Genomic DNA, 576,716 nt, shown 5'->3' with positions numbered 1-576,716 from the left:
CCTATTTTAATTGAAGATATATTTCATATAATATATTTTGATAATTTTCTCCTCCCCAACTCCTTGCACATGCTCTCGACCTTCCATCACATCCATATTTACACTCTTTTGAAACAAGAATAAAAATAATGACAAAATAAAATACATATATGTGCATACACATATATGCATATATATATTATATATATACACACTTCCACATGTAACCTGCTCAGTCGTATAATGTTATTTGTATGTATGTACTCAGAGCTGACCCTTTGGCAATATAAACATTTAAATTTAATTTTTTAAAAAAGGAATGGAAAAAGATACTTCTAAAAGACACATCCTAATACTCCTTTGTCTCCACATTTTCTTCTTATGATCATTTCCTGACTGTGAGATAAGATGAGAAATAAGCCTCTGTGTGATGTGTGATGTGATGAAAAGAAAGAGTAAGGAAACCAAGACTATTCTAGAAGAGAGACAGGGGAGGGAGGGATAGGCAGAAGAAGGGAGAGAGGGAGAGAGTCCTGGACAGGGAGAGAGGTAGGGACAAGCAAAAGGAGAGGCATAGGAAGAGGGATAGGGAGAAGGGGAGGAATAAGGGGAGGAGGAGAGAAAGGAAAGGGAAATCTGAAATCACAAAAGAAGGTGAGATGATAGCTCAAAACTAAAGAGAAAGAAAGAACGCATGACTCATGACAGAAGGCATGGATTGAGGAGAAGCAAAGCCTCATCTGTATCTCAGAGCTAAGTTAGGCAGTCCTGGTAGGAAAAGGCCGACAGGCACAGCATAAGGCAAGCCCTGTTCTTGAAAACTACTGTTCCAGGCAGGTTTGGGTGAGAGAGTGATGCCATCAGTGTGGACCAGTACCAGAGAGGAGATCCAGATTTTGGAGGCATGCACTCAAGCACCACATCAAAGGGGATCTATCATTGATGACTGAGACACTTTCATGTATGAGAATAAAGGAAAAATGACTTGACAATTACTTTCATTTAATTTTCAAAAGCATATAGGTTTTTGTCCTCCTTTTATCTATGTAGTTTTGCTCATTCACTATGTATTGTGATGAGTTTTAACCTCTTCATCTTTGATTGCTTCCTCCTGAAAATTTTCTCTCTTCTGCACATTTCTTGTTTTGTCAAAGCTGGATTTATATTTCCTCTCACCTTGTCCTTACCCCATTTTCTTATTTGATTCAATTATTGTTCATATTTTCATCCCACTTGTGTACTCACATGGGAAATGATAGTTGGCTTTAATTTATATTAAGTACATATTTGTATCTGGCTTGGTTTAGGTAAAGTCGCTGCTGTAAAGCTTAATTCTCTCTTTTCAGAGAGGTACAGAAATTGATTCCTCAATGGAGGGCTTCTCGCAAAAGAAGCCTCTGAAACATAATTGGAGGAAATGAGTATCTCAGTGTACATACAAACTGGAGCACAGAAACATAAGGACATAAGAGAACAGGGTAACATGATTGATTTAAGTTTCATAACTCCTCAATTTTAAAATCCACCAAATGCTGAAAACTGAGGAAAATGCCAAAAAATGGATTTTAAAAGTTAATTTTATTACTGTTTAAGAATTACATACATGAATATAATGTACTTTGATTAAGCCTTCCCCCATTTTGTCCCTTCAGTTCCTCCTTTATTCCCCTCCACTGTTTCATCTGATTTTCATCTTTTTGTTCTCTCTTTTTCTTTTAACTCACTGAAGTCATTTATGACTATCTATATGTGTATGGGTATAGGTACAATTCAAAGAACATAAGCAGCCTCTCGAGAGCTGCATCCTTGATAAAACTGACTCTCTCTCTCTCTCTCTCTCTCTCTCTCTCTCCCAGCAGCCATCAGCTTCCCACAGACCATCAGTGGTGAAGAGAGACTTCATCATCTCTAACATCACTACCACACAGCCGCTCTCTGGGAATGTGGTTTGATCTTGCAGAGGTCTTTCACATGCTGCCACAAAATCTAGTTTGTGTTTGTTCATGTGTGCAACTGCTTATTGTGTCTAAAAAGCAGTTCCCTTGTACTCATTCACTACCAATGGCTCTTGCAATCTTTTGGTCTCCTCTTTCGTCATGATGCTTGAGCCTTAATAGTGGGTGTGAAATTTCTTTGTTGCAGTATGTGAAAATTAGCACAAAGATCTGTAGCTGGTCAACACGAAGAAAGTAAGACACAATGGAGTTCTAAGTCCAAAGTGGTCATCAAAAGTTCATTTTTGTAAAAAATGATGAATGACATCAAGGGTTGTATTTGAAAAATAGATGCAAGAAGTAGATAGGCCAGTTCAGGATTAGGAGAAGAAAGACAATAATAAAAATAAGTATCAGAAACTTTGATAAGAAAGTCAGCAGAATGGGAAATAGAGGGCGAGCATCCTTGCAAGGGTTCATAAGAGCTCCAAAGAATAAAGCAAAACTTGATAGCAGAAAGTCAGAAGGTAGAAGCAATAGGAAAAAAGCCTCACAAAATACACACCATAGTTCCATACCAGATGATCCAGAGAAACCCTACTCTCAAGGCACTCAAAGGATCAATAATGTGAAAGGGATCTATGGCTGCCACATAATACCCGTCAAAATGTCAATGCCTTTCTTCATAGAAACATTAGAAAAGCAATTCTAAAATTTATAGTGGAGACCAAAACACTTGAAAAGCCAAAGCAACGTTAGGCAGAAAGAGTAATGCTGGAGGTATCACACACCTCATTTCAAATACCATTACAAAGTCATAGTAATGAAATCATAAGACCTACAACACAGACAGCTGACCAACAGTACAGAGGGGAGAACATGAACCTACACAGCCATAGCTGCCTAATTTTGATAAATGGGTGAACAGTTAGAGAAAAGTTATCTTCTTCACTAGATTGTCCTCAAACACTAGATATTCACACAGAGAAGGAACTGGCATTCTTGTCTTTCACTCTGGTCTCATGTGGGCCAGAAACTATCAAACTGTTAGAGAAAAGCATAAGAAAAATACTTAACATATGGTCACCTGATACACTAGGGGCAGAAGCTAGGGGAAGAGAACCTCCCCTATCAGTGGACTAAAGAAGTGGGATAAGGGAGGAAGAGGGAGGGTAGGACTGGGAGGAGATGAGGGAGGGGGATACATCTGGGATACAAAGTGAATAAATTAATAATAATAATAATAAAAAGAAATTTTAAAAGAGTCTTCTATACAGCAACATGATAACCACCAGACTGAAGGCAAACCAAACACCGATGTGGGTTAATATCTAACATCTGAACACACTGAACTCTCCCAAAGCAATCACCTTATTGGCTAATGAGCCGAATAGCTAGTTCTGAGATACTCATGTGAAACTGACCGATGTGTACGTGAAAGACATATTCCTCACCATCAATCATTACTTAAATACAAAACAAAGCTATGTGGAATTTCCATCTCACCCTATAAAATGACTATTAGCAGCAAACAAACAACAACAAATACTAGGAAAGATGAATTCTTTAATACTGCTCATGAAAATGAAACATTGGTGCAGCCACTGCAAAAATAAGTATGGATGTTGCTCTGAAAACTCAGAACAGCCATGTGATCCAACTCTATAACTTCTGAATATTTACTCAAAACTCTTAAGAATACCAAAAACATATTTCTACTTCCATGTTTATTACAGAATTATTTGTAACACTCAGGCTGTAAAACCAGTATAAATAACAAAGCAATAAAGGAAATTTTTTTTTGTAGTTTTTTTTTTTTTTTTCAATGCAGTTTATTCAGGAACCTTGAACAATCATCTGACCCTGGGGAAAGCCAGCCCACAGCTTAAATAGCCTCTGGGTAGCCAACCCAGGCGTGCCACGGGGGCAATGCAGATAGGTCCACATACATGGAAGCAAGCCAGATCCTCAGCCTTAGCCAAATGTGGAGTTGTTCGTGACAGAGAGCACTCACCATCTGGAAGGTGGAAGGCGGAAACCAGCTCCATCTTTAAGGCGCGGCATTACAAAGCTCTCTACAGTTCTCCCTTTTTGTTTTAGATGCATCAGGCAAGAGTAGAGGTCTGATCTCTGATATTAGAAATAAATTGGGACTTTGTACCGATGTTCATTTAGGTGTCATCCACCCAAAGAGCATCAGACCTGTCCGATACCTTTTTCTCAGAGGCGGGACCTGGGGCATCAACCCGCATGCAATCAGACATGCTCTTCTCTGGGTCCAAAGCAGCTGACCCTGAATGCAGTGCTTAGCCTCGCATCCTGAGCGTAACATTTTAGCTTTTTATTTTAGGTAATTGGACTGGAGAATTCGATACTACGATGGAGCAGCTGAGAGTGGCCATTGTCACAGTAAATTTTACCAGAGTGGACGCAGGACTAGCCACAGGATTATCATCATGGATTGCTGCAGCCATGAATCATCTGAAGGAATGGGCGGGCATGGGAGTGTTAGCAGGCCTTCTGGTGTTGGTCTCCTTGGTTTGCCTGTGGTGTATATGCAAGATTAGAGTCTCACAACAGCGTAATGCAGCCATGACCATTCAGGCCTTTACAGCCATTGAAGCAGGACAGTCTCCCCAAGCATGGTTGGAAAATTTTTATATATGCAAAATAAGTTTTAATAAGCATAGGAAGCTGAAAGCCATGTCATTTTGATGTCAATTGAGATTGATGTAAATTGAGATTCACAAGTTAAATAAAATAAGAAATGCTTAAAAAAGGTAAATTCTGCGTATTCACTACATGTCTGGGGTCTAAGCTTAACTGTCTCATAAAAGTTGATTGGGGCCTTGTGTTGGGAGGAAAGGGTATAAAGGGTTAGGAAAACAGAAAACAGGAGATTTTATTTATTTATTTATTTTTACAATTTATTCACTTTGCATTCTAGTTGTAGCCCTCTCCTTTGCCCCTCCCAGCCCCACCCTCACCTCTCCCAGTCTTACTTTCTCTCCCTCTTCTCCCCATACATCCCTTTCCCTAGACCACCAATAGGGGAGGACCTCTTCCCATTCTATCTGACCCTAGCCTATCAGGTCTCATCAAGACTGGCTGCATTGTCTTCCTCTGTGGCCTGGCAAGGCTGCATCACCTCCCTCCCAGGGAGAGGTCATCAAAGAGTTGTTGAAAAAAAAAATTTTTTTTTGACCAAAGAGCCTGCCACTGAGTTCATGTCAGAGACAGCCTCTGGTCCCCTAACTAGGGAACCTACTTGGAAACTGAGCAGCCTATGGGCTTCATCTTAACAGGGATTTTAGATCCTCTCCATGCATGGTCCTTGGTTGGAGTATTGGTCTCTGCAGGCCCTCCTGTGCCCAGGTTTTTGGCTCTGTTGGTCTCCTTGTGGAATTCCTGTCCCCTCCAGGTCTTTCTATCTCCCTCCTATTCCATAGGGTTTCCTGCACTCTGCCCAAAGTTTGGCTATGAATCTCAGAATCTCCTTTTATTCCCTGATGGGTAGTCTTTCTGAGGTCCTCTGTGTAAGGCTCCTGTCTTCTCCTACTTCTGATGTCTATCTGAACAGGAGATTTTAAAGAGATTATAAGAAAGACAAGATAGTACATGTTTTCTTTCATAACTGTATCTAGATGTTTTGGAATGTATGTGTCCATGTGAAATCAGAACGGTAGCTCTTATTTGACTGAAGGAAGAAACAGGGAAGAGGTGTGAACAGAGCAGTGGAATAACATGAATAACATATAGCAATAGGCACATAGAATTTAATCAAAGCTATTGTTTTTACACCGAATAAATCTATATAAAGATACATGATGATCATATTTATAGCATCAGTGGTACAGGAGTAAGCACTGTAACAGGATGATGCTATGAAAATGGAAAAATTAACAAAATTATAGGCAGTCACTGTTTAAGTCAGCGAAATGATTCCAGAACCAAGACATAGAGGTTCCTTAGCTATAATGACATGCACAACATTTTTATATAATGACTCATGTATACTAAAACATTCTTGAATTTTATAGCCTCTAATATAATGTAAATCTTTATACTTCAGGAAGTGGTGGCAGAAAAACTGCACAGAAAAATTTCAATATTTACAATAACTAGTTGATTGAGTTTTTGATAATAGAAACTACACACACACACATGTACATGCACATATAATTGGCTGCGGACACACACTCACACTTTTCAAATGTCAGCCATGATACAGAGCAGCTAGAACTCACTTATGGAATCCTGGTGAGGTTCTCAAATGTTCCTACCATATTATAAAGTATCATTTTCTTATAAACTTAATAGTCTTAAAACTTTCCCACCTATGTATTTACCTAAGAGAAATTTCATTTCTATAAAGATCCAAGTATAATTGTATCTGTAAGAACTTGAAAATTCTTACCACTTCCACACTTATTATTATTATTAATATCTTTCTCTTTCTTTGGCTTTCTGGAGTGTGCATGCGTGCATATGGGGGTGACTCAGAAGACAATGTAGGAACCTGTTCCTCCTTGATACTGCCACCAGGATCAAACTCAGCCCGCCATGCTTGGAGTCTAGAGCATTCACCCAAGGAGCTGTCTCACTAGCCCACAACCTCATTCTTAATAGTCACAATCTAATATTACTAATAATCAATGAATATTAAGAAAACAATATATAATAAATTTGATGAGCTTATCTTTCTCAGAAATTTTGTAAAAAAGAAATTAAAATAGAATAGACCTTCAGGACTGGCTATTGCTCAAACCCCAGAGAGGAAACACTTATTTTCGCTTTCATTTATCTTTTGTTTTGATACTATCTAGTCAGTTATGAGAAGCAAGGGTCCTGATACATTTCTGCCAGATTTGACCCCACAGAACAGTGTGTTCCTTTTATTAATTTTACAGTCCCTGAAGTTGAAGGTGTTGACACGAAGCAGGGATCATCAGTAAAGACATAGAAAAATCACCTTAGAATAGTTAGAAATTTGCTTCCCTGGAAAAATATTTTCTAATCTCATGAAAGAAACTGTTCTTATTGCACTGTAAATATTGAAACAATTTGAATTATATTGGAATGGTTTAGCAAGAATATCGCTTACCTGTGACACTTCTTTTTAATTATATTCTAAAGTTGAAAATTGGCATGCTTACCTCTGCATTTTGAAGTTATCAGATCATAATAAACATCCATTAACTAGCCTTTTATCCTTTTTGATCTTAGCCTGACATGCCACAATTTGCAGTTTTAACCTGGAAAAGGTAAAGATGTTGGTATTTTACATGTGGCTTTGTTAAAATTTCAAACCGTAAAAGTTACTGCTGAAATAATGAGCTGGAGAGTCTCAAATCAACAGGCTGATGACTGTGAGGAGCAAATTGTACTGAGTGAGAGGTTTATTAGTAGCTTAATTTTGTCCATTATAATATAAAATGTGATATCTAATTAGTCTCCAAATTGAAAGGACGTACAACTATAAACTTTATCATAAAATCACAAAAATGAAAATAACATTAAGGAAAAATTTAAATAGTATTCAGTATGAAAAGTAGCAGGTGTCCCGCTACTTTTTAAAATAACAATTTTAAAGAATGACTGTTCATTTGCTTATGAAATCGTTAGGCTGGCCTGAGGCAGAAACTGAACAAAAAGAAAATTCACTTTGCATTCCCCATTCTGCACCAGTTAAACATATGATCTCGATGCAAAGCATTTTAGATTGAGGGGAGGAGACTTTAACAGTGACTGTCCATTCTCCGTACTCACGGGAAACAAGACTTGGTGCTTAGGGAGAGGTTGCTACTTCTATTTCTGATAAATTGCTTGAAGTTCCTTCAGGGTGAAGTGATAAACATGTGGTGTGTTTGATTGTTCCCTGGTGACAAATCGTTAACTTGGAGGAAGCTGACTGACTCACACATCCTGGGAATGGTGCACTTTGACTTTGAACATGAGATCCATCAGAATCCCACCCTACAGAGTGATGGTTACAGCCAATTTAATTGCCTTAAATCTTCATTCTGGCTCAGTGCTGGGTAATAGGCTAACCTGGCCAAGAAAAATTATCAGTGTTTTCTGTGTGTGTGTTTGTGTGTGTGTGTGTTTCTGAGTTTCTGTGAATACATGTGGGTCTGTGTGTCTTTGTGTATATATCTATGTGCGTGTGTGTGTCAGTATGTCTTTGTACTTGTGTGTGCGTATGTGACGGTGTATTTGTATGTGTGTGTGTCTTTGTGTGTCTCTGTGTGTCTTTGTATGTCTCTGTGTGTCTTTGTGTATATGTCTCTGTGTGTGCCTGTATATGTGTGTGCCTCTATGTGTATGTGTACTGGTGTGTGTGTCTTTGTGTGTGTTTGTGTCTGTGTATTTCTGTGTCTGTATGTGTGTGGGGATCTGTGCATCTGAGTCTGTTTATGTGTGTGTGTGTGTATGAGTGTGTCTGTGTGCCTGTGTTAGTGTGTGTCTGTATGTGTGTGTATGTCTGTTTGTGGCTGTGTGTGTCTGTGTGTGTATGGCTGTATGTGTCTGTGTTATCTCAGGTTTCTGATAATGTGTATTTATCACTGTTACTTCTGTTTAGGGGGTATTCCATTTTTGGTTGGACCCTTCCGTACAATTACTGATGTTGAGGATTCAGACCTCAGACCTCCACGCTGAGTAGTAAGCTAACACAATTCTACCACTGGCATAATGTAGCATTTACCTCATGGAATTTTCTTACTTAAGTGCACTGTAGGGTGACCAAAAGAATAAAGAAATGTCAACACGTTTGCAGGTTGAACGTCTGACTTGTGGGAGCTTGGTAATAAAACTTCCTGGGGCAGTATTCGTCAGAAGTTTGCTGTATTTGACATTCTAAATGCTACCCAGTCTCTTGGGGTTATAGATGTCTTCCCACAGGAATCCAGTAATTTGGAATTCTGTTTAGGTACGTGTACAACAGCAACTCTCTTGGTTCTATTTTTATGTTATCTCCAAATACCATGTATTAATTTGCAAGGAGGATATCAAATTTTAAGTGGACCTGAGCATGCCTGCCTGCCTGCTGGGCAACACATGACCCTGGCTGGATCAAAGGCTCCCTCTGGAAATCTTTGTAGTGAGCTGACACCAAATTCTTAAAAGTTCCACGCGTTTCTCACAGTGTTTGCCACCGGATACACGTATAACCTGCCTAAAACCTAATCCCTCATGGCAGAGACTAAGTTTTTAATCTAAGCTGGAAGTGGGAGAGTTAGCACATGACCTCATCCCTCTATTTGGTTTCTACTTCACTTACAAGAACGCGGTAATTCAATCCCCTTCACTTCACCTGCCTCTCCCCAAGTTGTGAGAAAACCGCGAAATCTTACAAAAGTTGGACTGAACATTTCAGCTTTTTCTCTGATTCTCAGTTGTCTTCTTGGGTTTATACATTATTCAGTTCCGACTGAGCTCTTAAAGAATATAGCTTGTGCCAAATGAGGACCCTGAAGTCTGTACTTGGGTCCACAGACTGAGCATAAAGGCAACCATGTCCGGCTGTACCAGGATGCTACTCAAACAGCTTGACACTTCCTGAGCAGCATTTTAGAAATTCTATTATCAACAGGCTCTATATCAAGTTTTGATTTTTTTTCATTTCCAGGGAAATATTCCCCACTCAAAAAAATCTCTGCCTCTTTTCCAAAAAATCAAGGTAGAATGTCAGTTCATGTGGTACCTGACAGTCTTCCACAATGTTCACTACAATTTCCTAACCACAGATTAATTTGTCTGTTCCAATATTTGTGTCAGAGCTGAACAACATGCCTCCTTTGCTCATTTAAACTTCTTCCTCTCAATAATGTGCTATTGGGAATCAACTATGCTGTTTGCATCAGGACTTAATTCCTTTTTATGCATCTATAGTGGTATTTAATTACACACATAATAAACTTTTGACCATTCCTTAATGATGGGCAATTAGGTTATTACAGCCTCATTGAAAGTGATTTGCACACTAGTATAATGCCACTAGCATCTGACATTATCAACCTGTCCAGTTTTAATAATTCTATTGGGTATATATAGTAATACCCAGTAATATTTAATGTTCTTAATGACATGTAATCCTTTGTATTTAGATTATTATATTAATAATAACTTTAATTAAAGCCATATAAACCCAATAAAGTTGTAGGACAAAAAAATCATTAAAAACTAGACAGTAGGCTTCATATACATTCAAAAAAGAAATTAGAATAAGTATACCATTCAAAATGATTACAAAATATTAAGTGTCTAGAAAGAAACCTCTCCAAAGAGAAAAATACCTATGATGAAAACTTCATCATATTAAAAAAGGCAACCAAAGAAGGTACTAGACAATGGAAAGATCACCCATGTTCCTTCATTGACATATGGTTTCTTGAATTATTTTTCTTAGTCTATGAGATGTAGCATCAGAAATTTTATAGGCATTGTATTAAAGATGTAATTAACTCTGATAGTGTACCCATTTTAATAATGTCAATTGTTTATACAGGATCATGAAAGAGCTTTCCATTGTTTATCTTGACATACAACTTTACCTCAGTCAGAATGGCTAGCTACTTGAAGAAATCTACAAATATTAGAGAGGGTGATGAGAGAAAGGGACACATTATTTACTGTTGGGGGAATTGAATGAGAATGGTCCCATAGCCTCATAGGTTTGTGTGCTTGATCCTCAATTGGTAAAACTATCTTGGAAGGATTAGAAGATACGGCATTATTGGCAGAAGTTTATCTCTCAGAGTGGGCTTGGAGGTTTCAAAAGACCAGATCATTCCAGTTAGCTTTTCCTGCCTCTTGCTATGAATCAAGACATCAGCTCTCCCTTTGTGTTCCACTGCCATGATTGAAGTGGAAATTTCTGGTCTTTGAAGACTCAGTTTTGTTATGTGATATTTTGCTGCAAGCTGGGGATGTGATGCTTTGCTGTGAGCTCTCGTGTGTGAGGGCTGTGACATTGGACAACTGAGAACATCCAGGAGTGGACTCTGAGGAGAGGAGATATGTAGAGGCCCCCACACAGTGAGACATTGCTGCTTGGATCGACATTGCTGTGTTGATCTTCTTGCTTCAACACTTGACTTCACAGAGAGAATCTTTCCAGAGAACTTTTTAAGGCAACCCACCTGAGACTTGTGGCTTGTCCCTATCTTCTGAATCCTGTTGCTGCTTGGTGATGGCCTTCAGACTGGACTGCTGGTATCCTGACAACTGAGTTTGATAATCCCCTAAAAACCCTTAGACCTTAATCAGCAGGAAGTAGATAAAAGATGTCTATGGCCATTTTCCCTACAAATCTTCTATTTATGGTCAGGGGGTTGAAAGGGAGATAAAGGTATTTAAGAACCCTAAATAAAGTGAAAAATCTAAGCCTACACAAGACTACTTGCCTGCATTCCTGGCCCCATGCTCCCCACAGTGATGGCCAAGAATTCCAATTCTCAGAAACTGTAAGGCCCAAATAAAATGTCTTCTTTTTAAGTTTCTTAGGTCATGGTATTTTGTTACAGAAACTGAAAAGTAACTAAGATGAGATGCAAATTAACACAGTCATTATGAAAATCAGTTTAGAGTTTCCCCAAAATATTAAAAATAAAACTGCCTTTTGACTGATCCATTTCATTCTCAAGCACATATCCAGAAAATTCAATATGTAATCATAGAGATATTTGTACCTCTGTTTATTGCTGCTTTATTCACTACAGCAAATAGATGGAACCACCCCAATTGTCTATCAACAAACAACTGGGTAGTGAACATTTGTTACCTGCATAATATAGAAAACTCTTCAGCTCTAAAGAAAAATAAACTCACACAAATTTTTAGAAAATTGATGGATTTAGAACATATATCAAATGAGGTCACTCAACTTCAGAAAGGAAAAGATGCATACTCTCCGTCACATGTGTGTCCCAGCCTATAATGTACACATGTTCTCATGTAAACAATCATATGTAAAGGTATAGCGTAAAATACAGAAAGGAGAACAAGACAAGGTAAAATTAAATGATGAGTAAGGAGAGAATGCTGGTAAAGGAGACACAAATCATGAAAAAGGATGTAAAGCAGATTCTTTTTCTAGTTTTAATTACATGAAAGATTTGTGTGGTGAGAGTGGGCTGTGGTGAATGTGTACATAAAATTGTAAATGACAGTGAATGTATAAAGGCCAAGGTAAAACTATATGGACTCAGAATGAGCATTCTAAACATATAGAAGTTCACTGAGGGGAGTCCAAGATGGTGGCATGCACTGGATCTGAGGGGCACAGGATCCAAAAGTCCAAAATTGGTGAGTGGAGGGGCAGCTGAAGCCAGAACATCAACATTGAGGCTTCCTGGGTGAGAGGGGACAACCTGTGAGCTGTGACAGTTTGGATCCAGGCCACCTGTGGCCATCTCCAGGAACTGAGAGTGTCGAATATTCAACTGCCTTGCACTTCCTCTTGTTCCAAACATGAGCCTCCCTGCTTGGGAGAGGTGACATTGGTTGCCCCATGCAGGAGCCTCCTTATTCAGTGACTGAGAGAGCAGAAGCAGCAGCTGTATGGGCCTCCCAGGTGGGGGCTGTGCCTAGCCCAAGAAGGAGCTTGCTCAGTGACTGAGATAGCAGAGGCAGCTGTCTCAAGTATGGGCCTCCCTGCAAGGCAGGCAAACAGTGGCCACCACTGAGCTAAGGGATCTCCTACATTCTCATTTGCTCCTGCAAGCCCAAATCTGAGAGTAGAGAAGAAGGGGAACCCCTGTGCTTTCCAATTAGACCTACAAGAGAGTGAGTGTGCGTTCAAGTGAATGCATGCAGAGCCCAAGATCCAGGATCCCTCTACACTAGCGGCCAGACAATGGATCCCTCTCACCCACACCCACACTGTGGGCAACACAGGGATCCTTCCAACTGTGTTCTCAACATTGAAGGCCCTGTTCAGTGGGTCTACCAGTGGAGTCCCAGCAAACAATTCCTGGAGCCCAGAGAGATCTGAATACCAGGAGGATAGTAAGAGGTATTCAGGGCACCTGTGCATGTACATTGCGCTCACGAATAGTGCCAGCAACCCCTTCTGCACTTAAGCTCCATCCTTCCAGGCATCTACATGCTCTAGCACCCTGTGTCTCAAAGCACACTTCTATGCACACACCCATACGTGCACACATGTACCCTCAATTTTCCTCCCTTAGCTAAAAATGAAACACCAACATACACTCTTGAACTGGTGGCCTCTCTCATCTTCCTGAAGAATACTCCAGCCACCAGAGATGGATAGACCCAGACTGAAGAACAGACTCCAGGAACAAACAGCAAAGGTTAAGGATAAGCAGATGGCTAGAGGCTGGCATAAGAACACATCCAACAGAAATCAGGACATTATGGCCTCACCAGAAACCCCCAAAATCATTGGATATTTTAATTCATCAGAAACACAGGAAAATGATTTTAAAGCTATGTTTATCAAGGTATTAGAGGCACATAAAGAGGAAACGAACAAATCTCTCAAAGAAATAGCCACACAAATGGAGGCACTGAAAGAATAAATGAATAAAAACATAGATGCCATCATGGAAAGACAGGAATCCACATTCAAACAGATGAAGGAAATAGTGCAAGACATGAAAACCGAATAAGAATCAATAAAGAAAACACAAACAGAGAAAACCATGGAGTTGGAGAACTTAGAGAAGAGATCAGGAACCACAAAGGCAAGCATCACAAACAGAATACAAGAGATAGAAGAGAGAATCTCAGGCACTGAAGATACAATTGCAGAAATTGATACATCTCTCAAAGAAAAAATAAATTTGGAAAAGTTCCAAATACAAAACATCCAAGAAATCAAAGACATTATGAAAAGACAATCTAAGAATAAGAATTGACAACAAAAGAAAATTCCAGGCTCCAAGGTCCAGAAAATATTTTCAAGAAAATCATAGAAGAAAAATTTTCTAACTTAAAAAAAAGGTGTCAATTAACATACAAGAGACATCCCTTACAAGCAACTTAAAGGCACCCCCAAAAGCCCTAGAAAACAAAAGTAGCAGACACACCCAAGAGGAGTAGATGGCTGGAAATAATCAATCTCAGAGCTGAAATCAATGAATAGAAACAAAGAAAATAATTCAAAGAATCAATGGGACCAAGAACTGGTTCTTTGAGAAAAATCAACAAGACAGACAAACCCTTAGCCAAATTAACTAAAAGGCAGAGGGAAACTATCCAAATGAGCAGAATCAGAAACGAGAAGGGAGACATAACAACAGATACTGAGGAAATCCAAACAATCATTAGGTCTTACTACTAAAGCCTATATGCCACAAAATTTAAAAACCTAAATGAAATGGAAAGTTTTCTTGACAGATTCCATTTACCAAAATTAAATCAAGATCAGGTAAATAGATTAAATAGTCCTATGTCCCCAAAGAAATCAATGCAGTCATAAAAAAAAGCCAGGGGCCAGATGGTTTCAGTGCAGAATTTAACCAGACCTTCAAACAAGAGCTAACGCCAATTCTGTTCAAACTATGCTACAACATTACCAAACTCAATCTATGAAGCCACAGTCACTTTGATACCTAAATCATATAAAGACCCAACAAGAAAAGAAAATTTCAGACCTATCTTTCTTATGAACATTGATGCAAAAATACTCAATAAAATACTTGCAAACTGAATCCAGGAACACATGAAAGATATCATCCACCATGACCAAGGATGCTTCATCCCAGGTATGCAGGAGTGGTTCAATATATGGAAATCCATCAATGTAATGGACCATATAAACAAACTGAAGGAGGAAAAATACATGATCATCTTCTTAGATGCCGAAAAAGCATTTGATATAGCCCAACACCCGTTCATGTTTAAAGTCTTGGAGAAATCAGGGATACAAAGTACATACCTAAACATAATAAAAGCAATATACAGCAAGACTATAGTCAACATCAAAGATAAATGAAAGGAAACTCAAACCAATTCCACTGAAATAAAGGACAAGGCAAGGCTGCCCACTATCTCCATATCTCTTCAACATAGTACTTGAAGTCCTAGCTAGAGCAATAATACAACTAAAGGAGATCAAATTGGAAAGGAAGAAGTCAAAGTATCACTATTTTAAGATGATATGATAGTATACATGAGTGACCTAAAAAATTCAAACAGAGAGATCCTTCAACTGATAAACACCTTCAGAAATGTGGCTGGATACAAAACTAACTCAAAACAATTCATAGCCCTTCTGTATAAGAAAAACAAAAGGACTGAGAAACAAATTAGGGAAACTACACCCTTCACTATAGCCTCAAATAACATCAAGTTCCTTAGTATGACTCCTTTTTAATTAAATTTTTATTTTTTATATTAGTTATAGTTTATTTACTTTGTATCCCAGCTGTAGCCCCCTCCCAATCCCACCCTCCCTCTCTCATCTCTCTGTCCCTCTCTAAGTCCACTGATAGGGGAGGTCCTCCTTCACTTCTATCTGACTCTAGTTTATCAAGTCTTTTCAGAACTGGCTGCAATGTCCTCTTCTGTGGCATAGCAAGGCTGCCCCTCCCTCGGGGGGGGGCGTGTCAAAGAGCCAGCCATTGAGTTCATGTCACAGACAGTCCCTGTTCCCCTACTAGGGAACCCACTTGGATAATGAGCTGCAGTGGGCTCTATCCAAGCAGGGGTTCTAGGTTATATCCATGCATGGTCCTTGGTTGGAGAAACAGTCTTAGAAAAGACCGATATGCCCAGATATTTTTGGTCTTTGTAGAAAAGATCATCCTGAGTGAAGTATCTCAGAAGCAGAAAGACACACACACTGTATACTCACTTATAAGTGCATACTAGAGCTATAAGATAGGATAAACATACTAAAATCTGTACACTTAAACAGGAAAGAGGACCCGGGGTAAGATGATCAATCTTCACTTCAAAAGACAAATGGGATGGACATTGGAAGTAGGAGAAAACAAGTAACAGGACAGGAGCCTACCACAGAGGGCCTCTGAAAGACTCTACATAGCAGTGTATCAAAGCAGATGCTGAGACTCAACAAAACCTTGGGCAGAGTGCAGGGAATAAATGAAAGAAGGGGGAGTTAGTATGAACTTTGTATGACTCTAACCAAGCTAATGAAAGACCTGTTTGAAAAAAAAAATTTCAATTCTCTGCAGAAAGAAATTGAAGAAGATATCAGAAGATGGAAAGATCTCCCATGTTCATGGATCTGTAGGAGTAACATAGTGAAAAATGGCCCTCCTGCCAAAAGCAATCTACAGATTTAATGCAATTCCCATCAAAATACCAACACAATTCTTTACAGATCTTGAAACAACAATTCTCAATTTCATATGGAAGAACAACAACAACACCCCCCCCCCAGAATTGCTAAAACAGTCCTGTACAACAACATATTGTCTGGAGGTATCTTCATCCCTGATCTCAATCTGTACTATAGAGCAATAGTAACAAAAACTGCAAGGCACTGGCATAGAAACAGAATGGTGGATCAAAGGAATCAAATAGAAGGCCCAGAAATAAACCCACACAGCTACTGAAACTTGATTTTTGACAAAGAAGCCAAAACAATACAATGAAAAAAAGACAGTCTCTTCAACAAATGGAGCTGGTCTGATTGGATGTCTACATGTAGAAAAATGCTAATATATCCATATTTATCACCCCACACAAAACTAAAGTCCAAGATGATCAAAGACCTCAACATAAAACCAGACACATTAAACCTGTTAGAAGAAAAAGTAGGGAAGAGCCTTGAACTCATTGGCACAGGAGACAACTTCCTGAACAAATCAAAACAACCCTGAGATTTCATCTTACACTCGTTGGAATGGTTAAGATAAAAAAAACTCAAGTGACAATACATGCTAGAGAGAATGTGGAGAAAGGAGAATCCTCCTTCATTGCTGGTGGGACTGTAAACTTGTAAAACCACTTTGAAAATTAATCTGGCACTTTCTCAGACAATTAAGACCAGTGCTTCTTCCAGATCAAGCTATGGCACTCCTAAGTATATATCCAAAATATGCTCAAGTATACAACAAGGACAACTATTTTCATAGCAGCTTTATTTATAATACCCAGAATCTGGAAACAATGCAGATATCCTTCCACAGAAGAATGGATACAAAAATTGCAGTATATTTATACAATGGAATACTACTCAGCAATTAAAAATAAGGAAATCATGAAATCTGCAAGCAGATGGTGGGAACTAGATAAGATCATCCTGGTGAGGTATCCGAGAAGCAGAAAGTCCCTCATGGTATCTACTCACTTATAAGTGAATATTAGAAATAAATATAGGATATATGTACTAAAATCTGTACACCTAAAGAAGATAAGCAAGAAGGAGTATCCTGGGTAACATGATCAATCCTTATTCAGAAAGGCAAATGGGACAGACATCAGAAGGGGGAGAGAACAGGACGGAAGCCTACCACAGAGGGCCTCTCAAAGACTCTACCCAGAAAGGTATCAAAGCAGATGCAGAGATTCATAGCCAAACTTTGGGCAGAATACAGAAAATCTTACGGAAGAAGGGGAGATAGTAATACCTGGAGGGGTCAGGAGCTCCCCAAGGACAGCAACAGAACCAAAAAATCTGGGCACAGAGGTCTATTCTGAGACTGATTCTCTAAACAAGGACCTTGCATGGAGATAACCTAGAACCCCTGCACAGATGTAGCCCATGGCAGTTCAGTGTCCAAGTGGGTTTTATAGTGATGGAAACAGAGACTGTCTCTGACATAATCTGACAGGTCTGCTCTTTGATCACCTCCCCCTGAGGATGGAGCAGCCTGACCAGACCACAGAGGAAGACAATGCACCAACTCCTGATCAGACCTGATAGACTAGGGTCAGAGGGAAGGGCAGGAGGACTGCCCCATCAATGAACTGGGTGAGGGTTATGGGAGGAGTTTAGGTAGGGAGGGTGGGATTGGGAGGGAATGAAGGAGGCAGCTATAGCTGGAATACAAACTGAATAAACTGTAATTAATAAAATAAATAAATTAATTAAAAATAGTTCATTGAGGAGCATTGATTTTTGTCTGGCCAAGTGTTTGCTTGGGTGGCTTTGTCAATCTAGCTGTATGATTTTTTTTTTTAATTTCTGTGTTATTTACAAAATAATGAGTTTTAGTTTTAAAACGAAGTGAAATACATTATTACAGCATAGTACCATTGCTTATTTTTATATTAAACAAACCCTTTAATTCTAAGCAATAATATATGATACTGGGTAACTAAAGTTTACTTCCTAAATTTTCATAAGCATTCAAGCTGGAAATTGAAACGATTCATGAAAAGCACTCCAGGCATGGCGATGTACTTTTGTAAACCTAACGCTTGGGGTATGGAGACAGGGGGGTGAGAAAGTTGAGGTCATCCTTAGTTGATTAGTGAGCTTTTCAACCATAAGTTTTTAACCTAAGATACGTGAGACCTTTTTCAACCAAAGACATATGTAAATAGGCTAGGAGTGGAGAAAACAGAAAATGCATGACTTTAATATTTTAAAATTTTTAATTGAAAAATATCGTATAGGCGAAATTTATCCTCTTGCCTTTATGTAGCGCTCAATATTTAGAGTAGCCTGGGAGGTCAGACTCACTGATCACACCCGAGTAGTGAGGGACAGGTAGCCTGAAAGTTCTGATACCCAGCCCCCGAATTCCATTTTCTACTCATTAGCCAGACGGTTTCTTCACACACACCTGTGTAGGCAGCTAGACCGGACAGACACCCATTAGCCCTCATCCCCGTACACGACTTCCTATCCACACACAAATGTGGGGTATAATCAGACTTAAGCAGATGGTATGAGGAGCTCTAGGATTATAAGAGCCTATGTCGTGGCCCCCGAGGGGAAATTGTGGACTACAGATAGATGATCTTCCTGAGTTCCATCCAGTCTTTACTGGGAGATGTGTGGCTGTGCGCTCAGACAAGTCGTGCAGGAACCCCAACACACGACCGTGCAGAGCTCGCGTTACCGTCTGCTGCAACTTCATCTCGCGGCGAGTCTCAATGATCCCAATCTCTTCCTGGGGCAGCAGTGCTGCGGCGAGAGCAGATCCTTTTCCAGACGCCTTAGCCCTTCCCCAGCTAGCAACCGAGACGAGGGTATCGCTTTCACGAGAAAGTGAGGAAGGGATAACGAAATTACCAGTAACTCTAAAAACATGGAAATGAAGGTTGTTTTACCTCAGAGAACATTTTATGGTTAATCTCTAAGGATATATTTGTAAGATGATCAAAATTAAAAAACCAAGAAGAAAAAATTAATATGCTATACAGATACAGGCGTATGAATGCGCATGGACGTGCTTGCACACACACACACACGCACACGCACAACTCTGAAAGCATTTTTTTTTTTTTTTTTTGCTTAGAAAGTCTTTGCTAATTATACTTAATTCTCCTCAGCACCATTCCAGGGTTTTTGATGAGGTTCTCATTCATTCTTCACACTCCAGTGTCATCTCCATCACACAGATGCAGAAACTGAGGCACAAAAGGATATGTTGAAGAGATGCTTCGGGTCACTAGCTCGGGGTGCTCAGGCAGCATTCAGATCCAGAACGTCTAGCCAACGAGTCTCCAGCAGGGCCAGCCAGCTACACTGGGTAGGTCTACTATGTGTTAGGCAGTTTATGGGGTGTTTTATATAGATTAGCTAATTCAGACTGTGACATAGGTTTAATTATCTCTGCTTGACAGATGAGAAAACAGAGGCTAACTAATTTGCCAAAATTATAAAGCTAGTAAGTGGTTGAGTTGGATTTTAGTAACTTGCCAAAGTTAAGCAACTAGTAAGTGAGAAAGCTCAGTTTCAAACTTGATTAAGTTGTGTTCAGGACACACTGCCTAGGAAAGCAATATGTAATATGTTAAGTATGCTTAACTTTTTATAATTTCAATTTATTCATGAGGTATAAAGATTCAAGCATCTGGACATTTCTCTTCCATGGCTCGCCTCAACCTTTAACAGTGCCTGATAAATGAGGCATCACTGTACCCCAAAGCACACAGGGGACAGTGATTATATTTCCAGCACTGCAGCTGAAACCGAACCTGGGCTCTGAAAGGGGGCTTATAATTGGCTTTGGCTACATTTGAGTTTTTCCTGGGATGAAAAGGCTTTTTAGACAAAGGGGCAATCTTTCCATTAAGTAGCAAACACTTCATTTCTGTATAAATCTGTGTATAAGATAACTTACTGATTTCATATTTCCCTGTGAATGCAATAAAATCCAGAGAAAATGGAGAAAAAAAATACATCAGCACCAAATCATTCCACAGGCATTCCTCAGAACATTCCAGAGCCAGAGCACACACAGAGAAAGTATGGAAAAATTACTGCCTGGGCACTCCGACTTAAAAGATTGAATTTTCCTTTGAGCCTTTGGAGCGAGCATAGGTGCTGCATCATAGCACACATTTGTCATGTGTGTTCAGAATGAAGCATGCGCTTCTTAAACATTAGGGGGATGAATGCAGGAAAAGGTGTGGAAGGGAAGCAGCTACTCTCCGATGCTGGCTAGAGACATCTGCACATGAGTGTGAAGCAGAGAGAGTGTTTGCAGAGAAGCTCGCACTGTGTCAATCTCCTGGCATCCTAGACTACCTCAAGAAATATTGTTGCTTATTTATTCTGACTAAAGCACAGTACTTCACCTTCACACATTAATTCTTTTTCATTGACCCTAAAATTACTAGAAGGTTTGAGAAGACATTCCATCCAGAAATGGAGTCTCCAGTAATTTCTATGGGCTGGTGGCTGAAAAAAGGAAAGTAGATAGAATTGTGGGTTTGTTGCTGGTTTGTTTGGTTTGGTTTGGGCTCTTTTAAAATAGCACTTCATGGTTGAAGAGATAGCCCAGTCAGTGAAATGTTTGGCATACAGATTTGTGGACCTGAGTTCAATCCATATAAAGCGATAGTCAAGGTAACCCATGCTTATAATCCCAGTGTAGAGCAGGTAGAGACAGGCAGATCCCTGGGGGTTCATGGCTACCCAGCACAATCTTTGTGGCAAGCTCCACGCTGGCGAGAGACCATGCCTCTGAGGACAAGGTGGATGGCACCTATGTAGACTGAAGTTGTCCATGCACAGGCATGGAACTACATAGGCAAACTGGCATCTGTACACAAATGTATACCTGCACACAGATGAAGATGCAAATATATGCACAGAAAGTCATGGCAGTTTAGTCTGGACTCACTCAGAATGGCATTTGTTGTAGGTGTTGTGTACCATTAGCAAGAACATCCTGCTTTCCCTAACTCCACACAGAAGCTTGCAAAATCAGCAACGTGTATTATTAGGGAATGTATCTCTGCTGTTGCTTAGCTTTTGAACTTGAATTTCCAAGAATATTTTCATCAATAAAGTGGGATGCGTATGGTGATCCTGGACTCCCATGCTGCCAATTCTGGCACTTGTGCTACCTGGTCACAGCCCACACCTTATAGGAAGTTGCTTTTACATATTTGGCTGGTCTGCTGCGGCACAAAGTCATGGGCAACCCAGCTGCCCCACATTCTTCCTCCAAAGAGAGGGTCTCCCTGAAGAAACTGGAGCCAGCATTACTGGTGGCCAGACTGAAAAAGGGATACTTGGAGCAGAAAGAGAGGAAAGGAAAAACAAGGCGGTTGAGGTCTCCTTGCCAGCACCAACAGTGGGTGGGGAAATCTGTAACTCAGTGGTTTGGAAGGAGAAAACCAAGGTGAAGTATTGTTTCCTTTCCTTCAGTGTTTGAACTCTGTCCTGTTTTGGTTTGTAATTTATATTCACTGTGTTTTTTTTTATTGTTGTTATTTGTGGCTTTTTTCCTTAATACATAAAGTCAAATCTAATAGAGCAAAATAACAAATGGTTATTCTCCAGATCATAACAATGCTGTGCATAATGGTGCTATTGAAATCAACTTTGAAAAGTTTTATATGAGAAAATAAAGGCCTAGCACATCACACAATATTAAGTGCTTCACACACAGTAGTTCATTTCGGTGCTCATAATTATGTTTATAGAGTAATTATAGGTCTCTGTTAGATTGATGTAGAATTTAGGGTGCTATAAAATGAACTGACTAGTCTGGAGTTATACAATACAAGCAATCTGTGTGGCCCTGCCTGTGTTCAGTAGCAAAACCCATGGTTTGTCACTGCAAAGGGACTTAAATGCATTTGTCTTCGTTAGTATTTATTACACAATTTTGTCACTAACAATATCATATGCCATACACTAATTTACTTATTTTTGGCAAAAGCTGATGACAGAAAGCCACGAAGTTTATTAACTTTACAGCCTTTATGACACTCCTGAAGTGAAGTAGACAAGTCAGTAAAAACCGTCAGGTGGAAGAAAATACAGGAGCTTACAATATCTTGAGATCCTCCTTTACAACATACACTCTCCACGGCAAATGAAGCCTCCCACATTTCTTCACCTTTTACTCTTTAATACATTCATCCGACGTCTATTGATCTTTGTATATTCACTCAGTCTTGGTTCAATAATTAGATTTTAACAGGTCTATAGGGATAAGCTTATCACATCTATGGTTATGAAAAACAAATATTTTTATGCAGAAAAAATACTAAACATAAATTTATCGCAGATTTTATAATCCTTCATTGTTCACTGTAGGCATTAGCTACATGAAGCTTTTTAAATTTAGTTAAAATGACTTTAAGTTTCAGCTTCCACATGTAAGGTATAAGAAATTGTCATTTTTCTCATTAACAAATAAATGGATTACAGATTTAAAAATCAACAACTTATCCAAAAGAGGGAAGGGATGCAGAAGAAGCTGTAGTCCAAGACTCAAAAAAGAGAAACACAAGAAGTTGCAGCTTACCATAGCGAACTTCATAGAAAGAGACCACTGCTGAGCCAATGCTGGCTTAAGAAAATCAACTGTGATGAAATTGCTGGAGGGTCAGTGTGCATAATTATGAGAGTTAAACCAAAAGTGATAAGGGGCTACTTACTTACTTCATGAGATGTGCGACCAGAATCTCAACTAAGTTGCTAAAGTTAGCATCAGAGAAAAGTCCTTTTAGGTTTTTCTCCCATAGGGAGAACCAAAACCACCATTCAAGCATCCGGCAGAGGATTGTGAAAAGGATGCTGAGGACAAGGACTCTAGCTCAGTACTGAGGAAGTGCATAGTGGGAAAGTCACATAGGAAGACAGTGGACATCTTCTCATCTGGTGTTTGGCATATATGTGGCCCAGTACTCACGGCCCATTTTAATTTCCCTGTGGGCTGGTAACCATAGCTCTCATACTTATTACATTAACTACTTTTCACACGGTTTGGTACTTACCATATTACCCGGTACTCATACTCCTTAGTACTTGCCGTATAATCCTAATACTATGGCCCTTGACATTTATGTCCAAATAAAAACATACTATATTTATATACTGGAATTAGACAGCTTCCTACATCTCTTTTCATACCTTAATATAGTATATATAAATGTAAAGGTTTTTCATCATTGAATAAAATACTCAATTTCTGATATGCCATATACATATATAGATATATCCCTTGGTCTCTCTCTCTCTCCATCCAGCCTATGGTATATATAAGAAATATCTCTTGGTATATCCACTCCTCTCAACTGTTGCTACTTGCAATGTGATCCAGTTCTCACACTGCCCATTTTTTATTGTGTTATCCAGTATTCATCTGCTCTTTACCACATTTTAGTATTTAATAGATTATCTGATTCTTATATACTCCTTTATTTAGCATGTGTCCAGGTATCTCCACCCTTGCTGTTCATGGTGTGACGCAGCACTCACATTTCTTATTATATGATGAGGTACTCATAGACCTTGGTATGTAGCCAAAGGAGTCAAAACCTTCTGTCCACAGAAATGTCTGCACATAAATGCTGGATGGCAGCTTTATGAATAGCCTCCCAAATGCAAAAATAAACATGAAATTCCATGGCTAAAAATGGCTAACTGTGGCATTACAGTTAATGTTGTACTGTACAATTTCGATTTTTATAACATCCTGAGAGACTCAAAGCTATAGAAAAACAAAACAAAACAAGATCAGTGGTTGCCATGGATTGCATCAAGAAAGGATGAAGAACAGTAAACAGGATTTTCAGGGCAGTGAACTACTTCACATGATACTATAATGATGCATGCCCATCTTTACACAACTTCACAAGCACTCAGAATACCCAGCTTCAAGACTGAACACTAGTGAAAGTATGAACTTTTAATTGTCAGTCAGTGTTGGAGTGTCATATGTATCAAATGTGGCTCTCTGATACATGTTTTAAGTAGCAATACTTAAATACTTGCAAAATAGCAGGAAATTTATTTTCATTTTTTCACTTTTATTTAAATTTTACTGTTTTATTTAAAATTTTATTTTATTTAATAAATAATTTAAACACTTATTTAATAATAAATATTATTAGTAACAGATAATAAATTAAAAAATTATTAAATACATATTTAATAATTTAAATAATAAATACTTTAAATAATTAACTTAAAATAAAATATTTAAACTTTATGCCAGAGACAACGCACCCATGGGCCATGCAGGCCACAAAAACCTCAGAGAAAACATCAGAACCTCAGGCCACTCAGGCCAGAAGACACAGAGGAACAGAAACCAAAGGAAAAAAAAATGCCAAAACCACTCATCCAAAGTAGATAAACCCAGAACAGCATCTAACCCTATGATAACCGCAAGACCCAGATAGCTAAAGGCCAGCATAAGGTCACAATCAGTAAGAATCAGGCCAATATGGCAACACCAGAACCCAGTTCTCCTACTAGAGCCCTGGAAATCCTAACACAACTAAAGTACAAGGAAATAGCCTTACGCCCAATCTTATTAAAGTCATAGATTCCTTTAAAGAGAAAAAATGAATAAATAGCTTAAGGAAAATAAATCAAGCAATTAAGAAAATAAATAAAGCTGTTCCCAGACCTGAAAATGGAAATAGAAGCAGTAAAGAAAACACAAACTGAAGAAATTCTGGAGATGGAAAACCTAGGTAAGAGAACAGAAACTACAGATGCAAGAACTACCGACAGTATAAAGAAGAGAGAATCTCAGTCACAGAAGATATGAGAGAAGACACTGATACACCAGTCAAAGAAAACGTTAAATGTAATAAGTTTCTGACACAAAATATCCAGGAAATGTGGGACACTATGAAAAGATCAAACCAAAAAATAATAGAAAAAGAAGGAGAAGAATCCCAGCTCAAAGATCCAGAAAATATTTCCAACAAAATTATAAAAGAAAATTTCCCTACTTCAAAGAAAAAGATGCCTATAAATGTACAAGAAATTTAAAGATTTGACCAAAAGAGAAAAATCCTCTCTCCACGTAACAATCAAAATACTAAATGTACAGAACAAAGAAAGAATAATAAAAGCCATAAGGAGAAAAAAGGCAAGTACCATATGAAAGTAGATCTATTAGAATTACACCTGAACTCTATGGAGTCTCCAAAAGCTAGTAGGACCTGGGCAGATACCTTAGAGTCACTAAGCCAGCCCAGACCTCTATACTCAGCAAAACTTTCAATCACCATAGATGGATATTCCATAAACCAAGATATTCTATTAAAAAAAAACAAATTAAAGCAATATCTATCCACAAGACAGCCCTACAGAAGATACAAGAAGAAAAACTCCAACAAAAAGAAGTTAATTAAACCTCAGGAAACATAGGAAATAAATAATTTAACACCAGTAAAACAAAAAGAAGAACATACATGCTCGCACTTGTGTGCGCACACACACACATATACAGGGACGAACTGCCAACAACAAAACAACGGGAATTAATAATCATTGATATTTAATATCTCACATCAATAGAGTCAATCCCCCAATAAAAGATGCGGACTATGAGAATGGATGTGAAAATATGATCCAATATTCTGCTGCATACAACAAATACACCTCAACATCAAATATAGACATTTCCTCAGAGTAAAGGGTTGGAAGAAAATTTTGAAGGAAATGGACCCAGGAAACAAGCTGGACACCGAATATCACCCTAATATCTAACAGACTAGACTTCTAACCAAAACTAATCAAAAGAGATAGAGAAAGAAACTTCATACCACCAAAGAAAAAAATCCAACAAGATGACATCTCAATTCTGAATATTTATGCCCCAAATGCAAGGGCACCCATTACTAAAAATAACATCACTAAAGCTTAAATCAGACACTGAATCCCACACATTAATAGTGGGAGATTTCAACACCCCCTCTCACCAGTGCACAGGTTATCCAGACAGAAACTGAACAAAGAAATAATGAAATAACAGATGTTGTGAATCAAATAGACATAACAGATATTTACAGAACATTTCATCCAAACCCACACCCACACCCACCCACCCACACACACACACACAAACAATTACCTTCCTCTCAGCACCTTATGGAACCCTCTCCAAAACTGATTATAAACTCTATCACAAAGTAAATATCAACAGATATTAGAAAATTGAAATAACGCTTTGTATCTTATCAAACCATCATGGAAAAAAGTTTAAGTTCAACAACAACAGAAACAATAGATAGCCTACAAAATAAAAAACACAGAATAAGACTCTTCTCAATGACCACAGGGAAAAGGAAGAACTAAATAAATTAAAGACGTTCTAGAATTCAATGAAGATGAATGTGCACCATATCCAAACCACGGGACACAATGGAAGCTCTCTTTAGCTACTTCCTGATGATCTGGGTTGTTGGGTTCCTGGAGGAAAGTCCAATCTTCCTTTTGATTTCTTTCCTGCAAATTCTTCTCCTCAAACTTTTAGAGGAATTTTAATTCAGAACATTGATATAAAAACACTCAATAAAATACTTACAAAATGAATCTGGAAGACTTCAAAGACATCAACCACAATGATTAAGCAGGTTTCATATCAGGGATGCAGGGATGGTTCAGCACAGGAAAATTATCAATGTAATCGACCATATAAACAAACTGAAAGAAAAAACAATCATCATCTCATTAGATGATGAAAAACCTTTGAGAAAAAAACCAACATCCTCCATTTGATCACATCCCCCTCAGGGTGCAGCTTTGCCAGGCCACAAAAGAAGAAGATGCTGCCAGCCCTGATGAGACCTGATAGGCTAAGGTCAGATAGAAGGCGATGAGGTCCTCCCCTATCATTGAGCTAGGGAAAGGGCGTAACTGGAGAAGAGGGAAGGTGGATGGGACTGAGAGGAGATGAGAGAGGGGACTACAGTTAGAATACAAAAGTGAATAAATTGCAATAAACAAATAAATAAAGTCTCAGAAACAAAGCAAACAAAAAGAGTCTTAAGGAGGCCAGGGATACAAGACACATACCTAAAAACAATAATGGCAATATACAATACCCAATAACAAATTAAATGGAGAAAAACTTAAAGCAATTTCACTAAAATCAGTGTCTAGTCAAGGCTTCCCAAGCTTTCCTTATCTATTAAGCATAGTACTTGAAGTTTTAGCTAGAACAAGAAGACAACTAAAAGTAATCAAAGAGATACAAATTGGAAAGCAAGAAGTCAAAGTATTGCTGTCTGCAGATGATATGATAGCATACATAACTGAATCCAAAATTTTACTACAGAACTCCTACAGCTGATAAACACCTTCACTAAACTGGCTGGATACAAAATTAACTCAAAAATATCAGTAGCCAACCTATGTAAAAACGAGAAGCAGGATGAGAAAAAGAAATGACACCCTCTACAATAACCAAAAATAATATAAGCTCTCTTGGTGTAACTCTAACCAAGCAAGTAAATGACCTATATGTCAAGAACTTCAAATCTGTAAAGAAAAAATTTAAAAAGGATATCAAAAAATTGGAAAGATCTCTCATACTCATGATTAGGTTGAATTAAAATAGTAAAAATGTCCATCATACCAAAAGCAATCTACAGGTTCAGTGCAATTCCCATCAAAATTACAACACAGTTTTTACAGACCTTGAAAGAAGAATATCCAATGACATATGAAAAAGCAGTCGCTTTGTTCTAATGACAGTGTTCTTTTCTTTACAGAAGCTTTTCAGTTTCATGAGGTCCCATTTATCGATTGTTGCTCTTAGAGACTGTGCTGTTGGTGTTCTGTTCAGGAAGTTGTCTCCTGTGCCAATGAGTTCAAGGCTCTTCCCCACTTTTTCTTCTAACAGGTTTAGTGGGTCTGGTTTTATATTGAGGTCCTTGATCCACTTGGACTTTAGTTTTATGCAGGGTGATAAGTATGGATCTATTTGCATTTTTCTACATGTAGACATCTAGTTAGACCAACACCATTTGCTGAAGATTCTATCTTTTTTTTTCCCATTGAATGGTTTTGGTATCTTTGTCAAAAATCAGGTGTCCATAGTGTGTGGATTTATTTCAAGGTCTTCTATTCAATTCCATTGATCCAACAGTCTGTTTCTATGCCAGTACCATGCAGTTTTTAGTATGGTTGCTCTATAGTACAGCTTGATATCAGGGATGGAGATAACTCCAGAAGATCTTTTATTGTGGAGGATTGTTTTAGCAATTCTGGGTTTCTTGTTATTCCATATAAAGTTGACGTTTTTTTCTTTCCAGGTCTGTAAGGAATTGTGTTGGTAATTTGATGGCAATTGAATTAAATCTGTAGATTGCTTTTGATGTAAACTTGTACAACTATTTTGGAAATCAATCTGGCACTTTCTCAGACAATTAGGAATAACACTTCCTCAAGATCCAGCTATACCAATCCTAGACATATATCCAAAATATGCTCAAGTACACAACACAGACATTTGCTCAACCATGTTTGTAGCAGCTTTATTTGTGATTACCAGAACCTGGAAAATACCCAGCTGCCCCTCAGTTGAGGAATGGATACAGAAATTGTGGTACATCTACACAATGATTACTCAGCAATAAAAAATAGTAAATCATGAAATCTGCAGGCAAATGGTGGGAACTGGAAAAGATCATCCTGAGTGAGGTATCCCAGCAGAGAAAGACACACAGGGTATATACTCACTCATAAGAGAATATTAGATATAATATAGGATAAAATCTGTACACCTAAAGAAGCTAATCAAGAAGGAGGACTCTGACTAAGATGGTCAATCCCCATTCAGAAAGGCAAAGAGGATGAACATCAAAAGAGGGAGAAAACAGGGAACAGGAAAGGAGCCTACCACAGAGGGCCTCTGAAAGGCTCTACTCTGCAGGGTATCAAAGCAGATGCTAGGACTTATAGCCAAACTTGGGGCGGAGTGCAGGGAATCTTATGAAAGAAAGACACAATAGTAACATCTGGAGAGGACAGGAGCTCCACAAAGAGAGCAACAGAACCAAAAATTCTTGGCACAGGGGTTATTTCTTAGACTGATACTCCAACCAAGGACCATTCATGGAGATAACCTAGAATCCATGCACAGATGTAGCCTATGGAAGTTCAGTGTCCAAGTGGCTTCCATAGTAATGGGAAAGGGGCTGTCTCTGACATGAACTCAGTGGCTGGCTCTTTGATCACCTCCCCCTGAGGGGGAAGCAGCCTTACCAGGCCACAGAGGAAGACAATGCAGCCACTCCTGATGAGACTTGATAAACTAGGAACAGAAAGAAAGAGAGGAGACCTTCCTTATCAGTGGATTTGGGGAGGGGCATGGATGGGCAGACAGCTAGATAAATGATAGATATATATTGTACAAGTACAAAAACAAAAAAAATTAAATGAATTACAGGAACAGTCATTTCTTTCACTGATTACAATTAAAAGTCTTTAGTACATTTATTGTCCATTTCTTTTTTATTATTTTTAAATTTTATTTATTGTTTTATTAATTACAGTTTATTCACTTTGTATCCAAGCTGTAGCCCCTTCTCTAGTCTCTTCCAAATCCCAACCGCCTTCCCTCATCTCCTCCCATGCCTCTTCCTAAGTCCACTGATGGGGGAGGTCCTCCTACCCTTTCCTCTGATCCTAGTCTATCAGTTCTCGTCAGAACTGGGTGCATTGTCTTCTTCTGTGGTCAGGTAAGGTTGCACCCCCCTCAGGGGGAGGGGGTCAAAGAACCAAACACTGAGTTCATTTCACAGACAGTCCCATTACTAGGGAACCCACTTGGAGACTGAGCTGCCATGGGTTACATCTGTGCAGGGGTTCTGGGTTATCGCCATGCATGGTCCTTAGTTGGAGTATCAGTCTCAGAAAGGACACCTGTGCCCAGATAATTTTTTTGCTCTCCTTGTGGAGCTCCTGTCCTCTCCAGATCTACCTCCCCCTTCTTTCATAAGATTCCCTGTACTCTGCCCAAAGTTATGCTATGAGTCTCAGCATTTGTTTTGATACCCTGAAGGGTAGAGTCTTTCAAAGTCCCTCTGAGATAGGCTTCTGTCCTGTTCCCTGTTTTCTGTCCATTTCTTATTACATTTATTATATTTCTCTCTTTAATTCTTCAGATCATCTAAAGGCTTTTAAAAGGGACACTGTGTTTCTATACTCTGCTGGGTAGAGCCTTTCAGAGATACGCTGTGCTAGGCTCTGTCCTGTTCCCTGTTTTCTCCTTAGCATGGCGATAACCTAGAAACCCTTCACAGATGTAGCCCATGGCAGCTCAGTCTCCAAGTGGGTTCCCTAGTAATGGGAACAGGGACTGTCTCTGACATGAACTCAGTGGCTGGTTCTTTGATCACCTCCCCTTGAGGGGGGGAACAGCCTTACCAGGCCACAGAGGAAGACAATGCAGCCAGTCCTGATGAGACCTGATAAGCTAGTGTCAGATGGAAGGGTAGGATGACCTCCCCTATCAGTGGACTCGGGGGGAGGGCATAGGAGAATAAGTGGGAGGGAGGGTGGGACTGGGAGGAGATGAGCAAGGGGGATACAAAGTAAATAAATTGTAATTAATAAAATAAAAAAGGACACTGTGCTGGCTAGTTTTATGTCAACTTGATACAAGCTATAGTCATTAAGATCTGGTAATTTCAATTGAGAAATGACCTCCATAATACCAGGCTAATGGCAAGCTTGTAGGGAATGTCCTTGATTAGTGGCTGATGTGGGGGTGCCCATAGCTCAGTGTGGATGGGCCCACTCCAGAGCATTGAGTTCTATAAGAAAGCAAGCTGAGTAAGCCAGAAGACAAAACTTCTCCATAGTCTCTGCATCTGCTCCTGTCTCCAGCTTCCTGCCTTACTTGAGCTCCTGCCCTGACTTTCTTCAGTGATGGACTGTTACCTGTAAGTGTAAGTGAACTAAACCCTCTCTTCCCTAAGTTGCTTTTGGTGTGGGTGTTTCATCACAGAAATAGAAACCTTTAGACAGTTCCTATAAGTTAGAATGAATAATGTCTATTAATGCTCAACTAGCAACCAGGTAGCAACTTTAGTCCTACGTGTATTTGCACCATGATCAAACAAACTTACTACTCTTTAATGTGGTCACATATTATAGTGGTTAATGCTAATATTAGCTCTTTCAACTTCCCACAACTTTCTATCACCTGGGAAAAGAGTCTCATTCTACGATTCCCTAGGTGAGGTTTGCCTGTGAGCATATCTGTTGAGAATTTTTTTGTTTGCTTTAACTGATGTGGAGAGACTCAGCCTTAAGTGCGCATCACCATTCCCTGGATTGGGGCCTGGATTGTATAAGAATAGAGAAAGCTAGGTGTTCCGTGTGGATAAAAGTTTGTGCTCTGCTAATAAAAGTTCTCTCCTGGTCAGACACAACATCTTACTTCAGCTACTGTCTCCTCACATTCTCCATAAAAAGTTTATGTAGCACAGATTATAAAGAGTACAGCTGAAGACAGGGACTGGCAGATGAGTGATGATGTAATCGATGCTCTGAGAACACTCCTCTTATGCTCTGCTTGAAGCACATACGACTTCACAGACATCTCTTTCTGAGGTTATAAGAAACTCTATCATCTACAGACTTTCAATAACTTAAACAAAATCTATTATACTGGAAACTAACATCAGTCGACAAACATAATTAAGCAACCTCTCCTTCCATATTTTATTAATCATAACCTTCCTCTTATTTACTATTCCAAGAAGCCATTTATCTATTCCATTTTCTAATAACTTTTAAAGTTAAAATAGCATTATATATTGAAATATGTTGCATATTTTGACCTTTCCCAATGTTTGACTTTGGTAAAAATCAGGGTAAAGCTTTGTACAGTGGCAGTACCATGGCCAATGAGGTTTATCCAAGGCACAATTACTGCTAATTGAAAAAAAAAATTAAAAAAATCAAGACAAAGAATCAAGACAATATCTGGACTACAGATGAGTTAATGGACAAGGCAGGTAAGTGTCCAACTTCAAGACACACAATTAGCAGTGGCTGATTTTTTACCTTTCACCAAGAGCCCAATTGTTGCTTGCCCAATGATCTTTCATATATTTGCAGCTTCCCATTCTCTTGGAATAGTCAACTACAGCGCTGCATGGACCATTGAGAGCTGAGATTGGAATATGTCAAAAGACTAAACTGTCTGAGTATTTCTTGCTGTAAGTCCAGTGTCTATAAACCTTGACAGACACGCTGACCGAAGCAAGTGTTTTCTCAGGAATCAAGAGCTACAAGTTGGGGGCTATCCTTGATGTTCTTTTTCCCTCTAGAAAATCAGTTCCGGAAGACAAGCCAAACAGAAGCAGAGAGAAAAGAGACAAAGTTCTAATAAGAAAGTTAGTATCTCTAAATTCATCTTTGTCCAGTTACAAAGGCAAATGAGTTCTTTGTCTTTGGCTCAACTAATTAAAATAGAGTTTGAGTCACATGCAATAGAAAGTGGCATGGCCACTGGCATTTCAGTTTGAAAGAATTAATTCCATCTGATCTCAGGCAAGTCCATCCACATTATTTTACAGACACATTGCCTTCAAAGCTAAACAGGTTTTTATGTATCTTTGTATCCCATAACATTGTTCCAACAAATACCTCTGATCACTGCTTCCCTGAATAGTGCCAGACTTTCTCACAAGTATTGGTGAGCTGACCTGCAACTCTGTTCTTCCAGTATTACTATTTAATAACCTTAATAGCTTGGAGCTAAACTGTGGCAATAGCTCTGCTGTTTCCCCACTTCACTTTTGTTCTTTTAGAAAGCATACTTCATGCTCCCAAAGTGAGTGTTTTCAAATGTGACCTTCTTCACGTACACCCATATGAGTAGTTTCAGTTGGTCATCACAGAAAGATGAAGTTCAAGAGCATGACTGATTAGCCCATGTTTAATCTGGCCTCGGACTCGGATTTCTGTCCAGTTCTCTTGTTAGTTCCCTGAATATCATTGTGTTCCACCCATGGTAAATGTCTTCTGTCTCTTGGCTGATCTGTTTACATGGATGTTTCTTCTTTACCAGTGGCACTGTGTTCAACATATGTCGTCATGTGAACAGTTCAAGGTAGCTTTAAAACTCCACTCAAGCTTTACTTCCTTCACACTTGAATTTTCAAGGTTTTATATAATCTAGAAATCCCAAGTCATTTTACTTCTTAAACTCAGAACTTTTGTGTTCTTTATTTTTAATTTCTTGAAAGAATCAGAGAAATGTGATAGCAAAAGTGGAGGCGATGATCGAATTATACCTGAGAATCTTGCTGTAGAAAAAGCACATTTAGTATTTTTTTTTCTTTTTTTCAATGCAGTTTATTCAGGAACATTGAACGATCCTCGGACCCCGGGGAAAGCCAGCCCACAGCTTAAATAGCCTCTGGGTAGCCAACCCAGGCGTGCCACGGGGGCAATGCAGATAGGTCCACATACATGGAAGCAAGCCAGATGCTCGGCCTTAGCCAAATGTGGAGTTGTTCGTGACAGAGAGCACTCACCATCGGGAAGGTGGAAGGCGGAAACCAGCTCCATCTTTAAGGCATAGCATTCCGCAGCTCTCTACAGTTCCCCCTTTTTGTTTTAGATGCATCAGGCAAGAGTAGAGGTCTGATCTCTGATATTAGAAATAAATTGGGACTTTGTACAGATGTTCATTTAGGTGTCATCCACCCAAAGAGCACCCAAGCATGGTTGGATACCATAAAAAGCTAAAATGATACGCTCAGGATGCGAGGCTAAGCACTGCACTCAGGGTCAGCCGCTTTGGACCCAGAGAAGAGCATGTCTGATTGCATGCGGGTTGATGCCCCAGGTCCCGCCTCTGAGAAAAAGGTATCGGACGGGTCTGATGCTCTTTGGGTGGATGACACATTTAGTATTATTGTTGTTTAAGCCAAGGTAAATACAAAGGTTTATACTGCAGGATCCTATGGTATTCATCTGCATTGTCATATTCATTATGACATACTCTAAGTTGTATTATATAAACGATAACTTCTCCTTGTATTTAACAAAGTCGACAGCTGTGTGCTATACACCTCCTCTCCACATTCAATATACCTCATTCCCTGAAGCCAACAGTAGCTTAAATCATAGACTGATGATTTCTGACTTTCCAGTGTTCATAAGCTTCTTGATATGGGCATTTACTGATGAGACTGATTCTTTTTGTTGCTCTTCACCACTCATGCTTTACATTTCTTTTTACACACAAAAAAATTATAATGGCATTTATTAATATGATTATGACCTACTGTACTCATTTTTTTCCTTAGGCATATAATGTATATTTACATGCCTGTAGCTTTACACTGTAGTCAAGCTTTCCTAATGTTAATCAATTAGAACAAATTATACTACTCTTTTCAGCATTGATAATAGCATCATAGAATATACTGACTTTAGCTGTCTCACTGGAACAGACCACAGCTCCACTTCTTAGTACTGACATGAGCCTCCTTCTAAGTTTATTTAGCAGGAAATACAGTTGTTAGCTTAGCCAAGAACACAATTTAAAGGCCCAACAGTAACCACAAAACCCAATCACATTTTTTTTTTGCAGTTGCTTAGCATTCCTTCCTAAGTTTTATTTTTTAAAGCTGTAAATGGAAGGAAGCAAAAGTTCCTGTTTATTTCTCTAAAGTGCCTGCCTGCAACACTAATTCATTCATTTTTGAATCAGAGACTAGCTTAAGCCAGCAATACTGTGGTTCATTCACTTGGAATGAAAATTACAGTCTACATTCTCAGCTTGGTTCATTGAAGCTTCCCAAGGCGGTAGAGTGAACTCCTAGGTAAAGGGAGTTTAGTGTTAATTCTTATATCACATGATGTTATAAGCGCTGGGGTTATTAGAATGGTAGGTGTACTGAAACACTCTCAATGCCCAGACAAGACATGCTGGATACAATCTGTGCATTCTGGTAAATACATCAAGGTAATAATTACTTCCACATTTGCCCCTTTAAATACAGTTTTTACTCAGGGCCAGGTTGCCCTAACACACACCCAATGTATTTCAGATTTCTGTGCAATTTAAAGAAAAAGTGTTGCTGAGGTGAGCCAAATTCATATATGGGCTCTTTGTGTAAGCAATTTTAGAGCTACAAAGCCTGTGTCTCCATGCTTATATACAGTTTGTTTCCTATGATGGCTTTCTGCCATCAATTGGAGTAGCATTCTTAACAGTGCCCCAGACCCCAATATGAAAAGAGTTTACTTATTTTATTATTTTTTCTTAAAGAAACTGCTCTTGTGTGTATTTTTAAGACAAGAGGACTGGTTTGCATTTTCAATACCCTCAATCTGGACACAGTAAAAGAGGTGATACATTGGAGGAAAGTAGTGGATTGTAATGCCAGTGGAAAGAATGAGCTCCTTCTCTTGCTTTGGAAGCAAGAGGGAATATACATGATGCATTTACTACATGGAAAAAGAGGAACTGAAACTATTATGGCACACTTTTAGAAGACAAAGCAAATGGAACAAAATGCTTCTTTGTGAAGTAAAACTAATTTATATTATTTATGAATGGAGTAGGTTCTCTTGTTCTGTTTTTTTTTTTTTTTTCTTTCTCTTTATTTATTTTTTTTTTAAAAAAGACAGCCATGGGCATTGGGAACCAAACTCATATAGTGTTGGTTGTGAGCCTAGCCTTTAACAGCTGAGCCATCTCTCCAGCCTGGTTTTCATCCTTATATATAATAGCACCTCCCAATTGTCCTCATGGCTATGGATTTTATCAGTAATTATACTACTTTTGGGTTAGTCTTACCATGTCATTTCAGGCCAGTAAGGTGTATCTCTGAGAATTAACCTCTGAGGATGACCTTTTACAAGCTGCCCATTCTTTTGTATTGTTTTAAGAAGGATCTTGCAGTTCTGCCAGGCGGACCATACTCTACTATTTAATTCTCTTACTTGAGCCTTCAAACTGCTGGATTACAGGCATGCATTTCCGCACTCAGCAAGAATGGCTTTGATATTTCTTTACAAAGGCTCACTCTATACAGAACCCATTTCCCTGGCCTTGATAGTTTCTTTCAATAATACTTGATTTCAAAGTTTTTGTGAGTTGAGGATTTTCTTTAGGTGGGTTTTCTTATTTTTAGGATCTCCAAATCCAATCAACAGTGTATTAGGAAATCATTAGGTTTTCCTGTACTTTTTTCTTTTCTTTTCTTTTACTATTGTCTATGCTTTCTACTTAAATACTAACTTAAAGTGACACAAAATTTTATGTTTTTAAAAACAATAAAGGTAACGTGCATCCCTTGATTGAAATGTATGTCTGTTCAGAGATAATCAAAGAGAAAAGGCAATTGGAAACTCAAATGCAATGTCGTTATGTTTTATTGCAGAGTATTTATAATAAAAAGTTAGAGATCGTTGGTCCAGATACATTACTGTGCTGCTTAACTGCCTGGCAGGCTGTTGAGATGAAGGCTGTGTATCTGGAGTACAATGATGGATTTAAAAAAAAAAAAAGTCACAGTTTTGGTTTTACAACCTCGGAGTGTGCAGACTTGCCTGCCCCGGCTCTGCCTAGTCTTCTCTGGGAAGAGACCCATGCCCAGCAACACCCTTACACGTTGTCGAGGAATGTCTCCATGGGAACAGAGAGGAGTTTAAAATGCATCTTAAATTAAGTTTTAAACTGTAAGTGAAAAGGTTTACATGTGTGAACAGCAAATCTAGATTTAATTGCTCGGTTTTTCGAACGAGAAGTCACGAATTTAATAGAATCTCTGGATAATGTTTTTATTATCTTCTTAATTGCAGTTTTGGAGTGGGTGAATCAGTAGTCTTACTGCCTACATCTTTTTTTAAACAAACCATCACTTGATCACACATACTTATTTACCTCCATGTTCTCACTGAGCGGACAGCACTGGGAAAGTAGGCAACACTTTTGTATGGTTGGTAGTAGAGGTAACACTGTTAAAGTGAAGACATTGATCCCTCATCTGTAATTGAACCAATGGCACATAACAGTGAGGGAATTTTGTAACATAAGTGAAAACACCTGCAAGCTGAAGAGATGATATATCAGGTTAGAGCACTTGCTGCTCCTCCAGAGGACTCAGGTTCAATTCCCAGCACCCACACTATGGCTCACAACCACCAGTAACCCCAAATTCCAGGGAAGCCAACACCGTTTTCTGGCTCCATCAACACGAGGCATGCACATGCCACCATGCATACAGTTAATGCATATAAAATAAAAAATAAAATATTTAAATTTTATTTAAAAAATAAAATATTTAAATTTTATTTAAAAAATAAAATATTTAAATTTAAATAGAAGTATCTATTCTTCATTTTCAAAATATTTTAGTTTTGTTTTCCCTTTCTTAAATAACTAGTGGTTCCTTCAAAGTCACTCAGAGTTTTGTGTATTTGTGAATCTTGCTTTAGTTGAACATCTAAAAAGCAAAGAATCATAAGGAAAATATTTGAATGTCTGCCATTACAGTCGATAGTCTTTAATTCCCAGAAAACCTGAAAAGTCTTTATTTATATTGCAAAGCAGTTGGCATGATGAAAAGATCAATACCTGGAACAAGTGAAGACCTGGTAGCTCACACTCTGTCCTCCAGGAAAAGGTCAAGGAAGGGGTGAGAAGACGAGAGCATCGACTCCTGGATATCAGCACCATTTACTGACTCTAAGAGAATGCTTGCAAGGATGGGGTTATATTAGGCTCCCTGCTTAAGACTTCCCATTTCTCCTACAATCCGATTATGTCAGTTTCCAACTCTGTCATTCCCAGAACAGAATAGACATTGTGAGCTGCCTGAAGAGGCGTGATAACCAGGACTGGTGGCTACCTCTAAGGTCAGTGGCCTCCTGGGATGCTGAAACTCAACCTCTGAGGACGAGAAAGTGGCTTATGGGAAAAGCTTGGGGGGAGCTCATGTCTCATCAGATTCTCTTGATAACAATTACTGTGCAAAGAACGACATGTGAAAAAAATGGGCCTGGTCTACACAAATTCTCAAAATTCCCAGAAGAGTAAATTCTACCTCATCACTAAAGGAAAATAAAATAGTCGTAGTCTTGCTCATTTTGTAAGAGCCATAATGATGGGAAAATAATTACGTTTAGCAAGCTGTCTCCTTAAGAAAGAAATGTGTTATCTAGGAGAGTAATGTTTATATAAAAACAACTTTCATAAAAAAAATGCTCACAGTATTTTCTTAAGCAATTGACATAACAGTCTTACCACATTTGAATGTAGAATAAAGATTGTGAAGGATTGTGTTTCCTTTGTAAGCCTGCATCAAAATAGGCCTAGGGCTGTATCTTTTCTACCTATACTCCTAAGTTCTATGCCAATCTTTGTTTCTCTGCCTATATTTCATATTCCTGAGGCAAATTAGTCAAACTTACCCCATTGCTAAGAAAAATAAGTGTCAGATCGAGTATATAGAGATAAGTACATATCGTTTAGAAAACCATACCTATGTATCACAGAGAATCAAAGATTCAGGGAACTGGTTCAAATGAAAGTGAAGATCCCAGAAATTCAAATTGAAGTCAGGATTGGAGAATCTCACAGGTCTGCAGGGGACAGAGTCAGAACCCACAAGCTACAATGTGAAAACAAACATTTTGAGAAGATGGCTAGGAAAATGATCTTAGGACCTGGTTAACCTGAAAATATTGGATTATTAAAAACAAAATTAGATGCAAAGTTGAAAAGCAGTAGATAGGAAAATAATTTGAAGGAAGGCACTTAACTAATGAGAATTAGAAAGAGAATTAGGTGTGGTGACATTTCCACAGACTACGCAAGGCAGGAATGTGGCAGTTGCTGTAAGCCAGAGGTGTAGTATGGTTGGTAATGAAAAAGTTGAGCTATTATGGGTCACTTTGTTCCATTTATTGTGATGACACGTGATAATTTCACATTCTTCATCAAGCAGTCATATAAAATAAATAAGTATACTTCATAATACATCTTAACTAGTATGACTAACAAATATGAACAAATACGAAAGGTTTTGTTTTATCAGGTATCAATTTGTATTTATACATATATGTATAATATATGTATACATCCAGAAGAAAGATAAGTTGAATGTTTACACACTGAGTTATATTTATTGGTAAGTGGTGATTACATAATTACTGTGTGGAATATTCCTGTATATTTTTATTGTGCAGATTTCTTTTATAATAAGAAAATTATATATTTCTGGTCACTTAAAGTACATCTCTCTATTCGAAGAATGAGTCTGTAAAGTAAATAGTTCTTCTGTCGCTAAAAATCACATGAGCTTATATAACAGAAAACTCCCAAGGCAGTGTGCAGTGTCTACACTGATGTCCCCTCACTGGACAATGTGTGAAAGGTCATCTTGCTAAGTGCCTCCTGGACTCTTTGATGACTTTCCTTCCCATTCTCTTCCTTAGAGTTGGCAACATCTTTGTCCTTCTTTCAACCAGTGCCACCAAAACTGACCTGGAATGAGAAACTGACACTGGCTATAAAAAGAAATTCTTTTCCATCTGCACAGATGCTGGTACTGAGGCACTGTCAGCAACACACGCTCTTGGAGTGACGTCCTCGCCAGTCTGCATGCTGGGGCTGAGTCACTCCCACTGTCACCTGATCCCCCTTTGATCAGCAGCAAACATATGCGTGACAGCTGGTTGGAGTCATGGTTGGATACAGCATGGGCACCGCACTAGATTTTGTTTTCATGTATGAAACCAAAGAAACAAATACCATCACCTTGGCATCATCAGCATATAGTCTATACAGCCATCACACTGCGTGCTGATAAATGCATTCCACCTGGAACCAATTCACACAGCCACACAAGATTCGGGGTAGATTCATGTTTGATGAGAAACTGAAATGAGAATTTCCTAGTATACTATACACCTAAGAGCTGTGTGGGATAGAATTGATGACTTAGCAAAGACACGGCAGTTCTGCACTTAACTGAGCCGTCTTTCGTTGGATTCATGATCTTCTTTGCCCTCAATTTGTCTATCTTTAAAACCAAAGACAAAGGTAGTAGCTGTCTGTTTACTAGGCTCATCTTCAGCAAGAATACAAACTGTCATGTAGGGAAATAGTTCTCCTTTTAGATACATTGCTACCCAATAGGCATGGAGACTGAGAACCCTCCAAATGATGGATGTAATTAAAAAAAAAAAAAAACTTTGATAAGAATCAGTTGGGTATAAATTGACTGCTCTACTCACTACTTCAGAATCTTGCGCAGCCAGGATACTCCTATTAACATATTCACCTCTGTTAAAACTAGAGCTTTGCTAGTTGCAAAAATCAAAAAGTGTGAGCTAAGTTCCTTAAAGGTCATACCATTTTACTTTAATCATGCATTGCTGCCTCATAGTCTTGCCGGCAATAAGCACTGCCAGGTTTAGAAGAGTGCAGATACCACAGGCATTAAGGTTTTAGGTGATCTTGGCTATGAATATTGCTATCTAAAAATACCTGTTAAAGAAATAAATAGAATAAATATAAAAGAATAATATAATACACATGCACACATACCTTTACTCAACTCAAGAAGCCATATGTGCAAGCACACATTTCTACTAATAGGAACACGTGCACACCCTCCTCTGAACACATGCCCTGTCACACTCTCAACTCTGGATTGAGTTTTCAGTTGATTAAACGCATGAAACTGAAACTATCCAAATAAACTCTTTTGGCAGTTATTGAAAGTCTTTTGAAGTAAGCCAGAATGCCTCTCTAGTCAATGTTTCCATACTGAATCAGTCCGTGTCACAGTGAGATTGTGTTTATTTTTTATGTTGGAACATAGATTTCTTCTTTCACTGTAGCAGCTCTGCTAAGATAAAAATGAGGGAGATTGCAGCAGCATTCTTTGGGTTTGGGAACCTTGTCCTTGGTGAAAGCTTTTGCTTGAATGATCTTTGCAATCTACTTGTGATAATATTGGGCTGCTGTTTTGCAGTAGCAATGTCAGCTTTTTTTTTTAACTCCCCAAAAATACCAACCACTTTCTTGCCTCTGAACCAGCAATGCTCCATTGTAGCTTGCATCTCCCTTATTCCTTTTCTCTTTCCAGAATCAGGAGGGCTATTATAAGTTTGTCATTGTGACAAAAATGGACTAGTGACAACTCGTGTGGGAAATTTTAAAGTTAATTTTAAAACTTTCCAAAAAGTTTCTGTCTTTATTCCCAGTCTTTTACTGCTCAGTAGCAATAGAAAACAAATAGATGCAACATATGGCAAAAATTAAGCTTTTCCAAAAGAGAACCTAGAAAAGCATATTTACCACACATAATATCACCCCTTTTTAACCAAAGTCATTATTTTGGATCATGACATAAAGCTAAGTGTTCAAGTCAATCCTAGAGTGACCCTCACATCCTTCCCTACTCACTAAGCCTTGTTAGCTATGGCATGCTGTCGATTCTACTTAAAAACACTTCTAATTCTCCATCTCTATGACCATGCCCCATCCCTGAAGGCTCAGAGTAGTCTCTTTGGAGATAATAAGTCTTCCTGGCATTAATCAAATCTTCCTAGTTCTTCACAAATCTGGTCTCATCTTCAAGAAACTTAAACAGTTGTGTTATAAAGCTTCCTATAACCTGGCCAACACCTAACACTCCAGACACATGTGATGTTGTTTCCATCAGCTCTCATCAGCTCTTTCTTTCAGAGACGTTGATCCACAACCTCTCAGCTTGCCTAGCTCTGTGCTTTTGGGTGAACTGTTGTCCTATAGTAGGCATTCATACAATAATTCTTACTTCTCACACAATAGCACTCTACAGTCTAGAAATCTCTAATTCAGTCATCAATACCCATCCCTTTGTAGTTTGTTTTTCCTGAGACAGGGTCACACAGTGTAGTTCTACATGGTCTATAACCCACTGTGTAGACCAGGATGATCTCAAACTCACAGAGACATATCTCCCTATTCTCCCTTTGCCTCTGAGCAGCCATGCCTAGTCTTTGTGGTTTTGTTTTGTTTTTTTTTTTTTTTCTTTTGGTCTCTATCCTAACGTTCTACATTCACTGTCTCCTAATACCATGTGGGTTACATTAAAGACAGTGTAATGGCTTAAGTGCTAGTTCCCCCTACTCTACCACAAATATACGCCCATGGATGACTCCTCAAGCTCTGAGTGTGACCCTCTTTTGAAAATACTCCTTATAGATATAATTAATCTCACTAGGAGCTCATTCTGAGTTATGAACTTTATCCCCAACACAGATGTCTTTACCAAGGATGTGGAAAGTAGAGACACTGCAAAAATGAGTCCATGAAAAGATGGAAGCAGAGGTGAACCAACCGAAATACATGGAATTCTTCGAGCTACCAGAAGCTCCAAGAGATGGAGCTTAAATCAGCCACATCTGTGGTGACCTGTCACAGAAATTCTAAATAAATAATACAGGGCATTGTTTAAAAGTACCCCCCAACAACACAATAAATTCCAGGAATAGAAACAAACATGAAATGTGCTTTTAATTGATACATTTTATGGTTTTGAGTTAAAGAAAAATCAAAGAGCAATCACGGAGCTTTCACACATATCCCTTCCTCTCCATTCTTCTATTATTAACATCTTATTTTAGTGATGTTAAAACTACTACGTTTGTTAAAACAACTAAGCCAGCATTGACAAGTCTTCAGGTTGATAATGCCTATAATGTTAATTAGGGTTCACTTTCCACTGCACTAGCTGTTGGTTTTGAAATGCATAGTGAGCTGGATTTTATTGCATTACTTGCAAGCAGGTTTTCACGACCATAAAAATAATCGTGTTCCACCTAATCCTCTCTCTTTTCTCCTAAATGTTGGTACTTACTCATCATTCTGCCATTTTTGTCTTCCTTTTCTAATATGCCATATAATAAGAATCACAGAGAATGTCTACTTTGCAGATTTCTTTTTGTGATTAAGTGCCCATTTACAGGTCTTGTCATGTCTTTTGGTAACTTGAAAGCATATTTTCCTAACTGCTGAATAGTATTGCATTTGTGGATATAGGGTATTATAAATTTTAACATCATATAACCTTAGCATCTCACTTAGTACATGACAAACATGATTTCATGGGATCTGTGGATACATGATACATGAGTGAATGGTTGAATAACTAGCCATTGAGCTTAATTAACTTGCGAATAGAAAGGAAAAGTGTGAGATCCTATGACATAATCACTGTTGATTCTGTAATTTTCTTGTTGTCACTGAAAGCACCATCGAACTTTAACTTATCTCTAACTAGAATTTTTGGGTTATTTTCAATTTTATTTTTTTAATATTAATCACAGGTTATTTACTTTGTATGCCAGCCATAGCCCCCTCCCTTATTCCCTTCCATTCCCACCCTCCCTCCCTCATCTCCTCCCTATATCTTTCCAAGTCCACTTATAAGGGAGGACCTCCTCCCCTTTCATCTGACCCTAGCTTATCAGGTATCTTCAGGACTGGCTGAAATGTCCTCCTCTGTGGCCTAACAAGGCTGTTCCTCCCTCTGTGGGGAGGGGAAGGTAAAGGAGCCAGTCATTGAGTTCATGTCAGAAATAGTTCTTGTTCCCCTTACTAGGAAAACCCACTTGAATACTGAGCTAACATGGGATCAGAAGTCCTCCCCTATCAGTGGACTTGGGGAGGGGCTGGCATGCAGAGGGTGGAGGAAGGGAGGGATTGGGAAGGGAGGAGGGAGAGAACCACAGGGGTGATAAGAAGTGAATAAAATGTAATTAATAAAAAAAAAGAAAAAAATGGGGTAAGGAGCTGAACAAAGAATTCTCTGTTGAGGAATATAGAATGGCAGAGAAACACCTAAAGAGATGCTCAATGTCCTTAGCCATCAGAGAGATGCAAATCAAAACGACCCTGAGATTTCACCTTACACCTGTCACAATGGCAAAGGTTAAAAACTCAAGTGACAGCACATGCTGGAGAGGTTGTGGAGAAAGGGGAACCCTCCTCCATTGCTGGTGGGAATGTAAACTAGTACAACAACTTTAGAATTTTTTGGTATCTCTAAAATCTTAAAGGTCATAAACTGCTTGCATTAAGCACATTAATTTTCTGAATTAAAATAATACATATGTACAGATATGTATATAAAGCTATCTATACTTTAATGTGTTTTAGCAACACTACTAAACTTATGACTATTTTTAAGTAAATGTTCTGAATCATATTTTAATGGTAGAAAATAAAGAAAGTAAATTATTTTTCATAGAATGAGATGGATTTTTTCTAAGAGTAATAAGTAATACATAATCCAATCAAAGTAATTTAAGTACTATTCAGTTCCAAAAGGCCAAATACAGAAATTATTTTATAATTTAAAAAGAAAGTGTTGCTTGAGATGTCATTTAGGTAGCTTCATAAAGTTTTTGGCATTTTTTGAGTGTTGTTTATTTGTGGTAACTTCTGGAGAGACAGAGTAAATTCATCATACAATTTTATAGTAGATCACTTCAGTCATGTTCAATCATATTATCATGCCTCACAAATAGGGAAGATTAGCCTCTCCCCCATTTAAGACTATCCTCAAATAAACTCCAGATTCATATTCCATCTGGTAGTGTGCAGAAACAAATAAATCATTTCCTTCTGGAACAATGAAAAAATGCCCCTCAAAATCCCCCTCCCACACACAAGAGATATTGGGCAAGAGACAAAAACAAATATTTTATTCACAATTTCAAAAAGTTTGCAGTACATGAAATCCTGTGGCATAAACTTAAGGATACTCAAGCTGTTATTATTGCTGTTATTATTTTACCTTACTTTATTAATAAATGTATTTTTACTTCTACCAAAAACAAAATGAAACAAAACAAACCACCACCAACAACAAAGAAGCAAATAAAGAAAATCTCAACCTCTGTTTTTTGTTTTCTGTTTTTTGTTTTTTGTTTTTTTAATCAGAATACACACTTAGCTCAAAACACAGCACCTTGGATCCCAGAGGCTCCTCCTCCTCCTTCCAGTGCCTTCAACTTTTGTCTCCTGACTTTTCACTCTTCTCTCTTCCCTTTGTTGATAACGTTTCTATGTTATCCTTTTTGGCAAAGAAAAAATTTGAAATTATCCTTGATCTCACCTTACTAGAAAACATGGAAGTGTTGAAATCTCTTTGATAACCTTTATTATTTTTTTGATATTTCTTTTCTGCCTGTAGCAAGGTTATGCTGGATTTGTTGGTTTTATTCTTCTTTGATTTCTCTCTCTCTCTCTCTCTCTCTCTCTCTCTCTCTTTATTTTTACAAGATGCTTTGACATTTGTCAAATAAAAGTGTTTGCTTTTTTTTCTTATTCAAATTATGTCAAGTGATTCATTTCTCCTCTGTTTTTTGTTTTTGTTTTGTGTTTTTTTTTAACTCTGGCATTCCTGCTGGTGTTTCTAAATTTATCATACAGCTGTTAAAAAAGAACAGTAGAATCCTAACATGTACACATTCACAGTATTATAAAACGTATATTTTTAATATCTAACACTCTAATATTTATGACATGCATATAAGGATCTATCTTACTATCTTTTCTATGAGATAAAGAGACTCTATCAGACACTTCTGATACAAGAATATTCTAGTTGACTGAGGATAAGTTGTTATTTTCTTCTTTTCACATTTTCATAATATGCTCCACATGTTAACTTATATATTCAATAAACATCTGTTGAACACAATTTAATTTTAGGCAATGGGATAAACATTAGAAACAAAACATGAATGTGGCATAAACACTACATTCAACCATCTCACACATTCTGAGGCACAATTTCGTTCAAGAGAAAGAGATGTATTATTCCCACAAACAATGGGAGTCACAATATCTCTCAATGACATAAGCATAACTGAAAGAATAAAAACATGAAAGAGACAGATTTTCATAAGAAAAATGTATGAAATATCTTAGATTAGAACAAAGTATCTGGATTTAAACACAAGGCCCTTGACCAAAGTTAACAACTCTTAAAGATAAAACAACAACAACAAAACAAGCACAAACACACACAAACAAAAAATAATTCTCAACAAATGAGGTACAGAACAAATTTGCTGTAACATAATAAAGCCTACAGATGAAAAACCCATTGCTACTAAACAGAGTTCTAGAAATCCTAGGCAGATTGATGAGGTAAGGAAAAATAACACCCAAACTGAAAAGAAAGAAAGAAATCAACCATTTACAAGTGGTATGCTCATTTGTGCATAAAACTGCAAAAACTGAACACACGCACACACCTACACACCTACACACCCCATAGAAAATCAGTTGTATTTATGAACACTAACAACTATTCATTATACAAAAATATTCCACTTTACAATAACTTCTACAAGAATAAAAATTAAAAAAAATCTGTTTGACCAAACAAAAAAAATTTAATAAAAATAGAGCCAACAAAGTGAAATTTTTGTACATTAAAAGCTGCAAATTAATTAGTAAAAGATTTTAGACTACAAATAAAATAACATTTCATGATAATATATTAAAAATAATATTAAGAAAATGTTCATGCATAACATGCAATATATGTATTCAGAACGATATCTTAAGCATTACTGACATATTTTATACAAATAGAAAAAAATATCCTAAAACACATATGGAACTGCCAAAGATCCTGCATACACACAATGATATGGAAATACAACAGATGTTGGAGCACCATACTTCTTCTTAAAAATATATTGCAAAACTACAGTGATTAAAATGATGTAGAACTAACATAAACAGGCATACAGACCAGTGGAAGCTTATATGGAGTTCAGAAATAAAATCATACAATGTATTCAACTTGTCTTTGATAAGAAAGCCAAGACTCCTCAGTTAAAAAAATAATAATTCAATGAAGAATGAAATAAAATAATGATGGGAAAACTGAATTTCCAAATGTAGCTGGATGAAATTGAACCCTTAGGTTAAAACATGGACTATGATAAAATCAATGTCAATGAAAACTGCAAAAAAAAAAAAAAAAAAAAACAATCCTCTAAATTTTGTACTGCAATTGTAAATTTAAACAATTATATTCAGAATTATGACAAAGAGATTCATAGTGCTTTGAAGATGAATTTGCAACATTTACATTTTACAACATTCCAGTCTCAACATAGCATTCATCTAGAATTTTGTTAGAAGGAGCAAATGTTATTAGGGAAAAAGGAAATCAAATCAATTCATCAAAGATAGTTTGAGCATCAAGGTCCATTGCAGCATTGTTTGTTTGTAGACTTAGATTTTTCAACAAACTGCTTTATTTGGGGTTCTTAAATGCTTCTATCTCACATCCCAGTTACCAGAGGAAGGGGAGAAAGAAGGTTATTAGTAAAAGGGGGTTGTAGTCCTTTTTAGAATTGGTTCTTCGGGATGAGTCCACTCTTCATTGTTTGGATACCAGCAGTTCAGTCCAAAGGCCTACACCAAACAGCAACATGAATCAACAGGATTCAGTAGATGGGAACAAGTCAGTGAAAGCCACAAGACTCCTTTGGATTGCTCAGAGAAGTTTAGTGTCAAAGAAGAAAGACCAATGCAGCAATGTAGATCCGAAAGCATTGTCTCACTATCTGTGGGCTTCTATAGATCTTTTCTCCTCAAAGTCCACCCATGGATATTTTCAGCTGGCCAAAGTCACACCTCAAGTACGAGACACCTCACAGCAAAACATTATATGGTACAACTGAGTCTTCAGAGACACTAGAAATTTCTTCAGTTGCTCACCATATCCAGGACATATGGAAATAGCCTGAACTTTGCTTGAATATATATTCAGGATTGTGATAAAATTATAGATAAAAAATAGATGATAGATACATACATACATACATACAAACATTCATACATAGATTGATAGTTGATAGATAGATGATGCATAGACAGAAAGATAGATAAGTAGAGGCTAGATGATTGATAAAGATATATTTATCTAGGTATATGCCATGAATGCATAATAGAATATATATCCCACATAAATTTATATGTGTGATAATATTTATTACATGGTAATATGATATTATAAATGTTAACATCTATACCAAAAAGAATATATACATAGTGAAATATTTCTACCTTTGCAAAAGGGACCTTTGCCTTATCTGACAAGGTTAATAAACCTGGAAAACATGATGCAAAATGCAGCAATGCTATCACAGGAAGACAAATGCAGTGAGTCAACTTCTACAAGGCCTCTGCCATACTCAAATTCAGGGAAGCATGAAACAGAATGATGATTGCCAGGATCATGAAGAGGAGTAAATAAGTAGCTGCTGTCCATCTGGATGAAAGTTTCACTTAACAGGACTTGAATGGGCTGTACACCATGTTCTGGCCATTAAAAATCTACTGCTACCTTGAATACTTAACAAAATTAACAGCATAGATTTCATGTTAAATGTTCATTAACATAAACAAACAAAAACTAAACAAACAAATACTAAAATAAACAAACAAAAACTAAAAGGGTAAGAGGAAGATTGGAAGTGATGCATATTTTTGCTACCTTGATTTTGGTAATAATTTTGGAGCTGTAAACATGAATGAAAACTCATATAAAATGTGCAATTTAAACATGTGCTGCTTTTGCACATCCACTGCACATTAAAAAGTCTATCAAGCAATTAAAGAATCTAAAACCCATTCAGATTGGATAGCAAAGGTTTCTGATTAAATTCCTGTAGTTGTCTCTACCCAACCACCAAAGAATGAAAGCTTTTGGTACTTATGAGAAACAGGACGGGAGAGGAGGTAAAAAGGGCAAAAGAGAAAGTGTACAGCCTAGAAGATTAGTTAGGGATGACGTCCTTTGCAAATCTCATATTTACATGTCTCTACACTTGAACTCTTTTTCATTCTCACTCTACATCTTATTTGTATTTAAGCTCCTTCTTCCTCGGTTTTAAATATAGTTTTTTACCCACTAACTGTGACGTTTGCTCTTCTGGTACCATAATGTGATTTCTGCAATCATTCTCCAGAGTCCTGCCTGAGTCCACTGCTATGTGCAGGGGGGAGTGCTGCAGCTGTCTTGGCTGGATCTTCAGTGGACACTAACACCAGCAGCCTACAGCTGAATGCAGCCCTTCAGATTCCCAGAATGCTCTCTGGTATGTCCCCTCCCACCCTTCCCTCCTCCAACATGTATGGAAATCTGCCACAAGTCCTGTCCATTTTGACTTTGTTATAACTCTTCTATCTTTGTTTTGTCATTATTGTTGATGTTGAAGGTGATAATTTTACAGTTCTCAAAATACACCTGTGAGGCTCTTTGATTACACTGATGTTTTTTCTAAGATATTTTCAGAATTGCTTCCAGAGGGGTTTTAAAATCAGATTAAATGCTATCATTTCAACCATATAAACTTGAGTTTTCAGAACCTTCCGTGATGCATCAAGATTTGAAATCTTCAACCGAACAAAAAGTATCATACACACTGTACTTGCTTCCTGTCTCTCCAGACCCATCTCGAGCTACTCCCGACCTTGTTCCATCCATCTCCCAAGAGACATCTTTAAATTAAATTTCTTCTGTATCTTCTTTCAGGAACAAGTCTACTAGATTAATACCACCTTGTGGTTTGAAGAGAGTTCACTGGGAAACTCAGCTACCTGCTCAAAGAATGTTCCTCCCTGACAGCCTAGCAGATTTTTAGGTCCTGCCCCTGCACACAGAGGTGAATGGCCCTGGGTTTTATGTCCACCGCCATCGCTCCATGAAATAGTCAAGACAATAGCATCTTTTGACAGTCGTGAGCTCTGACTCACATTCATCTCACCTCAGAGGAGATTCATAAATATTTATTCATTGGCTTATTATGCCAAAACAAAATGGTGTAATGTAGAACCACCCTAACCATCTCAAAGATATCATTTCTCCAAATGCCCTTTCCCTAATACATCTAGGTCAGAGAGAGTGGGTACTAAAATTCCAATATATAAATTGTGAGAAAGTGCATGTCCCTATTTTTGAATATATATTAACTATAACTTAGTAAATATGATTCTGGCTTTTAATACATGTAACTAAGTACTTTGATTAGATATCCACACAACTTCTTTTCATATGCTCTGACCCCTTTCTATGGTCTTTTCTTACTAAATAATTCCCTTTCTGCTTTCATGTCATTTATTTTACTTTAGAATCTACATCTTAAAGAAAATAAATTATATTTGTTTATCTGATTCTGGCTATTTCTTCTTAACATAATGATCCTCATCTCCAAATATTTTTCATGTAAATGGTCTGATATTATTCTTTTTATAACTTAATTAAGCACAATTAGATAGATTGATTGACAGATGATCGATAGGTAGATAGATTATATATATATAATTATATATATAATTATATTATATATATATATAGAGAGAGAGATGTCACATTTTCTTTAACCATTCATCCCTTCATGAATATACTGATTGATATCATAACAGCTAGAGTGATTTTGACCTTTGACTACATAGAGGTTGTTCATTTTATAGAGCACACTATATAGTACATGAAACTGAATAAGAAAAAACATAGTTGTTGGTATGTCTCAGTTTTCTAAACATGAGACTGGAAAGTAGAAATGGTTCCATTAATTCTCAATCTCCATTAATCCATGAGAAGAACTTAGGCTCTATGCTCAACTATAGTGATAGAAAGGATATTAATGAACCACAGTCCTGAAATTTTTTCTAAGCCAGCCTCATGCCAAGAAAACACCAGGAAGTACAAAAAGCCACTAACTGACACTCATCCTAGTTAGAAACACATCATGACCAGAACAAATATCTGTGAAACAAACTATGGATAAATGTGTTTGTGTTGAAGGCTGATAGGGTGGCATTCATGTGACTTTATTAGCAGTCCTAATAATAACGAAAAGGTGCATTGTACTTTGAGAACAATATTATAACCAAGAACTTAAATCTTTTAGAGTAGAGATGTGAGTAACTGCTTCCATCAGGCAAACCACCTAGTAAGCAAAAATGCCCCTCTGGGAATGAGAGGTGAGTCGTCTTTAACAGATTCTGGCCTTAGACATCAGCAGGGCCCACTAGTGCTAGTACACTTAATTTTCCAAAGATCACTAAGGGTCCCAGAGATGCTGTTACTTCAGGTTTGACAGACCACTCTAGTGGAACTGTGTGGCTTAGTTATGGGCTATAATCAATTTTGTAATGCTCCACTCAGTTATCCTCTTTAGCACTGATGTGTCTGTCCTGAAACTACAGAGTACTGACTGCTGTATCCCTCATTATGGATTTCCCTTAGCTGCAAACAGCACTTTGTCCACAGTTACAGCCTTTTACCAGAGGTAGCATGTGTTCAGGAACTGAAAAATATGAAGGTACAAAGTTTGTCTCACATGCCTCCGTTTGGAACAATTCTGAAGGATGATCTCATAACTAGAACTCATAACCTGAATTTGGGACTTCAGGTGCAACCATATTGCCATTGTCCATTTGGGCAATGTAACAAAATGCCCGAAACAGGGTAGAATAAAATCAGAAATTTATTTATCATGATATTGAAGGCTGAGAGCCAAAGATCAAGGTACCAGTGAGTTTGTTGTCTCCTGAGAGCTGAGTCGCTCTTACTCCAGAGAAGAGAAGGGCTGTGCAGCAGAAAGAGCATCAGGCTACCTTAACACTGTGGGAAGCCTTCCAAGGTCTAAATCTGATGCTCAAGAGAGGAGTTTTCACAGCCTAATCAAGTCTTTATGCAAATCTCCTAATACCATTGCAGTGTAAATTTCAAAAGTTGAATTCTGGGACAGACAGATCTACACCATACCAAACCATATGGATCAATTTCTCTGTCTCTCTCTGTGTGTCTCTCTCTGTCTCTGTGTGTGTCTTAAGTCCCTATTTGTCCTTGTCTGTTTCTGCCTGTCTTTATCTGTCTCTGTCTCTCTGTCTGTCTTGTCTCTGTCTCTCTCTTTGGTACACTCTACAATAAGATATGATCATGGAACAATCTAACACCCATCCACCTCTTGGTCTTTGGCTGTATTTGTTAGTTTCCTTAGGAGCAGTTAATCATTTTGGGAGGTAGAGAGGGCGCTGAGGGCTGCTGCTCACAGCTGTCTCCTTTATAAAAATTATCTATCTATCTATCTATCTATCTATCTATCTATCTATCTATCTACTTATTTATTCAACTCACTTCCTAGCCCCCTCCCTCCTCTTTTCCAGTCCCACCCTCCCTCGCTCTTTCCCTGCCCACCTTCTCCAATACCTAGGAGGATGGGAGTCCCTCTTTTTTTTTCTTTTTCTTTTTTTCTTTTTTTTATTTTTCATCAATTACACTTTATTCATTCTGCATCCCCCATAAGCCCCTCACTCCTCCCCTCCCAACCCACCCTCCCTCCTCCCTCTGCATGCATGCCACTCCCCAAGTCCACTGATAGGGGAGGTTCTCCTCTCCTTTCTGATCTTAGTCTATCAGTTCACATCAAAAGTGGCTGCATTGTCCTCTACTATGGCCTGGTAAGGCTGCTCCCCCCCAGTGGGAGGTGATCAAAGAGCAGGCCAATCAGATTATGTCAGAGGCAGTCCCTCTTCACATTACTATGTAACCCAATTGGACTCTGAACTGCCCTGGGCTACATCTGTGCAGGGGTTCTGGGTTATCTCTATGAATAGTCCTTGGTTGGAGTATGAGTCTCTGGGAAGTTCCCTGTGTTCAAATTTTCTGGTTCTGTTGCTCTCCTTGTGGAGACCCTGTCCTCTCCAGCTCTTACCATTTCCCAGTTCTTACATAAAATTCCCTTCACTCTGCCCAACAGTTGCCCATCAGGCTCAGCATCTGTATTGATAGTCTGTAGGGCAGAGGCAGCATCCTCAACAAATGGTGCTGGTCCAACTGGATGTCTACATGTAGAAAAATGAAAATAGATCCATACTTATCACCCTGCACAAAACTGAAGTCCAAGTGGATCAAAGACCTCAACATAAAACCAGACACATTAAATCGGCTTGAAAAAAAAAGTGGGAAATACCCTAGAACTCATTGGTACAGGAGAAAACTTCCTGAACAGAACATCAACAGCACAGGCTCTAAGAGCAACAATCAATAAATGGGACCTCATGAAACTGAAGAGCTTCTGCAAAGCAAAGGACACCGTCATCAAAACAAAGCGACCGCCTACAGATTGGGAAAGAATCTTCACCAACCTTTTATCTGACAGAGGACTCATATCCAGTATATATAAAGAACTAAAGAAGCTAAACAGCAGCAAACCAAGTAATCCACTTAAAAAATGGGGGAGTCCCTCTTATTAAACCACTTGAGTGCATCAAGTCGCATCAGGACTGAGCACAACCTCTTCCCCTGTGGCTTGGTGGGGCTGCCTCACAGTTGCTTATTAAATTAACTAATTAAATTAGTATATTAAATACTAATTAGTATTTGTCTATTAAATACTAATATAACTGAGGACACCTGTAAGCCACTTTTGTTCACATCTGAGTCCTTTTATCTTATTGGTCTTTTTGTTGTTGTTTGCTTGTTTTGATTTTTGTTTTTATGGGGTTAGGTTTTTTGTTGATTTTGTTTTTGTGTATTGTATTTTTGTACTTTGAAAGAGATGGAGAAAGAAAAAAAGATTGTGGGGTAGTGAGGTGAGGAGTATCCAGAAAGAGTTTGGGAGAGTAAAAACATGATCAAAATATAGCATATGAAAAAACTTTAATTGAAACAAACAAACGTAAAATCCTTTACACATAATACATAATTAGTGTTTGTTATTCCTTTTATTCTTTCTGCAGGTAATAAACCTAGATAAGCTAATCTTTTTTCTCATTCCATTGGCCATAAACTCACCTTCCTCTCTCATGAGTTCTTCAGGCACCAGTACACACATACACACTCCCCAGCAGGGATGGAGAGAGCTCCCTGCCTAACAAAAGGACATATGGAACCACCCAGCAGGACTCTTAATCATTTCCAGATCATGCTATCAGTAGCCTTAACTTGTTCTTCAATGCTGCTTTCCCAGATCCTGTCCAACTGCCTTATGTGTATTTACACAAACAAACAAAACCCAAATTCAGCTTCATGTAAGTTCTTCTTGACTCTATGTTCATTGGCTAAATAGACAACTGTATACACCTGTAACTATGATGCCCTTCATACTGGCAACTGTTTTAACTCCTGCGTTCCAGAGCTGAGCTCGCAGAGTTTTCACAGTTGTTATTTCTGCTTCTTAACTTCAGAATCCTCTGTTTAGGCAGCTTCAGCTGGGCTAGGGGACTCAGACACTGCTGCATTCCCTCATGCCGCCAGCATCTCAGTGTTAATACAGCCAACAGAATCCTTCCTATTATCAGGTTACAAAGCCTTTTTTAAAAATGCAGAAGATTTATCCCAGGGTCTGAAATGCTCCTTCTCACCCTTTTTTGACAACAGCTAGTTTTGTATGTTTTCCATCCCTGCTCAAAATTGTTACTAAGCAACTTTGTTGAACCCTTCTGTCTCCAAACTCCCTAAATTGCTTGAGGTTTTCTAGCGTTCTTGGCTTCCTTCTCTGAATGTTTCATAATGCTAAAAGGGAAACACCATTCACTTCCTTGACTCCACCCATAACTCCAGTGGAAAATACCAGTGTCAAATCCTCCACACCTTTTGTCTCCGTCACCTCTTCCCCAAACCCTCTTCTATCTTTACATGGTTCCTGCATTCTCACGGCAACATAAACAAAGAACCTCAGAATCATATTTGCAGTTATTTTCTTTATCAGGCAAACCTTTTCTTAAAGCTTTCTCCATCAGGTTTTGATTGCAGTACACTAAGAAATTTGTCAACTAGATTTCTAAATCATCAGAATAGTTTAATTATCCTCTGTGTCTTTCCTAGAAGGGTCTGAGGCTTACAAGTAAAGTTGACCAAATTTCACTCTTTTGTCAGCTTTGATGTAATAGACACATTATGGAAATGGAATTAGACATAAAGTTGTTCATGAGTCATTTTTCAATAATAAAAGAATATAATAGTAGTCATTTGCATCATTGTGAATTGTGATATCAGACATTTAATAATCTACAATATTGTGTGACCAGTATGATCCACTTAACAGATTTTATCTATTTATCTATCTATCTCTATCTATTAATCCTAGAGTATTTGTTCATTCAAGACACTGAATTTCTCCAGAGAACTGCCTGTGTTCAGCAGATAGGAGATAGTCATTGAATTGTTATTGCTCTACATCATTAAACAACTCATGGTATTTAGCATTTATTTAACTTTTTGAAACTCACATACTATGAAACTAAACACATTTCAAAGGCTTCAGGCAAATATAAACTGTAAGACTTTGGTGGGAAGGGAATGTTCAGCTACAGATAAATTAGGAAGAGATGATATGATCCTAGCAAGAAACAATCATTTCACAAGTAGAAGGCTGAGAAATGAATGTTCTCTAAAATATTGAAAGGCAAAGCAAAGAGCATTGCTTTAAAAAAAATCTACTCTGCCCACAACATTGGAGGAAAGTAAAATTGTACAAAATAAGGCTCAACCAGATATTGATTTTGAAAGTTTCTCATTTCAAACCCCCCAGCTGAGACTGCAAACTCAACAACTTCAGTTATCAAAGACTGTCATCAGTGTGGTCAAGCTCAGGGAAGATGGCAATGAACAAGCTGCTCCCCAGACGCTGAAGGTTATAAGTGTTTGGTAGAGTTGGAGCCAGCTATACCATATGGCTGCTGAAAAATCCTCTCATCAGGAAATGCTGTAAAATGGGAAGCATAAAACCCGTACCTACTAAGGATCAAAAATAACGGTGACAGAGATTTTGCAAGGAAGGAATTTTTTTTTTTTTTTATTTCAATGCAGTTTATTCAGGAACATTGAACAATCCTCGGACCCCGGGGAAAGCCAGCCCACAGCTTAAATAGCCTCTGGGTAGCCAACCCAGGCGTGCCACGGGGGCAATGCAGATAGGTCCACATACATGGAAGCAAGCCAGATCCTCGGCCTTAGCCAAATGTGGAGTTGTTCGTGACAGAGAGCACTCACCATCGGGAAGGTGGAAGGCGGAAACCAGCTCCATCTTTAAGGCATAGCATTCCGCAGCTCTCTACAGTTCCCCCTTTTTGTTTTAGACGCATCAGGCAAGAGTAGAGGTCTGATCTCTGATATTATAAATAAATTGGGACTTTGTACAGATGTTCATTTAGGTGTCATCCACCCAAAGAGCATCAGACCCGTCCGATACCTTTTTCTCAGAGCAAATCGCTCAACCTGGCTGTCAATGAAAATATGCTGGACTTTGTGTCACTAGCATACAACATGAGAATTTTTCCTGTGCTGCAAATCTGTCTAAACAATTGTCGAGCTATATTTTAGGTAATTGGACTGGAGAATTCGATACTACGATGGAGCAGCTGAGAGTGGCCATTGTCACAGTAAATTCTACCAGAGTGGACGCAGGAATAGCCACAGGATTATCAACATGGATTGCTGCAGCCATGAATCATCTGAAGGAATGGGCGGGCATGGGAGTGTTAGCAGGCCTTCTGGTGTTGGTCTCCTTGGTTTGCCTGTGGTATATATGCAAGATTAGAGTCTCACAACAGTGTGATGCAGCCATGATCATTCAAGCCTTTACAGCCATTGAAGCAGGACATTCTCCCCAAGCATGGTTGTATACCATAAAAAGCTAAAATGATACGCTCAGGATGCGAGGCTAAGCACTGCACTCAGGGTCAGCCACTTTGGACCCAGAGAAGAGCATGTCTGATTGCATGCGGGTTGATGCCCCAGGTCCCGCCTCTGAGAAAAAGGTATCGGAATTTTTTTTTTAATTAGATCTCTCCAATACTACCCTTAGGCAGTCATACTCTACATAACTTCATAATAGGAGGAGAGGTACATCTCCAGTATCCAGAGCTAGGCACAAAATATCCCAGCCTGTTCACACCTTTGACAGTCCTGAGCGAATGTGCCCATGAATTTGCTTCCTTCCACAAAATGAAAGAAGTACTATTTTTCATACAACAGCACTGAGATACAAAACCATACATAGCACTAAGTCATGGAAAGACAGACTCTGAGTCTCCTGTGAGAAATTCTCCCCCTCAAAGCCTTACATCCCAAAGACTGAATATAATCCAGAATATTTGAATGGACCACATCAATTTTTTGGGGGGATGTCATTTCTTAATATACAATGGCCAGCTTGGAATGGTCTCTTGGGGGAGAGAGTACCTGCCACTAGTTTCTTGCCATGTGTGCGGGGGTATGCATCCTTCAAAATTCAGAGCCCCTGCACCCTGAATCTAGCATTTATAGAAATTCCCTGAAGTTATGCTTTGCTCAGGTCCTCACAAAGACACAGATTTTTCAAAATTAGAATGAATACAAACAATAGATTGTAACCAATTAAAATACATTTTTTTCTCCTCTAGCTCTTGTAGATGTTACTCTACCAGATAACATCTCTCCATTATTTAATGACAATTAGACCTCAAAATTTTTGCTTATTTTTTGTAATCTCATTAAATCACAACTTGTGTTGTATTTCCATAGTCGAAGTACAGAATAAGAGTTTTAATTGAAAGAATTAACTTGATCAATCATAAGCTTATTTTTTCAGTCTAGATCAGCTTTGTTCTAGAGCCTGTAACAAGGGACAGATGCATTAATGGCCATATTTGTTGTTTTGTTTTGTTTTTATTGAAAATAGACTTTTTTTCATACAATATGTTCTGATTACGGTTGCCCCTCCTCCAACTCTTTCAAGTTCTTTCTCCCTTCCCTTCCCATCTAAATATACACTCTTTCCGTCTCTAGTTAGAAAACAAACAGGCATCTAAGGAATAATATTAAAGTAAAATAAGATAAAAGAAGGTAAAACAGAACAAAAAGAGCTAAAGAAAAAGCACAAGAAACATAAATTCAGAGAAACACACATTTGTACACACAGGAATCCCATACAAACACAAACCAGAAGCCATAATATATACAGTCACACTTGAGTCAACATCATTTGTAGTCACTGCTTCTCTCTCCATCTCTTGAAATGTCAGATCTTAATTTCTATCTTGTATCTACCTTAAGCAGATAGCTCAGATTTTCCTGAATAATTCTGACAAACCTTGGTGTGACTCTGTTGAATAGGATTTTTCAGACTGCTGGGTCATCTCTCTTTGAAGAGAGCTTTAGCTCAGCTCTATGACTACAAGGATCAGCTGGACTTGTCTAACCTGAGCTCAGACAAACAGCAGGGAAGGTGATTTGGAGTACATCAGAATTCCTCTGGTTCTGTCACTAAGCAACAAGGGTGACTTCCTCTTGCCCACTATGGACTGAGATGTGACTCCCCAGCTGCAGTGACATGTGAACTTTCAAGTTATCACATGAAATTCTATTCACCAGGCTCGAAAAGGTTCTTCAGACCTGACAAAGTACCTTCATATAAGCCACCGACCATAAGTTGCACAAAGCCATCTTTTCAACACCATCTTCTCATTATTCTTCATCCCTTTTGCATTTTTTTACCTGCAGAGTTACAGGGCTTGTGAAACAGGAATTCCAAGTACTTTCCATGAATGTGTGGTATACATAATACTGTGCCTCAGCCCTCACTCTCTCTTTCGGTGGCGTAAATGACATTCAAGTATTTGCAGTTTTGAGGCAGGTCCAAGACATCCCTCTAAGGTCTTGAAGTTTCTTTCTTCCTGAATTAAAAAAAATTAAATTTCTTATCATTTTTAAATGGGAGTGAGTTGTTCATAAGATCCTAAGATAAATTATTCTTTTCCATGAACATACTCTAGCTGATGAATAAGTGGAAAACTTGAAGGAGAGTTTATTGGCTAAAACCATAGGCATAAAAACAGACACATGTGTGTATAACACTGTAATAGGTTTCATTTAAAATTTCAATAGTAAATAACACATGTATGTACTTGTACACATGTGCTTTTAAATTTCACTATTCAGCTACTCAGTACATCTGAGAAGTCTGACAGCATTTTTGATGGATGGAAATCTTCAGTTCTAATGAAACATTCCTTGGATACAAGTGTGCTCAAGAGGAAATTGTAGAACTTCCACTGAGGGTAAAGAAGGCCAAATCAATAATCTTGATCAATAGCCTGTGGCTGTTCCCAAAAATCCCTGACAAATAAGATTCAAAATTATTGATTTCTAGGTTTTTCTCTTTTTGCTTTGGCCCGCCCCAAGAGAAATAAAGTTTATCTGTGCTTGAAAGTATAAATAATGCAAGGGGGAATTGCAACCGATGAGTCTTAACACTATGGGTGAGCCCTCTGTCTTTTATCTCTGGAAGAGAAAGACAAAAAGCCTTTCTGAAACACTTGACAGAGGACTGAGAGCTGAGGTCCTGTATCTAGGCAGGAATTTGAAACTGAACCAGTATTTTTAAAACATGTGTGTATATAAAATATGACCATTCTGTCAATTATTTGACAATTTAAGTAAAAAATTAAATCCTGCAAGCTCCAGTGGGAAGGCAATTCTGTTACAGATGCTATGGCTTTTGTCTTCTATATGAATTACTGACTGACTACTTTACATGCAAAGCAACAATATCCAGCATCTATCCTGTCTAATTCTCAACTATTTGCTCTCTCTTGATTGTTTCAGATTATCATAGGATTTTGTGTGCGTGTGAACACGGAAAGACATGAACATGAACGCATTTGAGAGTCTCTGATATTTCTATTTGAAAATCAACAGCGGCGACAATGACGTGTAAGTTTACAGAGACATTTAGATTTCTTAATCTACCACATCATAAAGGAAATTACCAAGCAAATTAATAAAGGAAATTGATTAATTTATATTTTGGCCATAAAGTGGGAAGTCGGGGTAGGATTCTAATTTTCTCTTCATCTTTTCGGTAGCAGTGTGCCAACTAACTTAAACAGAAGCCAGGACATACACATATACTAATTTGTTAGAGTGTGTGAAATCTCTCACTAGGAGGCAAGGTCTTCCTCTGGCTGGAACTGGAGCTTCACCCATCTTTCTTCCCAAAGTATTGAGAGGTTTTAATTGTTTGGGGTCTACTGTTTCAATAGCCTGAGATCTGACAGGGGAGCCACAAGCGTCTTTCTCTAGAATATCTCTTATTCCATGAAGGTGCGTAGAAGAAGACAGCGATAGTGTTCTGGACCTACACAGTAACTCATTCAAAGGTTTGAAACAAGTACGACACCAATTCATAGTCTTCAGGCGGAAACATCAGAGCACGATATTTCTAGAGAAATCATACTTGGTTACAAATATACTAGGTAATGCAAGAACAATCTTCACATCTTTGGAACAACCACAAGGAACAGGAGAGATATTTTTTTCTAAATGTAAGAGGGAGATAAACAAAAATAGAAGGAGTCAGATCATAAGGTCATCAAACATAGATGCCACGTAGGTCGCAGTCAAATGGGTACCATGGAAAGAGGTAAGGTTCAATATCTGAGATGAGTGAGGAAAAACCTGGTAATCACAGGGAGGATGGAGCCTTATGTGGGTCACTTTTCTGGGCTCAGGAACTCTGCTCCATCTCTCAGTACCATATCTGACACTTTGGGCATTTATTCAAATGAGTTGAAGTAGTGAACGGATGGGCACATCTGTTGGTTCCCTGTGGTCAAGGGGCTGCATAGAGACCCCCAGCAGCCAGCACTTCACTGAACGTTACCAACAATTCAGCGTTACAAAATACTTTTGAAACGGTTAGCTTCCCCAACAGGCTTACTCTAAGAAACCCTTAAATTCTTTGTTCGCTTTCTCCATATACCCCTTCTTTTATTTTTTTTTTAATTTTTCAATCATGAAACTGTTCTATACAGATTTCATAACTTTAAACTTTTTGTGATACGTGGACAGGCCAAAATTCACTTTCTTCTTTCATCATCTGTACTATTGTGATTTATGACTTCTTTTTATTTGGTTCTGGTCATAGATTTCTGAAGTAGTAGGTAGGATAGGAATCCAGGCTTTGAACTGAATAATATATAAATATCAGATCTGGAGTACAATAACAGCTCTATTGTGCATCACACAGGAAAGCCAGTAAGATAAATAACGTAGCTGCATAAAAATACCTTATTATGCTTATTATAAACTCCTTTGATTTTATATAAACACAGACACATTTGCTGTGCCACACAGCTTCCCCAGCACAGATCAACTGATGTATGTATTTGTTTTCAGTGTTTTTAATCACTAAGCGGAGGTTACAGTAAGTTCATCGTACTGTACGTGGAATATTATTCTATACATGGGGAGCAATAACCACTTTTTCCATATGTGTCATATTTATTTCCACAATGGAAAAGTGATGACAGAAATTTTTTTAACAAAAAGTTTCAAAAAGTAAAACAACGGTAGATTTCCCATTAAGCGAAGAATTCAGTACCTCATTTTTCAGACAGTTTTGAAGGAGCTCTGAGAATGTCCTGGCTTTAAAATAGATACTTCTTTCCAGCCAAAACTCTTCAGAGACGTTCAATAGGAACAATTTCCATTCAGGAATTCCATCTTTCATAAGCCAGGTGTCAAAGCTGTCAGACCTTTGGACAGTTTAGTCTTATCAAACCTAATAAAACAATCGTATGTTACCACGCGGAAACATCAAGTTGTTCTTTTCCTCCCAGCATTGCTTCTTAATTCAACTCAGTTTGCTAAGAACCAGCTTTGCATTCTTGAACATCTTGTTCGGATTTTGAAAGGAGATTTCTCTTGAAACAAAGTCAATAAGAAGAGTTATCCAAACACACACATGAGGCAAAAGTGTTACTCAGACAGATATATTCTGAACTTAAAATATAAGACATGAAGTGTAAAAGTATTCCTTCTGAAGAAAAAAAAAAAAAAAACCTGTGGTACCAATTGACAGTTTAGATGGAATGAGCTGAAGCTGGCTGAGTGTTGCTCCAAGCCAGATGTTGGAGATTCAGTACAGAAACAGGTCTTGCTGCTGTGTCTCTGGAGCAAGGATTAGTGTGTGACAGCCTGGCTTCCCTTGCAAAGCTTCACATGAAGCTCATTTTACATTTCACAGTTTGAGGTTGCACTAAAGGAATACAGCAGAATTTTTCAAATTAAACAGTTTAAGTGTCACCTGCAATAGTTATTGTTTAGATCAGTTTATGGGCTTTAAAACAATTAAGTTCCTCTTAATATCCTACCACTATAAACAGTGACTAAGAATGAACTTCGTTTTTGTGGGTAGACTGAGCTGACCATGAAAGTGTTTCTACAGCAGAGGATAAAGTGTTATGTAGATTGATTCTGTAAGCTTGCCTAGGTTTCATTTCTCAATTTGAAAGAGAATGGTCATGAGATTAAGAAATTCTGACAATGTTGGTGTTGAAGATTGATCTGATGCTAGTTACTGGACCTCTGTGTAAGCCTGCCTAAGTCGTTGTACCTGATTGGCTAATTAAACAGCCTATACCTGGGCAGGGCAGAATGGGGTAGGTGTGGCTAAGGTTTTGGGGCTTTGGAGAATCCCATGGAATTACAGTAAGGACAGACAGACGGGGAGAGGAAGGACAACCCCTCCAGGATGGATTAGCCTGGAGAAAACACCACGTGGGTCGAGGATAGACTCCAATAATGGCGTGAAAAGGCCTAGATGGAGAATATAAGCAAGTACCATGGGATTATGGATGGTATGGATGAGAATGATTGAAGTGGATGACATTGGATGGGGGCTGGGAGATGGATGGTGAGGCTATTGAGACACTGTAAGTGAAATATCTGCTCTGCCCAAGGTAAATAAAGCAATTATAAATCTAAAAAAAAAAAAAAAAAAAGAAAGAGAATGGTAAAAATCACTCCTTACAGAGCCACCCTTCAATGGCCACAGATGATCAGCAATCCTCAGACCGAAGAACTCCTGGCCATTAAGGAGATATATAGCTCTGTCAACCAAGTGCAATTCCTGAGCTAAAGAATTGCAAATCAGAAGAAACAGTGGCTACATTAACCAAGTCCCAGATTATGTTTTAGGAGCTGCTGCTCATGTTTTTATCTTTGGGTGTCAATTATATCACGAGGTCCTGTATAATCCCTGCCTTTATTTATAAAGACATTCAAATTTCAAATCACTTTCAAATTCCTGTGCCAATTTTGTATTTTGTAAGTATAAATTACATTTTGTAGTTTATATTTTGAGATGATGAATTGATAATTTGGGATTATAAATTATAGCTGTTTGTGTAGGTGTTTTATGAGGTCTAGGAATAGGACTTTGAGTCGCACAGCAGAATCAGACAGGATCAGCCCACTCCTCAATAGCTAGTCCTTCAATGAATGGATTCTTTAGCTCTTTCCAGAATGTTTAGTGGCATTTGCTTTAACTGTATTCCTCTAGACCAGTGGTTCTCAACATTCCTAATGTTGCGACCCTTTAATATAGTACCTCATGTTGTTGTGAGCCCCAACTAGACTTACAGTAATCTCCAACCTTTCTGCTCTCATATCAGTGCAATATATTAAAATATCATTTATTGTGTTCCTTGTTCCCACCTTCTTCCCATGTCTATCCCATTTGCCTTTCTGAATCAAGATTGAGCATCTTACCCAGGGTTCTCCTTCTTCCTTAGCTTTGTTAGGTGTACAGATTTCAGTATGTTTACCTATCTTATAGGTCTAGTACCCATTTATAAGTGAGTATATACTGTGTGTGTCTTTCTCCTTCTGGGATACCTCACTCAGGATGATCTTTTCCAGTTCCCATCATTTGCCTGCAGATTTCATGATTTTCTTGTTTTTAATTGCTGAGCAGTTTTCATTGTGTACAAGTACCACAATTTCTGTATCCATTCCTCCGTTGATAGACATCTGGGTTGTTTCCAAGTTTTGGCTATTACGAATAAAGCTGCTACAAACATGGTTGAGCAAATGTCCTTGTTGTATACCTGAGCATCTTTTGGATATATGCCTAGGAGTGGTGTAGCTGGATCTTGAGGAAGCGCTATTCCTAATTGTCTGAGAAAACGCCAGATTGATTTCCAAATGGGATGGACATTGGCTGTAGGAAAAAACAAGTAACAGGACGGGACCCTACCACTGAGGGCCTCTGAAAGACTGTATCTAGCAGTGTATCAAAGCAGATACTGAGAGTCATAACCAAACCTTCGGCAGAGTACAGAGAATCAAATGAAAGAAGGGGGATTTAGTATGACTTGGAGAGGACAAGAGCTCCGCAAGGACCAAATATATCTGTGCACAGGGGTCTTTTGTGAGACTGTTTCTCCAACCAAGGACCATGTATGGATATAACCTAGAATCCCTGCTTGGATGTAGCCCATGGTAGCTCAGTGTCCAAGTGGGTACCCTAGTAAGGGGAACAGGGACTATTTCTGACATGAATTCAATAGCTGGCTCTTTGACCTCGCCCTGCCCACCCCCACCCAAGGGAGGAGCAGCCCTACTAGGACACAGAGGAGGAATTTGCAGCCAGGCCTGAAGATTCCTAATAAGCTAGGGTCAGATGAAAAAGGAGGAGGTTGTCCCTTATCAGTGGCCTTGGAAAGGGGTAGGGAGAAGAGGAGGGAGGAAGGGTAAGATTTCACAGGAATGAGGTATCGGGATACACCTGGGACACAAAGTTAATGAACTGTAACTAATATTAAAAAATAAAAATTTAATTAAGAAAAAGATAGAACCCACACCTAACACTGTTAATAAGGCCAAGAATCTAAGAGTATGTAGGTCATAGACTCTAGGAGAAAACCTACTCTTCTACTAAATGAACACAGCAATAAAATAAATCCTAATCTAAATTCCTCTATTATGTGTTGTCACCATATCCAAATTTAAGCATATAGACAGAAGTAGGAAAACATGGAAATGGCACATTTTATAAAACAGCTGATTTATTTGATTGTGTCTAACAATAAAAAAGTTCACAGACTGCATCAATTGCAATTCTACTAGATTGATGGGAAGAAATGTTTTTTTGTTTTGTTTTGTTTTTTACATGATATGATAGTATACATGAGTGACCCCAAAAATTCAACCAAAGAACTCCTTCAGCTGATAAATACCTTCAGCAAAGCATCTGGACACAAAATTAACTCAAAAAAAAAAAAAAAAAGAAAAAACAACAACACCAAAAAAAAATAAAACAAAATCAGAAGCCCTCCTGTATACCCAAGACAAAAGGGCTGAGAAAGAAATCAGGGAAACAACAACCTTCACAATAGCCACTAATAACATAAAGTACCTTGGGTTGACTCTAACCAAACAGGTGAAAGACCTGTTTGAAAAAAAAACTTCAAGTCTCTGAAGAAAGAAATTGAAGAAGATATCAGAAGATGGAAAGATCTCCCATGGATTGGTAGGATTAACAGTGAAAATGACCATCCTGCCATTGAACCCACAGATTCAATCCAATTCCCATCAAAATGCCAACACAATTCTTTACAGACCTTGAAAGAAAAATTATCAACTTCATATGGAGAAACCAAAAAACCCAGAATTTCCAAAACAATCCTGTACAATAACAGATCATCTGGAGGTATCTCCATCCCTGATCTCAAGCTGTACTACAGAGCAATAGTAATAAAAACTGCATGGTATTGGCATAGAAACAGAAAGTTGGATCAATGGAACCAAATAGAAGAGCCAGAAATAAACTCACACATGTATGAATACTTGATTTTTGACAAAGATGACAAAACCATTCAATGGAAAAAAGACAGCACCTTCAACAAATGGTGCTGGTCTAACTGCATGTCTACATGCAGAAAAATGAAAATAGATCCATATTTATCAACCTGCATGAAACTAAAGTCCAAGTGGATCAAATACCTCAACATAAACAGCCTACAGACTGGGAAAAAAACCTTTTAATCGTTGGCTAATTTAACTTTAATCAGTTGTAACTAATAGTTTAGGAGATTTCAAATTTATCATTGAATTATAATATTAGTACATAAAAATATCCTTAAAGAATAGCTAACATTTAAGAGGTATAGTATTTTTCACAAGTATTTACTGTGAAACACGCATCATTATGTGAGGATAGTATAATAATTCTAATTACACATGAATACATTAAAGCAGAGAGACTACATACCTAAATGTATAATTGTGTTGCATTTTTATTTTCTGATATAATACAGTCAAATTTCTTTATAGACTGTTTAAGGATACTCTAAGTGAATTGTCAAATATATTTTGAAAATTGAGAAATAAAATCTGCAACAAATATTGTTGGTATATATGTTCTTGTGAAATGTATACAATTTATCCTTGTTCATTCAAATGCTGATTTCTCTACCCCACTATCTTGTTTCAATCAGGACATTGCATTGTGATGCTTACTCTATGAATCATCTGTCTCAAGTTTGTGTAAACATGCCACCATTTGTTCTCTGTATTGTCAATAAAACAACCAGCCAGTGCTGAGTAATGAAGAGAATAGGGTGGGACATCCTGGCCTGAAGGGAAGGAGAAGGAAGCAAGTGGGAGGAGTCAGAGAGGGAGATCAGCAGGACAGGACTTGAAACCATGAGGAGAGTTGAATAGGACCTAAGATATGACTAAAAACAAGTATAATGTGGGAAATCTGAATGGAAGGAAACTATGCGGGCTTGGAGGTTTAGGATGGAGTAACTTTTGCCCGGCATTGTGCTCTAGGTTAATCAAATAAATCCTAATGTCTATGTGGTGATTTGGGTATTCAGCTGGTTTATGAGCAACCACTGCTTAACTAAAAGATGAATAAATAATACATATTAATAATCAACAACAAAATATCATTAAAATCATGCTACTAGAAAACTGTATTCTCTGTTCTCAGAGAACTGGAAGTCTAAGAATGGTTAGGTTCTCTCTTTGAACGTGACTTAGACATATTTGTTAAATATTGAAATAACCTTTATATTTAGACAAAAGATACACCAATTTTCAGTCTCTGGTCAAAAGCCAGACCTCGAAGTCTCCTATTACTCCAAGAGTAAATTTGAAAATGTTTTATTTTCTTAATTTGTCTCAACCTCTGGTTTTGTCCCAGGCAGCTCTCATTCAACTCCAAGTTGAACAAGAACCCTCCAGTCTCCCAGTCTCTCTTTGCTACCCCAACTTCTCTTGGCTGATCACCACCCACTGTGGCTGCACCATTTCCCTAACTCACACAGCTGACTCCATGTGTGAACACTATTTGCAAGAAAGTCCTGCCAAGAGCAGGCTCTTACAGGGAATCAGTTAAAAAACAGCCATCCAGGATGAGAAACTTTGACATCCTAAGGACCAGAATCTAAACCTTTTAGTGCAGTGTTTAATAAAACCCTATAAACTGCAATATCCAAAGTATCTTTATCCTTCTTTTTTGTCTGTTTTCTTTTTCATTAATTTATTTTTTATTTATTACAATTTATTCAGTTTGTATCCCAGCTGTATTGCCCTCTCTCATTCCCTCCCAGTCCCGGCCTCCCTCCCTTGTCTTCTCTTTACTGTCTATCCATACAAAACTATCTTAAGCATCCAAATATAGAACAAGAGGATCATAAAACAAACAAACAAACTGACTTATGTTTTAATTGGTTCACTGTGCTGGGGTGCATCAGGAAGCCTCAACCCAGTATCTGATTGAAAGATCACTAAAGCTGGCCTAAAAAAATAAAATAAAACAAAACAAAAAGTTGAAGTTGCATATCAAATTGACTTCTTTATTGATAAAAAATATTTTAATTTGAAAATCCTAATAATCTGAATATTATTGTAAAATATAAAAATTTGAAGGAATCCTATTTTTGTCTGGAGACACAATGTCCAATTACCACGTTGAAATGTCAGCTTGTTTCTCCTTTCCTTGCAGAGGAATACTGAGTTAACTGCTGCATTATCAGAGGAGACATACATGGCAGAAGAGGGAAAAATCACTGCCGAGGCTTTCTCTGAATGTCTAGGTGCTTTGGAGGATTGCCTAGAGCCTTGAGGATTTTACGATAAAGCCCCGAGTCTTTGTTTTCATGGGTGCGAACTTCTGGATTCAGACATAAAGTGTCTCTAGACTGGGAAAACATGCCTCAGATCTCTAAAAATCATTCAGTAAATAGACAGTCATAAACTAAGACACATCAGACCACAATTGTTCTCTATTATCACTTACAAACTAACACAATTGGGCTATAGACTATCAGAGGCAGAATGTTTAGAGCAGCCCGGCAGCCCCTGTCATTTCCACTCTGGACTCCAGTGTGTGGCATGCCCCTCAATCCTACCGGTAGTAATTCCTACACTGAGGATCTAACATTGACCTCAGGCTCTGGCTTCTTTGTATAAGCATTATCCAAATTGTCATCTTCGGAAAGCTTTTATCTAACAATACATTATCAGTCCCTTGGATTTGAAATAATTAGTTTTCATACTAACAATGTTTCATGTTTATGCATATGCAAGTGGGCAATGATAAGATTTTTTTAATTACTGTGAGCCAATTAAAATAAGAGGAAAGGCAAACTTTACCAAAATGTTTCAAACTAATGGCAACAACAACAACAAAAATCTCAAAAGTAGTTGAAAAAGTACTCGTGGATAGTTCATATAAAGAGTATATATCATGAACTAAGAAGAATAATTTCTTTACGCACTATACCACCTGTGATCAAAACATAGTAGCTTTTAGTATAATGTCTCTGTTCTGACACAAGTTAATATACATTTATTGGAATTATAAAACATATGGTATTTGGAAGAATTTAAATAGTTATGTTCTGGTAATTTTTAACTTATCAGATTAGCCCTGCCCATCCCCTGTGCACTCCATTCTAGGACAGCTCAGCCTGTATCCCCAGAGGCTTGCTGACATCCAGGACAGACCAATGTGTCCCGGCCACCCCAGTCCTCTGCCTGCTGGTTTCCCCTGAGCAAACCCAGCAGCCATGAGCTATGCCCTGTCCCCTGTGCTCTCCATGTCTTGGCCCACCGCTCTACCTGCTGCCACCAGGGACCACCAACACTTCCCACAGAGGTATACTGTACCTGCTCCCTGGAGCTCCATTTTATGGCCCACAACTCTGCCTACATTACTGGAGGCTTCCAATCAGTACCAGAGACAAACAGATGGCTAAAGGCCTGGGTAAGAACACCACAGTCGACAAGAGACAGGGCAATATGGCATCACCAAATCCCAGCTATCCTACTGCAACGCCTGGACATCTAACAGAGGTAAAGCACAAGCAAATGGCCTTAAATCCAATCTTAGCAGGATGATAGAGGTCTTTTAAGAGGAAATGAGTAAATCTCTTAAAGTAATACAGGAAAATGCAATCAAACAAGTGAAATGAAAACTGTTCAACACCTGAAAATGGAAATAGGAACAAAACAAACAAACAAACAAAAGGAAGGTATCCTGGAGATGAAAGCCTGGGTAAGAGAATAGACACTACAGATCCTGCAAGCATCACAAACAAAATAAAAGAGATGGAAGAGAGAATTTCAGGGGTAGAAGATAGGACAGAAAAAAATTAATACATTGGTTAAAGAAACTGCCAAATCTAAAAAGTTTCTAACGTAAAACAACCAGGAAATTTGGGCACACTATGGAAAGACCAAACCTAAATGATAGGAATAAAAGGAGAAGGGAAAAAAAAAAGATTCCCAGCTCAAAGGCCCAGAAAATATTTTCAACAAAATCATAGAAGAAAATTTCCCCAACCTAAAAGAAGAGATGCCTATAAATGTACAACAAACTTATATAATACCAAGTAGAGTGGACTAAAAAGAAAATCACCCTGCCACATAATAATCAAAAAAATAAATATACAGAACAGAAAAAGAATTTTAAAAGCAGCAAGGGAAACAGGCCAAGTAACTTACAAAGGCAGACCTATTAGTCTTACAGCAGACTTCTCAAGAGAGATTGCTGAAGGTCAGAAAAGCCTGGGCCCTTGCTTTGTAGTCTCTAAGAGACCACAGATGCCAGCCCAGACTACTATGCTCAGCAAGTTTTTCAATCACCATTGATGGAGAAAACAAGATATCCCACAATAAACCAAATTTAAACAGTATCTTTCCACAAATCCAGCCCTACAAAGGATACTAAAAGGAAAACTCTAATACAAGTAAGGTTAACTACACCCAAGAAAACACAGGAAATACATAACTTATGAAATTAAATATATGGGAAATATAATAAAGTCAAACTGTCAATGAATCAATTTTAGGCTACATTTAAATATCTGACTGAATTGCATATGAAAGGTGTAAGTTGGCAGAACTGAAATCCTAAAATACAGCAAAAAGTTTTAAATAAAATATTCAATAATTATTTCCCCAAAACAATAATCTGACAAGACATGATAATGACAGGTTTCTCTTATTTTCATGAAAGACAGTACTGTAGTATGTTGTATGGCTTATTTTTGAGGGCCGTAAAACCTATAGATCATAAGCAAAAAAATAAATAAAATGAAGCAAAGCATAGCAAGGTAGGAAGAGAGAAAGATCATTATCAGCCCATGAGACAAACATGCATATCCTTAAGAAATGGGGGCTACACAGAGAGCTTCTTTGAAACAGAGTGGAATTATGTTTAATAGGGGGAAGGAGAAAACATTGCACAGCCTACTCTGGTGTTTACATGGCCAGGAAAGCCATACAAAGTATTTAATAAGTTCTTCTTAAAGAAATTAAAATATAACCACAAAAACCAATTAAGATTGATGTTAATAATGGTTTAATACAGCAACAATTAATCCCGTTAAAAGTAAGAAACACTGTTGCTAAGACTTCTATGAAAAAGCTCAGGAGTAGTGAAGCAAGAGACGTAAAATTTTCATGCATTTTTCCCTTCATAATTGACCTAGAAAATTATTTTAAGTAAATAATTTTACACACACAAATTGGTGTGTACTCAACCTGCATGTTTTTCTAAGGAAAACGTGAAAAGCAGTCCAAGTATACACAGAATACACACATACAACACAGTCCATCCAGCAAAGGAACTGCTTTTAGTCATTAGAAATCAGTGTAAGAATAGCTAGTCAGTAATTAAAACTTTTGTAACCTGATGGCAAACTAAAAGGCTAAGAATGAAATTATGCATATGGTGCAATCCCAATTTAAAATAAGATTCCAGTAGGTGTGTGTGTGTGTGTGTGTGTGTGTGGAAATTAAGTGAAAGTAATACACGAATTTTGTGGCATCTTGCTGCTGGAGAATGAGATTGCACTAATTTTGTGATTTTCTAATAATACTTTCCATCAGAGGCAGTAAACATTCAACAGCAAGTTCAAACCCTCTTCAATAGAACTGGCAAGTGACAAAATATGAGGTGAATGGTCCCCTAAGGTATTTGATTGCTGTTATAGACTTAGTCTTTCTACATGCAGAAGCAGCCCAAAATAACCAATAAAACTTGTTCACACAACTGTGCTGACAATGATATTAATGCCTAGAACAACACTGACGTTAGCTAAGGGAAAACCATGCTGGGTTCACATGAATGAAAACCGGAGCAGGGCAAAAGCAACTGGAAAATTATGAAAGTGACCAGGAAACAGAATGCTAAGTTCATACTCCCAACCTGGGTGGGCAGCTCGGGTGGGAAGGGAACTTGTCCAGGCTTTGGGTTCACTGACCACAAGTGGAACAGAGCTTGGTACAGCGGGCCTGAATGAAACAAGGAACTACAAAAAAATATTCTTCTCTCGGAGTGCTGCCCTGAAACAATACCACACTGCTGAGTGAAGGAGAGCAGGGCCCAGGATTACTTCTCAACTCAGGAAACAAACCTAAGGACAAGGAGAAAGAGTCAAAGCCAATACTTCCTCTGCCCTGAGATTAAGAAAGTAAATCTGAAAATAAGTAAATCTGTCAGATTCTCATACAACTTTCGACTTCAGCTCTTTACACCGAGCAGTTTATTTTTAAGGAGCAATCATGAATGATTGGATTCTACTCCAAGCTAGGGGAATTTGAGGTTACTTTCACATGGTAGAAGACCTTGATAAATGACATAAACTACTTCTGACATACTAGAAGATGTTAACACAGTTGGGTTGAAAAACTGCTTCTCTGGGTAAAGAGGTAGTTCAGAGGTTAAGACTACTGGTTGCTCTTCTGGAGGACCTGGGTTCAATCCCCAAGACAAGATATGCAAGCAAAATATCCATAAACATAAAATAAAATGAAATATTTTTTAAAAAAAGAAAAACTGCTTCTCCTTAAGCATTTGTATTTGTTTAACCACACTTATAATTCTTTATTGTAATTAGGAGCAACAATTCTCTGTTTTTAATAACTCATTATCTGATTGTTCTACATAAGCTGACATTAGTGTCTCCTAATCATTAAGGGATGAGTAAGGCTTGTTCTAGTTTTCATTCTATTGCTGTGATCAAAACCTCATGACCAAAAGAAAAAATGGGATGAAAGGGGTTAGCATCATTTTACAGTCTATCATAGAGGAAGCCAGGGCAGAAACTGAAGGCAGGAAACAAAACAGAGACAATAGAGGAACACCACTTCCTGTCTTGCCTGGCTTGTTCTACAGGCTCATGTTCAGCTTCTTTTTTATACCGTATAAGGCCGCCTGCCAAAGGCTGGCACCACCCACAGAGGGTAGGTCTTCCAGCATCAATCATTAATCAAGACACCGTCCCACAGATTTCTATACAGGTCAGTCAGGTGAAGGCAATTTCTCACTTGCGTTTCCTTTCCTCAGCTGACCCTAACTTGTGTCAGGTTGAATAAAAAACTAAAACTAAATGGCTCACGACTGTATGAGTTACTTGTACTTTACTTCTAATGTACTGGAAGGAAAATGAGGCAGTACTTTGTGAGTGCTGTAGGAGGACTTGAATTAGTCAAGATATGCTCAGCTGTGTGACAGTTATGGTAGAAAGCCAGCATTTGCATAAACAAAGGCTATTTGCCATTTACACTGATGTGACGACTGTCAAGAGGTCCTGCAGAAGAATGCTCTACTACATGGTGATATGTAGAATGATTCCACAGCACAGCTTCCAAAACAGCACCAATGCTAAACACAGGTACTAAGTCAAAGCTGGGCAGAGAGGGGCTGGTGAAATCGATCAGCAGGATTGAGTAATGACATTTACTTGAGTTCACAGCAAGACTCAAGAGAAACCAGAAAATATTGTCCTCCTTTTTTGTTTGTTATTGTTGTGTTGTTTTGTTTTCTTAAATTCTAGAGAGGAGAATTTGTAGTAAGCACTGTGTGCTGAGTGTGCTATGTTTGGGCTTCGTTGTGTGAGGAGAAGGTGATTCTGCAGTCATTTGGCTATAAATCTGAAGACTGGCAGTTGCTTTTGTCTTCGTATGTGCTCCCTTTGATAGTCATTGAGCAAAAAGTCAATCAAGATGAGCATATGATTCCTATGCCAGATAAGTACTACATATTTATCCATAGTAAAACAACATACACTGAAGTCCAGCTATCTATACCAATTTCATAACATAGAGGAAACCTGCTTAAAATCTAAAAAGACTACTTCTTTCCTTTTTGTGTTTGCCATATATATCTGAGCAAATTATTGAGATACCTTGTTAAAATTATCCATTTATTAATATAAAGAAGTAACTTGCTTAATTCACACAGTATCTGGACATAATGCATCGTTTGTGAATATTTTGGTAAGTATGATAAAAAGCTCTTTTGATAAATATTAATTTTGTTGTTTTATTACCAAAGGAACAAAACTGAAAAAAAAATGGCCATTTAGTAAGAACAAAATGACTTCCATGTATAACATAGTTAATATGTTAAGTTCTCTTTTTAAAAAGCACAATGGGTTTTTTAAAACCTGAGGTAAGTGATCAGATTGGGATTCCAGAAATGTACAAAACCAAACAAACAAAGTACTAAACTATACCTTTATGCTCACATCAAACAAACTTCTAAGTCTAGGTAAGAATAAGACAATCTTTAAATTCAGAGTCATGAAAGAGATAATCCAAGAGCTTCTTCACAGGTCTCCGTACGAAAACCTAGGTAGAACCTTCATACTAAACTTTATTTAAATAATATTTTCCTGTCCCTTTCACTGTGATTTTATGAAGTGTAACTATTATATTGCTGTTGGGTGTTTTCAGTAAAGAGTGGTTACACAGTGGCACTATTGCAAAACTGGCCTGTGAGTTAATGTTTTGTCTATGCCCTATCATTCACTAACCAGGATCAAGACAAGGGCACCAACTAGAAATGGTTCTGTTCCAGGGGTTTTACAACCAGCACTTGTAAAATCATCAGTAATAGATCTGGGCATGGTCATCCGTGCCAACACTTAGAAGGGTAAAACAGGAGGATTGGAGGTTTGGGAATTGCTTTGGCTATATAGTAAAACTCTGTCTTACAAACAAAATAAAATACCATTACTAGAAAAAATAGTGTAACGTTAAAATGGTAAAATGTAAAAAAAAAAAAAAAAGAAAAAAGAAAAAAGGCCTAATAAATTCGGGCTGTTTCACCTGGAGCATACTTGAACTCTGGAAGACAGAAAAAGTGAAGACCAAGTTTTAAAGACAAATCTTTGTAGTAAGCCAAAATATAACACTCATTCAGATCTAGCTGCCCCCCAAAAAAATCTAATGAGGTTATAAAGAAAAGCAAATTGTGCTTATGACACCTACTATGTGCTCAGCCATATTCATTTGTGAAAATATGGGTATTTTGTTTTCACGCTTGATGTTGGTATAACCTTTTAATTAAAACCTGGTACCTGGTCTGGATAAAGCCGCACTATCTAACTGCATAGTCCCAAAGAGAGCCACTAATATCATGATTCACTCAACACTTGTGGTTAAGACATAAGTAACAATCAGTTATTAAACTTCCAAAAGAAATTAGAATCTGAAATCAGTCTAAGTCTAGACAAGTCTCCTTTACTCGCAAGGTAATTTTTGGAATGATGGTCCCATACGTAATTACTTCTTTATCTGCAAAAAACAGCACGCACAGTGAGATGCTTAGTTTCATTACATTAAATGGAACATTTACACACGGAGACTGCACCATTTGTCCTTAAGTCTGGGGATTTCCTTCAGTTGGCATGAGTTATAGGAGAGGTACCTAACACCCAGATTGAGTGAGTTATTCTAGCTTACAGTGGTGTTGGAGAGAAAAGCACATAAACCAGAGGATGTCATTAGACCAGTGACAACGGAGGAGAAAATATCCAGCGCTGACAGCCCTGCTCACTTGGAAGCTGATGGGTGTCAATGTGCGGAGAGAACAGACAGAGAGGCTTAGGAAGGGGTTTGCTCCATCTGGTGAGAAAGGAACTCCAGCAGCAAAGAGGGAGCAGAATATTGTATGTCTGTGTTAGCTCCGCCTAGGAGAAGCAGACACAATGAATCTACAGTATGTACAGAGAAGGCACTAACCGCATGTATTAATGCAGTCTTTGTGCCTCAGCGGTGAAGCGGGTTCTGGACTTCTAGTTAGCGCGGCTGCAGATGAGCTCCGTTCCCCCTTTTCTGCACTATTCCGTGCTCTAATTATGACTAGTGCAGCTCCTGGCATAAAAGCAAGGCCACTGATGTGACCTCAAGAGTAGGTAGGATGAAAAGCCAGGCCTGTGAACTCATGTGTCTGCTCTTTTTCACTTCCCTTCCTCTCCTTCTGCTAATTCAGTCTGATTTTTTTAAAGCAGTATTTGGAATTCTTTAAACTGTCTCTGGTTGCTATGCACTCACTGGAAGATGGAACATTTTGAAACAACTTAATGGGGAAGGAAGCATAGGCTGCTTAACAGTTTTAACTCAAAAACAGCCCAGGCAAGTACAGTGCTAGCAATTTATCAGAGTAAACGGAGGAACTGATGGTGCTGCCCAGCATTCTAGTGCAAAATCTGTATCACTGCAAACAGATCTCTAACTCATGCACATTTCATTTTGGCCATATCTGTTAGGCTGTCCAGTTCTAATTATGAAAAAACAATGTCATGAAACTAATTAAAATGCTAACTTAAATTTTCGAGATCATTTCTCCCTGTTTTTTATTGTTACTGATAGAACCTTGTGAATTTTCTCTTCTCTATAAATGACCCAATATTGAGGTACAGAAGATGCATCAGGTTTCAGATTTCAACATTCAATAAGCTCATTTCCAGTACAAATGTTCTTAACAATAAGTTATTCTCATGCAATCTCTACACTACGAATTCAGCAAAGAGTCTGGTATGGTTTGTATGTCTGTTTGGGCTAGCATTCTTTTCAGGTAGAATATTTTATTTCAATGTCATTCTATCAAAACACTTAGAGAAGATTTTCTATTCCTCTTCCCCTGGATGCCTGAAATTTTAATAACAACTTTGGCCACTTGAAAATTAGGAACTCAGTTGTACTCACTCAGTTATCTAGTAATTCACTGAAAAGATATTTGTTAAATTCCAGCAATGTGTCAATCCTATGAAAAGAGAACAGAGCATCTAACCACAAAAAAAAAAAAAAGAAAAAGACAGATACCTATAAAAAATAAGGCAAACAGGTAAAAATGTTTAGTAAGATGGAAACTGACAGGTATCATAGAAAAACTAAAGGAAAGATATCTAAATAAATAGATAAGATTTCAAGTATAATATGCAGAAAATATTTCATTCAGGAAAAACAAACATATCTATAAAGAAAAACAGAATGCAGTCATGGATTTATGGTAGAGCATTGTTCTATGATGCAAACATTGTGAAGGCAGATAATATATGGAGAGGAAAAGCAAAGTAATCAATAAGAACCAAAGAAAACAGCCATTAGGTGATGGCCACTGAGTCACAACCACACAAGATTACATATACCAAAGCAAAAACACTGATCACTACATTGAATGAGTGACGATTGGAGAGTTCATGCTTATGAATGACCTGTATAGCCTTATGCTTTATAAGCCTGTATTTGATAATAAACTGTTGGGATTGTGGAGGAGAACATCAGCTGGAAGATGAAAAGAACTAGGGCTGAACAACTAGCCAGATTAGTTGTATTGCACAAGCATTCTAAACTTTGGGTGACCAGACGTTATTGACGGATTGGAAACAGGTCATGAGACAGGGTCCAGAAATTTTGGCCTAAGGCAGAAAAAAAAATAGAAGAATGGAATGCCATTAAGCAAGAAAATGGAGACTCTGAATAGTAAGTTTGAAGATAAATATGGGACTTGGAGTGTAATTTTAGACTTGCTAAGTATCAGGTGCCTACAGGACATCGAAATAGAGAAATTTAAGCCAAAATGCTCGCATGCCAGAGGTATTCACCTTGGAATTTTGAATTAAAAAGATAACTTTTTAAAAATTAAATTTGTATTTTTTATTAGTTATAGTTTGTTTAATTTGTATCCCCTTCCTCATTCCCTCCCAATCCCACTCTCCCTCTCTCATCATCTCTCTGCCCCTCTCTAAGTCCACTGATAGGGGAAGTCCTCCTCCCTTTCCATCTGACCCTAGCTTATCAGGCCTCTTCAGGACTGGCTACAATGTCCTCCTCTGTGGCCTAGCAAGGCTACTCCTCCCTTGGTGGGGGAGGTCAAAGAGCCAGCCATTGAGTTCATGTCAGAAATTGTCCCTGTTCCCCTTACTAGGGTACCCACTTGGATATTGAGCTGCCATGGGCTACATCCGAGCAGGGGTTCTAGGTTATATCCATACATGGTCCTTGGTTGGAGAAACAGTCTCAGAAAAGACCCCTGTGCTCAGATATATTTGGTCCTTTTGGAGCTCCAGTCCTCTCCAGGTCTTACAATTCCCCTTTCTTTTGTATGATTCCCTGCACTCTGAAAACGTAACTTTTGAAATCATGAAAAATCCAAGACTCCCAAAATAGTGAGTGTGGGAAAAAGAGAGTCCCAGAGCCAACACTTAGAGTACTCTAAGGATTTGTGCTCTGGGATATTAACAGCTTCCACCAAAGAAATAAAGAAGTATTAGCCAATAAGTTTTAAGAAAGGAAGGGAAAGAAAAATAAATAGATGATAGATAGACAGATAGATAGATGGTAGATAGATGATAGATAGATAGATAGATAGATAGATAGATAGATAGATAGATAGATAGATAGAGACAGAGAGAGATAGAGACAGAGAAAGATAGCTAGATAGATACTTTAAACTGCATAATGTGATGATCCAGAAGCTGCAGAATATCAGATTTTGATGATGGTTCAGTTGAGATGGTAAATAGGAACTAACCATAGAGTAAAGCAGAGTGGAGTCCACTAGCGTCTATTTAAGGGAAATCTCATCAGAGCCTGGTTCATAAGCCTGGTTAGTGTGAATTTAAGATTCAAGAAAGAAGATATCAGAAGAATTTGCCAGAGTTAATTTAGACAGTGTTCTGAAATGTTCTTCTGTGAAAGATCAGAAAATCAGTAGTAACTGTCAGGGAAAGATGCAATAAACTCCTTTCCCACATGGGAGAAATAAAAGTATGTTTGTAGGTTGATATAAATGATCCAGTAGAATGGGGAAAAATGATACAAGAGACATGGGGATATGTTTAGAGGAATAAAAAGCAATCACTGCCAAATGTAGGGCTTGTCTGTGGATAGGAACACCATTAAATCAGGCAATGTCCAAGTAGCACATTCGTGAAAGTCGCAGTTTTTATGCTAGCTACTTAAGGAAGCTTTCTAGTTGCCTCTATTTTGTTTATAAGGAAATAACCAGCAAAAGTTAGGATCAGGGAGAAAAAAATAAAACTATGAGTTAGGGAGAAAAATAAAAAGCTTTTTAGAAAGTATGGGAAAACAAATGGATGAAAGAAATATAATATGACTTTAGGCAGCACTAAGAGCCAGTTGAGAACAAGACATCATAAATTTAAAGAAAGGCAATCATTATGGTTGTGTTTTCTGCAGCCATTTTTTAGCTGTATAGAAGCAAATATGAAGTAGAAAGAGAGATGGATTTAAGCACAGTTTAACAATGAAGGAAATTCTGGAAAATAGACATACCTTACAGAGAGTTATGACAGTAATGGATCAATCATGAAATGCCAGGTGAGTAAATAAAAGGATATAAAAGTGTGATTGGGAACAATGAAAGGCATTATATGGATTCATCTGTGGCCTCTGTGATATAGGGAGACATGGACCAGAAAGGCAAGAGGTAATTTTGTGGAGAAATGCCCAGAGCATTTGGAACACCTGACAGTTGTTGATACAAGAGAAATCGTACAATATAAGGCTAAGTGTCTCAAATAGGCGGAAAAATTATCATTTTGGAGATAAGGAGGCCAGAGAAGTAAAAATCCAGAAAAGAAGGAACAACTACAGAGACTTTGGAAGTCACAAGTTTTGAGTCAAGTATTATTTTTAGGAGGCAATTTATGAAAGAAATAACCTATTGGGAGAAAACAGAAGGACAAATTGGAGATCCATAAATGAGAACAAGCAAGTCTCATAGTGTGAGCATGAAGCTGCAAGGATTCATGCATGAAAGAACACCACATGTGTTCCATCTCCAGGCTGAGGTAGCAAACTGAGAGAGAAAAGGAGCACCTGACAAGAATGCTCCGGTGAAACAACATCCTCAACAGAGAACTGATGCCAGTCTTCAGAATGGTTCTCAACCTTGTATAATCAGTTCCTAAGTAGATTCTATACATTATAGCTAGTTCCTGGGTGGGTGCATGAATGGATAGATGTATACATGGATAGATGGATGGATGGATGGATGGTGATGTGTTTTGATGAATATTTTTCAGTTTTATTGTTGAATTATTTTACCCCAAACTCTGACAAAAGGTCTGCTCAACCTGCTTTTCAGAAAATGAAATCACATGGATTGATGGACATTCTTGGCATTCTCAGTTAAGGAGGACACAAACTATCAAGTCATAAGACTGTTTTTATCCCAGGTTGGTTGGCTGAGCAGAAATAGGAAGGGTACAACTTCACTTAAGCATTATTTTGATATTAAGTGTAAACTCCTCAATAACAATAAACATCACTACCCCTGTATTTGTATGCTGAAGCTATAGAATCAGTGTACAACTAGGACAATTCTAAGATGGCAACTAACACAATTCCAAGTAGACAGTCAGAGAAACCAACCTAGAATCTAAAATGTCTTGTGATTTTAAAAATCCAGAGCCACTGTCCCTGATATTTGGATACAGTGATTAACAGCAATCCATATGGCATGCAATATGAACACCAAAAACCAAGGTGCAACTAAATGTTGACTCTGATGCTTTAAAGAATGAATTTGGCATTCTTTAGGAACTAGGCAGAAACAAGCAGTGTTACAGAAAGAACCGAAAACCCTTAAGGCAAGCCAGCAAAGAAAGAAGAGCTTCTCTTTCAAGTATAAATTGGCCTTTATTGGATTTTAACAAGCCCTCAAAGGACAGATTCCTGGAGATGCCTAGAGTCCTTCATTTAACGTGAAAATACTTTACACTTTCTCTCAAACAAAGAAATCACACCACTGGCAAAGGGCCAGAGCTTGCACATTTTTTGAGGCACCACAGGAAAGAGAAAAGAGAGAGGCCAAGTCCTTCCACACCCAGGCTGTGGAAAGAATGCGCCCCACTTCCCAGAGTCCTCGCTGGTGGCAGCTCTGGGTCTGATTAATGAGTCCTCCTGTGCTCCTGGCCTTGCTGCCCCCAGGGCTGCTCCGCAGTTTCAATTTCCACCCCAAATCTGCAAGTGCCTCCTCAGTGAAGAAAGCCCCGAAATGCTGTGGAGGGAAGGAAGGGGAAATGCCGATATTAGTCCTACCTGGCCGGCAGGAAATTTGAACAGTATCGAATGAGATGCCCCAAAGAGTTGCTGAAACATAAGATGAAGTTCAGGATGGGAGGGCTATGTCATGAACATGAATTTCTTCTGAGAAAGGACGGAGGAGGTCAGAGTTTGAGTTAGAAGTCTATTAGTCAGTAGCATGCACCATCACTTTCTCATTGTGTCGTGCTCTGAGCGAGGGCTTCTTTGAGTCACAGCTGCAATAAGCTCTTTATTATTTGCACTTAACCTCTTGGAAAGGTCTGTGCCACTTGAGTGGCTGAGCTGGAATAGCATATTTGTAAGCTGTTGTTGATTTCAGTACGAGGATTTGATATCTGTGAACATATCTAATCCTAATAACATCCAATTTGTGTACTGCCTGCTAGATACTGTCTTGGGTTTACAAATATTTAGCCACTTAATGTCTCCAACATACCTCTTTGGTATAGAGACTAAAGCAGTTAATGGCTGTGATCCATCCATGGTGCATATCCAGAAAATAGAAATCCTGTGGTTCAGTCATGGTGGTGTAGCTCTAGGAGTCTGTACATAGGCACTGTGCTACCCACCAATCTTTTCCAACAGAAACCTAGATTCAAAGATACAGAAATGCTTCTTTCAGAAGGAACTGTATACTGTGTTAAATAAAGAACTTGCGACTTGTTTATATTAATGTAAGCTTCCTGCCAGAACTGAAAAATATATGCTTATATGAACAATACAAATAGAAATGCTCAAACCAAACAAAATCCCAACATTGTAAAGGGAGGCAAGCTGGACAACTCATAGTTGCTGGGCTAGAGAAAGTCAGCTTTCTTTAAGAGGGAGGTTCCTAACGGGTCAAACACACTCCAGGGCTTGGTCTCACATTTAAAAGCATATGAGAAGCATCAACTTTACTTGATAACTTTTGCTTTTGTTTTAGGAGAACACAAAGTTAAGTATGCAAAGATGATGATCCAAGTACCTTAGACACAATTCTCAGACAGTTAATAAAAATGTGACAAAAGGCATACATGCATAAAAAGAAGATGGTGGCATATCTGAGAAGACAACAAAGAAGTGGTTAACAGATCAGACTGAGCTTGAATCCTGTCTTCTGCCTAGTCCCAAGCTATGCAGCCTCAGGCAGGAAGCATCCTCCTTAGGACTCAGCTTTCCTTTCTGTACTATGGGTACAACAACAGGTCACTTTAAATATCAAATGGCATGGTGAATTTTAGGTCATGTGTACCTTAGCCAATGAGAGAATCATAAGTTTTAGTAATTAATTACATGCAATTAATATATTTCCCTAAACCTATTAGTCAACTCACCCTGGTGAAATCTAACCTATCTATTTACTTTACTTTCATAATCTATGTCAAAGGAAATTGTTATACGGACCAATGGCAGAGATATTTTGGGGTTTCTTGAAAATATTAAAATGTATTTTTAGCACATTCAGATTACTGACAACATAGTGTGAAAAATTAAGTATTAGAGTAACTGACTCCCATACAAGATAAATCGGAACGAGTGAAAACTTTTCCTATTTTGGCCCCTGAAGTATCCTAAGGTTTAGGGTTTCTTCTTCATCACTTAGTTTAAAGTTACTCTGCCCGGAGAATCACTTACTTATGTTCAGTGTTGTGGCTACTTACAGAAATGGGAGCTTCGTGACCAGATCGCCCAGATTCACTGTATGTTTCAAGCTGCCAAAGCTTTTGTGGTTAAGAAGAGTAGTCGAAACTTTGATAATTTAAGACCAGGCTTTTCCTTCCACTGCAGTGATTCAACGTGCAAGTTGAACACATGTGCTCCAGTGCAGATGGAGACGCAGATGACTGTCAGACTCTTTGGTGTGAGTTCAAATTTCCTGAAGGTGTTGGAGTGTCTGTAAAACATCAGATGCCCTTTTACTTGTGATTTTAAAAATAAATAGATTTTAATTCTTTGCTGATCTGACATTTATTTTTATTTATGGGAGGATTTGACAATGTCGGTGAAAAAAATTGTTCATTATGATAGGTTGTTGTTAGTTTCTGGAAGGTCCCTGACATTCACATTTGAAAGTAATATGTTATTTGTACAAAGAAAAAAAATGGAAAACCTAATCATTGTGTTTGTGTGTGTTCTCTGTGTCAAAATTTAAAATCTTCAATCTTGTTCCAAAACCGTTAGTCACTTAGTCACGTTTTACAGAATTACTGTTGAGCCATTGTCATCACTCTAACAAGGGAGTTTTCTTGCTTCAGTTTCAAAAACTATTTCAGTTTCTGGGGGTGGGGGGTAGAGGGACTTAGGCAATATTATCAATATAAATTCCGGGTTGTTGTTTTTTTTTTTTTTTTTTTTTTTGTAAACACTGTGACAATGGCAAAGTTTATTCCTCTGACCTCCTCGTTTTATATTAATCACTTTGGTTAAGGCAAGAATATAGAAACCCAGCGACATTGCTGTCCATTAATCAGTGAGTTCTGTACACTAGACAATATCTAAGAATAAAAATGTTACAAAAAGAAAGCTTCGTCGCAGATATAATTTTCAGGTAATGGCTCATGTTTTCATTTTCAAAGCATATCCATCAGTTAAACCATCCCCAGAGACTGACCTTGTGCTTATGTTGATATGCAGTTGCTTATATAGCTTTGAACAAGGAGAGGTTCCGTGTGCTGTGGCAGATGAATACTTCTTTCTTTTGCCAGAATAGAAAATATACCATCAGAGTCAGTCCTATGGATTATGTAAGTGTCCTGAGGAGGAGGCTGAAACAATGCGAGTCAGTAAAGCAGCAATCAGCTCAGGTGGCTTTGCACTAGAGGATAAGTTAAGCTTTGAGCCCCAGGGTTTCTTCCTTTCTTTTTTATTTTTTTCTTTTTTGTTGTTTCTTTGTTTTCTTATTTTGGTTGAGTTTGCATCATCACTCCACTTACCACAATCTCCAGCAGACTTTTCTTCCAACTTTCTAAAGCAAAGGGATTTGTCAGTCTTAAAGCAACATTTTTGTGCTTGGATTTTTATAGTGGCACCTATCATTCCTACCTACAGTTCGTTGACCACCTCTGGTTTCATGGTTCCATGGTGCCCACAGCTACAAAGGGCCAGAAGTAGGTGCTACTATGTACTTCAAGATGAGGCACTGGAAGGCATTTCATAAGAAGAAAACTAATGATTATGAATAGCTAACTCAAAGTATGCGTTATGAATCTGAGAGCTTTTTCTTTTTTTTCTAGAAATTCTAAAGAATAAAAAACTGGCAAAACAAAACAAAACAAATAAACAGACAAACAAAACGGGACCACAAAACACAGCTCATTTAGTTAAAATATTTCACAAAACAGGAGCCAAACACTGACACTGAGAGTCCTCTTTGTTTAGTACTAAACAAAAAAAAAAAAAAAAGAGCTTCTAATTTAAAAGGCAAAAGGAGAAAGGCCAATCACTGTGGCACCTTATTTACATCAAAATGGCTAAAGCTACATTATTGTCACTAATGTGAGGCTTTTTACGTGTTAACACTCTTCAAAATCAGAGAAGTTAAGCAATATTATCAGTGAAATTATGATCAGAGATATTGCACCCATTCCCGTTTGAGGAGTTCCAGACGAATCATTTGATTAAAGAAATTAGATGAAGCCAGACATGAAGATTCATATATGTAACCTCCACACATTGGAGATTGAAGAAGGAGATGGCAAGGTGTGATATTAGCCTGGGTTCTCTCTAGGGAAAAAAACAAAAAAACATAAATGGAGAGAGAACAGGGAGAGAGACTAGCTGAATTTGAAATGTACACAAAGTAAGAATTTGTAAGCATGGTTAGGTAAATGTTTTCAAAACCGCTTCGGTACCGGTTCTCTTTAGGCAGCCATATAGTTGAGATTTCACGGGTGCTGCTACCCTGCCATGTCTGGACTGTACCATGTTGTAGCAGCTGTCCAGCTCCTCTGGCTCTGCCAATCTGGTCACTCATTCTTCCAGGAATTTCTTTGAGCTTAAGGAAATAGAAGTTGTATTGTAGATGCATCATTTCCTCTCTGAAAGTTTACCGGGTTGGGGTTTCTGTTCTAGATTTAATCTATTGCAAAAGGAAGCTTCTTTGGTTAGAGTTGGGAGTTAGGCTTATCTGTGGCCAGCACACTGAGACCATGAAGAGGTGAGATTTCACAGAGAAGCATCCTTAGATAAAGAGGTACAGGTAATAATTGCTTCTGTGAGGGAGAACAAACATCTCATGGACTAGATCCCTAAAAGGTTAGCCAAGCCCTAGTGTTCAGCCTCCATTCAGGTACACACAAGCGACAGTGTATACTCAGCAGGTTTTATAGATACAGATATATAACAACGATAATTAAAAATAATGAATTTGAGAGGAAGTGGAGGATATGAGGAGGCTGATGTTGGGAGTGGCAGGTAGAAATGATATACAGTACTCATGGATATAATTCTCAAAAAATTAATAACTTTAAAAATTTTTAAATGGAATTAAAACAAATAATTCTCTGTACTCACTAAGCTCGACAACTAACAGACAGATAATCAATTTCATTGTGTGTACCATAAGTCATAACTACATTTTAGTTTGCTCATTTCATTCTTAAACTTCAGTGCATTGGCTAGTCTTATATCAACTTGACACTAGCTAGAGTTAGTGAAAGGAGGGATCCTCAACTGAGAAATACCACCATAACATACAGCTGTAAGGCATTTTCTTAATTAATGATTGATGTGTGAAAGCCCAGTCCATTGTGGGTGGTGCCATCCCTGGGCTAGTGGTCCTGGGTTCTAGAAGAAAGCAGACTGATCAAGCCATAGAAAATGAGCCCGGAAGAAAGCCCCTCAATGGCCTCTGCATCAGCTCTTACCTCCTGTTCCTGCCCTATGTGAGTTTCTGTCCTGACTTCCTTTAACAATGAACAGAAATATGGAAGTGTAATCCAACTAAACTCTTTCCTTCTCAACTTGCTCTTTGGTCATGGTAATAGAGACCCTAATTAAGACAGTCAGTCTCTTCATAGTTAAATGTCCTCTTTTTACAGCCCCTTTCTTGCCTTGAAGCTACCCATGAAGCTAGATTACTCATTGTTTCTGTGTCTGAATAGTTAATTCTTTTTTTTAATGTCTGGTTAGCATTCTTGTTTATTGCTGCAATTCATCTGTTGATAGACTCTTGGGCTCTTTTCAGTTTGTAGCTATAAATAAGGATTCTTTGAACATTTAAGGTCCAAGTCTTTGACTAGAAATGTGTTTTTGTGTCTTTTGGGTATACACCTAGGCATGGGATAGTTAGGTCACAAAAAAGTCTATTTTCTATGTTGTAGGCAATGGTCAAATTGTTTTCCAAAGTTTACACATTATTTGACACTGCTCTGGGCTTTGTTCAAATTGTAGTTGCTCTGTCTTCACAGACGCTGGCCCAGCCATTTCTGTAGTTATAGCGATTCTCTTAGGTGTAATCAAGTATCTCTGTAAATATTTAACTTTAATTAATTGTTCTATATTGTAGCTCTATACTGTAATATAGAGCATCTTTTATAGGCTTAACTCACAGTTAAAGCCTTTTATAAAGTCTTACACCAATCATTTGTTGTTCTTGACTGGGTTATGCTCCTCTTTTTTCCTTTTTTCTTTTAATTCTTTTTTATTTGTATGGGTGTTTTATTTCTATGTATGTTGTACACATGTCCTTAACAAGTACCCCTGGGAGTGACAAGGTGGTGTCAGATTCCATGGAAGTGGAGTTATAGAATAAGCCACCTTGTAGATGCTGTGAGCCTCCTTGGCTCTCAGCTGCTGAGCAATCTCTTCAGCCTTGTGTATTTTGTTTTTAACTGACCTAAAAGAACTACCCAGTCCTGTCCTAAATTCTATGAGACATACACTGTGAATTTCCTACTGGCTTTTATTTGTGTTTGTACTTTCCACCTGTGTTGTAGAAGAGTGCAACTCTGAAGAAAGGCTCATGGTTTACATCTTAGATTGGTTATTACCCTTCCTACATGAAGGAGGTGTCCTCAGAGTTATACCCTGTGCCTTTTGGTTCTTAAATAGGAGATACTGCTGCGAGAGTAAGTCAAGCAGCAGGTCCTCAGCACGGTCATCACAATCTTCCTGAGTAATTCGGATGCCTGTAATAAAGAGGTAGGATATTCTAAAAGCAGGTGATTGTGACATTGAGCCCCGATGTACCATTTTAATTGCTGCTGAAATTCTTAGGTTATTCCAACCGGCGGCTTGTCAGCTCTGTCTTGAAGAGTCTGTTCTCTCCTTGGGTGGTTCATACTTCCTGAGACTCTGAGACCTCCACACCACATTCTTGGTGTGTCATGCCTTCCCTTCTGGGTGCTTTTCTTTTCCTTAACCCTTATCCTAAAGTTAATAGTTAACATATCTTTATTACATCTTGACTCTGCTTCAACACAAAAGGAAGGTGGAGACAGAGGAGGAGAAGTAGCAGCCATGAATTAGAAAGCACGGATTTGTAAACATCCATTTCTATGAATCCGACTCTTTTGAAAACTGTGATTCTAAGATTAGAGAAAGCAGGAAGGTGCAGATGACATTCTCCATATGCAGAGTCAACAACACAGCCAGTCAGCCCAGTTTCTAGGAAATGACCAAGCCAAGAATATACCATTGCATAAAATGACTGATAAGAGTTGTCTGTGTCTTAATTCATACCCCAAATAGACTTTCAACTGATAAGTCACATTGTATAGTCAAGAATACTTTGAGGGAAAACATTAATCCCTAGTGTCAAAAAAAAAAAGCCAGAGTGAGAAAATTCCACTCTTCTGATGGCTTTTTTAACTTATGCAGCTGTGGTCTGGATGTCTTCGTCCATAGGTAGGTATCATTTAGTTTTCTTTGGTGGAAACTTAATAACTGAGTTATGTCTATCAGGAAGGCTAGTCAGTTCTGGAAGAGGAGCAAACAGCTGCACATACACTGGGTTAGCCCCAGCAAATGGTCTGAAACAAGACAATAATTTAGAAAACCTCAAGCCAAATGGAGCCAGAAAGTAAAGATTTCCTGTAGCGCAGACACACTAGCCAAAGTTTTCTTCAGTAGCAAGGATTAGTCACTCTGGCCTGGACAGTAACTCATTTTGTTGATTTAAACACAGAGCAGTGTGAAGTGACTTGGTGGCACCCTTTCAGTTCCTGTGTGACAGTCACTGCTGCACAGGCAGAGCATGCCATATGATGCTAGTGAGTCGAGAGAGACAACAGTGAGCAGCGCTGCTGTCACTTCTGCCCTGTCATCTTGTCAGTGGAAGAAAGCGTCCTACAAGTGAGACACTGGTACAGAGAGCATACATTCTCTGGGAAAATCATTTTCTGGTCCCATGAAGGCTTAGAGGGAGGGGAAATTTATATAATTATAATCTCAAAAAATAAAAATTCAATTTAAAAATGGTAATTATGCAAAGGTGGGAAAATTCCATATCTAGAGTATCATTCCAATAAGAACAAAACGCTGTTCTTGGGCATAATGACAGTGATCCAGTGACATCAACCAATCGTGTGACAGTTGTCCACTTACCCTGGGAAATAATGCCATTTCTTTATCCAGATGTTAGAATCTGGAGTGTAGAGAATGGATAGTCAGCAGGGCTGTAGCTATGTAGATTTGGTAAGTGAAGGTCCATGTTTCTGAACTCATATTTAACAGTTATCTCCCATACCGCAACCACTTAAGTCATGAATCTTTTGGACAATTCTAAGCAAAACACTAAATACACAGAGAAAGAAAATCCTCTTGAAAGAAACAAATGAGAAACACCAAGTCATTTACAAAGGCAGGCCCATCAGAATATGAACAGATCTTTCAATAGAAACTTTAACAGCAGAAAGACTTGGAATATGGTATTTCAAGCTCTGAGCAATTACAAATGCCAAACCATTATACAGTACCCAGCAAAGCTATCTGCTATAACTAGAAAAGAAAAAAAAAAGCTTTCTGTAATAAAAACAAATTTTAAAAATGTATGCCTTCTGAGTCATCTCTACAGAAGACAACTGAAGGAATGCTTCAGATTTAAGAGAAAAACAAATCCACCCAGGAAAGAATAAGCCACACTAAAGTAATACTATGCAAGGGAGGAAAAGAAGAGCAAATACTACAATATCCACAAAATGTCAGATATCAGTGAACAATTTCAATAATAATGATGAATAGTAATAATTCCCCAATAAAAAAAGACACAGACTAGTATGCAGGTGTATCTGTTTGTAGTTTCCGATTAATACAGAAATACCAGAAGGTCGTCCTTATGGTGAAACGAAGGAAGGGGCATCCTAAGAAAATGGAAATAGAGAACAAGCAGGTGGTATCATCCTAATATAACAAAATAAACTTGAAAATGGACAAAATAAAGGTGGTCACTTCATATTGATCAAGGGAAGAATCTATCAAGAGGACATGGCTATTTTAAATATATATGTCCCAAACACAGATATATTCAATTTTATCAAACAAGTGCTACTTAGAAGTAATGTCACAAGTTGATACCAACACAGTAACACCGGGTGGCATCAATGCCCCACTGTCACCAACTGACAGGGCATGCTTATGTAAGACTTACCATACCGCACTCATTGGTTGGAAGGATCATTTTTTGTGAAAATATCTGTTTCACAGTCTACAGATTCGGTATAATTCCCAATCAAAATTCCGCTGGCATTATTCACTGAATACAAAGAGCAATATCTTTTTCAATACTAAGCTTTACTTTTTCTCCATCTATTCATTTATTTAATCACATAAATTAATTCGTTTATTTATTTACATCCCGATCCCAGCCCCCTCTCTCCTCTCCTCCAGTCCCAGCTGACAGTCCTCTCTTTCCATTCCCTTCTCTTCTTCCTTCCAGAGAATGCAAGGCTCCCAGTTGGAACCAATCCATCCTGGTATCTCAACTCACTGCAGATCTAAGCACATTCTCTCCCACCTGGAGTGACACTGCAGCCCAGCTAGGGGAAAGTGACCCAGAGGTAGGTAGCAGATTCCCAGTCAGCCCCTACTCCTATTGTTAGGGGACCTGCATGATGTTACATATGTGTAGGGAGGGGGTCTAGGTTCAGTCCCTTGCAGGCTCTTTGGTTGGTGGTTCAGTCTCTGTGACCCCCAATGGGCCCAGGTTAGTTGACTCTATAGATATCCTTGTGGTGTCCCGGACCCCTCCAGCTCCCGCTCTTCTTCCTCCCACTTGTCCAAAGCACTCCCAGACCTCAGTCCATTGTTTGGCCTTGTGTCTCTGCATCCGTGACCATCAGTTGTCAGACGAAGTCCCTCAGAAGACAGTTATGGTAGACTCCTCCCTGCAAGCATAGCAGCGTATCAAAAGCGATAGTGGTAGGCTCTTTCCTGTAGCGTGGGTTTCAGGCTGCGCCAGTCACTGATTTGACATCCCCTCAATCTCTGTTTCATCTTTGCCCCTATAATTTTTGTAGACAAGACACATTATGGGTAGAAAGTTTTATGTGTGGGTTGTTGTCCTCCTCCCTCCACTGGGAGTCCCACCTGGCTACAGGAGGTGCTTACTTTATGCTCCTTAACACTCACTGATTGGAGTCTCAGCTAGGGTCACCCCATAGACTGCCAGGAGCCTCGCCTGTTTAAGAGATGCCCCCCACCTATTTCTCTGCTCTCTCATAGTTCTTCTCCTCACTCCCACACCCTCTCTGCCCACCTGGCCCCCACTCCCATTATCCTCCCTACCCCGTCTCCCAGCCAGCTCCCTCCTCCATCTGCTTCGACAAGCATATTTCCTGTTCTGACTGAAATTCAAGCATCTTCCCTTGGCCTCTCCTTGACTTCTTTGGGTCTGTGGGTTGTAGTACGGTTATCCTTTACTATATGGCTAATATCCACTTATAAATATACCAACTGTGTCTTCCTGGGTATGGGTTACTAGTTCCATTCATTTGCCTGCAAGTTTCATGATTTCTTTGTTTATAACAGCTGATTAGTATTCCACTGTGTAAATGTATCACATTTTCTTTATCCATTCTTCAGTTGAGGTACATTTAGGTTGTTTCCAGTCTGTGGCTATTATTAATAAAGCTGCAATGAACATAGCTGAGAAAGTGTCATTGTCGTAAGGTGGAGTATCATTTGGATATTTGCCCAGGAGTGACATAGCTGGGTCTTGAGGTAGATCTATTTCCAATTTTCTGAGAAACCTAAAGATTGACATCCACAAGGGTTGTACAAGGGTACACCCCCATCAGCAATAGAGGAGTGTTCCCCTTTCTCCACATTCTTGTCAACATGTGCTGTCACTTGAGGTTTTTTTGTTGTTTTGTTGTTGTTGTTGTTATTGTTTTGTAAAATAACATTTTATCTTAGCCATTCTGACAAGTATAAAATGGAATCTTACAGTCCTTTTGATTTGCATTTCCTCGATAATTAGAGAAGTTGAGCATTTCTTTAACTGCTTCTCAGCCATTAAAGATTCCTCTGTTAAAATTTCCCTGTTTAGCTCTGTAACACAATTTTAAAAATTGTGTTATTTAGTTTGTTGGTGTTCAATTTCTTGAGTTTTTTAATATATATTTTAGATATTAGCCCTCTGTCAGATGTGAGATTGGTGAAGATCTTTTCCCAATCTGTAGGCAGCCATTTTGTTCTATTGATAATGTCCTTTCCCTTACAGAAGCTTTTCAGTTTCATGATGTCTCATTTATGAATTCTTGATCTTAGAGCTTGGGCTGTTGGTATTTTGTTCAGGAAGTTGTCTCCTGTGCCAATGAGTTCAAGGATCTTTCTCATTTTTCTTCCATACAGATTTAGTGTATCAGGTTTTATGTTGAGTTCTTTGATCTACTTTGACTTAAGTTTTGTGCAGGGTGATAAATATGAATCTATTTGTATATTTCTACATGTAGACATTCAGTTAGACCAGCACCATTTGTTGAAGATGCCGTGTTTGTTTGTTTGTTTGTTTTTCTGTTATATGTTTTTGGCCTCTTTGTCAAAAAATCAAGTGTTCATAGGTGTGTGGGTTTATTCCTGGATCTTCCATCTGATTCTGTTGTTTAACCAGTCTGCTTTTATGCCTATACCATGCACTCTTTTATTACTGTTGCTGTGTAGTATGGCTTGAAATCAGGGAGGGAGATGCCTCCTGAAGTTCTTTTATTGTATATGATTGTCTCATCTATTCTGGGTTTTCAGTTTTTCTAGACAAAGTTGAGAAATGTTTTCTCAAGGTCTATAAAGCATTTTGTATGTATTTTGATGGGAATTGCATTGAATCTGTATGGTGCTTTTGGTAAGATAGTCATTTTTACTTTGTTAATACCACCGATGCATGAACATGAAAGTTCTTTGGATCTCCTTATATCTTCTTCAATTTATTTCTTCAGAGACTTAAAGTTCTTATAATGTAGTTCTTTGACTTGCTTTCTTAGAGTTATACCAAGACACTTTATATTATTTGTGGCTATTGTAAGGAGTGTTGTTTTCCTAATTTCTTTCTCAGAGCATTTATCTATTGTATACAGGAGGGCTACTGATTTTTTTAAGTTAATTTTTTATCCAGCCACTTTGCTGAAAAATGTTTATCAGCTGTAGGAGTTCCCCATTAGAAATTTGAGGGTCACTCATGTATACTATCATATCTTCTGCAAAGAGCAATACTTTGACTTCTTCCTTTCCAATTGGTATTGCCTTGATCTCCTTTAATTGTCTTATTGCTCTAGCTAGAACTTCAAGTACTATGTTTCATAGATATGAAGCGAGTGGGCAGCCTTGTCTTGTCCCTGATTTTAGTAAAAATGTTTTTTTAAGTTTATCTTGATTTAATTTGATGCTGACTATTGACTTGCTGTATATTCTCTTTACTGTGTTTAGGTATGTGCCTTGTATCCCTGATCTATCAAGGACTTTAAAAATGAAGGGGCGTTTGATTTTGTGGAAGGCTGTTTCAGCATCTAATGAGATGATCATGTGTGTGTGTGTGTGTGTGTGTGTGTGTGTGTGTTTCTTTCAATTTGTCTATGTAGTGGATTTCATTGATGGATTTTTGTATATTAAACCATCCCAGCATCCCCAGGATGAAGACAACTTGATCATAATATATATCTTTGGTTCAATTTGTGAGTAACTTATTGAGTATTTTTGCATCAATACAAAGAGTAACCATAACATTCATATAGACATATAAGAAATTGTAGATAGCCAGAGAAATCAGGAGCAAAAAGAATACTGTGCCAGTAGATATGATTTCAAGCTATGCTTTAGAGCCATAATGATAAAAAATTGATGCAAAAGCAGATTTAGATATCAATGAGATAAATTAAACAGCCCAGATACAACTCCACGCAGCCAGATCCACCTATTTTCAACAGATACCAAAAATACATGTTGCAGATTTGATGGTATCTTCTATAAATGGTTCTTGTAAAGCATTCAAGCAGGCATTAATACTTGGGCTAGGCAGGTTACCAAAGAAAGAGAAAGCAAGCAAGAAAGGATAGAACATGGAGGATATGTTAGGGGCACTTTAAGAGGAATGAAAGGGAATTGGGGTAGATACAACTAACATGCAGTTTTATATGTATCTAAATTATCTACAAAAGATGTTATATTTAAAAAAAACTCACTCTTAAGACTTCTCTTTCTAATTTAGCAATTTAGCCAAATCATGGTCACAAAAAGGCTTATTAAACTCAGTGGGTCATAAAATAAAAGACACAAAAAATCCTGATGAAGGGTAGGATGATAAGGAGATAAGGGAGAGTGTGGGACCAAAGTAGTCAAACTTAAAATTGTTAGGAACAAACTTAGTTAATAATGTACATAAATATGATGAAAAAAAAAACTGAAAACAACCTAAATGTCTTTTTGTAGGAGTACTAATGGTGCATTAGTACATTCAAAAGGTTAAAATAATATCTAAATTTTCATATGCTTTTATCTACTTATATATCTATTCTATTATTTCTTTAATATGAGTTTATCATTTGTGCTTTACTCTTACATTTTATACACTAATGCATCCATACATATATGGTTGCACAAACATTTTTACATTCACATACATATTGAAATACATACACAATCATTATATGAATATTAGGGGAGGCAAAAATCATGAGTAACACACAAATTGAAGAATAAGCTATCCATTACTGTATAATTTTCAGAACAGATGAAATCATATTATAGTGCTAAATACTGTTCTCACATAAATAAGTAGAAAAGTCCTGTAACTGGATAGAAAGGAAATGAAAACTTGAAAGGATGGGTTTATTTGCACATAAGCAGGCAACATGATTGGGAATAAAACTTTCATGTATTGAAAAAAAACGAAGATTAAGCAAATAACAAAAGATTGTGTTATCCTGTTGTACAAGAGTCAAGGTTCTGCTCTGTATTACACTACCACAGAGCCTTAAGAGGAAGCCTTAATCTCCACTAAAATGGCCCTCGGAGATTGGGCTTGTGGTGATTTGAAGGGGAATGGCCCCCACATACCCATGTATTTGAATGTCCTGCCCATAGTGAGTGGCACTAACCCAAGGTGTGGCCTTGTAGGAGTAAGTGTGTCACTGTGGAGATGAGTTTTGAGGCCTCATATGTTCAAGTTAGGCTGAGTATGGCAGTCTCCTGCTGCTGCCAGTGGACAAAGATGGACATCAGCTCCTTCTCCTGTACCGTGTCAGCCTGCATGCCAACATGCTTCCTCCCATGATGATAATGGACTAAACCTCTGACATGTAAGCCAACAGAAAATTAATGTTTTCCTTTAGAAGAGTTGTTGTAGACATGGTATCTCTTCACAGCAATGAAACCCCAACTACTTCATGTCAGAGACTGTCTCTTCTCCCCTGACTAGGGAACCCACATGGATACTGAGCTGTCATGAACTACTTCTGAGCAGAAGGTCTAGGTCCTCTCTGTGTATGGTCTTTGGTTGGTGCATGAGTCTCTGCAGTCCCCCACCCTCCCAGGCCCTGCTTTTATTTATTTATTTATTTATTTATTTATTTATTGGCTTTGTTGGTTTTCTTGTGTGGCTTCTGTATCCTCCAAGTCTTTTTATATCCCCCTTCTTCCACAAGACTGTCTGTGCTCTGCCCAAAGTATGTCTGTGTGTCTTTCCACTTGCTTCGATCCCCTGCTGGTTAGGATCTTTTAGAGGACATCTGCAGTAGGCTGCAATCCTGTTCCTTCTCTTCTGCTTCCAGTGTCTATCCTGTTTTCCCTTCTGAACTCCTTGATCACTTCTCCCTGATGAGGCGATCTATCTAGCCCACAGAGGAAGAGGATCCAGACAGTCCTGATGGAGACCTGATAGGCTAGGGTCAGACAGTGGGGGAGACGGACTTTTCCTATGAGTGGACTAGGGGAGAGGGATAGCGGAGGAAGAGGGAGGGAAGGTTGGACTGGGAGGAGATGAAGGAGGGAGTTACAACTTACAAAGTAAAAAATTATAAATAATAATAATAAAGTTTTTAAAAAATAAAATATAATCCTACTAAAACAGGGTCTTTGGGAGATAACCGTGTTTACAGGAAATCATGAATTCTGGGCCCTCAGGTTGGGATTGATGTCCCTAAAAGAAGAGGTATCAGGAAGTTTGTTACCAATTTCTCTCTGTTACAGGAGACCAGTGGGAAAGTAGTACTTGAATTGCAGCAGAAAACTCTTATGAGAGCCATTCATTCTGTCACCCAAACAGTGTTTGGCCTCCAGAGCTCTGAGAACACAAGACTGTTGTTGAACCTTACTGGTCTTATTATATGTTATCATGGCAGGCTGAACTAAAACAGCCATCGCTGCACTATTCTTAATATAATTCCTTAAGTTAAGAATAAATCATAATTCCTCTGAGAGGCTTCACCCAGCAACTGATGGAAACAGATGCAGAGACCCAGAACCAAACATTAGACAGAGCTCAGGGAACTGGAGGTTGTAAGAGTTGGGGGAATGACCGAGGGATCCAGAGGGGTCAAGCACTGCACACGAAGACCTACAGAGTCAACTAAGATGGGCACATGTGGGCTCACAGTGACTGAACCACCAACCAAAGAACACATGGACTGGTCTTAGGTCTCCTGCACATATGTAGCAGATTCACAGTCTGGTCTTCATGTGGATCAGCCAGCAAATGGAGCAGGGGCTCTCTCTGTCTCTGATGCCTGCCTTTGGATCACTCTTCTAGCTGGGTGCATTGTCTGGCCTCAATAGGAGAGGATGGTCCTAGTCCTGCAGCAACTTAATATGCCAAGGAAGGTTAGTACCTATGGGTCGTCCCCCTTCTCTGATGAGAGGGAGAGGGGTAAAAGGGGGAAGGAATGTGTTGGAAAGACTGGGAGGGGAAGCAACAATCAGGATGTAAAATGATTAAATAAATTAATTAATGATGAAATTAACAAATCATCTCTAGTTTAAAATTTTTTTTGTATATTCTAAGATCATGCCAACCAGGAAGTATGTAAATTAAATTGAAATTATAAAACTAACTTAGAATTAAGCTCCACAAACTAAAATTCTGTTGAAATCTCATAATAAACACTGCTACAGCATCAATAAACTACTTCTTAAGTGAAATGAATTGTCTGGTTAATGAGTATTTCAGCTTTCAACGCTAGGAAGAATAGCACAACCCTCTTAGTCTGATAAAGTTTTTATTATATTCTTTTAATACAAGTTATTAATTAGGGCCTCTAGATATGTTACTAAATCATTTCCCTTACTTGCCTTATAATCTTCTTCATTCAATATTTCTACCCTAGATCAAATGCATAGATCAATGCATAAGGTGTCCATACTAAACTGGAACACAAATGGGTTCCTACTTTGCCTCTTTTGAGGGAATATGAGAAATTTCCTGCCAGTCCCAGGAGTTATACTGCAACTTAGTCAAAAAACTGACCACATTTAGTATGTAATCCACAACTTTTCGGCATGGTTGTAGGGAACCACATGGACAGGACAGACCTAGATAGCATGGCCAGAGATGAAAGTATCAGGGAAGCCCAACAAACAACAACAGGAATCTAAACAGGAAACTGGATGCCTCTGAGCAAACATGATCTGTACCTCACATGTGTTTATATACTCACTGACTTTCCAACATGTTAATTCAAACGGTCTCTAAGTGTTCCCTCCTGTTGGCAGTGTTTCACTCCACAGAAGACTGAGCACCACACCAAGAACTTGCGAGCATCTGCTTCATCCACATCTTCCGAAAAGTTTGAATTTGAATTAAGCCCCACCTGGGGCATGAGGGCTTCTTGGTTTTTGGCAACTTCTGATTCCTGGGGAAAAAAGTAGTTTGTTCGTATTTAAAGAATATAAGGCTACTGCAACAATGTCTGAACCATATTATTAACTTATTTCACAATAAATGTTGTTAATTTGTGGCCTCAGACATATGGCATCTATTATTAACATCTCTCAGAGTAGAGGCTGTTAACTTGTTAAAAGGAAACCAAAATGTCAAAAATAATTTGGGGAGAAGGAAAAGAACATGGCAAATGTTGACAACCAAGAGGCTTACTGAAGTTATCAGAAATGCAGATTACTTAGGCATTAATAAGAAAAATAATAATAGCAATTCATGCTTCACTGTCAACTTGCAGGGAGATTTCTACATACCTCACACAGCAGTACACATGCAAATTTCCCATTACAGCTAAGATTTCAATTATAATGCAATAAAAACTTTATTCATCATTTAATAAAATTGAGGAATAATCTAAGGAGGCACTGAGTGATTTATAAATTTGGGGTATTGATTTCATGGGCTTTTGTTTTTAAGTTTAAGGAGAATTAATATTTTAAATGAAGGAAAACTACAACTTTTAGGTCTTCTATGATTGTTTAATGTGGCACTTATAGTTCATTTATTCTTAAGAAGAATTGGAGGGGACTGGAGAGATGGTTAAGAGCACTCTAGGAAATTATTTTGTGTGGTTCAACCACTTTGTTCAAAAAGTATGAAAATGATGGAACCTGGAATCAAATAAGTGATGGAACACTAATAAGTAAATAAAAATGAGGAGTTTCACCCTTGATCCTTAGTGGAGCAAGTTTATCATATTCTAGCTTTGCATCATTTAACTTTAAAAAAAAGAAAAAAACAACTCAAAACGCTCAACTTCTATAGTTAACATATTTTCATTGATAACTCATCAACATGAAACGTATTCCACAGGGCTGGAGAGATGGTTGAGAGCACTGGCTGTTCTTTAAGAAGACTCAAGTTGGAATCCCAGCACCCACGTGGCATCTCACAACCTGCTCTGACTCCACTTCTAGAGGATCTGACTCTCACTTCCGGCAGCTACTGGTACTGCACACGTTTGGTACACAGAGGTTCATGCAGGCAAAGCACCTATATACGTAAAATAAAAATAAATCTCTCTTTTTGAAAAAAATAGTATTGATAGTCTTTTTTTTAACTTGAATCAAATTATTTTTGACATTTACTTTTTGTTATTGCAAGCAGGTAGATAATAACCTTCATTAGTGCCTTGGAACTGATCTAAGACACTAATTGCTGAAAGGACACCTGATGGCTCATTGCCTGAAGGAACCCTGGCAATGTTCTTCCATGGGAATATCAAAAACGGTGATAAAACTAGGGACTTATTTCTGAGTGAAAATCTAAAATATAGATTATTATAATCTATGGATTTATGGATTTGTGTCTAACATGGTAGTCACAGGAAAACTCCACAGTTCTTTGCTTCTCTGAGGCAGTTCTCTGTGTGTGACTCTGTCTGTCTGTCTCTCTCTCTCTCTCTCTCCTCTGTCTCTGTCTTTCTCTCTCCATGTTCTCTCTCTCTCCCTGTCTGTCTCTTTGTCCTCTCTGTCTTTCTTTGTCCTTTCTCTGTCTCTCTGTCTCTCTCTGTCCTCTCTCTGTGTCTCTCTCTGTGTGTCCTATCTATCTATCTATCTATCTATCTATCTATCTATCTATCTATCTATCTATCTATCTATCTGCCTCTCATAAGATCTTAACATTATTTTGCTGTTATTGATTTCACAAAGAGGCTGCATTGTACACATGTAATACAACAAGACGAGTTTTCTCCTTGGTGAGTTCAAATCCAATAAATATAAACAAAGGGTAAAAGAATAGAGAAAATCTTTAACTATAGCATGTGAGAAGAAGCAGTAGCATTGATACAAAAGCAGTTTTCTCCTTGAGCAAGGAGACAACAGGATTTGGGTGGTAGAAAGCATGATGCATATTTACATAGCAGGGCACTTCATGAAGGGAAGAAAGATCATGTCATGTCTCTGGTCTTATTTAGGTCAAAATCATGATGCATGTGCTTGAAAGATAAAAATGGTAGACTACGCACATTCTGATTTTTCTTAATCAAAATTTTAAGAATTTTGTCAACAGATTTTAATACTGTTATTAACTGAAATGTATAAGATACTTTGTCTTGTCCCCTCAAGAAGTTGTCCAACACCTAGTATAATTTTTCTCCTCCAAGACACTTTGGTTTCCTTTGAACCCAAACTAGAATTGATCTCTATAACAATCCCCTTTCCTACCACCCAACACATCTTTCTCTTGTGTTTTCTGCTTTTATGGTACACTAAGGAGGCCAAGTCTTCAAAAATGGCACAGCTTGTATTTATGGATACTAGAGGTTTCAGAAATAATTGTCTGTGAGACAGTTCTGCATCCATCTGGGATGGCCAGGGCTCACAGTAATGCTGTTGCTAGTCTGAGGTGATCCCTCTGAACAGGTTGAATTCTTTCCCTGTTGTAAGCAAGACCCAGTTCCTGCTGCTCAGATGAGCAACTCTGATATGTTAAAATCTGTTCTCTGATAGTATTTCTTTCTTACATTTCTTTATAATGAAAATCAAAAGGCAACAACAAAACCTCAATCTGTCTAGGCCACTCTACATGGTGCTCTATCTGCCATAACATCTATGTGTTCAGAAAAATTCATTTCCCAGAAATGAATTTGGTATTGGAGGAAGTCTTAATAATCTTTAAATCCAGGCCAAGAATAGCTTCTCTAAGCTATTCATGGTTGACAGCTATTGTTTATTGACAGTGTTTCTGTTTCCCCAAACTCCCAGCTTTGCTTTTGTGCATTCACAGTTTTCTTGATCACATGACTCTTTGGGGCTTGTTATGATTGCAGTCATTCCTATAACTAGTGAAGACCCGCCACTATCTGTTATCACTGGGTCTGCAAGCTCTGTGTCTGATGTGGTGCATCTCTGTACCCAACACAGAGCTCTGCACAACAGTGAACTGCCTCGGCTTGACTTTAGGTGTGCAGCGACTCCTCAGAAAGATGATCCTAGACAGCACAGAGAAGAAAATGCTTCCAGTGTGAGTTCACATAGGATAAAATTTCCCACTCTGTGTAATCACAGCCATTTTCCACTTTTAAATGACTCACATATTAATATTTAAGTATGTTCCACTAATATATATGTATCTACAACTATGTATGAACATATTTACAGGTAGCTCATATTAAAATAAAATGAATTTCTTTGATAAAAAGAGACCCTTTGTTCTTTTCAGGCAGTAAAAATGGTACTAAACCAACAGAGAGGAGGGATTGCCATCAGCGGGTAGAATAATCTCCCCAGCAGCTGAAATTCCATCACCAATAATTGAAAGGCAACCTATATTTAAAACATATTGTATACATGCATAAAATACATCAGAATTGTCACTGAAGCATTAAAATGCCAACGACCAGGTTCTTCCCTCTAGAATGGCACTACTACCCAGTTCTGCTGCAGAATCCTTCCCGCGGCTGCGTCTGGCAGCCCCACATGAAAGAGATGGTTCCGTGCAGCTGCCAGCTGCAGCAGCCTTTAACCCTGCTGTTTTAGAATGTCATAAAATAAGCAGAATTTAATCTTCTCAAATCATTTGGTCGGTGGCTGTGATTTCTGCAGAAAATAACATCAAAGAAGACACGCAGTTCTGTGGTTGCTTGTTTGGGCACCTGGAGCATCCGTGTGTTTAGAAATAGGAAGTGAAAATCTCAAAGCCTATAACACAGTCTTGGGATTAGATACTAATAAGGGATAGAGACTGGTTATTAAATTCCACTAGTGACAGGATGTGGCCAAGATGATATAGTTAGAACACAATGTCATATGATTAAAAAAAAAATCATCACCAACATGACTGTAAACATGAGCCAAACAAGGACAACAACAAAACACATAGGAAAATGGACAGGGAAAAACCATGAGGCCTCAACACTACATGAGGAACTATGGGCAGCAAAAGAATGCTGAGAGTTGGAGAAATCCTCCCCGGGGAAGAGCACACCGATTGATTATCTGATACCAAATGGTAATCTCGGTGGCCCCATGACCCCTGAGGTTTAGTTGTTAGACAGTGATGCTTCTGCTGTATCTGTTGGGACTGGGCTTTACAACTCTACGTTTTCATCAGTGGTGGTTTTCAGTAGTGGTTGAGAAGCTAATGAGTTTCTTCAAAAGACATGCTCTGCCATAAGGTTAAGAGTGTTCTTTTTCATGTTAGACTGAACTTTTCATCACGTCAACCTAACCTTTATGAGAGACAGTCCCTCACTACCATTGATGAATTTACACCATACTACAAGGACCACTCAAAGCATCCACAGGGGGACAAGAACGGTGAAAAAGCCTGCTAGGATGCAGCTAGGGTGATGCCTGCTGACCAGGTCATTCTATCATCACAGTTGGTGGTCCCTGCCTAGTCAGCATACATCATGTGGGGTTCTCCGGTTGACTCGGACATATGAGTTAAATATGATCCCGTTTCATTTCTGTGCTCCTGTCATAATCTGACCTCCATAGAGCAAATGCATGTTATTTCTTTGGATATCCTTGGTCCCACAACTCATTCTTTTTTTTTATTATTTTTATTTTATGCTGGGATGTTGACTACTCCCTAAGGGTTCATGTTCTTTTGCCGGTTTGTGTTCATAGAAAGTGGGCGCCAAATAGCCCACTGTGAGATCCACTCATTGGCGAAGGGATTTTCCTTGCTTAGAGCTGTAATGGTTGAGCATTTATCAGCTAATGTCAACAGAGCAAGCCCGGCCTTTGCTGGCATCTCCACACATCCCTGCTTACTTACCTGATAGCCACCTCAGCATGTTTGTCTTGTGTTGGTTGACATTGTGGTCTTAAATCTCTCTCTAATAAAAGTCCACTTTTATCCATCTATTTTTTTTCTTTAAACAGTATTTTCCTTAATTTTGTTCACAATATTTTTTTCTCTAGTATGATTTTCCCATCTGGACCATTTCATCTACTCCCACTAATATAAATAGCAACAAAGGGGTGTGATAACCAATAATTGCAAACAGATCCTTATCTGTGCTCCAGGAGTTCACAAATCCTTCACTGTGCAATCCTTAGTAGCAGTAGAATGCCATTTGCAGCGGCAAAGAGCAGCTAAATTTCACCTGAGATGACAACAAATAATGTACTTGGGTCCTGTGAATCTTCATACATTTTAATGCATTATTTGTGGTAGCAGACTGCACAGCAGTACCTTTGTGAATAACATGTGAGCAAAACACTACTTCCGACAATATATGAGGTTATGAGTAAGCCCGTGAAACAACCCAGTTACCTTCTGAGTTTGCCTGAACTTGGCACCGTTGCTCTGCTCTATCTGTCTAGCCACCACATTCTCACTCTCCTAAGCACTTGGGAGCTTTAGCATGTAAGACCAGGAGCTTACACGAGTGAGCGTTCCTCTTTGCTCTTCTGCTATTGGAGAGTACATCCTCATATGAAGCAGCTAGAACACTTATGCATCTCTGCGGTTTCATCTGAGCTTTCCCATACAAGGATAATGATGATAATGTCTGAAGACACTTCTGTATACAGTAATATTTGTTGAAATCCCTTTCCGACACAGTGACAGAAATGTACACTCTAGCCCTCCAATACCATATGGGAAGTTCTGCAAATGTAAGGACCACACAATAACCCCACATAGTTTAGGACTCTATACTAGATACTCTTTTTTTTTTTTTTTTCAATGCAGTTTATTCAGGAACCTTGAACAATCCTCGGACCCTGGGGAAAGCCAGCCCACAGCTTAAATAGCCTCTGGGTAGCCAACCCAGGCGTGCCACGTGGGCAATGCAGATAGGTCCACATACATGGAAGCAAGCCAGATCCTCAGCCTTAGCCAAATGTGGAATTGTTCGTGACAGAGAGCACTCACCATCGGGAAGGTGGAAGGCGGAAACCAGCTCCATCTTTAAGGCGCGGCATTCCGCAGCTCTCTACAGTTCCCCCTTTTTGTTTTAGACGCATCAGGCAAGAGTAGAGGTCTGATCTCTGATATTAGAAATAAATTGGGACTTTGTACCGATGTTCGTTTAGGTGTCATCCACCCAAAGAGCATCAGACCCGTCCGATACCTTTTTCTCAGAGGTGGGACCTGGGGCATCAACCCGCATGCAACCAGACATGCTCTTCTCTGGGTCCAAAGCAGCTGACCCTGAGTGCAGTGCTTAGCCTTGCATCCTGAGCGTAACATTTTAGCTTTTTATGGTATCCAACCATGCTTGGGGAGAATGTCCTGCTTCAATGGCTGTAAAGGCCTGAATGATCATGGCTGCATCACACTGTTGGAGCTACCACCGGGGCATTAGCCATGAGTCATACTATGCAGACTGCTCAGACCCTGAACAATCATTTAGCCAGTGTAGCTCATGCCTTAGTTGTACATAAAGGAATTAATGCTCAACTAAAAGGAAGCTTGATGGTGGTCAATCAGAGGATTGACCTCGTGCAGGAGCAAATTGATACCCTATGGCAAATCGCTCAACTTGGCTGTCAATGAAAATATGCTGGACTTTGAGTCACTAGCATATAACATGAGAATTTTTCCTGTGCTGCAAATCTGTCTAAACAATTGTCGAGCTATATTTTAGGTAATTGGACTGGAGAATTCGATACTACGATGGAGCAGCTGAGAGTGGCCATTGTCACAGTAAATTCTACCGGAGTGGACGCAGGACTAGCCACAGGATTATCAACATGGATTGCTGCAGCCATGAATCATCTGAAGGAATGGGTGGGCATGGGAGCATTAGCAGGCCTTCTGGTGTTGGTCACCTTGGTTTGCCTGTGGTATATATGCAAGATTAGAGTCTCACAACAGTGTGATAGATACTCTTCATCCTTTCTAAGCGCACTGCAACGATTCCTCTTGACTTCTTCCTTTCTGTTAATTGTATTAGGAGGTATCTTGTCACTCAACAGAAACCTTCCCCTTTAATTTTCATGTCACTCATTCATTCACCACGCCTCACAGTACCATCCTGTCGAAATCTTTTTAATCCATCTTCCCTTCCCTTCCCACTGTTTATTTTTCAAATACTATTCCATTCTCAACTTGCAAATGTATTAGTAAAAGTGACTCCATTAGTAGAATAATGGTGAAAATGAGGAATGCATCTCGACATAAGCTGATGGTATTATTATGAAATCTAAAATCCATTACTAAAAACAGTTAGGCACCATGGTTAAAGCATCTTTTCTTATCAGAAGACAAAAATGGGCAAGTTATGGTAGAGTATCAATTTAACTAGCACAGCAGAAGAATTAACATAACAATACCAATTTTCAACAATTATAAAGCACTTAGTACATAAAAATAACGAGACAAAACAAAATTTAAATTACTTTTAGACTGATAATTTATTTAGAAAAGTAGTTTTTACAAATTATAACAAGTTAATTAAAGTAGTTATTTAAAAATATAGCTTCTTTTTCTTGTAATAATAGTCATACATAAAATAGGTATTTTATTCAAACAGCCAGTTAAAAGTATAAGTACAAATAAACATTACAAAAATAGCCAGTGCTTACAAGAAAATGAATCTAACATTCTACCCACAGATAGAAAAAAGAAAAATATCAAGTACATACATAGTAAATTTCCAGAGAGTATTTTTAAGCTGAGGGTTTTTTGTTGTTGTTTATTTTTTTAATTTCAAGCTTATTTTTCTTTACACCCCAAGGGTGCCCCCTCCCTCCTCTTCTTCCAGTGAGAATTTTTAATAAAGCATTTTGAAATATCAGTTCTTCCAAAATTAATATGAATAGTCAATGTATTGCTAAGAAATAAAGAACACAAGCAATACCTATGTGTGAATATATATATCCATAAGGTCTAAAAACTGGCTGCTGCCTCCTTCAAACCTGTTTTACTACATAGTTAAGGTGATTAGAAGTATTCAACACTGATGCAGAAACAAATATGTCAGAGACAAATAGGAAACATAAAATGGAAGCACACACGGGAAATGAATATGCGTGACAGCTATCATGTCTACATAATCATCGAGTGGTGTTGAACCAACGAGCTTGCACTTGTAAACATGTAAAACACAGCAAGCTTGGAAGATACCAAAATACATCTCAACTGAACTTCAAAGCCTCCAAACATGAAAAACAATACAGCTTGCTGTAAATGTCGTTTGTGTTTGGGACAGGCAAATGTCTATTAAGACAAAAATGTGGTCAATAGCTGTAACAGTGGAAAGGAAAGTCTTATTAATCATGATGTAATCAGAGATGAATGTGAAAGTAAGTGTGGCAAACGTCCTGAACTGGCATTTACCATCAGCACAATAGCCAACCCCTCTCCTGTCCGTTATCCAAATACACATGAACAAAAACAGTATAACTCCCTTACAGAAAACACGGTTTCTCTAAAATGTTAGAATATTACATTAGAAAATTTTGAGGGTGAAAGTTTAAAAGATACTTAACTGTAGCTTTGGAATAGTTTATTTTGCTTTGGACTTTGTCCATAATTGAAATATCTAATCATGGCTAATTTGAGTTAAAGGAAAATATTAAGAGTTTGAAAATTCCTAGTTCGGTAAGGAAAATTACAGCTATAAGAAATATGATTAAACTTAGTGTGTCATAAAAATAAAGTAAAAGGTAAATTTTAAAAAGAAAATAAAACTAAGTCAATCACTAGCAATCAAAATGAGGGAATTTGTTAGAAGCTTAATTTAGACTGACTTGTAAACGGGCTGTGAAACTGTGTTTAAGGTGATCCCCTTAAATATATGTTTACAAAAAAAGAAAACCTGAATAATTGTATTTACTTTTTATTCTTTAATTTAGAAATGTTTGTGTATCTCTAGTTTCATAAAAGTCTCAAGAAAGTAAAAATTATAAATCTCAAAACTTTTTAAACTCAAGTAGATAAAAAACATTAATACTCAATTTGGAATTTGTGCTGTGAAGTCAGAGATTTCAAATGCAGCCTGAATTACTGCTGATTTCAAACTTGTTTGATCAAGTACGTAGCTTTGCATGCAAACCATCCACAGACAGCTTCACATAGGTGTGTGTGTGCGTATGCATGATGCAATTACACATGCATGTAGCAGGCACCAGTGCTCCCATCACTGCATGTCCTGAACTCTAGAGTCAAAATGCCACCTCTCAACCACCATCATGCTCCCTTAGCAGCTTAAAGGCAAGGGTACTCCATTCTTTAATAAATCTGCTTTTTAATTTTGAATCATTTCCTTTAGATTTCCATGGCAAATACATATATTTTAATATTTATATTAAAAACACCGAATGGGCTTATTAGCTTTAAGCTATAAATACCACAAAACAGATTTGGAAGTTGGAACAGATTCAACCTAAGTGGTTGCTAATGGTGACGGGGAAGCATCAGCACCCGTGCAGTAAAGCCACCACACAATATGAGGGAAGCCATTAAATGACCTGGAAAGGCATCAAGATGGCTGGCCCCTTTGTAGTTCCAACACAAAGACGGAGCCTTATTTCTAAATATTCTCCCTGGTGGGGAATTACAGCTGGAAAACAATCCCAGATGTATTCATTTGTGTAACCATTTGCTTCTTGTAGCATATAGGAATGGAAAAATTATTGAAGCCTTCAATTCTGGACTTGTATTTTTTTAAATGTCAGGCTTTGAAAAATAGCACCATTTTCTTTAAAACCGTTCATTTACCTGGAATGTAGGCCAACAGGCCTATAATATGGATTTGGTTTTTGTTAAGATTGAAAAAATGCCCAATGGCAAGAAAGGAATGGGCAATTGTAGTGGATAAAATTAAATATGAACCCAAACTCAGCTGAGCAAATTGTCTAAGAAGAGGAATAAACAATGTTTTTATAATGCCAAGTTCTCTATCATGTTAAAAAAGCATAAATTTAGAGTAGAAAGTAATCTAGAAAGACTATTTAAAGGGACTAAAAATGAAGTTTAAGGCAGTAGTCATCTTTATGCTAGAAGAGGTGATTTTAGATACTTTTAGAAGACCTCCCAAACTGAAATCTGTTCTTACCTAAGTCAGTTTGAAGACATACATAAATTAAATGAAGTTATGCTTCGCTACAAATGGGCAAATGAATTTAAATTCAAATTTTAAGGGTTTGGTCTTTATATAATTTTAAATTCATAAAAGCTAGCTAATACACATGTATGTTTTCACACCTGCAAACCATTGGCTAAGTATGAATTTCACTTGTTACATTAGATTATACACTAATACTTAAATGCAGGATTCCTGATAAAGGTTGTTAGAGGAGTGAGAATAGAAAAATTATAATCAGGTACCATTGTGTTACTTGGTTATATATATAAATATATACTAATCAAAGTGTACATATATATATATATATATGCTTTAAAAGATCAGAAACTTAAATACATTAAAGTAGTGAAATGTTTATAGACATTTTACTGCAAAGTAAATGTTGATTATTGTCACTGTTTTAGAATTAGGCTCTTGGTAAGAATGTGAGAGAACGCAGTTGAATCCATCATCTATTTTAAAATGCTAATTGAGCACTACAGCTTCCCAGGAGCACTTGGTGTCCCAGGACTTCACCTTGGTGATGAAACCTCACCACATGCTTCTTCCACGGTGCTGCTTCAGCGAAGGACACAGCTAGAGTCCTAGTCTTGATGAATTTAGGAAGACAGTCTGAGGGAAGAGGCCATGTTTACAGACCTGTGCACTCTTCCTGAGTATCACAGCAACCCCTACCCAACTCAAAGAAGAAACATATGCAAGGGATGTTCTGGACCATGAAGGAAGCAGATCGATTTGACTCAAGTGGTCTCCTGCTTGAAGAGAGATGGTTAGCCAAATGATATGACACCAGAGACAGGAACTGAATCAGTTTCAAACAAAAATAAGGAACTCCGTCTAAACTGTGTAAAACTTCCTTCACACGGACTTGTTGCTTTCTTCAGACCATTGAAGCTGCAAATAAAATTTATGAGGAAGAACAATAAATTAGGATTGGACAAAGGCACAATTTTCAGCCTCAAGTTGCTTGTACAGTTCCCATTTTAACACATAAAACTCAGAGCCTAACACTAACAAGTTAATAAAATCAGCCCAGTGCTGACATGAAGAAACATTTTTTAGCAGTTGGTTAGTTCAATCAGTTAACCTCGTTGACAACTTAAAATTTCAAAAACCTATATTACTAATAGTCAATGAATATTAAAAATATAGAAAAGTTCGTAAATACATGTAACAGAACTTCCTTGGCCTTGGAATACATTTGAGGAAGGAATAGAGAAGTTGCTTTTAAAGTTAAAACTATAAAATTACCACATAATAAAAGCCTGTGCTTTGAACACTAATTGCCCATTTATTAAGGAGGGAAATGCTTTTTTTTTTTTTTTGTAAAGATTTAGAAAGTTCAGTATATGAACTTTCTTTGTTTTTGCAGGGATGTGTTTTAAGTATTTTTGTTTCTCCTGCTCCTTTCCCTTTCCTTGTGATCTTCATTTTACTAATGTGCATTAGTATCAATGCAATATTACATCTCTAAAGATTCCTACAGCGTTTTAATTGAGAGTAAATTACCTTCAATAAATAGGGCCTCCTACTGGCTTGGAAGGCTGGCCACCCTAGTGGCTGGGCACAATTGCTTGTTTGAAGAGTTTAAAGCAAGGCATCATAGCCCACTTTGTCAGCTGCCTAGAGGGAAGTTGTCAAAGCTGGGACCCCGCTGCTTTATTCCTATAACTGTGTTTTAGAAACACCTCACAAGTGGAATTGTGGTTGCCTCATCCAGAAAATGTGGAAAGGATTAATGTGGCATGTAAAACAAATCACTCCTGAGCTCAGCTGAGAAAGTGGGTATTAAAAGCACTCCAGTCAAAAGAGCTTTAGTGAGAGAGTCGTGGTGATATACAGTCAGCATGTGTTGGGCTGGTAATGCTGCAGGGTGTTTGGAAATGGTAATGGTCCATGGGTGTAAAGTCTTTCAAGACCTCTTAAAGGCACATGTGCGTCTTGAGCCTGTTCTCCAAACAAGGACCTGTTATGGGTTAGATTCACTGAAGCTTTTAAACTTTATTGATTGGCTTGTGGGATTCCAGGTTCACTTGCGGCTTTAAAAAAAAAAAAAAGTGTGTTGATAAACATGGTCAAGAATCCAACTTTAATCTTAACCTTATGAATCAATAAACAAGGTGGGATGTTGCCTCCTCATCGGTTACAGTACACACTATTTATTTCTATTATGGAAGTATTTGCTAGTTTTCTGAGTTAATAGCCAACATATCTCTGTTGTTCTTCTAAATCCAGGTGCTTTGTAGATTTATTTTGAAGGGGAAGAACAGGGAAAGACCTGAGGATTTCTTGCTATTTGAAATATGACCCACAGCCTTAATAAAAATGTGTGGGTTTCAAGTGGAGAGAGAGAAAAAATAAACCTGCTAAGTGTAATTTCACAAACTGAGACGATTCTCCTTGGTATTTCCACTTTAGAAAGGAATTCATTCGTATCTTCCGTCATAATGCAAATATATCGTTATAGCCACTGTCAAATGGACTTTCCCAGAGGAAAGAGTCTAGTTCTACACACAGAAGCACAATATCTGTATGCACTATGCTTTGATTCCTATGTGCTCTCTGATTAAGAGATGTTCATATATTCTTAAATACTATATCTCATTAATTCATTCATCCTTCTAAATAAACTGCACTAAAGGATTATGTTAAGCCTTTGAAAAGATGATGGCAAAAACAATGGTTGCAATAAATATGGGGTGAGATGTATAAGCAGCTGTCAGCATGTATACACATACACACACACACACACACACACACACACACATATGGAGGCATGTGGGTTTTGGTTAGACTTGATAAAAGAGAACAGGAAGTACTAGTTAACTAACGTAAAAACATCATCAGCGGAACTAAAGAAATAAAAATACAATGTGAGACTGAAAAAACTTCAAGGTGCCCCTGGTTTGAGTTCAGTGTTTCCTAGTTTGGTCCCAACTCACAACCATGACTGCAAATATTTTTTTTTCACCAGCTTGAAGCATGACAGTATTTGTTACCTTTGCTTTACTGCAGGCTTGGTAAAAGTCAGGATCAATAACTTCTCAGTTCCACTCTACACTGAAATTACAACCAGCCTTGGGGACAAAGCAGATATAACATTTCTTGCCATCTCTGTAAAACTCATAAAGCATCAACATTGCCTTGTTTTTGAGTTGAACTTCCTGTCTTGGGCATTTTCATGTCACGTCACTGCTCTCTGCCTAGCACATTTGGCAAAAAAAAAAAAAAAAAAAAAAAAAAAAAAAAGTGTATGGCGAATGCTTGGGAACAGTGTGCTGGATGTGAAGTGGTTATTTTGAAAAGGTTACAAGAATGTTAGTAAAGTCAAGAGTAAGTGCTGACGCCATTTATTTCAGTAAAGAAGCAGGAAGTAAACCAGCACTGGGGCTGTGTGCCCGCTGTATCCAGGGACGCAACTAGTGTTCCTGCCTCCCATTAACCCAGATAGAACTGAAAAAGAGGTAGACAATGCGCTGAGCAAGAAGCTCCATGTGTACAAGTCACTCTTTGTGGATGTTCTGTTCAGAGAGCCTTTGATCTTTAAAAGCATTTATTCTGTGTGAATAGTCTCACTCCTTCACAAGTACATAAAACCTGTCCCCCTATCTTTCTACATTGCTTATAGTAATTCTTCCAGGGGCCCATGACAGTGAAGTATTCCTACAATGCACAGACATTGTTATACCATCCTTGATCCCCTTTAGAAACTGTGAATTACAAATACAAACAATCTGAAAATGCCCGGCTAATATGTGGAAGATATAATTTTCTGGTTATATTAAATACCTTTATCAAAATACATTTGTCTTTCTGTATTATTTTTTTTAGGGAGGCGGGTTATTTAGATACTAGAGTGATGACAGGAAAGGGTGATCTGGACAATATTCTTCTGTTATCATTAAAGGCTGGTGACTTTTTTTGCCACTTAGACGGAGTCTGAGGGATGTATTCAGTTGTGTCTAACAGTAACCAGATTTGGATTCTGGTGCTGAGAAATCACTGACTGCCTGTTCCCTGTGCTTAGTAGTACCGACTTTGAATGTTTCCCCAAACACGCTAATTGGGGACCTGGACCATATTGAGTTGTGCAGATTTCCCCATCTCCCAGACAAGCTGTGCGTGAGGGCAAACTTACATCAAGATGTGCTGCACACCTGTACAACAGATGACCAATGTTAACGTGAAAAAAAGCCTCCACAATATAATATGATGTTCTTTTTTTCACATGGCATACATACAAGTCAGACAGCTAAGGGGCTGGATCATGCCATTTAGCTGCAAGTTTTCATTGCTAAAGGATTTTATAGGGCTTAAATTTTATATAGTCCAGTATCAAGTACTACTCCTAATTGCATGACTTCAAAGTAGGCATGTGAGCCCTGGTTTCATATTATTTTAGTGCTGAGCATTCTCTGCCCTTCCAATTGTTCCTCTGGGTTCCTATATTGACAATATTATTGCAATTTTTATTCAACTTCAATTTAGCAAATGCCCTGCCTCCTTCCTTGAATGCAAATTTGAACACCGCGATTAAAATGGTGGAAAAAACCAAGCGTGAGTCGGTTTATAACCCAGAGGTCCACTGTGAATCCCGTCGAGCATTGTTTCAGGGACCTGCTTAGTGTGCTGTGCACCTGCTTAATGTTTTTTTCAGCATCACAAATGTCAAAGTGCTCAGTAAGTCACTGGGGTTTGAATGACAGCCATGCGCTAGGCAAGCAGTTATGTTTTTTCACTACCAAATTGGACCATAAATGATGAAAAAGAGGTCAAAAAGGAAGTATGGAACCATACAAATTTGAAAGGGGAAACTGCTAATAGCCATAAACCCGGTGCAATCAAAGGCTTGGCAAGTCATTGCAAATTACCTGCCCTGTGAATTACTGATCACACTGTGCTATGATATGGAACTCTCTAACTCCTTTCATCTGTAGTAACAGGCCTTCTAATAGCTCACAGATCAAACGCAAAACTCTGCCAGTGGAATTCTGATACAAATACACCAAGGTTGCACAAGCATAATGTATAGGAGCTTAATGCATATGAGCAAAACACATCTAGCATTTTCTTGGAGCAACTGATTATTCGATATAACTATTTTTCAGACTGAACAGTGCAAAATCACACTTAATAGAAAAAGAGGGCTGGTAAAGCAGGCATGAGGAATTGACAAGGAAGAGTAAAACTGCATGTTGATGTGGGACTGGTGTGGGTTTAACAAGACCTTAGCTATCTTTCGTATATAGGTGGTCCTAGATCCTTTAAGGCAGACTAGTGACTCAGAAACACAGGAAACGGAAGTACTCAGAGATCCCACAAATATTTATTCATGTAAGGGTGATATCTGTATCAGTACACTCCTCTTAACATATGACTTGCCTTGAGGATGAACCTTCAGCAGATTTCTTTTGCTCCTTGAAGAATACAAGTATCGACGAATAGTTTTGTTATTTGTTTTTGTTTTGTTTTGCTTTGGTTTTTAAGTAAATTAAAAACCTATTTGGTCTGTGAGTTATTTGAAGGAGCTATCTTCTTTGAAAAATATATCAATCTAGATTTTGCACCAAAATTAAGATGTTCCTGACACCTGAGAGGAGGAAGAAGCAGTTGAGATAGTTGCCAAATAAATAAATAAAAAATAAAAATTCAGTTATAATTAGAACCTTTGCAGCTGCTAACAGCTAACTGATCTTTGCAACTACAAAATAGCCCTGGAGGAGACAGGAGCTCCACAAGGAGAGCAACAAAACCAAAAATTCTGGGCCCAGGGGTCTTCTCTGAGACTGATAATCCAAACAAGGACCATGCATTGGAGATAACCTAGAACCCTTGCACAGAAGTAGCCCATGCATCCCAGTGTCCAAGTGAGTTCCCCAGTAATAGGAACAGGGACCATCTCTGACATGAACTCATGGACTGACTCTTTGATCACCTCCACCTGAGGGGGGAGAAGCCTTACCAGTCTACAGAAGAAGACAATGCAGCCAGTCCTGATGATACTTGATAGACTTGGGTTAGATGGAAGGGGAGGAAGACCTCTCTTATTGGACTGAGGGAGGGGCATAGGAGAAGAAGAGGGATGGAGGCTGGGGTTGGGAGGGGATAGGATAGGGGGCTCCAGCTGGGATACAAAGTGAATAAACTGTAATTAATAAAAATAAAAATTTAAAAACATATTTTTTCTCATTGATTATTGGCTTGGGTTCTTATGCCATGTTCTATAACTCATTTCTAAGAACAGTTTGTTTTTGCAAAAAACAATCAACAATTAGTGTGACTAAACAGTGTATAGTTGAAATGCATGTCTATGTACCAGAGAGGTCACCCCTAAAACCAAAGGAAAAGAAAAACAAGTGAATGTTTTGACACATGGGAAGATTATGTAAAGTTCTTTACAGACTGTAAGGCGGAGGAGGCTTTTGAGCAGAGCCCCTCTCAGGGACAGAGTGGTCTAGGAAATAATAAAGTATCTCAGATAAAACAGAGATAGACTGGTTAATAATAAAAATTAAAGCTAATTTGCATAGGTCAAGATGGATAAGGAAGATTGGATGGACCATGAGAATACCAAGCAAAGAGGTCCAAAAAACTATAAAGATCTGAGGGCAACTGACAATGTGGGCTAAAAAGTTATGAACAAAGGAGAAAATGGTGGAATGATTTCACACTGGGTCATAGAACGGAGAAAGGTGGTGTATTTTAACTGGTCACTCAGTGGAGAAGAGGTGATCCTTTCAATGATTAAAAACAAGAAACCTAGTTATATCAGGAGTACCGGTATCTCCAAGATAAGATCATGAGCTGGACCTGCGCAGTGGAGGTACAGAAAAATGAGAAATATTGGTGTCCCACCCTCCACCACCACATCCCCAGAGGAACTCTGAACAGCTTCCTCAATGCCTCCATCCTTGTGACTCAGGAACCCAAACTTCTGTTTAAAGGAGCTAAGTGCAGAAGGCAGAAACTAAAATGAATTATTTTGGCTTTGTTTACTTTAAAAGGTGTTTCGAGTCTTTGTGGCACATGCATAGTCATAAGCCTATTGGTCAATAAATTGCTGTTGATGAAATCTGAGCAGCTGAAGTAAAGTTCTATTGTCACGATGAGAAGGAGAGGTAGCCTGGGCAAAGGATGTTAGACTCCGGAGAATTTCAGCAGGGTCTGGTCCTCCTCAGATCACCCGTAGCTGTCATTATTTTGTAAATAGGATGTGTTTGTGTACACTGTCTTTTGAGTAAATTAAAATATTATTTTAAAGTTTTTTGTTTGTTTGTTTTGCTTTTGTTTTTAGGTTCCTGGAGAGCATCTATGATCAATAGGTTAAAAGGGAAAGGCATGAGTTTGGGAGAGAGGAGCAAAACGTCAGAGACTGCAGAAGTTCTGGAGCGTGATAACACACAGGCAAAGCTGCGCCCCAGCCCTCGTGGGGTCCAGACTGTATGCGGTACCCCATGTTTGCTGCTGCCAGTATGGAACGTCTTTGTATATTTCATTATATGGTGCATGTCAATAGCCACTGGACTTTTTCACTGTGTAATAATTTCTTTTGCAAGAAAGGATCTATCTCTAATTCATAAGTAAATGAATTGACATAAACAGCTTTGGTCTACACACTCTCAATAGCTAATAATATCAGGAAGGAAATGGCTGTACCATATATCCCTTGCTGAAGGACTTCCTGGCATTTTTCTTGCTATAGAATTTAGAGAAAACTGTGTTTGTCTGTCTTACTGAAGGAGAGCAAAAGGACTTAAAAATACTTATAAAAGCTTTGGGAGAAAAATCATGCTTTCTTAACATTATACGGCCATAAGACGCAAAGCATTAGGGAAAACATTTCATTTTGAATTCTTATTATATTTCCAAATAAAATCTTTTCAAATTACTGCTATAAATTTGAAGTCACTTTCATGTACAAACTTCTTAACTACCTTTTATGCTTGAAAAGCTCATCCTTGTCTTTCACTGATGGATGCAATATCTGCTTATGTAAGGGAAATTATTTTTAAATCAATTGGACTTTTAATATGTTTCAAACTGTGCTGAGATAATATGTGTATTATGACCATCACATGCTTTATTAAATGTTACTGAGAGAACAGCATGTGAAAAATAGATGTATGACATATATATAAGAACAGAGGTTGGGGCCATCATTATCAGTTAAGTTTGCTGCGAAGAATGTAGAATTTTCCAGGCCCCAGACATGTGTTCTTTGGTATTGGCAAAATGAGCTTCCCTACAGTCTACTGAGGATCCACAGCTAGCCCAAGAGGAGGCCGGGCTTGAATAGATGCCTGTAGGTAGGACATTTCATTAAGTATGGAGAGGATGATACAGGTAGCTGGAGGAGGGCTGCATGAATTACTGTGTCTTTCCTCAGTGTTAAGTGTTTTGGGCTTATGTCCATGGACCATATAAAAGCTGCTCATTCCTAGAAGCTACTGAACCAAGATGCATGTTACCTCAGGACCCATCTGGACAGTTTAGGGCAACTCATTGCTTAGATCATTCGAAAAGATATACTTTTCAGGACAGTTGCAAAACCAGGACCTCTACCTTCCTTCAGAATGGATGATCTGTGTGCTTAGAACACGTGTTTGCTACACATTCAGTCTCACCTTTACTATAACAGAAGAGCAGAAAGTTTTATTTTATCATATTCTAATTTCCTAAATGCTGCCTTTGGGAACTGGCTAATCTATGCATCTTTTAGTCTTCTACTTTAGTATATCATTGATATATACACACCGAAGCCTAAAATTCTGAGTGCCAATATTGAGGATTTCATTTAATGAAAGGATGAAAGTGAGTGTGGGAAGGGAGGTCTCACATTTAATAACTGTGTGTAAAGAGAAACTGTCTTACGAAAATCGTTCTATCATTATGCCAACATGCACTCTGCAAACATAATTCACAATTCTAATGTTTCTAACAGCTTCATTTTAAAAAGTGAATGGAGAAACATGGAATTAATTTTAATACTATACCTTACTTAACATAACTTTCAAATGTTAACTATAGAATGAAGTGAATATTTTAATTATCAAGTTTTTAAATTTTTTTCCAAACGTTCTTCAAAGTCTTAATCTATAGTGAATCTCAAATCAACCTTGCCACCAACATATTTCAGTAGTCATATAAGCATTAGCCATACTATGCCCATACAGTGTTGGACAAAGCACAGGTCTCGAGAATGTGTGCTAATATTGTTTCTTCAATTATAACAGATAGACCACACTGGATGATGATGGGAAGAAAGCTGAGCGATAGAGAAAGAATCATCTGGGAACTCACTGCTCCACTTTGTGATAAGCTCAAAAGTGCTATAGAATATAAGTGTTAGTGGTTCTGAAAGATGAAGAAACGCATAAGGAAAACAACAGTGTGCTTCACTCATTGGCTTCCTGGTGTTGTCAGTCATCTTGTCCAGGTGACTGCAGTAATTCCAATACTTGTACACGTGTCAGTGCTAATGTTCAAAATATTAACAGTCAACATCTTTACTGCACACATATCAGTTCCTCGGCAGAGGAAATAGACAATGAAATGGAAATAAGTCAAGGCTCAGTTAACACATTTCGTCCACACAAGAGCCCTAAATTTTTCTTAATATAGTTTGCATGATTTTTCAGTATCTTATATTCTTCCCTCTTCCTAAAAAATGCAAAATTAGAGCAAATCCTGAATTAACTTTGTACTCTACATAAGTAACAATGTAAAAATATCAGTTCACATAGCACAGGTTTATTGTCTGTCTCTCATGGTAATAGAAACATTACAGCAAAGGAGAGCTAGTTCTATTAACTAAATTGAGGAGGGAAGAAAAAATATTTTTCAGATTTGATCTGAGTACATAAATACATTTTTCTTTGAGATTGAAGTAACTGATCTTGAGCTTTCTCAGATCATTAATTTGCATATTTAGAAGCATTATTTCTATTTTGCGATCACTTCACCAATATTGAGTTTCAATTTGAAGCTTTCTGACCTTCAATTTTTTTGCCATGTATATGTGTTGCTAAATTTCTTGTTTCATATTCCTAAATGTATTCAATCAAATGTTTCCTGTCACATTGGCTCAATACACATAGATGCATCACAAACACACACACACAAAAAAAAAAAAACAAAAAACAATAAGACGCAATAAAAATTATGTATTTTGTATGTAGTGTGTAGGAAAGTACTTTGAACTGTAACCTGTAGGACTCTGGTGTTTTTCCCAATCTGTACTGAGAACCAAGGAGAGGAAAGAATCACCAAATCTGTCTTGGAACTTGTACTTTAAATTCAAAACAGACGTGACTGTCTGCTGGGATCTATCTCTACCATGACAAAGAATGTGCACCTGTGAGCACCTCCGCCCTCCAAAGTATGGCACCGCTGCTCCACGTAAATGTGGTCACAGATATTTTTTATTTGGTTATAGAATTTTATCATAAATCCCATGGCTCCACGTAGAATTCTATCTGTCCTACAGGGCTACTTTTGCCGTTAGATAACATTTTACAGCACAGGCCTGATGTATTGCTTCTGTCACCCTTTGCCCACTAAAGGATCTTAGATCGGCACCATGGGTGAATAACAAGGAGACAGAGTGAATTCTCTGCCCCTCTGCCACAGCCCATGCATATGGTCACAATTTCCCAAGTTTATGGTAATAAGAGGAATGCATTTATCATCCCTCTGCTCCTTCTTAAACTGATCCTCCATTGTTAAATTTAGCAGTTAGCCATAGGTACCATAAAATTATTCAATAATGTGTGAGGTGTCCAGTTGAATTTTACAGGGAAATATTTGATAGTGGGGAAAGAGTGGCAGGCCTTAATGGCATACTCAGAGAAGCATTAACCAAATTAAACAGTTACCTTAAGATTTCTGAGAGTTATACTTGGATTTAAAGATAACACGATGAACCTCAGGTTAGTTTGGGCTGTCATGCTCTGCTCCAAAGAGGACAGTCCTGCCATAGCTATGGAGAAATTGCTCTGAAAATCAAATTTTTAATTAAACTGTACACCACACCTAATATTTTTGCACTTTATCTATAATCATAAGTATAACTGAAATGGTTTTATATAACTAATTTTTTAGAGACATTAAATAAGAGTTATTTTTCTTGTTCTCAGCATTTCCCAGTTTTCAAAAATCAGGTAGGAGAAAAAAATCCTATCCAATTTTGGAAATTTGGAAACAATATTATCCAATTCATAGCTGCCTGATTTAAAAAATATTCAATTGGATGCAAGTGTTTGATGTCAGTAGTCATCTATAAATAAAGATTAAAAACAACAATGAGCTATTAGCACATATGTCACTGTCAATCTTTTAATGGAGGCATTTGAAATTCTGTTTGATATCATGTTTAAATCATTATCATAGCTACTTAATAAAGAGAATGATTCAAGATAAATAATGCCTATCTAAAAATGTGGCAAATGAAATTATTTTATGAATGATATTGATAAGTACACATGATGAACATAGAATATGGATGGCTATGAATCCACCCACCCTATACTTAGCAGTAAATGGGATCCAATTTTCTCCCTAGATGTAGGACACAGGGAGACATAGTAAATAATCTTAACACTTTGAAGTGGAGTATATATAATTTGAGTTTGGGAGCTCCCTCTCTCATATTTGTTCCTTGGATATATTACGGAGACTAAGTCTTCATTCCATCACTTACCAAATGAGCAAATTTCCAACATACATTCCTGAAGGTCCTTCTAAGAAATGACAGAATCTGTATGTATTAACAATAATTACATAGATGCACAAAGAAAAAAGCAGAACAGAAGATACATTTGATGGACTTTGGACTTTAATGAAAATGTCTCTAAGCAAAGGGTAATAATAAGAGAAGAATCTAAACAGAACCCAAGAGAGCACAGACTTCTGGTATTCACTGTATTCCTTTCCCTCTTTCTTTGCTGCATGGGAAACAGAACTCCTCAGGCCTTCACCCCCAACCCCAAAGCAGTGGTGGCCATGGTTACTCCTAAACACAAGCATGAATGAAAAGCCACTCTATGAGGTTTTATTTTTTGTCTTTCCTGAAAATCTTCTCAAAAGCTTCTCATAAATAAATGGGGCAGCAGTCAAGAAAACCAGAATAAATCCCTTTCTTACTACTTGGAGCATTCCCAACTCGTTCATCACAGACAGAGGCAGATCACAGCTTCTTCATAATCTCAGGGTGGCTGGCTAGGTGAAGCAAAGGAGACGGAAGGGGCCCTACTCAAACATCCAGGGTATCTTCGCCAATCTCTTACTTGAAAAAATGATGCACTTTTTAAATAAATCAACTTTCTGCTTCTACTAGAGGTGCTGAAATTTCTTAGGTAGTTCAAAACTGTACCTATGGCTCTTTGAAGAATGGCATTGTGCCAGATGAAGATCACAATTTCTCTCCTTATGTTCTAAAGTCATTGATCTTAGAGAACTGACAGTGGTTTTCAATGACTAAAATTTACTGACCCTTACAATTTAAAAGCTGTTTATTTTAACTCTACCATTGTTCCTGGGAAAGAAGAAAGATTGTGTATGGGAATATCAGACTAGTGTGAAAAAAAATGTTGATTCCGAGGAAAGTATGTGTGATGTATGTGTCTGGTCCCAGAAAATAAATGTATGGTAAGAATTACAGTACAAGACCCTAGGATCTTTTGTTCTACTTTAAATCTTTAAAATGCTTTAGAGTACTCAATGAGAGAAAAAGTAAGGATGAAAATAATGAATAAAGCAAAAGCATCACAGGACAATTTTCAAAGAATGAAAGGTTCTTTAAAATCTTTTTAGCCAGAAATGTCAATTATTGTTTACAATGTTTTACATATGGAATATAAAATTCTTCATGGAGTTTAGGAGTACGAGGCCAGCACACCTTATCTTTTTCTGGCTCTTATACTTAAAAAAGATTTCCCCCAATTGTGGTTGGGACAGAAGACATTAAGTAAATGTGTAGTTTACATTTCAGTTAATTAAATGTGATCAAAGGTACCCTAATAGCATTTCAATAAGCATTTTCCTATCATGTGGCACAGTCTACAGAATAATATAGCTATGGCTCTGTTATTCATTCAATAGTTCCTTTTGCTATGGCCAACCAAAATTTTCCATTCTTTGAAACCAGTGTTTTACTACACAGATGAAACACACCTGTTTCTGATATACAACCACTTTCAATTCTTGTTAACTCTGAAAATTTCATGAAATGGAAAAAAAACCTGTGCTCCCTATTTTGGTGTTAAACATAATTTGGAGCTTTGCATTGCTGATTAACAGAAAGAAGTAAACAATCACTTTTGCAAGCAAGTCATTGCACAGTCTAATAATTTTAAATTGTTTATGAAGTATTCACTGTGGGTACAACTCTCTCCCTGCCTTTGGAAGTTGGACTATGAAAACAAAGTAACAAACCAGAACAGTAACAAAGAGAGAAGGAGCACAGAGTGATGGGACTGTGTTTACATTTAAATAGCACGATCAAGGAACATCTTACTTGGAAAAAAAAAAGATAAAAAGAAAATCAGAAGAAAAAAATTAAGAAAGTAAGTGCAGGCAATGTAGACCTTGGAAGGAAAACGTTCCTCCAGAGAGGGAGCAATAAAGTGCTTGAAGTAGGAGCCTTGGGCGGTTCTTTGAAAGAAATGTGAGTAGCTTGTGATAGAAAGTAAGAGGTGATTTCATCAGACACAACAAAAAGCCAAACTACATAGAGACTTGTAGGGCATAATAATGACTTTCATTTGTGCACATGAGTATCACAGAGACTTGTTCAGGAAATTGACAAGAGAGGTGGTATCTCATTTGTATGGCAGTGGAATGGCAAACCAGTATGGTTGATCTGTTGAATATGCACCTCCGAGTATGCATGTAGAAAGAGAAAATATTGTTAGTGAGTCACTAAGTGCCTCAAGAGGAGAAAGGATTCGGATATGGGATAGCAAAATATGGATTCATTTCTATTTTGGTTTCGTTTTATTTAAAAAAAATAATTAAAGTAGGAACAGAAGTATTTGTTGAAATACTGGTATGGATTATGAGAGAAAATTTAGCCAGTAATTATACTAAGACATTCATTGCCATCGACAAAGTAAATATGAAAGTAGTTCCATTTAATAGGGAGATAAAGTATGTTTTGTGGAATGAACTTGGCTTTTTTGGGTGGACAGTTTCTTGGCAATACTGGATGTGGAGGTAGCGGAGGTGTGAGGTATAAGCTGTACAGAAATATTTTAAAATCAGGGTTTCAGCAGTTCAAAGTACCTAATGTCACAAAGCTCGATGGATCCTCCAGGACCAGGGAGTGATTAGTGATCAACTTAAAATAGCTGAGTTTTTGCTAGGTACCTAAAATTCTATGCTGATGGATCAAAATTGAGGGAAAGGTGGAGGAAGAACAGGAATGTATGTCCTGGCAATCAATTTAAATAAAACAGGAGTTATATTTAGAGATTTTATATCAATGAGGAAAATATAGTGTAATATAAAAATATTACAAATGTAGTACTTGAAGTGATATCTGTATCAGAATCTCCTTGGTCATAGAGAAGGGAGCATCCTACTGTTTAGTCATGGAACGCTATGTGAAACAGGTAGTGTTTATGTCCAGTGTTGAGAGGTGGGTAGAAAGCCATTGGAGTGGGGATGGGACAAAGATCCTTAGAAGGTAACAGCCTACAAAGCAGTGAGAAGGCCGTAGAATACACTATTTGAGGATGAATGATTCGTCCCAACTAATGTAAATATCTTACCTCTATAGTCTACAGCCTACACACCTTTATGAGGAATTCCAAAAGCCAAAACATGTTAAAACTTTGCTGATGTTGTTGTATGCTTTTTCAGAAACCCAAGACTTCAGAAGCAAGGTTTATAAAAATGTCAAAACAAAGCTTATTGTTTTCAACCCTTTGACCCCAGTGTAGGTGGTATTCATAAACCCTAATGTTCTCATCTGCAATTCTCATGGTAACTATGAAGAATATCCATTTTTATCCCTTTAGCATCTCCCGAGTCTATGTTCTATTTACAGTCCAGTAAGAAAAAAAAAGAATATATGAATATTCAAAAATAGTAACACATCTCGGGAGCTGGAAAGATGATCAAGGCTGCTCTTTCTGAAGTTCAGGGTTCAAATCCCAGCACATACATGGAAGCTCACAGCCTTCAGTAACTCCAGACCCAAGCAATCCAGTGCTCTTAGAAAAGTGCTTCTTAGGAACTGGGTACATGGATGTTATACAGATATACATGCAGGGAAAAAAATGACCATACTCTTAAAATAAATGAAATTTTAAAAACTCACTGTAAATCAAATTTCTACAGTGTGCCAATTCTAGAATTGGGAGAAGAGACAGGAAACATGAATAAGATAAAACAAATTCTTTGGACAGTCATTCACATTTATTAGTTAGGACAGTAGACTCTCGTCTTAGTAACAAGACAGAAATTCCAAGCTATTGGTTTGAGGTTTGGCATAATATAATCTGACCAATGATATAAGAAAATATCCCATGAGATAAGAAAATATGTCATGCCTACACCCACATACAAAATTCTTTAGGCATAATAACGATGGCCTGGAGAGTCTCATTTACCCTGGGCACTGAGGAAAGAAAGAGACACTAGGTATCACAAAGCATTGGTTTATTTTTGTTGCTAGTGGTTTTATTTAATATATTCTACTATGCAAAACACAGATAATATTTTTATAAGTGACTTTTAATTTTAAACCAACTTAATGCAATTTTCCTTCTCTTTGTGTTTTGAGTAATGTAGTTAGATCAACGGACTCAGAACACCTGACTTCACCCCAGCATCGAGTTAATCTGTTCCCGTGTTGACACCTCTGTTTTTGAAAATTAAGACAAGAGAAGGAAATAGTTTGAGAAAAGCTTATTCAGTATTCTACCATCATATGTACTTTAATCTTTTTACATTTATTTATATGTTTTGTGTGCATGTGCATTTGCGTTTTTTCAATTAAATGAATGTCAAGAAATACAGAGCTGATAAGAATTGTCATGTGTCTCCTGAACTGACGTTTGATCTGAGAAAGGGTTTAAGATCTGTTTTAAGAAAAGAAAACATCTGTCTATAATATATACCTGGTTAATCTCTGGGACTTGCTGGCCTGCTGTCTTAGCTGAATTCATAATCTATAGGCTTAAAACTCTTTCAAACAATGAGGTAGAGAGCAACAGGGAATAATGTTCTACGTTCAGTACTGGCCATCCACTCACTTGCACACATGTACCTTTGCACCAACACACATGCATGTGCAGCACACACATAGATGCTGCCTGTGGTGGTTTGAAAAGGAATGGCCCCCTAGGCTCATATATTTGAATGCTTAGGGGGTGGCATTAGGAGTTGTGGCCTTGTTGAAGTAGATATGGCCTTGTTGGGGTAGGTGTGGCTTTGTTGGAGAAAGTGTGTCACTGGTGATGGGCTACATATTTTCAAGTGTTCAAGCCAAGCCCAATGACTCCCTTTTCCTATAGCCTGTAGATCTGGATGTAGAACTCTAACACTATTTCTTCAACATGTTGACCTGCATGCTGCCATGCTTCCTATCATAGTGAAAATGGGCGAAAAAGATCTCTGAACTGTAAGCCAATCAAAATTAAATTTCCTTTCTAAAAAAAAAAAAGAAAAGAAAAAAGAAAGAAAAGAAAAGAAAGCAGCAAAGGAGCAATGGAGGTAGGCGAACTGATGGTCTTTAGGCCTATTTAAACAAGTCTAAGCAAGGGAGAGCATACTGCTAGGTTTCCCTTTACCTTACAGTTAGCATGGCATAATTAACCTCCTTTTCTTCAAAACGCAAAAAAAAAAAAAAAAAAAAAAAAGAAAGAAAGAAAAACTACTATGAAAATCATTGGTTCTGTGGTAGGACTATCTCTCAGTGAGTGAGTCTGTGTCCTAAGAGGAAATGAGGACTTTACCACTTTGCCCTTCTATCTTCTGTCTTTCACAGCTTTTTCAAGTTACTGTTTGCAGAAATTCCCTGGGAGGAGATCCTCCCCTATCAGGGGACTAGGGAAGGGGCATAGCGGGAGGAGACGGAGGACAGGTGGGACTGGGAAGAGACAAGGGGGGTGCTGCAGTGGAGATGCAAAGTGAATAAATTGTGATAAATAAATATATAAATAAAATTAAATTAAAAATAAAATCCCCATAAATCCAGAAAAAGAAAAGAAAGTCCTTATTAGCAATTAGCATCCAACTTACAGCTGAATTTATAAAAGCAAATCTTCAATCTCAGAAATAAAAGTTTTAAAGTCCAACTGCTTGACCTCAGACAACTCCAATAACTCAGATCATTCAATTCAATTATTTAACAGGCCCCCAAACAAAAATAAAAACAACAATGCAGTAAATAGTCCGGTCCCATTGGCTGTTACTCAACATTTCAGTTTGTCACAAGGCATCAAACATGAGTGAAAAAGGGGGATGTAGCACTAATTTACACCTGCCTAGAAAGTTTGGCACTGCAGTCACCAGAATAGGGAAGGAAGTACTGGGGGAGGGGCAGGGTAATGTAACAAGAGACTAGGTAAGTATGGAAGATGAGGTCAGCCACCAGCGGTAATCTTAAAAGTTCATAGACACCTCTGGATTCATGAGGTGAGAATGAGCAGTCCAGAGCACTATAAAACTCAATTTAATATTTGTATTTTTTTATACACATTTTCAAGCTGTCTTTATTATGAGATAGTCCTCATAGTGGGCAATAGGGAAAAGCAGTAGAAAATGATGGCTCAGTTAATTCCAATCAAGATCATCTTAATTGCCCAAAAAAAAAGCAAAAGAAAATATGAAGCTCTGAATTATTATTTCAAGTAGAAAATGTATGCAAATTCCACAAAACCTTACAATCGCCACCCCAATTAACTACCTGCTGTCTTTTAAAAGATTGATTCCAATTTATTTGAGCAGATTTGTCTTCCAGTGAGCATTGTCAAAGTGTGTCAGGCTTTAAAACTTTTTTCTTATGATAAAAAGAACTTTTTGCCAAGACTTTAACAGTCAAAACCTAATTATAGATTTATACAATAATCTTTCTTGTCGGTTTCTTCCAACAAAACCCATATAGTTGTTATTTCAGCTTTAGGATCAAGTCTGTGAAATGGAAAACCTGACTTAGTGGTTTGTCTAGAACAAATAGATCAAAATAAGAGTGAGGATGATGAGAATAGCAAGGTCTTTGGGAAGGAAAAAAAAATCGAAGCGACGTGTTAACCACCAATTAATCCCACATTACATTTCTAGCAACTTCCCGGGTAATGCTAATGCTGCTGGCCCACTGATCACACATTGAAGACCAAAGCTGCAGAAAAGGAAGGTCCTTATCCTAGAACTTTGATCAAGAAACCTCTTACTACCAGATGATAGTTCTCCTCAACTGTCTCGGCTATGCTTTCCTTTTCAGGGGAACCCACCTGGAAGACATGAATGAAATTATCACAGTGTGCCATTTTCCTATGGTGAAAAAATTAGGAAATTTAACCCTTAGAGCAACCTCATTAAGTGCATACTTGATCCTTGAGCATGTCCACTTTACACGAAAAGGAAGTGTAGGGTACCGACATATCAGAAGAGAGCAAGAGTCTCTCGGTCAGCCTCGTTGTGGTCACCAAAGTTTCTCTCAAGCAGTTTTAGCTGTACTGTACACAGAGGACCCATCTCTGAGTTTACTGTAAGGGATGTCACTATGTATGATCTGTGAGATGTATCAGGGTAACCAGTGGTTTCTAAGTAGTAATCACACAGGAATAATAATTGCTGTTCTTAGAGTTAGATACCATTAATATTTGGTGAATAGGAACCCAAGGCAGTACATAGACGACTACAAAAACCAGAATGAACTAAAAATAAAATAAAATAAAATAAAATAAAATAAAATAAAATACAAAACAGGACACAAGTTTTCCTGCATTCAGTACTTTAGGTTAAAGAAGTATATATAAGGTAGGGACATGATTGGGGCACTACTGTGCTAACCATATGGGATAAACTTTAAAATGTCACATCTTTTAAAAAGTGGCACTTAACTCTAGACTCCCTGGTGAACTGTTACTATTGGAGGATACAGCCTGAAATCTTGTCTACATTATGTTATTTTGAAGGCATAATTCCTATGAAAGAGTGTTGACCTTAGAGTCTGAGTCAATCTGAACAACAGCGTCAGCTCAGCCATCATCTTTATTATAAGCAGTCTATGTTTGCTTATCTCACACCATCTGATTCAAGCGTTCCACTCACCCTGCACCACAAGGCCTTCAGCACCTGTTGCTTGCTTCTCAGACTGAAATGTCCCTTTCTCTTTCTGATTCATGAACAAAGAAATGACCTTGCCAAGAGCTGTCATTCTTGAATGCACCTGCCAAGCGTCAGGGACTTTAAGAGCTGCAATACTTATAGCATGTGCTGCCATTGCAGGCAGAAACGTCCAGTGCTCAATAATTCACAAGTGTTTGAATACATTAAGATGAAATATTCATCCCTTGATATATGCACATGTGGTAATATGCCTGTGGGTATGCATCATGCTTATATAACACATATACCTTGCTTGAGAAATGTATTTAGCAGTAACTTAATACCCGACCCCTTCAACTTTGAAAAATAAAGCATAAATCCATGGGATTATATTTGCTGATTAGCTGGCAGTTATTTACATCAATGTTAAAATTATATTATATACTAAGACAAAAAAAAACTTGGATCAAGCTTCTGGCTATAAGATAAGGTCTGCTTTGATGAGTTCTTAATTTTATTAAAGACTTCATATTTTCTAATTTTCTGTTAGATTTTAAATCCAGATCAAATTGATTTCTCCTAAGTTGTGGTTTTCAAATATGAATTAATCTTAAGGAAGTGGAATTACTCAGCTTCTAGAACCTACTCCTTAGCGGGAGGAACATTTGCCCTTTAGCATGAAAAGATGGACAGCCAGTAGCCTGAAAAGAACCTTTCTCTCAGATGAAGACTGTGACCTACCATCTGTTCTGGGGTCTGGATAAGGTACTGTGCTGGTGAAAGTTAGGAAAAGAAGAACTTCACTTTCCAGACATCTTTTTAGCTCTGTCCTACCAACTTTGGGTTTTGTCAGAAGAGTAGAATGGAAAGGAGGAAGGATAGAGAAAGCTTTCTGAACTGCTGGATTGTGGCTACTGCAGAGCAGTGTAATTAAATCTCTGCTTTTTCTCCCACCCTCCCAAGACTGTGTGAAGCCTTTCCAGTTTGTTCACATCCCGAACAGCCTCGATGTCCTGTTCTGCTTTCCTTCTGTGCGTCATGAGTACATATGGAAGAAAATTGATCAAAACAACAACAACAACAATATCCCATGTAAAACTGTCCTGCAGCCCACGGCAGATCTGAACTCTGCACCAATATTATTTTGACCTTCTTTCATGAGCTCTCTGCACTTCAGGCAACTTCAGAACAAAAGGCATTTTCTCTCGGAACAGTTTAGCAAAATTTTTCTAGATTTCTATGTTTCTCACTCTAACTTATCTCTTCCTTCCTTCACTTTGTCTCACTTTTGTTTGTGTATGTAACTCAGAATCCGCACTGCTCCAGAAATAAAGTTATAAATCCTGAGATCTTCACTATTAGAAGACACAGGTTTTTAGTTCATTAAGATTTTATGAAACATGCACAACTCACTGAACACAAAGAAGAAAAGCTGGTGCTTACCAGCTCTAGTCGTCATGATTATTGGCTAGTGTTCTTGGTACCACAAGATACTTTGCATGCCACCAAAGGAGAAACAGGTTAATAAGCCAGCTACAAACCCATCAAGTTAAGGCGTTTGTAGATTCCTGCAAGTTCACTGATAAAGGAGGTCCTCCTCCTCTTCCCTTTGACCCTAGCCTGTCACCTCTCATCAGGAGTGGCTGCATTGTCTTCCTCTGTGGCCTGGTACGGCTGTACCTCACCGCACTCAGGGGGAGGGGATCAAAGAGCCAGCCACTGAGCTCATGTTAAGTGTTTCTCTGCCATTTGATATTCCTCTATTGAAAATTCTCTATTTAGCTCTGTACCCCATTTGTTAATCGGATTACTTGATTTGTTGCTGCTTAACTTCTTGAGTTCTTTGTATATTCTGGATATTAGCCCTCTGTCAGATATAGGGTGGGTGAGGATCCTCCAGTCTGTAGGCTGTTGTTTTGTTCTGATGACAGTGTCCTTTGCTTTACAGAAGCTTTTCAGTTTCATGACGTTCCATTTATTGATTGTTGATCTTAGAGCCTGTGTTGTTGATGTTCTGTTCAGGAAATTGTCTCCTGTGCCAATGAGTTCTAGGCTCTTCCCCACTTTTTCTTCTAGCCGATTTAGTGTGTCTGGTTTTATGTTGAGGTCTTTGATCCATTTGAACTTTAATTTTGTGAAGAGTGATAAATCTGTATCTATTTTCATTTTTCTACATGTAGACAGCCAGTTAGACCAGCACCATTTATTGAAGATGCTGTCTTTTTTCCATTGTATGATTATGGATTCTTTGTCAAAAATCAAATATTGTTAGGTGTGTGGGTTTATTTCTGGACCTTCTATTAGGTTCCATTGATCAACCATTCTGTTACTATGCCAGTACCATGCAATTTTTGTTACTATCACTCTGTAGTACAGCTTGAGATCAGGGATGGATATAACTCGAAATGATCTGTTGTACAGGATTGTTTTTGCAATTCTGGGTTTTTTGTTTTTCCATATGAAACTGAGAATTGTTATTTCAAGTTCTGTAAAGAATTGTGCTGGTATTTTGATGGGAGATGCATTGTATCTGTGGATTGCATTGAACTGTAGATAGTAGGATGGTAATTTTCACTATGTTAAGCCTACTGATCCATGATAATGGGAGAGCTTTCCATCTTTTAATATCTTCTTCAATTTCTTTCTTCAGAGACTTGAAGTTTTTGTTTTTTGTTTTTTATTTTGTTTTCTTTTTTGCAAACAGGTCTTTCACTTGCTTGGTTATAGTCACACCAAGGTATTTTATGTTATTAGTGGCTATTGTGAAGGGTGTTGTTTCCCTAATTTCTTTCTCATCCCTTTTGTCTATCATATACAGGAAGGCTACTGATTTATTTGAGTTAATTTTGTATCCAGCTACTTTGTTGAAGGTGTTTTTCAGATGAAGTTCTCTGGTTGAATTTTTGGGTCACTCATGTATACCATCATACCATCTGCAAATAGTGATATTTTGACTTCTTCTTTTCCAATTTGTATCCCATTGATCTCCTTTAGTTGTCTTATTGCTATAGCTAGTACTATACTAGTACTATGTTGAAGAGATACAGAGAGAGTGGGCAACCCTGCCTTGTCCCTGATTTCAGTGGGATCCATTTATGTTTCTTTTCATTTAGTTTGATGTTGGTTATAGGCTGTGGTATTCTGTCTTTACTATGTTTAGTTATGTGCCTTGTATTCCTGATCTCTCCAAGACTTTAAACATGAATGGGTATTGGATTTTGTCAAATGAATTTTTTGGAAAAGATCATGTGGTTTTTCTCTTTCAGTTTGTTTATATGGTAGATTACATTGATGGATTTCTGAATCACCCCTGCATGTCTGGGATGAAGCCTATTTGGTCATGGTGGATATCTTTTATGTGTCCTTTGGTTGGTTTTGCAAGTATTTTATTGAGTATTTTTGTGTCAATGTTCATAAGAGAGACAGGTCTGAAGTTCTCTTTTTTTGATGGGTCTATGTGTGGTTTAGGTATCACGGTGACTGTGGCATCATAGAAAGAGTTTGGTAATGTTTCTTCTGTTTCTAATTGTGGCATAGTTTGAAGAGAATTGGAGGTAGCTCTTCTTTGAAGGTCTGGTAGAATTATGAGCTGAAGCCATCTGGTTCTGGGCTTCTTTGGAAGGGAGACTTTTGATGACTGCTTCTATTTCTTTGGGAGATATAGGACTATTTAATCTATTTACCTGATCTTGGTTTAGCTTTGGTAAATTAAATCTATCAAGAAATTAGACCATTTCATTTAGAAGTAAGACCTAATAATTCTTTGAATTTACTCAGTGTCTGTTGTTATGTCCCCTTTTTTGTTTCTTATTTTGCTGATTTGGATAGTCTCTTTCTGCCTTTTAGTTAATTTGGCTAAGCGTTTGCCTATTTTGTTGATTTTCTCAAAGAAGCAGCTCTTAGTCATTGATTCTTGATTCATTAATTCTTTGAATTGTTTTCTTTGTTTCTAATTCATTGATTTCAGCTCTGAGTTTGATTCTTTCCAATCACCCACTCCTCTTCAGTGTGTCTGCTCTTTTTTTTTTTTTTTTTTTCTTTCCTAGGGCTTTTAGCACCTGTTAAATTGCTGGTATGAGATGTCTCAAACTTCTTTCTGTAGGTACTGTCATTGAGTAGAGAGTTGTTTAATTTCCATGTGTATGTAGGCTTTTCATTATTTCTGTTGATGTTGTGGTCTAATTTTAGACCATGGTGGTCTGATAGAATATAAGGGATTATTTCAATCTTCTTGTATCTGTTGAGGCTTGCTTTGTACCTAACTATATGGTCAATTTTTGAGAAGGTTCCATGAGGTGCTGAAAAGGAGGTATACTCTTTTGAGTTTGGGTGGAAAGTTCTGTAGACATCAATTCGGTCCATTTCACTTAGGACCTCTTTAAATGGCAGTATTTCCCTATTTAGCTTCTGTCTAGATGATCTGTCCCTTGGTGAGAGTGGGCTATTGAAGTCTCCCACTATTAAGGTGTTGGGATTGATGTATGATTTAAGCTTAAATAACGTTTCATTTACAAATGCAAGTGTTCTTGTATTTGGGGCATTGATGTTCAGGATTGTGATGTCCTGCTGGTGGATTTTCTCTTTGATGAGAATGTAGTGCCCCTCCTCATCTTTTTGATTAATTTGGGTTAAAAGTTTATTTTATTAGATATTAGGATAGTGGCCACAGCTTGTTTTCTGGGTCCATTTGCTTGAAAAACATTTTTCCAGCCCTTTACTCTGAAAAAGTGTTTATCTTTGTTGCAGAAGCATGTTTCTTAGATGCAGCAGAATATTGGTTCCTGTTTCTTCAAGTAGTCTGTGTCTTTTTATTGGAGAGTTGAGCCCTTTGATGTTGATAGATAATACTGACCAATGAATGTTAGTTCCTTTTATTGTGGAGTTGGTGGTGTTTTTGTGTTTCTATGCTTGCTTTTTTTTTTTAATTTTTTGTTGTGAAGTTATCTATATCCTGTGTTTTCTTAGGTGTAGTTGAATTCATTGGATTGGAGTTTTCCCTCTAGAATCTTCTGTAGGGCTGAGTTGTTGTGTAGATATTGTTTAAGTTTAATTTTGTCCTGGAATATTTTGTTTCTTATCCATCTCTGTTGATTGAAAACTTTGCTGGCTATAGTAGTCTGGGTTGACATCTGTGGTCTCTTAGAGTCTGCATGACCTCTGCCCAGGCCCTTCTGGCTTTCATAGTTTCTGTTGAGAAGTCTTGTGTGATTCTGATAGGTCTACCTTCATATGTTACTTGGCTTTTTTCCCTTGCTGCTTTTAATATTTTCTCATTGTTCTATAGATTTAGTGTTTGGTCTATTATGTGACAGGAGGAGTTTGTTTTCTGGTCTAGTCTACTTGGTGTTCTGTAGGCCTCTTGTATGGTAAGGGAAATCTTTTTAATTTGGGAAAATTTTTCTTCTATGATTTTCTAGAAAATATTTTCTAGACTTTGGAGCCTGGAATCTTCTTTTTCATCTGTTCCTACTATTCTTAGATTTAGTCTTTTCATGGCGTCCTTGATTTCTTGAATGTTTTGTGTTTGGAACTTTTCTGATTTTACTTTTTCTTTGAGAGATGTATCAATTTCTGCAATTGTATCTTCACTGCTTGAGATTTTCTCTTCCATCTCTTAAATTCTGTTGGTGATACTTACCTTTGTGTCTCCTAATCTTTTCTCTAAGTTCTCCATTCCCTGGTTTTCTATGTTTGTGTTTTCTTTATTGATTATAATTCTGTGTTCATGTCTTACACCATTTCTTTCATCTATTTGAATGTGGATTCCTATCTTTCCATGATAGCATCCATTTTTTTTTATTAATTTCCTCTTAATGTTCCTCTATTTTTTGTGGCTATTTATTTGAGTTTTGGATGTTTCCTTTTTATGTGCCTCTAATAACTCAATAAGCATAGCTTTTAAGTGATTTTCTGTGTTTTTGATGAATTAAAAATATCCATTGATTTTGGAGGTTGCTGGTGAAGCCATGATGTCCTGATTTTTGTTGGATGTGTCATTATGCCTGCTTCTAGCCATCTGGTGGTCTGTAGCCTTCACTGTTTGTTCCTGGAGTCTGTACTTCAGACTAGGTCCATCTGTCTTGGGTGTCTGAAGTATTCTTCAGGAAGATGAGAGAGGTCCACTGGTTTAAGAGTTGATGTTGGTGTTTCAGCTGTCGCTAAGGGAGTAAGGTTGCAGGTGCAGTGCGCATGTGTGGGCATGTGCCTTGAAGGACAGGGTGCTAGAGCATGTAGATGCCTAGAAGATTGGAGCTTAAGCACAGGAAGAAGTGCTGGCACTGATCGTAGGTGCAATGCGCATGCACAGGTACCCTGAATACCTCAGTGGCCTACAGGCCTGTCATACTGTCTTCCTGGTATTCAGATCTGTCTGGGCTCCAGGAATTATTTGCCTGGACTCTACTGGGAGACCCACAAAACAGGGCCTTCATTGTTAAGAATGCTGTCCCAAAGACCCCTATGTTGCCCTCAGTGGGGTGTGGGTGAGAGGGATCTGATTTCTGGCTGCTAGTGCAGAGGAACCCTGGATCTGGGGCTCTGCACGCACTCACTTGAAGGCACACTCACTTGCTCACAGGCCTAATCAGAAAGCACAGGTGTTCCCCTTCTTCTCTACTCTCAGGTTTGGGCTTGCAGGGCAGATGAGAATGTAGGAGTTCTGTCAGTTTAGTCATGTCCACTGTTTGGCCGGTGGGCAGGGAAACCCGTACTTGGGGCAGCCGCCTCTGCATTCTCAGTTTCTGAGCATGGAGGTTTCTGCTTTGGGAAAGGGGAAGTGAAGGGGGTTGGATATTCACCACTCTCAGTCCCTGGAGACGTCCATGGGTGACCTGGATCCAAATTGTCCCAGCTCATGGGTTGTCCCCTCTTGCCCAGGAAGCCTCAATGTCGATGCTCTGGCTTCACCAATTCCGGAGTTTCAGATCCTGTGCTCGTCAGATATGGTGTGAGCTCATCACTACCATCTTGGACTCCTGAGTTCCTCATCTTTTAATGTAATATCAGGGCTTTTTATTTTTTTATTTACTTTTGTTTTATTTCTTTTTATTTTGTGCCCTATTTTGCTTCCAGTTTTCTGCTTTTATGAGATTCTTGAGCTTGTGTGTGAACAATAGAGTTTCTGCATCTACTATCTGTTTCTTATGCCTTTTCCTGGCCCTTTTTTTCTGTTTGTTTTGATCAGTTTAGATTTATTTTGTTTTATCTTATCATATTTTATTTTATTACTATCCCTTAGATGTCTGATTTCCAAGGAGAGACAGAAAGACAATGGTCCTGGGTGGGATGGGAGGTAGGAAGGAACTGGAAGGAATAGGGAGGAGTGAAACCATAGTCAAAATATCAAAATATAATGATTTAAAAACCTATTTTTAGTAAAAGAAAACAAACGGTTTCATGAGCCCAATGGTCAAGAACCTCATTGCTGGGATACTAAAGTGGAAATGGCCCTTTTTCTCAGAGAAAGACTTTCCAGTAACTGTGTTATTCATACCAAGGGCTCTGAACTCTCCACAAAAACTTTATCAGTTTCTAGAATAGAGGATCTCAGTCTTGACCCACCCCCAAATTGTACTTTTCTTATCCTGAGTAAATTATGATGCCTCAATTACTGAACCTACTTAGAGTTGGGTAAATCAGTAAAAGCACAGTTTTTTTTCAATGTTTTGTGGAGGACATAATTTCCAGCCAGTGCCACTGTGACCTAAAACCAACTCTGGCATACAGTTAAGTGAGCATCAAATTAAAGGAGATCAGGCAACTGCCTGCTCTTTGATCAACTCCCTCTAGCAAGGTGTCCTCAAAGAAAGAGGATCCAGACAGTCCAGATGAGACCTGATAGGCTAGGGTCAGATAGGGGAAGAGGACCTCCCCTATCAGTGGACTAGGGGAGGGACAGGGAGGGGCAGGGGAAAGGAGGGGCTGAGAGGAGATGAGGAAAAGGACTACAACTGGGATGCAAAGTGAATAAATTGTAAATAATAATAATAAAAGAAAAAATAAATGTAGAAAAACTCAAAGCAATTCAAGTAAAATCAGAAATAAGACAAGGCTATCCTCCCTCTCCATATTTACACAATATACTACTTGATCTTTTAGCTAGAACATTAAGGCAATGGACGGATACAAATTGTACTAGAAGAAATCAAAATACCTTATTTGCATATGATATGATAGTATACATAAATAACCCTAAAAGTTCCACCAGGAAATCCCTACATTTGGAAAGAAGAAGAGATCTTCAACAAATGGTGCTAGTGAAACTAGATGTCTACATATAGAAAATGCAAATAGATCTATACCAACACACCCTGCACAAAACTCAAGTCCAAGTGGATGAAAGATCTCAGTATAAAACCTGATAGAAGAGAAAGTGAGAAACACCCTTGAATGCATTGGAACAAGAAACAATTTTCTGGACAGAACACCAATAATGCAAACAGTAGGATCAAAATTAATAAATTGGACCACATGAAGCTAAAAAGCTCCTGAAAGGCAAAGGGCATCATCAATCAAACAAATGACAGCCTACAAATTAGAACAAAGTTTTTGTATTTTTACAAACTCCACATCTAATAAATGGCTAATATCCAAATTATATAAAGAACACAGAAACTCAATATCAAAAACCCAATAATCCAATAGAGTACAGTTATAAGCTAAATATTCAATAGAAGAATTGCAGAAACCTGAGAAATACAGAAATGTTCAACATTCTTAGCTATAAGGAAAATACAAATCAAAAATACTTTGATATTCCATCTAATATCTGTCAGAATAGCTAAGATCAATAACAAATGGGAGCTCATGCTGGTGAGGATGTTAAGGAAGGGGAGTATTCATCCATTCCTGTTGGGGGTACAAACTTGTACAGGTACAGTGAAAATCTTAGGAAACTGGGGATCAATGTATCTCAAGACCCAGCTATGTACCACCCTTGGGCATAAACTCAAAAAATGCTACATCCTACCACAAGACATTTGTCCAGCTATGTTTATTTTAGTTATGTTCATAATAACCAGAAACTGGAAACAACCTGGATGACCTTTAACCAAAGAATGAATAAAGTGTGGCACATTTACACAATGGAGTATTTCTCAGCTGTTGAAAATTGACATCATAAAATTTATAGGCAAATGGATGCAATGAGAAAAAAAAATTATCCTGAGTGAGAACACTTAGATCCAGAAAGCCAAATATAACATATATTCACTTATAAGCAGATATGAGCTGTTAAGGAAATGATAATCAAGTGTTGGTATAATGTACTTTTAAAATGTATACACCTTACCCTTATTCATTCAAATGCTGATTCCCCTCCCCCAACACTCTCTGGTTTCAATCCGGATATTACATTGTGATACACATTCTAAGCATCCTGTGACAACTCTTGTGTAAACAGGACAAAATAAAGCAATTAGACACAATGTTGAGTGGGGAGGAGCCAGAGGACAGGAAATGAGTGGGAGGAGAAGGGGTGTGAGGAGAGCTAGAAGAGAGAGCTGGGGAGAGATCTTGGAACTACGTGGAGAGATGGACTGGACCTAAGATATCACTAAAAGCAAGTATAATGTGGGAAATCTAAATGTTGGGAAATTATGAGGACTTGGAAGTTTAGAATCAGTTACTATTGTCCAGCATTGTGCTCTAGGTTAACTAAATAAACCCAGTCTCTATGTGGTGATTTGGTTATACAGCTGTTTAGGATTAACAGCAAGCTTTACCAGAAGATAAATCAATAGTAATATTAATCACTGTACAACAATCAAGCTACAGTCCATAGACACAGAAAAGTTAATTAATGAGGAGGGCTCGAGGAGAGATGCTTGGATCTCCCCGGGAAAGGGAAATAGAAAATATTTTGCAGGTGGACTGGGAGTTGGTGGGGACAGGAGCAAGAAGAATCAGCTAGTGGAGAGAAAGGATGCAGGGAGCGAAAGCTGGAATTGGGGGCATTTGTGGGAGGTATGGAAACCTCAAACAGTGGAAAGTTCCTGAAATCTATAAGGGTGGTCCTAGTGAAGACACAGAATCTGAACTGGGCATCTTTTGTAGCCAGGAAAGTCTTCCAGGGTTGGGATTTGTTTGCATTTAGTGAAAGTGTTGGTTGAAGGGTTTCCATGGGGATCCCTAAAGTATCCAGGCTGATGCTAGGTCAAAAGATTGCTCTCTGAAATTGACAGTGGGGTTCCATTGCCAAGGACAGCATCCACACAACTCATTGAACCTGGAGAGGTCAAGCTGGAGCTTATGTGGAGCCTTCACCCCAATGTTCTAACCATTTGATGGGAGAAGGTACTCTGTAGGAGTACCTGGAAGGAGAAACCTGGACACTACCCCAGCCACAAACCCCTCTACCTATCATCTGCCCTGCCTGCACCAACCGATGTTTAATGTAAATTGGAGTGCACCCCAAAGGAGGGTGATTGTTCCCTGTACTGCCTGGATGACCATGAACTGAAGACTAGATAGCCCAGAGACCTAAAGTAGAACCAAATATGACTGCCAAAAATGAAAAAAAAAAAAAAATCAGTGAAATGATCCCTAATGATATTCGGCTATACTCATAGATTTGAGGCCTCCTCCAACAGTAGATGGGAAAGGGTGCAGAGACTCACAGCCAGACATTATGTGGAGAGAGAGACTAAATTGGAGACGTCCATTGAGCTCCTCCCTTCAGAGACTGGGGAACCTGGGCAGAAGAGATGGAGGAAAGAATGTAGGAGTCAGAGGGGATGGAGGACACCGGGAGAACATGGCCCATTGAATCAACTAAGCAGGACTTACACAGGCTCACAGGCTGAGGCAGCAAGCACAGGGCCTGTTTAGGTCTGCACTAGGTCTACTTTATGATGTGGTTATTAGTCTGACATTTTTGTGGGACTCCTAACAATGTGAATAGGTGTGTCTTTGCCTCTTTTGCCTGCTCTTGTAAATCTTCCCGTTGGGTTGACTTGTCCAGCCTCCATCTGAGGGCTTTTGCCTTATTTTATTGTATCTTGTTTTGTCATGGTTGGTTGTTGTCTGTTGGAGACCTGCTCTTTTCTGTAAAGCAATGGAGGAGAAGAAGATCTGGGGGTGAGGAGAGGAGTGGAGAGTAGAGCTATTGTCATTATGTATTATATGAGAGAAGAACCTATTCTGTGTATTAGAATCTATTCTGTGTATCTACTGGCTGTCCTGAATTCACTTTGTAGACCAGGCTGTCCTCGAACTCACAGAGATCCACTGGCCTCTGCCTACTCTACTGCTGGGATTACAGGTGTGCTCCAAATGTGCCTGGTGAAGAATCAGTTTTCAATTAAAAAAAAATTTAAAAAGAGGTCATTCATGTAGGAAGGTCATGATTTGTTTAAGAAATCCAGAGGAATGGGATGAGTATCAGAAAGAGTAATGGGAAGTGAATTTAATAAAACTCCATTATTTTTTTAAAGACACAAAGCATTTTGGGGCATACTTGAAATAATCTTGTTTTGTACCCAAAGCTTCTAGTTACCACCCTCCTCATCCACAGTGGCTGCATGTCTGTTTTCTAACTGCTACAGTGTTGAATGTGTATCCTGGAAGAAAAAAAAAACTAGGAAAAGGAAAAGCACAATACTGTCATCATACATTTAAAAGGACATTCAGGGAACAGAGTTAGACCTTTCTCTGTTACAGCCTACAGTCTTAATCAGAGAATTCCAAAGAGAATTCTACTCACAGTCACAACTAAAATTTAAAGGGAGTTCAGAGACCCATTTCTATCCAGAATAATTTGGACACTCTTGACACACACCATTTTCTTTTCTGATGAACATTTCCAGAAGAATGAGATGTCTGTTTCAGCTTCTGCAGTGTGAGGAACACATGTCAAAAAGCAGGACAGAAGGCTTATTTTTCTTCAGATAGCCAAAAACTGACTCCCCTTGTTAAGAAAATATGGCAGTCTGCTTGTGTCTCTCTTTTTCCTTTGTAATTGCAAAACCCTTCCAGATAAACCTTTGTGGTATACAACTTGGTTTAGACGTCCTGGCTTTATGCCTCTAACTGTTTATAAGTCATGCAAGGAAGTCATCTATCTTGACCAATATGGCTCAGACATATTTTCCATGTTAATTACACATGTTTGGACTGACATTGCAGTAATACTATTTCATTTGTTTAAAACAACAGAAGGGATGTGTCTTTAACTCAACAAATGTAGGTAAAAATTCTTCCCCAGCTAAGGGTAACAAGTCTGGAAATTATAAAGTTGCAGGCACTGATGGCTGAAACCCCAGAGACCAGGAAGCTGATATTCTGCAAGGATTCCTTATTTAGACTGAAAGCATGCTGGAATGGTAAAACACAATTATCACAAAAAAAATATTCTACTAATATTATAGGTCGTAGACACTCCAAGATTGGCATCCTAAAAATAATCACCAGTTTAAAAGGAAACAGACAGCTTTTACACTGACCCAGTGGAAATGTTCACATTTTGGCTGTATGTTTGGTCAGAACCTCAGCATTTTTTTTTACACTTACCAGAACACCAGCAGTTAACCCCGTAATGGCCAACTGGTAGTTATTATCTTACATTTGGCTCACAGCTGTGTGGTTGCACTCACTTTATTGTCAGTTCAGCTCTAAGCCATTAGCTGCCTGGTGGCCGCTCGCATGCAGAGGGGTCTTTGGTTAACTCAGTCTCCATCAGGATCACAGCTGTTGTAAAATGAGGGTTGACAAAAATATCCATGTGCCATGTAGATATATCTGTGAGCCAATTTAAGCAAAGCTTGAGACACAAATGAGGGGGCAGGGAATCCTCTAGCTTCTGAAAATTGCAAATTACATTTCCTTTCGTGTTAGGAATACCCTTTGGAAATGTCAGTGTTCCCAGGATATGCATTGGCTAGTGAGGGGTGAGGGTCGGCCATGCCATGCCCAGAGAAGCTAGTGCGTCACTTTGCTGTAACTCTAAAGTCAGCACTGGCTATCCTTTGAAGTACATGTGTCAGCTTACACACCAAATCCTTACCTTAGTTCCTCTGCCAGGAAACTCAGCACAGTGAATAGAAATGTATAAGGATCATCCCAATCATCCAAAGAAAGCAAAGTTGTCAGTCTGGGTCATATAACAGATTTTCTTCCAAAGTACCCCTCAACAGGGAATTACAGTTCTAGCTATAATGGCCACTCTGTATCCAGTTATGGCTTGGGAGTCGGTGTTTCCTGCTATATGAAAACAGTTAAAAGCATGAAACTCCAAGTGGGTTCCCTAGTAAGGGGAACAAGGACTGTCTCTGACATGAACACAGTGGCTGGCTCTTTGATCACCTCTCCCTGAAGGGGGCAGGGTGGAAGCCTTACCAGGTCACAGAAGAAGACAAAGAAGCCAGTCCTGATGAGACCTGATAGGCACGGGTCAGAGGGAAGAGGGAGGAGGTCCTCCCTTCTCAGTGAACTTGGAGAGGAGAATGGGAGGAGATGAAGGAGAGAGAGTGGGATTGGGAGGGGATGATGGAGGTGGCTACAGCCAGAATACAAAGTGAATCAAATGTAATTAAGAAACAGTAAATAAATTTAAAATTAAAAAAGCACAAAACAAACAAGAAATCAGATGACTACGCCAAAGTCAGGAAATGGAGAGAGATTTGCCACTGTATTACAATTCAATGCCATCTTTTTAAAGACATAAAATTCAGTACATGTACATGTACATGGTACATGTAATCTGAAACTCTTAGATTTGGCTGAATTTCAACCACTCATGTGGGAGTTGTTAGTTTGGGTTTTAACTGATGTACTCCTTCCCTGCCTATGCTGGTTTAAAATGCTCCTTGGAAAGATTGGATTATTTTATTTTATTTTATTTAACTTTTATTAATTACACTTTATTCACTTTCTATCCCCCCCATAAGCCCCTCCCTCCTCCTCTCCTGATCCCACCCTCCCTCTCCCTTCTTCATGAATGCCCCTCACCAAGTCCACTGATAAGGGAGGTCCTCCTCTCCTTCTTTCTGATCTTAGTCTATCAGATCTCATCAGGAGTGGCTGCATTGTCATCTTCTGTGGCCTGGTAAGGCTGCTCCCCCCTTAGGGGGAGGTGATCAACGAGCAGGCCAATCAGATTATGTCAGAGGCAGTCCCTCTTCCCATTACTATGGAACCCACTTGGACACTGAACTGCCATGGGCTACATCTGTGCAGGGGTTCTAGGTTATCTCTATGAATAGTCCTTGGTTGGAGTATGAGTCTCTGGGAAGTTTCCTGTGTTCAATTTTTCTTGTTCTGTTGCTCTCCTTGTGGAGTTCCTGTCCTCTCCAGCTCTTACTATTTCCCACTTCTTACATAAGATTCCATTCACTCTGCCCAACAGTTGGCCATCAGACTCAGCATCTGCTTTGATAGTCTGCAGGGCAGAGCATTTCAGAGGCCCTCTGTGGTAGGTTCCTAGGTTGTTTCCTGTTTTCTTCTTCTTCTGATGTCCATCCTCTTTGACTTTAGGGATGGGGATTGAGCGTTTTAGTCAGGGTCCTCTCTATTGCTTAGTTTCTTTAGATGTACAGATTTTAGTCGGTTTATCCTATGTTGTATGTCTATATGAGTGAGTATATACCCTGTATGTCTTTTTGCTTCTGGGACAACTCACTCAGGATGATCCTTTCCAGGTCCCACCATTTACCTGCAAATTTCATGATTTCCTTATTTTTCATTGCTGAGTAATACTCCATTATATAGATGTACCACAATTTCTGCATCCATTCTTCAGTTGAGGGGCATCTGGGCTGTTTCCAGCTTCTGGCTATTACAAATAAAGCTGCTACAAACACGGTTGAGCAAATGTCCTTATTGTGTACTTGAGCCTCTTTTGGATATATGCCTAGGAGTGGTATGGCTGGATCTTGAGGAAGCGCTATTCCTAGTTGTCTGAGGAAGTGCCAGATTGCTTTCCAGAGTGGTTGTACAAGTTTACATTCCCACCAGAAGTGGAGTAGGGTTGCCCTTTCTCCACAAATTCTCCAGCATGTTTTGTCACTTGAGTTTTTGATCTTGGCCATTCTGATGGGTATAAGGTAAAATCTCAGGGTTGTTTTGATTTGCATTTCCCTAATGCCTAATGACATTGAGCATTTCTTTAAGTGTTTCTCTGCCATTCGATATTCCTCTACAGAAAATTCTCTGTTTAGCTCTGTTCCCCATTTTTTAAGTGGATTACTTGGTTTGCTGCTTTTCAACTTCTTAAGTTCTTTGTTTATACTGGATATTATATTTCCTCTGTCAGAAAAAGGGTTGGTGAAGATTCTTTCCCAATCTGTAGGCAGTCGTTTTGTTTTGATGACTGTGTCCTTTGTTTTACAGAAGCTTTTCAGTTTCATTAGGTCCCATATATTGATTGTTGCTCTTAGAGCCTGTGCTGTTGGTGTTCTGTTCAGGAAGTTTTCTCCTGTACCAATGAGTTCTAGGGTATTCCCCACTTTTTTTTTTTCTAACCGATTTAATGTGTCTGGTTTTATGTTGAGGTCTTTGATCCAGTTGGACTTTTTTCTATTAAATTATTGTGTCTGTTGCTTAACAGATTTTAAATATAGATTTTGCTTCAGCAATTAATTTAAATATGTCTAGTGCACCTAGTATGTCAGGGACAAACATGGACTCCTCATGCCCGGAATCTATAGTTCATAGGCACACAAACCCCACATTGAAGAGAATAAGTACATTTCACCCTTGCACTCAACCTCTAGAAAATAGAGATCTTTGTATCAGTGATACAAGAGGATGCCTGAAGTGTGAATGCTAAGTATGTATCATTTACTGGCTAAGTAATTTTTACTGAGGAACATCATGTTAAAGTCTCACATACACAGAGCATAACCAATGTAGTGTGTGTTACTACAAAATACAAATTATGATTTCTACTTACATGTGTTGGTAAAAAATAACTTAAGAAATATTTTACAGTGAATAGAACACAATCTTTGTGTGTGTGTGAGTGTGTGTGTGTGTGTGCGCACACACACACTTTGTATGTATCTGTAATAATTGACTAAATTGAGAATTGTGCAATTTACATACAGGACAACTCTGAGTTAGAACTGCCTGCCTACGGTGGCTAGTTCAGATCCTCATCGTTCTACACAAGATCTTATGACAGTAAATCCTCAAAGATGACAGAACTCAGGACACCCTCAGCAAACAGCAAAGAAAGTGGAGAACTTATGAAAGAAAAAGTAAAGCCTTTGATGACTCAAAGTGCCCCCAACCTCTGAATGAATTACAAACCAGGCACATAAAAGAAAGACACAAGGGATTATACCGACATTCAGGACTCTGGAGTTTGAGCTGTCTTCTCCCATAAGATAAGAACATCACAGTTTTCCAAGTTACCCACTAGTGAATAAGAACAGAGTCTTTCAGAAAAGCACAAGTGAACCTTGACTCAAGTGACACTCATAGCATCCAGAGGAAGTCTGAAATTGGCAACGTGCTAAAGAACTCATAAAGGCCAGTTCCAACGTGTGTACAACCTGATGTGTTCAAACATACCCCCACAAATAAATACATGTGTTAATTTTTTAAACAACAAAAACAGAAGAAATTAAAACAAATCATGAAACATATAACCCCTACTGTATGGGGAAAATCAATACAGAGGGATGTCAAGATGATTCAATTTTCAGAATTAACAGAAAATGATATTTAAAGCTTCCATTCAGCAATGCTAAGCTGTAAATGAAATGCATTCAGAATGAATGAAAAGTGAAAAATATTTTAAGAAAAAGAATATAAGACCGAACCAGCAGTAAGCCTAGATTCAAATAGTGCTGTCTGGACATTTTGTAAAAATACAAAAAAAATCCTTGGAAACATTACTATTCCTGCCAGAAGAGTCGGCCTCAACAGAAACTCACAGAACGCAGGAACTGAGGAAACCGTCCTCCTGACACACAGCAGCTGGAGAGAAGTGGTCTCTCTTACGGTAGCCAAGGATGAATGAAGAGGCAGAAGAGGAAACTGCTGTCCCACTTCCTGAAATGTCCATAGCTGCCCTAAATTTCACCCAGAACCGTGCAGCTAATTTAACACGTATTAGCTCTGAGTTGAAACCAGCAAAACAATTACAGCTTGCTGAAGCCTCAGGTGATCACTTGGATAGTTTAGCAACAAAGAATATAAATTTTTTAAATGTATGAATATAATTTAAAATATTAACAGTAAGAATATTAACTGTCAGAATGTTAAACAGCATCTACGATTAGGAGTAGATGAGGTAGAATTGGCAAGTGTTAAGTATCTGAAGGAATAGTGTGCTCAGATTTCCAAAATCGATGGGAAGACATTAATTACAGTATCAGACATTTCTATGAATCTCAAGAAGACTACACAATAAATTGCCTCTACAAAACTGGGCATGCATATGATTTACGTCAGATGTGTTATGGAAAGACAGATAATCACTAGAGAAATGGTTTTATAACTTAATCTGTCAGTCAAAAATTAACCAGCCAAAATATGACCCTTAGCAGTCCACTTTTACTTTTAAACCCCATAAAGGAAGCCACAAATAGCTACAGGCCCATACAGCCTTTGTCTTCACTGTCATTCTCAACAGTTGTGTTTCTTTCTTTTTAAACATTTGTTCATTTATTTGGTAGGTGGGCCCAAGCATACTGCTGCACACTTGGGAGGTTCAGAAGACAACTTTCAAGAGTTCCCTCTTTCTATCGCGTGGGTTCAGGGTTCAAGGCAGCAAGAATACTGTCATGTGTCAGGTTACCATCCCTCTGCATTGCCTTTACAATCTGCCTTATTGCATCAAGGTACAAGAAGCTATCTTCCAACTTTTACAAATATATAAGCCCTTATTTCAGTTCTCTGAGTAACCTGAAAATGCCAGGCCCAGACTTGAGTGTCTGGTAATAGACTGAGAGACTGAAATGTGGTTCAGTTGCTGGGGTCGAACCCAGCATGAATGAAAACCTGGATTCCATCAGCAGCACTGTATACATGGCACATGTTTAAGACCTGCCTGGGCTACATGAGACTCTGTACAAAAGCAAACAAACAAATGTGAAAATGAAAAAGTGTGAAAGAAACAGGTCAAAGGGCCATCAGTCAAAATAAGTTTCATACATAATAGGAAGGACTCTATAATTTTTATATGCTGAAACAGGGACGTGCGGAAAATGAACTATTCATGAGATGACCAAGGCAATAAAGGTGACAGTTTGAATTGGAGGTAAGCAATTTTATCTTCTGAAACTTCATAAAAAATTAGGGGGGGGGAAAACACCAAAATTTCAAATGAGTTAGACTAATGCTAAATGTTTGCTGAATATTAGTGAGTTTTAGAATATGTTAGACATTTACTACCTAAAATAATTCATATTATAAGAGAGTCTAAAATTAATCTATGTATTAAAAGAGAAGCTAGGGTCAGATAGAAGGGGGGGGGAGTTCCTCCCCTTTCAGTGGACTTGGAAAGGGGCAAGGAGGAGATGAGGGAGGGAGGGTAGGATTGGGAGGGAATAAGGGAGGAGGCTACGGCTGGGATATGAAGTAAACAACCTGTGATTAATATTAAAAAAATAAAATTAACAAAAAAGAGAAATATCCAGTCTGAAAATAACAAATAAAGGTTAATGTTGATTAACCAAGACCTAGACATACCCTTGAGATAAGCCTCTCAGAGAAGGCCATACCTGTGAGGGATTTACACAGATTAGATTAACCTCTGGGCATACCTGTGATGGAACTTCTTTATCATATTACCTGAAGTGAGAACCCCCACTCAGAATGTGGGTAACCCATTCTGGCAGTGGCTTAAATAAGAAGAGGTCACAAAGAAAGGCCTCTTGCCTGCTAGCATATTGCTTTAGCACTCTTCTATACCATCAGCCTTCAATAACCCTGCAGCCATGGCTGCTTCTGGTCCCTGGTTCTTTGGCGTTGCACTGTGGGCTGAGGACCAGCAGTTCTCCAGGGATCCCCGCAGGCCTTCGGCACCAGGTTAGAACTGCATCCAGAGTCACAGGCTGAGCAGCTGACAGGGCTCAGATCCTCAAGCTCAGATCAAATCATGCAAAGCAATCTAATAAACCCTCTTTTCATATTCATGCTCTCGGTTCTGTTACCTGAAGCCACAAATACAATAGGCAAAACCAACATTTTCCTGACATTTTAACTATAAAATTTTTATATTTTTAGAAAATTCACGTCTGTATCGTGAACTGAAATTGAGCTGTTCCCTGTAATACGTGAGCACATTTCCACCTAAGAGTGAAAGTGAAGGCTATGAACACTCTTAAGTAAATATTTAGAATGAACTTCACATGAAATAATATTCAATGATTAATAAAAATAAAGCATATGGGCCACAGAAGACTTTTGCCAAGATACAACGATTACATTTACAAATCTAAGGGCCAGCTAGTGTGTGTAGATGTTTTCTCCAAGTGTATCACCAATGTGATAGGTCTATCAAAATATCCCCAAATATGCCAACTTGTTCATCGTGCTGTTTGTTGTTTGCTATGGGGTTGTTTGAATTCCTTGCATGCCAGAGAGGAGGCTTTGAAGAGTGCTTCCCACCCTGTAGATCATCTCCTCGGATTGACTGGTCCCTTAACTGTGCAGTTTTGATACCCTATGGCAAATCGCTCAACTTGGCTGTCAATGAAAATATGCTGGACTTTGAGTCACTAGCATATAACATGAGAATTTTTCCTGTGCTGCAAATCTGTCTAAACAATTGTCTAGCTATATTTTAGGTAATTGGACTGGAGAATTCGATACTACGATGGAGCAGCTAAGAGTGGCCATTGTCACAGTAAATTCTACCAGAGTGGACGCAGGACTAGCCACAGGATTATCATCATGGATTGCTGCAGCCATGAATCATCTGAAGGAATGGGCGGGCATGGGAGCATTAGCAGGCCTTCTGGTGTTGGTCACCTTGGTTTGCCTGTGGTATATATGCAAGATTAGAGTCTCACAACAGTGTGATGCAGCCATGATCATTCAGGCCTTTACAGCCATTGAAGCAGGACATTCTCCCCAAGCATGGTTGGATACCATAAAAAGCTAAAATGTTACGCTCAGGATGCGAGGCTAAGCACTGCACTCAGGGTCAGCCGCTTTGGACCCAGAGAAGAGCATGTCTGGTTGCATGCGGGTTGATGCCCCAGGTCCCACCTCTGAGAAAAAGGTATCGGTCGGGTCTGATGCTCTTTGGGTGGATGACACCTAAATGAACATCGGTACAAAGTCCCAATTTATTTCTAATATCAGAGATCAGACCTCTACTCTTGCCTGATGCGTCTAAAACAAAAAGGGGGAACTGTAGAGAGCTGCGGAATGCTATGCCTTAAAGATGGAGCTGGTTTCTGCCTTCCACCTTCCCGATGGTGAGTGCTCTCTGTCACGAACAACTCCACATTTGGCTAAGGCTGAGGATCTGGCTTGCTTCCATGTATGTGGACCTATCTGCATTGCCCACGTGGCATGCCTGGGTTGGCTACCCAGAGGCTATTTAAACTGTGGGCTGGCTTTCCCCAGGGTCCGAGGATTGTTCAAGGTTCCTGAATAAACTGCATTGAAAAAAAAAAAAAGAGATGTAGACAATGATGTGCCTGGCTCAGGACAGCCGTGGCACAGTATTGTTATAAACAAAACAAAACAAAACAAAAAAAAAAAAAAAAAAACAAAAAACAAAAAAAAAAAAAACAACTCTGAGATTCCATAGTACAAGGATCACAATGGCTAAGATCAAAAACTCAAGTGATGGCACATGCTGGAAAGGATGTGGCGAATGTGGAACACTCCTCCACTGTTGGTGGGAGTGCAAACTTGTACAACCATTTTGGAAATCAATCTGGCAGTCTCTCAGAATTTTGGGAATAGCATGACCTCAATATCCAGCTATACTGCTCCTGGGCATATACCCAAAAGATCCCTCATCATTTAACAAGGACCACTTTACTCATCTATGTTTTTGCTCAACTATGTTCTGAAGAGTTTAAGTTAGCCTGGGTATAACTCCATTTTGAAATAAAGACCCATCTTGACTGGGAGCTGAATTCAGGTACCAGGAAATATCACAAAATGTCCACTTGGTAGAAAACAAAGTTAATTCTCTTAGCAACAGCTTCCAGGAAACATCACAGAATAAATACTTTATAGAAAATAGAAACAATCTCCCTGGAAATAATCAATGAGAATCGGTTGGGAAAATTCTCCCCAATGTTTCAGATATAGTTTAGAAAAATAGCCATTGTGATTATATGCCTTAGCAATTGTGATTATGTGCCTCAAAGAAGGTCACCTCGCCCTTCTAACTTTTACCTAATTTTGTAACATCAAGGCATGCCCCCCCACCGCCTGCTTGCTGTTATGAAAACCCCCTACTCACAGACTTTCCCTTTAAAAACCCTGCTCACTCAGAGCTTGAGGTCCCACTTCTCTCCTGCTGTGTCAGTGAGACTTGGGTCCTGATTTCGATCACTCTGATAATAAAGCTCTCTTGCTATTGTAAAAAAAAGAAAGAAAGAAAGTTTAGATGAAACATTAATCAGTTCAATTTCATTAAGCATAAAGACTATACATGCTAATCAATCGTGTAAGCAGCTGTACATTTTTAAAATATTGGTAAATCATTATTTGGACTGTAACTGTGTATTTTCTATGTACTCTCATGCACACTTAGCAGTGCAAAATTTTCTGTATACAGAATTAAGATGAGATATTTTTTCATTAAAAAACAGTAATTATTGTTGGGGTTTGGCCTGGAGCTACATATCCTCATGTTAATTACTGCCCCCACGATCTTATCCCTGCTCAAAAGACCACATTCTCCTGTAAACCTATCCTTGTTGTGTAAACCTATTCTTGTTGCAAAACCTGCCTAAGTAAACAGCCTAAACCTGGGCAGGGCAGAATGGGGTAAATGTGGCTATGGTTGCTGGGCTTTTGGGTTCAAGAGAGAATCACCAAGGGAGAGGGATGGACTGGAAGAGAGGAGAAAGCAGGATGCCAGGATGGGTTAAGTGGAGAAGGAACCACCTGGGCAAGGAGAAGGGACTCCAATAATGTCATGAAAAGGCCCAGATGAAGAATACAAGCAAGTGTTTATAAGATTATGGGTGGAAGATAGTTCAGATGAGGAGGATTAAGATAGATGGCATTGGATGGGGGCTGGGCGATGGATGATGATGATATTGAGACAGCATAAGTAGCCCAAGGTAAATAAGACAATTATAAAATCTATCAGGTGTCTGTATCTTATTATTTGTGATTACATGTTAGATAATTCCGCCTTGATAATCTTAGGGCTAATAATGAACATTATATAGCCCAACACTAACTTATTTTTTTAATACAACAAATTACTAAACACACTGATTAATACATATTAGACTCATTGAGTTCACATGTATAAGAGTACACTATATGAAAACTTTTCTATGTTATTATGACTTAAAATGTCTTCATTTCTACACATAATCATCTCATATTCATTCAATGTATTTCTTAAACTTACAGGATATTTAATCCCAATTATCTAGATTAAAAATGATTTGAAATATTGGTTTGTGGGGTTAACTATGTAAAATGAGAATGTATAAATTCTGTACTACACCTCATTGTGATCCATAAAATTAGGTTAAGTACTGTGAACCAAGTTTATCAGTAATGAAAATATACATAGAAATATAAGAAAGACAAACATGGGATATACTCACTTATATAGACCTATAAGATATGATAAACATAATGAAATCTATACACCTAAAAAAGATAATCAATTGAGCGGACATGGGGTAAGATGATCAATCCTCATTTAGAAAGACAGATGGGATGTGCATTGAACGTATGACAGGAGTCTACTGAGCGCATCTGAAAGACTCTAACTAGCAGTGTTTTCAAAGCAAAGACTCATGACCAAACCTTTGGCAGAGTACAGGGAATCATAAGAAAGAAGGGGAGTTAGTCTGATGGGGAAAGGATAGGAGCTCCACAAGGACCAAATATATCTGGGCACAGGGTCTTTTCTGAGACTGACATTCAACCAAGGACCATGTATGGATATAACCTAGAACCTCCACTCAGATGTAGCCTGTGGTAGCTCAGTAACCAATTGGTTTCCCAAAGTGAGGAGAACAGGGACTATTTCTAACAGGAACTCGATGACTGGCTCTTTGGTCTCCCCACCCCCGAAGGGAGGAGCAGTCCTGTTAGGCCACAGAGGAGGGCTTTGCAGCCAGTCCTGAAGATACCTGATAAAACAGGATCAGATGAATGGGGAGGAGGTCCCCCCATCAGTGGACTTGGAAAGGGGCACGGTGGAGATGAGGGAGGGAGGGAGGGAGGGAGGGACTGGGAGGGAATGAGGGATCGGGACACGGCTGGGATACAGAGTTAATAAAATGTAACTGATAAAAAAAATTAAAAAAAAAAGAAATATAAGAATGTAGTTAGCTAGATAGAAAAGAGATGAGAAATAGATATATAGCAAGCAAGAAAGAGAAAGAAAGAAAGAAAGAAAGAAAGAAAGAAAGAAAGAAAGAAAGAAAGAAGAAAGAAAGAAAGAAAGAAAGAAAGAAAGAAAGAAAGAAAAAGAAAAGAAAAGAAAGAGTTAATTTGTATCCAGCCACTTTGCTGAAGGTATTTATCAGCTCTAGGAGTTCCCTGGTAGAATTTTCGGGGTCACTCACGTATATTATCATATCATCTGCAAATAGTGATACTTGGATTTCTTCCTTTCCAGTTTGTATCCCCTTGATCTCCTTTAATTGTCTTATTTCTCTAGCAAGGACTTCAAGAACTATGTGGAAGAGATATGGAGAGTGTGGGCAGCCTTGCCTTGTCCCGGATTTCAGTGGGATTGATATAAGTTTCTCTCCATTTAGTTTGATATTGGCTATAGGCTTCCTTTGTATTGCCTCTACTATGTTTAGGTATGTGCCTTGTATCCTTGATCTCTCCAAGACTTTAAACATGAATGGATGTTGGATTTTGTCAAATGCTTTTTCAGCATCTAAGAAGATGATCATGTGGTTTTGCAGGGAACCCTACTCCACTGCTGGTGCTAATGTAAAGTGACACAACCACTTTGGAAATCAATCTGGCACTTTCTCAGACGATTATAATAGTGCTTCCTCAAGATCCAGCTATACCACTCCTAGGCATATATCCAAAAGATGCTCATTGTATACAACAAGGATATTTCCTCAACCATGTTTGTAGCAGCTTTATTCATATTAGCTGGAAGCTGGAAACAACCCAGATGCCCCTCAGTTGAGGAATGGATACAGAAATTGTGGTACATCTACACAATTGAATATTTCTCAGCAATAAAAAACAAGGAAATCATGAAATTTGTATGGGAAATGATGAGAACTGAAAAAGATCATCCTGAGTGGGGTATCCCAGAAGCAGAAAGACACACACTTATACTCACTCATAAATAGATATTAGACATATAATATAGGATAAACCTACTAAAAATCTGCACACCTAAAAAAAACTAATCAATAAGGAGGACTCTGGCTAAGATGCTCATAAAGACAAAGAGGATGAACATCAGAAGAGAGAGAAAACAGGGAACAGGACAAGAGCCTACCACAGAGGGCCTCTAAAAAGCTCTACCATGCAGGGTATAAAAGCAGATGCTGAGACTAATAGCCAAACTTTGGGCAGAGTGCAGGGAATCTCATGAAAGTAAAGGGAGATAGTAAGACCTGGAGAGGACAGGAGCTTCACAAGGAGAGCAACATAACGAAAAATTCTGGGCACAGAGGTCTTTTCAGAGACTAATACTCCAACCAAGGACCATTCATGGAAATAACCTAGAATCCCTGCACAGATGTAGCCCAGGGCAGTTCAGTGTCCAAGTGGGTTCCATACTAATGGGAACAGATACTGTCTCTGACATAAACTGATAGTCCTGATCTTTAATCACCTCCCCCTCAGAGGGAGCAGCCTTACCAGGCCACCGAGGAAGACAATGCAACCACTACTGATGAGATCTGATAGACTAGGATCAGAAGGAAGGAGAGGAAGACCTCCTCTATCAGTGGACTTGGGGAGGGGCATGGGTGCAGAAAGGGGAAGGAGGGAGGGATTGGGAGGGGAGGAGTGAGGGAGCTACAGGAGGGATACTAAGTGAATAAACTATATTAATAAAAATAAAAAAGAAAGAAAGGCATATATAATATATAGATTAGATGATAGATAGTATAGCTACACTGATAAAAAATAGAAATGATAAATGATAGATATAAATGATAGATCAAGATAGATAGATAGATAGATAGATAGATAGATAGATAGATGAAAATACTTTTAAAAATATTTTTACTGTTAGTGTGTTAGAGGAGATAATTAAGACTTTTACAGTTTGCAACCTCATATTAATGACCATTTTGAAAAGGCATCAGAAATGTTCTGTATTTGAATTGCTTAACAATAAAATATCTTCACTGGGTGGAACTAGTAAAAAGAAAGATAGATAGATAGATAGATAGATAGATAGATAGATAGATAGATAGATAGATAGGTAGATAGACAGACACATACATACATACATACATACATACATACATACATACATAGAAAAGCCTTTGTTTGTCCTTTTTTCCCAAGCTCACAATCTTAGTTTTTCTATACCATGACAAAATATTCAACAAAAGCTACTTAACAAGAAAATTATTTTATAGTCACAGATCAAGGTATATTCCATCATTGATGAGAAAACAAGGAGGAACTTCAAGCAACTGGTCTTATCATATCTGCAATTAGAAAGAGAAAGAGAGATGGTGCATCCATACTTATGCTCATTGTGCTCTCTTCCTTTTCACACAGGTCAGAACGTGAACCCAGTGGATGGTGCTGATCACTTGCAGGCTAAGTCTTACCACCTTAATGAAGCTAATCGAAAGAATCCTCCATGCACGCAGGCTGGGGCCCCAGAGAAAACGGAGTGTGTTTGAGAAGCTGTCAAGTTGAAAGCTAAGTTGCAGCCAATAACACAGTAGTGGATGTGAAGGACCATGGAACATCTGCCAAGGAGCACTGCAGACATAGAACCATCCACAAGAGAACCTGGCGTCTGTAGCTGGAGGATCTGGAGAGGTAGGGCTATCCAAGCCTTTGGAGCCCAGTTGATTACCTTGTGAGCCACAGATTCTGAAGAGAGCACTTACAAGATCTTGCCTGCTAGATGTGGGCTTGCTTAGGCCTAATCAGTTTTGACATATCCTAATTTTATATTTTGTAATGTGAATATTTACTTTTGCATCTTTGTATGTTTGAAGTATGCAACTTTTTTATAGGAATGCAGAGTAAAGAGCCCTTGGAAATTCAAATTGTTAAAATTGGTTTTAAAACTGGGTTTTTTAAGTTGGACGGACCTATCTTACATTATAACACACTCTCTGACAGAAGTAGCTTAATGGAAACGGGGACGCTATTTTAGCTTATAGTTCGAGGTACATCAAGGAAGCAAGAACTTGAACTGGTCAGTCACATTAAATCTACGGTCAAGAGAAAGGGAGGCATTAATGCATGCATCTGTGTGAACAGCTTGCCTCAGGAACAGGTTATGGCTTTAAACTGACATACTCCTATGTCAGATTGACCAGGAGAGACACTGTGTTGCTTAGCAATAATGGTTAACTTGAAAGATCTAGAAGCGCCTGAGAGATAGGCCTCTGAACATGTGTTTGGCAGTTTCCTGGGTTGTGTTAATTGACATGAAAAGGCCCATCTTAACTGTGGAAGGGCTGATTCCCTAGATGAGGAATCTTGGACTGTGAAAGACTGAGAAAGGGAAGCAATAAGCACATGAATTTCATTGTGTTTACTTTCTGCTTGTGGATCCACTGTGAAGAGCCGCGTCAGTCTCTTCCCTCCTCGACTCCCCACCATGAAGGACCATAGCTCTGAGCTGTGAGCTAGAATAAGACCTTTCTCTCCGAAGGGGCTTTTGTCAGAGTACTTTACTACAGAAAGAGAAAAGTAATCGAGACACCCACTCACTGTCTCCAGGACTAAAAGGAAAGTTTGGGCTTCTGTTGTCAACCGGAGCTTGCAGAGGACAGCCGGGAAGCCCCGAGCTGCCAGAGAAGGTGCCCTGTGGTCTCTGATTCAACTTAATTCTCCAATATGGCAAAAAAAAAAAAAATTCCAAGCACAGAAACTTCTTCAGTCATGAACTATGTTTCCACTTTAGAAATCAGAACTGAGAGAAAGCTAACTGTATGCAAATTACTTAAAGCTACTTCACCTTTTGCAAATAATCACTTTCCTTCCTGATCACAACCATTGTCCTGAGAATCCTACTTAGTCTGAGCACTCTACTGCAAAATCTCCCAAACTGTCTATTATATTTTCTAGAATTGCTGAGAGACTACATGACTTTATAGTTAAGGATGGGCTTTAAAGTCAGGCTAATGCATACCATGCCTACAGCCAAGTCAGTTAAATTTCCAGCACCTCATCTGTAAATTAAAGAAATGTGAGAATAATAGAATTAATTGTAATATTTCAAGAATTTTGGAAACTGAAGGAATCTAGTCTTTCTTTGACTCCACCTTGGCCTCCTTCCTCAGTCATTTTTCAAAAGCTTGTGATTTCCAGAAGAGATAGGCCAGATTCAAGAGCCTATGTTCTAAGCAGTGACTCGGGAGGTTGAGAACAGCCCACACTTCATGTACCCATATTGAAAGTCTTTTTTATTCATTAATTTATTTATTACAATTTATTCACTTTGTATCCCCACTGTAGATCCCACCCTCATCTTCTCCTAGTCCCACCAACCCTCCCTCTTCTCCTCCTATGCCCCTCCCCTAGTCCACTGACAGGGGAGGTCCTCCTCCCCTTCTATTAGACCCTAGGCTATCAGGTCTCATCAAGGCTGGCTGCATCATCTTCCTCTGTGGTCTGATAAGTCTGCTCCCCCCAGGGGAAGGTGATTTAAGAGCCAGCCACTGAGTTCATGTCAGAGACAGTCCCTGTTCCCCTTACTAGGGAACCCACTTGAATACTGAGTAGCCATGGGCTACATTTGGGCAGGAAAGAGGATTGTGTACAATGACAATTGTACATTGTCATTTTACACTGGGTTCTTCAATTATGCAAAAGATCTTAACAGCACGTCATCATGAGATTCCCTTATAACTTCAGGACCCTCTATAGTTTTTCCATTTTGTTAGTCATGATGACATCATTTTCATATATGTATATATGTATATTTCATATATGCTAATTCTAACTTCATTGTTCTTTTTTTATTAATTACACTTTATTAATTTTGTATCCCCCATAAGCCTCTCCCTCCTCCCCTCCCGATCCCACACTCCCTCCCATTTCTGCATGCATGCCCCTCCCCAAGTCCACTGATAGGGGAGGTTCTCCTCTCCTTTCTGATCTTAGTCTATCAGTTCTTGTCAAAAGTGGCTGCATTGTCCTCTTCTGTGGCCTGGTAGGGCTGCTCCCCCCTCAGGGGGAGGTGATCAAAGAGCAGGCCAATCAGATTATGTCAGAGGCAGTCCCTCTTCCCATTACTAGGTAACCCACCTGGACACCGACCTGCCATGAGCTACAACTTCCCAGAGACTCATACTCCAACCAAGGACTATTCATGGAGATGACCTGGAACCCCTTCATTGTTCTTTAGTAACTCCTTCCCACCTGAAATTTTCACTATCACTCTAAACCACACTTTACCTCCTTATTCCCAATACTGACCCTGTTAAATTTGTTCTTGGCTCATTGTCCCCCTCTTCCTTTTAATGCCAGCGTATATAAGGATGCTCCATTTCATTCTCAACCTCCATTACTGTTTTCTCTGTTCCTTGCCAAAACTCTGAAATCACTTTCTATTGGCTGCTGTACTTCTGACAGGGTTTCTCAGTATTTTGTATTTATTCTTCAATATCATTGAGGCATCCAAGCCATGAGTTTTACTTTTCTCATTTAACCTGACAGTATATTTATGTTTTCTAATTGGAATAATTTGAAATTATTTGAACTTATTTGCCTTCATTTCTCTCTTGCATCTTCCCTTGGAAAACTTAAAACACTGGAATCACATTAAAATCCATTCATCCCAGCACATGAAGAGCTAATATAAGTATCACCAACTAGATTGAAAAAAAAAAGTATCACATTAAATTTGTGGAAATCTTTCACTCAGAATTATCCCAACTGAGAACTCAATATTGTCTGGTGGACCTACTGTATATCCTTTCTAAGCACAAACACAAAACCTATTTTATGTCCTGTCAATCTGCTCAAATTACTGCTCCGTTTCCCAGTATCCTTCAGTGTTAACTTGGTTTGGTGGCATACACCGATCCTCTTTCTTGCCATTATCTCTTCAGCTTATTTTTGTGGAGGTTCCTTCCCATCACTCAAAGAAAACTTTCTTGTTCAGATAATTTGTGACCAGGGACTTACCAGGCCCGCTTTGTAGTCCTCTTTTCTGAAAGTTATTGGATTTTTAGGATTAACCTTCTATTTCTGGAAACACCCTCCTCCTTTGGGTTCCAGAAATTTGAAGCATTCTTACATTGTGGCCTATGGTTTCCAAGCCAAGTATTTGTTTGACTCACCCCTTCCAAGAGATATCTTTGGTTAATCTTATCTGTGAGGTTTTCCAGGAGTTGAACTTTCAGTGCTAAAATGGAGATAGATTTAGACAAAACAGTGTAATTGATAAATTTTTATCACATGTTAATAACTGCCAAATTATGTCCAGAGTCCAGGTCTCTCTCTAATGAACTTTATTTCTGTTTGAGTCTGAATTATTCACATCACGCTACAATTTTCCAAGACAGAACTTAATTTTGACTCATATTTTTTTCTTTCTTTATCCTGTTCTAGTTCCATAAACACCATCACAACACACAAGTTACTATAGCAAAAAGCAAGAAGAAGAAGAGGCAGAGGAGGAGGAGGAGGAGGGATAGAAGGAGGAGAAAGTTGATTAGAAACCACTGGCAGCTTAACATTCTATTAAGGCCAACCTACCCCTCTTTACCCTCCTTCATGTAACAAGTGACACTTTCCTACCCCATATGCATAATAACAGCTGGGATAATCTCAGTCCAGGTTTCTTTGGTTTCTAGGTTTTTTTAATTTTTAAAAAAAATTTAATTAGTGTTATTTATTACAATTTATTCACTTTGTATCTCCACTGAAGCCCCCTCCCTTGTCAGCTCCCATTTCCACTTTCCCTCACTCTTCTCCCCATATGCCCCTCCCCTAGTACACTGATAGGGGAAGTTCTCCTGCCCTTCCATCTGACCCTAGCCTATCAGGTCTCATCAGGACTGGCTGCATTGTCTTCCTCTGTGTCCTGGTAAGGCCACTCTACCCTCAGGCGGAGGTGATCACAGAGCCAGCCACTGAGTTCATCAGAGACAGTCCCTGTTCCCATTACTAGGAAGCCCACTTGTAGACTGAGTCAATGGTCCACATCTGAGCAGGGGTTTTAGGTCCTATCCACGGATGGTCCTTGATTCAGATATCAGTCTCTGCAGGGCTCCGAGGGCCCAGTATTTTGGCTCTGATGATCTTCTTTGGAGCTCCTGTCCCCTCCAGCTCTTTCTATCTCCCCCTTCAAAAGATTCCATGCACCCTGCTCAAAGTTGGCTATGGATCTCAGCCTCTGCTTCAATGCCACAATCAGTAGAGTCTTTCAGAAGCCATCTTTGGTAAGCTCCTGTCCTGTTCCCTGTTTTCTCCTGCCTCAGATGTCTATCGTGTTTGTCCTTCTGAATGAGTATTGAGCATCTTCCCTAGGGTCTTCCTTGTTGTTTAGCTTCTTTAGGTGTACAAATTTTAGTATGTTTATCCTATATTATATGTCTAATATCTACTTATGAGTGAGTATATACCATCTGTGCCCTTCTGCTTCTGGGTTACCTCACTCAAGATGATCTTTTCTGGTTTCTTTCCACATATGAATGTAGATCCGGTCCTTTCAACACTACAGTGGCTTTCTTTTGCCACTTTTTTTTTCTTTATCTAAATATTCTTCAGGAAATGAATTTGATTTTTCATTATGTTTTTCTTTTAGGACTTACTTATATTAGTATATGTGGGTATACTATGTGTGCACAAATGTGGGCCCACAGGCTCGACATCATACATGTAGAGATGAGAGCAGAGCTTTTAGGACTCAGCTCTGTCCTACCTTGACGGGCTCCAGGGATCAAGCTCGGATAATCAGCCTTTCACATCAAGAACTCTTATTCTCACCAAGACATTTCACAGGGCCTGTTTTTCTTTACATATGCATATGTGTGTGTATGATTGTGTATGCACAGATGTATGTGTGTATACATGTATGTATGTGAGAAGGAACAGATGCCGGCATCTAGTGTCTTCCTCAGTCACTCTCCACCTTAATTTTTGAGACATTATTTTTTCTCAAAGAGCATGAAGCTCTCCAGTTCACCTGTAGGTCTTCCCAATGCAGGGAAGGCGGTCCTCTCCCTAACCCTACTACACAGCCTCTTTGTACAAAGGTGCTGGACTTAAACTTGAGTCTGTGTAGCAAGCGCTGTCCTGACTGAGCCACCTGCACACATCTGCTGGGTTTGATTTTGTTACCTGCATGCACTGACCCTGAGCCTGTTGGTTGGGGCTCCCTGTTGGAGCAGTGTTAGGGGAAACATTCACCTTTGAGTTCTACACCTCAATGTGAGTTCAGTGATCAAATACGGGGGTACTGCCTCACAATGTAGAGTTGCTAGAGAGGCTGTTAAATCTATGTGCTTTGTCACTTGCTGACTAGAGTACTTCACAATCCTAATGTTGATTTCAAAAGTATAAGTTAAACTGTGACTCTGGTCTCTCTGATCTTATTTCACAAAACCCATCTTTCTGTTCCGGTAAGAGCAATCATTCAGGTTATTCTCTGTTGTTTAATGAGCCAACAGGTTTACAGTCTCAGTTCAAAGTGGTATTTCCCCGTCTACCCACATCAAAGCTTTCTGTTAGGTCTCAACTTAGATAGTCTCAGAAATACATCCCAAGCCAGTACTCTCTTAAATTGGATTTCTGTACTTATGTTCTGACCCGTCATACAGTTCCTTCCCTTTACTACATATTCTAGGATATGTGTGTATGTAAAGATACCCATCTTCCAGCTTTACTGAGTTGTAACAAATAAAACATTTTAATTTGGGTCTGGAGAGGTTGCTCAGTGGTTAGGAGCATGTACTGATCTTTCAGAGGTCCAAAGTTTGATTCCTAGCACTCAGTAAGCCTATTGACAACCACCTATAAATCCAGCTGCAGGAGGCCTAATGCCATCTTCTGTCCTCCATGGATACTGAACTTATACACACATAGAGAGAGGGGGGAATACACAATTAAAAATTAAAAGAAAATTACATAATTATGGTATATGAAGTAATGTATTGATATACAAACTTATTTTTATTAATTTATTTTTTATTCACTTTACATCCTGGTTGTAGTCCCATTCTTCTTCCCCCCCACCCAAGTCCCACATTCCCTCCCTTGCCTCTTCTTCAGAAAAGGGGAATTCCCTTTCCTACCCACCCCAGCCTATCATGTTGCATCAAGACTGATGTTGCATCTTCCCCTGTGGCAAGGCATTCCTGCCAGGGGGAAGTGATCAAAAAGCTGACAAATGAGTCTGTGTCTGATGCAGTCCCCACTTCCCGTACTAGAGGACCCACATGAAGCCTAAAGTGCCCCTCTGATACCTCTTTGTAGGGGGCCTAGGTTCAGGTCCTGCATGGCCCTTGGTTGTTGCTTCAGTCTCAGAAAGCACCTTTGGGCCCTGATTGGTTGGCTCTGTTGGTCTTCTGATAAATGAACTTCTTAGCAGGTCACTATTAATATAGCTTTTTTCCATTTTTTTGTATTAATTACAGTTGATTCACTTTGTGTCCTCCCATAAGCCCCTCCCTCCTCTCCTCCTGGTCCCACCCTCCCTCCCCCTTCTTCACCCATGCTCCTCCCCAAGTCCACTGATAGGGGAGGTCCTCCTCTCCTTCCTTCTGATCTTAGTCTATCAGATCTCATCAGGAGTGGCTGCATTGTCATCTTCTGTGGCCTGGTAAGGCTGCTCCCCCCTCAGAGGAGGTGATCAAAGAGAGGCCAATCAGTTTATGTCAGAGGCAGTCCCTCTTCCCATTACTATGTAACCCGCTTGGACACTACACTGCCATAGACTACAGCTTTTAAATGCAAAATGTGTCTCTTTTTAATTTTGTTTTCTGGATTCCTGTAAAAGCTAACCATTTTTTCTCAACATCATATGGTTTATGTAATGTTAATGATTCTCTGAATAATTTATTATTATTTATAATGTAATACCAAATATAAATACATTTTATATTTTTATATATAAAAATGTTTAATTTTTACATGCCTGTGTAAATATATAAATATATCTAAGTGTGGCAAATAGGAAGAGAAAACATTTTGCATTGATAAAAAGGTAGTATAATTTTGCCACCATATGAATCACATGGATAGACACTATACATGCATAGCTTCCGAGAATTTTAAAAAGTGGCCAATGCCAGTAAAAAGTATAAATTTGAAATGATGCTTAATTTTAATTGATTTAAATTTAAATCTAAAGAGTGGTTCTGCTTAATGGCCACAATATTTAATAAAACAGAGGCAGAGGGGGCAGGACAAGTTTGTTTTTTTCTCAATCAATACCCAATTTGTCAGGCTCAGTTAATAAATTACTTATACCTTTCTATTAGAAAAAATAATAAGTTGCTGTGAACAAGATTTTTTTGTTTTTTGTTTTGTTTTTTTTGTGTGTGAACAAGATTTTAACACAAAGAACTGTTTTTCCAGTTCTGTATTCTTTTCATGAGGTCATATATATGAAATCATACTTATTAAATTATATGACTTTATCCTCTGATGATAAATGTGTAAAGTAACTTTCCTGCTTCTCCTTCTCCTATAGCATTTTTTGCCTGTTCTCAAACATATATTCTACCCTGTGAACTTAGCATCATTGTATACAACTCTAAAGTCCACATCTGTTGTAGTCCTACTTAGAAATGTCTAAATTTTATAGAAAAACATTGAAGATCAGACATTTTTTCTGTATTAATTCTTTTCATCCAAAGCCACAGTAGTGTTTGTCAGTTGGGTCTGTTTTGTGTTTTTAGTATTATGTCATTAGTATTCTTCTACAGATCTTGTACTTATTATCTCTAATTAGACCATAGTGTTTTTAATAAATAGAATACATTTTCCTCATCATTCTCAATTGCTTGCAGATAATACAGACTATAATCTGACCTTCATGTATTCCTTTTTCTATAAACTTCCCTTATTGAAGAAATTTTCATTATATAGTTTTTAAGAAGAATTTTGAGATTTGCAGACATAATATTTTCAAAGGGAAAAAAGTTGTTTTCCAATATTTATAGTTACATTAATTTTCCTTAACTCCCCATACCAATGTAATTAGTTAAGAAATACAAATCTCCGTTTCATTTCTTATACAATTTGAAAGATGAGTTTTGTAATTAACAGTGATAATTAACAATGCCATTAACAATAATAATTAACAATGACAAGCTTGTTTGTGGTAAACTGTTCTGTCATTTCATGTAGCTTGTTCTTATTGTTTTGTTTGGAATTCTGAAGTTTTAATTGTAAATGGTAACTACTCAGATTTGTTACTATTACCATGTGGTTCTTATTTTATAGATTAATGTAGATAATATATTGATAGAGTTTTATAAAATAAACATTTCTTTGTTTTACAGGTTTTGCATATGTATTTGCATGTGAGGTGGGCCACACTTTCTTATCATGCTATTTAACGCTCTAAGACTCTATATTAAATCTTCTCGATAGACTATAATAGCTTATATAATACAAGAGTGGCAGTTTAATTTGTTTTAATTGAACTCATATGCTGGAGCTCTGTACTACTAGCTACTTTTATTAACGCTAGGATTTTAGCCTTCTCAAACATCCAGATGATTAGGTTTTTAGGTTCTCTTGGAATCACTGCATGTCCAAATTATGCTGGGAAAACATTTTTTATTCAGATTTACTGATGCGTTGCCACAGTACAGAAATACTTTCATAGTTTATGGGTTATATTTGTATTTCCTACATGTAATACCCTTTGGGTTCATAGTGTCTGTCTGTCAGTCCACCAGTGTCAGCAAGTGATAGACTAAGACTTGGAATTCATGAAGGCCATATCTAAAGGGCTTATCCTTTTCTCTGCCCCATTCTATTTTCTGTAGTAAAGTCAGGTGATCTTTTCTTTATCATATCTCAGTTCTTTAATTTTTATTTAATCTCAGTTTATTAATTTGTACCTAATTGATGATCAACTTTATGAAGAATTTATAAGTCTCAAATTCATGAAAGCAAATGTCTTTCTCTTCTTAACTGTAAGGCATTTTTTGAGAATTCTGCATGCGTGCTCGACATGGTCCAGTTAGGTCTCAGGTTGACAACATGGTGGGTTGAGTTAAGTCTCAGGAAGAAGATGTTGCCCAGCATTGGCCACATAGAATTGATATCTTTGGGATGAACTACCTGGGCCTCCCAGAACTACTCTAGTCTTTCCAGCTTGGCATTTTAAGATACTTAGAAGTAATCTGTACTCTCAACAGACTGGATCTTATCCAGACCTAGATTCCTGCACTTCTCTGAATCTCATACAATGACTTTAGAAGCAAACTCTATTAAACTGCTACAGACCACCCAAGAGTAACCTTTAAACTTAATGTAGCCATATCAAATTTCCCAGGGCTCCTTCGGGGGAAAACTGGCTCACCCAGGACCACCCAGAGGTTGGACAGGAGATCCAGTAGAGTTTTGGTTTGGGTTCAACTTCCCAAGAATGTGAGATGTCTTCCCCAATATTGAGAAGCCAGACTAAAGCCAGTTCACACAGAGAATGGGCTGAGAGGCAACATCTCATCCCACCAGTCAGCTGCAGTGATTGTGTGCAGATCAGCTGCCCACATCTGAGGCTCACAGCCTGTCAACTCTTCAGAAATGTTACAAAAGCCATCATTCTAATCCAGCCTCTGCAGCAGAGGAGGTTACAGTCAGCCTTCTTTCCTCTCTATTACCTTCCTTTAATTCTTAGTAAGTTCCAAGCATTATACTCAGTGTTTTATATTCTGGTGTGGTGGCGCTCGCTTTTAAGCCCAGCACTCAAGGAGGCAGAGACAAGTGAATTGCTCTGAGTTTGAGGACAGCATGGTCTACAAAGCATGTCCAGGTCAGCCAAGGCTACACAGGAAAACCCTGTCTCAGAAAACAAAACAAACAAAAAAGAAGAAATGGCTAATCATATAGTACATTAAAATTTTTATGTGAAATACATTACAGACGTGAAAGATATGTTTTAGTTATTTGTGCTTCCATTCAGCTATGTCATCATATAAATTTGAGGGACACAGTCAGAAACTTTTGTAACAGAAAAGATTGCAGCAGTAAAACCCATGAACCAACAGTAGAAGGTTGGGAGCCAGTACTTCATGCCTTTAGAAGCCTATAGTGTCGCAAGGGCAGCTGTACCTGTATGTAGTTGCATATGCTCTTTGATCACCTTCCCCTGGCAATGTGGCCTTGTCAGGCCACAGAGGAAGAGGATCCAGGCAGTCCTGATGAGACTTGATAAGCTAAGGTCAGATGGTCAGAAGGCAGGGGAGGAAAACTCCTCCTTTTAGTGGACTAGGGAAAGGGAATAGAGGTGAAGAGGGAGGTCAGGTGGGACTGTGAGGAGTTGAGGAAGGGGCTACAATCAGGATATAAAATGAATAAATTGTAGAAAATAAAATAATCAAAAAGACCCTGAAGAGAATGTGATGAATGGATGTATTGACTTTTTTCCTCACTGAAAAATGTTGACCTTTTAAATACATGTTACTCCTGCCATATCTCGCGTTTCTATAAAATCCCTTGAGCAACTCCAAATTGATAATTATTTAAAATAAATTTTTCTTATGTACAGATGTAAAGAGATAACAGCACAGAGACATGATAAGTCACCGTATAATGTGACCTACAGCACAGACATGACTCTGAACAAGCCAGGATGCTGCTTGTTCAGCAACCATCCATCAACCTCACTGACAGTGGATATAAGGAACTTCTATTTGCAATACCCCACCTTTCCCAAGAGCAAACAAACAAGAAAAGCAAGTTTGATAAGTTGAAAACTCTTTAAAATTTCATCTAAGATACATACACTAAGGCACGAGTTATATATTTGTGAGAAAAGAGAAAACCCTGATAGATCTATTTCTTGAATTGGAAGAAAGTTTAGCCCAAAAGTCATTTGTTAACCACCATGTGGAAATGCTTATGCCAGACTGAGCCATCCATTAAGCTGGGAAACACTGTCCTTATATTGCATAGACTACAGTCAAGAGACGCTGACCGAAAGGAGGAGGAGGAAATGGCAAGGCTGTACCTGGTTGCTGCGTTCCCGGGAGATCCTCCAGTTCTGTGCAGTTGCTGTGTGTCAGTAGATTGTCTTTCATCACCTCCCACACCTAGCACTGCACTGCAGCAATTGTACACTGATGGCTACCAGGCGACAAATAAAGTTCTCCAGCTCTGTCCGTGTGTCAGCAAGAGAGAGCTCCTCTCCCCTCACTGCCAGGAGGCTTACTTCTTCATCACTGGGGTGACGGGTAGACATTTACAAGCCATTTTCTTTGGCTGAGGACTTTGTTTTCAAACCCCTAATGGAGCATCTGTAACTACTGTTTTACTGAGCTAATTTCAAACACAGTTGCGTTTCTAGTAATCTATGACAGTTTTAAAAGTTTGAAGAGACCAGGAGTTGGAGACAACAGTACACCAGATGTGTTTCAGTGGGGTTTGTTAGCATCTTGCTAAATTACGTTAGAGAGGAATTCCAGGAGGCCAATCACAGGCCAAGCAATCACAAATCCCCATTAAACACACGTAATTCCTTGTCAAGTAATAAAGTGAGGCTATCCTAGCTCAATACAAAATGACCAATATGTCTTTAAAATACAAGATGAATAATTTTTGTATTGACAATACTACAGTATGTAGTCTAAAAAAAAATAATACTAAGCACCTGGAGTGTAGCAGACATTGCCTTAGACTAGAAGAATTCCTTACTTATGGAGGTGCTTGACTCAGGGAAGACAGAGCAGACAGAAAAGCAAATCACGAATAGTTCTAGTATGCAATCAAGATAGGCAGGAAGAAAAACAGGTAGCATTGGAGCTCCCAAAGGCTGACAGGTGCAGTTCTCAGGTATGGGTGGTCAGAGGACTCTTGCATGAGAGGACATCAGAACAAATGCTTGACCGTGAGATTAGTAAATATGTTTTCAGTAATAAATATTTAAATATAGAGGCCCCAAAGAACCAATCCTCCAGTAGCTATCCACCAGCCTGATAATCAGAGATGAAATTTAGACCTTAAAATGTCATAAAATAATACTAGTGGTTAAAAAAAAAGTCTCTTTCTCAAGTTCCTCTCCTTTTGTTCATCCACATGTCTTTTATATTTTTATATTTTTTTTCTTCCTAATTTCTTGCTTTAGTTTTTGTTTTCAATTTCATGACAAATTCATGTTTCTTTTTCCGCTCTCTATATTTTCTGTAATTATATGACTAATTAAAAATGTTTCCAATAATGATGTATTATTTTCTTAGAAACCAGTATGCTTTATTTTCTTTTTTACAGTTAACACGGCTTTCTCCTCTCCTTACTCTCTCACGCTGACTGTCAAAAGTAGAGCGAAGTCTGCCTTCTATAGTGATATGTATATTCTTCATAAAACCATTGCCTTGAATTGAAAAAAAATCACAAATCAAAATAATAATGCAAACTTATTAATTTCAAAAGAACTTACTGTCCATATTTTTCCAAATCTAAAAGTTCCAGGTTGTATAGATTAGGAAATACACAGCGAACAAGCAAAATGAGTTATAAGTAATAACTGGTGTGAGAGTAAAAGCAAGTTAAAGCAAAAATGTGATGCGAGGGATATGGGTTTCCTCATCAATGAAGAGAATGAGGACTTGGTGCTTATCTTTGAAGTACTTTTTATAGAAATTACATATGTTGTATACCTCAGTTTCCTAAGGTTGACCTAACAAATTAGCACAAGCTGAGAAACTCAACACAGACTTTTGTTTCTTTAGCAGTAAGGGAAAACAAACAAAACGTCAAGAAAGAAAAAGAAACAAAACTGTAACAGAGAGTCTGTTTCGACTGCTTGCTGGCAACCCTTTCCACCCCTGGAGATGTGTCATTCCAAGCCCTGTGTCAGTGTCCCCACACTTGTCTCCTTCTGTTTTTCTAGATCCAAATAGTCACCTCTTTTTCAAAGAATGCAAGCTGTCATTACCCAACGTGGTGACCTTCTCGTAACAACACTACAGCTGCATGCTCTGATTGCAGTGTGGGTCACAATTAGAGGAAGTACTTACTTGGATTTATCTTTTTGGTGAATACATTTAAACCCTCTGGATAGCAGAATTCGTTGGTACTACAACAAAATGAGGGCTGAAACTGTGAAAAATTAAAACGGGTACAAAGCACACAACAGGTCAAATCAGGAGACCCACTTCCTCCTGCTCAGATGCAAACAAATAAAGCTTGGTTCCTTGTTCAAACACACTGTTTAACTTCAATACCTTCTCTGTGGCGCTCTGATTACAGACTGTTTTGTTACATAGATGTCTAATGGAAGTTTCTCTTCCTAATATCTAGGATATTGTGGTAATCAATGTGTTTGGAGATAAGACAAAAACACCATTTTCCACTAATTTCTGGTGTTCAGAGAAAGTAAACTCCAGTGGTGAAAGACACTGGGCTCTGAGGAGGACTCCCCATTTGGGAACCCAGGTCTTTGTGGTCCTAGAGCATTGTACAGTGATTTCTGTTATCCCAAACTGAAGTATTTCTTGCAAGAAGGGAGGAGGCTTCTGAGCCTCAGGAAATACACTTCACAAGTCTGGCAAAAACTGGATCTGAAACATTACTGAGCCCACTTCCCCCAAAAAAAAGCTTATGGAAGTAGTAGAGGGATTTGGGGGAGCAGCTGAGTGCAGTGGAGCTGCTGAGAGGATAGTCTCGGGCTTGCTGAGCTGCCTTCAGGTCAAGCCGTTTTTGAGGCTCTACCTGAGGTTTTCAGGGATGTGACTGCATTTGAGCCTTCTCTGCGCCTGTAAGTGACCACCACGAAGCTCATTGGCTCACCAAACTGAACTTTGGCAGAAATGTCAAAGTGGTCTGTCATGAGCTCTCTCTGTCGGGTGAGTAGATGGGTGTATGAGATCTCCCCAGAAACTCAGCATGGTGTCCGCTGAGTTCCTTAGATCTGTGGCTTGGGACTCAACCTGCTAAGGGTAATGTCGAGAGAACACTGAGCTGGGTCTGAGAATCGATCTGCATGCATCTCACCTCCCGGAAGCAAGAAAAAAGATAGTTAACCAAACAGATATAATATTCATCTTTTGTATTATTATTATTATTCTTTTACAATTTATTCACTTTGTAGCCCAGTTGTAGCCCCCTCCCTCATCTCCTCCTGATCCCTTCCTCCCTCTTCCTCCCCTTTCCTCTCCCCTAGTCCTCTAATAGGTGAAGTCCTTCTCCCCTACTGTCTGACCCTAACCTATCAGGTTCAACTAGGACTGCCTGGATCCTCTTCCTCTGTGGGCTGGCTAGGTTGCCCCTCCAGGGAGAAGTGATTGAAGAGCAAGCAAGCAGGTTATAACAGAGACTGTCTCTTCTCCCTTTGCTGGGGAACCCACATGGAGACTGAGCTGCCTATGGGCTATTTCTGAGCAGGGGTCTAGGTCTTCTGCATGCATGGTCCTTGGTTGGTGCATCAGTCTCTGCAAATCCCCCTGGGGCCAGCTTTTTTTTTTTTTTTTTTTTTTTTTTTTTTTGGCTTTGTTGGTCTCTTTGTGGAGCCCCTGTCCCCTCCAGGTCTTTTTATCTCCCCCTTCATTCATAAGATTCCCTGCAGTCTCTCAATTCTTATCTATATCTTCAGATTCAGGGGTAACTGTACTCCAGGTATGTATATTTGCACTGAAAGTAGAAAGACATGAGTTAGATCCTAGAGCCCCAAATCTATGTAAATATTTGGGTGTGATTGCTCACACTTACAACCCCAGCAGTGAGGAGGCAGAGATGGACAGGTTGCTGCCCAGCCAGGCTGGAGTTCTTGGAGAGTTTCAAAACTAGTAAGAGAGCCTGTCTAAAAACTAAAACTAAAAACTGAAAGTGTTGTGAGGAACTGTGGCCTGTGAGGAACTGTGCCTGAAGCTATCGTCTGGAATCCATAAGCACCTGCAAACACACATGCAGACACACACACTAACAAACACACACATTTGCACACACATACCTATGTTCACATAAAGAGGTGAACACACAAAAATTGTCACATATTCATAATTCATACTTTTACACATAAGACAATAAATTAAATCTACTCTGTGCTTTTAATGATTTTTGTTTCCATTCTCCAGTCAAAGAAAAATGAAATTAAATAGAGATGAAAGGGGGTTCTTTTGTCTGAGCCATTTTAAATTGAAAAGACGTTACTTGAAATTAAGTTATATAATCTTTAACATATAGTGAAGTTCATATTGTAGAAAGAGTTTATTAAAAGCCTATCCATAACAAGTCTGTCCTCCTAGTATTCAGGCAGCTAGTTGAGTCAGGAACAAGATTATAAGTCCAAGTCCAGCCTGTACTATGTAGCGAGATACTGTCTCCATAAAAGGAAAGGCATATGAACACACGAACTCATATATATATTATTATCCTATATATATGTATATATATATATATATATATATATATATATATATATCCAAGTAGTTCACCTGCCTCAGCTTCCCAATTGCTGAGATTACAGACATGAATAACTATGTCAATCATAACTTTCTCCCATTCTTTTTGGTGTTTCATTTTGTTTTCAGACAAGGTCTCTCTTGTGTAGCCCAGGATGGCCTTTAGCTCACTATAAGCATATATATGTGTATATATATATATATATATATATATATATATACATGTACACGTATGTAAATGTATATGAATATATGTATGTACATATGTGTGTATATGGCAGAACATAGTAAGCATATAAACATATAAACATATATGTTTATATGCTTTCCTCTGCTCTTTCCTCTTTCAGATAGCATCAATTCCCCTGAAGTCATATGCATTACCTGGGATTGTTACACAATGATCATCCTCCATATGGAAAAACTTGCTTTGCTGATAATGGGCAAGTAACAGAGAGTTTTGTTTTCCTTGTAAGCCTACTCTGGCTCAGAAAAGTTGCCAGTCAAAAGCGCAAGAAAAATATTTTAATTGATTATCATTCCAAGAAATTTAGCCAACAAAGCATTTCAGACTGGGCCTCAGACCCGTATATCATTCGCTGGCAGCCCAGAGCAACAATAGGTTTATTTAAGAAATATGCTGAGATTCTAGGCCAAGGGAAATAAATGCTGTAAGTGCTTCTAGTGCGCTCAGCTTTCTCCTCCTTGGACTGCAAGTTTTCAATCTAGGACTTGTGACTGTGCTGCTATTGAAAAATGTTCCTTTTCTCCTTCAGTCACCCTTCTGTTTTTCCATCTGCCATACCTATTATCCTCCCAAAATCCAATCCAAAAGAACAGCGTTCTTGAGTCCTTTGACATGGGACACAAGGCAGTTGTGGGTGATGTCCTGCGGTGTAAAGAGAGGTCCTGTTCCTTATCTTGCTTTTCATGGGTTAGGATGGATCTGAAATATCCCCAACATAGGTGTGGAAATGAAGGCTCTGGTCAGCTATGTGTGATTCATCCCCTATTACATATATGCACCTGTACAGCTCAGGCTAAAATCTAGTCTTCGTTTTTTACTATCCTTTTTCTTTTTTCTTTTTCTTTTTTTTTTTTTTTTGTTATAGCTTCTATTATGAAATGGGTTATTTCTCCATCCGCTAGGAATATAATTGAAATGATACAGGAGAGACAGAATTCTCTTGCAGTCAGGCATGTTTCCAAATTTAATTATTTTTGGAGAAAATTTGAGAAGGCAGCAGAGCAAAGAAAAGCATCCGTTTGAAATAAGAAAATTACATTGTGCTACGCTTGACAATTAGATCATTTACCAAAACTGTAATAGCCAACTCATTCTTTGCAGAGCTAACGGTCTACTACCTATACAAGCTGTGCTACTGACAAATGTTTCCAGGAGTGTCCTTTGCCTGAGTTATGTGATCATGTCGAGGAATTTCTTGAAGCTATGTACAAATACCATAACAATGTCTGCTCTGATCAGAAGGCTTTACCTTCAAATTTATATGACACTTGGCTTACAAGCATGGTTCCCTATCTCGTCAGCTATCCCTAAGTAAATCTGTCTTGCCACAGTCTTGGCAAATGATCTATGTAGTTAGCAAAGGGCGAAGATCAGTGGCAAGAACTTGCTCTGTTCCTTCGTTTTGGTCCCTTCTGCTCTCACGTTTGTTCTGGTCCGTTCTTATTTAATGTGAGTTTCTTGTGTAGCCAGGAGTGTCAGACTAGCACAAAATAATAATAATAATAATAATAATAATAATAACAACAGCAGCAAATAAAACTTAAACACCACCTCACCTTCCAAAATACAAAACAACTTTGTTGAGGAGGGAGTAAGCAGCTTTAGCTAAAAACAAACAAACAAACAAACAAACAAAGCATGTTCATCTTTTCCCCTGTGGCTTTTTGTATTACAAGTTCATGCAGCAGAGCAAACATGCTAAACTTTCACATCAAAAATATTTAACTTATCCAGGTGTTATGGTGCACGTCTGTAATCCAGCACTCAGGGAGGCAGAGGCAAGTGGATCTCTGTGAGTTGGAGGCCAGCCTGGTCTACACAGTAGTCCAGGGCAGCCAAGGCTACACAAAGAAATCTTGTCTCGAAAAACAAAACAACAACAACAGCAAAAAAAAACCACTTCACTCACTTAATTATCATTTTAATAATTATTTATTGATATACTGTATTGCAAGACTCAGAGGCAGACTATGTTAAAGATTAGAGACACAAGATAAACCAAGTAAGCATGGCCCATTGCTTCTCAAAGCCCATGGTGTGCTGAAAGACATACAAAAGAAAAATTAAAGTTTAGTTAAACATGACAAATTACCATGTAGAAAATATAGAGAAAGAGAACATTTAAAGGCAAGTGGTCCCCTAGCCACATCCAGAGTTAGATACAATTCACTGTATCATGGGTATAATTCAACTGAAGCTTTTTCTCAAGAAAATACTTACGGATAAAAGCAAGTCTGATGTCAGTATAAGAATTGTCAATAAAAGGATGGATTCTATCCTGTAGAAATGCAGTTTCCTATTTTTAGTGAGTCTGGAGCAGAACTGAAAGTGATACAAAAATGTAACTAGAATAAAACAGTCACCCTGGGATTCTACCTTCCTGGGTCTACACTTCAAAATGTTTGTAATTAGTAAGGCCAAAAAACCAACTATACTCCACTGTCATAGTGGGAATCAAGCAGCTAATGTAGGTCTATACAAAAAAAGAGAAGAAATTATGTTATAATAAAAGTTGATTTGTGTTAAAAACAAGGAAATCATGAAATTTGCAGGCAAATGGTGGGACCTAGAAATGATCATCCTGAGTGAGGTATCCCAGAGGGAGAAAGACACACACAGTACACACGCATAGTACTCACTTAAAGTGGGTACTATACCTATAAGATATGATAAACATACTGAAATCTGTACACTTAAAGAGGATAAACAAGAAAGAGGACCCTGGGTAAGATGATCAATCTCACTTAGAAAGATAAATGGGATGGACATTGGATGTAGGAGAAAACAAGTAACAGGACAGGAGCCTACCACAGAGGGCTTCTGAAAAACTCTACCTAGCAGTGTACCAAAGCAGATGCTGAGACTCATAACCAAAACTTCGGCGAGTACAGGGAATCATATGAAAGAAGGGGGAGTTAGTATGACCTGGAGAGGAGAGGAACTCCACAAGGACCAAATATATCTGGGCACAGGGGACTTTTGTGAGACTGTATCTCCAACCAATGACAATGTATGGATATAACCTAGAACCTCTGCTCGGTTGTAGCCCATGGTAGTTCAGTATCCAAGTGGGTACCCTAGTAAGGGGAACAGGGATTATTTCTGACATGAACTCAATGGCTGGTTCTTTGGCCTCCCCCACACACACCCGAGGGAGGAACAGCCCTGCTAGGCCACAGGAAGACTTTGCAGCCAGGCCTGAAGATACCTGATAAGCTAGGGTCAGATGAAAGGGGAGGAGGTCCTCCCCTATCAGTGGACTTGGAAAGAGATAGGTAGAAGATGAGGGAGGAAGGGTGAGATTGGGAGGGAATGTGGGAGGGGAATGCAGCTGGGATACAAAGTTTAAAAACTGTAACTAATATTAAAAAAAAAGAAAAAAGAGTAAAATCCATAAAAGTTAAAAAAAAGTTGCTCTGTGGTTTAGTGTGATAATACAATAAATATCTCATTTTTTAATTACTAACTATCATTCATTAAGAAGTTAGAAGTGTGATAGCTATCATGAGTTGTTAAAAGAGAGTCAAGAACCAAAGCAAATTAATTCTTATCACTCACTAGAGCAGGACTTCAGATTTGTCTGCCTGGTTGGTTAGTTAGACATGGTAGACATACTGGTATGAAGGTCTTTGAACATCAGTCTTGCCTTTACTCCTCATGAGCTGGTACTAGAGATTCCACCTCTGTGTCTAGATACATGTATTTATATGAGACCTCAGGAATGAACCCTTTTTAAGACTCCGTGTTCATCAACCAAGACCAGGCAACGGTCTTCTATTGTGATAAAACCATTAAATTCAACTTCGAAGCATCTCAACTTTGACTTGGCAATTTGAATAACAACAAATCTATAGAAATAACAGAATGTATTTCTGTTTGCAGGTCTAGCCCGCTATCTGTTGGCTTAAGAAAACTTTCCACCGGAATTTTATTCTAATTATAAAGATAAACTGCAACTTGGGCAGGTGATAACATATACGCGGAGATTAGCCAGATGAATTTTCGTGGTATTTCATAACTTGAAACATCCTCCAATTTCCCCAGTAACAGAAACATCTATGGAAATTTAAGCTGGAGTCACTCCAGAGCTATTGTGGAACAAAGCTAACTGAACAAAGGAGGTTTCTCCTCTGTCCTGACAGGAAACTTTGTGGAACTTATTCATTGATATAAATTTAACTAAATGGGATGTAGGGAGCTGGCATGGATCGCTCTACTGTGGAACTTCAGAACACAGTCCTGTAATGCACAGAATCAGGAGAAACCATCACCATGCTTTGACTTATATTAGTCCATACAACATACTCTGACAGGACTAGCAACCCTGCCAAATATCCTAGAGCACATAGTGAAGAAAAAAAAAAAAGTTCACAGTTTGCAAGAGAGTAGTTGTCGATTAGCCAGGGAATGCATCTCTGTGGGCCAAACCACAGAGAAATATTCTTATCTAGTGTATATTTATTTTACTATTTGCTATATCATGACTGTGATCCAAGTTTCCCAATCTTCGTGAAATGTTAATATATGAGTTCTGGTTGGGGACTGGAAGTCTCTGTCAGAGCAGTGATTTTAAAAGGCCAGTAAAATTAAAAATCCAAGTTACATTCTGTTATTTTTTTTACATAATGCATTTTTAAAAATTACACTTATATAGATAGTATCAAATAATATTTAAAATACATAATAGTTAATAATAGGAAGGCATTCTTCTTCCTTACATGTATTTTAAATGGAAATATTCTAATTAAATTGTATATCCAACTATTTCTACATGATATATGACATATAATGTATGCTCAAAATATTTTTGAACCTGTAAAAGAAAAATATTAGAAGTGTAAATGCATCATTCTGAGTGAGGTAATACAGACCCCAAAAGACAAATATGTCATTCATTCTTTTATACGAGGATATTAGTTTTAAGCCATTGACAGGCATGCTACAATCCATATAACCACAGACATTAGATATACAGTAAAGGGTTAGGGAGAAGGAGGATCTAAGAAGGAAGGGAAGATAGAAAATATAGTTATGGGGAGACATGGACAGACTAAAACAGGATTAAATGGGGAGGGCGAGAGGAAAGAGTGAGGGTTAAAACTGGAGATACAAAGAAGGGCAGTTAACATGAAAGGCCATTTAAAGAGTTATATGAAAGCTTACTGCTGTTGAAGCTTATATATATATACGTGTATATATATATATATACACGTATATACATGTATGTATATATACATATACATATACGTATATATGTGTATATACGTGTGTATATATATGTGTATATACGTATATGTATATGTATACATATATATACATATATATATACATATTTAGAAAGACATCTAAATGGAGTCATAAAATAATGGAGATAATGGGGGAGACAATGACGCAACTAGACATATTTTGTCACCAAAGGAATCTTCCATTGTCAGGAATATTATTGAGTTCTTGGCCAGAGGAGCCCCATGGAAACACTGCAGACAACTCAAGCTGTTGCCAAGGTTATTATATACTCTCCATAAACTGGTGGTAAGGCCCTATTGCTAAATATAACATTTATGTATCTCATTGAACATGGAGAAGTCAAGGTGGTACCTAATTTGAGCCTTCACCCCTGCTGGCTAGTGTTCATGGAACTAGAAGGTACTCTACAGGCTACCAGAGGAGAAAGGTAACCACCAACATGTCTACAAAGTATCCAGTCTAAAATGGTGACCTGCCTGCATGATAAACTGTTGTAATAGTGGCACAAACATAGTGTAAGTAGCCAAACACTAGCTGATTGAGTTTAAGAACTACTCAATAAGATGGATTTCATGCTTGACACTACTCTAGTGGCCAGAACCTGAGCCTAGAGAGACTTTGCATCTAGGGGAAAACCAAAGACTACTGTACTGCTAAAAGGAACCTAGAAACAGAATTATTCCTAACAACTTTCTGTTTAACCATAGATAAAATAACTTGTTTACCCATCATCACAGATGCTTCCTCTTTCCATAGAGGGGAACTAATGCAGAACCCAAAATTGGATATTGTTCAAAGAGTGAGAGACTGTGGTACACTCAGTATTGAATGGGATGTCTTCATCAAAACTCTTCCCTCCAGCAACTGGTGGGAGGAGATGTAGAGACCACACAACCAAACAGGGTGGGACTCAGAGAACCCCACAGAAGAGAGGGAAGAAGGGTAATAAGAGCCAGGTAGATTGAGAACACCAGGAGGACATGGATATAAGTGGATATTAGCCATATAATATAGGATAAACACACCAAAATCTACAAATCTAAAAAAGCTAAACAACAAGGAGGACCCTAGTGAGGATGCTTAAATCTCATTCAGAAGGAAAAACAGGATAGACACTGGAAGCAGCTGAAGAGAGAGAACAACACAGGAGCCTACCATAGATGTCCTCTGAAAGACTCTACCCAGCAAGGGATCGAAGCAGATGCTGAGTATCACAGCCAAAATTTGGGCAGAGTGCAAAGAATCTTATGGAGGGAGTGGGGTATAGAAGGACATGGAGGGGACAGGAGCTCCACAAGAAGACCAACAAAGACAAAAAATATCTAGGCCTGGGGGCACCTGCAGAGATTAATGCACCAACCAAAGACCATGTATGGAGAGGACCTAGACCCCTTGCTCAGATGTAGCAGGGGCAGCTCTGTCTCCATGTAGGTTCCCTAGTAAGTGTAGCAGGGGCTGTTTTTGACATGAACTACGTTGCTTGCTCTTTGATCACTACCCCATAGTGTGGTGGCCTTGCCAGTCCACAGAGGAAGAGGATACAATCAGTCCTGATGAGACATGATAGACGAGGGTCAGAGAATAGGGAAGGAAGGCTCTCCCTTTCAGTGGACTAGAGTAGGGGGTGGGGGAAGAGGGGAAGAGGGTGGGACAGGGAGGAGACGAGGGAGGAGGGTACAATAAGAATATAAAGTGAATAAATTGTAAAATATAAAATACATATGTATATATGTAATCCAAGGGTAAATAATAGAGGGGAGCCTTCATTGCCCTGATAAAAAAGTGCTTTTCTTACAAAAGGTGAACATATTAAAATGGAGCAAAAATTTTGGTGTGTTTATCCTATATTATTTTATAGACTATATGCTTATCCATGTAGAAATTCTTCAGGAATCCTATTTATTCAGCCAACATAATTAAAAGACAAAACATAGGCTCAAAGAAAATTTTTAGCTAGGGACAGAGCTCACTGTAGAGCAATTCTCAAGCATGCTCATAGTCTTAGCTGCAGTTCAATCACTTCTGGGCAGACCTAATGATCAGGAGTAGCAGACCACCATATAATAAGCTCCACAGGTTTTTGTTTGTTTGTTTTTGTTTTGTTGTGGTATGTGTGTTGTATGTTTTTATTTGAGTACAGTTTGGTGTTTGCTTTATTATTTTGTGGTGTTGTTTTATTGTTTGGTTTGGGATATTTATTTTTAGTTTTTTAGAACTTAAAATTGGTGGCTAGGGAGAGAGAGAATAGCTGAAAGGACTTGGGGGAGGGAAGATATGATTAAAGTATATTTACATTTAAAATTGCCTTAAATAATAAAAGCCAGGCACTGGTGGTACACACACTTAACCCCAACACTTGGAAGCAGAAGCAAGAGAGATCTCTGGGGCAGATATTTGAGGGCAGCCTGGTTTACAGAGTGAGTTCCGGGGCAACCAGGGCTACACAGAGAAGTCCTGTCTCAAACAAACAAACAAACAAACAAATAGAAAAAAAAGAAAGAAAATTAGCATGCATACACAGAGAGAAAAGAGAGAGGTGAGAACACTAAGCTTATAAAGGAATTGTGAATTTGACAACCACTTTAGGAAACAAGTTTGATACCAGCTCCTAGAGTTAAACATAAATTATCCAGAACGCTATATCTCCTTTGCTATTTACTCGAGACAAATGGAAGCACATATCCTTCAAAACATTGTAAATAAGTAATGACTAGCAGCTTTATTTACAGCAAACAAAACCTGGAAACAGCTCCCATGTCCACTGCATGCCTAGTATGCACCACAGTGTGTTTTAGCTGTACAATGAATGTAAGGCAAGGCAGTGTCAACATGCTAAGAACCACAAATATACACAAGACCTCCAAGGCCAGGGCTAAAGGAAAAAAACTGCAAAAGCTGATACACTTGTGAATTCATGCATATGACTGTTGGAAGAAGAGGTTCAAGATTAGGTTTTCTAAGAGAATAAACTGAGGCAAGAGTCAGTCACCAAGTGGCTTGGGGAGAGCACTTTTTCTTTAAATATCGTCTGAAATTAGGAACCACACACTCTTTAGCCTGGCAACCTTATAACATAAGCACTGAAAGTTGGCTTTACAGGCATCAACAACCAACCGTACTCATGAATATTAATTAGATTACTATTTTAGCATGTTAGGGACTGTTCAATGTACACAGCGGAAGTATAATCGTGCAGTAGACAGTTATACTATAAATAAGAATAAGCTAACCAAAACCACGCATTCTAAGATCGGATGAATGTTAGGTCTGTAACATTAAGAGAAATACCTATTCTCAAAAGATCACAAGCTGCACATCTTATTTATAATAAATATTCAAAGACAAGACATGTTTATCTCCTAATATTTTATGTTTATCTTGAGTGTTATAATAAACAATAAGTATAATAATTCAATTCTGTGTTCCTAGATGTTAATTTAAAAGATGCAACTCTAAAGAAAAAGTGAATATGCAGATGAAAACTATTAGTAATAATGGTCTAAGTGTATCTTTCTGCTTCATCATAGGAAAAAGCGTGCACAGAGCCTTAGGAAAAATGAAAAGCAATCCAGAAAAATAATGGACAAAAAAGTAAAACATCAAGTTCTTGTTGAATTAAAAGAAAGATAATCTTTGGACATGATTGTAGATTTTTTTTTCAGCACCACAGAGTTTTTAACAGTGATTCTTGTAGAATTAAGTGAGCCCGGTTCATTCTGCATCGGCTTAACCCTTTCATGAGTACAGCCAGCAGAGTTCTTGCTTTGTATAATTATTATTGATAAAAACTAGACTGTATCCTTAGTTATTTTTTAATTATACCATATCAGAGTCGGAGAGATGGCTCGGTGGTTAATAACACTGTCTGTTCTTCTAGAGGTCCTGAATTCAATTCCCACCAAACACATGGTGGCTCACAAACATCTATACTGGGATTTGATGCCCTCTCCTGGCATGCAGGCATCAATATATAAAACGATATATATTGATCATGTCTGGGACAAATTATGCTTCCAACAAAAACCTCAAATTTTACTGCCCTTTAAAACACACAGCAAAGACACAAATGATAAAGAACAAGAAGGGAAGGAGGATAGAACAGAATTTAGCATCGTCAATATTATCATTTATTATTGAGAAAGTTAGAATATCACATTTGATAATAATAGAACAAAAGAAAATGGGAAATAACAGTCTAATTGATTTTTAAAATTAATGCAACTAGAAAATGGAAAATAAAACAATAATTTTCCAATTTTAAAGAGAAATTGGAACAAATTACCCATGCTAGGAAGTTTAAGCTATAGCCAAGTCAATCAGGTAGGAGTCATCACCTGTTTATGAAAAAAACAAAAACAAAAACACATTGTTATTGTGATACTGTTTGGAGTTTTTTAAAAAGTAGCAAAACAAAAGTTAAAATGGCAAGTGACTGCGTCTTTGGAATATGCATGTGTGCAGAAGGACTTAAAGGTTGCACTTTGTAATAAACCCACTTTAGCAGCTAATATGATGCCCATTTGAAGGAACCGGCTCCTCTAAGTAGTGAAGAGACAGGTCAGCACGGTGACAGCAAAATCGAGCTCCTTAGGCAGAGCTTTCTCTCTTCTGGAGCACCCGATGCCACAGCCACGGTTTGATATTATCCTCACTCCTCTGCCAAGGTACGCCATCCACACCACCACGCAGCAGGAACCTGCCTGCCTTTGCATGTGAAGAAGCTAAACCAACCTCTGTGCTGAAGGAAGGTTTCCCAATGCCTTGTAAAATATTTTATAAGCATCGGTCTAAGTGAGCTGAGTCCTCTGTGTCAGTGGCGGAGAAGGACCACAAAGAGCGACCATGAGCCCTGGAATCATTCAAACTGATTTATAGCCAGAGCCCAATGGAAATGTAGACATCCCTTCGGGCTGTACAGATGGCTGCTCCTGTCTGTGAACAGGTTTGCCCCTAGATCTGAACACACCCCAAGAGAAGCATCAAGGCTCCAGGCTGCGTCTCACTGGGGGAACCTTGCAGGGACAGACAGCTGAGAGAGATCTGGCCCCTCTGCAGGACAAGCCCCATCCTGTCCCTAGTTAACCTTTGTCTCCTTAGATTTCAAAACAGAATAAAAGAAAAGACTTCTGGAAGATAAAACCCTTGGCTTTTCCTGTTTGCATAGGAGCAGCATACACATATAGTTCTAGGGGATTTCTTTTCTGCTGCTCTCCAGATATCAAATAGACTGCATCAGCTTATCAAAAGGCAAAAATACATTCCCTCCATCCTGGAATTAAAGAGGGGACAACAGAGCAGTCTAATCCCATCTTCCTAAAACTGATTGTAATTGTCTCTTCTTTTTCTAGTCAAGAGATTAGTCAAGTGGCTGGTAACCCATGACCAAGGAAACCCTAAATCACATCTTCCAAAACTGGCTTAGCTAACGCCATCTGCTGCAGCGGCAACGAGTACTGAGAGGGTGGTTGACGTTTGGGATAGTTGCTGTCCTTATCTTTCCGATAAGATACTCGAAAGCAGCAGTTTCAGCAGGAAATTACATGGGCGCTCGGTTGAACAGGGGGCAGTGCGCAGTGGTATAGGATGCAGACGAACAGGAGTAGCCTGCCGTTCATAGCAGCCTGCGGGGGGCAGGTGGGCAGTGGACACACGACACTGTCAGGAAGCAGAGAATCTGGAGCATATAACCAACAAGGCCTACCCCATGTGACTCACCACTTCCAACCAGGCTCCACCACCTCCTAAACCAGCTGTGTTGCAAATGTTCAAAAACATCAGTCTGTGGGGGACAATGCACATTGAAACCAATATTGCAGCTTTGATCTCCCTGTATCTTTTCTAAAATGTGTGTGTGTGTGTGTGTGTGTGTGTGTGTGTGTGTGTGTGTGTAATGCATTTTATAAGCACCTTGTGCTGTTATTGAGCCACTGGAATTCCTATGTGTACAATTGTATGTGTGTGCATGTTTTTGTAATCACATGTGATGAGTGCACATGAACATGGGTACATGTTAATGGGGGGGACAAGGTTCTCTGGGCTAATGTGGGATTCTGTTCTTTTCCACCTTATTCATTAAGCCATGGACTCTTAATCAACCCCAGGTCTCATGGATATTGCTAATCTTATTTACTAGCTTACTCTAGAGATCCACTGTCTTTGCTTTCTGCCTGGCATTACAGGCAGCAGGCCACATCTACCAGACTCTCTCAATTTCTGTGGTTCCAGACTCTGACTCTCATCCAAGTGCTTTAGCCCCATAGCCATCTCCTCGCCCCCCCCCCCCCGTTTTCCCTCAGTCCTGTCTTATATCCACCTGCCACCTACGCTTACACCTTGTCTCCATTCTGCGATTTCTTCAGCTTGACCTGATCACAGCTGCAGGATTTCATGCTTTCAAAGCTACGAGGAGAGAGAAAGTATCAGTAAGGAATAACTGGAAATCTCAGAGTAGACCTTATTTACAGGCTTAGAGGGCTTAGACCATCAGAAAGATAGCACTGGAGAATCACCACATATGACAACAGATTTTTTTTCTTTTTTTCTTTTAATTTTTTTTTATTAATTACACTTTATTTACTTTGTATGGCCCCTGTAGTTCCCTCCCTCATCCTCTCCCAATCTCTTCCTTCCTTCCTCTTCCTTCTCCACGCATGCCCCTCCCCAAGTGCAGTGGTAGGGGAGGTCTTCTTTTCCTTCCTTCTGATCCTAGTCTGTTAGTTCTCATCAGGAGTGGCTGCACTGTCTTCCTCTGTGGCCTGGTAAGGCTACTTCCCTCTCAGGGGGAGGTGTTCAAAGAGCAGGCCAATCAGTTCATGTCAGAGACAGTCCCTGACAACAGAATTTTTTTTTTTTTTTAGCATGTGCCATAACCCAACAGTAGCTGGCTTAGGTTGGTGACTTCCGAATTCTCCTTGACTCTCGGGATCTCGCAGGACTTCCCATTCTCCTGCAAGGAGGTTTCGGAAAGTCTGTGTTCACTGGTGTTCCTTCTACAGGCCACATGCCCCCTGGCTCAGACTCCTTCACTGACTGCAGCCGTCTCCAGAAGATGTCAACGGTTCACTCTTTCCAAAGCTTCCTCTTGCTCAAAGGCTCAAAGCGAGACGTCACCAGATCACCAAATAAGAACGGTCACTCCGGTACCCCAAGAACTGCTTCTCCCTCCCCCTGCTTCACTCTCCGTGTAGAGCAGAATGTTTTCTGCTAGAGTCACAACTCGCTCTTTCTTCAGTTTCTTATTTTTACAAAGAAAAAGCTGTTGGCAACAGTACAAGGGGAAAAAAATGCTTATCACGGAAGTGTCAGATAGACCAAAATGCTCAGAAATGCGTAAGTCATTTTTAATGTTTGACTGAATAAATATCAAGATTATGCAAATTGTGTCAACTTGGTATCTGGATAGAACCTTTAATGTGTCATCTTTTCACTGTAAACATGCATTTTCGTATGTTAGTTCTAATATCCAAAATGTTTTGTTGTTTTTGTATTAGACTTTTCGTGTTTCTTTTTCTCAATCAATTTCCTAGCCTCCCTTCTTTCTAGTTTCTAACACCCCACCAGGTTGCTAGCTATTTTCATACAATGATTTTTTTTTTTATTTTTTATTTCTTGACTCACCAAAGATTAACTTGAGAAGGCGGGGTTTCCAAACACACTGCCCCTCCAAAGGCACACACACGTGCACACACACCAGCAACTGGCAATGGTACAGGAGGATCCTCTGCTAACAAGCTCTCAGGCAGCCTGAGCAAAACCTGGGGAGCGCAGCAGGTTCCTCTCAGGAGGCGAGAGAGACCCAGGGCTGTACCGGGAGCCCCTGACCTGCTTCCTCGGCTGTGGCCTGTCCAGCAGGGATCCCACCTGCCTCTGCTCACAGGGCAGCTCTTTTCCCGTGGAGCTGTCCTCTGGTTATTTGAGACATTCTCCAGCAAACTTGTCCTGAGTCCGAGAAGACATTACAAGCGTAGGTATTTTGGAAGATGGATCTGCCTGAATGATTTCTTGCCTGGACTTGGCTGGAACTTTTTTCCATCTCCTTTCAAATTTTTTTTTTCTAGCGGAGATTTTACGAGTATTGAATTTTAGATGTGTCTGGTAGCTGAGACCAAGTCATAGACAAAAGATCTCTAAGACTGAAATATAAATAGAGAAGAGTTCGGGATGACATCATTCTGTATGCACACCAGAAGTGACCACAAATAACCTACAATAACCTTTAAAATTAGTTTTTTCCTGACTTCATAAAACAATATTTTATTTGGCAGGCATGTGTTGGCAAGCTCTTCCAAAGCTCTGTTTGTTTTCTGTATCCAGGAAGACACAGCCACTGTTGTCACATAGGTTGCCTTCTCTGTGGTTTTGCCATTTTCTACTTCTTTATGAGTGGCTGTTGCAGAACAGTTTTCTTTGGAACATCTATTAAGAGTAACAAGGACATGAATGAAAAACTGTCCTTATAAATGTATAGCATGGATTTCTTCTTTCCTATGTGATGCTGAGCAAGTTCAAGGGAAAGAAGTGGAAAGACCCAGAGGGATGTGGCTGCTTTATTTTGAGGTTATATAATAGCAAGACACTGGATGCAGACCGCTGAAGGAAATCAGTGGTCCTCTGATATGTGAACCAAATCCCAAGTTATAAAAAGAATGAAGGATCGTAACATAGCATTTTTAACATACACAGTTATTCTGAACAAATTCAAAAGTATCAAGGGAGAAAAGTATCAATTCAAAGTTATCTCATAAGTTAGACAATCTTTTTAACTTTAACAATGTTTCCATTATAAAATAGAAATTGGTATGGTTTTCTAAATGTTAGCATACTATAAAATCCTTTCTGAATCTATTTAAGTTCACATCATTCAGTTTTTCAAAACCTTCCACCATTTCCTCTAAGGAAAAAAAAAAGACAAAAAGCATAAAATGTTTCAAAATAAAATTTTAAAAGCATCAACAACTTCCCAAATAAACAACACTTCTAGAATAAGTCATGATATTTCATTTACTTCTTTTGTTTTTTTTTTTAATAATCTTATGAAGGCAAAAGAGGAAGGCTCCAATAATTAACCTTGCGCTGTTGACCTAACCAAAATTAACTGGCTATACAACAATTTAGTTGTCCATATAAAAACAGGAAGAGAGATTTCCCCAAGTAACCCTTATTCTCCATGAGAAAAACAGCTGGTGCTCTCTCTGTGTGTAAGCCTGTGGGGCACGGATGAAAGGATGTATATTTCTGATATCCTTCCTTGTAAATGGGTGGTTTTTTATTTTTAAGTGGAAGTATGCCAACACTCAGTTCCTGAGAGGCAGGGGCCCAAGAAAGTCTGGTCTGAATATTTAAAATTATATCTTTATAAAACAGGGTCTGTGAAAATGAACTAGGTTTCCTTACCAGCGTTACATGAATAATCACTGCAAAATAATAATGAAAACCCATACCTGTCTCTCCTTGGGAAGGAGGAAAAGATTAATAAGAAACACTGCCTTCCAACAACAAAAAGCAAAGTTCAAGTACCAGACTTCTTTTGTGTCCCTGTTTTCCATGCTACACTTCCCACAGCACACTGCTGGGATTTTTTATTTTTTATTTTCGCTACGCATGCTCACACATCTGTTGCACATGTGTGATCAACCGACGAGGTTTTGAGCCAAATGTCCTGTTAAATGGACAGAGTGGGCAGAGCATTCCTTTGAGAGTTAGACTCTGCCTCTGGTGGCTTGCCGCCAAATGCAATGGTGTAATAAAGAAAAGAAATCTGCTCATTTGAATTGCATTGAAGTGAACTGTGTCCTCTCCTAAAATACCATATGGTAATGATCCCTGGAGGTACGGTGCATAACACCTAGGTCTGGCAGGCTCCAGTGAAAAGCTGTAAACGTCCCAGTGTAGCTGGGCTGTGAAAGGCAAGATAGCTGACAAGAAGCATGCAGGGGGAAACAAGAATCCTATCTGATATCCTTCAATCAACTTGAAATGAAAGAAAGTGGACTGAACAAAGAAATGCTAGCAAGTTGCCTTGGAGAAATCCTCCTTCTCCCATTAAAACGCAGTTCTTGGATCTCACCTCCTGTAAAATGAAACCGTATGGAAAGAAAGCTGTTTCACCTGAGCAGTAGCCAGAGTTTCTTTGGAGCAAATTATCTCAATAAGACTCAAGTGTGCGTCTGCAAAGCAAAATGCAGTCTTCATAATCAAGCCTCCACTAGAGCTGAGTGCAGACGGACCCAGTAACTGGAGAAGTTGGGAGTTCACCTCCGCTCTGGCTAGCACTCTCAGTGAACCTCATCTGAAGGAGGTAGTAGCTGGTGACCTGTGCACTATGCTATGAGGTCTCTAAGGAATGAACACACACACACGTCACGCACAAGCACACACGTGCACGCACACACACACAAACCAGAATTTTATAGCACTGAGAAATTCAGTAACAGTAAAGAATTAGGAGAGTTGGAAATCTCTGTGATGCCAAATATAAAGCAGTAAGGCTAGTCTAGCATAGAGACTGACAGTGTGGGCCTGACCTACAACAAACCCCAATATTCGTAAGTAATCGTAACATCATTTCTATCGAAGTGAGTCTGATCCTTTGTTTAATCTTTCTTGTAAAGGCTTCCAGCAATTTAGTGCAAAATCAAAATACATCACAGAGAAATAAAATGAGGAATTACATCCAGATGAAGTTATTCTTGCTCGTATTTTTTCTGTTGAACAATTGAATTGTAATGGTCCTATGTCTGTTAATGAAGTACAGCAATTCCTAAAACTATTTTTTCTCAACTCTCTCTTTTGAAGTCTAGACAATTAAAGTCCAGTTATAAGTTATATATATATAAATTAAAAATATATGTAAGTAATTATTCTTAACTTTCGTGAAAACTGATGTTTCAATTTTGATGTCAAATGTGCCTTGGTGTTGATTTATTTAACTTCTTTTTGGTGATTTTGAGGAAGCTTTCTAATGATTACCTATCAAACAAAGACATTATATAACAGAGAAAGAGTGACAGACACACATTAGGAATTTCTATTCACTTAGTTAATTGACTCATTTAGTCTTAACCATAAGTCAGCAAATGTGATCACGCTCTTACTCTAAGGCTATAAATGAGGGAATGGAGATGTGTGGGAAATGCCCTGAGAGGGAATCCCTTCTCCTTCACCTGGAGGCTGCATTTCTGAACATCCCTTTGCTTTGGCTTCTGAAATTCAGACTCTAGAACTAATATTTCAAACTTACTTTTCTTGAGTCCCAAGCTCATCACAGAGGAAAACCTTATTAACCTCAATGATTTCATAGTCTTTTATTTAAAAACGTAATTGCATGACTATTATTTTTCATGTATGAAGAATATGATTGACATGTTAACCTGTTATCTATGCCCTGTCACTAGTAAGATTACATTCTGTGACTGTTTTTCCCACTGTGGAGCGGCTCTTTAAGGTCACTACACAACCTTTTTCATTTTTTTTTTTAAGCAAATGCACTTAGCCTAAAGAGAAGCCTATCTGTTTGTTTGGGTTTTTTTTTTTTTTTTTAATGCACAATGAATAAGATTTTTGGTTAACATATATTGAAAGTATTCAATTTTAACTTTAAGTCTTTGTTTCTGTAAAGTCCCTTTCTGTAGTTGGAATGAGTTATTTTTGATTGTGGATCTCAAGAACACTGAGATCCAAATAAACAAAACTAGATAGATAGATAGATAGATAGATAGATAGATAGATAGATAGAGGCTGTTGGAAGTGGGAACCAGGAATCTGCCACTTCTACTAATGTTCTTGCTCCAGGCTGATTTTCATAATATCAACACAGATGTTTCATTTTTTCATTAACTATGCGAGCTTCAAATTTGATCCTCAAATGCCAAATAAATGACAGCTGCTCTCCGTTGTTGATAAAGCAGACACTGAGTTCTGAGGCAACAGTGCAAGTCATATGTTACATTTCAGCAAAATTGTGAGAGCTTCGTGACGGGCTGATCAGCATCCTCAGAGAGCAGAATACTGGTGCAGAGATTATATTTACAAGGTCACTGAAAGTACCCACAGATTGGGACCAGCCCAGTCTATATTCCACAACAACCCCCAAAACATATGTAATGAGTATTTTACAGCCTCTTGCAAAACCAATGCATTCGTTTATCACCTTCACCCCAGCTCTCATTAAGACTCTCTGTGTTACCTGGTTCCCAGAAAAATCCCAGTCCAGGTTCATAGCTGATATTGGGCAGAAAAGACCAGAGATCCTGAACACACATTTATGTTTTATACTTAGGAAGTGTGTATCTATGAAATCCATTGCATAGTCATGTCTGAGTTACCCTGAAAATAATGGATTTACTTTTAGATGAGAACAAACTGAAAATAAACAACTTCTGTAATTCCACAAGTTGATTATTTTTTTTAAAAAAAAAATCTTTTTTTTTTCTGGCCATTTTAAGGATGCTACTAACTTCCTGGATGGAAAATCCAGGTTTCGCTGTTTTCTTAATCACGGAGAATTCGCATAAATACGCCTGACTCGCTCTGCAGAACGAGCCTCTGTCCTGCTGGGCTGTGACAGCCCTGTCACAGTTGCTAGATAAATGTCAGTGAAAGTCAGTCCCTGCCGATAGACACCACCAGGATCTGAAGAAATGGCATAAGCTCCTGATCCGACGGGTAGCAGATGAATTCATGAGAATTCTCACCTGAAAACTCTTATTTGTCGAGAATCTCTCCACTCCTCCTCCATCCCCGGCCCCTGCCCAGTGCTCCTCTCTGCGTCCCTTGTGCCCTCTCACAGACACACTGGGCTGGGGGTCAGGGGAGCAAATGTGGATAAACTCAGGACCTTGCACACCACTTCAGACAAATGTCTCAGGAATGTGCTAACCAGTCAAGGCACATTTTCCTTGGGGAGCATACAATGGACCAAGTGTGCAAAGCCTCTCACACAAACAGTGACCTGAGGATTCTTCCTCTCCATGCCTTCCCAAGTCCATTTGCTTCCTAATCTGCCAAATTAAATGCCAAATCAGGAGCAACGGCCTACAGTTAGCCTTTCAATTAAAACGTTCGGTTCAAAGTTGACTCCAGAGTGAGTAATTGCTTTTGAAAACCACAAGCAGCAGGCAGCTGCAAGATTGTTACAACAGTTTATTTAACCTCAAAACATATGATCAATTTTATTATCTCAGCGAAAGGGAGATATCCTGGAGAGTGGTGTTTTCCATATTCTACATGCTGGAGAAAGGGCTGAAATTCTTTGACGCCATAAATATCCTTTTGCCATCACCTTGCTGAGAAAACAAACTCAAATTACACTTTCTTCATTCAGAACTCAACAGAGACTAAGAACTTTGCGATATTCCACATTCGGCAGGGGCAAAAGTGTGGGGAGGAGTTGAGGACCTCTGCAAAATTGCAAGGTTTAGAAATGTCCAAACATCAGGCTGTGATATTTGGGGTTTGTGTTAATCCAAAAGAGAGAGACTTACGGGGAGCTGCCAAGCTTTGCAAAGCAAAGAGAATTCTACTTCCAGAATCCTGCCTCTGACTCTGCTGACCTGATTCAAAAATCTCTTCTACAGCCACATGAAGGAAGATGGAAACCTGGTGTAACTTAAGTGAAATAAAGGCCCTTGAAACTACTGCCTCCACTTTTCCTGTTCATTGTGTTCCACCCCGACATCTTCCTCACCGGGGAGGCTTTAGGTTAAGCTTTCTTAGGAAGTCTTGAACCCTTACTAGATTTCAACACCAATTCCTACATTCATTAGTAGGATGATTTTCAGCAGGTTGTTTAACTTCTCTTTGATCCCCTTTCCACATCTACAACCTCAGAGTATTTTTTTTTCAGTTTAAGTGATCTTGTGAGATGCACTCAGACAGTGCCCGGAGCACAGGAAGTGTGTTGACACATCTTCTCGGAAAGCTGTAGTTCCCCTGTGGTGCCTCAGCCAGTCTTGGCCAGTCAATGGTTAGACTGTCTTTCAGGCTGAATTCTCCAGGTTTTGAAGCTGTGAGGATACCTCCCACTGCCTGGAAGGGTGCTCCGAACAGCTGGGCAGTTCTTCCGCCTTTAACGTGAGGTTATGATATAGAAAGCTTAATGCACTTTTCAGTTTTCCCGAATTCTAGCTCGGAATAGCGTCCCAATGGACACATGGTGTAAGTAACCATATCTATAGTTCCTAACACACCAATAATCAACAAATGACAGAGGCCTATATGCTGGGTACTAACTCCAGCTCCAAGAATCCCATGTGACAGCTGCTCATTGCATGTTTTCTGCCTTCTTTAATGGCCTTAAAGGAAAAAGAAAGGAAGAGAGAGAGAGAAAGAAAGAAAGAAGGAAAGAAAAAACGAAGGAAGAAAAAAAGGAAGAAAGGAGCACTTCCACAAACAAGAAAGTGTAGAAATTGCTCTCAGGAAAAAAACAAAACAAAACACTAATTCCTACAAGCACAAAGATATTAAGAACACCAGCTACATGCATTTCTGTTTCGTTTATTGTTGTCTTTTGTGTTTATTCCCCAATCACACTCACTTTCCTCTCTAGAATCATACTAATGTATTAATAGCCTTGAGTTTCTGTGACTTCTTTTATATGTAGTGCTGTTTATGTTTTTCAGTGTATTAGTATTTAAACTAATAACCACTCTGTGTGCCCATTACACTGTGGCTCAACCACTCAGTGCTGGCCTTCAATCAACGACAAAACTGACACTCTGTAAGAGCTGAGCTCACATCTGCTCCATGTGCTCTGGACCCAGGAGTGGTTTGGAGAGCCACTGAGGGGAGTTTGCTTGTTCTTCCCATCTTAACGGTGACTGTTTTCTACCAGAACCGTCCAGTCAAAAGATGTTCTTTCACTTTCTAGTAAATTTGCATTCAGACAAATAGCATTTTACATTTTGAAATCTAATTGTTGGCAACTAACATATTTGGTTGATAAAAAATAAACATCTTTCAGAGACCCTGAGCAACATGAAACACAGACCCCTAAAAACATGTGTAGAAATAGGCAAGCCAGGTGTGATTTCAGTATCTACAAGATTTTGTTCGTGAAAATGTAGGAAATGCATCCGATTCCAAAGTTATTTACTTCTGTTTCAGCACTAAAAGGACTGTTTAATAAACAAATGCTGGAAATGATCGAAATGCCCGGAATAGAAGGGGGGAGCTGATAAATAAGGGGTTCGCAGAGCTATCAGCAGTGAAGGAAGTCTGGACACTGATGCAAAGGCATCCTAAAGGTGTGCTGCCATTTGAAAAAGGCAAATCTCTTTCTTTCTTATGTGATTCTACATTTGTTTAGACAAATTGAAGGAATGCACATGCGTAATAACTCTCGTACGGTTAGGAAGCCCCTGCTGCAAAGACCCCTAAAGAATCAACCTGCAAAGGGACAGCACAGCCAAAATAATGGATATTTTCATTTTTGTTCATCCTCTTCGCATGTGTTTCGGCTGTTTACAGTCAGTATGTAATAGCCTCACACTAAGTTTTTCCAAGTAGAAACAAAATAAAAAATAAAAATGGATCATCAGGCCTTTGAGGTGAGTTGGATTCAGTTCTGTTCACAGGTGGGGAAGTCGAATACGATCCAGAGAGAAGAAGGTGGGGGTGAGAGATGAGGAAAAAGTGGATCACAGAGCATCCATGCTCCGAGTCAGTAAACAGGAATGTAAGCTCAAGGGAGCGGCCTCTAAGCCGCATGGTTTGCGGTGTGTGTGCTGCCTGTCCGTTTGTGTTGCAGAGGAAAGTAAAAGGGTTGTTTTCTAAATAAAATAAACCATTTTGAGTGAACTTGGAGAACGCAACGCAAAATTTGTTTATAGCTGCAGAGGTAACTAGGAAGAAATTTGTTTCAAATGCCTCTGAGTTGTTAAAAGGTTAAGAAATTTATATTTTCTTTATTGAGAGTAAGTTTGATATAATCACATATCACAATAATCACCCTTTCCCTATATAAGAATTAGTTAAGCTATAAGAATTCGTGAAACTAAAAACGTAAATGATTTTACCATTAAAAAGCTAATATCTCTAACAAGGTTATTTATTGTGTTTTAACATTACATTATTTTTCATTTTCCAAATAAGCAAATATTAAAAATTTCAATACAAAGCAACACTTGTAGAGTTTATAACAGGATTTGGACATTTTTAATTTTTTATCTCTGGAAACCAGGAAAAACATATGAAATTGTAATACAAATATGAAAAACAGTTTAAAATTGAGCCAATCATCCTAGAACTAGGGATTTTTAACCACTGAAAAACAAATGCCTGTTTTCATTCTTCTGAGGTGGTGGCAGATAATTTTAGTTTTGAAAGTTAAACACATGGCTTTACTTGAGTAGGGTCCAAACATCTGCCTAGTGGATGGAGTCCTTTACCTTAAATGCCTGGGCAAGATGTAACTAACAGGTAAATACCACAGTTGCATCCAGAACAAACAAAACAGAGGAAGAGACCTCAGGAAATGCCGTGAAGCCCACGCTCTGCAAAGGGTGTTGTGCTGTTAAGTACAAGTCATTCATCTGGATTCCATTTCTCCAGTAGCGGCTTGACTTTCTGAACATTCACTTATTAAAGTATAAATGTAGCCATGTCATATGCTATGCTGATTTTTCTTTGCTTATAGGAATTGTCAATGAGATTGGGATAAGAAAAACAAGGGAGAAAATGTAAAATAAGGTGTAGGGATTTTTCCTTGTGCCTTACAGCAAGACAGCAAACCAAACATTTATGGTGCTCTACTCCCTCTAGCGGGCAATTTCTAAATGGTTGGTGTGCCTGCCCAGCTGGTGCAAATTGAACTTGAGAGTGTCAGGACAGAAAGGGCTGCTCCTGTGTAGCAGGAACTCCACAGTCCATCAGCTCATGTGTCACCCGTGTTCCAATATCACGGAAGCTAGTTCCAAACTAGAACTAACGAGGGTCAGAAATTTTTTTTCCGAACCAAATGAAAATTCCAACTGTACACACTTTTTGGAGCCCTTGAAGAACCTGGTCAAATCACAGTTCTGTTAACACCGTGCCCACGTTTACCCTAGGTACAGGAAGTAGATCAGCTTAGGAACAAGTCATGAATGAGTCAAACATACAGGGCTACAAAGCACTTTTAAAAGGCATTGCTTCAGTGGGATAAAAAGCTTAGATTGTGTTATTAATAATCTATGAAATTACAAACATTAAGTGGTTATTTTCTTTGTGTTTACATAGTGCCATTAACCAGAAAATACGAAGCTTAAAAGTGTGCCCAGTACCTCACAGTTTATGCAGATAAATATGCTCAGATGTAAATTTGTTTGAATTTTGAAAACTAATTGTTTTTCTATTTGTATGGACCTACATAATTTCTACTATACAAGAGATTTAGTGCAATGTATTTTTGCTAGCCAACAGATTGTGGAAGTGGAGCCTTGTGTGAAACCTTTGTCAAAGAATTGACAAAATATTTTCTGAAAGTTGAAGCAAAGATAACTGCATAATCTAGTATATTTAGTCACACTAAAGTGTCATTTGCCAGGTGCTAAAATTTATCTTTCCAAGTACAACTCAAGTTTAGGCAGTGTACTCAAAAAATTGTGTGTTGAAATCTTAAATCCTCAGTGTAAGCGTTGGGAGTAGGGCCGAAGGTATTGGGGTCAGGAAGGTTTTTCTTCTTGGATGGGTTCCTGCTGATTATACAAAGGCTTGAAATAAGGAATTCACTTCCTAGCCCTCTTTTCATCCTGTTCTTACTCATGGGATATTACAGAAGTTCCCTGATAATTTTTGTCCATCGATTTTGGACTTTCTAGCCTCTATAGCAAGAAACAAATTTCTTCCTTCGCTTTCTTCCTCCACTCACTCCTCCCTCCCACCACACACTCCTCTCTTCTCTCCCACACAGCCTTTTCCACCATCTGTAGCGTAGCAACACAAATCCGGTGGTACCGAAACAATAAAATTATAACGTCAGTGTGAATATAAGCACAGATACATAGTATTCAGCCTTAAAAGGGAGATTATGCTATTAAGCAACACGGGTAAACTTGCTCTCACTTAAATGTGGAATGAAGTCTAAGCTCTATTGAACAACAACAACACAAACAGTGTTCAAGGCTATTTACCAGTATTGCCTTTGATAGGGTACAATCTTGAAGCTGTGATGGGAATAAGTTCCAATATACACCCTGGCAACTGTTGCTGATAAAATGTATGCTTGTTTAAAAATTTCTAAACACACACACATGCATACACGCACCCACACATCGAGTGTATAAGGGAATAGTTCTTTTCCCCCTTTTTACTGGAAACAGATTTCTCCCTCACATAATATATTCTGATTACTGTTTCCCCGCCCTTTACTACATCTGAAGTCTTCCCATCTCCTCTCTTCTATCTGGATACACCATCTTTCTGTCTCTCATTAGGAAACAAACAGGCTTCTAAGAAATAATAATAAAATAAAGCAAGATAAAACAAACAGCAACACATCAAAATAGGAAAATACAAACAGAAGGAAAAGAGCCCAAGAAAAAGCACAAAAGCAGATAAGATCCACTTGTTCACACACACAGGAATCCCATAAAAGCACTAATCTGGAAGCCATGATATATATCTAGCGTACACAAGTATCACAAATGGTTCACTGTGTATCTTCAATAGCTGTGGTTTTTTTTTTTTAATTTGCCAGTACTACCTCAGTAAAGCTGAAAGAAAAAAGAAGATTCTACAAGTGTATTAGCTAGTCCTCTAGAAAAAGTTTGCTTATCAGATTCCTCTGCTTGCCTCAGTTTACCCAGAGCTTTTCAAACTCTACTTTTTTTTCTTCCAAGCTCAAAGCAGCTTTCGATTAATAAGAGATTGAAGTCCTTCTGCCTGGCCTCTAAATGAGAGTTAACTATGTAATCTAGAACTCATTCAAGAAACACAGTTATACCAAGCATGGTGGTGCCTACCTTTAATCTCAGTTCTCAGAAAGCAGATGAAGAAGGAGCTCTGTAAATTTGAGGCCAGCCTTATTTACATATTGGGCCAGTCCTGCTCTGTAGTGAGACCCTGCGTTTAAAAGAAAGGATAGAAGGAAGGAAGGAAGGCACCTGGAAGAGAAATTTAAATCACCAAGCTTAATACAATGGAGCTTAATTCTACAACAGAGAATACACATCCTGTTTTCTACTTTCATCAGTTAGTGCATTAAAGATATCCTCGGAGACCATCAAATCCACTGATGTCACACAAAGGAATAGAAACAAAACAACTTCCTCTTGAATTAATTTGACTAATAGCAAGCCAAAATTTCTATTTCTCACTTCTCTCCCTGTACCTTCCAACATTCTGTAATGTGTGGTAACTGGCCAATTTGTAATCCGTCAGTTTGTGTGTGTGTGTGACCAATGCCTGATGGGTGTGCACCTGAATTGTCTCTATCTGTCTGTGTCTGTGTGTGTGTGTGTGTGTGTGTGTGTGTGTGTGTGTGTGTGTGGCTGTTCCTAGCAAAAAATATTTGCTCTGTATTTACTGAACATCACAGAAGACATGGCATGGGAAACAAATGAAGGATTCTCAACAGAAATACCTGAGAGATTTTATTTTTTTGTGTCCGGGTATTTTACCTGCATGTATATGTTGTGCCTCACTAGCATCCCTAGAGCTCACAGAGGCCTAACAAGGCTGCTAGATTTCCCTGGGACAGGAGTTACAGAGAGCTGTGATCTGCCCTGTGGGTGTGAGGAGCTGAATTCTGGTCCTCTACATGGAGAGCAAGTGCTTTTTCCAGCTGAGCCATGTCTGCAGCCCCTTTAGCAGAGTTTTGCAAGTGAAGAAAAAGTAATTTTATGGACACCAACCGAAGCACTCACTGTTGTAAGCATATGTTATCAAGCTATAGCCTCAGATTGCTTCCAACACGTATGATAGATACTTGTTGTGTTAGGCTGCTTTCGACATAAGTGGCTGCTTTCAGAAAATGATGCCATGACACCATACATACACACATATGTTAGTACATGTCAGGGTATGGAAGAGTATATAACTTAAGATTAAAGCTATTCATTAGCTTAGGTTGTAAAAGCTGATTTAGTGAGATTAGTTATGTTGTTCTGTTAATGGCAGGTTAAATTTAAACATACTGAGTACACAGTAGGACAGCAGGATAGGTACATAGTCTTAAATGATCTCCAGGCATATCATTAACTCAGCTGGAAAGTCTCCAAACAGTCATTCTCTTTAAGTTCAAGCGTTATTTTCTTAGAAATGATCGACACATCTGTCACTGGAGATGAAACTCCAGCCTGAATGCTTGGATCCAACTCCATTTACTACTTGTCACTTATACTATGTGGCAGATTAATTTCCCTCTTGGATTATTGCCTCTGAAGGGAGTGTTCTCGGCAAGAGAAAGAATCAAGCAATGTGATCAAGACAACATCAAGCAGGCCCTGTGGGTATGGCGGCGTGGAGACCTTCAGAAACAGAGACCCGTCCACTTGGGATGAAGAGAGGGTATTTTCGAGAGCACTGGAAATAAATACTTGTCCAAGACCAGCTCACATGTGGTTTTATGGGGCAAGTGGGCAACCTTTAATAAAGGTGAAGAGCCATAGTTTCACAGAACTACAAGACCTTTTATGTGGTAATTATATCTGCCTTGGGTCTCCCTGCAAGCAGGACTTTCTCTGTAAAATTTTAACACAGCTGGCCATTGCGGGATGAGGGACTGATACGAGAGTAATGAGTTATTGGGACACAAAGGGTGAGTTTCTCGTCAGTTATAAACTTCAGGCATGTATTTGACGTTCATATAGCTAATGAGCAATGCGTGCCCATGAAGCAGTGTAAGGCAAACTTCTTCAAACTGTGTCTATAAATTTAAAGGGCGAATCACACAAACATGTGACATCAGGCCTTGCCAATTAGACTGTCTAGTTGTGTTATGTGATCATCAACAAAGCCCCAGCCGATTTTCTGCACAGATACTGAAAGATAAGAATTCATCACCGCACCAGAAACTTTAAAACCATTCTCACAAGAAAGAAGAGGGTCATAGACAAATAATCTCTGAAGCTTCAAGCTCGCTGTGAGAAATCAGACCTAAACCTTCCAGCACTGCACGCCTCATCTGTATTTCCCTCTAAGTCCATCCTGGAATTTTTTTTATTACTATTATTAAAACCCAGATTATATATCTGGCTAACAGGTAGAGGCCATACTGAAAATCATTCATCTTCACACTCTGGGACTACCTTGATTTGGGGGAAATAACCCTGCAAATCTGGGAGTAAAAGAAGATTCACTGTTGAGGAGATGCATAGCTGAGCCTTCCTTGGTGAAAGCCCAAGAAGAGGCCAACCCAGCAGAAAAGGTGCTGCTTCTTTCATTAGTCTGTTTCCTCATGCTCTGAGCAATTCAGTGTGTTGTGCTTAACGACCTGAGTGCCAGGATGAATGGAGATGTGTTTGTTTTACTTCCAGAAAATACTGTTATTTTCAAAATTATACAATGAATTGAGAAATCTTTTAACCAATTTGGTTGTCATATTTACACTTTAAAAACTAGTAAGTATTGTAGCTAAGAGAAGGAAAATGGAGAGGACAGGTAACTAGCATTGAAGAGGTTAGTTTTATTTGTTTCCACGTTGACCACAGAAAGGAAACAAACACTACAGTTTTCTAAATAGAGTTGGTTTTATGTCTATAATCGATTTAACTAGCCTTTTCAGAGTGTCACAGTTTATTGATATTAATAGTTGAAACCATTGATAACTTAAGCGAAGTCACAATTAGTATCCAAGGACTATACATGGCACATTCTAAGGATCTATCTCTTGGGAAGATAAGAGACATAAATGTCTAGTTCTGAGGCCTTGACTGACTTCAACACTTCCTGAAATAACATGCCCACACATACCTGATCATCAGAATCTTCGTTAGTGATTCCACAGACAAAATAGAAGAACTAATGAACCTATTTTAAAAGCAGCCTTGCCTGTGTAGATAAAAAGAACAGTTCAGTGCATATATTTATCTGGAAAGACTTTCATACCCTGTGGACTCTGCTTGTTTACAAATTCTCCATATTCTGATGCCTGAGCTTCCACAGTTAACTTTTTGTTCCTTCAAAAGAGAGCAATGACATTTCCTTTACAACCTCTTTCGTGTATGTTATCTTAAAAACCCTTCTTTCTCGGAGGCATCCTTCAGTCTCTACCACACCAGTCTCTGCTGGCCCATACCTTTCCACACGCACTAATGAAACCTTGGGCCAAATCACCTGTGCTGTTTCAGAAATGTTTCAATTTACACAATAGACACAAAGACTACAGAAATCATGGGAACAAAGAAAAACTGGGACTGACACCTTGAAACTATTATTACTTCTTTCTATCATCTCTCTTACCACATCCCTTCCAAACTGTAGCTATAAAATATACCTATTCTCTATTTATTTTGGCGCTTCTGTAGACTAAACTCAGAGCTTTAGGACTGCTGAGCCATTGCTCTTATACTGATCTACAACCCAGCCTAGGTATAAAGTCTTTCACCACTTTGCTCATTAAAAAGATAGAAGTGGCTATGAGGATTTCAGCTTTAACTTTTCAACCAATAAACTTTATGCACTTCCCAGAACCACTCCTAGATCTCAGCTCTCATTGTGAAGTAAAAGTCTCAACATGAAAATAAACATTTCAGCTTCAAATGTTTCCCTGCCCTGAGGGGTTTGCTTCAAGGAAAACCAAGTCATTATGTCGATGTCCCTGAAAGCATCATGGCTGGCAGGAAGACATTCTGTGCCAAGTGAAGAATAGCTTGGGTTTGTACCACTTTAGCAGGCATGGGAGCAAAATCTTCCAGAGTCTGTCCTCATGGCTTATGGCAGGGGAATCTCTATGCGTTGGAGGCCATCCTGGTCTACAAATCAAGTCCAGGACAGCCAAGACAGAGAAACTCTATCTTGAAAGCAAACAACAACAACAAAGTTTAGAGAAAAGTCTCCATGTGACAATTATCACAACAAAGCTTCAGGGATGGCTAAATGGAAACTCCCTGACAAGGCAGCAAAGTACCTAAGAAACTTATGAGAAGAATGAGCTCTATTAACTGATAAACAGTGCTCAGGGTAAGGGTCTAAGGAGGAAGGATTTGTAATGAGCTTAAGGATATATTCTGTTGATGGAGCACAAGGGACTTCTTTATAAGGAAGGGTTCTATTCACTAAGAGATAAAGTTCAGGATTAGGGCCTAAACATTGCTCAGGATTTGGTGGGATTTGGGTGAAGCCTGGCCCCAAAGAACAGCAAAAAGGTCACCAGGTTGTTACACAGAATCCACTCCAGCCATTAGGTAGAAAGGCACCATTTCCTTCTCTTGAAGAAAATAGGCCTTCATGTTTAACAGTTCTGGTTCCTCCAATGGTTTCTGCAAACCGTGTCTCCTGCACCTTCAGCATCTCTCTGAGCCAATGCTAGAAAATCTTGTTCCACTTGAGAAATACCTGTTTTGCCTCTGTTGCTTTACACAAATCACTTTATACTGATGTTTGGGATACTTCCTCCACTGTGTTGATAGTTACAGACCTATTTTGCAGAATTTTCTTCTGCTGCTAAACTGTGACGTTCTTAAGCGTCAAAGGGGATCTATAGTGTAATAGATAGAATCAACTCTAGGTATCACACACAGAAGACCAAAGGCAGTGTGATACATTAAGGACTAGTAGAGCCTATGAAAAATCAGTGCATCTGACTGACACAGCTATTTTTAATTACTGCAAAGAGACAGCATGACAAGGCGAGTTAGAGAAGAGTCTACTGGCACCTAACCTTCAAAGGGTGAGTCAATGACCATCACGGCAGGGAGCATGGCAGCGGGCATCCATCCTGGCACTGGAGCAGGAAGGAGCTGAGAGCTCACGTCTGATCCATGCACAAGAGGCAGAGAGGGACAGATGGCAGGGAATGGGGCAGGCTTCTGAAACCCTAGAGCTCTTCCCAATGACACACCTCCTCCAACCAGGCCACGTGTGGAAACTCTTCCCACATAGTTCTATCAAGTGGGGACAAGGCATTCAAATATATAAGCCAATGGGGACCAGTCCTGTTCATATTACCACAATGATTTCTAAAATGAAGCAATCATTTCTCAGGTTGGAATAGCATGTATCAAAAGAAAGACAACCATCAATGATAGAAGAGAAAGGTACATTATTTTGTAATAAAAGTTAACAGTTCTCAAAAGTAAATCAAAAGACTTACTATTTTAGGATAAGTAAAACAAAATGAATCTGTGGACCATGCCCATATGGAACATTTGCAGTGAGCAGACTCCAGTGGGTTTTCTCATCATTGGCGAGCTAATAGCTACAAAGCTGTCACTCTACAAAAGGAGTACACAGTCACACGCATGTGCCTGAGAAAAAAAAAGAGACATTGAGAAAAATGTCAGATTAGCCAAAGCTTATGCTTACGTGCACTTCTCCGTATGATTCTCATGATTTTGCATTTACCGTAGAGTTCTGTAGGCAAATGTTTTTAACATCAAAGCATAAATAAAATTATTTCAAAAGAAATTTTGGAGCTGAGGAGATGGCTCAGAGCAAGGTGCTTGCTACACAAGCATGAAGACCTGAGATCTATCCTAGCATGGCTGTGTTGTACTGGGCACAGCAGTGAGCTCCTGTAATGTTAGTATCTGGGAGGTAAAAACAGGAGAAATTAGTGAGCCATTATTTTCAGGTGAGGTCAGTAACAGACCTCACCTGAAAAATAAGGTGGGGAGTAGCATTTGTAAATTTTTGGCCTTCACACACATCCTCAAGTGTGGGCACACACACAAATACATGCACAAAATTTTTATATAAAATTGAAGTAATGGTAAAGAGCTTCTTCGTGATTTTCACAGTAAGATCAATGTAGTGATAAATTCTGAAACAATTCTTAATAATCAAATGCTGAATGTCATTCCTTGAAAACCAACGAAACAGGACACACCTTACTTTATATGTTCTGGACAAAGGAGAGTCTGTGTGGGCCATGTTCACATGTGTACGTATGTAGACGTAGCTACATTGACTTTCCCTGCTGAACAGACCTCAGCGCTTCTGCTCAAAGTGAAAGACACAGTGAGTTCTTCCACCAGATGGAGCTTTGTTTCCATTAAAACATCAGACACAGAAAGCGAATTCAAATAGTTTTAAATTTTTGTGTGTGTACCTTAGGAAAAATCTAGAGAATCAAGGTCAACTTCAAACGAATGACTGTCATCTTACCTAGTCATGGAGAAATGAAAATCAAAACAAAAAAAAATTTGCTAAGTTGGCCCTAAATATTTATCACCAGATATATTATTATTGTTACTGGATATAATTTTTAGACACTGGTTGACCAAATACCATATAGGAAGGACCCAAAAACACAGGTGTTAGCTTCCTGCCATGCCGCTCTCTAGCTGTGTGATCGCAGGATCCTGGCTTGGCTGCTCATCTATGGAGCTCACTGAGGTCTCAAGAAATTATTATTAAAGAACTAGGTTTTCCCTAAGGTAGTCTTACCATACAGAGGCCACTGAGAATTTTTATAATGAAAAGAAGACGAATTTTACATATTTTACCTGTATGTTTTTATATATAGAAAACATACTCCCCGGCACTCAGGGAGGCAGTTGAATCTCTGGAAGTTCAAGGCCAGCCTGGTCTACAAAGCAAGTTTAGGACAACCAAGGCTGCGCAGAGAAACCCTGTCTCAAAAACCAAAACTAAAACAAAACAAAAAACATACTCTTAAATGAACTCAAGTATTATGAACTATTTGTCCTAGCTGAATATTTTTAAACATGCATTGAGAACGTTACAAGTTGATTGCGACTATTAAAAAATTCCAGCACTTGGGGAAACTATTAATATCTCCTCTGCTTTCTGTTTCGATTGTTGGACACGGCGGTGTTCTAGAGAAGGATGGTCATTGTTGCATCACGCATTCCAGAGTACCCAGAGCTTGCTAGGGTAAGGAGTCAAGTCCTTGGCACAGGGCGTGACTGAGCACGGTCACTGCAGCCTCTACGGCTCAAGGCTAGCTGGGGACAAACATTTTAGGACCTCAGGTGTTCTTTGTGGTGGTGAAGTCTGTGGAGTCAGGCCTAGTGTGACAACCAACCCACACCTGCTCTCCCCCGGTGGTAGTGCATGTCTGCCTACAACAGGAAGACTGGGATGTCAGAGAAAGGCCAGCCTTTAACTCCATCTGCTGCTGCATCTGAGGTCAAGCAACCTGAGGGAGCTGGGGCAACACCTAAAGGCGATTTTCTGAAAACAAAGATGGATCTTCCTGTGGGACACAGAGAGCCAGTTAGGATAGAGGGTTGCAAGGTCCACCCTGGGGCTTTCCCACAAGGAACAACACCGACCAAGGCAATAACATGGTAGTTTATTATAACTTAATATGGAAGGCTATCTGCAGAGGGACTTACAGGCAATGTGTCAAGTGCTGGAAAGGATGCTATGAAAGGACTCAGTTTCCCAAAGGAACAATGTGGATTTACATTATAATAATTTGGTGTAAAAAGTGAAAAAAAATGCAAGTGCAATTTCATTTTAGGTCACAGGATAGTTAGGCTCTTGATATTAAAAAGTTATGCAATCTTTTTGATTGTTGATTGTTTCTGTTTCTTGTTTTGTTTTTGTTTTTGTTTTTTTCATAAAGATAGTTTTTTTCTGTGTAGCTCTAGCTGTCCTGCACTCACTTTGTAGACCAGGCTGGACTTGAACTCACAGAGATCTGCCTGCCTCTACCTCCCCAACTACTGGTGTTATAGGTGTGTGCCACAGTGCCTGGTGCAATTATCTTTTTAAAAGTGTCCAACTGGTAGAGCCAGTGACATTGCTAATTATGTATGCATAATTAGAGTTAAACATGCACTTTGTTGTGGAAAAGATATTAGATGCTAAAGGGCTTCTCCACCCCAGTTAGAGTCTATAATCGAAATTTATAAAAGCTTTAAAGCACCCTAAGTGGGCAGATGTCAACCCTCTAATCTACTTTGCTATTTCCCAGCTACACACCCCGAGTCACCTGCCATAATCATTCCTGCCTGGGCTGCTTCTGTTCTATCAGGCCAGCCCTCACAGTCACATGCTCATGGTCCATACTGCCCATGGTGACTTCCTTCTTTGCAGCTTCCTCTCCTCTTTCTCCCTCTCACCTCATGGGGGTCCCCATCTGACCCCACGCCTAGGAACCTAAGGCTGCCTACTTCATCTCTGTCCATCTATCAATAGGCTGCCTGATACTTTATTTAACCAGTCAGAGAATATTGGGCAGAGAAGTTCATACAACATCATTCGGGGTAGGTAAGAATGCATTTTCCTCTAGGCAGCAACCAGATTTCAGGGACATGTAATTACCCTTAGAATATACAGTGCCAGACCAGCCCTCAACAGCGCTTACTTACTATGTACAAGCATTAAATATATTTGTTCCATTTCCCAATGAGAAAAACAGCCCCAGCTTCTAGTTCTTCTTGTCTTGTGTATCAACAGTTACTTTGGCTCTCTTCCAAGCACATGTCCAGGTGACAATTATAGGCTTTTGTGCTCTGCTTCTCTAAACTTGTATCTATTCAGATACACAGAGAAAGTATTGAAACTATCATACTATAAGAAATACTACTGGATTGTGTTTCTTTATATAAAGTTTTAGATTTAAGTTTTAGCACTGGGTCAAAAGTAATGAAAAGCTAAATAGAAAAAAAAAATGTCACATAGCTTGTCTCTCCCAACATTCCTTTCCATTTATATACTGTAAATGATAATTTCAAGAAAATTAGAAATCTTTTTTTTCCAGGTCCATTTTTTTATTATTATTTATTAATTACACTTTATTAATTTTGTATCCCCCATATGCCCCTCCCTCCTCCCCTCCCGATCCCACCCTCCCTCCCGTTTCTGCATGCATGCGCCTCCCCAAATCCACGGATAGGGGAGGTTCTCCTCTCCTTTCTGATCTTAGTCTATCAGTTCTCGTCAAACATGGCTGCATTGTCCTCTTCTGTGGCCTGGTAGAGCTGCTCCCCGTCAGGAGGATGTGACCAAAGAGCAGGCCAATCAGATTATGTCAGAGGCAGTCCCTCTTCCCATTACTAGGTAACCCACTTGGACACTGACCTGCCATGGGCTACATCTGTGCAGGGGTTCTAGGTTATCTCCATGAATAGTCCTTGGTTGGAGTATGGGTCTCTGGGAAGTTCCCTGTGTTCAAATTTTCTTGTTCTGTTGTTCTCCTTGTGGAGTTCCTGTCCTCTCCAGCTCTTACTATTTCACACTTCTTACATAAAATTCCATTCACTCTGCCGGACAGTTGGCCATCAGGCTCAGCATCTGCTTTGATAGTTTGCAGGGCAGAGGGTTTCAGAGGCCCTCTGTGGTAGGTTCCTAGCTTGTTTCCTGATTTCTTCTTCTGGCTTTCAGAGGACCTCTGTAGCAGATTTCTAGGTTGTTTCCTATTTTCTTCTTCTCCTGATGTCCATCCTCTTTGCCTTTCAGGTGGGGATTGAACATTTTAGTTAAGGTCCTCTCTCTTGCTTACTTTCTTTAGATACATAGATTTTGGTGGGTTTGTCCTACGTTGTATGTCTATATGAGTGAGTATTTACCGTGTGTGTCTTTTTGCTTCTGGGACAACTCACTCAGGATGATCCTTTCCAAGTCCCACCATTTACCCGCAAATTTCATGATTTCCTTGTTTTTCATTGCTGAGTGGTATTCCATTGTATAGATGTACCACAATTTCTGCATCCATTCTTCAGTTGAGGGGCATCTGGGTTGTTTCCAGCTTCTGACTATTACAAATAAAGCTGCTACAAACATGGTTGAGCAAATGTCCTTTTTGTGTACTTGAGCCTCTTTTGGATATATGCCTAGGAGTGGTATGGCTGGATCTTGAGGAAGCACTATTCCTAGTTGTCTGAGAAAGCGCCAGATTGCTTTCCAGAGTGGTTGTACAAGTTTACATTCCCACCAGCAGTGGAGAAGGGTTTCCCTTTCTCCACAACCTCTCCAGCATGTGTTGTCACTTGAGTTTTTGATCTTGGCCATTCTCATGGGTGTAAGGTGAAATCTCAGGGTTGTTTTGATTTGCATTTCCCTAATGGCTAATGAGGTTGAAAATTAGAAATCTTAAAACAAAAAGAAAAATATCAAGCAAATTGTCCTTTACTAAATGTACTGCTATATATAATAGCATTAAGATAATTAATAGTTCTTTATAATGATTATAAAATTGCATATTATACAATTTAGTAGACTGAGAGTATAAAACTATAGCTTCACAAATAAATGCTTGTCTGATATGACACTGCAATTAAAATTCAAAATAAAAATTTATTTAGCAAAAGACATAGGTTTGAGTGGCGGTCTATATAGGTGCATAATTAATGCAAATCATTTAATATTAATTAAGATTCCCAACCAGAGCCAGGAACCACTAGTCTATAGCTTTTCCTGGCCATGATAACATATTCAATTGCTAGTTTATGGCAGATATTCCCATTGGGATCCTCAAATTTTAATTTGTTCCCATAATTTGGCTCCTTTCCAGACCTATGCTTGCAGTAACTAATTCAAAAAACAAACAGGCGGAAATGTCTTTGAATAGAATTCTTTTACCATAAGATCATACATATCTCCATTCAGTAAGCCAAAAACTGAATTCCTGAAGTGGGCAGTTCAAGAATAGTTAAAAAAAAAAAAAATTAAACCTCAGGTGGGATTTAAGAAAATGAATTTCTATTCAAACAGGAAAAGAAACAGGAACCATGAACTTCACAGGGTCTTAAGAACACACACAGGGTGGGGGTTATTCAAGCCACTAAAAGTTGGTAACACAGGTTAGTAACAGAAACCAGAAAGGGTGTTGTGATCTACTTAGACCGGAGTGTTTAAACGCAGCCAAACGTAAAGACTGGATAAGAAAAAGAACCCAGAAACACCTGATTGTACCAATAAACCAGCCAACTTCAAGAGCCCATTTTTCTTATATGCAGAGGATAAAAAAATGTAATTGACAGATCAAAATGGTAGAACTCCAGAAACCTCTCTCAGTGAACCTACCAGACACATTGACAGCCCTGCCCGAGTAACCAGACGACACTGACTCTCTACAGAGTGGTAGAGACATAAGATTGGTCCCATGCTGAGTCTCTAGTCATGATGCTCTTTGAGCCAAACCATCACTAAGATTGCCGTTTGGATGCTCTCCCTCTAAGCTCAGGATATCACTTACATCAGAGTTTTAAAACCCCAACTAAAGAACAGATTTCCTATTGTGATGCAACTTGCTAAAGCCTGCCGCCGTTGTCTAGTTCCCACCATAAGGGTCATCACAGGTCCTCCACCTCTGCGTCTGCCTTTCACAATCGTCAAGTCGCAAGGTTGTTCCAGGCGGACTTCACAGAAACGCTGCAAGAATTGCTAAGGTTAAAAGGGAAGAGAAAACTGCACTCCACAGGCCAGGCCTCATCGAGGCTGCTAAATAGAGCCAGATGTTTTAACAACTGTTGGGATTACTTGGTAGCATCCTCATTAAGTAGAGAATTAATCTGCATAATTCATTTGAGCTATGCAGACATTTATAAAAATCAAAGGACGCAATGTTTCCAATGGGAAGGGAAGAAGGGTCTGGTTCCACTCTGCCCCTGCTCTCCATTCCTGCAAATATTTCCCATGAGAGCAACTACTGATTCAGTGTTGCTAATGGCAAAAGGAAGACAGTCTACTGTCTCATTCCCAAGCTATTTTCTAGACCTACTTCTTTATCTAGAAAACATTTTGTCATTAAAGAAAAGTAGTCTTATCTTTGAGAGCTTTAAGTAATGTTAAAAAGAATGTTTTTATAGTGTTACATTCCATTGTTGTTAGAAATACATGCTCCACAGAAGACAATGCAGCCATTCCTGATGAGACCTAATTGACTAGGATCAGAAGGAAGGAAAAGAAGACCTCCCCTATCAGTGGACTTGGGGAGGGGCATGCATGCAGAGGGTAGAGGAAGGGGGAGGGATTGGGACAGGAGGAGGGAGAGGACCACAGGGGGGATACAAAGTGAATAAAGTGAAAGTAATAAAGAATAAATAAAAAAATAAAAGAGATACATGCTCTGAGGGCAGATAAACAAATTTCATTATCATTTCTCCCACTTACCTTTTGGTGATTGTGAATTAGTCACTTAAAATGTGCCTTAGTTTCCTTATCATGTAAGTGGAAATGAGTACTTCTACCCAGCACATAAAGTTACAATGATGAACTATGCCAAGAATTATCAAGTATATAAAAGCATTAATACAAGCTCTTCAAACATAGTAATCATTCAATAAGCATTAGCTATTTTATTTATGTTTTAAATGTCCTTAATTTTAACTCAATATCATTTCATATCCAGGAAGGGTTGATCTGCTGTGAAAAATTCTTTAAATATTCAGGTCTACTTATGTCTTTACAAAACTCCTGGAACTGGAGTTATCCTTAACACTTTGCAGCACTTTGGAATCATTGCTCTGACCAAATTCTATCCTATGAGCATTCTATGTCAGCGAAAGCATGTCTTCCAGAAAATTCTAAGACTTACAAAGACAAAATATATCACCTATTGCTCAGATTTTCCCCCATTTCCTCACTAATTATCATACAATAAGACCCAAACTCAGTATTAGCAAAGTTGCTGAGCATTTATTTTACCTCAATGTCTGTTGAAGGTCAAATGAGCACAGCTATGAGAGTCTATTGACATGTGCTGGATTTTTCACCAAAGGAGAACGAGCTAGAAGTCAGCTGACCCAGGCCCCTGTTGTCTTTCTGGAGTCGGAAGGCTAGATTGAGCTTGGACATCTCACAAGTGTGACAGAAACAGGGAGTCCAAGGAGAAAACTGTCTCCCATCCCCCATCTAGCCATTGTGTCTCTGTGTATATATTCATGTATATGCACTTGTGCCTGTTTATGCAGGTGTAGAGAACAGGCCAACATCAAGTTTTCTGTTAAACTTTGCTCCACCATATTTTTTGAGATAAAATGTCTTCTCATAGAACTTGAAGCTGACCAGTTTGGCCAGAGTCCCTGAGCAGCAAGGAGGAGGTTTACTTCTCTTCTCCCCAGGACTTGGTTTTAGATACACTGCTGCCTGTGGCTGCCATGGAGATACTGGTGATTGAACTCAGGTGCTCATGCCTACACGGTGAGCACATCACCAACTGAGAGGTCTCCTCAGCCAGTTCATGGGGGACCTGCTTCCCAAGAAATTCCAGGAGAACAATGACACTGCACACTCACTGCCAATAAAAAAAGCAAGTCATATGACTCACAAAGTAAAAGAGAAACATGTGCTCCCCCAATGAAAGTGAAGATTATTTCTCAACCAAAATCCAGCTTATCATAGAGATTAAGCTACAAAAATATTCTTTCCACTATACTCAGGAATAGGTTCACATCATTGGAAGCCATTGAAAGTGCAAATGTAAACCTCCCAAGAATGAAAAGAAACCATGGAAGCAAGACTTACGATTGCACATTTTTACAGTTTCTTCAAAATAATAAAAGATCTAGAGTTCAAATTTTGTCTTTCTAAAACACAGATCATTATACTGCCATATTTTGTAAATATCTTATTCAGTTGTGATTGTGTTGGTTTAAAAAATATACATATACTTTGCCTTCTTCCTTTCCAATTTGTATTCCCGTGATCTCCTTTAATTGTCTTATTGCTCTAGCTAGGACTTCAAGTACTATGTTGAAGAGATATGGAGAGAGTGGGCAGCCTTGCCTTACTCCTGATTTCAGTGGGACTGATTTAAGTTTCTCTCCGTTTAGTTTGGTATTGACTATAGGCTTGCTGTATATTGTCTTTACTATGTTTAGGTATATGCCTTGCATCCCTGATCTCTCCAAGACTTCAAACATGAATGGGTGTTTGATTTTGTCAAATGCTTTTTGGCATCTAAGGAGATGGTCATGTGGTTTTTCTTCTTTGTTTAAATGGTGGATCACATTGATGGACTTCTGTATATTGAACCACCTCTCTATGCCTGGAATGAAACCTACTTAGTCATGGTGGATAAGATCTTTTATGTGTTCTTGGATTCTGTTTGCAAGTGTTTTATTGAGTATTTTTGCATCAATGTGTTAAGAGAGATAGGTCTGAAGTTATCTTTTTTTGGGGGGTGGGTCTTTGTGTGGTTTAGGTATCAAGATTACTGTGGCCTCATAGAATGAGTTTGGTAATGTTCCTTCTGTTTCTATTTTGTGGAGTAGTTTGAAGAGTATTGGCGTTAGCTCTTCTTGGAAGGTCTGGCAGAATTCTGCACTGAAACCACCAGGCCCTAGGCTTTTAGCATTCAGAAGGGCAAAAACAATGGACATCAGAAGCAAGAGAAGATGGAAAAGGACAGAAGCCTACCACAGAGGGCCTCTGAAAGACTGCTGAATGAGGTATCGAAGCAGAGGCTGAGACTCAGGCAAATTTTGGGCAGAGGGCATGGAATTTTATGAAGGGGGGGAATAGAAAGACCTGGAGAGGACAGGATCTCTCTCCAAAAGGAGAGCAACAGAGAAAAAACACTGGGCCCTTGGGGCCCTGCAGAAATTGATACGCCAACCAAGGACCATGCATGGAGAGGACCTAAACCCCCTGCTCAGATGTAGCCAATAGAATCAGTCTCTAAGTGGGTTCCCTAGTAAGGGGAGCAGGGGCTGTCTCCAGCATGAACTCAGTGGCACTCTCTGAATACCTTCCCCTCAGGTGTGTGTGTGTGTGTAGCCTTGCTAGGTCACAGAGGAAGACAATGCAGCCAGTCCTGATAGGCTAGGGTCAAAGGTAAGGGGGAGAGAACCTCTCCTATCAGTGGACTAGGGGAGGGGGCATAAGAGGAGGAGAAGGAGGAAGGGTGGGATTGGGAGGAGATGAGAGAGAAGGTTACAGCTGGGACACAAAGTGAATAAATTGTAATAAATAATAATAAAAAACACAGAATAAAAAAATACATGTACTACAAATAAATGGAAATGACATTAGATTTAAACTACCAACAATTTAGTTATTTATCAATATTGATAAATATATGATTTTTTAAAAGAATGCAGTAGAATAAAGATTATTTTTAACTTTTAATTTTTAAAAATGTTGATGCATTTTTCAGTTTGGAAATTAACTTGTATAAAAATACGAACTACATAATACTAAACACAGCCACACAGCCACTACTGGTCTATTGAGTTTAAATTATCTTAACAAGAAATTAATCTAAATTTACATTTACTATTTATTTTCAAATTGAACTTTGAAAATAAGTTCAGTCCCTTTTCTAAATACTTTTCTTAATGTTTTAATTAAAAATGTTTACAACTAGTTTCAGCATTGAATCTTAAATTTACATATTTAATATGCTTTATTATTTAATTTTCATACAGTGATTACCCTAGTTATAATATCCTGGAATGAACTCTGTAGAGATGATGAATTATCATGGAAAATGACCCTTCCTATTAGACGGGAGCACATTGCCTGAGGTGACCACAGCCTTTATAGAATTCAGGATCTGACTCTTCTGCAGGCACCATCATCCACACACAGTGTGGAGAGGAGGCAGCCTCCATGTTTGAGTGAATGAATGTGTGCTGTTGACATCGGACTGGCTGTCTCAAGAATTCTGGTCTCAGATCACTTCCCTGGGGAAATGGCACCCCTCTCCTTTCCCTAGGATACTTAGGATAGCCTCAGAAGGATAGCAAAACCTTCCTCTGGTCCATGCCTGGCTGTTGGCAGTGTGCACCGAAATTCCCACCGTAGCTTTCTCTCACCTGATAGTTACGGCCTGGAGTCTGCTTCCCTGCTGGGTGGTTTGCCCCACAAGGCTCCTGTACGTGAATGCTTGGTCATTCCCGAGTGGCACTATTAGGAAGTGTGTTTTGTTGGGCTAGGTGTGGCCTTGTTGGAGGAAGTGCATCACTGAGCATACACTCTGGGGTTTCAAATGCTCAAACTACGGGCTGCCCGTCCTCTCTCTCTCCTCTCTCTTCTTTCTCTCCTCTCTCCTTTCTCTCCCCCCTCTCTCTCCTCTCTCTCTCTCTCTCTCTCTCTCTCTCTCTCTCTCTCTCTCTCTCTCTCTCTCCTTGCCTGCTGATCCAGATGTAAAATTCTGGGTTCTTTCCCCCATACCATGTTTGCCTGCATGTCACCATAATTCCCACAATGACGACAATGGACTATACCTCTGAACCTGTAAGCCAGCCCAATTAAATATTTTCCTTTCTATCTCCCCCTTTCTCTACAAGGAGAGCAACAGAACCAAAAATCTGGGCACAGGGGTCTTTTCTGAGACTAATACTCCAACCAAGGACCATTCATGGAGATAACCTAGAATCCCTGCACAGATGTAGCCCAGGGCACTTCAAGTGGATTCCATAGTAATAGAAACAGGGACTGTCTCTGACATGAACTGATTGGCCTGCTCTTTGATCACCTCCCCCTGAGGGGGGAGCAGCCTTACCAGGCCACAGAGGAAGACAATGCAGCCACTCCTGATGAGACCTAACAGACTAGGATCAGAAGGAAGGGGAGGAGGACCTCTCCCATCAGTGAACTTGGGGAGGGACATGGATGAAGAAGGGGGAAGGAGGGTGGGATTGGGAGGGGAGGAGGGAGAGAGCTACAGGGGGGATACAAAGTGAATAAACTGTAATTAATAAAAAAATGTTTTCCTTTATAAGAGTTGCTGTAGTCATGGTGTCTTCTCAGAGCAACAGAAACCCTAAGACCTAGAGAGATTGCTCCTGGCATGATTAGTTAAAACTGCTTCAGGGGAATACCCAGCCTCCTTGTTTATCTGATTATAACCCTGCTTCCTTGTTCGGCTGCATAAAACCACCCCGCTTCTCTGTCAGCTCCAGGAGTGAACACGCTGAGCTTCCAGGGCTCCAAGGCTTCTCCGGAGATTCCGAACCATGGATCCCAGCCTCCTTGGAGCCCCGGGATCTCTGCGTACTAGTCTTTCCTGCATTCCCTCACTGCGCCAATCAGTTCCATCCCTGGAGCTGTGGCAGGCACAGCAATAAGTCAATTCTTAAATGAAGTACTTTCTTCTCTTTACGGATGTAAGTCATGGATCACCCTGCTCACTCGACTTTTAAAAATTAATCACTTTAAATCTCATTTAACTGAGCAGTATGAATTTTGAAGTTAGAATATTTGCAAAAAAGTTTCCTACAACTAGAAATAATTTCAGCACAATCATTCTTCACTGTGGAAAATAAAGTCAGAACTGACAGGTTATTAAAGTAATAAAATTTATTAAAAATGGTGATGAAAATGTAAAATTATTTCATGATCCTTTAAGAAACAATTTAAAATAGAATAACTTCCCTTATTTCTTGGTCACCATGGCCCTCCACGCCCCTCAGCCTGCTAAGGCTGGATGGTGGTAGGACTTTCATCTACCCAGAGATGTGTCGCTCCTGCTTTCTCTGCCTTTTTCCATCCCTCAGAGCTCAGTACAAGATCCTCTCAGATCTCACGCCTCTCCTCTGCATATGCTTTCCAGGAGTCCTTGCCACACTAAGGATATGAGCTAAAGCTGATTGCAGTCTCCTTACATCACAGCCACGCAACCTTGGAAAAATTAATACCTCTCAGTCCTAATGTTTTCATGTAAAGAGTGCTAGCTGAGGCATTTATTCTACATGTCCAATGTGTGAATCACTAATTTACACCTGGTTCGAATGCCTCTCCTCTCTAACACTCTGCACTGAATAAAAATCTATGACAACTTACCTAGCACTCTCTAGAGCAATCCTGCTAATGTGTAGAAGTAGCAAGTTGGGGCATGTTGTGTTAAAGCCACTCACACTCCCTTTCAGCCTTGCTAACCATTTCCTTCTGCCCCATGAACACTTTCAAAGTCTTAAAACTCTAGCAGACTATCACGGGCAGAGTACACAGCTCAAAGCTGGTCACATCAGCAGGGACCTGGAAGTTCTAGCCCAAACACACATATTTCACGCTTGTGAATTTTAGTTAACTGATTTACATTTCTTAATACAAGGAAGAAATGGTGAGCTTACTAGCTTATATCCAAGTTTGCAATCAATAAACTTGTTTAGTTTCAGAAGAACTGCAGTAACTAATCAATGTTCATTACAATCTACCCTCTATTATTTAAATGTGAAATACATGCTCTAATACAATATCAGCACTTGAGATCTCCTTGACCATTCAAATGTAACACATTAGCTGATGTTATATTCAAACTCAAGAAAATAAAGAGGAATTCATTCAGAATGCTACGGGAGACAATTCAGAAAGTAGCCATTTTTATTGATGATCTTGAACAAACACATTTCATCCAGCTCTTATGATTTCTGCATGCAGTTCAAGTCCTAGGGTGTTCTGATTTAACACATTTTAATAAAGTGAATTTATGTATATAACCAAATGCATTTTAACAACTGTATGTATGTATAATTATTAAAGGCAACATATTGTGTATGGCCAATAGAAACTGGAAAGAATAAAATCCTGATTGAGTAAGGCCACGATTTCTGCATCAAGAGTAACTAAGTCCACAGCACTGGCAGCCCTGCCTTTCAGAGGACCATAGCCAGGGACTATCCCAAGCAACTCAGCTTTCATGACTCTCTCCAACCAAGAAAAAGTCGTCTCTTTAAAATAATGACAGCATACCATCTCAGAAACCAAAGAAAACACAGAATTCACAACTAGTAGAAGAGTGGAAAGGGGTTGCAGGTTGTTTAGAGATAGAGAGTGATCAGAGATAAAGGGGAAGAAAACTTAGGACTCTCCCTTCCCTGTCTATGCCCAGTATTTACCAACTTGCTTTTGCTTTTTCTTTTGGGATGTTGCGCCATCCCCATTAGGCAAGCGCTTTTCCAATGAGCTAGTTTCCAGCTCCCTTTTTCTTTATAAGGGTGTGGTGAATGCCAAAACAAGGCAAAAAGATGCGATATCACATAGGGAGAAGACAATTTTAAGATCAAGAATAATTCTGAAGCTTATTCATTAGCTCTGTTATAACGTGGCAGATTTGTTAACACAGACTAAGATGACAGCTAAGCTGTCTTAAGTTCTCGTCCCTTGAAGGAATAGCTGACCTTATCATTTCAGTGGGACTTTTGCTGCAGTGAAGAGATTCCTTATGTGAGGGCAGTATTTCCCATTTATCTTTTCTGGTTAGAGCCATTTATATTTGACACACGTAATTTCATGGAAACAAATTTTAACCTACTTTCACAACCTAAGCATCATATCTAATAAGTGGCAAGGTAAAGAAAACAACTAAGATATTCTACCACATACAAGGTGGCTCGCTAGGGTGGGGAAGCACAGGAGAGTAGGGAAGTGTCTTTGGAAGTTTATAGATGACTTGTCTGTTCTCTTCATGCCACCAGGAGCTGCCCAGCGAATGCAGAATTTCTTTCTTTAACTAAGGCAGCTATGATGGCTGCACCTTGTCCTAAACTCTCTTGTAGCTTCTGCTCGTCCTGAAAATAAAAGATAAAACAATAATATACAAATTAAAAGTAGAACACAAGGACTTTAAATTAACTGATTAACACACTTTAAAAATTGAATAGGCCAAAAAATGTTGATAAAAAACAGAAAATGGAAATATTCAACATACCCTCTATATGAAAAAAATTATAATGACAAAATTCAACACAGTAATTAAGAACTAATTAAACTGGGTTGACATGAGAAAAGGAAAGCAGAAGCCAGTGTTGGTGATCCTAAAGATAAATAAGAGAAGCTGGTTAATGCTATGTTTTAATATCATATGGCGTATTTACCATTCTATTTTCCGTATCTATTGGCACCTCCTGCCTCTCGCTACAAAGAAATACGCAGAGACCACTTAGAAAAGCATATAAGGGCATCTGCAGAAATGAAGTCATCTGGGAATATTCACGTCAGGAAAGAAAAGAGTAAAACAAGTCATCTCTCTTTTGGAACCGTTTGCTTGATTCGATGTGTCCAAAAACCTTCAACAGTAGATTCCAGGCTGTGTTGCGCCCACGGAGGAACACAAGCAGAACAGACCCAGAGCACAGCGATTGTACAAGAACCTGACATGTTTGCTAGAGAAGTTTAACACGACGGAAGAGAGAAATGGGGCAAGTGTCCAGGGTAGGCAAGAACATTTTTGATAAGCAAAGAGGATACCTGGTCTCACAGATATGGTTCAGTGCTATAAGCAGGTCCTAAGACAGCAACACAAAGCTGAATTCCCTTACTAAAGAGCAAAGCAAAATGACCCAAATTGAGTTTATGAGGAGTTAATGAAGAATTTGAGCACAGCAGACTCTATTTTGGTACTAGCCTCCATCTTGTGATTGACCTAGCTCTCACCTCCGGAACCTGAAAAACGTGATTGTACTTGCAGGAAACCATAACATTCCAGGAGACACAATGTGCCCACCCTGGCACCATTCAATCAGGAAACAGGTCGAAATGACTGTTGTCCTTGTGGTTGCCAAAACAATTACATGTTTTCCCTGTAGTTGCCAAAATAGTTACTCCAACTTGCCTTTAGCCAATTACTATACGCAGCACTTATTTACTCTCCATAACTGCAGCAACATTAATTCTACAGTCACTGAGATGGCCCCATGGTTGAGAGAACATCCTACTTTCCCAAGACCCAAGTTTCCTTCCCAGGACCCACAGCAGGCAGCCATAAGCTCCTGCAACTCCAACTGCAGGGAAATTGCTGCCTCCTCCTGACCGCTGTGGGCACGGCAACCACACACATTCCCGCAGAGATAAATACCTATACATTTATTTAAAAGATGAAGTAAAAAATACTTTAAATGCTGCATGCCAATGTCTGCATATACATACACATGCATAAACTTTTTTAATAACACAGTTGGTGAACTCAAGAAGTAACGGTTTCTTACTCAATGCTATCAGAAGCTCTCAGATGTGGAAAAGCATGCATTACCTTCTAGTTGCAATCTCTGTAACAGCTATCATTATTTGTTTAATTACCCTGTTCACTGCATAACATTGCAAGAATTTTTTTTTTACTTAAAACCTATTCTCTTATAAAACAATAAAAATATAACATGCATTTGGAAATAAGCTTTCATTCATTTTTCTTGGTTACACTCAAGTAGGACAGTGGTAGAAACCCAGCTGAAAAGGGACACAAGCAGTCTCCAGTAAAAACACTGGGGACAGAATGTTAAGTGGTAAAAGGATCTATGTGAGGATGACAGATGTGATGGCTTTTCCTGGTGGTGAACTTGACTACATCTAGAATTGACCTACAACACAAATGGCTGGGTACACCTGTAAGAAAGAGGGTTTTTCTTACCTAAATCATTCAAAAAGAAGAGATTCACTTCTAATCCAGATCTTTGCAGTGGGAAGATACACATTGAGCCAGAAGTTTTTGAAGTGGGAAAAAGTCTATCTAGATTACCACACTCTCTGCTGGCAGGCTATGAAGAACATGGAAGAAGGAAGGTTGCTCTCTCTCTCATTGCCTGCCTGTTCGCATTCTTGCTAGCGAGTCCATTTCTTCAGTGATATTAAGAGCAACTTATTCAGGAATCCAGCATATATTGAAGACCAGCTGAGACATCCAACCTCATCGACTGAACAACTACTGGATTCATGAACCTCCCTCCTTCCCAAATCCATGACCTCTTTTAAATTATACCTATGTATTTACATACATGCACAAAAATATTTAAATACAACCTGCTGAGTCTGTTTAGGCTTACTGGTATGTATGTGATTTCAGGGCTGGCCACTTCCTTTTTGATAATTAATCCAGGAGTACCAAAAAACACAAATTCTCCTCTCTGCTGTCCTTATTTGCCTGTAGTTGTTTGTCTAGGGTTTGGTACCTGATGAGATCCCCCCTTCCACATTAGCATGTCCACGGATGGCCAGGTTCAGGCCTTGTTCGGGCAGCCACAGTGTTGAAGCATTACAGATGTGGCTTTCCTGTCATTTCTAGAAGATACAATCTCTCAGCAGAGCACAGGTTCCTTTGGCTCTTTCACTGCTTCTGCCCCCTCTTCAGTGATGTTGCTGAGCCTTAGGTGAGGGGTTGAGCTGCAGCTGTCTCTGTTGGTGTCCAACACCCCACAATCAGTTGCTCTCTGCAGTTTGACCATCTGCAGCAAAGAGGAGCTTCTTTGATGACTGGTGACAGCTACACCTATTGGTGTATAAGGATGAGTATTTAGAATTCAGTTAAGAATCCTATTGGTTTTGTATGTTGGCAGTAGTAAGCTTTCCTCTTAGAGCCATGATATCTTCAACCATGGATAGCTGGCTAAATTTCCATTACCAGCTATAGTTTCCATTCTGGTTAGGGGGTTTAAGCCCAAGTATACAGCTGGTTACCACCAAGACATAAGGGCCACTGTTGCACCTGTAAGGAATATTTTTCTGTGCTGGTCATTGTTGTGGTTTGCAGGCATCATGGCAGATTTCTTTTCTCCCTTAGCAGATTGCATAGCCCTTTCCAGGAAATTGAAGGACCATCCTCAGGGAGGATATTTTCAGGTCAGATCCAGCTTGAGTCTTTCAAACCTTTGGTCCAAATTGCTTATTGTCTTTAGCAAAAGAAACTTTCTTTTGGCTTCTGGAAAGTAACCAAGGACAAAAACAATATCCTATATTGTTTTAGGAGTCTCTTGGACTACCCTGAGCAACAATGCAAAGTGGTGTTTCTCACACCTGGTACTGGGGTTTCTGTCATATAAGTTTATGGTTTTTAAGGGAATCACTATCTCCTCAAGTGTCACAACTTCATTGAAAAACTATATGTATGCCTACACACACTTTCCCTTAGTTATTTTTTAATTGATGTGACAAAACTCTATGGCCAAAGCATCTTATTTCAGAAAGTACTTAACTGTCTTACAGTTCCATGATGGCAGTGCAAACACCTTGGGACAATTGCTGAGAGCTCACATCCCAATCCACAAGTAGGAGGCAGCAGGAGAGACACTGGAAAGGGTGTAAGTTTTTAAACCACAAAGCCAACCTCCAGTGAAGCACTTCTTCCAACAAGGCCACACATTATAATCCTTCCCAAATATTCTACCAACTAGGAGCCGAGTACTAAAATATATTGGCCAATGGGAAGCATGCTCTCCAAACCATCACATGCTTACATGATGTAATTTTAAGTAAATATAAATAATATGGTTCCCTGTGGATTTTTCAGACCTCCTTATTTATTCTTCCTGCTTCCACCCCCTTCTCTAGTGACCTTCCTCCCTGATCCACAACTAAGCCTAGCCTGATTTTCTCCATATTCTCCTGTATATCACTTGTATCCCTTTGTAGCACAACCCTCAAAGAACATCACATCATCTAATTTTGTTTCATAGTAATTCAGTTCAGTTAGTACAAAGAAGCCTATATGTTACTTTTGACCTGTGTATCATTTCTTGTGTTCTGTTAATGAATTCAATTTCTCATGTCCACCATATCTTTCTCCTTCCTCAAAGTAGTAAAGGCTTGAGGCAGAAATTCTTATGAGACTTCTAAGCCTCTAACAATCTTTTTTTTTTAGAAAATGCGTGATTCTTTAAAGTCACCATAGCTGAAGAATTGACAGCAGCGCTTCCTCAGCTCATAGCAGCTCTCTCTTCTTCTCCAGTTTGGTCTTGACATTAACATCAGGAAAAGCTCTTTTTCAAAAATTAAAGTGCAAGGAGTGGCATTCTGGAAGCATTAGAGCGGCTCATATCGTATGATGCTATGTCTTCATTACTCTCTACTACTCATTGTCCCTTTTAATTTTGACAAAAGGCAACTTTAAAACTATTTCTGGAGTACCTGAAGTAGAAGACCTCTTTTAAAAGTATATTTAAAACATGACACTCATTATTGTAGTATGCAGATGTCAACACTTGAAGAAGTGTAATTAAGTTTATTAATTAATAAACTTAGCCTGTGAGAAACCAAAATGTAGGTTTCAAAGCACTCAGGTTCAAAGAATAGCAGGAAAGAATATGATGTCATTGTTCTCCTAATCTTTACAGACAACATGAAAGGAAATTTTTGAGATATTCTTTTCCATACACATGACTTCTAAGGAACGCAATGACTTTTGCTGAGAACTGTAAACTTAAAATATGTGAATATATAGTTAGGCTTCTGAAATCTCAGGAGATTTAAAAATCCCCCAAGAAAAATAGTGTATTGTCTAAGCAAATTCTAAATTCCAAACTCAATACTAGACTCAGTTTCTTGAAGCTACAAAACCACACTGAAATTCAGGTTGCTTATACTTTGAATTAATGTTCTTCACTTTTGTCAATATTGTTTTGGTAAATACTTAACGAAAGTTATTCCTTACATTCCTAAAATCTTCAAATACCTTAAATAAAACTGTTAAAAAACGGTATCTGTATATACATATGATTATATAGGTTCATTCCTACTGCAAAATACAAAATTGTCAAGTGGTAGATTTTATAAACCTTCAACCATTGTGTTACATTAATTAATACTATAAATATGATCACTAATATCAAATTAAATTATTAGACATTAAAGTTCTTTCATACAAATTTTACAGATATGGAAAGAGAAGTCTAATGGTAACACACTGTCACCTAGTGGAGGTAAGTGTAAGTGTTCAGGACAGATCAAAGGGATCACCCTTTAATATGTTTGAGAAAATAGGAAAAAATAACCCTTTCTAAAAGTCTTTTAAAATGGTCATATATTTTTTTATTATTAACTGGTTTATTTGATATCTTCCTGAAATGTTATTGTTTATTACTCAGAAGAAACAAAATTTAGAAACAGGCAAAAATGACATAAACTAAATGTTGAGGTCAAGAAAGAAAAAGAGAGGGAAAGAAAGAATGGAAGAAAGAAAGGAATGATAGGGGAGGGAGGGAGGAAGGAAAGAAATGAAGGAAGGAGGGAGTGAGAGAAAAAAGAAAGGAAGGAAGAAAGAAAGAAAAGGAAGGAGGGGAAAAAGAAATCAACGAAGGAAATCAGAAAGAAGGAAGAGAAGAGAGAAAAGAAAGGAGAAGGAATAAAGAGAAAGAAAGGAGAAAGACAGGAAGAGAAGGAGGTAGAAAAGAGAAAAAGAGGAGAAAGGAAGAAAAGAAAGGGAAAAGAGGAAGGAGGGAAAAGGGAAAAGTAAGAGAGAAAGGAAGAAAAGGAGAAAAAAGAAGGGAAGGATGGGAGGGAGTAAAAAAAGGAAAGGAAAGGAAAGAAAGAAAGAAAGAAAGAAAGAAAGAAAGAAAGAAAGAAAGAAAGGAAGGAAGGAAGGAAGGAAGGAAGGAAGGAAGGAAAAAACAAAGAACCAAAGAAAGAAAGAAACAGAAAGAAAGAAAGGAGGAAAGGAATAAAGAGAATTTTCTTTCTCTTTTGGTGAGAAAGAGACACTGTCTCCCCAAAGCCTTGGTGATAAAATAGTATAGTAAACGAACTAGGAGTCACATAATCAGTCATGAAGCATAGCTTTATCTTCCTTATTTTCTGGCTAGTGCATGCCTTACGTTATAATTGATTTTCTGGTATAAGATAATTATGGAAAAAAGGAATAACCTAGGGTTAATAAATAGAAAATAGAAAAGAATGCCTTAGAAAGCAGCACCAATATTTTAATGAATAGAAAAAAGAAAGAAGAGATAAAAAAGGAGCTGATGAAAATTGGAGTAAAATGCGGAAAGTGAAAATCCAGATGCCTGGTCTGAAGAAAAAGCAGTTAATTGCACTATCAATTGCTTATAGAGCTGAAACTTACTATTTTTATATTTTATAACATCATTCATAGTCTCAATTTTAAAAGAATAAAGTTGTAAAAAATAGTCTTATCTTTATTAATTTAATTATTTGTTCATTTTACATCCTAATCACAACCCCACTCCCTCCTCTCCTCCCAGTCTCAATCTCCCCTGACTTCCGCCATACTCCCTTCCCATACCGACCCCACCCTTGGGTACCAACCTACCCTGGCACATCAAGTCGCATGAGGACTAAATGCCTCCTCTTTCACTGAGGCCAGACAAGGCAGCCATGGTAGGGAAGCAGGATCCAGAGGAGTCCAAGTCAGAGACAGCCCCCACTCCAAATGTTAGGTGACCCACTTGAGCAGGAATGCGGCATGAGAAGGCAGGGAAAAAGTGGTCTCTTCTACAAGGTCCTCTGATTAGAAAAACATTTTGAACCTACACAAACCCACCCAACTATCTACTGTTGGCCTTCCTACTCAGATGGAAGGGTGTCCTGTGACATAAGGGCCCAGGAACCACACAGCTCTGAGAGGAAGCCTCCTCAGCAGATCCCTGGGGAGGGCATCCTCAGCCCCGCTGCACTTCTCTTCATCGCTTTTTGGCTTCTTCTGAGAGAGTCACACCAGGCAGCAAATCTTATAAGAGAGAGTTATCAGGAGGGTCCAGAGTGTGGAGGTGACTAGTCCAGGGTTGGCTACCCATGCTCCTGAGAGAGGCATCAGGGCAGACACAGTTTAATACAGGATTTCTTACAGGGTGGAGCTTCCTAGGGCAGAGATTTACAGGGTGAGGATTGGTCGGATTTCAAGTCCTGAGCTTGGGAAGCTCAGGGATTGGTGGGTTTTCCTGTTTGGTGATTGGCAGCTTTTTGTTCAGGCTTTTCACCTAAATAATAATTAGCATAATCTGGGAAGGGTTCTATTGAGGGGCTGGAGATGACCTTTGTGACAATTTCAGAGCCTGGAAATGTTGTTCTGACTGTTAGAGAGGCCTGGGTGTGTGGCCTGGCCACTTTCCTGTCCTGCAGGTTTACAAAGTTTACAAAGGGAAACCCGCAGCGGGGAAGCCTTCCCCTGCTGTTTGAGTCCAGGAAAGCAGCCAGCAGCAAGGCTTCTCATTTTTCACTATGGCATCCTCACCAGCCAGACCTCGGCATGTACAGCACTGTGTGCCCACACTACTTTAACATGTCTTGGACAGCCAGTTGGCTTTGCATAGCTGTTCTGAAACTCACCAGAAACGAGTTACACTCCACTGAAACACTTCCATGAGCATTTCATCCTCACGTTCCAGAGTACCCACAATCAACCTGAAGCAGACTTCTGAAGGACATTCTCACATACTCATGGTACGAATGATGCCATAAGAGAATTCGCGATCCAATTTTGTGGCTGGGCCTGTGTGACCACTCTTATCCTTACCCCAGCAAACGGCTCCCCAATAACTGTCTTTCTAGCGCACATTGCTTTTCAAAGACACGACTATGACGTTTTCCTTCATGAAGTACTTGATGCATCAGAAATTTGCTTCCAAAATATTTGCTTCCAAAATTTTACCCAAAATATCTTACTAGTCTTTTTACTGTTACCATACTTACAGGACTTATTTTCTTAGTCAATGATAAGATGCTCAGGCAGAACTCCCCCACACTGTATTCTACACTCAAAGTACAACATTCATTGTATGTACTCTATAGGTAGGTCCTTAATAGCTTACCTAGTCCTCCAAAGACGAGGCTTACACATGACGGCCAAGACAATTCCAATACATCAGCATTGTTAGTTAAGTGATATATATCATGTTTGAAATAGACAATGAGCCATGTGCAACTTTTGACAAAGCAACATGTACCAAATTCATGCTTGAGCCCTGTGTAATGCTGTTACAAGGGGGAAAATCCCAAAACGTTTTAAGCCCACCTGCAGTTTTGAGTTAGGCAATGTTCGTAGCCATCCTGGCACACATGCAGCCAGCAGGAAGCACCCACAACTGGATTTCATTGAACATCTGGAAACTATGTCAGAAACAAGGAATTCGTGCTAAATTTCCTCTTATTAAACAGCACCTGGTCTGACAGTTACACATAACGGACAACAATAGAAGCCTACATAGAATTACATTCTATTAAATGTCAGGGGTCCATCATATGAGAAGCACTATTTTACACAGAATGTGTGCACAGGCAGGAAACACACACATTACCTATTGGTTGGCAAAGAAAATGAATACAAACTCAGCAAAAGGGGCCTGGACAGACAGCTGAGTGTTTAATAGCACTTGCTGTTTTGCCGAGGACCTGGGTTCAGTTTCCAGTACCCACAGGGCAGGTTATGACTGTCACTCTAGTTTCATGAGATCTGATTCCATTTTCTGTTCTCCTTAGTCACCGAGCACACATGTGGCACACATCCATACATATAGGCAAACCAACCATACACATATAATAAAACTTTAAAAAAAAAATCACCTAAGGGCACCAAAGATTAGCCATGGTTAGATGATGCCCCCACATTCAAAGATAAAATTATAACTGATCAACGAAACAGATTTTAAAGCATTTTTTATGTAGATTGTAACAGAGTGAATTTCTTTTTTACTTATGTGTATTTGTGTGAGCCTGCACGTCTACACATGCATGGACTTATGTGTGTCCTTTGTGTGTGTAGAAGTGCAAGGAGGCTGGAAGAGGGTTTGAGACCCCATGGGAATGTAGTGACTGATGGCTGTATGCGACTTTGGGCATGCTGGGAACTAAGCCTGGGTCTTCTTCATGCTGAGTTGCTGAGCCATCTCTCCAACTCAGCAATAATTTATATTGAAACAAATTCTGGCAGACTGTTTTCAAAAGACTTATCTTCAAATTTTTAATTCTAAACCTAACAAGTAAAGAGAACTGAGATAGAAAACTGCAATTCAGATATACCCTCCTAATAGGAATAACTGTGTGTAATTTTTGTTAATTGTTTTAATATTTACAAATATATTAATATTTACAAACATTAAAAAAAGCTTTACTTAAGAAACACTAGACTCCCAAGGATTTGTTTGATAGAGGGAAAGTAAAATGCAAGGTTTTCTCCTTAAAAAAGAATGTTACCATTGTCTTAAAAAATCAATATCCTTCCAAGAAAAAAAAAAAAATCTGAGCTGCAGCCTGCAAAAGGAATTCTATTCTGGTCTGGTTAGGTCTGTCAGGCTTAGCCTGAAAAACTAATCTGGAAAAGTTCCTTTCCTCTGTGGGAACAGAAGCAACTGTTTCTCAAGGTAAAGGCTGGCACACATGTTTCTTCCTGACCTGTTTCCCATCAAGAAAGGATAGGAAATGAGTTAAGCAAACAAAAAGTAATTCCTCAGGTGGAAAGAACTTTGTATCACCACCTGGTTACATATGGCCCTCTGAAATGATGCTTTGGAATAAAACAAGGAAACGTGGTAGATACTTATTTTCTCTCTCAGGGATAGAAAGAAGATGTTTTAGCTAAATACACAAAGAGATACAGTATCAGTAAAGATGTCACAGGGACAGAATATAAATGTATGTTCAATTAAGAAAAAAATTAGATGCAATATACTGCCTAATTTTATTGTAGAAAATTGGCTTACATAATGAAGGTTCAAAAACATCTGTATCTCAGAAAAATGAAGGAAAATAATGAAAATAGTGTCAGGAAAATGACTGTTTTAGCTACAGAAGATATGGAAGGGAAGCCGAGAGAAGCCAGTGAATAACAAAGACATTACAAAGGTAGGAAAAACAAGCAAATTAACAAACAAAAACCCAATATGAATTGGATTAAGTTCAGGATCTGCTAAAATAGCTCATTTGGTGAAATTCAGTATCAGCAGAAGAGCACCAGGGAGAAGCCACATGCACAATGGCTTCACACATATATATTGCAGCCATTTCCAGGAGAGAAGAGTGTGTGTGCTTAGCACAAAAGAATGTGGGTACAAAGCCTCTAGGATGAATTCGTGTGGGGAAACAGAAGAATGTGAGTGATAGACTAGTACCCAAGACTTACAGCTGTCCATCAACAACGAAGGAGTCAGTGTGCTGTCTCAGGGAATTCAGGAGACATACCAGCTGAGGCCCTAGCTACAGACAGAAAACACAGTCCCTGTGTAAATGATGGAACAAAGTAAAAGGAGAGTAGAACAAAATCCTTTTATTCATTCAGTGATTATGTTTCAGAAACTGACCTAATCTATTTATGAAGATGTGGTAAGATAGATATGCATTAGGGTTTTCCATTGTTTGGTTTTGTTTTACTCAAATGAAATAAATAATAAGAAAAACATGTAAACGTGTTAACAATTACAATTATAAGTAAAACAATAGGCCAATTAAATAGCACATTGGAATTTCCAGAAACAAAGTAAAATTTTAAAATGTATACTATATTTAAATAAGTGAAATCCAAAAATAGAGAACCCTCACAAACATGAACTGAACCATTTCAAGCATTTGAAATTTGAAGCAACACTGACACATTTAAAACTGTTGAATTTAAGCAAAAAAAATCTTTAAAAATAGATCACACAACAAATTAGATATAGCTAAAGAGAGAATTATTGAAACTAAAGGAGGAGTTGAGGAAATTATTAAAAAGAATAAATCAGAAAAAGCAACAAAATAGAGAACAAGGACGGCAATAAGGGACTCAGAACACATAAAGTATGCCTACAGGCCTGTACAAAGGAAGACTTGGTATAATGGGAAATGACTCTAAAGGCTTATTGCTAAAATTATTCAGCAATTTTACGTAAGAAAAAAAAATCAACAATTGTGCTGACAGCCATTTTTGTCACTTCAACAATAGTGGAGCAATAAAATGACAATTCATTATAAGAGATAAAACAAAAGTCAAAACTAAACTTTTCTCCTAAAGCCACCAAACTAACTACAAATGCTACTTTTGTAAATTTACAATAAAACACAGTCTCTGTCAGATGAGGAAAATGCTCTTCTTATATTGAAGAGTCCTCCAGGTACAAGAAAAAAAAAATCTCAGGATAAAAGTCTTGGAGGTAGAAATAGATGAAAATTAAAAAAAAAAAACTTAAATTACATGAATCTTAAATGCCAAGCATTTATAACAGCTAAATATATAAAATAGTTAAAATTTAAAAATCACAATATTGGATAAGAAATTTGTATTACACAAAAAGTGGGAGATAAATCATCAGGTAAAGTGAATTGAAATGGAGAGAATAAAAGCAAACTAATTAAAATAGTAATGTTAAACAGCCATATAAATATGGGGAATAAATCTCAAAATGCCTGAAAGCAGGATGAGACCCTCCTAAATCAACAGCAAAAAAGGGAGTAAAGAACAATTAGGCTTCCAGGTGCTAAGCCAGTACCAATGGTCTCAGTATTGCCTCCAAAAACCACTGGAAGAGCAAATAAACCCCTTTCTCTGAATGCAATATGAAGACAGGAAAATCTCAAATGTCAAAATGACGTAAAGGAAAAAGAAAAAGACAGACACCAACCTTTAAAGGTTCTCACACCCAGCTAGCTGTGGTGGCGCACACCTGTGGTCCCAGAACTCTGGGAGGCAGAGGTAGGTGGATCACCGTGAGTTCAAGATCAGCCTGCTCTACAAAGCAAGTCCAGGACAGCCAAAGCTACACAGAGAAACCTTTGTCTCGGGAAAGAAAAAAAGTTCCCATGTCCCTCCTCTCATAAACTTTGGCAGAAACCGAGGGCAAGCTGAAAATACATGGACAGAAGAAAGAAAAAGCTGAAGGCTGTAAGGTTGGTCTAAAGTCAACGACAACAGTCCAACTTGTGGAGACACTGGAGGGCAATCACCTGCGAAAATAGGAGTAGGGAAAAACAACACTTGGGTTGACCCACGGCATTCCCCTGGAATAGAGAGAGATGGACAGGAATTTTTTTGCAATTGAGTGATGAAGGAGACAAGAAGCCAGAGCAGAAAAGCTAGGATCCAGAAGTACAGAGAGCTAAGCAGCTGCAAACACATAACTCCCTCTAAATTCACCTAAGACCACATGTTTAAATCCGCTGGGCTTTGCTTCTGCAACAGAAGAGGGCAGCATTGATTTAGGTGAACAAGGCACGGCCACAGGAAGGGGAGAGAATGTAATCACCCACAGTTGTCGCACAAAAGAGAACATACTTGACCAATGCCATTAACGAATCATCCTCCACCCAGGAAATTAACGATAAAAGGGAAGCCTGCAGACAACACTTCAATCCGAAGAGCACTTTCACACGATTCTGGCTGCCAGCACACTCCGCGTTAGAGTCACACACTCCAATTAGAACAATTAGAATGTGGGAAGACTCCAAAATGGATTAGTGAGGACGGCAGCTAAGTGAGTGCAGTGTAAGTGAGCAAGTAAATGGAAGGAAGCCACAAATAAAATAGCCTAATTTGGAAAACAGTATTTTGATTATGAACTGTATGGGAGGGACAAAAGTATTACATTGTGGTTAATAAACTTGTTTCCCCCAGAGGCATGGGTTAACAGTGCTGCAGTTACACTCCTGTGTATCCTAGATAGAAATGATGAAAACTAAAGTGGAGAAAAAGTTACATATAAGAAAGAAATCCCATGCTATATTATATGGGTAATATCCATATTACAATATGGATATGTAATATCCACTTACAAGTGAGTATAAACCATGAGTGTCTTTCTGCTTCTTGGACACTTCACTCAGGATGATCTTGTCTAGTTCCCATCATTTGCCAGCAAAATTTATGTTATCCTTGTTTTTAATTTAAGGTTGGTCTAAAGTAGTATTCTGAGTAGTATTCCATTTTGTAAATGTACCACAGTTTCTGTATCCATTCCTCAGTTGAGGGACATCTAGGTTGTTTCCAGCTTCTGGCTATTACAGATAAAGCTGCTACAAACATGGTTGAGCAAATGTCCTTATTGTACGATTGAGCATCTTTTGGATAAATGCCCAGGAGTGGCATAAAAATCAGGCATGGACACGAGCATTGTGTAGAAAAGCCCAGACCTGGCTGTGTGGAGGGAGGGGCCAGCAGAAGGGAGCTGAGAAGAGGGTAGCTGGGCCTGCTGCTCACCAGCCTCACTCCAGGTTCAGTGATACGCCCTATGTCAAGAGTGAACAGTACAGAGTGATAGACAGTAGACTGGACATTCTCCTGTGACCCCCATGTTCTCAACACACACCCACATTCATGCACATGTGCACATGTATGCACACACAGAGATCAATAGTGAATACAGAGACAAATAAATACAATTTTCAACATGCATGCTCCTAAAAGGCTGAGGATAAACCACAGATTAAAGGGGTTGACAAGAATAAAATGCAACATGTGTTCCATAAGAAAAAAGAGTGGGGGCAAGTGCTATTTTAAGGTTAGATAATAAAGTTACATCAATATTAATTTCCTGATTTACACAATGTGATGATATAAGATATTCTAGCTCAAGAGTATACATAAACTCCTTGTGTTGTTTTTAAGTTCTTTTGGTAAAGCTGAAATGTTTTCAAGATGAACAGTTTAAAATGCCAAAAATACTAAAAACAGAAAAACAATTTCAATTAAAGAGTTAAGAAAAAAACTAAAACAGGCCAAAAGCAAACAACCAGGTGAACAAAATAAAAACAAATATTTATCCAATTGTAACAAATATAAATGGACAGATAAACAAAAGCTTATGGAAGATAAACAAAATTGGTCAGGATAGATTAAAAACAAAAGCCACCATTGAAACACAAGGGCAAATTAGAGGTCTAAAAGACATTCAAAAGCGTGTGTGTGTGTGTGTGTGTGTGTGTGCGCGCGCGTGCACCCTGTATATGTGTGATTCAGCAATCACATGCTTTGGACATTTAGAACAACCCAGTCTATTTTAAACTAACCTGATGGGCCAGGAAGCTATCCATGAGAGGACAATGTAGAAAGTTTGTCTATGAGTCTGAACACAGGAGAGTCATCGCAAATGAAACACTGAGAATCAGAATGGGAAATCATTCCTAAGACTTTCACTGGCCTGTATCTAGGACAAGTGAGGCTGGCATGGAGGTAAAGATAGAAAAAATACTTCATAGAAAAAAATGCCAAGAATTACCATATTGTGATGCTCAGGGTTTTTCAAGTCACAAAGAAAGGTAAGTAGGTGCCCTGCACTTACACAGTGACATATCCTCCTAGGAGTCTATCCTGTCTTAGTCCACAGCTTGTCACAGAGAGCTTACCACACTCCGGTTCTCTTTTCTCTACAGGCCTGCTGTCCTCTCCTCCTTGCTCTCCCCAGGTCTCATCTCCACCATCTTAACTCTCTGCATTCTCTCTCCTACCCTGTTCACTCTCTCAGCCATTACTTCTTTTTATTCTATCTCCCATTCCGAGTGAGATTTATGCATCTTCCCTTGGATTCTCTATGTTACTTATCTTCTCTTTGTATCTATGCCTCCTCATAGTATATGTACTATATGGCTAAAATCCACTTAGAAGTGAGTGTATACCACGAGTGTCTTTCTGCTTCTGGGTTAAATCACTCAGGATGATCTTTTCTGGTTTCATCCATTTGCCCGCACATTTCATGATTTCTTTGTTTTTAATAGCTGAATAGTATTCCATTGTGTAAATGTTCCACAGTTTCTTTCTTCATTCTTCAGTTGAGAGATACCTAGGTTGTTTCCAGATTCTGACTATTATGAAAAAAAGCTGCTATGAGCATAGTTGAGCAAGTGTCCTTGTTGTATGGTAGAGTACATCTTGGATATATACTCAGGAGAAACAGTCTACAGATTGGGTAAAGATCTTCACCACTGCTACATCCAACAAAGAGCTAATACCCAAAATATATAATGAACTCAGGAAATCTAACACTAATAAACAAAATAACTCAATTAAAAACTGGGGTACAGAGCTAAACAGAGTTCTCAACAGAGGAATCTCTAACGGCTGAGAAGCACTTGAAATGTTCAACTTCCTTAGTCATCAGGGAAATGCAAATCAAAATGACTCTTAAGATTCCATCTCGCACATGTCAGAATGGCTAAGATCAAAATCTCAAGCAACAGCACATGCTGGCGAGGATGTGGAGAAAGGGGAACCCTCCTCCATTTCTGGTGGGAGTGAAAACCTGTACAATCACTTTGAAAATCAATCTGGCACTTTTTCAGAAAATTGGGAATCGCTTTACCTCTAGGCTCAGTTATAGTTTATGGTACTTATAGAAATTAATGAGGGAACTAAATCCCTGGGTCAATAATAAATCCCTAACTAGAGAGCTGAACTACTCATGAGTCAAGGATTTGTAACTTCTATACAAAGGCTTAAAGTACATATGTTTTACCAAATGATAAGGGAATAAAAAGAAAAAAGAGCCTGTGAAACAGATGTGGTGGACCTAAAGCAAATATTTACTGAGTCAAAATGTCATTTTCTGTTACAGTCATATGGTCATGCATATACATTACAAAGGTAGGCAGGAAGCCTTGTCAATGTCAGAAACTGTCAGGCCACAAGGTGATAAGCCATAGGGGACAACAGATACCAGAGCCCAGCAAACAGAGCAAAGGCAAAAATAAAAATTTAAACCAAACATGCATTGATTTGACTGTCACAGTTGATGGAGTTTGGCAGGCTCCCTGCAGGATCTGTTTTATATTGAGAAATAAAGAATGTCTGCTTTCCCTGCCGACATGTTTGCAGTGAGGTGTAGGACACAGGAAAGACTAAGCAACATTTAATTGTTGCTCCAGCATTAGAATAAGCTGAAAAAGATCTGGGCGGAACACAGAGAGCAGCACATTAGAGCTCTCTGTGGCGCCCTGGAAACCCTACAAAGGAAATGCTAACATGTTTTCCATTCTCTCAGCCGAAAGCATAATTCTCCAGTTTCCTGGATATACTAATTTCATAAAGAATAATTTAAGTGTTATATAGAACACACACAATCAAAAGGAAAAGACGGGCTGCAAAATCTTTCTTCCTTTTAATTGTTTATTCATTCTGATTGGGATTGGAAGGCCTTTAAAAAACCAATAAATGCCTGACGGCTATAAATAATTAAAGTCTAGCAGAGCAGTAATAATTACAAGAAAGAAAGTGTCCGTCTTGATTATACACATTTCCGATGAAAAGAACGAGAGAGACTACCACGTAGTGAAGAGTCAGTTATGAAAGCCAAAACAGATAGAAATAGTTACAGGGACCGGCTGCAGACAGCTGCCACCTCAAGGTCAGTGGAAGAATTTCTTTAATTATCTGCAACAGTCTTGGAGGAGCACTTTTTATGTAACAAGATGAACAGTTTATTTCCAGGACTTAAAACAATGAAAAGAAAGCTTGCACTGGGAGGCGTCCTGCTCAGGCTGTATGTGTGGACAGTCAGTAAGTTAAAAAACAAACAATTAGAAAATAAATGTCATCGCAGGTAAGAAACAGAATATTCAGTACAACCATGCAAGCTGTAGCTTGCCTCGGTTTTTAAATTAGTGTATGCTATTTGTACAAAATAACTGGCCTCACTGTGGAATTTTCATGGCTGCACATGCTGTCCTCTGGTTACAATCCTCTCTCATCACTATCTCTGCCACTCCTCTCCCCCCAGCCTTCTTTCTGTTCCAGAGAAGTCTCCCTGTCTTCCTGCCTCTGCTGTCCCTAGCGTCCACACATGAAAGACAATGTGATGCGTATAGTTTATAGAGTCTGCTTCTTTCGCTTAACATCTTGATCTCTAGTGATCTCCATGTTCCTGCAAAGGGCATGATTTCGTTCTTATCTATGGTTGAATAAAGTGCTGCTCTGAACAGATACCACACTGCAGCAGAAAGCCACCTGCAGTGGGCTTTTCAAACTCTACTTTATTTGGGGTGTTTAGTCCTCTACCTCCCTTCCACCAACCAACCCAACCTTAAGCAGGAAAGAGAAAAGGTTAGTAGGTAAGGAGGTGCAGACCCCTTTACTTCTCCAGGCTGTTTAGGGGTCAAGGGGCTCTTTTAGGGCTCTATACTTATCTCTGTCAACTGCAGACAGAGCTAGCAGGCTCCTCCACACTTCCGTTCCCCAAAGCATTTATGTGAGCCTGTCTGCTCCAAACCACCACGCCATCTCTGGTGTCCGGTTTCTCCAAACTGCCCCATGCCACACACCCACACCAAAGTCCAGTCTCTTTCTTGGCCTCATATTTATACTCTCAGAGTCCTAGACCACACCCCTCTCCTTTTGGCATTGCCAGCTGACAGACATCATGCCTGGCACAAGACAATTAACAGGTGTGGACAAACTATAACCGAACTTGGAATTATAACACAAACATGTTTACATATCATAACCCGAAATGTCCACAACACCACACTTTGTTTACCCCTTCACCGTGGCATATGTGTGGAAACACCACACATTTAAAAAGCAGATCTCTTAAGTTTAGGAAAAGGACGAGGTGAGGAGGCTAATTGTTATGGAAGCTGCTCTATGTTGAACACTGGGGAAATAATGTCATATTTAATAATTTTCAGTGTGAGGTGAAAATTTCTTGCCATATCCTTAGAATAGATTTTTCTCTCCTTATGAAATTGTATGACATATAGAATGAATAAAGTATATGCTCTTTAATATTTTTTTTAGGTTGGCATGCACAGTAATGGGTTTCATGATGGTATCTGTATGCATGCCTTATGCTTTATTCTCATTTGTTCCCTTCCCCCACTGTTTTTTTTTTCCCCCTCAACCTCCTGTATCCCTCCTTTCCTCTTCAGGATGGTTTTCTTCTTCTCTAAACTAGTCCTTTCCTCTGTTTTGCTACATCATGCCAACCTATATATTTTAAGAAAAGCATAAAGGAAGAGTAGGAAATTTCTTGCTTTGAGTTAAGCAAAAAGGCAACATATTATTTTAACAGAGCAGAAGATAATGCAGAGAGATTCAAATAATCACTGTGGTGCTTTATAGTATGCATATTAATAAAAAGATATGGGAGAACACAACTGTTAAAGATGTACTTTAATATGACTGATATTTAAACACGCTAATAAATAACATGAGATATACATTATTCCTCTCTTTAAAACAAAATAATGATTTTCCACTTTGTTTAGTCTGGTATGTTGCTAATTACCAAGGTTCATGAAACAGAAAAAAATGTCCTCTAAAGTATGGAAGAGACACAGAAAGTCAATGTTCAGAATTCTGAGGCAAGCTATGGTGGATGGGTGGGGGGGCTTGTCATTTTTGAACCAAGCAAGGCTGAATCTACAGTCACTTAGAGTTCTGTCTGTCCTACAACATCTATTTCCATATCAACTGAAAAGGGTCAACAATATTCTCTAAAAATGACTCTTTCAGCTCCTATCAAAGGACCATACAAAAGGTAGGTCACTCAATGAATGTGCAGTGATGATGATGAGCAGTTACGGAGTATATACCAAGTCCTATGGGGTGTAGGAGGCACTGAAAGAAACGCAGCACCATGTTAAACCTTATGATAACCCATGAGTTTGGGCTTGAAAGGGTTTCAGAACTTGTGGTGTTCTAATTTTCTTATTTATAACACTTAACATTTTGGAAAAACTGATTGAAAATTTGAGAGACAAATATACCAAGGTTTTCTTCATACCGACATTTTAACAAAATAAGATTTTAATTTAATACACAATAAAAACTAAAAAAATTAAATTTGATTTAAGCAACAAACACTTATCCTATTTTTAAACTGCCAATCACAACTTTTCTAGAGCCACTCAGATACCTGAACTGGCTTTAAAAATATAATTCCTTATTTTTATTGAAAGATGGGGAAAGGAAGCTACAGAAGAATTCCTATTTTTAAAAACTACAATAAAATAACACTTCAAAAAAAATAAACCTGGGGATTTTCTGCTTAAATTCTGTGCATGCTCTACTCTTTCAGCAATGAAACAGCACTAAGCTTCACCCTTGTCATTTACTCTGCAGCCATCTTCATAATGTATGCTGTATCTAAAAATAGCCCATTTATGACATGCAACCAGTACAATAATTTAGAACTTCATTAAATATAAACCAATGTAAGAGCTAGAAAATCATCACCCTCAATTTGAGGATAATGTAAGAAAGAGAACTGCTAAGACAAGATGAGCATTTAACTACTGGATGAGCAGGAATGGGAATTATAGCACTCTCCTAAATATTTTTTTTTTCAATGCAGTTTATTCAGGAACATTGAACAATCCTCGGACCCCGGGGAAAGCCAGCCCACAGCTTAAATAGCCTCTGGGTAGCCAACCCAGGCGTGCCACGCAGGCAATGCAGATAAGTCCACATACATGGAAGCAAGCCAGATCCTCGGCCTTAGCCAAATGTGGAGTTGTTCGTGACAGAGAGCACTCACCATCGGGAAGGTGGGAGGCAGAAACCAGCTCCATCTTTAAGGCATAGCATTCCGCAGCTCTCTACAGTTCCCCATTTTTGTTTTAGACGCATCAGGCAAGAGCAGAGGTCTGATCTCTGATATTAGAAATAAATTGGGACTTTGTACAGATGTTCATTTAGGTGTCATCCACCCAAAGAGCATCAGACCGTCCGATACCTTTTTCTCAGAGGCGGGACCTGGGGCATCAACCCGCATGCAATCAGACATGCTCTTCTCTGGGTCCAAAGCGGCTGACCCTGAGTGCAGTGCTTAGCCTCGCATCCTGAGCGTATCATTTTAGCTTTTTATGGTATCCAACCATGCTTGGGGAGAGCTGCTTCAATGGCTGTAAAGGCCTGAATGATCATGGCTTCATCACACTGTTGTGAGACTCTAATCTTGCATATATACCACAGGCAAACCAAGGAGACCAACACCAGAAGGCCTGCTAACACTCCCATGCCCGCCCATTCCTTCAGATGATTCATGGCTGCAGCAATCCATGTTGATAATCCTCTGGCTAGTCCTGCGTCCACTCTGGTAGAATTTACTGTGACAATGGCCACTCTCAGCTGCTCCATCGTAGTATCGAATTCTCCAGTCCAATTACCTAAAATATAGCTCGACAATTGTTTAGACAGATTTGCAGCGCAGGAAAAATTCTCATGTTGTATGCTAGTGACACAAAGTCCAGCATACTTTCATTGACAGCCAGGTTGAGCGATTTGCCATAGGGTATCAATTTGCTCCTGCAAGAGGTCAATCCTCTGATTGAACACCATCAAGCTTCCTTTTAGTTGAGCATTAATTCCTTTATGTACAACTAAGGCATGAGCTACATTGGCTAAATGATTATTCAGGGTTTGAGCAGTCTGCCCAGTATGACTCATGGCTAATGCCCTGGTGGTAGCTCCAACAGCCGTCAATGAGATGGTAGTAACAATGGTGGCTGTAGTTCCAAGATCCCTTTTCTGTCTGAAGAGAGTCATAGCGTGAGGGGCATCAATGGGCATAGGCACCCAGTGAGGCATGCGAGTAACCAGGGAATACCTAACTTTACTAGCATTCGAGCATTGGGCAAAAAAGCAAGTATCATTACCACAATTACTTGGCTCTATCTGGCTAATAATGAATAAAAATGGGGGATATAGACAAACAACCCAGATGCCCCTCAACTGAAGAATGGATGCAGAAATTGTGGTACATCTACACAATGGAATATTACTCAGCAATGAAAAATAAGGAAATCATGAAATTTGCAGGTAAATGGTGGGATCTGGAAAGGATCATCCTGAGTGAGTTGTCTCAGAAGCAAAAAGACACACATGGTATATACTCACTCATATAGACATACAACATAGGACAAACCCACTAAAACCTGTGCATCTAAAGAAACTAAGCAAGAGAGAGGACCCTAACTAAAACGTCCAAACCCCATCCAGAAAGGCAAAGCGGATGGACATCAGAAGAAGAAGAAAACAGGAAACAACCTAGGAACCTACCACAGAGGGCCTCTGAAAGCCTCTGCCCTTCAGACTATCAAAGCAGATGCTGAGCCTGATGGGCAACTGTTGGGCAGAGTGAACGGAATTTTAGGTAAGAACTGGGAAATAGTAAGAGCTGGAGAGGACAGGGTCTCCACAAGGAGAGCAACAGAACAAGAAAATTTGAACATAGGGAACTTCCCAGAGACTCATACTCCAACCAAGGACTATTCATGGAGATAACCTAGAACCCCTGCACAGATGTAGCCCAGGGCAGTTCAGAGTCCAATTGGGTTACATAGTAATGTGAAGAGGGACTGCCTCTGACATAATCTGATTGGCTTGCTCTTTGATCACCTCCCTCTGGGGGGGGGGGGGAGCAGCCTTACCAGGCCACAGTAGAGGACAATGCAGCCACTTTTGATGTGAACTGACAGACTAAGATCAGAAAGGAGAGGAGAACCTCCCCTATTAGTGGACTTGGGGAGTGGCATGCAAGCAGAGGGAGGAGGGAGGGTGGGATTGGGATGGGATGAGGGAGGGGCTTATGGGGGGATGCAGAATGAATAAAGTGTAATTGATGAAAAATTTAAGAAAAAAGGGAAAAAAGTAATTTAAGAACCTTAAATGACTTTCAAAATTGGAGGAAAACATGGAGTTAGTCAATTGGCATGGAGCACGTCTCGCCCCTGGGGGCAATGGTCTCCTGAACCTACTCAGACCTCGGACACCACCACTGCTAGTTCTAGAACTGACGCAGGATGTTCCAACGAGGGGTTAAGGCTTCTCATAATATTTCCTAAATATTTTTTTAAGAATGCTAGAAATTCTAATATTTAAAGAAAAACTGTGTTTTTTTTTCTTCAGAATTTTATAAAATGGGTTAAGCAATGACAAGAATAAAAAAGCCATTTTTTTTTCCTGATTACCAAAACTTCTTATTTAGGACATCAAGAGAGATCTAAGATGGAGGCTCAGAACAACACATAGCCTCCTCATTTAAACAGTTAGATGTACATCCTGAAGAGATGCACCATGGGGGTGTGCACATACAGAGACATACCCAAGTGTATAAACTGGATATATGCGGTATAATATTGGAAAAGAATGGAAATGCTGTATTGTGATAGAAATTGTGGAAATTTCCTGAGAAACAAGAAAAGATAGAACAAAGATGAAAACAAACAAAAACCCATCCTGAACAGGCCAAGAAGCAACAAGTCAGTTCTGTTTGTTCGACATGAAAGGAACAAATAAAGGAACAGAAAAAGATTCTACACCAATCATAAGACATAGAACTCAGCTGTTTAAAAAAAAATGACATCCCAAAATTTGCCTAAAAATGAATGGAACTAGGTAAAATCATTCCAAGTGAGGTAACCCAGATCCAGAGAGACACACGTGGTATATACTCCTTTAGCAGTGGATAATATCTGTTAGGTAAAGGATAATAGTGCTACAGTCCACAGACCCACAGATGCTAAGGAGCAAGAAGGGCTTGGTGGAGTATGCATGGATCTCCTAGGAAAGGTGAAGTTATAGATTTCACAGGTGGACAAGGGGTGGGTGAGGACTGGACAAGCAGGATCAGGCATGGGGGAAGGGAGAGGGAGCGAGTATGCAGAGAGGGGTATTGGTAGGGGGGAGTGCTATAGAAACTCCCTGGAATCTATGAGGGTGACCCAAGGGAAGACTCTGAAGAGCCTGATCCACCCATCTTCTGTAACCAGGAAAGGTTTCCTGGTGGGACTGGGACACCAACCTACAATTTGTCCTGTCTGCAAGATGTGCTGGAGTAAAGGTGGCACAGAGCTCGTGGGAGTGGCCAGCCAATGACTTGTCCAACTTGAGATCCATACCATGAAGGGAAGCCAGCCCATGCCTGATACTGCCTGGATGGCCAGGAATCAGAGGTTGGATAGCTAGAGACCTAAGATAGAACCAAACATGACTGGCAAGAAAAAAAGAAGTCAGTGAAAGGCTTTCTAATGATATTCTGCCATACTCATAAATCGATACCTACCCCAGTTGTCATAAGAGAGGTGTCATCCAGCAACTGGTGGGAGCAGATGCAGAGACCCACATCCAAACATTAGGTGGACCTTGGGGAACCTCTCAGAAGAGGGGAAAGATTGTAGGAACCAAAGGGGTCAAGGACAACGGAAAACATGACCACAAAGTCAATTAATCAGGGCTCATAGGGGCTCACCGAGACTGAAGCGACAATCACAGACCTGAACAGATCTGTCCTACCTCCTCTGCATATATTTTATGGTTGTTATCTTGGTGTTTCTGGGGACTCCCAAAGTGGGAGTGAGGGTGTCTCTGACTCTTTTGCCTGCTTAGGGGACACTTTTTCTCCTAGTGGATTGCCTTGTCCAGCCTTGATATGAGGGTTTGTGCCTAGTTTTATTGTAACTTGTTCTGCCATGTTCAGTTGATACCTCTTGGCAGGCAGCCTTTTTTCTAAAGGGAAAAGGAGGAGGAGTGACCTGGGGTGGGGTGGAGGGACTGGGAGGAGGGAAAAGAGGGAAACTGTGGTTGTAATGTAATGTATGAAAAAAAAATTAATTTTAAGGAAAATCTATAACTGTAAGGCCAGTGGGACAGTTGAGTGGGCCAAGATGCTGTGTTCAAGCTTCACAACCTGAGTCAGACCCTGGGGCCGAGGGAGTTGATGGAAGAGGGAAGCCTGCTGCAGGTGTGCAGGTGATGGTGACCTTGGGATCTGGGCCATCACAATGTGAAGAGATCTGCTCTACCAACCTTCTTACCAAGATCAGCTTGTCACAGGCCTAACGGTGGCGCTAAATGGTGATGGAGTGAGCTTTCTGAATGTGTGAGGCAAAGTAAACCTTTCTTCTTTCCAATGTGTTTACAAAAGGCATTTTGTCACAGAAGCTGAGCCACACGAATGCCTAAAAGCTTCCAGCACCATTCGCCACCCACCAGGGTATAAATGGACAGTGAAGCAATGCCTAATTACCTTGAAAGTTCCCTTCCAGAAAGCACAGCACATATCAAGAAGATGTCTTGGTATACTTGTGTTCTCAGGCAGTGGAACAAAACAAGGAAAAGAAATATGAAGGTAACTATTAGAAGTAAAAGAAACCGAAAAAGTGGGGAGGGGCAAGATGGCAGCGCCGGGAGGACTCTCATTCTGAGCAGCAGCAGCAGGATCAGCACAGTGACCAGTAATCAGAACTCGTGGCCATAAAACACAGTCATTGTGTTTCCCAGGTGAGAGGATACCCGACGGTGGGGGATTCAATCAGCTTATAACTCACACGGCTAAACCGCGGAAGAGATCCTGGTTCCGCCAGACACTTGGCTGCCAGCCACCAGCCCCAGCCCCAAGCCAGTGTCTCTGGTCATGGTCCTAGACTGAACCGTGCGCACCACACTATCAGAGACTGGAATTTTCAGTCGAGAGATAACCCCAGGGTACAGGAAACGATTGGGACTGGCCTTAGGTCACCCAGACATCCCCTGGAAAAGACTTGGGTTCCACGGGCACCCCAGGACCCAGCCGGGAGCCAGAGCCCGAGACCCAGGCTCCGGCACAGAGCCCAGCCTACCTGCGCACCTGATTCGCCGCCTGAGATAGAACTGTGGGCACCAGGGCACCAGGGAATGAGTTTCACTGTCAGGTGCAAACACACAGGGAGGGAAACGGCTGGTCTGATCTCAGAGCACTCAGCCAACACCCCCAGCCTGAAAACGTCCCCGGAAAATTACCCAGCTTAGGGAGGCACCTAGGCTCCCAAAGGCCGCGCAAAGGCAGACACAGGCAGTTTCTGTGCACCAGACAGCTGGCGGAGACTGAGCCGCCATCACCCAGCTGTGCTCCAGGCACAGGCAGTTTCTGCGGCCAGCCAGCTGGCAGATACTGAGCAGTGTGCACCAGGGCAAAAAAGACACTGGGAGTCCGTGTCTCCAGAGAATCCACAGGAAAGGAAGGAAACTGTACTGAATTAAATCACCCAATCCTTCCCTAGAAAAAGTCTAACAGTCTAGCAGACCACTGGGGCCATCATTCAGCTGTGCTCCAGACACAGGCACAAACAGCTGCTGCTCGCCTGATGTCTAGCTGGGTCACAGCAGCTGATCATTAAATTTTCAACAAGAAACCCAGAAACAGGGCAGCTGCCCTCAGGACTTCCCTGGGTGAGAGGAGAACCCTCTCCACTAACAAAGACCACAGTTACCACTCAGGTCTATATCCCTGAGGTGAGCAACTCCTGAAAAAACACCAGACATCCAGGGACTATACCCAAAAAGCTGGGAAGACATCCTTTAGGAAAAACCAGCTTTCTGCAAAGGGGATTTTCTCCACCACAGGATCCCCAGGAACCACCAGAAAATAACCCCAAACACCTAAGATAACACAATGGGTAGAGGCCAGCGTAAAAGCTCAAGCAACAAAAGACAGAGCAATATGGCATCTCCAGAACCCAGTTACCCAGGGGCAAGTAGCCCAGGACACCCCAGCATAACTGAAATCCAAGAAGATGACCTAACAACTATGCTCATGAAGATGATAACAGAGGAAACAAATAAGATTCGTAAAGACATAGAGGAAGATAAACTCAAACAGAATATTGCCATCCGTAAAGAAATAGAGGAAGCTGCAGCCAAACAGTTTATGGCCTTTAGAAAGGAAATGCTTAAAACAATGAATGAAATAAAAGAAACAGAGTTGAAGGAACTAAAAGAAAAACAGGAAAGTACAATCAGACAGGTGAAGGAAGTAAACAAAACAACTCAAGGCCTGAAGATAGAATTGGAAAAAGTAAAGAAAACACAAATGGAGGAAATAATGGAAAGGAAGAATCTAGGGAAGAAAACAGGAACTACAGAGGTAAGCATAACCAAGAGACTACAAGAGAGACTCTTGTAGTGGAAGAAAGAATCTCAGGTGTAGAAGATACAATGGAAGAAATCGATGTATCTGTCAAAGAAAATGTTAAATCCGAAAAATTCCTGACACAGACCGACCAAGAAATCCAAGACAATATGAAAAGACAAAACCTAAGAATAATAGGTATAGAGGAAAAAAAGACTCCCTTTTCCAAGGCCCAGAAAATATTTTCAACAAAATCATTGAAGAAAATTTCCCCAAGCTAAAGGAGAGGCCAATTAGAATACATGAGGCCTACAGAACACCCAACAAATTTGACCAGAAAAGAAAATCCTCCCGCCACATAATAATCAAAACAGTAAGTATACAGAACAAAGAAAAAATACTAAAAGCTGCAAGGGAAAAAGGCCAAGTTACATATAATGGCAAACCCATTAGAATCACACCTGACTTTTCAACAGAGACTATGAAAGCCAGAAGGGCCTGGATGGATATCATGCAGACCCTAAGAGAACACAGATGTCAGCCCAGGCTACTATACCCCGCAAAACTCTGAGTCCTCATAGATGGAGAAAACAAGATATTCAATGACAAAAACAAATTTCAACAATACCTACAAACAAATCCAGCATTACAGAAGACATTAGAAGGGAAAATACAACCCAGGAAAACTAGCTACATTCAAGAAAACACAGGAAATACATAACCTCACTTCAGTAAAACAAAAAGCAACCAAGCACACAACCTGATGACCACAGCCAACATCAAAATCAAGGGATCTAGCAGCCACTGGTCATTAATCTCTCTCAACATCAATGGACTCAACTCTCCAATAAAAAGACACAGATTAACAGAATGGATACATAAACTAAACCCAGCAATCTGTTGCATACAAGAAACACACCTAAGACACAAAGATAGACATTACCTGAGGGTAAAGTGTTGGAAGACGACTTTCCAAGCAAACAGACCCAAGAGGCAAACAGGAGTAGCCATTCTAATATCTGATAAAATAGACTTTCAACCAAAATTAATAAAAAGAGATGGGGAAGGACACTTCATACTCATCAAAGGAAAATTCCACCAGGAAGACATGACAATCCTGAACATCTATGCCCCAAATACAAGAGCACCCACATTTGTTAAAGAAACATTGATAAAATTTAAAGTGCATATAGATCCCCACACATTAATAGTGGGAGACTTCAACACCCCACTCTCAACAAAGGACAGGTCAACAAAACAGAAATTAAACAAAGAAACAATGTCTCTGACAGAGGTCATGAATTAAATGGACCTAACAGACATTTACAGAACTTTACACCCAAACACAAAAGAATTTACCTTCTTCTCAGCACCTCATGGAACCTTCTCCAAAATAGACCATATAGTGGGTCACAAAGCAAGCCTCAACAGATACAAGAAGATTGAAATAATCCCTTGTATCTTATCTGATCACCATGGAATAAAGCTGGACCTCAACAATAACAGAAATAGCAAAAAGCCTACACACACATGGAAACTGAACAACTTGTTACTAAATGACAGCTGGGTCAGGGAAGAAATAAAGAAAGAATTTAAAGTCTTTCTAGAAATCAATGAAAATGAAGAAACAACATACCCAAACTTGTGGGACACAATGAAAGCAGTGCTAAGAGGAAAGTTCATAGCACTAAGTGCCTTCAAGAAGAAATTTGAGACAGCTCATTCAAGCACCTTAATGCCTCACTTAAAAACCCTAGAAAAACAAGAAGCAGACACACCAAGAAGGAGTAGATGGCTGGAAATAATCAAACTCAGGGCTGAAATTAATCAATTAGAAACAAATAAAACAATTCAAAGAATCAATGAAACCAAGAGCTGGTTCTTTGAGAAAATCAACAAGATCGACAAACCCTTAGCCAAGCTAACTAAAAGGCAGAGAGACACCACCCAAATCAACAAAATCAGAAATGAAAAGGGGGATATAACTACAGACACTGAGGAAATCCAAACAATCAATAGGACTTACTTCAAAAGTCTATATGCCACAAAATTTGAAAATCTAAATGAAATGGACAATTTTCTTGATCGATTTGACTTACCAAAGCTGAATCAGGACCAGGTAAATCAACTAAATAGTCCTATATGCCCCAAAGAAATAGAAGCGGTCATCAAAAGTCTCCCATCCAAAAAGAGCCCAGGACTAGATGGCTTCAGCGCAGAATTCTACCAGACCTTCAAAGAAGAGCTAACACCAATTCTCTTCAAACTATTCCACAAAATAGAAACAGAAGGAACATTACCAAACTCATTCTATGAAGCTACAGTCACCTTGGTACCTAAACCTCACAAAGACTCAACAAAGAAAGAGAATTTCAGGCCAATCTCCCTTATGAACATTGATGCAAAAATACTTAATAAAATACTTGCAAACCGAATCCAAGAACACATTAAAGATATTATCCACTATGACCAAGTAGGCTTCATCCCAGGTATGCAGGGGTGGTTCAATATACGGAAATCCATCAATGTGATCCACCATATTAACAAACTGAAAGAAAAAAACCACATGATAATCTCCCTAGATGCTGAAAAAGCATTTGACAAAATCCAACATCCATTCATGTTTAAAGTATTGGAGAGATCAGGGATACAAGACACATATCTAAACATAGTAAAGGCGATATACAGCAAGCCTATAGCCAACATCAAACTGAATGGAGAGAAACTTAAAGCAATCCCACTAAAATCAGGGACAAGACAAGGCTGCCCACTCTCTCCATATCTCTTCAACATAGTGCTGGAAGTCCTTGCTAGAGCAATAAGACAGTTGAAGGAGATCAAGGGGATACAAATTGGAAAGGAAGAAGTCAAATTATCACTATTTGCAGATGATATGATAGTATACATGAGTGACCCCAAAAACTCTACCAGGGAACTCCTACAGCTGATAAACACCTTCAGCAAAGTGGCAGGATACAAAATTAACTCAAAAAAATCAGTAGCCCTCCTGTATACAAAAGACAAAAGGGCTGAGAAAGAAATTAGGTAAACAACACCCTTCACAATAGCCACAAATGACATAAGGTACCTCGGAGTAACCCTAACCAAGGAAGTCAAAGACTTGTATGAAAAAAATTTCAAATCTCTGAAGAAAGAATTAGAAGAAGATATGAGAAGATGGAAAGATCTCCCATGCTCATGGCTTGGCAAGATTAACATAGTAAAAATGGCCATCTTACCAAAAGCAATCTACAGATTCAAAGCAATTCCCATCAAATTACCAACACAATTCTTTACAGACCTGGAAAGAAAAATTCTCAACTTCATATGGAATAACAAGAAACCCAGAATTGCTAAAACAATCCTCTACAATAAAAGATTTTCCGGAGGTATCTCCATCCCTGATCTTAAGTTGTACTATAGAGCAACAGTTTTAAAAACTGCATGGTACTGGCATAGAAACAGAATGGTGGATCAATGGAACTGAACAGATGACCCAGAAATAAACCCACACACTTATGGACATCTGATCTTTGACAAAGACGCCAAAAACATTCAATGGAAAAAAGATAGCATCTTCAACAAATGGTGCTGGTCCAATTGGATGTCTACATGTAGAAAAATGAAAATAGATCCATACTTATCACCCTACACAAAACTGAAGTCCAAGTGGATCAAAGACCTCAACATAAAACCAGACGCATTAAACCGGCTTGAAAAAACAGTGGGAAATACCCTAGAACTCGTTGGTACAGGAGAAACCTTCCTGAACAGAACACCAACAGCACAGTCTCTAAGAGCAACAATCAATAAATGGGACCTCATGAAACTGAAAAGCTTCTGCAAAGCAAAGGACACCGTCATCAAAACAAAGCGACCACCTACAGATTGGGAAAAAATCTTCACCAACCCTTTATCTGACAGAGGACTCATATCCAGTATATATATAAAGAACTAAAGAAGCTGAAAAGCAGCAAACCAAGTAATCCACTTAAAAAATGGGGAACAGAGCTAAACAGAGAATTCTCTGTAGAGGAATACCAAATGGCAGAGAAGCACTTAAAGAAATGCTCAACCTCACTAGCCATTAGGGAAATGCAAATCAAAACAACCCTGAGATTTCACCTTACGCCCATGAGAATGGCCAAGATCAAAAACTCAAGTGACAACACATGCTGGAGAGGTTGTGGAGAAAGGGGAACCCTTCTCCACTGCTGGTGGGAATGTAAACTTGTACAACCACTCTGGAAATCAATCTGGCGCTTTCTCAGACAACTAGGAATAGCGCTTCCTCAAGATCCAGCCATACCACTCCTGGGCATATATCCAAAAGAGGCTCAAGTACACAAAAAGGACATTTGCTCAACCATGTTTGTAGCAGCTTTATTTGTAATAGCCAGAAGCTGGAAAGAACCCAGATGCCCCTCAACTGAAGAATGGATGCAGAAATTGTGGTACATCTACACAATGGAGTATTACTCAGCAATGAAAAATAAGGAAATCATGAAATTTGCAGGTAAATGGTGGGATCTGGAAAGGATAATCCTGAGTGAGTTGTCCCAGAAGCAAAAAGACACACATGGTAAATACTCACTCATAAAGACATACAACATAGGACAAACCCACTAAAACCTGTGCATCTAAAGAAACTAAGCAAGAGAGAGGACCCTAACTAAAATGTCCAATCCCCATCCGGAAAGGCAAAGAGGATGGACATCAGAAGAAGAAGAAAACAGGAAACAACCTAGGAACCTACCACAGAGGGCCTCTGAAAGCCTCTGCCCTTCAGACTATCAAAGCAGATGCTGAGCCTGATGGGCAACTGTTGGGCAGAGTGAATGGAATTTTAGGTAAGAACTGGGAAATAGTAAGAGCTGGAGAGGACAGGGTCTCCACAAGGAGAGCAACAGAACAAGAAAATTTGAACACAGGGAACTTCCCAGAGACTCATACTCCAACCAAGGACTATTCATGGAGATAACCCAGAACCCCTGCACAGATGTAGCCCAGGGCAGTTCAGAGTCCAATTGGGTTACATAGTAATGTGAAGAGGGACTGCCTCTGACATAATCTGATTGGCCTGCTCTTTGATCACCTCCCCCTTGGGGGGGAGCAGCCTTACCAGGCCATAGTAGAGGACAATGCAACCACTTTTGATGTGAACTGATAGACTAAGATCAGAAAGGAGAGGAGAACCTCCCCTATCAGTGGACTTGGGGAGTGGCATGCATGCAGATGGAGGAGAGAGGGTGGGATCGGGAGGGGAGGAGGGAGAGGCTTATGGGGGGATGCAGAATGAATAAAGTGTAATTGATAAAAAATTTAAAAAAAATAGATATGTTACTTGGGGAAAATGTTCTAAAACAAATTATAAAATATATTTTAAACTAAAAAATAAAGAATTTGAATGAAAAAAAAAACTTTCAAAAAAAAAAGAAGGAAAACAAACCTATCCTTTCCACACACAAAATAGCTGAAGTTTAGATGACTATTAACAGAGTTCAATAAGAAGGTAGGTACAGATGAACTCACAAAATAATGGATTTTCCTGTATAAAGTGAATAGGGAATATGAAACAATATTTGTGAAGATTCCATTCATAAATTTTTGTAGGTTTCAACACATTGCTAGTAAGCAATTATGAAATGTAGTAAACATCATAATCACAATGGTAAAACACAGTGAAACAAACTCCACAAATATAGTGAAGACTTGAAATGTGGTAAAGTATTAACGTTTCCAAATTGAAGTAGACTGATCAATAATTTAAATTCTAGTAATTTGATTTGTAATTTGATTTTATGTTTACAGATGTTCAAAGCAATAAATAACAAAATCTATAATGCTAAATCTTATGCGTCATTTTCATAAGTAATGTCATTAGAATTTTTCAAATTTATTTTTGTTAGCCAGTTAAAAGGCCAAATAATATGTTAATTTTGGTCAAGATTTCATCAAAAAATAATAATTCAGGAAATTTTGGGGGATACCATGCTTGTCAACTCAAGCTGCAAATGTCCTTTTAGTTCTCCTGGGTATCCCATAGGAGAAAATAGAGATTTATTGCAAAATTCTTAAAAACCATTAGTCTCCCAAATGGTATCAGTGACTACAAGTGCCATTTTCTCCTCTTTTCCCAATGGGACCAGTAGAGCTTTTGGAAAGAGTGGCTATCCTTAGGGTCTGAAGAGCGATTCCTGAGAAGTTTAAAATAACCTGACCTTCATGGGAACAGTGACATAAGAAAACAAAGGGCTTCCAATGAAACCAGGAGACACTGCAAGGCAGGGGGATTACTTGGCAGGAAGGGCAGATCGGAACCAGATCATACACCAGGGCAGTGCTTAGTGACAGGAAGCCAGGGGAAGGGCGTAAATAAAGAAAGAGTTAATGCCCTTCTGAGATGCAGCCAGATAGGAAATTAGACCTTAGTAAAATCCTGTAATGAAAAAAGTAAGAAAAGGCAAAATGTGCTGTAATTGTAGAAAATTATGATTATCGAAGTATATAAGAAACATTACTAAAACAGAGCATGATGCTGACAGAAGAGAGGGAAAGAAAACATGTGGAAAAGCCAGTGGAACAGACAGGGTGGAATATTTTACCTGAAATTGACTATGCAGTATTCAAATTGCTCCAGTCTTACTTCTAGAAACAATAAATACTGCTTTACTGCTTCAGCTATGATAAAATTTGTTATGAAAATTTAATTTAAATTTATTAAAAAATAAAGCAAATCATAACTTTAGCAAAACTGTAGTCAGCACCTAACATTTAACTAGCATTTCTAAACCCATCATGTTAAGGGAGAGTGGCACTGCTCCTTTTTATCACCCAAATATTATGCTGCCCTTTCTCTCCACATAACCAAACTGGTCCATTTCAGCCCCCTCAGTTAGGTTTACTGTATGTTTGTTTGTGTTTTCCACGGGCCTTTTAATATGCTTGTTCTTTTCCCTGTGATACTTCCTTCAACCCCAAATCTCTGCCTCTATGGAGACATTTCATTTCGTTCCTTCAAATCAGGAAAAGTCTTGTCTGAAAATCAAACACACTCATCTTCAATTCTCACTGTCCCCTTCTCATAGCCCTCGTCCTGTCTAAATGTTCTACCTCTTACAGTGAATTCCCTCCTGGCCTGTTCCATACTGCCTCACACAGCTTTCCCCAGAACCCCTAACCCAGCCCACAGGAGACGTTTAGTAGTATTTCAAAGGAGGAGATGTATGAGGGATGAAGCTTAGGTTTTTATAACCTTTTCACCGATTTTCTTCCTCTAACTGCTTCTTCCTTCTCTCTTCCCTCACTTTTCCCGTCTTCATCATGTCTAATATTAACAACCAGGAAAGCCATTTCTGTTGTAAGGTTAAGCCTTCTGGTATGTCACCATTTGAAATCTCAAATCCTGTGTTTTCCTGGTTGGCATTCCACTTTCACATAAGATACAAGATAAAAAACAGAATACATATAGTCAAATAATTAACTACTGACATGTTCACACAATTGGTCCCCAGTATACCCATCACATCATCCTGGAGAATCAACTGTCCAGACAAAACACTTGGCAGGAATAACACCATCATAATGTTTGAAAAAGAACACATTTGGTGATAATTGGAAAGGATAATAACTGTCTTGAAAAAAGAATCCATTATGTTTCTTTAATGTTGCAGTATTAGATACCTTTCATGCTTGCCAGTAAGAGGGAAGGAAATAGGATCTCTCTAAATAAACACTTCAAGCTATTAATTATGGCACAGAAGCCACCCACATTATAAAATGAAATTGGGTCTGTGAAGAAAAAATGTAGAAGGGCAATTTAAGGACTCTATCTTCAACCCCTTAGCTGATTTTTAGACTAAAATTAAACTTATCAATAAAATGAAAAATCCCACAGCTTCAGCACCTTCCATCCCTCTTGCACTATCCATTTCTAAGTGGAGTAACTGTCTTGCAAAGGGCATATGGCAACTTTCCCCCAGTCCTATGCCTTCATCTGGCAAAGCTGCACTAATTGGCAAGTTCCCTCGAAGTTCAATTCCTCCTACAGACTGCTAGTAAACACAGTTATTGGTAGGAGATAAGTGATGACTTTCTGCATCTTACTACTTAAATTAGATTCAGCTGAATAACACCTCCAAAGCATTGCTAGGGATTTGATGTACATGTCCTCCATAATTCAGACACTGAGTGTGATGGTATTTGGCAGGTAATGGCAGTGGTAGGTGACTGGGTAAGGAGAATTCAGCCCTTTCATCATTGCTTGGACTAGTTCTTACAAAACTGACGAAGGAAAGTTCCTTTCTTCTTCTACCACATGAGGCCATGTTGGGAAAATAGTGAGTAGAGGTCATGGTTAGACCCTTAGCCAACAGCTAGTCTGTTAATACTTTGATGTTCCACTTCTCAGCCTTGAGTAGTCATGGGCAAGATGGGTTGGTGTGCAAAGTGTTACCATGGAAAGTTAAGTTTAGACACCTAGAACCCACGTAAAATGGAGGGCATAGAAGCACACCCTGCAATCCCAGGACTGGGGAGGCTGAGAGAAGATCCTGGGGCCTTTTGGCCAGTTGGGCTAGCACCTGGGCTATCTACAGCTTCCATGGATCACTCCATCTCAGAAACTAATGGAGAATGGTGACCAATCCTGGGCTTCAATCGTCCAGCAATGTGAATGCCTTTGTACACGTTTATACTATCTGAGCATAACACACACACAAACAAAAAAAATGTGTGAGGAATAAGTTTACATGGCATATAAATCACCTGATCTATGATATTGTTACAGCAACATAAACAAACAGAAAATTGGTACCAAGATGAAGGAAGTACTACACCAGACACCTAGAAATGTGGAAGAGGCTTAGAACTGGGTAAGGAGTCGATGCTTGAGGCACATAAAGAAAAAAAAAAGTTGTTTTGAGTTTAGAAAGTGTATCGGCTCTCAGAGATACAAAATAAGGGGAAATCTGTTACTAAGTTTCACTCTCCCTAGAGAATATTAAAGCAGTCCTGCACTGTCTATAGAAATATGGACAGCAAAGGCCATTCTGATGAGTTTGCAGAGGGAAACAGAGCATATTTTTGGCAAGTGGAGGAAAGGATAATCTTTGTTAGGAAGTAGTGAAGAACTTGGCTGAATGCTTGGCTCTGTGTTCTTTGTAGAAGGCAGTAGACACAGACACAAACAATGAAAAGAGTATTTAGCTGAAACAATTTCAAAGCAAAGTGTTGTAAAGAGGGGGCCTGGCTCATCCTGTGTGTGTAGTAAAAAGTGAGAACAATGGTTTAAAGACCTACCTGTTCACCTCCTCCTAAAAAAGCAGAACTTGGATATGGGAGGCATCCAACCTAACTATACTGGAAAGAGTAAGCAAGTAACAAGCAACCATCTGGGCGTAAGTCAGGCTCTACCCCTTGCGGCAAGCAGGCAAGAGTGTGGATCAGCTATCGAAACAGAGAGCAGCGATGCTGGCAATACCATGGAAGAAGGACACTGCGGATGTCATCGGCTGACCCTCACATTCTAGTACCAAAGTACAATGGCTCTAGAGGCTCAGATCTTTCAGAGCGGGGACTGGCTGTCCTCCCAGCACTCTTCACAGGTGGAATCTTAGTGAATTTTCCTGTTGCTGTAACCACAGCAGCTTAAGTGAGGAGGGTTGACAGGTTGAGGGTGTAGTCTGTTGTAGCAGGGAGATTCTGGCAGCAGGACTTGAGGGACCTGGTCAAGTTGTAGTCACAGTTAAGAATCTGAGAGTAGAGAATGCTTGTGCAATCTGGCCTTTTCCTTTCTGTACAGTCCAAGACTCACACCCAGGACTGGTGCTGCCCGTTTGTAGTTTGGGTCTTTGACCTGAACAGACCTAATCAAGAGACGTCTCCCACCACCTAGGGACAGGTCTGTCTCTGGAGTCATGCTAGACAATGCAGATTAATCCACTCATGGGTCTGTAGCTCAGTGGGTTGTTGGGGGTGGCATCCTGTAGGAGGATTTCTGTCATTAGGTCACTGAGGCCTGCTTTTCAAGGATTTGTGTAGTCCTCAGAATCTCCTCCCCTTTCTGCTTCTCAGCCACCACGCAAAGAGTAGCTCTTGCCATCGTCCTGTCAGCCCATGAAGTTCTGCTTCAACACGGCCCAGAAATGATGAAACCAAGTGATTCTGACCAGAGTCTGAGGCTGTGAGCAAAGATAAATCCTTTTAGACTCTGTATCTTGGACACTGTCACAGCGATGGAAAGTGTATTTGCTCCTATCCACACAACCAGTAACCCTGCCTCATTGCTCAACTGTGGATGCGGTGACCGTGTGGCATGATTGCTGAGAAATATTTCGATTTGGGAGTCTCTTCAAACTAGAACAAACTACTAAATAAGTAATAGCAGGGAGTGCCCACAGAAAATTATTTCAACACACATAAACAAGCACTAGGCAAAGATGGAGGCTTTTCTAACTTTTGAAAATTGTTTTTTTTATTATTAATAATTGTAACATGCTCTTTAAATAGCTTCCAACAAAAGAGGCAAAAGAAATTAAAAAAAAAAACAGACAGAATTTCAAAAGTAGACTCAGAAGGTTTTTACAAGTTCAGTGTCAAGCAAAAGGTTAGTGTATACCTCTGTGGAGACCACCATTCGACTAGAGGTGCATGCTTTGTGGTTGTTAGGACTCTGTTACATAAACTACACATTGGGCTTTCTACCTTGTAATTATGGTAAGTGTTATTTGTGAAAGTTTCTTCAACTTATTGGAATTTTGCTTCTTCAGCTGGCATCAATTATAGACTCAAAGACCACCAGAAATAATTTTGCAGCCCCTTCTGGGATATGCAAGCTTGCTGTGAACACTTGAGAGTACACACACAGAAACACTCTCCTCTGATAATAAACAAAACCAGGGGGAAGGTTGTTCTTTCCCATTAAAACAGTTGTTCTCATAAATGATTCAAAAGACAAAGAATTCTACAAGCGTGTCCAGCTTTATCTGAAACAAGAGCCATTCTCTGTGGAGTTCTGAACACTCAGCATCCTGCTTCATATGGATTTACTGACTTCTTTGCCTAGTTTTTACATTCATTTAACAAAGCAATTTCCATATGAACAACCACAAACATTTCTGACTTCAGCTGTTAATCTCCCATAAAAAATTACTTCCATACTATTTTTAACTAGTATATGGCAATGATTATCTGTTTATCTCTGAAGCGTGAAAACTGTGACAGTGCCCTTTATAACGTATGTCTGAACCATGCTCCTTTCTATGTCCTTGGAAAAGGAAAGATTCAAATTTTCTCCTAAGAAAAAAATTGAAAAGCATGTTGCTTTCTTTTAAATTGGTCCCTTCTCTGTCTCCTAATTTTGAACAGAAGTGGACCCAACCCTCATGAATTGGACTCTTGTAATAGAACTTAGAGACTTTTGATCTAAAAGTACTCAGTGCAGGGTACAACTAAAATTCTTGTATGTCTTTTACTGAGTGTGATAAATCAACTCTAGACTTAACAACGGTATAGTATGATTATTATTTTAGATTTTCAAGCAAGGCAAATAAACTTTTCAAAGCTAAAGTATCTCACCCTAGTTTGCAAGGCAAATAATTATGGTCCTGGGCATTAAAATTATCTTAATATGAATTTATAATGTAATTTTAAAATTTTCTAAAAATTATTTGTATGTGTGTATACTTCTGTGAGTTTATGTATACCACATGTATGCAGGAGCCTGAAGAGGCCAGAAGATGGCATGAGACCTCCTGGGAACTGGAGTTATAGACTGTTCTAAGCCACTTATGAGTATTAGGAATTGAACTTGGGCCTTTTGCAAGAGCTGTAAGTGTTATTAGCCATAAAGCCATCTCTACAGCTTCAGTACATAACTTTGAATCCAGAGATTATTTTTTGTGACTCCATATTCTGTCCTTTGTGAAGTTTGAAAAGGAACCAATTACAAGTTATATTGACTCCAAATATGCAGACCCTGATAATTTTAAATTAACACATACAATGTCAAGCAACACATGCTTTTTATTCTTAAGAAACTTAGACTTCCTTCAGTGTGTCAGGCATCTTTATTTCCATATTGTCATGTGTATTTGTGTACAAGTGTGCATATGTGTTTGTATCCATGTGTTTGAATGTACAAACGTGCATTTTTGTGTGTGTGACTATGTCTTTCTGTATTTGTGTATATAGTCTCAAACTCAATGCCTTGCTCAGTAGTTTCCTACCTTCCCTTTTCTCCACAAAGAGTGCCATAGTGAACCTGGAGCTCATAATTCCATAAGACTAGCTGTCCAGCAAGCCTCACCGAGGACCTTCTCCCCAGTGTTGGGATCACAACAGCTGTGGCTGGCCTTTAAAATGGATTCTAGGGATCCAAACACAGGTCCTCATGCTTGCGCAATAAGCACCTTACCACCTAAGACACCCCATCACTGTTTTTCCATAGTAACATCCACTATGACTTTTATTATTAGGACTCCAATGTGGCAAATATTGGAAGATCGGTCCATTAGCAGCAAAGGCCCATGAAAGAAAGGAGGTAGCCATTGCTAATTAGGGGTGGGGGAGAAGAGCAAAGTGAGAGCTTACGTATATAAACATATACATTTACAGAGATTTTTTCGTTTTTTTTTTTTTCTTTTGAGATATTCTGCCAGGAAACCTAGTCTGGCCTCAGATAGCTCTTAAGAGAATGTATATTTTATTTGTAATTTATCTCCAGCTATGACCTATAAAATTATTCCTTATATCTGATCCATTTTAGGTCTATAATTTCAGCCAAGTTTTAACTTTTAAAACAATTAATTTTGAAATAGCATATACAATAAGATGTTTTATTTCTTCCCATTTTTCTTTCCCATTTTGTTGTTTTTTTTTATATTATATTTCAATTACAGTTGCCTCTCCTCCAGGTCCTCTCAGTCCCTCCCTACCTCCCCTTCCATCCAAATCCACAGTCTTCTTCTGTCTGTTCCTTAGAAAACAGACAGGCATCTAGAGAATTTAAAAAAAGAAAAAAAGATGAAACAAAGACAGACAAACTGGAATGGAACAAAACAAGCAAACAAATGGGGAAAAAAGGAGCCAAAGAAAAGCCCTATGCTATAGGTGTAGACACACACGTGTGCACACAAAGGAATCACATAAAAACAATAATCAGAACCCATAATACAGAGGCAAAAACCCTGTAAGGCGAAAAGAAAAGAGCAACAAAAAAGCCCTGGCAAAATAGAATGTGACAAAAACCTCTCCAAAGATGCCACTGAGTTCATTTTGTGTTGGTCATCTACTGCTTGGCATGAGGCCTACCCTCAAGTATTATTTGTATACCCAGTAAGACTGTTTGGGAGAAAACTAATTTTTCATTTGCAAATGGTTATCAGTTTGAGACAGCTTCAAGACTAGGGATGGGGCTTGTGTCCTCCCAGAGCTGGGACCACATCTGGCCCAGACCCATGCGAGCCCTGCCTCAGTCTGTGAGTTTATATGTGTGTCAGCTCTGCTGTGTTTAGAAGGCCTTGTTTCCTTGATATCCTTCTGTCTCTTGCATCTTTCTGCATCCTCCTCCTCTCAGTGTTCTCTGAGCCCTGGACATGGGGTTGGGATGGGTGAGGTGGGGGAATATTTGATGGAGACATCCTATTTAGAACTGAGTGTCCCCAGGTTTCTCACTCTCTTCACAGTGTCTGGCAATGGGTCTCTGTATTTGTTCCCATGTACTGTAGAAGAAAGCTTCTATCATTATGGCTGACCAAGCACTGATCTATGAATGAATTAGTCAGGGTTCTCCGGAATAACAGAACTTATAGAATGAACATCTCTATATATGAAAAAATGGTGATTTATTATAATGGGTTGGAGAGATGGCTCAGAAGTTAAGAGGACTATCTGCTCTTCCAAACATCCTGAGTTCAAGTCCTAGCAACCACATGGTGGCTCATAACTATATATAATAAGATCTGGTGCTTTCTTCTGGCCTGCAGGCATATTTGCAGGTAAAAATCTTAAAGCAAAGAGTAGCCCATGGCTACCATTCATCTATTGAGACCTTATACTTTATGTGATACACTTCCATTTTTTTTTTAATACGCTACAAAGGAAAAGGAAGGAGTGTGGTTTACCTTTTGAGAAAAATGATAACAATATCAAATGTAGAGCGCATTCAAAGTCAAACACTGGAAGGAGGGTTGAATTTGGCAGGCGGCAACACAGTAATGCCCCTTGATTTGTGATTGAGTATTCTACATAGTTAGACAGGCAGTGCTAACCTACAACCACGCACTTGAGAGGCTGTGGTGGAAAAATATATATGAAGCCTTACCACCCCTCTCAATACAATGCCATTCTTACACGAATTTCAGTTGCCATTCATCAACATAAGACTTAGTTTTCCTGTCATTTGAACTAACCTTCTACTGTTTGGGTAGAGATGTGTATATATGTTTATACTCTGTATGTATATACATGTATATATGGGCTCTAATAATTCTGATTTAAAGGTAAATGTGACCTTTGCTTTCTATTATCATTGCTGTGTGTAATATGAAAACAGTTCATGATGAACAGCATTGGCAATGCTCACAATCATAATCTTGCACAAAATATGAGCAGAGTGCTCATTAAACCAGCAAAACTTTATTAAAATCCTAGAAAAACATTATGCAGAAAAATATTTCACAACAAAAGCTTTATCATTTTTTGAAGTGACAAAAGGTAGACAACATAAATATTATAGCAGCAATAAAACCAGCATGCTGTGAAAATCAACAGTTAACAGGCCATAAACCCTGTCAGCCATTCAGACATATGTGACATATCTCTATGACTAAATTTTTCATAGCTATAGATGTTTATGTGGGAAAAAAATCATCATTTTTAAAGACTCTCTGATATTTACTTACTATCCACAAGGATAATCTTTCAGGCAGGAGAAACCTCTGAGATTCCCATTACTGTCTGGGCAAGGATAGAGTAGACAGAAGTGTATTATCTCAGGATGAAGGGAGCAATAACAACTGACCTTAATTATAACCTGGAAATACAGAAAACAGGTTCAAAATACCTTCCAATACACTAACACAGAACATTTAATCCACCCACAATCTTTCAAGTGAAGATGGAGTTACACCTCATGTCCATATCTACCTCCATTAATTTATGTCCCCAGCACTACTGACAGTGAACGAGAAGGGAACTGAGGAGAACTGTAACGTTACACAAGCTGCAAAGCACAAACACAAGGAAAATGGCATGTGGCGACCTTGAAATGCTAAGTCATTTACAGCCAGGTTCTCTAGGATTGTCTTCTGCTCTAACCACTGTACAGACTGAGGCTCACTAGTTATAATACCTACCAGCCACATTAAGAGCCCACACACTATCAATCAGTTGAGACAACACGAAGTTTGGAGAAGGTTGCAATGGGGAAAACAACAGAGTGTGATCAGACAAGAGCTGTATCTGCAGGTTACTCATCAAGTTTGTTCTTTTTTTTAATTCTCCCACCCCTAGCTGTTAAGGAGAGATGACCCAGCAACGTTTGGACCTAGCTGCCTGTCCATGTCAGAACTGTACTCAGGTGTAAATAGCACAGCGGAGACGGCCTTCATCAAATGCAGTCTAGAGGAAGTTGAGCTCATGCAAAGTCTGTCACTGACTCACTTGATACTATGGAGGACTCAGGAAGAGAAATTAAGACTGAGCTTTAAGATCAGATAACCAGATTATATTGAACAGATTCCTCCCCCAGGAACTAGAATATATGTATGTGCTGAGCAGATAGAAAGTCTATAATAAAAACGGAACATTGAAGGCAGAAAGACAGGAAGAGGAACGCATCTTTTGTAGTAAGCAGGCTAAAGTCTAAGGTAAAGGCTAAAGTCTCACAGACAGTCAAAAGTTAGCATAGTGATTTTTCTTTTTTTAAGACAGTCTTACTATGTAGTCTTGGTTGGCCTGAAAATCACTATGTAGATCAGGCTGGCATAGAACTCACAGAAACCTGCCTGCCTCTGTCTCCTGAGTGCTGAGATTAAAGGCATATGCCACCCTGCCTGACATTAACACAGTTTAAATATGCCCATCTAGACATTTGGCATATTTTCTATTTTGGGTTTTGGCAGCTAACTAAAGTTCATTGCTTTTCAAAAGCAGACTGTCTATGATGAGATGCAGAAACATGCTAAGTGTGACAGACAAACTTAAGAGTGCTGTTATGTTGCTGTCATTATGTTTTTTTGTTAAAACAAGAAAGACTATTGCTTTGATTAAGTGTACTCAAGATTATGTTACAAAGGCCAAGGGCACAGCATGAAAGTGTATATGCTATAGATGTCATTCATCAATTCACTCATACGCTAATGGCTTTAAGAAATAAGGTCTTACATGCATTAACCACACAAATTACAATGTAGAGTCATAAGGAAACAAATCATAAACTGGCATTGCCTTGGCTGAGGAACCAGGATAGAGGGACGGCGGTGAGTTTTTGCTTCTCTGGCCAACTGCCTACACAGGATCGGCCATGCCCTTCTAAGGAGCAGCATGTAAGGATCACAGGCAGAGTACCCTTGTCATCTCAGCCCTACACAGAGTACCCTTGCTCACTCTCCAGGAGACTGTGATATAGTTTGAATCTTGGGAAGAAATAATTCAAAATGTCTTATCTCTTACACATCTGTTTCAATAACTAAGAATAAGCACTTATTTCAAATTTTGCATTGTTTACTGGGCGTGTAATTCAAGTACTTGGTGGGTGACAGGAGGAGAATCAAGAGTTCCAGATCCTCTTCTGCTACATACTGAGTTCAAGGCCAAAACTGAACTCTAAAAATTCTATATCCAAAATTGAACAAAACAAAATTCTGCTATTGCTAACAAATAGAACAGTTTTTATCATTGGTAAATTACTGAGGAGTAATCATTAAATCACATTAGTCACTGATTAAGGTATCAATAACTTTTGTTGAGTTTTGAGCACCTAAGCTGCCCCAGGCATTAAGAATAAATGTGGAACACTTCATAGAAAAAACAAAATACAAAAGATGCACAAAACTACTTAAAAGTGAATGAGGAGGCTGGGTAAGACCCTTTCGAATGCAAGCATGTTGGCACAGGCCTGTAATCTCACACCGCCTGAGGCATCAGGATGCTACACTCCAGTCTATGATGCGCATACCCCCAGAATGCGCATCAGGAAAACAAAACAAGATAAAAGCAAAGCAAGGCAAATGCCCGTCCCTTGGTGTTCCTTCCTCTCATCTAACTGGCATCTTGTTTCCTATTTTTCTAATTTAATCAACTCTTATTTTGATCCAGAGATCAATAAACTGCTACCCACAGGATAAATCTATGCCATATAGTTTTTTAAAGAAATTGTCACTTGAAATAGGACCACACAATTATGACTTGTTTAACTGTTTCTACATTGCTACAGCACAGGCAAGGCCCAAAGCATGTACCTTCTGCCCCCCTGCATGAGGAAAACAAAACTACTGTTCAACAATCAATAACCCCAGGTGTTAAATAAATTACTTATTAAGTATTTATCAGCATTTAATATCAAACTCTTTATAAGACACAAAAAGCTAACTTTTTCACACTTTCTTTACTAACTTACGTACGTGGGTGAAGAAATAGATCCAAGTTGAACTAACAACTATACAGCAATTTTAATGTAGTACTAACAGTTATATAACTGTAAATATTAAAATGTTTCATTTTAAAGGGCAAATAAAAAACGGTACAGCTAGTCTATCATGAACTATGATTTTTATCTTGATTAGGCTAAGTCTCAGTGTGATGGGTTTTTTAAAACACTAAAAATTACACTAGAACCATTCAAGGTTTGGCCTGGAGGTAGAAGCCTACACCATCTCCCGGCTCCTTAAGAGGCTGAGTGTGTCTCAACCTCATGGGCTGAGCAGCTTTAAAGTAGCATTTTAGTTCACAGACAACGAGAGGAGATGACAAGGTGACTTGACAAGACAGAGTTCAAAGCCATGATAGACAGTACGGGTCAATCTTGTCTCCAAACACAAAAAGTAAAAGGAGGACAGGAATACAGTCCAGCTGTAAAACACTCACAGAGCTCGCACGAGACTCTAGGACAGTTCTTGGTGCAAACACCTTAAGAAAAAACATTTATTTTGTTGATTTGTACGCAAGTCAGAATAGTTCAATAACAAAATCTTTATGTGCCTGTCCTCCAAGGTAAACTATTCAAGTATATGGTAGTTTTCCTTAAGAATCACATTTACATGTACAAAAAAGTTAGTGAAACCCAATGTTTTGTATTCTTACTAAATTTAATTTAAAAGAGCCATATTTAATATGAAAAAGTTACTTCTTTTAAGATTATAGTTCTATGGTATATTAAAATATTATTTATAAAAAGACTACTCTCAGGTTATAATATTATAAATAAAAATATTAATAAACCATTTATATTTTAATCTACTTTTCATCAGACAATTGTCCTATAACATTTCCCACTTCGTAATGAAAAAGAAAAATCTGTGATATGCTTCTTCCTAAGCTTTATATTTACTTACTGATATTTCTAACATCTTTGGAGATCCTCACAGACAATTCAAAATGTAACATCTACAAATTAAGTAGAGAAGTCTAATAAATCTATGAAGAGTAATGTATGATTGACATTCTATACTGTGTTAATTTTTAATGAGGTTTTAAGTACTTTTAGATTTGTGGGACATTTACACATTATCAAAGCAACAGGGCAAAGAAAAATGAATCTCCACATCAGTTCACCTACCACTCATTTTTCTTTTTGTCCACAAAGGGTTTAGAATAACATCTCACTAAGGTCATTTCAAGGTGGACAATAAACCCTTATAATATATCAAGAACAAACTAACTGTAATGCATTTTATAACTGCATGTGTTCAGCATTTTTTATACTTGAAGCTTACAGATGACAAATACTCGTGGATAAAGGAAGATACTTTTCTTTATTGTGATTGGCTACTTAATACTATTTTACAAAGACCTGAGAACCTGGCACTGGAGAAATAGCATCTAGAGTCTGCATCGTGGCTATAATACTCACACATGTTCAAAACCAAAAGAAAAACACATCTACAGATAATTCTTCTGTCCACAAGTGAAACTCTTAAAACTATTAGAGACAATAATGTTGGCTTCTGGGTATAAGTGACATAAAGTCTTTTATGGTTGAGATAAGAATAATAAAACACTTACATGAAAAATCTCTTGTTTTACAACAATTTCAGGACTAAAGTTGGTGAAAATTCAACACTAGGAATGCATAGTAGTGACATATATGGACCCTGAGATGGATCCAATTAATCCAGGACTAGGTAAAATGCTGTTTGTGCATAGCTACCAGATGATAGTCACCTACAGAAAACACCCAGGAAGGACACTGGGTATAAACTACTCATTTTCCACAGAAGGCCTGGAATGCAGGACACATTAGTGTACTGACACATGTGCAAGTTAGTTTTGGTTAGCATGAAACAAGTCTAGATGCTACAATGAAGAGGGAATGTGAACTGAGGAACTGTCTCTGCGAAAAAACTCATGTGAACACTGCTGTGGGAATTTTTCCTGATTGCTGACTGGTATGGAAGGCCCCAGACAATTGTGAGCAGTCCCACACATAGGCAGCTGGTCTTGGGATATAAAGATATAGCTTTGGGATATATAGATATAGATAATATCTGTATCTATATTTATCTATAGAAACCACTGTTTCTATGTGGTTATGGCATATGAAGTGATAATGCCCTCCCCAACTACCATAGCCTATCTAACAAAACCTTCAGTTCCAAGCATGGGAACCTCCCTTATACTTTCTGGTCAGGGCAGCCTCCAAGAGACATTCAGAACAATATAGGATGTTGCCACTGCCCTTGTTTGCTGGCTGAACTGGAACTTTAGATGCTATTGCAGCAGACACGACATACCGCAAACACAGGACTTGGTATAAATGAACAGGAACTGACCTGGAAGGTTCCCCTGTGAGGGCTAGCTCTCACAGTATCAGAAGGTGTCATGCCAGCTGACACACGACAAAACAACCAGTAGCCCCACTTTGTTGTAAAGCTCAGGAACCACATCAAGGACCAAACCAGCAAGACATCCCCAGTGGTGCAAAAGTAGCACTTTTTCTTGAGGATAACCAACAGCTGTCTAGTTAGACTAAGTACTACTCAGTGTGCGGGAACTCATGCCTGACACAGTAAGCTGAGCAAACCACACCTGGTTTGAGAAGCTGTAGACACTAAAGGAGAAACTATTACATAATTTTTCTAAAGCAGCATAATTTATAACTGTCCTCTGGATACTCATCCTTCCTCTCCTCACAGAAGAATCTTCGTTTGGCAGCAAACAAAAGCAGAACTGCAGCTGGTTTTAAAATGCGGTTAAAAAATACAGCCGCAGTTAGTGTATCTCCAAAGCAGCCTCTACACCTAAGGCTTAGGGAACATCATGGAAAAGAAGTTACAAAGACTGGAGGAGCTGGAGGAGCTGGAGGAGCAGGACACCTGCTGCTAGATAGTGTTTTCTAGGTATCACAGAAAGATTCATTGAAAGCTTAGTGCTACCACTGACCAAATAAGGCTAGCAAATAACACCGCATACCAGTTGACATTACCAGTATGTATAGAAAAAAATTACACCAGGCCCCACTATTAAACAAAGAACTGTAAGCAACCGATGGTTATGGAGGAAGAGTGACTCAGAATCAGTGACAATCATCCTGATAAGTTAACCAACTGCAAGGTGTCATCCCTATAATATGTACTCGTGCGCAACACTAAATATATAAAAATTAAAGACAGAGAAGCAGGTTAAGAATCTGAAAGAAAATACAAGTACATAAAAGGAGTTGGAGAAGAAAGAGGAGGAATGGAAATGATGTAAACCCAGTATTTCTGTAATTAAATTTTTTTTAAAATATGAAAATTTGAATTAGAGAAGGAATTTGCAGTAATCTTCTGGAGGAGTAATAAAGAGCACATGGACAAACAATGAAATAAATCAAGGAAACAATATAGGAGCAAAATAAGAGGTTTCATAAATAAATAAACACCATCAAAAATCGGCAAACTGAAATCAAATGCACATTTAAAAATCATATGCTATTAATAGGGGGACCTCAGCCCTCATGTGCAAAGATGTTTTAGTGCATGCCAGGCAACAAATATGTTAAAACTAGAAGGACCTCCTCTAGATAACATCTTCTGAACAGATGAAAAGCCAATTCACAGAAATGAAAATGCTTGTATCACAAAATTTATTACAAAACTAGGTACAAAATAAAGGTCTGCCGCTTATGAAAGCTACACACACACACGTAAGTCTACAACTATCACCAAGCAGAGCGAAGGCCTGAAAGCTTTTATGGTCAGTGTAGTGGTGGGCATTCTAGCCAGACCAGTGAGAAAGGAGAAAGGAAACAAATCAAAAAGGAAGATAGAAATGATGTACTTTGAAACAACAAAACTTGAAAAAAATAATAGTCTCTTAAAGATTTCACTAAAACTGTTAGAAAAATAATAATTTGATTCAATTGTGGGTTACAAAAGATACAAAATCACTATTTTTCTGTAAACTACAAAGAAAATAGGCAGATATTAGTAAAGTAACTCTAATGGCATCAGTATTAGAAATAAAAGGTAGTAGCCAGGTGGGGTGGGACAGGACTTTAATTGATAAGAGATTTAAATCCGGTCCACACAGGGAATCCAAACAAAACAAAACTGCATTAAAACAAACAAACAAACAAACAAACAGATTTAAAATGGGCAAAGGACATCTATGCTTCATTTTACGAAGGAAGACACTCAACAGCCAGTGTTTACATGAACATGTGTTCATCATTACCAATCACCAAAGCCATGAGATATCGAGGGCATCACTCAGGGGGCCAGAGAGCACCATGCACAACAGATGACAATTCTGTACAGAATCTGAAGACAGTGAACCCTTCTACTGTGTTTGGGAAAGAGTTCATTATGGGAAACAGTACAGAAATTCAACTAAAAATTAAGAACTACGAACACAGCAATCGTATTTTATTATACATCTAAACAAATGAAATTTTTATCTGAAAAACACATCTGCAGACCTAAGTTCATGGGAGCATTAGTCACAATGGTTGAGGTACAGAAACAAGAAGAGATTCTACCGAAGAATGAAAAGATAAAAGAAATGTGGAAAAGCATAAACCTGTTAGGAAAGCAGGACCTTCTGCCATCAGCAGCAACATGGACCAGTAAGTAAGACCTTGTTAGAGTTTGCTTTCCTAAAATACAACAAAATGCATGCAATAACTAACAAAGTGGGAAAGATAGTTTTTAGTTGTTTTTATTGCTGATTGTTTTTTTCACAGTTTTGCACCTTTTTGTTCCATGGTTGGTTGGCATGAGTGAAGTCATGGCAGGAGGGCATGGCAAGGAAGACTTTGCCACAAAGTCATGGCCTTTGAGGGGGGTCATTTCAGAACCAAATACCAGCAGATATTATGCTAATTGAAATAATTCAGGCACTGAAAGATATTCATGTCTGACTTATGTATATATAGGGTCTAAACAAATAGAATAATTTTAGAAATGATGAGTGAAGCAAAAGCTGATTTCCAGGGGAGAAGCAGGGTTGGTGTTTGAAGGTGCAAAGTTGTTATAAGATGAAGCAGCTCTGGTAACTCAATTTACAGACTATATTCACTGTGTTATTTTTATACTAACATTCAGTTAGAGTAGACTTTAAAAGTTCTTTCAGAGATAAAAATCAAAGGGAACACTGATCAGGAAATAGGTGTGTTAACTGCTTTCATTGCAGCCATTACTCAGTGAGGAACAATACAAAACAAGATATCACATAGCATTCCTAAAATCTACACAGGTTTATTTATAAATTTATACATAAAGACATGTGGAACATAGAAATATGTGATATTAAAAAGGGAATGGTAACAAATCTCCTGACAACTGGGTGTGGTTCTCATGAGTGCCTATCACAGACAATAGAGTGGTCAGGCACAGACACTGTTTCAGAATGCTCAGCTATAAAATTTGTCTAGATCATCGTGATTAAAAAGAAAAATCCTGGGACAGGGGACACAGCTAAACTGGTAGAACTCCTATTTATCATGCATTAAGCCCTGGGTTTGTTCCCCAGAACAGCATGAAACCCAAACACAGTGGTATATTCTGTATAGAAATTAGAGGCGAAGGCAAGAAGATCAGAAGTTCCAGGACAACTTTCACTTCATAACAAGTTTGAGGTTAGTCTGAAATACCTGACACCTTATCTAGGAGGAGGGGGAGAAGGGAAAAAGAGGAGGATGAGGAGGGAAGAAGAGAAGGAGGAGAACAATAACAAAGGGGGGGTGAGTGGGGAGGTCAGAGAAAGAGGAGGGGAGGAGAAAAGGTATGCAGATAAGACCTTTAGGCATGTGGAGGGTCTCTGAGGCATGGCCTCTCTTGTACAAGTGAAATAGACATTATTGGGAAGCAAGCATATACTACAAAGTGCAACAACCTGAGAAGAGATTGAAGAATCTGACTCAAAGTCCAAGATGGTAAACGCAACACAGAATTTGCTTAATGTTTACATATTCTTTAAAACTCTCCAGCAAACAGTCAAATAAGATGATAGACAACACAATAACAAGAACAAGTAAAATAATTTGACACAGGTTTAGTGTTTATATAGTCAAAACTTAATAGAATACATTTTTACAGGGGTTCTAGGTTATATTCATACATGGTCTTTGGTTGAAAATACAGTTTCACAAAAGAGCCCTGTGCCCAAATATATTTGGTCCTTGTGGAATCCTGTCCTCTCCAGGTCATACTAAATCCCCCTTTTTTCATAAGATTCCCTGCACTCTGCCCAAAGTTTGGTTATGAGACTCAGTATCTGATTTAATACACTGCTAGGTAGAGACTTTCAGAGGCCCTCACTGCTAGGCTCCTGTCCTGTTATTTGTTTTCTCCTACATCCAATGTCCATCCCATTTGTCTTTCTAAGTGAGGATTGATCATCTTACCCAATGTCCTCTTTCTTGTTTATCTTCTTTAGGTGTACAGATTTCAGTATGTTTATTCTATCTTATAGGTCCAGTACCCACTTATAAATGAGTACATACTGTGTGTGTCTTTCTCCTTCCGGGATACCTCACTCAGGATGATCTTTTCTAGATCCCACCATTTGCCTGCAAATTTCATGATTTCCTTGTTTTTAATTGCTGAGTAGTTTTCTAGAACCCCTGCTCACATGTAGCCCATGGTAGCTCAGTATCCAAGTGGGTACCCTAGTGGCTTGAAAATGCACATGAAACGCATATAAACTATAAAGACAAAGAAAAGAAAACTTAAGTGAACTTTCACCCAGTTCAACCACACTGTACTGAAACACATGAAAAAAAAAAAAACAAAAAAAAAAAAACAAAAAAAAAAAAAAAAAAAAAACAAGAAATATCCCTGCTTCTGAATGTGATTCCCCTATAGGCAGCAAAACTCATAACTCTTTAAAATTTGTGGTATGTAAAGTTTTCAAAATCTCTGAAAACTGTAGGCTGGGTTCAATTAGACAGCTGCAGATTACAGCAAAAATAAAAGTCCTACCACTGCACGACTGCAGGGACCTTGTAGGGTGGCCATTGCCACGGTCCGCAGGCTTGGGCTGGATAGGACTGCTCATTGCCTTCTTGCTTAGCAGCCTGCTTAACACCTTCAGATACCAAGAGAAGTACCTCTTGGGTAGGAGGCTTCCAGGTCAAATGCAACTTGACTATTCCAAGTCCTGTGTCCAAAATAAAGTGTGTGGTATCATCTAAAGTGTTATCTTCCAGTTCAGGAAGCAACCAAGGTCAGTGGCGTGTCTATTGTTTTAAGAGTCTCTTGGACTTGCATAACCAACAACTTATTAACTAAGCAGGAGAAAGACCTGTTAGAAAAAAAAAACTTCAAGTCTCTGAAGAAAGGAATTGAAGAAGATATCAGAAAATGGAAAGATGTTCATGGATTGGTAGGATTAACATAGTAAAAATGGCCATCCTGCAAAAAGCAATCTACAGATTCAATGCAATGCCCATCAAAATACCAATAAAATTCTTTACAGACCTTGAAAGAAAAATTCTCAATTTCATATGGAGAAACAAAAAAAACCAGAATTTCCAAAACGATCCTGTACAACAACAGATCATCTGGAGGTATCTCCATTCCTGATCTCAAGCTGTACTACAAAGCAATAGTAATAAAAACCACATGGTATTGGCATAGAAGCAGAAAAGTAGATCAATGGAACCGAATAGAAGACCCAGAAATAAACCCAAACACATATGAATACTTGATTTTCAACAAAGAAGCCAAAACCATTCAACGGAAAAAAAGACAGCTTCAACTGGTCCAACTGGTTGGCTATATGAAAATAGATCCATATTTATCACCCTGTACAAAACTAAAGTCCAAGTGGATCAAAGACCTCAACATAAAACCAGATACACTAAATTGGTTAGAAGAAAAAGTGGGGAAGACCTTGGAACTCATTGGCACAGGTGACAATTTCCTGAACAGAACACCAACAGCACAGGCTCTTAGAGCAACAATGGATAAATGGTACCTCATGAAACTGAAAAGCTTCTGTAAAGCAAAAGACATTGTCGTCAGAACAAAACAACAGCCTACAGAAGGGGAAAGGATCTTCACCAACCCTATATCTGACAAAGGGCTGATATCCAGAATATATAAAGAACTGAAGAAATTAAAAAGCAATAAATCAAGCAATCCAATTAAAAAATGGGGTATGGAACTAGCAGAGAATTCTCTGTAGAGGAATATAGAATGGCAGAGAAACACCTAAAGAGATGCTCAACTTCCTTAGCCATCAGAGAAATGCAAATCAAAATGACCCTGAGATTTCACCTTACACCCATCAGAATGGCAAAGGTTAAAAACTCAAGTGACAACACATGCTGGAGAGGTTGTGGAGAATTGAGAACCCTCCTCCACTGCTGGTGGGAATGTAAACTTGTACAACAATTGTGGAAATCAATCTGGCACTTTCTCAGACAATTAGGAATAGTGCTTCCTCAAGATCCAGCTATACCACTCCTAGGCATATATCAAAAAGATGCTCAAAAAAAAAAAAAAAAAAAAAAGATGCTCAAGTACCCAACAAGGACGTTTTCTCAACCATGTTTGTAGCAGCTTTATTCGTAATAGCCAGAACCTGGAAACAACCCAGATGTCCCTCAACCGAGGAATGGATACAGAAATTGTGGTACTTTCACACAATGGAATACTATTCAGCAACGGAAAACAAGGAAATCATGAAATTTGCAGGCAAATGGTAGGATCTAGAAAAGATCATCCTGAGTGAGGGTCCCAGGAGCAGAAAGACACACATGGTACATACTCACTTATATAGACCTATAAGATAGGATAAATATACTAAAATATGTGCACCTAAAGAAGATAAACAAGAAAGAGGACCCAGGGTAAGATGATCAATCCTCACTTAGAAAGACAAATGGGATGGACATGGAAAGTAGGAGAAAACAAGAAACAAGACAGGAGCCTACCACAGAGAGCCTCTGAAAGACTCTACCTAGCAGCATATCAAAGCAGATGCTGAGACTCATACATAACCAAACCTTCCATAGAGTGCAGGGAATCATATGATAAAAGGGGGAGTTAATATATCCGGGAGAGGACAGGAGCTCCACAAGGACAAAATATATCAGGGTACAGGGGTCCTCTATGGGACTCTATCTCCAACCAAGGACCATGTTTGGATATAACCTAGAACCCCTGCTCAGAAGTAGCCCATGTAGCTCAGCATCCAAGTGGGTCACCCTAGCAAGGGGAACAGGAACTATTTCTGACATCAACTCAAAGACTGGCTCCTTTACCTCACCCCACCCCCGAGGGAGGAACAGCCTTGCTAGGCCACAGAGGAGGACATTGCAGCCAGTATTGAATATACCTGATAAGCTAGGGTCAGATGGAAAGGAAGGAAGGCATCCCCTAGCAGCAGACATGGAAAGGGACAGGGAGGAGATGAGGGAAGGAAGGTGAGATTGGGAGGGAATAAGGAAGGGGGCTACAGCTGGGATACAAAGTAAATAACCTGTGATGAATATTAAAACAATAAAAATTAAAAAAAAAAGAATTTGAAAAAAAAAAACTTAAAGGGAGGTTTCCATTAGGGTTTTTGATGACAGTCTATGTATGGCTCTTGAGGGGAGCATTAGCAACCTCTTTCTCTCTCTCTCTCTCTCTCATGCTATATACATTTTTCAGTTAGATTACAAAATAGTATGTTTCCCCATGGCTTTTGAAACATCTATATTGCATCTTTTCTTTCTTGGCCTAACTCTAAATTACCCTTCTTCATTTAATGACCAACCCCATTTTTTTCACATTTCCCACTTCACAGGGCCTTTGTCCCATCCACATCTCCAGTACTCTTCCCCTCCTCTCCCTTCCCCTGCTCTTCCTTCCCCTCTCCTCATAGTACCTTTTTACTGTCCTAGCTCCTGTAGTTACTTCAGTTTATATCTTCAAATCGAAATGTTTGGAGCTGGAAGCACAAATAAAAAGCAATATGTGTTTTTCCCTCTGGAACTTCTATCTCACTCAGTATAATATGCTCCAGTCCTGTTCTCTTATCTGCAAATGTAGTGATTACATTTTTCCTTAAAGCAGAACAGAATTCTAATAAGTATATGAGCCACATTTATATTATCAATTTATCAAATGAACATCTAAGTTGCTTCCACTTTCTAGCTCTCAGATCAGAAAATGAACATGGATGAGCAAGAATCTCTGTACTTGGATAGTGAGTCCTGTTGGCACACTCCAAAGTATGCTTGTAATTCCACAGACTGGTTTCCATAGTGACACATCCGCTTGCAATTCTACCAACAGTGAGTGAGGGTTGCCTTTCCTCCTCATATTCAGCAGCTTTGTTTTTCAGTTGTTTACTTGATCTTAGTCATTCTGACTGAGGGAAAATGAAACATCAAAGTCATTTTAATTTACATGTTGCCAATTGTAAGGATTTTGCATACTTTAAAAGTAACTTCTTGGCCATTAACGATTTCTTCCTTTGAGAATTCTCTGTTCAGAAACTTTGCCCTTTTTGAGCTAGGTGTTATGGCCTGCTGGACAGGAAGTAATTTATATCTGGTAGTGTAAAACTAGCCAACTCTCCCCTGCTGGAGGATCATGGACCCTAAAGAAGAACCTACGACTGCCATTATCCTAAGTCAATACAATCTCTAATGGCATTCTAAATAATTACTTCCTACCCACAAATAAGTATAGCTGAGTCTTCCTTAAAGAAGCCTCATTTCACAACAGGTAAGGGTTCTAGAGACTCCACAAGTGGCCAGAATGCAGGGTGGCTGTTAGGTGTCCACCTCTAATCAAAGTATCTACTTACAATGAAGCAATAGAGAACATGATAGCAGAGATGGTGGAGAGAGTAAAAGAGCCAGAACACAGGAAGCCTGCTATGTCTTCTAGGTCTGATGGAGAAGTTGCCTGTGAAATCTCACAAATATGGTTGCCTGGAAGAGACTGGCACAATGAGCACACCAGTGATGTGCCATCATACACAGCACTGCATGGTGAGCATGATGGGGGCATGGTCACAAGGCCCACCCCCAGGCAGAGCCACAGGCTTCCATGCTTTAAGAGAACGGAAGAATCCCCTTTCCTAAAAGGACAAGCTCCCTGACAGGTCACCCCATCCCACGTATTCAGACTACAGATATGCACACAGAAGCAATAGTAACTGGACCTAGTAGCTTGTGTGTGGTGTGTGTGTGTGTGTGTGTATGTGTGCATGTGTGTGTGTAAAATAATAGTGAAATGAAAGTTCTTCATTTGAACAGGGAGTGGGGACATATGAGAGGAGTTGATATGTGAGCTAGAAGCAGAAATGACATAAACAGCTTATTCATGTTCAAAATTCTAAAAAGAAGTAATTTTTTCAAATGTACACTACGTATATTTTTGGTAATAATTTTTTTTCTTTCGAACCAATACATGCTTCTGAGGCTGTTCAACATATTTTTTCAGAAACAAACTAAATTAGTGCTGTTCGTTCTTCCACATGAATCCCACTTTGCATATATACAGTGTGTCTGTGATTTTCTTTAGTTGATAAAAATTTGCACTTTAGTTTTCATAAATTCAGAATTTGAAAATTTTGGACAAAAATCTGTGCTGCTGCTAATTTGCTTAGCTTTCGTTAACCTTAGTTTTAAGTTAAACTAACAATGCAAAGTTGAGTGATCCAACAGAAGTTTTTTTAAAAATCTATAAGCCTGTGGTAAAAGCTCATTGACAAGTTCTTTCATAATTTGTTGATTTGGAAATTACCTATGAGGCATGAAATTATTTGTAATGTCACCATAATCAACCATTTCTACAGGACAAACTTGGGCTAGTGACCCATTTTGTGGCCCATTTTGTTTCAGCCTATAAGCTAAGAATAATACTATATATTTTTTCTGTTTTTAAAATGTATTTATTTTTATTAACTACAGTTTATTCACTTTGTATCCCAACTGTAGCCCCCTTCCTCACTCCCTCCTAATCCTACTTTCCCTCCCTCATCTCCTCTCATGTCCCTCCCCAGGTCCACTGATAAGGGAGATCCTCCTCCCCTTCCATCTGACCCTAGCCTATCAGGGCTCATCAGGACTGGCTGAATTGTCTTCCTCTGTGGCCTGGTAAGGCTGCTCCCCCTTCAGGGGAGCTGATCAAAGAGAAGACCACTGAGTTCACACACCAGCAGGATTTGCTGAAGGAGGCAGAAGCAGGAGAAACACTATATTTTTAAAGAGGAAAAGACAAATAAAAACAGAAAGAACAAGGAGGGAGAAAAAGAAGAGGAAAAAAGTAAAGTTAGTTTGATGTTGGCTATAGGCTTGCTGTATATTGCCTTTACTATGTTTGGACAGTGCCTTGTATCCCTGATCTCTGCAAGACTTTAAACATGAATGTGTGTTGGATTTTATCAAATATTTTTTTTCCAGCATCTAAAGAGATAATCACGGGGTTTTCTTCTTTCAGATTGTTTATTTTTTTATTTTTTTTTTATTTTTATCAGTTACATTTTATTAACTCTGTATCCCAGCCGTGTCCCGATCCCTCATTCCCTCCCAGTCCCTCCCTCCCTCCCTCATCTCCACTGTGCCCCTTTCCAAGTCCACTGATAGGGGGGACCTCCTCCCCATTCATCTGATCCTGTTTTATCAGGTATCTTCAGGACTGGCTGCAAAGCCCTCCTCTGTGGCCTAACAGGACTGCTCCTCCCTTCGGGGGTGGGGAGACCAAAGAGCCAGTCATTGAGTTCCTGTTAGAAATAGTCCCTGTTCCCCTCACTTTGGGAAACCAATTGGTTACTGAGCTACCACAGGCTACATCTGAGTGGAGGTTCTAGGTTATATCCATACATGGTCCTTGGTTGAATGTCAATCTATACACCTAAAAAAGATAATCAATTGAGCGGACATGGGGTAAGATGATCAATCCTCATTTAGAAAGACAGATGGGATGTGCATTGAATGTATGACAGGAGTCTACTGAGCGCATCTGAAAGACTCTAACTAGCAGTGTTTTCAAAGCAAAGACTCATGACCAAACCTTTGGCAGAATACAGGGAATCATAAGAAAGAAGGGGAGTTAGTCTGATGGGGAAAGGATAGGAGCTCCACAAGGACCAAATATATCTGGGCACAGGGTCTTTTCAGATTGTTTACATGATGGTATCCCTTCTAGGTTTCCTTCAAGAAAATTAGTGAAATTCTTTTGACTGCCCTGGGCTATATAGAACAGGGTGGCAAGGAACATGTGAAAGACATTCTCATCTGGCCTCTCTGCCCAGTACTGAGACTACAAAGATCATATTCTGTGCCACCACACCTACTGAAAAGCACATTTATTAAGCTTACTCTTGTTACTTTGACTTGCAGCAACAGAGTTAAAAAAGAATGGAAGACAGGAGAAAGAAGAGTTATACAGGGTACCTAAAAGGATGTCTGAGGATTGCAAGAACATTCACATATGCAAATAATATGATTCTGAAACAAGGAATTCAGATAAAAGCAAGTCATGGTAAACATTAGTGAAATTATATTAATAATGATACAATTTAAGTTCCTAAATGAGTGAGCACAGGAGAAGCATGAGAAGGATTCCAGACTCCACGCTCACCCCCCTGGACTGTGGCTGTCACTCATCAGTTATGTTCCCAAGTCCAGTCTACTCTGGACTCTCCATCTTTCCCGGAAGACCCAAGCTCTACCCAGTTGCAGGAGTCTTTACATCTTTTTCTCTAGTTCTTAGTTCTACTCCTCGATCTAACTGATACAGAATGCTGTTCTGGAAGAGATATTTCCAAAAACATCACATTGCACTGTTCTGCACACCTTCTGTCACCTACAATTTTTATTTAAAGTGGAACTGAAACTCTGAAACATTTTAAAGTGCCATGAGAATCATTTCATCCTTTTACATGGTTAAAATAAGAAGGAATACTTATTTGAGATCACTTGGAATTATTAGAAATTGGGTGACAGAAGTTTCCACCACTGTGAAACTCATCAGTAAACTAATTTAATGATAAAACAGATTTTGGTTTTATTCACAAAGGAAAAGGTGCTACTCATACAGATTTGTGTATGTTATATAGCTGAAAAAGATGGGGAATATCTTCTATAAAAATGTAGGCTAAAGCATGTATATAAATGAATGAAAAACGTATCATCCCCTGTTACATGCTATTACAACAATAGAAACAGAGTACTGTAGTTTGAATTATCAATTTTATACATTTTAAGTTTAAGAAACCAGAGGATATTCTAGAAAATGATTTGAAAAAAAAATTTCATTTCAAATTAAGTATAAGAGTATCTTCATCTACTTCTGCTATCTTAGGGTCACTGAATAGGGCCTCCTGGCTACCATCTCCACAGCAGAAGTCCAGCTGAGTGACTTTCCTCATCTCATCCCACATCTGCATTGGCAGACCTACCCATGTTCTTGGCCCCTCCATTCTTCCCGTAATATCCACCTTTCTTCTTTTATAAATGTAGGTACAGCTATCCAGTCTTCACAAGCTGGCACAGACATCACCATCTGAGGTCGTCTAAGGTAAGAGTTTTCCTTAGTGCAACCCTTCCAGGTCCTTTATTATTGTACTCATACCGAGCTCCCTTTCTGAATCCTAATGTTCATGTAGTAGGAAACTAAATCTTAAACATGGCAAAAGTATTTATGAATCAATTTATAACAGAACATTAGAAAAAATCTATTGACAGAATAGGTACAAGTGAAAATTCCTAAAATGGCTTTCTGTAATTTTATGCCATTATCTCTCTCCTTTTTTCATTGAGACATGTTCTTATGTTGTAACCCTGGCTGACTTGGAGCTTGCTGTGTAGAACAGGCTTGCATCTACCTCACACAGATCCATCTGTCTCTGCTTCCTGAGTGCTGGTATAAAGGTATCAAACAAAATGCTGCATTATTCTTTCTTTTAAGAGGTTTCTTCTTTTCATTTTTTGTGGATCTAAAATATGTTGATTGAATGCCATATGCAGTGACTATATTTATATTGTCATAAAGTAATCTGATATAAAGTTTGATAAACAAGTTTTGTCTCTTAATGGAAAATGAACAATTAATATATGGGACTTCATGAAAATAAAATTCTATACAGTAAAAGGCAGCATCACTCAATTAAATTCCCTACAGAATGTGAAAAAAATATGTACTAGCTATACATCTGGCAAAGGGTTAGTATCTAAACACTACAAAGAACTCAAAAAAATTAAACATCAAGATAATAAACAACCTAATTGAAAAATAAGGGGTAGAACTAAATAGAGCTCTCAAGTGATGAAATAACATCTGGCCCCAAACAGTATAATGTCAATACTCTTAGCCACCATGAAAACACAAATTAAAACTACTTTAAGGTTTCATATGACCCCTGACCGAATGACTAAAAGCAGAAACACACATGATGACAAATACTAACATGGATACAGGGAAAGGAGAACATGTATTCATTGATGGGAGTGCAAACTGGTGCAACCATTGTGGCAATTACAGTTGTTCCCTTGAAAGCTAAAATAGACCTATCAGACAGTGCAGTCCCAGCTTTGGGGTACAACCCTGAAGAGCCCCGTCTACTAACTAGTGACACCCATGCCTCCATGTTTAGCGCTTCTGTAGCCAGGAAGTGGAAATGACCTTGATAGCCACCAACTAATTAATGGGAAATGAAGATATGTGATGTTCATACAATAAAAAATTGTTCAGTTGCTAAAAAATAAAATTATAAAATTCACAAGTAAATGGGTGGATCTAGAAATAAACATTTTGAGTCAGGTAACTGAACTCCAGAAATTCAAACACATTTTCCTTTATATTTGGATATACCCTGGAATCTTTTAGTGTGTGTGTTTCATTTAGAATACCAATAGAGGTCACAAAATTACTAACATAAGGAGACTTATAAAGAAAGGGAGATGGAATACACTAGTATAAATGATGAAAAAGAAATAGTGAATTAGAGAAGGGTTAAACTGGAGAGAGGAACAATAGAGAGCAGGGTAGAGGCAGGAGTATGGGGATGGCTAAACAACACCAATGACCTTTCAAAAAAGGCACATGGAAAAACTACTTTTAAAAGCTTACACACACACACACACACACACACACACCGTGGAATGGAGTTATTCTATAACAGGACAATAATGGTGTCCTGTTTATAAGCTAATAAATTAAAAGCCCAGTGCCAGAAGTGGATTAAGTTGTTGGCCAGGGAGGTCTCACAGAACCTCCCAAACCTTACTAGCTACTGTCACTGCTCTTGATCACCATCCAGAACTTAAAGGTAAGACCCTATTGCTGAAGACACTACATCCTTGACATTACATTCCACTTGGCACAGTCCTGGAAGCTTTATTCCTACTGGTTGGATCTCATGGCACATAGAAGGTGCTATGTAAGCTACCAGGAAAGGAAAGTAATAATCAATCATACCAACTTGTCAAACCTGACTTGTCAAATCATGACATGAACATCATGGCAATTACCAAACACTTTCTGATTGGATTTAAATCACACTTCACAAGATGAAACCAATAATTTGCACATTATCTAGAGAAGAATCTGTGGAGACAGGACATAGAGCTTAGGAGATAACCTACTATTCTTATGCAACTAAACAGACACACCACTAAGCCAACTACCAATGACCTATTATTATGTACACAGATCAATGTGCTCCTCATCTCTGATCTGAAGAACATATGTTTGCAGTAGATCTTATTAACATAAGGTCTCACAGGTTCCCAAGGAACACCCAATAAGAAACTACAGAATGCTCAGCCTAAAGTACAAATATATATAGCACACCTCTTTCTCTCAAGGCTCATGGATCAGTGCAAAGGAGAGGGTAAAAAATATAAGAGGCAGAAGAAATGGATGAATTCAAGACAACATCTAGACAGAGCAGAACACTGCACATAGGAACTCACAATTGTGAAAACATACCAAATCTCTCCAAGCCACTTCCAGGCCAGATCTGAGCATAGTGAGCAAAGTTGGGGCAAATAATTCTACCACTAGCTATCCAATGAATGGCAAATGGGAAAGAGAGTTTTCTCTAAGCGTGTATTGGCTGATAAGCTGATTTTTACCTCATAGAGAGCCACATATCCAAAAATATTTAGGCAGAGTGAATTTGTCTTGAAGCATTTACAGAAACAAATACAGAAAGTTGGCTGGGTAGGAAGTGGATCTAGGAATCCACTGGTGGGGAAGAAGGAGTAAATAGGATTAAAACACATTGTATAAATCTTGACACTCTCAGAAAACAAATCAAACAATGTTTTAATGGGTAAAAGGATACAATCTACCAGGGTGGACAGGTGGGAAATTCAGGTCCCAGCTTCATAGCACACCTTTGACTTGTGATGTACCTTTCATTGCTAGAATTACATTAGTAACCCCCCTTTGACTCGCCAGGGAGAGGAAATCTTTGACTGGAAGCTTCTCTTCTGTTTCTATTGGAGCTGTTTTTGCTACCAAATTAAATTAACAAACTTTACCAAAAAATGTCAGAGCTTTGTGAAAAACAGCTGGCAACAAACCTGGATGGTCTATGTAGATGTTAACCAGAAGAGAAAGTTTCATCTTGATGGAGTTATTGTGTCTTGGGGTTTCTTGGTTACAGCAAATGAGTGTCTTCCTTCTTAATGCAGGCATGAGAGACCGTCTGTGTACACATCCTTTCCAAATTTTACCCAAATTTCATGAATCCATCAATCAGAGTTTTAAAATGAGTGAACTTTAATGTTTACAATGAGAATGTCATATTTTGAACTATAAAAGCCTTGAAATATAAAACTTCATAAAGCCAGATATGAAAAGATGATTTTACTTCTATACTTCTAAGAGATGTACTGATACATATAAGATAATTGTTTTACAAAATGGACATGGTAGAATTTCCTCTGGCAAGGCCCCATGGAAAGGAGATGTGAAATCTAATAAAAACACCATCTGGTACAAACCCCACCAGGTTGATGTTTTCCAGAAATTCTTGGGTTATATTACAAGGCTTTGAAGTCTAATGTCTGAATTATTAAACACAACTAAGAGGAACCTCAGTCTCTTTTGTTACATGTAGGATGATTGCTGAAAGGGATCCCGGCCCCCTGGAAGACAGAGCTGAGTATACGCACAATGCAAAACCATTATATAATATCTAGTTTCGGCTAATTTTTCAATCACTCTCATTCAGAAAACAAAGCAGAGGTTTGTATGAATCATCTACCTTTTGCTAATATAAAAGAGTACTAGCACAAGCTTTCTATGTTTATTGTCAATGACACACTCATGCAGAAGTAAAAGCTATTGAAAAGAAACAGTCAAAGGAGTTATTTGAAAAGACATGGATGTGTCAATATTTTTCTCTAATATTTAAAAATATTTTTTAATTAATTAGACAATGTATAGGTCAGGCACAACTCAGTGTTTCCAGAAGTTAGGAGGTGGATTCAGAAGGGTCAGAAGTTCAAAGTAATTCTCTGCTACATAATAAATTTAAGACCCTGAAACAAAGCAATCTAAACCAACCAAACACGCTACACCACAGCTGCCAGCTCCCCAGCACCACTCTGGCTTTATTTTAGATTTCTAATCTGGCCCTTTTCAGTTTCCTTCGCTAAAACATTCCTGCAGATGACCCTGAATACCTCTTGTCTCTGTTACAACACTAAGCCAGGAGATTTGTAAATAAGGAGTTGCTCATGAATGCCCTAAGACCATCTTTATTCCTACCAAACTTTAAAGTAGCTAGCGAAACAATGAATCCTGCTTAAAAGATTAAATTTGAGTAGTATTCATATTGAAATTTATATGAGTTTCCAATAGTGGCACAAATATAAGTGGAATAACTACTTTCTGTTTGAGTGGTAGGCCCACTCCACAAGATGAAACCATACATGGTACCAGAATTACGCCAAGAACCTGTGGGTAGACAGGAAATAGACACTCGGGGAGAACCATCTACTAGTTGCTCCTACATAGACATAGTATTAAAACACCTACTGATGACCTTTCATTCTATCCATACATTAATGCATCTCTCAGCTATCATCAGAGATGCTTCTATATACTAGATGCTGTTTAACATAGAGACTCACAACTGGTTAAGGTGCCAAAAATAAGAATCTGTGGACTACTCAATACTAAATGTGACATCTATATCCTAACCCCTCTTCCCAAGGCTCAGGGCTCATTGTGGAAGAGGAGACAGAAAGAGTATAAAATGCAGACGTAGTAGATGAATACAAGGAAAGACCACCTTTCAGACAAAGCAGGGAAGCTGACCATATGAACTCAGTTGTAGACATAAAGTTATTGTGTAATTCAAATGGTGAATTCTCTACTCTCCCATATTTGGTTGCAGTACTTGTTCTGGGAATCTCTTGTCTCAAAGTTGCGTGAACACTGCTCCTCAATTGTCTCCTGATATGCCAATAAAGCAGCTTACAGTCAATCACTGAGGAGAAGACAGAATAGAGTTGGACTTCCTGGAGAGAAAGTGCTAGAGAAGGACGTGGGGTATTCAGTTATGTTCAGAGGTCCAGGGGACATCCACAGAGAGAAGCTAGAGCAGGGAGAGCTACAAAGTCCACATATCTCTGGGATACACACTGGGAAGAAACCAAATTAGCTTAGAGGCTTAAGAATAGAGTAGTAACTGCTCAGTTACTGTGTTGTGAAGCTTATTATTAAAGAAATACAAAAGCCTCAATTATTTGTGTGATAGCTGGGTTAAGAGAAAAACTTAGAAACAAACACAATTTTATTAACAACAACAACAACAACTTTACACTCAGTAGTTATGAAAGGATGCACAAGACTTATGCAAGCTCAAGCCCGTCCAAATCCCAGCATGGAAATGGAAGATACAAAGTGAAGTGGGCAGAGGTAGATCTGAGAAGCATTTGGGAGGGACTGACTATAGTCAAAACACCCTGTATGAAATTCTTAAAGAACTAATAAAAGTATTGAAACTTAAAAGGATTGTGGCGCACTCCCCCTCTTCTTCTAGCACGCTGTTACCAACGCCTCTGTCTTCTGTTCCAGTACCTTCACTATGCTCTACGCCTTCTACCTTGGTGTCCCAAAAAGGTGTCAACATCTTCACATCTTAACATGAGCATTTTTCATCCGAACACAGCTCTGTATCCATTGCCCCGGCTCCTATACTTTAGCTTACAATCATTTGTTTCCTTCCTAATAATTATATGATAACAATCCATGGCACAGTCCAAGGTCACTAACATCTCTTCTGTATCTACTTTAACAAAATTTTGCCTTTATTTATTTTACTTGGCATTTTATGAGAGTATGAGAATCCTCTCTCCCTTAAACAATATGAACACCAACACCAATTTGCAATACAGTAACTCTGGAAAAGCTTATATTAGGTAGAATAAAACCTATAGCTGTCACTTCAGAAATGCAGTGATCTGAATGTTTTGGGTTTTGTTGTTGTTGTTGTTTATTTTGGAGTAATAGCTAGTGTTAACAAATTCTTCCTTTACCTCCTTGCTGTCTACTCTGTCATTCTGAACTAATTTCCTCTTCTCCTGTATAGTTACTTCTCAGTTCTCAGTTAGGTTTACTATTGCTGTGATGAAACACTATAACCAAAGCAAATGGGGCGGGTTTACTTGGCTTGTACTTCCACATTGCTATTCCTCACTGAAGGACGTCAGGACAGAACTCAGACAGGGCAGGAACCTGAAGGCAGGAGCTGATGCAGAGGCCATGGAGGGTGCTGCTTACTGGCCTGCTCTTCATGGCTCTCTCAGCCTGTTTTCTTATAGAACCCAGGACCACTAGCCAGGGATGGCACCACCTACAATGGGCAGGGCCTTCCCACACTTATCACTAACTGAACCTGGAATCATTGTAAAAGAATAGCTGTAAAAGAAGCTTCCTTTCCCCAAACAGACAGTGGGAGCAAAGATCATGATCTTCCAGAGGTTTCCATGACCACATGGACCATGGTCATCCATGAGGTCTTCAGTAGCATCACAGATCAACAGGGTCCCAGGTCCCAACATGGATCATGCACATCATCATGGCCTCTACTGAGATAAGAGACCACAAACATCAACATGGTCTTCTGTGGCAGCCCTGATCATGATTATTAACATGGCCCCCAGGGGAAGGGTGGACCACAGGCACCGACATTACCTCAGACACTTACAACTCTGGCTACCAGAAATTCAAGGCCCTTTTCTGATCTCTGTGGCTATCTGCACAGACTTGACATACACATATATGAATGTAAATAAAATAAAATGTCTAAAAAAAACAAAGTAACAGAACATACATAAAACCTAACAAAACAGATGATACAAGCTACCTTTAGAAAAATTTTAAAAGCTAATTTTCCTATATATTTTTTGCCATGCGTAAATTTATTCTTTTCTACTACTCTCTTAGAAAAAAAACAAACAAACAAACAAACAAAAAAAAAAAACAGTACTGGGTATTCTAAATCAATCAACCCTGAGTTTTTGTTTTGTTTCTCCTGTGATCCAGGAGAAACTGGGAAACTGGCTCATCTCTTAGGTCACACCAATCAACCAGCACTAGTGCTGCATGCTCAACATGTTTAAATTTGTCTTACAGACTAAACCCAGAGACAGAACTTCTTACATCTGGGGAAAAGCAGCCATATTTCTGAAATGTGTTCAGTCATCATCAGTTCCAGGAACCAGATCAATACCATAAACATGTTCTTGCTATGGAGGAACACATCGGAGACTATATATGTTCTATCAGCAACTCATGTGTGGAAGAGGCACACAGAGCCAGTCACCAATTAACAGACTGCCTTGCTCACTGTCACATGGCACCCACATGTAAATGCAAATTCAAAAATAGCCTTTTCCTTAGAAAAAACTTAAAATAAGTTTTTGAAATGCCACAGTTGGTTTTTCCCACCACTTTCTTTTCTGCCCTCTCCATTCCCAGTTAGACTACTACACAAAGGCTTGGGCAGCTAGCCACTGAAAGAAAGCATAGCTTGAGTGGATAAGACTTTTATCTCTGTTCAGAGAACCTGCCAGGTGTGCTTGCATAGCCACCATCATTATCTTTCCTCCCATTCTAAAGTCTTCAATTTGACCAAGACTCTAAGGTTCTGACATCTGTATTCACTCTTTTTTTTTTTTTTTTTTTGCAAAGGAATTTTAATTCAGAACATGCCTGCTCTGGCAAGAGATCATATCCAAAGACCTTCCAGGTCTGTATGATCTGGTGGGAATACAGAAATACCTTTAATCCCAGCACTCAGAGACTAGCAGATCTCTTAGTCTGCTCAATTAGTGAAGTTGGAGTTTGTTCCTGAGTTTAGTTCAGGTCAGCAGAGGCAGGTTAAGCCAGAGAGAGAAAAAGAGGAGACAGTTTTACCACAAGTGTTTACAGAGACAGGTTGAAGAGAGAACAAGCTAGATAAAGGTAAAGACAGAACTCCAGAGAATGAGAAGGAGCCACAAGATTAGAACAGGTTTCCAAAATTAGTCTGAGGCTTAGGAAGAGCAATTCAGTCAGAAGCTAAGAGAAGCCAGCTTGAATCAGTCAGCTGGGAAAGGAGTTTGAGCCAGAACAGCAGAACTGAACCAGCTAGCCAGAGTTCAGAAAAAGTTAGCAAGGGTGAACTTATTCAGCAGTAAGTCCAGAGTCTGAAAATATTCGAGGCCTAGATCATAATGCATGGAGGCTAGAAGCTTCCAGAACTAGACCTAGCTTAGCAGGACAAGGTAGTAAGCCCCCAGGATGACAATTGCCTTGGGAAAATAAAATATAATTTTACACTTTTTATTTATTAATAAATAATTTCGAAATCTTTCATTAAAATTTCTTCCACTGAAATATTATGTAGACCTCATTAATAACATTCTGTCTAACCATGCAGGTTTATACCTACCTCTTTATTCATTTATTACTTCCGAAGTGTTAGAACATACTTGGCTGTACAAAAGTTAAGTTCAGTTTCCTAGCCTTTGCTAATTAATCTAGTTCTATCCATTCATTTGTAAAGCGCAGCAGAATCTCAGACTTTAACTGATAATCACTTCAGTGGTTTGTTAAGAACAGTTGAACAGCCTAAACTATGTTTATCAGATCACACAGAAAAGTAGATTCTTTTTATTCTACTGTTTCACAGTTGGTTGAGTTCCCACAAACCACCACTGGCTCCAAATCAACTACTGAGTCATAGTCTACATCCTAAACCATGGCCTTGTAGGACATCTTTGTTCCTCAGTATGAAATCATCTCCATTCTGCTACTAGCAGCTCTTTCTTCCCTCGTTCTTCATTCTCAACAATTATTTGCCTTACTTCTTTTAACCTAAAATAGGACACTAAGGTTGTATACAGCTTTGATAGAATTTTTCCATCATTTCTGAACAAGTTTCATAATAAGAAAACACTTTTCTAAATGACTGTGCTGTTAATCTGATCCAGTTTTACCATCTTATTTATAAACTGAGCAGTATAATACTTTCTTGGACATCTGCTAATAGAACCCACATGAGAGATGACCAATGCAAACAATGCCTTTAGAGATTAAGCTGTTGTCCTCTCTAGGTTTTCCAGGTGTACTACCCAGCCTTCGCACAGGGTCTATATTTTCAGGTTACTTACTATCCAAATTAATGTGTTTAAATTATCCAGAACACCAAGAAAATAACAGGCCTCTAGCTTTCAACCTCTTTCTTATTGAAGGAAGCACAGAGATCTATGATCCCCTGACACCTTCATAAAAGAGCAATATTAAGAATATTTACTACTGATACATTTGATTTCCATAGGTTTTTTCCTAACACCATTTCTTGACCTAGTTATTTTCAATCTCTCCTTAAGTATCAGTTTCCTAAGAAAACTTCCCATACTGCTATAGCTCGATTGGTTGGTTGTCCATTTTTTTCCTATTATAATTTGTAGCCTTCTAGAATGAAGGAATCCCATTGTGTTATCACATAGGGTATATCTTACATACTGAGTAAATACCAAAATATTAATTATTGAACATTTTCTCTTTTTCTTTTTATGTAAGATCTATTTTTACTTAAAATCTTCTAAGTGACTTTTTATATTTGGTGATACATTCTTTAGCTGTTTGTTGTGGGCATCAACCATCAAGCAATTATTTGATGTTAAAAAAAATCATATGCAGAAAATGACACAAGTCAAAATAAGCATGCAATCACAAACTGGCTCAACAGATAACATATGTTCATTGCTAACTTAGTTTCATTTTGTTGTTGTTGTTGCTACTGTGATAAAATACTCTGACAACAGCAACTTAGGATCCCAAGAAAAGATTTATTTACAATCTTTTAAATTGGGTTACAATCATCAGCACAGGAAAGTCAAGGAGGCAAGGACTTAAAGCATCCAGTCGCATCCACAGTCAAGAGCAGAGAGAATGAATGCATGTAGGATTGCACTCAATCAGGTCCCCTTTTCTTATAGTCCCTAAATAGGGAATGGTGCTGCCCACAGCAGGTGGGTCTTCCCAAACCAGGTAACATAGTTAACAAAATCCCTCACTGTCATAGCCCTTGGCCAATCTAACAGTTCCTCACTGAGAGTCTCTTCCCCAGGGTTTTAGACTGTGTCAGGTTGAGAGTTAACACTGATCATCACAATCGCACTCTGCTACCAGTGAACAGGTGAGGTATCTATTTGCCCCCAGGAATCACACAAACATTACCATCTTAAAACAAAGCTGCTGTAGTGACATATAGAAGACTTTGGGCCATAGTCACCTTGAGGAAATAAGCTGAACAACAAAACTGACAGTTAGGTATATAGTAACGAGGCTGTGAACACTTCTTACTCCTGATGCCTGTGTTCTCAGAAGATGCTGAAGTGCACAGGAGGAAGAATGACAGGGATGTATCTCCCAATTCTGTTCATTAGTTCACCAGGCTGAACTTGGACAAATCCTTTCTTTAGTCTGTTGGGGCATGCAATATCTGGGTTGAATTGATGTTTCTATATATCTCAGGAAAAGTGATGCAATGGAATACTTTTGACAACTTGGTTTACACGACATGGCTCTTGATTGCTTTTGTTTATGCACATGGTCATGTTTGTTTTTGTGCATATGTGTGCAGATGTGCATGTGTATGGACACATGTGGACGATAGAGGTTAACTTCAAATATCTTCTCAATCACTCTTTATCTTACATTCTGAGACAGGGTCTTTCATTAAACCTGTGTCTCATCCATTCAATGAGGCTGGTGAAGCCCAGGGTTCCTCTTCCTTTGGCTCTCTACTTCAGAGATTATGGGTGTGCATTGCTAGGCTTGTTTTTCATATGATGCTGGGGATCTGGAACGAAGATCCTTATGCTTGCTTTGCAAGAACTTCACTGACTGAGCCATCTCACTAGCCCCCCTCTGCTTTTGTTTTACTAGAAAAAGTGAAAAATAACTGTACATAGTACAGTGCAATAATTAACTACGAGATGAACTAAATGAGAAAATATTGCTTAATGGAAACAAAACCTAAAGGTGGAATTTTTCTATAGATGCAAATCATTGTTAACATACATTAAATTGAAATGAATTTTGATAGACAACATAAAAATATAAGATTGACTTTCATTGTTTTTATACCCAGCATTAGTATTTCAGTCTAATAAAATCTTTTTTTCTTGTTTACAAACTTTTTAAAATTTCAGTTTATTCAATTTGCATCCCAGCTGTGGCTCCTCCCTTGTTTCCTCCCAATCCCACCCTCCCTTCCTCTTCTCTCCCTATGCCCCTCCCCTAGTCCACTGGTAGGTGAGGACTTCCTACCCTTCTAATTGACCCTAGCCTATTAGGTCTCATCAGGACTGGTTGTATCATCTTCCTCTATGGTCTGGTAAGGTTGTACCCCATCCCACAGGGGGAGGTAATCAGAGAGCCTGTCACTCACTGAGTTCATGCCAGAGAAAACCCCTGCTCCCCTTATTAGGGAACTCACTTGGATTCTGAGTCAATGGGCTACATCTGAGCTGAGGTTTTAGGTCCACTATTAAAAACAAGGAAATCGAGGTTTGCAGGAACTAGAAAAGATAATCTTAAGTGAGGTAACCCAGAAACAGAAAGACAGACATGGTATATACTCACTCATAAGTGGATATTAGCTATATAATATAGTATAAACATACTGAAATATACACTCCTAAAGAAGGTAAACAATAAGGAAGAACCTAGGGAAAATGTCCAAACCTCATACAGAAGGACAAATGCGATAGAAATCGGAAGTAGAGGAAGACAGGGAACAGGACAGGAGCCTACCACAGATGGCCTCTGAAAGACTCTACTGATAGAGGTAAGAGGCTGAGGCTCATATGTAAGCTTTGGGCAGAGTACAGGAAATCTTATGAAATAAGGAGGGAATAGAAAGATCTGGAGGGGACAGAAGCTCTACAAGGAGACCAACAGAGCCATAAAAACTGAGCCCTGGGACCGTGCAGAGACTAATGCCACAACTAAGTACCATGCATGGACACTCAAAATCTTAAGGAATAAGAATCCAGATAATAAGAGTTTAAAGTGAAATAAAATATGTACGCCCACCTGCTCGCATAGCATGAGAAGTGACAGTAGACACTGACATTGTCATAGAAACAAGAATATATTTGTTATCAAAAAATAAAAGCACCAGTTCCATTAGTCTGGGACATCAAGGTGCCCATGAGAACATTTTAAAAATCTAGAAAGCAATAGAAATAAATTCTTTCTCTTATTTTAGGCTAAAGGTCAGGGTTAACCAGTGCACACTGGAGAAAGAAAAAAAAGAAAGAAGGTATACACTAGATGGCTTTATTTACACAAGTGTTAATGAAAGTAAAGTTTCCCAACAAACAAGGTGATGATAGCTACTCAGGCAATTACAGGGAGATTCAGCTCACAGTTCCTGGCAATGCAAAGATCCCTGAGGGGGGTTCTCAAACAAAATCACAGACTCACACAGTTAAGAACTTGCAGTCACTGTCAATCCATATGTGAAATCCTGCTAGAAAAGGTTCAGGCACGTAGGACTTCAGGAACTGAAATTCTATACCTACAAACATGACTTTCCATTGTCCTTAGCTGCCAGGATCACAAAACCATGCCTGCCTCACATTAATAAAACAGACCATGCAAATTACAACTTATTTCCATGATAATCCTAACTTATCACCCATAACTTACAAAATGCAAGACATCATGCAAATGAAGGAAGCTCCAGGAAAGATTAAAACTGTTATGTACCACATTAATAAACAGAAAATTAAATAAAGATTGTAAATCATATGAAGTAGATTCAATCCAGTCTTATCTGAAGAAATAAAAATAATATAAAGATGAAATAAAATAAGCATTCATCCATATACTTGTCTGGCTCTATATTTTTATAACTGGGTTCCTAATTCAACATTATAAATCAATCTAAACCTGAAGATAGGAAGACAAAAGGAATATTTCTCATATGGTTAGGTATATATAATTATATAATATATGTATATATGATATATAAGACAGTATAAATCATAAAACATTATATACATCAGATGTACTATAGTAAGTATTCACAGTGGAATATTATTAGACAAAAAAATGTAGGGAATTTAAAGATGCAACACCATGGCTTTACCCATTGAGACAGAAAAGCGGGTTTAATAAGGTATATCTAGCTAGTTCACCATATGAGTCAGTGGCCAGATTGGAGTCCTGTATTTTCTCATCATTTTATATTAGTAGCTCTCTCAAGGACTATATTCAAATATTGTAGAAGTCATATGCTATGTCTGAATATCTGGCTTTAAGGAATTAAGTAATTCCCTGAAATAGTCATTTTGTGTACTTGAACAACAGAAAAGCAAGCAAACCATGGAGCACTGTGCTAAGGCATGAGAACACCAATGGGAGTTGAAGTAAGTAATCGGGACATTCCTGATATGCATTATGGTGCACAGGGCTTAGGAGTGTAAACTTCCCTGTGAAACTTGCTAGTACATATGTTAATAAGATAACAGTTACATTGATTAACTTCTAAAAATCTCCTATAACAAATAAAACATGAAAGCACAAATAAGTGAACCATAAATATAGGCTATGATTACTCTATGGACTTTGAGAACGGACTGTGTATTGGCTCTTTGAGAGTGCTGTTTGTCCAAATGTTTTGCTTCTTTGAAGGAAGAAAGTAAGCCTAGAAAGCTGTATAGTCAGTCAGCGAACAAGAGGTTTCCAGAGGAAAAGTACTGCATCCTATACCTTTGGGAAATTATACAGACCAGCTTTGACCTGAAACATATTTTCCACTGCACATAGGGGGCACCACACAGTAGTCAAAGCCAAACAGTAGTCCTGTGGCCTGTAACGTAACTCAGAATTGACAGCTCAGCTCTCGTAATTAAAACTCAAATTTGTTTGAAAATGTGTGCAGTACAAAACTAAAGTCCAAGTGGATCAAAGACCTCAACATAAAACCAAACACACTAAACCACTTAGAAGAAAAAGTGGGGAAGAGCCTTGAACTCACTGACACGGGAGACAACTTCCTGAACAGAACACCAACAACACAGGCTCTAAGAGCAACAATCAATAAATGGGACCTCATGAAACTGAAAAGCTTCTGTAAAGCAACGGACACTGTCCTCAGAACAAAAGGACAGCCTACAGATTGGGAAAGGATCTTCACCAACCCTGTATCTGACAGAGGAATAATATCCAGTAGATATAAAGAACTAAAGAAGTTAAACAGCAAAAAATCAAGTAATCCAATTAAGAAATGGGGTACAGAGCTAAACAGAGAATTCTCTGTAGAGGAATATTGAATGGCAGAGAAACACTTAAAGAAATGCTTAACCTCATTAGGCATCAGGGAAATGCAAATCAAAATGACCCTAAGATTTCACCTTACATCCATCAGAATGGCTAAGATCAAAAACTCAAGATACAACACATGCTGGAGAGGCTGTGGAGAAAGGGGAACCCTCCTCCACTACTGGTGGGAATGTAAACTTGTACAACCACTCTGGAAATCAATCTGGCACTTTCTCAATCAACTAGGAATAGCGCTTCCTCAAGATCCAGCTATACCCCTCCTAGGCATTTACCCAAAAGCATCTCAAATACACAATAAGGACATTTGCTCAACCATGTTTGTAGCAGCCTTATTTGTAATAGCCAGAAGCTGGAAACAGCGCAGATGTTTCTCAGTAGAGGAATAGATGCACAAATTGTGGTGTATCTACACAATGGAATATTACTCAGCAATGAAAAACAAGGAAATCATGAAATTTGCAGGTAAATGGTGGAATTTGGAAAATATCATCCTGAATGAGCTATCCCAGAAAAAGAAAGATGCACACGGTATATACTCACTCATACATACAGACATATAATATAGAATAAACTTACTAAAATCCGTACATCTAAAGAAACTAATCAAGAGGGAGGACTCTTGCTAAAATGCTCAATTCCTATCCAGAAAGGCAAAGAGGATGGACATCAGAAGAAGGAGAAAAGAGGAAACAAGTCAGGAGCCTGACACAGAGGACCTCTGAAAGGCTCTGCCCTGCAGACTATCAATGCAGATGCTGAGACTTATGGGCGACCTTTGGGCAGAGTGCAGGGAATCTTAAGAAAGAACTAGTAAACAGTAAGATCTGGAGAGGACAGGAACTCCACAAGGAGTTCAACAGAACCAAAGAAATCTGAGCACAGGAGACTTTTCTAAGACTCATACTCCAACCAAGGGCTATGCATGGAGATAACCTAAGACCCCTGCACAGATGTAGCCCATGTCAGTTCAGTATCCAAGTGGGTTCCATTGTAATAGGAACAGGGACTGTCTCTGACATGAATTCATTGGCCTGCTCTTTAATTACCTCCCCCCTGAGGAGGAAGCAGCATTACCAGTCCACAGAAGAAGACAATGTAGCCACTCCTGATGAGACCTAATTGACTAGGGTCAGAAGGAAGGAAAAGAAGACCTCCCCTATCAGTGGACTTGGGGAGGGGCATACATGCAGAGGGTGGAGGAAGGGAAGTATTGGGATGGGAGGAGGGAGGGAACCACAGGGGGAATACAAAGTGAATAAAGTGTAATTAATAAAGAATTTAAAAATGTGTGCAGTAAAATGTACAAACTTTATTTATGTACCATTTGTACCCTTCTACAAAATTTTGCACATTTTTTCTGATTTTTAATTTCAAAAACTTTCTCTGAATTCAATAACAGATTCTGCAAGTATTTGTTTTAAATTGCTGTGTCTTGGATCTTATATATTCTCCAAAGGCCCAAATTAGGAAGGCGTAGTTAACAGCCAGCACAGCAGCTGGAAGCTAGCTGGTAGCCTTGTTCGAAGGAGACTGTGGGGAAGACCTTGGACATCAGGGAACTGTCCCTGAGATGGGTGTTGGGTCCTTTTTGTTCTTCTTGTTTCCTGGCCCCATGTATCCCTTCCCTTGATGATCAGGTCTAGAAATGATGGAGTGAGTGACCATGAGCAGAACCATCAAATATCATGATCCAAAATAAACATCTCTTGCCTTTATGCATCATTTCATGTTTTGTCAGTGATAAGAAAATATCTAAGACAGCAAGGAGTGCTTCATTTGTTGAAAATACTTTGTTAAAGTGGATATGCAATTACCTCCTCATTAACACAGTTAAAAGAGCCCTGGCAACTGAAACTGCTCTTCCTCCAGATCACTTGGTAATTATAGAATAGATGTTTTTAAATGGTTCATTTAAATGCATAATAAAGGTGAATAGTACTTTTTCTCTCTTTTCAAGTATGTTTCCTTTACTTCCTTTCAAACACTAGCAAAGTGACTGTCCGCTCTCTATACAATCTTAACATGAGAAGAGAAAGAATCCCTTGTCTATTATAAATAGACAAGGGAGTAAAAGCCTAAAGAAGCTCCTGTCTGTAATCAAATAAATGTCCAGAAAGAAAGCAGAAACTGCTCACTGTTCTGGATGTGGATCCGTGGTTGGAGGAAAAATTATAAAACCCAAACTGCTTTTTTAATGTACTTATACAATGTGCCTGTATGTGTGTATGTGGTTTTACTCAACCACAGCCCCCTTACATGGAAGAATTTCATCTTTTTGAAGTCTAGAAAATGGATGTTTTTTATGGAAATTCTTTGAAAGTAATAGATTTTAGGTTATTTAGAAGAAATATTTGTTAATAAATTCCAAGTAGAGCTTCAAAGTATCCCTTGAATTATTCGGTTAAAAGTTCAAATTAATATCAAAATAATCTATAATTTCCACTCAGCCCTTTGGGGGATAACTAAACAGCTAAAGTGTAAGACTTCCACACATCTTTACCCAGTGAGATGGTGTACCTCAGGTCCCCAACTGAGCGAGCAGGAGAAAATGCTGCTGCTGTTTTCCAATAACATCTGGAAAGTTTTCACAGCTCTGTGCTCATGTCGCTCAGTGGAAATGCACTGCATTTTTAGGGAGTCCTTGAAAACCAGTGAAAATGATTCTCAGAGGCAAGGGCTTAACGAAGTTAATAAGCTTGAGAATATACATGAAGCAAAGTTAGAGAACTGGTAAAGCTGAAAGCTTTCTGTTTATAAGTCTGAAACTGAACAGTTTAAATACATGCACACAAATCATAGTTTCTCCGAAGTATTTTCATTTAAAATAAGCAGAATGCTGAGAGTGGATTAAAAGTATTCATCTCAATTGAACATGGAGATAAATGCAGTCCCAGGCATGGGGGGGGGGAGAGAGACAGGACGACTTTCCAAGCTTAAAGTTAGTACAGGGCACACAAAACCAAGCAAGTCGGGGTTATATAACAAGGCCCTACTCAAAACATTAAAAAATGCTATTTCTTTAATTAAAGTAATTCATCTTTTACTGATATTAAAATGTACCTTATTTATTTGAAATGAAATGATTTTCAAAAGTCATGAAGATCTACCCATTCTAAGAACATGTACTATCCTAATTCCCATTTCTTCCATAAAAAATATAATACATGTAAACATTCATACAGTACTGATTTATTACATGGCTGATTGATCCCTAAGTCTTCTATCCTTTAATTTTACAAAGACTTGCCAGGAGGAACATAAAGTTGTGGGCTAAATGGAATCCATAGATATTAGGGTCTGTATTTTATCTTCACAGAATAACCTGAAGACTATACACTGAGTGGCTCCGTATAGTAAGAGAATAGAACTTCTGTCTTCTTAGAAAATAAAGTATCATCATTGAAGTAAAATGTAATAGAATGTACAGAGTACCAGTTAAGCAGTGAGATAAAATTAGTTACCAGCCTATAAATCGTGATAGATATACAATTTGTTAAATGTTTTCTTATCAGTCCCAATGTCTCTTGACTCTGACATCTGAAGAAACAACAGTTGGTCCTAAGTCTAAAACTTAGCACAAACCAAATTTTTTTTAAATACAGGCAATTTTACCACTGTCCATTGTCCTTATTACTGGTGGCTGAGCTTAGTAATTAAGGAAGCCTGGTTTTCTAATAGTAAATAATGCAACAATTCTATATAGACTTTACTTAGCAGATAAATCATCATTTGTTTTATAGCATACAAAGCTTTCATATGGCTACTTTTCTTATAATCTACCTACATGCAATATTTAGCAAAACCACCCATCACCAGTTCTTTGCTTGTAAGACATAAATATATGAAAGAAAGTCCCTGGGAGCTAGAGTGTACAGAATAAATCATAAAAATGATACAGTGGAAAAAAATCCTTAAATCTGTCTTTGAATCTTTGATTAACCTTAAAGTACCCTCAGAAAAAAATCATCTTCCAATCAATACTGTGAATTACCAATGAGTTCCAGGCCCTTCCCCACTTTTTTTTCTAAGCCAACTTCCTGAACAGAACACTGACAGCACAGGCTCTAAGAGCAACAATCAATAAATGGGACCTCATGAAACTGAAAAGCTTCTGTAAAGCAAAAGATACTGTCGTCAGAACAAAACAACAGCTTACAGATTGGGAAAGGATCTTCACCAACCCTATATCTGACAGAGGGCTGATATCCAGAATATATAAAGCACTAAAGAAATTAAAAAGCAACAAATCAAGTAATCCAATTAAAAAATGGGGTACAAAGCTAAACAAAGAATTCTCTGTAGAGGAATATAGAATGGCAGAGAAACTCCTAAAGAGATGCTCGATGTCCTTAGCCATCAGGGAGATGCAAATCAAAATGACACTGAGATTTCACCTTATACCCATCACAATGGCAAAGGTTAAAAACTCAAGTGACAACACATGCTGGAGAGGTTGTGGAGAAAGGGGAACACTCCTCCACTGCTGGTGGGAATGTAAAGTTGTACAACCACTTTGGAAATCAATCTGGCGCTTTCTCAGACAATTAGGAACAGTGCTTCCTCAAGATCCAGCTATACCACTCCTAGGCATATACCCAAAATGTGCTCAAGTACACAACAAGGACATTTGCTCAACCCTGTTTGTAGCAGCTTTATTTGTAATAGCCAGAAGCTGGAAATAACCCAGATGTCCATCAATGGAGGAATGGATAGAGAAATTGTGGTACTTTTACACAATGGAATACTACTCAGCAGTTAAAAACAAGGAAATCATGAAATTTGCAGGCAAATGATGGGATCTAGAAAAGATCATCCTGAATGAGGTATCCCAGGAGCAGAAAGACACACACAGTATATACTCACTTATATAGATCTATAAGATAGGATAAACATACTAAAATCTGTACACCTAAAGAAGATAAACAAGAAAGAGGACCCAGAGTAAGATGATCAATCCTCATTTCGAAAGACAAATGGGATGTACATTTAAGGTATGACAGGAATCTACCACAAAAGGTATTTGAAAGACTCTACCTAGCAGTGTTTCAAAGCAGACACTAAGACTCATACCCAAACCCTCTGCAGAGTGCAGGGAATCATATGAAAGAAGGGGAGTTAGTATGATATGGAAAGGATAGGAGCTCTACAAGGACCAAATATATCCGGGCACAGGGTCTTTTCTGAGACTGACACTCAACCAAGGACCATCTATGGATATAACCTAGAACTTCTGCTCGAATGTGGCCCGTGGTAGCTCAGTAACCAAATAGTTTTCCAAAGTAAGGGGAACAGGGACTATTTCTAACAGGATCTCAAGGTCAGGCTCCTTGACTCCCCTCCCCCCCCCCAGGGGAGGAGCAGTCCTGTTAGGTCACAGAGGAGGACTCTACAGCCAGCCCTGAAGATACCTGATAAAACAGGGTCAAATGAAAGGGGAGGAGGTCCTTCCCTATCAGTGGACTTGGAAAGGGGCAGGGAGGAGACCAGGGAGGGAGTGTGGGGTTAGGGAGGGAATGAGGGAGCGGGATACAGCGGGGACACAGAGTTAACAAAATGTAACTAAAAAGAAAAATAAAATTAAATAAATAAATAAATACATGAAAACTTAAAAAAAAAAGCCTATAGCAATTAATTATGAAAAAGATACACTAAAAACAAATATTCCCAATTTCTCCCCACAGTCCAATCATCTTTCCTAAGGACTAGAAGTAGCTGGAACTACATATCCGTAATAAACAAACATGGTTTTCATTTTTGGCATGGTGCCCGCCCTATTAACTATTTCTCTTCAAAGCCTCTCCTGACCTTTTATAACAATAGTGGCTCATCCAAGCCTTGGAACTTCTAGGTAAATCCTCTTTGTGTCTCTCTGTACACACAATTTTTTTAACCAAATATTTCAATATAATCAAAACAGATGACAGATACTAAACTAAAAACAGCAGAGAAGACAGTGAGGGTTTCCTAGCTGTTTCACAGAAGCAGAACAGAAAACAAAAGGAGGTTTGACTAGAACTTGGTTAAGAGAGTGGATGTCTGAAAGAACAGCTATGGGGTCTTATCCTGGGCTATAAAATCCAAGGGAAAGCACATTCACAACAGAGTTCGGCCCTAGCCAAGGAGGATACACACTGAGACAGCAACAGATGGATGGGGCGTGAAGAAAGTGCAGAACAGCACTCTTCTGTGATGTGTCTGGTGGCATCTGGGGTGGGTAAAAAGGGGGCTACTAGTGACTCCAAAACCATATGAAGTACAGTTGTGAGAAGAACTTCTGAGGACTCATAGTTATGTCTGTAACACTTTAGAATTTAAAATAAAGTAATTGGTAGAATATGAAGACCAAAGAAAGACATTTATGCATATTACACATGCATTTTTACACAGAAATTCTTTCACGAATTACTGGGAAAACATGGGATAAACCATTTTGTTTCCATTTCAAGAAACAAATATAGTATGCAAACCCCCCCAAATAAAATCATTTTTAAGGTTACATTTTATTTGAGGTGTGTGTGTGTGTGTGTGTGTGTGTGTGTGTGTGTGTGTTTAAGGGTGCACACAGATGTAGTTGCCCATGAAGGTTGAAAGAGTCAGATTCCTCAGGAGGTTGTGAGCCCCCAGTGTGGGTACTCGGAAATGAACCTGAGTTTTTTTGAAAGACCACCAAGTGACCTTAACCTCTGATACACCTCTCCAGCCACTAAAACCTTTTTCTTGATATTCTCTTACTTTAAAATGTCTTTCCTCCACAGGATATTGTACATGCGTTTAAGGGTAGAATATCGATGACATTGTTATAACATTATGCTTCCCACTGGATCTCAATTAGAGTATGAACATATAAAAGAACGAGTCTTGGGAAAGCATTTAACATCCACGCTATGAACACTGTATCCATTAAACCATTAAAAAATCCTTACTCTCCAATGGAGCTTAAAATACAGTAATGTCTATAAAGAATATCATTCAAAGATTGTGATAAAATATTAAGAAACCACAAATATAGTCAATGTCTTTCAGTGCTTATAGCCCAAATTATCTGAGCAGAACACATATGTTTAGAAGCACATTCTTTTTAGAAATGAGGAGGTATTTCATTTTTAATTAAAAAAAAAAAAGAACATCAGGCACTTGGGGTAATAGCTCAGTCAGTAAAGTGCTTAATGTTTAGGCAGGCAGACCTCTGGGTCTCACTGGACAGCCAATTCAGCTTCTTTGGTGGGCTTCAGAGGAATAAGTAGACACTGCATGATACAAAATTCCAAGATTTGACCTTTGACTTACACATAAACATACATACATATACATATGTACAAAAGAGCACATTATTAAAATAATTCTACAATGTATGCATAATTACATGCTTCTACATACATAATAATTTAAGATACTTTTATTCTAAGAAATTAAAACATAGAAACATTAACTTCTGAATAATACAAGGAAAATAGCATAACAAATATCAACTGTTTTTAAATTTTAATTTAGTAGAAACAACTTACAGATTTTGAAGCTTCACCATATGAAATTCATATGCACACACATAAACTGTGTAGTTAAACCTAATGGCAAACAGAACTAGTATAACTTTGATTATCATCAATATTTATTTTTCAATCTGTAAACCTAATGTTTAGTTGCTGTAGAGAGTGGTAAACATTAACCACTGAATAAATGAAACACAAATAAAATAAAAACATACCTAACACTCTGCATTAGTTTTAAAAATAGGTTTACCATCTGCTGAAGTAAGTTCCTTAAGGTTTTTCTATGCTTGGCCAACTACTTGTTGTTACATATAATTATTATAGGTAGCTGGGAAATATTTGGTCCTAGAGAACCTACACATACTTAAAGATGCTTAAAGTGCATCTCATTAGAAAGGTTTATGAGCCACAAAGTTCATTTCTGGAGAGGTCACGGAGGCTAGTCAACCACCACAGTAGAAGTACTTGTTTAAGAGAAAATGATTTAAAACTCACAATACATATTCTCACATCATTCCACTAATATATCAAGTTAGCCTACTGAGAGCAACAATATTTTGTAACAATGCTTTAAAACCTGAAGCATTCCTTAAATTAACCAAAGCAAAACTCCAGTGTTAGTTAATCAATTCACCTAAGAACTCTAAGGACATTAGAAATAAGGTATCCACAACAATCCACTACTCATTTTAACAAAAGGAAATCAGAGCCAAGAAATCGAATTTTATTTTTTCAAAGCCAAGTTGGTTAAAAATAAAATATCAGGCATGGTTGCCTAATTCATACTTAGAGGTTTTATTTACCCACAGTCATTTTTAATGAAAACTTTAGGACTCCCTGAAACCATGTGACTTGTGCCAAGTTTGTGTTTATTTCCTTCTGGACTTCTTGTATGTGTGTGTCTGTGTCTGTGTGTGCAACTTTATGCTTTCAGCACACTGTCCTTCTTTCAAGGTAAAGAAACCCCGAGGACCATTTTTACCAGTGTTGAATGTAAATTCTGTACTGTGCCAGTGACCTGGAGCCAGTGAAATGGCCAGAGCTGCCTTGGGATTTAAACCACTTTCTGTAAACATCAAAAGAAAGTATTTTTGGTAAGGCTTCTGTGTTTCAAGTAGCATTAAATTACAAATCATATGGACTTAGTCCTACAATAATGTCTTGTGTTATCCCATGCTGTAGATACATCACAGCCTGTCATTGAAGACTCAGGGTCTCTACAGCATTTGTACTATTTTCTATGTTTTATTTCTAGTTAACATCACAGTGAGTTTATGAAGCACAATCCAATGATTGAATACATACAAACACTGTGTAACAATCAAGTTGGGGTAATCATGGTGCCCATTATTTTAAACATTTTATGACATCTTTTATGCCTCTATTTCATTTTAAAACAACAAATCACTAACTGCAGTGACCTTTCACTATGGCATACAAGCAGAATAACAGAAATTACTTCAACTTTGTAGCTGTAACTTGTACCCATGGACCAATTTTCCACACTCATCTCTCTTCCTCCTCCTCTTTTCCTTCCCTTCCCTTTCCTTTTTCCTTCCCTTTCCTTCCCTTCTTCCCTTTCCTTCTATTCTTCCCTTCCCCTTCTCTTCCTTTTTCCCCTTCCCTTTCCTTTTTCCTTTCTTTTCTTTTCCTTCTTCCCTTCCCTTCTATTTCCTTCTTCCCTTCCCTTATCTTCCCTTTTCCTCTTCCATTCCCTTCCCTTCTTCCTTCCCTCATTTCTTCCTTCATTCTTTCCTCCTCCTCCATCTGCTCTTCCTCTAGCTCTGCCTCTCTTTGTCTCTGTGTGTCTGTCTGTCTTCAGTCTGTCTCTCTCTATGTGTGTGTGTCTTTACGTCTCTCTCTCTCTCTCTCCTATCACACACACATATATCAGGCTCTGATAACCATTACTTTATTCTCTACTTCCATTATATCAGCTTTTTAGAACTGACATTTACATGTCTCTCTGTGCTTGATTATTTTACATGGTATCGTCTACATTCATCTTAACTTTCCAGAACAAGATTCCATTTTGTTTGACTGAATAGCATTAAACTGTGCATATATACAATATCTTCTTCATCTTCCATACATGCATAGACACTAGGTTGATCACACATAGAATACAGTGAATTACCATAAGCCTACAGCTATTTCTCCCACATAAAGCTCCAGTAGTAGGTTTGCTAAGTAAGTGGATACTTCTGTTTTCAATTCTTAAAGGAAACTCCACAATATTTAACAGTCTAATAGTTTGCATTCCTACCAAGAGTATACTCACTTATAAATGGATATTACACATATAATATAGGATAATCACACTAAAATCTGTACACCTAAAGAAGCTAAGCAAGAAGAAGGACCCTGGGTAAGATGCTCAATCTTCATTCAGAAAGGCAAATGGGATAGACATTGCAAGAAGGTAAAAACAAGGAACAAGACAGTAGCCTACCACAGAGGGCCTCTCACAGACTCTACCCAGCAGGGTATTAAAGTAGATGCTGATACTCATAGTCAAACTTTGGACATAGTGCAGGGAATCTTATGAAAGAAGGGGGAGATAGAAAAACTTGGAAAGGTCTGGAGCTCCACAAGGAGAACAACAGAACCAAAAAATCTGGGCCTAGGGGTCTTTTCTGAGACTGATACTTCAACCAAGGACTATGCATTGATATAATCTACAACTCCTGCAGAGATGTAGCCATGGTAGCTCAGCCTCCAAATGGACTCCCTAGTAAGTGGAACAGGGGCTGTCTCTGACATGAAGTCAATGGCTGGCTCTTTAATCACATCACCCTGATGAGGGAGCAGCCTTACCAGGCCCCAGAGGAAGACTATGAAAGACAGTCCTGATGAGACCTGATAGGCTAGGGTCAGATGGAATGGAAGGAGTGGACTGGGGAAAGGGCTTGGGAGGGGATGAGGAAGGGAGGGAGGGAAGGAGGACGGGATTGGGAGGGGATGAGGGTGAGACTACAGCTGGGATACAAAATGAATAAATTATAACAGATAAATTATATTTTAAAAAAGAGTTTTTTAAAAAAAGAGTATACAAAGGCTGCCTTTCTGCCAAGTCCTCACCAGTATTCCTTATCTCTTGTCTTTTTTATAATAGCCAGTCATATTGGAGTGAGGTGTTATTTCATAATTATTTTTATTTGCTTTTCCCTGATACTAGTGAGAATAAGCATTTTCAAATGACTTGGCAATACGCGTCTTCAAAATTATTATCATTTTTAACAATCACAGCTTCATTGTGACATTTTTGTTGATGATATAGAAAGAGTGGGAGTTATATAGAAAAAAAAAGAGTTATATAGAAAAAAAAATCCCCAGAAGCCTCTAAGAGAAGGCTCTGAACATGTTCATGGCCAAAATTTAGTTATAAAGCAAATATCTCCAGGGGGGAAGAAATTATTATCAGGGTAGCCAGGTCATCTCTGAGGGGAGCCTAGGAAATTGACTTAAGGACTTAAGGACTTAAGAGTCTCAGGCTATTGTCATGGTTAGAATTACATTGGCATAGATTTATCATAAATCCCCAGGATGACTCCAGCATATTTTAACCAACAGATTTTAACTACCACCAGTGAGCTTTAGCCATATTCTAGATGTCTCTATGCTCTTATTTTGAAGAAGCAAAGAACTCTATAATTATCTACTCCGCCATCCCAAACTTAGGAGTCTCTAGCACAAGGCAATCTGAAATAACCTATAATTTCATTTATGCCTTCCTTGGAGAAAAAAACAAAAATGTTCAACAGCTTGTACCTATGGGAAGTTGGAGAGAGTAGATTCTGCTTTGGCAAAGATTGTCCACTGCTCATAACGAACAAAATTCAAGTGTTATAACCTTAAAAGTTTCAAATTATCACACTTCGTTTCAAGGAAGATTTTAGTGCACTGTAGGCAGGACTCCTACACTAGAACCAAGTTCCTTCTTGCCATTTCAAATGAGCCAGCCTTAGGTCAATTTTATTTGTTCTATACTCACACACAGTTAAACCAATATTAGCCTCCGCCCCTGTTTCCCTTTGATGCGATGCAGTACCATCTACAGGTACATGGTCACAATGTAAACTGCCTTGTTTACATTGCAGCTCTCATGCCTACTTCTAGGAGCTGCCTAGACTTCCCAAGGCAGGCATCCTGATTCACTACCACTGTAAAGCTCCATCACTGAACCTGTCATGGTGGCTCAAGCCAGGGAGGCAGAGGCAGCCAGATCTCTGTGAGTTCAAGGCCAGCCTGGTCTACAAACTGAGTGCAGGATGACCAGGCCCACAAAGAGAAACCCTGTCTTGGGGGCGGGCTGTGAAGCACTATCATTGGCAGTAAGGTGTGAAGCACACACAGAGCCCTAGCTGCTCCATACTAAGTTTCTTGCCAGTCCCCTTCTCTATTCAGATTAGGAGCTGTCATCCTACACACAAACTCAGATTAGCTTTCCAGAAAGACACTGCTTATCCCTCCAGTTGATTGGGGCCTTATTTTAATAGGCATTAATAATTCTGTTGCCTAAAGCAACTCATTCAAGTGTACCTTCTTCAAAGAAGGTAAATAAATCTACAGAGATTTTTAAAGTACATATGGTTTTAACATAATGTGCCAAACTAGAGAGAGAGAAAAATGTGAAGTTTTTAATCCATGCAGCAAAATATTATAAAAACCATATTATTAGGTAAATCCCAAGTTCCTTCTCATAGTTACTAATATGAAAACTTGTACTAATGAATACCCATAAGTGATTATGACAAAATCAAATTTTTGCACATACAACATTCTGTATATGTCCTATTTGTTAAAGTTTTTTTTAACTCTGTGTGTGTGTGTGTGTGTGTGTGTGTGTGTGTGTGTGTGTGTGTGTGTCTGTGTAAAGCTGCCTTAGCATATATGCAGCACATGCATGTAGGAGCCTGGACAGGCCAGAGGTAGGTTTGCAGTCCCAAGGGCTGGAGTTACAGGCAGCTGTGAGGCACAGGGTGGGTGCGGGAACTGGACCCACACGCTCCATGGAAGCAATGGTTGCTCTCTAGCCCCACACTACCCACTATAAAGAAATGTTACACAAGCGAAGGCCACCTGCTCTTCAGCTTAGATATTTAACAGTCATGGACATCAGTTAGGATGTTCTTGATATGATACACTAGACTGATGAGAATTGCTTTTCTAAAAGTAGAGGGCTTCAAAATGAGCTAAATAGTTTGATTATGATAACCATATTATCATCTAAAAAAACCAAAGGATAGAGAGGCAGAGGACAACACTGAGACCAGCCTGGGCTACATAGCAACTTTCTGAGTAATCCGAACTCTATATCCCCCTTCTTCCATAAGACTCCCTGCACTCTCTGTTCCTTCTGTCCTTCCCAAGTTCATGGATTACTAGGATTACCATATTAAAAAAATGGCCATCCCAATTGGCAGCTTAGTCTACATATGGATCTCTGAATGAGGGAAGCCTGGACTGCCTCTTTCATGAACTCAGTTGGGTGCTCTTTGATCACTCACTCCTGCAGATGCAGCCTTGCCAGGCCACCCAGGAAGAGGATCCAGGCAGTCCTGATGAGATTTAACATGTAATGGACAGATAGAAATAGTGGAGAACTCCCCCGTTCAGTGGACTAGGGGAAGAGGAGAGGAGGAAGAGGGAAGGAGGGTGGTACTGGGGGGCAATTGAGGGAGGCTTCAATCAGGATATGTAATGAACAAATTGCGAAGAAAAATTAATACTTAAATTTAAAAAAGAAAAAAAATGACCATCTTGCCAAAAGCAATCTTGCATTTGCATAAATTCAATGCAATTCCCATCAAAATACAAACACAATTATTTGCAGACCTTGAAACAATTCTCAACTTCATATGGAAAAACAAACAAACAAACAAAAAACAGAATAGCTAAAATAATGCTATACAATAAAAAGAATCTCTGGAGGTATCTCCATCCCTAAACTCAAACTGTACTCTACAGCAACAGTAATAAAAATTGCATGGTATTAGCAGAGAAACAGGCTGTGGATCAATGGAATTGAATAGAAGACCCAGAAATAAACCCACACACCTACAAATACCTGATTTTTGACAAAGAACCCAAAACCACACAATGGCAAAAAGATAGCATCTTCAACAAATGGTGCTGGTCTAACTGGATGTCGACATGCAAAAAAATGAAAATCGATCCATATTTATCATCCTGTACAAAACTAAAGTCCAAGTGGATTAAGGACCTCAACCTAAAATCAGATACACTAAACTGCTTAGAAGAAAAAGTGGGGAAGAGCCTTGAACACATTGGCACAGGAGACAACTTCCTGAACAGAACACCAACAGCACAGGCTCTAAGAGCAACAATCAATAAATGGGACTATACTGAAAAGTTTCTGTAAAACAAAGGACATTTTCAACAGAACAAAACCACAGCCTACAGACTGGGAAAAGGTTTTCACCAAACTTTGATCTGACAGAGGGCTAATATCCAGAATATATAAAGAACTCAAGAAGTTAAAAAGCAACAAATCAAGTAATCCAATTAAAAAATGGGGGACAGAGCTACACAGAAAATTCTCTGTAGAGGCATATCGAATGGCGGAGAAACACTTGAAGAAATGCTCAAAGTTCTTAACCATCAGGGAAATGCAAATCAAAATGACACTGAGATTTCACCTTACACACATTAGAGTGGCTAAGATCAAAAACACAAGTGACAACACATGCTGAAGAGGATGTGGAGAAAGGGAACCCTCCTCCACTGCTGGTGGGAATGTAAACTTGTACAACCACTTTGGAAAGAACTCATTCTTAAAACTGACCAGCAGAATTTCAGCTGGGAGAGGATTCTTGAAAACATCTCAGTTTTCTAGTTTCTCTCTTGGATATTAATGCTAATATGAATTCTTGAAATGTTAACAAAACATTTCTATCTTAACAGAAAACAATTGTTGTATTTGTTGGGCCACAACTGGGAAATGCTATGAGGTGTAAGTTTCAGAAAATCCATTAGACATTTGCCTAGAGGTGTTTCCATTGTACTGGGGCAAATTCACACATGCAAATGAACAGAAAGTGAACTCCATGGCATATATGTGTAATGGGCCAACATACTTAATGACTAGTCAGTTAGGTACTGGATGCATAACACTGGAGGAAAGAAAAGCAAAACAACAATGAAGAAGTAAAGCATCTTATATGCTATTTGCTGGGAGAAATGGCCAACAGTAGCAGAGAGCAAACGTTGGAAAAGGTAACTACAGCCTGGGAGAAATAGTCAAGTGCCTGGGAGCTGCATTCTCTGCTCCTCTGAGGTACTAATTCCAGAGTCAAAGCAGCCTTGCCAAATCTTTTCCTGGTTAAGGGCACAGAGCAAAAGTTCCCTTTGTCTTTAAGAGAGATGAGTCAGTTTCCCCACTGTTTTAATCCATAGAAACTTACTTTGTACAAATTTATATTTAGGACAAATAGCATAATTTTCCCAAAAAAGTGACAAGATAAATGTAGTTGCTTCAGTAAATGCCATAAATTAGAAAGCTCATATTAACACTTCAAAAACCATGATACTGATTTAAACTGTTACATTATTATTTGTATTATATACATTCAGAAAATTCATTATACAGTATTGTCATTTTCAATATTAAGAGCTTAGATTTCTAACTGAATGAAAAACTCAAACTAGCATAGCTTTTATACTACCTCAGTTAACAGCAAGTCCTTAAAAAAAACTACAGAACCTCTTTTGGATATATGCCTAGGAGTGGTATAGCTGGATCTTGAGGAAGCACTATTTCTAATTGTCTGAGAAAGCTCCAAATTGATTTCCAAAGTGTTTGTACAAGTTTGCATTCCCACCAGCAATAGAGGAGGGTTCCCCTTTCTCCACAACCTCTCCAGCATGTGTTGTCACTTGAGGTTTGATCTTAGCCATTCTGGTGGGTGTCAGGTGAAATCTCAGGGTCATTTTGATTTGCATCTCTCTGAGGGATAAGGACCTTGAGCATTTCTTTAAGTGTTTCTTTGCCATTCTGTATTCCTCTACTGAGAATTCTCTATTTAGCTCTGTACCCCATTTTTTAATTGGATTGCTTGATTTGCTGCTTTTTATCCAAAAGAGGCTCAAGTACACAACAAGGACATTTGCTCAACCATGTTTGTAGCAGCTTTATTCATATCACCAGAACCTAGAAACAACCCAGATGTCCCCAGTTGAGGAATGGATACAGAAATTGTGGTACTTTTGCACAATGGAATACTACTCAGCAATTAAAAACGAGGAAATCATGAAATTTGCAGGCAAATGGTGGGACCTAGAAACGATCATCCTGAGTGAGGTATCCCAAAAGCAGAAAGACACACATGGTATATACTCACTTACATAGACCTATAAGATAGGATAAATATACTATTTATATTTATATTTATGAAATCTATCCACCTAAAGAAGATAAACAAGAAAGAGGACCCAGGGTACAATGATCAATCCTCACTTAGAAAGACAAATGGGATGGACATTGGATGTAGGAGCAAACAAGTAACAGGACAGGAGCCTACCACAAAGGGCCTCTGAAAGACTCTACCTAGCAGTTTATCAAAGCAGATACTAAGACTCATAACCAAACCTCCAGCAGAATGCAGGGAATCAAAAGAAAAGGGAGGGGGGTTAGTACGACCTGGAGAGGACAGGAGTTTCACAAGGACCAAATGTATCTGGGCACAGGGGTCTTTTATGAGACTGTTACTCCAAACAAGGTCCATGTATGGATGCAACCTAGAGCCCCTGCTCAGAAGTAGCCCTTGGTAGCTCAGTATCCAAGTGCGTACCCTAATAAGGGGAACAGGGACTGTTTCTAACATGAACTCGATGGCGGGCTCTTTGACACGCACCCCCCCTCCCCAGGGAGGAGCAGCCTTCCTAGGCCACAGAGGAGGACTTTGCAGCCAGTCCTGAAGATACCTGATAAACCAGTATCAGATGAAAAGGGAGGAGGTCCTCCCCTATCAGTGGACTTGGAAAGGGGCAGGGAGGAGATGAGGGTGGGAAGGTGGGATTGGGAGGGAAAGAGGGAGCGGGATACAGCAGGGATACAGAGTTAACCAACTGTAACTAATATTTAAAAAAAAGTTAAAAACAACAACTGCAGAACCTCTGATTTTGTTTTCTTACCAGAAACAGTACAAAAATCCTGCTACAAGCTTAACATTAGCTGATTCTAAAGACCTCAGTTGAGTGTAGACACACAGTGTGTTCACAGCAAATACTGATGCCATTCATCATCACATGCCAAGTTTTCTAAAGTAGCATGATCTTCTTGACCAAATATATCTGGGCACAGGGTCTTTTCTGAGACTGACATTCAACCAAGGACCATGTATGGATATAACCTAGAACCTCCACTCAGATGTAGCCTGTGGTAGCTCAGTAACCAATTGGTTTCCCAAAGTGAGGGGAACAAGGACTATTTCTAACAGGAACTCAATGACTGGCTCTTTGGTCTCCCCACCCCCAAAGGGAGGAGCAGTCCTGTTAGGCCACAGAGGAGGGCCTTGCAGCCAGTCCTGAAGATACCTGATAAAACAGGATCAGATGATTGGGGAGGAGGTCCCCCCATCAGTGGACTTGGAAAGGGGCACGGTGGAGATGAGGGAGGGAGGGAGGGAGGGACTGGGAGGGAATGAGGGATCAGGACACGGCTGGGATACAGAGTTAATAAAATGTAACTGATAAAAAAAAATAAAAAATAAAAAAAAGATCTTCTTGAAATTACACTGACTATTCTGTATACTTCTTTTAAAAAATGTCTTATTTACAAAAATAATTTAAAATCTAACAGTAGTATCTTGTCATTTCTGTATTAAATGATATGTGATAATATAAATTTGATTTCCTAGGTACCATTACAGAGTCCTTCACAAATTATAAAATATAAATTCGGCTTTTTAAATCACAACTAACTATAATGTGAGGGGACATACTTTAAGTGCAGCCTGAATGAGTAATGAGATACCCACACATGAACGTTTTCACTTGGTACAGCGTGAGTCAGCATCTCTCCAGGCCCTTAAAGACAGAAACATGTTTCTAAAACTCTCACATAGATTTCAACATAGCCAGATTCTTCAGGATGATACTTGATATGAGAACCCGAGCAAATCTTGCCAAGAGTGTGGCTCAGACTACTTCACTAGCAACAGACATGTACAAAAACAGTGAATATAAGCACAAATGTAGGGACCCAGGGAATCACAGAACTCGTTATGCACAGGAGAGCCATGGCACTGTGATCCGAGCTTATGAAGATGGTGGGAAAAATAGCCAAAGAGATATTTGGTCTAAGTTTAAGTACAAGAATTCTAGTTTCAAAATAAAATCAGTCCAGCTGTGGTGGTTCATACTTATAATCTTGGTGTTGCAGAAGCAGAGGTAGGTGGGTACCCCAGGTCTCTGATCTATTAGTGTAGCCTATTTGGTTAGCTCCAGGCCAGGGAGAGAAACTGTCAAACAGAACAATAGATGATGACTGAGGAACAGCACTGAAGACTGCTCTCTGGCTTCTATGTGGATGTGCCCTCACATGTACTTGCATACTACCTGAGCATGCACATTCATGAAAACAGACATACATACATATCACAGCATGCACATAAACCATTTTTAGCATATAGGCTAGCAATATTGTCTACAGAATCGTGGCTGCATGCTTCCTGCTTGGCTAGTCAGGGAAAAACTCATCAAATGAGGATCTGGTTGTTTAAGGATGAACTACTGCACACATATGCATGGAAAATCTGAATCAAAAGCATAGCCAAAGGCATGGTCCTGCCTCAAATGTATATTCACGTTGCCAGTACCACACAGGTTGAAATAAACACAAATGTTACAATTTCATATTGATATTGCCCCTGACAGCAATATTGAACAATCAAAATCCAACATGATACAAAACAATTCATCAAGATCATGTATTTAGCAAATGTCCTTATTGTGTACTTGAGACTCTTTTGGGTATATGCCTAGGAGAGGTATAACTGGATCTTGAGGAAGTGCTATTCCTAGTTGTCTGAGAAAATGCCAGATTGATATCCAGAGTGGTTGTACAAGTTTACATTCCCACCAGCAGTGGAGGAGGGTTCCCCTTCCTTCACAACCTCTCCAGCATGAGCTGTCTCTTGATACTCCAACCAAGGACTGTGCATGGAGATAATCTAAGACCCCTGCACAGATGTAGCCCATGGCAGTTCAGTATCCAAGTGGGTTCCATTGTAATAGGAACAGGGACTTTTTCTGACATGAACTGATTGGCCTGCTCTCTAATTATCTCCTCCTAAGGGGGAAGCAGCATTACCAGGCCACAGAGGAAGACACTGCAGCCACTCCTGATGAGACCTAATTGACTAGGATCAGAAGGAAGGAAAAGAAGACTTCCCCTATCAGTGGACTTAGGGAGGGGCCTGCATGCAGAGGGTGGAGGAAGGGAGGGATTGGGACTGGAGAAGGGAGGGAACCACAGGGGGAGATACAAAGTGAATAAAGTGTAATTAATAAAAAATTAAATATATATATTTAAAAAATATTTTTAAAAAGATCATGTATTTAGTTAATGTGAGTAAGTGAAATAAAGACTAGCAGGAACTGCAGAAGCATGGCTTTGCTGAGAGCTCAAATGCAACCCCAAAAGGTATGCCCAGAGCAAAAGCACACAGTACACAGAGAGAAGGATGTGGTGGCTCACGATTATCTTAACTCCAGTTCTGGGGAATGGATGCTTTCTTTGGGCCACCACAGCTACCAGAAATGCAAGGGGCACACGTGCATGTGTCCAGGCATACACTCTGACACAGAAGAGTAAATAAACATTCAAAAAGCTCACATGCAGAAGTTTATATTTTCTAACACCAGGCTACAGTGAACCCCCTCAAACAAATGTCAAGCAAGTTTGCAGACACACAAACCAGAGACTTCTCCCTGCTGTCACGTGTGGTACTTTCACAGGGTCGGTCACAGTTGCTCCTCACCTATCATATGAAGCTGTCAGCCTGAAGCTACACTGAAAGGCTATCTTCAGTTGTTGAACTTTCATAGAAAACCCCTCTGACTTAGAAGCACTGCTTTCCATCACTGTGTAGAAAAAGTTGAATTTGAAGCTGTGTTAAGGAATAGGAACAAAGGAATTATTTTCACCACAGCTTAGATCGCTGTGTTACAAAATGAATCATATAACCATAATTAAACAATAAGCATTCTTCAGTAGATTTATTCTCTTTGGCTTCTACAAAACAACTGGCAACAAAAAGCAACCTTCCCCAACCCCACAGGTCTCATCATGTTGTTCTTCCAGTTAAATGTTCAAAGGTTTCCCTTGTCTTTAGAAATGCCAAGGGCTTCACTGTGGTTAGTAGAATTAGCCCAATCTACAATCTCATCTAGTGGAGATGAGATTTTTGGAACATGCTCAAGTAAGAAGGACCTTTCCAACTTCAAAGTCACCCCACGGCTCTCTAAGAAGCCAAACTTTTAATATTGATCATTTAAAAAGCAAATAATTCTGAACATGAATTTAAAATACTATTAAAAGAATCTTCATCAATATAACAGCTGCTTATATAAGAAAACAATTTAGTATCTTCAAAAAATAGCTGACATGGCTTGGACTATAGTTACAGTTCTTTAAAAATATCATTTCACACTCAGATTTTTTTTTTCAGCATTCCTTCATCCTTTCTAGAGGATTTTTACAGAAAGTACAGACTTTCTCTTTTGAATTCCTTTGTGGTACATCCTCTCCATTCAGTTTGGGTTCAATTTGATATATTAAATCCAATGAAAGTGTGGAGAGCATGGAATACCTCTGATTTTGATAAGGAATTAATTACCCTAGACATAACTGCATAGGCATTCTTGAAATACCACAACACTGACAATCAGTTAGTGTTAAGTTGAACAAACTGTTTTGGTAACTTAGATGAGCCACCTCCCAGTTACAGAGAAAACCTTTACATTTAGGGAAACAATAATTCCTCAAAGAAAGTAAATATGGGACTTTCCATAAAGTACACATCAGAAACTTGTCAAACATTGTACAGGGCACAGTAGTGGACAGACACTTGTAGAAACCGCTCTCTCTGCAAGCATCGCACTTAACAAGCCCTTGGTACACACAAGCTCATCCAGTCTCCAGTAAGTCAAAAAATATAAACCTTAGGATAATAATTCTACCATATTTGAATTTATTGCTAATATAAGCTTGAGAATGCACAGAATAGACAGTCAAGTATAAGTACCATAAATATGAAGGAAGCAGCTGTGAATTGATGAGGTTAGTAAAATAAAATTAAAAACCCATAGAGCCTCGGCCTCCTGTGTGAGCTTATCCCTTTGAGACAGTTTTTCTTTCTTCACTTCTTACACAGGTTTCTTCCCACCCACTTTCTTTAAGACAGATCTTTTCTCACATCTTGCTCCCATTCCCATGGCAGCCAGGGAGCAGGCAGAGGAAGAGACCAGGGGTCCCTAGCCCCTTCCCAGGCACACTGCTCACAGCCCATCTTCCTCACTGGGCGGTGCCTCCATGCAGGAGTGCCACAGGCTTAGTGTACGGGCCTCTGCAAAACATTTAAGAACCAAACCATTACAGGCTCTAAACACGTATCAGAGGAGACAAAAACCTGTGAAAAATTTCTCTAGCAAGAAGAATCTGTGTGCCAAGAAAAACAATATTTGTATTTAGTCATGTATCATGTTCTATTTTACTGTATTGACTTCATGAACAAGATATTTCTGAGGTAAATCAAATGAGATCCAATAGCGAGCAAGATGGTGGTACTAAATGCTCAGAATCTGATTCACCTTAACGTTCTGAAACTAGGGGAAACTTTTGAAATTATTGTGTTTAATTTACATTATTGTGTTCTGTTTCTTGGAACTTTTATGAACTGGTATTTGTTTCCTAATATACCTGCAGAATATATCGTTTCAAAGGGATGTTATGGCAATGTGACATCTTAAAGAAGTAGGGTAAAAGAATGAAGTGGAGAATTTTGCACCTTAATTTTCCTTATTACTCTAACAGGTCTTTGCACTCTCATTATCCCACTCTCTCCAAATCTTGGAGATAACTTAAAATAAAACAAAACATGAAACCCACTGTTTCCAATGTTGATGACAGCATAAAATCAGGTGACCTACACTAACCCAAGTCACACAACGATAGCTTTGGGCAGAGGCAATTAAGATAAGCAGAAAACTGAAGTGGTCCAACTGGAGAAAGAACATGCTTGCTCTGTGCTCCTCCCTGTACACAGCTCACACAGCAAGCCAGGTTTCCTGGGTAACAGAAGCAGTGAAGCTCCAAGCAGGCTTCCCACGGAATTCCATCCAGCCCTCACTCCTTTTACAGAGTTGATTTTTAAACTGACCCACTATTCTAGATGCCTTGCCTTTCTCTTCTTTCCAGTCACTGTGCTGACCAGGGCAGCCTCAGAACAGTCCACCTGGCTTCTTGGTTGCCACAGCCAGTGACAATCCACCACTGAGAGGAGAAGTTCCCAGGACAGAGGAGGCTCTCAGCTACCTTACATGATTTCAAATCCCACGGAATCCACAGATTCCCTTTCACACAGTAGAAGAGGTATACAAATCTTCAGCATGACCAATTATCTTTAACATCCTCCTCTCTGTATCTAGGGCCCCTCTGTGAATGTTCTGGTATAAAAAGCCTCCTCCCTTTTTATAACTTTTTAAGCAACCTCTGGTGGCCGTGTGCCTCAATGCTCTCACATGGACAGCTTGCTTCAGCTGCACTCCCAGCTCTTAACTGTGCCCTAACTGATGAAATGTCTGGAAAGGATCATCGACACTCACTTCATGAAACTGTTCTGGTCTCCATGAGTGTGCATCTGAAAGCACCTGGCACACAGTTGTCAATACACAGTTATTTTCTCATATGCCAACAAGTACCCCCAAGTAGGCTAGGACTATTCAGAAAAAAAATAAAAGTCAAACAAATGAACTGAGTTAGCAGAGTGAGCTTCAACTAAATTTGGAAAAGAATACTGTAGCACTAACATACACCTCTAAGAGAAAGACAACAGTGCTTGAAGTAACGTGACTACTGAAGTCAAAGCAATAGCATATCTGGGGAGACCTCATGCTCAAAATCTAAAATCAGAGAACTAAGTCAGGGTCCACCACACGAAAAGCTATCTTCACAGTCAGATGAGGACTGGTCCTACCACTGATAATTTCTGATCACACAAATGCAGCAATGTCCTGTTTTTCGTTTTCCCTGAGTGGCACACACAGAAAAGCCAATTAGAACACTCTGCAATGTTGCTGCTATTCCGTGACACAGCCTCCGCGTGTTCTACTGGTGTGTCGCTATGCAATACAACATAAGCAAAGCTTGTAGGTCACTCAAGTTACTCAAATGCTGGTGATCTTGTTTGATGAAACACAGCACACATCGTGTTTTCTTGGCAACATTGTTGAGGTGAAAAATTTAAAATCTTAAAAACAAACCAACAAAGAAAAATAACAATAAAACAAAATCAACCCCCCCCCCAAAAAAAAATAAAACCTGCCTAAGTCTCAGGTCAGCCAGAATAAGGTAAACATGATAACCATGGCACACCTACATTATAAATGCACCATTGTGAGTCTGAAAAGTGGCCCGGGGCAAAAAGGGAAACCTAGTTATGAAAGCAAACCACCGCCTGGAACAGAAGCTGCTTCAGGCTGGAGAAGGTTTTTCATCCTATGCACTATTCAATTTTTTTAATCTTTAAATAAAAGCACAAGTACAGCACAGAGCACTGTCCCACAGGAAAAACAAGCACAAAACAATGAGACAACTCAGGAAAGATCACATGTTTCCATGCCAAATTAGTGGCACATTCTTTTCTATTGGAACATGAACAATCTGTTAACCCTAGCTGTATATAACGAAGTGACAACAGCAGAGCCAGAACACAAAAATTCTCTGCTCAAGCAGCTAGGCCCCAATACAACAAAACTTGAGAAGACCCTCTGCAATGTAAAGCCATGTCACTGAGAGACCCCAGCCAGCCTCAGAGAGCTCACAGCTCACAGGACAACACACTACTTGTTCTGGGCAGGACAAGCTGACAATCTCCTGAGAGATTTGAGAATTTGTGACACTTACAAGTCACAAGTCAAGTGAGTCCTTCTCAAGGACCTGAAAACTTCTTTGGAAACTAAGTCATCTAGAAGGACATGGTCATCTCCTAGTCTCCACAGGAAAATGGAATTCGAACTTGCCAAATAGCTGACTCCACTGGTTCAATCAGTCTTTCCCTAGCCATGCCTTTGCTATTTTGTCACTAGAGGTCTGCTCTCTTCCTATTTTCTTTCACTCTCCCTTCACAATGCCCAGTCACCTCTGCTTACATAGGAATAAATCTCAGCCCCCTTTCCTCCCTTGAGGTAGTTGCTCAATAAAATCTTTTTCCCCTGATTTAGCTATTTCCTGGTTTTATCTTTAACTGTAGTAAATGCCTTTGCTTCAATGGGGGGGGACTCCAATAATAACTCATTTTTTAAAATCCACATTAACAATGTAGCACAAAAAATTCCACTAAGACATAGAAGAACCCATAAGTCAGCTGTAATCACTTATTTAGTACCCTCTACTAAAAACTCTATAAAACATAAACATATAGTTATTTAGTAGAAGTCTAAAGGTTCAACCTTGTAAGGTCAAGGTCCCCCTCGTAAGGAAAAAAAAAACCAAAACATTAATTCTATAAAACAAACTTGGTTATCACGATTACAACAAAATTCTCTGCCTGGCATCTCCACACACTACTCACTGGGGATGGTTCATGATTTCAGTGATTACAATGCATGCTTCAATGGGACAAGAAAAGGTTGACTGCTCTATGTCCAAAAACGCCATCCCACTAAACACAGAGCTAACCTCTCAACTTCCAAAACCAACATGATCTTTCAAAAACTCATTCCTCTACATCAACAGAGACATTTAATCATCACAGTGACTATATACATGTAAAATGAATCTGAAACCCTCCAGACTCCTATAAAGTCAAATTACTTATGAAGCTCTATAATTATTTGATACATAAAAATCCAATCAAAAGTGGAAGGTTAGTTTAAGGGGGCAGATGTTTGTTTGTTGTAGTGGTTGTTTACCTAATTTGACATCTACAGTATATAATTAGGCTGCAACAGCCCTATGCCTTAAGCTTTATGAGAAGTCAATTAACATTTGAAAAAACTCACAAGTCTTCTCACATAGTGTGAGAAATATACACATCTAAATGACTTACTGTGCCATTAATAAATTGGCATATTATCAACCCCCTTGAGCAACAGTGCAATCCTGCCAGAGACTGTTCGCACGGTCTGTGGAGACAGAGCGTGCAGAAACCTGAAGCAAAGCCTCGCGTGCTCAGCTAGCAAGAGCTGTCACTGCTTACCTGTTGAACAGGAAAAGGGTGGTGCTGAACTTGATCAGTCCAAAATGCCTCTAATTTCTGTTCATTTGCAATACTTCATTCTATGCATTTTCTCAATGGTTCTGAGCCATGTATAAAAATAGATATATAAACCCCAGTACATGTGTAACACATAACAAATCAAATTCACTGGGAAACAAATGAAAATGATACTCATTTTAAAATATGAACTTAGAGATCAAGGAAAAGCATGCACACATTCTTAACAAGATCACTCAATAAAGCATAGCAACCCATACCCACATCCATAACAAGATCACTCAATACACCACAATTTTTAAACTTATGTTGAAATAGAAGTATATAAATATGCTGATTCTCTATGTAAAACTTTTGGGACCCTTAGAAATTTTGTCTGTAATTTCACAAGTTTGCTTTTTAATTAGTATTCTTTTCAAATTGCAAACAATGACCCATGGATTCCTTACGCCTTGTACTTTCCATCTCAGCCTCACCCTTCTGCACTAGTTAAGGTACCCAATATGACGCTGACTAGAAATGGAAATTGTGGGCATTCTTTTCTCATGTCAGTGTAAAGACAATATTCTAACACTGACTTAACATACTCAGTGTGATACATTCCTCATAAATCTGATGTATAACTTTTCAATTAAAATTTCACTACACCTTGGGTTTGCTAGGAATTTACCATGACTAGTAAATATGAAGTTGTGTCACATGTATCTTCTCTAATCATTGAAATGATATAAACACTTTTACTTAACATGGATATATATTACATTACTTATAGTACAATTATTTAATAAACTGTCTAAATTCCTGGGATAAACACCATTGTATAAATTCAGTTCACTGCAGGATCCACATATGGTATAGTCATCATTCTCTTGATATTTTAAATACTTTTAGGGGTACACTATGAATAAACTGAACTAATAGAGCGTAATAAGTACAACAAGGACACATCAATTTAGGATATTCTCCAAATACTTTCTTTGTGGTCTTACACATCAAGCAATCAACAAATAGCTACCAAGGGCCTAGCATGCCAGGAACATCCTAGGTACTACAAATAAAGCAGGGAACCAGAAACAAAACAACAATGACCGTAGAGCATCCTGTTGGTTTAGGGTTATATTGAAGATAATAGTGAGGAGTAAGTACTGTCGTCTATATTGCATAAGATTACTACAGCAAAAATATAAGGAAAGTGACGCGAACTGCTTGGATGAGAAAAGAAGAGAGCAGTAGACTTTCTCTACAAGTTGTGACATCCCCAAAAATGAACCGAAGCCAAGATAACCAAGAAAGCTACACTCCACAGTAAAATGCTATAAACATTACAGAAGCTCTGACGTTCTCACTTGGGGGAAAAGAAAGTTTACGCAAACCTAACATACATGGTAGAGATAGTAGTTTTCAAAATCCTAGTTGCTTTGAGTATAACAAAAACAAAAATTATATTTTAGGCATGAACTACGGTTTCTTTTTTGCCTAGAGAGTATCCTGGAATGAAGAAAAGGAAAATGGATAGTACTATTATAATGGTTAATTTTGTTAACATTTTCTGAGGCTTGAAACTATTTTAGTAATAGATAATTTACAGTACATTTCACAAGTACTTAAAAATAACTGGTTGACAATATTTCTCGAACAATCTTATAAGATACCCTGCAAATATGATCATTTATAACATCATAGAAAATTAAGAAATAAGCACTTACATTTTATAATATATGGACAAAAATGTTTGCTATATGCTTTCTCATTTACTCACTAAAGCCTAAGACTGTAATGACCTATTGTTTGTGTGTGTCCAACATCCATCTTTAGGAAACACATCCCATATCCTACCTTTACTCCCATTCATGAGCTTGGCTGACCTGGCTTCTAACCCTTGGTTGCTGAGGAGAAAGATTTCACAAAGCATTTGAAATAAAACTTAAAGCTCATAGAGCAAAGTTTCTTATTTTCTGATTGTTAAAGTCAGAGTCTGTAACCATGAAATTAAATTTAGTGAATTCTCTGAAAAAAAAAATGCAGCTAGGGAAGCTTTTTTAATTTCTATTGGCTTTTGAGATGTTTCCTTTGCTGTTATTTTAAGTGGTTGGTGTTTTGCCTGCATGGATATATGTGCTGCAAGTGCTCCACCACATATGCATGTTGCCCTTGGAAGACAAAGGAATGAACCAGATTCCCTGTACCTGGATGTACAGGCAATTGTGAGCTGCCATGTGGGTGCTGGGAATCAAACATGGTCCTCGGTGAGAGCAGCCTGTGCTCTCAACCACTGAACAATACATCCAACCCATCTACTGATGATTTTACTTCTATTTGCTGCTCATTTTAGCTAGGAATTGTCACAATTCACGAAGACCTAATGAGAAAGTTTCTCTCGGTCTTGTCCTATTAGGACACATGTTTTTTTTTTTTTTGGTTTTTGTTCTGTTTTATTTTGTTGTTTTTTGTTTGTTTGTTTGTTTTGAGTCCAAAAAATGATTATGGCTGAAATGGGCAACATCAGTGCAGTGGTTAGAGTTTCCGAAGCCTGTGATTACATACACTCAGCCATACTACAGAAGACCCAACAGCTACTTCTACTACCACCCAGTGCCTCAAGATTCTTGCAAAGTAATTAAACTGACTTAAAAATTTTGTCTTTTCCCCCAGTGCCTTAGCATCAAAGAACAAATAGTTTAAAAGAAGCAAAAGACACACATGGCAAGATACTAGACTTGAAATACCTGTTAAGAAAATCCTCGGGATTTTATTGTCAGACCTAGTGTTCTTAGTTTATTAAAAACAATCAAACAATTGAGATCTCATCAGAGCCCCTGAGAAATCTCATAATAGAACTGGGTTTTTGTTTTTTTAATAAAATCAAACTGTCCCTGCTAAGGAAGGTTTTCCTGCTTCATTATAACACAGCATCTTGGATAAGAGAGAGCAGATAAGGGAAATAAAGACAATTATCAAGGAAGAGCATTAACCCATTCATCCCTACACTAATGTTCCCTTGATCAACAATGCTATTTCAATGTCAAGTTTTTCACAGATAAACCGCAGAAGAAACTGAAGCTACCCAATAGCTCAAGAAATATGTGAGAAGTTACGAAGAGCCCTGCCAGCTCTGTTTGTATCACAGCTTCCTCTGATCCTTTCAGGCTACAGGAGATGCTCTCACTGCTGTACTGTCAAGGTTCACAAAGATGTGGCATTGCTTTAATCTTCAGTCTTGGATTAGGATATTCCCAGAGAAAAATGATGTAACCATTTCATTTTCAGGTAGATTTAGAGATTATGCCTAATCATTCCTTCACAACTTACAACTGACTCAGCCACTGACTGCAGCAACTTCTTATCAAGGGCTTTGGTGTTTCTCTACTCACAGGGGTGAGAAAAATACAATTAAGTCTGAGCTGACACAGGATTCTCTCAAATTAAAAACAAAAAATAGACCACCCTCCCTGGAGAGACAAAATCCTTTAATTGCATCAAAACATCTTAAATATGGAGTCAGAAATTTTATAAAGGGATAAGAGGATTAAAGTGAAGAGCGTAGTACAATTAAAAGTAAGCCCAAGTTTATTTAGCGATACTTATTCCTACTTAAAATTAAAATCTGAACAGTTCTAGTCAGAGGCTAAGACCATTTACCAGGAAATAAGCAAGGAATGTCTGCTCACCAGAAAAAATTGAAAACACAATGCATAATGAAGACACATTAAAAACCTTTCTATGCATGTGCTAGCCCAATGATTGCTTGTAATTTGGTATTTATATTTAGTGACTCAAGTCTTTTCATAATGGTATATTACTTGCCATAAAATAAAATTACATTTTTATTTAATTACATTTATTTATTATTTGGAAGAAGTGGTGTGCCACAGCTTGTGTATGTGGAAATTAGAGGACAACTTTTAAGAGTTAATTCTTTCCTTCTACCATGTGAATCCAAGGACTAAACTAAACTTGGCAGAAAGGGCTTTTACCCACTCACCCAAAGGTCATTATTTAAGAAATTCTACCTTATAATCAGATGGGAGCATGTGGCTAGGACAAACAGCAACCTGAGTGTGAAGATTTGCCAGTAAGCGTCAAATGGAACACTTTAATCTGAATTTTAATATGTCATATATTGTTCCCCATTCAGCTTTTAAAACTGTGGACAATTAAATTTTTATTTTGAGCTGAATATTATATATATTTATATATGTACATATATATTGTGGCATGTATATGTACATATATATGTATATATGCCACATTTTAATTATCCATCTGTTGATGTACAAGTAGGTGAACAATAATTCCTTGCTATAGAGAATGAAGAAGCAAAACAAATAGGGGGGGCAAATATCTCCTTGGTAGGGTACAGTGTTCTCTAGATATATGCCCAGGAGTGAAATAGCTGGGTTATATGGTAGTTCCATTTTTATTTTAGAGGAACCCTCCAACTTATCTCCTTACCATCAATGTTAAGTTTTACTTATCAGCACTAAGTGCTCCTCATTGTCCCCAGCATGTGCTACCAGACTTCATGAAGACAGCATTCTGACTCAGGAAAGGCTGGGCTGCTTTCTTTTATGTCAACTAGACACTGGATGCCTGCTTTTTTGCTTTTTAAGAGAACTAGAGGAGGACTGTAGCTAGGAGTGTAGGGAATTGGGAGGAAGAAAGGTAGAGAAAACTGCAGTTGCAATTTATGATGTAAAAAATAAAACTAAAAAAGAAAAAAGTCCTCCATAAGACAATGGGGTTGTAGTCAAGCCTGCAAAGAAATTTCTTTATTAGTGATTGATGGGAAAGACACCAGACCAGTGTGAGTGGGGTCATCTCTGGGCAGATGGTCCTGGGTTTTAGACAAAAGCAGGTGGCACAGTCATAAAGAGCACGCCAGTGAGCAGAACCCCTCTGCCTTAAGGTACTTACTATGTTTGTATTCCAGCAACAGCAACACTGACTAAGACAGGCCATATCTCAGTTTTAATTTTCATTTCCCTGATGGTTAAGGAGAGTGCAGGGAATCTTATGAAGGAAGCGGGAAGACAGTAAGACCTGGAGGGGACAGGAGCTCCACGAGGAGAGCAACAGAACCAAAAAATCTGGGCCTAGGGGTCTTCTCTGAGACTAATACTCCAACCAAGGACCATGCATGGAGATAACCTAGAACCCCATCACAGATGTAGCCCATGGTAGCTCAGTGTTCAAGTGGGTTTCCTAGTAATGGGAACAGGGACTGTCTCTGACATGAACTCCCCCTGCTGGGGGAGCAGCCTTACCAGGCCACAGAGGAAGACAATGCAGCCACTCCTGATGAGACCAGATAGGCTAGGGTCAGAGGGAAGGGGAGGAGGACTTCCTCTATCAGGGGACATGAAGAGGGGCATGACATGGGAGGAGATGAGGGAGGGAAGCTAGGATTGAGAGGGAATGAGGGAGGGGACTAGAGCTGGGATACAGTGAACAAACTTTAATTAATATAAAAAAATGAAAATAAAAAAAAACATTTTAAATAGTTATTGGCCATTTGTGTAATTAAAAAATTTGCAGGACATGTGAGGAACAAAGACCATATAATATTAAGCAATGACACACACTCAGAAAGAAAGAAAAAAAAATCCTGTATGTTTTCCCTCCTATGTGGAACCTAGACAATAACATATAGGTATATATATAACAGAATGTATGAGTACAGTGTAATATGTCGAAAAGAAGATGAAGAAGACTAAATATTAATAGATGAGGAAGGCCTGAATGCAAATAATGGACACAAGTTATGAAGAGGACATAGGTGAGGGCTTTTCTGGTATGCCTTTACATACCAAGATATTGTTATGGCTCAGGACAGGCAGCATTGCTCCACTAGCTTCTTAAGGAACCGGTGCTTCTGTGGTGAACACAGACCTGGAAAGAGTGCAACAACCTCTATGAAAAAAAAAAGAACCATTTAAGGATGAGAACTGCACTGCACTGCCATATTAAACTACCAGACCACAGGGGAGGAAGAGGATCTCAGTCCTCATGGGAATAGATGAGCTGGGGTGTCTGGATAGGAGGGCTCCCCTACTCTGAAGAATAGCGGAGGGGAGATACAGGAAGAAAGGAGTCTATGACTGAAATGTAAATAGAATTAATTAATTAAAAGTGAAAAAAACCCACAAGTGGTAGGTGAATCTATGGCATCACTTAAAAAAAAAAAAATAGCTTTCTTTATGCGGTTGCTAGAACCAGAAAGTGCAGTGCAGCTTCCAAGGAAGGGAAGCAATCAATAATGGTACCCACATGTGGTACCCTAAATAATGGCCAGCATGGCAGAATATCTTTTAATGGAGAGACAGTGGTACTCATATGTTCAGAGTAATCAACAGTTGTCTAGTGGACTTAAGGTCCCCTGCTCAGGAGTGAAACCTCACCATCAACCAAGGGATAGTAAAGTCATAAATCTTAGAGAGGAACCTATGCCACTTTACTAGATCAGCATCGTTCCCAGCTGTATTCTCAAACTTGTCCTCACATCAACAGATAATGTAGCACTACTCCTCATCAAAGCACCTTTTCTTTCCAGCAAACTGAGATCATTTCAGAGAGCCACCACTGGACACAATGCAGCATTGAATGGAATGTGGAGAGCTCAGCCCGGTGAAGTTATCTGCTACCCAATTTCTGAACCCAAATGCCCAGGGAACACCACAGAATCAGGGATAGAAAAATTTAAAGAGCCAGAACGCAAGTCTGCAATGAGTTGTGCTTCCTGAAAATGACAGGGAAGCTACATCCATGACCAAACTATATGGCTGCCTAAATAATACCTCAGTAATAACAATAGCAATTGAGTCTCACTCCTAGACAAGGAACTACAGACACATAATGACTGCCAAGAGAGCAGAATTAGCTACTCCCACGATTGAGCCCTCCATGCAGTTGTCCAATACAAAGCGATCATCCCTGAAATAATATATGTCTAAGAAAAAAATTAATGCACCAGGTTGCATTTATATATTTATGCATACATATATGTTACAACAATAATCAAAGAAGAAGATGATGTCAATTTGAGAGGCAGCGGGGTGGACAAAGGAGGAATTGGAGGGAGAAAAGGGAATGGAAAAGGGGAAATAATTATATTCTAATTAAAATACATTAATAAATATACAATAGTGAGAGTAAAATCGATGTGAAGAGCTACAGCTTCAGAAAGGCTATTCTAACAGCACAGAAGTTCATTGAAAGACTTAAGCTATGGGGCTGGTTAATTTTTGAGTGTGGATTTTTTATTTGCAACTTTTAAATAATAAATTTTATTAAATAAAAAAATGAACAAAAATTAAACTTCCATTAAGATTTCAATTTGAGTGTTTCCTTTTGTTATTTTTTTTTCATTTCAAAGATTTTATTTTTCACCATGTGTGTGAGGCAAAGGGTGTGTGCATGTGTGTTCAAGTGCTTCCTGAGGCTAAAGGCCTCATAGCCTACTGGGGTTGGAGTTACAATCAGTTGTGAGCCATTCAGCCTGAATGCCAGGAAACAAACAAGGGTCCTCTCCAAGAGCAATTTTCAGTCCACTTCTCAGTCATCTCCCCAGCTCCCTGAATTAATTTGAAATTCATTTTCATGTCTCTGGTAAATCAAGAAAATATTACATATGTCAAACAGCATTTCTTATGTATCTGAGTATATACTTTGAAATACTTGTCCATATGTTAGTCTAAGATTACAAATTTAAAATTTTTAAAATAAATAACAAAATGCAAAAGATTATAATACACAATTTTAAATGAAAAACTATGGCCATTTTTGTAGTATTCCTACTGAACAGTACTTTCCTATATTTTTCCTGACAGAGTTTGAGAATGATATAGTGACTATAAACTAGAAAAAGTGGCAGAAGTTAATAATCATGAATGGTGTCTTTGTAAAACATCTGTTTTTCCTGCCCATTAAGAATGAGAGTATAAAAGGAGTTACTGTTGATATGTTTGTTATTCAAGCAAATCACACCCTCATCGCATCAGTGTGCCGTCACCATTCTCCACTCGGCAAGAGGAAATTGAAGCATAATTAAAACACATTTCCTCACCACTTGTCAAAGGTGAGTAATTAGATGAATGAAAAACTAATAAACCTCCCCATTTTCTATACACAAGCTTGTACTAAACATTGCTCCTTTCTCTCTGAATCACAGCAGAGAACATGCCTTGCTGTTTTCATTGCAGTCACATCAGAAATTCCAAGAGGATGTTATTGTACAGGACTATCCTCCCAAGCCAAACAGCCACCATGTTGGGGAATACAGCTGTGCCCATGTGGAAAATATCATCTCAGCTATGCTTGACTACTGACCCCCTTACCCCTTCCTAGAAGGTGGAGAGGGATGGCTGTAGGGTCCTCATCACACTCTTCAGCCATCCCATGCAACATGCTGTTAGCAACTCTGCCCTAACTGTAATTGGCCTCCAACACAGGCCAGAGAATATAGACCTAAGAAGGAGCCCCATCTCTGCAGGTATTGGAAAGTCCTCATCTCTGTAGGCAAAGGCTTTCCAGTGCCTACATTTCCCCATGTAAAGAAATTTCAGCAGGGGATTATGAAAGACTATGAACACAACTTCTGACTAGTCAGATGATCAACTTTTATAAAGTAATAACTTGGGAAGGAAACAAGAAACTTAGTAGGACCAAATGATACTAACTTCAAAATCATCTTGGAAAACTGTCCTTAGGCAAGTTATTCACTTGCACTTAAATTATTTTTGTGTCTAAATTACATACAATAAATATGTAATGGTCAACAGGCCATTAAGACTTGCTGACCCTGACTTAGAATCACTCCCCACCTCCCCCTCCACCCCACCAAGGCTATCAAAACCATCTCATTTTCTTTACTTGATTCATTCAAACACTGTAATTTTAGAGTTCTTTATGCAGCTGCTCCTACACTTTAGAAAATTGGTATTCCATAAATTAAACTGGGAAAGATAGCTCCTTTATTCAACTGGTATTTTTAAAAAGTCAACATAAAACTATTGTTAACAGGCATTTTTCAGATAAATACAAGACACTTTATAATAACAGCAAATGCATTTGGAAAGTACTTTTCCCACGTAGTGGTTTTGTAGTTTGTTTTTTAGACAATTATTTATAATTATTACATTTCATCAAGATAACGTGAATTGGATAAAAGTGGAAATCAAACTATCCTTTTAACTTTACTCTTGCATTGGTAGTAGGGTAGTGAATGCAACGAGCAGTTTCTAGGAAGTCAGATGACTCAGAATGAAGCGTCTGGCTCCAGTAACCCCAGAAGCAAGCCTTCCCTGAAGATCGCAGCTGTCAGTCATTGCCTCCCCTACATGGCAAATTCTCACTTACTAGTACAACTCTATTTCCAGAAAATAGTTTCTCAAGCCTCCGAGACACAACAATTCCTGGGTTATATGCTTTTAAAGTAATGGATCGCAACTTTCTCACGTGAAACAATACCATATTATAGGAATTATTTTTTAATAATTCAGACCGCAGTGAAGTATTATAGTTGCCTATAAATATATGCATTTTAAATGGATATAATATACTAATAAAATTTGCAAATTGTGCCATTGTATGGAAAACTAATGAAGTTTTATTAAAAGTCTATAAACTGGACTATTTTGTAAATAGCTATTATTGAGTGATCTCAATTTTTATATTTTGATTTATTGGTATTTTATCCTCAGTCTATTCAAAGAAGCTCCAACATCTGTACATGTTTAACACTATTTTCATGCTTTTTGTGGTATTTGTTTTTCTGAACTGAAATTTTTAGCATATTGAGTTGATTAAACAAGCAATCTATAATCCACAAATCTGAGATAGTATACTTAATTGTAAAACTGTCTCCCATTTTTTTATGTATTTCAATTCATTCCTCTCATCAATTTCCTAAGCATGTGAGACTACAGGCCTGTACTTTTTACGGTGACTTTTCTTATAACTCCTAAAATCCTTAAGCCTAGTATTACTATATGAAAAAGAGAGTACACCTCTGTTGGACTTTTTCACTTCCTACACAGCAGCTTTCCTGTGTCAGAAAACTTGGCTTTGCAGGCAGGTGAACACTACCACAGCCTTCTTTCAACTCATCTGACATATTTTATATGTTAGAATATATAGTCTTTAGCTAAGTCTTTACAAATGTGATGAGAGAGAGAGAATGTATTTATATAGTACAAACTGGTTAATTATGTTAAAACATACATCCTTATAATTTCAAATATGTTCATCTCCCAGGCTGTGAATGCCAGGAGGACTGAAACCCCATCTGAAGATGGCCCTTGTGTTCAGCACAGTGGGAAGTTTGAGGGAAATAATAGTAAGTCAGTGAGAAAGCTGGGTGACTGGACTTAGGATGAAGGAAAGGATTTGAAAGAAAATTAACAATGCAAAGTTTGAGGTTGAACCACATGAATCTACAGTGCTGTAAAATGCCTTTGAAGGTTCTTTGGAATGCATGACTTATATTTAAAACATTTATTTTTATTAGTATGTTTAATTTAAACTTGGTACCTAAGAGGACAACATCTTATTGAGACAAAAATTTAAGTTACTTGAGAATCATCATATGGTTGAATACCAAAAATATAAAATTATGGAAAAACATGCTCATTTCATTATTCTCATTTCATTATTATGGGTTTCTTTTTACTCATATACAACATACCTGTCTCATCATTAAAAAAATTAGAAAATGATGATGCCACAACACTGTGTGTGACATTGATTTATTGAATTAAAAGCAACTGTAAACATACAAAATTAATTTTCTTTCTTTTTTTTTGGCTTTCTACATTCCACTGTACCTACCTAGCTTCCTATCACCAATATATTCATGTGGCCAATAAAAAAACACGCGTTTTTAAGTATACATAATATACATGCATATGTATATTAATAATGATTTTCATGTTTAAATATTTGTAGACCTACTTTGTTTTTGAATACCTGAATTTACAAGGAGACAGTCAGCAATAAAGTTAGCACGCAGTCCATTCTATTAGCACTTTACTAGTATTGTAGTTGGCAGAACCTGATGTGGCTTCCAACAATCACCAATGCCCAAAGCCCGGCATCCTGCATTTAACACCCTCCCTGAGCGAGGGCGGGGCCTGGGAAGTGGCCTCTGATCCACAGAATAAAGCAGTGTGGAGTGGTGGCTTGGTTCTGAAGCTAAGGGAGAGTAGAGTTTAGTCTTGCTGGGTGTCTCTTCTGCTTGCTCTGCTTTTTTTTTTTTTTTTTTTTTTGTTCTTATCAATGCAGTTTATTCAGGAATCTTGAACAATCATCTGACCCTGGGGAAAGCCAGCCCACAGCTTAAATAGCCTCTGGGTAGCCAACCCCAGCGTGCCATGTGGGCAATGCAGATAGGTCCACATACATGGAAGCAAGCCAGATCCTCAGCCTTAGCCAAATGTGGAGTTGTTCCTGACAGAGAGCACTCACCATCAGGAAGGTGGAAGGCGGAAAGCAGCTCCATCTTTAAGGCGCGGCATTACGCAGCTCTCTACAGTTCCCCCTTTTTGTTTTAGACGCATCAGGCAAGAGTAAAGGTCTGATCTCTGATAGTAGAAATAAATTGGGACTTTGTAGCAATGCTAATTTAAGACTCTGTAAAGGTCCTGAGACAAGGAAGAACTGAGGGGCCAGTGCAATGGCGCACGGTGGAGGCAGTGAACACTGACTTTGAAAGGAGATCCTTTTTAGGAGCCTCAGGGGCGGCAGACTTGAAAGTGACCCAGATGCAGATGGTCACCAGTATCTAAGCGGTAAAACCGCTCTCAGGATTCTAAACAGAAAATGACAAGGGAATACATTCCCAAAGGAATTAGATCAAGAATCTTTCGTATTGTTCTCCCTGAGAGAATACAATGTTTTCATTTTCAGACATAATTTGTTTCTTTTTACCACAAATAAAATAGATATGTAACAAATCAGTGTATCTAATACTGCATCACATTTGAATATGCCCCAGTGAGCTGATCTTATTGCCGTTTTTAGTCTACCAAATGAGCCAATCAAATTCCTTAAAAAATAATTTTGTTTTTCAAACTTAGACAAAATTAAAGATATTATTTTTATGATCTTCATATTTTCCCAAATTCTCAAGTCTAAACAATAAAAGCCCAAGTAATATTGAGAAGTGAAAAATATTTTATCTCATAAACATCCCACATCCAGTAAACAAAGAAAGAAAGGAAGGAAAGGAGGGAGGGAGGGAGGGAGGGAGGGAAGGAAGGAAGGAAGGAAGGAAGGAAGGAAGGAAGGAAGGAAGGAAGGAAGGAAGGAAGGAAGGGAAGGGAAGGAGCCTATAAACTGAACAGGGCCTTGTGGGTTTTTGCGCACAGATACAGTGCTGCATATTAGAGTACATGTTTCCATGCTGTGTTCCATGCTGCCTGTTAGTGTGCATGCTTCAGTGCTGTGTTCCGTGTTGCATGTTAGTGTGCATGCTTCAGTGCTGTACAAACTGACATCTGTTCACTCAGTTACCTGAGCTAAAGACCAAACAACTGCTCACTGAAGGAAACAAAAGCTAACTCCTCCAGTTTTATGTTTGTTCGATTGTTTGTTTTCTTCCTTGTTTAATGTTTGGCAGCACACAGACATCCCTAGCTACACTTTGAACAATCCTGTGCTCTCGAAGGATGATACCAAATAATACTTCAGATAGAAAACAAATTCAGTCTTTGGACACAAAGATATATTAGAGATGTTGTACTTGCATATTTCTTAACAAGTGTACTTGCAATAATTACAAAGATTCAGCATACAGAATGCTTCTAAAGATATTTAGAGTGAACACAAGACCCTCAAAACAGACAACAAAGAATAATAGCATTTAACCCATAAAATACAATAATCTTATATATTTGTGATGTAAGACTTATTTACATAATCATATTTAATTTAATGTTGCTACAAGGCTTCACTTTTTAGTCTCAGATCTTGTTTGGGGAATTATATAACTTTCATAAGTCTTTCACAAATGATTACTAAAACAAAAATGTAGAGAAAGGCTTTGCTAACTTCTTTTTTACTGTACCACTTCCATATCGTTAATAATGTTAAAAGTTGAAATTCAGAAGCTGAGCCAGGGTGACAGAGTCTAAACTCCAATCGCCACAGTTGCTTTCTGTAACTCTGCCAACTGGCATCATCCTTTCTAGTCGCCCCCTATGACAGTGATCACTCCTTTCTAAACGCCTACTGTCTCTGATCAAAACCACCAGAAACGTGTTGAGCAGGAAGAAATAAAAATGAGAACACCTACACATGAAATTCCCAGTGCCCCACCCTGTTCCCTTTCTTTCTTTTCTTCTTTCTTTCTTTGTTTCTTTCTTTTTCCTTTCTTTCATTTTCTTCCTTTCTTTCTTTTTAAGCTTTTTCTGGCTGAATATCACTCTTCTCTGGTTGTCTTTCATTTTATTTTTATTATGCTGTCTAAAAGAAAAATAACAATTGCTCTCTAAACTATATTAAAATTTACAAACTGTAAGCCTAATTCATTAATGAAACAAATAAAACTAGTACAGTGAAACTCACACTGCCCACTTCTTCACGTCCTCCACATACATTTGGTTCTGTTTGGTGGTTCATTTGCTTGGTTGAGATAGGGTCTCACTATATAAATCAGGGTGGTCTCAAACTCATCTTCCTGCCTTGGGAGTATAGGCAAGTTCTACCATGGCTAGCCTCACACAAAGGTTTTAAGGTCTTTTACAAATGCAGCATCTTTACATAAATTGTCAAACACTATACAGCTGCTTCTTTAATGCAGAAGCATATGCGCTTTTTTCATCAGTATAGTCATAGGTTCAGAAAATTCTTTAACCTTGAAACCATGTGTTTGCTTTGACCTCGAATACCTGAGGCTTTAAAATACATGTACAGAATAAAAAACTGGGACTTTATAAAGTTTATAGACTGTAAAAGTTTTATTATAGGTCATATATAAAAATTATAGAGAATGTATACTTGCAAATATTTACACTAAGGATCACTATAAAATATTTTAGACGTCTATAAAATAAGTCTGCAAACTCTTATTGGCTTAAAATATTCATGCCTTAAATATTATCTCTGATTAAATTCATAACTATAACAGACACAAATAACCAGATAATTAGAATGCATTCCTCCAATAGAATTTTTCAACTTTGTGACTTCCATAGCAAAGTTGCATTAAAAATAATAAAGAACTCTTATATTTTTGGTTGTGAGCCTAGCCTTTAACGGCTGAGCCATCTCTCCAACCCAATGAATCATCTGAAGGAATGGGCGGGCATGGGAGCGTTAGCAGGCCTTCTGGTGTTGGTCTCCTTGGTTTGCCTGTGGTGTATATGCAAGATTAGAGTCTCACAACAGCGTAATGCAGCCATGATCATTCAGGCCTTTACAGCCATTGAAGCAGGACAGTCTCCCCAAGCATGGTTGGCTACCATAAAAAGCTAAAATGTTATGCTCAGGATGCGAGGCTAAGCACTGCACTCAGGGTCAGCTGCTGTAGACCCAGAGAAGAGCATGTCTGATTGCTGAAGAGCATGTCTGATTGCATGCGGGTTGATGCCCCAGGTCCCACCTCTGAGAAAAAGGTATCAGACGGGTCTGATGCTCTTTTGGTGGATGACACCTAAATGAACATCGGTACAAAGTCCCAATTTATTTCTACTATCAGAGATCAGACCTCTACTCTTGCCTGATGCGTCTAAAACAAAAAGGGGGAACTGTAGAGAGCTGCGTAATGCCACGCCTTAAAGATGGAGCTGGTTTCCGCCTTCCACCTTCCCGATGGTGAGTGCTCTCTGTCAGGAACAACTCCACATTTGGCTAAGGCTGAGGATCTGGCTTGCTTCCATGTATGTGGACCTATCTGCATTTCCCACGTGGCACGCTGGGGTTGGCTACCCAGAGGCTATTTAAGCTGTGAGCTGGCTTTCCCCAGGGTCAGATGATTGTTCAAGGTTCCTGAATAAACTGCATTGAAAATAATAATAATAATAATAAAGAACAAGATTTTGTTTTTAAAGACAGGGTCTTAAATTCTTGATCCTCATGTGCCAGACATCTGAATGATAGGCTTACCAGTGGTTCCCACCATCCAGATGAGAGTATCCTTTTACTGACAAGAGGTACAGGCCTTTTCTCCAGTCCACCTTGGGTAGCTTATGGAAACCTGGCTTTGCAGGTTTCAGCTCAGAGTCACAGAGATCAGAGGGCAAGCAATGGATTCCAAATGCTTCTGTTTTCAATCAGGCTTGCTTTCCAACCAAGGGATTACCTCAGGTACAGAGACCTGAGTAATTATATGTCACCCCGTGACTATGCAGAGCATGCTGGGTATTGAGGTCTGTATTAAAGCTGCTGGATTCAGCAGGTAAAAATAAGAAGGTATTAAGCTAAATTCAAACCTCATATAAGTAGTTTGTAATGCAAGTGTGTCCCATGTGATATTTAGAATGCACTTAATACCAAAAAATTATTCATGGCTTAGGAATTGTAACTGAACAAGTTGCCAACGTTTTACCTGGCAACTCCAGCTTTGCTGGAAAGCTGGCTGCAGAGCATGCAGACACCTGATGGGAATCATGGAACCCTGAAGGTTCCAAGGGCTGGATATGATCTTTCTTTCTCCCATTTTGAGCTTTGTCTAAATAAATTTTATTTTATACCTGCACATTGTGTTATTAGCATTGTTCATCCATGATTCCCTCGTAAATATGGAAAATTATTTATAACCAAAAATTACAGCATGTGGAGAAGGGAATATTCCTGACCAAGAACACACAGACCTACGTTCCTACTCTACCAGTTCTGTCTTTGAGCAAGAATATGTATCTCTTTAGAGCTTGGGTGGCTTGACTTTCAGAGCCTCTACAGCTTCAGCATCTTAGATTTCCAGGATCCTGTGTAAAGTAAAATGTATCACCTTTTTGATGGCTAAATTGAGGTCATCTTTACAAATTTTAGAGGCAAATCTTACAGCTACATCGAAGTTCAAGAATGCTGAAGTACCACCTATAAGGTGGTTTCATATTTCTGAGACTCACTAACTTGCACAGACAAGCTGAAGCTATTGTCAGCTCAAACCATCTTCCTACCTCAGACTTCATGTAGTGTTGCAAGTAACACACCAAGCCCATATGGATGATAATCATTATATTTAATTAAAGTCTGTCTACTTAAAAAACAAACCTGCAGACTAAAGACATACCTTAGATAATGTCACAAATTGTAGCTATGTATAAAAATACAATTATTTTGTTGATTGCTCACATGGAAATTTTAAAATTTTATTTGTATTTTACATATGTGCACAAACGTGTTTGCATGTTTTGAATGATTAGGAGCAAAGCATCCTGCCTTCTACTTAACTTGTTGCTACTAACATAAAAATACATGCTTTTATTTAGTTAAGTGCTATGTTCTATCCAAATTTAGATGCCAAGCACTCATCTTTTTTTTTTTTTGGGGTACAATCTTTTATTTATTTTTTTTAATTTTTCATCAATTACACTTGATTCATTCTGCATCCCCCCATAAGCCCCTCCCTCCTCCCCTCCCAATCCCACCCTCCCTCCTCCCTCTGCTTGCATGCCACTCCCCAAGTCCACTAATAGGGGAGGTTCTCCTCTCCTTTCTGATCTTAGACTGTGAGTTCACATCAAAAGTGGCTGCATTGTCCTCTACTATGGCCTGGTAAGGCTGCTCCCCCCCAGAGGGAGGTGATCAAAGAGCAGGCCAATCAGATTATGTCAGAGGCAGTCCCTCTTCACATTACTATGTAATCCAATTGGACTCTGAACTGCCCTGGGCTACATCTGTGCAGGGGTTCTGGGTTATCTCCATGAATAGTCCTTGGTTGGAGTATGAGTCTCTGGGAAGTTCCCTGTGTTCAAATTTTCTTGTTCTGTTGCTCTCCTTGTGGAGACCCTGTCCTCTCCAGCTCTTACTATTTCCCAGTTCTTACCTAAAATTCCATTCACTCTGCCCAACAGTTGCCCATCAGGCTCAGCATCTGCTTTGATAGTCTGAAGGCCAAGCACTCATCTTAAGTGCTTAAGTAACATGTATTGGGGGAAATCATTTGATCATCAATATCATAAAAATGCCATAAAATTAAGCAATTTCAGAGTTGGCACAAGGCATGAGTAATAGTTCTACAGGAGTGCCCATAAAATAGAGGACCTCAGTTACATCTGAAGTTTAAATCCCACTTTGGAACATAATTATAGATTTATCTGAAATATTTTTGTTTAGTAAATCTGACAATATTATTTGAACTGTCTAACAGATGTTGTTTGACAACTTATTACTTCTTTTTTGGCTTTTGGTTCCTTTATTTTCTGAGGGGAATTTTATACATGAATTTTTATTTACATCATCTTTGCCCCTCCTTTTCTCCTCTCTAGCTTCTCCCATACACCAACTCCCTCTCAAATTAGTGACTGATTCTTAAATTATTGTTACCTGTGCATATGTATATGCATATAAATGTAACAAGTACACACACACACACACACAAAACCTACTGAGTACATAACCTACTGAGGCCATTCATACGTGTGCGTGTTTAGGGCTGACTATTTATGACAGGATAAACTATCAGGGAGTTCACTCTGAGGAAAACTGATTCTACCTCTCTCAGCAGCCAACAATTACCTGTAGATCTTCACCAAAGAGTGGGACTTTGTAAAAGCCCCTGATGCAAGCTGCTATGTCAACTGTGGTTACCATCATGTAAGTCTCATTTAGGCAGCCATGTTATTCCATGAGTGCAGCTTTCCTGCCATGTTCAGAAGACACAGGCTAGCAGTAGGCACCCTTGCCCCTGGCCCTTTAGGATGTTTCTTTCCTCTCTTCCACAAATTTTCCTAAGCCTTAGGTATAGGAGTTACATTATAGGAGCATCAACTGTGGCTGAGCATGGCAGTTGTTTGTTTGGACTTAAGACATGCTAAATAAGAGGGAACATATGTCCAACACTGCAAATTTAATCAACTACCTGTGGCTGGAATGTTAGTAGCTCCAGAAGACAATGTACTATTCCTATTCTCCTAAACGAAACTGATCTCTACCCGTATCTAAATAGTTGCCCCTCCTCACAGCCACAGACAAGTTCAGCTCTCACCCCTCATTGAAGAAGTTTCTTTTGTCATTGATGGCTGTCATTACAGAGATCCACAGCTTGTCAAAATGTAGAGCATCTTCTCTAAAACAGATGACTTTTATTTTCACTGTATAGCTGAGAAGTCAGACAACTTGCAGGCCATAGAGAGAGGAGTGAGTCTGTGTGTGAGTGTGCATGTATGGGAGTGGACGCATGTTCTACTGAGTACAGCACACGTGTGGAGATCAGACGACAGCTCCAGGTGTCAGTCATTTCCTCTTGCCTTGCATGAGGCACTGTCTGTTGTCATTGGGTGTGCCAAGCTACATGGCATAAAAATTTCTGTAGCCTCTCCTTCCCCAACTCGCATTTCTCTTTAAGAGCATAATGGTTATAGCTCCGTCCTTTTGCATCAGCTTTTTACACAGGGTCTTGTGGTTCAAACTTAGCTTCTTAGTCTTATATACAAGAGCTTTAGCTCCTGAATCCTCTCTGCAGCCCCAGATGAGTAATTTTCCAGTCGTTATTTTCTGTACCATCATCATCCATTTTTTTATCGAAATAGTTTTGTACTCTGAGAAGTATGAAAACATGCACCCTGTAATATTAACAACTTACATACCTGTGAGGAATTTAGGAGGAGTCCACTTAATAAAATATTCTTTTCTTTCACTTCCTTGGCTAAGTCCCTAATCCACATCAGGCTTTCCAACTTCTGAGTGAGCGATACCAATGTGAAATCAAGGCAATGCACCTGCAAACAAAACAGAGTTGTTCTTTTCAGCCTTCTTCTTAAGAAAAGGAAAGTAAAGCTCAAACAACTGCAATATTCTATTACTTTTGTTAATACATGTTAATAGTTTCCAACTTCTTTTAGGCAATCATAAATAAATAAATAATTTAATAAGTAAATAACTCCTCTGTTTTTAAATTAATTTTTTATTTATTATAACTTATTCACTTTGCATCCTAGCTGTAGCCCCCTCCTTTGTACCCTCCCAATTCCACCCTCCTTCTCTTTACTCCTCACATACCCCTCTGCCAGTCCACTGATAAGGGGGATCTTCCTCCCCTTCCAATTGACCCTAGCCTATCAGGTCTCATTAGGACTGGCTGCATTGTCTTCCTCTGTGGCCTGGCAAGGCTACTACCCCTCAGGTGGAGGTGACCAAAGGGCCAGCCACTGAGTTCATGTCACAGATAGCCCTTGTTCCCCTTACTAGAGAATCTACTTGGACACTGAGCTGCCATGGGCTACATCTGTGCAAGGGTTCTAAGTTATCTCCATGCATGGTCCTTGGTTGGAGTATCAGTCTCAGAAAAGACCCCTGCACCCAGATTTTTGGTTCTGTTGCTCTCTTTGTGTAATTCCTGTCCCCTCCAGGTCTTTCACCTTTCCCTTCTTTCATAAGATTCTCTGGACTCTGCCCAAAGTTTGGCTGAGTCTCAGTATTTGCTTTGATACCCTGCTGGCAGGATCCTGTCCTTTTCTGTTTTCTCCTTCTTCTGATGTCTATCCCGTTTGCTTTCTGAGTAAAGATTGAACATCTTACCCAGGGTCCTCCTTCTTGCTTGGTTTCTATAGCCAGAGCATGGAAACAAACCAGATGTCCCTCCAATGAGGAATGGATACAGAAAAATGTGGTATATTTACACAAGGGAATACTATTCAGCAATTAAAATCAATCAAAGAAATCATGAAATTGGCAGGCAAATGGTGGGAAGGTGGGAACTAGAAAAGATGATCCGGAGTGAGGTATCTCAGAAGCAGAAAAACACCTATGGTATATACTCACTTATAAGATATTAGATATAATAGACATATAATATATGATAAACTATCATAAATAATATGATAGATATTAGACATATAATATATGATAAACTCCTATGTTTTAAATATGCGGTAAATACTCAATAAGAATAATACATTGAAAAAATAAAACTCTGTTCAGCTATGTGCCTTGTATTCCTGACTTCTCCAATACTTTAAACATAAATGGATGTTGGATTTTATCAAACGCTTTTTCAGCATCTAAGGAGATTATCATGTGGTTTATTTTCTTTCAGTTTGTTTATATGGTGGATCACATTGATGGATTTCTATATATTGAACCACCCCTGCACACCTGGGATGAAGCCTACTTGGTCATAGTGGATGATATCTTTGATGTGTTCTTGGATTTGGTTTGCAAGTATTTTGTTGAGTATTTTTGCATCAACGTTCATAAGGGAGATTGGCCTGAAATTATCTAACTTTGTTGAGTCTTTGTGAGGTTTAGGTACCAACGTGATTGTGGCTTCATATAATGAGTTCGGTAGTGTTCCTTCTGTTTTTATTTTATGGAATAGTTTGAAGAGTATTGGTGTTAGCTCTTCTCTGAAGGTCTGGTAGAATTCTGCACTGAAAACATCTGGCCCTGGGCTTTTTTTGGATGGGAGACTTTTGATGACCACTTCTATTTCCTTGGGGGATATAAGACTATATAAGTGATTTACCTGGTCTTGATTCAGCTGTGGTAAGTGTAATCAATCAAGAAAATTGTCCATTTCATTTAGATTTTCAAATTTTGTGGCATATAAGATTTTGAAGTAAGACCTAATGATTGTTTGGATTTCCTCAGTGTCTGTTATTATGTCCTCCTTTTCATTTCTGATTTTGTTGATTTGGATTAGTGTATCTCTGCCTTTTAGTTAGTTTGGCTAAGGGTTTGTCTATCTTGTTAATTTTGTCAAAGAACCAGCTCTTGATTTCATTGATTCTTTAAACTGTTTTATTTGTGGAGAGATTATGGGGAAAGGGGAACCCTCCTCCACTGCTGGTGGGAATGTAAACTTTTGCAACTACTCTGGAAAGCAATCTGGTGCTTTCTCAGACAATTAGGAATAGCACTTCCACAAGATCCAGGATACCACTCCTAGGCATATATCCAAAAAATGCTCAAGTACACAATAAGGACATTTGCTCAACCACATTTGTAGCAGCTCTATTCATAATAGCCAGAAGATAGAAACAACCCAGATGACCCTCAAATGAGAAAGAGATACAGAAATTGTGGTACATCTACACAATGGAATATTACTCAGCAATAAAAAAAACAAGGAAATCATGAAATTTGCAGGTAAATGGTGGGAACTAAAAAAGATCATCCTAAGTGAGCTATCCCAGAAGCAGAAAGACACACAGGGTATAAATTCACTCATACAAAAATACAATATGAGATAAACCTACTAAAATCTGTACACCTAAAGAAACTAATAAACAAGGAGGATTCTGGCTAAAATGCTCAATCCCCATTCAGAAAGGCAAAGAGAATGGACATCAGAAGAAGGAGAAAACGAGGAACAAGTCAGGAGCCTGCCACAAAGAGTCTCTGAAAGGCACTACCCTGAAGGGTATCAAAGCAGATGCTGAGACTCATAGCCAAACTTTGGGCAGAGTGCAGAAAATCTTATGAAAGAAGTGGGAAACAGTAAGATCTGGAGAGGACAGGAGCTCCACAAGGAGAGAAACAGAACCAAAATATCTGGGCACAGGGGTCTTTTCTGAGCCTGATACTCCAACCAAGGACCATGCATCTAGATAACCTAAAACCCCTGCACAGATGTAGCCCATGGCAGTTCAGTGTCCAAGTGGGTTCCATAGTAATGGGAACAGGGACTGTCTCTGACATGAATTGATTATCCTGCTCTTTGATCACCTCCCCCTGAGAGGGAAGCAACCTTACCAGGACACAGAGGGAGACAATGCAGCTACTCCTGATGAAACCTAATAGACTAGGACCAGAAGGAAGGAAAGGAAGACCTCCCATATCAGTGGACATGGGGAGAGGCTTGTGTGAAGAAGGGGAAGGGAGGAAGGGATTAGGAGGGAAGAAGGGAGGAAGTTACAGGGGGGATAAAAATGATTAAAATGTAATTAATAAAAAATTAAAAAAATAAAACTCTACCATTCTGTTGCACATCAGATCAGTTATATAAAAACAAGATTCCAGTAATTAAGTTTAACTGAAGATGTATAGCAAGGTTCATTATTTCTTAGCCTATAAAAAGCTAATAAAATTAAGGAAAGGAAATATGCACAGTATTTTACAATGTCTGACATCTCCAATAAATATCTATGTCCATTAGAAGCCCAGAGATTTTTTTTTCTATGGAATTTTTTAGCAATGTCAGTATTCTAGAAAAAAATGCTAATTTAGTAAGGAAGGACTTAGTCTTCTTTAAGGGATGGCCACTGGGAGTTTGAGGGTACTTCAATGAGTATATGGGTATCACATATTGGACTTGGGCGTTTTTTTGGGGGGATAGGGTATAAGGCTGGAAGCATGGACCTGGGAGGAAAGAAAGTTGAGTGTGATCAGAGTGCATTGTGTGAAATTCTCAAGTAATAAAAAAAATATGTTAGAAAAATAAATAAATTAAAATAAAACAATTCAATTAAAATTGAAAGGATCTCAGAGTGATACTTCCTTATTCTCTAAATCATTACAATTTTTTCCCAGAAAGTTTGTTAAGCGGAAACATAAAACATTACTCTTATTACTCTTATTATCACCCTGATTCAACAGTTGTCAACCTTTGGTTCACCACCCCTTTGGGGTTGAACAACCCTTTCATAAGATCCCCTAAGACCATCAAAAAACTCAAATATTTACATATTCATAACAGTAGCAAAATTACAGTTACAAAGTATCAACAACATAACTTTATGGCTAGGGTCACCACAACATGAGAAACTGCAGTAAAGGGTTGCAGAAGGTTGAGAACCAGTGGCCTAAATGATGCAAAGAACACTAATACATAGATGTGTACTTATGAAACACCTAATTTAAAATATTGCTTCAGAGTTATAAATTTCCCTATTATATATTTGCTTACTAGCCAGAAGCATTTTAAACTGTATCCTACTTTCATGTTGCTGTATGGACATTGCACTTCTGCCCTGCTCACTGACATAAACATATTTCATAGCAAACATACATTTTATCATATTTCTTCTATAGTATAAAGGAAATAGATTTTCCATCCTAACATTGAACTTTGCTTTTCCAAGGAAAAATATAATTATGATGCTATTTTTTTTATTGCTGGAGATTAAGCCTAGGATATCACACATGGCTAAAATGCATACAATCATTGACTTGTATTCCAGTTCCTGTAATGCTCAATTTAAAGAGACTTGTACAATAATTTTAATACATGTTAGTTCAGTAGATATCCAATAACACTGTTTTAGAACTTTTTATTAAACACATCTAACTGAAAATACTTATATATAGCTATTTCCCCTTGGAATCTAAAAATGGCATAATACAATTATATGCCAAAGAAATAACTTTAAAATAATATTATACAAAGATTCTTAAAAAAAACAAAGTGTTTTTTTTTTCAAGAAAATTATAAGCAGAAAGGCTTTCAAATGAGCTAACCAACTGATGAGTAAGGGTGAAAGAATATGACTATGGAAACTTCAACCCTCCCTCTCCTGCCTCCACTTCCCTGGCAACTCATAAAGGTAGAAGTTCAGCTGTTTTAGGAAGAAATGCTGCTTATGGTAAGAATAACTGTGGTCTAATGAGATACAACATGGCCAAGAGTGTAAATGTACTGTAAATGCTAGACTCTCCACCAGTGTCTTCCAGCCTGTATAACCAATGTTTGGTGCCCAGGACCTCAAAGACCTCTGGGTATACCAGGAGACACTGGTGCCACTCAGAAGTCCTGTAAAGAATGGCTCTCCACCTACCTTAAAGTTGATGACTGAAGAGACTTTTTTTTATTCATTGATGTTTGAATTGTTTTATTTGTTTCTAATTTATATTTTTCACTTTTTTAACTTTCATTAATTACGCTTTATTCACTTTGTATCCCCCCCCCCATAAAAACCTTCCCTTTTCCCCTCCTAATTCCACCCTCCCTCCCCCGTCTTCAATATGCCATTCCCCAAGTCCATTGATAGGGGAAGTCCCCCTCTCCTTCCTTCTGATCTTAGTCTATCAGATCTCATCAGGAGTGGCTGCATTGTCATCTTCTGTGCCCTGGTAAGGCTGCTCCCCCCTCAGGGGGAGGTGATCAAAAAGCAGGCCAATCAGTTTATGTCAGAGGCAGTCCCTCTTCCCATTACTATGGAACACACTTGGACACTGAACTAACATGGGCTACATCGTTGCAGGGGTTCAAGGTTATCTCCATGCATGGTACTTGGTTGGAATATGAGTCTCTGGGAAGACCCCTGTGTTCAAATTTTCTGGTTCTGTTTCTCTCCTTGTGGGGTTCCTGTCCTCTCCAGATCTTACTATTTCCCACTTCTTTCATAAGATTCCAAGCACTATGTCCAACAGTTGGCCATAAGTCTCAGCGTCTGATTTGATAGTCTGCAGGGCAGAGCCTTTCAGAGGCTTTCTGTGGCAGGTTCCTAGGTTGTTTCTTGTTTTCTTCTTCTTCTAATGTCCATCCTCTTTGCCTTTCGGGATAGGGATTGAGCATTTTAGTCAGAGTCATGCCTCTTGATTAGTTTCTTTAGGTGTACAGATTTTAGTAGTTTTATCTTATCTTATAGGTTTATGAGTGAGTATATACCGTGTGGTCTTTCTGCTTCTGGGACAGCTCACTCAGGAAGATCCTTTCCAGTTCCCACCATTTGCCTGCAAATTTCCTGATTTCCTTATTTTTCATTGCTGAGTAATTCCATTGTGTACATGTACCACAATTTCTGTATCCATTCTGAAGAGATTCTTATATTATTGATCAAACTACATCTACAAAGTCTCCTTCCTATGGATTTGCAATATTTAAGTGAACCAGAATTTCCGGTTATAGGTTTGTAAACAAAAAACAAGCTAACTTACCAGACTCCAGACATTGCAAAAATTGTAGTCATGGACAGAACTTTTGTTTACTTTTTAGAAACAGGGATTCTCTGTGTAGCTTTAGCTGTCCTAGATCTGACCCTGTAGACCAGATTGGCCTTAAAAATGAAAATCTCAAGAAGTGAAACAGCAACAAATCAAGTAATCCAATTAAAAAAATGAGATAGATGACTTAACAAAGAATTCTCAATAGAGAAATATCAAATGACAGAGAAACACTTAAAAAAATGCTCAACATCCTTACTTATCAAGGAAATGCAAATCAAAATGACCCTGAGATTTCACCTTACCCCCATCAGAATGACTAAGATCAAAAATTCAACTGACAACACATGCTAGAGAGGATGTGGAGAAAGGGGAATCCTCCTCCATTGCTGATGGGAATGTAAACTTGTAGAACCACTTTGGAAATCCATCTGGAGCTTTGTCAGAAAATTAGGAACAGTGCTTCCTCAAGATCCAGCAATAACACTCCTAGGCATATATCCAAAAGACACTCAAGTATAAAACAAGGACATCTGTTCAATCAACCGTGTTCATCACAGCTTTATTCATAATAGCCAGAATCTGGAAACAAACCAGATGTCCCTGAACTGAGGAATGGATACAGAAATTGTGGTACATTTACACAATGGGATACTACTCAGCAATTAAAAATGAGGAAATCATGAAATTTGCAGGTAAATGGTGGAAACTAGAAAAGATCATCCTGAGGAAGCTATCCCAGAAGCAGAAAGACACACAGGGTATATACTCACTTATAAGTGGATATTAGACATATAATATAGGATAAATATGCTAAAATCTGTACACCTAAAGAAGCTAATCAAGGAGGATCCTGAGTAAGGTGCACAATCCTCACTCAGAAAGGCAAACAGGAGAGACATCAGAAGGGGGAGAAAACAGGCAGCAGGACAGGAGCCTACTACAGAGGGCCTTTGAACGAATCTCCCCAGCAATATATCAAAGCAGATGCTGAGACTCATTGCCAATCTTTGGGCGGAGTGCAGGGAACCTTATGAAAGAAGGGGGAGACAGTAAGACCTGGAGGGAACAGGAGCTTCACAAGGAGAGCAACAGAACCAATAAACCTGGGCCCAGGGGTCTTTTCTGAGACTGATACTCTACCCAAGCACCATGCATGGAGATAACCTAGAACCCCTGAACAGATGTAGCCCATGGCAATTTTCAAGTGGGTACCCTAGTAAGGGGAATAGGGACTGTCTCTGACATAAACTTAGTGGCTGGCTCTTTGATCACCTCCCTCTGATGGGGTAGCAGTCTTACCAGGCCACAGAGGAAGTCAATGCTACCAGTCATGATGAGACCAGATAGGCCAGGGTCAGAGGGAAGGGAAGGAGGACTGCCCCTTTCAGTGGACTTGAAGAGGGCATGGAAGGAGATAAGGAAGAGAAGGATGGTGGGATTGGGAGGGAATGAACGAGGGGACTAGAGCTGGGATACAAAGTGAATAAACTATAAGTTATAAAAAAAATAAATTAATTAAAAAGAAGAAAATCTCAAACATTTTATTTTACCAAGAGAGACTCAGGAGCCAGATGCTGGAATGAAAACCTGCCAACTCAGAGACAGAGAAAGCACTCAGCTGACTTTCCTTCTCAGCTCAGGTCCATGTAGAAAAAACCCAAAAGACTCACTAGCCCAAGCATGTACCGTCACCACCCTGCTTCGTGGATAGAACTTACAGCCAGGAGGTAAATTTCAAATCCATGTACGCACCAGGATCAAGTAGACACCGTAAAAGTCTGCTGGCTAATGTGTCATCCGTAATTAATGAGTGAACTAGCAAATGGCTTATGTGTTTAACCTTGGACAGCTCTATGGGTGGCCAGGGCTCTGGCTCCCACTGTTTGCGCAGGCCCATCTGTGCCTCCTGCCTCCTGTAGTCAATCCCACACATGCTTTAGATTTCTCCAGTGACCTGCTAATACATCACTTGTCCAAGACGAATTCCTATTGATTTTTAATAATTAAGATGTGACTTTCATTCATTTCTAAGGACAGGTATGTTTGTTAAAGGAGCAGAACTAAATATTAAGTATAATAAAACTCCAATTTGCCTCTCTTAACTCCATTGTTCCTGTTTCCAGGAAGGCCAGAGAAAGAAGTCAAAATTTGTGGTATGAGAGGAAAGAGACTGTTTATTTGACTAACAAAAAACTTAATTTCTGGAGCGCTAATGTATCCAAATAACACATTGCTCAAAGCCAACAAAAGTGTAAGAAGGGTGGTCAAGAAAAAAGTACTGGTAATTATCAAATAAATGACTTAGAAGGAAACAGATTGAGACCAGTGAGTTTTACACAAAAGATATATAAAATGACCCACATGTGTACAAAAAAGTAAACTGGGTAAATTAGATATATAACAGCCAAAACATGACTTTTCAAGAATGCATGGGATATATCTACAGCTGGCAGAAATGGCCAGTTGCTAAGCAGATTAAAGCAGAGTTTATCTCCAGAATCTTCAAAAACTTTTAACTCACTTCAACTATTTAAGGATTACATGAAATTTATTAATGACAACTATTTCAATTTAGTGAACTGTACTTCAAAAAAAATAACAAGAACATGAACTGCCTCACTCAGAGCAACAATATCTTCATGAAGGTTAAGACAGAATTCTGATAAACATACACATAGTAAATTACAAGCTATTAGGGAAACCTCAACCAAATGCTTAACAATTGCTTTTTTATGACATTTATTTTATTAAATTCTTTATTAATTACACTTTATTCACTTTGTATCCTCCCTGTGGTTCCCTTCCTCCTCCCATTCCAATACCTCCCTTCCTCTCCCCTCTGCATGCATGTCCCTTCCTAAGTCCACTGATAGGGGAGGTCTTCTTTTCCTTCCTTCTGATCCTAGTCAATTAGGTGTCATCAGGAGTGGCTGCATTGTGTTCTTCTGTGGCCTGGTAAGGCTGCTCCACCCTCAGGGGGAGGTAATTAAACAGCAGGGCAATCAGTTCATGTCAGAGACAGTCCCTGTTCCTATTACAATGGAACCCACTTGGAGACTGAACTGCCATGGGCTACATCTGTGCAGGGGTCTTAGGTTATCTCCATGAATAGTCCTTGGTTGGAGTATCAGTCTCAGGAAAGACCCCTGTGCTCAGATTTTTTGGTTCTGTTGCTCTCCTTGTGGAGTTCCTGTCTTCTCCAGATCTTACTGTTTCCCACTTCTTTCCTAAGATTCCCTGCACTCTGCCCAAAGGTTGCCTATAAGTCTCAGCATCTGCATTGATAGTCTGAAGGGCAGAGCCTTTCAGAGGTCCTCTGTGTCATGCTCCTGACTTGTTCCCTCTTTTCTCCTTCTTCTGATGTCCATCCTCTTTGCCTTTCTGGATAGGAATTGAGTTCAACGTCCTTAGTCATCAGAGAAATGCAAATCAAAATAACCCTAAGATTTCACCTTACACCCATCAGAATGGCTAAGATCAAAAACTCAAGTGACAACACATGCTGGAGAGGTTGTGGAGGAAGGAGAACCCTCCTCCACTGCAGGTGGGAATGTAAACTTGTACAACCACTCTGGAAAGCAATCTGGTGCTTTCTCAGACAACTAGGAATAGCACTTCCTCAAGATCTAGCTATATCACTCCTAGGCATTTACCCAAAAGAGGCTCAAGTACACAATAAGGACATCTGCTCACCCATGTTTGTAGCAGCTTTATTTGTTATAGCCAGAACCTGGAAACAACACAGATGTCCCTCAACTGAGGAATGGATACAGAAATTGTGGTACATCTACACAACGGAATGTTACTCAGCAATAAAAAAAAACAAGGAAATCATGAAATTTGCAAGTAAATGGTGGGATCTGGAAAAGATCATCCTGAGTGAGCTATCCCAGAAGCAGAAAGACCCACATAGTATATACTCACTCATATAGACATATAATATAGGATAAACCTACTAAAATCTGCACATCTAAAGAAACTAATCAAGAGGGAGGATTCTTGCTAAAATGCTCAATTCCTAAAAACTGCTTTTTAAATTTTTCCAATCTGAGTAGACTGGGTAAATGATAGCTTCCAAAAAATAGCAGTAAATAAGAAAAACATTTTGCATGAAAACTTTAACTGTACATAAGACTAACTTTTCTTTTGATTTAAATATTTTTAAAGATAAATGTTTTATAAAAGTCCTAATGTTATATTGGAGTGCACAATCTTTTCACATATTTATTTGAAAGGTCAAAGTAACAGAACTAAAAATTCATAAGATGGGTTTTCATTCCAAATATTTAACACAGTGGTCTGCCTTATAAAAACATAATTTTAGGGCTGGAGAGGTATCACAGCGTTTGAAAACATATGCATCTCTCCAAGAAGGCCTGAGCTCAGCTCCCAGAACCAACAATGAGAGTTTACAGCATCTATAGCTTTTATGATAGATGATCTCATTCCCTCTCTTCATCCCCACAGACAGTTGCATAGACATGTATGTGCATATACCTGAGAGAGACAGACAGACAGACAGAAAGACAGACAGAGACAAAAGACAGAGAGAGATATAAGAGAGAAATATTTTAATTAGGCTTTTACATTTTTTAAACTAGTACTGTATATATCTGGGTGTTTTTCTGCATATATGTTCGTGAACCATGTGCATACAGTGCCCATGGGAGCCAGAAGTGGGCATCAGATTCTCCACAACTCTAATTACATGTGGCTGAAAGCCACCATGTGGGTGCTAGGAGTAAAACCTGAGTTCTCGGGAAAAGCAGCCAGTGATTTTAGCCACTGATCTATCTCTCCAACACAAAATCTTTTTTTAAGAACATAATTTTGCCACTGATACTATAATAAAATAATCTTATGCATTAAACACAACTACAATAATTATCAACCACAGCTGGGTCATCTGTAATAAACATTACAAAGAGAAGTTAGAAACCATACCAATGATTGATATGAGGCATTTTGATACATAAATATCATCAACATTCATGTTATTTTTCCCCTAGAGAAAACTATCAGAGACTATAAACAGCCAAAATAGGAAGTTACAAGTATGTGAGTCCTCTAGAGTTTCCAATAGCGTGTATATTCAAAATCTCCCCCACTTCCAATGGGTTAGGCCTAGGAGATGTTGCCTTTAAAAATGGAACTATTGTTAAGTAAAGTATGTTTATTACAGCTACTCCCAGCTATCACAGCTTAACCACGCTCTGGAGAACATCAGTCACTCGCCACTGTGGCAGATGCATTTCTGGAGAGGTGCACACTGCCATCCCTGAAAGCATGGCACTACAGTATCAAAGACACACTAGGACAAAAAAAAAAAATCCAAACCTACTGAGTCAGTAAGCAATTCTGTATAGTTGCACAAAGTTTTAAACTCTCGTGTCAAAAAATCTGGGCACAGGGGAATTTTCTGAGACTGATACTCCAAACAAGGACCATGCATGGAGAAAACATAGAACCCCTGCACAAAAATGGCCATGGCAGCTCAGTGTACAAGGGGGTTTCCCAAACAGTGGGAACAGAGACCTTCTCTGACATGAACTTATGGGCTGGCTCTTTGATCACCTTCCCCCTGAGGAGGGGGTGTACCCTTATCAGTCCACAGAGGAAGACAGAGAAGCCAGTCCTGACAAGACCTGCCCCTTGATTACCTCACTCAGGATGATTTTTTTTTTTCTAGTTCCATCCATCTGCCTGCAAATTTCATGGTGTCATCTCTTTAAGAGCTGAGTGATATTCCATAGTGTCACATTTTCTTCATCCTGATGTTGAGGGACATCTAGGTTGTTTCCAATTTCTGGATATTAGGAATAGAACAGCCATGAACATGGCTGACTAAGTGTCCTTATGGTACGATGAAGTGTCCTTTGGGCATATGCTCAAGAGTGGCGTAGCTAGGTCTTACGGTAGAGTGATTCCCTCCTTTCTGAGGAATTTCAATATTTATTTCCAAAGTGGCTGTACAAGTTTGACTCCCACCAGCAATACATGAGTGCTCTCCTTATTCCATAGTCCTCTCAGCATGAGTTGTCATTTGTGTTTTTGATCTTAGCCATTCTGATGGGTCTAAAATGGAATCTCAAAGTAGTTTTGATTTTCATTTCCCTGATGACTAAGGATGTTGGAAATTTATTTGTTTCTCATATATTTGCATTTCCCCATTAAGAATTCTTCGTTGACAAACATGGGATATACTCACTTATATAGACCTATAAGATATGATAAACATAAGGAAATCTATACACCTAAAAAAAATAATCAAGAGAGCGGACATGGGGTAAGATGATCAATCCTCATTTAGAAAGACAGATGGGATGTGCATTGAACGTATGACAGGAGTCTACTAAGCGCATCTGAAAGACTCTAACTAGCAGTGTTTTCAAAGCAGATACAAAGACTCATGACCAAACCTTCGGCAGAGTACAGGGAATCATAAGAAAGAAGGGGAGTTAGTCTGATGGGGAAAGGATAGGAGCTCCACAAGGACCAAATATATCTGGGCACAGGGTCTTTTCTGAGACTGACATTCAACCAAAGACCATGTATGGATATAACCTAGAACCTCCACTCAGATGTAGCCTGTGGTAGCTCAGTAACCAATTGGTTTCCCATAGTGAGGGGAACAAGGACTATTTCTAACAGGAACTCAATGACTGGCTCTTTGACCTCCCCACCCCCCAAGGGAAGAGCAGTCCTGTTAGGCCACAGAGGAGGACTTTGCAGCCAGTTCTGAAGATACCTGATAAAACAGGATCTGATGAATGGGGAGGAGGTCCCCCCCATCAGTGGACTTGGAAAGGGGCACGGTGGAGATGAGGGAGGGAGGGTGGGATTGGGAGGGAATGAGGGAGCAGGATACAGCTGGGATTCAGAGTTAATAAAATGTAACTGATAAGAAAAAAATAAAATTAAAAAAAAAGAATTCTTTGTTTTGTTCTGTACAACATTTTAAACTGGATTATTTGGTTTTTGATATCTAGTTTCTTGAGTTTTTTTTTTTTAAATATATGTTGGATATTAGTCCTCTAACAGAAACAGAGTTGATAAAAATCATTTCCCACTCTGTAGGCTGCTGTTTTGCCCAAATGACAGTGTCTTTTCCTTACAGAAGATTTTCAGTTTCATGAGCTCCTGTTTATTGATTGTTATATTGGTGCCTGCATTATTGGTGTTCTATTTAGGAAGTTGTCGCCAAGGCATTCAATGCTATTCCCCGTTTTTCTCTTCTATTAGGTTCAGTCCATCTGCTTTTATGTTCAGGTATTTGATCCATTTGGACTTGAGTTTTGTACAAATGATAGATAAGGATATATTCAATTTCTTTTACATGTAGATATCCAGTTTGATTGGCACCAGTTGTTGAAGATGCTGTTCTTTTTCCAGTGTGTATTTGTGGCTTCTTAATCAAATATTTTTGTAATATATTTGTGTGTGTGTGTGTTTCCTGGATTTCTCTAAGATATTTATTTCCTCTTTAATCTTTCTTCCCACAGGCAGTTTTAAGGTCTTTTTCTTGTGCTTCAGCTGGGTTGGGATATTCAGGGCCTGCTGTGGGAGAGTAACTAGGCTCTAGTAGAAATATATTGCACAGCTGTTTTGATTCTGCTTTTACACTGGTGCCTAGACATCTGGGATTGAGGTGATTATAGAATCTAGATTATAGGTCTAGATGCTGATTTCTGGATTTGTCTTTGTTGGATGGGTGTTTTACTCCTAGATTTTGGTTTCCTCTCTGGATTTTCAGAGTGTGATAGCTGTGTCTTTTCTGGTAGGAAATTTTTCTGTGGACCTGAAAGTTGTGGCCCCTGGGATTTCTGGGTAAAATGCATTTCTGCGTCTTGGGGAGCTGACACTTAGAATTGGTGATAGCCTACTGGTCTGAAGGGGGTGGGGAGAGAACAGTGTTCCACCACAGTCTTATTTAATCTCCTTGGAAAGGGAGGGTGAAGGCACAGTTGAAGAGAGGTCACACAGGGGTCTGCTATAGCACTGAGGACGAGACTGGGGTATTGGATTCAGGGGAACAGAAGGAAAGGGGAAGATCTACAGACAGAGATCTACTCCCCAGGCAGCAGTGTCTGTGGATAGCAGAATACTTGTTGGAGTTGGGGCAAAAATAAAGCAACAAGGGGGGAGAGGGATATAGGCTGGGGAAAGTTCTGTGGGATCCGCAAGAGATGTGGGCATCAAGGGAGGGAAGGCTGCAACAAGGGCTCTGTTGCAGAGATGGGGATGAGACTGGGTGTTTGGAGTTGGAGGAGAGGAGGGACTAGTGAGGGTCTTCAGTGGCCTGCTCAGCTAGCATGTTTGTTCACTCCTGCTGGTGTGGGAGGCTGGGATAATGGGATGATTTGAGGAAGGAAGGTTGTGAGAGAAGATCTTCATGATCCATTGGAGATGGGGTCACAGAGGAAAGGGGGACTGCAGCAGGTTTTCTGCTAAGAGCTGGGGATTAGACTGGGAGAACTAGGTATGGAGGAGCAAAAGGAGAAGCATGGATCTGGTGTCCGCAGATCAACTTATTGCCCTGGCAGGTGTGGCCCTTTGGTTAGCAGAGGTTGCCTTCTGGGGTTGATGATACAGCAATGCAAGGAGAGTTAGAAGGGGAAGATCTGTGGGATTCACAGGACATGGGAATGGGGGGGGGCAGGTAAAACTTCCACAGGTGTTGTTGCAGAACTCAGAATGCCACTGGGGTAAGAGAAACTGCAGCAACTTTTCTGCTGCAGCACTGGGGACTGGACTGGGGAGAGTGGATCTGGAGATGCAGAAGCAGGTGTGGGACTACTGTCAGTCTACAGATTTCCCTGGCAGGAGTGGGCCCTCCATAGTTTGCTTTGTAGTAAGTAGGTCCTTTGTTCTTCTGGCTGTCAGGCTTTCCGACTGAGAGGTGTCTCTGGAGGTTATTTTCATTATTTGGGTTTGATTTCTTGAGTATCTATCAGCAATTTGCTTTGGGCCTCCACGAGCGCCAGACACGCATGTGGCATACAGATTTGAATTCAGACAAAGCACCTATACACTTTAGAAAAAATCTTGGGAATGGAGAGATAGTGCAGTGGTTAAGAGGACTTTTAGTTCTTGCAGAACCTTTAGGTTGGGTTCCCAGCAACTCCATCATGGCCCACAACCATCTGTAACTCCAGGAAATCCAGGGCCCTCTTTCGACGTTCATAGACGCCAAGTACAAATACGGCATACATACATACATACATACATACATATATATATAATATGTGTATATATGCAAAACACTCATACAAGTAAAATAAATAATAAAGCTGAAATTTTAAGTTTTTGATTTGTGATTACTAATCATGAAGAGTACACAAAGCATAACAGGTAATGACAACTTAAATCACAGGAAGAATTCAAAGTGTAAGCATCCCGAAGTTTGAGTTTTTGAAGCCACAATTCACATTTTTATATTGCATATCCTCTACATGACTATAGGTATCACTTCTGTCACAATCTTTATGCTGAAATCAAGTAAGCTACAAAACACTGTCCATTTACAACTCAGCTGCACACAGTCCCAAGGCACAAGGGCAAGGGCAGGAATACGTTTAAGTCCCTTGTTGCTGTGTAACAAGATTGATTTCCAGTTTAATTCCCATTGACTCCATCTTCCCATCTGATACTTTGTGAGCACAGCCTGTAGGGCACTTACTGCTGCCACATTCAGGCTCTCATGGGAATTGCCTACTAAACTCTACTCAATTTTTTTTCTTTTTTTTTAATTAATTAGTTAAATTTACATCTCACTCATAAGCTTCTCCTTCCTCTCTTCCCAGTTCCTCCCACATCCCCCTCCTCTATTCCTTAGAACAGGGGATCTCCCCTACCCAGACACCCCAACTCCTCTATTCAGAAGAGGACTGAGTTGATCTTCTTCCCCTATGGTCTTGTAGGGAAGTCCCATCTAGGGGAAGTGATCAAAAATCAGGCAACATGATTCATGTCAGAGATATCCCCCATTCCCCTAACTAGTGGGCCAACATGAAGCCTGAGATGCCCATGGGCTCCTCATAAGTAGAGGATCTAGGTCCAGACCGTGCATTGTCCTTGTTTGGTGCTTCAGACTCTGTAGACTCCTCTAGGGCCTGGATGATTGGCTCTGATGGTCTTCTTGTGGAGCTTTGGTCACATCTAGGTCCATTTAACCTTCCCCCTCTTTTCCAGTAGACTTCCTATGCTTCAAACAATGTTTTGCTATGAGTCTTAGTATCTATTCCAAATTATTGCTGGGTAGAACCTCTAAGAGGTCAACTGTCTACAAGCATATTAGAGTATCGTTAATAGTGATAAAGGTTAGCTTTCTTCCATGGGGTGGGTCTCAGGTTGGGCCCTGCATTGGTTGAACATTCCCACAAAATTCTAAGCTCTCTTCAGCCCATGACTTCAAACTTTTCCAAATTTCTATGAAACAATCCCAAAAGTTTCTGAATGACATCACTGAATGTAGCAGCTATGCCCTCACCTTCTACTACCAATTGTTGGCATTATTTTTCCATCAGTTGTGAGTGAAAACCCAACACAGGGACTTTACTTGTAGGGAAGAGAGGCTTCTGTCATGTGTGATTATGAAATTTAGTCCACAAGCAGCTGACTTCATCCTTCTGGGTCTTAGTACAGGCAGGACACCTGCGCACACTAGCAGCCTGACTTCTTGCAACTGATCCTAACAACTCTGTGATAAGTTGGCCAACCTTTGAACTGAGACTTTGAACATGAGCCTTTGAAGGGTATTCGAGATGGAAGTGGCAGTGCACACTGTGGGGCTGCCCTGGCCTGCAGCAAGAGCTTATGTGGTTTGCAGAGCCCGAGACATTCACACACCAGACAGGGATGACCTGCCAACTCCCCATATTAAAAAAAAAGGCAATTTCGGACAAAGGACTTCAGTTTGAGGATGTTGTAGAATGGAAATTTTCTATTAAATTATTTTTAAGATCCCATTTTTTTTCCAATGATATAAGTTTCAATTACTGGAGATAATGGTATTTATGACAATCAATTCTCTCCACTGCTGTGAGGATTAAAGGGGATCATTTACTTTTAAAAGAGAATGGCGACTCCTTTCTTTACCCATGTTATGACTAATATTGACATTACATGAATAATATGCATCAGCAGGTAACATTTGATGGGGGAGTCTGAGAGTTACATTAGAGCGCAATGCAATGTAGTTACATTAGAGTCCTCCGAATGGGAAGAGCAAGAAACACAAGATCACCATTGGATTCCATTGCTTCACAGGGCTGAGAACTCAGTCATAAGCATATACACACTGAGTAAGGCAGCCATGGGTGCAGCCATGGGTGCTGTTCAGTACTTGCTTTTTCAGTACTTTGTTCAGAGGACTCAGCGACATGTGTATGACAATGATCTGTATGTGCCCATTGCTGCCATTCACAAACAAGAGGTCTGCAGTAAGGATGTGGAGGGGTGTGGTCATAAAACTTGCTGTGTTCCACCTCAGCAGTGATTCAAAAATAAGTCAACTTCAGATTCCTATAAAATAAGCCTTCTGGTGCCTGGAAAACTGAATTATATTCTGCTTTTCAAAGGGATCATACGTGAAATTGTTGCAAACATCATTCCAGTCTAAGCATGTCTGCAAACAACAGCCCTTTACACTGACTCCAATACCTTCCCACACATTCAGCAAAAGCCATTCAGAGTCTTAGATCACTTCATATTCTTATCCTTGTCAGGAGCACTTAGGTTCAGGAATATTCTTGCCATTTTCCTGTCTCTGCTAGAGAATCAATCCGATCTCCATGGTTGCTTTGAGTTTCTGTTTAGTTGACTATTTTTTTCCCATTTTAGTTTTCAGAATATGAAATATTGCAAAAGAAGTAGTTCAAAAAGCATAATTCAGACATATAAGAACTGGTAAAAGCATTAACATATTAAATAATATATTTATATCTAATTAATACATGTATATATTATATGTATTACATATTAAGATTTATATGTAAGATTTTAAAAATATTAAAATCCAAATAATAATGAAGAAATAGATACTTGCTATTATGTGGGATCTTAAGTATACTGGGACTATCCCCTGAGCACCCAGCCTTTAAAACAAAAAGATCCTTCTTCAATGATTTCTACCTTGCTATCAGTTCTCGGTTTCATGGACCATAAAATTGAAAGCTATACTTCTCTCTCTCATTTACTGTAACACCAATCGTCATTTCCTTGTTTTCATAAGTACTTCTTTCCTTTTAGTGTATTTACTTGTTTTGTTTCTTGAGATTGGGGGGCGGGGTTCCTTACTATGTAGCCCTGGCCATCCTGGAACTCTTTGTAGACCAGGTTGGTCTCAAACTCACAGAGATGTGCCTATCCCTAAGTGCTAGAACTAAAGGTGTGCACCCACCACACTTAAATACTTTATGTTTCATTATTTGCCCCACTCCACTAAACCTGACTGCTGTGGCACATAAACCACCATGGTTATTCTTGCACCATGATTTAGCAGTTTTTTCTAAATAACCAAATTCATCAAGGCAACATTTCCCAAACTCTGGGCCATGACCCCCATGGGGGCGTATATCAGATATCCTACATACCAGATGTTTACATTACAATTCATAACAGTGGCGAAATTACAGTTATCAAGTAGCAACAAAATCATTTTATGGCTGGGAGTCACCACAACAGAAGGAGCTAAATTAAAGGCTCACAGCACAAGGAAGGATGAGAAACACGGCCTCCAGGATCTCTGTGCTTAATCTAACATGTCCTTTCTGCTGCATTCAGAGCATCAACCGTACATCTGGTCACATCAGTTTTGACCGGACAGAACTGTGGGATGGAGTTTCAAGTTAGGAGCTCGGCTCTTAGCCACATCAGGGTAGTCCTTCCACTTTAGAGCCATCCAGCTTTGGTTCTTTCCAGCTCCGGACACTCTTTGTTACTCTCTCATGAAGCAGTTCCTTGGACACCTCAGAGCTGGACCCTGCGCAGTCTCCAGTCTCTGCAACCTTAACAGACCTCAACAGACTAAACAGTCGATTTCTCAGAAAACCTCAGAGATATTCTAAACATTAGAAATTGTATTTCTTCTCATTCCACCTAACACCTGTTCTCAGCTCCTTGTTTGCTCAAATATTTCTTGATTCCTAATCTACCACTTAAAAGGAAAGAACCCCAGAAATCTTAAGCTGTTAGCAACATCAGCATTTCTGTAATTATTATGCACACTAAATTAAGTGTTTATTTTAAAATCCTCATTTAAATTTTTTAAAACATAAATACAATTATATCTGTACTTAACTGAGATAAAATAATTTGGAAATTTACCTAGCATAAAATACCATAACTCCTTTAAATAAGATGATGTTTTGAAAGGAATAAATTCATAAAGCAAAATGCAAGCATTTCAAAATTTTATCATACAGATGTTTGGTAAATACTATATGAATCTATAACATAAAAATTTAGGTAATAGAGAGAACAGTTCACTAGAAGTGACTACTAGATTTTTCTCTAAAATTTATACAGAACTGTAAGAGGAATCAGTAACACAGACTTTATCATTGAGAGATTCATTCTCAACAAACAATGCCCAACACAAGCATACAAAAATAGCCTGGTATGAAGAAATGATTAATTTTACAATTATTTTCAATACAGAGGCAGTGGGAAGGTAATGAAAAGTCAAAAAGAAAGATCTAGGATTATCTTATAAAAGCCACACTGTGAAAATAAGAGAATAAGAATGATGAAAACAAAAGAAACCTAACTCATAAGTCTTTCTTGTTCCTAAAAGTGGTTTGATACTGGCATTTCCACCACGCATGATAGCACAGGCCTGTAATCCCAGTACTTGAGCAGCAGAGGTATTCAGATCTCTGTGAGGTGGAGGCCAGCCTGGTCTACAGGGCAAATTTCAGGACAGCTATGGCTACACAGAAAACACTGTCTTTAAAAAGCAAGAAAGAAAGAAAGCAAGAAAGCAAGAAAGAAAGAAAGAAAGAAAGAAAAAAAGGGAAAAGAAAAAAGAAAAGAAAAGAAAAAAAGAAGGAAGGAAGGAGGGAGGGAGGGAAGAAGAAGGCAGCATGCATTGTACCTGACTCATGTTACATGGCTGGTACAATGACAAATGCTTTACATTTGAAATATATACACTGAAGAGCATTAAAATGTGAAATGACTATACCATGTTGCAATTTAGAAATGGAAATTATTTTAAAAAAGAAAATCTCCTTCAATGCAAGAAGGGTATAATATTTAATTGCGGACAGAGGCCTTTCTGACCTGAAGGTCACAGAAACTAAACAGCTTGGGCAGGTTAAAAAATGCTTAAACTAGTACTCACACCTGGGACATTAACTCCAGGTGCAGAGTGCTTACCAGGCTAGTCACATGAGAATATAATTAACATTCTCATCTAAACAAAAATTAATTCAAATAATGTATGCAATTAAATAACATATGCAAAGTCAGGGCCCATATGTTTATATAGTTTATATTATGTTAATTATTACGTGAGTATGACATACAACTTTAATAATATTCAAAAGATGTAGTACTTTTGCAAAGAAACATTAAAGTAGGGCTTTATTAAAGCTCATTTCATTATTTAAGTAGACAACAGTAACACAAAAATATCAAGATGGAGAAACTCTCAAGCATATTTTCTGTATGTGGTATATGCGTCTATTAAGAGTAAAATCCATTTACCCACAGTGAATGTTACAAAGGACAGAATCTCTCCACAGTTTGGGCAGTTCACTGTTGTAGTATTGTCTCTACTCACAGAGAGAAGAGCTGCTAGGGAAACTACTACACACATTACACACATTACCTGTTCTCAACCTCTGAGTAGTTTAAAACTAAATTACATACTAAAATGTGAAAATAGAAAGCAAGAGAGCAGCTATACTATAAGACAAATAAACATGTTTGCTAAGGTTCATAAATGGCATGGTAACAGCTAACATGTTAAAAACAATTCTTCCACTGAAGCAAGCATATTTTTTGTAATGAACGATGAAATCAATCCACTTCTTCTTAGGGCTAACATCAATGCAAGCTCCTTAAGAAAGCACTCCACTTTTGTTTGCCTGACCTCATGTGCTTTACATGTCAATTTTTCAGACTGATTAACTAGGTTCACACTGGCAAAAAGAATTTTCAAGTTGTTTCGCTCAATGAACCAAGATGAATAGCCTTCTGGAAATGGAAAAATAATTAGCCACTCCCAAATCTGTCCTTAGTTAGAAAAGATATATTTATAAAAGTTAGAAAATGTCCTTAGATTCCATTCTGTTTGCATATTCTGTTAGACCATTACTGTTCCTGGGAACAAATACCCCATCCTTTAAAAGGATTAACAGTAGGAAGGCATTTCTATGAGAATCCTTTCTCTATACACCACCAGTTACATGTTTATCACAATTAATCTTCGTCAGCTTCTATCTCACAACATAAACTTTCCGTTCACCATTTAGCCATAAGCAAAACTCTAAGATGATAGCAACACAGAGGATTCTCTTTATTCAATAAGAATGACTTAGCATTCCTCATCTTTGTGTTAGAAATTAATTCCTTTATTACCGCAGTTGTAAAAGGCTCCAATGGTATTCTTTAACCAGTATTTATCTAGGTTTTATTATTGACTTAGGCAGGAAATACCTGAGACTTACTGTATTAGCACAAGAAAAGAATTTGTAAAACTTGTACAAGTAATTCCATTTGTGCTGAAGTGGTATGCAGGCAAGAAAGAGAAATCCAATACATTTAAATGAAAATCATAAATGCTTAACATGGAACACAAAGGAAATATTTCAAAAAGAGAAGCAGACGTGCTCATGGAACTACAAAAGCAATACAACTGAGATTGCACAAGAGGTAGGAGTAAGGGCTCCCGAAGGCCAGCCCATGGCTGCCTCCCCAGCTGCAGCAATCATCACGAACAAGAACAAGAATCAAGAGACCCGAAGCAGACAGACTGAACAACATAGGCCACAGTAGAGACAAGAGAGGTAAGGCAGTCTTCTTCACTTGTTGAGTAAGAACTTATATCTTGAAAATGCATTACTTCAGACTAGGAAGGACAGGGTTAACAGCAGAAAATGTACTAAGTAAGCAGTTAAGTAAAAGGTGAAAATTTTAAAAAGAAAAAGATCTGTCTAGAGTCTGGTTGGAAATCTAACAAGATCGTGTATTTTTATAACTTAAATTCAAGAAAGGCCACATGACTGTGAAGCTAAAATAAGAAGCCATTATACTTAAAAGAAGGCTCTGCCCTCTTTTCCAGTTGACATTTGTTCTTTATTAGGCAGGAACATTGGATACATCTATGTGTATATGTGTATATTTTTAATCTTTTTCCATTATTTAACACATTCATGAAAGCATCAAAGTAACAAGTGTATATTTTGTACCGCATACTGGCTTGACTCTGCTCCTGGTGCTGCCGCTGTGGGTTGTGGAACCTTCTGGAAACAATTTCCATCTCTGTGACCAGTTCCTCACATGTAAAGTATCAATTGTCAATAGCAGATGGTTTTCTGGACTTTTTAAAATTATTACATTATTTGCTGACATGTTCAAATATTAAATATTTAGAACTATCTTAAAGGACACATATTCTGATCTGTTCTATCTAAAAAACTACTTCCTACAAAAAAATTAAACTAGGTTTAATGCCTTTGAAGGTTAAATTATGTTTTACAACACTAAAATTCCACCTAATACTTTATAATTTTTTTGCAAGAGTGAACACACAAAGTTTCCCACCTCTTATAACATAAAAAAACTGTGGAAACTGTCAGTGAAAGTGGAGCTCCTGTATGAGACAGAACTATAGTAAATTAATTTTCTATTAGATAAATAAACACAGATTTACTAAGTAATATTGGAAAACATGCTCTACTTCGCAAGCTTGAACTCCCATTCACAAATGTGTTGAATACTTTTCCAGAATTTTAAGAGCTAACCATCAATTTGGTGCTTAAGTGAGTCATTCTTACATACTAAAGAATTAAGCTTTAAGTCATATTCTGTCTGGGTTGGAGAGACGGTTCAGCTGTTAAAGGCTAGGCTCACAACAAAAATCATATGCTGTCCACTATTTGAACGATGTTTTGTGGAAATACAGCGTGGTAAGATAGAATTCCTATTGAGCTTTTTGGACATAATATGTGAAACATGAGGGTTTTACAAGATCATTTTTATATAATCTTGACTAGAATACAGATATTGGTAGTACTGCCTCCTAAAATCTCTTTTCCTCACTGCCCAGAAAAAATCAATGGCTCTTTGACCATAAGCCTACACCTCAGTTCTCAGTCTTAGTCTCTTTGATTCTTTTTTCCTTTAAATAGAAGTCAATAATTTCCAGGGTATTTTAAATATTGAATTTACTTTTTATGAAATTACTTTTGATCTTTTCAAATGCTATGTTTCTAAATATATGTCTGCTGTTATTGACAAAGTAAACAAAAACAAAACAAGAAAATAAAAACAGATAACTGTATGTGTCCCATGTTCATAGTTTTATATAAGAACACCGTGAAAAGAACTTTCAGAAAACCCTCCAACAAGAAACTGATGAAGGAAGTCAAATCCATGTGGTCCTCAACTTAGACTATCCATTTGGAACATTCCTTTTCTACAAGGTTGTGGCAGCAATCTTCACTTAACAATCCAACACTGAATTTTGATCTTCTTGACTGATGCTAACATACTCGCTATGATACTACGCAACTGAGTGTCAGTGTCCTGTTAGCTACACTGTCATGAGAGAAAAGCAATTACATACTCCACAGTGTGAGTCACTAAACAACAGTGTTGTGGAGGTCACAAATGTCAATTGTATTTTCAACATAAGATGGGCTTCTCAGAATGTATAATAGACCAACGGTAATAAGTTGCAGAGCATTTTTATCATATAGTCTAAGAAGACACAAAGAACAGCATTTCACTCAGGAAAAAAAAGTTGGCTACCTTATAGGCTAAACTAAGCAATATAAGCTATCTTATTTGAGGAAGGAAAATAGCCAGTGTAATAAACAATGGCCTTTGTTCATAAACAAGATGATAGCCAAAAGTAAAGGGAAAATACAAAGAAGAAGTATAACCACCCCCACCAGGGCAATGTTCTCCCTATTCCATATTAACAGAAGGAGGAGATGCAACAGGAACTGGATACATCACAGGTCATGGGCCAAGTGATGCAGGAGCAGTCCTGTAGGCTGAGGTGTAACCCAGGAACCTGAAGCTACAGATTCCTTACAGGCACCAAGAAGAGGACACAAAATTGCCAGGCAAAGGACAGCACAGGAACTGAGAAGTATACTGTTGAGCCAGGTAGTGGCTGTGCCAGGACCATGTAATTAACACATTGTGATGGTTGGATAGAAAATGGCCCCCATGGGCCTCATAGGGCGTGGCACTCTTAGGAGGTGTGGCCCTGTTGGAGTAGGTGTGGCTTTGTTGGAGGAAGTGTGTCACTGGGGCAGGCTTTGAGATCTCAGAAGCACAAGTCAGCCCTAGTGGCTCACTGTCTCTTTCTGCTGCCTGCAGGTCCAGATGTAGAACTCTCAGCTACCTCTCCAGCATCATGTCTGCCTGCATGCCATCATTCTTCCCGCCATGACAATAATGGAGTAAACCTCTGAACTGTGAGCCAGCCCCAATTAAATGTTTTTGTTGTGGATATAAACATGTTTTTTTGTTTTAATCCTAGGTGTGGGATGTGGGGCTGATTCAGATGGTCCATAACAGCAGACTGCCTCATGTAGGCTCTGAGAGGAGCTCTTTAGCAGCTGCAGGTAGTTTAAATCTGAGAAATCTAGACAGAGAATAAATGCCAGAGCCCAGAGTATGTGGAGCTCTGAGAACGAACAAGGTTGCTGCTGCTTTCCCACTGCTCTTGGTTGCTGTTGTTGCAGAGAGAAAGTTGGAGAGTTCCTGAAACAAGGATTGGACTAATTCCAAGAAACCTGATGACCCTAACCAGCAGGAAGCAGGTAAAAGAACTGTGTCTCCTCTCCCACTAACCCTTTATCTCTCCTACCTGGTGTTGGGGTGTTGAAAGGGGTAGGGGTGGAGTAGGGAAGAAAAGAAATGAGAAATGTAAATAGAAGAGTTTTTAAAAAGTACAGCAACATTTTCCTTTATAAGATCTGTTGTGGTCTGACAGACAGTGGTGGTGCACTCCTTTATTCCCAGCACTTGGGAGGCAGAGGGAAGCAGATCTCTGGGAATTCAAGACCAGTTTGGTGTGCAGTGAGTTCCAGAACAGCCAGGGATATGCAGAGAAACCCTGTCTCCAAACAAGCAAACAAGGAGTTGCCATGGTCATGATGTCTTCACAGCAATAAAATCCTAACATACATGCTCCTTATCATAAACTATATGGAGACCATAAGAGTGAACAATAACAGAAGAAGACAAGGCCAGGATAGGACAAACATCTCTAGATGAAAAAGCAAACAACCAGGCCTATAGGGTCACATTAGTATCCAACCTTCATCCGTATAATCACCCAACACAAGCAGAACAATAATGGGTAGAAATTAACTCAAATAAACATTTCCTGATGACTTCTGGGGAAAATCCAGGACAGTCCTGACGCCTGTTGAAAGCTGAAGAAAACTCAACTCCAAAGTACTTTGTTTGAACTCCACTGTTCTCTAAGAGGACCAGAGTTTTTTTTCCCAGCACACACATCAGCTCACAACTACCTGAAACTCCATATTCTAAGGGATCCAAAGCTTTGTACCTCCTAAGGCACTTAATACACATATCCACATACACATTCACACACACACACACACACACAAAATACACATAATTAAAAATAAAATAAATATTTAATAAATCAAGAGGATGTAAATAAACTTCTAAATAAAAAAATATGAAAGTACATCTAACGGAATAAAAAAGACAAAGGATATGAAAAGGAACCCCATAAAGAAATTGAAATACTAAAAATCAATTGAAATTTTAGAAATGAAAAATTCTTTGAGTCTTAAAAATAAAAGATGCTCAGTAGAAAACTTTCCCAATACAATATATCAGAAAAGGACAGGCATATGGGACATCTTTAAAAGGCAGGATTTATAGATCATGAGACTAGAAGGAGAAAAACTCCAGGGAAAAGCTGTCCATACTAATCAATAAAATTCACAGTAGAAAAATTCCAAATCTTGCTTGAAAAATAAGCATGTACATTCAAGAGGCACAAATAAGACGAGAGAAGTACCTCTCCATACTATAGTCTAGCTAAAACCCTAAACATGGGGACAAAATAAACATACTGAAATTTGCAAGATGGATGGACAAAGCCATAAATAAAATTAAGCTCATCAGAATTACAGCAGACTTCTCAAACAAAACTCTAACATTAGGAATTAGTTTAGAATTCAAAGCTGTAAAGACAATAGTTGCTAACCTTTATTACTATCTATACCAAACTATTGATCATAATTGTCAAAGAATAAACCTTTTCCTGATAAACACAAGCTAAAAGAATTCATTACTATTAAGCCAGTGCCACAGAAGCCTCTAGAAGAAATGCACTTAAGAGAAATATAAACATATGTGTAATACTATAGGAAAGAATAAACTAGACTAGAAGAGTTAAATATGCAAATCAGAAAGAGAAAATAGTTAACATTACAAAGTCAACAAGTGATAGGAAAACATACCTTTCAATGAAAACTCTTGAATGCTAATTGTCTCAATTTTCTAATAAAAAGACACAAACTAGCAGATTGATGTTAAAAACAGTATCTACTTAGTTGTTGTTCAGAAGAAAGTGTTGAGGGCCGTGCAGAGGAACAGCAAAACCGCTTTAGAGCTCCTGGAATGAGGCCACTGGTTAGTGCCTCAGAGAGGAAGATCCCCAAGGACTACATGTTCTGAGGACTTTTTGCTGTTATGGAGATTGCTCTACTTGTTGCCTTTGTGGTCACCACATCCCTCATAATATATGAGCTGTATGAAACCTCCAAGGGGGCTTCCAGCCCCTCTCTGGGCAGTATCCCTGGCACTCACAGTAACAGTGCTTGATCATTTTCTGGCAATGCTGCTGGAGCAGATTAATAATTCAACCACCACACTTTACAAAGAATTTGGAAAAAAAAATGGATTGTTTGTAAAGTTAGGCTAAGATGTTTTTGTCAGTGGCTCTGATGTAGAAAATCTTGAGGAACCGTTTGAAGTTCAGAGAGTTACAGTGTTTGTAGATGGGCTAGGGAAACTTTCAGGTCAGGGGGCAAGAACTGTATCAGCTCAGTTAGCACTGGCTTCTGTGACTCTCTCACCGAAGATGGACTGATAAGCAGATGAGGATTAATTTCTTGTACCCGTTTTTTTTTTCCCTCAGCTTCCTGATATGAATAAATAAAAATTGTTAATGAGTAGATGTGCACCTTGAGGATTTAAAGTAGAAACAGCTGATTGTTTTCATATAAAAGTTTAGATTTGTGATTCTTTTAAGAATTTTATAATGTTACTTTTTAAAATAATGGCTTCTTCCTTTGTAAACACAAGTTGTAGCAAGCCAGTAAAATAAAAACTAGCTGAAAAAATTCACCTTGCTTGCTTACCCGTTATAAGTTGCTTAGTTTCAAATGTATGTAGGTTCTTGGGAATAATTTGGTTTTCACCAATAATAAGTGAAACATTTAATCATGTGAGGGTATTGGGGAACATTTTTTTCTACACATACTCATTGTAATCATTCACTTAAACAAAATTTGAATGTAACCACATTGTGATTTCTGTAATGCTTGAAAGATTTTGCTAAGATATATAAGTTGTGGGAGAAAAAACATAAGTTGTTGGAGCTTACTCATTTGATCCAATATGTTTATGTGTACATGTGTCTATATGTAAAATGGTTGAAGCTTGCTCTTTGGAATTTGTTGCATCCATCCAATGTACAAATGTATACATTTATGTATGTATTTATGTATGTGTATGTTGAAGATTGTTGGAACTTGTGGAGCTTGTCTTGCTTCATATATCGTGTGTGTGTGTGTGTATGTGTGTGTAATTTACAGAACTTGAAAGAACAATTCTCAATTTCATAGGGAAAAACAAAAAATTCAGAATTGCTAAAACAATCCAGTACAATAACAGATCTTCTGAGGCATCTCCTTTTCTCTATCCAATAACTACCATCAGTAGCAGCCCCCATTGGTTACAATCAGTTTTGGCCTGGAGAATCAAGCTTCGTCCCCTCAGGAAAAAAGTTGTTTACAAGCAGTCCTGGCCCCACTCACTGAATATGACATGCTCAGATTACCCTGTGGTGTCAAAACCCGCCTTACGCAAGAAATATACCTTGTCTAAAACACTTACTTATGATAGAATACAAATGGAATACCAACACAAACAGATGCAAAGAGTGAGCAGGAGTCACTGTTTTAATATCTGACAAAATGGCAATCTTAGAAAAGATATCAAAGGTTACTTCATAAGTTAAGGGAACAGAAGACAGGGCTCAGTGGTTAAGAGCACTGGCTGCTCTTCCAAAAGTCCTGAGTTAAATTCCCAGCAACCACATGGTGGCTCATAACCATCTGATGCCTTCTTTGCGCATGCAGACATACATGCAGATAAAGCACTCATACATAAAAATACATAAATATATAAATCTTAAAAATAAGATTAAGGAAATAATCCATCAAGAAGGTACAATGACTCTAAATATATATGCAGCATACCTGGACATGAACATTTGATGAAACAAAAATTTCTAGATATGAAGACATAATTAACTGCAACACAGTAATGTTGAGTTGGTGAGTGACTTTAATAGCCCAATCTCATTAACAGATAGGTCATTCCAAAATGAAGCAAGTAAAAAAGCATCTTAATTAAATGACATCTAGATCAAATGGACCTGACAAATATCAACAGATCATTCTATGTAAATACTATAGAATATACAATCTTGTTAATACCTCATCCAACTTTCTCTAAAATAGATTATATAATATAACACAAGGCAAGTTTTAGCAAACATAAGACACTCACAACAATATAATATAGTCTACCTGATTACAATGAAGTAAAATTAGAGACCGCTAGTGAGAGAAATCAACAACAGAAGATTGCAAACTCACAATATAGTATTGAGTGATGAGCGGATCATCAAGGAAAACAAGACAGAAAATTGAAAATTATCTAAAGCAGATGAAATCACAGGCATTGCATATCAAAACTTGTTACGTACACTGAAAGCAGCCCTTAAAGTGCTAAAAGTACCTATGTTGACAAGTAAGAGACAGATTAAGGGTTTAGAATATCTGACAAAATGGCAATCTAGAAAAGATAAGAAGCCAAATTCTAAGTTAGCACATGAAAGAAATAATAAAGATTATGGCATAAATTAGCAAAATGGAAATGAAACAATACAAATAATCAATTAACTAGAATTTTTGAAATACTAAAAATAAAAAAAAAAACCTATAGCCAAACTACCCAAAAGAAAGAGAAGACCCAAATTAATAAACTTAGAGAAGTAAACATGACAAGAGATACCAATGAAATTCAGAAAATCATGAGGATACACTTGGAAACTAAAATACCATTCAACTGGAAAATGTAAAAGAATTGGATGAATTTCCATACCATGCAGCTTACCAAAAATAAACCAAGATGTTATAAACAATTTAAACAAATCTATAGCAAGCGATGGAATAGAAACTTCAAAAAAAAAATCTTCAAAAAAATAAAAGTACAGCGCCACATGTATTCACTGCTGAATTCTACCAGATGTGTAAAGAACTAATGCCATGCTTCTCTAACCACTTCACACACTAGAAAGGGGAACAACACAACCACAGGTTTTATGAAGCCAATATTATAGATATCAAAACCAGATAAACACACACCAACAAAAACAAAACTGTATGCCAAGTTCCCATATGAACACAAATGCAAAACTCTCAATAAAATACTTGCAAATCAAACTGAAGAACACGTCAAAAAAAATCATTCATCTCTCTCAAATTAACTTCAACCCAGAGATGTGAGGACACTTAAATATACAAATCAATAAATATAATACAGCACATAAACTGACTTAAGTATAGAAATCACATGAGCATGGCTTCGAGAAAGACCAAGATCCTTTTATTATAAAAGAGCTTAAGAAATGAGGAAAAGAAAGAATGTACCTCAATAGGGTAATATTCTATAAACAATAACAAATCTACAGTCAATCTTATGCTAAATAGGAAAATCTCAAAGCACTTTCACTATAAAACTCAGAACCAGAGAAGCCTGTTGACTTCCTCAATCTTATTCAAGAGAATGTCCAAGGTTTTAGCAAAGAATTAAGACTAGAAAGAAATAAAAAGAATACAAATGAGAAAGAAACCAGACCACATGATCTTATACATTACAGACAGTAAAGTTTCTAACAGACAGTTCTTAGAACTAATGAACACTTTCAGCAACAGAATACAAAATTCAGTAGCCTTCATGCATACCAATAATAAATGTTCCAAGAGAAAAATCAGGCAAGGAATTCTAATCAAAAATGCTTCAAAAATAATACCTTGGAATAAACCTAACTAAGAAACTGGAAGACCTCTATAATGAAAACTTTAAAATATAGAAGAAAAACAATCTAAAAAGACACTACAAGATTTCCTATGGTCATGGATTGGCAGAATTAAGATGGTACATATGCTTCATTATTGGAAACATTCTATAAAATTCCAATGACAGTGACATTCTTTGTAAAACTGGAAAAAAAAGTAAAATTCATGAGAAAGCATAAAAGACTGAATAGCTAAAGCATTTCTAAATGGAACAAGAAAAACTGTAGATAACTACAACTCCTGGCTCCAAGATATATAGTGTCATGGTAATTTTTTAAGCAGCAGTTGGATAAACACAGACACACAGATGAACGGAGTCAAACAAAGAGCCCAAAAAGAAGTCCACACAGTCCATCAGCCAAAGACACCCAATTGTTGAGAAAGGAAAAAAATGTGAATAATTGTTTTGGATATATGGAAATGCATACTTACAAGAATATACTTAGATCCCCTCCTCTTGCCCGGAATAGAGCCCAGCTCCAAATCCAACAAAGATCTTAATATGAGATGTGAAGTTGTTGGAGGAAAATGCTTCAAACTATAGACACAAGAACTTTCTCAAACATATTTCCCAAAGAATTAAATCAGTCTCAAAAAGACAAATGTGATGTTTTCTTTTTCCCTACTTTGGATCCTAGATTTTGTACAGATGCGCAAAATCATACAATATTTAAGAAATGAGAGGAGAGGCACAACTGCCTGAGAGAGAAAAGAAACTAATAGGAGTTGGGAGGAGTAGGGAGAAAGAGAAGGAGTAGGATGAAGCTAGTTATGTTATATGAAAATATCTTATGAAACAATATTATGTACAATGCATATACACCAACACAAAAAAATAGAAATAACTGAAAGGAGAATTCAAATATATTCTTACATAATTTTTGAGAAATAACTAATTTAACATGTATCTAAGACTTTTCTTGCTGAATTTCATAAACTTCCTAAATTTTGAAACCTTTTACATGTACTAATCTGTAACAGAATATTTTCTTTCAGATAGGGAATATTCTCCTGGTGAGGGACATGCTTATTATCTGACAATGTGTTTTTAAAGGTCATAACTAAAAGATTTATGAAACAACAAATGTCAATCAAAATGCACACAAATTCATGAAAACATAGCACTGTGAACTATTCTACCCAATGTTTTTCTATTTTTAATGCAAGCATGTTTTAATCAACTAGCCAATATTAACAACAACCTTTGGCTTATTATAAAAGTATGTAGTTAAATATACCAAAATGAAGATTTTTATCTTGATCAAAGAAATGCTACCTCTCATCACTGTGGAGTGGGGGTGTGGCCACTTGATCCCACTGGCTGAAATGCCACCAGCTTTTGATAGTGGCTGCACAAGGAAGAGTCAGGTGCTTTCACGATCTGACACATGTAATGCGACCACACAGCAGAGCTGGCCACAAGATGAGTTGGACAACACAAACTGGACCCAATGGGAAAAGAGGAAAAAGGGGGTAGAAAAAAAAAGGTAGAAAGGGATGGGACAATCCAAGGGTGGTCAGAAGAGGAGTTAAGAGGATGAGTATATTCAAAATGCATCAGATGGATGGGAATTGAGCATTTTAGCAAGAGTCCTCCCTCTTGATTAGTTTCTTTAGGTGTACAGATTTTAGTAGGTTTATTCTATATTATATGTCTATAGGAGTGAGTATATACCGTGTGTGTCTTTCTGCTTCTGGGATATCTCACTCAGGATGATCTTTTCCAGATCCCACCATTTACTTGCAAATTTCATGATTTCCTTGTTTTTTTATTGCTGAGTAACATTCCGTTGTGTAGATGTGCCACAATTTCTGTATCCATTCCTCCATTGTGGAACATCTGGGTTGTTTCCAGATTCTGGCTATTACAAATAAAGCTGCTACAAACATGGGTGAGCAGATGTCCTTATTGTGTACTTGAGCCTCTTTTGGGTAAATGCCTAGGAGTGGTATAGCTGGATCTTGAGGAAGTGCTATTCCTAGTTGTCTGAGGAAGCGCCAAATTGATTTCCAGAGTGGTTGTACAAGTTTACATTCCCACCAGCGGTGGAGGAGGGTTCCCCTTCCTCCACAACCTCTCCAGCATGTGTTGTCACTTGAGTTTTTTATCTTGGCCATTCTGATGGGTGTAAGGTGATATCTTAGGGTCGTTTTGATTTATATCTCCCTGATGACTAAGGACGTTGAACTCAATCCCTATCCAGAAAGGCAAAGAGGATGGACATCAGAAGAAGGAGAAAAGAGGGAACAAGTCAGGAGCATGACACAGAGGACCTCTGAGAAGCTCTGCCCTGCCGACTATCAATGAAGATGCTGAGACTTATGGGCAACCTTTCGGCATTGTACAGGGGATCTTAGGAAAGAAGTGGGAAACAATAAGATCTGGAGAGGACAGGAACACCATAAGGAGAGCAACAGAACCAAAAAATCTGAGCACAGGGGTCTTTCCTGAGACTGATACTCCAACCAAGGACTAGGCATGGAGCTAACCTAGGACCCCTGCACAGATGTAGCCCATGGCAGTTCAGTCTCCAAGTGGGTTCCATTGTAATAGGAACAGGGACTTTCTCTGACATGAACTGATTGCCCTGCTCTTTAATTACCTCCCCCTGAGGGGGAAGCAGCATTACCAGGCCACTGAAGAAGACAATGCAGCCACTCCTGATGAGACCTAATTGACTAGGATCATAAGGAAGGAAAAGAAGACCTCCCCTATCAGTCAACTTGGGGAGGAGCATGCATGCAGAGAGTGGAGGAAGGGAGGGATTGGGAAGGGAGGAGGGAGAGAACCACAGGGGGGATACAATGTGAATAAAGTGTAATTAATAAAGAAAAAAATAATTTCAATAAAGCTGTCAAGGACGTAAAAAAATACAACATATGAAGTTCTCAAATAGTTAACAAAAATATAGGAATCTAATGCAAGCTTATTCCATAATAAAACTAAATGTTATCAATACATTTGAATTTGCCAATGTTAGCCAATATAAAAACAAATAAAGGAAAAAGAAAGATGATGAGCAAATAGATGCTCCAGAACAGTATTTTGAAATCAAGGGTTTAATAAAGGATTTTAGAAAACTAAACTTACCCAAAATGTTTTAGAAAAAGGACTACTTGAAATGAAACCTGTCATAATATGCTGTTACACAATATCCACATGATTACATAAAAAGTTAGGAAGAAAACAAGCTTTTTAAAAGAAAATAACAAATTTATTTTATTAAGTTTCTTAGTTCTTTCCAAAATACTTTATTTTTCCTCTTGTCCTTATGTGGAAACTTTGTGCCCTGCTTCAGCTAGATCTTAAAGTAGAATCTGCTTATCCATGCCAGATTATCCTAAATAATAAAATCTCCAGCATTAAAGATATCCTAACTCCTCTGAATTTAATTAATTACATAATAAAGACATGTGCCAAATCTAAATTAAAATCCAATCCACTATACAAAGAACTCAAGAACATATTCCTTGTTCCTTTCAGTGCATAACTTCCTAAATACTGTCAGCTCAAGCTGATTGTCCTTTTTGATGACCAGGATTTTTCTGTATCTACTTGACAATATGAGAAAGCAGGAACCTCATCTTTACTAATCCCAGTACAAACAATTACCCCTTAAAACAACCCAGGACTGATGCAATGGCTCAGTGGATAAAGGTGCCAAGCATGAAGACAGGAGTTCCAATCCCAGGACACAGTGGAGGAGAAAGTTAACTTGCACAAGTTATCCTTTAACCTACATGGGCATATGAATCTACGCTCATATACATGCTAATTATCCTCCAAGTTAGGAGAAGTATAGAACTAACATTATTGTAAAATTCAATAACATGACTGTAAGTCTAGATAGGTTATATTTTAAACGTTAAAGGATAATATATACATATGTAGTTTAGGAGTTTATAATATAAACAGAAGTATATAAACATATACATTTTGTTGCTGAAATGATGTGGTATTAGAGGTCTCTGAAGCCTTTCTGTCCACTTTGTTTCCTTCTAACTTAAATTTCTGAAGAATCAATCCAAAAATATGCTTTTGCTTTGATTTTTAATGGGGCTTTCTTTATTTAAATGACTGTAAATTCCAAGACTAGACAAAAAGGCACATGGCCATTTTTATACACAGGTATTCTTTATTCATCACAAATATGTTCTAAAATTATAAGTTATAGTGAAATACGTATTTTTTCTTTGGACGAATGAACTGCAATAGACAGGAAATGTAACAAGATTTGCTGGAGCCCATGCCCCAGTCACCATCCCCGTGCTGGCAGGAGCAACCTGAATTGCCTCATCTCCATGTGCTGTGATCACCCAGGGCTAGTCCGCCCCTTCCTGGCAAAAGTGTAAAGGCTTACAAGGACGGTTCAGTGCTGGCTAAGGAGTGTGTAACAGCTATCTAATTTCATTTGAGTCCACCTGAGGTGAGTCAGCCAAAAGCATGTAAAATTGGGATTATTTCATTCTCTTTCAGACACTTATGAAATTTTTGACTGATATCTGAAAATTTAGAAGGTTGTCATCTGTGCTGTCATAATCTGCCATGCTATTGAAGTCAAATACTTACAGGAAAAGGAGACTGAAGGTAACTAAGCAGAGACACTTGACCCAAGTATTTTTACAATTTAGCTTAATTAATTAAATAATTAAGTATGTGTATATTTTACAAAACAAATATACAAATAAACACATCTTTGTTTGTATATGAATGTGTAGTGTGTGTGAGGTGTGCTGTGTCCAGGCCGCTTTTCTTCAGCCACTTACTCATTCTACCTATACTTCTCATGGCACAGAGAAGCCGCTGCTTCTGCTCTGTTCACAGAACACCCTAAGACCTTAATCATTAGCTTAACAACTGGTCAACATGACTATGTATTTTGCTGTGTTGATGAGGATAAAGAAATTGATGGCTAGTGGACTCATCTATTTCTCCAATGTCATAGAGCCACATGACCACAGCTACAAAGGTAAAAGTCAGTGGAAAAGTTGGTCTATGAACCCTGAAGTCTTCTGCAGGACGCTCTCAATTGAATCCAATCTTTTCCAGATCGAATCATTAGGTTATCAAGAAGAAGCAGAGGTTCAGTGAGAGGAAAACTACATTTATTCACTTACCGAAATAACAACTACAGGATACAAAAGGGGAAGGCTGCTCTCTTCAAGCGTGCTCAGTAGCTTCCGCGTTTCTTGAAAATCAGAAGACACAACCTCAAGGACAGGAAAAGAAGAGAAAGTGAACAGAAGAAATTATAGAATAGAAGCTGACACATGGGGAGATGAACTTTACATGATACTCAATGTATTTATCAGAACTAACCATTAAGCTACTTTAAAGATGCACATAATTTATGCATATTAAGATTTCAGCGATATCCTGGGTTGAACTTATTTCATGTTATCTACTTTATATATAGAAAATTAAAAATACTGTCTATGGAAGTAATACTTGCATCTCAATCTAGGATTTGGGTTCAGAAAATAATGCTTTCCTATGTGAAATGGTAAAAACCACAATTTTAAGGCACATATTAAATAGCACAACTAATCTCTCTGTTGTACATGTAGGGGTCCAGAGGCCCCTTCTGTCTGACATTGTATGCTTGGGTCTCAAATGCTTCCAAACAGGTCTGTTTGCTACTTACATTCACACAGATGAAACTGTAGCATTGCCCTGTGATGAAGTTCCGAATGTCTCTGCCCCCGTGACCCACGACTGCGGACATGACTGTAACACACTAGGAGAAAAGCCACACCAGAAGACATTAGCCACCGAGCAATCTAGACATACAGACCAACAGGACCATAAGAGGCGTTATGACAAGCCAGCTGATCAGCTCCAAAGGCGTGGAGCCTTGCAGCCTGTAATAAATCCACGCTGAAGCTTACCAGACTCCCACAAGAACAACACTGGAACTAATCCACGAACAATGTACATTATTTTGAAATACAAAGACATAGGCAAACAATTTGGGGGTCCAAGCAAGCACTCGGGAAGGAGCCTGATTTATGTTTTATGAAGAATTTATTACAATGGATTGAAGTTCAGGGGCCAGAAGAGAATGGCTGAGCAGGCTGTGGTGGGAGGACTGTAGGGCCTGTTAAACACCACAGTTAAACAGTAGGTTTCATTCTACCTGAAATGACTTAAAGTGAGAAAAGCAATAAGAAATTATTACAGTGACGTCTATTAGAGGGAAACAGGAACTGCACTTGGGCAGTAACAACCAGGAACAAAGACATTGCCAAAAAATCCTGCCTTCTTTTTTTAAATTTTTTTTTATTAATTACAGTTTATTCACTTTGTACCCGACATGTGGCTCCCTCTCTCATTCCCTCCCAATCTCACCCTCCCTCATCTCCTCCCATTCCCCTCCCCCAGTCCACTGATAGGGGAGGTCCTCCTTCCCTTCTATCCTAGCCTATCAGGTCTCATCAGGAATGGTTGCATTGTCTTCCTCTGTGGCCTGGTAAGGCTGTTCCCCCCTCAGGGAGAGGTGATCAAAGAGCCAGCCACTGAGTTCATGTCAGAGACAGTCCCTGTTCCCATTACTAAGAAACCCACTTGAAGACTGAGCTGCCATGGGCTACATCGGTGCAGGGGTTCTAGATTATCTCTATGAATGGTACTTGGTTGGAGTATCAGTCTCTGAAAAGACCCCTGGGCCCAGAATTTTTGGTTCTGATGCTCTCCTTGTGGAGCTCCTGTCCCCTCCAGGTCTTTCTATCTCCCCCTTCTTTCATAAGACTCCCTGAACTCTGCCTAAAGTTTGGCTATGTGTCTCAGCATCTGCTTAGATACCCTGCTGCGTAGTCTGTCATAGGCCCTCTGTGGTAAGCTCCTGTCCTTTTCCCTTTATATACCTTCTTCTGAGGTCCATCCCATTTGCCTTTCTGAATGAAGATTGAGCATCTTTCCTAGGGTCCTCCTTCTTGCTTAGTTTCTTAGCTTCTTCAAGTGTACAGATTTTAGCATATTAATCCTATATTATATGGCCAATATCCACTTGTAAGTGAATATATACCATGTGTGCTTTCTGCTTCTGGAATACCTCACTCATCATGATCTTTTCTAGTTCCCACCAATTGCCTGCAAATTTCATGATTTTCTTGTTTTTAATTGCTGAGTAGTATTCCATTGTGTAAATGTACCACAATTTCTGTATCCATTCCTCTGTTGAGGGACATCTGGGTTGTTTCTAGCTTCTGTCTATTACAAATAAAGCTGCGACAAACATGGTTGAGCAAATGTCCTTGTTGTATACTTGAGCATATTTTGGATATATGCCTAGGAGTGGTATAGCTGGATCTTGAGGAAGCGCTATTCATAATTTTCTGAGAAAGTGCCAGATTGATTTCCAAAATGGTTGTACAAGTTTGCATTCCCATCAGCAATGGAGGAGGGTTTCCCTTTCTCTATATTCTCTCCAGCAGGTATTTTCACTTGAGTTTTTGATCTTAGCCATTCTGATGGGTGTATGGTAAAATCTCAGGGTCATTTTGACTTGCATTTCCCTAATGACTAAGCATGTTGAGCATTTCTTTAAGTGTTTCTCTGCCATTCGATACTCCTCTACTGAGAATTCTTTTTTTAGCTCTGTACCCCATTTTTTAATTGGATTACTTGATTTGTTGCTGTTTAACTTCTTGAGTTCTTTATATATTCTGGATATTAGTCTTGTGTCAGATTTGGGTTGGTGAAGACCCTTTCCCAGTCTGTACGCTGTTGTTTTGTTCTGTTGACAGTGTCCATTGCTTTACAAAAGCTTCTCAGTTTCATGAGGTCCCATTTATTGATTTTTGATCTTAGAGCCTGTGCTGTTGGTGTTATGTTCACGAGATTGTCTCCTGTGCCAATGAGTTCAAGGCTCTTCCCCACTTTTTAGTTTAGTGTCTGGTTTCATGTTGAAGTCTTTGAACCACGTGGACTTTAGTTTTGTGCAGGGTGATAAATATGATCTATTCGCATATTTTTCTACATGTAGCTATCCAGTTAGACAAGCACCATTTGTGGAAGATGCTGTCTTTTTTTCCATTGTATGGTTTTGGCTTCTTTGTCAAAAGTCAAGAATCCATATTCAAGGGTGTCCACTCTGTCCGTATCTCTTCAACATAGTACTTGAAGTCCTAGCTAGAGGAATAAGACAACTAAAGGAGAGAAAGGGGACACAGATTGGAAAGGAAGAAGTCAAAGTAGCACTATGTACTGATGGTATGATAGTATAGATGAGGGACCCAAAAACTCAACCAGAGAACTACTTCAGCTGATAAACTCCTTCAGCTGATAAACACCTTCAGCAAATGGCTGGATACAAAATTAACTGAAAAAAAAAAATCAGCAGTCCTCCTATATATGAAATACAAAGGGCTGAGAAAGAAATTAGGGAAACTACACCTTCCACAATAGCCATTAATAACATAAACTACATTGGGGTGACTCTAATCAAGCAAGTGAAAGACCTGTTTGAAATACACTACATGTCTCTGTAGAAAGAAATTGAAGAAGAGAGCAGAAGATGGAAAGATCTCCCATCTTCATAGATCAGTAGGATTAACATAGTGAAAATAGCCATCCTGCCAAAAGCAATCTACAGATTCAATGCAATTCCCATCAAAATACCAACACAAATCTTGAAAGAACAATTCTCAACTTCATATGGAAAAACAAAAAACCCAGAATTGCTAAAACAGTCCTTTACAACAACAGATCATCTGGAGGTATCTCCAGCTCTGACTTCAAGCTGTACTACAGAGCAATAGTAATAAAAACTGCATGGTATTGGCATAGAACCAGAATGATCGATCAATAGAATCACAGAGAAGACCCAGAAAAACTGTCTTTTAAGAGGTACTTCATCTAGGTGTGCTGGCACACAACTTTGATCCCAGGACTCAGGCATAGATGTTGTGGATCTGTGTAAACCCCATACCAACCTTTCCATCACAGTGAGACTCTACCTCAACAAAAAAAACAGTGGTAACCTTAGACCAGCTCTAGAAGGGACAGTATATCAACTATTAAAAAAAAAACTTTCCCAATAAAATATTTCTTATAACTTGGCATTCTCTTGCTCTGAGTTTTTCTTTAATTATAAACATGAACTATTATAAACATGAAAAATTATTGTATAGGATTCTTTTATAAAATCTAGCTGTTATAAGGTCCTAGAAACTCACATCTTATGGTTCATTCCTGCATTATATGTGTCACACTTCACAATCTATGTTTCTAAATTAAAATGCTGTTCCCTACACATGGAAACACATGTAGCCTCAAGAAACCCACTCAATAGCATACGTTTACTGTTATAAACTACAGTATGTAGAGAGGTAGAGACAGAAGAGGGTAGAGACAGAAGGTTTCAAGACCTAGCAATGGATTAGTTCACTGATAACTCTTAAGATTTTATTTCCATTTAAAATTTGTACTGAAGTCTAAGTTCAAAGAGAACTTTGATCTTAAAGAAACAAAACCAAGCCTTCCCTGTCAGCACAGACATAATCAGAACTCCCATTATGTATCAAGTTTTACCAAGAAATCACATCTCCTAGATATCACAAAGAGTCAGTAAAGTGTTCATGGACCTCTCGCATATCCAAATGATGTAGAAGGCTTCAGCAGCTCATTTGCTCCAGACTCTCCCATGGTGTTTGTACAGTGGACCACCTCCCATGACATCTATGCCTTTCCTCCTGCAGACTCACTTAAGGTTTAGAGAGTAAGAACAGCGATGCCAGTCTCCCTGGAGCACATATCCAAAACACTCCCAGGTCATGATGATACATCTCCCATGTGACTAAATGATGAGCTGGTTTGTCCAGCATCCCTTGCATGAGGTTAGACTTCTGTAATATCAGGATGATTATAATGGTTCTACTGCCAGGCAGCGACTAATCTACCTGTGATCCTCTTGTAGGAGCTGCATTTCAGAGAGCAAGCACTGTCCTCCTATTCTTGCTACTGCAATGTCTGTGGGGAGCAAATTATCTTTTCACAGAGCCTCTGGTCCTCAACAGGATCTGTGGTACTGTGTCAGGGTAAGACATGTGCCTGGGAGCTGATTCATTTCTCATTTCTCTATTTGCAAAAGGATCTGTTGTCGGTTGCTCTGTACACCAAGCAAGGAGGCCAAGTGGCTTCTGGGGAATTCTCCCTGTCTCCATCTCCAAGCTCACAATAGAACACTGAGATTACAGCTGACTTTTTGTGGGTTCTGAGGATGTAACCTCAGATACTGATGTTTGCACAGCAAGCATCTTGCCCACTGAGCTGTGTCTATGGCCGTGTTTTATTGAAGAAAAACTTCAACCGTGTATATTCCTTGAGCTTTTTGTTTTGAATTCTAAGAATGACTTTCCTTGGAATGACTTTTTTTTTTTTCATAAATTGGTGCGTAGTAACCATTCTGTCTAAAAGTCACATTCTTCCTACTATTTCTTCACTTTATCTCTCACTCATCCATTCTCCTCCTACCACTGTATTAGCTAGATTTCAACACTGAGTAGATTTTCACACGTGTCATCAGTGATAGGATATTTGAAATTCTCTTTCCTCCTGTCTTTATAGCTGAGGGTCAATCAGACAGGAAAGGCTACTCCTGATTCGGATTTCATCTGAAACTTACAGGTGAGATTCCATCAAATCTGCATGGCCTTTCTGGGGACTTAAATGTCGCTCAGCATCCCTAAGTTTTGCTTGCTTTGATGTTTTACAGCAAGGGGGACTCTGAGGAACTCTTCATGTTAGAGACCCTGTGGAGAACTAGTAGCTTTCCTATTCAAGAGATTTCTTTCCAGCTCCCCCCTGGCCTCTGCTCTACTGTGCCTCAGGATCTCAACCTGTTCATTTAAATGGACACCTGTTATACTGACCTGTGAGCTCAGGAGGAGGCATTTTACATGACAAAGTTTAGAAGTCCCATCATGTCATGCAGGAAGATGCACAGTGGGCTGGAGGATGCATGTCAGGAAGCCAGTAAACAGAAGAAGAAAAGTAATCACTGTCTCCCCTGTCCCCATGTGTTAATCATGGCCTCCAGTGTGAAAACTCTGCCTGGGTTTTAGCCCCATTCCATAACCCATGGTCACCTCTCAGGCTTCGGGGAAAACCAGCACTGCCACATCCAAAGCTATGCCTTCTTCTCTCAGGTAGCTCTAAATCCAGCCCAACTGGCAGTGAAGAGTAATTGTCACATTTTATTTCTTATGCTTGTGCTTTATAAAAAGGGAACTGGACAGAAGAGGATTTGCAAATAATCTTCACACTATCATTTTTACTTGGTTGTCACTTTTTAAATATTTTAATATACTATTCAACTTTTATGTTGAACATCCTGAAATCTATTCCTAATATTGAGAATATATTAAGACTAATATGCTTTAAACAGTTCCATTTGCTAATTAAGAACATGCACTTTTATCCACATTGCATTTTATGTAACTCCAATTAGATTAATTCTAAAATGGTAAATTCATCATAAAAGTCCTCTATAATCTCTTTATAATCCACTTATTCAAAAACCTAACCACCAACTCTGCTCTTCAACACAAAGATTTGTAACCTTGAAGGCCGGTTTCCTTCATTATTACTGACCCTGGGCTAATTCTTACTGTGACAGAAAGAAACTATATGTATTCTGTGTATTTATTAATGTCTTAAAGGTTTGGTTTTTTTTTTCATATTGGTTAAACTTAATTAGTAACTGCTAAGTCAGCATCTTCTTTTAGAACATAGGATATAGTCATGTAAAACCCAGAATTTTGCTGTAGAATGGTAGGTATTTAACTGGTATTAAAATATATTTTCTCAACTATTTGATTAATTTAAAACTCCAGTTAAAATATTGCACCATTCATCAGATAAGATACATATATACAAACAGTATTTTACGTTAAATATAAGTGCTACATATATGAATACAGACATGGGCTAAACTATAAATCTTTTCCTTATTAAAACCAAGGCTGTTGGTAATTACTTCCAATTAAGTGTAATTGTTTTTGGTCCCACACCTTTCTTCTTGGCCAGAAAGAATCGATATTTTTATGCCTGAGTGAAGAGACTTGACTTAACTGAAATATGGCACCGGTGTCTTTGTCATCCTGGGTAAACAAGAAGGGTGTGAGACGACACAAGGCTGTGTCTCAACAGGGCGTGGCATCACTCAGGGCTGCCATTCCTAACAACTCCACTCTCAGGCATAGCACAGGGAGCGGTTAGACAAACTTTCTTTCTCTAAATATTTTGGCAAAAAAAAAAAAAAAAACACATTTAAATATTTAAAACAAATTTCCCAAATATCCAACATAATTAAAGATGTATACCAAATTTAAATGTGTTCCTTATAGCGACCATTCAATAAAGACTCACCATGAACTAAATGCAAACATCTGTACAGCGGGAATACTGTTTAAGCTACCACAGAGTGTAAAATGCAGGTGAAAACAGAGCTAGTCCTACCAAACATGAGTTCTCCTCATAAAGAACTCAGGTCCCATTTTATTATGTACATATTAAATAGCCAAAGCTGTACAGTGTGTAAAAAAAGTAAAACACTCAAACAATACAAATCCCATGAAGCCCACATTGTGGCTAGTGGGCAGTAAGTAAATGGGCCATCATAGCCACTAACTCATAAGTTGTGATTGCTAAGCACAGTATGTATGAGTTTCCTAGATAAAGGGACAAAAGATAACATGTTATGAGGGATACACAGTAATGTGATCTGTTTATATTTAATAACGCATAAGAACTTTGCAAGTTAAAAATTTAGAAGTTGACATAAACAAATCTGTGTTAGCTAAAAGCACAAAGTCACAAGGAGTAGAAAATCCTACCAGCAATGGATTAGTGTAAGGTTCCCTTGGTTGGACCAGGCAGCATTCAGTGAGGGCTAAACTGAACCCTGAGTCAATCAATACCAGTGAAGGAAAAGTTTCTGCCTTTGAGAAGCTCAGATGACATGCAGAGGATGGCTGGAGCTGCGATTCCTAAGTTTAAATGTGCATGAGAATCTCTCGGAACATTAAACATAATGCAGATTTTTCATTTTCCTAAATGTAGGAGTCGGCATTTCTAAAACAATTCCAATTGGTAGCAATATGACCAGTCTCTAGATATCAGGCTGGCGCAAAGGTAGACCCTTTAAAAGCATACAAGTTCAAAAGGGCTCTCTTATCTCAGGAGCAAGTAATCCCTGAGGAGGCACCAACGTGTAAAATTCCAAAGACCAGGTTATCTCTGACAAAAACCCAAACTATTGCTTTTCTTGACATCTGAAGCTGATCACCTGTTTTTCTTTATTAGATCTACCGGCTTGATGAACGTTTATGAGGAAAGTAAAAAAATTTATTATTCCTACTAATTTTATTTAAAGTTCTTGCCAAATTTATATAACCTCATTTTATTTACTTGTATAACGTTTAATTTCTTTAAGGAATTAGGAAATAACCTAGGTGCATATGTAAGTGCCATTTCAAAATTTCTACATAAGCATGAGCTAAAATATGTAAAACAAATAATTCCAATTATAGGCAAAACATGTTTGACTTGAAATTACTATCAAAGGCAACCTGAATTATGCCACTATAATTCTTGTGCACAAGCTACTTTTCTAGAACGTATGTTCCTCTGTATTAAGAAATATATTTGTTTGTTTTTCTACAAATATATCATGCCACACAACAACTTTCCATTCTAAGATGAATGTTAGTCACCCACTAAATAGGCATTATTTAGTGTACAAGTCCAAATTATTTGCAAAGATAACAGACAGATTATATTTGCAAACAAAAAACATATATAAACAGAATCACATGACAGAAATATTTAAGCATGAATATCTAGGAAGATTATATCTACTAAATACAGGTAAATCTGTGTTCAGATGTGCACACACGTGTATGCGCATGGGTGTGAGGGCCAGAGGATGATCTTCAGTATCACCCACTTTTTAAAGACACTGTCTCTCACTGGCCTAGAACTTCAACAGCAGGTTTAGGCTGTCACAAGCTCCAGACGTGTCCCTGTCCCCAGCTCCCCGCACTGAGCCTACGAGCACACATTGGCACACTCAGTCTGTGTGCATGGGTTCTGGGAATGAGCTCAACTCGGGGCTTACAAAGCACACACTCTTTACTGATCGGTATCTCCCCAGGGCTCAGGGTAGTTTTAAAGCAGGAATTTCTTAACAGCAAAGAAAGGCAGATTTGAGCTCGATAGAGAATATTGAGGCTTATTCTGAAGACTTCACATGCTACATACGAATCCGCTCTTTCACCCCCCTGCTGCTCCACTGTGTAGAGCTCAGTTCTCCACCCCAGCCTCTCTTTACTTAGAGAAAGCAGGTCATCAGCAATTGCATCACTAGCGCTGACTGGCGTCAGCTAATTTCTGCAGCATCTACAATCACGCCAACCCGGGAATGCGCTCCTCTTGTGAACACAGTCCTTTCTGACTGGTTGGGAGACCAATTACATCTTCCTGAGTGTGCTTAGTGTTTGAAACTCTTCGAAATTCTTCACATGACAGATGGTACCCGGCAGCAACCTATTTATCTAGAGAAATGTATCTGGCTAAGGTCCAGGCAAAGAGATATTCCAGAAGTTTGTTTCCGCATACTTCTATCAGCATGAACCGCAATGATTTACACACATACACACATATGTACACAAATCTGCGTGCAGGACCCGTAAGAAGAGATGGTGAAGGTGACATGCTTGATCACAGTACAAAGTGGGATGTGCAGACTGACACCACAGGTAGTGGGCCCAGGCAGAGATCTGAAGACAGGAAACTGAAGCCATCTCCGTGAGAACAGCAAGAAGATACTGAGCTTCCAAACATAAAATCAACAAGTAGGCTGGTACAAAGGACAAGTGAAAACTACTTAATTTCAAGGCACAAATAAGACAACGTGCCAGAACACAAAAACAATATATTTGAGAGATGGAAGTTCAGTATGGATTGTGGGGGCTTTTAAATGCCCAGCCACACCTTGGGGACGTTGACTCGCCAATACTGTGGAGTCACCACAGTTGCAGAGCATCAATGTAAGAAAGAAAATGCAGATGGACACATTCTAGTAGTGAGCCTCTGAAACAAGTTCTCAGGTAACAGAAGTCCACGGGTAATTTATTCATAAGCTCAAGGGGGTATTTTACTTCAGTTATTGTAGAACCACCACACCCTAGAATCATAACTCAGCTGAAGCCATTAGGACAACAGAATAACCTACCATTTTGTTCTTTAAAGTAGAACTATACCACAGGCAAACAGCTGAAATGTATCTCCTAACTCAACTATTACATGAAGCCTTAGTAAATATTAGTGATTTTTTTTTTCAGACTCACATGTCCTCTCACTGGACCAAAACAATCCGTCGGGAAAGTAAAATTACAGCAAAATTATATATATATATATATATTACATGCAATGATTATATAATTACAGTAAGCATTTAGACTATTATCTTGATTTATAAAACAAAACTTCTCAGTCTGTGCCTGTTTACTCAAATCAACTAAAGCTGGGCATGGCCACCCATGGCATAACCCTGCAATTCAGAAGCCAAGGTAGCATGGTTGCAAGTTTTAAAAAGTGTGGACTATGTGATGAGTTCTGCTGAGATCCGGGTCAGGCTGTAGATCAAGAAAATGAAGGGAAGGGTTTCAGGGAGGTGGCTCAATGCTAATGTGCTCACCACACAAGCTTAAGGACCCAAGGTCAGATCCCCAGCACACACATAAAATGGCAGTTGTGGTGGTGACTATATCTAATCCCATCACCAGGGAAGCAGAAACAGGAGAATGCTTAAAGTGTGCTGGCTAGCTAGTCTAGTTGAATCAGTCAGCTCCTGCCTCAGTGAGGGACGCTGTCTCCAAAGTTAGGGTGCTAGATTGAGGAATACTCCTAATGTCAATTTCTGGCCTGCACGTATGTGAGGCTGCAAGCATATCTGCGCACACAGAGAAGTGGATATACACAAGAAGAAAGGGAGGGAGGGAGACCGAGTGGGAAGCCAGCTATTAAGACTAACAAATATACCAGAGTTGTCTTTGGGGCGGGGGTGTGTTTTGATTCAGCAATGCAGGGTACTGAATTCCAGGCCTGAAGCCTGCTAAGCTGACAAGGGAGTACTGTGTTTTACCATTAGTCTAAGGAAACATTTTTTTGTCATGCTCTGTAGGGACTTCTTACAAGGGCTACTTGCTGTGTGTATAAAACCAATTTACAGAATTAGAAGACTTAATTTCGTGAAAAATGTGATAACTCTGGCTGCTCTCTACTGTTCTATGTTCTGAATACTCAGCAACATTATACTTGTTAGCACTTAGAAACATTGACATCATTTTATGTAGACAAGGATAGGGAGGAAATTTTTAAAAGTGATCTTCCTACGACAGCAAGGAGAGCATAAGAGGGCTTGGAGAAGGAGCACAAAGGTATTAATTTGCAATTATGATACCAAAAAATGATTAAATGAATATAAAATTTATTATATAAAAATAATATAATGTGGAAAAAGGTAAAAATGCTTCTTTAAAACATAGAAAAACACAGAAAGTGACATTTAGAGATTACCATAGCTCTCTAATAGTGTTCTAAAACTATGACAACCAATAAAAAACTAATTTCATTGGATATAGGACAAATGCAATTAATAGCAGCTTGAGGTACTTACAGTCCACTAGACTTGGAATTTTTTTTCTTCTCTGGTACTCATCAGAAAATCTGGCTAATGTTCAAATAAACCTAATGTATTCAGCAAAATGACATGCAGGTAGTTTTTAGCCTTGTACATAACACACACACACACACACACACATGCAAGCATGCACCCCACATCCTGAATGAGTCTGACTCTGTTCAGAGTAGACCCAAAAAAACAACTAGCTTCTGAGTGTCCTTCACTATTAACTGTGTTAACCACGCAAAAGCAAATGTCTGTTATCTTCAGATGAAGATGTTGTGCATATCAAAACAGTCATAATAATTTTATTTTGCTAGTGGGTCTGAAGATGCTGCTAAGGCTAAAATTGTTAGGTTTCACGTCTGCCTTTCTCCTGGTCTCTTGCTAATCTTGAAGTTTTGTTTTCCTAGTGTCATACACTGAGTTTGGTAAGGACTGTGAGGAAACGTTCAGGTCTACACACTGCAACAAAAGGCGCAAGTCTACACATGAAGAAAAAGCACAGTTCTGCATAGTGTAACCAAAGGCACAGATCTGCACACTAGACTCAACCTGCAGGCCATGAGGAAAAAATAAATCAGGAATTAGAGAACAACAGCAACAAAACCAGATCCTGTCTTATACCCAGAAAACAAATGATTTTCAGTTAAACACAGCTTGTCATTTGTGGTTATAGAAAACAATAATTAAGTTCTGTGCTCCGGGAAACGGGAAGTGGTGAATGAGACAAACACACAAAAGCTTGCACAGTTGTAGGTCAGGATTCGTCTCCTTTGTTACAAGAATGCAAACTGAACTGAATACGCTTATGTGTTTTTAGAGGTGATGTGAAATTAAAAAAAAAAAAAATCTCATGACCACAGAGCTTCCTGTGTGAAGCAAGCTGGCAGCAGCGGTGTGAGCGCTCTAAAGACAAGTGGACGGTCTTCTCCAGCTCCTTTGTGTTTGGCTCTTAACAAGTAACTCCTGATTCCCCTCTTAGGCTTAACCAAATGACATGTCTGTTGAGAGAGTTCAGAGACTTTCACTCCTAGGATTCTCTTGTCTAAGTATAGGTTATTTTTCTTTCTGTGTCAAAGACCCTGCCGGTTCTGATCCATGGGAACCAGTAAAGCCTTTTCCCAGAGAAGGTTCAAAAGAGCAGTAAAGCCTTCCTCTTGTCCAAGTATGACCAGGGTGGACACAAGTAGCAACTGCAGCCACTCCTCTTGGAGGACTGCACCCCGACCGAGAGCCCCTAACTGCTCCTTCTGCTGTTGTACTACTAACATGCTGCCCTTGCAGGTTATCGTCCACAGTTGGTGCTGCTGCAGCAGAGAGAGCACAGCCCACCTGATCCCAGACTTCCTGCACATGTGCCTGCCTTTCTTTATCCTCTCGCCACCCCACACAGGCTTCCAGAACCATTCAAGACATGCTTGTAACCTTTAGGGTTGTATTTAGCAGTATGTGCTACATTATTATCCAACTGGACAGAAGGTTCCTTAACAGTGACACCAGCTTAGCTCAACTCTCCAATCTTGAGTTACAATGGGCATTGAATATTGTAAGTCAATGAATTAGCTAACTAATGAAGGGCTAATCACATCATCTACTTAAAATCCCTTGCTATTTTTAGAGCAGTGTAAGTACTTTCAGTACTTTCTGAGAGTGAGAAAGAAGTGACTGAGGGCTGGTATTAGTTAATTTTCTTCTGACCTGGAGAGAAAAAACTTAAGGACGTCAGGTTTATCCTGGCTCATATTTCAAGGTATACTTCCTGTGATGGGGAGGAAGACATAATGCCAAAAACAGGTGGTAGCTGGTTCAACAGCCTCAGCGGTTGGAAAGCCAGAGTGGTACTACGCAAGAAATTTCAAAGCCCACCATCACCTGCTTCCGCTAGAGCCTCAAAACAGTGACAAGAACTGGGGACAAATATTCAAAGACGTGTGACTGTAGGGAACATATTCGAAGCGTCACGTCCCGCCTCCGCCCCAGGTGCGCTCACAGCCAGCTAATTACTAACAAATGCACTCAGTCCAACTGCGCAGTCCTCAACAGCCCAAAATTTCTTTGAAGACTCAAGACGGTTCCGAAATGGGAGCCCTTAAGTTCCAACAAACAATGGTACCAAAAGAAAAACAAAACAAACAAACAAAGAAAACAAAAAAAACACACCTCCATTCCTAATGGAAATAATATGGGCATATCAGGGATAGGTTAGATCAAAGCAAGCCCAAAAGGGCAAACAAGCCTATGACAGCATATCTGACATCAAAAGCTTATGCTGGAATCGACCAGGCTACAGTGAGGATGAGTAGCCCTGACCCTCTCACCTCTGACCAGCACCATGCACACACTCTTGAGAAATTGCACTCCTTGCTGCATCTCCTCAATAATCTTGGCATCTCCAACAGCATGGTATCTTCACTGTACCTTTGACTTCAACTTCATAGCTCACATCTGACCCACCAAGAAGCTCCTTGCAGATAAGCTCTTCCTGAACAGATTATTACTACAGGAGCGCTCTAGAACTTTGGTGCAAGATTCCATGCATGCTAGCAAAACAAGCATCCTGTGGACAACTATGCTAAAAGATCCTGACATAACTAGAATTTTTTTTTTCATCTTAGCCATCCTGATGGGTGTAAGGTGAAATCTCAGGGTCGTTTTGATTTGCATTTCCCTGGTGACAAAGGATGTTTAGCATTTCTTTAAGTGTTTCTCTGCCATTTGATATTCCTCTACTGAGAATTCTCTGTGTAGCTCTGTACCCCATTTTTAATTGGATTACTTGATTTATTCCTGTTTAACATCTTGAATTCTTAATATATTCTGAATATTGGCCCTCTGTCAGATGTAAGGTTGATGAAAATCTTTTCCTAGTCTATAGGCTGTTGTTTTGTTCTGATGACGGAGTCCTTTGCTTTACAGAAGCTTTTCAGTTTCAGGAAGTCCCATTTATTGATTGTGCTGTTGGTGTTCTGTTCAGGAAGTTGTCTCCTGTGCCAATGTGGTCAAGGCTCTTCCACACTTTTTCTTCTAACAGGGTTAGTGTGTCTGGTTTTACATTGAGGTCTTTGATCCACTTGGACTTTAGTTTTGTGCAGGGTGATAAATATGGATCTATTTGCATTTTTCTACATGTAGACAATCAGTTAGACCAGCACCATTTGTTAAAGATGCTATCTTTTTTTTTTTCCATTGTATGGTTTTCATGCTGGAGAGGATGTGGAGGAAAATGACCCCACCTCCATTGCGGGTGGGAATGTAAACTTGTCTATCACTTTGAAAATCAATCTGGTGCTTTCTCAGAAAATTGGGAATCAAGATGCTGCTATACCACTCCTGGGCATATACCCTAAAGATACTCCACCATCCAACAAGGACACCTGTTCAACCATGTTCATAGCAGCTTTATTTTTAATAGCCAGAATCTGGAAACAAACTAGAAGTCCCCTCAACTGAGGAATAGATACAGAAAGTGTAGTACATTTACACAATGGAATACTACACAGCATTTTAAAAAAGAAGAAAATCATGCAATTTGCAGGCAAATGGATGAAACTAGAAAAGATCATCCTGAGTGAGGTAACCCAGAAGCAGAAGTGAGGTAACTTATAAGTGGATATTAGCCATATAATAAAGAAACTAAACAACGAGGAAGACCCTAGGGAAGAGGCTTAATCCTCATTCAGAAGGACAAACAGAATAGACATCAGAAGTGGAAAAAGATAGGGGAAAGGTCAGGATCCTTCCACAGAGAACCTCAGAAAGACTATACACAGCAGGGTATCGAATAGATGCTAAGCCAAACTTTGAGCAGAGTGCAGGAAACCTTATGGAAGAAGGGGGAGATAGAAAGACCCAGAGGGGACAGGAGCTTCACAAGAAGACCAACAGAGCCAAATAACCTGGGCCCCGAGGCCCCTTTAAGTTTAATGAATCATCCAAGGACCATGCATAGAGAGGACCTAGACCTCCTACTCAGATGTAGCTCATAAGCAGTTCAGTCTCCATATGGATTTCCTAGTAAGGAGAGGAGGGTCAGTCTCTGGCATGAACTCAATTGCCTGCTCTTTGATCACATCCCCCTAGCGAGGTGGCATTACTAGACCACAGAGAAAGAGGATCCAGACAGTCCCAATGAGACATGATAGGCTAGGGTCAGATAGTAGGGGAGGAGGACCTCTCCTATCAGTGGACTAGGGGAGGGACATGATGGGGGTGAAGACTAAGAGAGGTAGGACTGGAAGGAGATGAGGGAGGGGGCTACAGCCACGATACAAACTAAATAAATTGTAAATAAATGATAATAATTATAAAAAAATTTTTAAAGATCCTGCTATCAAAGAGCCATGGAGGAATTGCTTTCTACCATGACTGTGACCTTCTATGTAGACATAGCAGAACCGAAAGAGCACTGCCTTCATCAGGCACCACTTCTTCTGCTGCTTAGGAGCAGAATGCAAGAGCTCTTTATGCCAAGCTTCTTCACAGGAACAATCCTTTGTCCACACCTATTCTGTGCATGCACCCCTTCCTTTGCCAGCAAGCGCGTTTTGCTCATTTTTCTGCTCCATTTTCTATTATCTATCACTATTAATCTGGCTATAGACAGTGCTACAGACCAAGTGTTATATAGAAATTTCCTTTACCAAATTATCCCAGTACTTCTGAATTCTACCCCAAGAAAACTTTCAGGACACAGGCAAGATATGGCCAATTCTTTCCCACAGTATGATATGAATGGCTTCCAGCAAATTACTCAGTAAAACTTTTGTTCCTGTCTGAAACTTTCAAACAGTGTTTCCTTCCCACACTTCTCCCGCCATTCTCCTACACTTTAAAGAACTGTCTTCAAGCTCTGCTTACAGGATTCAAGATTCTAGGAGGCCACAACTCCAAACCCAATCACATTCCTGCAATCCAGCTGCAAAGGCCTACAAGCTACAGAGTGCAGTCCACTTCTTGTCCACTTCTTACTTCTTACTTTTCTTGTGGTCATGACATAAATAATCTAAGAAAGAATGGATTGATTTTAGCCCCGAGTCTGAGCGGTCACAGCTCATCAGTGGTGAAGGCATGGCAGAGTTTGTGACAACTTCTGCTTGCAATAGCAGAAACATGAACAGAAACTGGAGTGGTACCAGGCAGGCTATACCTTGTAAAACCTGTAATCAGTGACCTACTTGCTACCAGACCTCATCTCTTACAGTTTCCACAAACTTGGGTACCAACTGCTCAAATACATCATTCTACTGGGGCATTTCACCTTCAAAACCAAAGAGGCACCATTCATCATATCTCCCTCCCTGAATTACATCTGGAGAGTTCTTCCTCAAAATCCAAGACCCAGAAAGTAAATAAATCAGAGGATGACAGTAAGACTCATGCTGAGGTTCTACAGTTTAAATGTCAGTGACGTGTGCATGCATGTGAGCGTGGGGTAGGAAATGTGTCTATCAACACATAGGCATCCGCATTTAACGTACAGCCACCTCATATATGAATCTGGTATTTTCCATTGCATTACAGTTAGACATTTATGTTGCAAAATTCTTCCCAGGCAATTACCATAAGCATACCCAATCTCTTCCTTCAGTTTCAATGGGAAACATTTCTCCTATTCACATCAATAAAACAATCTCCCCATTGTGTGATGAACAGCTCCACACCCACGCTGATCTGCCCTGCAGATTTCAACAGTAGTGACTTCATCGTTTTTATATGCTCCTTTCAAAAACAGACAAAAGCTCTTGGGTGGAAAAAGTTATAAATTTCACCATTTTGTGCTTTTCTGTAAATGATGAGCTGAAAAATTGAATAACACAAGATAAATCTGCTTTTATGATAGAAAAGAAATCTACATAAAACCAGATAAGTCCCTATCCAAGGCAACCACTTCTTTCAGACTTAACTATAATCCTGCCAAACTTTAAAAATGTCATACTGATTTTTTCTTTTACCTGCTTTTGAGCGATATTAATTAGCAAAAAGCACTTTGCATCAACTAACACTACAGTTGTGCACTGATCACATGACTTGTACAAACTAAAAACTAGAAGATTGATTTAATTGCAAATAAAAAAAGGAAGTTGTTGGGTGATCTTAAAGATAAGTGCAAGTAGTACTCTGTTGATGTACAGAAAGCTACATCAAATCGTTAGGTCACCACAGTTAAAGAGAAAAAGCATCCTTGTAAGTATCTATAGTTTAACAATCAGCAAAGAAGCCAGAGAGTGCTGAGCAGGAATGATTGCTTCTTCCAACATCTACCAAGGTTTTTTAAGGATATTCACACTTCAGTTTTAGAAAAAGTAGGTTAACAACATGAAGAAACATGAAAATTCTTACTTTGCTAGGGTTGTTGGTATTCTGGGAGAGCAGAACCCTCAACACTCTAGACTGAATCACTCTTGTGGATAAAGTATCAGCTTGAAGTATCAGCCTAGATTGATTAATAATAATAATAATAATATTTAGACCAGAAAATTTTAAAATGTCCATGAATAAAGGAAGAGGATAACAAAAGTGGAGGCCTCAGAGAGCACATGGCGCAGTGCGCACTTCTCCTGCGAAGTAAAGAAGGAGCTTTATGCCATTGAGCTAGAAATTACGTGACAAGCTTGAGCCTCCCCTTAATTGTAGATAAACTCCTACTCAGATGTAGCCAATAGACTCAGTCTCCAAGTGGGTTCCCTATTAATAGGAGCAACAGTTGTCTCTGGCATGACCTCAGAGGCAGGCTCTCCGATCAGCTCCCCCTTGGGGGATGCAGCCTTGACAGGCCACAGAGGAAGATGATGCAGCCAGCCTTGAGAAGACCTGATAGGCTAGCATCAGATAGAAGGGGAGGAGGACCTCCCCTATCAGTGGATCAATGGAATCGAATAGAAGACCCAAAAATTGACCTACAACCCCACAGACACCTGATTTTTGACAAAGATGCCAAAAGCATACAATGGAAAAAAGATAGCCTCTTCAACAAATGGTGCTGGTAACTTGATGTATACATGTAGAAAAATACAAATAGATCCATATTTATCACGCTGCACAAAACTAAAGTCCAAGTGGATCAAAGACCAACATAAAACCAGACACACTAAAACTGTTAGAAGAAAAAGTGGGGAAGAGCCTTAAACTCATTGGCACAGGAGACAATTTCCTGAATAGAACATCAACAGAACAGGCTATAAAATCAAAAATCAATAAATGGGACCTCATAAAACTGAAAAGCTTCTGTAAAGCAAAGGACACTATCGTCAGAACAAAACAACAGCCTACAGACTGAGAAAGGATCTTTACCAACCTTATATCTGACATAAGACTAATATCCAGAATATATAAAGAACTCAAGAAGTTAAACAGCAACAAATCAAGTAATCCAATTAAAAACTGTGGTACAGAACTAAACAGAGAATTTTTGATAGAGGAATATCGAATGGCAGAGAAGCACTTAAAGAAATGTTCAACATCCTTAGTTATCAGGGAAATGCAAATTAAAACGACCCTGAAATTTCACCTTACACTCATCAGAATGGCTAAGATCAAAAACTCAAGTGACAACACATGCTGGAGAGGATGTGGAGAAAAAGGAACCTTCCCCCATTGCTGGTGGGAATGTAAACTTGCACAACCACTTTGAAAATCAATCTGGCACTTTCTCAGACAATTAGGAATAGTCGTACCTCAAGATCCAGCTATATCTCTCCTAGGCATATATCCAAAATATGCTCAAGTATACAACAAGGACATTTGCTCAACCATGTTCATAGCAGCTTTATTTGTAATAGCCAGAAGCTGGAAACAACCCAGATATCCCTCAACCGAGGAATGGATACAGAAATTGTGGTACATCTACACAATGGAATACTACTCAGCAATTAAAAACAAGGAAATCATGAAATTTGCAGGCAAATGGTGTGATCTAGAAAAGATTATCCTGAGTGAGCTATCCCAGGAGCAGAAAGACACACATGGTATATACTCACTTATAAATGGATATTGGCCATATAATATAGGATTAACATGCTAAAATCTGTATGCCTGAAGAAGTTAAGAAGCTAAGCAAGAAAGAGGACCCTGAGTAAGATGCTCAATCTTTATTCAGAAAGGCAAACAGGATGGACACCGGAAGAGGGAGAAAACAGGGAACAGGACAGGAGCCTATCATAGAAGGCATATAACATACTCTACCCAGCAGGGTATCTAAGCAGATGCTGAGACTCATAGCCAAACTTTGGGCAGAGTGCAGGGAATCTTATGAAATAAGGGGGAGATAGAAAGCCCTGGAGGAGACAAGAGCTTCACAAGGAAAGCAACATAACCAAAAAATTCTGGGCCCAGGGGTCTTTTCTGAGACTGATATTCCAACCAAGGACCATGCATGGAGATAACCTAGAACTCCTGCACAGATGTAGCCCATGGCAGCTCAGTCTCCAAGTGGGTACTCTAGTAAGGGGAACAGGGGCTGTTTCTGACCTGAAATCAATTGATGGCTCCTTGATCACCTTCCCCTGAGGAAGGGGGCAGTCTTACCAGGCCACAGAGGAAGACAATGCAGCTAGTCCTGATGAGACCTGATAGGCTGGGTCAGATAGAAGGGGAGGAGGACCTCCCCTTTCAGTGGACTTGGGGAGGGTCATGGGAAGAAAAGAGAGAGGGGGGGCAGGATTGAGAGGGGACAAGAGAGTGGGCTACACAGCTGGGATACAAAGTGAATAAATTGTAATAACTTAAAAAATAAAAAAATTAAAAACACATGGTATATACTCACTTATATAGGCCTATAAGATATGATAAACATAAGGAAATCTATACACCTAAAGAAGCTAAACAAGAAAGATGACCCAGGGTAAGATCATCAATCCTCACTTAGAAAGACAAATAGGATGTGCATTGGATGTAGGAGAAAACAAGTAACAGGATAGGAGCCTACCACAGAGGGCCTCTGAAAGACTCTACCTAGTATATCAAAGCAGATACTAAGACTCATAACCAAACCTTCAGCAGAGTGCAGGGAATCATATGAAAGAAGGGAGAGTTAGTATGATGTGGAAAGGATAGGAGCTCCACAAGGACCAAATATATCTGAGCACAGGAGTCTTTTCTGAGACTGATACTCCACCAGGGACCATGTATGGATACAACCTATAACCTCTGTTTGGATGTGGCCCGCGGTAGCTCAGTAACCAAATGGTTTCCTATAGTAAGAGGAACAGGGATTATTTCTGATGGGAATTCAATGGCAGGCTCTTCCACCTCTCCACCCCTCAAGGGAGGAGCAGTCCTGCTAGGCCACAGAGGAGGACTTTGCAGCCAGTCCTGAAGATACCTGATAAAACAGGGTCAGATGAAAGGGAAGGAGGGCCTCCCCTATTAGTGGACTTGGAAAGGGGCAGAGAGGATATGAGGGAGGTAGGGTAGGATTGGGAGAGAATGAGGGAGTGGGATACAGCTGGGATACGGAGTTAATAAAATGTACCTAATAATAAAAATTAAAAATAAAATTTTTTTAAATAAAATAAATTACAATAGAACTATACCACCTATTATAACCACTAGGATCACTTTGTTATGCATTCTTTAAGATATTGTTCTTCTCCAACTTATATTTCATGAACATGTTATAATATTCAAACAAGTCCAGATATTCCACCAAAAAAAATGTTGGTATGCTATAAATACTCTTTTCATACTTATTTTCCCCTAACGTATCACTTTATACATGCATTTTCCCACCCTAGCTAATTTTAATTAACTCCTTTATCAGTTGTTCATTATGCCATATTTGAACAATTTTAGTGATATTCATATAGTTTGTATTTTACCTTTATTTAAAGTAATTACTTAATTGTTCAACAGAAATTCAGATCCATACCACTTTGATCAATATACAAAGTACTATTTCATTGTTTACTTATAAATTAGATACATATATAAGCACATACATTAGACCAACAAGAAAAGTCTTCCCATACCAAGTAAAATATACTACTTCAGCTATGTGATCTTTGTGAAATTAAAAAATAAAAGAATTCTTAAGAAAAAAAAGAATAAAAAAATTAAAAATACCAAAAAATACCAGTGGGACCTCATAGAACTCTATAAAATGAAGGAATAAACAGCAAAATAGTGTTCCCATAGATAGAAATGCACACTGGGCAGACATATCTACAAAACAGATTCCAACTAGCCTAGCACTGAAGACACTAAAAGAAATTGTAAACAATCAGCCTTGGAAGACTTAGAAATGACAGGAAAAACAACCCACTCGTTGCATAAATGAAGAGTAAAGTAGTACATTAACAGGTCTTCTCATGCTTGAAAAGAAATACAAACTAAAAAGTAAGAAGAATCTAAACAAATAAAAACTATGAGAAATTAATAGTTAATCATGTACACCCACTTAAAAGGAATAATCTGAAAAGAGGAAAATTAATGTAACAACATACTAAAATTATGGGTAACACAAAATTATTAAATGAAAAAATTAAAATTATGAAATAAAACAAAACTATATGTACCACAGAATACCCACCAAAAGTGGCTTCTGAGGACTAATCTTTAATTAATCAACTGGACTACTTGCTCTTAAACTTTCACTACCACCCTCTCTGGGGCCTCATATCAGACATCCCGCATTTCAGATATTTACATTATGATCCATAACAGTAGTAAAATTGCAGTAATGAAGTATCAACAAATTTAATGGTTTGGAGTGTCACCGCAACATGAAGAAATGTAGTTAAAGGTAACAGCAATAGGAATGTTGAGAATGACTGAATTAGGTTGAAAAGAAAAATTCTTTGGGCGTCCAGGTAAAGATACCAACTTACTTATAAGATAAATCAGATTCTGTCACACGTTATCAAAATACTTTATAAACAAAAAGTGATGAGATGATATGCTTAAAATAGTCAAAGAAATTGTTGAGTGGGTGATTTATTTTTAATTTACTCTGAAGATTTTGAGACATAAAGCAATGTTACCCACATGGAAGAACTTGGGAAGTCTATTGGTGGCTACTTCCTGGATGTAATACTAGAGATTGGCTCTGCAGATTCAAAAGGATTCACTCGTAGGCTATCAACAAAGATTAGAGCAGCCAGTGAACATGTACTAATGTCTCCAACAAAGAAAACACACTTTCAATATATTCTTTTGCACCCTCTCAACTTTGTAACATAGATGTTCTTGATAGAGTTCGGAAACTGATTAACTTAGGCATCAAGGTTGAGCTTGAGAGACAGACTGTCAGATGTCAGGGCTGCTCTGTGCCATCCAAATTCCAAACCTAACTGCAATGAACTTTCAGGATCATACAATATATGTTAAAAATTCGTTATGTGATAGTTATAAATTCTTCTTAGAATTAAATTATCTCAATAAAAATACAAAATGAAATAAACTGTAATAAAAATCAATTGGACAAACAAAAACATTTCAAAACACAAAGTTATTGTTAAAATCGTTGCAGTGGTGAAAGATATAAACAGTTCCTATATCCATCACACTGCTTGTTCTATTTTCCCAGAAGGAAACTGATCAGTTCATTATTGAAAGGTGTACATACATTTTCTCAGCATCATGATTATCACATTTCTGGTCACAATTATGACTCTTTTTCCTCCTCTGTCATTATCTCTAATACTTATAGGCAACATAATTTAATAGCCTCCAGTACATGCTGGACATTGGGTCTCCTTATCTATCTCAGCCTTACTTAGCACATGGCAACAAGTAGGGCTTTTAGAACAAGCCACATATGAAGACGAGAACCATGAGAAACAACCAAGAGCAGTGTTTCTCAATCTATGGGTCATGAACCCCAGAGGGGTCACAAATCAGACATCCTGCATATCAGATATTTACATTACAACTCAAAACAGTAGGAAAATTACAGGTATGAAGTAACAACAAAAGAATTTGAAGGTTGGGGTCACCACATCCTAAGGAACTGCATTAAAGGGTCACAGCATTAGGAAGATTGAGAACCACTTCCACGAGGAATAGAAGGGCATGGAGTATGCTGCAGTTACAGTATTAAGGGAACAAGAGGTGTTAAGGGAAGAGGAAATAGCAACATTTGGCTTGAATGATTTGTGTGTTTTTCAAGGAAGACACCTTCATACCACAAAAATTTATGATTCCTAATCCAACTCAGTCTTTGTATGCTTACATTTAATTCATTTCTTAGCACTTCCTCAAGAAGACGTCCTATAGATTCTTCCTCTTTTGTGTTCATGACCACACAAATCTCTTGTGAAATTTTTTCTGAAATCAAAAATAGAAAAGTTCATAAATTTTATCGTTCAAAGAAAGCATTCAATAAAAAGCCCTATTATCCTGAAACTTGTACTTGCTTGACTTTCATCCGCTTTGAGTAAAATGAGGAGATTCTAGCTCCAGGCCAGGTAAAGTGACCTGAGCTACATGATAATACACTTATTAATGCTTAATACGAAACAGGCCAATGCGTCCATACACTAAACACTGTGTAATCACCACCATTAAGGCCATAGAAGAGAAGTGAGAGATCTTGGCTTATAGTCTAAAAGGAATAACTAGACGAGACAATCATTTCTATGACAACTGCCATCCTTTGCTCATGAGGCAGATTCTCATAGATGGCCACTTATAGGTAAATATCTCCTTCTGGTCATGTCCAGATTTTCCCTGATATGCACCTAGATTATCAATTCCATACAGCTCAGTTCCTGTTTGTATTCTTACTATAGCAAATAAAAATGGCTGAATTTTCCTCAAACTCTGAAGGCTTATTTGAGACATCTTAAATATTAAAATATAAACACAGTAACATTCACCCGTAAACTTTCTGTGTGTTCTCCCAAGATCTGAAGTCCCCCTCTAAAGCAATTTGAGGTACTATGGAGCATCACTGCAGCTATCAAGCTCCAAGTCTTGAATTAAGACAACAAAACCTACTTTGAAATAGGATTTCCCAATAAAATTAAAAAAAAAAAAAAAAAAAAAAAACTGGCTGAATTCCCTGTCAGCAGAGGTGATGGGGAAGTCCCAGCCAGTGCCACTGAAGGCCAACATGGGTCAACATGTCTCGGTCAACATGGCCCAGAGGCAGCCATGAAGCAGCAGGTGTCGGTGTTGACGTCCATGGCTCCTATTACCACTACAGACCATGAGGATGTCCCTGGTCTGGGCAGCCACCTAGGAAAACATAGATATCCAAGAGCTGTGCCAAGCTGGCCCCTTCCCTGCTGTGGCTATGAGGCTCTGGAGAGCTTGCCCTACCTCTCAGCAGCAGCAGCACTTGAGGCCCTGCACCTAGCCTGTGCAGCACAGTGGAGCCGGCCCTGGTGGCTGGGATGCCTTGGGGCTGGCTGGGTTATGGAACACCACGGAGTTAAGAAACATGGACTGCTGACAGAATTAGATCATTTTTTTACAATTAAGCAAAATTAGAATTTACTCTAGAGAGGTAAGTAAGTTTTGCTTAGGAGTGGAAGCAAGGAATTTGAAATAAATTCAGGGATCACAGTGCAAATAATATAGGCTGAGGTGAGGAAAGGACCATAAACATAGTGTGATGAGCAGACAGCAAAATCACTTGGAGGCAACAGAACAGTTTAGCTGGAAATGCTAAGGAGGCTACATTAAGCTAACAAGGTCACAGAAGTCTCTCAAAAAAGACTCCGGTTACATGGTAACTATTCTCCAACCATATTCTTTGGAGAAGAAGTCAACGTGATCAATATACCATAAATTTAAATACTTAAATGCCTGGAAACATTTCTAAGTGTTTCTAATGCACAAAAAAAGTTGAGTGTATGACTACAAAGCTATCTGCCAACTCAACAATCAATGTGTCAGTGCCGCAATAATTTTTGAAAAATTGATAAACTACAAATAAGTAGAAAATTTTCAAGCAAAAACATAACATATAGATTGTTCCTTCCTTGCTTTAGCATATATTCCTTATGCAGGAATAGCCTTTCTGTTTGATGTGAATTAACAGTAACAAAACTAAAGCTAGAGAACTTCAATCACCCTAAGAAAGAATACTAAAAAATATATTTCAACTATATTTTTCATTATCTTGGACTGTATTTAAGCTATTCTCAATATAAAATTTTACTTAAGAATCTTTCATTGCCAAGTGAATTTTCCAATCAATTTCTGAGTTTTCAAAGAAATAACAACCTTAAAATACCAAATCTTTCAATGATCATTCATTCTCTAGTTTCTTGATATCCTGCTTGGGTAATCCCACTCACCATGCTATGGTACCCAGTGCAAGGTCATTGTACAGCTTGTTTTCAATTGGCAATCGTAATATTGCTAATTAACACTCTAATTTCATATTTTATTTCAATGCAAAATTATTTTATATAGATCTTACAGTAATTTTGCTGCTTATTTATAAGCTGTAGTCTGTGTAGTATACATATATACATATATATGTATATATATATATATATATACATGCACACACATACACACACATAAATATAGGATGATTAACATCCTTTTTCCTTTCCAAATTATAATTACATCTGATAATTTTTAAATAAAATTTTAAATTCTCAAGTTCTGTCACATTTATAATAAACAGCTAACAGATTTGAAAATGAGAAATACTTTTTGTTTACTCTAGAAAATAGCATAAAACTAATGTCATTCTGAAATATTTTCAGTTCATGAGTAGAGTTACTGTTTTAAATTATAAGTATTCATAAGCTCTATTCTGTATCACTTTAATGCACTGTATTTGTTTTAAAATGTGTTATATAAATTTTTATGAGTGTCAGCAAAGAGTGTCCATAATGACTTCAATGTCCACAGGAACTGTTCTGTTCTCATTTGGTGATAATTACTTAAACCCTTAGTATTTGTCCAGATTACCCTTGCCAATGTACTAGCCATTCATTGTATTATCATTTTCCCAGAAAAGTATTTGTTTTAGAGTGCTATGTTGCAATATAAATGCATAGGCCTAATCCATCACACACTTAGCACATAGTTACGGGGAGAGAAGAGCTCATAGGGAAATACTAAAGTAGATGAAGCCAAAAAGTATCATGTCATGGATTTGTGAAACCAGGAGAAAGCATGGAATTTATCTAGGAAGTTCTTATTCCCTTTAGGACTGAAAACATTTTATAATAAAAAGTATACTTACTTTATCAAACAAATAAGATACAAGGAAAAATTAATAGTAAAAGATTAATAAATTAATAGTAAAAGAAATCAAAATTCCCACCACGCATTATGAGAGCAAAACCTAAGAGTGAGGATGATAATAATGATCATGGTGCCACTTTATGTGTGGTCAGCTCAGGCAATAAAATCTCCCACCATTTCTCTATCACACAGTGGTCTGAGACAGACCAGCTGTGTCCTCGTGTTCTCTATGGACCATGTGTTACAGCCTCGACTAACAATGGCAATTTCTCAATCTCTTTCTACTCCAAGAACAGACTGTCCAAAATCTCCAGACAGCTTTTCTAACTCAATGCCTCTGTCTGCCTGGAGGTTAGAAGTCGCTTTGAGCAACTTTCTGCCTTCATACTTCAAATGCACAGATTTGCAACTATTCAACAAGTTTCTAGCCTTTTGTGATGTTCCAAGTGTGATCTGATGCTCGACCAGATTGGACTCTCTGGTTAGCTGACACTGACTGTATATAACTGGGGGATTAAGAAGCTTTCCCTTCTTAATAATTTATGTAAATTGCCTACCATAGCTGATTAGCTCCCCTTAAGCAGTGTAACTTTTGAGGTAATATTTCATTTCTTTAATCTACTTTCATAGTGTGGTAATTGGAGGATTGCGTTTAGAAATACATGGTAAGCCACCCATGCACTGAGTCTTTCTACTTCTGATGTGAAACTCTTTTAAAAAACTAACCCCAACCAACCAATAGTTTTATCTGCACATATTGCCAAGGTTTATAGCTTACTGATACTCTAAATAATCTTCCAATACTCTAAAAATGAGGTATGAAAATAAGCACAAGTTTAACTATTTTAAATATCAGGAACTTGAAAAGCATCCAATAACAAAGTTTTATACAAATACAATTCAATATCTGAGATGCTTCTGAAAGTCGCTATGTCATACCCAGATAGTCTTGCAAGCATGAACTGAACGAAGAGCTAAAGATCAATTATTTAGAAAAATCAAAGAAATATTCTAGAGCTACATCACCAACCCCATTTTATAGTGTCTATATAAATAGTCTGAAAGAAAATTATGATTACAAATGGGAGTAGATATTTTTAAAAGTTCTTTATCTCATTACTGAAATGTTGACATTTTAGCATTTACTTCCTGAGATAATAAATTAGGTATCACAGAAGAAGACCAGTGAATAATTGTAGGCCATTCTAGCTTTATTACTTCTATATCTCAGAACCAGGGATCCCAATGAGAAACGGAGATGGCTCAGTGAGTGAGACCATACACTGTAAAAGCATGAGGACTTGAGTGTGAATTCCCAGCATCGACAAAATTTTTCAGGCAAGCATGGAGTGGTAGAAATGGAAGAATCACTGAGGCTTGCCTGACTCCAGGTTTAATGACAGACCCTATATTAAAGCAATAAAGCAAAGCACCATAAAGCAGGACACTGTTGGACTTCTTCTAGCCTGTGTGCATGCATGGGCACAGCCACACACACACATGAGAGACAGAGAGAGAGACAGAGAGACAGAGAGACAGAGAGAGAAAGATTTTAATTCTCTATGACTGTCTCTAATATATGAAAACTAATTAATACAATTAAAATGTCATGATTCACATCCTTTCTAGAACAAGTACAAAGGCAGTCATTAAATGTCAGAGACTGTGATTATGAAATACCTCTAACTACTTTTGCCTTCTCTAGTCTTAGGGAAACTACAAATCTAAATCTGATCAGGTTCCAGGATCCAATTGTAAAAATCATCGAAGACAAAGAAGTACACAGACCTGAAACCATGCAGAACTAAACAGGCATCAACATTCAGATCACCTGGAGGCCGAAACAAAACAAAAATCCTTTTTTAAAACAGCTTATAAGGATACATTAAATAAATTTAAAATATATCTTGTTTTAAAACAACCACTCTGGAAAGCTATCTGGCGCTTTCTAAGACAATTAGGAATAGTGCTTCCTCAAGACCCAGCTATACCACTGCTAGGTATATATCCAAAGTTCGTTCAAGTACACAAAAGGGATACTTGCTCAACCATGTTTATAGCAGCTTTATTTGTAATAGCCAGAACCTGGAAACAACCCAGATGTCCATCAACGGAGGAATGGGTACAGAAATTGTGGTATTTCTACACAATGGAATACTACTCAGCAATCAAAAAGGAGGAAATCATGAAATTTGCAGGCAAATGGTGGGATCTAGAAAAGATCATTCTGAGTGAAATATCCCAGAAGGAGAAAGACAAACATGGGATATACTCACTTATATAGACCTATAAGATACAATAAACATAATGAAATCTATACACCTAAAAAAGATAATCAATTGAGCAGACATGGGGTAAGATGATCAATCCTCGTTTAGAAAGACAGATGGGATGTGCATTGAACGTATGACAGGAGTCTACTGAGCCCATCTGAAACACTCTAACTAGCAGTGTTTTCAAAGCAAAGACTCATGACCAAACCTTTGGCAGAGTACAGGGAATCATAAGAAAGAAGGGGAGTTAGTCTGATGGGGGAAGGATAGGAGCTCCACAAGGACCAAATATATCTGGGCACAGGGTCTTTTCTGAGACTGACATTCAACCAAGGACCATGTATGGATATAACCTAGAACCTCCACTCAGATGTAGCCTGTGGTAGCTCAGTAAGCAATTGGTTTCCCAAAGTGAGGGGAATAGGGACTGTTTCTAACAGGAACTCAATGACTGGCTCTTTGGTCTCCCCACCCCCGAAGGGAGGAGCAGTCCTGTTAGGCCACAGAGGAGGGCTTTGCAGCCAGTCCTGAAGATACCTGATAAAACAGGATCAGATGAATGGGGAGGAGGTCCCTCCTATCAGTGGACTTGGAAAGGGGCACGGTGGAGATGAGGGAGGGAGGAAGGGACTGGGAGGGAATGAGGGATAGGGACACGGCTGGGATACAGAGTTAATAAAATGTAACTGATAAAAAAAATAATAATAAAATAAAAAAATTCAATTACCATAAAAAAAACACTAAATGTGATAAGAAAACTGCACATGCTAGCACCTGATTATAATTCCAGATCTTGGAAAGCTGAGGTAAAAAGATTGCCATGAATTCATAATGCCTGGCATACATATATAGTATCAGATGAGACAAGGCTTTGTGGCAAAAATTCATCTCAAATTAAAAATAAATACATAAATAAATAAATAAATAAATAAATAAATAAATAAATAATTTTTAAAAATGCTATAAAAAGAGCCAGAAACAGTGTCCTCAGCCTGTATTGTCAGTACATGGGAGTCTGAGACAAGGTTTTCAAATTCAAGGTTACAATATACAGGTAAAGAAAAGGGGGTAGTGAAGGAATTATTATAAATTTGAACGATGTCTACTTTTCAGTTAGACATGGGTCTGGAATGTGTAAAGATTCTAGAAAAACAGTGACCTGAAGATGTTTGGACCTTTCACCTGCTCTACTTCCAGTCATTTAGAAAATACCCTGAGCTAGGAGGCAGCTTCATCAGCAAAGCGTTTATCACACGAGCATCCAGATCTCTACAACCCACCAAAACACTCCTGGTAAAGGTGCAAAGGTGGAGAGACAGATATAGGTGGATCCCTGGACCTTGCTGGTCAGCCAGTCTGGTCAGTTAGTGAGCTGCAGAGTCAGTGAGAGACCCTGCCTAAAAGAATATATATAGTGAAGAACAATTGAGGAACACTAAATGTTTCACTTCTGAACTACACAACAAGCTACTTTTCAATGTGGATGTCTCTTTTCAGTTCTTTAATTACTTGACACCTTATATTTCTGCTGTCTTTATTTCAAGAGGATAGATTACTGTAGTACTTCCTTAATTGGTACTTTAAAATATTTGTCAAGTAGCTAAGGGAAAGAAGAAGTTCCACCTGTCTTTTTCTTTGCTTACACTTGAACACATTTTTTTCTTTTTTAATTTATCTTTTTATTTATTACAATTTATTCATTTTGTATCCCAGCTGTAATCCCCTCTTCATACTCTCCCAATCCTTCCCTCCCTCTTCCTTCTCTTTCCATCCTCCTCCCCCCGTCCACTGATGGCGGGGGGGGGGGGGGGGTCCTCCTCTCCTTTCATCTGACCCTAGCTTATCAGGTTTCATCAGGACTGGCTGCATTGTCTTACTCTGTGGCCTGGTAAAGCTGCCACCCCCACATGGGGAGGTGATCAAAGAGCCAGCCACTGAGTTCAGGTCAGAGACAGCCCCTTTTCCCCTTACTAGGGCACCCACTTGGAGACTGAGCTGCCATGGGCTACATCGGTCCAGGAGTTCTAGCTTATCTCCATGCATGGTCCTTGGTTGGAATATCAGTCTCAGAAAAAGACCTCTGGGCCCAGATTTTTGGTTCTGTTGCTCTCCTTGTGGAGCTCCTGTCCCCTCCAGGTCTTTCTATCTCCCACTTCTTTCATAAGGTTCCCTGCACTCTGCCCAAAGTTTGGCAATGAGTCTCAACATCTGCTTCCTTACCCTGATGGGTAGTCTTTCAGAGGCCCTCTGTGGTAGGCTCCTGTCCTGTTTCCTGTTTTCTCCCTCTTCCAATGTCCATCCCATTTGCCTTTCTGAATGAGGATTGAGCATCTTACTCAGGCCCCTCCTTCTTGATTAGATTCTCTTTTTTCTCTAACCAACCATGTGTCAGTGGTAGCCATGACAACAGCAGCCAATGGGGGAAATTGAAGGCCCCGACTACTCTTTGAAGGGAACATTTCCCATTGAGCAGGGGTTGCAGTGGCTTTGAAATGGGGGTGAGTGCTGCTACAGTTCCTTCTCTGTCTCCTGTTGCCAAATCTGGCCATAAGCTGAGTCCCTGGAAATGTGATGAAGTGTGGCAAGCTCTCATTTTCTTCCAGAAACAAGTTGAAAAGGGAGAAGGGATGGAAGGGATATGGTGGTACAGACTATTCACAAACTCATTTCCCATGTGTACCCTTGAGCTGTACACATATTGATTTGATTGAAAATATCACGCTGTGGGTTCTTAGAGTGGATATAAGTGATAAACAGGACCCTTGACCAGCCACTGAGCAACATCACAAGACATTGATCCAAACAAAACCACAGAAGCTTTAAGAAACAACACAAGAGGGTTCAAACTGGGGCCACTAGTAACAATGTCGACATAATACTGAAACACTAATAATTTAAACAGGACCCAGAGTTTTACAGCAGACTATAACAGAATAGTATCTCATATTGAGAATATCCATACAAACAAGGTTGCTTGGTATCAGAGAACTGGAAAAATCTGAACTCCATCAGAAAAGACAGTCAGTATAGATAACTTTAAGAAGGTTTAACTCAGGTGCTATTCTAACAAACATCTTTCATGGGCAAAAGAAGGTATAACACTAGGTGTGAATTTTTAGGAAGGACCAAAATTTAATTTGCAGTACTCATGTTAGTTTTCTTCAGAAAAATAAAGTGAAACATTAGCAACACTCAGTTCCACAAGCAAGAGAGTCCAGGGCTACACATCTACTCTTGTCTATGACACTTCAAGTTTGCTCCACCAAGCTTTCATCTGTTACCCTCTTTCTTACTTCATGCTTCAGAGCTCACTGTGACCTTTGACATTTTGAAAAGGACAGATTTTCTTGCCTGTACTTGAATTGACATTTCACTGATGACAAATTAAGAAAATTATAAGATTAAACAAAGCAAGCAAATGCTACTTTCTCTAATCTTGACCCAAATATTTAGCTTTCTAATTTATATCTTTCTTAACAATAAAATGTCTAGAAAACAAAGCTCCTTTTAAATTATGTTATGGCCTTCCTATTCTTATTAATGAAAAGCTTGACGCAAATGTTCTTGACGCAAATGTTCTCACATATTCACACAAGATACCATCACAGCACTGTTTTCAAGAGTAAAGAACAAAAACTATTATGTACAAAGAAGTCTTGGCATTAATGGAGGAAATGTGGAAAATTAAGTATCAGTCAAAAGCCAGAAACATCAAAAAGCAAGGTTTCCAAGTAAATCTTAGCTGTCACTTTTCTTTGTCCCAAAAAACATGGTTAATATAAATGGCGCCATCACCAAGAGTTTAACAAGAAAACCATGACAAGGACATACCACAGATGGACAGTGGTCCTGTTGCACTCGATAAAAACCTGGCTTCCCCTTGCTCATCTTTTCAACTTCATTCAAAAGTTTCAAAGAATATTGCACTTAAAAGTCACAATGCTCAGTAAATGTTAAAGGATGCTTACAAAATTAAACCATTCTGTTTCCATGTGCGTAAGTCACCAAAGCTAACATAGTAAGTTCTGTTTCCACAATGCTATACCAACTTTGTTCATATGTAATTTATCTTATTCCTTCCAGTGTGAGCCTGTTTAAAAGCATTTCCACATCCTTTCATGCACGTGCACAAAGGAAGTCAAACACTTTCCTATCAGCAGAGTTTTTAAATAACATGAGGAAGAAACAAGTATAAGGACCCAGATGTAGTCTCCTTAGGGTTGTGAAAGAAATGCACCTGTGCACTGATGGTTAAATGGAAGGTGGAGACTATATTTTCCAAATAAAGTATACAGTTATTAGCCAGTAAGAGAAGTTGAATTTCAGACAAATCAACTGCCTTTTAAGAAAAACAAAAATAAAGCAATACACAATGACTGGGAAAAAGACATGGACCTTTATATGAATTAATATTAAGTGATTCTAACTAAAAGCAGTTAAAATTATTTTCAATTTAACTCTCTTTTCATTTATATATAGAGCATCAAATGAAAAAGGCACCATGAGCCATTTTTTATAGCATAAGTCTTCTCAATTTTATACAATTATAACCAGGAAAGAATAAAATGAATTTTTATAACACTGTTTAGTCACAAAACTGAATGTATTACAAGATTTGCTGAAGGGCAATATTGAAAAAATAAATACGTTCTTTTAATGAAGAAATTCCATAGGGGCTCTCTTCTCAGAAAACTTTTAGAATATTGACCTCTTTGCCAAGATATGGTCAGCATATTAAATTAAGTGTGGTTTGAGACTGTTTGTATGGCTTGTGTACATCTAGATAAAGTATGCTAGCGCTGGCGTCTGTTACCACTTTAACATCGTTGGGGTTTGTTTGAACATGCAGAGCAGGCTTGGGTGGGCTTGGCCAGTTCGGGGAAGGGGTGGGAAATACAGTACTTCTTTGTTCAGTGATGTTTACAAACGTATCAGTCAACCCAGGGTTTTGTTGTACTAATTAATCACACGACTTTGAAAAGATTGTTTTCATTTTCATTCAGAATAAAAGCTGGAAAGAGTTAAACATTAAATAACATGAGCCAAATTTAACACGCTACCTTAAGAAAAAGAAATGCCGGGGTTGCATTGTTTTCTGTAAGCATAACAGTAATTTGTGATTCAATGCATCTTAGCACAGTCTCTACAAAGACAGCCATGAGGACGCCACTCTCCACACACCTCTCCTACTAACCATGGCACACTGCATGGAGGAGCACATGCAGGCAATGATGCTAAGTTAAATCAAGTTAAAATTTAGCAGAAGAGAAAAATTAGATTGGAAACTTTATTTCTTCTTGGAGATCTGAGTCATGTGCTTGCTTGAAATTAAAGACCTAAGTCAAATATTAATGAAATGAGAGTTTGTTTTCCTAGCAATGAAGGATGTTAACTTGAAAATTAAGATGGGCCAAATATTTTATTGATATAGCCAAATCCATTATTCCAGTAAGTAATAAATTTGCCAGTACAAAATCCTCTTGCATCTGACATAAGTTTTTTTTTAATTTATCCTAGCAAAGTTTTATAGAGTGAAAAATGCTAAGTAAACAAGGAAATAGTCACATCAAAGCACATGCTGCCCATCAATGATTAGTATTCAAGTGAAAAAGAGCTGAAATATACCAAATTACAGAATACTCAGCAGATATACCACAGCATGGAAAAAAAAGTACAAGTTCTACTCTAAAGTAGACAGGTGCTGCTTTCCAAGAAGAGATTTATAAAAATAAAAATTAAAAAGCCTAAACATCATAGAACTAACAACTTTTTTATTTATTTTTTTTTTCTCAATGCAGTTTATTCAGGAACCTTGAACAATCTTCTGACCCTGGGGAAAGCCAGCCCACAACTTAAATAGCCTCTGGGTAGCCAACCCAGGCGTGCCTCGTGGGCAATGCAGATAAGTCCACATACATGGAAGCAAGCCAGATCCTCAGCCTTAGCCAAATATGGAGTTGTTTGTGACAGAGAGCACTCACCATCGGGAAGGTGGAAGGCAGAAACCAGCTCCATCTTTAAGGCACAGCGTTACGCAGCTCTCTACAGTTCCCCCTTTTTGTTTTAGACGCATCAGGCAAGAGTAGAGGTCTGATCTCTGATATTAGAAATAAATTGGGACTTTGTACCGATGTTCATTTAGGTGTCATCCACCCAAAGAGCATCAGACCCGTCCGATACCTTTTTCTCAGAGGCGGTTTCTAGACATGTCCATTGACAGAATAAAAATAAAAACAATGTAGAACTAATAACTTTTAAATTATTATTCCTCCATTGTTTTTATTTTTATTCTGTCAAAAGACATGTCTAGAAACTTATCATTTAGTTATCATCCATTTTTCTTAACATATGTGATGCTTGTAGCAGCAGGTACTTTCTAGAAAAAATACTAGGAGATAATTCTTTATTCTCCAGAAGGTCAGCTAACTGCACCGTCCTGACCCAAAGGCATGAAGGCTGGACAGGCTGAATGTAAAAACTACCAGGGTGCCCACTGAGACAGTTTTTGGATCCAAGACTGTTACCACTCTAGTTGGCAAGTGAACCTGGGAAAATGGAGCCTAAAAATGAGTCAGACTAAAGTCTCGTACAATAGTCATTTTATTCAAACAATTTCTATTCTAGGGCCACTCTAAGGGTTTAGCAAGGTCATGTGTGCAAAGTTCATTTGAGCTCAAGTTGTATACAGTCACAAGGGCAAGGTCACATGAGCTTCTACTGTATACAGTCATGAGGACAACTCATGCTTACAAACATAAAGGGTGAGATGATGGTGATCTAAACTAAACCTGCACCTATTATTACACCTGAGAGAAGCACAAAAGCACATCCCCAGAACAACCCATGTTTTAGAAGAACTGTGGTTATAAGACCTGTCTTATTTACTTGGAGTTTTCTCACAAGCTCAGAATTCCCCTCACACAGATTCATTCATGGGCCATGTTCTGACACAAGAACACTTATATGAGAGGCCCGGCATGAGTGCTCTGTGCTCCACACAACAGAGTTCCACATTACAGCAGTATTCTAATGACATGGGAACAGATGGACAGACACATAGACTGAATCCAGATATACATTTTTTTTAAAACAGAAAGGCAGTAAGGTGGGAGGGGAAAGCCATATATTCCTAAACTTTAAATCTTTAAGGAAAGAAAATGCCTGTATCTGTTACTACAAAATTGTTAAACCCAAAGCAACAACATCAGACATGAAGAAAGCAATACAGAAGATAGTCCTTCCATGTTTATTGAACCCTGACCTGAAATAGGCTCAACACATGCTGACTTTGTGAGCAGCACTGAAATCACTAAGTTCTTAAAATAAGAATATGTATTTTGATCTATAATTCGGTGAGTGACAAATGAGCAATGAACTTAAACCAGCTAGAAACTTTATGGTATTTATCACATTGAACATAAACACTTAGGTATCGTGAGTGTCATTTTGTGTTGACTGAAATTCCACTGCTGATGTAACATAATAAATTATGTGTGTTCAGGTACCCTGGACACAGAGTAGATGATGCTTTTCTGAGAAGACATGAGTTATTAAATGAAAATCTCAGTTCCAAGAACAGGATACCTCCCATGACTTACTAATCTGGAAATCACAACACTACTTACACCATGGATTCCTGTGAGATAAAGAGCTATAGACAACATGCTCCGAACAATGCTCAACAAAGAGCTAGAGCCACATGCATGCTGGGAATTAGTGCTCAAAAGTATATTGTAAAGCCAGCCTGTGATCCCATCTCCTCAAGAAGCAGGAAGGAAGACCACAAGCTAAAGGACAGTCTTGGCAACTTAGAGAGATCCAAAGACAGAATAAAAAGTAAAAAGAGGGCTAGAAACGTTAAGTCAGCGGTAGACCACTTGGCCTGCATGTTCAAGGTCATGGTTGCTTGGATGCAATCCCAAGTACAAAATAAATTAAAATGAACAGACCACAAAATGACTTTGACCATTTATTAAAAATCATCATTAATTTCATGCAACAGATTGACTAAGAAAACCCAAATAGCTGCTAAGCTCTGATTGTGTCTGTGAGGCAACTAGAGTTTCTGGAAGAGGTCAGCATTTTTATGAGCCGACTAAACACAGAAATGGCCCCCATCAACATGGAGAGAGTAGCCTCAGTCTGTCCAGGGTCTCACTAGAACAGGAAGACAGAAAGGGTAAGAGGGAGAAATCTCCCTCTCTGAGGTGGGAACACCATATTGTACATTTGGTCTCAGCATAAGTCCAGACAATAAAGGCTGTCCTGATTCTCTGTTCTTTGGCATTTGATGAAAACAATGCCACTGACTTCCTTGAATGGCTAGCTTGTAGATGACAGGTCATGGACAACAGAATAGAAAGACAGGGGAGATTAAGGGACATGGAAAGGGAAAGGTGTGCCTCACTCAGGAGTCTGGATGAAGACTCAAAGCAGTTGGGACTGAAAAATTCCAGCACGATGAATGACATACTCTGAAGGTTGTGAATGTGGAGATAAGATTCATTTATACACAGACACTTAAGAATATTAAAACAGCAATGAAACATGCTTCAGGCACATGTACATACACCCCTGAATCTTGCCTTAGTGCTCTCTCAGATGTCATCTTCGAGCCTCACGAGCAGGACTGTTAACTGTTGACAGTGGAAACATCTTAACTCCCATGCAATTCTTGTGCTCTTCGGTTCTATGGTACTGAATGAAATCTGTCCTTCTATCCTTTCATCTGAGTATTTCAGGAAACACCAATGACTGCACTCAAGTTCCTCAGCAACCCTGGGAAGATGGAACTTCCAAACCCATTGACATCAAATACATGAGAAGCATGAGACCACACTTGGGTCATGTCCCCTTTCTCTGAATACTAACCTGTGACCTAAAGACCTCTTAAGAAACTACAATTCCACTTAATATTAACTTGGTCTAAAATTCTTTTTGCAGCAAAGTCAAGAGTCTCAATCTCTACCTCAACAGAGTGGAGAGCTCTGAAAGGAGCTTTGGGGTGGCGACAGGTAGTTTCATGGATCTGTGTTTCTGACCCATCTTCCTGCCACTGCTAAGATGAATTTCTTTCTTTCTGTATATCAGCACATGTGCATATCATATTGCTTTCCTTGGTATGGGGATCAGGAATTGGGGGTGGGGGGATGAATGGCTATGGAGCCCACACAGAATCCCTGGAATCAGACTCCGGAGACCAGACTCAAGGTGCAGATCCAGCTTTACTGTCCAGTGTAAGAGCCTTTTTACCACTGAAGGCCAATCAGACCATCCCATGCTAGCCTCCAGCACCAGTACCAATCAAAACTATCAGAATATGGCAGGGGTTGAGGGGAGCAAGTTACCTTAGGAAACTTCCCTAAAGAAGGGGGATATAGTCACCACCATAGACTTAAGTCCATTTTAAGACTTCACCAGTGTGCTAGGAGAACCTAGAAGATCAACAGTGTTTGCAGTGGATCAGGATCTTTTGAGCAGCTGTAGGAGTCACTGACTCTTCACTCACCATTCCCTATGGGCCTCCAGAAGGCTCACCGCGACACTCTGCACAGCCTGGGTTACCCTAACTGATGCAGCTGGAAAAGGTTAAGCCTATGAATAAATAGGTTCTAATAGACTTCTGGTAATTACATTATATTTAGCAATTCGATGCATGTGTGTGGCAAGAATGCAAGTAAATGTGCAGGTATGTATAGGCCAGACACGGGGAGACATGATCAGTTGCTCTCGACCTGATATTTTGAGGCAGAGTCTCTTAATAAACCTGAGCTCACTGATACACCCAGGCTCGCTGACCACTGAGTTTCAAGGACCAACCCTCCTCTCTGTCTTGCCAGCAGTGGGATGACAGGCATACACTACCATACATTGCTATATCTCACAACCTCAAAGTTCCAAAAGTAAAACTACAAAAGTTCTCTTTATCCTGTTTCCAAAGGTACTTCAATTGTCAGTGTCAGTATTTAGTGCAAGTCATGAAGAAGGTAGTAATCATGGCTAAAGAATTATTCACTTGGAGATAGAAGACTATAGCAAGACTCCAAACTTGAAATGCAGTAGAAATAGCTTAGATAGATATGACGTATAGGAGACTATAAGGGGGAGCCTAAAGTAATGCCTCTCAAATTTGATTACAATGCAGTTACCCAGGGTTCTTGCCAAGACAGATTCTGATTCGTGGGGGTGGAACTGAAGACTATAATCTCACAGTTTGAGAAAACTCACATGACTGCTGACCGGGCTGCCTACAGAGTATGAAAGCCCTAGAGATGTGGCCCTCTGTAGGTGCAGTAATATCAGAATCTCCTTAAAGGTCCCAGAAATACAAGCCTTAAAGAAGAGGGGAAACTCTTGAGTTTCCAATTAAACCAACTGCTTACACCTAGCCATGTCAGATCAGTCTCTCAGAATAAAGGACAACAGCTTGAAAATACCATGGTAGAAACCATTACCTAAGTAAGAACGCAATTAGCTTAAAATATTTGTTCTTGCATATCTTCTGGCTTTGGTGGATACATGGGGAAAGCATTACAACATGGAAGATCAGCAGTCGAGACGCTTACCTCCTCACTGCTCATACCACATCACTACTCTACCTAAGCAGTGCACAGCTTACTTGGAAATACAATCAAACTGAGTTTTCTATGTCTTTGTGTTAAAAGCATAAACAACCACACCATCACTTTGCCAACCACTCACAAGGAAATATTTACACATTGCCTGGCTGATATATAAATATATGTTAACTTTTTGATTTATGGTTATAGATTAACTATTTACAAACACAGAAACACAAATTACATGACATTAACGGCATGAAAAAAATACTTTTGAAGGGAAACAAATGTGAGGGTAATTAAAAAACAGCCTCACGATTAAAGAAGAGCTCAGTTTTCTACATGAGAGGCCAAGTGATTGCACTATGCCAGCAAAAGACTGAATTTAACTGCTTGCTACTCAGCTAAAACTTGAGCATAAAATTTTGCCTCTAATCTAATTTTGATTAAAACAAAAAGTCACCTGCTTCCTGATATCTGGAGGCCAGAGGGAATACCTCTAAAACTGGGTGTTTAAAATGTGTGTTTTCAGTCAGTGACAACTTTATCCCTTGTGACATTTGACAAGTTCAAGAGATACACTTCATGGTCACAGTCAAGGTGTCAAGGAGAGGGAGCAGTGCTGCTGGTACCTCGGTGCTATTGCTGGGGGACTACCAAACAAAGCACAAACCCTCAGACCCAGGATCCAAGGATAGCTCACCTGACCTATGCGGGATCACCTGACCTATGTGGCCAAGATGGTCAGTTGGTGCTGAGCTTGAGGACTCTGATTTCAGCCACAGAGCCTGCAGAACACAGAATGCCCACCCTGTGTGTTGGTCACATTCCCAGCATAGTAGTAAGCACGTGATGGTTGTTAAATATGCCACAGGGTATCTTACGGGCTGTAATGATGACAAAAGGCAATGTTTCTATGATCACTAAATTTGAAAAAAAAAATATTTTCAGCATTGGACGAAAAAAAAGTTTGGTTTTTTGGTTTTGCTTTGTTTTGATTTTTACAAATCATCTAGTCCAATGTTTCTAAGTTGTGTAAAGTGTGATATGGAGGGCACTCCCCAATGCTCTGAGAGGACAGTGCAGAGGGGCAGGGACAGCCTTCTAAGCAGTAAAAAATAATGACTTTCACAATTTTATTGAAATATCAGTTTCTGCAGTTGCCCTTCTCATGGTATTGATGCTCCATATTTAATAGGCTAAAGTCTTCCTTTTATAAAAATTAAAATCAATGTGGCATAATAAGTGGTATTTCACAAGCAGGAAAGAGAAGAAAATGCAATTATTTTCAAAACACGAATCAGAGACCTCCGTAGCCTCCAGGCATCCAGCCTCCTAAAATGTCAGTTATTTAACTGTCCTGAGAAATCCTTAGCTGGCTCATATTTCCTGAAACACAGGCGCTGACAGTCACAAGGTTGAACATACCCTTAATCATGGATTCAGCTGCATACAGATCTTGTTTGTAGGTCACCTAAAGGACAGATAAACCTCATTAGACTCAACAGAGCAGGCAGGAATGTGAAAGCAATAAAACAATGCCCCTAAGGAAATTTTTCCTTCTGGAGAAACTGCACACACACAGCACAGACAATTTCCAAATGAAAGAGGCATTAGATGTTCACGTTACATCAAGTTCAATTTCAACAAATTATGAAGACCCGAATCTTATATCTTTGAATAAGTTGTGATAGCATGTAGCAATGTTTATTGAAACATGATCACTAAAACTGGGGTTTTATAATCAAGGAAAATGTGCAAGCGTTCAAACAGAAGTATTCACATCACTGTCTTGTAGGGTTTTGTACTGGAAAAGAAAGAGGTGAGGAAGAAAGGTGAAGGGAGAGGAGAGGAAGGCTGGAGGGCTGAGGAAAGAAGAGAATTTCCATGTAACAAAAGTCAGCCAGCTCCATTCCAAGTGGAAACTCTCAAAAACCAATGTACATTTAAAAGGATTTCTTGTGAATTGGAAGGCCTTTATGAAAATGCTTAGTTGCACCTCGTGAGATTTTTCTTAAAACACAGCTCCTACAAAAAGAACCTATAGAGTACCAGAGTGTGCCTAGGTACAATGAGGACTTTTCCTTAATAGCAGCTTGTTGTTAAATACCAGGCATGCTATGTCTATCTGGTCTACGGCAGATCCCTCCCGATGGCATTCTGAGAGTTCAGACATGGAACACTGGCACATTAGTCTCTGTATCATGGAACGAAGCATGAACAATAAAACTGACTAAGCACAATAAAGTCCGAGAGGCTCAGCATTCAAACTCCCAGATGAGCCAGGTAGTGGTGCACACCTTTGATCCCAGCACTTGGGAAGCAGAGGCAGGCAGATCTCCGTGAGTTCAAGGTCAGCCTGGTCTACAAAGCTACAAAGTGAATCCAGGACAGCCAAGGCTACACAGAGAAACCCTGTCTCAAACCCCTCCCTCAAAATAACCAAAACAAACAAACAAAAGAAAACAAATATCCAAATTATTAATAATGCCAATGGTCTCAACCTTGTTTTGATAAATATTTACCCAACTAGTTCCTTTCCAGACTGTCAAGTTAGTTTTTTTTTTTTTTTTTCCCCTCTAAATCATCTCATCCTGGATTTTGTTAGATGTATTGTTTAGCTCAGGTAGACCAGGGCACTTATGAATTAGATTCCTCTGCTGGCCCCTTACCCTAACAGGTAAATCTGATGATGCCATACTCTTCAGAGTCGCAGTAACAGCAAACTCAGAAAGACAGATGGAAGTCTACTGGAACATTTAGCTAATGCATTACAATCCAAGGTGACATCACCATGATGTCTCTAAAGAAAGCACAGCCGATTGATATCTGTGACTCTCAGTACTGCAGTTACTATCCGCTGTACAGTTCTGCATTTGAGAAAATAAGAACAGGCTCACAATACAGATTTTCGAAACACCATGTATCAAGAAGTGTTTGTAAAGGGTGCTGTAGATGCTGCTCTGAGTGCTAGGGGCAGAGCCACGCCAGAAGCCAGTCGAACCTTTCACCTGCAGAGAAGCCACCTTAGTCAAGGACTTCCTGTGAAACAGAATAAGCCTGGTTTTAAACTCTAAGGTGAACTAGATAGCTCAATTCCAAACCAACTAGTATTTGCAATTTAAATAAGAAAATAATTTGTACAATGACTGTCTGTTGCATAGTTTAAGTTCCAGACAGAAATCAAAACTATACCTAGCTAACTATTCATTATTTTCTCATGCTTTCAGGGGTAAACTACATTCTAAGCTCAAATTAATATTGACAAAGGATTTTTAAATTTATATAAATTTACCCTCAAATACTAAAACAGCTTTTAGAATTCTTAAAACTTAAAGGACTGCAATTACTTAAGTATAAAATACATGTTTTTTCACTTAATGGTAATATCCACCAACTAGATTTTAAAAGTCTCTTAAGTTTCTCTCTCCTCTCTCCATCTTATGGGTTATAGATGCCAACACAAAGATTAATAATTTTTGTTTTCACTCAGAGTAACATCTAGTATGTGTTTAAGAACAGTTTTAAAACCATGTACAGTGACACACAGTTATACTCCCTGCATTTGGAGACTGAAGCAGTAGCAGAGTGAATTAAGGCCAAATTAGTGTATTGTGATTTGAGAGCTGCCTGAACTATGAGCAAGCATAGCTAGCAGGGGGGGAAAATTTGTTGTTTTCTAAATAAAACATCTAATGCACTTCAAAAGGAATATTACTGGAAAATGCCATGATTTTGAAATGATGTGTTATTCGCTTCCCTAACTTTTTAAAAATGAGTTGTCCTTTCCTTATTTTTCATTTACAAAAGCATCCTAACAATCGGTTTTGAAGTTGACTTTCAGCACTGCTAAGCCTTTTGGGTAAGATCAAGTGTTGACATTGATTTTCCTCTGTCAGCACAATCTGTACTTTTCCTTTGACCTTGCACAATACCCAACTGTACTGCACATGCTGATGTGTTTCTCATTGACCAGTTTTCAAGCGAGGCTCAGTGGAGCCTCTGGAGCCCTGGAGAGATCAGTAAGGGTGCCCTGTCCAGGGACACGCTGGCAAGGCTATAGCTGCCACTCACCTAGGACTCAGTCTCATCTCCATTGCCTGGGTCTGTGTCAGGGCAGTGATTCCTCTGAGCCGTGCGTTGAGCTGAGAAACGGTCAACAGAAGAGAAACCTGATGCTCACACTAAAATTATTCTCTCTCAGTCATAGGCCAGGTTTCCCTCAACTACCAGCATGCACTTCACCTTATATTTTGCTCATTTTATGTGTTGAGGTGCAAAAGAGACCTCTCTGAACAGAAACAGGTCAAGGTGGCCCCACGTTCCTTGAGTAAGAGTAACACTACCCTGGAGGTTCCCACATACCTACCTCATAAGAGGCATCACTCCAACACTTGGCAAAGGGGGGCGGTTAATTCCTATACTTAGAAGACATTGAATATTCTTTAAACATGGGTGTCAGGTCAGAAGAGAACCCTAAAGTTGCAGCGTTGGCTTGGCTCTGGCTGTCCTATAGAAGGCCTATGAAACTCCTCGGGTTTCTATCTGCCAGGAAGAGTCACTTCCCTATTGCCATGTATCTATGACACATCCCAAAGTCACAGGCCAGCAGGGCCCTCCCCTACTCTGCAGCTAAGGGGTTTTCTTTACAAGCGAGGAGGTTTTCTCCTTACTCCACCTCTTCTTTCTGCTCCCAGAGAGATACCCCAGGCCATTGCCAGTCTTCCCACTCCTCTGCCCTGGAGAGGTAGCCAGGGCTGCTTTGGACTTTCCCAGATGCCTCTTGCTATTCTGTCTCACATCTATAAGAAAAACCTTCCCAAGCATGGATGGATCACTTTGGCGCCCTCTCTGCACCCTTGCTTACAGTGGGTACTTTTCAACTTTATTTCTACTTCTCTAGTTGTGAACACTGAGAAAATATCCTTTTTCCTAGAATGGGAAAACTGCATGAAAACGTCAACAATAGAAATTATGTCACCACACTGAATTGTTGATGGTGAAACAAAAAATGTTTCCACTTCTTTGTTTTTAAACGAAGATGCCAGAATGATGGATCTATAAAAGCTAGTGCCCATCCAGAAGAGTCTTCCAGCCACTCATCCCAGCATGCTGTGACGACACAAACACTTGCAGCCTCCTTCTCAGGGTGCATTTGAACACAATGAAGCAGTTGTTACATTTCCCCAATAACTGGTTATAAATCTCCTGCCTTGGAGACATCTTTGACATTTAGAAACAAGAAGTCTGTTTAACTAAGACTGTGTGGGGTTTCTTAGAGACCAGCTAGTATACTTGGGAAAAACATAAGACATGTTTTTAAATGATATCAAATCTCAGCAAAATAAATGCTCAACAAAGCTACCAACTCACAGCCACTCCACGAACTATGAGTGTGGACCCCTGTTCTCAGGAGACAGAGCAGCTTTCTATGCTTGGACATTTGGGGAAAAGAGGACTAAATCTGGTCAGGTGGTACCATGTATAGTAAGGTTTTTGTTTTTGTTTTTGTTTTTTTCTTATTTTCTTGTTTAATAACTTAATGCATTCCTCAGACATCATAGGAGCTAGCACAGGCAGACTGGCATTAACACTAAATGTCTGGGTTTTGCACTTACCCATGTCAAAATATTTATGTAAACTTTAAAACACTAACCCCCTCCTCCTCCTCATGGAGTTTCAGATAGCCTTTAGAACAGTCCTACTGGTGGTCACCAGGAATCTCATTTCCCTGAACATCAAAGGGGTATGAGTGCCCTGACTTCACAGGGCCAGACAAGGTCCCAGCATCAGAGGTAGACAGCATGGCAGAGGTCCACATGGTAGAAGTCAAGTCTCTCCTCATACATTTCTGGGGGTGGGGCGGTTTTACAGAACTACCTACAGCCAGACACTCTGATTCATTGGGCAGGGACCAGTGATGGGAGTGTGGAGCAGGATGTGTGCTTATCAATACCACTTTGATACAAACTCACATCCCTGGTGAGAGATCCTGGCATCAAGAAGTATCAGCTAGGGACTCACAGACAATGCCCTGGAAGGGGGGAGGGGGGACCTGGTGCTATCTGTGAGAGGAAAAGATGAAACACATATGCAATATAGCCTGAACAGGAGCTGCATTTACTATAACATTATTATAGTTATTCCTGTGTGGCCTAACACCCCTAGCACACTAACAGTAACAACCATACTGTAATGGCTTAGTGGCCTGTGGAATGGAAAGACAACATGGTTAAACTCTGAATTGCACACAGCAAAAACTCTTTATCTAACTTACTGCAAAGGCCAGATCTCAAACATATTCCTAGACATCCCTAAAAGCATTTACAGTGCATATTGAAGGAAGCACATATGAACCATGAATAGATAAAGATAAAATGAGTGTTTTCCTACTGGGCTGATGAGATTTACATGTGCTTAAAAGAGCATCAATACTGTATAAATTTTATGTAACAGGCAACAATCTAAACCTGTCATTCTTCTTGAAATTTTAAAACTCAATCTTTTGTGTCTGAGGCAATCTTAGTATGTAGCATGGTCCATCTCATTACTGTAGAAAATGCCTACTCTCTGTGTAGACCATAGCCAGGTAAGACGACAAATGCCTTTAATTCCACAACTCAAGAGACAGGCAGGCAAATCTCTGTGAGCAGGCTCTACATGATGAATTCTAGGAGAGCCAGAACTACATAGTAACCTGGTATGATTCAGAGCTCTCTAGAGCTTCTAGATATTACAAGATTTCAAAGCCACTGAAACTGTTTTTGAAGCAGCTATGCAGAGGCTTGGCCTACAGCACTACCTCAGGACTCGTCTAGTTCTCTCTGATGACAGAGGGCAGGTGAAAGAATCAGACTGGCCTTATAACCTATAATTTTAAATTATAGGCCCATGTCAAACTAAAGTCTCCCAGTACTTTTCCAGAGAATAGGAGAATGTAACAGCCCCTCCTGACCCTAACCATCTGCATCTACGGAGATAAGGAAATGAACAAGCAAAGACCTCTACTCGGTTGCAGAAGAAAATAACATTGTCTAGCAGCGGATCCGGATGGTCCAATTTCCCCTCCCAAATGACCCCTGATCTTTTGACTAAAGGCGCATAGCCCCGATTCTCAGAGAGAATGAGCAAATTGCTTTTCCCACTTTTAACAATGGCCTAGTCTGACCACAAAATGTACTAATCCTTTTCCCACATTTAACAGTAGCTGAATCTGCACGTATCAAAAAAGATCAGATATCTCCCAGACCTCTGGGACAAAGCTGACCGGACCTGGTGCCCCAAACAGACCCTACATCCGCTCCCATGCTGTCAGACCTGTAACCCCCTCATCTACCCTTTTAAAAACCTGCGGCTTCTGTAAGTCGCTGACGACTCCAGCCTGAACGCAGAGTTAGCACCAGCGCGCTGGTGTGAATAAACCTCTTGTTCATTGCATCGATTATAGCGAAGCAAGCCTAACACAAGCATGCCATACCGGCACCTGCCTGAGCAGGAGGCCACAGAGGGAAGATGCCACAGCCTTAATTCCAGCAACCACTGTTTCCCCCAGAGAAAGGCATGTGCCATTAAAGGACTTGGGCCTTGCCAAAGGAACCTTGCCAGTGGGTTCAGCTACTGTTAAAGTTATTTTTACTGAACTGTGTTTGTTTCTCAGTTTCTCTCTTAACCCAACTATCACACAAATAATTGAGAACTGAGCAGTTTTAACTCTCTAAGCTATTTGGCTTCCTCTCAGTATACATCCAAAAAGCGATACAAAGCTACTTTGTAGCTTTCTTTGCTGAGCTCTCTATCCTGGTGGCTCCTGGACATCTGCAAAAGGCTTAATCCCCTACTACCTCTTCTAACTCTTCCTCCCCTGGAAGGCAGGAAGTCCAGCCCTATTCTGTCCCCTGCTCAGTGATTGGCTGTAAGCTGCTTTATTGGCATTTCAGGAGACAATTGGGGAGCAGTGCTTATACAACACTGAAACAGGAGATTCTCAGAACAAGGACTGCAACAAGATATGAGGGAGGGGGTACAGAAATCAGCATTTGAATTACACAATAACCTTAGGCCTACAAGCTACACCATGGATCAGAACTATAGTATTAATGTTTTCAACTTGGTTAAACTGGCTAGAATCCCAGGGCTAAGGGAAACACTCCTAGAGTAGACAATAGAATTCTAGACTCAGCCCAACTGAGAAAACATGAAACAAGACAGCAAGGAAGAAGATGGTGTTAACAGACGTGGCGGCTGAAATGGAATGTGTCTAAAGGACTCCAAGGTAAATTTAAACAGAAACATCCTCACACGCTGATTCACAGGAGCCCTGGCAGGACTCTCTGGCTTTCAGAGTTTTTTGTCTTACTGCTGTAAGTTGAGCACACATACAGGCAGCAGAGAAACCCCCAAATGATGACTCTCTTACCTTCCAGAGGTCTGGGGGCCCTTCTATAAGTTTTGCTTTCCTGTGACAGTATTTTAGGGCCAACTGCAAGCACTCTGTTCCAAATTCCAAGTCATAGTCACTACACTGGTGACAAAGGAAAAAAGAAACAGACATAGGAGAATTAACAAACTGTAATACAATTGAGGAAAAATAAAGCCAAACAAAACAAAAGCCTTTTATTTTACAAACAAGTAAAATATAAAAGGAAGCAATCTGAGAATTAACAAACTGGTTAATTATCTGCTGATTCTGTTATAGAATAATCCTTCCCGTACCCTAAAAATGAAATAAAAGAACAAGCTAATAGGAACATTACCCATCCCTAGAGACCCGGGCTCCCTCGGGTGCCTCAGGCCCCTGATCATAACAGTATTTCTTTCTGATGCTCATACTTGAAAGCAGGGCTGAGCAATTACTGCATCCGAATTCTTCATCTAGCAAACACACATCTTTTGTAATATCTAAATCTCTTTCTTCTATTTATAACAGACATTAAAACATCATGGCAACTATTCATGTTAATATTTGGACTATATCACTTTTATTGAGGTATCTATTTATTTATTATTTTTATTAATTACGGTTTATTCACTTTGTATCCCCCCTGTACCTCCCTCCCTCCTCCCCTCCCAATCCCACCCTCCCTCTTGCCCACCCATGTCCCTCTCCCAGTCCACTGATAAGGGAGGTCCTCCTCCCCTTCCCTCTGATCCTAGTCTATCAGGTCTCATCAGGAGTGGCTGCATAGTCTTCTTCTGTGGCCTGATAAGGCTGCTCCCCCCTTGGGGGAAGGTGATCAAAGAGCAGGCCAATCAGTTCCTGTCAGAGACGGTCCCTGTCCCCATTACTATGGAGGCCACTTGAACACTGAACTGCCATAGGCTACCTCTGTGCAGGGAATCCAGGCCATCTCCATGAGTGGTCCTTGGCTGGAGTATCAGTTTCAGAAAAGACCCCTGTGCCCAGACTTTTCGGATCTGTTGCTCTCCTTGTGGAGCTCCTGTCCTCTACGGGTCTTACAATCTCCCACTTCTTTCATAAGATTCCCTGCACTCTGCCCAAAGTTTAGCTATGAGTCTCTGCATCTGCCTTAAAGCAGTTATATCTTTGTTTTTGAACACAGAAATAGTTGTCTTTCATTGATTGTATAGATAAACATAAATGTCTTATATTCAGTGAAATATAAATAACTTTTTAAAATGGCACCATCAAAAATCACTAAGCAATAATATAAATTATGTGTCAGCTACATAAAGGTAAACAATGCATGAATCACGTCCTCAGAGGAACCGCAGTCTAGAGGGCAGCCTGAATCGAGAAAATAGCAGCAGAACGTTGTCTGCAGTTCTGGAAGTGTATCTACAGAAAACAGACTGGGAAAACAATGCAGTTTGATGTGAGGTTATCAAGAAGGGTCTATCAGAGGCCATGGTCTCTGGTCTCCAGCTTAAAGATTAACAGGAAGAGGAGGAACTATCTCATCACAACGAAATTTCATAAAGGCAAAGGTCCAAGGTATTCTTATTCTGCAAGCTTATGTGTATGTGTGCACTTACGTGCAAGGATGCTGGGACGGCGGATATACAGTGGATGACAGGGATCCAAACTTTGTGTGACTAGTACTTTACCCACTGAGCCACCATGGAACAGAAGGAGCAAAGGGGAGCAATAATGAAACAGCATTCACCCCAATTTCCAAAGGTGTTTTAGTTTACTGGAAGACTACAAAGTCCTAATTGTTGTAGCTTATGAAATTAATGAAGAAAATGTAGACAACTCTACAGTCTCCATGCCACTTGCATCTTCTATGTTTATGGGAATGCTAAATGAACTATCGAATTACACTTGGTAAGTTAACATGAATTTTGGTAGGCCTCTGCTTTGTATCTTCAACACCTTTACAGTCTATCTGGTAGTATGCAAGTTGTCTATACAGGAAGAGCTAACCCACAGTTAAACTTCAATAATGGCAACTTTGACTCCCCCCTGACTCATCACACTACAAGAAAATTCATGCTCCCTAGCCAGCCTTGTAGGGGCTCACAAACTGCACTCTGGATGCTGTGCTCCTGGCTATGCCATAGCTAAGTCTGCGGAAAACACAAAAGTAAATGAAAATATATATGAAATATATTCAGGAAATAGAGGCTGGGTGAAACTCAGCTTAGAAAAAAAGACAAAAACTTCTGCAACATTTGACATGGAAACAATCCTCCCATCCCCTATATCTGCCTTTGTCTCCCATGTTCCTATGCAGGCAATCATCACTTGCTAGTGTTTATTTCTGTGTGTAACAAGCAACCTTTGCCCAGTAGTAAACATGAAGAAAATCTATGATCAGTTGCAATAAAACTTATTCATTACACAGTTTGTAGGCGGCAGAGGTACCATCCTTCTAGCTGAGGGCTGCGGGGCTCTGATTTGTCTGTTTACTCCAGTGGCCTACACTGGCAGAGACACTGTGCTCAGGAGGGTTTACGACAATGGTACAAAAGCAAGGCACTGCTTCCAGAGGATGACAGTCTGGCGGGGTGACTCACCTCGCACACGATGCTTCTAATTAACATGCCTGTGATGTGGCCATTGGGTTTTTGTTTGATTTACTATCTTTTGAACAACAACAATAGCAGAAAAACAAAAACAAAAACCAAACATTATTTCTATTTCCCACCATCATACAAACCCACCTTCTCCACTTCCCATCATTTTGATATAGTGGTTTTGATCTTACTGAGCACGTATATTATAGACTATGCAACCTTCTCTCAGAGATAAAACACATAATGCTAAAATTACTTTATGAGTAAGTTTGTTTCCTTTGTAATTAAAGCTTGTCTTTTGTTTTATGTGGTTAGCTTTCTATGTGTGTGTAACTCCTGTAACACTGCACACTTGGATACTCGCCCACATCTGCCCGTAAGATAAGCTAGACTCATGTAAAGTCACCCTTGTCGTCTTCCAGTCATTCCTGCAGGGGCCACTGTGCTCTTGGCCGGTGCCATAGGTGGTGTTCTCAGATCACCACAGGCCATCTCAGGCCTGTCAACCCAAACCCATGTACGCCATGCAGCCTTCTTTCATAACGGACCCGTTTTCCCAAAACAAAGTCTTTAACAACGTCCTATGGAGAGACTGTGTAGAGATATCTGAGCTTAGTATGTTTTTAAACAGGACAGATTGCCCAAACAAAACCATTCCACAGACAGAATGAAGAGCCACTGAGATGCGAGCTGCTGGGATGAGGAGCAGAGACTTCCTCGGTCAGCAGGCAGTGTGCACAGGTTCTGCTTGTCACGGGAAAGTACCTCCATCCTCCACTGCAGCCCATGTTCTCCTCATCACGCACCCTCCCGAGCTGACTTCTTTATAAACTCCTTTTAATAAACATGTGCTTTTCACTCTTTCCTCAGCTCTTAACCTTAGGGGGTTCTTTGCTTGCCACCATAGGCTGGGACTTCTGTCCTTTTATATCTGCTGAGTTCCTGTTACTAATTCACCTGCTTTCCAGCTAACCTTCTTTTGCTATTGGCACTGTTGACCTCAAGGACTTCTGATAGGTTTCACTCTTTTTTATTTCTTTCAATGATGTTTAAGTAGTGAGCGAAATGATATAAATGTCCAGTCTGCTTTCAGTAACTAGAAACAAAATATATGCATGCTGGCTGCACACACATTCCAAATTATCTTCTCCAAAGATGGTATTCACTCATGTCCCTAAAAATAGTATGCAATTGTAGCAGGTTTTTTGGTTTTTTTTTTTAACAAACAGTAAAACAGACTTGGAACCTCAAAAAAAAAAAGTACTATGTATAATCTGATTATTTTTCTGAAAAAGGAAGGATTCCTTAATTTTCAGAGGTTTTATACCCCACAAAAGGTTAGAAACTATTGTTTTATACTAATCATGTAATGGTCCATGGCTACAAATAATCTGATTATACATCCTTCCATCCGTGACAACATTTGAATTACGATTGCAGTAGAGTAGCCAAGGAAGATTGCCCAACAGAGAACAATATATATATTAGAGTAAAGCTAAATCAAAGGCATGCATGCACAGGTTTCTCAGTCTGTCACTGGAGGAACATGCACACAATATTCAAGTATTAACAAAATAGACCAGTTTGCAATTAGGTAAACAATGAACACCTGCATTCAATTTATCATCTCAAAATCAAACCCGAAGCATTTTGCATACATCTACATTACTTGAATTATGCAATGTTCCTTAGCGTTTGCATGAGACAGTTATCCAAGAAGCTTTGTTCTTGTATTCTATCAGATCATCTTCTCAGTAAACAACCTCAGACTGTGTCCATATGAGGGATACAGAAACACCCCTTACTCTTATAGTAAGGGGAGCAGCGGTTGTCTCTGACTTGGACTCTGTTGTCTGCTCTTTGATCACTTCCCCCTGGTGGGGGCCCTTGCCAGGCTACAGAGGAAGAGGATGCAGGCAGTCCTAATGAGATTCAATAGACTGGGGTCAGATGGTAGGGGAGGAGGGCTCCCCATAGATGAGGACCAGGAGAAGGGGATGGGGGAAGTGGGAGGGAGGGTGAGACCCAAAAGAGACAAGGGAGGAGGCTACAATCAAGATGTAAAGTTAATAAATTATTAAAAATGAATTTAAATTAAAAACAGAAATGAAAGCACAAATGGTGTAGATAAATAAACACAAGATTTCTCTTTGAGTAGGAATTTTTAAATGAGTTTACAAAGAATGCATTTCCAAAGGCCTTCAAATACCTATCATAAAAAAGTACTTTCATATTATTCCCAATCTTGGCAAGCCTACAGAACCAACATACGTTATGAATGACAATCCCTTCCATGGCTGTCAATTCAGAGATGCAGAGGTTTTTAATTCTTTAATGTGTGGCTACAGCTTATTAGCACAAAGCCATAGTGTGAGAGACAGCCTTACTGGTAACACTGAAATTGCATTTTTAGCCCTTTCTATTGATTTTCACAATCAAATACTATCAAAACTATAAAAAGTAAAAATATCAGTGGAATGTTTGACTCATATTTATCTTATTGGGAAACTACTCCAAAGCTAGACAATAAAAGCAGAAAATGTAATAGTGGGCTAAACTGCTAGTCATTAATTAATGGCAATGAATTATCTAATGTGTGTAAACAACTGAAGGAAAACACAACCCTTATCACCATCCAACCACAGAGACAAGAAAGGTTTAAATTCTTGTAAGAACTGTCGGAGGGTTTTTGTAAAGATCTAGAATCAGTTTCTGCAGCAGCAGGAGCAGCCACACCATTCCAAGGTAGATGATGTGAAAAAGGTCAGTCTACTGGAGATGCTGGTGATCAACAGAGCTGAAGTAACCTGTAGGACCAGGTCACATACATGGGCAGTAGAAGACCTTTATGTGAGAAACAGGAAAAGGAATGGTTGGAGATGCTGGAGAACATCTGTTCACTAGTGAGGCAAATACTTGTGGAAAGCTTTCCCAGTAATGCACTGAGAAAGGTGAGCAAGGCTGAGAGGGTGGGATGGGTGGGAACCGCACCGGCACAAAGAACCTGAGGAGCTCACCATCCTAGTGGCAAACAGACACCCATGATCTGGTTAGACATCTTTCTTCCATTCATCTGATATATCATTAATCATACTACATCTCAGCTTAGTGCAATCAAACTACAACAATCTGCCCTAACCCCCAAGAGACATTATCCTAAGCCCTTTACAAACCAAACTATAGTTTACAATTATTTTCTACTTTCTACAGAGTTTCGCCAGGAGCCTCTTGCTACTTCTTCCTGCTCGCTACCTTTTGTCTCACATGGTATCTCTGGAACTAAACTTTGATTCTTTCATAGTGCACTAAACTATAGTTTGGTTTGGTAAAGGGTTTAGGATAATGTCTCTTGGGGGTTAGGGGTTCCCACCCATCCCATCCTTTAGGGAAGAGCTGATGCAGTGTGATCTCTGAAACTCAGCATCTGTCAAACAGTGTGGCTCCTTTGCTTAACAACCACTGTCTCTTCAGGCTGTACTGTCTGTATTCTTCACAAGACAGATACCACAACTGAAGATTAAATTTGCCTAAACACTAGATAGTCAGACTGAACACCAACAAAACAAATCTTCTCAACAATAAAGCAGAAAGAAGGACAAGAACATGAATGAATTTCAAAACCATTGTCTCTCTACAAAAAGCAAGACAGGTTATAAATCCATGATTTCATTAACATGGTGTTTGTTTGTTTATTAAGACAGTGTCTCTCTACATAGCCCCGTCTGTCCTGCAACTCAGTATGCAGACCAGAAGAGCCTCATACTCATAGAAATAAATTCCCCTGCTCTGCCTCCCAAGTTCTGAGATTAAAGGAATATGCCACCATGCCCAGTCCCAATACAGCATTCTAGAACAGAGAATCTGCAGAGACAGAAAATAGGTTGGTGGTTTCCAGGGTCAAAGAGTGGTGAAAATGAATCAGCCACAAAGGGCACAAGGGGCATGAAGCTAGCCACCAGGTGACAAACAAACATAAGTAGTTTGTTGTAAGGTTTTCAGGGCTATATGCTTTGTGAATAATTACCAGCCAATTTTTACTTTGATATAAGGCATATCCAAAAACCATAATCTATAATAATAATAATAAAACAATAAGCCACTTAGTAATAAGTTAAACAAAAGAATTTTAAGACTCTAAAAGAGAAAGCTATAAACTTTGGTGAAAATGCATTTTTAATTGAAAGATATTTGACTATTTAGCATAGATGTTGTATTAGCTATATCAAAGTTCATCCTCAAGTATACCTCAGCTAAATTACAAATAAAAAAATAAGCTAATGTATTCTTAAAAGGTATAAAACTTGACCAAAAAAATTTATATAAAAAATAAGGTCCTAAACTACCATAATACTATTAAATAAAAATCAATGTAAACATTCTATTGCCAGTAAGAAAAAAAATTGCAGTAAACATCATATTATTTGACTTAACCCTACTGCCATAATAGTATCACATTATAACAACTAAGACAGCTTGCTAAAAGGGACAAATATCCAAGAGAACTTGATAAAAGGAAACATGTAATTATAAACTCCTGAGAGCTAAGTTTTCAATTGGAAAATTAATAAGGAATTATTCTGAAAATTGAGCTGATTAAATTATTACTCTAAAACTTGTTTCTGCACTCAAAGCAAGGATAAAACTGTAGGGAAAAATAGAGAGGAGAATATTTTTGTGCCATCAAAGAAGAATGTCTCAAAGTAAAAAGACTCTCAAAAGTCAACAAAATTAAAAATGCCAAAGGGAGGGAAGGTATTTGCACCAGTAATTTGAAAATTTTTATTCCAAATATAAAAAAAAAAAACTCTAAAGATTCAGTAAAGAATAAATCGCCATAAATCTAGCATAGAGGACAAGGATGGCTCAGCAGATGAAGGCACTTGCCACAAAATCTGATGACCTAAGTTTGCTCTCTAGGACCCACTGAAGGAGAGAACTGACTAGCACACACTGGCTCCTGATGACCACACACATGTCTATGGTACACACATGCCCACACACATAGAGAGACATACACAAATAAATAGGTATGTGTAGTTGTTTTTAATGACTATGTGTACACATGCCTTTAATCCAAGCACTTGGTACGCAGAAGCAAATGGGTGTCTGTGAGTTTGAGGCCAGACTGATCTTCAGAATAAGTTACAATCCAAGCAAAGCTACACAGTGATACCCTGCATAAATAATAAACAAACCAAAAGATAACCACTAATTGTCCACTTATATCTAAATCTAAAGTAATGAGCAAAACTAAAATAAAAGGGAAATTCATACAGAAAATGCTATTTAAATTATAATGGAATAAGCAACAGAACAAGAAAATTTGAACACAGGGAACTTCCCAGAGACTCATACTCCAACCAAGGACTATCCATAGAGATAACCCAGAACCCCTGCACAGATGTAGCCCAGGGCAGTTCAGAGTCCAATTGGGTTACATAGTAATGTGAAGAGGGACTGCCTCTGACATAATCTGATTGGCCTGCTCTTTGATCACCTCCCCCTGGGGGGAGCAGCCTTACCAGGCCATAGTAGAGGACAATGCAGCCACTTTTGATGAAACTGACAGACTAAGATCAGAAAGGAGAGGAGAACCTCCCCTATCAGTGGACTTGGGGAGTGGCATGCATGCAGAGGGAGGAGGGAGGGTGGGATTGGGAGGGGAGGAGGGAGGGATTTATGGAGGAATGCAGAATGAATAAAGTGTAATTGATGAAAAATTAAAAAAAAAACAACAAAAAAGAAACCCAGGGCTCAAACTCAGGGTGCAGTACTTCTCAGGCTGTGGCTCCTACATCAATATGGCAATCAATCCAATCCCCCACAGACTAACCTGATCTAGGCAATCCCTTACAGAAACTCTTCCTGGGTAATGCTAGGTTGTATGTGTTAAGAATTTGAACTAAAAAAAAAAAAAAGAATTTGAAAAAAAAACTATAATGGAATAAAGTTTAAGGACCACATTGATATTGATATCACTACTTGGAAAACACTTCTGCCTCGCCAATAAATTTAAATGTATACACATTATAAACAAAATTCTCTCATACATACCTCTCCAGTATATTCCATAAACACCCAAGAGATACATATAGAACTGTTGTGGATAATATGAATACTATCCAAAATTTCCAGTTCCCGCTTTTCTATGTGACTATAATTCTACTAAGTAGGGTACTTTTTAAACTTTTATTGATTCTATATTGAGTTTCACATCTTGTACGCCAATCCCACTCCCTGTCTTTTTGTGGCTACCCTCTTCCCTTACAACCTGTCCCTGAAACAAAATAAAAAATAAAAAAGTAAACCAAAAATGACAACAAAACAAACAAAAAACAGAAATAATAATCTCATCATGGACGCGGTAGTGTGTCCCACAGTACACCCTTTTTTCCACACATCTTTAATTGCAAAAGTTCAGAGACAAGTCATTGGTCTGGTTCAAGACCTCTGGCTTCTGCTACTCTATCAATACTGGATCCTCACCGAGACTTCTCTCAGATGGCCTGTTCTTGCCCTGTGTTATGGATATCCAGTAGGTTTGGACCTGCAGGACCTGTCCCTTCACATGCCCCAGCTGTTCATAGATGGGGTAGATGTTGGGGTGGGCCAACTCATAGCCCTGGATCTGGGTCTAGTGATAGCTAAGTTGGTCTCCCTGCCATCTCTCCCCTGCCCACACCACCAGGATGAGCTCTCCAGCACTGCCCCAGCTAGCTCACCCAGTACCACAGCCAATAAGGGGCAGGGCCAGCTATCCTGCTCTCATGTCCTCAAGGCCATCCCCACACCACCAGGGCCAGCTCTACTATGCTGCCCAGGTGAGGTGCAGCCACTGCTTTCCCAAATGCTACAGCCAGTGAGGGGCGGGGCCATCTCTCTGCAGCCCTTGGATTCCAACATGGTTCCCCACAGCAGCCCAAACCAGGGACATCAGCATGGCCTTTGATGGTAATTTTGGCTACAGACATTGACACAGACCCAGTAGCAATGTTTTTACTGACCTTCGACTTTGGCTTTGTCCAATACTTGACTGCCCAAAGAATAACAAATGAACACTGATATGTGTCTGTTCAAAGACTACCACTTAAGGGTCCCATCTCATATTTGCACCTACCTTCTTGTGTCTCTACTACTCTTTATTACACCACATTCACTCTGGAAAAGCATGAGCTAGGACAGCCTTCCCATTTGCAGAGAGAGAGAAGCACAACTGCACAAATTTCCTTTGGGGCCACTGAACTTGAATGGTTTCATATGTCAATAGCAAACTGATGAGAACATCAGTACCTAGAAATCCTTTTACATAACAACCCATTATGAGCTGAACTGTATCTTCTCTGTTTGAAATTCTCATATCTGGTACCTTAAGAATAGGATCTTTCTTGATAACAATGATGTCACGAATGCAATCAAGTTAAAATGAAGTTATTAGGGTGGTCACATCAATGTGTCCTTTTAAAATGGCAATTTTTAGACAAAGACAAATACAAAAAGGAGAAAGGCACACACCAGATGATAGATGTTTCCATGTGCCAGAAAAGGCAAGACGCCTGGCAAAAGCTGAGAGCTAGTTGAGACAAGCACGGCTTCTATCCTGGTGCCAGCCGGGAGAGCAGGCCCATACCAGCACCAAGAGGTTAGACTCTCAGGCTCCAGGAAGGAAACACAGTAACATTCTGGTTTTAATAAGCTACTCTGAGGACTTTTTGAAACCTAAAACACTAATATATACACTACAGAGCAAAACAAAACAGTAATGAAAACACCAAAACCTAAAATTCAGTTTGAGAAGCTGGCATTATAAGGCACTGAAAGGAGAAAGGTATGTCATATAATGCCACAGTCAGAAAATGCCCCAAAGTAACATGCCAAGTAGAAAATGTTTATACCAAATTGATAAATTTGGACAGGAAGACTTTTACGTTTTCCCTTAGTCACATAACTTTACATCTCTCCCCACCAGAAAGGTAAGAAAACTATGTCTCCATGTATTGAAGATCATGCAGGCAGTAGAAAAAGGAAGACATGACAGTGTTCCAATAACAATGTCAGGTTTAGGAGACCCCTGCACATTTCTCCTCTCCGTACCTGCACCATGACCTTAAGAATAAACCTCAATAGCCCACTGGTCAAAGAACAACAATGTGATGGCCTAGAGTTGTCCAGACTTTTAACTCAAAGAGGAGATTCCAGCCAAGTCTATTCTAAATCAACAGAGCCCCAGTTAGGCAAACAGAGCACGTCCTAGCACTGGTTATCACTAGCCTGCTGTCCTCCTCATTATATTTGACATGGCACTGATGTACAGTGGGCAGGCTACATGAGGATAATGAGATTGGTGGCTATGCATCTAGAATATGCTTAGTCTCTTGGTCTTGTTCAATTTGTTGTATTATTTCATTGTAATTGATTTACATTTTATCTGTTTACTTACTTATTTATTTTTAGTTTTTTCAAGACAGAGTTTCTCTCTGGAACCCTGGATGGCTGACCTCAAACCCAGAGATCCACCTGCTTCTGTTTCCCAAGTACAGAAATTAAAGGAATGCACCACCAATTTTCATGCATTTTATAAAAGTTAACTGTACCAATGGACAACGCTTCCAAAATGGCAAGAACCAAGGTAGCTAACAACCTATTGCTTAAAAACGAATCTGGTATTCTACTTCTCAGAAAGTTGTCTGAAATTAGGCTAAACAGAATTAAATACACAATCACATATTACAACCATACCAAATTAACAACCTATTTTTAAATAATCTACTTTTAAATAATCTATTTAAATGAAATGCCTATATTTAATAGAAATGACAAAAACGTATGGAAAATAGCAACCCACAGAAAAATAGGCTTAGTACAATTCTATTCATAAAAACATAAAAAAATAAAGAATTTTTAAACAGAGGAAGACAAGAAAATGAAGACAAACAGAAGCCACATGAAGAAAGAGGGGATTAGAAAACAAAACCAGAACACAAAAATGCAAAAGCACACAACACGCTGCACAAACATGAACTTGAAATGTGTGTGCTTCAGAACTGGAAAATCTAAATGAAATGGACAATTTTCTTAACTGATTCCACATGCCAAAGCTGAATCAAGACCAGGTAAATCAATTAAATAGTCCTATATTTCCTAAGGAAATAGAAGCCATCATCAAAAGTCTCCCGTCCAAAAAAAGCCCAGGGCCAGATAGATGGTTTCAACACAGAATTCTACCAGACCTTCAAAGAAGTGCTAACACCAATACTCGTCAAACTATTCCACAAATAGAAACAGAAGGAACAGTACCAAACTCATTCTATGAAGCCACAGTCACCTTGGTACCTAAACCTCACAAGGACCCAACAAAAAAAGAGAATTTCAGGCCAATCTCCCTCATGAACATCGATGCAAAAATACTTAACAAAATACTTGCAAACCAAATCCAAGAACACATCAAAGATATCATCCACTATGACCAAGAAGGCTTCATCCCAGGCATGCGGGGGTGGTTCAATATACGGAAATCCATCAATGTGATCCACCACATAAACAAACTGGAGGAGAAAAACCACATGATCATCTCCTTAGATGGTGAAAAGGCATTTGACAAAATCCAACATCCATTCATGTTTAAAGTCTTGGAGAGATCAGGGATACAAGGCACATACCTGAACATAGTAAAGGCAATATACAGCAAGCCTATAGCTAAAGCAAACTCAATGGAGAGAAATTTAAATCATTCCCACTGAAATCAAGGACAAGGCAAGGCTGCCTACTCTCTCCAAATCTCTTCAACATTGTTCTTGAAGTCCTTGCTAGAGCAATAAGACAATCGAAGGAGATCAAGGGGATACAAATTGGAAAAGAAGAAGTCAAAGTATCACTGCTTGCAGTTGATATGATAGTATACCTGAGTGACCCCAAAAACTCTACCAGGGAACTCCTACAAGTGATTAATACCTTCAGCAAAGTGGCTGGATACAAAATTAACTCAAAAGAATCAGTAGCCCTCCTGTATACAAAAGACAAAAGGGCCGAGAAAGAAATTAAGGAAACAACACCCTTCACAATAGCCCCAAAGGACATAAAGTATCTTGGTGTGAACCTAACCAAGCAAGTCAAAGACTTGTATGAAAAAAATTTCCAGTCTCTGAAGAAAGAATTAGAAGGAGATATCAGAAGATGGAAAGATCTCCCAAGCTCATGGCTTGGCAGGATTAACATAGTAAAAATGACCATCTTACCAAAAGCAATCTACAGGTTCAATGCAATTCCCATCAAATTAGCAACACAATTCTTTACAGACCTTGAAAGAAAAGTTCTTACCTTCATATGAAACAAGAAGAAACCCAGAATTGCTAAAACAATTCTCTACAGTAAAAGATCTTCAGGAGGTATCTCCATCCCTGATCTCAAGCTGTACTATAGAGCAACAATACTAAAAGCTGCATGGTACTGACATAGAAACAGACTGGTGGATCAATGGAATTGAATAGAAGACCCTAACATAAATCCACACAATTATGGACACCTGATTTTTGACAAAGATGCCAAAACCATTCAATGGAAAAAAGATAGCATCTTCAACAAATGGTGCTGGTCTAACTGGATGTCTACATATAGAAAAATACAAATAGATCCATACTTATCACCCTGTACAAAACTAAAGTCTAAGGGGATCAAAGACCTCAACATAAAACCAGACACACTAAACTGCTTGGAAGAAAAAGTGAGGAACAGCCTTGAACTCATTGCCATAGGAGACATCTTCCTGAACAGAACACCAACAGCACAGGCTCTAAGAGCAACAATCAATAAATGGGACCTCATGAAACTGAAAAGCTTCTGTAAAGCAAAGGACACTGTCAACAGAACAAAACGACAACCTAAAGATTGGGAAAGGATCTTCACCAACCGTATATCTGACAGAGGAATAATATCCCGTATATATAAAGAACTCAATAAATTAAACAGCAACAAATCAAGTAATCCAATTTAAAAATGGAGTACAGAGCTAAACAGAGAATTCTCAGTAGAGGAATATCAAATGGTAGAGAAACACTTAAAAGAAATGTTCAACGTCCTTAATCATAAGAGAAATGCAAACCAAAACGACCCTAAGATTCTACCTTACACCCATCAGAATGGCTAAAATAAAAAACTCAAGAGACAACACATGCTGGAGAGGTTGTGGAGGAAGGGGAACCCTCCTCCACTGCTGGTGGGAATATAAACTTGTACAACCACTCTGGAAAGCAATCTGGCACTTCCTCAGACAACTAGGAATAGCGCTTCTTCAAGATCCAGCTATACCACTCCTAGGCATATACCCAAAGGAGGCTCAAGTACACAGTAAGGACATTTGCTCAACCATGTTTATAGCAGCCTTATTTGCAATAGCCAGAAGCTGGAAACAGCCCAGATGCCCCTCAGTGGAGGAATGGATACAGAAATTGTGGTAGATATACACAATGGAATATTACTCAGCAATAAAAAACAAGGAAATCATGAAATTTGCAGGTAAATGGTGAGATTTGGGAAAGATCATCTTGAGTGAGCTATCCCAGAAGCAGAAAGACGCACATGGTATATACTCACTCATATAGACCTATAATATAGGATGAACCTACTAAAATCTGTACACCTAAAGAAACTAAGACTCTTGCTAAAATGCTCAATTCCTATCCAGAAAGGCAAAGAGGATGGACATCAGAAGAAGGAGAAAAGAGGGAACAAGTCAGGAGCCTGACACAGAGGACCTCTGAAAGGCTCTGCCTTGCAGACTATCAATGCAGATGCTGAGACTTATGGGTAACCTTTGGGCAGAGTGCAGGGAATCTTAGGAAAGACGTGGGAAACAGTAAGATCTGGAGAGGATAGGAACTCCACAAGGAGAGCAACAGAACCAAAAAATCTGAGCACAGGGGTCTTTCCTGAGACTGATACTCCAACCAAGGACTAGGCATGGAGATAACCTAGGACCCCTGCACAGATGTAGCCCATCGCAGTTAAGTATCTAAGTAGGTTCCATTGTAATAGGAACAGGGACTGTCTCTGACATGAACTGATTGGCTTGCTCTTTAATTACCTCCCCCTGAAGGGGGAGCAGCATTACCAGGCCACAGAAGAAGACAATGCAGCCACTCCTGATGAGACCTAATTGACTAGGATCAGAAGGAAGGAAAAGAAGACCTCCCCTATCAGTGGACTTGGGGAGGGGCATGCATGCAGAGGGTGGAGAAAGGGAGGGATTGAGAGTAAAGAGTAGGGAGGGAACCATGGGGGATACAAAGTGAATAAAGTGTAATTAATAAAGAATTTAAAAAATGTGTGTGCTTTATCATTAGAACAACTTACCAAATGTATCAAATATTGACTAAGAAGAATATCATGCACATTCATGTATAAAAGCCTCCCTGGCTGGAACTAGCCATAGTCTTCATGTCCTTTGTCACATAACATATATGAAGGTGCAGAGTGGTGTAGAAAGAGTTAACAGTTACAGGTCACGGTTGTCTTTACAACACTTGCAGGTTAGGCAGGCGCATATTGCCTCTCTGTGTAATGCTTCTCTAATGTCTACCAATACATATTTAATGTCATTTGATAACATAATATTAACACTTTTAAAAATGCTATTTTGAAAATATTATTGTTAAGAGACCCTCATGAAGACCAAGCTGTCCTTCAGCTACATATATGTATGGGACCTAGGTCCAATCCATGCATGCTCTTTGGTTGGGGGTTCAGGCTCTGTAAGCCCCCATGGTCTTCAGTTAGTTGACCCTGTTGGTCTTCTTGTAAAGTCTTGTTCTCTCTGACTCCCTCTATCCTTCCCTCGTCTCTTCCACAAGACTCCTGAGCCACACCTAATGCTTGGCCGTGGGTCTCTGTTTGGATCCACTGCTGGATGCAACCTCTCAGAGGACAGTTATGCTAGTCTCCTATCTGTAAGCCTACCTGAATATCATTAATAGTGTCGGGGTAGAGGCTGCCCCTGACGTGGTCTCTGTGGCCTGCTTTTGTTTCACTTGCCCCTAGCTGGGCTGGCCTGTCAGGCCTCAGTGGAAAAGGATGCACTTAGTCATGATGTGACATAATGTACAAGGGCAGGTTGGTGGGGAGAAGGGGTTCCCCTTTTCTGAGTAGTAGAAGAAGGAGGGTAGAAGGAAGAGAGAGGGAGGATGGGACCAGAAGCAGAGGAGGGAGGGGGCCACAATGGGGATGTAAAGTGAATAAATAAATTTTAAAAATTATTTATTAATGATTCACCTGAGATTTAATATCTATCTTCTCTCAGTGTTTACTAAGAGAGTTCCTAAATCTCTTTAGCATCAGTGCTTTGAGGTTACTCTATTTGCTAGATAGAGTTGTGACAAATGAAAGCATGCAAAGTCATAAGCAGATGGTTTCACTCGAATGAATCTGCCTATTGTATGCATTCCATGTTGTAAGAGAAGAACAAAACAACTGCCATCCATCCTACTTGACTCTGGACACTAGCCTTAGTGTAATTTGACTTCAACAAGCCCCTCGTGTTCAAGAAGCTACCTTGGGCCTTGCCACTTTGAAGGCTCTTGTCCATTGATACAATTAACTTTTATAAATTGCAAGGGAACAATGCATAAACATGCACAAGACCAAGAGATAAGCATACTCTAGCCACACAGTCACCAATCTCATCAGCCTCATGTGGTCTGCCCATGACTGCATACTGCAACGTAAAATACAACTATTCCAATGTCATTCACCATTTCCATTTCAGTGAAGGTGTTTGTGTGCCACCACACCCAGCTCCCTGGTTTTTTGTCTTGTTATTGTTTGTTTTGTTTTGTTTTGTGAGTGCCAACCTTATTTATTTATTGCAATTCTCTTCAAGCTCTCCCTCTATAGCTTCCTCTAAAGGGTACATAGCTGAGGACCTAGCCTCATAGCCTGCTGATGATTACTGGGTTGTAATCTAGATGAATTGGCTGGCACAGAAAGTAATTATTCATGTTCCATCAGCAAAGGACAATAAAAGAACTTCCGAGTTGAGAAAAAAAAAGTGAAATAAATGGCATGCACTCCCGTAGGGAATGGGAGAGCAGCATAAACTAACTAAAATCACAAGGAATGAAGGGTCATGGCTTAAGAAAAGGGGAAGGGGAAAAAAACTATTTCATCATAAAGAAAGTAACAAACACTGGAAATAATTCTGCTCTTCACTTGCCATTTGCCGACCAACTGTGTTTTCTCAATGATTAACATCTTTTTTGGAAAAGAGTGAGGATGTGTTCCCTGGAAACACAGAGTTAGGGAAATTCCATAGACATTAGAAAGTTCTATGAAAACTAAGAATTATCAGCAAAGACCTCAAAATTCTCTATAAGCATGAAGACTAAGCAAGGTGGTGCTTTGCCTATAAGACTAATTGAAAATGTGAAATTAATTAAAAGCCTTTTACACACCAAAATGAAAAGGAAACTCCACAGAAGCACTGTTCCCATTAACGAGAAACCAGTTCACTGTCTGTACTGGAAGTTTCTACGATGCACAGTGGTTTGAATATGTACATAGGAGAAAGAGTTCCATGTGCAACTTACACTACATTTGTGCCACGGAATGCGTCTACAATGTACTCGATGTCAACAGGAATGATATATTTTAGAACAATACAGCCAAAGTGTGTGTTAGATTTGACAGTATAACATGACAACGGAGGTTCTGCCTAGTAACTACTCTCAAGAACTGTGTTATAGTAACAAAGAAGAGTAGACAACACTTTCATAAAGATTAGAATATCCCTTTAGACATTTGTGTATGTGTTACATGTTCACCTCAAGTATCATTTTCACCTTTCACCTTGTTTTCTGAAACAGAAACTTTCGCTGGCTTAAGGTAAGCTGGCAGGCAAGCCCCAAAGATTCTCCTGTCTCTGCCTCCTCAACTCTGTAAGTACAAGCATGGTTCATGATACCCAGCTTTTTTCTTTTCCTTGTGTTCCAGGGATCAAATCCAGGCTCTCATGTTGACACAGCAAATACTAATAGAATTACTGACTGATCCACATTTGCGGACCCTGTTTTAGTACTTTTGTGTTGCTGAAACAAAATACCTGATGCTGAACAGATAACATATACAGAAAAGCCCACAGACTATGATTGTGGTGTCTGGATCAACAGAACTGTCATCCAAACAACATGGAAAGGTAGCATTTCTGTATAATGTGGTGAAAAGGCAGAAAGGGTAATATCAATTGCAAAGGCATGCATTGGATGTGCAGTCATTATGGACACCCACTTTCAATAGAGCTAAGCCTGTCAGAAAAACTCTATGGACTCCTAGCCCAGGCAGTACTGCATGACCCACTGGGGTTCACCTCTCAAAAGCATCACCCTGGGGGCCAACTTACCTGTGTAGGAAACCATTCAAACCATACACAAATCACAGCACATGCGCTTTAACTTCAGAACAACAGTGGGTTGAGAAAGTTAGGAAGGTTTTAAAGGCTAAAGGTTCTCCATGCTCATCTTGATTGTCTGAGTAAACTACATTCCTTGTCAAGTTAATAATTACTATTTCCTGAGTGCTAGCAAGCATTCCTTGCTGTTCAATGTAAGTAGCAGCATATTCTCCTTCCAAAAGATTCTAGTGATATACAGACATCAGACACAGGCCTGGCTTAACCTCAAAATAAACAATGAGGAGGAGGGGTCGCTTGCTGATTCCTTTTCCCAGTGAAGAATGGGAAGTCGATGTAGATGCTAAAGAAAGGAATCTCTTAAAACAGATGTCAGATGATGGAGGTGGATCAGCTGTCCTACAGAGCCAGTCAGAAAAGCCCTCTTTTCCTACGGATGCTTTGTGTGAGAAAAAGCTTATAGCCATCAAGTCCATTATGAACTAATATTGTTTTATCTTTATTTGTAGGCTCATGAATGACCAAAACAGCTGGAGCCATATTCCTGCGGGAAGGAGGAATGAATCCATGTAAGATGCAGTTCATAAGTTCTTGTGTATGTCCTGCTGCAAGCAGGAAATAGCAGTCTCCATGCGTGCCTACGAGCTGTTGCCAACTCTCACAGAACTTGAGTAGATTTGTAACTCCTTTTTCCAAGAAGTGTAATAAAAATGAAAGATGGAGGGTGTTACACTAGAGAAGGAAAGCCATCACTTAATCATCCAAATAGAGGCAAAAGATACACCTTTCTCCTCTATGAAACTACAAATTGAACCAATTTTGACTGGAGCCTAAACACACACACACACACACACACACACACACACACACACACACACACAAAAGAACAAGTAGTACTCCAGTTGCTTGAGCCATCACTGTTTCTACGTGCCTTGCTGTAGTGGGAGTGTGAGGTCTTAGTATCATCTTTATGTCAAAATAATGGGACTCAGTGGCTGGAATCAGATAAACCCCATTCATTTTTATCACGTTTTAATTTTTAATTCCTGGAGTCTCGGTGTGGACAAATCTTCCCATCTAAAGTTCCAGAGAGACCCCAATCAGAGAAGACCATATCCTTTGTGACTCTCACTCCAGGGGCTCCACCAGCTTCTCACAGCAATTACAGACACTCTCACAGCAATTACAGAAACTGCTGTCACCAGCAGGAAATTTCTCCTGCAAGAGAAACTCATCAGCCAGAGTTATCAGGTCATATAGCTGGGTTATCGGAGCCTAACCGACCTGGGGGATGGAACCATCAGCTCACACATCTCTAGCCTTCCGCATAGGAAAAGGAAATGTCCAGCTTCAACCCATACTAGCTAGCCAGCCACAGCTAACCAGAAACAAAAACTATTACAAATTCACATCCAGATGGACAGAAAGTCCAAGCCCCTCTCATCATAGGAATAGAGAACACTTCTCCACAGTGACATTTTACCATCAAATTACTAAAGTCCTATTTACTATAAATACCCAGTATAACTGACCCATCTTTCAATTAAAAAAAAAAAATGCGAAGCATACTGAAAAGGCAGGCGGGAGTTGAACAGAATGAACAAGAACATAACCATGCAAAAGGGATGCTAGAATTACAAGACTGAGAATTTAAGACTATAAGATTATGCACAAAAGGTTCAAATGTTTAAACCAGACATGACAAAACAACAGATGGACGAGTTAAGTGGAGAGAAATCTTTCAAAGCTATCAGAAATTGAAAGCAGTAACAGAAACAGGGTGCCTTGGATGGGCCCATCAGTAGAAGGGAAATAACTGAAGAATTTCTACCTTGGAGAGGGTTGTGTATATACATATGAAAGTGAAAGTGAGACGTGAGGAGAGCGAAGACTGAAAGAAAAAAAAATTACCAGAACAGTAAACTCAAGAGCTGCCAGCGATGAACAGGTGTCTCAGCGGGTAGAGGCACCTGCTGACAAGCCAGTCATGAGGTCAACCCCAGAGCCCACATGGTGGATAGAGAGAACTGACTCCTAAAAGTCGTCTCTAACCTCCACTCATACGTGCCCTTCTCTACAATAACTAAATTAAGTAAGTAAATTAAAAACTACTATAAAAAATTCTTCAAGACAACAGTCATAGCAGGACGTTAAGGAAGGAGAACTATAGTGACTTAGGGGTCACTCTGGACCACAGAGTGAGACTCTGCCTCAGAAGAAAACATTATCAGATGACATAGATAATAAAGATGGCAACCACATGAATCACAGGGCCATAGAGTGTAATCAAACTTCACAATTTCTCTAGCTTAACATCAGATAGTAAACAACAGATCCAGGAGGTAAACAGCAAAAAATCTTTACCTACCCATATTATATTCAAACTACAAAATCAAAGGTAGAAGAAAGAATCCTCAAAGGTGCCTGAAAAGTAAATTCTGGCATATAAAGCAGCCAGGATAAGTATTAAACTGAGCTCTTGGAATGCATGTAAAAACAAAGAGATAGAACCAGTGTAATATTTGTTGTGGGGAAGGGAAAAATACCACCTATGTAGAATTTTATGGCCTATAATATGATTCTTTAGACAGGAATAAGGAATAGTCGTTCTTAGAAGCAAAAATTGAGGGAGAGTGTGCATGTCTCACAAGAAATATTCTAAGAAGCGCAGGATGCGTGAAACTCATGGACACAACAGAATGCAACCGGGATGAGTTTTCAAGGAAAAAAAGGTCAAAGAAAATAAAAATTAACTATTATTCTTAACAAAAGATAAGAGTACATCTTTTATAATAAAATAACAAAATTAACAATTTATTTAATTATGCATATCCTGGCTTTTTATTTCCATATAGAATTTAAGTTTTTTTTCAATTTCTATAAAGAACTGCAATGGAATGCTCATTGGAATTGCTTTTGGTAGGATTTTCACAATATTAATCCTACCAGTCCATGAGCATGTGAGATCTTTCTATCCTATGATAGCTTCTTCAGTTTCTTTCTTCAGTGTTTTAAGGTTTGTTATACAATTCTCTCACCTGATTAATTAAAATTATCCCAACATTTTCGAGGCCCTTCCTTTCATCCTGAGGTGATACCTATGCTTGATGATGAGGTGTGTGTATTAGATACAGCATAAAAAATTGCCTTGTTTTCTAATCCAAACTGATAGTCTGTCTTTTTCTTATATATTCTGAGATTATTTATTCTTGTGTTTATTAAAGCGTAACACAGTTTTCAGATTGAAGTTTTCCTTCTAGTGCCATCTATAAACCTGGATTGGTGGACATAAATTGTTTGAATTAGTTTTTATCATGAAATGTTTTTTTATTTATCTGTTGATTGCAGTTGATAGTTTTGTTGGGTATAATAGCCTGGGCTTGAACCTGTGGGCTCTCAGAGTTTACAGAATATCTTCCCATGCCCTTCTGGCTTTCAGAGTTTCCACTAAAATCTTGGGTGTTGTTTTAATGGGCTTGGCTTTATATGTGACTTGGTCTTTTCCTCTTAAAGTTTTTAACACCCCTTCTTTGTTCTATACATTTAGGGTCTGAGTGTTATTTCTTTCCTAGTCCTGTCTACTTGCTATTTTTTATGCCTTGTCTAACTTTCTTTAAATAGAGAAATTTTCCTTCTATGATTTTGTTAAAAATATTTTCTGTGTCTTTGACCTGGGTTTCTTCTCTATAACTATTACTTCTAGGTTGGTCTTTTCATAATCTCCCAGATTTCCTCGATGTTTTTTACTACATTTTTTCTGTAGATTTTACATTTTCTTTGATGACTATCTCTATCTTCTACCTTGTCTTCAAGACCTGAAGCTCATTTCTTCATTTCTTTTAATCTGTTGGTGAGAATTACTTTATGTTTTATTTGAGTTCCTGAGATTTTCATTTTGCATTTTATTTCACTTTGGCTTTTCCTTAATGATTCTACTTCTCAGTTAAATTATACTTCAATGTCTTTAATCATTTTTCATTATTTCATTCAACTGATTGTGTTTTCAAAATATTCAGTAATTCATTTATTCATATCCCTTTAATGTCTTAAAAATTCATAATTATTATTTTGAAGTCCTTGTCTTGGGCTTATGTTAAATTGTTTTTCTCATGGCCTATTACAATGAGGTTTCTAGCTTCTGAAGAAGGCATATTGTCTTAGTTGTTTATGTTTATATTTTTATGCTTGGGCCTAAGCATTATGACGTTTGGGTTGTTTCTTGGTATGAATATCTAGACTCTCCTTTGATGAGTGGCTGTTTCATTATTTGGTTGGTTTTGTCCTAATCTGGATTCTAACCAAGTGTGGTTGCTGTGAGGTCCCTGGTAGAAAGTAGTTTTGGGTCTCTGGGATATGGATCACTTGCAGAAAGTGATTCTGCAGTTGACGGGGCATTACAAAGGAATTAAAATGGGCTCAAAGGAAAGGCTGAATGGGATGGCAGAGAAGAACTGCAGGGACCCTGGGTCTATACCAAAAGAACAACTCCTAAAAAGGGAGAGAAGTAGACTGAGTAAGTTGTTGTTTTTTAAGTTAAAAAGTAAGCAAAACATGGGTAGACTAAGAGAAAGACAGAGAAAGCAAACATGGGAAAGAGAAAGAAAAGAGAAAAACAAGAAGAGATTTTACCTCAACAAAATTTAGAGCATATAAATAAGAAAAGTTATTATTCAGTCATGAAAACTTGAAGGCTTTTCCTCAGATATAAGGAACCAAGGCAAGGATGCCCACTATCACTACTTTTGTTCAACATAATTATGCAATTGGGCATAAATAAATGGCATTCAAAGAGTAAGAGTTAAACTGCCTGCTTACAAACTGTAGGGTTTTATATATTTTAAAAATATATAAAATTTAAAAAACCCACAAATTCTTTTTCTAACATATACTAATATTTTTACCTAATGGTGTGTTGGGGTTCTTCTATGATGTAATGGACAAATAATTAAACAAGAAACAGAAAAATAGTACTTAGTGTGTAGATTTATTAAAGGTTAATATGAAAGTAGGGGCCACACATCTCATGTTAAGTATATATGTGTCCAGTTACCCATGAGCATGAACTATTTCCTGTCAGGTCATTCCAAAGACTAACTGGATGTCATTGATAAGCAACCTATAGTCTATAAACCCAGAGAGGTTTGGTAATGAGAAATCTTGGACAGATGCATGGATCACCCTGGGAGGGAGAAATAGAATAGAGTTTATGAGTGGACTGAGGGCAGGGGCAGACAGGAGCCAAAGAGGATCAGGCTTTAGGGGGAATAAGTGGTGGAAGGAGAAAGTGTGGGGAGAAATGGCTGGAATTTGGGGGTCATTTGGGAGGGGGTATGGAAATCTACTGCAGTGGAAAACTTCTCTATTCTATGAAGATTATTCTAATGAGGACTCCTAATAATGAGGGAGGCAGTCTCTGCTGATCATCTCTCATAGGCAAGGCTTCCAGTGGTGGGACTGGGTTCTATTCAATTCTTGGCTAAGAGAGTCCCATGGAAATCCTCAAACAACCCAGGGTGTTTCCAAGGCAACACCAGAAACTGACAGTGGGCCCCATTACTTAGGGCAACATCTATACATGACATTTAACATGAAGAAGTCAAGCTGGTGCCTACATGGAACCTTCTCATGCATTCTAGCCACTGCAGGCTCCTAAAAGAGAACCATGGACAGCAACACAGCCACAAAACCTTCAACCTATACTCTGTTCTGTCTACAAAAAAAATGCTAGGCCAATGGTGGCATAGAACTTGTAGGTGGAGCCAACAAATGTCTGATTTGACTTAAATCCACTCCACAAGAAGGAACACCTACTTTACTCTGCCTGGGTAACAAAGAACAAGAGACTAGGTATCCCAAAGCCCTTGGATAAAACCAAACATTATTGCTCTAAAAGAATAAATATATATAATTCCTAGAGATATTCTGCTATACTTGTAGATCAATGGCTTATCCAGTCATCATCAGAAAGGCTTCCTTTGGCAGCAAAAGGGAACAAATACAGAGACCCTCAGCCAGACATTATGCATAAAGTCCCTAAATTGAAGATCTCCCTCCCCTCAGAGCTCAGGGAATCCCTCACAAAAAGAGACAGAAAACTGTGAAACCAGAGGAGATGGTGGAGACCAGGAGAACAAGGCATTCTGAATCAACTACATAAGGTACGTATGGACCTCATAGAGACTGAACCAGCAAGCACAGGACCTACACATGTGTGCATGCACACACACCCGAACACATACACAAGATGTTCTAATAAAACATAGGGAAGAAAATCAGAAAAGTCATAGGAAACCATGAAACACACAAAAAAGCAAATTTCACCTTAAGTATAAGAAACAAAGTTGAAAGTATCAAACCACTGACTTTCAAATTATATTTCAAATTATACCACAAAGCTATGTAACTCACTAAAACATCATGGTACTGACACAAAAACAGACACGAAGAATAATGGAGCATAATACAAAACACAAAAACAAATCATGTATTTCCAATGGCTTTCAGCAATGATGCCATAAACTCAAAATGTCAAGTCTTTTCAATAAATAATGTCAGGAAAACAGGCTACCAGCATTATAGAGACTTAAAACAGTGCTTCATACTGCAACCATTTTGCAAAACTCCATTTAAAGTAGACTAAAAACATTAGTTTAATGACTTAAACTTTTAAATCAGTAGAAAACATTAAGAGAAAAGCTTCATATCACTGATCTGAGCCATTTCTTGGCCATAGCTCCAAAAAGTAAAAAATAAAAAAATAAAAAAACAAAAAACAAGCAGCTAAACCAAAAATAGATGAGCAGGAGTTCGAATTAAAGTGCTTCTACACTGCAAAGGAAATCACTGACAAAAGAGACGCTCGCTCCAGAGATCCCTGAGACCGAGACTGAAGAAAGTGTTTGCAAATCATCAGATAAAAGGTTAATGCCAAATGTGGTGGGTGGGGCTCAATAAGAAAACAGCTGAAGGTTAAAGATGTAAAAGCCAGGCTGGAAAGATGGTTCAGCCATCAAAGCCTAGGCTCACAAACCAAAGTGTAAAAATGGAAAGGGACCAGAGTAAATAATTTTCAAAAAAGGAAGGGGAAAATGCAAGTGGTCAGAGGTACAAAAACAACTGCAAATAGAGAAGTTGCTTGACCCCAGTTAGCTCTTCTATCACCAACCATGTCAAAGGAGGTGTCAGGGAGGAGGAGGAGGAAGAAGGGGAGGAGGAGGGAACCTTACGCAGCAAAGATTAGAATGTAGGCAAGAAGTAGTGCCCACAGGTACGACCTGCATGAGACCAAACCAGTCAAAATCCCAGCCCCAAACTCCTTAGTAGCATTGCCTTCAAGGGACGGAGAGTCACCCTGTGAGGGTGTGGCAAATGCCATGCTGCCCGCAGCTCACTGGATGCCCCACACCCACACACACAGAGAGGCAACACTGACGGGATTCAGCCGGATTTTATTAACAAAAAGAAAAGGAGGACATGAGATTGGGAGGAGGGATGCTAGAAGAACCTGGAGGGAGGTAGTGATTGGTGGGTGTGATAGCACTCTAATTGTACAAATGCAATTTTCAAAGAATAAAATATTTTCTAAAAGAGGGATGTATATTTAAGCTAACAGATATGTTAACTGGTCTGGTTTGGGCACACGACTATGTGCACATATTGATACACCAATAATGTATGCAATTCTGTCTATCAGTTTTTAGGATGAAAGCCTGAAAAATGGCTTTAGTGTATAATACTTGATTATAGAACAATGTAGCAAATTCAACTCAATTTTAAGATAAATGGCTTACCCCAAGTATTGACCATTACATTTTAGGTATAGAATAATATGCCGACTTTCTATAGAATAATGATGATAGTGATAACTTCTTAGAGAAGATGTGATGGCAGGAACATTTTATGAGGGAAACACCTTCAAAAAAAGTCCTTCATCTGTATTAATAAAGCCATGAATAAAAAATGGAACTTACAATACAGAACTCACTGTGCAATTCAGCTTCCTCCCTACGGATGTCATACTGCCTTCGTACAGCAGGACGTGACATACACGACTTCAGGGCTTCAGAAATGCAGTAAGGAGACCAGCCCACAGTACACTAGGAAGAAGGTCTCAGGGACGTCCTGCCTTAATTCCATTTAATGTTCTGTGGTAGGGAACACACAGGCCTCAACCGATGAGGAAATCTGTTTTTCTCTGCCAGGGGGAGTCTAGACATTCACTTTCTTTTTATTTATTTTTTATCTTATAAAAGAAATTTGGAATTACCTTAGAAGAAAATAAAAAAATAAAGCAGTTTTTAGCTATTCTGAGAAATGGGGATATGCTTCTTTTTCTTGGTAGTTTTCAGTTTACCCTAAAGAACACTGAGGTTGAGAAAAGTGTGTGTTCCTAAGAAAGAAATCCAATGTCATTAAGCACACACATTTAATAGATTTCCTGAACCTCCTCATTGAACTACAGTCATCCTAAAATAGTCAGGTTTTATTTCTTCTATTCCAAAAAATATTTACTTTCCCTGAGGTATGTATATCAAAAGTATACCACAACAATAAACCAGAAAGATGAAAAATAGATTTAAAAAAATAAAAGACCATGTGAATAAATATGTGCCGCTGGGGAAATCCTCCAGGACCTGTCCCACTGGGGTATCAAATCTTACCTAAAAGATGCTTGCCTGGTGGATATGCTTCCTGTGCATGTCAACACAACTGTTAGCAGAACAAAACATTCTATCACTGTGAGATGTGGTGGGGAAAATGCATCGGGAATGATAACAGAGCTTCAACCTTTATCTTGTTTTACCATTTAATAGCTAATCTCTCTGAACCAGTACTGACTTTTCATTTTAAAGGCAGGACGATTCCTTCTAGCGACCATTCTTTCCATACAGGCTGCCTTCAGAAGATCATTTCCCTTTCCTCTTCATACAAATTGCAAAGGCCATGAAAATTTGACAAGGGAAGATTTTGAGGTAAAAGTAGAGATGCATTTTAGCTCAGTTTCAATTTGCCAATGATTCTACAGTACATATATTGTCACCAATCAGTCCCTGGTTCCTGTAAGGAACTAGGCATCTACTCAAAGTAAGAACAAAGGCACAGCAGACATCCACATGTAGCTGTAACCTATGCCCAGGGCAAGCTGCTGTAAAGCACAAGACTCAGACTTTTTTTTTTTATTCAATAACAAATACATTTCACATGGGAGTTGAGTGGACCCAGAGGTACAGGTTCTTGAATCCCACAACGGAAAAATTGGACAGTGCACAGGAGCAGCTTTCCAAAAGAAGAAGTGGGCCAGAGCTGTGAGAAAGGGTAGAAGCTCAGGAGCAGGCTCTCCACAGAGCATGGGACTTTGAGATCCTAGCTTGGAATCTTTGCAAAACCCCTGCTGTCTGTGACTCTGTTACATATGGGTCTTGTTGGGGAAGGGAGGGAATTTGGGCCTCTTTCTTTGTCAACAGGATTTGCCACAGGTAAATTCACAGCATTTGTGTAAATCCTAGATCTTTAAATTATTTTCCTGTTTCATAATTGCTGTCTAGAAAAAAAAAGTTAAGGAACAATATGCCATGTTGTGAAAACTGGAATAATTATTAAGTAGTTTAAATTCCTTAAGCTAAAAGGTAAATTTCTCCTAGAGCTTTGCATACAAAGACGGTACTGTGCCACCACAATGGCCCTCTTGCTAGGTTTTCATCTCCAAACAGGAAATCTCTTTGGAAGCAATCCTTTCTTCTCCAAAGAATGTAGGCTACCCTCACAGTGATTCATCGGGCAGTTATCTTTCCCACCACACCGCCACCTCCCAAACCTGGAGGAATCACTGCCTCAGGCCAGTCTCCACCAGTTGGATTAATGTCTCACAGCCATCATACTCAGGAAAGCAACAAAATGATCATTGGATGTCCTCACGGTCTCTACGCCATACTGTCTGAATAATCACAACCCTGACCTGCTTCTGAATCATGAAGTCAGAACATAAAAAGAGTTTCAGAAATCAACTCATCCAAACCTGTCTTTTATGAGTTTGGAAACAAGTCTGGGGCTACCACTGTTCTGAGTCAATCATTTAGAAATAGAAGTGTGCCATAAGGAGACCAACAAAGCAAAAAAAAAAAAAAAAAAAGCAGAGCTGGGCTAGGGGTGGGGCTGGGGAGAATGCAGAGACTGATAAATCAAGGACCATGCGCAGAGAGGACCTAGACCCCTGCTCAGATGTTGCTCATAGAGAGCTCAGTCTCCATGTGGGTTCCTTAGTAAGGGGAGGAGACAGTCTCTGACATGAACTTGGTTGCCTGCTCCTTGATCACGTCCCCATGGTGAGGTAACCTAGCCAGCCCACAGAGGAAGAGGACACAGGCAGTCCTGATGGACCTAATAGGCTAGCATCAGATAATAGGATAGGAGAATCTCCCCTATCAGTGGACTAGGGGAAGAGGGAGGGATGGTGGGATTGAAGGAGATGAGGGAGGGGGCTACTACTAGGATACACAGTGAATAAACTGTATATAATGATGATGATGATGATGATGATGATGATGATGATGATGTTGATGATGAAATAGAAGTGTGCATTTTAGACTCACTGTCCTCATTGCTTCAGGAGTCTACTTTCCCTGATGGAATAAGGCAGAGGTAAAGGAATACCAAAGTGGAGTCCAGGTTGACCCAAGCAATGGCGCACTGATCAACACAGTGGCTTATTATTGAAGAGGCCCCTGAACTGAGACTCCAGCTCAGCAGCATTATGGTGTGAAGATCTTTGTTTTCTATAACGTACACTGTAGGTTTTATGTGTTTGAGTGTTTTGCTTACATGTGTGTCAGCATGCCACATGTGCCTGCTGCTTATGGAGGTCAGAAAAGGACATCAGTCAACTGAAACTGGAGTCAACGCTGTGAGCTGCCAAGTGGGTGCTGAGAAACAAACTCGGGTCCTCTGGAAGAGCAGCGAGTGCTCTTCACTGCTGAGCCACTCTCTATCTCATGATGGTTTTTTTTGTTCTAAACTTACCAATTTGTGCACAATTTTAAAAAAGAAGCTTGTTGGACCACTTAAAGGTGTAACAATACATTCTTAGTGGTTTGACAGTTTGTATTCTAGCCATGCTCAGCAGCAAAGTATAAATTGAAACCACTAAAGACCAAAATTTCACCAGGAAAAAAAAATTTATAAACCCACTACAGTTCTACAAAACTCAAAAGAACCTTGTTCATAAAAGCGTGTAGATGTGCAACATGATAAACACTCTTCTAGAGACAACAAACTAAACCAAATCAAAAAAAGAACTATTCACAAAAAGTTTATTTTCTTTTCTCTTTTCTTTTCTTTTCTTTTCTTTTCTTGTCTTTTCTTTATACTTTCTACATTCACAGTGTTCCTTTTCAACACTCTGGCAAATGGCACAGCTTTTTTCCTGGCCAGAAGCAGCCAGACTAAAAAGTGAACTGAATTACTCCAGCAAATAAGTAACAAAATTCCAGGAGCTCAGATGCATATTTTTTACTCCGAAAACATAATGGCTATTTTGAATTAAAGATGACCACAAGGTTCTGGGGAATTATCCTCTTTAAATACAGGCTGGACCCTGACTGCTCCAATGGGAGGCCACTGGAGAGGTACTGCTGTTCCAGGCCTGGGTCCAGGTTGTTAAGGAACCAGCAGCTTCTACTGTGGTCCCTTGGAAACAAGCCGATTTTCAAGTTCACAATCCCATCCTTTGGTTTGCTGTTAATCACAAACAATATATTCACTAAACTTGGCTCTGGAATTTCTATTGTTTTCTTACTGTTTCTGCATTTTGAAATTCCCTGGCCATGCTTCATTTTCTCATATGAGTTTGTCCATCTGACCTGACCTGCCCATCACTACTCATAGGTCTGTTTTGTCTACCGGAGGGCTGGCTGTACAGTCTATGCTGTATATCAAGAGTTCCAAAGTGATGATTTGGTCCAATCCAAGGGGCATGATATGTAGTTTTATGTTTTATGCTAATTACAATAAAGTTTGTGAAATGTGTAGTGATTTTGATATTCAACAAAGGACATGAATTTCAATACCAAAAATCTTGTGCAAATGACTCAAAATGTAAAGAATTACTTATTTCAGTAGTCCCAAAAAAACTTTAAAATTGAGTTTGCTCAAAATCTTATGAAAATGGGTAATTACCAATTATCCAGATAATGACAAAACACAGAACTAGCTCATAGTTGGAAATATTTATGACTTTCTGAAAATACTAACGCCTGGAAGTAAGGCTGTTCATAAACAGTGACATTAAATTTAAAATCATGTATTATAGGAAAATGCACAAATTGTATCAGAAGTCTGGTGATCTGGTGTTAAGACCATAGCTCAGTGACAGTGCCCTAATAGCACACAATAGGCCCTATGGTCAATCTCCAACACCATAAAAATGAAACAGAAGATGAACAGAAATGAGAAACAAGTGATAAATATTAATGTAGTTCAAGAGAATGTAACTTTGCAGGGTATGAGCCCTACAAAATGCTTCAGAGCTGGGTAATTTCTATAACATGGGTGAATGCATAAACAGGCTAGCTTTAACATTGCTAGAGAAACTTATATTAGAAATCACACAGACTTTCCAGTGTACCAGGAGACATACCAATGAGCCAAGCCCTGCCAAAACCACTTAAAAGCAAAGCTTTTTCTTCTAGGTCTTTTGGCACCGGCTAGTCCTTTGTAAGACACCCCAGAAGAAGCTTATACTACAAACTCAAACAACACTGGCACCAAACGTCTCGGAAAATGGCCACTTTATAGAAGGCCTGGGTATCTTGTAAAGGTCTACTGCGTTTTAGGCCACGGCAAGACAGTAATTTAGCGATGGAGAAAGGGCAGTAAGAGCTGCTTGCGCACCTTCCAGCGGACTAGAGCGTAGTCTGCCCTCCACACTGGAACTGATCTCAAGCAGCACGGGAAGTAAGACCCACCGTAAACACATGTACTAGATCATGAAGATTAAAGCCCACAAAGCCGGGAAGGGAGGGAGGGAAAGAAACAAAACGATAGATGGAAATATTGGAAGAGGAACCACCCCTGAGTGCTCAGTCTGCCAGGACAGGCCCAGCAGCCACTGAAGGAGGACTAAGCGAATCCACAGAAAAGTGTAAAGGCAATAGGCCTGTGCCTGTCCACTGCTTCTGTGGGCCCCCAGGCATAGGCTGCTACTAATGATCAACAGTGTAAGCAGGTAGAAAACATGTTCAGAGGTGCAATGACCTCAACAGCAAGACCAGCCTGAAACTCTCAAGGACTTTTGAAGTCTGTTGTCCAGTCTCCCTGACAGGAAAGATGCCTTTGGAGAGAGTTGTGTGTGTTGCTCACCTGCCATCTTAGCACTGCCCACATTGCCCTATTGATCAACCAACACCAAAAGTAAGCCCATTTGATCAAGCTGACACAGTGACATAAATCACAGAGGAACAGCATACATTTCAGGAATACACCTAAGAGTTCACTAATCATCCCAAAAGCAGTGAGAATGGTATGAAAAAAAAAGTCTTTTTTTTTCTTTTGTTTTGTTTTGTTTTGCAACCCACATTCTTTTGGTAAGATATACCATCTTTCCCACCATACTTGTTCTGTCATGCTACAACTTTGTAGAACAAAACAAAACAACAACAACAACAACAAATGCAAGGAATTGAAGTTCTAAAGCCTGCCTAAGAAAAGGGTTTACTCAAGCCACAGAGTTCCCAATATAGTAATGTACACACTGAACACGTAAGATTTAAAAGGACTAAGAGCAAGCCACAGGAGCAAAGGAAATCCAAACCTAGTCCATCTCATCAGGCAAAGCAGCAGCTTCCGTCTAGTTTTAAGGCCAAGCGCTCAGTTTTCCTTCTGAACACTGAACAGTGGATGCCCTTGTTCACACGCACTTTGTGATATAAGGGCAGTGCTCCCATCGCTGACTGCCTATTCCCGAGTCTGCCACCCTAACAACGCCAGAGGATGGCCTGGAAACTAATGTCTGTCACTTCTTGCCATATACAAAACCAAAAGTATGAGTCTTGGTTATTTTTAATTCTTCCACCTGTGTCAGTTTTCCTTGTCACTTCAGGCTCCTCCTGACTGTCCACCAGAAATCAGGCCCTGATCTGGGGGGTAGAATCACTTTTGTCACTTAAAAATGCAGCATTTCTTGCCATATTCTGCAGCAAAGATAACAGGATTGTGGAAGGCAGGAGAAAATGCCCACAACCGTGCCAAGAGGTCCACTGTTCCTCCTTGAGTGGACTATGCAGCATGCTGCCTGAGTCTTCTCACACCTACCATCCCCACCTTTGACTTTCTCCCCTGAAAAGAGTCTTCCAAATCAAAAGCTTTCCGCAGCATTCTCTTTTTCTGGCACAATGTCACAAACTCAGAGCAAACCACAGGAAGAAAGAGACATATTTTGTTAGCCTCTCCCTAGGCTCTGAGTCTCTGGCCTCTGTTTGCTTCCTCCTTTGATTTTTCTTCTGTTATTTTTACACCCATTTGAAATTCAACCACATCCAAGCCATATTCTTTAAACCTGTTTAATCTAACTCAAGAAATACTTTCACATCTTGTTAACATGAAGTCCCAAAAGAAGTGTGAGCTTGGGTAAAAGTATACAGCTTTGGAGGATGTTTTCTAAGGACTCCATACCACAAAAGGAGAAAAACACACCTTTAGGGCATGTCATATTTTATGCCAAAAGACAACATAAAGCCACTAGGCTTAATGTTTTACAAATTTAAACCAAGGTACTTGACAAAGCAAAAGACACTATATGTCATTATTTCCTTGCAATTTAAGTGTAGGTTTAACACCAAGTTGTCAATATTTGCAACCTATAAGTTCAATACAGCGATGGAAAACATAACAGTAAAAAAGTGCAATAGAAAATACCTTAATAATTTGAAAAATTACTAAGGAAATATATAACATATGCAGTAACATCCCTCAAAGAATGTGAAAGTTCTGAATAATGAGCTGGATGTTCAAAAGTGAAAACTAAAATGTAAGAACATAAGTTTAATTCTTGTTTATAATTCCATTGAATACCAATAAAAATGTCCAAACATGAGGAATTTAGCAGATATATAACTGGTAGGAATAGAGTGACGGCCAATGCATGGAATACCAGTGACAAAGTATGCTGACCTATGAGTCTCCCAGTCTCTCCAGCCCTGTGCAGGAGGGACAGCATACAAGCTGCAGGTCCTGTATCTGCTGATGCATTGTCTCTGGTGGCTCTGCATGGGAAGTATGATAAAGCACCATGGCACCAGCCAAGGTGCCTCATTTCTGAAGTCACCTAGTGACGGAAGCAGAGTTTCTAAGAAAGAGGCAGATGAGTCCTGGCTCTTTGGACAGTTGACTCAGAGAAGCATGCAGACCTTCTCCTCAGCCTATCTGGGAGTCGGAAAGACAAGGTCTGTGTGCTCCTGAGGCAGTAGGCACATTGGTAATAGATCTTGCATCAGCATTTACTTTTGTCTGAGGCTTAACATTCCTCGAGAGCCTTTGCCAAGAAGACATTTTTGAAAGCAATTTAAAAAATTAAAATGAAGTGGCTACACAAAAATCAACAAATAATGAGCCCCAAAGTACTCAACATATCTTTATAGCAGAGATTAAACACACAAAGGAAACACTAATTACTAAGAATGGATGATGAGAAGAAGAAAGTAGGAATCCTGAATTACAGAATACTTTAAATGATCCCCCAATGCACTGAGGAGTTAATTGTGAAGTGAGAACGTACTACCAGGAGAATAAAATATATCACCACACACAGGAAATTTACAAAGACCTAAGACTGACAGGGCTGTAAGCATCATAATGAAGTATGTTAAAGACAATGCTGACAGCCTCAGAGAAGATCTATACAGTCAGTAAAAGCAAGAAATAATATCTAGGTTATAAAAGAAACTACACTAAATCAATCAGAACTATACAGAGGATAAAATGAACAAGAAATATTGACTAACAGTATTAATGAGACTTCAGTAAGTCTAGGTATATTCAGATTGCAATAATAACTCAAACAGGATAATTTGTGAACAGGAAAAATTATCATAATTCTAGGCTATCAAGTCCAGATCAAGTCACCAGCAGATTGCAGTGTAGAGGGGCACTTCCTACAGAGAGAGTAAAGCTGCATAGACGGGCCTCCTGCTGGGTACTGATAACAAAAGCCAGCTTCCTGTGGCTCTTTACTAGCTACACCAACCCTATCTTGCAGGAAGGAGTCTGGTAAGCAAGCCACCTCTTGAAAGCATCCCTTTAAATATCACCTTTGTAGAACTTAGATTTTAGCATGTGTACTTCAGCAGGACACAGTCATTCAGAGTGTGAGGGTCTGCAATAAAAAAAAAAAGAAATAGTATAGAGAGAGCTTTATCTACACTAAGTGAACTCAACTAAAATACAGAATTTCATAGACACCATTGCACTCACATAGACTAGAAAGTTTAACATTCAAAGCAAGAACAGGTAGTGTGAGCCTAAAATGACTGATAAACTCATGTTACAGCTTAAATTGATTACAAAAAATATATATATCATGACACACTAGAACTGAACCAGAGGGAGAAAATTTAGACTAATGACCAAGAATTTCTCTAGATAAGGACTGTTGGGCAAAAGGCCACAGAATCTTGATCTACACTCCAGATTTTTCCAAAAGAGGACTAGAAAAATAATATCACTGTGTTAGTGTACTTTGTGTAATAGTTGTTCAAAAAAATTAAAGCAAAAAGAAAACGACAAAGTTTGACAAGTAGAGAACACTGTGAGTTGGGTAGTGTTCAGTCTCCAACACATCACAGAGGCTGAGTCTGGTCTTCACCATGAGGCATCACAGATGCAAGTCCTGTTCCCAGCCAAGATGCACCAATTGCTACTACACATAGTTGGCAATTGACACTTTAGTCAAAATGAAATAACCATTTGTAGATACATCAGCATGAAAATCTTCACCTTTCTGATTCAGAATGCTTCATTTTTTTGATCCCTATCCATTTCACCTTAATTTTTCCTCTTATTTCCTGTCGTATCACTTGCACATCCTGCATACACACACACACACATACACACACACACACACACACACACACACACACACAAACCTTTTCATTGCCTGTCCTTTGCCTGCTATCCATGCTGAGAAACAGCTTATTCCTCCTCTTTCTTTTTCACTCATCTGTAGGCCCCAGATTATACCATTAGGCTTGTTCTTAGACTCCTTTTTCCAAGACTGAAAATACAAAAAAAAAAACTCAAACTCTATTCCAAGCCCCACTACACATTCAGTACTGTCCTATTTTGTGCTTATTGAAAATCCAAGATGAAAGAAGGTGGTACAAGAAATAAGACTATATAAATAAATAAACTACCATTAATCACTATGCTCAAAGGACAAAAGCAGAACAGTTTTCATAAAACCATCTTTTTAAGTGGTTTCCTATTAAATCAGCACCTGCGTACCAGATATATTGACCATATAAGACCCAGACTTTATTCACTTCAATCCATGTGAGGTATGAGCAGGATATGTGTTATGAATAAATCCCTGTTACATTCTTTAATTTTATCATATTTCAGTACCCAGGGATATAGCAAGAATCAGTGCAAACTGAGAAGGACATTGCATTCTTTTTTTTTTTTTTTTTTTTTTTTTGGTCTGGGTTTGTTTGGTTTTTTTTTGTTTTGTTTTGTTTTTTTTTTAATTTTATTTTTCTTTTTAGTTACATTTTGTTAACTCTGTGTCCCCGCTGTATCCCGCTCCCTCATTCCCTCCCTAACCCCACACTCCCTCCCTGGTCTCCTCCCTGCCCCTTTCCAAGTCCACTGATAGGGAAGGACCTCCTCCCCTTTCATTTGACCCTGTTTTATCAGGTATATTCAGGGCTGGCTGTAGAGTCCTCCTCTGTGACCTAACAGGACTGCTCCTCCCCTGGGGGGGGAGGGGAGTCAAGGAGCCTGACCTTGAGATCCTGTTAGAAATAGTCCTTGTTCCCCTTACTTTTGAAAACTATTTGGTTACTGAGCTACCACGGGCCACATCCGAGCAGAAGTTCTAGGTTATATCCATAGATGGTCCTTGGTTGAGTATCAGTCTCAGAAAAGACCCTGTGCCCGGATATATTTGGTCCTTGTAGAGCTCCTATCCTTTCCATATCATACTAACTCCCCTTTTTTCATATGATTCCCTGCACTCTGCCGAGGGTTTGGTTATGAGTCTTAGTGTATGCTTTGAAACACTGCTAGGTAGAGTCTTTCAAATGCCTTTTGCAGTAGATTCCTGTCATACCTTAAATGTGCATCCCATTTGTCTTTCTAAATGAGGATTGATCATCTTCGCCCGTGTCCACTTTCTTGATTATCTTCTTTAGGTGTGTAGATTTCATTATGTTTATCATATCTTATAGGTCTATATAAGTGAGTATATACCATGTTTGTCTTTCTCCTTCTGGGATACTTCACTCAGAATGATCTTTTCTAGATCCCACCACTTGCCTGCAAATTTCATGATTTCCTTCTTTTTGATTGCTGAGTAGTATTCCATTGTGTAAAAATACCACAATTTCTGTATCCATTCCTCCATTGATGGACATCTGGGTATACCACTAGGAGTGGTATAGCTGGGTCTTGAGGTAGCACTACTCCTAATTGTCTTAGAAAGCGCCAGATTGACTTCCAAAGTGGTTGTACCAGTTTACATTCCCACCAGCAATGGAGGAGGGTTCCCCTTTCTCCACAACCTCTCCAGCATGTGTTATCACTTGAGTTTTTCATCTTGGCCATTCTGATAGGTGTAAGGTGAAATCTCAGGGTCGTTTTGATTTGCATCTCCCTAATGGCTAATGAGGTTGAGCATTTCTTTAAGTGTTTCTCTGCCATTCGATGTTCCTCTGTCAAGAATTCTCTGTTTAGCTCCGTTCCCCATTTTTTAATGGGATTACTTGGTTTGTTGCTTTTCTGCTTTTTTAGTTCTTTATATATACTGGATATTAGCCCTCTGTCAGATAAAGGGTTGGTGAAGATTCTTTCCCAATCTGTAGGCTGTTGTTTTGTTTTGATGACAGAGTCTTTTGCTTTACAGAAGCTTTTCAGTTTCATGAGGTTATTTATTGATTGTTGCTCTTAGAGCCTGTGCTGTTGGTGTTCTGTTCAGGAAGTTGTCTCCTGTGCCAATGAGTTCTAGGCTGTTCCCCATTTTTTTTTTCCAATTGACTTAGAGTGTCTGGTTTTATGTTGAGGTCCTTGATCCACTTTGACTTTAGTTTTGTGCAAGGTGAAAAATATGGATCTATTTTCATTTTTCTGCATGTAGACATCCAGTTGGTCCAGCACCATTTGTTGAAGATGCTAGGACATTGCATTCTGAGTTTAGTAAGCAATGTATTGTAAAAAGAAGATTTTTTTTCTCAGACTCTACTGAAGAATAATGTGCAAACAAGACATATAGCAACATGGAAGCCTAGGAAAGCAAGTCAAAATTTCAATCAAATAACCAACATCCCATAGAATACTTCTGTCACTCATGAATCTTGCTATATCTTTTATGCATGTGCATTCTCAAAACCTTAGTTAACATATCAGCTATTCCAAAGTTCGCACGCTTGGAAATATGTGTGAAAACAATGAGGTGGAGTTTCCCAACAATGAAGCCTGAGATATGATCTGTGACCACCACACCAACTTTCTCAAGAAACAGACTTGTGCAATTGGAAAGGGTTTCTGTGTAATAGTCTATTGTTTGCCTTTAGACTGCAAGGATAGAATAGCATATTTTAACAGTTAGTAGAACTCTCAGGGACCACTCTTAGGGTTTTACTTGATGCTACTGTAAGATTTGTTTGCTGTTCTTTAAGTCTCGCTATTTTCTTTAGGAATCTGTTCCTATAGCAACTTCTTACTATATCATTAAAAATTCCCAAAGGGTAGTCTTGTTTTCCAGATGATCTTAAAAGAAAGAAACAAAAGAAAACCAATGAATATCTAATCATACAGAAGAGCCCAGGACCAAAGGAAAACGAATTAAATATTTATATTATGATCTTAAGTATCTGCTTGGAAGAGAGACATAAAATTGGAATGCAATTCCAGAGAGAAGCAGGGATCATATGCAAAGGAGATAAAAGGAGTTGAGCATGGTCAAAGCACACATGAGATAAGCAGGAAGCAGCAATGGAGCTAGGAACAGCAGGCTGCACGGAGCAGACACGGCCTCTGTACCCTGCAGTCACCTACACCATCCAACAAGGTCCCCTACAACATCCAGGGGCATGCTTCATAACTCAACTTCAAATAGCCTTGGCTACAATGAGCAGACTTCTACTCGACTTTTGGAAAATGGTGAATTTTAGTATGCATTTTTCACATTAGTTGCACAACAAGAAGTTCTATCCTGAAAAAAAGGTCAATGTAAGTCTATGTATCTCAAGGCCACATAAATGACTGAACCACTCAAAAGCTTTGTAGATTTTTCAATCAAAGGTTTTTATTACAGTTTGCTATAAATAACCCCAAAACACATCTGTTATTTTTTTTTTCATCAGAAAAGCTTTATATATGTTTTAGGCCTAATATAAGAATGAAAAGTTGACCGCACGCTTGCTTGACATGTGCACGTTCATGGGTTCAATCTCCAGCACTAAAAGAAGGTAAGGAAAAGGAAAGAATAAAACACCACTATTTGCTACCCAAAAAGCCTTCCTATGGTGCTCACACCCCTCCCTGGATAGAAGACCTGCTCCCTAGAGCAGAAGAGAACACAGACTAGGAGAACAGTTCAAACCTTGCACCTGTATTCACCTACTCTGCATTTTCTCATGCCCTGTGCCATCCACATCCCAGCCAGGGTGGGCTCGACCTGACACTCCTGCTACAGGGCCCCAGCCCTCACTCCAACACTGCCTCCCATCAATGAGCTGTTAAGTCATCTCTCTTGAACTGAAACTCCTAGTACCTACCTATTTCATCTCCTGCTTAAATGTGCCAAAGTTCTTCCCCAAACGGTTCCTTTCTTCTGTCTGAAATGCATTCAAACCAGGTTTTCATGTACACCACCACCTTCAACCTCTAGTGACCTCAGCACTTTGCTACAATTCATAGGCCCTGTTTCCCATAAATCCCCACCCATCCCTCAGCACAATGGATAGATAGAAAGTTAGAAAGATAGATAGATAGATAGATAGATAGATAGATAGATAGATAGATAGATGACAAGATGATGATGATAGATGCTACTCCATGTCCAACTTTCTCACCGGGGATAGCCAAGTCCTGCACTGGAGGGAATAAAGTTTGGCTGGGTGGGTGTATGTGGATAGGATTTTGGTCAGCAAAGTGAATGCTTGACTACAAAACTGTGGTCCTGAAACAAGTGGAAATTTGGTTCCCATCCTGCTTCTGCTTAGAGGAGATTATCTGATTCTGGGATTGCTCCTCAACGTGGCATAATGTGCCTGAAAGGCTCTCCTGCCCCTGAAAAGCTTGGGGAAATGACTGAAGACTTCTAGATGTCACTCAAAGATTCTGGAAAAGAAGGTTTTAAAGGCTGGAAGTTGAGAATCCAATGAAAACTCCTTAGTTGTTCTATTTTGAAGTCTTCAGCCCTGAAAGGGAAGATTTCTATGCACATTCTTAATTAACTAACATTCACATGCACAATTGAGTCAGGATCTGATTCCAAGATTTTAAAGCAAAAAAAGAGGGAGATACAAGACGAAGGAAAGCTTTCAACTTCATCCTGCTATTAATTAACCCACCAGGCACCCCACAGAGGAAGTGAAGATTTGGTGGGGTTTGTTTGTTTGTTTGTTGTTTTGTTGTTGTTTTTTAACAAAAGCAATCTTCACTCTTCTTTACACTTTCTTAGCATTCATAATCAGATGCCTGGAAGGAATTTCATACTTGCCAATGTCAACAGTAAATTCTAATTCTAATCCCCTAAAACCTTCACTTCCCTCTCAATAAAAGATAACTATATCCTAGTTTCTCAAAACAAATCTGTGGACTAATGACTCTTCCATATCTTTGATATGTTATATACATCTTCTGGGGAAATTATCCCAATTTTACCTTCAAATCCATTTGAAATATTAAAGTGCTTCATTCTACATTCTCTAAATTATCCCAGTTGCCAAAAATATATTATATGTCTTGGGCTTTTCATTGCTACAACAAAATACCTGACAGGAACAACTTAAGAAAAGAAGGATTTATTTTGTTCATTATTTCAGAGGTTACAGTCCAATATCAAAGACAAGCGCCACCATATCAGAATGGAAGCAGAGAAAGGAATACAGAACGAGACCAGGGCAGGCATGGTGGTTCATGCTTATACCAGCACAGGAGTCCAAGGCCAACCTTGGATACATAGTTTGAGGTCAGAGTAGGCTATGAGAATCCTGTGCAAGAAATCAAAAAGTAAAATAAAAGAGAACAGGATAAGATTCATCTGTCAAAGTAGCCTACTTCTTCCAGCTTCCATTATAAAGTTTCTCCCACCTCTTAAAAGAGCACCACCAGACTGGGGCCAAGCAGTCAACACATGAACCTGGGGTAGATGGTTCATGTTCAAACTAAAACAGCATAGAAGGGTACATATTAAAATTAATAAACACTTTCACAAACCTCAGAAATATGCTGATGTCAGAATGTAGCTCAGCAATATTCAGTCTATAAAATGGGATATGTGAACTTAACTTAGAGAAATCCATAATAGTACAATGAGCATAATCAAAATAAAATTCTCAAAATAATGGCTTGTATTCCAGCCTATTTTTTTTTTAATTCCAACCTATTTTAAGAAAAAGAAAACTGGCTGAACTTCTTGTTAAAATGAAATCTTACATAATCAATCTTGTTCTAAATGTAACTGGAGCCAAATATTGATAATTCAACATATGTATGTAAACAACTACTACCACTCTCTAACGTAGCTGTATCTACGACATTTAGTACAAATGCATTTGTTTCTGTTACCTAGAACCCTAACTGTTGATCTTGCTCAACACATCTACTGATTACTCAATGCCTTTCAAGCACTGAGTTACGCCACTGTGTTTCACTGAGAAGTTTCCGATAGATCAATTGTATGACGCTCAATAATGACGTGTTCAACTCTGTAAACAAATGACAATAGAAGTGTATAAGCACAGAAGGTTTCCAAATGAAAGAAAAAAAAAATACTGACACTTCAGTACCAGTTTGAGGGGTGATATTTTTATAGTTAAGTTAAATATTTATAAAAGATGTGTAGGTATCGGTGAAGAAACTTTACTATCTTGGGCCTAAATCTAGAGTCCTCAAGAAGAGCTCTTTGTAAGGAATGTGCAGCCAGCATTTGAGAGGGCACTGCCACGGTAGATTCACTGTGCCTGGGCTGTCTGAATGCATAGCAGTGTTTACACTGAACATCTGCATTCCTCCTGAGAACGTGGAATTTCTGTAAGCGCTAGCCAGAGGACATCTATGAGACCAGCCCCAACAAACGCCCTGGGCTCTGAGCCTCTAATGGACTTCTAAGCATTACACACATATTCTTGCATTTTCATTGCTCCAGCAAGTGCCTTCTGTGACCCATCAAAAGAAGGACAGAGCTTATGCAGTTTCCAAACGGATTCTTCCAGACGCACTGCCTGCCTGTTCTCAGCCAACAGAACACCCCTATCGCTCCTCAGCAATACACTCAGGCGTGGACTACAGCTACACGCTGAGCCTCACGGGTCTTTTTAGAAATTTAAATGTGGGCACAGTTTTGAGAACCGCAGCTTTTTGAAAGCCCAGATTCTTACCTGCTGATATGCTTCATAGATCACATCAAAGAGAAAAGCCTGTGGCATTTCGCTTGCCCTGTATTTGGCACGGTCCAGTGAGTGGTCTAAGCAACCATCAGCGGAGGGACTGATGACCGTGGATACCAGAGGTCGGATTGCTCCTGCTGCCTACAAAACAAACAAAAAGAGGAATTCATATTTACTTTTCCTGCAGAGCATTTGAAGGAAAACTAAATTCTACATCTCACTTCCAAAAATAGATCTTCATACTTTCAACATTCTCAAAAACACATTTAAACAAATGTTTGCTCAATCTACAATTCCTATCTAAAGTTTGAAAAATCAATTTTATAGAATGGCACTTCCATGTACTACAAGATGGGAATACTGTTTCCACTGCATATTTAATTTATTTCCACCAGGCAAGCTAGCTGGCTCAGTGAGTAACTATCAAGCCAGATGACCTGAGTTTGACCCCTGGGACCCAAATGGAGGAAGGAGGCAACAGACTCCTACAGGTGGTCTTCTGACCTTCCTACACATACTGTGACACATACACCCTCACACATCACACACACATAAATAAATGAAATAAAAAAATTGTTTCCATCATAAGTCACTGAGGTCAAATTCTATAAAGGAATGTTACAAGACAATTGGGTTTTCCCTGAAGATGGGAGGGAGAGACTATTGTGAAACAATTGAAATGAGTTTCAAATTAATGCTTAGAAATGAGTGTGCTTTCAGAAAATTTAATTTACACATTGGGTCATTAAAGAAACAAACTCCCCAGGATCCCCACTTTGAGACTAAACAACCTAAATGACAATGAATTTATGTCTTGCTCTAATTCATTTCACAAACAGTTCTTTTCAAATATAATGTCCATGCAGCACTTCCTCGGGCCAGGCATCCCCTCATTTCCATTTCTCCAGCGAGAGCTCTGTCTTATTAACAGCTGCAGCTAAACTGCATGGTAAGGATGGCTCCTTCATGGCTGCCATCTGCACTTTACTTTCATCAGGTTTTCACTTGTAATGTGGCCTTGACTGTCCTTATCAGATAATTATCTCGATGAAGCAGCCTCATAGTGAGCATCTGTGGTGGGCAGTCAACTAAACCTTTGTGCCTTTACTCCAACATGCCATTTCTTCTACACAACTGTTGCATGAGCACTGTGGCTCATAAATGATAAACAGAACAAGTGTGCTCTGAGGAGCTCGTTTACAGAGGCCAGGGAGCTGGCTGAAAACAGAGCTAATATATGAGCCAAGCAGACAGTTTATAACTGCATCACTGTTTCCAGCACATCAAGTCAAAATGTGGAGCCTGGGCACAAATGCAAAAGTGAAACAGCCAAGAGTGAAGGGACATACTGCCCAACACCTACAATGAGGGGTGGAGGGTGGGGTGGGAAAGAAACATCTGCATCCTAATTGTTAAGGAAAATATTAAATTTCCATTATAACTACCTAAGGCACTACTAGAATTCCATGCCAGGTCATAAAGGAAAGAAAAAAGAAGAGGAAAAAAAACCTAAGAGATAATATGAAATGTCCAAATAGGAAGGCAAGGAATGTCATAGACTTTCCCCAATGAAACGTATAGGAGCTATTTTTTAAGCAACCACTAAAAGCCTCTGAGAACTGTTCCAAGGGAGTACAGCAGATAAAAACTTGTTTAAGAAAATCTGAATCTTGGTTGGGAAAAAAAATAAAAGTGTGTGTAGCACTTCAGTAGTGACCTGCTTCTCTGTCCTCACCTCAGAGTAACAGCAGCTCCACAAGAGGTACACAGAGCTTACGGGGGAGACGGGAGGAGCCAGGACCAGTGCACAGAGCTTACAGGGAGGAAATGACGAAGGGACCAAAAATAATACAAACAAATCACAGGGTCCTTAGTTCCGGCTCATATTAGGAAAAGCAGGGAGGCCATGGTTCCCTCAGCACCTTGTACAGACACTGAAACCGTGCAAACGTGGCCCAGATGTGCTCCTGCTCACAGTCTGAGCCAAGTTTCTACGCCAGTGAAAAAGAGACAGGAAGACAGCCCAAATCTTCAAGGTTCTCTATAAGGACCTTGACAATGAAATGGGGATCACTACAAAAGAAAAAGGACACCATGCTCACCCACAACTCTAGAGCAATAAAAATCTGTCATAGTAGGAGAGAATGAGTCTAAGATTAAATAAATCATCTGAAAGGAAGAAAGAAAGAAAGAAAGAAAGAAAGAAAGAAAGAAAGAAAGAAAGAAAGAAAGAAAGAAGAAAAAATTCAGACTAAGTACATTTTTTGAAAAAGGAGATTATAATAATGAGCAATTAACAGGATATTGAAATCTACACAAGACCAAAAAAAGCTAAACTTAAGGCTGGCTATTTACCAGAAGACACAGGAAGCATAGCTAGCAAAACTCCCACCCACTAGGATCAAAACAAACTTCAAACATTGGTCTTAAACCTACCCCTGAAGAAAGGCCAATGTTTAATTGGGTCAGATTGCAGAATAAGTATGCCACTGGCCCTGTTAAAAATAGAGCTGAACAGCTAGAAGTGATACCAATCCACAGTGTGAGGAGAGATCAACGCAGTCAGAGGCAACTATGCCAAACCCCTGTCACCTCTATGTGACATCTACACATGCCCAACATTCTGGCCTCTGACAAAGTGACATCAGAAGCTCTCTATGCGAAAGACTCCAGTAGAGTGATCAGCCAAGTCACAAACAAACAAACGAACACTATTTCTTAGAAAGGTGGATGGTAGGAACCCAGTCAGTATCTGTAAATAGAAACATATTTTCAAAAACATTCCATTTTTAATAGAGCATTGCATCCAAAGATGACAGTATGACCTGAATATGAAGGGACTAGAAAAGCTATGAAACTGTCCCCAGGTAAGCTATCACAGGTAGGTTTCAAAGCACCTCTGGGTACTGTGTTCAGAGAATGAAGGGAACCATGTCTACAGTGAAGCAAGGTATCCAGACACTTTCTATATCCAATAGGAATTCTAGGATTCAGAGCCACAAGAGCTACCACACCTCTCTACAGAAGCTCGTTATCCCCATCAGAAATGGTAAGAGCCGAAAGACAGGAGGATGGTTGTCACACTGAAAGAAAACAGTAATCCAGTCTGTTACAATAGAAGCAACAACTCAAAAGAGAAAATAAAAACACACAAAAAAAAAGAAAAGAAAAAGAAAGCAATGCTTTACTAGCCAGTTAACTTTACAGACTACACACAGTGTTCTTCAATCTAAGCAAAATAAACTCCAACAGCAATTCTAATGCAGGAAAAAGCTCATCATTAAGATACCAGCAAATTTAAAATGCAAAGAAAAAATGGTTGTTTTCCTCCCTTTTTTACTAACTGGTTGAAAAACGAACTGAACTAAATAATAGACACATAATCCACCCTTTCAACTGCAATTTAAAAAAATGAACAGAGATAAAGTGTCCAGAAATTAGAAAATGTATGGCAACATGAATAGGGTGGCCCAGAAAGCAAAAATGCCTAACAAGAAATATAAACCATGTACCCGTGTTCACTTCTCTCCTTCCAGGTTCTAGAAGGGAATAAAGAGTTAATAATTCTATCAATTGGTTTTAGTTTGTAACACAGAGAGGATCTATTAATAACAACAATAATAATACACAGGAGGAAAGAAGGATAGAGTCGTGTAAGAACATTTCTGTTTTAAGAACACTAGCTCAGAAACATACATGGACATGTCTGTGCCTTCCCACAATGTCTAATTTGCAAGACATTCCTGCTTTACTTGATGGGCAAACACGGGTTCTTTTTATCCACTATTAATTAGTATTAGTGGCTAATACTAACTGTCATCACACATCATGAGGCAAATACATATACATAATTGTAGGTATTTATGTATTTCACAAAACGACTGTAAGGAGTTGAAAGGGCAAGCAGTTTCAACAAAGCTGGAAAACTAACACAGAGAAGAGTCTGTGGAGGTAAGCTGATTTGGAAAGGCACTGAAGTTGCTGACATAGAGTCAAACACGAGGGTCATAGTTGAGCTACACAGTCTAGCAGCAGAGGTGAAAGGTGAGAACTGGGTGCAGACAAGCCGAGCAGATAAATAGGCAGCAAGTGTGACAGACAAACAGAGGAGAGGCAGGCAACAACTTGAGTGGGGCCAGATCAAAACTAGAGAGCAACCAAACCAAAGAGCCTGAGGCAGTCAGCTCCTCTGCCTGTTGGTCCCTTGGTGTACACACTTGGTAGTCAAATAACAGATCAACTGACTTTTTTACCAGGGCAGGGCTATGTTTCCCTCTCGTTATAGAGTCCAGATGAGGGAGCTGCAAGCTCTCCTCTCTCTGGGGTGTCGACTAAATTCTCACGAATGTCTTTTCCTGAATATATCATTATGTTCATGTGTCCAAAGCAACCCAATACATTTGTGAATAGGATCCTTTCTGCTCTCAGTAACAAGTTATCAGTCTATGCTGCATGAATGGTGGTACTGGCCATCCATGCGTCAAGTCAGATATAGAGGCATCTTCCATTTGCAAGATAGAGTCAAAAGCTACTTGTAAAATGGCATAGTCTAAAAAAGCAACATTTTAAATGATAATACAACAATTTAGGGTATGGAATAGCACTCTTTTAACAATGCCTCTTCAGCTAAATAGAACAAGTCATAAGTATTTGACTTTTGCTAACATGTATACTGTAGGCCATCTATATCAGGCTAAGAACAAAACACAGTCCTGGTAGGGTTACTATTGCAAACATGAAACACCATGACTGCCAGGGTCTAGCCTAGGGTGAGGTCAGGGCCTGAAGAAGGGTAGATGCAAGAACAGGGAGGGAGGAATGAGTCAGGCACAGGGATCCGGAGGAGATTTACTTCCTGACTGACTGGCAGTCTGCGTTCTCTTTATCTATGCAGAATTTAGTAGGCAGGGATACATGTGTGTTCCAAAACATAGATCATACCATTTTTGTTGCCAGACATGTTGTTTCCACTTGGTCATAAATGTAGCCATTATTGATAAAGCATGACAGAACAGAATTAACTTTTACAATATTTTCCCCTCATCAATCCCACAACCTAACTTTTAACAGCATTGCAATTTCAAGGTCATATTTTGCCAAAACATGACAGTCTGTTCTTAGGCAGTAGTTCTTATGGTTTCAAGGACACTAGAGAGAAAGAAAATCTCCAAGACAGCCTGGGAAGACTGTCATGTCCCAAGAAGTATATTATCAACTTTTAATAGTCAGAGTGCTAATTGTCATTAAGCCCAAGAAAAGTCTTCAGGCCAAAGCTGCTGCAGTTATTATTTAATTTCTGCCCTAACACAGCATTTATATTTTATTTATTTGTGGAATTTATTTATTTGTCTAATCTTCGTATTCTTTTCTTCCTTGGTCATATGACACCACAGTGGCCCTGTATGAGCTCACTTTTTCTAAGAAAGATAGTCTTAATACTTTATTCTTTTCTCATGTACCCACACCATTCATTGTCCATCTGTAGTAGGAAGATACTTTTAATTTGATCTGCTGCCAAATCTCTAGCCTACCGAATATTGTTTACCTTTTAAGTTTACTCTGTTCTGACTGTTTGGATTCTGAGGAAGTGCAGGGGCAGATGTGCCAAGAGTATCTTTGAGTCAGAGGCTCAGAAGGAGGTCTCTGGACTAATTATTTGAGTCACAACCTCCAGAGTGTAAGGAAGTCCTTCAAGTAGGACCGGATAAGGATATCTTTCTGGAAGTGGGAGGAGTAGAATAGTCAGGACATCCCTGGGAAAGCTTAGAAGCAATTCTTCTGGGAGAAGGCATAAATGATTCATAAGAAAATTTCTATCAATCTAATATCCCCAAGTTGTACGAACAATAAAAGACCCTCAAGCTGCAGCAAAGCTTTGTCAAGCAGCTGTACTGGCTTTATGATTTTCACTATTCCATTAGATATGGCTGTACCACATGACCAAAGCAATTTGGGAAAGAAAGAATTTATTTAGCTTACATCTCCAAATCACTTTTCATCACAGAAGAAAAGTCAGAACATAAACATGGCAGGAACCTGGAGGCTGATGCAGAGGCAACGGAGGGGTGCTACTCACTGGCTTGCTCCCCATGGCTTGCTCAACCTGCTTTCTTATAGAACCCAGGACCACCAGCCCAGGGATGGCACAACCCACAATGGGCTGGGCATTCCAACATCAATCAGAAATTAAGAAAGTGTCAAGTCTGTCTCCCAGTCCTAACATGAGGATAAGGTTAAAACAGCAAAACAAAGCAGTATCTACGGATCTATCCACCACCAATGCCTCAGCTTCTGTCTCTCTGGAAAGGACATCCAACAAGTTATAAGTCTTTTTCTAAGAAGCAAGTTCCTCCTTTGGCTCTCTCCAGGGCCTCAGCATTTCCTTTACCTGTTGCAAAATTCCTAGAAAGCTTCCAATTTCTTAGGGTCCATTGTTTCAATAGTCTTGTAATGAAATGAAGGGACACAAGTGTCTCTTTAAAATATCTTCATTCCTGCCAGGTGGGTTACAAAAATTGGTTCATATAAATCCAATTATCTGACGCACTAAATATGAATGGATTAATAAACTAATCAAAAACCAAAACCTGTGAAATCACATTTTAAAAATCAAGCTACACGTTGTTTGTAAGTATGCATAATTAGCATGCAAAGAGGCATGTATTTGTGTAAGCCCATCAGGAAAATATAACATTTAAACATATTTAGCTACCAAGTCCACAAAACCCCATAAAGAAAACCTTCTAGAATTGAGAAATCAACCCTGAGAGCTAGTTGGCAATAGTAATACTATGTTGTCGATTCTTCTGTAAATTTGACACAAGCTAGAGTTATCTGAAAGGAGGGGACTCCAATTGAACTCTCTATAAGATCCAGCTGTAACTAGTGATTGATGGGGGAGGGCCCAACTCATTGTGGGGTGCCATCCCTAGGATGGAGGTTCTGGGTGGTCCTGAGTTTTATAACAGAGCAGGCTGACAAACCATGGGGAGCAAGCCAGTAATGCCCTCTACATGAGCTCCTGCCTCTAGGTTCCTGCCCTGTTTGAATTCCTGTCCTCACATCTTTTGATGATGAACAGCAAAATGGAAGTATAAGCCAAATAATCCTTTCTTCCCTAACTTGCTTTCTGGTCATGGTGCTTCATTAAGCCTAACTAAGACAGATATATTCAATAAAGTCACATCAATTAAGTGTATCAACATGGAAATGAAAGACTTGAAAAATATTTTAAGCCACATAGTTTTGTTGAATGTGCCAATCAGCAATAGCAAAATATAGATTCTTAAGTGGCATAGAAAATTCTCCAGCAGACCATAGTCATACTAGTATAGTACCCTTAGCAGCCTGCTAGGGCAGTGTGAACACTTACCTGCAGTGAGGTCTCACCTTCTATGAGAAGAAGGATGTGGGAAAGAAGATGTGAGAATGGAACTGAGAGGAGATGAGGGAAAAGACTGGCATCTGGCTATAAAATGATCAAATTTTAAAAATTTTAAATTATAGCTGTTCATAGTCAATGACTTCTGGCAAAGGTGGGGGTGGAGAAGAATTCAGTCTTCTTTAAGGGGCTGGCCACTGGGAATTTGACCCTGCTCCCATGACTGTATGGGCAACACAAATTGGAACAGGTGGGGTTTTGTTTTCCTATGGGTATTTGGGGGAAGAGGGGAAGGGGTAGGGTATACCTGGGGGAAATGGGAATCAAGAGTGATCAGGGTGCATTATACTAAATTCCCAAATAATTAATAAAAATAATCTGTTGGAACAGCTAGAAACTGGAAACAACCCAGATACACCTCAGCTGAGGAATGGATACAGAAATTGTAGTACATTTACACAATGGAATACTATTCAACAAGGAAATCATGAAATTTGCAGGCAAATTGTGGGACCTAAAAAGATTATCCTGAGTGAGGTATCCCAGACACAGAAAGACACACAGGGTATATACTCACTCATAAGTGGATATTAGACATATAATGTAGTATAAACATACTAAAATCTGTACACCTAAAGAAGCTAATCAAGAAGGAGGACTATGGATATGATACACAATCCTCATTCAGAAAGGTAAACAGGATGGACATCAGAAGAGGAAGAAAACAAGGAGCAGGACAGAGGGCCTCTGAAAGACTGTACCCTGCAAGGTATCAAAGCAGATGCCAAGACTTATAGCCAAACTTTGGGCAGAGTGCAGGGAATCTTAGGAAAGAAGGGGGAGATAGAAAGACCTGGAGAGGACAGGAGCTCCACAAGGAGAACAACAGAACCAAAAAAATCTGGGCACAGGAGTCTTTTCTGAGACTGATAGTGCAACCAGGGACCATTCATGGAGATAACTAGAAACCCTGCACTGAAGTATCCCATGGAAGTTCAGTGTCCAAGTGGGCTCCCTAGTAATGGGAACAAGGACTGTCTCTGACATAAACTGATTGGCCTGCTTCTTGATCACCTCCCACTTAGGGAGGGGAGCAGCCTTACCAGGCCACAGAGGAAGACAATGCTGCCAGTCCTGATGAGATCTGAGAGATTAGGATCAGAAGGAAGGGGAGGAGGACCTCCCCTATCGGTAGACTGGAGGAGGGGCATGGATGGAGAAGAGGGAGGGAGGGGAACAGAGAGGGAGCTACAGGTGGGATACAAAGAGATTAAACTGTAATTAATAAAAATTAAAAATGTTTTAAAAAAGAAATGCAAGCAAAATAGAATACTGGGACATTTCTTGGAAGAATGAAATTTTTGGAGTTTCTTAGACTCTGAACCTTCCATGGCTAAAAATAATAACAATAATAATAATAATAATATGCTAAGGAAAAAAGACTCACTACATTTTAAAGGACTCAAATCATACTAAGAATGATCTCTCTTTAGTTTAGAAATTAGAGAAGTTAGAAATTTCAGAAATATGCAGAAATTGAAAAATATGCTACTAAAAAAGAAACCAATGATTCAAGAAGATCAGTAATAAACTTGAAGATACGTTAAGAAGAAAACATAAACAATATAAAAATACTTGAATGACTTGGCTTAAGTATTGTTTATCAATGTGTGTCTTTGTTCCTCTTGAACAATTTTTAAGTATAAGTTATAAAAACTCCAGGTTCTGGAAAAATGATGTTTATGATAGGAAGCATTTGTGACTTGATTACCTATGTATACCTTCTATCAAAATGAATTTAAGCATGGAAAGCTGGAAATGGCCTGTCACCAAAAGAAAAAAAAAATGGAGTTAACAGCTTAAATTCTCTATAATGAGCAAAGTCAAGACCTGCATGGCTTCATTGATTACGTAAAGATTTTAAGAAAAATACAAATTCAAATTCCTCAAAAGTTTTCCAACAAGTAAACAGCAAGTGAGGGAAGAGGAAGAGACCCTTCTTCATTTACCACACAGCACCCAGTGTTACCTCAATACCCACACAAAGCAAAACCACCACAGGGAAGGTAACCACAGCAATATCCTCATGAACATATATCTACAAATCCCTAAATGCAATCCTCCCTCTGCACCCTCAGGGAATTGACTCCAGAAGTACATGAGCACAGTCAAGTTCCTTATGTAAGTGCCACGGGATTTACATATAACTACCCATAGCCTCTCAGATACTTTAAATCATTTCTAGATTACTTACATCACATACAAAGTAAATAGAATATAAGTGGTTGTTACAGTATATTATTGGGGGCTGACAAGATGAAAGTCTCTACATGTTCACTGCAGATGCAGTTTTTTCCCAAGTATTTCCTCCACAGTTGCTTGAATCTATAATTCAGAACCTGAGGACATGGAAGGCTGACTTTGCTTATAAGTATTCATAGCATATAAAAAGTATTATACACCATGACCAAGGGGAATTTATTCCAGGACCACCAGATTGATTCAGCATACCAAAATCCAAAACACCATAATAATAGAACAAGGGCTGAAGCACATGGACACCACAGTAGACAGAGGAGACACCAGGAAATGCAACACTCCCTTCTTGACAAAAAGCATACAAATTAGAAACAGAAGGTGGCTTGATCCACTAAAAAGCGTCTTGAAAATCCTATAGCTAAGATCATACGTAACAGTAAAGACTAAATTTTCTTTTTATGATCAGAAAATAAGATAAAGAAACTTGCTGCCATACTTTCATTATTAGATAAAATAATGGAGATTAACTGAATCTCTTAAGAAAATGTAATCAAAGTGATCAAAAACTATATCCTTCTAATGCAGATGACACCATATTGCTTATAGAGGTCTTTCGTGGATTCATTAAAGAGTGGTTGGGACAAGTAATTCCTGAAAAGATGCTGGGTAAAAGTTCAACACGCAAAGTCACATGAGAAGTGTCAAGCACAAAAATGGAATTATGAAAATTACACTTCAGTAGCTATTTTTATAGGAGATAATTTAGTCAAAGTTTAAAACATCATCTTGAAAAAACACACAAATAGTTCCAGCTCCTAAGGGTCACTGCTTCCCTTTACATGCTGTTACCAGTGTCCCTCGAGCACACAACCAACAGTCATCTTTCTACATTGCCTCAGTTTTCAGTCCTTCATTAAGTAGCACTATTACTGTACAGGCATGCTCTATCAACTGCCACCCACTCTGGTTCATAAGTTCACCTCAAGCTAGTATCTAGTTGTGGTTTAAATATGAAATACTCCCCATGTTGAAGTTTTGGTCCTCAATGCAACACCACTGTAAGTGGAGTCTTGAGAAATAGCTTAACCTTGAGGGCTCCAACATTAATCTATTGGTGAATTCTAATCTGAATGGACCATTAGGAGATGGAATCTATTTGTAGGAACTGGGTCACATGAGGACACACCCTTGAAGGGCATGTGTCACTCCTAAGACTCTTGTTCTGTCTCCTCATGTCGCCACTCATAAAAGTTTCCAATCGAGAATCCAATGTCTAGACTGCATTGACGAGGTCAGGGTACCTAGGCCATTTAGCATGTGTCTCTGAGAAAGTCGTGCCTCTTCTTGTGCTATAGATCCCAGAGGCGAATCTTTGGTGGGTAGGTTCTTGGATGCCAATTTCCTTTCACTTCTTTTAATCTTCCCCTGTGTATTCTTATATTGTGCTAACAATAAATTAAATAGAAGTATGTTATTAAATTACTGCTGGTTTAGTTTTAGTGGGTATTTAGTATACAGCTGGTTTAGTTTTCAGTGGGTATTTGATCTGAAATATACTCAAACATGGAGACTTGCTGCTTATAACTAATTTTAGTAGTATTTGATCTGATGCCTTGTAAGTTAAGCTAGTGTATAATTTAGGAAGTCACTCATGAATATTGGAATTAGATATTGCTTGTTGAGTTTGAGAAAAGATCATCCTGAGTGAGGTATCCCAGGAGCAGAAAGACACACACGGTATATACTCACTTACATAAACCTATAAGATAAGATAAACATACTAAAATATGTGCACCTAAAGAAGATAAACAAGAAAGAGGACCTGGGGTAAGATGATCAATCCTCACTTAGAAAGACAAATGGGATGGACAAGGGAAGTAGGAGAAAACAAGTAATAAGACAGAAGCCTACTGCAGAGAGCTTCTGAAAGACTCTATCTAGCAGTGTATCAAAGCAGATGTTGAGATTCGTAACCAAACCTTGGGCAGAGTGAAGGGAATCATATGAAAGAAGGGGGAGTTAGTATGAGTTTGAATGCTTTCTTAATTGGTACCTGTTATCTAGGCCTATTATACATATCTGTTTATTTACTCTTTAAATAAGGTTATTTTCTATTAGAAAAGAGCTGTCCTCCCAGGAAGCCTGGAGAGGTTGGGGAAACAAGACCCACATGACATAGACTGATGCCTCTAACCCATGAGCCAAAACAAAAGTTTCTCCTTTAAATGTTTGTTTTTAGTGGTTGTCAATGATATGGGAAGAACCACCTAACATACAAGTTTAAAGTAAATATGAATTACTACAGTGCAGCAGATTCCAACTTCTGTTTCCTCCAAAGCTTTCCAGAATTCATGTCAATTTGGGTTTTACTTTCTCAACTGAAGAACACATAGCAATGTCACCAATAATTCACACATTGCTAAATACAATGCACAATTTTTAGTCTAAGAGTGCTGGGACTGATCTGATATTACTATATATTCAAATGTTAATTCCTTGCCCCACAAGATCCTTATTGTTTTATAAGCAAATTCTCAAGTATCCAAACTGATGTTGTATAAACTTTGCCTCCCAAATTATCCATGTTTGGCTAAATAAAGTGGCTTATGGCCTGGATTGGGCAGAAGAGAGGTAGACGGAGCCAAGGTGCAAAGGCTTGGGGTTGACAGAAGGACCGGGAGGAGCGAGAGAAGGAGCAGGAACAGGTCTCAATGGGGTAGTGTGAATTAGAAGCACTTGGCCTGGAGGAGCTTGCTCTGAGGACTGCCATGATGGAGAGAAGAAGCCCAAAAACAAAATATGCACAAGTGTTTATGGGGGTTTTGGATGGGAAGTAGAAAAGATAGCTTAGAGAATTAATATCTGCATTAAGGTTATCAGAAATCTAATAGGTTTTTCTGTCTCTTACTTATATAAGAGTGGGTTAAAGAATAACTGTTGCCTTAATAATTAAATGAATCAATATTGAATAATTAGAATTATTCTACATAAGGGTGTCTGCTTACTTTTCATGAACTATTTACAAAATGCACCCTGTTGATGTTATGATATAAAATGTATATTCTTATTTTCTCAACTAAAAATATCACAGACCTGAGACTCAAGACTTCTCTATCTGCACTCATTCCATAGATTTCTACATCAAGTCCTATCATTGATATACCATCTAAATGAGTGTGTATTTCATCTTACAGTTTACAGTCTATCAAGAAAAATCAGAGCAGGAGCTCAAGACAACAACCTGGTGACGAGAACTGAAACAGGAGCCATGGAGGAGTCCTGCTTACTGGCTCGCGCTCCATGGATAACTTACCTTGACTTTTTTAATGATTTTTAATAGGTTATAATATAATTGCATCATCCCCCTTCCCTTTCCTCTATAAACCCTCCTTGATATCCCACCTCTTCCAATTCATGGCCTCTTTTGCTTTCATTGTTGTTGGTAATGTGCATGAGTGTGTGCAAGCCCATGCACATTTACATACATACATATACTTACATATATATACATCTTTACATATATTCACATACATATATGTGTACACATATACATATATACTTATACATACTTTAGGATTACCTGCCGGGATATGGCACTGCCCATAGCTGTCTGGGCCCTCCTACATCTATCCTTAATCAAAAAAGCCCAATAGACATGCCTAAACAATTAAAGTGAAAGGCGAATATCTAATTTCCGATGGAGGCCAACTAAACATAGGCACTTTCTCACTTGAGATTCCCTTTTCTGAAATGGCTCCAGCTTATGACAAGTTGAAAAAGAAACAGCATATGCATTATAGTTAATCAGACACTGTACTATGTGCAGCAGAAATACTTCTTGGTGGACACAAGCCCCCTGAGGCTCAGAACTGTCAAATAATGGAACACCAGCAACTGTGAAAGTATTTGCATCACCAGCTGTTTACCTCTGGAATTACAGCAGTGTGCTCTTCAGGCTGAGGAGTGGCTCTGACCTGTAAGTTAATTCTTAGAAGCTGTAGAGGGTGAGAGTCAGAAAACTAAAGGAAGAGGGTATCACAGTACATCCAGAAAACTGCCTGGCCCTCCAAGTGGCTGCGATAGCCCACAGAAAAAGTCAAGTCAGTTTTACTGCTGGTAGTAAGAATGAGGATGAAGAAAAGAATAACTTTTTGATAAAGAAAAGAATAACTTTTTGAGAAAGAAAATGGAGGAAAATCTCCAGTGAAGAAACTGAATGAGATATTCTTCTGCAAATGCATGAAAATCAAGTTGAAACAGAAAAGCCTTACAAACAACAATACCAAGATCAAAAACAGGGCAGAAAATTCTAAAACAGGAAAAGAACCTTGTGATGATTCACCTTCATTGTCAACCTGATAGAATTTAGAATCACCATGAAAACAAACCTCTATGTATGTTTATGAGGTGTGTTTCCAGAAAGGTTTGAGATATCAGGGAAAATTCACCCTGAGTGTGTGGAGGGTGGGGAGTGGTATGTTTGTGTGTTGTGTGTGTGTGTGTGTGTGTGTGTGTGTGTGTGTGTTGCTAAAACACCACTAAGCTAGTTGTGCAACAAAAGTCATCAGAGGAACTCTATGCCATTGGTTAACCTTTAACTCCTGGAAAGCAAATATTCACCTTAATTCTAATATTCCTAAATATTCAATGTGTGTTAATGAACGTTATTTCACTTGAATCACAAGACAGAATCGTCTATCATTATCATATTTCTTCCAACCCTATTTGAAAGCAAATCATAGGATGGACATAGAAGCGTGGTTTAAAACTGAGCTGAATGAAAGCTCCTGGAGCAATAGGTAGCTTCTCCAGCGTGAGCAAACACAGGTCAACTGTCCCCATATAGCAGTTCAGTTTAAAGCTCACTGCTTTGCAGGAGAATACCTTCATTACCTCTGGTTTTAAATCCATACAAAAGTTGTTCCCTGATGACAGTGTGGAGCCCAGCCACCCAGATCATTATGTCACCTTCACACAAATAAGGCAGCTCTCTAGCACACTGATGACAATCAAACACAAGTAATTAATCACAGTTAATTCCACTTAAAAGCCAAATTTTCAAATGCAGAATAAAATGTCTGCCAAGTGATTTTCCATCTCTGCTCCAAAATACATGCCCAGAATACATGGCTTGGAGTTGTAAAACTGAATGCTGACTTATATTTTCCCTATTGAACACAAACCCAGCCTAAGAGGATTGCCACTGTGCCGCTAATCACTGCTAAATATAGCCATATTGCATAAGACAAACATTATATAGATACACTCTTACCAATGTTTCCAGTTACATATATGTCACTGTCTCCAAAGAAACAATATAAGTGACTCATTTTTAAACTAGAAATTAGTTAAAAATCTAGAATTATAAAATATTCTTCCTACCCATGAAGTGATTTCTATGTAAAACTTTGTGTGAAGTATTTTATAACAGTTTAAAACTGTTTTCTTAACATAATCAACAAACAAAATATCTAGACTCTCATTAGAAGCAATCACTCACTAATTTCAGAAAAGTTTTTTGTTAAAAAGTTAGTCATTTTGTTATACAGTAAAAACAGTTGCTAAAGAATAACAAAATTGGTCAATTTTGTGGAAGAATAAAGAAAAATACATATTGTAATACTTAGTATTATGTAAAGTTGTTGAAGAATAAAGATAAACACATATTATGATACTTAGAATTATTATGATCTCCCCAATTCGTGACTGCCACATTAGTGACCCTGAATTACATGTTTTCAATCCCTAAGGATTAGGGGAAGGCCCAAATATAAAGGGCTGAGGAAGGAATCTTCTTAGGTGTTCAAATCATACTGTACTTTTCAGTAGTGCTGTTGGTATAATGTTCTTGTGGAATATATAGAATTTACCCTTGTTCATTCAAATGTTGATTTCTCTACCCCCCCATCTGGTTTTAATCCAGGCATCACCTAGCTCAAGTTTGTGTAAACATGCTACCATTTGTTCTTGTATTGCTAATAAAAACAACAAGGCAATGCTGAGCAATAGAGAGAATAGAGTGAGATATCCTGGTCCAGAGGAGAGGAGAAAAAGGAGGTGGGAGGAGAGATCTGAGAGGACCTGGAAATATCAGGAGAAATGAACTGTATCTAAGATATGACTAAAAAGCAAGTATAATCCAGGAAATCTGAAAGGGAGGAAGCTATGTGGGCTTGGAGGTTTAGGATGGAGTAATTATTGGCCAGCATTATGCTCGAGGTTCATTAAAATAATCCTGATGTCTGTGTGGTGCTTTGGGTATACAGCTGGTTTAGGAATAACTGCTGTTTAACTAAAAGATTAATCAATATAAATATTAATAATCATCAATATAGTGCTTATGAGGATCTGTACATGGTTTGCTGAAAAAATAGGTGAAGATTCCTGCTGTGGCTCAAGCTGTGGCAAACAGCAACAGTAAGGACCAAGGTCCTGACACTGGTTGTCTTGTAGCAGTCCACTAAGGGCTGGATGACACCTATCTAAATGAGTACAAACACAGTAAATCATGAGAGCAGAACACCCTGAGGCCAGCTCAGAGCCCTTTCATACTTCCCACCACCAAGTCAGATGTCAAGGGGTAACAGCTTAAATCTAGCTGCCTCAAGTCATTCTGATGGTCAACTGTGGGGCACATAGGAATACCTCAGAGGCCTTCTCTAGAGAGGCCCTGAGAAATAATTGCCTTCCACCCCACAATTCCAGTCCAGCAACAGGAATCTCATCTACCCATCCCCCCCCCAAAGTGCAAACCCCTACTCCTTGACCTTCCAAGGACAGAACAGTTTAGTGTTGGAGTGGTTTCAAAGAAAATGGTCCCAGAGTATCATAGGGAGTGGCACTTTCAGGAAGTGTGGCCTTGTAGGATTAGGTGTGGCCTTGTTGGAGGAAGTGTGTCTCTGGGTGTGGGCCTTGAGGTTTCAAATACTCAAGTCTCACTCTCTGGGGATCTGGAACTCCCACCTACATCTCCAGCACCATGTCTGCCCACACACTGCCATGCTTCTTTCCATGAAAATAATGGATTAGATCTCTGAAACTGAAAGCCAGCCTAAATTAAATGTCTTCCTTTATAAGAATTGTACTGTCATAGTGTCTCTTCATAGCAATAGAACATTAGTCAATGTTCTATTGACTGTTGTATTGCTAATAAAAAACAATCAGTCAGTGCTAAGCAATGGAGAGAACAGAGTGAGATATCCTGGTCCAGAGGAGAGGAGAAAGAGGAGGTGGGAGAGAGATTAGTCAATGTTCTATTGCTATGAAGATACATATTCCAGGATGCAGAATCAAGTTTTTAACATATACCTCTGCCTTTATACATTTAATGGAGCATCCAATAACAAACAAACAAAAAGAAATCAGGGTAAGACCACAAAATTGGGGATTTTACTTTAAGATTTATGAAGAAAACTATAAAATGGGCATAATTTAGTTTTTCAGAGATCAGTAGATTGTTGATAACAAAAATAAAATAAAATAAAGAAACCACATAAAATGTGAGAATACGGTTTGAGATGCACACACAAACGGTTAGAGGAAAGCAATTACAGAAAATAGACTCACGGGCACCAAAAGGGATGCTCAAGAAGGCAGAGCTGGCTAACAATGCCAGCTGTAAAAACTTTATTATTTCAGCTCCAACTGCCATACTATGCCGTAATTCTCATAGTAGCCACCTTGTTAGCATGGACACCACAGAGTAAATGAGTAATATCTGACAAGATGCCCCTACTTCAGACAACAGTCCCAAGTGGGATTCTCAGCCACAAGAGAGAATGCTCCCAGTACCCTTACCCAAGTCTGAGAAAACAACACACAACCTCAAGAAAGTGTCACACGTACAATCCCAGTTGATCACACAGGATAAAAGTCAGACCAGCTCCCAAGTAAAGAGCCACATGGAGGATGGTGTGGGAGCACCTGGAATCCAAAGTTTCCACGATTCAGGGCACACGACTCTCAGTACCTCAGTGTGTCACAATAATCACGCAGCTGTTCTGAGCTTCAGAGTCTACAGAGTCACAGCAGTTTCCTGACATAAGAATGACCCATTCAGTTGGTTCTCTGTAATTCAATTTAATCTCTGTTCCCTTTCCCTCTGTGATGATGGGCCAGCTCAAAGTGTTAACCCTCTAATTGCATCAGAGACCTTTTGGTGACCAGCTCCCATCCCAAATCGTATCATGTCAGGTGTGGTTCCACGATCAGAAATATCAACAACAGCAACAACAAAAAGCCTACTAGTTAAAAATTCCAAATATGTAGGGTCTTCCAAGAGCTTGGAACAAGGACCAGTGATATCCTTTATTGTAGAGCATACTGAAAATACATTTCGTTTCTAAAAGAGGAAGCCCCAAGACATTAGAAAGAGCAGTTCTAGAACAAACCATATTGCTATGCCTTGGGGATATGGAAGTACAGACAGCAAATATAGCTTATTTCTATAAGTTGATTAGAAAATGGTAATATATATAATTATATAATATAAGCTTTATATTATAAATTATTAAAACATAAGTAAGCATAGATACATCAAGCTTTTCACCTAAGGAAACAAAGAAACACAAGCAGATTTCCATATGCCTTCTTCTAAGGAAAGTCTTTTGGAAACTGCTTGGCAGATACTGTATCCTTTACAATTCATGTTATGATTTCAGTTCTTGGAGCACACAGTAGCTGGCCATTGCCAGTCCTCCTAGTATGCAGTAGCCTGGCTGTTCCTGTACAAACAAGTCTCGATGAACCTTAGACATTTTTTATTATCCTTACATACTTTCACTCACTAACATTTCCCTGGAAAGAAATCCTTGTTGCTATTTATCTTAACGCAAGTGTAGAAGTATATGACTATTTCATGCTTAGAAGAGATGGAGATTTTTATTTTTGTCAAAATGGCAGTGGGCAAGAATTTTTTTTAAACTGTTGCAATAAAAAAACAAATCAATGCAAGTCAGAATTTTTTAAACCCTTTTATTTAGTTAGTTATTTTTAAAATCAATTTACATTTTTTTATTCTTTATTAATTACATTTTATTCACTTTGTATCCTCCCTGTGGTCCCCTCCCTCTTCCTGTCCCAATCCCTCCCTTCCTCCACCATCTGCATGCATGCCCCTCCCCAAATCCACCGACATGGGAGGACTTCTTTTCCTTCCTTCTGATCCTAGTGAATTAGGTCTCATCAGGAGTGGCTGCTTTGTCTTCTTCTGTGGCCTGGTAATGTTGCTTCCCCCTCAGGGGGAGGTAATTAAAGGAGATCAAGGGGATACAAATTGGAAAGGAAGAAGCCAAAGTATCACTATTTGCAGATGACATGATAGTATACCTGAGTGACCCCAAAAATTCTACCAGGGAACTCCTACAGCTGATTAACACCTTCAGTAAAATGGCTGGATACAAAATTAACTCAAAAAAAAAAAAAAAAAAAAAAAAACAATCAGTAGCCCTCCTGTATACAAAAGACAAAAGGGCCGAGAAAGAAATTAAGGAAACAACACCCTTCACAATAGCCACAAATGACATAAACTACCTTGGTGTGAACCTAACCAAGCAAGTCAAAGACTTGTATGAAAAAAAATTTCCAATCTCTGAAGAAAGAATTAGAAGAAGATATCAGAAGATGGAAAGATCTCCCATGCTCATAGCTTGGCAGGATTAATATAGTAAAAATGGCTATCTTACCAAAACCAATCTACACATTTAAAGCAATTCCCATCAAAATACCAACTCAATTCTTTACAGACCTAGAAAGAAAAATTCTCACCTTCATATGGAACAACAACAAACCCAGAATTGCTGAAACAATCCTCTACTGTAAAAGATCTTCAGGAGGTATCTCCATCCCTGATCTCAAGCTGTACTATAGAGCAACAATACTAAAAACTGCATGGTACTGGCATAGAAACAGAATTTTTAAAAAAAAAAAAAAAATCTTTTTTAAAAAACATTACTGAGCTCATGACAAAATTTCCACAGAGTAACAAAGACAACAGCTAGAAACAAAGGAAATAAGATTATAAAAATGCTTTAGGTTAATAAGGATATTTAACTTTAACAAACAACGAAGAGTGGTAACTAACATCCTGAACCTGTGTCACTTGGTTAGGACAAGGATCTGACAAAAGGACATACTCTCATTTAAACGGTAGAAGACCTAAATCAAGGAAAACATCAAGCAAGATTGTCTTGGCGTCAGACCTAGTGCATCAGGGCCAGCTGCTTCTGGAAAGCCCTAACGATCAGCTTGGCATATGTGCAGGAATCGTTTGATTTAATGTTACCCGGGATCTACAAAACCGCAAACCAAGAATCAATGAGATGCTGTTCAAAGTTGGTAATGCACTTGGAATTGCTGGCAGAAAGAACGTAAATCCATGCTTCAGAAGCACACCTTATCCCATGTCCACGAGATTCTCCCCGATAAAGCCCTGCCAAAACAGAGCAGGACTCACTCTCTGACATCTGCTACAGCTCAAACTCTACAGCAAAGGAGGAAACAAATCATGAGCAAAAGTGAACAGAAAGGAAAAGTTGGACAGCTACCAAGAAGTACAATTAGCTGCAACATATAAATGGTTTAAATATTAAAGGACGAAAATGTAAAATCAAAAACAGAAAGAAGACTAATCACATTTGAGAAAGGACTAGAAAGAACTCCAAAGAACTGAAAAATATTAAATGGATTCCTAACCAGGAGATTAGACACAGTTCAAAAGTGAATGAAATAGAAAACATATTACCTAAAAACACAGAAACATGAAAGAGAAACTAGACATGAAGATGGGATAAAAGGATCTAGCATGCATGTGTGTGTATGTGTGTGTGTGTGTGTGTGTGTGTATGGAGAGACAGACAGAGAGAGAGCGAGAGAGAGAGAGAGAGAGAGAGAGAGAGAGAGAGAAGGAAAATATATACAGATAGGAAATGTGGCAGAAAATAACCAGAAAATGGTTCATAATTTCCTAGAATAAAGATATGAATCTAGTTTCATATACAATAAAATAAACCCAAAGACAGAGAGGAAAGAAGCTCATATCCAGGCACAACCTACAAAGTGAACAATTATGAGAAAAAAGATGTGAGCATCTTCTTATTATTCAAGGGAATAATAAAAATTTACTTCTCACAGTTTTTGTTGTTGTTGTTTTGTTTTTTAATGCTGTGTGTACATTTGTGTGTGTGGGCTTACGGATTTGAGTACCTGCACCTGCAGAGGCCAGAAGAGGACGTTAGATCCCTGAAGACTGAGTTACAGGTGACGTGAACAACAAGACATGAATGCGAGGATGTGCACTGCAGTCCTCTGCAAGAGTAACAGCATACAGCTCTTAACCACTAAACCATCTCTCCATCTCCAAGGGAAAACCATTGTGAAAATCTAATGCAACCAGTCCTGATGAGACCTGATAGGCTAGGGTCAGACAGAAGTGGAGGACGATCTCCCCTATCAGTGGACTAGGGGAGGGGCATAGGAGAAGAGGAAGGGAGGGAGAAACTGGGAGGAGATGAGGGAGAGGGCCACAGCCATGATACAAAGTGAATAAATTATAATAAATAATTAATAAAAAATTCTTAAAAATCTAAGTTTATTTTGCAGACTTATCCAAAGCAGGAAAAAAAAAAGAAAGAAAAAACAGGAAAGAATGACATAATTTACTTTGAAAGTAATAGGAACAGACCATTCATTTAATATTTTATACTTAAAATACCATTAACAGTAAGAGATAATCCTGTAAGCATCTAGCCTTTGGCCTATAGAGAAGCCATCTTGACTCCATATGGAACTTGGGAAGATAACTAAACACAGAGAAAGTGGGTCCTGGTGACACTTACAAGCTTCTGTATGCAGCCAACCTTATTCTTAGATGCTTGTTGTATCCCATCCCTAGTGATAGTTTTGGAACTAAAATGCCATGGATTCAGTGGCTCTAGCTGAGTAGAGTTCTCATGTCCTAGGGCAACATGACTCACAGGTTAAAACAATGGCAATGGCAATATTTGCCAATCTTTGAAGAAATCCAACTACTCTTTTCTAAGCTGCATATGCTTTTTCATTATTACTAGTATACATTGGCAGAAAGTATCACTTGCTTGTAGCTGGGACTACTGAGATAGTATTACATGCACTACTAGTCCCGTATGGAAACTTAAGAGCATGTTACCAATCACATCAATGGAAAAACCTGTTCCTTAGAGTGGACCATCCCACATTATCTGAATGTAGCCTTTGAACTCTTCATCATTCTAAAGCTTGCAGATAATTAGAGAAATGTTCAATAAACATGCAAATATGTTCTGCCTAGTTGGGTCTGAGTGACTCCACCATGGAAATCCTGGTTTTCTCATTTAATTCATCTAGGAATTTATTTTTATTGCATAGAAGTTTGTGTTTCTCTGGATTTAAATATGAACCAGTTGTAACATCTTGTTAAACATTAATAAATGGAGAAAAATCCTTAGTACATGTATGCATATGAAACTCATGATTTTACCATTCATGAAAATCATCCTTTCTCATCCACAAAACCAAGACAATGTCTCCAAAAGAAGCCATATATCTCATAGCTTTTCAAAAAATTTACTGTCATAAAGTCTTGGTTCTAAATCATCCTTTTAAAAGTAATTAGAAAGATCCAAATTTCATTAAAAATGCAAGTTGTTAATTTTAAGATATATATGTGATTAAATTTCAAAAACTGTGGCACAGTTTAAGAAAATGACAAATGAGTAAGAATTGCCACAAATGTTCATTAAAAACAAAAACAAAAACAAAAACAAAAACAAAAAAAACCACACATATATACACACACACAGTTTTCACCTTAATAGGAAAAAGAGATAGTTTATTCTGCACCCAAATTTGACTACTCATAGCCTGGAACACAGATTTAGGTTACTCTAAATTTCATGTCCCAACATGGAAGCAAGTTCATAAAGTTTTTATAGTAACAAACCAAAGAGAGTCATAAATCAAGATACTCTTCAAGTGCATAAGTAGAAATAGCACAGGTAACTAGAGAAAGAAGAGGAAAGCTCTACAGTCAGTCATAGATGCTATCTGACGACAAGCTTAGCTTTGGGACTAGGGGAAGTTAGTGCTCTGTGAAATTAGTAAGTGCCAAAGGCTTTTTAATCTATGAGTCACAGGATGATACTTCCAACACAGAGGTGAACAACGAATGTCTACTCCAGGGGCTAAAAGCTAGCTAAAGATAAGGTCTGGGGAGGTCTCCATCCTACAACATTCCCAACCTCAGTCAATCCATTTTACAGACAGCTTCTTTTCAAGAATTGTCCTTGACATATTTAACAAAAAGTAAGTGCCACATGTTTTGATGTGTTTATTAATTGCACATAAAACAATGACACTCAGCATATTAATTAGAACAAGAAAAACAATCCTTTTGTCACTTAAAATGCGACCAAGACAATTTTCAATACAAAAACATCTGGGTTCTATTAACCTATACTCTCTCTCTGAATGTTGTGTGGCAGTTTCTTCAGAAACAAATCTGGAGGGAAGTGCATTAACCTCAGGAAGGAAACAACTTGGAGGTTCAGGAAGTCTCTGAAACTGAGAGAGACTCTACGCTTCTTCCAATATACTGGTTATAAAAAAAAATAAAGCCTAGAGCAGCACCTGAAAGAGACAGAACAGCCAAGAAGACTCTCAGAAAAGTGGAGCTACCCACAAAGGGCACATCAACCATGCTGCCTGGAAGAAACTACCTGGAAGAAGAGACTGGCCAAACTGCCAAGGAGAAACTGAAAACAAAGCAACCTGGGAAAAGGCCCTCTCCGATTTCTCCAGCTGCAGTGCTAACTTAACTAAATTAGTGTTAGCTTAGCAACCTATCCAGTCCTCAATGTTTCCAGCTCCCGTGAGCTGTAGCGCCTGCCCAAACACGTTCTGCAGTGGTGCAGCTATCTTTAAAGACACCTCTGCTCCTGTGAGACTACTCACCCTCATTCTTTTGGTTTTGTTGTTGTTAGTATGCAAATTTATTTTTAATGTGTAATATATGGAACTATTTTGTGTATATCAAAGAATTGGTGTTACGCATGTATGAATTCTCCAATAAAACCATATATGGATATATATGAGTTTTTAATTTTTTTATTTGTATCCCAGCTATAGCCCCCTGTCTCCTCCCAATCCCACCATCCCTCCCTATCCTCCTCCCATGCCCCTCCCCAGGCCCCTTCTATCTAACCTTAGCCTATCAGGTCTCATGCAGACTGGCTGCATTTTCTTCCTCTGTGGCCTGTACCCCCAACCCTCTGTGCCTGCTCTCCCCCCAGGGGGAGGTGATCAGAGATCCAGCCACTGAGATCATGTCAGAGACAGCCCCTGTTCCCCTTACTAGGGAAAACCCACTTGGACACTGAGCTGCCATGGGCTACATCGGCCATGTGCTACATCTAGATTATCACCATGCATAGTCCTTGGTTGGAGTATCACACTCAGAAAAGAGCACTGGGCCCAGATTTTTTGGATCTGTTGCTCTCCTTGTGGAGCTTCAGTCCCCTCCAGGTCTTTCTATCTCCCCTTCTATCATAAGATTCCCTGCACTCTTTGCAAAATTTGGCTTTGAGTCTCAGCATCTGCTTTGATACCCAGCTGGGTAGTCTTTCAGAGGTCCTCTGTGGTAAGCTCCTGTCCTGTTCCCTGTTTTCTCCAGCTTCTGATGTTTATTCTGTTTACCCTTCTGAATGAGGATTAAGCATCTTTCCTAGAGTCCTCCTTGCTGTTTAACTTCTTTAGGAGTACATATTTTAGAATGTTTATCCTATATTATATGGCTAATAGCCACTTATGAGTAAGTATATACCATGTGTGTCTTTCTGCTTCTGGGTTACCTCACTCAGGATGACTTTTTCTAGTTCCATCCACTTGCCTGCAAAGATCATGATTTCCTTGTTTTCTGTATCCATTCCTCGGTTGAGGGACATCTGGGTTGTTTCCAGCTTCTGGCTATTACAAATAAAGCTGCTACAAACATGGTTGAGCAAATGTCCTTGTGTACTTGAACATCTTTTGGATATATGCCTATTAGTGGTATAGCTGGATCTTGAGGAAGCACTATTCCTAATTGTCTGAGAAAGTGCCAGATTGATTTCCAAAGTGGTTGTACAAGGTTACATTCCCAACAGCAATGGAGGAGGGTTCCCCTTTCTCCACATCCTCTCCAGCACGTTTTGTCACTTGAGTTTTTGATCTTAGCCATTCTGATGGGTGTAAGGTGAAATCTCAGGGTCATTTCAATTTGCATTTCTTTGACGACTAAGGACATTTCTTTAACTGTTTCTCTGCCATTCAATATTCCTCTACTGGGAATTCTCTGTTTAGCTCTGTTCCCCATTTTTAATTGGATTACTTGATTTGTTGTTTTTTAACTTCTTGAGTTTTTTATATATTCTGGATATTAGCCCTCTGTAAGATATAGAGTTGGTAAAGATCCTTTCCCAGTCTGTAGGCTGTCGTTTTTGTTCTTATGACAGTGTCCTTTGCTTAACAGAAGCTTTTCAGTTTCATGAGATTCCATTCACTGTTTGTCAATCTTAGATCCTGTGTTGGTGTTCTGTTCAGAAAGTTGTCTCCTGTGCCAATGAGTTCAAGGCTCTTCCCCACTTTTTCTTCTAACCGATTTAATGTGTCTGGTTTTATGTTGAGGTCTTTGATCCACTTGAACTTTAGTTTTGTGCAGGGTGATAAGTATGGATCTATTTGCATTTTTCTACATGTAGACATCCAGTTAGACCAGCACCATTTGTTGAAGATGTTATCTTTTTTCCATTGTGTGGTTTGGGCACCTTTCTCAAAAATCAGGTGTCCATAAGTGTGTGGGTTTATTTCTGGGTCTTCTATATGATTCCATTGATCCACTATCCAGTATCTATGCCAGTACCATGCAGTTTTTATTACTGCTGCTCTATAGTACAGTTTGAGATCAGGGATGGAGATACCTCCAGAAGAATGTTTATTGTAGAGGATTATTTATAGTGATTCCGGGTTTATTCTCATTTCATATGAAGTTGAGAACTTTTCTTTTAAGGTCTGTAAAGAATTGTGTTGATAATTTCATGGGAATTACATTGAATCTGTAGATTGCTTTTGGTAAGATAGCCATTTTTACTATGTTAATCCTGCCAAGCCATGAGCATGGGAGATCTTTCCATCTTCTGATATCTTCTATTTCTTTCTTTAGAGACTGAAAATTTTTTTCATACAAGTCTTTGACTTGCTTGGTTAGAGTTACACAAAGATACTTTATGTCCTTTGTGGCTATTGTGAAGGGTGTTGTTTCCCTAATTTCTTTCTCAGCCCTTTTGTCTTTTGTATACAGGAGGGCTATTGACTTTTTTTTAAGTTAATTTTGTATCCAGCCACTTTGCTGAAGGTGTTTCTCAGCTGTAGGATTTCCCTGGCAGAATTTTTGGGGTCACTCAGGTGTGCTATCATATCATCTGCAAATATTGATACTTTGATTTCTTCCTTTCCAAACTAAATCCCCTTGATATCCTTTAGTTGTCTTATTGCTCTAGGAAGGACTTCAAGTACTATGTTGAAGAGATGTGGAAAGAGTGGGGATCCTTGCCTTGCCCCTGATTTCAGTGCGATTGCTTTAATTTTCTCTCCGTTTAGTTTGGTGTTGGCTATAGGCTTGCTGTATATTGCTTTTGCTATGTTTAGGTAAGTGCCTTGAATCACTGATCTCTCCAGGACTTTAAACATGAATGGCTGCAGGATTTTATCAAATGCTTTTTTTTTTGGCATCTAAGGAGATTATCATGTGGTCTTTTCTATTCAGTTTGTTTATATGGTAGATTACATTGATGGATTTCCATATATTGAACCACCCCTGCATACTCTGAAGCCTGCTTGGTCATAGTGGACGATATCTTTGAGTGTTTTTGGATTCTGTTTGTGAGTATTTTGCTGAATATTTTTGCATCAATGTTCATAAGGAAGATTGGCCTGAAATTCTTTCTTTGTTGGGTCTTTGTGAGGTATAGTTATCAGGGTGATTGTGGCTTCATAGAATGAGTTTGGTAATGTTCCTTCTGTTTCTATTTTGTGGAACAGTTTGAAGAGTATTGGTGTTAGCTCTTCTTCAAAGGTCTTGTAGAATTCTGCACTGAAACCATCTGGCTCTGGGCTTCTTTTGGATAGGAGACTTTTGATGACAGCTTCTATTTCCTTAGGGGATATAGTCCTATTAAATTTACTTATCTGTTCTTGATTCAGCTGTGATAAGTGGAATTGGCATTGAAATGGAAATTGTGAAACTGTACATTAAGTTTTACATTTTCAGTACTTAATATATTTGATATATTTATCCACCATCAAAAATAAAAATATGGAGAACAGAATTATAACTAGAAAAATAACTAGCTTTATATCCTTTTTTTACAGCTCATGTCCATCCCTTACAGTCTCAGGAAGAAATAAACCACATATTCTCTCATATGTAGAACGTACCTGGTAATGGATGTGTGTGTTTGTGTGTGTGTGTGTGAGTGTTTGTGTGTGTGTGCGTAAGCAAGTGCTCATGTTGGTAGAGATAGCATGAAGAGGGGAAAAAGCTAACTGTAAGAGGATAAGAAATGACTGAATGAACATGATAGGTATACATTCTAACGACATTAGTGTCTCTTCATATAGCTCATCACAATATGATAAACGATATAACTAAAGAAGTCCAAGCCTCACAGTCTGCCGTGCTGACATGTCATCAGGTCACCATCCCCACTTAGAGCCAGTAAAATATATTACTATCAAAATACAGAAAAATACCCAAGCACCATGGTTGCCCATTCTCGTGTCAATCACTCACCCCATGCTCCTTAGCAGCTATGACAACTCTCAGGAGGATGTCTTCCTCAACAAAAGGTCTTACAGCATCGTGGATAATCACAACTTCTGGCTTAGTGAGCTTACAATCTGGCTGGTCTTCTGCCAGAGCTTTCAGTCCATTGAAAATTGATCTGTGGCGCGTGGCTCCGGCCTCAGCCAGTGAGATGCGCTTGTGGCCATACCTCTGAAGGATACTCCTCATTGCTTCCATGTTCTCCCCTGTCACTGTCACAACAATGTCCTTGATCCAGCATACTCTACAAAGAAAGCATGTCTATGTTTAATATAAATGGACTCCAAAGCACATAAAAGAAAACTGAATCTCCAGTATAAATAAGTGTCAATTGACCTACATTGGGAAAACAATCCAGAAAGCGTGGTTGTTGTGCATTTTCATTAGGTCTGTCTGGGAATCAGTGAGCATTTCACACTATCAGTAGAGGTGATTTTTCACACTGTATCTTACATAGGATGGTACATAAACTATGCTAAAATACATACTAGATACATCAGACTTTTCACTTCAATTAAATTTGCACAAATAGTATATTTGTACATTTTCTAAAGAAAAAAAAAAACACCAAAGAATGTGTTATTAAACCTGTATTTTTGCTATTATTTTATCCAGCAGTAGGGTAAGAAACTCAAAACATTATCGAGTTTTATAAGCTGACCGCCTCAAGATGTTCCATGAGCTGCAACTAACCACACAAATATTAAAACTAGGTAGCTAATCTCGCACAGACCTCCCCCAGACTGGGCACAGTCTATACTGACTGGCTCTGGAATCAAACACACTTAGCAGGCTTATGGACACCAGTGCTAACCAGTAATGACACTAAGGACCTGCATGTTCCCACAGGCTGGAACTAGGACAAATGCCTCTGACCCACAGTGCCAATTCTGAGTAAACATCACTTAAAGTTTCTAATATTTTAGATGCCAACTACAAAATGCAACTTAAAATATGAAAAAATGGAATTATGAGCCTATAACTGCTAGAATGATTAAGTCCTGAAAATAAAGTATCAAAATCATAGATAACAAAAAAAGCACCTAACATCAATAAAGCATTTCCCATTTTTAACTTGTATGAATCCATATGCAGCTCTACATTGTCTCTGACAGAGGTAGTATTTTTCAGAAGACATTTACATGATAACTTATAGAATATACTTCTCTAATTTATGTAATAGATTCATATAATGCCTTTACTATCTTTCCTACTATAGAATATATACCTTTCTGTATTTCTCTGTAAGATTTTTAAAAATGCCAGCTTTTCATTGACAGTACAATATTCCTTTTGTTTTGGCTTTGTTTGTTTGCCTCCTTACTTGTTTTGATTCATCTTTTGGCATAGAGGCTCCCTGGCAACACATGTATCTGTCTTGTATATTACTTTACATAAAACTCTTACCAGGTGCTCAATAAGTATTTGTTGAATGAATAAACTGTCCATAGTGTGACACCTTACAACACTTATGGATTGGTTTTCATGCTTTTTTACCTTAGATCCTGAGGCTCCTTAGAGGTACTCAACAACTTTTATATTTTATCAGACATTTCAAGATGACTTCAGTGATGAAAATGCTATACTAACATACACTGCCCGAGAGCACCCTCGAGTCTTTCCAAGTGATGATAACTACAGAAGGAGATCACTTGTACACTTTCCTTTGGTTTGCTTGACCCAGCCCCCACACCAATCTCATCCTTGACAAGTCTAGATCTTACCCTCTCCTAGCAGAGTGGGAATTATGCTGCTCACAAAGATTATAGCAGCCGCCAAAGCACCACTCTTCAGTCCCTCCTCAGTGTAGAGTTCTGAAAGGTTCTCTCTCACTCAACTACCACAGCCATAACCCATCACTCTTTCCTGTAATCGCTTATGTCCAATATTTAATGAATGGGGTTCTTACCTGTCTCATCTCATGCCAGAAGAATTTATTCTTGCTACTTCTGGATGATCCCTCTCAAGTTCAAACCCTGGGGCCAGGCTACTGACTCTGGCCCAGGCCTTTGTAGACCTTACTGCCTCCGTTCAGCCCCATAGTCATGCAGGCCTCCCCTCTGCCATGACCTTCTTACTTTCATGACTAGCTGCTCCCTGAACAGAAAACAGTGTGTGTCTGAAATGCTCCCACAGGCTTATGAATTTGAACATTTGGTCCCCAGCTGGTAGTGCAAGATATCTAAGATATAATGGAACCTTTATCACAAGAGGCATGGCTAGCATCAGTGGGCCATGGGACCTTTGGAGGTTAAAGACAAGCCAGCTTCCAGTCTGCATTCCTGGTTGGCTCTGCTGAGCCTCTCCACTGCCTTCCCCACCTAACTAACAGTCTATACCCTGTGCAAAGTAAAGCTTCTCTCCCTTAATCTAGCCTCTCACAGTGATGAGAAAACCAATAGAGAGGGCAACATATCCTTAATAGCATGTCTCTGCATTGCTCTCTTATTTCACCATCCTGCCCCTCCTTTTCTCCCCATCCTACCAACCCATATCTGAGCCCTAATTGCTCTCCAGTTCCAGACATAGCCCAACCCAGGAACCTCCTTTGACCACAAAGCTGGGTGCAGCCTCCTTCCATTGCCAAAGACTCATCTCTCAAAGGTTATCATGTCACGCTGCAGTCCATAATTTTCTCTCTCCCTCACTAGGCTGCTGGCTCTCAAAAAGACAGTATCCCAGAACCTGGCACATATTTTCCTTTCAATAATATTAGATATAAAAACAGCTAAAAATATGGAATCTTTGCTAGCGTCTATGGGCTGTGTTGAGAATTTTGCCTATACTATCTCGACACCCAGCTCTTTGGGATAAATTGCTATGGTCTAGATCTTACGCTTGAGGACACAGAGATAGCGGCCTGTCCATAACCACCCCAGCAGAAAATGAAAGGACTGGGATAAATGCAATCTGACTTTGGAGCTCACGCTGTTAACCTCCATGAATGTACCAACACAGTCTCAGAGAAAAAGTCTAACATCTAGGAGAGAAAAACTCATTCTGGACCATTCTGCCCCTAATGTTTCATTTCTGTTACCGGGATTGAAACATGTGACATTGTTGCTTTGGCAGTAAAAGCTAATTCTCCATAATTTCTAATAACTCCAACAAAGGAGAGTTTTCCTTCGCCCATGTATTCACTGGGAAGATCTGTCAACGACTGTCAAGCAGGCGTCTAGCACACGCCCTCTCCTATGCCTGGCACTGGAGAGACGACCACGAGCACAGAAGAACGGTATCCCTTACACCACACACCATGTCAACCGATGACTGAACAAAAGCGATGTTTTAATAATTAGGTAAAAAATGCTTTTAAGAAATTCTTAACCTGGGCACAGTGGTACATGACTTTAGTTCGAGCACTAGGGAGGCAGGGGCAGGCTAATCTACCTGAGTTTGAGGCCAGCCTGGTCTACAAAGAAAAGTTCCAGGACAGCCAGGGTTACCACAGAGAAACCCTGCCTTGAAAAACTAAACAAAGAAGAAGAGGAGAAGGAGGAAAGGAAGAGAAGGAGGAGAAAGGAATTATTAAAGCCATCATTAAATGTGTTCATCACTTAATTAGGTCTTGTGTTACCTTCTTTTTAATATAGAGAATTTATAATAAATATTCAGCTAATCAGTGGCAGAATTTTTGTATAAAGCAAGAGATTAACTTGATTCCTAAGCTATTTACCTTTGTTACTTTCCATTGTACGCTCTTCCAGAGAATTCAGTCAAGATACCTTTTTTGTTTTGTTTATTTTTTTATTTTTTATATTAATTAAAGTTTATTTTCTTTGTATCCCAGCTGTAGCCCCCTCCCTCATCCCCTCCCAATCCCATCCTCCTTCCCTCATCTCCTCCCATGCCCCTCTCTAAGTCCACTGATAGGGGAGGTCCTCCTCCCCTTCCATCTGACCCTAGCTTATCAGGTCTCACCAGGACTGGCTGCAATGTCCTCCTTTGTGGCCTATCTAGGTTGTTCTTCCCATGGGGGGTGGGGAGGTCAAAGAGACAGCCATTGAGTTCATGTCAGAGACAGTCCCTGTTCCCCTAAGATAACTTTTTAAAGTATAATGAAAAATTACATTGAACTACAATACAAAAGAATCAAGAAGAGAAATGATTCTAAGCATTAAAATATCTATTCAATGGTTCCTTCTTTTCAAATAAATTAAACTAGGCATAAATAATCATAAACAGCTAGAGCTGTAGCTTTAGACCATCCCCAGGCAATTGCACTAGCTTTATTAAATGTATGAGTGTTTTGCCTGGATGTATGTATATCCACACACTGTGCAGTGTGTCTGTGCAGGCAGACACAGATGTTTGTGAGCTGCCATACGGGTGCTGGAAACCAAACCTGGGTCTTCTGCAAGAGCAACAAGTGTTCTTACCCACTAAGCCATCCTTCTAGCCCCGTTTTATTGAGTTGAATTTATAATGGGTCTGGGTTTGTTTGTTTGGTTGGTTGGTTGGTTTTGGGAGGGGTGCTGTTGATGAGACAGTATCTAACACAGGTTTCCCTAGAATACACTACATATCCCAAACTAGTCTCAAACTCATGGCAATCCTCCTGCATCTGCCTCCTGACAGACAGATTTAAGATGTTTTAAACCATCAACTTTAAAAGTGTGCATTTCTGGAACCAATATACATCATCAGCCCTTCCTATCAAGTTAAATCGACTATTGCTGACTAGGCTAAATAGAAATGAGAATAGAATGCATAGCACAAAATGGCAGGGGTGGGGAGAGACGCCTCAAAAAAGAGAAAGAAAGAAAAGTTTAGAAAACACTATTTCATACCACTCAAGAGGTAGTGGGCTTACTATGCTGTTTTGTTCAGCAACCAAGGATACACCCAGGACCTTTAAGCTTTTGTAAGCACTGTTTGTATTTCAAAGGATTTGTTCACATTCTTTTCAAGTCATAGAATTAAATTTTAATTCTACAGAAGACTTTTAATAATGTAAAATCATGAGACTGTAAAAGACCTTAAGTACCTCACACAGTGCATCCTGAATAAATATTTGGTGAATAGAAGCATCTAACCTACCTCTGAGCTGAAAACAAGTCCACACCAAACCCCCGGCAGCCCAATTCTATCAAACTTGCATGATTATTTCCTTCCTGGCACATTCCATACCAAATATAAACGTAGCCCCAAGCTCTGTAACACCTACAGACATTTTGAGGAGGAAATCTAATATCTCAGAAGTTATTTTCTCCTGGAATAACAAATGTTACAAGCATACTCTGCTCAGACGGTTTAACAAAATCAGTTGAAAACAGAACATTTACACAAATGCTTATTTAAAAACCTGTGGGAAATCAAGCCCTGTTAACACCTACAAAACAGGCTCATCCAGGCTGCAGAAACCCAGCCTTAAAGAGACAGTGGCAGCTGCAGCGCTTTCATGTGCCTGCCTTCCTGGAACCTTGACTGTGAGCTGCCTTGCAGCCTTGTCTACAGAGTCCCACCTCCTTGTGCCCATTTCGATGTTTTAGGGTAAAATGTTGAGCTAGTGAGATGGGCAGGTTGCTAATCCCTTAGCAAAGGCAAGCCTGTATCCTGTGGTGCAGATCTGTAGCCTGGGAGCCAATGGTCTTCCCTGATTTTAAAGGTCTCAACAGGAAGACAACACAGAGCTCTTATCCTGTAACCTGTACAAAACACAAAGCTTTTCTTCTCCCTTTCACTCAGCCGTGATCTTAATTAATCAAATTAACCTATCTTACCATTCAACTGGAAGCGTCCTATGCGCTTTTCTCTCTATGAATCTCTAATCAGTGGACTCAATACTACCTCTTAACCATTCCTCCCATTGTCCCTCTTCCATTCTTACTATCTCAGTCTAACTCATGTGATCAGTGTTGCTCATTTAGAGAAAAGCTCATGTAATTCTCATCTATCCAGCTAACAGAATTTGCAATGGTTTAAACCAACATTGTACAGTGGAACGGTTGTTTAAAGTACATGAGAAGATAAGACTTAAAGAAAAAGAGAAAATAGGCAGTTAAATAAACTGTACATTAATACACTGACAGCCATACCTTGGGATCTTAGTAAAAATAATACTAATACTAATAATAATAATAATAACAACTACAGCTTGGCTCATCCTTGATCTCCAAGCAGGAAGACAGGCCGCAGGTGAAGCCTAATCACAGGTTTGCATTTCTGTTACGCACACATAACTGATCTACAGAGTGTGCCTGTCAGATCAACACTAACCCACTAACCCACTAACCCACCAACCACAGAGAATGAGCAGGGGACTGTTGCTAGCTAGTGCATTGCTCTGCAGGACCATCATCCTGTAAACTGATAGCCGAATTATAATGTTTTGATAAGCATGGACCATAACAAGAAGCAAGTTACCTTAAGCAGGGTCTTCTACCCAAGAGAGCTCAAGAAGCCTCAATAGTTTTAGGGGAACTGAGGTCAAAGCAGACAGCCTGACAGAGGAACACCAGCGCCAGACATCTAAATAAGCATGGCTGATACTCGCTTCACTTGTTCGCTCTTGTATCATCATAATCTTGCCATTTTTTTTTAAAACCAACACTTCTATTTAACATTTTCTTTCCTTAAGTATTTAAAACCAGAAATCAGATTACCGGTAAGAATTTTTATTTTTATGGTCCCCTAGTCACCAACCCCACATTTTGTATCTTAACAACAGTAACAAAACACACACACTCTCTCTCTCTCTCTCTCTCACACACACACACACACAACAAACAAACAAACAAAAACAGTGCCTTGACACCTCCGTGATGCAGCCAACTGCAGGTTTTTTTCCCAGCAGACCTCAGTCCCAGCCAAGATCTTAAACATTCCCAGGTACTGATGAAGCTTTTACCCAACAGAGTTTAAAAACAAAAACAAACAAACAAGCTCCAGCCCTGACCTAAAGTTCATAAAACTGCCAACTCTATCCTATAAAACCCTCATGTAAGACATACCTAAAAGAGCATTATCCTGCCTGCCTTCTGTCAGGAAAATGAGAGCATAGTTCTGTATGCGCCTCAGATAAATGATATGACTCCTCACTGTGGTAACTGCTATTTCTTTCTGTGGAATTTCAACCATACCTATTCCAAAAGGGTTAGGGTCACTCCACTGTGGGAACTAGTCTACTGTAACTTTTGTGGTCCCAGTCAATGACTGTAAGAGAGAAAACAATTTCCAACTTCAGATCCAGGAAGAAGATTTTTGTAAACAGTAAAACTTGAGTACATAAGTTATTCAGCTGAACTGGGCCTTCTTACCAAGTTTTATGCCCTAGATGATAAAGCCTTTGTCACATGGTTCCCTGAAACACAATTTCTTCATTGAAGGTTGTGTCATGAAGTAATAGTTACATGAGGGAATAAGACTCCTGATCTCAGTTCCTTGTTAATCAAACAATTTTTTTAAAAAGTTAGCAATGTTTCCTGAGTTATAACCTGTTATAATTTATTCCAATTTCCCTGGTAGGCTACATAAAGTTTAAACTGCTGTAATCAAAAATTAAAAAAAGTTTTCTTTTGCCGTATTTTCCATAAACCCTTTCCAAACATTCTTTTCAATTAAAAGGTTACCTCACTCGAGCTACCTCACTCAGTACATGCAAAAAAACAAAAAAAAAAGTAAATTATTAGAAAGCATTTCCCAAGGGAAGAGATGTTAAGTGGGAAAAAAAGGTCTACTAGTCCCTCCATATAACTATCAAGCTAAGATCCGCTGCCAGTGTCCATTCCATCGCCAGCACAGATGAGGGGCGTTGCCAGGAAGTCTGTTGAATGGCTCTACAGAGCAATCCCCATGCTAGCCAGAGAAATAAAAGGCAGACTGGGTGACAACCGGAACTGTTCCCAGGTCTACAGTTTCAGATGTAACCCCTGGCCTTGATTACTTTAATCATGGACGATTACGACCTTTTACACTTCCACTTTACCAGATGCCGATACCCAGATGGCGTAAAATAATCTTACGCCATTAGACCCTTTGACTTTTTGAAGTGTGTTGGGAGAGGGGATTGCTCCTCCTCGGAACAAAATGCCACTGGGCAACGGTCTCTCTTGAAGCCTCCGGTAAAGGTTACTTACGCTAAATATTGAAATCTAACTTTAAATGGAACCAGTCTGCTTCAGGTTTTAGGCATCTCCACAGCTGTGCATTTGACTTCAAACAAGTAACGACCTCGCAGGACCGGAAGACCTTTATAATCCTGTGGACTCCTACCCTCAGCCCCATCCCATCTCAGCACAGATACCAGGGCCCTTCTGGCCATCCCACTGCCTCTCCGCGGCCTTCCTGACACTGCTCAGTTTCTGCAACTAACTTCGCTCTCTTTTCTAGCGTGTCTTGGCCTCAATCTCACTCTCCAATCCCTCCCAGCTACCGAAAGGCTGGAATTAAGCCTGGCCTTCTCCCTACCGCCTGGTTTATAGCCAGGCCTGGCTCCCAAGAGGAAACGTGCCTGCCCAGGAGCCTGGAGGTGCGGCTACTCCACGGGGCGCACGCATGCGCGGTGGCACTGTGCGCTGGGCCGCTCGGCGGCAGCTCTCCGGCCCCACGGGGCGAGCGCTGGAACAGAAAGTGCCCTGGTTCCCACACACTGGTTCGTCGGTGCCCCGAGCCGGGCCCTCCCCGCCACGCTGTCCGCTGGGATGAGCCTGGGCTCCGGGGAGCCGGTGGCCGGCGTCAGTTACCTCTCCAGGGCCTGCAGGGTGTAGCTGATGAGCGGCCTCTCCAGAAGCCGGCAGAACTGCTTCGGGGTGCGGACGCCCATCCTCTCCCCGCAGCCCCCGGCCGGCAGCACGGCGGCCACGGCTCCAGGGAGGCTCCCGGGCTGCGCCCCGGCGCCAGACGGCAGGTCCACCGGGAACGCCGAGCCGTCGCCCGGCGGGCCGCTCACGCAACGCCCAGGCTCAGCGGGCCTGCTGCGGAGCCCGGGTTCCATGGCTCCAGGCGATCGCAGAAGCCCAGGGTGCGCACGGGAACCCGGAGCGAGGCGCCAGCACTGGCTCGGAGCCGCGATCACCGGTCGGGGTGGGCGAGGAGCGGCGGGCGCAGAGAGGGCACCGGGAACGTGGCCCCGGTGCTGATCCCGGCCGGAGCGGCCGAGCCTGTCTTCTCAGCCCAGGCCCAGCGCCCCCGGGGCAGCGCTCTTCCTGCTCTTCCTTCTCTCCCTGCAGGCAGGCCCGGTCCGGCTGAGGCTGCTGTGGCAGTCCTCACACACTTGAGAGTCACTCACAGACAGCTGTGCACGACACTGTCACGTTCCCCATTCTAGATAAGTGGGAAAGACTTGTATTCAAGGTACAGTTCAAGACCCAGATGTGACCACCTTGGTTATACGAATTTCGTTATCCTCAGAGGCGCCCTGATCCTACCAAGCAGAAAGGTGAAAGGCTAGGAAAAGTCTAGAATCCAGGCTGCAAGGCTGGTTCCCAGACTTGCCGGTGCGTTGGAACCACCAAGCAGAGCATCCCTGAACCATGTGTTCCACACTCAAATTCTAGGATTTGATTGGTCTTGGGGGGGGTGCAGCCAGGGCTGTGGAATGTTTTCAAAGTTCCACCGGTGATTATGTTGAGCAAATCTGTTTTGTGGTAAGACAGAAATCACACCAATTGGTGAATAATCAACACACATCTCACCTTAGCAGGAAAAACCCTGGTGTGCATGGTCACTGGCAGGGGTAACATGAATAGTTAAGTGACTGGTGTAAGACTATGGCCAGGCAGTCATAAATCCTTGGTTTAGAGGTACAACCAGCATTGAGAAATTTCAGGCCTGGTAGGCATCTTGCCTTCATTTAGTACTGTCCTGGGAGCTATTGATGAAATATAATGGTAGTCGGAGTGCCAAGCGCATTGTATTCAGGATCTGGAATGTAAAAGTCATGAGAGCGTGGCCTAGCTTTGCTCCTCATTTGGGTTGTTTGCCCAGCTTCAGGAATGTGACAGGAGCCTAATACTTACTGAAGGAATTGCCGATTAAATAATGACAAAGTATAAGGAGTTATTTGGCCATGTATATTATCAGTCCTCACCCACCAATAGCTAAATTAGATTCACTCAAAAAAAATTTTGAGCATTGAAATTACCCAGTTACAATATTAAACCTCATTATTTTTATCCATTTTGCCAATTGAAAGCATACAAAAATAAAAAATTCTCTGCCCTTTTGTCTAATATTCTAAAGCACTCTCTTTTGTTGCTTTCATTATGAGTAATGGACAGCTTCTGTGCTAGCTGAAGTTTGTCGAACTTTTGACCCTTAGGATGAAAAGAAAGCGTTGTAGCATACTTACTTGTATTGCAATGCTTGTTTTTTTTTTTTGTTTTTGTTTTTGTTTTTTTTCGAGAGACGGGTTGGGGAGGGAAGGAGGGAGAGACTGAGGGACAGAAGGGCGCTGTGGTGGGGGCAGAGATTCTGGAAGAGCTTTTTGCTAGGGAGTTAGGTGTTTGGATATGTTAGACCTTGCTTAAAAGGGGACACCAGAGAAGGCACCATCACATCTTCTAGTCAGAAGGATTATGTTACTTACAGATGCTTGACAGAAGAGATGAGCCCACGAAGCTGTAGCATGTCCAGAGACAGCAGAGCACTCAACAGGCAGAAAGGACCAGGGAAACTAGGCCTCCATAGAACCCATGGCTTTTGCTCTTCCCAAAGTGGTTGCTTGTTGGGTCTTCTTTGAAGAGTTGTGTAAAGGGGTATATTATTTCTGAGTCTGCAGTGTTAACAATTAAGTTTTACTATGCTAGGATATGTTAGGTTTAGGGTTTGTCGTTGTAGTGGAAGCCACCTGGAAGAATGGAACTTTTACAATATCAACAAAAATGCTGGCAAGAATGCAGGCAAAAGAAGTCCGGTCTGCTCGTGGTGGGAATTTAAAATAGTATGGCTCAATCGGCCTTTTTTTTTTTTTTAGGGTTCTATTGCTATAAAAATAAAAAGACACCATAACCACAGCAGCTCTTATATAGGAAAGCATTTAATTGGGGCTGGCTTACAGGTTCAGAGGTTCAGTCCATTATCATCATGGTGGGAAGCATGGCAGCATGCAGGCAGACGTGGTGCTGGAGGAGCTAAGAGTTCTACATTTTGATCCAAAGGCAGAAGTAAAGACTATGTAGCACACTGGGCATATCTTGGGCATATGAGACCTCAAAACCCACCCCACAGTGACACTCATCCTCCAGCAAGGCCTCACCTACTGCAATAAGACCACACCTCCCAATAGTGCCACTCCCTATGGGCCAAGCATTCAAACCAATGAGTCTATGGGGACCATTCCTGTTCAAACCACAACAAGGACTCGGGATAGAAGTTCCTCAAAAACTAAAAAGTGAACTACCATATGACCAAGTTGCATTATTTCTGGGCGTACCTGAGGAAATGAATTCAGATTACAGTAGAGAAAAGCAAGGTAATATTCACAATTTTATACACACAGAATTGGCCTAGCTGTCCAAGAGAAGAATGAATAAAGAAAAAATATGGTACATCCATAATGGAATATTTGGCCATGAAGAAGAAGAAAATCCTGTCATGGCATTTGCACAGAGTAGCTAGAACTGGGGACTGTCATGTCAAGTATCATGTTTTCTCTCACATGTGGGAGAAAGTTAACGTGGACCAAGAGAAAAGAGTTCTATGTGGAGCAAAGGAAGATGAGGTAGCAGAGAGGGTGGATGTGATTAAACAGTCATCCATTCCAAAATGAAAACCTCACAGAGAAACCTGTTCATTTCTATAATTAAAAAATAGTTTGTTTTATCAATTTCTATAGGATCATTTTCTGTGATTTAAAAAAATGACAAATTATAGTGATAATCTTACAGCATTGGTTAAGATTTGTTCTTAGAAAAAATACAGTTAAGTTTTGAACTGGTAACCAATAATTCCTAGATCTTAGATGTTGTGTATGAACAAAATATAACACATCAATTGGTAGTGAACCAGAGAACAAACTACACTCTTTATACATATATGAGAAAAGCAGTATTTTTAGTGTTGTTTTTAAAGATTTATTTATTTATTTATTTATGTGAATGCTGTATTTGCATGTATGCCTGCATGACAGAAGAGGATATTGGACCCCATTATAAATGTCTGTGAGCCACCATGTGGTTGCTGGAGATTGAACTCAGGTCATCTGGAAGAGCAGCCAGTTTTCTTAACCACTGAGACATCTCTCCAGCTCTAGAAGCAGTATCTTATGCATACTGTATATAAACACTAGATTCTATTCAATCATACTCACAGTAATAGAATAAATTCCTTGTTGTGTCTTAGGATTTTTATTGCTGTGAAGAGACACCATGACCACAGCAATTCTTATAAAGGAAAACCTTTAATTAAGGATGGCTTATAGTTTCAGAGGTTTAGTCCATTATCATCATGGCAAAAAAACATGGTGGCTCTCAGACAGACATGGTGCTGGAGAAGGAGCTGAAAGTTCTACATCTTGATCTGCAGGCAGCAGTGAAAAGAATGCCACACTAGGCATAGCTTGATCATATGAGACCTCAAAACCTGCCACCACAGTGCACACTTCCTCCAACAAAGACAAACCTACTACAACAGGGCCACACTTCCTAATAATGCCACTCCCTATGGGTCAAGCATTCAAACACCTAAGTCTATGGGGGCCATTCCTGTTCAAACCACCACAGCACCTGACCACCACTTGAGATATCAAGGGGTTGGGGAGAAAGCTTGTTGAGGAAGAGCACATACTGAGCAAATTCTAATCCTCAGCACCCATGAAAAAACACTGATAACTACTACCCCTAAGAGGAATTTCAGGTGTGGTTGCTGTGTTGCATGTGCCTCAGTAGATGGCAGAGAGGAGAGAGCCTATGTCTACACTCAGTATTCTGACCTGTAAACATCTGAGTAGCTTAATATTCCCTTTAAAAAACAAGCCTGATACAACTACCTGAAAATGCCAAAAAGGACTGGGGAGAGGGGTCATACCATGTCAGAGATGACCCCTGCTTGGTGCTGCAATGTATGACCCTGGCATCATCACTAAGAAGAGCAAGTAAGTAGTGGAGAAATGAAAGAGAAAGAAACAAAAGGATGTGGGCACAATGAAGAGAGACAGAACTGAAGACTCGAGGGTAGTGAGGCACAGTCTGGTGTGAGTAGCCTGGGATGCCACCTAGAACAATACAGAGGTCTTAGCTTGTGCTGTCACTCAGGGCCATGTCTGGGTCTACAGTCCTCCAGCAGCAGGGGCCAAGGTTAGCACCAAAGGCCAAGTGGACATCACTGGTCCGGGCTGCTACCCAGGGACATGTTGATGTCTGAGGGCTGTGTGGAATTTCCCCCCCCCTCACCTGGGCATTGTGGGAGATCTGGCCATGGGGCATGAGAGCAGGAGAGCTGGTCCTTCTCCTCACCCACTGCAGCACCTGGATGAACAGGCCCTGCACCTCACTATGGCAGCATAGAAGAGCTGGCCCTAGATATGGGGTTTGTATGTGAGCCAACCTGAAAGACATGAGCATGGGAGAGCTAATTCTGCCTCTTGTCTGCTGTCTAGTGGGGTCAGTGAGAGATCCTATTCCCTTCTTTTTGCCCAGGACACCTGCTGCAGGTGGGCAACAGGGATCCTATAGGGTCATGAGAGCAGGAGAGCTGGCCCTGTCCCTCACCTGCTGCAACACTAAGGAGAGCAGACCCTGCATTTGACCTGGGCAACACAGTTGAGGTGACCTGGACTTGGGGGTTTCAAGCAAGCCAGTCCTAAGGGGTAAGCACAGTAGAGATGACCCTGACTCTTGTCTGTGAGGTGGCATGGACCAGGGAAAGACATCCCTCCTCCCTCATCCCTCACTACCTATAGCAGGCTGGAGAGATAGTGCCAGGGGAGTTATGAGAGGAGGAGAACTGGTCATGTCCCTCTCCGGCTGTAACACTTGGGAGAACAAGCCCAGCAACTCTACTGAGCAGCAGAGTAGAGCTAGCCCTGGTTGTGGGATTGCTGGTGAACAGGCCTGGAGGTGAGAAAGTGGGAGAGCAGGCAGGCTAAACAGCTCATGTAACTCTCAGGCCCATTTCCAGGGCTTTGATTTGGCCCACTCCAACATCTAACCCATCGATGAACTGCTGGAGTGCATGAAGGGACTGATTCTACAGATCCAAAAGTACAGCATCTCCATGACACAGGGCAACAACAGGATATCTGAGAGGAGGCCCAGTGAGGTTCTAGTATTGATAGAGTAACAGAAACCAGACAACTTGTACATTGCAGTGAATATTTGCAACCAAAGAAGTATGGACAGAAGGCTATAGTGTGGCACATAACAGCTTCCACAATGAGATTTTTTTAATTTGTTGTAGGGAAGGTTGAATCTCTGTTGTAGGGGAGGTTGAAAGGGTGGAGGGCAAGTATGAAGTGAGGAAGAAATGGGTGTGATTGTGGTGAGTGATGTGAAATTCACAAAGAACCAATAAAAAGTGTTTTGAAAAGACATATAACCTAAGTATGGAAGGGTGGAGTCATGCAGATGCCAGAATCTCACTTGTCAGCTAACCTAGACAAAAGAGTGAGCTGCAAGTTCAGTTAGAGGACCCGCCTGTTTCAAGGCAATAAGGCAAAGCATAATGGAGGAGAAAATAGAGGAAAACTTGGTATCTTCCTCTGGCCTCCTTGTATTCATACATGTGCACTTAACCTGGGCTCTGACATATATCCACCACACACTCTCACATGCACCATGGAATAAGTGCAAGACAGAATACTAAGAATGGAAAACAAGACAGGCATATTTAGACACTGACAAAGACAAAAAGAAGAAAGTCTGAACACCATTAACACATGAAGTTTATAAATCAAGAGAGCTAAAGACATAAAGAATGTATTCAATAAAACTGTCTTAGAAAATATTCCGAATTTAGAGAAAGAAATGAGCATGCATATATTGGAGGCATTTGTTACAGAGCACTCATCAGACAAGGGAAAAATCTCCATGTTCATTACCAAACTAAACAGAGAAATCACAGTTGCAAGCACCACGCCACATGTAAAAAGAAAACCTGTCAGAATTACAGACAATTTTTCAACAGAAACTCCAAATGCGAGGAGTACATGGATGATGCATTAGTGCTTCTCACATCTCTCATCAGTCAAGACAGTTCCTTACAGACCAATCTGGCAAGGCAATCCTTCTGCTGAGAATGGTGAATTGCTCCAAAGGGTGTAGCAAACTGAAAATAAAAACTAACCAAGCTCCAAAAGACAATAATTGTCAACCTAGATTACTGTTAACCAGCAAACCAGCTGGTTTTTCATAATTAAAGAAGAAAGGAAATTTTTCCATAATAACAATAAACATAAGGAACCCATTGCCATTAAAGCAGCCCTGCAAAAGATACTTGAGAAAGGGCTAAGGAGATGGTACAGTTCTGTATACCAGTACTAAGGTAGAAGAACAAGATGAGAAACAGACAGATCCCTAGAAGTTCCTGGCCTGACAGTCTAGGCAAATCTGTGGGCTCCAGATTTCATCAAATGTCATTGCTTAAAAATGACAAAGAGAGCGACTGAGAAAGACGCCTGATATCAGAGCCTCTAGCCTCCAGAGGCACACATGCGCACACACACTGTGCCTACAGATGTATACACACACACAAAAGAAGATACTCAAAGGAATCCTGTAGGCTGAGAAGAAAGATGAGCACTTCCACGGCACTATACAAAAGACTAAAAGATTTTTAAAAAGAGAGAGAGAGAAGCACAACCAGTAAAATAATATAAACTAGCACACATCTTTCGATAGTAACTGCACAGTCAGTAATGACCAATCAGAAAACAGACTACCAGACTAGACTAACTTAAAATAAAGAATAAAAACATGATCTAACTAATTGTTGGCTCTGAGACACACCTTGCCATTAAAAACAAATACAGCCTTATTGGGAAAAGACGAAAAAAGTTATTCCAGGGAAACAGAAAAAGAAGTCAAGCAGGGGTGACTGTTGTTTATGATAAAACAGACTCCAAATCAAAACTAATCAAAGGAGTTTTTTTTAAAGGTTACTTCATAATGGATGGTTTATACCATCCATTAAGAATACATTTTTTAAAAAATTCCCTCAGTTCTATACAGCAATTTGAATTTAAAGAAACACTTTAATTCAATAATAATGGATGATTTCAATACCCCACTCACTATCAGATCACCCAGTAAAAAACAAAAACGTTAGCATCAAATGACATCATACATCAAATGGACTTACCAGACATCTACAGAATGTTCCATCCAAAAACTGTAAAATACACATTGTTCTGAAACAACCCAGGGGATATCCTCTGAAATAGGCCATTTATTAGGGTACAAAAGAAGTTTTAATAAATTCAAAAAAATTTAAACCATTTCTTGTCTTTATCTGGTAACAATGGGATGAAACTAAAAATCTTCACCAACACAAACTGTAGAATATACAAAAGCTCAAAGAGACTTAGTGATTAATAATTTGGCAAAGAAATAGACATTATAAAGATTCTCAGAATGTAATGAAGGAGAAAACACAAGGTTAGTGTTACGAGGTACAGAGAAAGCAGTCTGTCCTAATTAGGGTTACTATTGCTGTGATAAAACTCCATGAGCAAAAGCAAGTTGGGGAACAAAGGGTTTGTTTAGCTTATGCTTCCTTCCACATCACTGTTCATCAAGCATGGAAGTCAGGACAAGAACTCAAACAGAACACAAACCTGGAGGCAGGAGCCGATGCAGAGGCCATGTAGAGGTGCTGCTTGCTGGCTTGCTCCACAGGCTTGCTCACCTTGCTTTCTAATAGAACCCAGGAACACCTAACTAGGGGTGGTGTCATCCACAACAGTTTGAGCACTCCCACATCAATCACTCAGAAAATGCCCTACAGTCCTGCTTATAGCCAGATTTTTCTGGAGGGATTTCTCAATTGAGGCTCATTCCTCTTCAGTGACTCTAGCTTTTGCTGAGAATGGTGAATTGACATAAAACGAGCCAGAACACTGCTCTATGAGGAAAGCTACAGGTGTCTACATCTAAAAAATCAAATCTCATACATAACAAATCCAAAATAAGTATATAAAAAGAAATCATGAAGATTAGGGCAATAATTTAAAGGAAACCAAGAGCATGTATGAATAATCAATGAAACACAATCCAGAATGAGGTAAATAATTCAAACAAATCAATATTGAGCTATGAGATTGAAACAATACTTTAAAAAAAAAATTCTCCCACCCACCCAAACCCAGATGGATTTCTTGCTGTATTCTACAAATTTTTTTTAAACTAACAGCAAAAATTATCATGGAGTTCTGTAGAACATGAAGGAAAGAAATGCTACCAACTCTTTCTTGTTTGTTTCTTACTTTCTTTCTTTCTCTTTATTTTTCTTCTCTTAACAAAGCCATTATTACCCCAGTACAAAAACTGGGTAATGATACATTAAAAAGTAGAAAATTAACGGTCCAGATAAGCATGGATTCAAAGAATTTACACATAAAAAGGGAAGTTCATCATGATAAAGATAGCTTCATTCTAATGGCACATGATGGCGAGGACTTGAAGAAAGGGAAACACTCCTCCATTGCTGGTGGGAATGTAACCTTGTACAACCACTTTGAAAATCAATCTGGCACCTTCTCAGACAATTAGGAATAGTGCTTCCTCAAGATCCAGCTATATCACTAATAGACATATATCCAAAATATGCTCGAGTACACAACAAGGATATTTGCTCAACCATGTTCATAGCAGCTTTATTCGTAATAGCCAGATTCTGGAAACAACCTAGGTGTTCCTTGACTGAGGAATGGACACAGAAATTGTGGCACATTTGCACATTGGAATACCACTCAGCAATTAAAAACAAGGAAATCATGAAATTTGTTGGCAAATGGTGGGAACTAGAAAAGATCATCCTGAGTGAGGTATTCCAAAAGCAGAAAGACAAGCATGGTATATATTCCCTTATAAGAGTATATTAGACATATAATATAGGCTAATCATACTAAAATCTGTACATCTAAAGAAGCTAAGCAAGAAGGAGGACACTGGGTAAGATGATCAATCCTTATTCAGAAAGGCAAAGGGATGGAGATCAGAAGAGGGAGAAAACAGGCAACAGGACAGGGGCCTACCACAGAGAGCCTCTGAAAGACTCTACCCAGCAGGGCATCAAAGCAGATGATGAGACCCATAGCCAAACTCTGAGCAGAGTGCAGGAAATCTTATGAAAGAAGGGGGAAAGAGAAAGATCTGGAGAGAACAGGAGCTCCACAAGGAGAGCAAAAGAACCAAAAATTCTGGGCAAAGGGGTCTTTTCTGAGACTGATACTCCAACCAAGAACTATGCATGGTGATAACCTAGAACCCCCTACACAGATGTAGCCCATGGCAGCTCAATATCCAAGTGGGTTTTCCTAGTAATGGGAACAGAGGCTTTCTCTGACAAGAACTCGGTGGCTGGCTCTTTGATCATCTCCCACTGAGGGGAAACAGCCTCAGCAGGCCACAGAGGAAGACAATGCAGCCAGTCCTGATGAGACCTAGTAGACTAGCATCAGAGGAAAGGGCAGGAGGACCTCCCCTATCAGTGGACTTGGGGATGGAGATGGGAGAAGAGGGAGGGAGGGTGGAGTGGAAGGGGACGAGGGAGAAGGCTACAAAGTGAATAAACTGTAATTAATAAAATAAATAAATAATTTAAAAATACCATTCAAAATTGCTTTAAAAATATATCATAATAAACCATACCAAGGAATTAAAGATCTCCACAACTAAAGCTAAATTACAACAAACACTAGGTAATAGAAAGATATTACTGCTCATAACTTGGCGGAATGTTGTTAAAATGACTATCAAAAAATCTGCAGATTCAATATAATTCTGGTAGAGTGACTATCCTTGTCTTGTTCCCTTTGAGATTGCTACCATATCATACTGTTTCAATACCAATCAAAAAATGTTTACGGAAATAGCATCATGAAAATAATATGGAAGCATAAAATTTTCTGGGTATACAAAGCAATCTTGAGCAAAGAGAATAATCCTAATTTCATTACATTATAGAGCCATTGTAACAAAAACAGTATGGTAATGCCCCCTCTTGGTCTAGATCAATGGAATAGACTAGAAGACTCAGACATAAGTTCACATGTTATTAGTCATGTGATTTTTGACAAAGATGCAAAAAAAAAAAGTTGTTTCTTCAACTAATTGTGCTGCCAAATCATAATGTAGAAAATGTAGAGAAATCAGATCAGTTCCCTGTTTCTCACCCTGGGTGAAAATAAATTCCAAATGGATAAAAAGATGTAAAACTTGGCAATGGTTAGAAGAAAAAGTGAAAGAAACATCTCAAAATATTGACGAGGCAAGGAGTTTTTAGTCACTCAGGAAATAATGCCAGTGGTCCACAAATGAGACCTCATTAATTAAAAAGCAGAGGAAACAATAAAGTTAAAAGACACTCTACAGAATGGAAGAAAATTCTTGCTATTGATTCCTTGGCAGATGATTAATATCTACAATAAATAAAAAAATTCAAAAATTAAACAATAGGAAAAACAATTCATTTGATAAATGGTGAAATGAAATAAACAGACAGTTCACAAAAAAAAAGTGAAGGATAGAGGTCAGTAAACATAAAATGTTAACCTCACTGGCTGCCAAGAATATAAACTTAATACCTACAGTCCACCTCATCTTAGTAAGAATGATAATGATTAAGAAAACAAATAACAAGTATTGGTGAGAATATGAACAAAAGAGAACCCTAATATGTTGTTGATAGATCTAGTATTTATGGAAATCATTATGGAGGTTCCTCAAAGAACTAAAATTCAACCTATCACTTGACCCCAAATGTTTGTTGGAGCCACAGATAAATGCTACACATGCTGAATGGGAGAGGGGAGACAGTGACAGATTCATGAGTTCCACCACCCACATGCTGGAAACATTTGTAAAATCAGCCATCATTCTTAACCTCCAGATCCCATGGCAGCTTTCCCAACTCATGGTCCTAAATGATGAGAACACCCTTACCCCATTTGTGTCTCAGCACCGTTCCACACTGTGTAGAGTTATCAGCATTTGTGTAGTGCTTCAGTTCTTAGAGACAGGAAAAAGTAGAGTCCTTTGACATGCAAACTCAGATAAAACCTCAATATGATTTCCACATGTCATGATTGTGTGTTGGGAAGAAGAGCAAACATCCACCAGAGCTGTGGGAAATATGGGAGTGTTTTAGGGAGCAGTGGGGCCTTTCTTGGCTTGCAGGTGGGCTTTAACTTGGGAGTTAGGATGGAGGAAACACATGGTCACAGAAATTTTCCACTAAATCAGTGGCCTCTAGGTCCTTCTCTCAAATTTTTGAAGTATGAAATTTGTGGACCTCAGAGCATTTCAGTTTAGTATTTTATTAAGAGAGCTGAAGGAAAAGAAGACAGTGCTCCAGGGATTGTGTACTCCTGAGGGCCACGGCCTTGCAGTTAGTGGATTTTACAGGGTTGAGGCATGAAGGGGAGTGAGCTGCTTAATTTGGTGCCCATTCCAATTGTCCGTGGATCTAGCAATTTCAGTCACATCCTCAGTATGATTGCAGGAAAGGGGTGATCACTTAGAGAAAAGAAAAGAAAAACTAGAGTTTTACAAAATGACATAACCATCTCTAAGAGAAAACTCAAAAGACAGTAACAGCAATTGAGGTAAAGTAATTTTTTCATAGTAAACTAGAAATTGGGGAAATAAAAACAAACCCAGGCCTCTCTTGACACATGACCTACATTAGTAGTTCTTAATGGCCACATATTGAAATTATCTTAGGGGTTTGTACAGCTGCTCATGCTAATCAGAGTCTGAGACCAGCCCTTGGCAGGGCTCATTTGAGGAACACCTGTTAGGTAAGTGCCACACTAGATAGCTACACACATGAACATCCTGACTTAACAAGTTGTGATTGGTTAAGGTGAACAAAGAGCAGTGCCACATAACAGGCTGGGTACTGACTCTGTAGGCATATCTGCTTGTATGAACAGTTAGAGCATGCTATAGCATCATGTGGCTATAGAATTATTTCTTTTACATCTCACCACTGTTCTGTGACACAATAGTTGTTATTTTCTCACTTCAAAGGAATGAAAACTGAAATCAGTGACATGTCAGACACTGTCTTCTGAAGAGGAAATAAAATTTCCAAATGAGTTTACATTTAATGCAATACAGGATTTGATACTTGCAGCCTCACCTTCAAGACACTTTTCTGATTGCTCTAGAATAAAGTCCTTAATGGCGCTCATCTGTTTGCCAGTTATAGCCACTGTCTGCCCGACCCTGTCAACAACTTTCAATGTGCTTATGCTCCTTTCCTTGCTAAACTGAACATTTTTCCTTTCTGCTTCACATTTCTCTCTATTCTCACTATAAACCTGGCTGAAAGCACTGAGCAGTAACCATGCCACAGTCTGAATATTACACAGTCTTGAAACTTTTTTCTGACAAATTAATTGCTCTAAATTCATACTCAAGAGAATGTCGGGGCATAGCTAAAAGGTGTATCCTTTCCCACAATGTAACAAAAAGTGACCTCTAGCCCGAGTGGAAATACAAGTCATCTTTCCACTTGAAATTCCATAAACAACTTTTTTTAATTTTGGGGGGTTTTGGAGGTCTTAAACAAGAAAGCACAGCTGCCTGAAGAGGTCAGACGATGGCAACCGATCCTCTGTAGCTCCTACAGATAGTTATAAGCCACCCAAAGTGGGTCCTGGGAACTGAACCAGGGTTCTCTGGGAGAGCAGTACACGTTCCTAATTGATAAGCTATCTCCTCAGTTCAGCAATGTCTTTTCTCTTTTTTTAATTTATTATTTTTTATAAATTACAGTTTATTCACTTTGTAGCCTCTCTGTAGCCTCCTCCCTTAGCCCCTCCCAATCTCACCTTCCCTCCCTCATCTCCCCTGCCCCTCCCCAAGTCCACTGATAGGGGAGGTCCTCCTGCCCTTCCCTCTGATCCTAGCCTATCAGGACTCATCAGGACTGGCTGCATTGTCTTCCTCTGTGGCCTGCTAAGGCTGCTCCCCACTCAGGGGGAGATGACCAAAGAGCCAGCCACTGAGTTCATGTCAGAGACAGTCCCTGTTTCCATTACTAGGGAACCCACTTGGACATTCAGCTGCCATGGGCAACATCTGGGCAGGGGTTCTAGGTTATCTCCATGAATGGTCCTTGGTTGGAGTATCAGTCTCAGAAAAGACCCCTGGTGCCCAGATTTTTTGGTTCTGTTGCTCTTCTTGTGGAGCTCCTGCCCCCTCCGGGTCTTTCTATCTCTCCTTCTTTCATAAGATTCCCTGCTCTCTGCCCAGTTTGGCTATGGGTCTCATCATCTGCTTTGACACCCTTCTGGGTAGTCTTTCAAAGGCCCTCTGTGGTAGGCTCTTGTCCTGTTGCCTGTTTTCTTTCTCTTCTGATGTCTGTCCTATTTGCCTTTCTGACTCAGGATTGATCATCTTACCTTTTCTATCTACTCTTGTATTGGCATTCTAGTTCCAGAACTCACAGTGGAATCTCCTAGTAAGCTCTTGCTGTCTGTGTGCAGCGAAGTAGGCCTGCTCCAACCCACAACTCCAAACTCCTCCACACTCCTCCTGAAAAGCAATAGAGGTTAATAAGCCATGTGATCGAGTGCCTCTCAGAAAAATCTCCAAATCAAGGCATTAATTTCTGTATTGCTTTTCTTGCTGCTGTGACAAAACATCTGACAAAAGCCACCTAAAAGAGGATTATTTTGTTCTGGCCATAGTATCAGGGCATATGGTCCACAGTGGTAGGAAAAGCATGGTAGCTGGGGCTGCTCTGACCACAACAGTAAGAGTCATGGTGGCTGAGGATGCGCCATCCAGGGTGGTGGGAACTTACAATAGGGCTTGTTCGTAGCACAACTGGCCACTGAACATAACAGATGGAAACCTGAAGTGGACATGACATTCCAGGGTACATCAGCTGCAACCCCTGGGCTCATTAGGCCTCAGTCATGTGAGTTCTTTTTCCTCCCCAAACACCACCACCATCTGATGAACACATGACACAACCCTTTGAGGGACATTTCACATGGAATCCACAGCAATGCTGAAACCTATAGTATGCCATAGAAATTAAGGTGTCTTTTTATCTTGTATGGTGCCTCAGACATTATCACTACATATTATAAATCAGTTTTCCTCCAAATATTTGTATTATTGTCTTATTTTCTCATTCAACATTTTCTGTTGTTTTTTTTTTAAACATTTATTTAAAAACTTGTGTATCTTGGGCCCTGGGTTCAATTCCAAGCACTGCAAAAGAAATAAATCACCTAAAAATTTCTGACATAAGCCAGAGGAAAGCCCACAATCCTTCTTTAATACAAGTGTTAAAAAATAAATAACTTGAAATTGAGCTCTCTGTTCGTGGTGAAATATTCTCGAGAATTGCATAGTGACTCAATTTTTAATGGTCTTTGTTGTTGAAACTGGAAAAAGCTTTTGCAAGTCTCAAACATGTTCAATTAGGTTTTCAAAGAGCCTTAGCACAACACAGAGACATTGTTATTCCTTTTAAAAAGGCAAACATATTTTCATTTCACCAGTAATTTGCCCTGACTTAATAATGTCCAAGGCCACCATGTTGCAAAATTCTAAGAATCACTATGCACAGAAAATATAGTGTACATTTTAGCACCTGAAATTGGGTAATGCAGTGGAACAGAGGAAAACTTTCATTTGTTGTTCTCTCTTTCACTAATTTTAGAAGATGGAGGTAGGAGCCTGTCTCTGTCTCTGTCTCTCTCTGTCTCTTTCTCTGTGTGTGTGTGTGTTTTAAATTTTGCATTAAAAAGACAAAGATCATATACTTCTAAACTCCATGTTTTAGATCTTTCAAAGAAAGGATGAATTAAATTTTGCTTTTCCTTCTGGTAAAAGCTATTTGCTAAGCTACCGTATAAAAACTGAAAGAGAGAGAGAGAGAGAGAGAGAGAGAGAGAGAGAGAGAGAGAGAGGACTTTAGTACTACCATGTTTGGAGTGGAAAGTTCTCTCTGTGTGTGAAGGCAGAATTTGTGCGCATTATAAATAAGCAATTGAAGTGGGACTCAACTGGAGTGTGCTGTGGAGGGGCAAGCCATCTCCTCTTCGTGAATGGAAACTGTTTCCTTAGAACTGTGCAGTTATTTTGAAGGCACAAATTGTAGTAATAGGTAGTGGAGAAGTGAAATGAAATGCTTCAAAGTTTCAAATCCTTCCTCCTGTGATCTTGAGAAAGGGTTTCTGTGATTGTCACCTGAACGGAATGACATCAAAGAACTTCCCTGCATTATACTTGCAGAGAGAATGTCATTAATTCAAACTTTCCTTGCATACAATGATTGGCATGCAAACTTTTGATGGTCCCATTGCCAAAAAGCCAAACAGCATAGCTCAGAAACAAATGGATAGAAATGAATATGAAAAATTTACATCTTACTAGGGTTTTCTGTGACCTTCATACTTGCATCATGAAGATCATTTTTTCTCTAGGTTGTTGAATATATGCTCATGACTTATTAGGTACCCAGAACCCCATGGAAATAGTACCTCCAGAGTATCCCCCACTCATTTTGACTATCACTTTTTAAATCAATATTTAAAATTCATTGTCCAGCCAGCAAGGTGGCTTAGTGGATAAAGCCACTTGCTGCAACCTGAGTTCAATACCCAGAGCCCACATAGGAGAGAAACTCCCTTAATTTCCTCTGACTTCAATCCATGAGATACACACACTCACATACGTACACATATGTACACTAATACTAGAATTGATTGTCCATTTCCTCATTTACCCCCAGAGAAGGTATGTGTGCAAGATAATGTTATGCAAGATAATTCATGGATGTAATTACAGGAAGTAAGTACTAAGGCTGCTGTTTTTATTTGCTTTGCCTTTCATCCCGTTTAGACCTTAATATTGTGCGTTCTGTCATATATTGGCCCTAGTGTCTTAGTTTCATTTCCTGTTGCTGTGACAGAAGCAAGTTAAGGAGAAAGCGTTTATTTTATCTCAGAATTCACAGCACAGTCCACCATGGTGGGTAAGTCAGGGCAGCAGGAGCTTAAATTGGGTGGTCACATTTGTGTCCAGTTAGGAGAAAAGCACAGTGACGTATGCTGAGGCGAAGTTCCCTCTCAGTTTACACAGCCTACGACACGCCTGAGGGAATGGCGCCATTCAGTGTGGGTGGCTCATCCCCCCACAAACCAGACATTCTCAGAGGCTTAATAATTCACACAGCCCCTCACAGGACCATCACATACTCGCCTTTATATCTAGTACAGAAGCACATATGGACTTGGCCTCTGTCTGCTACTGTGGAGGCAGAAAAAAAGACAGCGGTTACTACCTCTTGCACCATAGTCTTATACTCATATTATCTAGTCTTCAGACTGTTTCCCTCTCATCTTGCACACACATGCTAGGCTGCAGACGTGACAATTCCCTGATTGCAGGGGGAAATGGGGTACTCAATATAACAAGTAGTAGGTCTTCATTGGCAGCCTGGTTCTTTGTGTTTGCCTTTCTTGGTTGATGTCTGCTCCAACCAATGCCGGAAAAGAGAGGGAAGAACAAGGGAGGCCGGAGAATGGGGGTGCAGCAAGGCAGACGTCTGTGTGTCCCTGAAGGCTGTCATCTCCTCTTTTTGGTGGTGGTATTGAGACTTTTTTTTTAACTTGAACTTGCTATGTAATTGTGGATGGCCATGAACTTCTAATCTTCTGTCTACCACAATATTGCAGGCACGCATCACCATGCCTCGTGTATGCAGTTAGTTTTCTGTGTAGAGATGCATGTCTGACAATGTTTATAACAACTTCTCTTCTCAATTCCCCTGAAGTTTTGAATAACAATGATTGTGCCTTCCTATCATTTTCATACAGTGTGAATTAGTAAATCCCTCAAGGTTTCCATTTCTTCATCTGTAAATTGTAAGTAATCAATACACAGAGTAGAATGGTTAAGACTGATTTTTCACAAAAATCATTTTGCAAGAAATGAAATGCTGTTCAAAGACCTGAAGGTGCTTGATAGCAGGCGAATTGTATTAGCATTTTTCACAGTCATTGACAAGTAGAAGATCTTCCATAAATACGCAAATAAATGCATGAGGAAGGCTCTAAATAATGGATCATTAACATTCCTATGAGAAAGAGCAAAATGGAGTTGAAAACATGAATAAGCATCAAATGGTGAGAGCCAAGTGGGGACTTGCTCCATCCTGCCATTGGGACATTTGCAAGTCAGTTATTTTTGCTGAGAAAACTTCTTATATAAATTGTTCATAATAACATTATTTTTCCTATCCCATCTCACAGGATTGTTTTCAGGAAAAAAAATTCTTCGTGAAGTGTGTGTGTGTATGTGCGTGTGTGTGTGCATGAGAAAGAGAGAGAAAGAGAGAAAGAGAAAGTTGACATTATTGACCGGAAGGAAAGGTCTCTCCCTGCCTTTCTTTCATTGCACTCCCAACACAATACTATACCCATTGTGGGCTCTTTAAAAATCATCTTACTAACGAATGGTGGCCTTCTGTTTTTAAGGCTATCCCTCTTTGTCAGAAAAGAAAAAAAATGGTATTTGAGGGGTTCCAACTAGTACCAACTTGTGTTCCCCCAAGCACTTTGTATCAATAAAAACTTAAGGCATGCACCAGAGAATGCTTGATTTATACCTGTCCAGGCAACCAGCCTGCCGCCCACAGAAGTGCTGGAAACTTGGCAGTTAATCAGGAAGACAGTGTTGATGTTTTGTGTTCCTTTGCTGCACCTTTGAGTTTGTCACATGGTGGCATTCCTTCGTCATGTCTTCCCATAATGAAGGCTCTGTGAACTGCAGCACATCTGCGATTCTACAGCATCTCCAGTGAGAGAGGACCAGCGTCCGCATCCCAGGGACTCAGTAATACACAGTGAATGAAGGCGTTAACTTAAAAATGAAGAGTATGTGTGCTCTTTAGAAATGCTGAGTTATTCACTCAGCACTTAATTAGATGAAATTCAGTACATTTTCCTAGTTCCATTCGCGGTAGAAAAGAATGAATATTTGTGTTGAATTTAAAGCTTCTTCCTTACTCAGATCACATCGCAATTTCTTCCTGTGTTTATACTTACGTATTTGTTCCCTCCTCTCTCTCTCCCTCCCTTTTTTGCTCTCTCTCCCTCCTCTCTCTTCATCTTTTCATACACACACACACACACACACACTCACACACACACCATTCTGTTGATTAAACTCTAGTGTTGCCCAATCTCCTATTTTCAGAGTCATAACTTTACATTTAAGGAAAAGAAAAATAATTACTCTATGTTTGAATATGAATGTACTTACATATTTCTTTGAACTAACTATATAATGTATAACTCCAAGAAATTGTTTCGTGCATAAATGTGAGAAGTTACAGGATAAATTTTAGGTTTTAACAAAGATAAAATTATCTTTGAAAAAATCTGATGGTGAGAAAATAATCACATTTCCTAACCTTTGTTTTTTTCTTTTCTTTCTTTTTTTTAGAGTCGGGGTCTCGCTATGTTGCCCAGGCTGGAGTGCAGGCGGCTATTCACAGGCGCGATCACACTACTGATCAGCACGGGAGTTTTTGACCTGCTCTGTTTCGTACCTAGGCCGGTTCACCCCTTCTTAGGCAACCTGGTAGTCCCCCGCTCCCCGGAGGTCACCGTATTGATGCGGACACCTGATCGGCATAGCACACTACAGCCCAGAACTCCTGGACTCAAGTGATCCTCCTGTCTCAGCCTCTGGAGTAGCTCAAATCTGGCTCCACAAAACAATCAACCAACCAACCAAACAACCACAATGAGCCAGTGGTTCTAGAAAGTGCCATGCCTTCACTGCACTTACTTCACCTCTGGCTATGAGGAGACGGAAGTCAAAGATGGAGGTCTACACTTTTCTGGAGAGATTTCCAAGTCAAGTCTTTGCAATCATGTGCAAAAATCCCTTCTGAGGATGAGGTGAGGATAGGCGAGGGTAACACAGAGGGGATGAATGTAAGCCAACTACATCATATACCTATGTGAATGCGCAATGCAGCCCGTTGCAACATTCATTAATCCATGCTAGTTTGAAAAGGGAAAGAAGAAAATCGCTTTCCTTAAAACTCACCTCGTGCTGCCACATGTACCACACTGGAGCAGGTGAGGGCTGTTCTCTCTCCAGGGCTTACTAAAGACAGAGACCCAGCTGGGTCCAGCTGTTCAGGTGGCCAACTAGGCCTCTCTTTTTCTTGACCTGTCTACTTGCTATTTAGCTCAACAAATAATAAGTGAATTCATAAAAGTCAATATATACATAGCAACAATAAAAATGAAATGGCCCAGAATATTTAAATTAAAAATAAATGAATGAATGAGTAAATGAGCTGTAGAAACAACGAGTAAGAGATGGGAAAGGCAAAACATGACACAGTAGACAGTGAAACCCTAGATAATGAGATCCTAACGAGCCAAACATTGATTTAAAATAGCTCTTGATTTCAAAGGAGACTTCACATGCCTGTCTCCTTCCCAGGCTGCAGAATGCCATCTGTCAAGAACAGTTGATTCTCATGCAGATGATGTACTGACAGCTAGCATCTAGCATGGCCTGGTGACCAAGCGAAGAACATTGGGAGGATGCAGTTAAAGAGATGGATCTTTTTCTCATCAACTGGGATTACATCTCCTGGAGGTTGCTTGGTCTGTTGCATATTAGCAGCATGTTGTAAACACATTTTGTGCTTCTAAAAATTGTTTATAATTATAAAAAAAATGAATTTTCTGGCCCCAAGTTAATTAAGGAAAAAAGTGATGATGAAGACTTGGTTACTGATTCATGGCATATTCTAAGACCTCAAGGGTATTTCACAGGCAGATTAGTGTAATTCAACTTCCTTTCAGATGGATTACTAAAACAGGCTCTAATAGAACTTAATTTAGAGCTCACTCTATCAATATTCATTTGCCAAAGCAATGCAATGTGGATCTTTTTTTAAATTGACAGATTTTACTGTCATTAAATATATACAAAAAGAAATTTTAAGATGCTAAGGAGTCTGGCTGCCAAAATAAATGCCTTTGAAATTTGAAGATAAAACCACGCAATGTTTGCATCTCAGTTATCAAAAACTATGAATAGATCTCAACTATTTTTGTCCATAATGAAGCCAAGGTGACAGTTATCCAAAATTTTTAATAATGCCACGCATCCCAGTTTGAGTCCTAAAATGTGTACTGATAGGTACTACTCCATTCAGGGCAGAGAAAACAGAAAGAAAAACAAAACAGATGCTTGGAAAATCAGGTAAGGTAACCATAGTCCTGCAGACAGAAGTCTCACAGCTCTTAAAGCAGGAGTGGAGAGAGAGCACTGCATATGTGTACATCATCACAGAACCACAACAATCAACTGAATAATACATGCTATCCCTCACTAGAGAGAAAAAGTTCCTTTGGGGAAAGTACCTCCAGTTACAGGAGGCAAATAACAGTCGTCAGTCATCAGACTCTTTACATCCACTGCGCCACAGTAGACAACGGTTATTTTTTTCTTTAGACTGCTTTTTGTTGTTGTTTTTGTTTGATGGTTGTTTTTGTTTTCTGATCACAGGCATTCACTATTTGCTATATTCTCTTCACTTTCTCCATTGCATTTATTTATACTTAACTATTTGCTTATTTGTCTCTTGTTCTAAATAAGTTCTTGTAAGTCACTCATGAATGTTTTTAGCAAGAGAGAAACTTTATATCTATAAAAGATTATTAGCTTGTTCACTGCTGTGCTCCAGAGGTAAACATTTCCTCCCTTCTGAAAGTCAAAATAGTTTTCCCAGTTCTTGAATTTACTATAAATTAAATCATAAAGCATAGACTATTTTGCACCTAGCTTCTTTTGTGCAACATGATCCTTATGAAAGTCATACTTTAGTATAGGTCTAGATGTTATGGTTTAGATGTGTACCCAAGCGGCTGTGTGTCAAAAGGCTGGTCATCAGGTGCTGCTCTCAGATGCTGTGGCTTTAAGAAGGTGACAATATTGAAAAGTCTTTAGGGTACCAAAGATATGCCTGTGAAGGGGTTATAGGACTCTAGTCCTTTCCTTTGCCTTTCTGCTGCTTACTGCCAATGAAGATGAGCAGGTTTTACACACACACACACACACACACACACACACACACACCACATACATTCTTCCTTCTACTTTCTGCCTGGTACATGTGCCTCAAGAAATGAATGAGTCTGATCTTAGACTGGAACCTTGAAAACTGTGAGCCAAAACAAACCTTTACTTTGAATAAGCAAATTATTTCAGGAAATTCATTGTAGTGACAGAAAGCTGATACATAGACTCTTCATGCTTCCTGTTTTGTTGAATAAATTCGTCTGATTGACTAGATCCATTATCGCCAATGCATACCTGGGCAGTTTCTACTTATAGAACACTATAAATTTATGCTCACAAAGAGTCGCTGAACATACATATAGATTTCTGCAGCATGTATCTATGCTGGGGAGTGGGATTATTGTACCATGGAGCATGCATGTGTTCCGTTTGAGAGTGTGTGTCACAGGGCTTTCCACTGTGGTGAGATAAGTGGCTGTTCTGTGCTCAGTATGTCGGTGAGGGGTCACATATGCCTGGTTCATAACTGCATCTGCGTGCATGTCACAGTCTTAGCTCGCAGTGAACAAGCCCAATGGGTCTGTGGCAACAGTGTCAAAAAATCACTATCAGCCTGGCATTCATCTTTCCAAGACTGTAAGAAGCCAGAAGAGTTTTCTAGACACTTTATGATTGCACCAAAACTCCTCTCTAAACAACTAGTCTTTGAAGTAAAGTAAGAGGCCTTTTCATTGAATATTACTTTCTAGCACAGATGTGAAATTTATAGTGGGATAAATAGCATCAAGTTGATAGCACAATAGATGATGAATTTGCTGATTAAAGAAAGAATTTTCATGTCAAGCATTCTGACCCCTCATTGCATAACAGAGGACACACAGGGCCAGAAAAACCTCTCCTAACACTGAGAAAATAATCTTGGGGTTTCTGCGTGGGCACATTCCTTATTCTAAAATGTCAGGTGACATAACAAGTATTAAATTTGTATAAAATAAAATAATGGGTAACAGCAGACTTAAGAGTCTCATTTTGTTGATTCTATGTCCACATTTTTACATGGATTGTTCACCCAAACAGTTCCTTCCTATTAAAGGAAAATGTTTTGGGTTTTTTTTTTTTTTTTTTTTTTTTTTTTTTGTGTGTGTGTGTGTGTGTGTGTGTGTTTGTTACTATAGATAATTATTTTGTGGAAGAATTAGATTTGTTTCTTTTTAAGATTAATTTGTATATACGAGTGTGTCTCTGTGAGTTTTTCAGGGGAGCACAGGAGCCCCCTGAGGTTCGAGCTGTTGGATTCACTGGGGCTGAAGATACAGGGACTCAAGTGCTGCCTGATATGGCTGTTGAGAATCGAACTCAGGTCCTTTGTAAGTGGAGTGCAAACTCTTAACCACTGAGCCATCTCTCCACACCTAGATTTCTCTCCTTTTCCCATTTTTCCTTCTGATCAGAATCTCTTCTGAAGATTAATAATTTTCTTTAAAACTAGAAAATTGTTCTTTTTTATTTCTTTTTACCTGAAAAACAAAAACATTTTTCAGAATAAGCCTTTAATTTACTCAAAGGATAAAAACTTTATAGCAAATTCAGCGAAAGTGAAGAGAATCAGAGCTCAACCAGGAGCGTGTGCTGCCTGATCAATGACTGAAAACACTTTCACGAGCAGTGTTTGTGAAACTGCCATGTTCCACACCTGGGCACCAGAGTTGGATAAAGATCTGAGCAGGAACTCTATTGGTAGCTTCTGCTTATGTACCCCAACCCTCTTACATATTATTTATATCTTCTTATAGTGAAGAGAGGGGGTGCTCCCCAGCTTCTGCTAGGCTTGGCTCATGGGGCCTGGCCAATACAAAAGTCTGAGAGTGCTTAAGGCCCTTATATAAAATTGTTTAGTATCTGCCTATGATCTGTACAAATCCATAAAGACTACAATAATTTCTAAATTACTTTTAATTTCTACTACAATGTAAATTCTAAGTAAAAACACTTGTTACGTTGTTGTTAATGGAATAATGATAGGAAAAATCTGTATTTGCAGTATTTACTGTGTGTCCTCATGTGTGCATGTGGATGTATATTTGTGTATGTGCGTGTGTGTGTGGAAGTGATTGTGGACATAAGCACACCATGGCACATTCATGAAGGTCAGAGGACAACCTTTATGTTAGTCTTTACCTTCCATTGTATTGAAAACAATCTTTTTTATTGTTTTGTTTTTCCGTGGGCGTGCCATACTAATTGTACATAAGTACATTTTTGTGTTTGTAATCTTGTGTTATTTGTAATTGAATGATAAAAAAATTAAGTAAGTATAAGAAATTAGTAGCTATATTTATAGGAGACTGAAAGGCAGGTACCTCTGCAGTTATAATTTATTTATAATCAAGATTAGTATCCAAGGTATGTCTACAACCTCATAAAAACAGCGTATATATAGAGCTTAGATATCACCACTCTATCTTGACAAGTAAAATACTAAACTAAGTGAAACTGCAACAGTGTTTAGATCTGGTAGAGGAGAGATGTCACAAAGAAAACTCTGCCTTCTAATATCACAGAAGCAAATGAAAAGACAGAGGATTACAAATTAATAGAACAGAGGAGAACTCGTTCGTCTTTTTACTCCCGGGAGTTTTTATTGCATCCTATTGAATATCTACAGAAACACTATATGCTTCTGGCAGAGGAGGAGAAAAGGAAAACATTCTGTGAAAGAAGATGATAAAAAAGAAGGTGAAGAAGAAAAGGAAGAAGAGGAGAAGAAAGAGGAGGAGGAAGGAGAAGAAGAAAAAGGAGGAGAAACCATTCTATTCTTTTAAACTAGGCCTGAGTGATCTTAAGACTATTTTTCTCAAATCTATACTGTTGGTGTTTTATCATGCACAGGTGAGATTAGGGGCAGGTAGAACAACACAATTAACCTCTCTTCAAGAAACAGAAACTCTTTCTAGGCATCCAGTGCTCCGGACAGAAATTACAAATAGTCTGTTTGCAAAGAAGCCAAGTGTCTAGGAAACTTGCCTTCCAAAAGTGAAAAAAAAAAGAAAGGAAAGAAGGAAGGGAGGAAGGGAGGGAGGGAGGAAGGAAGGGAAGAAAGAAAGAGAAAAAGAGAGAGAGAGAGAGAAAGAAAGAAAGAAAGAAAGAAAGAAAGAAAGAAAGAAAGAAAGAAAGAAAGAAAGAAAGAAAGAGAAACCTTTCTGAATGAAATTTAAATCTCAGCCCTCCTGTGCAAGGGTGGGAACTTCAGAGCAGACATGGTGGTCCTGCAACTGAGGAAGCACCAGGAACACTGACAGCACAGCACAGGGTCAAAGTTCTGACTGCACCTGCATGGACACGGCCCTGCAGTGCAGCAGGAAGAGGCTAACAAGAGGGCATAGCCAAGACGCACAGAGAAGGAAGTACCACTGGGAAGAGATCACAGGCCAAGGCAGGGGGAAACTGGGAACCTAAAGTATTCCAAATATTTGAGTTTGTAAGCTAGCCTTATTTAAAACTATTAATGAATTGTTTAGTAGACAAAAAGAATATCTGAGTTTAAGACCATTACAAGAGAAGCTTTGAAAATTAAACACCAAAGAGAAAATAAATTCTGGAATAACAACAAAAGTACGTGTCAAAGAACTGTGAGGCTGTGCCAGATGGCTTAATACCCATGTAAAAAGGAATTAAAAGGAGAAGAGAGAGGACAGAAATGATATTGAAAATAGAGAATGTCTCCAAATTAAAGTCAGGCAAACTGCAACCACAGATGAAGAAGGATACGAGAACACTAAGGGTGGAATAAGTGTAAAGACATTATAGCAGGGTCCCTTGTACTCAAGTTATGAAACATAGTGAAGAATAATCTCAAACCACACCTTAAGATGAGAACTTCTCAGCAATCACATATTCAAAGTAAGAAAGAAATAGATTTTCTTGTAGAAAGAAAAATTGAGGAAGTCAATCGTCAGTAACCTGGCCCTGTAAGAGGTCTTAGAGGAGACAAAGAGTCTTTTTCAGAAAGAGAAAGATCAGTCAGGAAATGGAAGCCTTGTGATAATTGAGGAACTTCTGAGAGTAAGTGGCAGTAGGCAAAAATATAACAAAAAATCATAACTTATCTAACAAAAATAGTGTGTTCAAATAATAATGTAATAATATGTTTCATTATGCATTTATGTATGACATGCTTTAAAATAAAGGAAATACATTACAGCCATAATACAAGAGACAAGGAGTAGAAAATCAGGAGTGGTAGACATTCTCAGAGATTTCTCTTACCCATGGAACAGAATACTACTATTTGTAGTGATCCTGATTACTTGTAGTAGATGTTGTAAATCCAAGGGCAGTCATTATGGGAAAACTTCCAAAGTGTATTTGATATGCTAAAAAGGGAGAAAAATGTAATTGCCTAAAATTCTCTAATGAAACCCAGAATATTGAACATCTGTAAAGGATAAAGTTGGAACCAAAGAATAAGCACAGCAAACAAAACAACAACAACCAACATAATAGATATTGCTATAACTATATCAATAATCACCTTAAGGTTTTTTGGTTTGGTTTTTGTCTTTGTCGTGTGTGTGTGTGTTGTTTGTTGGTTTGTTTGTTTGTTTGTTTGTTTGTTTTTCAAGACAGGGTTTCTCTGTGTAGCTCTGTCTGTCCTGGAACTCACTCTGTAAACCAATCTGTCCTAGAACTCAGAGATCCACCTGCCTCTTTCTCTCAAGTGATGGGATTCAAGGAATACACCACCGCCACCCAGCTCACCTTAGGTTATAATTGTCCAAAGAAGACCCAACTACCTGATATGCATGAAGAAAATGGATTTGAATGTAAAAGAGTATAGAGATTTACAAGAAAGACAGGGAAAACTTAGTCTTTTAAGAAGAATGGTAAGTACTTAACTTTGATAGAAACAACGTCAGAAAAAGAAACTTTATCCAGGGTAAAGAGAAGGTATATGTCACAAGAGGTCAGTTCTCAAGCAAGACATCCATCAGCCACAAGACAAAATACACAAAACAAACTGATTAAACTTCAAGGAGACACTCATGAATCTGCTGTGCTGGTTGGAGCATTCAGCCTTTGTCAGAGATGGATGGATCAAGCAGGTAGAGCTAGATATAGGTGTATGTAATTCTGTGTCAACCAACAGACTGCTTCATCTGCTAGAAGGCAACATCATCAAGACAGATCACAGGCTAGACTACTAGAACATATACAAGAGCATCAATGAAATACAAACTCCTGCTTTTAGTTCATAATGAAATCAACGAGAGGAAGAAAGACAAAAATCTAAGACTGTGTGAGAATACACAAAACACTTCAGAAGAACACATGGGCCAAAAATGAAGGTCTCAAGAGAAATTATTAGCTATTTTGGATGAAATACAATTTGTCAACATGTGTGTGATGCAGTGTGTGCTCAGGGGGCTGTGCTCAGGGGGCTGTGCATTGCATTTACCTCATTTGTTAACAAAGATCCAACACCAATAACTGATTTTCAACTTCAAAAGGATAATAAAATGTAATAGAAAATAAAATAAAAGGAAAGGAAAATAAAATGTAATAGAAAAAAATAATAAAAATTAGAGAAAAGATGAATAAAGTTCTAAACATGGAGAGAGACTAACTTTAGGCACAAAAATGAGTTCTAGCACTGCTAAAACCTCCATAAATTCTAAAGGGTCACTAAAAAACACTATGTTAACTCAGGCCCACAAACCTAGCATCTAAACGCAACAGAGGAATGTCATGAAAGGCTATCTGCCGAAACTCTCAGGGAGAAATAAATGAAGTGAGTAGAACTATATCATCTAAAACGTTGAGTTACTCACTTACTTTCTTGCAAAACAGAAGCACCAGGCCCACATAGATTCATCCTTAAATTCTACCAAACCTTTCTGAAACTGTAGCAGGAGCTGAAGAGACAGCTTAGCAGATGAAAGAAGTTGCTGCTCTTCTAGAGGATCTGAGGTCTGTTCCCAGCATCCAAGTCAAGTGGCTCAAAATTGCTGATGAGCCCAGCTTCACGGGGAGCCACTGCCTCCTTCAGGCATCCTCAGGTACCTGCACACACACATCATATACTCACACACACACCCAGAGAAATAAAAATAAAACTTTTTTTAAAGTTATAATAATGTATTATAGTCTTTCTCATAATATAGAAGCAGGGAGCCTTATTTTGTTAGCCAACATTGCCATAATAGCAAAGTCACAGCCATATTAAAAAATAAAACTACAAAGATTACCATGGTGGCTTATGCCTGTAAACTCAGTACATGAAATATGAGGTAGGATAATCATAAACTTGAGATCAGACAGGGCACAGAGCTAGAGAGTATCTCAATATTCACTACACACACACCTCACACGAATATCTCTTATGAATAAACACAATATAATCCTTAAAGGAGGAGACACAAATCAAAATCACACTGTATAAGAAGTACAAATTGTGACTGATTGGCATTATCCTAAGTATCTATGGCCTATTCAGTATTTGCAATTCATTTAAAGCATGTCAAAAATCAAAAAGGGAAAATCAAAATGATCACATCAGTATGTGCAAATACATCTGACAGACTATTTCATGTCATTAAAGAGTTTGTGCTCCAGATGTAGCCCATGGCAGCTCAGTGTCCAAGTGGGTATCATAGTAATGGGAGCAGGAGCTGTCTCTGACGTGAACTCAGTGGCTGGCTCTTTGATCACCTCTGCCTGAGGGGATGCAGCCTTACCAGGCTACAGAGGAAGACAATGTAGCCAGTCCTGAAGAGGCCTGATAGTTTAGGGTCAGATGGAAGGGGAGGAGGACCTCCCCTATCAGTGGACTGGGGGAGGGGCATAGGAGGAGGGAGGGAGGGTGGGATTGGGAGGGGATGAGGGAGGGTACTACAGCTGGGATACAAAGTGAATAAGTTGTAATTAATAAAAAAATTTTTAAAAGTGTTCATGCTTAAGACAAGAATCTCTCCTTGAGTGGAAACAGAGGAGGATCCTCATTCCTGCTGGTGATGTCATACTAGAGGAAAAGCTCTAAAATGTCTAACTAAAGTCAAAAACTGCTATGCATGGTGGGGCATGATGTACGTCAGTACTGGGGAAGAAGCAGGAAGATCAGAGTGTCAATGTCATCCTGACATGAATAGCAAACACAAGGCTAGCCTGGGCATGTAAGGCCCTGAAACGAAAAGCAAAATGAAAGAGAAAATGGTCAGTAAGAAAGCAAGGACACCTCCCCCCAAACCTGTCTCAGCAGAACAGTAGAAAAACTAGCTAATAAAAGAAGACCAAACATGAAAAAGATAGAGTAGGTTTATTATGAAAGAACAGATCAAACTGTCACTTACTGAAAATATTTTTCCTGTATAGAAAATCTGATTTACATACTCTTAAAACTAATGAGGCTTTACATTAAGGTGTAGAATATAAGACTAGTGTACACAATTCAAACTTTTGTCTACATATTAATAATAACCAAGGACAGTTTAAAATTTAGACCACATATATGTACATATTACTATAACCAAAATTTAAATATTTAGGTATAACAGAACTATGTGCAAGATCTATACAACAAAATTACAAGATTCTAATGCGTGACATCAAAGAAAAATTGGTGAGGTTAGAGATGTTGCAATGCTTCTGAAGCATCTCTGCTGTTCAGGGAAAATTTATTCCATTGTGATCTATGGATGTGATCACCTGGTGTATATTTCCATGTGTATCTACCATTGTCATAGCCTACAGACAAGTTTCATTTACTTAAAAATCCTCTCTTCTTTGCCTCTTCATTTTAAGATAGTCAGTTTATTCTATAGATTATGACAACGGTCAATGTAAATCAGTGTGCCCTTGTCAGAACCCACTGAATGTACAGCAAGAGTACATGGAACCCAGGTGCTGGGAAAATGGCTCAGCTATAAAGTGCTCATCTTGAAAACGTGAGTCACCAGTCTCCAACATGGACAGTCAAACATGGTGGCACGTCCTGGACACCCCAGAGCTGAGAGGCATAGACAATCACATCCCTGGAACTGGCTGACCATGAAGCCTAGCCTAATGGGTAAGCCCCAGGTTCCACTGAAAGTCTCTGTGTCCAAAACCAAGGTGGATGGAAAAGGACACCCAAGTTTGATCTCTGACTGACCCCCACCCCTGACACACGTGTGTACACATGCAGGCACACACACACAATTATACATATATGAGAACAGCTACTACTTTCCTATCAATTTTGTCATGAACCTAAAACTTGTCCAAAATAATAAAATGTGTTGATCTTTTGAAATGTGAACAAATAAAAGGCGATGTAGGACACCCACCTCATGTCTGACCTCCAGTAGGCTTAACACCTGCTCAGATGTGTCTCTTCGAGCCGAAGTCGGTCACTCTTGAGTGTCTTAGACAGCTGTGATATTTTATAAACCAGTTCTGATCCAGATCAAGGGAGGTGCCACGGCATGTAGGTTGTTAGGAAGTTTTCACCTTAGCCTGATGCCTCCACTGTCTTAAACAATGGGGAACATGTCCTTCCCACTCAAGTCCTTTGTTTTTTTGTAGTATGTTCTGTAGGAGAGAGTTAGCACCCTGGAGAAATCTGGCTTCACGTAAGCTTCACAGCAGCTATTATGTCAAAGCTTTCTAGACATTTTTACTCAGAGTTTCTGCTTTTGAATGCTTCCTCTTTCTTTTTCCATATTGTATTCAAGATCTTCAGTCTTAATACATAAATCCAAGGTCAACAATGATAGAGTTCAAACAGAATACAATGCTTGGCAATTAGAATAAACTTAGCTGGAGCCACGGTGACAGTCCTTAAGGCATAATAGCTATATGATAGAAACTGTTTTAATAACTTTATATGTATGTTAACTCCCACAAATGACAAGCTTTAATCAAAGTGAAGAAACAAATGCAGAATGATGAAATCGCTTTTATGAAGCCTTCACAGCCTAGTGATGGCATTAGGCCTAGGCATTGGGAAAACGTTCTGTTCATCTGATCTTATTTTAAACACATTTACTTGCTCTTTTCGGAGAAATAGGCTACTTCTTGTGTAAGAGCAAAGTATGTCCTCTCCTTAGGCCACTGTTAACTATTTAATCTCAAGTTCAAGTTCAGTGTAATGGAAAAGACTAAGAAACAACAGATTATCGTGTATTATGGCAAAAGTAAAAAGTTTAGCAAAAGTAAAAAGTTCTCTCCAGGGTCAGGTTAAAAAGTAATGTCAATATTGAGGCCTTTTGCTATGGTTGCGAACTATTTCATGAGCATTGTTAAAAGATGATTAGGACCTTAAAAAAAGATTAAAACAATCAGAACTGCTTGATGCAACTAGCCCTGAAACTTATTTTGATATCAAAGGGACGTTTATCAATTAGACCCACACAGAAACCTACTGTTTCCTCCACATTGTTGAAATTTTTCTGTCCCGTGGAACAATGGTGCTTTGTGTTAAAGGCAGCGTAAGCTCACTGCCACTAGTCATCTGAGATTCTAAACCCTGCTTGGGACACTGACTTTCACCTCAGACAATATTGAATTACAAAAATCAAGAAGTGCGGACGATAATTGCAAGCACGACTCCAAGTTGAAAAAGCAGTCCTTTATTTTAAAAGTCAAAAGAAGAGAAGACAAGAAATGCGAAAGGAAAACAAGGGACTCCTGAAACAGGCTTGATGGGCGCTGTATCCAGCCCGGGCGGTGAGGTGCGTCTGCCAGCGAACCTCGTTCATGCTTGTCATCACTCCACTTGCTTGTTTCAATCGAACCTGGCACTCACCTCGGCCAGCCAAGAATCAGGAACAGAAAACGAGGCCTGCTACTAGGCAGATGCTATAAAACATGGCCAAACCTTCGAACATATTTCATCTGATTAAACAACAGCAAAAAAATTTCCCCCTAAAATCCACCGCAGTTAGGAGCTCAGTGTTAGTCATAGGTCCTGCAACGGGTGGGACGGGCATCCTGCAGTATTATCTCTGCCTTCATTCCAAAAGTTCAGTACTTAATCTATAATTTATACAGATTGTTGTAACAGAAAGCGTTGGACACCCTAATCTGGCTTAACCCTTAAGTGATGGTGGTTTTCCCTATGGGGGAAAAATAGAAAGAAAGAAAAAGAAAAAGAAAAAGAAAGAAAATGGCTGAGAATTATGCTGCCTATTTTGTGTGTGTGTTTTGTTTTGTTCTGCTTTTTTACCTGACATAAGCTGGAGTTATCTGGGAAGAGGGTACCTTTGCTAAGGGACTGCCTCTATTAGCTCGCCTATAGGCAATCCTTTTTTTAAATTTATTTTTTAATTAATTACAGTTTATTTATTACAATTTACTTGCTTGGTATCCCGGCTGTAGCCCCCTCCCTCACTCCCCCATCTCACCTTCCCTCCCTCTTCTCCTCCATGCCCCTCCCCCAGTCCACTAATAGGGGAGGTCCTCCTCCCCTTCCATCTGATCCTAGCCTGTCAGATCTCATCAGGACTGGCTGCATTGTCTTCCTCTGTGGCCTCATAATTCTTGATTGATGAATGTTATGGGAGAAACCAACCCACGATGGTAGTATCATGCCTGGGCAATAGGTCCTGGGAAGGATACAAGGACACTGAGGGGACAGGAGCTCCACAAGACCATCAACACAGCCAACTAACCAGGACCCAGGGGCACCTGCAGAGGCTGAAGCACCATCCAAGGACCATGTGTGGACTGGACCTAGGACCCCTGCTCAGATGTAGCCTATGGGCAGCTCTTCAAGAGGAGAGGGGGCTGTCTGTGACAGACTTTGTTGCCTGCTTTCAGTCACTTCCCCGTGGGGGGGGGGGGCTGCCTCTTCAGGCCACAAGGGAAAACGATGCACTAGATGTACTGAGGGGTGAGGGTTTTTTTTTTTGGGGGGGGTTCTTTTTTTTCTGAGGAGTAAGAAAGGAGAGATAGGAGGAAGAGGAAGAGAGGGTGGGACCAGGAGGAGAGGAGAGAGCAGGGTATGATTGGGAACTGAAGAAAGAAAGTGAAAGAGGGAGAGAGAGGAAAGGGAGGAGGGTAGGGAAGGAAGAAGGAAAGAAGGAAGGAAAGAAGGAAGGAAGGAGGGAAGGAAGGAAGGAAGGAAGGAAGGAAGGAAGGAAGAAAGAAAGAAAGAAAGAAAGAAAGAAAGAAAGAAAGAAAGAAAGAAAGAAAGAAAGAAAGAAAGAGAGAAAGAAAGAAAGAAAAGTGTCCCTGCTTCATTCAGTTCTTGCCTCTGGGCTCCTGCCCTGCTGCCGATGTCCTGCCGATGAGTCCTGCGCCGCTGTCCCTCATTGATAGACCGTGGTTGGGACATGTAAGCCAGGGTGCTTTGGTTTTATATCTTTATCACAGCAATAGAAAGCTAACTATGATAGCTACCATTTTGAAATTACTAGTTTGTATCTGTTTCTACCACAGAAAAGGGGGAAAAAAGAAGTTTTTTTTTTTATGTAGAAGTAAAAACTTTAATATTTCTAGTGTGTTTTCCCTATCTTATGTGGAAAGTCACAAATGAAAAGTCAATGTCTGAATAAAATGTAGCTTTTCATGTGAAATTGGCAAAGCATATTAAGGGTATACTGGGAGAAAAAAAAATCATCACTTTTTTAAAAATTAGCAAATTGTGCTGGAAACAAACCTAGTATTTAGCCTCCTTTAAAAATCCTTTTATAAAACCAAACATGAAATTCACTTTTTACAATGTGAAAATCACAATAATGTACAAATATTAAATATTCTATTTCCACTGTTGTTATCTTCTGTATTTTTATCCATATTAAACTATCCTGGTTTATAGAAGAAAAATAGATAGCAAATGGCAAGAATTTATCCAGTTGTGATATCAAAGAGAAAACTACTTCTCAATACACCAAGACTGGTGACCTAGAGCATGTCAGGGCCACTAAGAGTGAACTGAAGAATGGACAAAACCCACGCAGGATTTCAATCTGTCGCCTGATGCACAAGTGTCTGTAACTTACTCGGTTACTCTTTTCAGATAATACACGCAAGTCCACTTGGTTTTAGTATTTGTCCTTGGCATTTGCCGTACTATCTTAAGACCAATATATCAAAATACCATCAGCTGGGACTTAAAAACCAAGCCTTCATTTCTTACAGTTATGGAGGCTGAGAAGTTCAAGATGAGGCAGTGTCCGCTGAGATTTCATTCCTCACACAGGCTAGTTGTGTCCTCACAGGGCACAGGGATTGCCCAGCTCTGTGACCTGTGCATGTGACTAGGACCTTCCTAACCCGGTCACTTCCCAGAGACCCTGCCACCGACCACTGTAACTGGATGGATCAGGCTTGAGCCTGTGAGTTAGGGCAGGCACAAAGACTCAGACCAAAAATACCGTTACTATGTGTGAATTTGACAAGTGACTGCTTTCACATGTGTGCTACAATTTTATAAGTTTTATGCTATTAATATTTATCCATGTGATTTATAAATAAGTGTATATAGGAAAGTGCTCAAAATTCTTTTTCTTATGGAGAACATATTGGAAATTAGCTAAAGGCTGACTTTCAGGAATGAAAGAGCCATTAGCAAACACGAACAATAAAATGAGAAGCCAGAACAAAGTGTTAATCTGAACACTGAGGACTGAACTGACAAATTTTATAAGGATTATGAAAAGCAGAAGTGAAGGGGAGAGGGCTTGTCTTCTTCCTTCACACAAGGATGATTCCTGAAGCAACACGGTGCATTCACAAGCCAAGGCAATAGTAGGAAAGGTCATAGAGAGCACAAAAGGAGCAAGCATGTTTGCATAAAACACATCCTGCTCCTGCTTGGGGTGACACTGGTCACCAAATGGCAGACAATCACGGAGAACAAACTGAAGGTGGGGTGAAAGTTCATTGACAAGGGTTTGGATGTTAAAGCTGCTTATTTTTTATTTATTTAAAATGAGAGAGATGAGTCCAGAATTAATCCCAAATCCCTTCTCTCCTATACTCTGAATTCTCCCACTTCCTGGTCCTTCCTTCTTTCCTCTGCCTCTCTGCATCCTTCTCCCACTCCAAATACAGGCAAGATGAAGTCCTATTCTAGTCAATGTTCTTCCTCATTGAAGCAGTCCCCACTTCAGAAATGCCAACTGTGTAAGTAAACACAGGAGCCCCAACAAACGGGACCTCACCCAAGATCCACACAACTAATCACCCTTACAGCTGAGGAAACTGAGACATGCTCTGCTCAGAATAGCCATCTATGAAGTGTGTGGGTCAGGATTCAATCCCTGGGCCTGCTGTCTGATGCTGGTGCTTTGACTATCAAGTCTCACTACCTAATATTATAACAAGAGACCAAAGTGAAAAGGGGTTCCTTCCCTAATCTTTTCCTGGACTTCCTACTCCTAAAATACTAACACTCTAGAGTCTGGACTTGGATTAAGTAATACATAGCATTAATGGCGGAGACACATCATATGCTTTCCAAGTGTGAAGGAGTGGAGCGAGAGGGGAAGGGAACCAGTCTTGTTACAGATGTTGTTGCTGTCAGGCACTCAGAAGCAGGTGGAAAAGAAATTACACAGTTGGCAGTCCTTTCCACGCTTTGTACATCTGAAGGCTGTGCTCCGCAGAGGAACCACAAAGCAAAGCCTGGCACAGCTGTTCTGCTGCCCCGTGGTCTTTTATCTAGGGAGTGCTTTCCCCTTAAAGTGAGTCTTTGAAATTCGGAGAGCTGAGTGCTTCATTTCCCATCATTCCACACCTATGCCAAGTTCCAAGATTGTCTTTGATGTGTATCTAAAGTGGCTCGGCCCCCTGCTGTCATCCTGCCCTGGATCTGTCTCACCCTGTGAAACTGTGATATGATCACCACTGCCCCACGTGAGGAGACCAGCTGCACATGAACAATACTGATGTCCTTCCACAACTTCAAGGAGCTCACAGATTATCCTGATGGCCGCCACAGGCTACCATTGTTGGGGGGAGGGGGCATTTACACATTTTTTTTTCTTAATCACAGGAAACATCACGCAGTGAACATATCACAAAGCTGTAGACCTTCCACCTTCTGAAGTTTCGTTCTTACCTTAGTTAATGTTGGCAGTGAAACTTCCAAGCTGTGAAAATGCAAATGCCCTCCTCCCTAAAGTTGAAGAATAAGCCTAGCAAGGAACCCTGTGTTGTTAGAGGTATGGGTGATGCAGTCTGATCAGCAATGTCATATTTGGAGTATCATTTTCTTTAATTCATTTTAATGGACCTTTAAGGCTGTATGGTCTTTTCCAATTTTTATCCCATTTTAGAGCTATAGTAACCTCTCTGAAACATACCCTTTACTTGTCATTGGAAGAGAGCACCCACCATTCACTCACTCACAGACAGCACTTTCTAGCAACAGCACTCTTAGGAAAGTATCTAATAACATTAAGAACAAAAACATCCTTCCCCTACCTCTGCTGTAGAACATAAGTATGTGAAAATTCAGAAGCTATGGGAGCCGACAGGAAACATTTCTCCTGTTTCATATTCTACAGGATATTGCTCAAAGCAAATGCTATCGTGTGTGTGTGTGTGTGTGTGTGTGTGTGTGTGTGTGTGTCCCGGCTTTAATTTTGAATAATTTGTTTCTTGAGACACGTGATATCTGACTCTAAGGTAAGGCACTCAGAGCTCTCAGACTTTCTCCCTAGACAGTCACACTCTCACCTCAGGCATTAAATAATGAGGTGGGAAGATGATGATGGTGCGGGTGGGCTTGAGGCGCATCTTAATAGCTCTATCCATTCAGGGAATGACACTGGAAAATCTAGGAGGTTCTATCATGACTCAGCGCCAACTAAGTGCAGTCCACTCTTCCAGATGTTGTAAAGGAAGGTAAGCCCATAGCCGATGCGAATCATATTCTGCAGCTCTCAGGCCCCTGGGCTCCAGATGGAGGCAGCTGATGGGAGCCTTGGCAGGAGATCAATTGGAAGACAGAAGAAGAGTGACAAGGTAATTACTTCCCTGGCTCCCTCTCTCCGCAGGTCCCTCTGATAGGCTCAGACTGGTCACAGTCCTTTCTGCTGCCCTAAACTTGCAGCCTCCCATAACTCCATCCTCTTCTCCCTTTTCAGAGCCTGGGGCGCTGACAGTGCTGTTGCTGTTGCTGTTGCTGTTGCTGTTGGCCATGCCTGCACCTCTGCACTAAGCCTTGTACCTTCCCACTCAGACTTTTAATAAACCGAAGCCTTTTAAATAGGTCCCTGTGCCTATTCAGAATGAGTCCTCCATTGCTTTGGTGTTGATACAGAAATCTCGAATGGGTTCTCAGGGAATTTACAGTCCAGCTGAATCTGGTAGTGGCAGATTTGAGATTACAGGTCAGTCTCCTAACTGCTGTCTGAGAGATCACAGAAGCAACCGTTGGCCCTGAGAACAGATAAAACTGAGTCAGCAAGTGTGTGGATGTGTAGAGTTTGTTAGGGACACCTTTCAAAAACGAACTGCTAAGAAATAAAATCAGTAAAAGTTTATATGAAATATGAGAGTTTGATGCATTTGGCTTCTGTGTGGTAGCAGACTGAAAGCTGTACTCTTTGCTGAGGATGCTGCCATTTCCCCCTGCTTCACTGCCAGCCTTGCTGGAGTTAGTCACACTTAAGTTTGCAAATCTTGCCTTCTGTTATCCCTTCTGTACTTAACAGGAATAAAAACTAATGGAGGCAATCCTCTGATGGTGGAATATCAGTAGTTCCTGGAAAGGAGGAGAGAGGTGTTTTGCCATGCTTTGTTTTTGTTGTTGCTTGCTTGCTTGCTTGCGTGCTTTTTCAGCCAGGCAGAAAGAGCAGCAGGGCTCCTGAGAGCATTTAAAGGTTCTTGTTCTGGGCAGCCATTGTGAGAGATGGTTGCTTCTCAGGACTTGGGCCAGGAGCATCCTACTGTGTTGACAATGTGCTCTTTCAGCCTTTGTCCGTTCTCAGCTTTTCCCAGCCCTTCTACAGGCAGCTCAACAGGCAGCACTCAGCTGCTGTGGTTACCTTCCCATTGAACACCATGGTCACTGCAGCTATTAATAAGGAGATAATAAGACATAATAGAAAACTCCACAACCCACAATGTCCAGTAACCACACCTGTTTCAGTTTAATAATATTACTGATTCATGAATGTCTCAACTCTGAAAGAACAAAATAATCAAAAAGGAGCTTTGTTCTGGCTCCAACATCTGCTGGAGGCAGACTCTTGGATTCTTCCCTAACTGTGTAGATTAAGGAACACAGATAGAATATATATTTACACAAATGAAACTCAACTTTTACTTTTCTTTCCACACAAGACATATGTTAATGGCTAAGAATCAATGTCACTTGACAATAACAAGATGACTTGCTTGCTAGCTCTGCAAGTACCCAGTGTAGTCTATAAAATTTTCCAGAGCAGATGGACCATCCCATCATCACACTCCTCTCTCCAGAGCAAATTGATCACAGTGGCTTTGTTTCAAAAGTGTACTGCTGTTTTAAAATGTCTTTCTAAATAGTGGGCGCCAGTAATGTTTAATGGCATGGAAGAACAGCCCTACATATTTGGTTTGCTAAAGTTGCCTACAACTATTGCCTTAAAACTCATGTGATCATCCCCTGGCAATGGGCAAAGAGACACCTTCTTGACAGTGTTGTTTGTTTTTGGTTTTTCAGTTGGTTGGTTGGCTTTTCAAGACAGGATTTCTCTGCATAGCTTTGGCTGTCCTGGAACTTGCTCTGTAGACCAGGCTGGCCTTGAACTCGCAGAGATCCACCTGCCTCTGCCTCCCGAGTCCTGGGGATTAAAGGTATGTTTGAGCTAGGTGGTCGTGTTCAGGGGCAGAGCATCCTGGATTGATTCTTGGCTTGGTGGCCAAAACAGTTTATGCCGAGGACACCTAACAATCAAATCCAATCAAATCCAGGCAGCTCAGGGAGGGAGGAGGAAGAGAGAGACCTGTGTTTTCATTCTGCCCTGCCATGCAGTGCAGGTGGGGAAAGATGCCCACAGACCTTCCCTCTGTCCTGTGACACTGGTGGGCCCTACACTCATAAATCTTTGCCTACTACCACAAAGCTTGGGAGGAGGAAGACAGACAGAGGCCTACAGACTGCCGTGCCACCCAAAGACTTATCTACTGCACTGCATAGGCAGGCCGGAGACACCTTGCTTGCCGCCACACTTCGACGGGTGACGTCACCCAAGGGTCACCCACGTGGCCCGCCTGCAGTGGAAGCTACCACGACATGCAAGTATGTGGTGGTCGGAGGGGAGAGGAAGGGAAGTGGAGCAGCTTGAGCATTATGAAGGGGGGTGGAACTGGAAAGTTGAGGGCAGAGAGGAGTAGCCTGTGGGGAGGTGCCAGCCCAAGACGACACTGAGGGCCATGTCTGAGTGGCTGCAAAGTGGCAGGGTCAGTGTCAGTGTCCATGGCTCCTATTACCACTAGAGAACATGGGGACACCCCTGATCAGACACGTGGATGTGTAGGGGCTGTACAGAAAGAACTGTTCCTGTCCCTCATGGCTGCCGAGGGCCCTGTACATCACCTAGATAGCATGGCACAGCTTACCCTGGCGGTGCGGGTACAGGCGAGCTGGTCCTGAGGGCAAGAGCACAGGAGAGCTGGCCCGCTACTCCTCTGCCCTGTTATGGCATGGGTGTGGGGGTGATGCCCTCTCCATCTCGCCCCCCACCACCTGAGGCAGTTGGTAGAGCTGATCATGAAAGCAGGTGAGCTGGCCCAGTCCGTCGAAGGGTGCAGCTCTCAGGAGGGCAGGCCCGGCTGCACCTGGCCTTGGCAGCACAGGAGAGCTGGCCCTGATGGTGAAGGCATGGGTGAGCCAGCCCTGAGGGTGTAAGGTCAGAAGCACTGACCCAGCCTCTTGTGGGCAACAGCACTTGGAAAAATGGGCCCTGGGCCTTGACTGAGCAGCACAGTGGAGCTGGCTCTGAAGGAATTGGAGTGAGTTAGCCAGCAGTGAGGGCATAAGAGCATAACACCTCCTGATGATGGCAGCATTGGGTGGCCTGGTCAGAGCAATGCTGGAGAGCTCACCTTGGTGGTGCAGATAAGAGAGAGCCAACACACTGAGCAGCTCAGCTACCACCCAGGCCCAGATCTAGGGCTCTGAGTTGGCTCATCCCGACATCTACATAATCTATGAACAGCTGGGAAGTGTGAAAGGGCCAGCCCTGCTGTTTCAAAGCTGCAGGATCTCTAAGACAGGGCAACACCAGCATAACCAGGAGGAGTCCCAGTGAGGATCCAGTATTGATGGTGTCACAGAAGCCAGAGATCTCACACCAGACCAATGACTCATTGCAGTGAACATTTGCAAGTGAAGATGTGTGGACAGAGGGATAGACTGTGGGACACACTGTGACACACTACAGCTTCCACGATGAGATGTTTTCTGTGTGTGTGTGTGTGAGTGTGTGCGTGAGAGAGAGAGAGAACAGGGAGATGAGCAGGACTGGGGTGCATGACTTGAAACTCACAAAGAATCAATGAAAAGTTTTAAAAAATAACTCATGTTATCTTCATCAAGAAATTGATTTCAACTAATATGTAGAAAGTATCATGAAGCAGGAGCCTTCAGATTTAGTATAAAGGCTAGAAGAGAAGAGACCTCAAAAAGCAACTTGAATGCATATAAAGAACTGCAATCTGGGATAGGGACACGGCTCGGTCAGGAAAGGGCTGGCTGCTCAAACACAAGAGCCTGAGTTGGAACCCCTAGCACAGAGGTACAGTGCTGGGCAGAAAAGCACCTGCCTGTATTTCAGGACTCCAGAGGTAGAGACAGGAGGATGCCTGGGGATCGCTGGCCATCAAGCCTAGCCAAACCAGCAAGCTCCAGGTTTAATGAGAGACCTGACTCAAAAGAAAAGGGGGGTGGGGCAGGCAGGGGGAGAATAATTGGGGAAGACACTTGACAATGACCTTTGGCTTTACACCCATGTAAAAATGGGGCATGGCAGCCAGCTAGGACAGAAGAAAGGCAGATCTTGGGGACTTGCCAGTCTAGCCAAAACATCAGGATCCAGATTCAGTAAGAAGCCGTCTCAAAAAGAAAGAAAAAAAAGGGTGAAGGAAGATAGGAAATGACATACGACCCTCTGGTTGCTGTAAACATGCACACAAATACATCCATCCACCAACCCCCGTACACACATACACATCCATACACCACACACACACACACACACACACACACACACACACACGAAGTTAAACGTTCTTAATCTAGTACTTTTATATATGAAGTTAGACGCTTTTGAAAATCTTTTCTAAGATTATATACACTAAAAATAGAGGTTTCAGCCACACTTGGCAGACTTCATAATCAAAAACAGATAAGTGTTTTTTCCACTACACTATTCTTATTTGCAAGAGCTTAACTGAAATGTTTGTGGCAATAAAATGTTGGCTTCTGAAATGTATTCTTCCTGTTGTTATGTCTGCATAGTTCAGCTCAGGAAACGCGTGACAGCAGCGCTGCCCTGTAAGTCTTGTTCAGGAACAGGACTGCGCGTATCTACCTTTGCACTTGAGAGGAGAACACATGTTCTTCTCCCATTTGTTCCCTGCTGTATTCTTAGACCCTGATAGACACTGACTGTGTGGGCAACCACTGCTAGATGACGGAGATGGTTGCTGAGCGACTTTAAAGAGACATAAAATCTGTCTGCTGGAAAGATCTCTATTCTGTTGCTGACACAACATACATGCTTAACATTTTTCAAAGAAAACGTTTCAGTAAAATTATGACATTATTTTACACACAAAAAAAAACATAATAGATTATACTCACCTTTTCTTATCATTTTTTTTTTCTAGAATCAAGTAGAGATTCTAGAGATGGAGATAGATCAGCAGTAGAGCTTTTTAACAACTTAATTCTAATGTGTTTTGTTCCAAAGCCTTTCCACTTTTTCGTGGCCTTTCATATGTGTTTGGGCCAAGTGGAAAATGCCGGAAAGAAGCTGTAGTCTTGATTCTTTGGGATTGGGTCTCTACTTTCAGCATATGCTGCCTAACTTCCAGAAATAGTGAACATGAAGGAATATGCCAAATTTCCTAAGAACTTTGACCGAAGTCTTACTCTGAAATTACATGAATGGATGAACTAGAAACATAATTGGAAATTATTAATCGGAGAGTAGCATAAATAAAACGATGTTTGTGTCTGTCCTTACAGTTGAAAATGCAGTAGTGTTGTTTGAGATAAAAGAAGGTTTGGGAGGGGCCTGAGAGATGGCTCGGAGGTTAAAAGGTCCTGAGTTCAATTCCCAGCACCCGCATGGTGGTTCACAGCCATCTATAATGAGATCTGGTGCCCTCTTCTGGCGAGCAGGTGTACATGCAGTCAGAAAATCAAAAATAAAAACATGTTTGGGAGCTTCGTGACATTTTCGGTATTGTGTATTTCAGTCAGCTTAGCTTACTGGTCAAATAACAGAAAGCCCGGAGGCTGAAGCTACGATTATGATTTCACTCAACCAATTAGCAACATTGAACAGACTTTTGGATTCAAGGCCACACATCCTGAGACCCACTGCCAATGTGCTGTCGGACATCTCCTGACAAGACCACAGTGCTTGTAGGTCGGTAGAGGGCATGGAGATAAACTACTTCAGAGGTGGTTTCGGGGAACAGAGTCCGCTTTACAGTGCGTGAACAACGACGTAGACCATGTGATCGGTTAGCACAGCACCTTGGGTCAGGAGAAGCACTTACAAGGAGACAGGGAGAGCGCAGACTCCTCATCAGCCGGCCGGTGTTCTGACTTGTGGGGGTGCTAAAGAGAACGGGGTGCCGTGTTTCTTATTTAGAAGTCCAGTGTGCCACGTCGGCTGGCCGCCAGGTCATGCCTGCATTTTCTCCTAATAAATGAGTTGAATTGAAAATGTCATTGATTTTGAAATACCAAACAAGCCCAGATTAAACATAAAACACTTACTGCCATAAACAGAAGACAAAACCAATCAGCTCAGGAAACACACTGTCAGAAGTAAAACAAAAACCCTTTGTTAGACTGTTAATGCATTGAGCGCATTCGGGTTTCGATTTGTAATAAAGAAAACCATGACAAGGAAGTTTCTTTTAACTTTTAATTTGGGACATCTCTTTCCAAAAGGCAAAGATTCAGGGCTGAAGAGAGGGCTCAGCTGCTCATCTCCTGCTCAGCTCTTAAGAGCACAAGTGCTCGAGCACTGCAGAGGACCAGAGTTCAATTCCCAGCCCTGACAGGAGAAAGCTCAACTGCCTGTGAATCCAACTCCGAGTGATCCAGTACAATCTTCTGGAGCCCACAGGCACCCACACACACGTGCACATGGACAGAGTCACATAGGTAAGATACACAAATTAAATATGTTTAAGGCAAAAATATTATCATTTGTGAACCATGTATGAAAAGTCAGAGAGGAAACAAGGCAAGCAATTATTTAGACACTCAGGAGTAAAATCGTCATGTATTGTAAACACAGTGTCAGTTGCATACTGTAGAAGACTATTGAAGCGTTCTCCTTATTTTGTGGCTGTGTCTGGTGTTTTAGGCTGTTTCTAAACACCAAATTTAAATTATCCACTTTGCAAATGAAAGAACTCACTGATCATTTGTACCATGTTTATTAATGCTGTAAGATTGTTTAAAGTTCATATTTGTATAAATTATTAAGAATAAATGGCAATTAAAAACAAGGAAATCATGAAATGTGCAGGCAAACGGTGGGATCTAGAAAAAAATCATCCCGAGTGAGGTATCCCAGAAGCAGAAAGACACTCATGGTATATACTCACTTATAAGTGGATATTAGACATATAATATAGGATAAACATACCAAAATCTGTTCACCTAAAGAAGTTAAGCAAGAAGGAGGACCCTGGGTAAGATGATCAATCCTCACTCAGAAAGGCAAACTGGAAGGACATCGGAAGAGGGAGAAAACAGGAAACAGGACAGGAGCCTACCACAGAGAGCCTCTGAAACATTCTACCCAGCAGTGTATCAAAGCAGATGCTAAGGCTAATGACCAAAATTTTGGGCAGAGTGCAGGGAATCTTATGAAAGAATGGGGAAATAGAAAGACCTGGAGAGGACAGGAGCTCCCCAAGGAGAACAACAGAACCAAAATATCTGGGCAAAGGGTTTTTTTCTGAGACTGATACTTCAACCAAGGACCAAGCATGGAGCTAACCTAGAACCTCTGCCCAGATGTAGCCCATGGTAGCTCAGTGTCCAAGTGGGTTCCCTAGTAAGGGGAACAGGGATTGTCTCTTATATGAACTCAGTGGTGGGCTATTCTGTACCGGGCCATAGAGGAGGACAATGCAGCCAGTCCTGATGAGACCTGATAAGCTAGGGTCAGATGGAAGGGGAGAGGACCTCCCCTATCAATAGACTTGGAGAGGGGCATAGGAAGAATGAGAGAGGGGGCTACAGCTGGGATACAAAGTGAATAAATTGTAATTGATATAAAAAATAAAAATTTAATTTAAAAAGAATAAATTTCAAATGAATTTATTTCTACTGAAATGTGATGACCACAAGAGACATGCAAACTGAGATAGTCCATCTCACTTCAATCAGAATGGCTATAATAATAATTAAAAAAAAAAGATAAAATTTGCTGGCAAGGATGTGGGTCAAAAGAACTTACACACCAATGGAGCAAATGTCCATTTGTGCAGACAGTGTGGAAGCCCCGAAAAGAATTAATAAGAGCACTTTCACATGGTCCAGATAAAACCCTCCTTGCCATCTACACAGGAGAATCTGGCCTATATCTATTGCTGCGCCCTTTGCCTAGATACCCACCACCAGATAAGTAGAGAAGCAAAGTGCGTTGCATATACTCAATAAAACTTTGATTCTAAAGAAAAACAAAATTACAGCACTGCAGGAAAAATAGATGGAACTGGAGATAGCCGTGTTAAGTAAAGTAAGCCAGATTCATAAAATATATATATATATATATATATATACATGTATGTGGATGTTTTCTTTCAGTTGAAACATCTAAATATAAAAGCAGAAAGGCAGCTATTTGTGGAATAGGAGTGAGTCAGCAAGGGAGAGATTAGGGTAATATGGATGTGTGTAGCAGAGGAAGGCCTGAGAGAATGTATAAAAGGTTGATATGGTGCTGAGTGAATTTGAGTTGTTGCCATGAGTACAACTGTGTCAAGAACTCCCGGATCTCGTACCCTTAGAAACAGCAACGCTTTCCCCTGGTCTGGGTATGGCGGTGGAGGAAGTATCATCTGCAGCTTCCTCCTCTCAGGTGACTGCAAATTAAAACTGCTCCACTACAGACACCACCACCAAAATCATTTAAATCTGTTTCCTTGTTCAGCTGTATACAATAAACCTATCACCTCAGTCAGATGTATAAAATAAACACACTGGGTTTCTGGGCTACTGCTGGTGTGTTTCCATCCGAGTATGGTATTCACCCAATACCAGCTTTTCTGAGCTCTGCAGGTTGGAGAGCTCTGCACACACACACACACACACACACACACACAATTAAAGAAAATGTCATAATGAAAACTGTTACTCTGAACACAAACTAAACAAACATACTTAAAAGGGACAAAAATAAAAATGGGGATCTGGAGAGGTGGGTCAGAGAGTAAGCATGTTTGTTCTGCAAGTGGGGGATTTGACAGTGAATCCCCAGCATCTACAGATCCCGGTGTTGGGGGAGGAGACAGGAGGATCCTGAGCCCTTCCTGGCTAGCCAGCCTAGCCAACACTGAGCTTGCAGTCTAGTGATAAACCGTGTCTCAAGAAAGAGAGTGACACAAAGAGATTTGGGCATTTAACCCAGACCTACACAAGCAGACACACACACAGGCACTCATGTATATCCACATGCATGTACCACTCATGCACACAATGAAAAAAAAAAAAGAAAGCAGAAGCATGGCCGAACCTCAATGATAGCTTATCTTTCAGCCACATCAAACAATTAGTCATTTTGATGACAATAAACTATGGATAAAATATCTGAGCCTCCAACAACGTCATTCAGTTCAAACATTCTGTCCTTATTTCTATGGCTGAAAATAAAGTCAGTCACATAAGACACCTCTTGGTTTTCAGTTACTAAAGATATATCTTTAGTATCTCATTTTTTTCTTTTTTTATTAAATTTTTATTTTTTATATTAATTACAGTTAATTACTTTGTATCCCAGCTATAGCCCCCTCCCTCATTCCCTTCAAATCCCACCCTCCCTCTCTCATCTCCTCCCTGCCCCTCTCTAAGTCCACTGATAAGGGCGGTCCTCCTCCCCTTCCATCTGACCTTAGCATATCAGGTCTCTTCAGGGCTGGCTACAATGTCCTCCTCTGTGACCTAGCAAGACTGCTCCTCCCTCAGGGGTGGGGAAGTCAAGGAGCCAACCACTGAGTTCATGTCAGAGACAGCTCCTGTTCCTCTTACTAGGATACACACTCGGATACTGAGCTGCCATGGGCTCCATCCGAGCAGGGGTTCTAAGTTATATCCATGCATAGTCTTTGGTTGGAGAATCAGTCTCAGAAAAGACCCCTGTGCCCAGATATATATGGTCCTTGTGGAGCTCCTGTCCTCTCCAGATCTTACTAACTCCCCCTTGTTTTATATGGTTCCCTGCACTCTGCCCAAGGTTTGGTTATGAGTCTCAGCATCTGCTTTGATACAGTGCTAGATAGAGTCTTTCAGCGGCCCTCTGTGGTAGGCTGCTGTCCTGTTATTTGTTTTCTCCTACTTCCAATGTCCATCCCGTTTGTCTTTCTAAGTGAGGATTTATCTTCTTACCTTGGTTCCTTCTTGTCTAGTTTCTTTAGGTGTAAAGATTTTAGTATGTTTATCCTATCTTACAAGTCTAGTATCCACTTATAAGTGAGTATATACCATGTGTGTCTTTCTGCTTCTGGGATCCCTCACTCAGGATGATCTTTTCTAGATCCCACCATTTGAAATTTGCCTGCAAATTTCATGATTTCCTCATTTTTAATTACTGAATAGTATTCCACTGTCTAAATGTACCACAATTTCTGTATCCATTCTTATCTCATTTCTTTAATTGCTCTCATTTCTTTTGGAAATCCTCCAAGTGTTTGACTCATTTGTTGCCAGAAAATAATTCAGCAAGTCCACAGGCCTGGAGGTACACCTCCACTCGGTTGGATTCGTTCTGGAAATGATTTGGCAGTCAGCGTGGCACTAATTCATGTTGCCGGGTATTTGAACCTGGAAATGAAACCATCTCCTCATGAGTAGTAACATCTATGATACAGCTTAGGACCCCAGTCAGCAGAATGCTTGGCGGGTTGTCTACTATAGCTGCTTTTCTTTGCAGAGGGACTGAGGATTTCTATGTGCCAAATGTCTGGTGAAGAAATGGAGAAAGGCTGCTTGAATTCAAGATAAGCTCCAATGGAAACATGCTGGCAGCTATCCCTCTGTGTTCTCAAGGGAAGGAACTATATTCAAAAAAAGGAGGAGGCTCTCATCTGGCACTGGGTCACCTTCCCACAGTACTTCTGGGCTTCTATCAGGATTCCACCAAAAATTTGACACGCTTTTTAAAATTATGTAGATGATTTGTAGAAAATGAGTGGACTTGTTGTGATATTTGATACCAGCATACAAAACTCATCATAGTTCCCTTGTATTAAGTGCTTCCTTCATTGCTCTTATAAAACACATGACAAAGCATCTCAAAGAAGAGTTTGTGCTGACAGCATGGCTCCATGGGTAAAGCCTTTGCTGAGCAACTGTGAGGAACTGAGATTTGATGCTGAGGACATTTGGAAGGCCTGAAGCAGTAGTATGTGCCTGTAATCTCAGTGCTCCTATGGAAGGTGGAGACAGGATAACCCCTGGATGTTTGCAGGCCAGCTCGCTTGGTTTACACAGTGGCAAGCAAGAGGCCGCGTCTTAAACAAGGTGGAAGGTGACAAGTGATACCTGAGGCTGTCCTCTGGCTTCCAGGTGTGTTGGCAATATGTGAATATGCACAAAGATTAAAAACAAAAGGTAGGGAAAACTGGATTGCTGGCTCAGAGATTAAGAGTCCTTAACACTCTCACAGGAAACCTTGGTTCAGTTATCAGCACTCATTAACAGGCAGCTTACAACAGTTTATAACTCCAGCCCCAAGGGACCTGTCACCTTCTTCTGTGCACCCACATTGCATGTTCACACTCACATGCAGACACAGACATGTACACACAGATAAAAATGAAATCTCTCCTTTTGGAAGGAAGGGTTTTGTCTTGGTTCGCTTTCTATTCATGTGATAAACACGACTGTTGTACTTTTAAAAAAACTCTTTTATTTACATTTTTTAATCTCTTTTCCTCCTTACTCTATCCTATCCCTTCCAACACCCCAACACCAGGTAGGAGAGAGAAAGGATTAGTGGGAGAGGGGATGCAGTCCTCTTAGCTGCTTCCTGCTGGTGAGGTTGTTGGGTTCCTTGGAGCTGTCTAATCCTTCTTTAAGGAGATTGCCAACATCTTGCCTCACAACAACCAGGAGCAGCAAGGGGTAAGCACAGTAGCCTTGTTCTTTCTCAGAGCACCCCAACACTCTCTGGACTCTGGCATTTATTCTCTCTCCAGAGTCCTCAGGTTTAAGCTATCTGCAGCTGCCAAAGAGCTCCTCTCAGAGCCAGCATGAGGAAAATAGTCTGCTGCTGTGGACCATCTGAATCAGTCCCTTATCCCACATGTGGGATAAAACAAAAAGATGTTTACACTCACAACACACCATAACCAAAAGTACATTGGTGTTAAGTTATTTTTATAAAATTGTGTTGGTTTCTCACTTAATCTGGCTATCACACAAATAATTAAGACTCTATTATACAATTTTAAACATAAGCTTCACAGCACAATAACTGAGCAGTTGTTACTCTATTCTTAACCCCCCTAGGTAATTTGTCTCCTCCCAGCATACACCCCAGAGATAATTGCATTCTGTAGCTTCCCTGATCTAGCTCCTCTCTTCTGATGTCTCCTGGCCCTCTGTCCATTCATGACTGAATCCTTCTTTCTCCTCTAACTCCACCTCCCCTGGCTGGCAGGTCATCCAGCCCTCCTCTCTCCCCTGCTCAGCGACTGTCTGTAAACTGCTTTATTGGCATACCAGAGGATAATTGGGAATCAGTGTTTATTACACATTGAGACAGGAGATTCTCAGGACAAGGACTGAAGCCAGATATTGGGGGAGGGGTAACAAAAATCATCATTTTAGTTACATAATAAGCTTATGCCTATAGATCGAAGAGGAAAGGGTTACTTGGCTTATCTGACCTGATCATAGTCCATCCTGGGGCAAAACAAGACAAAAACTCTACCTACACTGAGCTGGGCCCTCCCACATCAATCAGCAATCAAAGATACGCCCCACAGATTTGCCCAGAGGCTAAATAGAGCCAATTTCTCAACTGATAGCCACTCTTCCACATGACTCACACTTGAATCAAGTTGATGGATCACAAAACAGCATGGCTTAATTTGGGCTTACAGTTCCAGGGAGTACAGCCCATCCAGACAGAGAAGGTATGACAGCAGCAGGAGGCAGCTGGCTGCACTAAGATCTTAGTCAGGGAGCAGAGATGAGAGCTCATGTTCAACTCCTACTCTTCTCTTTATTCAGCTCAGAACCTCAAACCAGAGAACGGGTCAGCCCGGCCTAAGGTGGGTCTTCCCATCCCAGTTAACATAATCTAAATAATCTCTCACAGAAGTGCCAGAACCTTGTTTCTGTGGTCATTCTAGAACCTTTCAAATTGTCAGTCAAGACTAAACATTGCACCTTCATCACCCTCTCTTATCCCTCCCCCAGTACCACCTTCTCCTTGCAAGTTGCCCCCTTCTGCTTTCATGTCTTTCATTTTAACTCTGTATCTCATATATTAAAGAATACATAAAGTATTTGTCTGAGTCTGACTTATTTCACTTATTGTGTTAATCTCCAAACCAATTACCTAAAGTATATGTGAGTGTGCATGTGCATGTGTGTGAATGTATGTGTGTGTGAGTGTGTGTGCATATACATACACATGTAGAGCTCAGAAGACAATTTTCAGGATTAGTTCTTTCCTTCCACCTTCTTCTGGGTTTAAGGACTTAACTCAAGGTCTCAGACGTGGTGGTTTCTTTTCTTCTTTGTGACTGAATAATATTCAGATTTTCTTTATTCATTCAAATATCTGCTGGTGGCCACCTACATGAGATTTATTTCTTAGACTGTATTAATAGGAAAGCTTGGAAGGGTTGAGTTTGGGGTATGGAGTGGATTATTATTTTAAAACTAACAAATATTCTTGAGATTTAAATATAATCCAAATGGTGTTCTAATTCCAAATAAAATAAAGTAGATTTCAACAACTAGATTCCTAATGATGACAAAGACAAAATCAAACATGTGAAAAGGAAGCTGTGTAACATTTAAAATTTTGATATTAGGTAATTTTTATCCTGCTGCTAGATTCTATTTTCTTCCCTTAAAACCTCTTGGTGAAACATTAGATGGTGTCCAATAAAAATGTCGCATTTGATAGATGTGTTATATTACACAATAAAAAAGTTCTGTTAGCCTTTGCCCATTTAAGAAAAGGGCAGGAATAAACTAAGTTTTGCTTTCTTTGTTTGTTTGGCTGGTTTTTGTTTGTTTTTTGTTTCTGTTTTAATAGGAGGATAAGGTCTCATCTGCTCAGGCTGGCCTCAGATTCTCCATGTAGTTAAGCATGAATTTCTCACTTCATGCTTCTCCCATCTAAACACTGAGATTACAGGAACCGGCTCCATGCCCAGCGCTTCTGCAGTGTTGGGAACCAAACCCGGGGCTTTGTGTTACACCAGCTCTCTTCCAACAGAGCTCCATCTCCAAGAGAGATACTGTCTTTTTAATTAAGTGTGCTTATACATTAAACTTGATGGAGTTAAAAAACATGCAATAAAATAACGATGATTAATAAAGTGTTTCAATTATTATCTTTTGTCAGTTATTGTTGTTTGGAGATAGATGCCAATCTCCCTATGCAGCTGAGGATAGTCCTGAACTTCTGATCCTCTTAACCCCACCCTCAAGAGCAGACTGGTTAGTTATACCTAGCATAGTTAGCAAATAATAGTGACTACCAACTTAAATATTGATTTTTACAAATGGATTTAAATTTATTACTTATTTATGCGTATGTGTGTAACTATGCAGACAAGCCCATGTAAAGACAAAAGGCTGCTTGTGGGAGTGAGTGTGAGTCCTCTCCTCCTACCATGGAGGCCATGGGGCTTGAGCGCCTGCTGTCAGGCTTGCTAACAGGCACCCTCATCTCCCGCCCTGCAAGCAGACACTTTAAAGGCTTCATGGCCATGTTTGGTTTAAGTGCAATATACTACGCATATTGTGCATTTGCATAGATAGTAGTAGGTCTTCTTCCCTATTCTTATTGACATACATGTATGTATAACTGTCCAATATAGTTACATGTGTCAACACAGCCATCTACATATCTATTAAACTATGTAAAATATCCCTTTATTCATAATAACCAAAATAAATTTGCTAAGTAAATGTGTTTTGGGGTAGGTATTTTGAGAGTAAACCAGGACATTCTCTCCTAAAATCACCACACTCTATCCTTTTGAAATGATAGTTACTAAAGGTGATAAGAATGTTATGTGCAGCTCATCAAATCAGAGCCTGAGTTCGCTGTTTAAAAAAGATTCCAAGTATAAACAGCAATTCAGGCACAGCACTTTTTTAAAAAGATAACTAAAATCTGCTCTTCCTGTTGACTTTTAAGTTTTGCTTCACTTGTACTCCAGCCCTTTCCAGCTGACTGCTGACCTTTTCCTCATTTAGCATTAAATACCACACAGTGAGTGCATTGGCGGTTTAACACGGCCAGATATGGACTGCCAAATTGAATGTGAACACGAAGAATACATCCAGTTCTTGGTTCAGTCAAGACTGTTGGCAGTCTCACATGTGAGCGTACTTTATTCCACACCCTGGGTCCTAGGTAATCAGAATTTGCTCTTGTTTTATCTTCTCTGTGACCTTCACTCAGTGTTTGATTAGTGAAAGGGATACACTTCTTAGGTTTGAAACCATTGTCAAGGCAAGTTTTTCCGTGACTGAGCAAATAAAATAGAGTTATGAAATGACACATTATAGTACAATAATATCATTGTGACTGCCCCATGCACTGATATGCAATATTAATACGGTTTAAGACCTGGAAGAGAACTCAATAGTAAAGTGCTAATACGGTTGTATTGCTAATACAACAGTTAATGTTATTTTGTAATCTGGAGCTCTTGTCTCCATGTTCCCACTCTGACAGCATCCTGTATGTGCAAGCGATTCACAGACTTGTAACTAGCAAACAGGAACAACTCAGCTCTAAGGTGGGCTCCTCACCCATCAGCTGAGGGAGAGCCAGCCTCTCTGATGCTTTCTCTTGAAGAGCCAGCATCAGTCACCCGCTTGCATTAGCATCCTTCATCTAGCCAGGTGATCTGGTCCATGACTGTCGTCGTGTTGCCCAGTCTAGTGGTGTGCCAAACTGAGAAAACTACAGAATTAGCTGGAATTTTTCTTTGCTTTTTGTGATGTGGGAGCATGTAAGAGTGTTCAAAGTTCCGTTCTCCCCATTACCTATCGTTCCTCTCAAACCTAGCTGCATATGGAGATTACCTTAACAACTGAGTTCTGGTTCCCAGAACGTCCCCCAGAGGTAACTTTGAAGGAAGCCTGTCAATACCTGCTCCCACCTGGAGATCAAAAGTAGAGGATGTACTCCTGACAACTGACTGCTACCCATCCTTCCCCTCTACCTCCTTTTCTGAAGATCGGTGCCCCAACCCTCCTCCCTCTTCCTTCCCCCTTCCTTCTCTTCATGCAGATAGCTTTATCAAAACTTGAGTGTGACTTATGGAGGGGGGAGGGGTGTAGCAATTTTCTGGAGGCTGAGGCTTAGCCCAGGAATGGAATCCAGGCTTAACACTTCCTAGACCCTAAGTTTGATCCCCAGCAACAACAGAGAGAGCCGACTACACGTACAACTTTATTTTACAATGATTGCAAGCACGTACCTTTTTTACACACGTGAAAGGCAAGGATGATAACGTTTAGCAGTGTTTATATTTATTAAAAGAAACCGACGGCATTGAAGGTCAAGCTGCCTTTCCGATCGCATGGACTAAATAATGAAGTGTTACGTATTTCGGCCTTACAGAGAACCATGCTACTGACAAAGTTTATGACGAACCGTGTAGTATATAAGGAAACTAAAAATATTTATTTTACATATCTACAACATGTATTTTTATATTTCTAGACCAACCACAAATCAAACTGGGAAATATTTAGGTACATGAAAAAGCTTCAAAACATAAAAAAAAAAAATTAACATTTTGAAAAAAAATCACATGTGAAAGCTCATTAAATAACAACATTGACAAATAAATAATCGGCTTTACTTATTAGCTGCTGCCATGCGTTGCTGGCATTCCATTCCAAGCGAGGTCAACATGCGGGGTATAATTTCACACTGAGACTGTAAAATGCCACAGGGCTTAGTTTTGAAGTGAAATGTCACCAGCTTTGCCTCTCTTTCAAAGGAAGCTAAACCCTGGCTGTCAAACTATTCCCATGAAAACTACTGGAAAAGGCCCCGGTCTGAAATGTTCTGTGAAGATACATTTTTTTTTTCGACGAACTTTTCTGGTTTGAAGGAATTTCGTTTGGGAAGGGTGAGGGTGAGCTGGGGAGTGGAGCGTTTTAAACTGTGATGGGATACAGACAGTATCAGGTGCGTATTTTTAGGAAACGAAGGGGAATGGAAACTACAGGATGCCTGGCTTTCACTGCAAACTGGACTCATTACATCTTGAGAAACTTGCAAAAAAAAAAAAAAAAAAAAAAAAAAAAGCTAGTAGTGCCAGAGAAGGTCCCAGAGAAGGACAGCCTGCTGGGCCTGATCAAAGCAGAAAGCGTATACTTTCAAGTGAGAAAAGAGCAATGGCAAGCCCGAGTCTTCCAAGCAATAAAAATGTGGGTAGCAGATGCTCTCCGGTCAGCCGGGCTCTAGCTCAGACTGTGCTTGCTGGCTTTGCTGGCTCTCTTCCGCTCTCTGTGGTGCTGGGCGGGCTTGGCGGGCGACACGCTTTCGAAGTTGTGGCTGGACTCGTTGTGCTGCCGGGTGTACCTCTTGCACTTGCAGGCCGTGACCACGGTGATCTTGTAGGTGCGTGTGCTGCCGTCCTGGCACTGCAGCTGGATCCTCTGCGTGCGCGTCTTGTCGTTGACGCAGCGCCACTCCTGCGAGCTCCGCCGGCTCCAGTACTTCGTGCCGTAGCCTCCTCCGATCCAGTTGGGAAGCACCGGCAGGGGCAGGCACTCGCCGGCGCACACCAGCTCCTTCAGGGGGCTGATGCTGGTGCACTGGCCGTCGGAGATGTATTTGGTGGACCGCAGCTCCCGACAGCCCACTTGAACTCGACCTGCAGGAAAACAGGAAAGAGCTGCTTCAGAGACAGAAAGCAACGGACGGTGTTTGGGTTTTGCTCTTGGTTTAGGTATATACAGTGACTGTATATAATCCAAATTGCAGCCAACTGCCCGAGAAGTGACTACGTGCTTTATTTTCTCAGTGCAAATCTGTGGGAGGGGTGGGCGCTTTCATCGTGATGGCCAGGCTGCGCGAAGGCTGTAACTCTGGGGAGGGGGAGGGCGACAGACATGTGTCTCACTAACTGATTGTTTATAAAAGTATCTAGAAGTCACATTTCTCAGTCTCGTTCCCAAGAAGGGTTCAACTCCTGTAAATATCCACTCCTCAAAGGGTACACTTTAATGTACTCATTCTCACGGATCACATTGGTTAGTGTCTGCAAGTGCTTTTAATTAAGGTTTTTCAAAAATCTCTCGAGAAGCTGTGGAAAGTATTCGAACACTGCGTACAGCGCACACGCATGCTGTAACATTTCATTTCAGTCTCAGAAGTCAGCTTCATGGTCACAACGCATATGGCTACAACCATTGGCATTTTGCATAGCAAACTCAATAACTACATTCTAAACATAAATCCAAAACTATGTCTTAAAAATACAAACAGTAAAATGTTTGAAATGCAAAATGCCACCACAGCTCAATGCCTCAAGAATATAAAAGCCCCTAAATTAGGAACGTATGGTTGCCATAACAACTTGGCTACATTTCCATGAATTTTATGGCAGAAAAATACCTAACATGTCTGATTTACAACTGCACGAGGAACCACGGTGTTCATTTCCTGAATATCAGGCATAGAAAACTTGTTTTAGTTATTTGGATTTGATAAGTATGTCATCTAATTGGCTGTTTCTGGTCACATGCCTTGTGTGATTAAAAAAAAATTAATCTTAAATTATTTGGAGTTTTCTTTCTCCTTCCTTTCATGTTTAAGTCCTTTGTTATCGAAATAGAAATTGCTTATTACAAACTTGAAAAAAAAATCAAGGCTTATTCACCAGGAAAGCAGGAAGGGCTTAAAACATCAGCAGATGAAGTGTGACAACCCAGACTAATAAAAGCCGGTGAAATTATCCTCCTGACCCCTGGAAACTATCTCAGAGTGGACAGTGAGTCAGAGTTCCCTCCCTTTCTGTGCCCCAGAACGTCTGGTTTAAGAGTCATAGCCTAAGGGAAGTGTGTGGCTGTGGCGCCCAGGCTTGTATACGTCTGCATGTACAGAGCTAAACCTGAGGATTGAGATGAAAGGGTTAACGGTTTAGCCGGACGGAGTACTGGGCTTGCCTGCTTCTGACTCCAGCTCACCTTCCGGCAGCTGCCTTAGGAATGCACCTAGAAACAGCCAGCATTGGTTTTGACTCTCCTGGCTTTTGTTCCTGGATGATTAAGATTGGGCATTTTTTGTGGTGACGTTTCTCTCACGGGCAATGAGTACCCGCCACACTGCTCAGTAACCCAACACTGATCAAACGTTGTCTGTGCTCTGGAATCAGCCATCTACCTGCAAGCAAAACACTAGGGATTTCTTAGAGAGACACCACAGCTTATATTTGCTTTGACTTTTCAAAGGTCAAAACTCGTTTTCGTGGTTGAACGGAGTTTATGCTGGAGGGGCGATGGTTTGTGTAAGATTTCCTGCATACTGTTTCTCTGTGTTTCTTCAGGTTGATTCCTAACGTGAGCACTTTTAAAGGAAAAGAATGAAGCATAAGTTAGAGGAAGGGATTTGAACCCCTCCAACTAGTACAGTCACTTGGCATGCACATCAACTAAGCAAACTGAAAAGGGTAAAGAAACGCTCCCTGTGCTAAACATTAGCAGACTATTATTTAAAGTCTCCTGCTAAAATATGCACTCAGCCTTTCACAGAAACAGACAATTACCTCAGTTTGACCTATTGAATAAAGAATGATTTTAGAAAAACATGACACTCCAACATTTTGTATTATGGACCTCCTTTACAGTGAACATCATCAAACTTTTACACCTCTCCAAACTAAACATATTTTAGACATCTGTGTGAGCAATTTCCTATTGCCTGAAAGCTTCCTTTCATCCTCTGTGATTCCCTATAAGTAGTTCAATTTACTTACCATTAGACACTTCACCAAATCTGTGCATGCTCCAAAATTAACAGAGTGTAAGACATTGTGAGCTTAAACTGCAGAACAACACTTTAAAGAATTCTCCTTTTGCAGAGTTTTTTAAAAAGCAACAGCTCAATACCTAGATACATTTCTCTGTGGGTACTGGGTAAACCATGTCTGTGCTTGCATTATTAAGCCACCGCTTTAATTATATTAACTCTAAAATCACCACCCAGGAACAAAAGTCAGCCTACACATGCAGCAGATTGCTCCCAGATCGTTTTGCAAAACATAGATGGTTCACGCTAGCTTACAGTAAAACCATTCTACAGGGATAGGAGCTGATGCTCCCCCAACGAAAAAAAAATCTGTACAAGTAAAACACACTTACTGTTTCGGTCCAGTCCCGTGCTACTGAAATGCCTGCCTCCGTTCCTGGCTTGATTCAGGGTGCTGTTGCTGCTGGGGTGTGCGGGAACAGGTTTAACCACGTGTGAATAAAGGATTTCTGTGGCATCGTTTTTAAAAGCCAAACAGTTTTTCATTAGGATGCACATAAGGGGGATGAGATAGAGATGGATGGCAGGAGGAAGCATGATGAGTGGAGGATTTGCTTGGCTGAGGAGCCGCTTAATTCTTTCCGCCTGCCTCTGCACTATTGACTGTGGAATCCCTCCCCTAGGTTCCCTTTATATATCCACAGAGGCTTGGCGCTCATTCAGGTGTAAAGTTGTGTAGAGCTTCAGAGTGAAAACACAGAGAAGGGGTGGGATCCCTACTTGACCCTGCAAAAGAATTTTACCAATGGAGAAGACGGCTGCAGGAGAGGAGGAGCTTGCTACACAAATTGCCTGAGATTTCAGAGTTGGGCTTCACTGGTCTGCGAGCTGAAGCAGGCAGGGCTCAGCTTCTGTCACAACTGCCACCTTGTCAGCCACATCCTCTCCGGAGCCTCGTTGGATTTCCAGCTTAATGGGGGGCAGCGGGGAGTATGTTCCTATTCACACGAAGGGATGGAGTTTATTTTATCTAATTTTTACATGTTTGTCTATATTTCCCCACAGATGTGAGAAGATTCGGGGCCTGGAGGGGTGACTTCCCCAATAGTTGGAAGAAACCATGTGAGTGTTCAGTAGTCTCGACTTGAGTAAAGTATCCGCTTTGTTAGATGTGTTTTGTATCTCAAGAAGAAAACCTTTTTCCCTCCCTTTTCCTATAAAGAGGAAGACGCAGAGCTAAAAAGCTGCCCTCTGGACACACTTAAATAATGCTGCTTTGATCTGCATGAGCAACTGTCCTGCTAGGTAAATTATTGCCAGCGGTTCTATGTGGAGGATAATGAGCAGAACTCTGCCTGAATTAAGGCAACTAATATCAGTTTTCATCTTAAAACATGCCAACAAGGCTTAGCATTCACTGTGCCTCTTACACAAAAGAAAACAATTTCCTACGTATCATTCACCAACTCAAAATATTTCTAGATTGTTCATACACTGCCGATCCCAGGCTGTATTTGTGTTTGTCAAACATTTGTTTCTATCGCTTCCCTTGAGTCTGCTGCCCAAGCAAGAAGTGCTTTTGCTACCTGACACAAATATTCCATACAAGGGCGCTGATCTTTAACTCTGAAAACATAAGGGTCTAACAGGATGACTCAGCCGGTAAGGATACTTGCAGCCAAGCTTGACAAGCCTGAGTTCAGTATCTAGAACTCACAGAGGGGCAGGAGGGTGGACTCTGGGAATTTGTCCTCTAGCCTTCACCTGTGTGCTACGGTGTCAGTCTACATGCATAAGACAAAGGAATGATTAAAAAGGAAGAAAACAAGTTTCAACTGATTTATTAAACATTTTGATTGGAATAACTTTCAAATTGCCTTTTCAATTATAAATCCATTTCAATCCTTAGCATGGCTATTAAAAATGTCTTTGTATTTTGTATTTCTCTTGTTTATAAGTTCTTGTCCACTATAACTACTTTTGTCACCACCACTTTTTCCTTCTTCCTTAAGTGTGTATGTCAACAGTGGCACCTACTGACATTTTGGAACAAGCAGTTACCTACCATGTACATACCGCCTACATCTTTATGATAGTCCTAGTCTTTTACCCAGGAGATGCCAGTAGCAAACCCAGTTGTAAGAAAAATAATTCTGCTACTGCCAATTTTCTCCTGAGACGTTAAAACCAGCCCTGGTTAAGAACTGCCCGTGTTCTACCCACTTCTCACTATGAAAAGAAAGTAAACATAGAAAGAGAAGTCTAAGTACTAAGAAAGGGTAACTGCTTATCCTTCAGAGACATAAAGTGTAGATAAGACAACATGGTGTCTGAAATAAGCATCAAGATAATACAGTGGGAAGCAGTTAGGAGTGTGGCTGCTGGTACATTCACATAGGTTGAGGGCTGTTAGACTGTGATGCAGTCTGTTTTCCCTTACATATGTTCAAAATTCTCCAAAATAAAAAAATTGAAAACCAGAGCCAAACAATGAGTTTAATGCATGACCGTTATGATGTCCTATTGTTGTGTATAGTGATTTATTTTTATAAATTATAAATTTAAATTATAAGGTTATGTAAATTATAAATTATAAGATTCTTCTTGGAACATCATAACCCACATAATTTTGTCATGTTATCCTTCTGAAATAGCACGAAGAATTCTTGTCCTGTATTAAGGGGCTTCGTGTTAAATACGCAACATTCATATTAACAGTTGATCCGAGGCCTACAGGAAGCAGGAGTCAAAGTAATTGAATCCTTCTCCAGTGCATTTTTTTTGGTGTGTGTGTGTGTGTGTGTGTGTGTGTGTGTGTCATTAGCAGGAAATGTTTTAATTTAGATTTAATTATCAGGTCAGGCTACAGATTGAACAAATTAATATATGTTGTTAAATCGGCTTCATCTTTTGTGTTCCACTTGGGAAGCAGCTAAATGGAGAGGAGAGGTCGTGTGGGTAGTGTGTATACTTACAAGGAAATTAAAAGGTGATCTAGAACACCGCTCTGGGGAAATAGAACCAAACATAAAGTTACTATTTAGTGGGTGTTTAATAATCAACACAACACACTTATTAAACATTGCTATACCCTATGCTCACTCTGGCAATAGGTTTTAAACATCACCCTGACCCTTCCTTCTCCTCCTCAGGTCTTTCCACCATCTGTTGTCCCCTTCCCTTGCCATAGTCTTACTCTCTCTTACTCCTTGACTAATACCTGTTTGCCTTCAAGTTCACTTTGGATGGTACTAGGACTCCATCACTTACGCTCCGCCCTTCACATCTGGATCCAGACCCGGGTCTGTTGTTCCACAACAGCAGGTTGACCAGCCTAGTAAGTGAAGAATCTTTTTTTTTTTAATTTTGTGAGCATCATATTGGAAGAAATCAAATATTTGACCTACAGAAAAACCCTTCCGTGTGTAAGAAGATTGGTAAACAATGGTAGCAGCCAATGTGGAAGAGAATGCATTCTTCCCCGTGGCAGTCACACCCTTGTATCGGTCTTTTCTTGACTGTGGGATGAATCTAACAGCTCATTTTTAGTGAATGTGATGTGCTGACATAATGAGAGATAACTTCTAAGACTTTTTTTTTCCCACAGATTGTGACGTCTGTCATGCTCTGGCTCGCTCTGACTCTCTCACGTTCTTGCGCTAGTGGAAGCCAGCTCTCATGGGAGCTCCTAGGCTAAAGCCCAGGGGCTGAGACTCTCAGCTAAACAGACAAGGTTCCTCTCAGTCAGCACAGGGGTGCACTTGGAGCCAGTCCTTAGAGCCATTCCTTTAGATGAGGTTGCAACCCTAGCCCATGCCCCAAATGCAGCTTAGTGAACAATGCTGAACCAACAACATCCACAGAACTAAGGCATATTTGTCCTTTGAACTAACTGGGAGGCGGGGGGATTCTGTAACATCATGTATAGAAATAATGACGTGGCCAGTAAGTCACTTTGTGACTCATGCTAGAGCCATGGCAGTGTTACCTATCCGACTATGAAACACAGTAAGTGCAACCAGCGGGTAAGTTATGAGGTCCGCTACTGATCTGATAGGCAAAATGGGTCTCGGTAATTTTCAAGTTCTAATAGTATTATCTGTCACGTGACCCCTGGAGCTGGAATCAGAGAATTTGGTTTTCAGTGTATCTTTTGGAGATCACAGTTACTGTCATGTTCAATCCTAGAGTTAGGTAAAACTTCATCCCTTAAAGTAGACTTTATTCATTTGAGACTTATCTCTACCATTTACAGTGTTTGTGAACTTAAAGATGTTCTCTTTTCTAACATTCTTGGTCAATGTCTCCATTGCCAGGCTGACTTACCACAGAAAGAAGGGCTAAATCCCCACCTAAAATGTAGCACAGAATCAAACAAACACAGAATATGGAAGAAAATATCCCTTGAACATGATTCTAAAAGTAATATTTTCATTATAGCTTTCAAATTATAAACATGACTTAAAAACTGGAGAAAAAATTTTACTTAGTGTAAAGCAAAAACAAAAGGCCAAGAAAATGGAGGTTGTCTGCCCCAGTAGAATAGGTACATGGAACCTGATGACTTGTTTCTTTTCAACTTTGACAAGGAAGGAATTGAAATAAATACAGACAGAAATATATATTGTATTCAGTTGTATTCATTGTATTCAATATGCTATTTCGTGGACTTAATTATTTTCAGATGGTTCTAGTTAATAGAAAGAATTTGTTCATCAGAAAAGTGAATAACCATTGGAAGTTTAGGGGGGAAACTGAACAAATGTAAGATTTTCATTCATTTAAAAAGAGAACAGACTTGCTGCTGGTCCTGTCTGGATTAGATAAGAGTTCTATCCTTGCTCCTCTACCTCCCTAAGAGCTTGCATACTGGTTTTGCTCATTTTAAGCCAACATATTTTGTTGCGTTGCTTTGCTTTGGTCTTGTAGTTGTCCAAACTGGACTATGGCTGCCATCCTCCTTTTTCAGCTCTCACAGCCACCACACCCAAATTTGTCACTTTGTGTCAAATGCGGTGCCAAGCATGACTGCCAAGCTCAGCTGACCATTTCACTACAAGAAGCACCTTTCACCTAATCTTTCCGCACAGTTTTCTCTCTCCCTGCTGTGTGAAGGGGATTGACTCTTCCCTGAAGAGAAATTATTTCACGAATTCCAGCAAAACCTCCAGCTTCTGCCGAAGGAGGCTCAGCAGTGACCAGCATCTCACCACCTCGATTAGTTGCCTGGTTTCTTTTTAATTTCTTCAGATGTGGAGGTAGAAACTTAATTTTCTTCTACTTTCAATGTGCCTAGTGGGATGGCTGCACATAACGAGTGGCCTGAGTAACCCAATGTAAAAACCCAAGTGGGATTTCGAAATCCAGCCCTCCGGACCTTTGCAAATTCTGCAGCATTGACATTGGAGCTGATGAGCTGACTTACCACAGAGAGAGAGGGGCATTTCTGTGTATTATAGAAGGTTTGATAGTATGCCTGACTTCTGCTAACTAGATACTGATTGCACCCACCCACCCAGAAAGCTCACACACAAGCTCTAGGACAGAGGTTAGATCAGCAGGGATGGGGCTTTCATTTAGTTGCAGCCATTTTACTGCCATTTGCCACCTTATGGAATAGAAATTATTGTCCTCATTTAGTGCACCCAGCCCCTACCATACTTAAAGCAAAATTGACCAAGGCTGACAGAGTAATAAATATCCTGCCTGAAGTGATTGCTGTAAGGGGGAATTAGTTTTGTTCCTAACAGAAGTCCTACAACAGCATTTATCCTGAAAGCTTGTTAGAAATGCAGAGCCTGGAGCCAACCAGAAAGCCTTAGGTCAGAGCCCAGGAAGCTGTCTTTTAATGAGCTTCCCAAAAGTCCTAGAAAAATCTAGGTTCCCTAGTGATTGACCCATGCTCCACTCCACACCACTCTGAGGTGGGTACTCAGAGCCCTGACAACTGCTACCTGCACCAGTGTAAGTCCTCACTAGTCATTTTGGCATCAGTAGCAGATTTGCTGAGAAATACAAGTCCACCCAGGTATAGACAAAATATTTTGATCACTAGGTTTTGGTCACTGTCCACCAGCCCTAAGGGCATCCCACAACCAAATTAATCTTCCAACCCTGGAATCATCCAGCATTGCTCCATGCACACAAGCAAGCTTCAGAGCAAAGCTAAGTTAGTCATGACCTTATATCACCACAGAAGACGTAAGTTGAGAGCCAGCACAGTTTAGTTTCCTGAAATGTAAGAGAACTGGAAAATAGACTCTTGTAGAGGATTTGATACAACGATGCCACTTGCTTTTCACAATACAAGTTTGTGTCCGAGCTTTATAATTTCAAATCTGATATTTTTCAATGAGATTGTTTTCTCCTCACTCATATTTTGACAGAGTCCATGATGTAGGGTATCGCACATCTAGAGAGCAGCTGTGCAAAGAATCTGATAAGGAAGGCAATGTTTTACTAGCCTGATTGGAATGGTAGACTGAGACAGATCTTGACTAATCCAATCTTGTAGGTTTGGAAGTTTGGACATTACCTGCTCAGTGACAGGAGTCACTGATAGACATCATGAGTATTTACTTTTATTTTCATAACTTGAAAATCAAGTAATTTCTACCCAAGCCAAATAGAAATTTTCCAGCACCTCAAATTCCCATTGCCCTTCTCAGCAACTGCTTACTTCCTTGTTCCTAGCATGAGCCACTCCAGAGTTCTGACATCAGTTATTAGTTTTGTCTTTTAAAAAAGCTTAATTAAGAAGAAGAGAGAAAGAAAGAGAGAGAGAGAGAGAGAGAGAGAAAGAAAGAAAGAAAGAAAGAAAGAAAGAAAGAAAGAAAGAAAGGAGGAACACATGGAGAAACGGAGGGAGGGAGGGAAGGAAGGAAAGAAGAAAAAAAGAAAAGTTGACTTTTCAATTGTTGAACAGCATGGTCTTATATGAACAAGCCTGAGTTCATTTATCCTGACTACCTCAATAGGCAGAGCAAAATTTGGCTGTTTTGAAGACTGTTGCTACAAAGAGCATTGCCTCTGGAAGTATATGGAAATAGAGTTTGTAGTTTATGTATCTAGCTGTGAAATGGGTGAGATAGAGGAGATTCAGTTTTAGTACATGGTATCAGAATTTTCCTCAAAGCTTTTACTAGTTGAAATTTCCACCAGTCTTCATAGATTTGAAACAGGAACAAGGTCAACATGATGCTTTGAGACACTAAGTATAGCCACACTGTACAATATGGTTTAGGTGAGGGTACACTAGAACACAGAAAAAGGAGATGCTATAGAAAGAACCTGGAGAAAAAGAACAAGATCCCACAGTTGATGGAGGGAGAGGGCTTGGACACAGAGGAAGATCCCTTGGAGGAATTTGGCACCTGATTAGAGAAGATGAAAAAGGTGAAAACACATTTTAACTCTGGGTGCCTGAGAGAATGACTCAGGGAGAAAATTTGACTGTGTTGGAAAAGAAATTAAAAAGTGTAGGCTCAGTCAGGAAGAGGCTAAAGAACTGATGGGCATCCAAGAAAAGTCAGAGACAACTGAATAATGAACTGGAGAAATCTTTCGAGGCACTAACAATAGGTTCATTAGAGAGATAACCTATGCATTATTATGGTAGCTCTTGATATGAAACCCAATTGTCAAGTAGTAACAATACAAATCTGTCATTTATATTTTAAAGTCACCTAATCATGTCCCTAAGGTTTTGGACATTCCGCCCACTGTCAACAGCTCCAGAAGGGTGACCAAGCCTTGCTATGTTTTTGCAGGCTTATAAGATGAATGGCTCATGTTTTATGTGAAGCCATAAATAACATGAACCTCACAAGTCTGTTTAGCACAGATGGAACAATTGGCTTTGCTCATTTTTTCATCATTAGTTACCTAAACTGTTGTCATAATTTCTTAACTCATATCTTGACTTCCATTCCAATCACACTAAAATGCTCTCTCCAGAATCAACTTTTAAAACTCATACCTGAGCACTCTTGAAGAAATCAGTTGTTCCTTTTACTTGCATCAAAAATAAACATCCCTGTAGCCCGCTACTCTGACCTCATTCTTTTCAGTCTCATGTTGTATTTTTATCCTCAATAGGAGTTTTTAAACTTACATTCTATTCAATGCTTCTTTCCACGACATTGTTTCTCATGTCCAGAACACCTTTCCTTCCTGTGAATCATTTTATAATCAAAAGTCTGTTTCTTGATCCCTCATTGTATGTATAGATTTCATCAAGCAAACAATGAGAAAGATAAGGAAAATGGGAGCAAAGGCAAGCTTTTTAAAACATGAAGGGTGTGGATTTGTGAACACTTTGTTCTGTAACAATACAAAGATGCTCACTTTAAAATTAATAAGGTTGAGTGATTTGCATTTTTACTCTTATGTATGACAAACCATACTTATAATCAGTAAAATAATTAAAACATTTATAATGAAGCATTAAAGTAAAAAAGAAGGAATTCAACCCTTAGCATAGACTAGTGTCTTAATTTATGAATCTTGAAAAGGAATGTTGCTGTAAATATTCAAGTTTTCTAAACAAGTATCATTCTTCCTATTTCCATGGCAATAACAAGAAAATTAACATGATTACTTAATACCTAAGTTTGCTTGAAAATTATTGAAGAAATAGAAAAATGATTTTATTTTAGAAAAGAGCCACATAGACCCTTCTTTTAAAAGTCTGACGTTATTTAATTTCTGTTTTGTTGACCTGTCTTTTGTTGAGAGTGGGGTGTTGAAGTCTCTCACTATTAATGTGTGGGGATCTATGTGTGGTTTCAGTTTTATTAATGTTTCTTTTACAAATGTGGTGCCCTTATATATAAGGCATAGATGTTCAGAATTGTGATGTCTTCTTGGTGGAAACTTTCTTTGATGAGTATTAAATGACCTTCCCCATCTCTTTTGATTAATTTTGGTTGAAAGTCTATTTTATTACATATTAGAATGGCTACTACTGCTTGCTTCTTGGCTCCATTTGCTTGGAAAACTGTCTTCCAGCTCTTTACTCTCAGGTAATGTTACTTTGTGACTTAGGTGTGTTTCTTGTATGCAACAGATTGTTGGGTCTTGTTTACACATCCATTTTGTTAGTCTTTTTATTGAAGAGTTGAGTACATTAATGTTGAGAGAGATTAATGACTGGTGGCTGTTAGACCCTTGATGTTGGTTGTCGTAGTGTTTTTGTGTGTCTGGCTACTTTTAGTTTTGCTGGAGTGAGGTTATTTATTTCCTGTGTTATCCTGAATGTAGTTAGCTTTCTTGGGTAATATTTTTCCTTCTAGTATCTTCTGTAAGGATGGATTTGTGTGTAGGTATTGTTTAAATTTGTTTTTGTCATTGAATTTCTTGTTTTCTCCCTCTATGATGATTGAGAGTTTTGCTGGGTATAGTAACCTGGGCTGACATCTGTGTTCTCTTAGGGTCCACATAGTCTCTGCTGAGAAGTCAGGTGTGATTCTGATGGGTTTGCCATTATGTGTTACTTGGCCTTTTTCCTTGTAGCTTTTAGTATTTTTTTCTTTGTTCTATATACTTACTGTTTCACTTAGAAGTAGATGTTAGACATATAATATAGGATAAACATACTAAAATCTGTACACCTAAAGAAGCTAAGCAAGAAGGAGGACCCTGAGTAAGATGCTCAATCTTCATTCAGAAAGGCAAATGGGATAGACATCAGAAGAGGGAGCAAACAAGGAACAGGACAAGAGCCTACCACAGAGGGCCTCTGAAAGACTCTACCCAGCAGTGTATCAAAGCAGATGCTGAGACTCGTAGCCAAACTTTGGGCAGAGTGCAGGGAATCTTAGGGAGAGATAGAAAGACCTGGAAGGGACAGGAGTTCCACAAGGAGAGCAACAGAACCAAAAAATCTGGGCACAGGGGTCTTTTCTGAGACTGATACTCCAACCCAGGACCATGCATAGTGATAACCTAGAACCCCTGCCCAGATGTAGCCCATGGCAGCTCAATCTCCAAGCAAGTTCCCTAGTAATGGGAACAGGGGCTGTCTCTGACATGAACTCAATGCCTGGTTCTTTGATCACCTACCCCTGAGCGAGGAGCAGCCTTACCAGGCCACTGAGGATAACAACGTAGCCAGTCTTGATGAGACCTGATAGGCTAGGGTCAAGATGGAATGACCATCCCCTATCAGTGGACTTGGAGAGGGGCATGGGAGAAGAGGGAAGGAAGGAGGGAAGAAGGGAGGGAAGAAAGAAGGAAGAAAGGGAGTGTGTAATTGGGAGGACATGAGGGAAGGGGCTATAGCTGGGATACAAAGTGAGTAAATTGTAATAAATTTTTAAAAAGACTGATGCTGTGAGGCTAGAGAGGTGGTACAGTGGCTAGGAGCACTTGTTGATCTTGCAGAGGACCTGGGTTCAGTTCTTAGAATCCACATGGTCACTCACAACCATCTATAACTTGGGTTCCAGGGAACCTGACATCCTCTGTTGACCTCTTCAGCCACCAGGCACACACATGATACATGTGCACACATGCAAGGCGAACACTCAAGCATATAGGATAAAGTAATAAACCTTTACTTACAAAATTTATTTAAAACAACACATGCATATTCCAAAAATGTAATTGGCTCATTAAGTGGAGGGATAAAACCCACCTTTCCTCTAATTTATTCTTCAAATGTAATCACAGCTAAGAGTTCATTATGCTGACTGCCAATAATTTCTACATTTAGAAGCATGGGGATTTATTTTTTTTTTCTTTTCATATAGATTATTTCATGTTTCTTTTTTTTTGCAAATTATCCCTTGCATTTAAGGAACTACATTGAATATTTTCTCATATCAGAATATTTATACTTACCTCATTTTATAACCATTTACTATATGGATGTGACATAATTTATTCCTCTACTTCTTTATTGTTTGATATTTAGAACATTTCCAAGTCTTCTCATTTATAAATCTAACAGAATATTCACTTTAATCCACTGCTTGGTTTCCTACCTCTGTATATTCTCACAGTCCTGTGGCAGGGTAGAGGAAAGCCTGAGAATGTAAAGGAAGGGTTAGCCAAGCGCACTTGATGAAGGACAGAGGCCAAACGGTGGTCCCTAACACTGCCCCAGACAGGAGGTAAGGTGGCTTGAATTTGAAATGGTCCAGACAGGACCAGGTTTTGAACATTTAGTCTCCTGCTTGTGGCCGAAGTTTAAAGGCCATGTAGCGAGCTTTTAGCAGGTGAGGTCTATCTGTCAGAAGCAGGTCAACAGGGGCAAGCCTTTTGATCATTGTACCTACCACTCGTTCCCGTTTCTGCTCTATTTCCTGATCTGCAAAATGGAAGAGCTGCTGACTTCTCCCCCAGCCAGGAATTCTGTCAAGCCTCACTGGCACTGATGGAACCACAAGCCAAGGTTGTTTGTACTAGGTATTTTGTCACGGAAACACCAAGGCAACTAATACAGGAGGCCAGGCCTTCCAAGGGGTGCGAAGCACATTCATCAAAAACTCCCAAGAGCACAGGAGGCTATGAGGTCCCACTGCCCGCAGCCATGCTAAGCTTCTGGGGAATGCATAATGGACTGCCAACTACTGTGCCAGGGCACATTGTACAGGAGAAAACTTGGCGAAGTCTTTGATGAAGAAGCAGGGTAGGAGAAAAAAGTAAATAAAGGCCAGGCTCTAAATTAAATTGATTTGAAAATATAACATACTTTTTACATACTTATGTTACTAGACTGGAAACCATACAATCTTCATGAGCATCTGAATTCTTCATGATAACAATTTTTAATTTTTTATATTTATTCATTTATTTTTGCATGCATGTGGGCACACTCACACTGTGGTGCATGCATGTGTGAAATCAGCTCTTTCCTTCGATTATCCAGATCCCAGGGATAGAGGTCAGGCCACTCTTGGCAGTGAGGGCGTCTACAAGGCTGAGCCATCTTGCCAACCCAAACTTTCAGCTTGGACTCATTTTATTCATAAAAAGCACAGTTAGTTTAACCTTGATTAATGAGAAAATGTGCATTTTCCAGAGTATTCCTTAATATTTACTTCTATTACATATGTCCATCCTTTCATTGTAGATTTTTTTTTTAATTTTTTTACATCCTATAGAAACAAGCTGTGGCTTCACTACGTCTCAAGTCATTACAACTTCTTGTAGCACTCTGATGTACTGACCTCATGCGTGCTCAGAAGGGCACATGAACAGATAAGGTCCAGTAGTTTATTAGGACGAGAAAAAGCAATGCCCACATTGTGACCATTCTTTATTTTTCTTTTCTTCTTTTATCATTGCCTTCATCTTTAGTTACTACTTTTGTAAAGGCTTTTTAAGACCTTGCCCTTGTACAAGATTGGTAAAGGTTAAGTTAAATAAAAACCTCACAGACAAAGTTTGTCAGTTGTTCTGACTGAGAGGCATTGATTAAATTTCCTTAAACAAGAAAAAGACAAAGGGGATCCTTAAAATGTCTTATGATGTGGACTTTTTATATCAAGCAAGAGTTGTTACTGTCTTTGAACCTACTTCATGTTTATGATGCCGTCGGACGCTGTCGGATACAGTATTTGGGGCGGTCATGTTTCGCTGACAAACAGCCAAAAAGGATCTTGAAACAGACTACAAGTCCTCTACTGCCAGGACATCACAAGCTGTTCAGTGACCAACGAAATGCCCGGCTGGCTTTTCCGGCCTTACTAGACAGTCCCAGGAATCTGGCTAGCTTCAGAAGTTGAGCTAAACAAAATGCAACTGTGCAGAGCCACACCCTAGGGTGACTGTCTCCAAATGCCTTACAAGTCCCAGGCAGAAGCACTTGAAAGGCTTGGATCCCTGCAGATCAAATCTTTGTAAGACTGAGCATTTAAAGACAAGCCCGAAGCACATCCACATTGTCATTTAGAGTTCTCTTCCTGTGCTGCTTTGCCTCCCAATTACAAAGGTGGCCAGCGCACATGATAATTACTGTTCCTTCAAATGTATTCCCTCTTGAGCAAATCAGCTCAGAGTTGTTGGCACTGTGTCAGGGTTCTCAGACAACTGCTTGCCAAACCGCTCTTTGATCCAGCAAAATCATCCTATGATTCAAAATAAGGCCTAGAGCCTTTCACGAACCCACCTTTTAAATCCTTGTCTGCGTTGTCTAACCTCCCTATGTTCAACCTAAAAACCAATTTTTCCTTGTCAGTGAAAAAGGAATACAGCTACTCCCCTTCATGAGACTGAGAATAGGTTTCTCTTTGTTTCCTTTTCATTAATTCATCCCTTTAACAAACACAAATGGGGTGTTTAGAAAGTCCTAACACTGGGATTTGCCCTGAAGTTATACACAAGACAAGGCTACCTCCCCCAATTCACAGAGTGAGGGAGTGAGGTGGAGACAGTTGGTTAAACAGATAATTACAATAGAAGGTTTTAAATAAGGGTGAGGTCATGACAGACAGAAGCAGGGCTCCAAGCCACCAGCAGGGGCCAAGAAGATTCCAGTGAAAGCAAACACTGAGAAGAGCATTAGGGATAACCGACAGCAGGCAGATGCTAAAAGGAAGCATGCTGTGTGTTGGAGACAGCGGGAAGAGTGTATACCCAGCCTGGCAGCAAGCGAGCATGATGAACGCCTCTTATAAGACGCCTTGGAAGGAGTAGTTAGAGAAGAAGTAGGAGACGGCAGTAAGTATGCCAAGACTTCAAGCACCATTGTCCTCTGAGAAGTTGAAAAGTTTGAGTTTTATTCTAAAGCCAATGGGAGGGACCCTTGGAATAATTTTGAGCAAAGTAAGAATGTCATCAGTATGGAACTACAGATAAAAACACCAAAGAACTGTAGAAGAAAGTTGAGCTCACAATGCACATTGTTATTCATAGTTGAGAATCCTCATATCTCAGATCTTAGTTATGGAACACTGAGAAGAACACGTGGGCTAGAAACCCAGACACAGAAAGAAGCAAGGTGAGTGAACTATCACTTGTACAGATCAGGACTAGAGCAAAGAAAAGATGAGGCACAGAGGGAAAGGCAGACGGAGAAGGGAAAGAAGAGTGAGCTGGGGAGAGATGCCGCAGAACTGACTGGGAACAGCACCCACCGCTTAAAGCTCAGGTCTCCAAACAGAGGTGGATAGGCAGCATTGGACCTTCATGTTAGTGTCCTATGTTTTCAAAAAGAGACACGTTTGCATCCTAATACTATTACATCAGCTGCTTACTTTAAAACAGCATGAGAATACCTTGAGGATTTTGGCGGGGAGGATGGAGCTTCCAGTCTTGTAAGCCGAATATCATATAGAATTGATTTGGTACAAAGCACTTCTTGATGGATTTCTTTGAGACACTTGTTGCTGTTACTGATCTTACTGTTCTTTGGCAATACTGGGACCTGAACTGAGGGCCTCACGTCTGCCAGGTGAGCACTCCACCACGGACCCACACCTCTTCCCTGCATCTATACTTTTATTTATTTTTTGTGAGTGTATTTTTAATATGCAAAATAACCATTACATTATCATTTCTATTACATATTTATTTATTAATATTGCATACATTGTGCATAATGTGTGTGAGTTTAGGTGCGTGTACAACAAAGTGCAGAGGTGGATGTCAGAAGACAACGTTTAGGGGTAATTAGACACAGCTTGGCAAGTTTATGACAAGGCCTTCTACCCCGTCACTGCCTTCCCAGGTGTCATCATTATTACATATCATCACCTCTTACTGTTGTCCTCCCCCACTGCTCTTCCCCTTCTTGCTATTTTTCATCCCTCACTCCCCTCCCCTGTCTTGCTATTTTTCACCCTCTCTTGCCTGCCTTCCCCCTTTTGCTATTGTTCTCTCCCACTCTCAGTTAGTCCCTTTGCTCCCGTCAGATAGTCTCCACCTTTGCTTTCATGTCACATATAATACATACCCTCTTCCTTCACATCTTTTAATATTTCTTCCTTCTCTTATGGGTCTTTTTTTACTTAGATGACCTTTCTACACACACACACACACAAACATGGGTGCATACACACACACATATATATGAATTTAAATCTCAGTTCCACATATAGAGAAGACATGTTTGTTAAGATTCAGATTTATTTCTCTTACCTTAATTATATCTAGTTCCATTTGCTTTTCCTGCAAGTGTCAGGATTGTTTTTCTTTATAGCTAAGTAAAACACCACTGTGTATATGCACCCCATTTTCCACTGACCTGCTGATGTACATCTAGGTCGTTTTTACTTCTTAGCTACTGTGAAGAGTTTAGCAGTAAATACTCATCAAAAATTATCTTTATGATTTGTTGGCTCAGAATCCTTTGGGTATATACCTAAGGGTGGTATAGCTGGGTCATCTGTTAAGTTTTTGGGGGAACCTCCACACTGATTTTCATCATGGCTACACCAGTTTATACAGCCATCAACAGTATATAGTGCTCCTCGTTTTCCAGATAAGCAGATATTTGCTGCCATTGGTTTGTTTGGAATTTGTCTCTTACCTCAATTGGAAACGATGTTTTTCCTACTCTATAGGCTTGCTCTATGCTCTGGCATTTGTTTACTTTGCTATAGAAAAGCTTTAAAATCTCATGCAAAGTCATTTGTCGATTCTTGGGATCATTTCTTGGCAGTATTGTAGTTATTTTCCTAAAAGCATTGTCAACGGCTGTATTGTCAGCTATTTACTATCTAAATGTGCCTACATACATTTAATTATGTTTCTCTTCTGATTTCTTCCTTGGAAAGCTCATTTTTTTGTTATTTAAAAAGACTGTCAGCTTTTAAACATTAATTTTTACATCCTGTTGCTTGGATGTTTGACAGTCCTAAAAGCTTTCTGGTAGATAATTTAATGTCTTTTAAGAATGGGATTATGTCAGCTATAAATAGGGCTCTCTCAATTATATCTTTTCCTGTGTGTCTCCCTTTACGTATTTCTCTTAAGTCTCAATAAAAGTTTAAAAGTTATTTTTTTAAAGACTGGTAAGAATGGGCATCTTTGTCTTGTTCCCAAATTTAAAGGAAATTCTTTCAGGTTTTGCTCATTTAGCATAGTGTTGGCTATAGTTTTGTCACATATGGCCTTTCTTACATTAAGAAATGTTTGTTAAGAAATGGGTTTTTTGGTCATAGTTTCTGAGAGCTTTTATCCTGAAGGGAGGTTGAAGTTTGTCATAGGCCTTTTCTGAATCTTGTGAGATGACTGTGTGATTGTTGTCCTTAAGTCTATTTATATATTGTATCATATTTATTCCCTTGTAGAATGTTGAACCAACTTTGCATTCCTGGATTGAAGCTAATGTGGTATCTAATTCAATTTGATAAGTATTTTCTTGAGGATTTTTATATCTTTTTTCCTCAAATTATTATGTAATTTTATTATACTTTGTATCCTTTTCCAGTTGTTATGTCAGAGAAATAATGGCTTCACAGAGTGAGTTTGACTGTTCCTTGTTTTGATAGCATATGAAACAGTCTGAGAGGTAGTAGCGCTACCTCTTTTTTAAAGATTCATAAAAATTTAGGCATGAATTCATCTGAGTCTGGCCTGTTTTCTATTGGGAAACTTTCATTTCTAGCATGTAGTCTGGATGACATGTGTGAAGATGAGAGAGAAGTCATAGAGTTATCTGGTCATGGGAGCCAGGAACTCCATGAACTTCAGTGCCCATCAGTGTGTGGTTATTTTTCCACTTGATAGGTCACTTGTATTTCCTATGCAAATAAACGATGTTTCATTAGCCAAGTCATTTGTTGTAGCTCTGACATCTTTCGTTTTTACCAAAATGTCAGTATTAGCTCTTTATTACGTTTTTGAAATTACAGTATTACAGCATTTTCCCCTTCCCTTTACTTTTGCTCTCTTTCAGTGTCGCGGCTTCTTTTTTCATTAATTGCACATGGGCATACATACATACACATATGTGAGGAACTTAAACATAACCTGCTCTGTTCATATGCTGTTACCCTCCGTATGTTTTCATGGCTGACCATTTAGTATCTGATAACCAGGTTGTGTTTCCTTCCCTGAGGAAGAATTCTCCAGCTACTGTAGTTCTTTGTGTATGGTTGAGGCCTCATGGCCTTTTCCCAACTCACTTTGGCATGTCCATTGGTGTTGTCATTGTTCAACTCAAGTTTGAGTTGTCATGTTGGTGAAACTTTAGGGGTGTGGCTTCTGATGTTATTAGGAGACATAGTCTCACAGCAAACTCTCCAATCTTCTGGCTCTTATAATCTCTCTTCCCTCTCTTCAGCATTCCTGGGCCTTAGATGCAGGAGTGTTTTGTAGATCTATCTACTGGGACTAGGCTCTACAACTCTGTGTGTTGATTGGTTGTGTTTTCTGTGCGTTCTTCCTCTGTTACACAGATGAGGAGTCAAGAGTACACTTTTCTATGGGTTTAGGGCAAGTGTTAAGAGTATATGGGATTATGCTGATAAAGTACAGATGAAATGTTTTTAATTCCACAGAAGAGGATACCTGTGAACATGGCATACTATCATTTTACAGCATTTGCAAATAATGCCAAGTTGCTCTTCAAAAAATATTGTATTGAATAATCTTCAGCCCTATGAAAAAGAAGTCATTTTCTGCCCACACCATAACTGAGAGTAATAATTTTAATTGAATTGTCAGTTCAATAGATAATTGAATTATTATCTGTAAAACTATGAATTAATGAGGTAATTTTTCATGTTTATCATGGGTTTTTCCTTCTTTTATTTGCCTATTCATCTTAAAATTTTATTCTCTTTGTTCTTTCTATGTATTTGTAAGTGCTCTTCTCCTTTTGTGCTGTTATTGCTTTATTATAAACAGAAAATATTTCTATTTTGCCATTTAATTATGTTTTGTTTTGTTTGCCATAACCAGCTCTTATGACCAGCTTCACATCCTTTTGCCCTCCCTCTTCTCCAGGCCATGTCATCACCCTGCTTTGCAATAATGCAACCTGAAGGCTTTTGCGTGCATTAGCTACTGTCCCACTTTGTGCTGTCTTGCTCTTTGGTGCCAGTGACCCCTCTGTATGAGTTCCCAGGAATTCAAGTGTGTTCCAGGGCAGGGTACACTGTGCAAATCTGCAGGAATCTTTACCTCCTAGTTGTAATCTGTAGCTATCCAGATCTTAAACTGAACGTTCTAAATCTTCCCAGAACATTCCCTGGAATAGCAAAACCTGACACACAAAAGGTAGCCAGCTAGATAATGCAAAATTTTATTAACTTTCTCTGCTAGGACATTTTCTGTTCACTCTTACTGGCTGGCATAACATCCATAAATAAACTACCACACAAAAATCTTTGTCTTAGACTGTGCTTTGAGGCTAAATTGTGTGTGTCTTCCATACATGAAATGTATTTCTAACTTTTCCCATTGCTAAAAGAAAATAGTTAATAAGAAGCCACTTATGGAAGAAAGATTTATTTTGGTTTATAGTTTGGCATTATGGTTTATCATTCTAGGGAAGGCATGTTGGCAGGAGTGTGGGGGAAATGGTCATTTTGTGTCCATTGTCACAAAGTAGAGAGAGAGGATTGCTGCTGCTCAGCTGGCTTCCTCCTCCTCTAGTTGTTGGCACCTAGGATGCTCCATGGTGCCATCAGGGTAGGTCTTTTCCTGCATCATGTAAACATCCCTGGAAATGCCCTCATAGACATCCCCAAATGCATATCCCCTAAGTGGCTCAAAATCCAGTAAGGTTGACAGTGAATATTAGCCATTGCTTTGTCATATAGGATTAGATAAGCCTGGTCACGAATCCATAATTCATATGCTTTGTAGTTTCTTACTATGTTTGTACCACATAAAGACTTCGTCATGGCTGTCTTTATTATTACTAAACTTATTTGGTATTGGGTAGAAGATAATGAATGACCTTTTCTGCTATTTTTCCTTAATATTTATATAAATTTTAAAATGGGGTCTGCCAGACATCCATGTTTTCCAACTTCCTCTTCATTAACATTCTGGAGTTTTAGGAGCTCAGTCAGACATTTTCTATTTTTCATTGTATTATAATTACGTATTAATAAACCAAAAATGCAAAAGCGTAATGAGTCACAGAACAGGGGTTCACGACTTTGCCAGGGGAAGGCTTTAGCTGGGATCACACCAGGGATCTTTCTACCACTCCACACAGACGCCTGTCACACGCAGCACAGCAAGCAGCCGCAGTTGCTCTGTGTGAATCACATGTCTACTCCTGTCCCCATTCTAGGAGAAGCCACCATTAATTGCCCCAACTATTGGCTACTTTATGGACATAATTTTTAACTTAAATTATTTTAAGTAAACATGGTTATCTGCCAGGTCACAGCCGCATGAGACTGGGCTGTGGGAATCTGTGCCCTGGTGTTCATGAACAATGCATGCTACTGCCGTCAGACTTCTGATACCTCAAACACAAACAGGTAGACAACAACCACCCGCCCCACAACTATGAGTCCACGTCTGGGTGTTCGGGGAGTTGTTTCTGGCTGTCACACAAGTGTCCCTGAGCTCTCAGTCTGTGGCAGTGACAACGCCACGAGGGATTACTAGAGCTCCTTACACGTGTTTCACTGTCCGGCAGAGTGAACCCCTGCTCAGCAATCTCCTTCGCAGCTATTCCTCTCCCCTGATCTTCCCAGATTCACATTCAAATATTCTTGTCAAAATCTCCCCCAAATGAGGGAAAGCCTGGAGTTATACCAAGAGGTACCTCTTGATGTGTAGCACTGGTTGGCCCGGTACCCCAAATGTGTGGCCTGAGCTGTTCTTGGAGTCATGCTAACCCTCCTGCCCCAGCCTGGAATCATAGGAATACACATTCTACCAGCCATCTATCAGCTTAATAAAACCTCAGTACTCAGCTATTACATTTAGGAACGTGAAGTCACTCTAAATTTATTCAAGGAGTTCTATGTGTTTTATCTGCATTCATGTTGAACTTATCGATTAAGTTTTGTATACATTCTTAGGTTGATTCTTACTGACTTCTCACTTATGGCTAGATCTCTTTTGGTATGTCTGGTATGTGATCCAAAATATTATGTTAATAAAAACATGCTTTAATAGTAACTTCAGCAAATTCACTCACAAGGTACACCCATTTAAAGTGCTGTTTACATTTTTCCTATCAAGCTTCCCTCTTCCTCCATCTAACTTTTATCATGATGTGCCAGAAATATTTTATTTCAGTTTTCCAGTCTTTGTCAGCAACCTCAGAGTAATAGCCAGCTGCTGCGTATGTCAGTACCAGGCAATAGCACATCAACACCCGGGTATCTGGTCATATTATCTAAATTCTTTAAAGTCACCCTGCAAGGTAACAGCATCTACTATATTTTTCAAAGAATGTGTGTAATTCACCCACTTATCAACAGCTAGCAATTTATTAAAATGAGAGAAAATCTAAAAATAGTTGACTCTTAAAAGAAACCCAAAAAACTAAAAGTCTTTCTCACAGACAGTATAAAGTGGTAAATTCCAACCTTCAACAAAGGCCAAATGCTTTTGTTCATTAAAGAGAATCACCATGAATACTTTTTATGGAAATGTTAAAGAAAATCAACTCCATTCTTTTTTAAGCTCTATCTTGTATTTTTGTTTTACATATCTATTCTGAGTTTATTTAATCAGTACCCTTATGACTATTTGGATTGCAGTAGCTTTCAAAATAACGAAACACAAATCTTCTTCACTGATCATTTGGATTGTGAATCAATACTGCCAGAGCTAGACAAAGGCAAACTATTTCATAACATAGATCTCTAAATAGTATAATTAATACATGTGGACACAAATTGCTGTGTGTGTATATATACCTATGTACTTGTATGTGTGTGAATGAAATCTAAATATTCACATCTTAGGTTAATTTATTCCACTGGCAGATTAGTGGATTCTTACGACATTTCTGTTTGAAAAAAAAAATGCTCTCTTGGACATTGCATTATGTAATATAAGGAGTTGTCTGTGTGTAACATAAAACCAAATTCACAGTGACTTAGGTGAGATTGGCTATACTCTCTTCCTCTGAGCAACACAATATGAGGACCAGCCATCAGCAGTGTCCATATCTTATTAGTCTAGGAAATGCAGTCTTCAGTCCACCATGCTCCAGCTAAGCAGCCTGCTGCTAAGAATGATGGGAAAATTCGTCAACAGTGTCAAGGCCATCCCTGCGTTAGACAAGACTACCTGTGACCACTTAGAGGAACGTGTTTGTTTGTTTTGATGCTGTTATTTGACACCTGATCAAATCTTGTTTTTGGTTTTTGTTTTTTTTTTCATCTCTGATAAACCTTTTAGAAAGCTATTAAAGATAGAAGATTGGATTTTATGAAATTTCTTTATCTAAGCTACCGGCTCCTCTGAAGCACACCTACATTTTCAGGGAATGGTCATGGTAACCTAATCAAAGGTATTTTTTCAAAAAAAGTGTTAATTGAACAATGGCGTCGCCATAAGTTCTGAGAAATATACAAGAAGCAAAGTATCTGATGGGGAAGACCAATTTTATGTATCTACCTACACTTCTAATTTTATCGCCATCTGAATTCATAAATACTTCAGAAGTAGAAGTTAGTTTACTAATGTTATTTCTAGCATCTTAAAAATATGTTTTTCCTGTCTTTCATTTTTTTTGGTATGGGATTCAGAATGAAAGACCTTTACAATAATGAAATGAAACAGCAAAGTCAATTAACATATAAACAATTTATAGTTTATATAAATTTTCACATAAGTTTAATAATGAGTATGGTAGAATGAAAAATGCTACACACCAAAATTAACCTGACTTTGAAGTTAGAAAGCAAATTTTGTTTGAAAGAATAATGTGTGACTAAAATAGAATGAAAAAGGGTAGATGTCAAAATACATAGCCCAGTGCCCATGACAGAACACAGGCATTCAGCCTTAGTTATTTGAGGGAAAGCGTTTTGTTGACATTACTTTGACTCACCTGTGTGTATTAGACGTGAGTGTTGATGACAGTTTACAAGGACATGAGCACACATCTGAGTGACAAAGCGCTAGCTCTGTCTGTTTGGCGTGATGTTAGCAGGTGTGAGCTTTGCCAAGAGGCACTTCCAGCTTAGGGTCATGATTATGTAACATGGCATCTCAGGTGACTTTTGTTCTCGGGCTCTTCACTCCCGACAGGACAATGATGGATTTATACGTGTGCTTCTCCCTCCTAGTCTTAGACAGCCTGTATGTGTGCTTCTTTAAATGAAATAAATATGCACATATCAGGGCATTCACGTTGTCCTGCTTGGAAATTAGAAGACACTTTAGAAGACAGTGAAATGCCTTTCTGGGTGATCCAGAATCTTCTGAGGCACAGCCCAGCCAGAATACCAGAAATGCAACGCCTTGCCCAACACATCCTCACTGCTTACTTGCAGGTGCCACAGTCTCAGAAGGCGCGATGGGAGTCCAGCAAAGCTCAAAGCAAGGGCAAAGCCACCATGCTGACATCCGATACTAGGCAAACAGGTTCAAAGAGTCATTGGCAATCCTAGAAGATACAGGTTGAGTTTGAAATAGAGCTTGATGCCAACACAGCAAAGAACCATGTCCTTCTACGACGTTCTAAAGCTTGCTTTTCTTCCTCATGTGGCTTCCCGGCAAAGGCTAGCTACTTCCCCCACAGAATGGAGGCAGAGAAACAGGAAGACAGGTCAGAGCTCAGCGCCTTCGTTTCACATCTTCCTTCCTTGTGAGTACGCTGGAGCTGGGGACAATTAGAATCCACAGGCAGCTGAGCTATGATTTCTACACCGTGGTGCTTTTCAATAACGCTGTGTCATTAAATGCACCTACATGTGGTATAGCAATGAGTGAAAATCCATGCTCATATTTTTAGCTTTTTAATTTTTAAATTTTTTTCCACTTATAACACATAACACATTTGAAAAGACCCCTAACAAGTTGTGGGAGAAACTGAAGAAAAGGGTGGAAAGGCTGGGTGCAGGATGATTCCTACTGTTTGAACTCGTGCCTCCCGCCCACTCCGCACACTGTACGAGGTAGGCCTCGCTTAGGCAGCCCTTGTGTGAGCTTCAGGGTGTCCTGTGGTAGCCTTCAGGATGAGATTTGGCATCGTCCGTCCCTTTCCCGTCACTGCCAGGTTCCTCTCACCCCCACAATCCCTCACTTATATAAAAGATCCTCTTTCCGGTTTAATCTAGCTGGGGTGTGCTCTGTTCTTTGAGGCTGGGCAACAAGGCACGATAGCAAAGTAAAAACAATAGCTAAAACTACACATTTTGACTTTGTGCTCAAACACTGTCTCATGACCATGAAGGAAGTTCTGGGAGAAATGTAGGGTTAAAAATCATATTGTCCAGGATAGCAAGCTAATACCAGGGCCAAGATTCCAAGCCCAGGAATCTGGTTCCAACCCTGTGTGCAGCCATGCTTCTATTAATGTGTGCGCCATTGAATGTTGCAGATCCCTATGGCAAAAATTTTACCAAGTTCTAAATGGGCGGAGTGTCAGTCAAACAAATAGGCATTATTGGAGCAAAAGGCAGTAAGTGCCTGATCCAGCATTGTTGCTAAAAGGTATTTCTTAGTCAGGGAGGTGGAGTGACGGTTCTCTTATTGATGTTCACACAATTAAGCTGGCAGCATTTTAAAATTTGCAATTACAGTAGATTCTTGAGAGATTTCAAAAATAAGCAATAGTAAAGGGAGAATGGGAGAATTTTGGAACTAACCTCTATAGTTCCTATCCATGCTAAGTTTACCATTGCATTATGAAACTCACTGTGTGAAAAAAGTTATATCATGATGACTTAGGGTCACATATGTCATTTCACTTTCTAAGTTTCTAAGTCATGCTGTTCAAAGGTCATGGACAGAGAGTACTTTTTTAACGACTATGCCAGTTACTCCTTGAGGGAAACACACGCACACACAATGTGCTCAAGTCAAAGCATTACAAAGACATAAAGGTGAGGATGAATATTCCTTTGCCAGCGATTGAGTGAGATGGTGCTTCGTGTTTTATTTAAAAATAACAAAACAATCCGGAACAATGGAGTACTTCTCTTGCCTCATGAATATCTATGACTCCAGTTCATGACAGAACAAGTCACTAGCTGTCTCTGCCAAACCACCCAGAGGAGATGACGGATGCGTGCAGAGCCCAGCCGTCTCCAGGTACCGAAATCCTAGGCTGATGAAACACAAAACACTGCCAAAAGAGAACTCTGCCCTCAGGTATCGCCAGAGTACTTACACTGGTGACCAGAGCCCTTGAAAAGTAGTGATCACAAAGTTTCCAAGCAAACATTCTAACTGTAAACACTGTTGCTTATCACTTCCCTAAGCAATGTGGTCATAGAAAATAGAGCCCTCGCTGCTCAGTTAGTGCATGCTGACAGGATACCAGATGTAGACAGAGAGAGAGAGAGAGAGAGAGAGAGAGATAGCTATATAGATGATAGACAGATAAATGATAGATGATATAGATAGATACAGAGATGATAGATAAGTTATAGATAGAGAGAGGTAGACAACAAATAGATAACAGATTTTTTTTTCCTTTGGCTGTAAGAAAAATATGAGTGAGGTACTTGTTTTTATTTTTAATTTCTAGACAAGGAAAATGCTCTTTTCCAAAACTAAATTTTAGAAAATTTGCTTATTATCTAAAATTATACTGCCATGCAATCAATGTCTAACTTGTTAAACTTATTCCTACACACTATTTCAAATCTCCGAATACTTAAAACTGTTTGGAAGAAAGGGGATGCTCTTTATGTACTTGCTCACCTTTGTCTCCATGCACAAGTATGTTCTCTTTGTTTAGCCGTGCTCTAAAGCAGATCCCCCGATGTAGAAGAAAACTTACTTGAAGGGACTTCACAGGGAGCAGGTGTGAACGAGCGGGGAGGCTGTGAAGAGAAAGGCAGAGCCAGCAGTGGCATGCATAACTGACATGACTGGTGTGCCAACAGGGCAGCGCTGCCAGGGCCGCTGAGCAACAGTGCACCCACACTCCTTCAAAGGACAGGTGGTGCTTGTCTGTGCCCTAGCCGCTGTCCTCCATTCACACAGGGTTGCCTCAGGACAACTCTCTTGACCTGCTGCGCTTTGGCTGCCCGGCCTAAGCAAGCACTCATGGCTGCAGAGGAGGCTCTAGCGCCAGGAGTGGGACCTGCCTGGCCTCACTGGAACATAAACAGAAGACACCCAGTGGGGTTGGGATTTCAGAACAAAAGAGTCAGACCTTTTAAATAACAAGAGCAGGGACTAAAAAGACAGCTCAGTGCTTTGCTGGTCTTAAAACCGCTTGGTGATCTTCCAAACGACCCAAGTTTGATTCCTAGCATCCACACTGGGTGGCTCACCACCAGCTTCAGATCCAAGAGGTCCAGTGCCCTCTTCTGGCTGACACGGGCACCTGCACTCACACACGGCATATTCCCCACCTCAAGCCACCCCTGCCTCCACACATGTATGCATAGCTAAAAACAAAATAAATCCTTAAATTATGGTACATATATGATACTCCATAAAATTCCTCATTATTTAACCAAAATTCAAACATAACTGGGAACCTGTCCTTCTTCCTTTCTCTTTTTCCTGTACATCTGCTAACTCTGTCCCTGTGACATACTTGAAGTAGGATCCCATTAGCATGAGACTACTGCAGCTAAAACAAGATGTCAGTTAAAAGGAGAAGAAAGAAAAATATCTTGTGTTGCTGGCTGCTCCTTGTGTTATTCCTGTGTATGTTAATATATATTTTACTAGAATACCACCACAGAGTATGGCCTTAGGAATGTCCATCTACTCTGCCAGGTAGGCTTGGGGGAGTTTTTTTTATAGAGCTGTTCTTGCTGCCAGCAGCAACCTCTCCACACACCTGAGAACTGGCTCTTTCTGGAACTTTCTCTTTATCTTGAAGGCTCCTGGGCTTCTGAGGTCTTTGTTCACTTTCTGGAGTGGCATTTCTTCCTCTTGGGGAGCCTTGAACCATCAGCCTGTCTTCAAAATCACTGCTAAAGACCTCCACCCTGAAAAGATGTCCTTTTTGTGATGCTTAGAGAAAGAGAAGTGGATCCTCCAATCCTCCTCTTGGAAACCTAGGACCCTGGTTTGGCTTCTCACAGTTTCCTTGTACCCATTCCTGAAGCAGACTCTAATGAATTAAGGGCTGGGTTCCCAGACTGTTCAAGGAGGGCTCTGAGATGTCTGGGCTAGTGTTTTAGCATCTGCCTCCTTCATCCTCGTACAGACACTACTGCTGTTTTCTGACATACTGACAGCAAACCCAGTCAGTTTCTTCTTCTTCTGGAAACCTGCCATCCATGCAGTCCAGGGAAGAAAGGAGGCTAAATGCAGATATTCATTTCTCTGTCCTGTCCTCCATATCCAATCCCCCAATCTCACCTTCAGCAAACCAGCCTTCCCCTCTTCTCTGCCCACAGCTCCAGTGGGTCACACAGATTTTCCCCTTCAAACTTCCTCCCCACTCACCCTGCTATTCCATCCTCCAATCCCAGAGGACGTTCCCTGGGAACCTACCAGCTAAGCCTGCCAGAGAAGCGAGTAGGACAACTGAGCACACAGGCAAGCTTCAGACCTTCACGCCCCCTCCTCTCCTCTAAATATAACCCCTCAGTCTCACGGCCAGCTCTGGAGCTGGCTACATGTTATGGTCTCGCGTCACACATCGGGTCTCTATTCCCAGGATACCAAGCAGATCCCGGTGGCTTCATCCCCCATCGTGCTCATCCCCATTCCTAAAGATCAGCTCCCAATACCTAGAAATACATACTAAGTGAAAGTCCCACTAGCCACAGCTGTCAGGGTCCCAAGAAACTTTCCTAACAGGCAACACACAGTCACCGTACTCTCCTAAGGAGCAGAAAGAGCAACAGAAACCAAGGAACCAAACACCCATCCAACAAAGACACCTACAATTACCATCTTCTCAACCCAGGTGCCTATACATTAAAAACACAATAACAGCCAAGACAATATGTTTCCACTAGAGCCCAAAAACCCTTTGTAGAGCCTAAAAATTGCAACATAACTAAAGATCATGACAAAGAATAAACAAAGAGTTTAAAATAATTTTTTATTAATATGATAGGGATCTGTAAAGAGGGAATGAATGAAGCCCTTATAGAAATCTATGAAAAGGCAAACAAAGAAAATGAATAAAACAGTTCAAGACCTGAAAATGGAAATCAAATTCATAAAGAAAACCCAAACAACCAGAAACCTGGAAATAAAAAATTTAGAAAATGAAACATGAACCTCAGAGGCAAGCCTCAAGAACAGAATTCAAGGGTTGGAAGAGAGCATCTCAGGTGTTGAAGACATAATAGAAGAAATTAATAACTCAGTCGAAGAAAATGTTAAATCTAAAATAATCTAGGCACAAAACATCCAGGAAATCTGAGACACTATGAAAACACCAAACCTAAAAATAATAGGAAGAGAGGAAGAAGAAACACAGGTAAAAGGCACACAAAATATTTTCAACAAGGTGAATACACAACATACCCAAACTTATGGACACAATGAAGGCAGTTTTTTCTAAGACAAGTTTATAGTACAAAGTGCCTACATTAAAAATTATAAAGATTCCATACTAGTAATTTAACAACACACTCAAAAGCTCTAGAACAAAAAAAAAGTCATGCACAATAGAAGACAGCAAAAATAATCAAACATAGGGTTGAAATCAATAAAACTGAAACAAACACAATACAAGAAATAAATGAAACGAAGAGTTAGTCCTTTGAGAAAATCAGTAAGATTGGCAAGCCTATATCCAAATTAAAGATAGAGAGAAAATACCCAAATTAACAAAATTAGAAATGAGAAGAGGGCATAATAACACACACCAAGGAAATTCAGAGACTCACAAGAACATACTTTAAAAACCAGGATTCCAACAAATTGAAAAATATAAAAGAAATGGGTAAATTTCTTGATACATACCACCTTCTACAGTTAAATAAAGACCAGATAAACAATTTCAATAGACTTATAAATCTTACAGAGACAGAAGCAGTAATTTAGCAGAGTCTACTAACCCCCCAAAAAAGAAAAGAGAGAGAAATACCAATTTCTCCTATGAAAAATTTCTCATTAAAATACTTATGAACCAAAATCAAGCACACACAAAAAAAAATCATCCACCATGATCAAGTAGTCTTCATCCCAGTTGCAGGGATGGTTCAACATACGTAAATTGATACATGTAATCCATCACATAAACTTAAAAGACAAAAACCAAATGTTCGTCTTAGGAAAGTCATCACCAAATAGATGCAGGAAAGGCAACACCCCTTAATGATAAAAGCTTGAGGAGATGAGGAATATGAGAGACATACTTCAATGAAGTGGAAGTTTCTGGTTTCTTTGGAAACTCAGTTGTGTCATATGACTATGTTTTGTGTTTGGGTTCCAAGCATAGGATGTGGGAATGCTCCACAACCCCAGGGAAACAGCCCCAGTGAAAAGGTACATGAGGTTGGTCAGCTGAAATCTACCTCGTGTGAGAGGTGTAGCTTTTGTGAGCTGCAAAACATCCATGTGTGGTCTCTGAGAAGGGGTATATAGGAGTCCACAGACAGAGAGACAATGCCTTCTGCATCTCTATGTTTTTGCATCACTACGCTTTACAAGGATTCTGTTCTTCACTGGTCTCCACAGAGAGAAACACTCCAGAGACCTGCTTGGGCTGCTTCTGTGGACTTCTGCCATTTCCACCACATCATTCCATTGTGGATGTTGAGGCTGCTACTTTGCTATCTGACTGAACTGCTGGTATCCTGATGGCTGAGTCTGGTAATCCCATAAGCACTCATCAACCCTAAATCAGCAGGAAGTAGATAAAAGAGGTCCACAGCCCTTTTCCTTACTAATCTCCTACCTAAGGTGGGAGAGGGGGTTGTAAGGGAGGTAAATGTGGATAAGAACCATAAATAAAGTAGGTGTTTGAAAAATATAAGCCTACACTTCAACATAATAAAAGGCAATTTACAATAAGCCCATTGCCAACATCAATTTAAATGGAGAGAAACTCAGTGTGATTCCACTAAAATCGGGTACAAAACAAGATTGTTCACGGTCTCCATACTTATCTAATACAGTTCTTGAAAGCTTATCTAGAACAGTAAGACAACTAAAGATTAAGGGGATACAAATTGGAAAAGAAGCCATAGTATCTCTATTTGCAGGTGATATGATAGTATACATACATGTCCCTAAAAATTACATTAAACTCCTACAGCTTATAAGTATTTCAGCAAAAGAGGCTAGGTACAATATTAACTCACACAAATCAGGAGCCTTTCTATATAAAAATGAGAAACTGAAACAGTCTTGCTAGGCCACAAAGGAGGACATGGCAGCCAGTCCTGAAGATACCTGATAAGCTAGGGTCAGGTGGAGGGGGAGGAGGACCTCCTCTATCAGTGGACTTGGAAAGGGGCATGAGAGGAGAAGAGAGAGGGAGGGTGGTGTTGGGAAGGAATGAGGGATACAAAGTAAATAACCTGTGATTAATATAAAAAAATTAAAATTAATTAAAAAAAATGAGAAACTGACCAAGAAAGAAACCTAGGAAACAAAACCTTTCACAATAGCCTCAGATAATATAAAATATTGTGGGGTAAATTTAAAGACTTGTATCATAAAAGTTTAAGGAATTGAAGAAGATGATAGAACATGAAAAGATCTCTCATGTTTATAGATCATTAACATTAACTTAACAAAAATGGCCATCCTACCAAAAGCATTCTACAGATTCAATGCAATCCCCACCAACATAACAACACAATTCTTCACAGAAATTGAAAGTGTCGCGTGCAATCCTTCGCCGATAAGGAAGACGCGGCAACCGAAGATTTGTCCAGCAGAATCTTTATTGTGAAGCTCTTGTAGGTAGATGGAGAAGGACCCCAAACCCCAAGCACGCTCTGCTTAAATAGCCTGCAGGGCGGCGTGCTCGTCTGTGATTGGTGCTCCGCACAATACCCAATTAGCATGTGTTCTCTGATAGGGAGAGCACTCAAGTCTGTGATTGGTGCTCCGCACAATACCCAATTAGCATGTGTTCTCTGATAGGGAGAGCACTCAAATCCGTATTAGCATCATGTGGCGCATGCGCCGCTGTAAGGCGAGTTCTAGCAAGAAGAACCAGGAAGCAGGAAGCCAGCGCCATCTCGTAATGGCGAATGCGGCTCCCGACATGAAAGGACAATTTTCAGCTTCATATGAAAACACATACACACACATGGGGGTGGGAGAGAATAGCTAAAAAACAATCCCGAATAATAAAAGGAC

The 576,716-nt window shown here is 39.3% G+C and overlaps 2 protein-coding genes, 1 non-coding gene and 1 pseudogene across 8 annotated transcripts; 2 read left to right on the top strand and 2 right to left on the bottom strand.

Annotated features, from left to right (window-relative positions):
* Positions 1–32,121: 32,121 nt before the first annotated feature.
* On the top strand, positions 32,122–32,246 carry LOC132651896 (U4 spliceosomal RNA; annotated as a pseudogene).
* A 147,932-nt stretch (positions 32,247–180,178) lies between these two features.
* On the bottom strand, positions 180,179–491,110 carry Crppa (CDP-L-ribitol pyrophosphorylase A). 6 transcript variants are annotated; one of them, XM_060367208.1, is made up of 11 exons: positions 490,357–491,107; positions 481,640–481,916; positions 454,152–454,301; positions 412,390–412,494; positions 405,402–405,447; positions 388,161–388,255; positions 364,949–365,041; positions 364,422–364,514; positions 328,467–328,598; positions 315,528–315,609; positions 211,173–212,382 (listed from the first exon to the last, which is right to left on the bottom strand). In XM_060367208.1, the coding sequence occupies exons 1-10, from the start codon at positions 490,605–490,607 to the stop codon at positions 315,568–315,570; spliced, it is 1,284 nt and encodes a 427-aa protein (XP_060223191.1). In that variant the 5' UTR covers positions 490,608–491,107; the 3' UTR covers positions 211,173–212,382; positions 315,528–315,567. The 6 variants fall into 6 exon arrangements, 5 of the variants coding, with proteins under 5 accessions (XP_060223199.1, XP_060223191.1, XP_060223183.1 ...); XM_060367216.1 differs by lacking the exons at positions 211,173–212,382; positions 315,528–315,609 and adding an exon at positions 180,179–182,290; XM_060367200.1 differs by lacking the exon at positions 315,528–315,609 and having other exon boundaries at positions 490,357–491,104.
* A 3,334-nt stretch (positions 491,111–494,444) lies between these two features.
* On the top strand, positions 494,445–494,576 carry LOC132651902 (small nucleolar RNA SNORA17). Its single transcript, XR_009589441.1, has one exon. It is a non-coding gene; the product is annotated as a small nucleolar RNA SNORA17 (small nucleolar RNA).
* Positions 494,577–542,858: 48,282 nt separating this feature from the next.
* Positions 542,859–547,251, bottom strand: Sostdc1 (sclerostin domain containing 1). Its single transcript, XM_021662796.2, has 2 exons — positions 546,821–547,251; positions 542,859–544,332 (listed from the first exon to the last, which is right to left on the bottom strand). Exons 1-2 carry the CDS (start codon positions 547,023–547,025, stop codon positions 543,917–543,919), a joined length of 621 nt encoding a protein of 206 aa, XP_021518471.1. The 5' UTR covers positions 547,026–547,251; the 3' UTR covers positions 542,859–543,916.
* Positions 547,252–576,716: the final 29,465 nt, after the last annotated feature.

Source organism: Meriones unguiculatus, chromosome 1, assembly GCF_030254825.1.
Source record: "Meriones unguiculatus strain TT.TT164.6M chromosome 1, Bangor_MerUng_6.1, whole genome shotgun sequence".
NCBI classification, from domain to species: domain Eukaryota; kingdom Metazoa; phylum Chordata; class Mammalia; order Rodentia; family Muridae; genus Meriones; species Meriones unguiculatus.
This window is presented reverse-complemented; position numbering and strand designations above follow the sequence as displayed.

Coding starts and splice junctions, on each gene's coding strand:
- Sostdc1 (XM_021662796.2), bottom strand. CDS start 547,025: ATGCTTCCTCCTGCCATCCATCTCTATCTCATCCCCCTTATGTGCATC. Junction 544,333..546,820: donor CACGGGACTGGACCGAAACA/GTAAGTGTGTTT, acceptor GTTTTCCTGCAG/GTCGAGTTCAAGTGGGCTGT.
- Crppa (XM_060367200.1), bottom strand. CDS start 490,607: ATGGAACCCGGGCTCCGCAGCAGGCCCGCTGAGCCTGGGCGTTGCGTG. Junction 328,599..364,421: donor ATCCTGTAGTTGTTATTTCG/GTAAGTGAATAA, acceptor TTTTGTTTGCAG/GTGCATTGCCTTGATTTCAC. Junction 212,383..328,466: donor TCCTCCTAAATTCCTCACAG/GTATGTAAGTTG, acceptor TTTTATTTTCAG/GACGAGCAGAAGCTACAAGA.